The following is a 576,716-nucleotide window of genomic DNA, read 5'->3' on the forward strand; positions in this document are numbered from 1 at the left end:
TGAACCCCCAGCGTGAAGGAACATGATAAAATTCCAGAGCTGGGGCTCCTCCAGCCACGTTATGTCAGGAGAACTGAGTCCATCTCAGCCTCCCAGGGTCACTGTGCTCCCACGGCCAGAGCCATCCTGGAAACCCACGATGGATGGCTCCAGCATTTCAACACTCTCCAGCCCCTGATTCCAGCTGTGGAGAACACACCAATGGGAGAGAAAAAAAAAAAAAAAAATGAAGGAAGCGCTAATTCAAGGCCAGCTTCAAAAAGCAAGTAAATAAAATTCTGAACTAAACCAAATTTCTGGACACTGATAAACTACAAAAGTAAAACCAGGATAAATGTAGTTATGTCTAGACACTCTGGGCAGTAAAGATCCAGTTTTGGAGACTGAATTGTCCAGTTAATTGCTCTGACCTGTACCTCCTTTTGGCTTATAGAGACATAGCTTCTCGATATTAAAATTTATAAACAATTGTTTACCCACCTGAAGGTTGAAATGACAATGGAAAACCACATCTGGCAAAAGGTTTGCTCTTTGGTTCAAGGGATTAGACTGATTCTAGCAGAGTGAATTTTACAGCTTAGAGAATTATGTATCTTCAAGTTCACTCCAGCTTTGTAAAATCTTTCCACCAAGATTTCCTGTGTGTGAACGAGTGAGGAGGGCCACCTGGGTCTTTATATGGGATTCACCTAGAGCTTCTTCCTGCCCACATAATCCTCATTTTCAAGATAAAAATAAGACTTAATAAGAATATTTCTTGGGTTTTGTCATTATGCATCATTAAATTGGTCTAGATCCTTCGTGCCAGAAGTAGAAACAAGATAAGATGGAGGCAGAGTGCCTGGGGAAAGGTCAGGGACAGGTTTAAATATGTCCCACTAAGCAGATCAGCCAGTGTCCCTGCTATCAAGCTACTATGCCAACTGTCACCCACTGTGCCCTTACCCTGGCCGCACGCTGCCTCTGCCCAGAGAAAATGTCCAAAAGAACCTCCAACCCTACAGAGGAGTGAACACGTCTTACCTCCAGGACAGGCCCACCCTGGTAACCCTCCCTAGAAGGATATGAAACCCTCCCTAGAAATACAGAGACCAGGAATGCACACCAGGTCACATTAGGGGAACACGGGCTGGTGATTTTACAAACTGGATTAGAGTGTTGGACGCCTGCAGACACGGTGCTGTTGGCACTGTCCAGCTGTGCAGCTACACTGTGTAGCTCACTGGTGTCTGGCTACGTAGCTCATGGTGAAGAGCGTGGGACTTGATATAAGACTAACCTTGGTTCAATTCCCAAGTCCTCTCACTTGAGCAAGTTAGGCAACTTTCTTATCCTCAGTTTCTTCCTCTCTAGGATGGGGAAAGTCCACTGACTTTATAGGACTATTGTGAGGATTACGGCAGTGTGAATGCTGAAACACAGGAGGTTCTCGAGAAATTATAGTTCTTTTTATTATCTTTATAGTTATCTAGAATGATGCAACCATCATCAAATCTGTCCCTCTAATAGAAATTTTCTGAGCCTGATTTTGTTGGCTGGCTTAATTTTTCACTAAGTGATTTTCTCACTTCAAATTGTGCACCAAAACAGGCGTACAACACAAAGCAGAGGCATCTGCTAAACCTAACGTGAAAATTGCCTGGGAAACAAGTAAGAGACACAGCCTTGAATGGCACTTAAGCCTGATTCATATGTACTAGGGCAAGGCCAATGTGGCTTTGTTAAACACCGTAACCGAGAATCTTGTAAAAGAAAAACAGTTTTATAACTTTCAGATACAAACAAAAAGGGACATCAGGTTAAGAACATGTTATATAATAGGGTTTTTTGGAGGTTGCCTTAGGGGTTCCACTGAACTTGTGGCCAGCACGTCCATTCTTAATACATGGGAGTCTCCAACATGTTAGAACAGGTTGATAAATACTTAAGTATTTTAAAGTTTAAAAAAAAATCCAGTTAATGATATGTCTGAGCCTCATAAGCTCTTGCTGCCTAGACAGAGTAAAGATGAACTCCAGTTCCTGACCAAATTAACACTTACCTTCCTTGTAAAATGGAGATAGTAAATTCACTTTCCTTAAAGGACTGAGATGAGGATGAAGATTGATGAGGCCTGTAGAGGATTCAGCAGAGCACTCAGCACAGAATAAATGCTCCCAATCAAGGTTAAATGTTGTTGCTGTGGTTGTGGCTTTGTTGCTGCTGCTATTCAGTCATTCAACAGACCGTACACCACACCTGTACTAGACACAGTGACTTCAGAGAAGACACCGGAAGTCCAGTCCCTCAAGACACTCAAAGACGCCAGGGAGAGACGGACATGTAAACATGTTCTCATACAAAGTAGCAATGGACAAAGTGCTGCAGGCACCCAGAGGGGAGCCAAAGAAGGCTTTACTGAGGGGGCAGTCTCTTATAGGTTTAGATGAGGTCATGAAGGTGGGGCTCTCCCCATGGGATTAGTGTCGTTCTCAGAAGAGAAGGAGATACCAGAGCACTCTCTCTCCACCATGCGAAGACACAATGACAAGGCACCCATCTGCAAGCCAGGAAGAGAGGTCTCACCAGGAAACGAGTCTCCTTGTAACTAGATCTTGGACTTCCCAGCCTCCTGAAATGTGAGAAATAAATGTCTGTTGTTTAAGCCACCCAGTCTTTGGTATTTTGTTCTAGTAGCTCAAGCAGACTAATCCAAAAGGCGAGGTGGTCTTGGAGGAATGGTGGTGAATGCTGGATACTGAATGGTGACCCAGGAAGTGTGAGGAGAAGGGGCTGGAGAGTAGCTGGGAGCCAGGCTATGAAAGGCCTGAAAGACCAAGCTAAGGATTTGGAACTGCTCTTACAGACCTCCAGAACTAACAGACTTGGGTGAGGAAATAATGTGAATTGATTTTATTTTCTATGAATATAAATCTGGTACCAATGAGGGAAGACAGAGACTGGAATTTAAAGACACAGGAGGAAGGCCCTGCGGAGTGGAGCAGGCAAAAGCCATTCACGACTTGGTGGAGGGTAACAGCCCCGTTCAATTCTCTGCAACCTGGGCTGTCAATGCAATATCCGTGCTCAGAACTGGTCAGCTGCCACCAGGGCCTCCTAGCCCCTGCAGTCCTTCTGGCGAGAACAAGGCTTGGGGCATGAGGAATAGGCTTTCAGTTTGATCCTCAGTACAGAGACTAAGCTGAAGAGAGCTGCAGTGTTTAAGAACAAAGCTAGAAACCAGAAGCCATCCTTTTCGCCAATATGAAAGGGCCATCATGTGCCCCAGAAATGCCCAGGACATGGACATTTTGATAGGTAAGAATAGAAGATGGTATGTGAGGGCTCTCCAGTCATATTCCCAACCATACATTCAAGTCCATCACCTTGATTTATGCATTTCGTTTTCACTTCTGAAATGTACTTGAGGAATCATATCTGGAAGCTGATCTTCAGAAAAGGAACTCTATTCAAAATAAAGAACAGGATGGCCAGCTGGCCTGGTTTGCCCCAGACTGATCTAGTTTTAGCACTGTAAGTCTCCTATCCTGGAAAGCCCCTCAATCCCAGGCAAACCAGGACAGTGGGTCACCCTAAAGAGCTATAATAAAATGCTACAAAAAGACTGTGATTCAGGGCTTCCCTGGTGGTGCAGTGGTTGAGAGTCTGCCTGCCAATGCAGGGCACACGAGTTCATGCCCCCGTCCGGGAAGATCCCACATGCTGCGGAGCGGCTGGGCCCGTGAGCCATGGCCGCTGGGCCTGCGCGTCCGGAGCCTGTGCTCCGCAGCGGGAGAGGTCACAGCAGTGAGAGGCCCACGTACGGCAAAAAGAGAAACAAAAAAGACTGTGATTCAGTATTTATGAATTTCATAGCAGACAGATATGATTTTTACTGGGTGAAAATGAGGTGATGATTTTTCCTCTATGTAATTTTAGAATGCCATACATGAGACCACATACAATGCACATTTCCTTTAATAAAGCCCAACATTTGACTTATGAAAGACAAGAGGTAGGAAACCAATAAAAATATAATAGTAACAACTAACATATTGGGCACTTACCATAGGCTAGACACTGTTCGAAAAGCTTTACATAAATGAAATCATTTAATCCTCACAATAGCCTTATTGTAATCATCCACATTTTACAAATGAAAAAATGGAGACACAGAGATCACATGCATAAGAAATGTATAATGTGGAACTGGGATTGGAACCCAGGCAGCCTGGGTTCAAAGTCCATGCTTTCAAATATTTCTTACATATAATTATTCATATTTACTGAGTTCCTACTATGTGCCGATCATTGTGCCAAGTATGCTTTCCATAAAGTGTGTCATTTAACGTTAACAGTTGTCTGTCTGGGTCTAGATAGATTATTCATTCATTCATTTTTTTCGACTAATATTTGTTGAGCTTATGCTCGTTTGAGAATTATAATATTTTTACAGGTGAAGGAGGATGAGAATTTAGACCAAAGTAGCAGCAGTGGACGTGGAAAATGGAAATGAGAAGCAGGATTCAAGAAGAATTTCTGCAGTAAAAACATCAGAACGTATGATTGATTGGACATGGTGAATGTGGGAAAAGAAGTAGCCAAGGATGACTCTGAGATGTTTTACTTGAGGAACTAGATGGACAGTAATCCACCAATCAAAAGCAAGACTATAAGATCTACTTTGAGGGGGAAGAGAATGAGTTCTTTAGGAATGTGTTAAGTTTCAGCTACCAGGGAACATACAAGGAGATATGGTCAGAAAGTCCTGGAAATACATCTGGAGCTTAGTAGCAATGTTTGGGAGCCCATGGCCTAGACTTGGTGATTAAGGTCACAGGTATAAATAAGATTATCCAGAGAAGAGAAAAAGACAAATGAGAGAATCCTAGGAAAAGTCAACATTTCAGGGGAGAGCAGAGGAGAGCCTGCCAAGGAGGCTGCGAAGACTTGAGGAGAAGTGGGAAGAGAGCCAGGAAACAAGTGGTTGCCTGGAAACCAAAGGAGGGACAGGCGATGGACAGTAGGGCCTGTGCTACAGAGAGACCAAACGGGAAGAGGACTAAAGCAGGTCATTAGGACCAGTTTGGGACTGAGAGCGTAGGTCAGAACATGATCAGACAGCAGCAAGGGACACTGGATTCCGAGTCAGGACTGGAATAAAATCAACCTCAAAGCTTAAGGTGAGGCTAGGCCTGCCCCTGAGGAGTTAGGGATTCCAGCTGCTGAGTCTGAAAATGAAAGAAGCAGGATGGTGGGCCAGGCATATAGGTCATCGGTATTTACACATTCATTTCCAGGTACTCCTCCAGGCCAGAAGCCTAGCTCCAAAGAGCCACAAAAACAAAACACAAAGCAAAAGCAAACAACTTTTTTTTAATCCTTTCCTTCTGTAGCATAAAAAAAAGAGAGAGTGAAAGATAAAAAGGAGCTGCCCTAATGAAATTCCCTGTGCAGGTTTATGGCTGCCTGACCTCTGACCCCAGGCTGGAGCATGACTGAGTCTTATTAAACATCAGCAAAATATGAGTGAAGAGGGGGATAAGCTTTCCAAGGACTTCATTTCATTTCCAAACCCAAATAGCTCGCAGTTGACCTTGAAACTATGGAAGATATTTTTCCCTTCAAGATGATAGAGAAAAGACAAAGTCGTGACAGAGTTCTGAGTGGGAACCATCACATTCATGGGAAGAAGCTCTGGTTTTAATACACCCTGGGGAGAAAACAGGGAAAGTTATGAGCTGAGCTAAGGAGACATAAGTGAATGCGAATCTGACCCTCGTTCAACTCTAGGCAATTCAGCTCAGAAAGGAAACATGTTATTTGAAGTCAGATGTTTGCCCTTTTTATAGGAGTTGCCTATTGTTTATCTCTACACCCTTTAACTGGTATTGCCCGGGTATTTCTTAGGCTCTTAAACGAGGCTCCATATCTAAATCTATGTGATCATCCAAGCATAGCAAGGTCTTCCCACTACTCCACCACACTTCATTTTTCATGTAGCAAAAGGATCAAGCAGAAATTCCAGAGGGGAGAGACACCGCCCAGGCCTCCCTCATTCTGCCTCTTTCAGGCTGATAAGCCCCTGTCGTAAATTTTGCCACGACTGGAGGCTTCAACCTGTTGCCATCAATATGCTTTTCTCTTGGCGAGACACCAGCTCAATCCCCCGAGATAAATCCATTATTTGCAGAGTCCTAGAGGCTTGTAAGAGGCAGGTGGAGGAGTAAGAAAAGCCCCTCCGTATCAGGGCAAATCATCCTCCTTTGCTGTTTGCAGCCCTCAAGCTAACGTCTCATCCTGGCTATGCTCCTGTCTGGGTCTCAGCTTCAGTCCTGCCCCAGAACCCAGAAGGATGCGTTATTTTCCAGTCCACCACTTCACCCTCCCCCACCCTCTCTTCCCAACTGTTGTCAAAGCAACAAGCTAATTCACTGGGAAGTTCGATGAGGAGAGATGGTGAGGTGGGAGGGATGGGCTGGGAGGCAAATGCACTGAGATTAGAAAAGCACTTGGTCCTCGGGGCAGGAACACATGAAGGATGCTGGGCTGTATCCCCACAGCACATGCTCCCACTTGGGCTGTTAGACCAAGGACAGAGCTCTAGAATTCATTCTCGTTGGCCTCTAAAGTTCCTCAGGCTTGGAGCATGAGGAGAGAAGGATGCTAGACTCTCAGGTTGGTTTCCACAACACCAGTTTGCATGCTGCACCCTACTCTCCACATTCAGCCAAAAATACGTATTGGCTCCAAAGACCTTGACCCAGCCTGTTCTGGTTGTGTCCTCTCCTTCTATTCTCCCTACTAGGAATAGGAAAGGAAGCTGCCTGATCCCTGAGGCCGCTAAGGCGTAGCATGGCACCTCGGGGCTCCTGAGCTTAATCCCGCCTCGTTCCAATTCCAACCATTTTCCCCAAACAAATCACTCTTTTCTGGTCATGTCAGCAACTCCTTTTGCATGATTGAGTGGATCAGCCATACAGATGAGACAGCCTGGCTGTTGGTGCTGCCAAAAGAAAAACCCCAGTCGATCTGGTGTTTTTCATCTTATTGACAACAGTTTAATTCAGTCAAACTGCATCTCATCTTGGGCAAGTTTCCGACCTTGGAAGAAGGGGAATCTCAGGGTTGCCTACCTCAGCTGGAAACTGGGTCTCAAGGCTGTGTTGATGAGTGTGTCTGTAGCAATGTTGGGGGAAACAATCCATTTCAATGTTGCGCCAGTCATCCCCAAACTTTAGAGGGGGGTTAACATCAAACAGCCATTTGGTTCTGTCTGGACTCTTCCGCCATATGCATAATTTTTGAGAATCCAATGAAGATAGAATTTCTTTTTAAATATTTAAAGTTAATTTTAGATTATTTTATTCTGAGATTGTTGTGTGAGTTTCACAGTATCTTTGTGTTCCCCTAGACACTTAGGGTTGCTCCCCAAAACCAACTGAGGAATCAAGTCTCTGCCCCACAGGTCAGGGACTGACCTTACCAACGCTAAGAAGGACAGCTAAGTTGTCCATAATTCAGGGCTGTCTCTAGGGCAACATTTATGATACGTGTAAATAGGGCTTTGAACATACCTCCATTCAACCCTATCCCAGCAACTCCAGCCTATAGCTGCTCCTCGGGGAAGCCTGCACTAGAAAGATTCATGGGGTTCTCATGGAAAGAAGGGCTGGAGAGAGAAATCCCCCCCATTTTTCCATGACAACATGTCTCCTGAGAATAACGGCTAACATTTATTGAGCATTTATTATGTGTCAGGTACTATTCTAAGTATAGACACTAATTTAAACTTTATAACAACTTTCTGAAGGTGGTACTATAATTATGTCCATTTTACAGATGGGGAAACTAAAGCACAGAGAGATCAAGCAATTTGCCCAGAGCCACACAGCTAATAAGTGGTAGTGCCAGGATTCTAGCAAAGGAAGTCTGACTCCAGAGTTCATGCTCTTTGCCTCTCCAAACCAGAAATTCTCAAACCTGAGCATGAAGAATCATCTAGAGGTCCTATGAAAACACAGACTGCTGGGCCACACTCCCAGAGTTTCTGATTAAGTAGTTCTGTGTGGAGCCAAAGGACTTACATTGCTTGTACATTCTCAGATGATAGTGATGGTGTCGGACCACACATTGAGAATCATGGGTCTAGAGAAAACTCTTGGTAGAACCTTCTCTTCTTCCCCACATACTCCTCCAATCCAGAAAAAAATGCTAAATGAAAGCATTAATTATACTGAGTAACCTCATGAGATCAATCAATCAGCCAGCCTTTTGGGAAGCCTCGACAATTCCTTAGCACTGAGGGGCTTCCAAGAGCAGAATCATAGCTTTTTCGCTGGATCTCCACTTGGCCACTGACTGGAAATGTAGCCTGTGGGAAATTACCAGCCAGATCTGGATCCTCTTCTTTTTTTCTATTTATACTCACTCTTTTATTGATAACACATTGTTTCTAAGCAAATGAGTATCATTAAACAAAACATAAATAGCATCCATTTGTTAAAACTCCCTTTGTAGATACTGGTAAAGTTATTATATCTCCCCAAGTTAATTTTTAAGTGCATCCCCTTCAGGGTCACTTCAGGAATATGTACAACCACAGAATACACATACATAGGTGATGAAAATCAGAGCAAAGATGAAATAAAAACCGAGCAATTTGGTAAGACACAGAATCTTACTTCTACCTTACTTTTATCTTATTCTGTAAGATAAAAGAATCCTTTCCTTTTTGGGATAAAGACCAGACACAGAAATGCAAACCATAAGACAAAGTCAAAGAAGGAAACACAATAGGCTCTGAGATATACAGTTTCCAAGAAGTTCTTCAACATACTGAGATCTAAAAGATATTTCTGTCATTAAAAAGGGATCCAGCATGATATGGCCCACAATGTTCTCCATAACATCTCCATGTTAAATACAAAAATGTTTCCTAGAGCGTTTCTTGGGGGAGTCCTCAAAGGATCCTTCAGGCTTCACTGTTCTACAAAATATGGATGCTACAGGGTTTCACATGTCAAGGCAAATGCCTTGTCCACAGTACGTTTGCAATAAATACTTGAAGAATAAAAACACTCTTAGCAGTTTAGCTCTTCACTATTTATACTTTGAAATATATACATAAAGAGAGAGTACTACAACTGCACTTCTTTCTAAATACGCTGTAATTCTGATACTTTTGCCACTGCCCTTCCATCCAACTTGCTAAGTTGCATTTAACTTTCTAACGCTTGAAGACTGCTATTAGATCATTATGGTGAAAGTCGCTGCACATTTTCTTTTTTAAAAAAAAGTCCAGTTTTTCTTAAAAGATTTATCATTATGCACTCCCATCAAATAATCCACTAATTATTCTTGGTCTGTAGATCTCCATTCTGACATTTTTCACTACCATTTATAGCAGAATGAAAACGCCTCAGACTAAGAGTCAGAAGGCTGACATTCCAATCCTGTCCCCATAGCTCAGTAACTGTGTGGCCTTCCTTCTCTCAGACTTGGTTTTCTCATTTGTTAAATGGGAGAAGGAAAACTTACCACATATTAAATACTCTCATTTAAGATAGCTAGTGGGAAGCAGCCGCATAGCACAGGGAGATCAGCTCAGTGCTTTGTGACCACCTAGAGGGGTGGGATAGGGAGGGTGGGAGGGAGAGGCAAGAGGGAGGAGATATAGGGATATATGTATATGTAGAGCTGATTCACTTTGTTAATACAGCAAAAACTAACACACCATTTTAAAGCAATTATACTCCAGTAAAGATGTTAAAAAAAAAATAAATAAATACTCATTTATTAAGAAAGAAATTAAAAAAACTCTAAGGGACAAATGTTACCTCTTATAATTACAAATTAAAATTACAATAATGGTCCCACCTAATGGTCATTGACTTGTTTTCCTCCAGTGTGGAATAACGGGTGTGTAATCCCTACCATGGCCACTGGGGCTGAAGGGATAGATTCATACCAAGGGGCAGTGGGAAGACAGCAGTGCTTCAGCACAGCTCAGTCAAGGTTGCCCAGATCCAGAGGGTGAATTCAACAGACACATCTACACCAATCATTGGAGCATGGAGGCCTGGTGCATAGCAGAGCCAAGGTACCAAATAAAAACAAAAAAACAGTGTTGGATGGAGAACGAGGGATATGAGAAGAAAAACTGTGAGTTGAAATGGGAAAACAGGAGACAGTCTGAAAAGAATTCTGGAGGTGGAAAGCCAGTCTCCACAGCTGGACTTTAAAGACTTCACACATTCTATTTGCTGGGGGCAGCCGATCTGTCTAAAAGGACAGGAGCCAATCACACGGATACTCACCGGTTTTATCTTACAATTAGTGGCATATGTTTGCAAGCCTGCCATGAAACAGGGAAGACCTAATTGGCCAGCCCAGGTTTCAAACTTGGACTCACCAAGCTAGTCTCCTCACTGAGGCCCTTAATCTCCGGGTAAAGACGCTAGCATCCTGCAAGGTATTTGTTACTAGTAATAGTTAACGTGCTAAAGTTTGCAAATATCTTGTCTATTCATATGCATGCTTTATCTATGTATATAAATTAGAACAAAGCTGAGTCTCTCCCTACAGTAACCCTTCTCTCACTCACTGGTATTCCAATGTGTTTCTTGAGTTAAAAGGAAGAATGGGTTAACAGCCAGTGATCTGACGATTGCCCATAAGAGTGTGTAGCATCTGACATTAGGGAACATCATCAGTCAACCGGGGGAAATGGCTGGAAACCACTGTTCAAGCCAGGTGAGATGAGTAGCCTCATGGAGATAACATAAGAGCTGACATGGAGTAGCTGTTGAAGGCCTGTATTTCAAAGAATCTGGGGAGAGTACCAAGACCCCAGGGCTCTATGTTCACAATGGCTAAGAGTAGAATCAAACTAATTATTAGATGGTCTTCCACAACCCTGGGCTAATGAGCCATCTTGATGCTGGTCATAAGGCTTCCTCCCTAAAAGAGCTCAAATTCATAATTTGGCTTCACTCATTTAGATTCTTTTTAATAACAGTTGTAGTCAGATGTTGATTCTAGAATAGAAAGGTATTCAATCCAATTCTTCCTTTTAAAATGATTCATTTGCAATTTACGTGTAACTAACTTGTGGTAGTCAGCCTCCAAGATGACTCTCAGTGATCCCACATCCTGGTATTCACCTCCTTGTGTAGCTCTTTCCTACGTGGCATCAGGGTTGGTCAGTGTGGCCAATAAAATAAGGCATAATTGATAATGTGTGACTTCCTACATTAGGTCATAAAAAACATTGCTGCTTCTGCCTTACTCTCTTGGATCCTTGTTCTGAGAGGAGCTAGCTGCCATGCTGTGAGGACACTCAAGCAGATCTATGGAGAATTCCACTGGGAGGGATTGAGGCACCAACTTTCCAGCCACGTGAGTGTGCCATCTTGGAAGCAGACTTGCCAGCCCTAGTCAAGCCTTCAGATGACTGCAGACTCAGCTGACATCTTGACTGCAGTCTCATGAGAGTCCCTGAGCCAGAACCACTCACCTAATCCATTTACAGAAACCATGTAGGATAATAAATATTTGTTGTTATTTTAAGCCATTAAGTTTGGGAATAACTTGCTGTATAGCAATAGACAACAAATATATAACTGATGTGCTCATTACGAATTACTTTTTATCATTCATTCAAACCAGATACTCAAATATCTTTATTTTCCAAAACTTTTTAAAAATTTGATAAAGACCTGTTGCTAATTCCCCATAATTGGCCCAAATGAGTTTCAAGTTTTACTGTACTTATGTGAGTCTGTTTCTTACTTTGACCAACTGATAACATTACTGATTTGGGATTAGAGTCTTTTCTCCATTTTGGCCCCTCCCCTAGGGAGGAGGGATCAATTAGGAGTTTGGGATTAACATATACACACTACTATATATAAAATAGATAACTAATAAGGACCTGCTGTATACCACAGGGAACTGTACTTAATATTTTGTAATAACCTATAAAGGAAACTAATCTGAAAAAATATATATATATAAAAAAAGAAATGTCATCTAAAATCTGGTCTATTATATGTTTGTATGTATTTTATGATGATATCTAGGCTATTTGGGTCATGAATTAACATTATTTGTGCTGATTTCAAAAGCTACAGAGTCTCACCAAAAGAATTGATCTTATCAGAAGAGCTTATTTTCCTCCCAAGAATTTGGCAAAATATTTTATGGTACCAAGAGTGAATGGGCAGCATAGGTGAACTCTGAGGATCTTTGCCACCTCTAAAGTACATCAAAAGGTTTCAGAATTATTCTTCTTGTTTAGCAAAAATCAAGAGACAGAAAACCTAAAACCCAGACAATTCTGTCCCACCACAAGAAAGGTGTGAACCAGAAGCGCTTTCAAAAGAGCAGTGTCCTGCTTAGGACAATGCATCATCCTGAAAGTCTACAGACTCCATTTCCTAGGGCTTCACGATTTAGTTGGATGTGTACATTCTGAGAACATCAGGCACAGAAACATCTGGGAATCGACAGAAGAAACATATTCCAAAGTCAATATAAACTCTGTTTAGATTGTTGCCATCCTGAATTATATATTCCCCTTTAATTAGTGCAAATAATCAAAAGCTAGCAGTATTTACAAAAGTCTTAGCTATGATTTATTTTCCTCAAGAAAGAATTACACCCACCAACTGCAAATTGGGAAATAAAAGAGATCAGACTCTAATCAAGACTGTGACCTAAAGGCCTCAGAAAAATAGGCCATCCAGAGCATATTTCCCAAATATTCCAGCATAGTTTCTTTCCCCAATACTTCTAGTGTCCCGTATTACCTGATGAGAATTTCTTTGCTTTTCATCCCTGTACCTCCAGGAAGACTTCCTGATACCCTGACTGTGTGAAGGACCCCTCCTCTCTATACCCCCTCCATTCAGTAAGAAGGCTCTATTCCTGTTTAACTAGTTTTTAGCCCGCACTGCCTAGCGCAGAGCCTGGCACACAATAGTAACAAGTAATATGTATTGACTAAAGTGTACACTGGACCCATGATTTTCATAACATTTTGCTCTTCCTCATATTGTGTTTATTAGACAATTCTTTTTGATTTATTAGACAAATCTTTTTGATTTATTTTCTCTGCCAACCTCCCTTTATAGCTCTTATTCTAAAAGTCTATGTTTCACTTCAGTTGTTTGGATCAACTAAAGGCAAAAAACAGGACCAAAATCTCCACATTTCCACTTAGGCTATGAGAATACTACAGCCAAAAACAAACAAAAAAAAAACACTATCATGTAACTTTATTCCCACTAGGATAGTGATAAGCAAAAAATAGAAACTAACGAGAGTTGGTGAAGATATGGACAAATTAGTACTCTCATATATGACTGGTGAGAATGTAAAATGGCTCAGCCACTATGGAAAACAATTTGGTGATTCCTCAAAAAATTAAACGTAAAAGTACTGTATGACACATCAATTCCTGCCCTGCTTACTTACCCAAAAGCATTGACGACAGGTGTTCAAATAAAAACTCATACACAAGTGCAGCACTATTCACGATAACCAAAAAGTGGAAAAAATCCAAATGTCCATTAACTAGTGAATGAATAGATACACAAAATGTGGTATTTCCACACAGTGGAATACTATTTGGCCATAAAAAGGAGTGAAGTAGTGATATGTGCCACAGCGTGGACAAGCCTCAAAAACAGTATGCTAAAAAACAGAAGCCAGTCACAATAGACAACATGTCATATGATTCCATTTATATGAAATGTCCAGAACAGGCAAACCTATAGGAACAGAAAGTAGATTAGTGGTTGGTTAGGGCTGGGAAAGATGGAAGGATAGGTGGATAATATAAAGGGTAAGGGGGGGGATCTCTTTGTGGTTATGAAAATGTTCTAAAATTGACTAGTGATGGTTGTACACATCTGCGAAAAGCCATTTCACTGCACACTTTAAATGTATGGTATGTGATATACCTTAACAAAGCTGTTTTTTTTTAAAAAAAAAAACAAAAAAACAACTATATGTAGCCTGAGGGAATTCACTGAGAGGTTGCAGTTGCTCTGTATCCTATCTAGGGTGGTTATTACAAGACTTTTTCATGTGTTATGATCCATAGAACTTTATACTCCACAAGGTGAATTTCAGTGCATGTAAATTCAAGAAAAGACAACCACATGCTTAGTTGGAATTATAAGCTAGGATCCATGGTTAACTTCAGTTGAGCCTGGTGCAGCTAATTAAAACTTCCTGTATATGTGCAAAGAGAACACTCAGACCCTAAGAGCCAAGTCGGAACCAAGTTCCTTGGGCTACATTCAGCAGTTGAAATCCAAACAAGTACAAAGTCACTTCTGAGAGATTATCACCCATGTAGTCCTGTCTCCACTTCATGCTTAAAGCAGAGCTGTTGATTCCGTGGTCCAAGGTTTCCTTCCAGGTCCCAGAACAAACCCTGGGATTGCTCTGAGTTCTCCTCTTCACATGTACCAGATTCTGAATTTGGGCCCAAAATGTAGAGGGGCAGGTGGGATGGGAGGAGCTAAACCAGGTCACTATTAACATCTCATGTGTGCTAAGGATGCCTCAAATCCTGATCATCAAAATACCTGCTGAGCCTTTTTATAATCCCAGCCATCACCTCCAGCCTCCTGTGACTCTGCCCAGAGACTGATAAACTCTATGGTAGGGACCACATGAACTTACCTGAATGTGCCAGACTACACTGCACCCAGAGGCATGAAGTTTCCTGAGAACATGGACCACCTTTATCAATTGGGATTAGATGTAGCAGCATATAATGGAAAGCCCCAAATAACTGAGACTTAAACACAAAAAAAGTTATCCTCCCATTTTAAAGAGGTCTGTGGGGAGGCAGACTAGGATTGATATGAAATCAACAGGAGCTAGGATTCCTTCCCACTTCCTGCTCCATCATTCTCAGTGTGTGGCTTCCACACTTATGGTCCAGGATGACCACTGAAGCTCCAGATACCACATTCAAATTCCAGGCAGCAGGAAAGAGAAAAGCAAGAAGGATAAAATGGGCACCACCCCCAGCTGAATCAGCTATCTTTAAATAGCCCTCCTGGAGATCCATGCAAAGGTTACAGTTGGATATCAATGACTAGAGTGTGGTCACAGGCTACACATAGGTGCAAGGAAAGCTAGGAAGTGTTTTTAACTGGGCACATTGCTGCTCTCAGTGATACATTTCTGTTGGTTGGGAAGAAGAAGGAATGAATGCTGGGCAGACCACCTGCAGCGTCAGCTACACCACCTCGTAATTGTCTGGAGCACCTTGCACCATCCCTGGGAGGAGCTCATTAAAGGCTGTCGGTTTGATCTGATTGTCGGCAGCCAGGAGGTCTGATCTAGAAGTGGCTTTACTTTCTGCTTGCACCGACAGGCTTTCTCTAGTCTGCTCCATGGTACAGGGGCAAAGCAAATAGGCATGAGCCCTCTAGTTTTTGTGAATCAAGAATTGGTCAGAAACATTGATATTTTCTCTTGGAAACCACAGCTACATGTGAAAATGAAAGAAAGTCATTTCAATTTTCTAAACCACCAAGACTTCTCAGTTAGATTAGAAATGAAAACTCAATGTGTCATTCTCTGACCTCAGACTCACCCCATGATTCTTCCACCCACAGAGTCACACAGAGTGATGGAAAGCAGTTTCATCTGATGGGGTATGGAGTCGAGGGTATAGGTACCTGATGCACGGATTCTCTCCTAAAGGAAAGTCCTGCATACATATTCCCTCAGGAGCAGAAAGATAGATTCATGGACGAGCTCCTCTTGTCCAGTCTTTGTAAAAACTCCTTCCCTATAAAGCAAGGAAAATGAGATGCAAAATTAGTTAATTGACTAGTCTACTTCGAGAGGCAAGGCTAGGACTAAAATTTGGATCTCAGCTCCCAGTGCAGTGCTCAAATCAACACAACCCAAGATATTATTTTTTAAAAATCTACCATTGAGAACCAAATGCTTGATATTCTAAATATCTTGAATTGCTGTCTACACTGATCTAGTTATCCAGATAAGAGTCTGATTCTTAATTTCACCTTTCCCAAACTGTGTCTTGGCTTGGTCTCTTATGAAGTCATCAGTTTAATTCAATCATTGGTTACTGAAAGCTTACTCAGTGATCAGCAATCTGTTATGAGGGGGATACTAAAGGATCATAAGATACGGCCTTATAAAATTATTGTATTGGTAAGACACATGAATTAATGAGGCTAATTTTTAAATAAACACACCAAAGACTATATCTATGTGAGCGGTACCTCACCTTAGCAAGCATTTAGCGCAACAATGGTGTCATTGCTCAAAATGACAAGAGGTGAACAAAATTCTTTTCAGTAGGTGGACCAAATAGTACTAAACATCCATAATGGCCATTGGGTATTTTTGCTTGGAGAGTACAATTTATTTTCTAAGAAAAGCCAACGTGATTCAGAGCCAAGTCTGGGAAAATAGGTGGATGATCAATTTCTGTTTCTGGTGACATTCTATCGGCCCAGGTGGCCTTCCTCCAGACCTCTTTTTCCATGATAGAATCATCCTTGTGTGTTTAGGCCAGGGGTTATGAAAATTCAGCATGCGGGGGCTTCCCTGGTGGCGCAGTGTTTGAGAATCTGCCTGCCAATGCAGGGGACACGGGTTCGAGCCCCGGTCTGGGGAGATCCCACATGCCGCAGAGCAACTAGGCCCATGAGCCACAACTACTGAGCCTGCGTGTCCAGAGCCTGTGCTCCACAACAGGAGAGGCCACGACAGTGAGAGGCACGTGCACCGCGATGAAGAGAGGCCCCCGCTCGCCTCAACTAGAGAAAGCCCTCGCACAGAAACAAAGACCCAACACAGCCAAAAAATTAATTAATTAATTAATTAATCAATTAGTTAATTTTTAAAAATCCAGCATGCATCAGAATCACCTGAAGAGCTTGTTAGACCATAGATTGCTGGGCCCCAGTTTCTGATTCTTCACGTGTGCGTGAGGCCTAAGAATTTACATTTCTTTTTCTTTTTTTTTTTTTGCAGTACACGGGCCTCTCACTGTTGTGGCCTCTCCCGTTGTGGAGCACAGGCTCCGGACGCGCAGGCTCAGCGGCCATGGCTCACGGGCCCAGCCACTCCGCGGCATGTGGGATCTTCCCGGACCGGGGCACGAACCCGTGTCCCCTGCATCGGCAGGCGGACTCTCAACCACTGCGCCACCAAGGAAGCCCAGAATTTACATTTCTAATAGGCTCCCAAGTGATGCTGATGTTGCTGGCCCAGAAACATTGGAGAACCACTGCTTTAAGACAGTTATTTTAAATTTCCCATTATATAGCTACACTTTATCTGATATAAATCATCCTTGCTCTCAGGGAACTCCGTTGCTGCCTCTCATGCTACGTCATGGGTACTTTGAGGCCTTGCACATCCCAGGGATGCAACTAGACATGTGCCCATGGTCCCTACCAAGAATTTATTTCACCTTTCACCCAGAGCAACAGAGGATGGAGCTAATATCTGTGACTGAAAGGGCTCACAAGCATTTCTATGATTAGAACTTGATCCTTGCCTAGCATCCAAGAAAGTCATCGACGGTTAGAACTAGAAGGGATGTTAATAACATTTAGTCTAATTCCCTCCATCCCGAATCCTCTCATTTTAGAGCTGAGGAAACCAGGGCCTAGAGATGCTAAGTGAAGTGTTCAAAGTCACCCAATAAGTAACAGAACAGTTACGTGGGATCCATGAGAAAGTATCACAGTGTCCCCTTCCACCTAGAGAAGACAGGATTGTATCTCACACAATCAGGACCAAATGCAACTGAGGGAGGTCTAATGTGATGTGTGCATCCCCCAGAGAACAAGTAATGCAAACCAGACTGCGTATTTCCACCCTTTCCATCTTATAGTAACGGGGACTGGAAACATCACTATTTACACCCTCTGTGGTTACACATTTGCTCCATGGTTTGCTCCATGGTCACTGCTAAACCCGAATGTGTAGGAGATGGCAGGGGGAGGTGAAGTGAAGGTCAGCTAGAATACTCCCACATTTTTAGTGTAAACATTCACTGTGTTTACATGTCAGCAGAGAAATGGTCAAGAAACCACAAATAGTTGGTCTGGCTGATCCCCAATAGTGCTTTAAGCATCAATGCAAAGTCAGCGTCAGGTCTCGACCTCTTTTCAATCTGGTAGCAATTGATGGAAAGGCACCACAGTTTCAGAAGTTACATGCAAGGAAAAGGCTGCCATGGAGGGTAATGGGGGTGCAGGGTGGGAAGAAAGGCTGGAAAGTGCAGGGAGGACAGAACCTGGGGAAGCCTGGTTTCTGTTTTGTTGTCTGCCTGCTCTGGAATTGGCCGAGTTTCTAATGATGGATTAGGGCTGCAAACCTCAGCCATCTGGCCCCAGTGCCCCGTTCTATTCACTCTTCCTCACAGTACCCTCACCCCCATCCATGCCCCTGAAAAAATACATAACCCCCCGGAAGGAACTATTAACATTCCCTTTTTCGTCGCTATCAAGCTTTGCCCCTTTCCACCCTCAGAAACTTGCCTTCTCTAGAAAAATATCTCTGGCTAAACTGCGTACCTGCCATCCCTGAGCAAACTTTTAGGCATAATTTCTTACAGTGGGTTGAGTGATTCTCGAACATGAGCATTTTATCTTCTCCTGATTTTAGTGATTAAAGCAGGTCTTTTACTTCTTTAGTAGGTTTTGGCTTATGTTTCCCTCAGCACTTTCCCAGTTCTTCCAGATCCTCTGCTAAACGCGTGAGGTGATGATTGTTTAGGTACCAGGGAAAAGCAGGCAGGGCAGTACTCCTGAACTGCCCCTACATGTTAGGGCTGTGATGGTCTCAGAATGCTGCTTTGTTACAGGCTGGGAGAGCTTGAAAAGATCGGTCTGGGAAAGGTCTGGAGAGGTGCCTTAAAGAACCCACCAGGGCAGGTGTGCGTGGTTGCTATGGTTACCAGGCAGCTTTGGAGGTCTATCCACCTCCTCCTGACAAGGCAATCTTTCTCTGCGAAGCACAAAGAGAAGACGCTCAGGGGCTCAAACCCAATTCACCCCAAGAGCTGGGAGAGCAATGACAGTCACATCAGTCCACCTGTCACATGCCAACAGCCAAGTTAGGGGTCACCAGTGCTGTGAGGGGAACACACGTGGAAAGCTGCTTTATGAATATTTGTTCAGATAGAATGAGATTAAACAGTGAAGTCAGAGCCAATGTTCCCTGCACTCTCTGAGTTTTGTTCTGTTTTGCTGGGTTTCTGTTTTCTCTCGAACCGGAACTAACATCACATCTGTCTGTATGGTTCTCGTGTACCTGGCAGCCAAGCAATTGGACAAACACAGGGCTGGGGCAGTGGGGAAATAATTGGGCTGCGACCCAGTCAGGACGGTCTCCTCTTTCTACGTGAGCCTCAGACTGTGGTTTTCCAGGCTCCAGATGGTGATCATGATTGTTAAAAAGCAAACCATTATCCCTGTTAATGAGGATAATAAAACTGAACAATTCACGGGCACCGACAACATATGGAGCCCCCTACAAAACACAGATTTACCCAGCATTATCAGGAAATGAGGTTTTCCACATCAGTGAATGTTCTGGAAAATTAGGCCTTACCTCTTTAGGATCAATATTTTTTCTGAAGATATTAACCATTTGGGATGGAAATATGTGTCAGATATGTAATATACTTTCCTATCTTGCTAAACAGTTGATCAGATACTGCATACACCATTTTACCTGGATGTCTCCTCATGAACACGCCCTGAAGCACAGGTGGGAGGGCTCTCCATCCATAGCATGTCTTGGTCTTTACTGGGACAGACCGCTTCGCCTTGACTTAGAGGCAGCTGTATGCAGGTCTCTCTGCGGGCCACAGTAAGCTCCTTATGCGGAAACCAGGGCTTTTTATCCTTGACCTTATATCCCCTACAGCCTTGCCACGCAAAAGGTGGTCCCCAGAAGAGCACGTCAGCACCACCTGGGATGTGATTAGAACTGCAGACTCTCTGGCCCCATCCCAGACCTGCTGGATGAATTAGATTCTGAATGTTAACCAGATCCTCAGGTGATTTATATGCACATTAAAAGTTGAGAAGTACCATCCTCCAGCTGTGCTTGCCAGCCTGTCCCCGACCAGTTACATCATGCTCACCTGAGGATGCCTATTAGAAATATAGGACATGGGGCCCTGTTCAGACCCCAGAATCAGAATCTCTGGGAGTGAAAGCCAGAAATTTATTTTTATCTCACTCAAGGGGCAATTCTGATATGCACCAATACTAAGAGTATCCAGCCCTGTTCTTTGCTCATGGGAAGTACTCGATAAGTTTTTTGTGTATTTTTTAAACTCACTTTACTTCCCCTTTCAGTAAACAAAGCAAACCCACGAACTTTTGCAATGCCTTGTAAAGGGTTGCTCACCACCGAACCGTCATTTCTGGAGGGAAAGTAACCATGGCTTCAGGCACATACCTGACGTTTGGCCATGCCCCACGATCAATGCACTAACATCACCAGGGACTAAAGGCTCAGCGTGAGAACGCCTGCCCAAGCCTCCTTAAAAGAAGTATTACTTCTTCAGCTCCTCCATCCCCTCTTGAGGTTCCGGGAATTTGAGATTGCGCGGGAGCCCTTCTTAATTTCCGCCGCGAGCTCCGCGCTGCGGCGTCCGGGCTCAGCAGCGCCCCCTCTGCCAGCTGGCCCTCCACGCTTTGGCCGGGTTCGCCGGCGCCGGGAGCTCTGGCGCCTCTGCGCGGCGTGGAGCTCAGACACGCTGGTACGATGCTCCTTGAGGACCATCGTGTCCTCCCATCCCTTCCCGCCGCTCGCCAGCTTCCCCCGCTCCTCGGCCTCCCGCGGGAAGCATGGAGCCCGGCCGGAATGCGGCGGACCTGGGGGCGGGAATAGGATGGAGAAACGCACCCTGAGCAGAACCAGGCAGTGGACCCCCCGCTCCCCACTCCACACCGCAGCCCAGAAACTCCGCTCCCCGCGCGAAACCTCCCCTCGAGGGGCACACCGTGTGGCCCGGCACACCCGCGGTCTTCAATAAGCTTTTATTACATTGAATGGAATGCTTGTCTTTGTTTTCACGGTTATCCTGTCTCCTCCTGCACTAGCAAGCTGACAGGTGTTAGTCCTTTTTGTGTAAGCGACAAAAAGCCCGTTTCTAAGTTTCTGACATAGTGGTTAAGATCTGGCTTTACTAAGTGAAAGAAGGCAGACACAAAAGGCCAGATATTGTATGATTGCATTTACATGAAATGTCCCAAATAGACAAATCCACAAAGACAGGAAGTAAATTAGTAGTTGCCAGGGACGGAGGGAGGGGGAAATGGGGCATGGCTGCTAGTAGGTATGGGGTTTCTTTGCGGGGGAGAGGGAATGATAATAAAATGTGGAATTAGAATTAGATAGCAGTGATGGCTACATAATCTTGTGACTATACTAAAACCCACCGGTCATACATTTTATAAGATGGAGATGCAAATTATATCTCAATTTTTAAAAGATCTTAGTGTTTAGAATCAGACCATCTGAGTTTGAATCTGGCCCCTTCCACATCCTAGCTGTGCTACCCTGGACAAGTTAATTTACCTCTTTGAGACCCAGTAGCACGGTCTGGAAAGAGGATAATCAAAGTGCCCATGTCATAGGTTTGCTGTGAGATATAAATAGGACAGTCTTTGAAAAAGTGCCTGGTACATAATAAGTGCTAACGAATGTTTGCTGCTGACTTTGAATCCAACAATCTCAAACTTTAAGATGCATAAGCATCACCTGGGGAACTTGATAAGATAAATACCCTCTAAATTTTCAGATTTATAAGCCTAGAGTTTGGCTTCAGAATCAGCATTTTTAATAAACTTACCATTCTGATACAGATGGTCTGGGAATGACACTAAGGGAAATACTGTTCAACACCTTTGTAAAATGGAAAAAATTGATAATATTTTTAAGAAGCTTCCCACTTAGGATGTAGAAAACTGGGGGAAAAAATCACTCCTTACACCAAAAAAAAAAAAAAAAATGTTGGACAATCTACAAATCCACAACTTTTCTTGAACCCATCAGAGAGCTGGGACTGATGGGCGACGAACTAACCCAAAATTTAAGTAAACTACAGGCATCTCCCAAAAGAGATAAACACGAGCACTTGATAATTTGGAGGAAACACCACTAGACCCAGATAAGAATAATTCAACTAAAACTTTCAACACTTTGCTAAAGGCTGGGTTTAGGCTGACAAGAAATATAGAACCCCTGGAAACACAGACAAAGGAGGATTATACACACTCTCACAGGCTCTTCTCCATAGTGGAAAAGGTGGGAAATATGCATGATGAGATGAGTAATTTCTATAAAGAGAGATAAACCATAAGGAAGAATCAAATGGAAATGCTAGAATGAAAAACACGGTAGCAGAGATAACAAATGCCTTCAATGGGCTCATCAACAGATTTCAAACAGCCAAGGAAAGAATAAGTCCATTTGAAGATAGGTCAATAGAAACAACACAAACTGAAACCCAAGAGAAAAATAAAGAGTGGGTTAAAAAACAAAACAAAACAGAATAGAGCACCCAAGAACTGTGGGACAATATCAGTCTAATATGCATGTAATTGGAATCCCAGAAGGAGAAGAGAAAGCAAGGTAGAAAAATATTCAAAGTAATAGTGCCTTTAAATTTATCTTCATTCATTCCATTTTCAGTGCTTCATTTCTTTGTATAGATCCAAGATTCTGTCTGGTATCATTTTTATTGATACTAGAAGAACTTCTTTTAACATTTCTTGTAGTTCTAGGTCTGCTCGAAGTAAATTTTTTGTTTTTATTTGTCTTATAAGATTCTTATTTCTCCCTCAGTTGGAAAAATGTTTTTGCTGGATATGGAATTCTGGGCTGACAACTTTTTTCTTTCAGTGCTTTAAAAATGCTACTCCATTGGGCTTCCCTGGTGGCACAGTGGTTGAGAGTCTGCCTGCTGATGCAGGGGACACGGCTTCATGCCCCGGTCCGGGAAGATCCCACATGCCGCGGAGCGACTGGGCTCGTGAGCCATGGCCGCTGAGCCTGCACGTCTGGAGCCTGTGCTCCGCAACAGGAGAGGCCCCAACAGTGAGAGGCCCACGTACCGCAAAAAAATAAATAAATAAAAATGCTACTCCATTGTCTTTAGGTTTGAATAGTTTCTGACAAGAAGTCTGCTTTAACTAATACGTTTGTTCCTCTAAATGCAGTGTATCTTTTCTCCTTAGCTGCCTTCAAGAATATCTCCCATCTTTGGCTTTCAGCAGTTTGAATGATATGCCTAGGTATGTGTTTCTGTGTATTTTGGTATTTATCCTGCTTGGTGTTCTCTGAGCTTCTTGGATCTGTGGTTTGGTGTCTTAATTTTAGACTGATCTTTAGCTACCATGAAGGTGTAATTTTCAGGCTAGGAACTGAAGAATGAGTAGGTCTTAGTCAGAAAAAGAAAGAGTGAGAAGTGTGTCACAAAAGAGGGTTCTGAGGAGATGGAAGAAATAGTATGATTAATGGCAAGAGGTGAGGAGAGATCCTCACATTTTGGGCAAATAAAAAAGACTATTACAGCTAAGTAAAAAGAGTGAATGGGAAAGTACAGTAGATAAGATCGGACAGACAGGCAGAGGATACATTTTGGAAGACTGTGTAACCCATATTAAACATTTATTCTTAGGGTAGACACTGAAGGTTTTTAAGCAGAGGAGTGACGTAATCGGGTTTAAGTTCCTAAATTCATAATTCATAATGATCATCCTGCCTCTTGAGTAGAGAGTATATTATGCCTAATGTCTTAGACCCAAGGGTCTACAATTTCCTTGGATAGAGTTTCAACCTCTTCTCTTCCATCTTCCTTTGCCCTATACCCTCTATCACCTAATACATACCTCTTAGTCTCCCTGCAAAACTTACCTATACTATGGTCCATTCCTTTGGGTCTTACTAAGTGTTTTTCAATATCCTCTTTTCTCCATAGAGCTAAACTATATTTTCCAGCCTCCCTTGCTGTTAGGTGTGGCCATGTCCCTGAGCTCTGGCCAATATGAGCAAGAAATAAACTTTTATTGTTCTCCATTACTAAGATTTAGGAGTATGTGTCACAGCATTTAGTCTACCCTGACAAATATACATTAAGTAACTACCTAGCTACAAGTAAACTAATTTTTAGATAACTAGCGAATTCCTTGGATTGATATATTATGTGAAAATATTATATTTTATACAACTGCTGGGAATTTCAGAAATAGGACTATAAGAATAAGTAAGTAAAATTTTGTGTATTCTCCAACTCATACAACATTGAGGGTCACATGCATTACTTTACCCATCTACCTCTTGGGAGTTCCTAACAAAACTCCTAGGATTCATGCTCTTAAGTCAACATGGTACAGTACGATGGAAAGTGCCTCGTATTTGTAATCCAAAGACCAATATTTCAGCTTCTGAGATGCTACCAATCAGTCATGTGGCCTCAGAAAATCTTTTACCTCTTTGGTGCCCGTTTTTTTAATCTATAAAGGAAGGGACAGTAGTACCAATCTTCAGATTACACTATGAGAATTAAGTAAGGCAATTATCTGTGTGTTAGATTGCTGTAATCTCACCAATGCTTTTCCCTTCCATGTATCTACACCCTTTGCCAGATGACTCTACAATTCCTCCAACAAAAGGAGTGGAGTACATTTCCCCACACCTTGGCACTGACATCCACGTGACTTCTTTTGGCCAGTATAGGAGGCTTTGCATGTTTCTGCCTACTCTCTTATGCCTCCTCTATCACCTCTTTCTTTTTTTTTTTTAAATTAATCAATTAATTTATTTATTTTTGGCTGCATTGGATCTTCGCTGCTGCGCGTGGGCTTTCTCTAGTTGCGGCGCGCGGGCTTCTCATTGTGGTGGCTTCTCTTGTTGCAGAGCACAGGCTTCAGTAGTTTTGGCTCACAGGCTCTAGAGCACGGGCTCAGTAGTTGTGGCACACGGGCTCAGTTGCTCTGTGGCATGTGGGATCTTCCCAGACGAGGGCTTGAACCTGTGTCCCCTGCATTGACATGTGGATTCTTAACCACTGCACCACCAGGGAAGTCCTACCACCTCTTTCATCACCATGAGAACGTATCTGGATTAGCTTGAAGGAAGATAGGAGACATGGATCAGGCCTGAGGCATCCAAGTCATTTCAGCTGAAGCCATCCTAGATCAACTAAGAGACAGCTGACCTCCAGCGATATGAGCAAGCTTAGCCAAGATCAGCAGAGCCACCTAGCAAACCTCCAGACATGTGAGCAGTAAACACTTATTTTTGTATGCCACTGAGAGTTCATGGTTGTTTGTTACACGGCATCACGTGGCAATAGATAACCAATAGAGTCTGAGAAATTAGGCTCCCACAAACTGTAAAGTGCTGCACAAGTGAGAATAATTAAAGCTCAGGGGAAAAGAAAAAAATATATATAAGAAAAATATATATATTTAAAATATATATATATACACCTCCAAGGACTCCCTTGGTCTACGAGATAGTAAAGCCTATGAAAAACATCTCATTGAGTCCTGATTCAGAGAGTCATGAGATCAAAGTCTGAGTTGGACAGAAAATGGTCTAATCTATCCTCTACCTGTGTATGGAGCCTCTTCTTTTCTCAGCCACATTGATTCTCTTTTGTGTATACCAACAGATTTGTTCCTTCTAGCAACTTTATAAGAGTTATAAAAACTTCATCCTTAAATCCTGCCCTCTCTCTAGCAATCCCTGTGTGGACAAACCAGGTGGCTGGGTGCAGTTCCATCCTTCTCGATTCACCATTTCTCTGTCTTGGCATCTGTTGGTTATGCTCTGACCATGATGTGAGTTACAATTTTTTCAGATGCCTTCAATATGCAGCCACTTTACAAACTAAAATCTGCTAATGCTGTATCGTTTATCACATTTTCCTGCATATTGCATTAATCTTAAAGATCCAGCTTAATGCACACAAGGACACCCTCTCTGAATATAGAAGGGTTGGTCTACAAAAGCTCATAAAATAAGCATCCTCCTAGATTTCCAAAGGAATGGAAGACCACAAGACTAAATTGGAAGAGAAACCAAGCAAGCTGTTTTTTATTTTCTAAAGGAAGGAAGAAATTATTCAGCCTGATTCAGGCCTCTTTCAGGCACCTCACACATTATTATCGCTGAACAAACACATTATTTTTCTTAACAATCAGGTAACCCGAGATGGACCTTTTCTTCCCTAAAAGGAGTAAGGAATATTTCCAGGTCCCATTTCTGCATCCTAAATGATATCTCTACCTTACTAGCTGAAGGATCTTTTTTTCTCTAACTGAGAAGAAGGCAGGAGGCAGAGTGCCTGTCTAGAAAAATGACAAATCAGACATGACATACATACAGACCCATTAGTTCTGTCATATTTCTCCTCTTAACTTTTCTCAGCAATTAAGGTTTCCATGAGCCTCCCACTCCTTTTCAAATCATGCTCGTGAGGCAGTTGTAATTAAATCCCTTGATTTCCCAGTGCTTCTTTGTAAAATAACTTTATCTTAGAAAAGTTCTCTTTTACATTTCCCCAAACACCCTTTCCTGACTTGGGCTGTGATGGCCAACAAAATCTCTTCCTCCCGGGCTTCCCTGGTGGCGCAGTGGTTGAGAGTCCGCCTGCCGATGCAGGGGACACGGGTTCGTGCCCCGGTCCGGGAGGATCCCACGTGCCGCTGGGCCCGTGAGCCGTGGCCGCTGAGCCTGCGCGTCCGGAGCCTGTGCTCCTCAACGGGAGAGGCCGCGGCAGTGAGAGGCCCGCGTACCGCAAAAAAAAAAAAAAAAAAAAATCTCTTCCTCCCTCTCTTCGGTGTCTAAATTCAGGTCACCCACTGTCTCCTCCAGGAAGTCTTCCCTGACCGCCTAACCCAGGCTCATTTTAATGCCCTTTCTCTGGGCTCTCACATCCCCTATTCATGTCCCTCTCATAATATTTACCACACTGTCTTATAGTCATCAATGTCCTTATTGTCTCCCACACTTAGCCTGTGCGAAGAGGACAGGGTCAAGCTTAGGTTGATTTTGCATTCATAGAGTTAGTTTGGGCAGTAGAATTCTAGAGGAGGAACACTGACCAGCTGCTTTTCTACCCTCACAGCGACTATTTTGTTCCCCTTGAAAGTACTCTCAGTGTGCTAAGGCTAAATCCAGCATTGCCTTTGTTTCTGCCTTATTAGCATCACAAAGAGAATAAGATGCCATGATTTACCCGGAAATGAGCTTCATGGAATCCTCTGAAATCATCGCATTATCAAGTAACATTTGGGTACCTGGTATGGGTCCAGGTTTTTACTGGGCACTATTGTGGGGGGTTGGGGTAGGTTAATAAGGAAATATAAAACTAGGTCTCAGACAACAAGAAATATATTATCTACTTGGAGATGTAAATATACGTATATAAAACACTAATTAACATGAGGGTATATGAATACCAAATAAGCTAAATAGACACAATAGCTAAGGGAAAAATTCAGGTAGAGGGAGACTATAAAAAGGAGGAAAGTTGGAAGGGTTTTCAAGGCAGCTTTACAAAAGAAGCTAGAATTTGGTCTTGAAGCAACAGCATAAATGCAGGCGAAGAGGCGGGATCTGCACCATCTATTTAGATTTAGAGAATAATGAATAGACTTGCCTGGCTAGGATGAAGCCCCTGTGATGAGGAACAAGGAAAAAGTAGGTTCCAAAGCCAGACCAAATTATCTTCATTTTTCCCCACTAAAAAGAGCTGTCCAAGTCACCTACGTTTAAGAGGCCCCGTCAAATCCATGTCCTGAACAGGAAATGTGCACTTAGCAGGGAATGCATAGTATTACATAACTCAACCACCACCAACGACTCTTCAAGAGCACCATGTTAACTCTTGGTTAACCAAAGGCTATTTCCCTAGTCTGTGCTTTACCTAATGCAACCAACCAGTATAAATTGTATACCCACTATGTCCTACCCTTTATACTAAACTCCCTAAATCACTAAAGAAGGAAGGAGATATAATACCTAATTTCAAAGAACATATTTTTATCTCATTTTTTTTCTTCCATACTTCTCTATCTTCCACCATTTCTTTTTTTTTTTAATATAATTCGATTTATTTATTTATCTTTGGCTGTGTTGGGTCTTCGTTGCTGCGCGGGCTTTCTCTAGTTGTGGCAAGCGGGAGTTACTCTTTGTTGCAGTGCACGGGCTTCTCATAGCGATGGCTTCTCTTGTTGTGGAGCACAGGCTCTAGGCATGTGGGCTTCAGTAGTTGTGGTGCGCGGGCTCAGTAGTCATGGCTCACGGGCTCTAAAGCGCAGGCTCAGTAGTTGTGGCGCACGGGCTTAGTTGCTCCGCAGCATGTGGGATCTTCCCAGACGAGGGATCGAACCCGTGTCCCCTGCATTGGCAGGCAGATTCTTAACCACTGTGCCACCAGGGAAATCCCCACTATTTCTTAAGGACAGTATGCTTTTAGGGATTTCATCAAATTCCAGACTTTCTGTAGCCCTTCCCTATTAAACACATTTTAATCACAATAATAGATTTTAAAAGAGAGGAAAGAAGAAAAAAAGTCAGGAAATATTAATAATTTGGCTTCAGAGGTGAAATGGTTACATTTTGAGAGACTTTTTTATAATATTAGGTCTACAGCTATTCTTTCCTCAGTGGTTAAGAATTGGTTCTATCTGCCAGAAAACTTCTTTTGCATCTCTTTCTCTGATGAGAAATAAGACGTCTCTCTTCCTGTCTCAATGAAGAGTTGAAATCGTGGCCAGGCCAAGATAGCACCGTCCAACTCACCCTGCTGAGCCTAACTTCTACCAGCCAACTCCAAGACAGCATGGCACGCCTGGAAAACCCTCCCTCTCACCATGCCAAGCCATGTGTCTCCTATCATTTAAGGAATTCCTGAAATGCCACCCTCTCTGTGGCCCTTACGACTTCAGAGAAGAATAACAAAGTGCTTTCCCTCATCAGATACTGTCAACTCATGCAAGGCATTGGCCACTTTCCCTGATTGATCACCACCCCAATCTCAACCCTTCCCACCTGACCCCTAAACATATGTGCTCTTGAGCTGGCCTTACTATAAACAGCTTACATTGAACTCATCTGTGGCATAATGAAACCTTTCTGTGGTTCCAAGTAGTCTTGGGTTTGTTGGGATCTAGGGAGCTAGCCCTGTGGGGATATTGTTTTCATAAGGGCACTGGGACAAGACTACACCAAACAAGCAAGCATTCATTCACACATTATTTTATTAAAACAACTGGAAAAAATAACATTTCTATAGCATTTATAGAATGCTTTCATATCCATGACCTCATTTTTTTCTTCATCTTAACCCTTCAAGGTAGGATTTATCTTATCCTCTCTAAATAAAGAAATGGAAGTTAAAAGAGGTTAAGTTATTGCCTTTGGTCAAGCAATAAATGGTGGTAGGAAAACTATTTGGGAATAACGTCATCTAGACCCTTCACCTGATGCCATAAAACAAAATAAATCTCAGGTGGATTAAAGAATTTAGCATAAAAAATAAAACTATTAAGGAAAGGAGAAAATGTAGTTGAAGGTTTGCCTGATCTCTGGATGAAGAAAGATTTTTCAGGCATGAAAAAACACTGGACAAGATGGCAAAAGAAAAAACATTAATAGATCAGTCTACGTAAAAATGTAAAACTTTTCCTCGTCACAAAGCCAAATAAAAAGCAAACAACAGTCTGAGGGGAAATGGCCAGGCTGTTGTGGCACAGCCTTGCCCAGTCCCAGCTGGAGACACTTCTAGAACGCAGGGACGTTGGTGCGAATGCCAAGGCCAGTCCCAAAGGAGGTCACAGCTGGACGCCATGTCTCTCATGAAGGGAGATCTGAGTAGCACACCTACATAGAAAAAAGACGGGAAATGCACAAAAATGTTAACAGTGGTTATGGAATTGTGTATGATTTTTATTTTCTTCTTTATCCTTTTCATATTTTCCATGTTTTGGCAAAAAGCATAATAATCAGGAAAAAAGGTGTTATACTCAGGAAAATAGGGTCTTTTATTTTAAAATGAGGATTATCAAGGGATTTCTGTTTTCCTTAATCTCTGTTACTCTTATCCCCACACATTTTTTTTTTTTTTTTTTTTTTTTTTGCCGTACGCAGGCCTCTCACTGTTGTGGCCTCTCCCATTGCGGAGCACAGGCTCCGGACGCGCAGGCTCAGCGACCATGGCTCACGGGCCCAGCTGCTCCGCGGCATATGGGATCTTCCTGGACTGGGGCACGAACCCATGTCCCCTGCATCGGCAGGCGGACTCTCAACCACTGCGCCACCAGGGAAGCCCCCCCACCACATCTTTTGAAAGTGATAGTTCTAATATATTCATAGTTTGCTTGGAGACATTTGTGTTAGGATATTATTGTTCGAACAAGACAAAGCTTTAAATCACACACATACACACAGAGCACTGTCTTTGGTTCACTTTTTGAGGTCTTTTCTTCCTCTCTCGAAACAACTGCATTGGGAGGAAGGAAAAGAACCGGGGTCGGGCGGATGAGGGAGTTCACATTTACAGTCTGCTACATTCAGGGCTGGGGCAGGGGTTTCCAGCATCACATAATGATAGGTAACATCATTACCAGTCTACAAAAAACAAGGTTCAGAGTCAAGTACACTGCCGGACATCTAGTAAGAGCTGGAGATGGGATTCACTCCAGGTCTGTTCGGCCCAAAATCCGTGTTCATCCTCTACACCTCACTCCCTTCCTTCAGAATATATCCATATCCTGCAGCTCAGCAATTCTGGGAGAGCTGATCATTGGAAATGTCTTGGCATGCAAGGTGGAATTCTGCCAAGAGTGGACTGAGAGTCAAGCAATTGTCTTCTAACACTGGCTGTGGCCAAGGTGCCAGATGACCTTGGACAAGTCTTCTTGCCCATAGAAGGAGTGGCTGGGAATAGTGGCTTCAAAAGGGCTTTCCTGCTTTTAACCTCTGGCTCCCTCAATATTCATTTACATATGTGTGAGCGGTGGTGCTGTCAGGAAGCCAGGGCTACTCATTGTGCTGCAAGAGAAAACAGAGGTCTTGAAACAGTTTCCTGTGAGTGCCTCATCCAGAACTACTGATGAAGTCAACCACACACCAGCAAAAGACTGGTAACAATCCAAACACCAATGGATAGAGGACTAGTTAAATAGTCCTCTATGTTATAGCCATACAATGGAATGCAGTGCAGACGTGAAAAAGAATTGGGGGAGTTATCCACTTTCTGTGCAGGGCTTCCAGGATGCCACATCTCCTTCCTCCCTGGTTATCCCATCTCGGTCTCTGTTGCTGGCCTTCCCTCTTCCCAACCTCTAAATGTTAGAGGTACCAGGAATCAGTCCCGGCCTTCTCTACATTCTCTCTCTGCATTTAATCTCTGATGGCCATCTGGGCCCAGGGTTTAAAATATCTGATGACACCCAAATTTCTGTCTCCAGCCCTAACCTAAGCTGTGCCCTCTAGACCCAGATATCCTACTGGGACAGGAAACAGCCATCCTGAGTATAACACTAAGCCAGAAAATGGCAGTCCCCACCCTACTGGCCACTCCATCCCCATTTTCCCCATTTTAGTAAATGGAGAACATTCACCCAGTCACTCAGGTCACTTTGCTTTCTCTCACACCTCACATTGTGCAGGCTCTACTCTCAAAATATAAATCTACTGTTACCACCCTCGCCCACGCCACTGTCACCTGCTTCCTGATTATAGCACCAGCCACCTGTCCATCAATGCCACCTCTGCCCTTGACAGTCTGTTCACCACACAGCAGGTGGAAGGATCTTTAAAAAACGTATCAGCTATTATCCCCTGCCCAAACCACCCAATGGATGTATATATCACTTAGGGCCTTGTGGGCTGCATCCTCTGTCTGCCTCTGTGACCCCCTCTCCCATCACACACCTGTCTCATTCTGCCACATCCACAGCAGACGCCTGTTCCTCTCACATACTTGACACATCGCCATCCTCAGGTCTTTGTGTCGTTCCGTCCATCCGGCAAGCTCATGCCCCCCACCTTGGCATGGGTCATGCCTCTCTTTTATGTCATCTTCCTAGGCCGGCCGTCCCTGGCCTTCTTAGCTAAAAGAGCCCCCATCATTTCTATCCTTACCCTGTTTTTATTTTCCTTCATAGCACCCAGAATACTTCTAGAAGGACATACAAATTGTAAAAAGATGGTTGCCTCTGTGAATGGAGACCGAAGGGCAAGAGTAGGAAGGAAATGTATTTTTTCAGTGATAATTATTGGAGCTGTCCAAATTATTTCCCATGGGCATGAACTAGCTTTTCAATCAAAAAAAGAAAATCCCCTTTTGTCTGGTCACGTGTTGTTCTAATTGGACACATTTTGCCTTATTGATAACACTCCTCAGCCTCCCGTATTGCCCCACCAGGGTCTTCAAACATCTCCAGTCCACCTTGATTTCTCCAAATGGGACCACCACATCCTCCAAGTTTTGTTTTGGTTTAGTTTCGTTTTTCAGTGTGGGGAGGTTCCTTGCCACCAAGATCAAAGACCAGAGTTTGACTTCACATATACTATTCTGACAGCTCCAGGGACAGTGGCTCCCCTGCAGAAGGACATTTCTCCACTCCTCTCCCAGGGAAGCTCAGAGCTTTGCTCTGTCCCAGTTACATCTCCCCTGCTCTCCCAGTGATTCTTGATTGTCCTAAACCCCCAGTCTGCCAGTTCCAGTTTGCCCCAGTCTCAGAATCACGCCTCATTAGTTTGGGCCACACCATTTGTAAAGGACAGCGGGGATGTGTCTTTCAGTAGGAAGTAAAGGGGCTGTTCCCTGCCCCGCTGCTTGTCCCTGGCCTGGTCCACAGAACCTGAGACCCACAGACATAGCTTCTGTGTTTCTCAGATGACCAAACAGAAGCCTAGAGTGAGGCACTTGCCAAAGGTTGCTCGGTGAGTTAATGAAGAACCAGGACTAAATTCAGGTCCCCAAGTTCCCAGTTCTAGGCTCTTTCCAGCCAGATCACCATCAGGGGGCAATCCTATTAGGCTGCCCTTCAGCCCCAGGCTTGGTTTTCGGGGGAATTGAAGGAAGGGGAGGGAGGAGATCAGGTTCACAGCCAGAGCAGGTTCTGGAGTCTCTGAAGGGCACTGGCCTCTCATGGATTTAACCAGGGCTTGGGGCCAGCTCCTGAGCACACTTGGGACCTATAGGGACATAGGTCCCAAGTGTGCGCTGAGGGACATTTCCTCAGACCTCAGCCTCCTTCACATACCTCAACACACATATAATTTCCCTTCCATGATCCAGAACTGGGTATACTTTAAGTTGACTGCAGAAAACTCTTACCTCTAAAAACAAAAAGAAAACAAAGTATTGCAAAAGCAGAGGTCATTAAACAAAACTACTCTTCTCTGTGGTGGTGTCTGATCAGAGAAGAATGTTTAAGAAAACACCAAAAACATGGGATTCCATCTGTAATGGATTTATCCATCAGAGATTACACACTCTCACGGTCAAAATGAGTGATAAGCTTTGGTGGTTACCGGTCTGCTAGGGAAAGAGTCAAGAGGAAGCTTCAGGTGTAGCCTTCACGTAATGCTCCCAAGAAAGTTCACTGTCAAGAGTTTCTCATCCAGTGCAGGGAGTGGTGATCTCATACAATCCAGTGTCGTGAGAAGAGAGATTGCCTGCATTGTGTGTGCTTTTTGAGGCTGTGTTGAAGGTCTGCAGCCACGAGCTGCGCTCCAGCCTCATCTAACACACACTTGGACTGTTTGGTCCTGGAACCTTGTCTGCTGGTCTTGCTGTGCTCAGAACCATAGGTTATCTGAGCAACTTCTCTCTGTGGGATGGCCTTAGCTGAGCAGTTCTTTTGGAATTCTTCTGGGACTGGCTCTAACCTCTGATGGTGTCAAACAGCTACTAATACAAACTGAATTCTATCTCACCAGCAAATTAGTCATTATTACTGCAATATTATTTATTTGGGGGAACTTAAATTATTGTATTATTCTGTATTGGCTATGATACATTTTATTAATAACTCATAACAATTCTAAAGTCAAACAAAAATAATAGCTACTGCCTTTTCTGAACACTTTCCTATATGCCAGATTCCCTATTAATTATGTCGCTGAATATCAGAAAAACATTGTAGGAATAAAGTATGATTATGCCCATTGTACAGATAACAAAACTGAAGAGGGATTCAGTGAGCTGTCAGTCACACAACTGATAAGTCAGGTCCACCTGACTCCAAGTTTCATGTTTTAACCACCATGTTATACAACCTCCCATTACTGAATATTTAGAGCATTTATAAGATGCTATTGGCATCATGGAGGAAGTGATTCTTTGGTGGTCTCTAAGTTTGACCTTTCTACCCGTTAACCAAAGGGGTATCAGTGAACCCTAGTTTTAGCTTCATGCTACTGCTGCCAGGTATGCAAAGATGATCTTCCTTCCACAGGACATTGTGGAACTTTTTTTTTTGAATTTTATTTTATTTATTTTTTTACACAACAGGTTCTTATTAGTCATCAATTTTACACACATCAGTGTATACATGTCAATCCCAGTCACCCAATTCATCACACCATGATCCCCACACCCCCACGGCTTTCCTCCCTTGGTATCCATATGTTTGTTCTCTACATCTGTGTCTCAACTTCTGCCCTGCAAACCGGTTCATCTGTACCATTTTTCTAGGTTCCACATACATGCATTAATATACGATATTTGTTTTTCTCTTTCTGACTTACTTCACTCTGTATGACAGTCTCTAGATCCATCCACATTTCAACAAATGACCCAATTTCATTCCTTTTTATGGCTGAGTAATATTCCATTGAATGTATGTACCACGTCTTCTTTATCCATTCGTCTGTCAATGGGCATTTAGGTTGCTTCCATGACCTGGCTATTGTAAGTAGTGCTGCAATGAACACTGGGGTGCATGTGTCTTTTTGAATTATGGTTTTCTCTGGGTATATGCCCAGTAGTGGGATTGCTGGATCATATGGTAATTCTATTTTTAGTTTTTTAAGGAACCTCCATACTGTTCTCCATAGTGACCATATCAATTTACATTCCCACCAACAGTGCAAGAGGGTTCCCTTTTCTCCACACCCTCTCCAGCATTTGTTCTTTGTAGATTTTCTGATGATGCCCATTCTAACTGGTGTGAGGTGATACTTTGTTGTAGTTTTGATTTGCATTTCTCTAATAATTAGTGATGTTGAGCAGCTTTTCATGTGCTTCTTGGCCTCTGTATGTCTTCTTTGGAGAAATGTCTATTTAGGTCTTCTGCCCATTTTTGGGCAGCACCACAGAAAAGACCAGGGTCACAGTCAATTCAAAAATTCACTTCAGGGCTTCCCTGGTGGTGTAGTGGTTGAAAATCTGCCTGCCAATGCAGGGGACACGGGTTTGAGCCCTGGTCTGGGAAGATCCCACATGCCGCGGAGCAACTAGGCCCGTGAGCCACAACTACTGAGCCTGTGCATCTGGAGCCTGTGCTCCGCAACAAGAGAGGCCACGACAGTGAGAGGCCCGCGCACCGTGATGAAGAGTGGCCCCCGCTCGCCGCAACTAGAGAAAGCCCACGCACAAAAATGAAGACCCAACACAGCCAAAAATAAATAAATAAAATTTAAAAAAAAAAAAAAAATTCACTTCAGAAATCTTTATAACATCATAATGCATACTATTAACTGGCAGTATATTGTCATGAACTTAATTTCCTTCAACAAGAGTGATTCAGGACCTACTATGAGTTAGGCATTATACAAATATACAAATATTTACATAATGAATAGGTCCCTGGGTCCCAAGGAGCTCACAGTCTAGTGGGAAATGTATAATTATGGTACATTATGATGAGAATTGTCATAAAGTACAAAGTTCAAGAAAGCCTAGGGTAGGTCTGTCTGGAGGAATCCCAAGAGGCCTAGCATGTAAACTGAAGGAGGAGTTTGAACTAGGTCTTATAGAGTAAGCAGGAATTGCAAAACCAACAGAGAACAAGAAAAAGAATCCAAAGGGTAAATAATGTAAAAAGGCTGGGGAACACTGTGAGTGCCAGTGGGTGCCAGCAAGCACCTAAGGGTCTAGTGGTAGCAAACAAGTGTGGGAAGGAGGTTGGGTCAGATCCTAAAAGGCCTGGACTCACACGTGTTAGGAAGATTGACCATCATCTGTCCACAGGACAGTGGTGAGCCATTCAAAGTTTCTGAGCAGAGGAGTGGAGCAATTAGAATGGTTTCCTGACAAAGAAAGATCACTCTGGAGGCTGTGTGGCCAACAGATTAATAGGTATCTGGGTCTGGGTAGATTTGATGGTCCTGAATATTTAATTAAATGAATTTCCTAAACACGAAAAGTATGATACATTTTAATGTGTTTCTGTCTCTCTCTCTATGGCAACTAATCTTAATTATCTCAGAACTCTGAGCTCAGGAAGATATCTCACCTGTTTATCTTCAGAGGGAACAAGTCAAGGGTTTACTCTGAGTATTAAATGTGCATTTTTATATGTTAAGGGCTTAATTAAATAGCATTGAAATCCATATGCAGCTTATTGAAAGTGAAAGCACCTGGAATGATAGAGGGAAAAATATATAAAAGTTACCATGTTGAAGCACTGTTATTAAAAGAACAGAAAACTCCTGTTAAAAACCAACTCATGGTACCCTGGTGTCTTAATCTGTTCAGGCTGCTATAAAAAATGCCACAGACCGGGTGTCTTATGACAACAGAAATTTATTGCTCACAGTTCTGAAGGCTGGAAGGCTGAGATCAAGATGCTAGCATATTTGGATAAACGCCCTCTTCCAGGTTTCAAACTTCTTGTATCCTCACGTGGTGGAAGGGGCCTCTTTTATAAGGCATAATTCCATTCATGAAGCCTCCACCCATACGACCTAATCACCTTTTAAAGACCCCACCTCCTAATATCATCACTTTGATCTTTAGGCTTCAACCATAGCACCTGGATTTCATTTGCTACAGGTAAATTCATGTCCTTTGGGTTCTTAGAGCATCTTTCCCCATTACAAAGAAAGCCTGCGGAGGAAATATGATCCAGCCTACACCTGCTGGCCCCCCACAACTGCTCCCTCCTCCCCCAGAACATAGATGGGCACACACCCAACACCCAACACCAGTGTTATAACCCAGTCTACCACTGTGGTTTAGCTGACTCCAAAAGTTTAAAGAAGTCATCCCCAAAGCAAAATAAATTGGGGTAAGCACCCAGGATAGCAGGACAAGTGGAAAAGAAAGAAATCTCAGTAGAGTCGAACAAAAGGAGTGGACCCTGCATCATATACACCAGTATATGCAATCAGCTGGTCATCTATTCATTCAGAAATCAGAGAGCACCTGCTTATCTGCTCAGCTCTGGCCCAGGCACTGGGAATGCAAAGAGAAATCAGAAACAGCCACTCTCCTCAAGGAACGTCTATCTATATCTTTTGATGCTTACTGCAATTCTGTAACTGTTTAAGTATTCAAAGGAGGAATCTGAGGCTCAGAGATGCTCATTCACTTTAAGACCAAGGATCCCTGCCTGGGGGTGGGAGGCAGGGAGAGGGTGGTAATAGGCAATAAGACCAAGTGTGAGAGCTCAGGAAGGCAAGCGTCATAAAAGAAGTCCCCAAGCCAGGGGCCAAATTTACACACAGGGATCCCAGATGAGGGGAAGAGCACTGTCTAGACTGGAAGCCATTCAGACCATTATGTTCCCCACAGACCATCTTAACACTAAAAGCATTAAATAAATAAATACATTTAAAAGGACTGACTTCTTAACTACAGTAAAGTTACTTAGGAATCAGCAGGTATAGAGGTAAACTGTGTAGCCTCTGGAGACACAAAGATCTGAGTTCAAATTCCAGCTCTGCTACCTAATAACTTCGAGCAGGTTACTTGATTTTGCCATGTGTTAACGATACTTATCTCAAGGGCTTGTTGTGAGAATTACATGAGGTAATGCACCTAATGTGCTTAACACAGTGGCTGGCGCTCAGTGAGAATCAGTAAAAGTGAGTTAGGACACTTCAAACTCACCAAGCTCAAAAATGAAAGAATGGTTTGTTCTCACAAACCTGTTCCTTCTGCACCTGGATTCCCTACCTGCGTGATTTCCACCCATTCACCCAAATCAGGAGCCATTCTCAATTCCATTTCTCATACCACCACCCTTCCCCCTTTCTCTGTCATCTTCATCATCACAGCTAACACGTTTGATGTATTTCTATGTTCAATGAATATGTTCATATTTTTTCTGTGGTGCTAAGCTATGCACTTTAGAAGATCTTTAATTGGGCAGAGAAACCCTTATGGGGAAGGTACTATTGTTATCTCCATTTTGCATTTGGGGAAATTGAGACTTAGAGAGGTTAAGAAACTTGTCCATGGTCATACAGCTAGCTCCATTAGACTAACTCCAAAACCCATATGCTTAAACATTACACTGTATTGCCTCCCAACCAACCAGTCACTAGATAAACCCTATGGATTCACCTTGTTTAGTTCTTGTTTGGATATATTTCTCGTCACTGCCCAATGACCACGACCTGCTTTGCTAAAGCCCAGGGAAGGCTGTGGGTTTTAGGAATGGAGGTGTGGGCCACCATGGGGAGCTTTGAATGCCAGGCTGATGGGGAAACTGACCAACACTGAATCTCTGAGCCTGAGAAAGTGTGCTGTTGGGCTGGAAGCAGCCTCAGGAGAGGGTGGGCAGGAGGTACTGAGGCCAGGGATGAGAAGAATACATTAGATGTGAGGTAGATGGGGCCTGAAGTGAGGGGGTGGGAGTGGGAATGAAAAGAAAGTCTGGATGCGACAGACATTACCTCACCAGGCACAAATACTCCCGAGGCTGGAACGTGGTTTAATAATTCTGTTACTAGGGCAACAGCAAAAGAATCTATCTCAGAAGGAACCCAACGTGGACTGTTTCTGCACAGAAGTGTGGCAGCTGTAAGCTGGGAAAACAGAGGTGACGGCAAGTGGCCAAATGATGCAGCAGGATATATGGACCAGGATTTTCTCATAGGCATTTTTCTGATCTTTAACCCTCTACAGTTTGGGGAGTGGAGAGACATCTGAAGCAAGCTCTCCAGGAAGAAAGACAGCAAGATCTATGAAGCAGAGGCTCTTTAAGCCCCATGACAGACTAGGGACCCTGTCACTGATACTTAGATTAATCTAAGGATACCCACAAGGGAGGAGGATGCCTTGCCCACATCCACCCTCATAGTGAAGCTGAGCAGGACCCTGTGGGGCTCCTGGGCATGGAAGCCTTTCCATGATCCCTGTTCCTTGTTTGTAGAGAACACATTCCAGCCTCCTTGAACTTCCTTGAGTCCCAAAGGGCAGATTCAAACAGTTGCTAATCAGGGAAGGGAGGGGATGCAGAGACAAGGGAGGAGCAGACAAGAAACAATAGTGCAGCCTTGGGGCAGAGTCTTGGTTCCACCTCAAGGGATACACATAACAATATCTTTTGAGCTCCTAATAGAACTAAAACCCCAAATAAATGGAAGATGTCAGTATTCTTCATTCCAGAGAAGACCACCTGAGGCCAGATTAAAAGGAACCAGAGAATCTCATCAAGAGATTATCTGACACCAGATTGAAGGGGTGCCGGCCCTATACACACCCTAATCTTATCAGCAGCCCCACCCTTGACGTATTGCTCTAAAACTCCTCACCAAATCCTCCCAGGTTGGAACACACAGTTTTCAAGGACAGGAGCCCACTGTGTCCCCCCTTGCCTGGCAAAGCAATAAAGCTATTCACTCTACTTCACCCAAAACTCTATCTCTGAGATTCAATGCAGCACCGGTGCACAGAGACCAAGCTTTCGGAATCAACAGGAGCTCTCATGGAGAAGAGCTCGGATGGAGAGCATGCCTGGCGGAGGAGGCAAAAGCATTTATCCCAAAGTTAACCTGTCACTCAACTATCTACTTTCTTCTGACTTGGTATCACTGGGACTCTGGCCAGGTCTTAAAGGTCATTTTTTCAGTCTGTCCGGGAAGTGAAGTTCTAGGAAGACCTGCCCATAGGAGTGGGTCCATGAGCTCTGATGGGAAGCACTGACGCTTCTTGCAAGGCCCATAGTACAGTAGGTTTTCTTCCTATGAGCTCCCTGCTTCTCCCTGCCTTTCACCATTTGTCCTGGCAGAAGCAGCATGATGAGATACCCATATCACTCCACGTAGCTCTGATAGCCAGACCTTCCAAAAAATTAACAGCCTTTGAAAAACACTAGGAAAACTTTGAGACTTAGAGACATTCTCACCAGCCTCACTCAGGATTAGTGCTATCCTTTTCAATTTCCAAATCAAATACCAAGTTGACTCCTCTACATACCATCAAGCAAAAAAACCTCTAACATTTTCCTGTAGCGCTTGTGTTCAAAGTTTTTACCTCCCACATTATATATTTTCTTGAAAATCTGTCCACGAGGCATGCTGAAGGAGAGACAGGACTCGATTTCCTTCAATCTTCCTCCTGACTTCCTGTGAGCCTATGTGAGGTGTAGATTAAGAGACCACCAAAGGCTCTCACTGTATTCAAATTTCAGTATCAAACGTTAAAAGAATAGGCCAGGGGGTAGGGTGGTCACACTTGATTATGGAGAGGTTTCCACCCCGAGTGGTTTTGCACTATCAGGGGCTTCAATAAGTATGCACCACCAAATGGTTTGGTTTGCTCAAGGGATACAGCATGTACCAGATTGTCTTCAAAGGTCTAATGAATTCCTTCTTACAGGAGTGGCTACATAGGGAATTTGAGTCACCTCAGTGACTCAAATATATATACAAACAGTCTCAATCTTTAGTATAAGAATTTCAAGCTGGTAAGTGTCATAAGCCTTTTGAAAGACAAGGAACCCCAAAACATTCATAGATCATATGACAACAGTGGTTTTGATCTTGTCTGAAGTCAAGGTACCATTTGGTACTAGGAGGCAACAATTTATTCCGTGGAGCCTGTAAAAACAATCATGAACATTTTGAGGCATTTGCCCGTGATGCGGTGATATGGTTTAGTAATTAAGGGCTTGCACTTAGAAGTAAAACTTTCTGAACCAAATCCTGTCTGCATTATTCACCACCTCTCTGACCTTGGGCAGATGGCACCTCCTAGAACTTCTCTGTCTTCATCTGTAAGATGGGGATCGTGCTACGTGACTCACTGTGTTCCTGGGAGGATCACATGTGTGACACAAGGGGATAGTAAACAGTAGATGTGTTATATTAAATCATATGAAATCTTTTTTTTAACATCTTTTATTGGAGTATAATTGCTTTACAATGGTGTGTTAGTTTCTGCTTTATAACAAAGCGAATCAGCTATACATATACATATATCACCATATCTCCTCCCTCTTGCCTCTCCCTCCCACCCTCCCTATCCCACCCCTCTAGGTGGTCACAAAGCACCGAGCTGATCTCCCTGTGCTATGTGGCTGCTTCCCACTAGCTATCTATTTTACATTTTGTAGTGTATAAAATCATATGCAATCTTTATAACAACCCTGGAAAAGCAAGATTTGTCATCCCTATTTTATCAAAAAGGAAACTAATACCCCTAGAACTAAGGTGTTTGCCCAAAGTCACTCAATGAGGAGCCTTCTCATCTCAAAGCTCACACTACACCACAGTCCTCTCAGATCCCACGTTGAAATCTACAAAGAGCCCATATTCTCCTCCCACATCAGTGGGCTCAGGCAAAGTCACAACATGAGTTTCAGGCATAATGACTACTCACCTAAGACTAGCTGTGGGCAACAGGATATAGATTTGTTATAAGCCGAAAATGTGATCCTATCCCCCCAAAACAGTGTGCAGTTTTGAGGCTTCCCCTTGGATTCCTCTGGATAATGAATGTTGCAGAAATGTGTAACGCAGATGAAGCCTGAAGACAAAGGCATCCCTGGGGAACACAGCAATTGGCCTCATTTCCCCTGGCCTGCACTCTGTAAGGTTCCAATCTCCTGCGTGGAACTCAGGCAGCCTGAAGGAAAAAGACAAAAATAGTTCATACCAGGTGGTACTAAAAACAGACCCAAGGCTCATTATAGATAGATAGATAGGTAGGTAGATAGATAGGTAGATTTGGCCCTTAGGCCCCAGGCTTCCCAGCATGTCTTGGGAGTTTTTTGTGTTTTTCTTTCTTTCAGGCTGACCCTCCTATTAATTTTCATCTGCTTTCCACAGGACTTACCCCAAGCCTCATACCTGCTGAGATGACCTTGCTGAAAAGGGCTCAGACAATGTCAAAAGTCTGGAGTGAATTGGATGCCATCAGCAGCTCCTATAGAAATGTCCTTGAAATTTTGACATTCTTTAGATCTAAATTCACTAAATACCCTGCCCAGGAAGCAGGACAAAGTACTAACTTGTGTGCCCCTAGGTTCCTAACCTCATGTAAGTACTGACTTGAACACATTAGCAGTTTTTACTTAATGGCACATGTATTATTTTCTGCTATTTTTCTCCTGGGCAAATAAACGTGTGTCAAAATTACATTTCCCTTAGCACCTATACCCATGCATCTGGGTGGAATATTTACTGGTCAGCTTTTACGGACTTGCTTACACTATGTCAAGCACTGGTGGTTGCTTGACTCTCTGTCCCTAGTGCTTGGGTCTTAAAAGCTCCAAGCATCTGTTCTCTCCCTGCACAGACTGGGTCTTCATAGAACTTTAAATTTGGAAGGGCCCTTAGAGAGCATCCTGTCTCATTTCACAGAAAGGAAATCAAGGTCCTGGGAGTCACAAAGTCACACTGCTTTACAGTGAGAGAAATCGAGTGTCTCGGTTGAGTCCACTTTGCTCTATGTCACCCTGCCCTTTCCTTTTATAATATCAGGGGCCTTTTGGATCACGAGAGAGCTGTTTGGAGGCACGCTGGTACCTGAGAGTGATCATTAAGCTGGGAAGTCAGTGTCTCTATCAGATACAGCTAAAAATAGAAGCCTGCCCAAGACCAGACTCAGCAAGAGAGATTGTACTGATACCAGGGGCTTCTCAGCGTGCTCACCTGATACCCCACCTGTGCTACGGGAAGGATCGTCATGCTGGCCACTTAGGGGGCAGAGGTAGGCTCATAAAAAAGCTGTCCATACTAAGGGCAACTTAGCTGAAGCTGCATGAGTAGCTCACTGGGTGGTGCCTGACAGGTGGGGCTGTGGGGCTGACAGGTGACAGGTGGGGCTATGTGTTGTGATTAGAAGGAATAGAAAGGCTCTTCTCTTGGCTCCAAAATTCTTCCCCTACTGGCTCACTGGGTGGTGCCTGAAACCTCTCCATTAAGAAGGAGTTTGGAAGTCCTAAGGAGATTTGGAAATTATCTTGTCCACCTCTCCCAATATGTAGATGAGAAAAATAAAGCCCCAGAGACCTTAAACAACTCCACCAAGGGCAAACAGCCTCATCTAGAATTTCCCAAAAAAGGATCCCTGAGATAGTAGTTTCACTAGATGTTCCTTGAAAAAAGAATTTTTAAGGTTCTGAGATCAGGTAGCCTGGCTACATTCTTTACTCTCCTTTTTCTTGTCCACTCATTCACTAACACATATTTACTCAGTCTCAAAATGAAGAACACACTTTAGGGATCTGGTCTAACCTGGAAAAGCTGAAATTAGCCTGTGGATATTCAGACCTCACGACCAAAAATTACACAGCTAGCTCAAGCCAAAGGACTATTCCTTGAGGTTAACCACTCATGATGCTTTGTTAAAATAATAATACTTCCGAGAGAGAGACACAGCCACTGTGTGTTGGTCAATAAGCTTTAGTATGCTTTATTCATCTAAGGCTTTTCTAAGTGACAACACTTGTAATCTTATGGCCAGACAGGTAAGCCTGAGCCTGAGGCTAATGTCTTGAGAAAGTTAGTCTACACGAAGGGCTGGAAATTCAATAGGGCAACATGGAGACACTGGTTGCCTGAGGAAAGGAAGAGTCAGAAAGAGAGAGAAAGTCATGGAAGAAAAGGTGGACTTACTTCACTCAGCATGACCATCTCTAGGTCCATCCCTGTTGCTGCAAATGGCATTACTTCATTCTTTTCTATGGCTGAGTAATATTCCATCGTGTGTGTGTATATATACCACATCTTCATTATCCATTCCTCTGTTGATGGACATTTAGGTTGCTTCCATAGCCTGGCTATCGTAAATAGTGCTGCTATGAACATTGGGGTGTATGTATCTTTTCGAATTATGGTTTTCTCTGGATACATGCCCAGTAGTGAGATTGCAGGATCATATGGTAGCTCAGGAAATTGGGACTGAGATATACATACCACTATATATAAAACAGATAACTAATAAGGACCTACTGTATACCCCAGGGAACTCTACTCAATACTCTGTAAGGCCTATATGGGAAAAGACTCTAAAAAAGAATGGATATATGTATATGTATAACTGATTCGCTTTGCTGTACAGCAGAAACTAACACAACATTGTAAATCAACTATACTCCAATAAAAATTTTAAAAATAAAAAATAAAGTATTGAGAAGATATTTTTTAAAAAGAAAGAAAGGGTGGAACATCAATAAAATCACTCCACGAGCCCTGGTAGGCCAGGCAGCATCATCTCTCATCAAAAAGAAACACAACACACACAGCGCCATCTAAATAAAGCATCCCCACCCCACCCCACCATCAAACCACACCTTTGCCCCAGCCCCGAAAAGAAACGATCACTTTGGAAATTAATTCTTCTCCATAGACTTCATGTTCCAAATTCCTCTCCTGGGCAATCATGTAAGATCTGGCCAGGAATTTATTATTTTTTTTAATTATAAGGAGATGGTGACATTTCTATCAATAAAATTCTGCTTCAATTAGTACAATTATCATTTGGGTCATTATTTTAAGTGTTTACATTTCTACTTAAATAAGGTCACTTTCAATTCGGTAAACACACCAAAGTCATCATCCTAATTCGTGGCCTGGGAATGCTGAGTAAGTAAACACAATCAAGCATTAGCTAACCAGCCACAAATCCACTTGAGTCTATTAATTTCTCTCTTGGCAGAGAAACAAGGAAAGGGAGCAAACCATCAGAGACATTCACACATCATTCATTCAATAAATATTTATTACATATCAGGTGCCAGGCACTGTGCTAAGCTAAATATAGATTTCATTACTTTATTAATATTCAAGTTATGTTATCTATGAATGTTTCAAAGAATGAAATCCTATTTTCCCTAAAATAAAAATTTTAATTCCTGAGATGCTTTTTCTTTGTTTCTGCCCAATGTGCCTTCTTCCATAGAATGGGTGATACATCCTAACACTTAAGCTTCCAGACTCTCCATCCTTCCCTCCAAAAGACGCTCTCCCATTATCCTTCAAGCAGCTAATGAGTATAAACTCATACTAGAAGCACTAGTGAGGCCCTCATTATTTTAAAAATCCTAGAATATAAACGGTAAGAAATAGTTCCTATCATTGCACTCAGATTATTTTTTAATACATTTGGGTTTTGTTTTAGGGGGAATATTTATACTTGCTCAAAAGGCTTTTAAATACTAGTACACATATATATTCCAAATGCAGACAGGGTTGTATGCAAACTGGGAATACAGCCGTAAGAACACCACCTTATTAGGGAATTTCCCTTGCCTCATTTCAAAGGCGCTCCCCCCTCCTCCACCCTTTCCCATCTTCTCCCGACAACACCCCAAAAATGGCACCTATCCAAACTCAATACCCAAGAAAGAGACCCACGCTGAGAACTGACCTCAGGTCACTTTTCACATCAGTAAAAAAAGGGAGTTGGACTGGAGATTTCCGTGATCCCTCTATGGCCTGCGGATTAGGGGGTCCAATCTAGTCTAATCCACTGCACCTCCTTGGGGAGCTGATTCACACGCGCGCGCACGGTGAATCCGTGCGCTTCCCCCCACTCCCCCAGGGACAGCCGGCTTACTGAGTTAACACAAAACACCCTCACACCACCCAGAAGAAGAGTCAGGACTCTCCCTCCCTCAGCTGGGCAGTCTCCTGAGGCTGCTGACATCACAAAGGTGTCAACTGGCAACCTCATTGTCATGTGGCTCTCCCCTGGCTCCCCTTCACTTGCGAACGCAGGGAAAGAGTGAGACCTTTTAAAGCCGCCAAGCCGGCAGGCTTCCAGCAGCAGTCTGGGAGTGAGCAATCAGCAGAGCCACCAAGCCGGGCGGCAGGGCATTGGGCCTCGCGTTTCAACTTCTGTTCAGTTCTCCTGTAATGGAAAATCGCTTCGCCCAAAGCCAGTGTTACAGTTCTTTCCAGCGCCCCTCCCCCCGCCCCACCACGCCCCTCGGCAGCCTCCCGATCAGAGGGACAGCGCCCGCTGGAAAGTGGAAGGAGGGTAGTCGCCGCTTCTTACTATGTCCCGTGCTTCAGGCCCTGGGCCCGGGTGGTTACTCTTTTCCTTCGGAATGGGACTGGTATCGGGGTCAAGGTGTCCAAATAATTGTCAGTGTCAAGCCCAAGAAGTGATCTGCACAGGGGCCCAGTTAACTGAATACCCCTCTGACATACCCCTGAACACCCGGAGGCTCTACCTGAATGATAACAGCATCCGCTTTTTGCCAGCGATGAATCTAGGACTCCTCAGTGACCTTGTTTACTTGGACTGTCAGAAGAACTTGATTCAGGAGGTGATGGATTATACCTTCGTCGGGGTCTTCAAACTCATCTACCTCGATCTCAGCTTCAACAATTTAACCTTGATCTCCCCATACAGTTTCTCCATGCTCAGCAATCTGGTGCAGCTGAACATCTCCAGCAACCCTCATCTGTTATCCCTCAACAAGTACACCTTTGCCAACACCAGCTCTTTGAGGTACCTGGACCTCAGAAATACCGGCTTGCAGACCTTGGACCATGCTGCCTTCCATAACCTCATAACACTCCAGACCCTGTATCTGAGTGGAAACCCCTGGAAATGCAACTGCTCTTTCCTGGACTTCACCATCTACTTAATAATGTCCCCTCTGAACCATCCAGGTGAGGACTTGATTGGGTGTGGGGATGAGGATGTGATGACATAGGAGGAATTGGTTCCAGAAAAAGTGAAGTCAAAAGACGGTCAGTGTGGGAGAGATATCTGGGTAAAGTTGATTGAAAGCGTTCTTATTGCTCTGCAGGATCCATCCTTGGGTTGACTGGAGAGGCAGTAAGGACCAGTAGAAAAAGTTCTAGAATAGCCATCCAAATAGCTGAGTTCTGCTCCCATACTCAGCCCTTACTACTTGGCTGTCCTTGGGGAAGTCACAATTTCTCTGTGCCTCAGTTTCCTGATCCATAAAGTAGGGACAGTATTACCAAACATACAGAGCTGTCATGTCAACAGGAAATGATATGTGTGGAAATGGTAAAGTACTGTAACTGCAAAGTGACAAAGAAATACAGGGACACTGTATTCCATTGGTAAACTATTTTAATCTGTTTAAGTCAGTGACTGACTTTTTTCAGGATCTAAAAGTAAATTCAGTCATTCATAGCCAGCAGAAAATCCAGTGGTATGATGTACAGAAGGGAAAGTTCAACAGAGACAGAGGAGGGGCACGTGAGCGACCTGGACATGAATGAGAGAGAGAGGAGAAGAGGAGGCATTTGATATCTTCTTTGTCTTCAGATGCTAACCTCACAAGGAAGGAGAGCACGGCATGAATGGGTGGAGAATGGACCACCGGTGTCCACTGTGTCAAGCAGGGAGATTCCAGTCTCACAGGCAGACTCTCAAGTCTTACCTGGTAGAGTTCCAAGCCAGTTGCTGCCACTCTATCCACTGTCCCCACCCCTCTGCCATGGTCCCTGGGGCACTCTGGTGCCTCATCCCTTCTTCTTTTCAGTGACTTTACTGTCCCATTCTTATCCTTCAATTCCCCCACTCCACCAATACCACTTTCACCCAGGGAAGTCAGAGCTTTAGTAGAAGTGTGAAATAACCCCTCACAGAAAGCCTGGAGGCACTGATGTAATTAAACCCTATCAGAACCAAATCTTCTCTGCCTTCCCTGGGTGTGTGTTTTTGAAAATATTTTCATGCACCAGCTTCACAAAAGTCCTGCTGAAGTTTCCACCCTGAAGTCCTGCCCATGTGGCAATATTCTAGAAAGATTCCTGACCAAAATGACAGACTTTAAGGCGCACTGGGGGAGAAGGAGATGGGTGGTGAGAACAAGTAAAATTGTGCCCTCCTGGCTTTCCAATGGACGTGTCTTGAACTGTCTTCCAGGCAGGGGCTGGAATCTGATGAGGCAAGCAAGGCTTCCAGGATGCAGAATTGAAGGTGGCACCGAGACTGAGTGTCTCCTTAAATTTTGTGCCCGAGGCACCTGGCCCTGCTGCCAGGTACTTCAAATTGAGTTAGAATAAATCAAAAGGAACAAATTTTGTCAGACCATCTTAACAGTACTAATCATAAAAGAACACAGGAGCAGTTTCTTGGGGGGCTTGCCTTGCCTTTCTAGTGATCATGCTTTCCACTTTTCTCAATGACTGGTGCTGTGCTGCTTTCTAGAAAGCGCTCTAAAAGAGGGTCAGTATTAATCATTCTCATGCATCAAATGTGATTCCCCAATGGGATTCTCCCTGTCAGTAGTGTTCATGTAACTAGCCTGTGGACCGGCATCATCTTTTCTTGCCACCTCCCCACCGTTCATACACATTTTCCTTGAGCAGAAACCACCAATTTGCCAGGAGGACCCCCTACTTAGCTGAAAAGGGTAAGTAGCTTGGCTTCTTCCCCAGTGCCTAAGCCTATATCACTTCACCTCCCACCAAATCTCATGTAATCAGAATTTTGCTTAAAAAGTTGTATATTCTCAGAACTTTCAGGCTAACTACTTTGGACTCCTTGACTCAATTCAATCCAGGATTGAAAAGGATTGTAAACCAGGTCTGTTTCACTGCATATTTTCAAAAACGTCAGAGGCGGGTGTCTATCTTGTCAAGCTCATAAGCTCCTCGTGAATGAAGAGTCTGGCTTTTGAGGTAGACAAATCTTTCATCCACTGGCCAGTGGGAGCCCCCCACCCTGACACACACACACACACACACACACACACACACACACACACACACACACTTGCTAATCTGCTCATCTCTCTCTGCTGTTTGGTGGTGTAGAGGAACCCTCCCAGTTCACTTCATATAGAAATATGGCCTCATTGCTCCAGTTCACTATTATTATCTCTTAAAAACAGCGGTGAGCCCCAGCTCAGACATAGAATAATTTAGCTTTGTACGGAGTTTTGCAGCTGCTGAAGTTTTTTCACACATGCTGTTTCAGTTTCTTTACTTGAGTGTCACACCAACCCTTAAATTTTGTGCTCTAGGACTGTGGAAGAGGCTAGGATGGATATTTTTAACCCCTATCTTATGGTTAAGAAGGTAAACTGATTCACCCAAAACCACACAGCTACTAAAAGGCAAGAAAATGGTTTGAACCTCCTGATTTCAAATTCAAGTCTTTTCCCATGTGGCAACTCTCTCTTAAATCCTCATATTACATAACTATGATCGAATAAGTCACTTTAGTTATAAATATAAGTCATGTTTTAAGCATATGCCCACAGCACCTAAATTTCAGCTTTACCTGTCTACACTTGGAACTCACACTAGATCATTTTCATTGGATAATAAGCCCTAGTCATCATAAACTCATTATAATATGCCTGCACTTCCCTTGCAAACTGAGGTTTCACCCCAATCTACCCGAACTCTAAAAGAATGAACCTAACCTCAGTGTTTGCTCTCCTTTGCATGTTGTTCAGTCTGGTTCTCCCTTCCCATACACACACACACACACACACACACACACACACAACCACAAACATACACACGAACACACATGCAAACACATACATACATGCACATATACAAACACAAAGTTGTGTCTACACAAACATACCATACATACATATATACATAATTACATACACACTCACCCACATATTACATGTGCATGACACACATACACATATAAATGCACAGATACACATCAACACATGAACACACACACACACAGAAACATACACAAAAAGCTGAAAACACACAATAAAATTCATTAGATGCTTCTCTTGCCCTTTAGCCAGACCTCAACATAATGGAAGATGTTTATTTCATGTGACTCTCATATGATGATTCATGCCTCTGTTAGGTGGAAATATCTTTGCTATTTACAAACACTCTAGTTGAACTCTCAACCTTTAGCCCACCTATTATACCACATTTCTATCAAAACGGTACTCTCTGGCATGTTCTAGAATGGGGTCTACACATCTCTTCCCCATGTGCCCAAATTTCAGGATACAGGAAGAATTTCTATGAAATAAGCTAAATAACCTGGTTATTTATAAAGGAGAATCCAACTTAAAGATGGGTTTCGTTTTAGACCCAGGGAGATACTAAGCCTCAGTATTGGGAGATTTTGCCTGCAGTGCAGTATTGAGGTCTGCATGACAGCAGAATTCCAGTATATAGACCCCTTGTAAAGCAAGGCAGTGAAGTAAGGGACTTCCATGCTACCACTCAGCTCAGGCATTCATCCATTTAAATATTTATTGAGTGCCTATTATGTGCCAAACAAGTGTTCATAGAGGTAGCTAGCCAAGAACCCTGGGGTTGTGCATTGAGACTCATCTGACTACGGGCCACCTCCACCTTATGTGTCCCACGGTCCAATTAGGCACAGCAGAACTAACCTCACTGGACACAGCAAGACAAGAAAGGCAAGCATGTGCCTTTTGGGGTAGAACAAGTACTTCGGACAGCCTCAGCTTCAGGTGGTGAAGGACGGCCACCATACAGGCAGGAGAGCCCAGTATGAAGAGCTCAGGTTCTGGAGTGTAACAGTTGTGGATCATAACTCTAGCCCTGCCACTTTGTATCTGTAGGAGATAGATAATTTACTTAAGCTCTCCACACTTCAATTTCCTCATCTTTCAGACAGGTCTAATAATAGAACCAACCTCTCTAGGGCTGGTGTAAGGATGAAATGAGAACATTTATAAACTGCCATTAACATTAAGCCTGGCGCACCATAAACATTCAATAAACAAATGGTTGGCAGATATAGGAAAGACACAGGATACTAAGAGAGTAGCAAATATCATTCAGGTGGTCCCTGGGACAAGCAGTGGACTTCAGGAAGGCTCAGCCTTATTGGAGGACAGTGTACCCTGTCCAGGAGATATGACCGTACAGATGCATATGGGGATATAAATAGGAGATGGGAAGGTAGGCAGCAGGTCCCAGGATTCTAATCCCTGAGAAAATGGGACAGAGGGAATCCTGGAGTTGAATATTGGATGAGTTATGAATACAGGAGTTCAGACCCTGGGAAATAAAACCAGAAGCTGAAATCAAGGCTTGGTCTCAGCCCAGGCCATGAGACTCAGGGCTGGGCCAGCAGCAGTGGCTCTTCCTGAGTCACCTGAGTCTGGAACTGAAGTTCTATCTTAAACACAAACCCCACTTCCAGAAACAGGTGTGAACATACAGACATCTTTCAAGGGATGAGGGCAAGGAGGTCAGTTCAACTATGGGGCAGACATGGCCTTAGGAGAAGGAAGTCACCTACATGGTGTAATTTTGTGATCTGAAGAGTAATGAGCAGTATTTTTGCCCCAGTCTCTCCCCATCCACTGCCTACCATTGGGCTAAAATTAGCCATTAGAGATTCATCCTTCTGGGTCCCTAAAAGTGCCCCAATCTTGAAAAGGATTGTGAACAAATATGTAAGTTCCAGGGCAGAATAATACCGGTGCCCCTAAGCTTTTATCAACTTTCATATCAGAGGGAAGAGTGAGTTCTTGGGAAATGCAATTAGCTAAGATTAATTCTGCAGCAGTGGGGGAACCTTGGAGGAAGCCAAGATCCAGGAAAGAAATGGAGAGGTGTTAAAACAAAAGACATGAGGGCAATAATATGTCCTTCCCCTATGTCACGCCTTGGCTAAGTTCACCCCCCACAGAGGGGCTATAGAGGAGGCTGAATGTTTTATTCACCTTATTTCATCACAAGGCTACAGCAGATAGGAACATCAAAACTTTCCCATATTGACAAGAGATTTGGCGCTATCATCAAAAGTCTTCCTCAAAGGAAACCCTCCAATGATATACTCACCAGATGCACTGAAAACTGCCCAGTCCTCAAAGAGTTCACGTATTGACTTTCCAAACACAAAAATCATAGCAGAAATGGAGGTGAGTTGAAATGTGCTGGTTGCCTGGATGCTCTGATCAATACAGAGTTAAAACAGGTCCACAGATTCCATTTCCTTTTTGGCTCAGGTCAGAAAATAGGAGAACTAATTCCTGGCTGGAACTGTAATTTTCCAGTCATTAATGCTGTTTGAAGGTGAGAGTAGAAATTGAGCTCTTCCCAGGAGAGAGCTCCCCAGCAGGACAGGGTTGAATGCCTCTGAAGATGCTCTCAAAAACTCATGTAGTTCTAAGCTCCTGGACAGAAAAAGCCTGGCTTCCTACATCCCCTCCACCCTCAAAGTCTGGTCCAGCACTGTCCAACAAAAGCTTCTGCAGCAGTAGAAATGGTCTAAACCTGTGCTGTCCAATACACTACCCACTAGCCACACGTGGCTGTTGAGCTCTTGAAATTAGGCTAGTAGAACTGAGGAACTGAATTTTTCATTTTACATCATTTCAATTCATTTAAATAGCCACATGTATGGCTAGTGGCCACCATATTGGTGGGCGAAGCCTTTAATATAGGAAGATATAGGAATCTTAAGCTGGAACTTTAGAATCTAGCCACATCCCAGGTAAGTGGCTATAGAGCCCAGCCCAGCATGGAGATCTTCTGACACCCAAGTTCAATGCTTTCTCCCATGCCATGGTATTTCCTTACTATCAGGCACATCACTGTCTATTCAACTCTGAAACATTTATTGTGTGTTTATTACGTGCCCAACATTGTATTTATGTTGCTGGGGTGCTTTATCACAGGGAAAGAAGTCATAATTCCTGTCCTGAATAAGGCAAATCTAGGGGGATACAAGAGAGAGAAAATGCAGTTGAAAGCCAGGAAGCCTGATCCCAGTCATGCCTGTGTGTGATTTGGGGTGAGTCATTTTTCCCTCTGAGTCTCATTTGTCTCTGAAATAAGGGAAGAGGATTAGATACTCTATAAATCCCTTCTCGTTGGCAGCCTATGAACCTAAATAGAAAGATAAGATGCACTTAGATGAAGGGAAAGGAGAGCAGTGGTCAGCAGACAGGGTCCCAGATGACCAAGTGCACAATGAGTCCGTGTCGAGGTGCAGGTGTTCCTAGAGATGAGGGCAGTGGTGACACAATTAGGAAGTGCAACCTCTAACCCCTGTACTCTCCCACTTCCTGTCTTAAGCAATGGCCTTGAACAATGTCTGGCCTTGAAAAATGCCTCCACCCCCCAGGCACTCAGTGCCCCGGACTTTCCTCCCAGACCTGGTCTGCTCCACCAGTGGTTCTCAAACTGTCATGAGCACAAGAGCCCAGGCTCCACGTCTAGAGGCGATGACTCAGTGAGATGTTGGAGCAGGTGCTCCTTAGGCCACATTTTGAGAAACCCTAGGACAATGGTCTGGGTTCTAGCTCTATGGTGGCTACTCCATCTGGTGAATAAATTGATTTACACTAAGATGTTAGTAGCTAATAATGTTTTGATATGTCTCCCTCAAGGAGCATTTGCAGTGTGACAGGGAACAACCGGAAACAGTGAGAATTCAGAAAATCACAGGCTACTAACGTAGATGTGGCGGTAGTCTCAGGACAGAGGTTCCGTCTGTGTCAACCCTTACATTATAGTCCTTAGGCAGTCCTGCTTAGTCCGATGGTGGGGCCCACAAGTCAAAAAGAGGAGTCTGCACAGGAGTGCTGCCGATGCAGGGGGACAAAGCCACTCAGGGACATCTGCAGGGAGCAGATGGGTTGGGTCATGTGCTGTTTCAAGTCCAAGTCATTTTGAGGGCATTTTGAACAGGAACATCTCAGTCTCATTCTGAGGCTATTTCATCCTGTATTCAAAGCTGCTCTCATAGGATAATGGCCCTATTTGAATCCACCAAGTACAAAATCATCTACAACTGCGCCAAAACTTAGATTTCCAGAATGAATTCAGGTCCTCACACCCTTCCACTATGCTAACCCATCTCCTCCATCACGGAAATTGCAATAAAGACCAGACACCAGAAAAGGGAACAGCTGGGCAGCAGTCATTGCCAAGGCTGTCAACTGCTCCGCTAGCACACCTCTCCCACCTTATCACGAACACCCTGGCCTTGTGGCTCCCTCCTGTTGAGAGCCAGTGGAGCAGCCTCATGAGGACAACAAGGGGGCTGAGAGGGGTGCGACTGGGTCAGTGATCCCCAAATCATCCAGAAAATTCGAGAAGGGGTGGGGATGGCAAGCATGTGCGGTTTGGGAAGGACCTCTAACTCGGCCCTGTTGGAATCCCTTAGAGTGGGTGATCTAAAGTTCCCTCGAGCTCAGAAATGCCAGACCTCTATGCATGGCCCCTCTGATCGCCCAACACCACTCAGGCCCCTGGAAGGAGGCAGTGCAAGGCCAGCCAAAGCAGCCAACCTCAGTTTCTTCATCTCTAGAGATGAAGAATTCCCCGAGCTGTAAGGAATCCAGCAAAGCACAGATGCAGCTAGAAAGAGAAACAGGGGTCTGGCCACCTAGGGCCTTTGTTTATGGTTTTTCTAGGGAACATGTAACGTATCTTGAGAAGTTTTGGCAGGCGGGCAAGATGGATACAGGGCTAGGAGGCTCGTATGGGCATTCAGACAAGAGAGGATGGCAACAGTGTGGATGAAGAGGTACAGACAGGTCAGAAGCAACTGTTTAGAAGGTAGAAGCAACAGGACTTGGGACTGAACTAGACCCTCCCAGAGTTCCCTGTACTCCCTTTGTGACTCTTAGCACAATTAACAGATTTGTATTAATTTAACATTTGTCTTCCCTGATAGACAGGAAGGTCTGTAAGAGCAAAGAGCAGGTCTGAATCTTCAGAAAGATTCAGACACAGAGAAAATGCTCAAGAAATATTTGAGTGAATAAAAAATCGATGAGACATGGAAAATAAAGGAAAAGAAAAAAATCAAGTATTGGCTTGGACAGCTATGGGGGCTCCACTGAGAGGAGGGGTAGTGAGGGGATTAGGAGAGAAGCCAAGTCCCATCATGAACGTGTTGAGTGGGAGGTCTTTGTGAGCCAGGAGGCATTTGGATATTCTGACCTGAAATTCATAATAGAGAATAAAATATATGTTTGGAAATCATCAGCTCACTGGTGATCATCAAAACCAAACAAAGGATGAGATCAGCCAGGGAAAGAGTTTAGAATGAGAGGGTAACAGGGCAAGGACAGAAGCTTTGGGGGAATGCCAACATATTGAAGCATCAAGTAAGAAAAGCAGAGAACTTAATAAAGTGAAGGGACCAGCAATGGAAATATGGTGCAGGGTGGTGTGGTCTTTCTAGACAGAGGGAAGAACAAGTGCAAAGGCCCTGGGGTGCAATGAGCTCGATGTAGCAGAAGGTGGGTATGGCTGAAGCGGAGTGAAGTCAAGGTAAGAAATGAGGTAAAAAATCAGAGGCCAGATCTTATAGGACCAACAGGCCATGGAGAGGCTTTTGACTTTATTCTAAATGTGACAGGAAGTCATGAAAGGGTTTTGAGCAGGAAGTGACACGATCTATGGTTTACAGCTGGTTCCCACTGCTAGATGGAGAGAGACTGTGGAAAGTGGGGACACAAGTTAAGAGGCTGTCACCGTTCAGGCAAAGGGAAGACTGTGGCTTGGCCCAGGGTAATGGTCCAGAAGATAAGAAGAGGTAAGAATTGGGATATATTTTGAAGGTAGGACTAACAGGATTGTCTCATGGCTTAAATTATGGGATGTGAGAGAGGAAACAGGAAGGGCTCCCAAGTTTCTGCCTGGGTGACTGGTGAACGGTGCTGTCTTCCACCACTGAACTTTTCTAAATTGCCTATTATCCATGAGGATAATAACTGTCCACTATCTGGATTTTTCTGAGAAGATGAGTTATTATTCAGCAGGTCCAGCTCTAGGCCAAACTGAGAGCAAACTAGGGTTTGCCATTAACTTCCAGGAACTGATTGGTACCATCCCCCAGGCCTGTCATGTAGCTGGCTCCCCTCCTCCATCAAGAAAGGCAGTAGCAGGGGTTCCCCAGGGAAGGGATTAAGTCATTGGCTTCTTTTTCAGAGGACTTTACACTTTAAGCCTTCTTTTATCAGTGGAATGAATGGTTCTATCTCCTGCTGACAGAATTTTGGGCACTGACAAGCACATGAGAAGTATGAGGAAAAGGGGTCTTTCTACCTCTAAATCTTGCCCATATACAACCACTTATACAAAAAAACCAGTCCTGTAGCCTAAAGCACCCTTAAAGCACAGGAATAATCAGGTTGAACTTGCTGGATTTCAAGGTTGTTCCTGTAATGTTCCAAGAGTCTATGAATCAGGTTTAACCTTTACCAAAATATGAACTCTTTATCCAAGGGAAAAAATTGTATCAGATAAGAACTGTACTGCCCAAGCCCAAATCATCCAAAGCCAAGGACGCTTCAGACCGAGAGTCAGCACACACTTTCTATGAAAGGGCAAATAATGAATATTTTAAGCTTTGTGGGTCTTTGTTGCCACTATTCACTCTGTCATTTGTAACATGAAAGCAGCCATAGAATATACATGAATGAATGGGCATGGCTGTGTTCCAATAAAACTTTATTTACAAAAACAGGCTGCAGGATGGATTTGGCCCACAGGTTGTAATTTGCTGAAGCCTGGCTCATGCCATCAAGGGAAGACAGCTGAGTGATGAGGAAAAGAAGCTCTAGGGTGGCAAAGGTAGGAGCCAATGGAGGACTAGAAATGCTCAGAGGACCATGCATGAGGGTCTAAGAAGGGAGCCTTGCTGGCCAGTTGGCTTTGGTGGTGCTGGGCAGCTATACGGTCCAGTCTAGGTTTCCCTCTAGGGAGTCTTCTCCTCTGAGCCACCCATAGTACAGCAGAATATGATAGTGATCCCCTCAAATTCTAGCAGAAACCCGTCCTAAACAGCAAGGCCAAAAATATGAGTTTAAACCCATAATCCACCCATTCTCTATGCATTCAATAGACATTTATCAAACCTCTATTTTGTACCAGGCACTAGGGATACAAAGGTGAACAAATAGGGTCTCTGCTCTCAAACAGTAATTGGGGAATAATAATAACTACCTTTTGCCATCATGCTGGCAGCCCTTGCATCCTCAGCCCCTTGCCCATCTGCACTTACCCTCATTTCCTTCTCTGCAGTCTCAGAGGACACTTCAAGGCTTACCCCTCCATTTGAACAGAACAGTCATCTGTTCCTGCCTCCTCCAGGACTTCACACCCCTTAGCTCACTGAATCCTTCCCCAGACTCTCATGAGGTAAGCAGGGATTGGTATCAGCCTAGTGTAGAGTAGTCCAAGATGGCAAGAGGTTAGTTAGCTGACCCACCTATAGTCTTCTATCTCCCCAGGTTCCCTTTCCTCCAGCCGAGCATTATGTCAATGACATTGACCCCAAGGGGCATTAATAACAAACAATATTTAATTCACTCAACAAACATACTTTGAGCTCTAGTATGTGTTAAGCACTATTCTAGATGTTGAGGACACAACAGTGAAAACAAATCCATGTCTTCATGGAGTTCATAATCTAGTGGGCGGAGGCAGACAAATGAATAGGTAGTTGACAAATACATAATTTAGCTGGAGGAAACAATACTGAACATCTAATGATGTTCAGGCAAGCTGGGGCCTAAGGAGGAGAAATGAGGGAATTAGGCCCTTCTCTAGGTTCCAGGTGGAAGTTTCATGACAGAGTGCTTAAGCTGATGGAAACTGGTATTTGCTCTCCAAGTTGCAGTGTAATTGAGAGAGAAGTCTCCAAATTCTATCCTCTCACTTTACGTGGCCACCACATGGAGGCTGGCCTCCTCCACTCAGCCCAGACAGGTCCTAAGCCTTGCTGGCCAGTTGGCTTTGGTGGTGCTGGGCTGCTATATGGTCCAGTCTAGCAGCAGACCCCAGAACTGTGGTCACTTCTGCAGACCAAGAAAAGGAGCGGTTCCTCTTAAAACCACCAGGTTCAAGCTGGCTTTCTGAAGGAAGGCTTTCCGGGCTCCTGCATTAACAGGTGTGGTTCTGGGCCCCAGAAACTCTTGCTGCTCCATGCATTCGATTTTGGCAGACAGGTTTTCCACCTGTGAGCAACGTGCCACATGTGGAACTAAATAAGGGGGTAGTTTATGTTTCCTCAGGAACTATTTGCAGGAAGAATTTAAACATTAATGATACCTGTAATTGTACCTGGGCGCTTTAACTGGGGCAAATGTCCTGCACCCATGAAGTAGAGCTGAGGAAGTGATAAGATGGGGCTTAGTCACATGTTTGTAATGTGAATGGAAGCCCTGGGATTGTGCAGAACACAGAACACACAGCAGTACCTGGTAGCCTTTTCTCAGAGGCAAGGAGATCAAGAAAGGCAGAGACAGAATAACTGATGAACAATTTATTCGTTCTGTAGCCTGGGAATAGTTAAAGCTACTTAGCGGGGTGCTCAGGAGTAGAGTTAAATTTTGTGAAGCACCTTATATGGTGTCTAGCACATATCAGACACTCCAGGATGAGTAGATAGGTCTATAAACTCTAAAGTCGTCATACTAGACTAGGAAAAGAATGCATGACTAACAAGCTAAAGAAGAGGAAATGAAATAATAAAATAGAAGGAACATAGTCAAGGGGTAGGATCATTTAAAAAGTAGGACAAATGGAAAACAAATAGTTAATCCAAATATATCAGTCTAACATTAAACATTAATGGGCTGATTAAAATACAAAGTTTGCTAGATTGATGAGAAACAAAACCAAACTACATCCTGCTTACTAAATATGCCTTAAGTATAGAAACATAGAAAGATCAAAAGTAAAAGGATGGGAAAAGCTACACAATGCAAACACTGACCAAAAGAAATTTGGTACAGCCATACTTATGTCATCAAACAGAGTACACGTTAAGGTACGAAGCATTACTACAGATAAGTGATATTGATCAATGAGAAAAGGATAAATCTACCAAGAAGAGGTAACTTTATATGCATCTAATAGCATAGCTTCAAAATATGTAAAGCAAAACTTGACAGAATTATACAGAGAAGTAGACAACTGCATAATCATAACTGGTGGCTTTAACATACTTCCCCTGTAACTAATAGACAGCTAACAATCTAATAGTAACGGAGACAATAGTTTTGAAAAGTCAATAAAAAGTCAAAGAATATAAAAAGTCAATAAAGATATAAATAAAATAAATAAAGATACAGAAGATTTGTATAAAACCACACCCTAATCAACATACAATGTACTCAACAAAGACAGAATACATTTTTTTCAGTGCACATGCAAAAACTACTAAAATCGACTTTATGTCCAGCCATAAAGCAAATTCTCGATAAATCTCAAAGGGTTGAAATCATAAAGAGTATGTCTCTGACCACAGTAGAACTGAGCTAGAACTCAATAATAAAAACATTACTAGAAAATCCCCAAATACTTAAAAATTAAGTAATTCATTCAGTGAATGATAGCTCTTGTTATCAAGAGCGGTAATGATCAGACAAGGATTATGTCATCAAGAGCTAAAAATGTCTCTAGTAGGAGAGAAAAGATGTACCCCTTCTCTGGCAAATAACCACCAAGCAACACAGAATGTGGTAGGTGCAGTAAGAATGATACTAGGAAATGCTATAGATGAGTTCGAAGTGGGAACAATCACATGACTGCCCTCTGACGTGGTTTGGGAAGGGTTACTGGGGGTAGATGCATGTACACTAGACCTTGAGGGATAGGAAGGACTTGATCACGCAAAAGTTAGAGGAAGAGATATTTGACGCAAAAAGAGCAGTGTAACAAAGCTAGCTACAGATAAGGGGGATATGTAATCAAGGAATAAAGACAGTTTAATTTGAAAAGGGTGGGGTACTGGGGGAACTCGGAATTAAGGTGGGAAAGGTAGGAGGGGGCAGATCCCGAGGGCTCTGAACACCAGGCCGGTTGATCTGGATGCTATTCTGAGCCCCACAGGGGAGTCAGAGGAGGGTTTTGATCCAGAGTGTGCCTGGCAAGAGCCTAGCTTGCAGAAGGGGAAATCTGGCAGGAGTGTGTGAAATGGTCCAGAGCTGGGAAACTGGGAATGGGTGGAGACAGACCTGCTAAGAGTTGAGAGCTCACACCTTGGCGGTGACAGGCAATGAGGGGGGGAGAGTGAATGCAGCAGTAGAAAAACGCTCCCCACAGATCCACCCACATCCCTCACTTAAAAGCAGCCTAACAATGCATTAAAATCACTGCCTAATTGCTCCTTTCAAGGTAATGCTCCAAAATGGAGAAATATGCGTTTAATGTTTAGTCTCATCTCTGCCACCCAAGTCCCAATTTAAAAGCCTAATCTTTTTAAAAATAGAATGAGATAAACTGCCGTAGGCACACTCCAGACCCTCAGAATCCCATGTTCTCCTTTCTCAAATACATCTTTCTTTGTATATTCCCATGTGGTGTCTCTGGCAGCTTGGGCAGGTGACTTAAGCCCTCTCTTGCTAGAATTCCTGAAGATGGCAGGGGCCTCCCTTACTCCTCACTAGCCCCACTCTTGGGCCTCCTGGGCAAAGCCCCAGAGGTCCTGGAAGCAGGCTGACTAGAGACAGGTCTTGAGGTGTAATTGTGTTCCTGTCCCTTTACAGCACGCTGAGATGGAGACCCAAGGCCCCTTTCCCTCTCCCACGGGCCAGGGTTGCCCTGAGGGCCACTGTCTCACACTCATTCCAGAGAGGGTCTTCTTCCTCTCCTTTCCTCTGTAATCTTTGTAGCCAGTGGATGTAGCAGCCCCCATGCTGGCTTCCTCCTCGTATGTCTACAGCCTCCTCCATCAGGGAGTCCTCACAGCACCACAGACTTCAGGCCATCTTCCTGAAAGTAACAAATGACTTCACTATAGGTGCTCTGACCCAGAACCAGGGTGCAGGGAATAGCGTCCAGCTTGGAGAGACTTAGCACTCAGCCTGGACAGCTGTCTCCAGCCACCCAAAGCCAGCTGCCTCCTACCCAGTCAGCTCACTTCTGTATTCCTTTCCCTAATTCTCCTGCTTCTAGCTCCAGTCCAAACCTGATTTCCCTCACGTCCTTGGTCACCAAGGATATCAGTGTCTTCACATAGTCTGAAGTTTCTACCCTGATCTAGGTGAAGCTTCCCCCCACACTCGCCTCTCTCTGTATCTCCCACTTCTGCCAAAAAAAGCTCAGATAGCTCAGTCTGGGTTTTCTCTGTCTCCTGTCCCCTGACTGGAACCTGCAGGTTATCCAAAACCTTCAAGTTAGGAAACCTTCCTGAGTCTCAGTTTCCTTATGTGTAAAACAAGGATGATAGTGTGTGTCAACGTTACTGTAAGAATTAAACGAGATAGCATTTGTATATCACTTAGCATGTAGAAAGAACTTGGTAAATATTAGCTGCTATTATGATTTGGATCATATTGTCTCAAACCCTGGTCTCAACCCTGAATGTGAGCTCATTTATCTAATGCTCATTTATATTCACCTGGACGCCGCTCACAGGCACCTCAGCATCAACACGGCGGAGTATATGGAGCTAGAAAAATGCAGGGCTGATGACAGGGCTCTGAGTCATCTGTGCATCTATTGTGCACAGCGTATTGTGTGCACTATTGTGTACAATAGCTTGCCTTCTCACCTGCGGCAGTTAAGTCCTCCTAACTACCCTGAGAATAGGTATCATTCTTTGTAAGATGAGGCAATGGTATTCAGAGACAGAGTCAGACATCCTGCTGAAGTTTATCAAATTAGTAAGTAACAGTGTGTTTGAACCCTAGTCTGTCTGTCTCCAGAGCCCACTTTGCCTTCTGTTATATACTGAAGTCCGCAGTGCTTGGTGTGGAAAGGTGCTCAGAGAAGGAGCCAGGCAGCTGAGTCAGTGGCTAAAAAGGACTGAAGGCTCATGTAGATCATATGATCATCTAGTGATACCAACATCACCACTGAGAAACAGAACTGCTTCCGGTATTGGCTGTCTCTTTTCCCTGAGCTCCCCCTTTATTTCTCCAGGTTGGGGGCGGGTGGAGCTGAGGGTGAGGCATAGAGAGCACACAGTAGGCATTTCCAGAGAATTTTGTCCCTCCTAAGTGGCGTGCGATGACATTGGGTAGCCTTAGTGATCCCTGGCTGGGCTCAGGAACAGAGCAAGGGGAAAGGACAAAGCAGAGGGGGAAGGAGGGGGTCAATAAGAGGAAGGGGAGACAGAGATGACGAGCACTGGTGGAGTTCTGTGGAGTGTCAACACTCCACGGCAATCTTGCTTAAGTTTCCAACCTCCCAGCTCCTGCTGTGGTCTCTCGTTCCTTGAGGAGCCTTAGAAAGCAAAGCCCATTTTCAGGAGGTGAATCTGAACACAGCTAAGCCTCGGGCAAAAAGCAGTCCAGGAGCAGTCTCAAACCTTAATGTGCCCCAGAGATCACCTGGGGATCTTGTTAAGATTCAGATTCGGATTCAGGAGGCCTTGGGGTGGTGCCTGAGATTCTGCATTTCTAACGGGGTCCATGTGATGCCGATATCGCTGGCCCGCAGACCACACTTTGAGTAGCGAGAGTCCAGACAGCCTCTCCGAGTCCCTGCTGGCCTCAGCACGCTGGGGGTTCTGCTGTTTCAGCACTCTGCCTGCTGTGTGTTTCCTCTTAGATGAACAAAATGCCACGTGCCTGGAGCCCACAGAACTGGCAGGGTGGCCCATCACGAAGGTGGGGAACCCGCTCCGGTACATGTGCGTCACGCACCTGGACCACCAAGACTACATCTTCCTGCTGCTCATCGGCTTTTGCATCTTCTCCGCGGGCACCGTGGCCGCCTGGCTGACGGGCGTGTGCGCCGTGCTCTACCAGAATGCCCGCCGCAGATCGAGCGAGGATGAGGCAGAGGACGAGCTCGGGCAGAGTGTAGAAGCCAGCAGGAGGATTTTTCAAAGCAGGGTGGAGTCTGGCCAGGACGGGTTTCCTCAGCTGATTTAGTTGCCAGGCGTTGCTGTCTGATGGACTTTTCCCAGGCTCCCTGCTTTCTGTCTTGCCCTCCCCTCCCCACTCCTCAAAGCTGTCTTAGAGGTTGAAGCCTACTAGTAAAATAAATAAAACATTTGGTGGCCATTTCACAGGGTGGTCCTTTCCTGTTCAACCAACCCAGGGATAATTCCTTGATCTCAGAAGGATGGCATAGAACAAAGTCTAGAGAAGCTGTTGGAGGCACCTAAATGCTGAGGAAGGCCACAAGGAAAGCGGGCCAACTTGTGTTTGATGAGCACCTACTATGCTATGCCCCTAAACTAAGTGCTGGAGGGAGGGATGTGACAAACAAGATTTGAGATCCGTCCTCAAAGAGCAACAATTTAGGGCAGGGTTGTGGGGGGAGGGCAGTCAAGATTAAAATGATTGAAATGGAGAAAAATACAAGGCAAAATGACAAGGACTAACATGAATGGAATATGTCTATGGGCTATCTTCACACTTCACCTCCTAATTATCAGAACAATCCTACTTTACAGTGACACTGTTTTACTCAAATGGTAAGCAGTACAGCCTCCCAAAGTCCACATCCTTTCCTTTAAACAAAGCTGCCTTTCAAAGGGATGTTTAGCAACATAACCAAAGGTCCGTCTTGTCAGCCTTGGACAAAACGAAGGAGAGAGGCACACAGAGCCAGCCACCACTTACTGAGGCCTTACCAAATGCCCAGCATCCTACCACGCTTCAGAAACATTTTCTCATGGGGTTAATCCTCACAACAACCAGGTCAGGAGGTCATTGTTTCCTCATTTTTCTGATGCTCAGAGAGACCACAGCTCAAGATCACACAGATGATAAGATGCAGAACAATTGCTGAACCTCAGGCTGCCTGACCCCAAAGCCCATGCTCTATGCACTGTGACCTCCTGTCTCTGATAAAGCAACAGAATAGCTAAGTATGTACCCATATGGTCCTGCTCTCAGGACTGCTTAGGAGAAGGCAAAGAGAGCAGAAGGCAGGGGTGGCTCAACGCAAAGACCCGTTCCAGGTTTTCCCTTTCTCTCTACCCAGATCAAATCATGCTCATGTTCAAAACTAGATCAAAGGCCCGCCCATGGAGCTAGCTGTCCCTAAACCCCCAACCAGACCTACCTTTACCTCTGCACTTCCGCCGTGAATTGTACGTTATTCCCCCAAATTTGTCTGGTGTGATGGTTAAGAGCATGAGCTCACAAATAGGATTCCTACCCTTGGTTTTGTCCTTACACCTGGTTTTGTCCTTACACCTGGTTTTGTCCTTACACCTGTGTGAACTCGGGCTTCCTACTTGTCATGACCTTGAGGACAGAGACTGCCTGTTATTCTCCATGGACACAGCACATGCCTTACACAAGGTAGGAGCTCAATAAATGTTTATTATCGCATTCTATTTAAATCCCAGCTCACCGATCATTCTTATTCTGTTATCCCGATTGTGAGGGGTGACCATGGACAAGTTATTTAACTTCTCTGTGCCTCAGTTTCTTCATCTGTAAATGGCACTCGTTATAGTGCTTACATCACAGAGGGATATTGTGAAACTAAAATGAATACCAATTATAATAATATATCCTGGAATAATTTTAGACTTACAGAAAAGTTACAAAGAGAGAACAGAGAATTCCCATATAGCCTTCACCCAGTTTCCCCCAAAGTTAGTTCATATTACAGTTATCTCACAGTACATCTGTCACAACTAAAAAAGTAACTTTGGAATATTACTATTAACTAAACTTCAGACTTTATTTGGATTTCACCAGTTATTCCCCAATGTCCTTTTTCTGTTCCAGGATCCAATCGAGGTTACCACATTTGCATTTAGGACATTCTTAAAAATAACAATATATCTAACATTTATTGGGCATTTCTGTATGTCAAGCATTGTTCTGAGTGTTTCTATATATATTGACTCATTTAACTGTCAAAATAACCCTGTGAGGTGGATATTATCATTATTATTATCCCCATTAGATAAGGAAATTAGGGCTTAAGTAACTAGCTCAACATTACACAATAAGACCAGAAGTCAAACCAGCTCTGTCTGACTGTTTCCCCCAAAGCACTAGTCAATAGTAGCTCTCAAGAATTTAAACTACCAAGATAGTCTTGGCAAAAGAAATCTGAATTGCAGCTTTGCACAATAGTTTCTCCCCTAAGAGGCCCTGGATCTTTACACACACACACACACACACACACACACACACACACACACACACACAAATAAAGGACTCAGCATCTTCTCTGACTGGCCCTGAAGAGACTGCAGTGAATGGGCAAAATCAAGACGCTCGGGGATCTTACAGTCCAGTTTGGTGGAGACATAAGTAAACAGGTGATTTCAGGCCAGAGTGGTAAGTGAAGGGTAGGCCTTGGGGTTCAAAGGGACACAAGGGAGGGATTCTAACCCAGAAAGTAGTAGGGAGTCTTGAAAGGCTTCCCTGAGGAAGAGACATCTACGCTGAGACTTGAAGGTTGAGTTGGAATGAGCCAGGCAAAGTGGCAAAGAATATATGTGGGCTAGGGGGGCATTCTAAGTAACAGGAACTACACATGCAAATGCCCAGAAGTGGGAAAGAGCCTGACACATCATTATAGCGAGAATATACAGTGAAAGAAGAGGAAGACAGGAGAGAGATCATGTAAGAGAAAGACCCAAGGCCAGACTCTGAAGTCCTTACGCATACCTTGTGTTACTCAGGGTTATGATAGATTCTGCTGCAGTAACAGATAAACCCCAAAGTTTCCTTGGCTTAACACAACAAAGACACTTTTCACTCATGTCAAGTTCAATGTGGGAAGGGCAGCCCTCCTCCATCCTGCAGCTACAGCCTCTAGAACACGAGCCTCAGGTCCACTGCAGAAGAGAGAAGAGATGTAATGGGCATGTAGCTCTTATCTCCCCGGGCCTGGAAATGACACATGTCACTTTCCCTCACACTTTGCATGGCCCCAACCTCATGGCAGTCTGTGTGCCAGGAAAGCAAAAGGTGATGGTAGATAAAATACTGCGTCTAGCCTACCGTGATAAGGAATTTGAAGTGTCCCCTGGGGACCCCAAGGTCCACTCGAGAGTTTTTAGCATGAGAATCACATGGTCTAATTTGTGCTTTAGAAAGCTCACTCGGGCTGTAAGGTCTTCACCTTAGGTGAAGGGAGGGAGGTATGATGGCAAACAAGGAAACTAGCATATTGCGCTTTTCCAGGGGAGACAGAGGGTGACGGAGCAAGGGCTGTGGCACTGGGAACAGAGAGAAGCAGATGAATGTCAGTTATGTCGGAGGTAGAGTTGACAGAATTCTGTGAGTGACTGGACAGGGGAGGTAGGGAAAGAATGGATGGGCGGAGGATACACAGAAAGTAGAAGGAGTTAAGGAGGGTGCCCAAACTTTTGATTTGGACAGCCAGGGGCCTGGTAGCACCAGTCACCCAGGCAGAGAGAACCATCGTGGTGTACTGGATGTATAAACTGGCCAAACAATAAAACATGAGCAGCGGGACAGGGCGTGAGTGGCAGGCGTCGGGGGACGTGGGGAGACAGAAGGTTAAATCATTATTCTCTTCAGTGGAAAGTCAATAGTGCCTAAAATTGAAAAATCAGATAGAAGCAATATAAGCATATTCTTTAGAGATACCAAAATAATCAGTCAAAAGAGTTTCAAGTGTCTGCCTCTGGGGAGGGAAAAGCATGGGGGAAAAGAATGGAAGATTGCTGTTTTTCATAACAAATTTTGTAGAACTACAACTCTTTAAATAAACTATATGCTTCTGTATTTGATTAAAATGTTTTTTTTTTAAAGAAAAGACTGGCTTGTCTAGGATGTTGCTACCTTCAAGAGGTGTCTTTAACCACCTTTTTTATACAGAGGGGTATCCACATGATTTCAAAGGGCAATGTGCCTGCAAAGGGAATGTTCCTACTCCCTGCCAGATTTCTTCATTCATACTGTGCCCCTGAGCTTGAGTCCCAGAAAAACCAGAGAAGGCTTTCTAGAGGAGACCATGTTTAGCCTAGATCTTGAAAAGTCATAGGATTTCATGGAGGAAGGGACACTTCAGATGGATGGTAAGAGTGAAAGCATGGAGGTATGACAAAGAGAGATGTGTTTGGGGAATGATTGTGGTTCTGTTTGGCAGCCTTAATGACAAATTGAAGTGACTCTAGGATGGAAACAGAAGATCAGTCAGCTAGCTAATGAAACTGATTTTCACAAAATCTGGCCCATGGGCCACCTGTATCAGGGTTCTAAGGATCCCTCAGTGCTTCTAAATCCTCAGGAGGGGGTGAGACAGTATTCTGCATTATAATATGTTCTCCCGGTGAATCTTATACATAGTAAAATTTGAGAAACGCTGGTCAAGCACGAGGAGATAAAGTCCTGAAGTAGTGACCATGTGAACAGGAAGGAGGAAATGGTCACTAGACCTAGGACCCCATAGAATGCCAGGGCCTCTTGGGTCCAGAGTTGATCTCGGCCATCAGGTCAGGGTAAGTGGCCCTCCTGTCTGCAAAGAAATGCAGATGCTGGGGAACCAGCAGCACCCAACAGCTCCTGCCCACCACCTACTGCCATTCCTGCCTCACTAAAAGGACGCCCACTTCACACAATACGGTAGGAGAAGTAGTAACTTCCAGTTTCAGCTTTTCCATTACACGTGTGATCTTAAAGATGTCGCTTCATTGCTTGGGTCTTAGTTTCCCCAAACGTAAAATGAGGTGGTTAGACTAGATTACCTCAAAGCCCACCTCATATCTAACCTTCTGAAGACAACTATGGATAATATCCAGAATATACAAGGAACTCCTGAAAATCAAAATGATAAATAACAAGAACCCCAATAAAAATATTGGCCGAGAATATGAATGGGCAACTTATAAAAGAAGAAAGCCCCAAAAACTAACTAGCATATAAAGAGGTGTTCACACTCATTAGTATTCAGAGAAATGCAGATTAAAACAATAGATGTGGGGGCTTCCCTGGTAGCGCAGTGGTTGAGAGTCCGCCTGCCGATGCAGGGGACACGAGTTCGTGCCCCGGTCCGGGAAGATCCCACATGCCGCAGAGCGGCTGGGCCCGTGAGCCATGGCCGCTGAGCCTGCGCGTCCGGAGCCTGTGCTCCGCAACAGGAGAGGTCACAACAGTGAGAGGCCCGTGTACCGCAAAAAAAAAAAAAAAAAAAAAAAAGATGTTACTTTACACTTATTAGATTGGCAAAAAAAATTGAAAACTGGATCATGTCACATGTTGGCAGGGATGTGCACTACTGAAGGAAGTAGAGATGGGTACAGCCAGCCGGGAGAGCAATCTGGCACTATTTAAGTCAGATTGAGTGTGTGCCTACCCTACCACCCAGCAAGTCCACTCACTCCTAGGTAGATCTCCTGCAGAAATGATCACACAGCCTATAACGGAGCACACAGGAAGACATCCATTGCAATGTTATGTGTAGTGGCACAGAGTTGGAAGAGTCACTAGGTAAAATGTATAGAGTGCTATCGAACAGTTATAAGCAACTAACTAGATGTACATATAGCAAGATGGGCGGATCTCAAAAACACAATGCTGAGTGAACAAAGGGAGAAATATAATGAGAAACCTCTGTGATTCTCAAAATCCTGAAACCCTGTGGTAAAATATAAAGTCCTTACACTGTCCTACAAAGCCCCACATGATCTGCCTCCCCTCTCTCCATCACTCTATTTACCTCACTGACATCATCTTCTACCAGTGTCCCCACTACTCACTCTGACCCAGCCTCACTGGCTGCCCTGCTGTTAACACACGCCAGGCACTGAGACTGCAACAGAGTCTTTGCACTGGCTGTTCCTCTACCTGGAATTACAAGCCCTCAAAATCCCCTCCACACACGCACACACACACACACACACACACACACACAGAGTCCCCCTTGCCCTGCTCTATTTTTACATGAGACAATAATGAAATGTAATAATAAGTAAATTTTATAATCGTCTGAAAGATAATGAGTATTGTCCCATATTTACCACTAAAAGGTGAGCTCTGTGAGGGCAGGAACTTTCACCTGTTTTGTTCCCTGATGTCTCTCAAGGCCTAGAACAAAGCCTGTCATAAAAGGGGCCTTTATAAACTTTGGTTGACTAAATAAATGAATGGTGAGTGGGAATGAGAGTAAAGAATATTAAATAAAAAAGAGAGGCACCTAGCACAGGAAAATGACGATGAGGCTCAATTTATTGAGGGATATGAGTAATTTAAATTTGTGTGCCCAAGATTTACAAAGGGGGGTGACAGGCGAGCAATGTCTCATCACCCTCACCACCCCCCACCCCAGCCCATCTGTTGGAGTTCCTCTTCCTGCCAGGTCTTTGTGGAATGAGCAGGAAAAGTCCTGGCTGTGGAAAGAACCCACTGCTTTGTCTACACAGCTGCTGTCTCTGAGATTTCAAGGCTGCAGCAGGGCTGAGGGCACCTCCTGGCATTCACGACTCCACCCAGTATCTCACACTCCTCAAACACAGGACCTACCCAAGGAGGAGAGGACTGGGCTCCACACAGAACAGCACCTAATATTGTTAGAGTGACTTCCAACTCACAAAGGCTTTCCACAACTTTGAAGGAAATTACTGTCCCATTGGATGGATAAGAAAACTAACATTTAAAAAGGATAGCATTTGGTCAGAATGACCATCGTCAAAAAGTCTACAAGTAATAAATGCTGGAGAGGGTGTAGAGAAAAGGGAACCCTCCTACAGTGTTGGTGGGAATGTAGATTGATGCAGCCACTATGGAGAACAGTATGGAAGTTCCTTAAGAAACTAAAAATAGAGCTACTATATGATCCTGCAATCCCACTCCTGGGCATATATGAGGAGAAAACTGTAATTTGAAAAGATACATGCACCCCAATATTCATTACAGCACTATTTACAATAGCCAGGACATGGAAACAACCTGAATGTCTATCAACAGAGGAATGGATAAAGAAGATGTGGTGCATATATACATTACTCAGCCACAAAAAAGAATGAAATAATGCCATTTGCAGCAATATTGATGGACCTAGAGGTTATCATACTAAGTGAAGTAAGTCAGAAAGAGAAAGACAAATATCATATGATATCACTTAAGTGTGGAATCTAAGAAAAAAAAAGATACAAATGAACTTTCTTACAAAATGTAAAGGAAAGAGACTCACAGACATAGAAAACAAACTTATGGTTACCTAAGGGGAAAGGGAGGAGGAAGAGACAAATTAAGAGGTTGGGATTCACACATAGACACCACTATATATAAAATAGATAACCAGCAAGGACCTACTGTATAGCACAGGGAACAATACTCAATATTTTGTAATAACTAGGAAAAGGATCTGAAAAAGAATACACACACACACACACACACACACACACACACACACACACATAACTGAATCACTATGCTGTACACCTAAAACTAACATGATATTGTAAATCAAACTTATGGACTTGATACAGGCTATCTAAAAATTAATGTTAGAAAATAAGGCCAAATAAATCATCTCCTACTATTAAGACTTTAAAGGGATTATCCATTCCTTGCAAGCAGCCAGATGGTGGATCCTGTATACTAGCCGTCATCAGCTCTGGCAATAATAGTTCTGGTACTTTTGGGGGTTAAGGGAGGAACCACCAGGAATATGGGGCAACCTAAAGGCAATGCTAAGTGCAGTCAGATTAGGAAAGGGTACAGGCTGGTTGGTTTCTTAAGCAGGCCAATTATTTAAGCCAAGAGATTAACGTTTAAGAACAATACAGTCTGGTGTGTGACTTGGGGTCTTCTTGTACATCACTCCCCGGACTCATTTAAGTGACACTGGCCTCATTCCCAAAGAGCAAAGTGGATCAGAACTGGCTTAATCCTTTGATCTGGTCTCCCTCGGAAGTAGTCCATGGCTTGCAGTTCTTTATCTCCAGTGAACTTGGCACCATGCAGTGCACATGGCAGGAACTCCATAAAGCTCCCTGAGCTGCAGACTCACTGAAGCCCACACGGCACAACTTTACATTGAAGCACTGAAACCCTGCAACTCTCCTTCTAAGAAGCCTCTTAGGGATTACCGGCTTCCACTAAATATCGATTTAGGCTGATCTTGTCTTAACCCCTCAATCCCACCCAGCAAACAGCAAGTAAAAAGAAATTCACCATAATGATCAGTGTTACCTACATAGTGAGATATTTCCTTGTAAGCTGCATGAACCTTGAACACATGATAATCTCTGTCATTCTCATTTTCCCTCAAGTTAAAGTGGGGTTTAAACTCCGTTTGCAGTTCTAAAACTGAGAGATTCTTTACATAAAGGACCTACACCCCAAATCACAAACACAGAAATTTAGAGGTGTAAGCGATATCGGAGCTCTTGTCCACACCTTTATTTTTATTAATAAAAAAATTGAAGCCCTTTAGGCTTCACCTCTTTAAGGTGAAATGACTAGTTTAAGGTCACACAGCTGGTAGGTGTCAAGTAACATTAGTCTCTGAGTCCCATCTGAAAAGCTAGCTTCCTGTACATTGGTGCTAAGGTGGTTCATTTTCTCCCTGAAGTTCCTTAGAAAAAGTTCATTTTTCTAAGGCCTACATTGTGCCAGGGAGAAAATGAATGGGGTTTAGTCCAAAAGAGTTCTACAAGCAGAGAATTTTGGTTTCTCTTTGTAACAGTTTTAGTTAAACTCAAAAGAATTTTTAAAAGCATTGTTTGGAGAATAAGACAAAACTCTCAGACCTTAAAGCCCAGGCAGAGAGTTACATAAGCAAACAATAACATTACAAGACACATTCTGTGAACATAAAGATATGCATAAACATTTTTATATCATAAAAGAGAAAACAGATCTCAGCCTGGAGAGGCTGGGGAATGCTTCAGCAAGGACGGGACATCTGAGCTAGGATTTCAGGGTCAGAACTTTCCATACAGAGGGAAGCATGTGCAAAGTCCCCAAGGTAGGTGAGGGCATGACACACTCAAGGGTTTGAAAGGGGAGAACATTGTAGTGTTCAATACAGACAATGAGAAGAATAATGCAAAATAAAACAGGAGAGAGAGAAAAAGCCAGATCACACAGGACCCTCAGGGCCATGGAAAGGATTTTGGGCTTTATCCTAAAAGCTATAGCAAGTCATAGAAGAGTTTTAAGCCAAAGGGAGAAATGGCCAAGTTCAAATTTTTTTAAATGACTCTGGCTGTAGTTGTAGCACAGAAAACAAATTAGAAGGGGAAGGAAAGAACATAGAGAGACAACTGGGGCTATTGCAGTAGTACAGGTGACAGAAGATCATGATCTGGGGTGGGGGTGGGGTGGGAGGAGATGGAGGGAAGTGGCTGATCGGAAAGGCCCTTAAGAGACAAAGGCAAGGTAACCTGCAAATGGACTGGATAAGCGAGGGAAGGAGAAGGAGGTAGCAAGGATGCATGCTAGTGTTCGATGTATACAAATGGCTGGATGGTCTGATCCTAGAGGGTATACATAGAGTAACAAGAGTTGGGTTTTGTTATATTGAGATTTATATGTCATTATAATAGGATGTCACGTGGGCAGCTGACGATATGGGTCTGGGGCTCCAAGGCATCTGAACTGGGAATGTTGAACAAAGGTTCTTCAGAGAGTAGTCAACTAAAGCCATGGTTCTGTATGAGGTCAGCCAGAGAAGAGAGCATAGAAGGAGAAGAGAAAGGGGCCTAAGAAAGCCAACATTTAAACCAGTAAATAAGGATGGATCAGCAAGTGGCTGAGAAGAATAAGAGTTAGGAAAATATTTTCTCAGACACTGACAAATTATCTTTTATGAGCTTTGCTTTTAAAAAGAAAAACTGAAAAAGCAGACAAACTGCCACAGCCAAAGAGAAAGATAAAAACAAAGAAGCCCAAACATTCCATGTATATAATGATTAATCTTTGGATTACCAAGAATTGCCTCCATCAAAATTCTTACTTTTTAATATAGCTTGTTTATTCTTTTACAAAGCCCATACCATGCTTCCCTTTAGGTAAAGTACACTTCCCCACCAACTGACGTAGGGTTTGGCCATATGAAAATGGATGTGAGCAGATGTGATATGCACCACGTCCAAGAAGAAACTTTAAATACACTTATATTGCTTGGCCCCAGCTCTTTTATTTCTGCCCTCTGCCATGAGAAAAGCATGCTTCTTCAATCAGGATCCTGAAATGAAAAGATACAATGAGCAAAACCAAACCCAGTGCAGCCCAGCAAAGGAACAGTTAATTCAGCCCTCAGGTGACATGAGCAAGAAACAATGTATGGGATTTTTAACCACTGAGCTTTGCAAGCTATTTGTTACTGCAGCAAAAGCTGACTAATATACTTGACCACAGTGAGATTTCTTTTAAACTAAATATAGTTATTTCAAACTCCCATAGAAGGAAGCAAAGGTACTCTTTGTCTAGAACATATTATACCCCTGGCGCTAATAAGCTATTTATAGACATTCTCTCATTTTACCCCTTGTGACAATTATTTTCGCCATTTTACATGAACAAACTGAGGCTTAGATAAGTTACATATATTTCTCAGAACCACAAAACTAGCAAATAATGGAAATGTAACAAAAATTCATCTAACTGATTCCAAAGCCTAGGGACTCTCCATAATACCCTATTAAAGGATTTGCTAGAAATCAAACCTAGATCTCCCACGTGGGAAACAAGAAAAAAACTGGTGAACCATCAGACTCAGCTTTAGACTACACTCATATACATGGATAGTTGTGCTGCTGTTGAATAAGCCCAGAGTAACCAGCAACTCTGGATCTGAAATCTCACATTGTCACAACCTCCACCTTCCTCTCACCAGTGATATCGTACTTGAGAAAATGGAAGCTGTAAGGTGGAATTTAGTGCTCATGATGTCACACTGAAAATTGGAAACAAAGGTGGCCTTTTATCTCCATCTCTATAGCTGTGTAAACCAGGTGACTTTTTGTAATACCTCACTGTGATCACCTCTTATGAATTCAGCTTGGTTTTCCCATCTAATCCTTGGTGATGAAAATCACATCTGCCATCCTTAATCTCAAGGCAGAATTAAACCTTTAACATGTTAAGTAAGATAGATAAGCAAGATATATTAATCACTTAACACTACCATTTTTCCATTGAAGAGTTATGTGTGTGTTTTGTCCAGAATTTATCATTGTCTTGTAAATCCCCTGAGGAGACTTGGTGGGGGTAGCGGGGGTGGTGAGGTGTAAAGGAAAAGCAGAAGCTTTGAAGTTAGAAAAGTCTGGGTTTAAATCCTGCTCTGCCTCTTACTAACTCTGTGACCTTGAGAACTTGACTTTATCTTTCGGAACATCAGTTTCCTTGGTGCAAAATGTGGATGAAAATAGCTAATTCAATAAGTTGTCTGAACAGAGAAAGACAAATACTTTATGATATCACCTACATGTGGAATCTAAAAAAATACCAAAAAAAGAAGCAGACGCACAGATACAGAGAGCAAATTACTGGGTACCAGCGGTGGATGGGGGGAGCAATACAGGAATAGGGGAATGGGAGGCACAAACTATTGGGTGTAAGATAGGTTCAAGGATGTATTGTACAACACAGGGAAAATAGCCAATATTTTGTAATAACTGTAAATGGAAAGTAACCTTTTAAATTGCATAGAAAAAATTTTAATTTTTTAAATAAAAATTAAACTTTTAAAGTTGCTTGAAGATCAGATGAGATGGAATGTTCACTTCTTCACTGTGAATCATTGGCATCTGCCTTGAGCTGCAAGGAGACTCAGTGTCCAGGATGAGAACCCTTTAATAGCACACACACAATGCTGTATAATCATCATCATTATCACAGGTACCAACAATGTCAAGCACCAAATAGTGAACACCCATATACTCCAACATTTTTCCAAGCCTTTCCACACATTATCTCTAATCCTGACAACCTTGAAGCAAAATAAATGCTGTTATACTCATTTTAGAGAGCAGCAAACTGAGAGGTTAAGTGACTTGCTAAAGATCAGGGTTGGTCCTCCTGATCCTCAGGCTAGTGCCTTTCCCACTCACCACACTGCCTCCTGCTCTTGGCTGCTAAGCTACGCCTCTCTCTCTCCACTATTGTCCGTGAGAGCTCCGGGGAGAAAAAAATTACGAGCAAACAAATTTCCCTAGCAGGACCACATGAACGCTCAAAAAGTATTGATTGTAAGACTTGCACACCAAAAACTATAAATTATTACTGAGAGAAATTAAAGATCTAAATAAATGGAGAGACATTCTGTATTCATGGATTAGAAAACTTAATATTGTTCAGTTGGCAACTGTCTTCCAAATGGATCAATAAGTTCAACAACACACACACACAAAAATCCTAGCAGGCTTTTTGCAGAAATTTGACAAGCTAATATTTACACAGAAATACAAAGAACCCAGCATAGCCAAAAAAATTTGGAATAAAGAAGAACAAAGTTGGAGGGCTTATACTTTCTAATTGCAAACTTATCATCAAGCACATAACCAAGGCAGTGTGATACTGACCACAAACAAACATATAAATAAGCGGAATGAAATTGAGAGTCCAGAAATAATCCCTTATATTTATGGTCAATTGATTTTCAACAAAGGCACCAAGGCAATTCAAAGGGGAAAGAATAGCTTCTTCAAATTGGTACATGAACAACTGGACATCCACATGCTAAAAGATTAGCTTAGATTCCTACACACACCATACCTAAAAGTTAATTCAAAATTAATCAAATGCCGAGGAAGTTTTCACAAGCCTCTTAGATAGCCTCATCCACCAGAGGGCAGACAGCAGAAGCAAGAAGAACTACAATCCTGAAGCCTGTGGAACGAAAACCACATTCACGGAAAGATAGTCAAAATGAAAAGGCAGAAGACTATGTACCAGATGAAGGAACAAGATAAAACCCCAGAAAAAGAGTTAAATGAAGTAGAGATAGGCAACTTTCCAGAGAAAGAATTCAGAATAATGATAACGAAGATGATCCAGGACCTCGGAAAAACAATGGAAGCAAAGATCAACAAGATGCAAGAAATGTTTAACAAAGACCTAGAAGAATTAAAGAACAAACAAACAGAGATGAACAATACAATAACTGAAATGAAAAATACACTAGAAAGAAGCAATAGCAGAATAACTGAGGCAGAAGAACGGATAGTGACCTGGAAGACATAATGGTGGAATTCACTGTTGTGGAATACAATAAAGAAAAAAGAATGAAAACAGTCTAAGAGACTTCTGGGACAACATTAAATGCACCAACTTTCACATTACAGGGGTCTCAGAAGGAGAAGAGAGAGAGAAAGGACCAGAGAAAATATTTGAAGAGATTATAGTTGAAAACTTGCCTAACATGGGAAAGGAAATAGCCAACCAAGTCAGGAAGCACAGAGAGTCCCAGGCAGGATAAACTCAAGGAGAAACACACCAAGATACATAGTAATCAAATTGACAAAAATTAAAGACAAAGAAGAATTATTAAAAGCAACAAGGAACTCCCATAAGGTTAACACCTGATTTCTCAGCAGAAACTCCACAAGCCAGAAGGGAGTGGCACAATATATTTAAAGTAATGAAAGGGAAGTACCTACAACCAAGATTACTCTACCCAGCAAGGATCTCATTCAGATTCGACAGAGAAATCAAAAGCTTTACAGACAAGCAAAAGCTAAGAGAATTCAGCGTCACCGAACCAGCTCTACAACAAATGCTAAAGGAACTTCTCTAAGTGGGAAACACAAGAGAAGAAAAGGACCTACAAAAACAAACCCAAAACAATATAAAAAATGATAAAAGGAACATACATATTCATAAGTACCTTAAATGTGAAGGGACTAAATGCTCTAACCAAAAGACAAAGGATTGCTGAATGGATACAAAAACAAGTATGCTGTCTACAAAATACCCACTTCAGACCTAGGGACACATACACACTGAAAGTGAGGGGATGGAAAAAGAAAGATGGAGTAGCATACTCATATCAGATAAAATAGACTTTAAAATAAAGGAAGTTACAAGAGGCAAGGAAGGACACTACATAATGATCAAGGGATCAATCCAAGAAGAAAATATAACAATTATAAATATATATGCACCCAACATAGGAGCACCTCAATACATAAGGCAAATGCTGACAGCTATAAAAGAGGAAATCAACAGTAACACAATAATAGTGAGGGACTTTAGCACCCACGAATGGACAGATCATCCAGACAAAAAAATTAATAAGGAAACACAACCTTTAAGTGACACAATAGACCAGATAGATTTACTGATATTTATAGGACATTCCATCCAAAAACAGCAGACGACACTCTCTTCTCAAGGGCACACAGAACATTCTTCAGGATAGATCACATCTTGGGTCACAAATCAAGCCTTGGTAAATTTAATAAAAGTGGGGCTTCCCTGGTGGCGCAGTGGTTGGGAGTCCGCCTGCCGATGCAGGGCACACGGGTTCGTGCCCCGGTCCGGGAAGATCCCACATGCCGCGGAGCGGCTGGGCCCATGAGCCATGGCCGCTGAGCCTGCGCATCCGGAGCCTGTGCTCTGCAATGGGAGAGGCCACAGCGGTGAAAGGCCCGCGTACCGCAAGGAAAAAAATTTAATAAAAGTGAAATCATATCAAGCATCTTTTCAGACCATGACACTATGAGATTGGAAATAAATTATAGGGAAAAAATGTAAAAAACCCAAACACATGGAGGCTATTACTAAATAACCAAGCGATCACTGAAGAAATCAAAGAGGAAATCAAAAAATACCTGGAGACAAATTACAACTAAAACACGATGATCCAAAACCTATGGGATGCAGCACAAGCAGTTCTAGGAGGGAAATTTATAGCAATACAATCCTACCTCAAGAAACAAGAAACATCTCAAATAAACAATCTAACATTATACCTAAAGGAACTAAAGAAAGAAGAACAAACAAATTCCAAAGTTAACAGCGGGAAAGAAATCATAAAGATCATATCAGAAATAAATGAAGAAAACAATAGCAAAGATCAATAAAAATAAAATCTGGTTCTTTGAGAAGATTAACAAAATTGATAAACCATTAGCCAGACTCATCAAGAAAAAAAGGGAGAAGACTCAAATCAACAGAATTAGAAGTGAAAAAGAAGCAATAGCTGACACTGCAGAAATTTGAAGGATCATGAGAGATTACTAAAAGCAACTATATGCCAGTAAAATGCACAACCTGGAAGAAATGGACAAATTCTTAGAAAAGCAAAACGTTCTGAGACTGAACCAGGAAGAAATAGAAAATATAAACAGACCAATCACAAGCACTGAAATTGAAACAAACAAAAGCCCAGGACCAGATGGTATCACAGGAGAATTCTATCAAACATTTAGAGAAGAGCTATCACCTATCCTTCTCAAACTCTTCCAAAATATAGCAGAGGGAGGAACACTCCCAAACTCATTCTACAAGGACACCATCACACTGATACCAAAACCAGACAAAGATATCACAAAAAAAGAAATCTACAGGCCAATATCACTGATGAACATAGATGCAAAAATACTCAGCAAAATACTAGCAAACAGAATCCAACAACACAGTAAAAGTATCATACACCGTGATCAAGTGGGGTTTGTCTCAGGAATGCAAGGATTCTTCAATATACACAAATCAATCAATGTGATAAACCATATTAACAAATTGAAGGAGAAAAACCATATGATCATCTCAATAGATGCAGAAAGAGCTTTTGACAAAATTCAACACCCATTTCTGATAAAAACTCTCCAGAAAGTGGGCATAGAGGGAACCTACCTCAACATAATAAAGACCATACATGAAAAACCCACAGCCAACATCATTCTTAATGGTGAAAAACTGCAATCATTTCCTCTGAGATCAGGAAACAAGACAAGGTTGCCCATTCTCACCACTATTATCCAACATAGTTTTGGAAGTTTTAGCCACAGCAATCAGAGAAGAAAAAGAAATAAAAGGAATCCAAATCTGAAAAGAAAAAGTAAAACTGTCACTGTTTGCAGATTACATGATACTATCTATAGAGAACCCTAAAGATGCTAATAGAAAACTACGAGAGCTAATGAATGAATTTGGTAGAGTAGCAGGATACAAAATTAATGCACAGAAATCTCTTGCATTCCTATACACTAACAATGAAACATCAGAAAGACAAATTAAGGAAACACTCCCATTTACCATCACATCAAAAAGAATAAAATACCTAGGAATGGACCCACCTAAGGAGGCAAAAGATCTGTATGCAGAAAACTATAAGACACTGATGAAAGAAGTTAAAGATGATACAAACAGATGGAGAGATATACTATGTGCTTTCATAGGAAGAATCAATACTGTGAAAATGACTATACTACCCAATGCAATCTACAGATTCAGTGCAATCCCTATCAAACTATCAATGGTATTTTTCACAGAGCTAGAAAAAAAAATTTTACAATTTGTATGGAAACACAAAAGACCCCAAATAGCCAAAGCAATCTTGAGAAAGAAAAACGGAGGAATCAGGCTCCCTGACTTCAGACTATACTACAAAGCTACAGTAATCAAGACAGTATGGTACTGGGACAAAAACATAAATATAGGTCAATGGAACAGTACAGAAAGCCCAGAGATAAACCCACACATACATGGTCACCTTGTCTTTGATAAAGGAGGCAAGAATATACAATGGAGAAAAGACAGCCTCTTCAATAAGTGTGCTGGGAAAACTGGACAGCTACATGTAAAAGAATGAAATTAGAACGCTCCCTAACACCATACACAAAAATAAACTCAAAATAGATTAAAGACTTAAATGTAAGGCCAGACACTCTAAAACTCTTAGAGGAAAACATAGGCAGAACACTCTATGACATAAATCACAGCAAGATTCTTTTTGATCCATGTCCTAGAGAAATGGAAATAAAAACAAAAATACACAAATGGGACCTAATGAAACTTAAAAGCTTTTGCACAGCAAAGGAAACCATGAACAAGATGAAAAGACAACCCTCAGAATGGGAGAAACTATTTGCAAATGAAGCAACTGACAAAGAATTAATCTCCAAAATATACAAGCAGCTCATGCAGCTCAATATCAAAAAAAAACAAACAACCCAATCCAAAAATGGGCAGAAAACCTAAATAGACATTTCTCCAAAGAAGATATACAGATTGCCAAGAAACACATGAAAAGATGTTCAGCATCACTAATCATTAGAGAAATGCAAATCAAAACTACAATGAGGTATCACTTCATACAGGTCAGAATGGCCATCATCAAAAAATCTACAAACAAGAAATGCTGGAGGGAGTATGGAGAAAAGGGAACCCTCTTGCACTGTTGGTGGGAATGTAAATTGATACAGCCACTATGGAGAACAGTATGGAGGTTCCTTAAAAAACTAAAAGTAGAATTACCATAAGACCCAGCAATCCCACTACTGGGCATATACCCAGAGAAAACCATAATTCAGGCACCCCAATGTTCATTGCAGCACTATTTACAATAGCAAGGCCATGGAAGCAACCTAAATGCCCTACAACAGACAAATGGATAAAGATCATGTGGAACATATATATGATAGAATATTACTCAGCAGTAAAAAGGAACAAAACTGGGTCATTTGTAGAGACGTGGATTGACCTAGAGACTGTCGTACAGAGTGAAGTAAGGCAGAAAGAGAAAAACAAATATCATATATTAATGCATATATGTGGAATCTAGAAAAATGGTACAGCTGAACTGGTTTGCAAGGCAGAAATAGAGACACAGTTGTAGAGAACAAACATATGGACACCAAGGGGGGAAAGTTGGGGTGGCGGTGGGATGAACTGGGAGATTGGGATTGACATGTATACCCTAATATGTATAAAATAGATAACTAATAAGAACCTGCTGTATAAAAAATAAAATTCCAAGGCAATAGAAAAAAAATTAATCGAATGTCTAAATACAAGAGCTAAAACTACAACTGTTTTAGAAGAAAATCTAAAATCTCCTAAAATCTAGGAGAAAACCTTCATGATCTTGAGTAGCAAAGATTTCTTAGATAAGACACCAAAAGCAGGATTCAAAAAAGAAAAAATTGATAGAGGGTTTCATCAAAATTAAACATTTTTGATCTTCAAAAGACACCATCGAGAAATTGAAAAGACAAGCTACAGAATTGGAGAGAATATTTGCAAATCATATATCCAATCAGGAACATTATCTAGACTATATAAAGAACTCTTGCAACTAAATAATAAGACAAACAAGCCAACTTAAAATTGGGCAAAATATTTGAAGAGACCTGTAGCTAAAGAAGATATATGAATGGCAAATAAGTGCTTGAAAAGATGCTGAACATCATTAATCATTAGGCAGATGCAAACTAAACCATGATGAGATACCATGTCATACTCACTAAAATCAAAAACACAGGAAACAAGTGTTGGTAAAGATGAGGAAAAACTGGAACCTTCATGAATTTCGGGTGGAAATATAAAATGATACAGCCACTTTGGAAAACAATTTGGCAGGTTCTTAAACATATATTACCATACAAATTAAGAAGTCCACTCCAAACTACTTACCCCAGAGTAATGACACCATATGTCCACACAAAACTTATACATGAATGATTATAACAGCGTTAGTCATAATAGCCAAAAAGTGGAAACAATCCAAATGGCCATCAGCTGATGAATGGATAAACAAAATGTGGCACATCCATACAATGTAATACTATTTAGCAATAAAAAAGGAACAAAATATTGATACATGCTACAACATGGATGAACCTCAGAAATATTTGCTAAGTGAAAAAAGCAAGACACAAAAGACTACATATCGTAGACTCCATTTATATGAAATGTCCAGAGAAGGCAAAACTATGGAGGTAGAATGCAGATTCGTGATTCCCTGGATCTGAGCTGGGAGTAGGAACTGACTGAAAACAGGCACAAAAGATCTTTCAGGGTAGGGGTGATAAAAATATTCTAAAACTGGATTGTGGTAATGGTTGCATAGCTCTGTAAAGTTACTAAAACTCATTGAACCGTACAGTTAAAACAGATGAAGTTTATGTTATGTAAATTACACCTCAATAAATCTGTTTTTTTAAAGTCTTAATTGAGTTCCTCCACAAAATATCTCAGACAAGGTGAAGGAAGAAGGCTGGGGGAGTCTGCTCCCCGGCCTTGCTCCTTTCTGTTCTCTGGGAAGGACACATGAGCCCCTCTGTCAGTGCTAAGAGCTGTTTCCCCAGGAGCCTGGAGCGGCTGTGCCTGACTCCTCTACCTTAGTGACTCTTAACTGCCCCAATCCAGGCCTCTGGCAGCAAAGCTCACCTTGCAGAAATACTGTAAGTGTTATAAATACTTTAGGTCCTCAGGGAGCCCTGTCAGTTCTCTACTATGGCATCAGCGACCTAGGGCAAGGAAAATTCTATTTCTAGGCATACTGAGTGTTGTGACCTGCCTCAAGACAATAAACTGTTTCTTACAGGGCATGGTTTGGACCCTTAAGACATCCATGCTCTCTTAAAAGCTAATTCCTACAAGCTAATTACAGCCTACACTCCCAGGAAAACAGGATGAATACACGAAATTCAAACTAAAGCCCTGGTGGAAGGGCTGTGGAACCTGGGTTTAGAGCAGTGCAACGTTCTCAATCTGGGCTGCGTGATAAAACCATAAAACCACCTGGGAAGCTTTTCAAATGTATTAGTGGAGATGAATGTCCCTAAATGTATTATAACTGCCAATTAAAATATATTTTGTTTGATCAAGTTAATAGTAATCAGTAATAGAATAAACACATAAAATCTAAAAAATAAAAACAAAAAAATGCCTATTGAGCTTTTTGAAAATACTATAACTGTGTGCCCCCCAAAGATATTCAGATTTAACTGGCCCAGAATATGGTCTGAGCATCAGTGTTTTTTAAAGCTCCCCAGTGAATGTGCTGTGCATCCAGGGCTGAAAATCACCAGCTTTAGAAGGAGATGGGTGTCAAAACAAGGTCTTCCAGCAGTTACTTATTCACGCCTTAAAATGCATTTCTCTCTGAATAAGCATCTTCTTCCCATCTAATAAGAGCAGTAACTGGACAGAGTCAGCTGAATGTTGGACCCCAGGATGTCGTCCTTTGCAGTGTAGATGCCTCCAGTTCATCTCTGTTTATCCTAAATGAGTTCACGTTGAGCGTATTGATCTGTACATCCTTAACCGTGACACTCGAAAAAGGGGCTAATGCTACAAACGTAACTGGTGGTGGAGAGGCTAAAAGAAAAAGACAGCCTTTATTATCAGTATTCAAGGACTTTTCTTGACACCAGGGACCAAGAATAAAACCAGTTAGGACCTAGTGCGATAGTAACACAATATTGAATATCAAAGGCAATCAAACATTCACCTCATCATGAGAATTTAGGGTAGAGTTCCCTGCTGGCTTGAGTGGACAAAAAAAGCTTTGTGGATGAAGCAGAACTCCAGCTGGGCCTTGTAAGTTTGACAGAATTTGAACTGGGGAAGGGGAGGAACAGTAAAAATAATCTCCAATAACAATAATTGCAACAGCATTTACCATAAGGCAGCACTCTTACTCAAGCATCGTTTTATTTAAGCCTCACAACCACCTCATGGTCCTCATTTTACAGGTGAGGACATGGGGGCTTACAGAGGTTAAAACATTTGCCCAAGCTCAGTCAGCAAGCAGGACTTGAATCCGTGCAACTTGACTCCAGAATCCAGGTACCTGGGCCAAGGCAGAGAAGCAGAAAGGAACCCCATAACTTGTGTGATATTGTGCAAGGAATCCACTATGCTGGGAAGAAAAAACAGCCTAACTGGGACGAGTCTGGATCACCCACCCAGCCTATGACCAAAAAGGGAGATACCCAGATATTAAGGCAGCTACAACAAGGAGAACTGAATGAGAAGCAAACTAAAATGGTATTTCCTTTTTTTAGAAGCACAAGATGAGAAAAGCATCTGAAAAGGTGAGCATGACTAGGGAAGCACAGGTCTGGAGATTCCCAAGGGGTGAGATTTCACCAGAGGCTGGGAGAAATGCTGAGAACTGGAACTGGAAAGGAATCACTAAGCGTCAGTCTACATTCTACCCATCTAGGACCCTCCAGGATCATGTAAAGGGCAGAAGAGCTAGAGAGGCATAGACTAGGAGGAGAAAGAACACAGAGGCAACATGAAATGTTAAGGCAAATAGTTGAGCATATATACCTTGGCTGAATTACAGTTTTCAAAATGCCTAGTTGTAATCGAAAGGTCATAGGTACACAGTGTGTGTTTTAATTGGGGGAAGGTACCCATGTAAGTGTCTGTGAAAGGCACAGAGAGTACACAATGCCTGCCTGCAAGGAATGCACAGTCTTGTTGGAGAGTCAAGGAATAGTACTTATGCATAATCTCCTCAAATCATCAGAACCAAATCAACAGAAGCCTCAAAAGAAAGAAAGGAAAAAAGGAAAGAGGGAGAGATGGGAGGGAGGACGGATGGAAGGAAGGGCACGGGAGCAGAAGGAAAGCGAAGATGAAAGGATAGGAAGCAGGAAGGAAATGAAGAAGAAAAAGAGAAGGAGAGAGAGGGAGAGAAAGGAAGAAAAGAAAGAAGGGAGGGAGGGAAGAAGAGAGAAAACCAAGTTCACATAAGAAATTCATTTAGGGTAATGTTCATCAAAGTGTGCATCACATACCATCTGCATCAGAATCACCCAAGGTGCTTCACAACACGACAGACCCCCAGAAGCGGGGTCTGGTAGTCAGAACCAGCACAGGTCTCCCAGAGGAATATTACACACTCTGAAATCTGAGAACGACTGGTGTGGGCATCGCCTATGGTCAGTCCACACACTCAGCCCCCTGCACCTCCTGCTACATCTCCAGCTACCAAACTGTACAAAACAATCTCATGTTCAGAACGGTGGGCCTCAGGCGAGATGAAGTCCTGAGCCATCAGATAGACATGAAATTATATTCATAGTAGTAGAGCATGGTCTTTTTCTGGAGTGAGGCAGATTCCAATTCAAATCCCAGTGCCACTTCTTCCTAGCCTTCCAGATTTCAGGCAAATTACTTAAACCCACTGAGTTTCATGTTCCTCATCTGTAAAATCTTCATAAGACTGTTTGGAGGAATAATTTGGGCAGAACCCACTTCTTTCTGTCAGCTGCCTTTTATTTGCTGACTTTTAAGACAGGACTTCCTAGAAGGATTCTTTAAACACTAACCTTAGATATCAAGAATTGAATGCCTCTCCTGGCCACAACTAATGGGGAAAAATTACCCTTAAGTATTTCATCAGCTTCATGTTTCTTATTCCTCAGAACATTCTCCTGACATCCATGGTCTCCAAACCTTCACACATAAATTTCTCTCTATCTGAGATACACACACACACACACACACACACACACACACACACACCCCTCCATACCCTCTTTATTCTTGTAAATTCTTACTCTTCCTTCAACATCCTGCTCAGGCTTCACCTCTACATTAAAACCTCCCCAAATCCCACACCGCTGCCCCACCTCACCCATATCCACTGCCTAGGACGGCTCACAGAACCCAAACAAACTCCACAAGTGTGATCTCACCTCATGATGACTGATCTTATTCTCCCCTCCCACCAGATGATGGATCCCCCAAGAAGAAATACGTATTAAACTTTGCAACCCCTCCCCTTAATATCATGCCTGCTATGTAGCAAGCACCCTGTAATTTGAGTTCATATACTTCATATGTAAACTATGAAACTATGAAACTGATTTTTAGACTGTTACAACTTACTCATCCTATTGTTTTCAAACGCCAGTCAGAGGCTGGCGGCGGGGGGGGGGGGCGGGGATCACACTAGTTTAGTTTGATTTTTTAAAATCTGAATCAGAATTACTCAGCTTTATCCTTCACCTTATTCATTAGATTTGGCCCTGAATTACAAAATCCACCCTCCTAGAAGGAAGATTTGCCACCATTAAAGGCTTAAGAAGACTGTCTCTGACTTTGAAGGCAAGTCCAGTCAGTGCAGCAAACGCTGATCAAGGAAAAGGCACTAAGCCAGGCACTGTAATTCTACGAAAAGAAGACTTCCAAAATCACAGAATCTCCGATGGAAACTTCCAAAGTGCTGACCTCCTGGCTGGCTGACAGGCTCTTTTCTAGACCATCCCCTGCGGGGGTGGGGGGGTGGGGTCTGCCTTTTTTTTTTTTTTAATATCTTTATTGGAGTATAATTGCTTTACAATGTTGTGTTAGTTTCTGCTGTACAACAGAGTGAATCAGCCATATGCATACATATATTCCCATATCCCCTTCCTCTTGAGCCTTGCTCCCACCCTCCCTATCCCACCCCTCTAGCTGGTCACAGAGCACCGAGCTGATCTCCCTGTGCTATGCGGCTGCTTCCCACTAGCTGTCTATTTTACATTTGGTAGTGTATATATGTCCATACCACTCTTCCACTTTGTCCCAGCCTCCCCTTCCCCTGCTGTGGGGGTCTGTCTTTTTATCATAGTTCTGATACAAAGAGCAAAAGCCACATTTCTATACCTGGGCACCACCCAAGCTTACCTTGCAGTCCCCACCCCAAACTCCCTCCTTTATGAATCACTCTCCATGTCCTGTTCTTGCCATTTCCAATGCCTGAGTTTGATTTTTCATTTTAAACCATTGATGGCCACTTCAAAATTCTACTCAAATAATAGCTACCATTTATTGAGTGGCTCCATGTGCCAGGTACCCTTTTAGAGGTTTTATGTACAGTCTATCATTTTAAATCCCAACAACCCTATGATGCATGTATTATAAGTCCCCTCATTTTACACCAATAACTTAATAAGTGAAGATGCTAGATGTGACTCTAAAGTCCATGTTCTTAGCTACAAAGACATACACCTTCATGAGCTCATTAAATCTTCACATAATTCTCTGTGCATGAGGTATTATTGTTCCCATTTTACAGATGAAAAAACCAAGGCTCAGCCATAATATTTCTCAGACTAATTCCGAATTATTTAAGCCACTCTAGTTACTCATGTCTCTTTAGGTCTATGCTGGCAGCTGTCTTGCCAGCACAGACGAAATTGCAGCCAACCAGGAGGAGGACAGAGCTGAGAGGTGGAGAGAGATGGGCCTTGGAGACACAACCAAGGCTTACTAATATATCTATGGTCTTTCCTGTCACATAAGGCATTAAACTGCAAATTTAATTAGACTGACTTGGCTTTTTAACTGTTGCTTGCAAACCAAGGAGTCCTATCTGATACAAAAATGAAGCCCACAAGGTGAGACCATAAAGTACGGTGGATGACTTTTTATAAAGTTACAGGTAAAATTGATTCATCCAAATGAGGGCAGTTCCCTTTAATGTAGTTGTCTTAAGGGAAATAAAGTTGCAACTAAAGAGGGGGCAGGAAGCTATGAAACTATATCTCCTAAGTTACAGTATTAATCAAGCACAGGCTAATATTTTGGAATGAACAATGTACATCATTTTGCAAGCATAGTTGCTTCATGTTGTAGAAGGAAGTAGATCAAAGGACAGGAAAGAAAATATTTGCTTCTACTCCTATTCAAACTATTGAATAGACTGTTGCTCTGTCAATTAGCACAAGAGAAGCCCATTCTGGACATTGGTATATAATTAGGGAGCAATCAGTTTCCCACACTGAACTAAAAGCCTTGAAACAAGCAGATAAAATACCAATTCTCAGCAAAATCAGGCCTGAAATCCCCAAACAAGTCATATGCCAGAGTCTACCTTTGACCTCAGATTCTCCTATTCCCTTCCCTCACGGGACTGAGACTCAGTGGATTCTCTCCTGGGATGAGGTCAGTAGTTCAGCTAAGGCAGCACATTTCCATGCCCGGTTCATGACCCACGGCCGACACTGCTGCCCAGACTATTACACCAGGGGAATCAAGTCACAAGACCATGCTAACCACAAGCTATGAAATAGGGGGAAATTGCCAAAAAGTATCCCTTTAGAGCTGTGCTATTTCTCTTCGTGTAAATAAAACGATATTCATGGCCCTTATGCAATTATAGAAGGATCAGATTAGCACCAAGAAGAATTTCCTTGGTTTAAGGACAAAAGAGACTTCAGAAGTGTAGACCCTCAGAATTCTAACCTGAGGCTCTTTGACTCAGGCCTAACTGTGACCTGCACCAACAGAGCTGAAGAGATGAGGGAGAAACGTTTCCTTTGGCATTTCCCTTTAGTACCATTGAGCTTGGACATAACACACTGTTGACCTCTCTTTCCTTACCTAACTGCACACGAGTGTGTGAAAACCTAGACTCTCATCTTGGCTTTCTAGCTCACATAACAAACACCCATAAAGCTAGACCAGCTGTACAGAGGCACTGAATCCAAAAGAACAAGCCACCCTTCAAGGAGATCTGAAAGGCAATTGAAATCTTTGCTGCAATTTCTTTAAAAGGTACCAAGGAAGAATTCCATTCATAATAATAATAAAACTTCTCAAGACCCTCTTTCCCCATCCCCTTCCTACTCTCCCATAGAGTGCTGATGTTCTACCAAGCTCATGGCCCACACTCCCCACATGCCCAGAAACTACCTCTTAAATCTCAGCCTGCATTTACTGTCATCCCCTTTCCTGCTTCCCTTCCCAAAATAGCTCTTTCCCTCCAGCACGTCCCTGCCCTTACCATTGTAGTTCAATCTTCTGTTCCCCTCTCATGTGATTCCACAGAACAAAAGCTGCTGCCCACCTGAGAAGCCTTCCTTTTAGAAGGCAGGGGAAAGGAAAGCTTCTGAAAGTGAACCTTTTTTTTTTTTTTTGTCTTTATCCCATTTGCTCACCAAAATATAGACTTAAATGTACAGAAGGAAGATGATATCTGAAGTCAGATAACTTGGATAGTCTCAGTCACTGTGTGTGACTCTGGGGCAATTAACCTAAACTGTCTGACCTCCATTGCTACATCTATAAAACAAGGTAATAGTGATGTCTCCTTCACAAGGATGTGGTGATGATTAAATGAGAAATCATGTTTTGTCATAAGGAATAACAAGTAAATCAGAAAGTGCTCTATGAACATGATTCCCAGTCCTACTGGCATAATTCCTTACGTTGGTTTGGATATTATATATGCATCATTCTCAATCCTTATAAAAGATTTAATAAGATACTTAGAGATATAAAATAGTCTGTTTTGGGACTTCCCTGGTGGTCCAGTGGTTAATAATCTGCCTTCCAATACAAGAGATGTGGGTTCGATCCCTAGTAGGAAAACTAAAATAATACATGCCATGGGGCAACTAAGTCCACGCGCTGCAACTATTGAACCTGCACACCACAATTAGAGACCCCATGTGCCACATGAAAGATCCCATGTGCCACAACTAAGACCCAGCCCAAAAATAAATAAATATTTAAAACAATAAAAATAGAAAATAAAATAAAATACTCTGTTTTCCAAGTTGGTCACTCTTCACAATCTTGGCTAGAATCTTAAAAATTAGATACCTTTGCCTGTGTTGTGAGTCACCTGATTCTTCCAATCTGTTTTGGTGTACACCATAAAATGGAATCCAGAATCTTTAGGCTATCAGTTTGAAATCTGAATTTTTAAGTCTCAACCTGAGACTCCACATAAAACTTCCAAATCTCAGCTAGCCATAGCACAAAAGGTCTGATCTAATCCTCTTTTTAAAAGAGACTCTTAGAGGAAAACATAGGCAGAACACTCTATGACATAAATCACAGCAAGATCCTTTTTGACCCACCTCCTACAGAAATGGAAATAAAAACAAAAATAAACAAATGGGACCTAATGAAACTTCAAAGCTTTTGCACAGCAAAAGAAGCCATAAACAAGACCAAAAGACAACCTCAGAATGGGAGAAAATATTTGCAAATGAAGCAACTGACAAAGGATTAATTTCCAAAATTTACAAGCAGCTCATGCAGCTCAATAACAAAAAAACAAACAACCCAATCCAAAAATGGGCAGAAGACCTGAATAGACATTTCTCCAAAGAAGATATACAGACTGCCAACAAACACATGAAAGAATGCTCAACATCATTAATTATTAGAGAAATGCAAATCAAAACTACAATGAGATATCATCTCACACCAGTCAGAATGGCCATCATCAAAAATTCTAGAAACAATAAATGCTGGAGAGGGTGTGGAGAAAAGGGAACACTCTTGCACTGCTGGTGGGAATGTGAATTGGCTCAGCTACTATGGAGAACAGTATGGAGGTTCCTTAAAAAACTACAAATAGAACTACCATATGACCCAGCAATCCCACTACTGGGCAAATACCCTGAGAAAACCATAATTCAAAAAGAGTCATGTACCAAAATGTTCATTGCAGCTCTATTTATAATAGCCTGGAGATGGAAACAACCTAAGTGCCCATCATCAGATGAATGGATAAAGAAGATGTGGCACATATATACAATGGAATATTACTCAGCCATAAAAAGAAAGGAAATTGAGCTATTTGTAATGAGGTGGATAGACCTAGAGTCTGTCATACAGAGTGAAGTAAGTCTGAAAGAGAAAGACAAATACCGTATGCTAACACATATATATGGAATTTAAGAAAAAAAATGTCATGAAGAACATAGGGGTAAGACAGGAATAAAGACACAGACCTACTGGAGAACAGACTTGAGGATATGGGGAGGGGGAAGGGTGAGCTGTGACAGGGCAAGAGAGAGGCATGGACATATATACACTACCAAACGTAAAATAGATAGCTAGTGGGAAGCAGCCGCATGGCACAGGGATATCGGCTCAGTGCTTTGTGACCGCCTGGAGGGGTGGGATAGGGAGGGTGGGAGGGAGGGAGACGCAAGAGGGAAGAGATATGGGAACATATGTATATGTATAACTGATTCACTTTGTTATAAAGCAGAAACTAACACACCATTGTAAAGCAATTACACCCCAATAAAGATGTTAAAAAAAAAAAAGAGACTTCTGCTAATTTTTAACTATAAAAGTCAAAATCCCCCTACTTCAAATTTCTAATGAACAGCAGGCAAAGACATAATACAGTCTGTAAGAGAACTAAATTAGAAGGGAAAAAGGGTGGGGGGTAAATTGACATATACATATAAATATATATAAAATAGATAACTAATAAGAACCTACTGTATAGCGCAGGGAACTCTATTCAATATTCTGTAATGACCTATATGGGAATAGAATCTAAAAAAGAGTGGATATATATATATATAACCGATTCACTTTGCTGAACAGAAGAAAATAACATAACATTGTAAATGAACTATACTTCAATAAAAAATTAATTTTAAAAAAGCATTTAAAATTTTTTTTTAAAAAAGAAGGGAAAAGAATGTAAAAACCCAAGACCGAAGGAATAAAGAATTAAGAAAAATCACCAGAATACTTACACAAAAATAACAAATCTATTCCTTCTGAAACAGGAAATGAAAAAATTGTGGGCACATGTGGATCCACTGATTTCCAGTGAAAATGATTCCAAAGTAATCCCTTTAGGTTCCATGTGGGAAGGTGTCAGGGTGAATAAGCCGGATTGGGTAAAAGGGGACAAAAAAAGGGGAGGATGAAAGCACAAAGTGATGTGCAAGCTAACAGAGGCGGCACCCAGGATCTTCTTTATCTTTGGGCTTCACATTTGGGTTATGGGTACCTATGAACCAGGTGGAAGAAGAACCAGACAGCTCCTGTAGCACCTGTTCAAGAAGGGCAGTAGGTTTTGGGTGTCTTTTACCACCCTCCTCTCCCCCAGGATTGGAGGAACCTCATCTTTCAATGAAGATGTGATATTTTCCTTGGTTCACTGGATATCACTGGATAAAGGGAGGAAGATGGAAAAGAAAGGATAGCGAGAAACAGCTAGAAAGAGATTTTTTTAAAGACTATTAAATTGCTCTCTTTGCCAGACTCCATACCAGGCAGATAATCAGAAACAAAGTTAATTTTCCTTGGTCTTCTCTAATGAAGATATGCTTTCTTCTGTAGGATACACAGGTGGATTGTCCTGGAGAGGTCACAAATCCTGGATAACCCCTTCTTTATGTGAGAGTTTTCCCTTAGATTATCCTCACCACCATCAACAACAGCAGCTAAAGAGGAGGTAACAAAACCTGGATTCCATTTTCAAGGAGGAATTTAGTGCTCTGCCCATGCTAGTAAGAAACTATGAGATCCAACTGATTGTATGCTCAAATTATAGGCTTAAACTTGACATTGATACCCAAATAAATATAACACCAGAAGACATTTTCCATTGATCCCTCCTCTGAGTTCCACTGCATTTAGCTTAACAAGCAGCTCATCCACATGTGGCTAGAGAGGAAAATACCCTCAAAGGCCAGAGAAAGCCAAAGAGACCCATGCAGGATAGAAAGCTTAGCCATGGAAACTCCACACTCCAGATTGAATTTCACAAGCAGGACAGACAGGCACCACCAAACTGGGTCCAGTGTCCTGGCTATGGCTCCTAATTCTCTAATCTGGTTCTATCTATGAGTCAAGGGAAAACCCGGAAATATTATACGGTCACCAAACGTGAAGATATTTCCAAAGGATACAGAATACCATTCTCAAGACAAGCATCTTTTCCTTTTCCCTTAATATCTACCCAACTTCAAAGGCACACTCTAAATGTTGTGACACCAGAGGGAGACCACATGAAACTTCTCAAGAATAACCAGACTGGATGTTGAGATACCCCAGAGAACTGCAGATTTTTCCCCAAATAGGAAAATTTAGTTCTTTAGAGCATATCTCAAAAATCAAATAGCTAAGACCACACGCAGAGGTGGGGATAAAACAAAAGCTGAACCCCAAGGATGGGGTGACTAAAGAAGAAGACTGAAAATCTTTCCATCAGCTGTACAAGCTGCAGATTAAATCACTGTGATCATCTAGGTAGACCCTGCATCTATGGGATAACTGAGTTGACAATGAGTTTTCCCACAAATGAAAATGATCTAGCTCTGGCAGCTGTGGACTTTGGGGACAAGCACATGCAGGAACTGGGCCACATCAGACTCTGAGTGGTCCCCACAGGGCCCACAGCAGGTCCAGAGACCAGCCCAGAAGCAGAGGAGAGCCTCTTGGGGAGGTGGAGGTGGGCTGTGGCTCATGGCGTGTGCAAGGACACTTACAGCAGAGACCCCAGGGAAACATAATTATTACTATTAATTTTATTAGGTTTTGGTTCATTCTGTTGTTGGTTCTGACTTTTTATTTTTAAGTTTCTTTTTCTTTCTTTTTTGTTTGCTTGTAGTTGTTTTACTTTTTTTTTAGTCTTTTGGGATCTCCATGTTTTATAACATATTTTTAATTTTTTAATATATATTTCTATTTTTACTTTGCTTTTCTGTTGTTCTGTGTTCTTTTACCTTATTTTTTTCTCTTTTTCTTTAATATATATATATTTTTAATTTCCATTTCTACTTTGCTTTTCTGTCACCCTGTGATTTTTCCCTTTTTATTTTATTTTATTTTATTATTTTTAAATCATTTTTATTGGTTTGTTCTGTTTCCTTGCTTTATTCTTCAGTTGTTTCACTTCTTTGGTTTTGTTTTCAGGTTATCTGTTTTTGCTAGTTTTAATCCTAATTGTTTGATTTCATTCTTGGATTCTTTTCTTTGGTTGTTGTCTTACTTTTTGCTTTATTTAGTTCTGTTGTTGTTTCTTTTGTGTGTGTGCGTTTCCTTGTTTCTGTTTCTTTTGTTTGATTTTACTTTTTACCATTTGTCTGGGGTTTTGTTAGTCTTTTTTTTTTTTTAATCCTCTTTTTTGCTGGTATCAGCAACTTGCGGGGTCCTGGTCACTCGACCAGAAGTTGGGCCTGAGGCTCTGAGGTGGGAGCACCGAGTCCAGTATACTGGACCACTACAGAATTCCCAGCCCCAGGGAAGATTAATCACCAAGAGCTCTCATGGAGACCTCTGTCTGATTCCAAGACCTGGCTCCACCCAACTGCCAGCAGGTCTCAGTGCTGGATGCCTCACACTAAACAACAAACAAGACAGGAACACAACCCCCCCATCATCACGCAGACTATCTAATGTCATACTAAGCTCACAGGCACCCCAAAACACACCACCTGATATGGCCCTGCTCATCAGAGGAAAAAGACTCAGCTCCACCCACCAGGATGCAGGCAACAGTCCTCCCATCAGGAAGCCTATGCAAGCCACTGGACAAACCTCACCACGGGGGCAGAGAACAGAAGCAAGAGGAACTGCGACCCTGCAGCCTGAGGAAAGGAGACCTCAAATACCATAAATTAGGCAAAATGAGAAGACAGAGAAATATCTTACAGGCAAAGGAGCAAGATAAAAACTCACAGGACCAAATAAATGAAAAGGGAATAGGCAAACCACCTGAAAAAGAATTCAGAGTAATAATAGTAAAGATGATCCAACATCTTGGAAACAGAATAGAGAAAATACAAGAAACATTTAACAACGACCTAGAAGAATTAAAGAACAAATAAACAGTAATGAACAACTCAATAACTGAAATTAAAAACTATTCTAGAAGGAGTCAGTAGCAGAATAACTGAGGCAGAAGAATGGATAAGTTAGCTGGAAGATAGAATGGTGGAAATAACTGCTGCAGAAAAGAATAAAGAAAAAAGAATGGAGGACAGTCTCAGAGACCTCCAGGACAACATTAAATGAATCAATATTCAAATTATAGGCATCCCAGAAGAAGAAGAAAAAAAGAAAGGGTCTGAGAAAATATTTGAAGAGATTATAGTCGAAAACTTCCCCAACATGAGAAAGGAAGTAGTCAATCAAGTCCAGGAAGTGCAGAGAGTCCCGTACAGGAAAAACCTAAGGAGAAACATGCCAAGACACATGTTAATCAAACTAACAAAAATTAAACACAACCAAAAAATATTAAAAGCAGCAAGGGAAAAGCAACAAATAACATACAGGGAATCCCCATAAGGTTAACAGCTGATCTTTCAGCAGAAACTCTACAGGCCAGAAGGGAGTGGCAAGATGTATTTAAAGTGATGAAAGGCAAAAACCTACAACCAAGATTACTCTACCTATCAAGGATCTCATTCAGATTCAACTGAGAAATCAAAAGCTTTACAGACAAACAAAATTTAAGAGAATTCAACACCACCGAACCAGCTTTACAACAAATGCTAAAGGAACTTCTCTAGGCAGGAAACACAAGAGAAGGAAAAGACTTACAAAAACAAACCCAAAACAGTTAGGAAAATGGTAATAGGAACATACATATTAATAATTACCTTAAATGTAAATGGATTAAATGCCCCAACCAAAAGACACAGACTGGCTGAATGGATACAAAAACAAGACCTGTATATATGCTGTCTACAAGAGACCCACTTCAGACCTAGGGACACATATAGACTGAAAGCAAGGGGATGGAAAAAAATCTTCCATGCAAATGGAAATCAAAAGAAAGCTGCAGTAGCAATACTCATATCAAACAAAAGAGACTTTAAAATGAAGACTATTACAAGAGACAAGGAAGGACACTATATAATGATCCAGGGGTCAATCCAAGAAGATATAACAATTGTAAATATCTGTGCAACCAACATAGAAGCACTTCAATACATAAGGCAAATGCTAACAGCCATAAAAGGGGAAATTGACAGTAACACAATAATAGTAGGTGACTTTAACACACAACTTACACCAATGGACAGATTATCCGCACAGAAAATAAGTAAGGAAACACAAGCTTTAAATGACACATTAGACCAGATGTCCTTAATTGATATTTAGGACATTCCATCCAAAAAAAACAGAATAAACTTTCTTCTCACATGCTCACAGAACGTTCTCCAGGATAGATCACATCTTGGGTCACAAATCAAGACTTGGTAAATTTAAGAAAACTGAAATCATATCAAGCATCTTTTCCAACCACAACGCTATGAGACCAGATACCAATTACAGGAAAAAAAAATGTAAAAAATACAAACAGATGGATGTTAAACAATACACTACTAAAACAACTAAGAGATCACTGAAGAAATCAAAGAGGAAATCAAAAAATACCTAGAAACAAATGACAATGAAAACACAACGACCCAAATCCTATGGGATGTGGCAAAAGCAGTTCTAAGAAGGAATGTTATAGCAATACAATCCTACCTCAAGATACAAGAAAAATCTCAAATAAACAACCTAACCTTACACCTAAAGCAATTATAGAAAGAAGAACAAAAAAAAATACCAAAGTTAGCAGAAGGAAAGAATTCATAAAGATCAGATCAGAAATAAATGAAAATGAAATGAAGAAAACAATAGCAAAGATCAGTAAAATTAAAAGATGGTTCTTTGAGAAGATAAACAAAATTGACAAACCATTAGCTAGACTCATCAGGAGAAAAAGGGAGAAGACTCAAATCAACAGAATAAGAAGTGAAAAAGGAGAAGTAACAGCAGACACTGCACAAATGCGAAGAATCATGCAAGAGTACTACAAGCAACTATATGCCAATAAAATGGACAACCTGGAAGAAATGGAGAATTCTTAGAAAAGTACAACCTTACGAGACTGAACCAGGAAGAAGTAGAAAATATGAACAGACCAATCACAAGCACTGAAATTAAAACTGTGATTAAAAATCTTCCAACAAACAAAAGCCCAGGGCAAGATAGCTTCACAGGAGAATTCTATCAAACATTTAGAGAAGAGCTAACACCTATCCTTCTCAAACTCTTCCAAAATATAGCAGAGGGAGGAACACTCCCAAACTCATCCTACAAGAACACCATCACCCTGATATCAAAACCAGACAAAGATATCACAAAAAAAGAAATCTACAGGCCAATATCACTGATGAACATAGATGCAAAAATACTCAGCAAAATACTAGCAAACAGAATCCAACAACACAGTAAAAGTATCATACACCATGATCAAGTGGGGTTTATCTCAGGAATGCAAGGATTCTTCAATATACACAAATCAATCAATGTGATAAACCATATTAACAAATTGAAGGAGAAAAACCATATGATCATCTCAATAGATGCAGAAAGAGCTTTTGACAAAATTCATCACCCATTCATGATAAAAATCCCTCCAGAAAGTAGTCATAGAGTGAACTTACCTCAACATAATAAAGGCCATATATGACAAGCCAACAGCATTCTCAATGGTGAAAAACTGCAACCATTTCATCTAAGATCAGGAACAAGACAAGGTTGCCCACTCTCACCAGTATTATTCAACATAGTTTTGGAAGTTTTAGCCACAGGAATCAGAGAAGAAAAAGAAATAAAAGGAATCCAAATCTGAAAAGAAGAAGTAAAACTGTCACTGTTTGCAGATGACATGATACTATACATAGAGAATCCTAAAGATGCTACCAGAAAACTACTAGAGGTGATCAATGAATTTGGTAAAGTAGCAGGATACAAAATTAATGCACAGAAATCACTAACAATGAAAAATCAGGAAGAGAAATTAAGGAAACACTCCCATTTGCCATCACATCAAATAGAATAAAATACGGAGCCTCCCTGGTGGCGCAGTGGTTGAGAGTCCGCCTGCTGATGCAGGGGACACGGGTTCGTGCCCCGGTCCGGGAAGATCTCACATGCGCGGAGCGGCTGGGCCCGTGAACCATGGCTGCTGAGCCTGCGTGTCTGGAGCCTGTGCTCCGCAACGGGAGAGGCCACAACAGTGAGAGACCTGCGTACCGCAAAAAAAAAAAAGAATAAAATACCTAGGAATAGACCCACTTAAGGAGGCAAAAGACCTGTATGCAGAAAACTATAAGACACTGATGAAAGAAATCAAAGATGATACAAACAGATGGAGAGATATACCATGTTCTTGGATTGGAAGAGTCAACATTGTGAAAATAATTATACTACCCAAAGCGATCTACAGATTCAGTGTAATCCCTATCAAACTACCAGTGGCATTTTTCACAGAACTAGAACAAAAAATTTCACAATTTGTATGGAAACACAAAAGACCCCAAATAGCCAACGCAATCTTAAGAAAGAAAAACTGAGCTGGAGGAATCAGGCTCCCTGACTTCAGACTATTACTGTAACTACAAAGTTACAGTAATCAAGACAATATGGTACTGGCACAAAAAAGAGAAATATAGATCAGTGGGACAGGATAGCAAGTCCAGAGAAAAACCCACGCACATATGGTCAGCTTACCTTTGATAAAGGAGGCAAGAATATACAATGGAGAAAAGACAGCACCACTTCAATAAGTGGTGCTGGGAAAACTGGACAGCTACAGGTCAAAGAATGAAATAAGAACACTTCCTAACATCATACACAAAAATAAACTCAAAATGGATTAAAGACCTAAATGTAAGGCCAGACACTATAAAACTCTTAGAGGAAAACATAGGCAGAACACTCTATGACATAAATGACAGCAAAATCTTTTTTGACCCACCTCCTAGAGTAATGGAAATAAAAACAAAAATAAACATATGGGACCTAATGAAACTTAAAAGCTTTTGCACAGTAAAAGAAACCATAAACAAGACGAAAAGACAACCCTCAGAATGGGAGAAAATATTTGCAAACAAAGCAACTGACAAAGGATTAATCTCCAAAATATATAAGCAGCTCATGCAGCTCAATATCAAAAAAAAAAAAAACCAAACAACCCAATCCAAAAATGGGCAGAAGACCTAAATAGACATTTCACCAAAGAAGACATACAGATTGCCAACAAACACAACATCACTAATCATTAGAGAAATGCAAATCAAGACTACAGTGAGGTACCACCTCACACCAGTCAGAATGGCCATCATCAAAAAATCTAGAAACGATAAATGCTGGAGAGGGTGTGGAGAAAAGGGAACCCTCCTGCACTCTTGGTGGGAATGTAAATTGATACAGCCACTATGGAGAACAGTATGGAGGTTCCTTAAAAAACTACAAATAGAACTAACACATGACCCAGCAATCCCACTGCTGGGCATATACCCTGAGAAAACCATAATTCAAAAAGATACATGTACCACAATGTTCATTGCAGCACTATTTACAGTCAGGTCATGGAAGCAACCTAAGTGTCCATTGACAGATGAATGGATAAAGAAGATGTGGCACTTATATACGATGGAATATTACTAGCCATAAAAAGGAATGAAACTGAGTTATTTGTAATGAGGTGGATGGACCTAGAGTCTGTCATACAGAGTGAAGTAAGTCAGAAAGAGAAGAACAAATATCGTATGCTAATGCAGATATATGGAATCTAAAAAAATGGTACTGATGAACTTAGTGGCAGGGCAGGAATAAAGACGCAGAAACAGAGAATGGAGTTGAGAACCCGAGAGGGGTGGGATGGGGAAGCTGGGACGAAGTGAGAGAGGTAGCACTGACATATATACACTACCAAATGTAAAATAGATAGCTAGTGGGAAGCAGCAGCATAGCACAGGGAGATCAGCTCACTGCTTTGTGATGACCTAGAAGGGTGGGATAGGGAGGGTGGGAGGGAAACTCAAGAGGGAGGGGATATGGGGATATAGGTATACATATAGCTGATTCACTTTGTTGCACAGCAGAAACTAGTATAACTTTGTAAAGCAAATATACTCCAATAAAGATATTTTTTAAAAAATCAAATAGTTACCTAAGCTTTCTACCGCCTTCATTGACACTACTGAAAATCAACTTTTCTCAAACCTAAGCTATGAGTCTACACCATACAAATGAGAGGGCAGGGCACTAAAGCAGCTCAGTCTAAAGAGATGATTAAGGGGAGTTCCCTGGTGGCCTGTGGTTAGGGTCTGGGCTTTCACTGCTGGGGCCCACTTTCAATCCCTGGTCAGGGAAGATCCCGCAAGCCATGCAGTGGGGCAAAAAAAAGAAAAAAAGAAAAAAAAGATGATGAGAGGAAAGACTCAAGTCTAGTTTTGTATAAAGAGATGATTAAGAAGGAAATGTCCAGAGATTGCAGAGATCGTGACAATAATATCAACTATCCATTCATTCACTCAATAAATAAATATTCAGCCGAACAGCTACATACAAAACACCTATGTGATAAGCAAAATGAGGAATAGAAAAATAGTTGAGATAGACTTTGCCTTCAAAAACTAAAACACACATATATTTTTAAAACCCATAAGTTAGAAAGCATTAATTGCCCTAAGAAAGGTACAGATAAAGTGTCATACTCACGTGAGTTCAGAGAAGGCTGAAATTATTTCTGGTAGAAAGGGTCAAGAAAAGCTTCACAGAGAAAATAATATTTCAGATGACCTTTGAAGGATGAGTTAAGATTTGGACCTGAAAGATGAAAGGAAAGTGCATCCATGTGGAAGGATTGGCCTGAGCAATGGATCTAAGGAGGCAAAACACTGGAAACAAGACATTTTTCAGTCTGGCTGGAAGAGAGGCTGCAAGGCACATAATGCAGTGGGGGAAAGATTGGAAAAAATAAGCTAGAGCTAGTTCATAGGTGGTCTTCAGTAACAATTTGGAATTTATATTGTAAATAATGAAGAGCCCCTGAAGGTTCCTGAGCTGTGGGTGGCATGGTGAGACTTCAGAAGAGTTCATGGGCAAGGCAGATTAGAGGAGAATGCAACCAGCGGTAAGAAGACAAACTAGGGGGCTTCCCTGGTGGCGCAATGGTTGAGAGTCCGCCTGCCGATGCAGGGGACACGGGTTTGTGCCCCGGTCCGGGAAGATCCCACATGCCGTGGAGCGGCTGGGCCTGTGAGCCATGGCTGCTGAGCCTGCGCGTCCGGAACCTGTGCTCCGCAACAGGAGAGGCCACAACAGTGAGAGGTCCGTGTACCGCAAAAAAAAAAAATAGACAAACTAGGATAGAAATACATGGTGGAGGTAAAAAACAAAGAACTGGGTTATCAGTGAGGGCATGAAGAGGAAGGGGTAGATGAGAGAAATGTTGTCGAGTAAAGGCCAACAGGATTTGGTCATTGGTGGTCATGTGGGAAAAGGACATCAAAGATCATCCCAAAGTGTGTATTCTGGATGTCTGAGAAGGTAGTCATATTATCAACAGAAACGGAACTTAGAAGGTGACAAAGGCTGTGGAACACCCAAGTGCTTATGTTTGGTCATCAGCTGGAAATGTGGGGCTGGTGCCAGGAAGACACAGAGAGAGAAACCCAAAGGTTCTGTGCAGTCCATGTCTTATTTTACCTCTGTGGTATTTTCATTGTTGATCCCTCCCTCCTCAAAACTCTCCTCTTGGTGGGACTTCCCTGGTGGTGCAGTGGATAAGACTCTGCGCCCCCAAAGCAGGGGGCCCAGGTTCAATCCCTGGTCAGGGAACGAGATCCCACATGCATGCCGCAACTAAGAGTTCACGTGCCACAACCAAGGATCCTGCCTGCCACCACTAAGACCCAGTGCAACCAAATAAATAAATAAAAGTATTTTTTAAAAAATTCTCCTCTTGGGTTTCTGGACAACATCCTTTCCTTGTTTTCCTCCTTCCCCTGTAGCAACTCTGTCCTAGGCTCCAACAGCTCCTTTTCTGCTACTTGTCCCACAATAGCTATGTTTCTCAGTCTTTTTCTCATTCTGCATCCTGTCCCTGAATGTTTCATCTTTGCCCATTACTTAACCACGCCTCCATGTAGATGGCTCTGTAGAAGGCGGTGGTTGAGAATGCAGGTTCTGGAATCAACCTCGGCTCAAATCCCAGCTCCACCATTTCCTGGACACGTGGTATGAGACGAGTCATGTGCCTTGATCTTTCGCATCTATAAAATGTGGTTACAGGGTTGTGAAAGAGGATTTAACATGAGGATTAATACAGAATGTGGTACATAATAAATCCTCAGTAAACGGTTATTATCAGTAATCACAATTTGTAACTGGAAATCTAGATCTCTCTCCTGATGGCCAGATGCATATAGTAAGTTTTCACCTGGGCAGGATCCCCTGAAGTCTGAAAGTAAACTCATCATCTTTCTCACCTCCCACAACCCTGCCCCTTCTCTGTGTTATAAACATTCATCCAATCATCCAAAGTAGAATCCTGGGAATCATCCCACATTTCTCTCACTTTCCAACTCCCCATTTCCATCTGCCGTGAATTCCTATAAGATAAAAGTCCCAGTAACTCAACAGGCCATAAAAAGCCTGTCATTATCTCACTCCAGCCTCCCTGCCCAATTCCCACCACTCCTTCTATTCCCCAATGTACTCACATAGTCTACTCCAGCTTCATACCAGGTACTTGCCATTATTCACAAACACCAAGCAATCGAATATGTGTCTTTGTACATCTCATTCCACTGCCTGAATGTCCTTCTTCCAACTTCTTATGCTCAATACAGATAATTTCTATTTGCCTTTAAATACTCAGCTTGTGTCACCTCCCTGTGAAGCCTTTCCTAACTGCCAGTGGGTATTTAGGTGCCTTTCTTTCTGTTTCTATAAAGACGTGTGCTCTCCTGTTGTAGCAGTTACCACACTGGAAGTATTGATTTGTTTTTCTCTCTTCTCCAGTAAATTGTAAGGAGCTCACAAGCAAGGACCATGTCTTATGGCTCAACTCTCTCCCTCACCCCCCAGTCTAGCACAATATATAGCACATAGCAGGTTCTTCAATGTTTTCATATATTCGTGAATAACTGAACAATTATACAAAACAAGATAATCCTAGAAGTTTCATGCCCCCTTTTTTGTCAGCTTGATTAATCATAAAATTCACAATCATATAATTCAAAAGGTTTTCTGGTTTAGTCCACACCTCTGGAAGAGTAAACAACAGTTTTTCTATCTTATTTTTCAAGATATATATCTTTTCAAGCTAATGAGTAGTTTTTATTTTCTCCTTCATACTTTCCTCCATTCTCTAAATGTTCTCTGGTTAATCTCTTGATCCATACCAAATCAGTCACCTGATAAAAATCAGAAAATGTAAAGGAAAGGCTGAAATAAGTTAAAGTCTTCAAATATGATTAGACCCTCTTTAATTCAAATGGTTGGGTAATGTGATTATCATTCAAAGTGCTAAATGGTCATTGTATTGGGTGTTGAGGACCAGGGTGAGGGATAAATCCCAGGTAACAAGATATTTAAAAAAAGAATAATTTTTAAGCACATCCTTCTAATTCAAAGACAATATGTCCTGGGACTTCCCTGGTGTTCCAGTGGTTAAGAACCTTCCAAATAAGGGGATGAGGGTTCGATCCCTGGTGGGGGAACTAAGATCCCACTTGCCATCCCACATGCCCCAGGGCAAGTAAGCTTGTGTGCCACAATTTCTGAGGCCACCTTGGAGCCCGCACACCACAACTAGAGAGCCCGCCCGCTGCAACTACAGAGGAGCCCACGCGCCACAGCAAAGAGCCTGTGCCCGGCAACTAAGAACCGACGCAGCCAAAAATAAATAAACAAATTTTTTTTAAAAAAGGAATTGTTGACAATTAAAAAAAGACAGTAGGTCCTACTAAGGGAGGATGAGGGTAAGAAAATTAATTCCTAGTTATTACAGTGACCTTACAAGACCAGCGTTTGTTACCTATCAGCAGCCTCTGTTTGTGGAGGCTCTTAACGTTTTCATGCAGTCTCTTGGGATCAGCCTCTCTACCCTCTCCTTCGACACACCTGGACCTTTGGTGATCACCTGCTGGAAAGCATTTCATCCCGCCATCACTCTCCCAGACCCATCTACAATGGGAACCTTGACTCTGGCCCTGAGCCATCTCCCCAAGTGTCCGAATGGACAGAAGCTCTGGGTCCTGGGCTTCCTCTAGCACTTTGGGAGCTGACATTGTACTCCAGTGTCCTGAACTTTTTGATGAAAAGCTCTCTTCCAGATTGAGAGAATGAACCATAGATAATGAAAGGCACCAAAAAAAGGAAACTCTGAGGGACCAGCCTGCTCAGAGATCAGTGACATGGACAATGCTGCCACCCATCGGTCAAAAATAAAAGTACAACTGGTCATTTTACCGAATTTGGAGTGATTTAACGGAACATTTCACGTGGAATTGGAACCGGCAGTAGCTGAATTCTTATTACCATTACTACTGGTGCTTTGACAATAAGCCGTTTATATTCATAACACAATCATAATTACAGCGGGCATATGAGCAGGGGCTGCTGCAGAAATGGAGATTTGGGGAATTGGAGTAGGAAAACTGTTCAGATCCTGAAGAGAGAGTGAAGGGCAAAAAAGGTTGGGCAAAGTGCCCTGATGAGAAAAATAGCTGGAGAAACTGGAAGATAACGGCTGAGTGCCTCCCGTACACCACAAACCGACTGACCTAGGTAACTTCACAGGACAAATCTAATTTAATCCCCACTAAAACTCTACCAGACTGGTACTTCTTGTGCCCATGACTAGAGTGGGAAGGGCCAAAGAAGCGACAGATTTGTGTAAGCTCACAGCTCAGCCCCAAGAGGGCTGGTTTGAGCTCAGGTCTATCTGTCCTGTTCCCAAAGTCCGTTCTCATGCTACCAGCCCTAAGTACCTGTTCTCACTTCTCAAATTTGTGTAGGGCAGATGTTGAGTCTATAAGATGGGTTTTTGTTGTTGTTGTTGTTTTTGTGGTACGCGGGCCTCTCACTGTTGGGGCCTCTCCCGTTGCGGAGCACAGGCTCCGGACGCGCAGGCTCAGCGGCCATGGCTCACGGGCCTAGACGCTCCACGGCATGTGGGATCTTCCTGGACCGGGGCACGAACCCGTGTCCCCTGCATCGGCAGGCAGACTCTCAACCACTGTGCAACCAGGGAAGCCCTATAAGATGGGTTTTTTTGTTTTGATCACAATGTCCTGCTGGGGTGTCAGATAAAGGAAGTTGATGCTTTCTGTTTAAAGTTGAAACGTTGAACAAAAGGACACAAACCCTGGGAAATCTGGCGCCATTGATGCTCTATATCCAGCAAGGACTTTTTTTTTTTTCCCTCTCTTTCCTGCCCCATTTCTCTCTCCCCTCTGAAATCCTCTGCTTAACTACAGATACAGTAACAGTTTAAAACTGTGCTTCCAATTCAACAGCCACTAACTACAAGTGGATTTTGAGCACTTGAAATGTGACTGGTCCAAACTGGCATACACTGTACATGTAAAATACACACCAGATTTCTAAGACGTTGTACACAAATTAAAATATAAAAATCTCACTAATGATTTTATATTGATTACATAGTGACACGGTACTATTTTGAATATATTAGGTTAAAGAATATGGTTAAGATTAATTTCACCCACTTATTTTTACTTTTTAATGGGACTACTAGAAAAAATTTAGTTACACATAAGGACAGCACTATATTTCTGTTGGAGAGCACTGTGTTTAAGTCATGCAAACATGCTTTCATAAATAAGGGCATTTCATACATTAATTAGTACAAGATCATGGATATGAAATGAAATCAGTTCTTCCTTAGTTGATAGACAGAAAGCTGTCACCTGAGGTTCAATTAAAACAGCTGTAATTATAAAGCAGGAGTTTCACATTGTGAGGAAATTAATGAAGTCTGATTTTCTCTGGTTGCGTCTTATAGGTGACTGAATTGTTCACCAGTCATCCCAAAGTTTTTATGCTGAAGATTACATTAATAATAGTGTGATTTATATACTAGAAGCATGTGGCCTATCAGGCTGAACAAAGAACTTCACATTCTTACTTTAAAGGAAGTAGAACCATTGCTGCTCCACTCAGAGGTGTGTTCTTAAGGCTGTGGAACCTTCTCACCCCTATCTAGTTCAGTGCCTTTAAACTGGTGGAAATCTCATTGTAAGCTAGACTGTCACACCCTAAGATTAAGGCAATTCAGCCTCCAAGGCTCAACTCCAGGCTAACCAGTGTTTCTTGGCAGGTTTCTCTTATCTCATCAAAAACAACCTTGGAAAAATGGCCCTGGAGAAATCTACAAGCCAATGAACTCCTAAAGATAGGATATATTCAAAGTTCCTAACCAGGGATTTAAAGAACAGGTTTAGTCAATGGCTCCCCAGAGCGACAAACCACTGGTCCAAACCACATGGAGTTACTTCCTCTGCAGGGCCCTCAGAACAACAGTGAGCTGGGACTAGAACACAGCAGCAAGGGTAAGCACCAGCAGGAATGCTTCCTGCCTGCCCCAAAATTTTAAAGAGCCTCCTTTTGCCCTGGAGACAGACTCTCTGTCCATCATGATGCTGAGTTTCCAGACAGGAGGAGGATGGACTAATTGATTTCTCAAGTTCACCTTTAAAACCAGACTCTGATCTTCAGCTTTCTGCAGAAAGGAACACACAGAAAATTATACTGAAGCAACAAACAGCCTTGGTCTGAGGTCTCCTAGGAACCCATTTGAACAGTGCACGATGCAAACTCAACAGATATATTCTGCCAGCTCTTCTCAATTTTCTCTGCTATGTGTGATATTTTCCATGGATGAGACCAGAGATGTTGGTTGTAAATGATAGTCAGATGTTTAAACAATTTCGTTGCTGAAACATGATAATTTCCAGAAGCCCCTTTTCTGTACACGGTATCTTTTGGTAAGACCCACCACAAGGAAAATGAGTTGTACAAGAAGAATGGCAGAAGATCTGTAAATTAACAAGGAAACTAGACCATAAAATACCTCAAACAAAACAAAAAATCATTAATAGGAAACAGGCCAGTTTTTAGGGGTCATGGAAAGAATACACCCTGGGTTCTCAGCACTGGCTACATTTCAAAGTCAGTAACCTCCAACTTGTCAGGGAGGATTGTGGTTAATGCTGCAAAAGACATGTGCTGAAAGGTTTCTAGTTGCCCTTAAATTCCTGAATTTCTTGTCAGAATATCATACCACACATGTGCAAAACAGAAAAGTCTGGTAAAATTTAAATGGGTCCTGCTGTAAGTAAACCCAGTATATAAAATCTTAACTTATAAAATCCATATATTAGAAGGTGACCATTTATATCGAAAAAGGATAACTTCAAAATATTTAAGTGAAATTTTCCTTATTCAGATATTAGGTTGAATCACATGAAATTGTCCATACTTGACTGTTTTGACCAAATAAAATCAAAATCCTGGCAATCCCATGTGGTTCAATACATACATTTCACTAACAACATAGGGGCTAGAAAAATTTAAAGAGAATTAGGAATGCCTACTAATTTCAAAGTGGCAGAAATAAAAATTCTTTTAATGCATCTCAAATAACAATGCAATGTCAACAGGAAAATATTTTGTTCAACATTTTCAATTTTGATCTACATAATCTTTCAGTAGCACATTTATAGCCTGTTTTAATCCTGGTACCACAGGATGTAATCAGCGATGACTAAGAATTTTGGTAATAATTTGGTAATGACTAAAATAATAGTAATAAACTCCATATTTATATTTTTCACATTTCAAAGTAGCTTTAATTGAAATAAGTCTATTAAGTCTTGCCCCACATCCTTGTGAAAATGTGATAGATGGAAGAGAAGGAGAAAAAAAAAAGGAAAGATGAACTAATTTTGATTATCAGAATTTATACATCCAGACGAGGATTGCTTTTCAAAGGAGTCCCCATAGGAAGCTATATGTCTACTTCCAGGTGACATGACAACATTGCTCAGAATGTCTATGGAATTCCTCTTGGAACTGCCTTCAGAGCTATATAAGAAAACCAGTACATTACTTAAAAGTCATATTTCTCCTTTTCCTTCTTCTTGCTTTTAAATTTCAAACTAGGATCAGCCAGCTATTAGCCTGCTATTTCACAAACTTAGATCCAAATGCTTTGGGGTTATTTGCTAAAATACATACATAGTTTGTCCAAACTCATAGAACATACAACACCAAGAGTGAACCCTAAAGTAAACTGTGGACTTTGGGTGATGATGATGTGTCAATGTAGGTTCATCAGTTGCAATAAATGTATCACTCTGGTGAAGGATGTTAATAATGGGGGAAGCTATGTGGGTGTGGGGTGAGGAGGTATATGGGTAATCTCTGCTCCTCAGTTTTGCTGTGAACCAAAAACTGCTCATTAAAATTAAATTCTTAATTTAAAAAAAGGGAAAATTTGCATACATAAATAAAATTAAAACTATTTTGGGAGAGGCAAATTTGTCTACACTGAGGATATCCAAGAATGCCTGGTAGATGATACCACTTTCCCTCTTTGTCTGCTTATTCCTCCTCTTCTCCATTAGTATCCTCCATCTCTGAGAAGAAAAAGCAGTCTGTTATCTTTAAACCAAGGCTATTAGGAATGGGATGGTGGGGAAATATCCCTAACAGTGGCCGACTCCTATCCCACTCTGAGTGACTTCAGAATGTTCCTTTACTCTTTCTTGCATCTGTTAACGTATCTGAAAATTTCAGAATGTGGCAGGGATTCGTGATGTAATCTCTCTGTGAGAAGAAATACAAATGTCTAGCAAGCATATAACTAACAAGCAGGGAAAGTGTTTTTCTCATAGAAAATGTAGGGAAATGAGAAAAACGCTCCCTGGCAAAGTTTTCACAGTTTACTTATTTTTAAAAATTGCATTTACCCATAAAATAAAAGTATTTCTTATGCCCATGTCAAGGCAAGTGGATTTTTACTTTGAGGGTGACAAATAAAAATACTTTGGAGATAAAGAATAAAAATGACAGAAATGGGGCAATCGAGGCTACTCTATCTCTTCTGTCAATCTGGAAAGGCTTGCTGAAGAAATTGGGGTTAGTGTCCCCGGCATGACCGTGGGTTCAACGCTCGGCCAAACTGCAGACGCCGGCCCCGAGCTTCCGCGGTTGCTAAGGCAACAGACCTCCTCCGAGAATCTGCCTCTGACCAAAAGGTCCCCGCCTGGTCGCTTGCTTTTCGAACTAGTTTCCACTGCCTACAACGCGCGGAGAGACTGCCCAATGGCATCAGCCCTCTCTAACGAGCCCTCCATTATCCACCAATCAGGTGCTGATACATAAAGTCCGACGCTGAATGGTCAGTTCCAAAGGTGGGCGGGGTTGAGGAAACAAGCTGAACGGAGGTGAGTGCTGCTTTTCGCTCGCTTTGTGAAATGGATGTTAGTCACTAATGCCCAATGTTCTATTTAGGGCAGGGACGGGACCCTCAGTCGGGGTTCCTGTGAGGCTAGGAAAGCAAGGTCAGAGGAACCCCAGGAAATGAGAGTCCCCTGGGCTCATGCTGGGATGTAGGAAGGACCTCCGCCGAGCCCACCCCCATCCGAGATTACACGGTTAGGTCCGGACAGTACCCTCTGCCGGCATCTGATAAACCCACCGGAGAAGGTGACTGGATCACCAACCGCAGGCTTTGTTCCCTAAGATAGGAAAACAAAACATTATTATTATTATTATTATTATTATTATTATTATTACCTTACTGCCCCTGGGAAGGGACAGTAGCGACAGGTCATATGAAAGTCTGTAATTGAGAGTAAGCACACGGAAGATCTGGGCGTGTAGGGGAAGTAAGGTTCTGAGTTGAAGAAGAAAATGTTTTACTTTGTTCTTCAGAGGAAGAGAACACTGTCAGCAAAAAAGTGAATGCAGTGAGGTGACTAGTATTGTACCAGCCCCATTCTACAGACCAGCGAGTCCTCCTAGTCAGGCCGAGGGTTTCAAGAAGAAAGGAAGACAAAGATGATGGAAGATAACAAAGAAAAAAGAAGAGGGAAATATTTGAAAAGCCTAGAAGAAGAAAGGGAACAGCTAAGCCAGTGGGAAACAATAGAAGAAAATGAAAATTCTCAAAGCTCCTGCCCTGCGGTAGAATGACTTTATTTTCCTGCCCACCGTCATGATATATGAACAAAAGCCGCTGAACTTGTGGAAAAAATTGAGGCTGATTTAAATTCGTCCTGACCCTGAAAATCCAGGATGTAGGGGCTTGCCTGGTGGCGCAGTGGTTGAGAGTCCGCCTGCCGATGCAAGGGACACAGGTTCGTGCCCCGGTCCGGGAAGATCCCACATGCCGCGGAGCGGCTGGGCCTGTGAGCCATGGCCGCTGAGCCTGCGCGTCCGGAGCCTGTGCTCCGCAACGGGAGAGGCCACAACAGTGAGAGGCCCGCGTACAGCAAAAAAAAAAAAAAAAAAAAAAATCCAGGATGTATGTTTGTCCGTCCTAGGGTTGATTCAACTCATAGGCCGGGAGGCCTGCCCCAGTGGAGGAAGGATACAGAATGGCTAAACGTCTGGAGAAGAATTCTCATCTATCAGCACTCAGAGTGGGTAGGGTACTATCCTCAGGAAGTTTCAGAATATAGTCAGTCCTTTATCAGAATTATTTTAGATTCACTTAAAATTTTTCATCAAATGCACATAAAACATGGAATTGTGCTTCTCTTGAAGCTGTGCTGACCTTGTCCTTTGTCTCAAAGCATGCCTGTTCTGAGAGGAATAATAATGATGATTTTTTTAAAAGCCCTACATACATGACATCTTTGTACTTTTCAAATCATTGTCTTACCCCATTTCCTCTTCTTCTGACAGTGTGCCTGATTCAGTCACCCCTGTTCTCACAATGGCTCACAGAAGTCACTTCCTACAGCTCGCATCATTACACTGTTTTTTATTTCTTTTTCAAAGTTGTTTCTGATTTCCAGAGAGGCTGTTGTAATTCTTAACTTACTATATAGAGAGTTCCTTTTCCAGGAACATTATTAATGCAAGGAAAGGTCTCTCTTTTCCATCATGGATATATACCAATGCTTCTTACCTTGGGCTTTGATGGTCTTCTCACTCTGTGTTATGAAACCAGCTTTACTGTAATTAATTTCCACTCCCTTGAGCAGCTCTGCTCAGTCAGTTCTCCATTTGCCCCTCAAGAGTTTCTCTTGTTTCATCCTTGCATTTTAAGAGCTGGGATCTATCCTTATTTGGAGTCTAGTATCGTGTTCCTCACAGAGCTCTGAAATTGTATAGCAGAGTGAAGGGTGTTGACTCTCTTTAATTTTCAAACAACTTAAGTGGCAGTTGTTTAGCTTCTACTGTTTCCTGTCTCGTCCTTTTCCCTTTCCATACAGCCGATCCACCTTACTGATGTTTTAAGTCATTCTATCCGCTAGTATTTAGATGAATTGTATTAAAGGCTTTGAAAAACTTCTAGATCTTAGACCTATTGGCCTGAAGGTTTCAGTATTCACTCCCCCGCCCCCATATGGGCAGATGGTGTGTGTTGTTCTTCGATTTCACCTTCTATCCGCCTTAGCATGACCCTCTGCGTGCTAAGCCTTAGGAAGGAAAGAATTGAATAGGAATCACCTCCCTCAATTCCTGCTCTGCCATCGTTTTTTTAAATGTCAAATATTTGGGACATTCCCATTTATTCCTGAATCAGCATAGTCTGAGTGTTTGGAAAAGAGGTATTAGGAGGAGAAGAAAAAGATGAGTGAAAAAACTGAAGTGAAAGGTTTCTCTAAAGAGCACCTGCTCAGGGGAAATAGCTCTGGAGGACAGACTACTCTAGAAGTAGTAGGATACACAGAGGAAGAACGGGAGTTCACAGGCAGATCTGAAGTCAACGTTCTAAATGGAATGTAGGGATGAGGGAGATTGTGCAAACTGGGGGTCACGAGAACAAATGTCTGGGTTCACATCCCAGCTCTGGCACCTACTATCTGGGTGACCCTAGAGAAGTCACTCAGCCTCAGTCTCCTTATCTGTAAATGGAGATAGAATGGTACCAGCTTCATAGGGTTGTTGTGAAGAATTAAGTGGGTTAGGGACTTCCCTGGTGGTCAAGCAGTTAAGACTCTGTGCTCCCATTGCAGGGGGCCCGGGTTCTATCCCTGGTCAGGGAACTAGATCCCGCATGCCGCAACTAAAAGATCCCACGTGCCGCTACAAAAGATCCTGCATGCTCAACGAAGACCCTGCATGCCGCAACTAAGACACGGTGCAGCCAAATAAATTTTTTTTTTTTTTTTTTGCGGTACGCGGGCCTCTCACTGTTGTGGCCTCTCCCGTTGCGGAGCAACAGGCTCCGGACGCGCAGGCTCAGCGGCCATGGCTCACGGGCACAGCCGCTCCGTGGCACGTGGGATCTTCCCAGACCGGGGCACGACCTGTGTCCCCTGCATCGGCAGGCGGACTCTCAACCACTGCGCCACCAGGGAAGCCCAAATAAATATTTTTTAAAAAGAAGAATTACGTGGGTTAATTATATGAATTGCTTGGAATAGGACCTGGCCTTTGGAAGTGCTAAATAGGTATTAACTATTGTTATTATAAAGCCATAATCTCAAACCCACAGCAGTTTGCCACTATGTGAGTATCTCTGACAGAATTAATCTTTGGGTAAGGAGAGTGGGGCATAGTTTCTCATACTTGCTTGTTCCTTTCTTGCAATAGGCCATACTTGGTGTCTAGGATATTAATTAAGCAAACAAGCTTTTGCTTAAAATTCAGTAAAAGCATCAGAATCTGTTTTCATTTCTACTACAGTACAAGGATGAAAATGAACCCTCATGCATTGATGGTGGAATTTCCCAACAGTAGTTCCACTGTGACCGTATTAGTAGCAGCAGCAGTAGAGAAGGAAATACATGAGAACCTCTTCTATTCCCCATCCCTCTCCCCCATAGCTCTCAGAATTCCACAATTAGATCCTTCATTGCTACAAAGAGAGGCAAAGAAATCAGTGCCCTGAGATCCACCACTGAAATTAAGCATTGCTTGTGGGCATGACTCAAGTGACTTTGACATTCAAATGTATGTAGGGATAATGGGAAATGCAAAGGGAGTGAGAGAAGGTGAAGTGTTTGGTGGGAACTGTTAAGGTGGCCACAAGGTGGCACAGGATGACAACCAGAGTGCTCCCTTTCTCCCAAGTGACTGCATTTTCAATGAGGGCTCTGTTTCTGCTGCCCTGACTCTCTTACATCTTAATACCCTGAAACATTCTCTGCATCTTCTTTCTCTTCCACATTCCACAGTCTGTGGTCCTTTCTTCTTTGAAAAGTTCTCCTCAATTCTCACTGTTACACTGAACATGGATTCCCTTCTCTCTCAGTTGACCCTGATGGCTGGTCCTATACTCAGCAACCCCCCACCTCTGGAACGCGGGCTCCTCCAGTATATCTCGAAGTCATTTTCTTTTTTTTAATTGAAGTGTGGTTGATTTACAATGTTGTGTTAGTTTCAGGTGTACAGCACAGTGATTTAGTTATATATATATATATATATATATATGTTCTTTTTCAGATTCTTTTCCCTTATAGGTTATTACAGAATATTGAGTAGAGTTCCCTGTGCTGTACAGTAGGTCCTTGTTGATTACTTTATATATAATAGTGCATATATGTTAATACCAACCTCCTAATTTATCCCTCCCTGCCTTCTTTCCCCTTTGGTAACTATAAGTTTGTTTTCCATGTTTGTGAGTCTCTTTCTGTTTTGTAAATAAGTTCTTTTTTTTTTTAGATTCCACATACAAGCGATATCATATGATATTTGTATTTCTCTGTCTGGCTTACTTCACTTAGAATGATAATCTCTAGGTCCATACATGTTGCTGCAAATGGCGTTATTTTATTCTTTTTATGACTGAGTAATATTCCATTATATGTATATACATACCATATCTTCTTTATCAGTTCATCTGTGGATGGACATCTAGGTTGTTTCCATGTCATGGCTATTGTAAATAGTGCTGCTGTGAACACTGGGGTGCATGTATCTTTTCAAATTATTATTCTGTCTACATATATGCCCAGGAGTGGGATTGCAGGATCGTATGCTAGCTCTATTTTTAGTTTTTTAAGGAACTTCCATACTGTTCTCCATAGTGGCTGCACAAATTTATATTCCCACCAACAATGTTAGGAGGGCTCCTTTTTCTCCACACCCTCTCCAGCATTATTGTGTGTAGACTTTTTGATGATGGCCGTTCTGACCAGTGTCAAGTAATACCTCATTGCAGTTTTGATTTGCATTTCTCTAATAATTAGCAATTTTGAGCATCTTTTCATGTGCCTGTTGGCCATCTGTATGTCTCCTTAGGGGAAATGTCTATTTAGATCTTCTGCCTATTTTTTGATTAGGTTACTCGTTTTTGTGATATTGAGCTGCATGAGGTGTTTGTATATTTTGGAAATTAATCCTTTGTCAGTTGCATCATTTGCAAATATTTTCTCCCATTCTGTAGGTTGTCTTTTCATTTTGCTTATGGTTTCCTTTGATATGCAAAAGCTTTTAGGTTTAGTTAGGTCCCATTTGTTTTGTTTTTGTTTTTATTTCCATTACTCTAGGAGACGGATCCAAAAAGATCTTGCTGTGATTTATGTCAAAGAGTGTTCTGCCTATGATTTCCTCTAGGAGTTTTATAATATTCAGTCTTACGTTTAGGTCTTTAATCCGTTTTGAAGTTATTTTTGTATATGGTGTTAGAATGTTCTAAGTTCATTCTTTTTAATGTAGCTGCCAGTTTTCCCAGCACCATTATGTATTTTTGCCTCCTTTGTCATAGATTAATTGACCATAGGCATGTGGGTTTATTTCTGGGCTTTCTGTCCTGTTCCATTGATCTATATCTCTGTTTTGTGCCAGTACCATACTATTTTGATCAGTGCAGCTTTGTAGTATAGTCTGAAGTCAGGGAGCCTGATTCCTCCCGCTCCATTTTTCTTTCTCAGGATTGCTTTGGCTATTTGTGGTCTTTTGTGTTTCCATACAAATTTAAATTTTTTTTGCTCTAGTTATGTGAAAAATGCCATTGTTAATTTGATAGGGATTACATTGAATCTTTAGATTGCCTTGGGTAGTACAGTCATTTTACAATATTGATTCTTCCAATCCAAGAATATGGTATATCTTTCCATCTGTTTGTGTGGCCTTCAATTTCTTTCATCAACAACTTATAGTTTTTAGAGTACAGGACTTTTGTCTCCTTAGGGAGGTATTCCTAGGTGTTTTATTTTTTCTGATACGATGGTAAATGAGATTGTTTCCTTAATTTCTCTTTCTGATCTTTTGTTGTTAGTGTATAGAAATGCAAATGTATATTAATTTTGTATCCTGCAACTTTACCAAATTCATTGATGAGCTCTAGTTGTTTTCTGGCAGTGTCTTTAGGATTTTCTACATATAGTATCATCTAAGTCATATTTTCAGTGGAATCTGAGCAAGGCATATGACAGGGCTCCAGTGAGTTTAGCATCCCACCAGTCAAACTGGGGTCCATCAGGGCTGAGTAATGAAAGGCTACTGGCTGACCTTATATTACCTTCCAATTTTTCCTGAGCAGTGTCTATCTGAGCTCTTTAGATGATATGATCTACTGAGGACATAGATTGGGGCATTAAAATTTGGAGAGCACCACATCACTGGATTTGGGTTAAAGTCATTGCCCAAAGACAAGTGGCCTAAGAATCAGGAAACCCGGTTCTAGTCCCAGTCCTGGCACTTATCCTGTGTCATTAGGCCAGTTACTTCATTTTTCTGAGTGGCATCTCCTTATCTATAAAATGAGGGTAATAACCACCTTTTAAGATTTATTAACATCTTACTCAGTAAGTGTTAGTTCTCCCTTTTCCCCTCACATGCAAAATGAAAGACTGGAATCGATCTTTAAGCCCCTTCCAAGGTAAATATTCTGTGTTCTATGCCTTGTTATCATGATGACTGACAAATTAATGGAAAAGTAGTAGCAGGTGAATTGTAAAGTATCTCCTGATTTGAGGGAAACAGGAGGCATCAAAAACTAAAATAGGGTTGCTTCATGCTTCTCTGAGCATTCTTCACCTCTCCTTCTCCAAACCTTACGAAGTCTTTGAAGAGGTATAACAGTGGCCTGTCCCTCAACCAAGAGCCATATATGAACAGGGAGTGGCCCCAGCCTCTGATGGCACCACTCTAGAGTGGGAAGACTCAGAGACTTCCCAAAGCACTGAGTCCCAGCAGAGAGGCTCACAGTGTGATGCTTCCCTCAGGAGTGGCTTCCTTTCTCCACTCCTGTTACACCCTCTCAACCCCAGAGATACTGCAGATGCCAGCATCAAGGATGCTCTGGGTAGAAGCTAGTGATTACACAAGCATCAGCTCTTCTACAAACCCTGATGCCTGAGCCCAATGCTCCCAACCTGGAAGACACGTCACACAGTATCTCTGGAAGCTGACTGCAGTCATTCCCCTCATTCTCCCTATAATCAGCCTCCACACAACCCTGGATCCTAGAGGCCTCCTGGATGGAATTTGGTCTCTAGAGCAGCTGTGGAAAGATCATATAATAGCTATGAAGAAATAGAATTGCTTTCTGACTTTAACCTATTTTCCCTCTGGTACTGGCCTTAAACAGAGAGCTAGGTTAAGAAAACAAATTCCACGACTCAAGTTAATGTCTTTAGGGCCTAGAAGCTCTTTCTCTCAGGGTTCACAACTAAGTTGATGTTTTCAGGACTTAACATTAAGGAGCATGGATTCTCCATATTGGGCAAGTATTATGGGCTGAACTTTGTCCTTCCAAAATTCACATGTTAAAGTCCTAAACCCCAGTACCTTAGAATGTGACTGTATTTGGAGATAGGACCTTTAAAGAGGTAGTTAAGGTAAAATGAGGTCATATGTGTAGACTCTAATTCAATACCATCGGTATCTTTACTAGAAGCAGAGATTAGGACACAAATACACGCAGAGGAAAGAACCCGTGAAGACACTGACGGAAGATGGCCATCTACAAGCCAAAGGGAGGGCTCTTAGAAGAAACCATCCCTGCTGATACCTTGATCTGGGACTTCTAGCCTCCAGAATTATGAGAAAATAAACGTACATTGTTTTAGTCACCCAGCTTGTGTACTTTGTCATGGTAGTCCTAGCAAACTAACATAGGGAGCATTATCAAGACATGCCCCTTATTTCTGCCCTTTCCTGATGCCTCCCCCGAGATGTATCTGCTTACCTATATCTACTTGGCAGACTGGAATAGCCACTTACTAAGATTGGAACTTTCCCGGTTTGATGATGGGGTCAGAAGGACACTCAGAATCAAAACTGTGTAAGTGTTGGTACCTAAGACCCTTACTTGCTGCTTCCCATACTTAATTCAGATACTGGATGTTTACCATGTCCTAGGGCCATGGGAACATAGAGGAAAGTCCTCTAAGGCTACAGAAGAAATCTTCCCTGAAAAAACGATAATTTAGATAATTTTAAAGACTGAGTAGGAATTGTCAGAATAGGAATTGTTAGAGAAGGTTGGAGCAGGAGAAGAGAATTCAAGCAGAGCAAACAGCTTGTACAAAGGTACAAAGATGTGAAACAGACTGACCTGTTGGAAGAATATAAGTAATCCTCAGTGACCGGAGTGAAGTATCCATGTGAGCTGTGGCACTGGGACAGGCAGGAAACCAAACACTGGGTTCTTGTGCATTCATCTGAACTGAGCAGCTTTGGTAGGACTTTTAGTCTCAATGCTGTCTCTGGGACAGTTCACCTTAGGGTAGGCATAGGGTGAATTAGACAGGAGGAAGTAGAGACTCAACAAATGTGGATACTTTTTTTTTTTTTTTTAAAGGAACTCCACTGAGAAAGGAAGGAGAGGGCAATAGCCAGAGGAAAGGTAAGGTCAAAGTGAAGGAGAGCCATGGGGGCTGGGCCAGTAAAGAAGGTAAGATCCAAGAGAGTGGGTGGCTATGGCCAGAGGCTGTGTCTCTGAGGAGACAAGAGAGGAGGGAGCCCAGAGTGGATGTGGAGCAATCAGACCTAGACATGCAGAGGGACATCCCTTCTGCCACTATCGGGAGAGGAGCATGTAGCACTGGGGAGTGGGGGGGGGGGGCTGAAGGAGAAAAATTGAGCAGAAGAAAGAGAAGAGGAGAAGAAATTTGGAGGAATTCTTTGCTGGCAGCCTTTATTTTCTCAGGGAGGTCATCCACTTGGTGTGAAAGGAGAGGTGAGAAGGAAAGGGCCTTAGAAGGATGGCAAATGTTTTAAACACACTTCAGGGGATGGGTGAGGAAGTAATTAACAAGCGACTCAGACTTAAATGAGAAATGCCTGACATTGGAAACTATCACGCTTTGGGTTCCCTTAGAACCAAACCAGACTCTGAGGAGGGATTTAACTACAAGTAGTTTCTTGGGGAGGCAGTCCTGGGAAACACCAGAAAAGAATGAGAAAGTGAAGCAGGGAAAGGACAGCAACCAAAAAGTTACCACTGTGGTAACTGCAGAGCAAAACACACTCTTCAATGTTACCCCACCTATTGGGGAAGGGGATGGAAAATTCATACAGCAAGTCCTGATGGCCATTGCTTAAGGGATGGGAATGTTCTGGTTATCTGTTGCTGTATAACAAATCACCCCAAACTTAGGGGCTCCAAAACAGCAACAATCATTATCCCTCACAGTTTCTGTGAGTTAGGAACTTAAGAAGGATGTGGCTGGGCTCTTCTAGCTCAGGGTTATTGTCAAATGGTGGCTAGAGATGGAACAGCATGGGGAACTGGGTCAGCTGGGGGATGGGCCAACATCTCTCTCTTTCCATAGTCTTATGGCTCTCCATTGTTTGGGATTCCTCACAACATGGTGTCCTTGAGGCAGTCAGACTGCTTATATGGTAACTGGAAGAATGCAAAGGATGGTAGTCCAGTAAGCAAGGTAGAAGCTTCATAGCCTTTTATGACCTAGTCTCAGAAGTTACATAGTGACATTTCCACTGTGCTCTGTTGGTTGAAACAGTCCCAAAAGCCTGTCCAATTTCAAGGGAAGAGGACTTATACTTCACTTTTCAGTGGGAGGAGTGTCAAATTCACACCGTAAGAAGAGCACATGGGATGGGAAATATTGTTACCCTTATTCATTTGGAAAATACAAGGCTGGAGGGGACAGTGGTGGGAGGAAGTGTCAGGTAATTCTTCAGTATCTATAGCGTGCACATCGCTTCTCGGCCTTGTGGCTAAGATCAAGTGCACAGCATGCCCATGTAGAGTAGGCTTCAGCAGCCAGTGGATGCCCTCAGGCAGAGAGTAACGGCTGCTGGTGATTGGAAACCTTAATTTATGGAAATGATAAACACTGAGGAGATATGAGTGGACACCTCCAGCATCTGCTATATTGGTTGCGAGCAGTGGTGTGGTTTTATTCAGTAGGTCTTGATTCAAATTCTAAATGCCTCCCACCACCACTACAGAGTTGTTTTGACTACTTGGTAAGACTCCCAACTCCTCCCTTTGCGGTTTAGATGACTTGATTCAAGCCTACTGTGCCTATTTCCAAGTTCCATTGGCTTCCATATTCCATACTGCCTATCCAGCCTTTGTAAACCACTCTCTTGAATACTCTGGCAGTCTATACCTTCCCAGTTCTTCTTGCATGATTGCTCACTGGTTGCAGCCCTATACCTTTTCTTGAACTCCAGCTATTGATCCTGACCTAAATATGTCATAACTTAAAGAAGCTCAGATAAAGGCCCACTGGGGCCTCAGCAGGATTCAGAATTTTTGGTTGAACTCCTAACTCTAGTCCCTTACCCATAGGGAACTAGGCTTTCCCAAAAGAGCACCTCCAATAGTGGTCCACACATGCCCGAATTCTAGCAAGAACTCAATTTAGGCTCAAACCATGATCTCTACAAGAAACTAGTTTGTTTTTTGTCCCATGAATTTTTTGACCATCTCCTTTCTGCCTATATACAGCTACTTCCAACCCAAGTCTATGTCATTCTCCTGAATACAATTTGGTTTTGTTCTTGATCTTGTCCATAGCTAAGTGAAATATAGACCCTGCTTCTGAAAAACAAATTAAGAACTGAAATTGTAGTACAGTTTTAACCTTCTTAGGACCATATTCTTACTTTACAAGCTTAGCAGCTGGCTCACTGATTCCTGCCATGCCTCCAGAGATGAATTGGTGAATCTAATAAACTTGTTTCTGTAATATAAATAGCATAAATTAACTCTTTATGCTTTCCGGATTTTTCTGTTCACTTCATATTGTCAGTAAAACTCTTCATCACCCCCCCTCCGAAATAAAGAGTACCTCCAATATATCTATTCACTCCATCAGGGTCAGTCCTCCCACCCTCATCTAAATGTCCATAGCCTGAAAAGACCACTGATCTCGGCAATTTGACCCAATTCTCCAAGGCTTCCAAAGGAGGGTATGTCTCCACCTAGTAAGACCCAGCTAGACCGACCAACTCCAACCCCTCAGGATTCACTTTCCTTGGGCATCTCTCACAAGCCAACACTGCCACCCACACGCCAGCCTCATCAGCGCACAGTTCTCCATTCCCACCTTGACCCAACAGTTCTCTTTTGATTTGCTGCAGATCAGTTGTCACATTTCACAGGGATAATAAAAGGATACAAAAGTAGATCAATGGTTGCCTAGGGCCAGGAGTGTGGTGGGGGATGGACCCATCTCGTGCAAAGGAGCGCAGGGGATTTTTTGGATTATCGAAATGTTCTACACCTTCATTGGGTGGTGGTTACACAAGTGTATGCATTTGTCAAAATTTATGGAGATGCATGCTTTGAATGGGGGAATTTTGATTCATATAAGTTATATATCAACAAAGCTGATTATTTTATTTTTAAAATATTTGTCTATTATTTATTTATTTTGGCTGTGCTGGGTCTTAGTTGCGGCTCATGGGATCGTCGTTGTGGCATGTGGGCTGTTAGTTGCAGCATGCATGTGGGATCTAGTTCCCCGACCAGGGATCGAACCTGGGCCCCCTGCATTGGCAGCGTGGAGTCTTAACCACTGGGCCACCAGGGAAGTCCCAATAAAGCTGATTATTTTTAAAGAGGGGTAGTAATCAAATCAACCATGGAGCGTGCATGCCATTAATCTGATCTGTTGGATGTGGCCTTCTATCCAAAGCCTTCAGTACTATCCCACCTCTGAGAGGAGGCATCCTGGGCAGTCTCCCCTGTTTCCCAACATGGCACCCCAAAGACTCTGCCTTGGCTGTCTTCCCTACATCTGGGTGGATGGGGACAGATTTTTCACAAAAACATATAAGCACATTCCACTCAACTCTCCTAAATTATTTGTATGACATAATGCATGCTAGAGAATAGGCACTCAGTTATATGTTGAATGAAAGAATCAGTGGTACCAAGTTAGAGTAGATGTGTGAGAAACACCCAAAAAATACATGAGATTGATTGATTTTCAATATATCAGTTTAAATGATTTCATCCATAATTGCTCATTTCCTTTCAGCTGTTTCAACTAGAAGTAGAACCTATTCTATAAAATTACAGGATTAAAAACTATTGTAATAGATACTGGGTACCAAATTTTTAAGTACTAACTTAGATATATGTAGGGATCGAACTGGTCCTAAAAATAAAAATGTTGGGAAAGGAAAAAGGGATTGAATTGTTTAGTTACGGTTTAAAGCTCAATCTTAGAAAAGATTTTGAATATTTGAGATTTTTCACCTTGATATAGTAGATATTGATTTATTGCTTTTTTGTTTGACAATCAAGGTGCAGTGCATCACCCTCCAAGGTGGGGATGCAAAGATGAATAGGACATAGTTCACATCATAAAAGCACATAAACCAGAAAAAACAATATGTGACCCACTAAAGATTGAATCATTATTTGCTTCCAAAATAATAACTGAAGTGTAACCTGTAACATTCATGGTATTGCATTTTTTTGTAATTTATTTATTTTGTTTATTTTATTTTTGGCTGTGTTGGGTCTTCGTTGCTGCATGCGGGCTTTTCTCTAGTTATGGCGAGCAGGGGCTACTCTTTGTTGTGGTGCGCGGGCTTCTCATTGCAGTGGCTTCTCTTGTTACGGAGCATGGGCCCTAGGCACATGGGCTTCAGTAGTTGCGGCTTGCAGGCTCTAGAGTGCAGGCTCAGTAGTTGTGGAGCAAGGGCTTAGTTGCTCCGCGGCATGTGGGATATTCCCGGACCAGGGCTCAAACTCATGTCCCCTGCATTGGCAGGCAGATTCTTAACCGCTGCGCCACCAGGGAAGTCCAACCAATGAATGATATTTTTATCGCAGTCTTCTTTGTATCATTATCTGGTAATAGATGCTACAAAAATTCTGTTGTTAACATTTTATTTTGTGAATTAACTTTGCTTTATGTATTTCTAAAACATATTTCCACACCACTCATTGTTTTCACCACTAGTTTAAATATGTAGCTCATAATAAAAGATAAAAGTACTATCATATTTCCATGGCCAAATGCCATCCCCAAATCACTCCACTAAATAGATACTTTGTAATTTCAAAAGGGATGCACTTTTATCTGACTTTTTAAAGACTGACTTCATCAAATGAGAAATAAATTGCATATGATTAAAATACAGTTGTAATAATATTCACCATGGAGGATATTCACAAAATCATTGAAACTCAGTTTTTCAAAGTTTTTCATGCTTTATGTCCCTATGTGCCGATTTCACCTGAAACCAATTGAATTCACTAATTCATATCTAAAAATAAATGTAGGTGATTTATTACTACTTAATCAAAAAAACCCAAAAATTACAGAACAGGAAAAAATAGAATAGAAAATTTATCCCATCTCAAGTAATAAAGGAAGTATTATTTTACAAAAACTTATTTCATATGTGTATATATGTGTGTCAGTTTGCATGAACATGTGTATTAGGTTGCAGTGTAAAAGCTATTTCTCACTGTGAGAAAGTGATCAAAAAAGATTGGCAAACAAATGCCCAGTTGTTTTCAATAGATTGGCCTTCTGTAGTCTTGATTCCTTGTGATTGCTAAATTGAGATCAGGAGCAGGGGAGCAGGTAAGAGAACCAGATTGCCTTCAGAGCGGTGTGGACCTGCAGGGCTGCAGACCGTCTATCTTGGAAAATAGCCAGTCATCGTCTACATGAAAATTCTCAGTGATGAAACCTACTTTAGGAGCTGCGCTGGGTGAGAAGAGCTTCGAGTACGAAAGTCTGCTCTCAGAGGAGTCCCGTGGACCTGCAACGTTCATGTGAAAACTGCGTGAGCTTCTTTCTCATCTGGTTGGTTTTCACCCCAGGACATGTGTATGCCTGCAGACACTGGTTTCCCCTGATAATCCTGCAGAGCTCCTGATTCCGACTCTGTATCTTTTATTTCAGCTCCTCCCTTATGCAATACCGCCTCTCCTTTTGAGGTCACCCAACGGACATTTAAGAAAATGTTTTTGGTAATTCTTTGTTGTATTTTTAAGTATATTTATATTTGTGGGTAAGTAATAGAGGTGTTGAACTCAAGTTCACAAGCGTAACGCCTCTCCTTTTCCTGTCCTCCTGCCACCACTTTCCTCCCCAGAGGCAGTAAATGTTACTAGATTTTTTTTGCTGAGTAACAACCACTCTCACATTTAAAGCTGGGCTGGGAAGGAGGTTCCTGGAAAATGGTTTTGCAACCTTTGGGCTTCTACCACCTGAGGGGTGAAAAAGTTGGGAGAGAGAGTTGGAGATTCATAGATTAGGAGAGAACTGCTAGGGTCCCACACCTGCACTCCTAAACTGTAAGACTGTTGGAGCAGTTTTGGTCCACCTCTGGCCCTATGACAGCATCACCTTCTTCTGATCCTTCCATACCTCTGGGAATGAATCACCATGGCCTTATCATGGACATTCCAGTGCCTAGGAAGGAGGTGTGGCCTGGGAGCTCCCCTTGTGCACCCCTCTCGGTGCCCCTCCTGCTTTCGACTTAGGATCTCACACAACATTCACTCCTCTGAGGAACAGCAGCTTGGTGTGATCAGTTATCTGCCCATTAGGCTGCTTTCTCAAAACAATCCACCTCCCTCCTTTCCACAGGTGTTTCCATGAGATTGATGGCCAGTCCAGTATCACTAGGATCACCTGGGGTTCTTCTTCCTGACACACCTCACACCCACGGGTAAGATGAGATCACTACCCAGGCTCTGACCACCATGAGAGACTGTGTATGTCCAAAATGGATCTTAAAGTCAAACAGAGCCTTGAGGGCAGAGGTTAGAAAAATAGCTGTGGTCCAAAGCCTGAGCGAGTAGCTGCTGTGGAAGGAGGCTCACTGATGAAGCAAGGGCAGGAGAGAGAAGCAGGAGCCAGAGCAGACCCCAAAGCCATGGAACACCCAGCAGAGCATCCGTGAGGCAGAAGGGTCTGCAAGCTGACCATGGCTGAATTTCCAGGAATGTGCCAGGACCAGCAGGGCTAAGCCCTGGTGGGGAAGGTCATGGAAAGCCAGGATTCGTGAAGTGGCAGGACAGCAAAGAACCCATGGAGTCCCAGCCAAGGGTGTGGGAAGCGGAGATGGAGCTACTTGCTGAGAACTGCTTGTGCAGTGGAGAAAAATCTCCCTGCTACTGGGAGAGAATTGTTTGTCACTGGGTGTACTGAAGCTTCAACGTTGGTGCCCCTGATGCTCATACAGTGGTAGAAGGCTTAATAAGCATTTGTAACATCCTAGGATTCCCATGCATGATCCCAGTAGATTTGACTTCTAGCAGAGACAACGGAGTATCTGGGTAAGTGTTTTCAATCCTAATATCATCCTAACACATCTGAGTGGATGGAAGAGTTCTCTGAGACTGTGAGAGATGTAACCTGAGCCTGTGTGTGGGATTATCACAGAAATGGGAATAAAAAAGCCAGTCACCTTGACCTACAAAGTGGACAAGTAAGTCCAGCACACTCACCAAAGACATGCGGGGAAGCTTGGGTGGACTCTGTCTTTCAGCAAAGATATAACTCAGTCACATAAACACACCACCTACGAAGAAAGATGGGAAATGTAGTCTAATGGAGAGCTATGGACTGAATGTTTGTGTTCCCCACAAAATCTATATGTTCAAACCCTAACTGCCAATGCAATAGTATTGTCAATTCAAACTCCACCTAGGCCTTCCCAGACTCTTTCATACCCTAACTGGTGAGGGCTCAAGGCTTGCAACACCAGTTTTCATTACTTTTCCAAGTACTACAAAGGTCCACTGGCATCTCCCTGAGAAACATGGGAATATTTGAAACCCAGAGTCCTGGAACCTTAGTCAAAACTGAGACAGCAGAGTCCCATTCTCATATCCTATTGTCAAATCATTTTTTGGAGGAAAAAAGAGCATACATATGCATCACACTCATATTTACTAGTATGTTCTCTGCATAGAATATCTCTGGGAAGGTTCACAAGAGAGTTAAAAGATAATATTTGTTTTTTCTGAGGAAAGGAGCTAGGTGATGGGACAAGCAAAGACAGAAGGTTTTCACTTTTATAACTTCTGAATTCTAAACCATATTATCTATAAAGTTACTTTTAAAAAGGAAAAAGAGCTGAGAATTTTTTTTTAAATTTTAGAACCTTATAAGGAGAGACAGGATTGCATAAGGAAAAGCACACGTGGAGAGGCTAAATTCTGGGAAGGCAAAATAGCCCAACTGTTCTGTGGTCCAAGCATGCTCTGGGGTTAAAATGAAGTAAATGAAAGCAATTTGTGCAATTTTTCTACAAATATTGCAAGTTCACAGGATTTTCCCTCTAAAGGATGGATTCCACCAGAAGACTACAAAATCAATGTATTCGTTCATCCTTTATTTCAACAAATACTTGGGTACCTGTTATGTGCCAGCCACTCTTCTAAGTGCTGAGCATAAAGGATTGACCAGAACAAAACCCCAGGCCTCATATATTCTAATGCAGGGAGAGGTCAGAAAGTGTAAAATAAAGGTAAGTAAATTATACAGTATAGCAGAGGGTGGGAAGTGCTAAAGAGAAAAAGAAAATTGTAGAGGATAAAAAAGGAGTTACAGGTGGAGAGGTGCATACTGAAGTTTTCAATAGGGTGGTCAGGGAAGGAGGATTCAATGAGAAGATGACTTGGGGGAGGGGGAAGACTTTCAGTCTTTCACACAGGATCACATGCTCAGAAGGGCCCCATACTTGGTTTGACACACTACCTCATTGTCTTGAAAATCTTAATAAATTTTTAACAAGAACTCCCACATTTTCATTTTATATTGGTCCTGCATATTAGGTAGAGGATCCTGCTTTCAGATAATTGGGAATGAGCTTTGTAGGAAAGGGGAATAACAAAGAGCATATCTGGAGTTTACAAGGAGCAAGGAGGCCAAGGAGACTGGAGATGGAGTCAGGACAGTAATGGGGTGATGATGTGCCACATAATGTGAGATCATCCTCTAGGTGGGATGGAGAGCAGTTTGTGGGGTTTGAGCAGTGGAGTGACTCAACATGTGTTTTAAAAGAATAGCTCTGGATTTTTATTGAGAATAGACTATAGATGGGCAAGAACAGAATTGAAGACACCATTAAGAGGCTATTGCAATAATCCAAGTGAGACATGGCTTGGACATGTTGTTAGAGTGAAGGTAGTGAGAGATGGTCAGATTCTGGATGTGTTTTGGAGGATTTTTCAGATTTTATATAGGGTCAGAGATTGAAAGAAGAGTTGTGGATGGCTCTAAAGTTGGCCTGAGCAACTAGAAGGATGGAGTCGCCATTTTGGGAATGTAGAAGGCTGTGGCAGAAGCAAGTTTTCCAGGGAATAAGAGGAATTCACTTTTAGACATTTTTTTTTTTTTTTTTTAAATGGTGTTTTCTTTTTTTTTTTTTTTTTTTAAATTAATTCATTTATTTATTTATTTTTTTTGGCTGTGTAGGGTCTTCGTTTCTGTGCGAGGGCTTTCTCTAGTTGCGGCGAGCGGGGGCCACTCTTCATCGCCGTGCACGGGCCTCTCACTGTCGTGGCCTCTCTTGTTGCGGAGCACAGGCTCCAGACACACAGGCTCAGTAGTTGTGGCTCACGGGCCCAGTCGCTCCGTGGCATGTGGGATCTTCCCAGACCAGGGCTCGAACCCGTGTCCCCTGCATTGGCAGGCAGACTCTCAACCACTGCGCCACCAGGGAAGCCCACTTTTAGACATTTTAAGCTTAAGTTATTTCACCTCTAAAAGGAGATGTCCAATAGGTAATTGAGTATCTGTCTTGGGAGTTCAGGGGAGAAACTACATTGACAATATATATTTAGAAATTATTAGCTCAAATGGATGACATTTAAAGTCATGGGAGAAGATGAATCAGCATGCAAGTGTACAGAGAGAAAAGTTCAAGGTCTGAGTTCTGAGGTGCTCCATGGTAGAGGCAGAACATGAGGGGGAACCAGCAAAAGGAAGGCTCCTAAAGGACACTGCATATAGAAAAATTACCATCCAATAAAAACTGAATGAGAAGAATATCTCTTAATATACTGGAAAAAACAGTGGCATTCAGTACTGCAGATATACACAGTTTTGACATCAGTCCAGGCTTTAGTAAGAGCTCCCAATTTAGATGATCCACTAGCAAATGGATATAACTGACTAGCAGAAGAGCAATGAATCTCAAGCCATGGAAATGGATAATTATTATTATTGTTGTTGTTAATAATTTAAAAAGAAGAAAGAGAGAAACAGAGTCTGGACTTGTAAGATGTCCAACAACCCCAGTTTCCCTGATACTGAGGCAATTCCCAGGATGCAGGATTTTCATGCTAAAAGTGGGAAAGTCCCAGGCAGATGAGTTGGTCAACCCAACGTGGTGTCAGTCTTTTATTTGCATCCAGTCTTCCCAGCTAATACCTTATGGTTTCTCATCTGTAAAAACAGGAGTAATACAGGATTGTTATTAAGGTAAAACAGGAATATTATATATCAGAATGCCTGATGTTTAGTAGGTACTCAATAAATGATAACTATTGTTAATATTAGGAGAAAACTGCCTTGTGTACCTCGGTAAACTCTAAGGACACCACTAGATTATGGCAAGCAAATTATTTGGTGTTCACAGTTATGATCCAGAGTTACAAAGGAACATTAATTATGTTCATTATATTTCTGTTTAGCACCATTATCCATTGAAAGGTATAGGGATCATGACATGAAATAAGAGGAAGCCCAAAACAATATTTGGTTCTATCATAAACAGTATTTACACCATCATAATAATATTAACATTGGCTATTGACTTGTAACTTATAGAATTAAACTATAGACAAATTATGGGGAAATTAACCATAGTTTCAGAACAAAGTATAAATGCTATTAATCTGAATATTGTCAAAGTAGATCTATAGCTATCAAAAGAAGAGTGGAAATGGGGTAAAGACAGGCAGTGGAATTATCAAGATCCAAAGTGTAAAATTAAATACTATGTCTTGTTTGTGGAAAACAAAGCAGAGATTTAAACGTATTGTTTAAAGATGCCTGAATACAAATGGAGGAACTGAGACTAGTGACAGAAACTTTTCAAAGGGTGGAGAAATTGGGATTGATGGAAGTGAACTAAATCCTCACTCATCATAAAATGGCAAGGTGTAAAGTTGATAAATTGTTTAAATGGTATAATGTTATTGTTGAGAAGTATGGAGTTAACCACCACAAGAAAAAATTATAGAAATGATTAAAATAGTATCTGGGAACAGGATTGGAGTGCAGGCAGGAGACAGCCTCATACAGAAAATACATGAATCAGTATTTTCATGATAAGCCTCTTTCTCTCTCCGCCCATCTGATTTTAATAGTTTGCATTGATTATATTTATGAAAGAGGTTTTAAAATTAAAAAGAGGAAGAAGCATATAAAATTGGCTGTCCATTCAGAATAATTTTTCAAAGGATATTTGAGTGCTTAAAGGCATTTAGCACTTCAGAAAACTGAGCTATTTGTAGTGACTCATTCTTTGAGTATGTAAGAAAACCAAACTTTTACTCCACCAAGTTCCTCCTCCATTCAGAAACTGGGTCACTATCAATATGGCTGCTGAAAATTGTATTCTCATATCTTGATTGCACTTTATTTAGATAAGACTGACTAATCAACCAGCCACTATATTAGTTGGCTTGGGCTGCTTTTAAGAAAATATCACAGACTGAGTGGCATAAACAACAGAAATTTATTTTCTCACAATTCTGGAGGCTAGAAGTCCAAGATGAAGTGCTGTCAGGATTGGTTTGCCTCTTTGCAATGTTGAGCATCTTTTCATGTGCCTGTTGGCCATCTGTATGTCTTCTTCGGAGAAAAGTCTATTTAGGCCTTTGGCCCATTTTTCTATTGGGTTGTTTGTTTCTTTGTTGTTGAGTTGTATGAGTTGTTTGTATATTTTGGAAATTAATCACTTATCAGTCACGTCATTTGCAAAGATTTTCTCCCAGTCTATACATTGTCTTTTCATTTTGGTTATGGTATTCTTTGCATACAAAAGCTTGTAAGTTTGATTAGATCCCATTTGTTTATTTTTACTTTTATTTCTATTGCCTTGGGAGACTGACCTAAGAAAACATTGGTATGATTTATGTCAGAGAATGTTTTGCCTATTTTCTCTTCCAGGAGTTTTATGAAAACCACCATTTTTAATGAAATCAAATCTTCCCCTCAGGATAACAGTTCTAACATACCAGCTGCCTAAATTTCGATGTTGTACATTATCTGGTATGCAAAGTGTTCCTTTTCAATTTGGATTTGGCAGAAACTTCAAAACACACACGTAGTGTAGTAGCATCTGTACCAGGTTTCAGAGGGTTAACAGTTCTCCCATTGGTCAAGAAACTTTCCCAGCAGCTCATTTGCATTCTGAGTATCTGTATTTGTTTTCCATTGCTGTGTAACAAATTATCATAAATTTAGCAGCTTAAAACAACATGCATTTACAGTCCCACAGTTCCCGTATGTTAGAAGTCTGGCACAACATAACTTGGTTCTCTGTTCAGGGTCTCATGAGGCTGCACCAAGCTGTCTACTGGGCTGTGGTCCTATTGGAGTTTGGGGTCCTCTTCAAGTTCATCCAGGTTTTGGCGGAATTCAGGTCCTTTTGGTTGTAGGACTGAGGTTCCTGTTGGCGGTCAGCTGGGTGTCACCCTCTGCTCTTACAGGCCACCCTCAGGTTTTAGCCACGTGGCCCCTCCATTAACAGTTCACCACATGGCTGTTTGTCTTCTTCCAGGCTAACAGGAAAATGTCTCCCTGATGTTTCACATTTTAAAGGGCTCATTCTAATCTAATCCACAGATCACATTCAAATTTTGTCAATTATCCCAACAATGTCTATTATAGGTCCAGGATCATACATAGCATTTAACTGTCATGTCTCTTTTATCTCAAGTTCCTCAGTCTTTCCCAACTTTTATGACCTTGACATGTTTTTTAAATTAATGTATTTTATTTATTTATTTTTGGCTGAGTTGGGTCTTTGTTGCTGCGTGCAGGCTTTCTCTAGTTGCGGCGAGCAGGGGCTACTCTTTGTTGCAGAAGCATGGGCTTCTCATTGCGGTGGCTTCCCTTGTTGCAGAGCACGGGCTCTAGGTGCACGGGCTTCAGGAGTTGGGGCTTATGCGCTCTGGAGTGCAGGCTCAGTAGTTGTGGCACACGGGCTTAGTTGCTCCGCAGCATGTGGGATCTTCCCGGACCAGGACCTGAACCTGTGTCCACTGCATTGGCAGGCGGATTCTTAACCACTGCGCCACCAGGGAAGCCCCGAACTTGACATTTTTTAAAGAGAACAAGCCAATTACTTTCTAGAAAATCCCTATAATACATTGAATGTTTGTACCCACCCCCTACAAATTTGTATATTAAAGCCCTAATCTTCAACGTGATGGTATTTGGAGATGGGGCCTTTGGGAGCTAAATAGGTTTAGATGATGTTGTGAGATTGGGACCCTCATGATGAGATTAGTGTCCTTATAAGAAGAGGAAGAGACCATAGCATCGTCTGTCTGTCTGTCTGTCTGTCTGTCTGTCTCTCTCTCTCTCTCTCTCTCTCTCTCCCTCCCCCTGCCATGAAGATACACTGAGAAGGTGGCTGTCTGCAAACCAGGAAGAGAGCTTTCACCAAAACCTGATCATGCTGGCCACTTGATCTCAGCCTCTAGAACTGTGAGAAATAAATTTCTGTTGCTCAAGCCAACCACACTATGGTATTTTGTTATCACAGCCAGAGCTGGCTAAGAGGGTCCCTCAATTTGGGTTTATCTGATATTTCCTCATAATTACGTACAAGTTTTATATTTTGGCAGAAATACCCCAAAAGTGATGCTATGTTCTTCTAATGGCATCCTTTCAGGAAGTACACAATGTCAATTTGTCCCAATACTGGGGATGTTTATAAGAGAGTGTATCAGATTTCTCTGCCATAAAATTAACTGACAAGTATTTGATATTAATTAATAAACAATTAACATGTAGTCTGTGTGGAGATAATTCTGAAAATATGTAAATATCTGTTCCTCATCAAGCATTCATTCACTGGTTTTATTTTTATGTATGTATTTATTTATTTATTTATTTATTTATCTTTGGCTGTAATGGGTCTTTGTTGCTGCACACAGGTTTTCTCTAGTTGCGGCGAGCGGGGGCTACTCTTCGTTGTGGTGCATGGGCTTCTCATTCTGGTGGCTTCTCTTGCTGTGGAGCACGGGTTCTAGGAGCACAGGATTCAGTAGTTTTGGCACATGGGTCAGTAGTTGTGGCTCACGGGCTTCTCAGAGTACAGGTTCAGTAGTTGTGGTGCATGGGCTTAGTTGCTCTGTGGCATGTGGGATCTTCCTGGACCAGGGCTCAAAACCGTGTCCCCTGCATTGGCAGGCAGATTCTTAACCACTGCGCCACCAGGAAAGTCCCCATTCACTGGTTTTATCATCCACTGATGAATCTTCCCTGAATGAATTATTACTATAATGATTGCAAAATGCTTCTAGTTCCTCATTCCCTTTACACTTAGTTGGCATCTTACTGTGAGGCAGTTTTCCCTTCTCCGCCAATTTTTTCTTTCTTATTTATGCATTTATTTATACCAGTAAGAACTCATGGATTTCTATTTTATTGAGTGGATTGCATATGTCACTATTATTATTTGTTTTGATGCTTGAATTGTCCCAGATTTAACAAGAAGAATCTCCTTTAAGCAGATTCTTATGTCCTTATGACACATCCCTTAATATTCTTTGAGCAATTTTAACTGTCTGGAACAAAAAAAATATCTTCCAGGTTCATTTTGTACTTGTTGTTTTTTCCCATACCTGGAATTAGCTATTTATCCAAGGATCATTTTTTTTAGTAGAAGATAGTATTTAGAAACCAAGATCTGGGCACTGGTTATACTCATTTTTAATGGGATATTATAGCTTTTAGGTCCTCACAGGAAATAGAGCTAGAAGTATATGAATACATGCATACAACTTATAAATCTATTTTTATGTCAATCTACTTGTACAGATTCAAAAACATGGGTTCACACCAATATTTCCAATTCCAAACCAACACCACAGGGTTTTTTTCCAGCCTCTGCTTTTCTATACTTTTAATTCCCTTCTCACATTGTGAGAAATTTGGATTCCATTATTCTCAATATATTTCATTCTTCAGTCAATGCCCCAGTATGTAAGCAATATTCTGACCATTCAGACTGTTTTCTTGGCCCTGGCCTTGGCAGCCCCAGCCTCTCTGGCTGAGCCATTTGCCCCAGTGCCACCAAACACACCAACCACAAAGGTCAAATACTCAGCCCTCGCCATCCTGGACACACTGGCTAATTCTTTAGTACTGCCACCACCAATCATCAGCTAATTCCTCATCCCTAGCTCTGCCAACCATGTTGACTACACCAATCAAAAAGATTAAATATTTTAAAAACCTAGATAGTGCTGCCATGCTTAAAATTGTTTAAAAGATATCGGTGGAACAGAAGAGAGAATCCAGAAATAAACCTAAATATGCATAGTGTTTTTGTTCATAATAAAGATGTCATTTCTGATCTGAATTTATATGCAATCTAGTCAGTGGGATAAATAAAATAGTGTTGGGGGAATTGAAGAATGTTATGAAAAATAAGGCTGGATTCAAATCTCACTGTATATACCAAAATTAATTACAGATGTATCAAAGATATTGTATAAAATAAATCTATACAATTCCTGAATAAAGAATGAATGAATTTATATTTAATCCTGGAGTAGAAAAAGACCTTTCCAAGAAAGCTATCAAAGCAGTGAGTTATAAGGCAAAACTTTGATAAATTTAACCACACCAAATTTATAAATTTCTCCTTGACAAATAAACAAATACATAAATAAATAAATCCTAAAAATCATTGACAAACTGGGGAAAGGTATTTGCAGTATAGGAAAGCAAATAGCTGATGTTCTTAATTTTCACAAAACTTTATATAAGTAGACAAAATAAATTCAAATAAAAAAGCTAAATAGAAAAATAAGCAAAGGATAAACAAGTAGTTAGTAAATAAATAAAAGTGTAGATGAACAATGATCTTCAGCCTTACACAAAGGTAACGAAATGAGAACAAAGATGATGGAATGCAATGTTTCTCCCGTGAGACTGGCAAGAATGTAGGGTGGCTTCATGGATCCACGGAGGCTGTGAACACCCACAACTTCCTCTGGAGTTGTATGGCACAGCAGCCCTAAGCCTGAGTTGTTGAGCATGAGATACAATCATTCTCACACATTGTTCTGGAATGTTGCCAAAGGGTAAATTTGTCGACTCCTCCTGGAGAAAAATTTGACAATTGATTTCAATATTTAAAATGTAAAGACTCATTAACCCAACAATCCCACTGCTAGTTATTTACCCTAAGGATATACTGGCAAAATATGCCAGAGTATCTCTTCAACTCTTCAGGGATACTCACTGCAGTCTTTTTCATAATAGTGAGAGAGAGAAAAAATGGAACTAACTAAATTGTCTGCCATAAGGGGTTTGTTGAACAAAGTATAGGTACATTCAACTGCTATATTAAAATGCCACAATTAAATAGAATGTGTTCTAAGTGCTGATATGAAAAGATTTCTAAAATTTTTCTATTATGTAAAAAAAAAAATTGTTAGTAGAAACCTTTTTGTACAAACTATTTTATACAAAGAGATGAATACAGATATGCAGCTATGAAAAGATTTTTTTCAAGGCCATCTGAAACAAAGGCATAGCAGGAAAACAATAGCCTTATTCTAATGTTGACCTCAGAGCTGGGCTCTTTTTGACTGAGAAAGCCTAACAGGAAGTGTCTGAGCAAGGACAGTTTGATTTCTTACAGTTTGAGATACATTTGAGAAATGCCCCAAATTCTGGACTCTGTCTACTCTATCTGGTCTTTTTCTGCTTGAAAACAGGTCAGTTCTTGCCTGGACTCATCTCTCTCATATTTTTTTTTAAGAATATAAACAGATAGTTTTATTTTTTAATTTTTTAAATTGAAGTATAGTTGATTTACAATGTTGTGTTAGTTTCAGGTGTATGGCAAAGTGATTCAGATATTTTTTTTTCAGATTCTTTTCTCTTATAGGCTATTACAAAATATTGAGTATATCTCCCTGTGTTATACAGTAGGTCCTTGTGGGTTATCTATTTTATATATATTAGTGTGTATCTGTTAATCCCAAACTCCTAATTTATCCCTCCCCTGCTTTCCCCTTTGGTAACCAAAAGTTTGTTTTCTATGACTGTGGGTCTATTTCTGTTTTGTAAATAAGTTCATTTGTATCTTTTTTAGATTCCATATATAAGAAATATCATATGATATTTGTCTTTCTCTGTCTGGATTACATCCAGACATAACTTTGCCTGATAATCTCTAGGTTCATCCATGTTGCTGCAAGTGGCATTATTTATTCTGTTTTATGGCTAAGGAATATTCCATTGTATATATATACCACACCTTCTTTATCCATTCATCTGTTGATGGGCATTTAGTTTGCTTCCATGTCTTGGCTATTATAAATAGTGCTGCTATGAACATTGCAGTGCATGCATCTTTTCAAAATAGATTTTTCTCTGGATATATGCCCAGGAGTGGCATTGCTGGATCATATGGTAACTCTATTTTTACTATTTTAAGGAACCTCCATACTGTTCTACATAGCGGGTGCATCAATTTACATTCCCACCAACAGTGTAGGAGGGTTCCCTTTTCTCCACACCCTCTCCAGCATTTATTATGTGTAAACTTTTTGACAATGGCCATTCAGACTGGTGTGAGGTGATACCTCATTGCAGTATTGATTTTAATTTCGCTATTAATTAGTGATATTGAGCAATTTTTCACATACCTGTTGGCCAACTGTATGTCTTCTTTGGAGAAATGTCCATTTAGATCTTCTGCCCATTTTTTGATTGAATTGTTTATCGTTTTGATATTGAGCTGTAAAGTGGTTTGTATATTTTAGAAATTAATCCCTTGTCAGTCACATCATTTGCAAATATTTTCTTCCATTCTGTAGGTTGCCTTTTTATTTTGTTTATTGCTTCCTTTGCTGTGCAAAAGGTTTTAAGTTTAATTAGGTACCATTTGTTTATTTTTCTTTTTATTTCCATTACTCTAGCAGACGGGCCCAAAAAGATATGGCTGTGATTTATGTCAGAGTGTTCTGTCTGTGTTTTCTTCTAGGAATTTTATAGTATCCAGTCTTACACTTAAGTTTTAATCCATTTGAGTTTATTTTTGTATATGGTGTTAGAGAATGTTCTAATTTCCATTCTTTTATATGTAGCTGTCCAGTTTTCCCCAGACTTACTGAATAGACTGTCTTTTCTCCATTGTATATTCTTGCTTCCTTTATCATAGATTAGTTGACCATATGTGTGTGGGTTTATTTCTGGGCTTTCTATCCTGTTCTATTGATCTATATATCTGTTTTGATGCCAGTATCATACTTTTGATTAGTGTAGCTTTGTAGTATAGCCTGAAGTCAGACAGCCTGATTCCTCCAGCTCTGTTTTTCTTTCTCAAGATTAATTTGGCTATTTGGGGTCTTTTGTGTTTCCATACAAATTAAAAAAATTTTTTGTTCCAGTTATGTGAAAAATGCCATTGGTAATTTGATAGGAATTATATTGAATTTGTAGATTGCCTTGGGTAGTATAGCCATTTTAATGATATTGATTCTTCCAATCCAAGAACATGGTATATCTTTCCATCTGTTTGTGTCTTCTTCAATTTGTTTCATCAGTGTCTTATAGTTTTCAGAGTACAGGTTTTTTACCTCCTTAGGTAGGTTTATTCTTAGGTATATTATTCTTTTTGATGTGATGGTGAATGGGCTTGTTTCCTTAATTTCTCTTTCTCATCTCTTGTTGTTAGTGTATAGAAATGCAACAGATTTCTGTGTATTCATTTTGTATCCTGCAACTTTACCAATTTCATTGATGAGCTTTAGAAGTTTTCTGGTAGCATCTTTAGGATTTTCTATGTATAGTATCATGTTGTCTGCAAATGGTGTGAGTTTTACTTCTTTTTTTCCCAATTTGGATTCCTTTTATTTCTTTTTCTTCTCTGATTACTGTGGCTAGGACTTCCAAAACTATGCTGAGTAAAAGTGGCAAGAGTGGGCATTCTTGTCTTCTTCCTGATGTTAGAGAAAATGCTTTCAACTTTTCACCATTGAGTGAGAGGTTAGCTTTAGATTTGTCACATATGGCCTTTATTATGTTGAGGTATGTACCCTCTATGCCCACTTTCTGGAGAGTTTTTATCATAAGTGGATGTGGAATTTTATCAAAAACTTTTTCTGCATCTATTGAGATGATCATATGTTTTTTAATCTTCAATTTGTTAATGTAGTGTATCACACCAATTGATTTGCAGATATTGAAGAATCCTTGCATCCCTGGGATAAATCACACTTGATCATGGTGTATCATCCTTTTAATGTATTATTGGATTTGGTTTGATTGTATTTTGTTGAGGATTTTTGCATCTATGTTCATCAGTGATATTGGCCTGTAATTTTTCTTTTTTGTGGTTTCTTTGATTTGGTATCAGTGTGATGGTGACCTCATAGAATGAGTTTGGGAGTGTTCCTTCCTCTGCAATTTTTGGGAATAGTTTCAGAAGGATAGGTGTTAACTCTTCTCTAAGTGTTTGGTAGAATTTGCTTTTTAAGTCATCTGGTCCTGGACTTTTGTTTGTTGGGAGATTTTATAATCACAAATTCAATTTCAGTACTTGTAATTGGTCTGATCATATTTTCTTTCTTCCTGGTTCAGTCTTGGGAGATTGTACCTTTGTAAGAATTTGTCCATTTCTTCTATGTTGTACATTTTATTGACATTTAGTTGCTTGTAATAGTTGCTTATGGTCCTTTGTATTTCTGTGGTGTTGGTTGTAACTTCTCCTTTTTCATTTCTAATTTTATTGATTTGGGCCCTTTTCCTTTTCTTCTTGATGAGTCTGGCTAAAGTTTTATCAGTTTTGTTTATCTTTTCATAGAACCAGCTTTTAGTCTTATTGATCTTTTCTATTGCCTTCTTAGTCTCTATTTCATTTATTTCTGCTCTGATCTTTATGATTTCTTTCCTTCTACTAACTACAGGTTTTGTTTGTTCTTCTTTCTCTAGTTCCTATAGGTGTAAGGTTAGGTTGTTTGTTTGAGATTTTTCTTGATTCCTGATGTAAGCTTGTATCACTATGAACTTCCCTCTTAGAACTGCTTTTGCTGCATCCCACAGGTTTTGGATCATTGTGTTTTCATTTTAATTGTCTCTAAGTATTTTTTTTTTAATTTCCTCTTTGATTTTTTCAGTGATCCGTTGGTTGTTTAGTAGCATATTGTTTAGCCTCCATGTGTTTGTGTTTTTTGCAGTTGATTTCAAATCTCATAGTGTTGTGGTCAGAAAAGATGTTTAATAAGATTTCAATTTTCTTAAATTTACCAAGGCTTGCCTTGTGGCCCAGCATGTGATCTATCCTGGATAATGTTCCATGTGCACTTGAAAAGAATGTGTATTCTGCAGCTTTCAGATGGAATGCTCTACAAATATTAATTAAGTCCATCTGATCTAATGTGTCATTTAAGACCTGTGTTTCCTTATTGATTTTCTTTCTGGATAATCTGTCCATCAATGTAAATGTAAGTACAGTGTTAAAATCTCCTTCTATTATTATGTTACTGTCAATTTCTCCTTTTATGTCTGTTAATATTTGCCTTATATATTGAGATGTTCCTATGTTGGGTGCATATATATTTACAATTGTTATATCTTCTTGGATTGATCCCTTGATCATTATGTAATGTCCTTTATCTCTTGTAACAGTCTTTATTTTAAAGTCTATTTTGTCTGATATAAGTATTGCTACTCCAGCTTTGTTTTGATTTCCATTTATGTGGAGTACCTTTTTCCATCTCTCATTTTCAGTCTGTATGTGTCTCTAGATCTGAAGTGAATTTCTTGTAGACAGCATATATAAGGGTCTTGCTTTTGTATCCAGTCTGTGTCTTTTCCTTGGAGCATTTAATCCATTTGTGTTTAATTATTGATACATATGCTTTTTGTTTTGTTTTGTTTTGTTTTGTTGTGGTACGCGGGCCTCTCACTGTTGTGGCCTCTCCTGTTGCGGAGCACAGGCTCTGGACGCACAGTCTCAGTGGCCATGGCTCACGGGCCCAGCCGCTCCATGGCATGTGGGATCTTCCCGGACTGGGGCACGAACCCGTGTCCCCTGCATTGGTAGGCGGACTCTCAACCACTGCACCACCAGGGAAGCTCTCTTTGGGATTTTTAGGGTCAAAATATGGCAGGAATGGAAAGGGAGGGGAAAAAATGGTCCCTATTAAGACCAGGGGAAGAATTTAGGGAAAATCTGGAAGACAGAGGAATGAGAACAGCTGTGATGTATGAGGAATATAAACAGAAGTGGGAAAGGAAGCTTTTAGATATATCACTGTAATCTTAAATCCCCTTCATGGTATTTGGGGGAGAAATGCAAAAAAGCACCTGAATTATTTTGAAATTGCTTTTTGATTAATGAGTTATTTATTTGGTAGCAATATATCTTTGAGCCACAGTGGGTCATGGATTTACATGTGCAACAAGATGTTAAACCTGAAGTTTTGACTGAGACACCATGTATCAGATACCAAAGTAAATGGAGAGACAGAATACCATGCAGGAAGGTATAAGCAGGTTTACAAAACCCAGTTAAGTGAGTAATGCCTATCAAAATTACAAAAGGGTTTGGGAGGTTGAAGATTAGAAAGGGCTTAGGAAAAGGTTTCTGTATTGAAGTTCCCATCTATCCCCAAGGGGTATAGGTGAGTGGTGCTTCCTTCACACCTCAAGCATGGTGTGAGGACCTTTAAGCAGACTGCTTTAAGAGCTAAACAGGTGTTCCCTAGTTGGAGGGGTATGTGTTAATTGGTGTGGAGAATGATAAATCGAATGGGTGAAAGACCAGACTGTACTGGAAGCCTGCTTACCTCCCTAATGAGGGTAAACGATGTATGAGTGCTGCCAAGGACCACATGTAGGTCACAACATGGAGAGGGATCAGGCCTGGAACCCTTCTAAATTCTGACCAAAGAGGATCTCCTAGAAGGACGATGGGAACCCTACTGAAAATCTGACCAAAAGACACCACAGGAAAACCAGAGGCTGAGGGGATGATATACATCACCTGCACCATGAGAAGTGCCAGCAGTGGTGCCTCTGAAGAAACCAGGAGAAAGGCCCACAGAGAGTCAGCCATAATGACCTATGAGACCCAGAAAGTTCTAGTCCATTCATCCATTCAACAATAAATATTTATTGAGCACCTACTACATGCCAGATGATGTTCTAGGCCCTCTAGCATATGTCAGTGAACTACTGTGGAGCCTGCATCCTTTAAAGAAGCAGTGGGGGAGGGAAGACAAACAATAATAAATGATGTAATAAATATGTAAATTACAGAATGTGATAGATACTGAAAAGTGCTATTGGGAGAATGAGAAGCTGGATAAGATGGGAGTTAAATATATTTAAATGTACAATACATATATAAATTTTATATTTTTAAAAATATGTTTATCAGGGTAAGGACAATGGGAGTTGTAATATTTTTAACTTTAAATTTATAACAATTCCAAACTTATAGAAAAGTTATATATTACAGAGAACTCCCATATACCTCCTATGTACATACATATAAATATATGTGTGCATTTACATATTACCTATACATTATCAATATGGCTTACAGATTTTTATTTAAATAACTGTAATTTCATACTATCCTTATTTATATTAAATATCAAATTTTTATTAGCACACCTTTACTTTTTAGTACAACAAAATTTTCCAGGGTGACCTAGGTTTCAGCCATTTTCCCAAGAATCCCTGGTTTCTCCTAGTGGAGAATGGTATTTAGAAATCAAACAATCAGGATCTGGGTCCTAGGTGTGTTCTTTGCTACTTGGATGTTATTACCCTTTCAGCAGACAAAGCTATAAATATATATATGTTTGTATATACACACACGTATTCTATGATATGAATATCTGTGTCCCCCTTGCAAATCCATATGTTGAAATCCTAACCTCCAAGACGATGGTATTAGGTGATGGGGACTTTGGGGAGTGATTAGGTCACGAGGGTGAAGAGGATACAGTGAGAAATCTAAGACACAGAAGAGGGCCCTCCCCTGACCATGCTGGCACCCTGATCTTGGACTTCCAGCCTCCAGAACCATGAGAACTAAATTTCTATTGTTTTTGTAAGCCACCCAGTCTGTGGTATTTTGCTATAGCAGCCCAAACAGAGCATGTGTGTGTATATATATATATATATATATATATTCACATTTATTTGTATGACTGATAAATGTGTGTTTATCTTCTCTTCCCAAGAGTAAGAAGAGTGAACTTGAGCCAACTATATTCAGTTTATTCTTCCCAGAGTCACCAATCAAGTAAGTCATTTCACCTTCCCGGGGACAGCATGGGCAGGGACAAAGAGGGAAACTAAGAGCCACAATAGCTGAGCTCCTGCCACCTGGAAGGAAGGGAAGCATGGGGATACCTGTCCTTCCCTAATACTATTTCCCTAGTAAAAATACATCCTTTTTATTTTTTTTTCTCCCCTCCTGCTACTATAAAGTAGCTCTCTTATCAGTACAGTCTCTCCACTTCTTCCATCTACTCTTGGCTGTCCAAGGATTTGCCTCCTTTAGTTATACCATTTCTTACATCATCAAAATCTCTCCTTATTGCCTTATTTAGGCCACTCATCATCTTCCTGTTGACCCTTTATTTTTCTACTTCCTTCACAGCCAAGCATATCAAAGAGTTGTCTACACACTCTTATGTCTCTACTTCCTCATATTCATACTTCCTGCAATTCTTTCTTCAACCCACCTTCAATCAAGCATTCTTCCTTCCCCGGGGTGCCCTTTCTCTTTCCAAATCTTAGTTGACCTTTCAGCAACGTTTGCCAGTTGACCACTCCTTCTTCCTCTCTGGCCTTTGTAAATCACTCTCTCTTGGTTTCCCTCTTACCTCACTGGTAATGAATTCTTACCTTCTTCTTGTTTTCCTTTGCCAGCTCCTCCTCCTTTACCAACCTCCAAATGTTGAAGAGCCCAACAGTTGGGATCTCTAGCCTGACCTCATTCTATTCCATCTACATGTGATCTTAAATACCATCCACATGTCTTTCATTTCCAAAAGTGTATCTCAAGCTCAGACCTGAGAGCCAGACTCTTATAGTAACTCTCAGTCTTCTCCTGGATATCTAAGAGGTATCTCAAAATAAGATGCAGTGGCAGAGACTAGCTAGTTGTTCACCAAATCCTTATTACCTTGAGCTCCCAGCCAAGCATTTCCTAGCTTCCCATGCAGCTGGATGTAGCTCTAGAGTGGGGCAGAGTCACAAGACAGAAAGAGCTTGGATTCATGAATCAGTGAACAAAACATCACTCACTGAATACTCACATTGAACTGTTTTATGAACAAGAAAAGAAAAATCTATTGTGTTCTGCCATTGCTATTTTGAGGTTATTTGCTCAACAACAGTTAGCCTACACAGACTATTACAGATGTCAAAAACTGAACTTGACTCCCCGACCCAAATTCCTTCCCCCACCAATCTTCTCTACCTTGGTAATTCCTTGGTAACTGATGCCCTTCTCCATTTTATTACTCAAGACAGAAGCCTTGATATCTTTCTTTTCCTTATCCACACATCCAGCCCACAAACAAGCTCTCTTGGTTCTATCTCTGTATTATTCCAGTTTTGCTAAAATAACTAACAAACTCAGACTCACAGTGAGTTACAGTAAATATGTACGCCTCACATACAAGTCTGCAGGCTGGCTGTGCTTGTGCTAGGCTTGACTGACCTTGTTTGTGTTCAGCCTAGTTTGGCTCCAGATTGCAAATCAGGTTTGGGTCTGTAAGCCATGTGTCCCATTCTGGGACTCAGAGTGAAGAAGCAATGGCTTCCTGAAACATGCTCTTTTCACATGGGTGGCAGAGCACAAAAGAGACGACAGAAGTTGTCCATGCCTCCTAAAGCTTCAGGTTGAAATCTCAGTCACGATTCATAATTATCTTTTTTTTACTGGCAATTGCCCCTATGAAAATGCAGGTTCTGTTCCTGCCTGGCGTCTAGTAGGCATTCAACAACTGTTTATGAAATTAATGTTAAATGAGAGGATTCTGGAAAAGCAGTTTGAGGCTACACTGCTAAAGGATCTTGAAATATCATGTAGGAGAGTCTGGACTCCATCCTAAAGGCATTAGTCAGTCACCAAAGGAGAGGTCTGCTTTAGAAGGGTAACTATGATGGTAGCTGGGTGATGAATGTCTAAAGAGAAGCAGTTAAAAGGTTACTGTAATTGTCTAGGTTAGAGGAGACTTGAGGCATAAACTAGGGCAGAGGGACTAGAAGGGAGACTGCTTTGAGGTGTCATCAACAAGAATCGGTTAATAACAACAGCATTTATTAAGTGCCTAGAGTAGGCCCAGACTTTATGCTATCTTTACAAAAGCCAAGCAAAATGGAAATTGGTATACTAATTTTGCAGATTAAAAAAAAGTTTTCAGAGAACTTATATAATTTCCCCCCAGAATCTCACAGCTAAATAAATGACTATTCTGGAATTCCATTGCAGGACTATCTGATTCCCAAGCCCAGGGAGTGAAAGACAAGGAGTGTTGCTAAGTTTCCAGCTAAGGTAATTACTTAGGATGTCCTTTGCTGAAATACATACAGGTTTGCTGGGAAAGGTAATGAATGTGGTTTTAGTTACCCTGTGGGTTAGAAGCCTGTAATACAGTAGGTGGTTCTGCCTGAAACAGAAACTGACTCTGGTTAACTCGCCAAATAGGGTATTTCTTGGAAGGCTATGGGGACTCCCAGAATCATTGGTAGGCTGGAGGGACAGGCTTCATGAAAAGGTCACAAACCCAGGGAGTTCCGGACAGTGAGACAACAAGAACTAGCCATATGTGTATTCATTGAACAGAGAGTCATTGAGTGCATACTCCATGCCAGGCACCTCAGAGCACTGGGGACACAGCAGTGAAGAGTCAATACCGCCACCTTCATGCAACTTACATTCAAATGGGGCACCCAGGTCATAAACAAATCAGTTAATTAAATCCAAAAATATGTCAGACGGTAGAAAATAAAACAAGGAAGGGGGATAAAGAGTGCCTTGAGGAGAAAGAAGTTGCAATTTTCAATGGAGTGGTCAGAAAAGCCCCTCGGAGAGTCCTGGTCCATCCACTGCTGCAGCCACGTGAATGAATGAGAACTCCAAATGTCCCCTTGTTGCTGTTCATTCTCTTGGAAGTAACATCTGATTGGCAAAGATGAAGGCATGTGCTCACCCCCTTATCTCTTCTGAAATGAGGGAGAGGAAGAATTGCCTTTCAACTTGTATATTTTGATAAGCACTACCTACAAAGCACATACATAAAATGAGAGATTTTCCCAAAAGAGATGAGTGTTTGGCCTCTAAAAACCCAAATAACCACAGGAATGGATGCAACCAATAAGAGAGTCAAAGAAGAGACTCATCAAAGAGAAGAGTGAGAAGAAAAAAGAAAGGATAGCACTTTGGAGAATTTTGAATACGTCTGAAGATGCAGGTTGATGAAGAGGAACTAGTAAAGGAGAGCAGAAAGAAAAGAATCTGGAGAGAGCAATGTTTGAGAATCCAAGGATAGAGAGAGCTTATGAGGTCAATGGTGACTTTATGAAGAGGCTTGGAAGAAGACATTGTAAATGGAGAAAGAACCAATGGTGAGTGAAGTAGGGACAGAGTAACCTCTGAGCCAAAGTGTTCTACATCATAATTCATGTTGTTATAAAGGAACTTGCAAAATATATTATCCTGTGTCAAAAGGAATGTAGGACTTCTGTCCTCATTTCATTTGAACTTCACAATAACCTTGTGAGACAGGTCTTATCCTCACTGTGAGATGGAGGAAAATGATATCTAATATTCAGTGTTGGAGATTATAAATCTTTTCCTGGAGTGCATCTTGTTAATAGATATCAAAAGACCTTAAAATGTATGTATTCTCTGAACCAGAAATTCCTCTTTAAGGGTATTTAGCCAAAAGAAATAAGAGCACGCATACAGATTTATCTACAAGGTTATATGTTGCTTGTAATAGTAAAGAATTGAAAACAAGCTAGTTCCAACAAGAGGGGATTGGTATGTATGTGCTGTGAAATGATGTGCAGTCAGTACCAAATAATGCTGCAGAATAAACTGTTCAAGAAAGAAAAAGGGAAATGGTTTATAATTTATGAAATGGAAAAAGCAGACAACAAAAAGTATATACAGTATGATTCCATTTTTGCTTCTTGTGGATTTTTTCCCCATATTTTCCAAAATGTCTGTAATAAACAAATATTACTCTTATAATGAGATTTTTTAAAAGTAAGGTCCTGTGTGGTTAAGTACTTGTCTGTGTCAAACAGGGATAACTGGGAAAGGAGGGGCCAGAATTATGCCCTTGACTCTTCAATCATTCCTTCTACCACCTCAGGCCACGTCTTCTTATATAGAAGTCAGTAAGTGTCTTACTTCTGACTTGTTGCTATAACAAAAATGCCATAGGATGGGTTACTTAAACAGCAAACATTTATTTCTCCAAATTCTGGAGCCTGGGAAGGCAAAGATCAAGGTGCTGGCAGATTCAGTGTCTGATGAAAGCCTACTTCGTGGTTCATAAATGGCTGTCTTGCCTGTGTCCTCACACAACAGAAGGGCCAAGGGAGCTCTCTGGGGTCTCTTTTATAGGGACACTAATCCCATTGATGAGGGCTCTACTCTCACGAACTAATACCTGGCAAAGGCCCAAGCCATGAATACCATGGCAGAGGGGATTAGGTTTCAACATATGAAATGAGGTTTGCGTGGGGAGGGGTGGGGGAAGGTAGACAAAGAGTACAACAGAGAACACCGTCAGTCTATAGACGCAAGGGGGAAAAAATGTCCCTCAATAATGTAAAAATGCTTTCCTACTTTTTCTACTTGCAGTGTTCAGTGCAAACAAGTCCTTTACAATCAACATCCCAGAAACCCTACCATGTAAGGCCTTCTTGTACTGAAAAAGTTAAAAGCGTGAGAATGGTTGGAAGTTGTTTAAACAACAATAGTAAAGATTTTACGAGACCTCAAAATACTTCCGGATGTGTGGATATGACAAATCAACAAAAAGGAACCAACACCCAGCCTACAGCCTTGTAAGATATAGATTCCAGCCTTTCTACACCTCAACCTGGAAGCACAGGCTCTCGTAGAGAGCGGAAGTACTCCCACATAAGAGACACTAGGGGTGGCCCAGATGTGGCAATCCCTAGTAGGATGTGGGGTATCCAGAGGAAAGGGGTGACGGGCGCACTTAAGGCACGTGAAAACTGTAAAGTTTGGTGCCTTCTGCCGTCGGCGGTTCCAAGGCTGAGTTAACGGCACTTAGATGCAAGCTCTACTCCCTCCGGCTCGACCCTGCCTGCAGGCCTCACTCAAGACCTCATCGGACTTGGACTAGAGGGCCTAACTGGGGCTTGTATTCGCTATCGAAGATCTGTGGATCTCCGAGGCGGTGCGGTCTAGTTCCCGAAGAGCTGTACCCCGGCGAGCGGGCGGCGTGGGCGAGGATGGGTGCGGCCACCACACGGGCAGCGCTCGCTTCCGGATCTTCGCAAAACTAACAACATTAGTTAGGGAAATAGGCTCTAACATCCCTAAATCCCTTCACTTGGCGACTGTAGCAATCTGAGACACTGAGCGCCCCGCACCCCCTAGACGCAGCCAGAACGCACCCATCCCAGCCTTGCAGTCCGGCTCTGGTGACCTGCCCCTTGTCCGCACGCGCCCTGCAAACCCGTGTCCCCGCCCTCACCCCAGAGCCCCTAGAAGCAAGCTACGGTGGCTCTGCTGGGGATAAATTATTACCGTGCTACCGTGCTGCAAACTCAACCCGAGAAGTATGAACTGGCTGGGACAGTTTGGAAGGCCGCCACGAGGACCTTTGCAGAAAGGAACAGATAAATGCATTTGGGAGTAGGAGGGGTAAATCTGTGGACCACGGTGAGGAGGAAGAAAATGCAGTCTCTGCCTCAAGACCAGCGGCCCAGAAGTGATCCTCAGCTTTGACACCCAGAGCCCCACCTTCAGGGCGTGGCCTCGCGCTGCCCCGGGAGAGGGCGGGGACTACTCCGGGCCACGCCCAACTCTGCAGGAGAACAAGGGTGCCGCACCTACAGTTCCGCTGCGCACTGCGTTCTGCACCAGCCGAGCGAAGGTGATCCAGGTGAGTCCCCGCACCTGCGGGCAGCGAGGAGCGTGGGCCTCGGAGGCATTTCAGCTCCTGCGCTGGGCACCGCCCATATCTCGGCCATCCCAAGCTGAATAGGGACTCGCTCGCTCTCTCTCCCTTGTCTGTAGGTTTCTTTCTACCTTCCATCCCCTTTGCCCTCCATCCTTGCCATGATGTAGTGGGTTTGGAGCGTCTAAGCTGGGCCGGCCACGCTATCTAAAACTCAGGGAAATTCTCAAGGTCAACCCTTCCTCAGTTACTTCCTTTTCTCTCCTCCTCTCCCTGGGCTCTGCGGACGCCGGGCTCCTTCTTTCTGCCTCCCAGAACCCACCTGACCTTGCCAACTGCATCTCTGGTGCACAGGAGGGGCGGGCAGGGCACTGCAGGGGCAGCTGGCAGTGCAGGCCTGATCGGTAACACAGGTTTTTAAAGTGGCCTGCGAGCGCTGCGCCAGCTGCGAATGTGCATGTGTTGCTAGGGACATTCCGGGAGGGCCTCCCAGGGAATTGTTTTCCTCCGGTTTCATAGAAACGTTTGTCGTATGTTTGAATTGGAACCTACGAGTGGGTCATTTCCTACCGCTGCCTTAGAGCAGGAGAGGAGGCGGAGTCTTCGTTTAGGTTGATTTCAGAGAATTTCCCTCATCTGGTGTTGCTGCAGGGAGCGCTAGGGCCAGAGCGGTGGGGCAGCTGCGGGGCGGTGGAAGGGGCTGGAGGCTGGTTGGTAAGTCATTCTCCGAAGTTCTGGCTTCTGCTGTCACTTTCCTTGGGAGTCACGAGTTTACCGCTACATTGTAGCTTAGGGGACAAGTGAGTGTGGAAAGGGAGGTAAAAGGCAAGCAGAGACAGGAGGGTGGGTAGGAAAAGAACTACGGGCTTGCGGCTTTAATCCGCTAACTGGAGAAAGGGAGGTCTGGAGGGAAGGACAGTTACTGCTCTGCAGATATGTGGCTCTTTGCAGGTGCTGTAGACCTGGGCGTGGTCATGTGGAATTGCTGCAGATCTTCGATTCCTCTGTCGGTGGAAGCAAGGGCATCTCTTGGGAGATCTGTAGATCGCTGGGAGCCTACAGTTTCTGGGAAGCACCCAAGGTTATTGGTCAAAATTATAGACTATGTTTAGGTCAACGAATTCAGTGTTGAGAGCATAGTATCTGAGTCAGGGGATCAAGAACGTTTATTCTCACGGGAGTTAAATTTAACAGAGTTAAATAAGTTTACATCTAAAACCCAAACAAATACTTTCAGCTGGGGAAGACGTTCTGTAAAGCTTCCCTCCTGACAATGTTACAGAAATAGAAAACTTTGTCAAGTGAATCCCCCCGCAAATGATGTTACTACATATAAAACAGAGGTACTGTGTAGAGGTACTGTGCCCAGTCATAGAAACGGCACTGCAGGGGCCTGCTTAGATTAAGGAACAAAACTGGAGAAGGGCAGCCTTCCCCCTTATTTAGACTTAATCCTGCCAGTTTAGAGTTCTGCAGAGACACAATCCATGAAGGGGAGCCTCTTAACCTGGAGGATCGCAAAGACACTGAACCTATGTGGAGAAATCTGGAATGAAGTGAATGACAAATCAACGTGGCAAAGAGTAATTTAGTGCCTACTGCACAGCTAGCAATATTTAAATATATTCTTCCCTATATTTCTATTTAAATATTCTGAATCTGTATTCAGATCACCCTTGCCAACCACAATTGACCATGAACCATTTAGCATTTTTTAAAGCAATATGTGTTTAAAAGAATATACTGCTACAACCAGTTTTTACAACTGGTTTCATTAATACTACTTATGAGTATACCATCCTTCTGAAAAAGAAGAATTCAGCAGTTACCAGGTAGTTTACTGCTATGTAAAATAGAATTTTTGCGTTTCCCTCGCTATCTCTTACACTGTCTATGTGCCTATCTTCCTATGGGGAAGTTGTACTACCTTCCAAATACATTTGCAAATACCTTTAAGGAGTTCAGCATTTAGAGTCAACCGTCCCATGTTACGCTAAGAGTTCCTTCTAGAGTCGACCCATTTATTAACTGGAACATGTGTTCTAATATTTTGGTGACTTAGTTCACTCTTTTTGATTTAATAGTGTTATTTTATTTCTCCAGCCTAAGAAATGTGAATGATTGTGACACAACTTCATTCTAAGTACAGACAGGCCTGAAGAGTTAGACCCCTGTTTCAGGCAGGAGCCTGCAGCCTATGCAGTTCCTTCATTCAGAATGGCTGGTAGCCTGGTGGGGACTTGTTCAGCAGCTGCTAAGAATTCACTGCATACAGTCCACCCACATTTCTTGTGATGGAAAATCCAAATGGTGTCCATGTGACTCATTAGAGATTTTTCTTTTCCTCTTTGGGAAGTCAGGGCTTAGTTTCACTCTGCCCCTCAGTTCCTATATAATGCCAGTTAAGGGACAGGTTGTATGGAAATCGTGATGTAAAAATGAAGTGCCAATTTTTGTGTTGCTTTGCCCTTTGCAAACCCGAATGCCTGAAAGTTTGGAGGATTTTTTTTCCCTGTAATCTCTCCTCCTGTCATACTGCAGTGCTGACACTCGTTAAAAAGAAAAAAAAAAAAAAAAGTTCCTTTTTGGACCTTTTCCAAGTTTTTTTCTTCTTCCAATTAGAAAGCTCTCAGGCTTTAATCAGTCACAGACTTGGAGTTATTAGCTTTCTGTTCTCGTTAATATATTTTATGCTCAGGAGAGGGTCCGGAGAGGTAGAAAAGTTTCAAAAGAGGTCAAGTGTGGTCAAACTTGCTCCCCAACCTCATTGAGAGACAATACAGCCAAGGGTTGAGAGCATAACTGTGGAGCCAGACTGCCTGGCTGTGTGTGAATCCAGGCTTTCTCTGTTCTAGCTGCGTGTCCCTGGGCAGATTACTAAACCTCTCTGATGTTCAGTTTCTTCATCTGTAAAATGGAGTAATAATATATCATAGGGACGCTGTGAGGGTTTAAATAAGTTAATATTGATGACCTACTTAGTGTTTGACACATATTAAGTAATATATGTGCTAATAATGTTATTAATAATCATTGATTTCTCCTACCACTCTTCCTCTAGGTTATATCACTACCCTTCAGCCAACACTGGTTTCCTTTTCATCCTTATACAAGTAAACCCCTTTCCTGTCTCCGTGCCTGTGTACTTGCTGTTTTCTCTACCTGTGTGCTCACTCTCACATCGCTGTTACATCCTTCAGAGCCCTTAGCTCAATCTGTTACCTTCCTGTTTCATGATCCTCCTAAGTTGTCTCCCTCCATTTGACTCTGTATTCTGGCAGGTCAGGACCTTCTTTCTCAGTCTTGTTCACTATTGTAGCCCTGCACTGCACGTGGTACCCAGCATTCAGTAGGGGATACGTCAGGAAAGGAATCATTCTAAGGCACTACTGAGGAAGGTGGTAGATGTGGACTTAAAGTGAGCATTCCATTTAGGTGAAACACTTTGTCCTGCATTGACTTTGTCAGATCAGCTCCCTCGAATGAATTGTTACAAGATTTTTATTTTCTTCTGCATCCCATAACTTCTCCCCGTTCTCTTCCCTGTCCTCTGAGATTGGTGCCTTCAGACTATGGGAAATGTCCTGCAGCCTGTCCCTGGGATCACACCTCCCTGGAGGCTGGGCTCCAGATGGTCCAGCGTGGCTCAAGGCTTTTAGGTCAGCACATCAACGAACTCTCGCCCATAGGGCCTTTTGGGTCAAGAGTCTGTTTGGGAAAGCTTGTCATTCTACAAACAGGGGAACCTAGGATTTGTTCTGTCTTACAATCTACTATTCTTAGATTCCTGAAGAGCTGAATTACCAGTTTTTCCCAGGGGAGACTCAGTTAAGCATATGTGTCTAGTGCCTTTTTGCACAGAAGTCAGACTCCAGAGAAGAAAAGAGCAGGTAATTTGCTTATTTGGCCATTACATCCTTTGCAGGCTCATCCCACGTAACCAGGGAACATTCACTTGGACTTGAGCATCAAGCTGGTCCTTCCTTCCCCTCTCCCGCTCTCAGCCAGTGCAGTAATGTAGCTGTCCTCAGCGCTGACAGTTCACGAGAGTGTTGGAATTAAAATGACATGTGGAACTTGAATATTTTATATTCCAAGCTGTGGCCACTTAACTATAAAATTGAATATATTTGCATTTATAGGACATTTATCTCTTAAGAAGACAGATCTTCCATCCCTCTAACTTGTAGTGTGCTTCCGCTTTCCAGGTGTTCTGCCAGCAACACTGATGAGGAATTAAAGAATATGAGAAACCGGGAAAGACCCACTTTATTACCTGCCTCTGCTGTTTGCCTCACTTGAGTTAATATTCAAGGCTGGACAAATAATGGCCTGCCTATTCAACTAACTTTTCATTTTTAGCCCTTGGAGTGATATTTACTGAATATGCAAAACAATTGTGGAGAATAGTTATTTTTCTTCACATGGTTATTATTCCTTCTCTCAACTGTCCATGTACTCTTTTTTTAAATAAATTTATTTATTTTATTTATTTATTTTTTACTGCATTGGCTCTTCGTTGCTGTGCGCAGGCTTTCTCTAGTTGCGGCGAGCAGGGGCTACTCTTCGTTGTGGTGCGTGGTCTTCTCGTTGCGGTGGCTTCTCTTGTTGCGGGGCACGGGCTCCAGGTGCATGGGCCTCGGTAGTTGTGGCTCGTGGGCTCTAGAGCGCAGGCTCAGTAGTTGTGGCTCACAGGCTCTAGAGTGCAGGCTCAGTAGTTGTGGCGCACGGGCTTAGTTGCCCTGCGGCATGTGGGATCTTCCCGGACCAGAGCTCGAACCCATGTCCCCTGCATTGGCAGGTGGATTCTTAACCACTGTGCCACCAGGGTAGCCCCCGTGTACTCTTTCTAAAATCTCACTGCCATTTGAGACTTTGACACTCAAACAAATTTTATCATCTGTGTACTGTAGAAGTGACCAGACTGGCGTTCTGAAAATGTAGGATGGACCCAAAGAAATTCTGTGACTCTCCTTTTTTTCTCTCCCATCATGGAAACAGGGAATTAACTTTTGTGCTGCTTGCCTTTAGGATCTCAAGTTTCTCCATTTAGCTGTTTTTTTTTTTTACATCTTTATTAGAGTATAATTGCTTTACAATGGTGCGTTAGTTTCTGCTTTATAACAAAGTGAATCAGTTATACATATAATATTCCCATCTCTCTTCCGTTTAGCTTTATATGGGCTCAGCTGCCTTGCCTAGAAATAATTTTGAGGACTATTCCTTTGTAGATACATTTGGAGGCAGAAACGAGGCTGGACAGCTACCTCATTAAAAGAGTACAGGCTGAGTAGACCCCTAGCACAACCTCAGAGTTTTTGGAACCACCTCCCAGTGTTGGGGACTCATGGTGGTCCATTTGATGTGATCAGATGAAGCCCTTTAAGTTACCATCCTTGTATTATTCTCATGAAAATGCCATGTAAAATAAAGGACCTGGGCTTCCCTGGTGGCAAAGTGGTTAAGAATCCGCCTGCCAATGCAGGGGACACGGGTTCGAGCCCTGTCTGGGAAGATCCCACATGCCCTGGAGCCACTAAGCCTGTGCACCACAACTACTGAGCCTGCGCTCTAGAGCCCGCGAGCTACAACTACTGAGCCCACGTGGCACAACTACTGAAGCCTGCACATCTAGAGCCCGTGCTCTGCAACAGGAGAAGCCACTGCAATGAGAAGCCTGCGCACTGCAAGGGAGAGTAGCACCCGCTCGCCGCAACTAGAGAAAGCCTCACGCAGCAATGAAGACCCAACACAGTCAAAAATAAATAAATAAAATAGCTAAATTTTAAAAATAAAATAAAATAAAGGACCATATATAAGGAAGATTGGATTAATAATACAGCAGCCAAATAAGTATTTTAATGAAACATTGGGGAATGGCTCCAAGTCAGTCTATAAGTGCTTTAGCATTGTCCCATTCCTGATGCATTAAAAAAAAAAAAAGACTGCTGAGAAATTGCAGTACAGTTGGAGGGGAGCAATCTTGCAAATGGAAGTAAGGGTTACCATTGTCCACACTGGTTTTTATTTGTTTGAGGGCAAAGAGAGAGCTGAAAGTTGAAATCCTCTCTCCCTTAAGACATTTGATAGATTTTCATTTAGGAGAAGATAAGTTGTAACTTCATGGCTTAGAAGTCATAAATTATTTGAGGCCAGTGCCCAAATGATAAAGCCTACCTTTTGCTCCATTTGTGCAGTGTTGATTGTGCCCTGGGGAATTTCTATTGGCAGCTAAGATGGAGTGGAGTAAATAAGTGAAGGAGACCTTTACCCCAGGAGTATTCCGTTGAATGTAGTTCAGGAAGTTCTCTGAGTAACCCTTTTGTAACTGAAGGAACCCCTGCCCCAGTGAGATAAGGCAAGTGGTGGCAGAAGCAGGAATTGGAGGAAAAGTTGAGCGAAGTATAAGCGCTGGAGTAGTTATGCTTCCAGGTGAATCTGTCAGTCACATTCCTGTGAGAGAGTACCTTAGCCAAATATCATAATGAAACTTCATGTTGCTAACTCAGGCACTGGAATAGAGCATACCTTCTAGGGGTGAGACCAACACTGCCTCATTTGAAGTCCAAGCTTGATCACTCCTAAAGTAAGACTTTGCAATGGTGCCTTGTAGCTTTTTAAAAATCCACTGGGGGGCTTCCCTGGTGGCACAGTGGTTGAGAGTCCACCTGCCGATGCAGGGGACACGGGTTCATGCCCCGGTCCGGGAAGATCCCACATGCCGCGGAGCGGCTGGGCCCGTGAGCCATGGCCACTGAGCCTGCGCATCCGGAGCCTGTGCTCCGCAGCGGGAGAAGCCACAGCAGTGAGAGGCCCGCGTACCGCAAAACAAACAAACAAACAAAACATTCCCAAAAGGATCTCTATCATTAAATAAGTGACACGAATTTTCTAAATACAAAGAAAAACTAATTCCTTTTAAACCTTCGACTTAATGTTCTCTCAACTGAACTATTTTGACTCAAGCCTGCCAGGAAACAGTTAACTAGGAACATACACCTCTGTAGTTACTAATAAGTGAAGACAGAACAGAAACACTTCTGTCCTATCTCTGCCTCTCCCCAACCCTTTTAGTTTCATTTTTTTGGGGGGTTGGGGGGATTTGTACTCAGTTTCTGATCGTTGGTATGAAGGAAAAATCTGGAATTGGGTATTTGTTTACTTATTTGCCTGCTTCCCCCAGTAAAGCATGAGCTTCCTGAGGGCAGGGACCAAAGTCTGGCTTGTTCACCTCATCCCCAGCATGGGCCCACTGAGTAGCACATAGTAGGCACTCAATAAACTTGAACAAGTAAATGAATGAATGCTCAGCCCCATGCGGGGATAAGCATGTCTGGCTACAGGGAGGGTCTGCATGACTGCAGTTTGCTGATTTCCATAGTCTGTACTAGAAGCCTGCTTCCTTCTGAATACTCCTGCCCTTCAGATAATAGATTATAACATGGCTGGCTATTAAGAGTTCAAAAAGGAGGGGAATATATGTAGTTCTGAGTTTTGTTTGCTATTTTAAAATGATAATTCTAAATTATAAATTCTTAAATGTATCTCATCATCATGTATTCAAACATCCGCTTTTATCACTGAATCAGGGCAGAGACAGTTAACAGAACATCAGCACACATAGTATAACCTGATATGTAACATTTATTGAGTACTTACTATGTGACAGGCATCCTGATGGGTGTTTAGAGACAGTGTTCCCATTTAATCTTTACAGCAACTATATGGTGTGGGGTAGGTGTCGTGATTATCTCCAATTAACAAGTGAGGAAACCAAGGATGCTTGAAAGACGTTGAGTAATTTTCCCGAGGACACACAGCTAGGAATATGAGATCCAGGTTCTAAACCCAGACAATGTGATTCCAAAACTGCCCCCTTACCTGCAAGGCTGTCTCTATACTGCACATAGTGGATAAGTGACAGGATTCAAGCTAAAAATCAGGTCCGATTCTTTGGTTCCCTTTGTAACATACTGTCTATCCCTCCTGTCTCCTCAATTACTAACTACTGTCAGGCCATTTTTTTACATAACTTTTTTGGTATATATTTGCTCATTTTGCACATTATAGAAAGGTACAAAGGAAAATCTATAATTCAGTCATCTGGAAATAGCTATGCTTATGATTTTGATATTTTCTTCTTTAATTTTTTTCTATTGAGAAAACTAGATATACTCTTTTTGTTTTCTTTTTTTTAAATTTAACATGCTGTATATTAAGTCTGTTTCACCATCCTTAATGTTTCACCATTTTTAATGGTTATATACTATTCTGTTTTACAGATTTATTATTTATTTAATTAGTCCTCTTTGTTTGGACATCTATACCATTTCTGTTTTTGCTGTTATAAATAGTGCTGAAGTGAATGTCTCTGAACCAAATCTGTTTGCCTTCCTGATTATTACCCCAGGATAGATTCCCAGTAGAATTAATGAGCAAAAGGTTATGGACAATGTAAAGCATATTGCCTGCCGCCAGGCTGTCCTCCAGGTGGTTCTGTTTTACACTTCTCCCAGCAGCGTGTAATACTACCAAGTAACTAAATAAATTTTTATTTGTACAAGTCTTAAATTTTAATCTTTACAGCTGGTGTGCAGCTAACCTCGGAAACTGCGTGATAATTAACAAGTGCTATTATACAACCAAGTGAGTTACAAAGTAATCTATACCAGTCATGAAAGTTCAGCTCCAAAAGGACCACTGGACTGCATGCTGTGTATCTATCACCATGTAGAAGGCAGACTCTAGGGCAGAGTTCCCACCCCCAAGAACCTTATCTTGTTGGGTGGATATAGGGGTTGCCAGTGACACAGAGCAGGTATGTAATCAACAAACTATAGTGTGCAGTCCGAATGCGTGCTCATGTCAGAAAGAGGTTGTGTTGCACGTATCAGCTTCTCAAGCCTGTGCTCTGGGAGCTATCGGCTAGCTGCGGGACCGGCCCAACCTCGGGCGTGGCTGGAGCTGCCTGGAAGGTGGCTGCTGTGAGCCGAGGTGCCTCCCCTTTCGCCAGTGTACGCACCCGCACCCACGACGGGGCGGGAGCGTGCATCTCTTTGCCCTCAGAAAATAAGAATTCAGCAAATGACAAAGTTTTTTTTGAACCCTAAGTGAATTAAACTGATTCTTTCCTTAAAGGACAAGACTTAAGCATTTTGCAGTCCCTACTGGATTTATGTTTTCAGCAGCTGTAGCGACAGAGCTTTTCTCTGTGTTCTGATCTCCTCTTTCTCCAGGAATTCATACATCCAGTTGCTTCCATTGTTTCAGTAGAGGCTTTGAGAGGGAAAAAGGAAACTGACATGGGTTAGGCACACACTTTATGCCAGGCACTGTGCAGAGCAGAGGAGGCATTCTGAAAGCTACCTGGACTTACAGCTTGCTTCATTTATTCCACAGCTTTCTATAAGCACACACTCTGTGCTTGGCACGGGGGATGCTGGACACACACGGTCCCTCCCTCACGGGAGCTTAGTGTCTGATGCAATTGGCTGCTCTCTCTGTTCTAGCCCTGATCACAGCAGCTGGGAAGTGCTGGCTACAATGGCCTGTGAAACAGGGCTCCTCACGTGGTGAAAGTGCAAGGAGGTGTGTGTGGCGGGGAGCGCTGAACAGGCTTGGCTCCGGCACCTATGCAGGTGTGTCCAGGGCTCATGCAGGGAGAGCCTTGGGGAGGGCCACCTGTCTCCTCCCGCCCCTAGTACGCTCACTGTTTCCTGACCGATTACACTGTCCTTTGCACACTACCCACTTTAGCATCGGACTCTGGGTCTCCCCTACTGTAAATTCTCTGTCCTTCAAAGGTCTTGTTCCCGGCTCTGCTTGCCCTCACCTAGATTCTTTCCCCCTCAGTACCTATCACCATAGCAAAGTGTCAAGAGAGTCACTTTCACTAGGGTGTGACTGCCTAAGAGTGTAACCTCCCAGGTTGCATTTATACTTTAGAAGAGGAGGTCAGTAGTAAACATTAATTTCTAATTGCAGGTTTTTGAGCGGTTGCCTTTCTGAGTGTTCATTGCCTGCAACAGAAACATCTACTCAAAAGATACTTCTCTGTCCTGCCACCTAGCTTCTCCTACCCAAATCCTTACAGGCCAGAAAAACAGAGGCCAGTGACCGAGCCACCGAATTCTAATGTTTTGCCTGGGCTAGCTGGAGTATTTGGGGAAGAATTCTAAAACCTGCTCTGGTCTTAGCTCTGCCCTCATCTCTCTACCTGAGCCTCCATTTCTTTTTCTGTAAAATGGAGCTTATGGGATTTGGGGGGAGATGAAAAATGAGCTGAAAAGTCTGCACCAACACAAGGTGACCCCAGGCTGCGTGAGAGCCTAGCCTCCTGTCTAAAGGTGAGGTCTGAACAGACTTTCAACTTGCACACTTTGACCTAAACCGGATATGCTTAATTGTATCGTTCTTAAACAGGCGGCTTTTGACAAAGTTAGAGATAGCTCCATTTTCAGTGGCCTGTTTGGCCCAGATGGGTTGAACTCCAGGGATATCAGGTAGTCATATTTATTTATTTTCAAAGAGGTGTTCAGTATTCACCCCATATTTTTGATTTAATAACTACTACCAAAGCTTCCTCCCCAAGCTGATTTTCTAAACTCTGGAAAGGACTAATTCTAAAAGAGAATGAGGGCAGGGAAGCTTGGGAGGCAGCCAAAGACTCCTTGCTCTCCGCAGCCACACAAGATGACCCAGGAGAGGCTGACCTGGAGGTGATTCCCATGCTGAGTCCTGGGGATGGCCCTTTCCAGTGTGTGTGTCCCCTGTCCCGGAGGAGGGGATGCTGGGTGCCCCTCCACAAGCAGCTCCAGGTAAAGAAAGAATATAGCAGGGGAAACTAACGGGAATTATTGTGAAACATGGTTGGGGATGGGCAGGTTTTAGGATTTTGGTTCCAAATGTTATTTTGCAGACCTAAGGGAAGCTTACTTTTAAAGAACTGACCTGTTTGCTGGCCCCAAATTCCACACTGAGAAAGATTCTGTGATCCCAATGTCAGTTCAGCTCTAAATCATCAAGTGGGATTGAAAGGGGACATTGGAACTGAATTGGAACCTAAATTTGAATCCCAAATCGGATACTTTCTCTTTTAGACCTTGGGAATATTACTTAACCTCTGGGTGCTCTTTGGAAAATAGGGATATTAGCATCTTGTTGGGTTGTCTGTGAGGATGGCTAAAACATTTTGGAGCAGGGTAACCTTCCCAGGCTTTCAGGAGAGATTGCAGCCAAACAGTTTTCAGGGGTGGAAATTTTTTTTTCTTTGGCCACGCCACGTGGCATGCGGGATCTTAGTTCCCTGACCAGGGATCGAACCTGTGTTCCCTGCAGTGGGATCGCGGAGTCCTAACTACTGGACCACCAGGGAATTCCTAGGGATGGAAATTTTAAACTGAAGACAGAATACACACAGGAGCTGTTGGCCTGTGGCAGCCATGCACGTGATGGGACAGCAGCTAAGGATCTCTGGAAGCATTGTAGCTATTTCTCTGTGTCCTGCTGTGCTCTGACCCTTCAGACATCTGGTGATCAATGCTCAGAGAGACTGGAGGGCAGCACTAACTTACTCTGAATTTATTAGGGCTTCTTCCCAGCCAGCAGGTTTTCCTTTCCTTGATCTCCAGTCTGTTTCTTTCCTTCTTTCTTCTTTCCTGCTGGAGCAGGACAAGAGCTAAAAGAGCTGAAATTACTGAACACTGAAAAATGCTGAGATGAGCTTTTTCTCCAAACATTTCATATGCAATTTTTCAAACATGCAGAAAAGTTGGAAGAATTGTATAGTGAACATCCATATAGCTACCACCCAGGTTCTAGCATTAATATTTTGCTATATTAGCTTGCATCATCATTTTTTGATGCATTTCAAAATAAGCTGCATTGCAGACACTAGAACACATCATGGGGTTAGTTTTGAAGTGTTAATTTGATGAAGAATCTGGGTTCTCCAAGAGCTGCCCAGAGCCTTGCTCTGGCTTTCAAAGAACTATAACTGATCCCTTCCCTACCAGTGTGATATTTCTGCTGCTGTACCAGCACGTGCCTCAGGATCCAAGGGAGGCCCTAGGGTTCCTGCCCTGAGTGTCCCCGATGCCAACAGACATACAAGCGAAAAACTTGGAATCACTATGTACTTACTGACTATATTCTGTTTCTCTCTTTCTCTTTCTTTCTCTGTCTCTCTCCCTCTCTGTCTCTCTCTCTCTCTCTCTGTAACTTAGTATATCTTTTAGCATTTTGCCTTGCTAAATATTTTTTTAAATTGTGGTTTTTAGTGGCCAGACCATCCAATAGCAATGGCTACTGCAGTGGTTTAGATAAATCTCATACATGCGATGTTGATCAAAAGAACTCAGGCGCAAAAGGGAATATACAATGTGATCGTGAACTTTTCTGTGTGTATATTGCAGACTTGAATCATTTTTTAATTCTGTTGGGTGGTATACAGTAATATCGGTATACAGTAATATCTCTACCTCTTAGAACCACCAGGTCACTCACGCCTCTTCTTGATCTGTAGGGATATGTTTGCTGGTAACAAAACATCCCACTCTTGAGGCCTCCTGCAGCTTGGAGCCCACAGTGCCAGGTGGCGGCCTAATGTGTTCTTTCTCCCACAGAGTCAGGATGGCCGTCCTCTCTAAGGAATATGGTTTCGTGATTCTAACTGGTGCTGCCAGCTTCCTAATGGTAACTCATCTAGCCATCAACGTTTCCAAGGCCCGCAAGAAGTACAAAGTGGAGGTGAGTGGGAACACAGCGGTGCCTCTGTGGGTTCATCGCGGCAAGAACTTGTTTTCAGTTGTGGAGGGAAAGGTGAGGTGCTAGTGGTCAGCGGTGGCAGTTTCCGGCCTGTTCCTATTAGAAATTCTGCCCCTGTCTGGCAGGAGGAAGCCAAGAAATATGGGGCCCTTCTGGAGAGTCATTTCCATCTTGTTTTACTTTTGTCTCTTCTGTAAAAAGACCAGGTGTGCTTTTGGCTGGAGCTCTTTGCTAGGAAGACAGCTATTTTCTAAAGGGGGTTAAATAGGAAATTCCCGGGCTGTCCAGTGGTTAGGACTCTGCGTTTTCACTGCCAAGGGCCCAGGTTCGATCCCTGTTTAGGGAACTAAGATCCCACAAGCTGCACAGCGAGGCCAAAAGAAAACGGGGGTTGGAGTTAAATAGCAGTTGTTTCCTGGTATGCCACTTTAAAATGATGTCTTCTGGTGATTTTCCTGTTTCCCAAGTAGAAATGAAGCACATGGTGCTGAGTTAGCCTGTGTTTGGACATCAGACATAGGGAGGAGGTCTACTGAATGCTTCCTTTAGCTCTAGCTGATCTAGAAGGGATAATTACTGAAGCTGTCCCTGGTGAGCAATTTAAAATGTCTACTTCTTTTGAGCAATTTCTAATTAGAGCTCCTTTTAAAGTTTTCACGTCTAGTTTATTATTTTGATGGACACATTGAAACTCTCACACACTCAGTTTCTGTTCCCCCATTAAGGGGAACCTTAAAAGGATGTGGTATTTGCTGACTCTTGGGAAGGAGCTATTTCCCAATGGCATCCTTGTAATCCATCCCAAAGCCACCAGTGGTGGCATAACGTCAACAAAAACCCTGAATTTGGCACAAGCCGCCTCTATCCCTTGAATGGCACAGACATATATTCTCGTCACTGGATATTAATAGACACAGATTGAATCTGCCTCTGAGAATGAGACCTCTGTCACCACATGCATGTAAGCAGAAACGGAATGATCATCTTACCAAGGTTATGGCAGAAGATGCTTTGGGATACATTATCTTTAAGGTTGATTTTAACTCTCAGCACTGAATGCTACACCTGACCATTTGATCACACACACTTTGTTTTAACAGTATCCTACAATGTACAGCAATGACCCTGAAAACGGACACCTCTTCAACTGCATTCAGCGGGCCCACCAGAACACGTGAGTGCTGGCCCTGCCCGGCCCCCAAGACATCTGCAGAGCGGGTGTTTTCTGTACAACACCTCAACCCTTTTGGTACTCTGTTTGCTGAGTAATAGCAATGATGATGATCATGAATACTCATCAAAAGTATCATTAAAAATGTATAAGTGAACAGATTAAATATTAAGCAAAGTTAAGAGTTGTTAGGATGGTGGGATTCTAGATAACCTTTTCTTTTTTTCTTCCATTTCTTTTATTTTTAATTGAAGTAAAATTGATTTACAATGTTGTTAATTTCTGCTGTACAGCCAAATGATTCAGTTATAAATATATATATTCTTTTTTGATACTCTTTTCCATTATAGTTTATTACAGGATACTGAATATAGTTCCCTGTGCTATACAGTAGGACCTTGTTGTTTATCCATTCTATATATAATAGCTTACATCTGCTAAACCCAAACTCCCACTTCATCCCTCCCCCAATGCCCTTTTCAAATCTGAATTTAATGCTGCATTACTCTTCTGCGGTATTTGCAGCACGTTCACTCTAAACTGATACTGAATCTCTCAGCCTAGGGGGTGAGAGGCTTTGAGCTCTGCAAGGAAATCTACTCTAATTCGCCCCATCAGTTTGTTAGATTTGAGGTCTTTGACTCACTGTGTTCTGAGTTACCTCTAATCTAATCCCAAGCAGAGCAAAAGAAGGTGGATCTTAGTGGTCAGGCCTTCTGCCTCTGGTCAATGTTTATTTTTATTCTCAAGTTTCTAACTTGGCAAGTAAGAATGTAAAGGGTTCTTAGTTTTACGTAGACATACTTATATAGAGCACTTAAAAGGAAAAAAAAAACTTTTTTTTTTTATCTATTCCAGGTTGGAAGTGTACCCTCCCTTCTTATTTTTTCTAGCTGTCGGAGGTGTTTACCACCCAGTAAGTTTTTCCGGGGAGGGGGTTCATCTAATTAGATTGAATAGATTTAATTCACTGAGCCATTCAGGAGGGAAGAGGAAATGAAAATTTAATGAACATCTTCAATGTCTAGGCACCATGTATTTAAAAGAATTTCAGTTACTTCTTACAAAGTTCCTTAAAGTAGGTAGCATTTTTCCCGTTTTTTACAGATAAGGAGAAACCTCTTGGATACTATGTAACTTTCTCAAGATCAAATAGCTACAGAGTAGATGAATCAGAATTTGATCCCAGGTCTCTCTGATCCTAGGAGGTTCATGTCCATTGAGTTTTCCTTTGCCACATTATTCATGCAACGAACATTTCCTGGACACCGGAAGTTACTGCAGTGAACAAAACAGGCAAAGACTCCTGGTTTCGTGGAGCTGACTATTAGTTGGGGGTCGCAGACAAAAAGCAATTCAAGGACATCGCGTAGCATGTTAGAAGGTGATGCGCCCCACAGAGGAAGCAAAAGCAGGGATGGTGGAAAGGGAGTGCCTGGGGACTGGGGGGGACAGTGCTGAGTGGGGCAGTCAGGAGGAGCGCCTTGTTGCGAAGGTGACACTTAAGCAGTAGGTGAGGGAGCAGGTGCTGCAGATGTCTCCAGACACCTCCAGGCAGGAGACGAGCAAGGGCGAGGCCCTGGGGCAGGAGCCTGGCCTGTCTGTGTGGTGCACAGTGAGTAAGGGCGGTTTCAGTGGTGAGCAGGAGGTGAGGGCTGGAGGTGAGGGTGGACCTCGGGGCCTTGTGGCCCGCTAAGGCCCTTGTGAGCCTTAGGTTTGGTCTGCACTACACCTTATCTAAATAAAGCAAGTTTATCTGAGCCTGATTAGTTGCCATTGGGATCTTGCCTTACACATAAAGTGTTTCCTTTTCAGGGCCCAGATTTCCCCTCCACTGAGTTCAGACCAGAGTGCTGGCACCTCACATTTCTGGTTCTGAGACTTTCATAAGCCTCTGGTCTGTACCTGAATGGCCTTGTGCTTTTTTTGTCAGCTGCCAGAATGGCACATCTATAGTTCATGACCTCAAAGTCTTGTATTTGTTTCAAAGAAAAGTCTGCTACTCTCTTAGAGAGGATATTTCTTTCTTGTGCCTCTAAAGAGCCCCAGTCCTAGCAAGTAACTAGGCTAACTGGTCTAAACAGACTAGCTGGTCTCTCTAGGCGTCACCTGATGTCCGCCCCAGCCCCGTTCCTGTCCCACTCCCCTAGATCCTATTCCTTGTGCTTAGTTCTTGGAAATACTCTGAGACTACTCCGAAGACAAGCACCTGATATTGTTCCCGGGTTGATGGTAATTATGCGGCTTTAAAGAGAGACCAGGCAGAAACTACAGAGCTTCTAGATAGGGACTTGTGTGCCTGGGGGTTTATTTATAGTTGTTTCATTCTCCTACTGATACTTAACTTCCATTAAATCATCAAAAAAAAACAAATAAAAATTATAAAGTAGGAACCTCACCCCCACTGATGCCACTGCTAAATTGAAAGGACAGTTGGGGACAGTGACGCACAGTGACTCATGTCCTCACACACCCTCTCTCTTCCTCTCCCCTGTCTCCTTTAGACCAAATGGGTTCGTCACCCCAGCAGGGTGTCCAAATGGAAGGATTTCCCATGTTGCATGAGTTTTCACTCTCTCTTCCCAAGGGTGTTGGGAATGGGGAGACTTTCCCCTCCAACACCACATGTTCTGGGATTCACAACATGACACACTCCCCCGACTTTTTCTAGTGGAGCCCCATGCCTATGCGTGGGCCGCAGCACAGCCCCTTAGAGCCCTCCCAGGGGAGACCTGGCTGAGACGAAGCAGCTCACAGCCGTGGAGTGCACAGTCCATCTCCTGTCCACAGGGCTCCTCCCCTAGTCCTGCCTTTCAGTCGGTTTCCTCTCCTGGCTTACTCTGTGACCCTCAGGCCTGCCTCTCCTTCCCCTGTGCTCTAGCACACTGAGTCCCCTGGGGCAGGCCGGGAGATTCCTCCCATCCCACCTACCTAGGAGAAGGCCAGCAATCACCTCCCAGGTCTCTGAGCAGTTCATAGAAGGATCACAGCGCTTTGATTTTCCTGACTGAAACAACTTCATTCTACCCTAACTTTGGTAGGGAGTATTTTACTATATCCATGAAACTGTTAACTTTTTGTTAAAACGTTCTGTAATCAATCCTAGATGTTAATAAAATTCTGCCCGTTTCTTTCATGCAAATAACTAATGGAGCCCTTTTATTTTAGCGTGTAGTTTCTGGCTTGGGCTTGGCCTGGATTGTTGGACGAGTTCTTTATGCTTATGGCTATTACACAGGAGGTAAGGACATGTTGACATCTGTCAAGGAAACAAATTTAAAATCTTATATTACTACATTTTTCTGTTTAGCAGGGCTTTAAGAAAAGGGAAAGTAACTTGATATTTGGGTGAAAGATCTGTTATCTTCTTTCTTTTTATTAACCTTTGAATAGTAACAAAGCGCATTCTGCATTTTCAGTGTGTCAATTGCTGTTCTAAGAACTTTGCATATGCTGTTTAGCCTTACAACAATTCTCTGACATAGATAATATTATTTTATAGATGAGGAAACTGAGGCTGAGAAAGATTAAGACTCTAGGTCACAGAGCTACTAAGTGTAAACTGGAAAGCCAGGATTCAAACCCAGGCAGTCTGAGCCCAGATCCCCTGCTCCTAATCAGTGCTATAAATGGTGTGCCTGAGAGAAGGAGGAAGAGATTCTTCTGGCTGTCCTTACCTCTCGGGAGAGGGAAAACTCCAAAAGATCCTGGAGCAGAGGTGCTCTAATTATTATCCCTTAATGTGTTTTAAAGTTCAATACTGTTGTGGCACACGACTTTGCATGCAGTATCTGACATACTGACAGCTTAGGCTGAAGAGCTGGTTGACCTCCTAAGACTAGATGGTCTAATGTACAGCTCCAGGTGCCTTGACAGAATGGCTGGTGGATGTTGACAGCATTGTCACTCTGGAACACCCCCAGTAACTTCTGCTCTTTCCTCTTTTTTAGAACCTAGAAAGCGGAAACGGGGAGCCCTGAGCTTCATCGCCCTCATTGGCCTGATGGGCACCACTGTGTGCTCTGCTTTCCAGCATCTTGGTTGGGTTAGAACTGGCTTGAGCAGTGGGTGCAAAAGCTGCCATTAAAGAGTTATAGGGTGTTTTGAACCTCTCATTCATTTTGAGTGACTTTTATTTTCAGTGACTTTTTTTTTTCCCTAAATAAAAACTTACCTGGCATCAGCCTCATACCTAACCCTGACTCTATCACTTATTTCTTTTTGAGTCTTTATCTAAAATATAAGTAGCCTGTTCCTAGTAGATGAGAGAGGGGCCACAGGTATTAAGCACCCCTTCTCACCCTGCCAGAGGATGTTTACTTAATGTGTGAGCTGGAAAAAAGTCTAATTGTGGAAATATGTTCATAGTCAGGCCACAGCAGTGAAAAACTGGGGCTCGAAGAAAGTCTTTTACTGCTAGTTATGATATAAGATTATCTTATCACTTGCTAATACATAGGATAACAATAGGATTTTTTAAAAAAATCTCGATTGAAGATTGCTTCTAATGCTTAAAAACTGAAATGATAGACTAAATTTAAGGTTATGAAACTTAATAGAGATGAATCTAATTTCCTGCATTTGGATGCAAAGATCTGATTGCATAGGTACAAATGGGGAAGGACACCCTTAGCAACAAAATATGGAAGACTTAAAAGGTTTTAGCTGACTTGGAGAACAATGCGAGTTGGCAGAATGAGATGGCTGTTCCAGAAATGAATGTGGCCCTAAACTACTTGACCGTAATAGTGTCTAGATCTGTGCTTTCCAATACAGCCACTAGCCACATAAGACGATTTACATTTAAATTTATGCTATACTATATAAATAAAACAAACAAAAATATCAGCTCTTTAGTTGCTCTAACCACATTTCAAGTGTTCAGTAGCCTTTGAGGATTCGATAGGATTTGAACCCAGGCCTGACTCTCAAATCCATGCTTTTTCCATTGTACCCCACTACCACTTTGAGGAGCTAAAACATTTAAGGATAGAATGCCCTGGTCAGCAATTGAAGATGGTCAGCTTTGGCCAGGTGACTGCCTGGAGTCCTCAGGGCATTGGATGAAAAAGCTGGACTAGATCAGTGTTTGTTCATGAGAAATTTTCACCAGTGGAGAGCAAAATAAGAAAAATGAGGACTGTTTTCATAAAGCTTTAACTTGTATTCTTTTTTACATTAAAATGTGCCTTTATGAAATGATGGTGGTGATGAATAGTACGGTGTTTTTGTTCCTGACTTAAAAAGATAATATAATTAAAAACTTGTAATAAGCTAGGGTTGTGGTTTGGGTTGTTTTTTATTTTGATATTTGCCTTTTTGGTTTTTGTTTGATAAGAAATGCACCTAAAGAAATTGGAGAACTTGTTAAGGTTTCTTTTCTCATCGGAGTATAGGAGGCATCAGTGAAGCAGGGCAGGGGAGACATGGAGACAAAGTTGGGTTTTCACCTTTGTTTGAAGTCTTAACAGGGTATGCTTTTCAAAGTAATATGATCCATCTTTGTCATTTTGCTATTATAGAATGGGCCCAAAGGAAGTTTTATAAGGAACCCAACACATGAAAGGGTGCTGTGGTTGAAGTGGGGAACCCAGAGCTCTGCCTTTTCATTTCCCTGTTTCCTCCACCAACACACTTCCAGGGCACGCAAGGGCTGGGCAGAATCCAGTGTGTATCAATGCCATAGAGAATAACCATGCCTGGCAAGCTAGTTTCTATTAAATTCCCTGGTCTCGTGGAGAAAAAAAAAAGGGCATAAGTACTGCTTCCACTCACTGCTGTTCCACAGGGTACATTCCAAAGAGTCAGTTTATTTCTATGGAAAAACACATTCTGAGTTCTGTTACAGGTGGAAATTAGAGAACCATACCAGTCTACCGTTGCTCCATACTGAACCTCAAGTATCCCCCCCTCCGCAGGTAGCTATATGCCTTTGAGTTTATTAGCCTCCCTAAGCCTCCATTTGCTCAGCTGTAGGTTGAGGATAATGATAATACTTACTGTATAAGGTTCTTTTTTTAAAATTGAAGTATAGTTGATTTACAATGCTGTGTTAGTTTCTGGTATACAGCAAAGTAATTCAGTTTCATATATATATATATTCTTTTCAGATTCTTTTCCATTATAGTTTATTACAAGACACTGAATACAGTTCCCTGTGCTATACAGTAGGTCCTTTTTGCTTATCTATTTTACATATAGTTTGTATCTGCTAAGCCCAAATTCCTAACTTATCCCTCCCCCATCCCCTTTCCCCTTTGGTAACCGTAAGTTTGTTTTGTATGTCTGTGAGTGTATTTGTTTTATAAATAAGTTCATATGTATCATTTTTTAGATTCCACATATAAGTGATATTATTTGATATGTCTTTGTCTGACTTATTTCACTTAGTATGATAATCTCTAGATCCATCCATGTTGCTGCAAATGGCATTATTTCATTTTTTTCATACCTGAGTAATATTCCATTATACACACACACACACACACACACACACACACACACACACACACACACACCACATCTTCTTTATCCATTCATCTGTCAATGGACATTTAGATCGCTTCCATGTCTTGGCTATTGTAAATAGTGCTTCTACGAGCATTGGGGTGCATGTATCTTTTCGAAGTATGGTTTTCTCCAAATATATGCCCAGGAGGGGGACTGCTGGATCACATGGCAACTCTATTTTTAGTTGTTTAAGGAGCCTCCATACTGTTCTCCATAGTGGCTGTACCAATTTACGTTCCCACCAACAGTGTCGGAGGGTTCCCATTTCTTCACACCCTCTCCAGCATTTATTATTTGTAGACTTTTCGATGATGGCCATTCTGACCAGTGTGAGGTGATACCTCACTGTAATTTTGATTTGCATTTTTCTAATCCATTGCTAATTAGCAGTGTTGAGCTTTTTTTTATGTCTGTTAGCCATCTGTATGTCTTCTTTGGAGAAATGCCTGTTTATGTCTTCTGCCCATTTTCTGATTGGGTTTTGTTTTTCTGGTTATTGAGCTGTATGAGCTGTTTGTATATTTTGGAAATTAAGCCCTTGTGGGTTGCACCGTTTGCAAATATTTTCTCCCTGTCTATAGGTTGTCTTGTCACTTTATGGTTTCCTTTGCTGTGCAAAAGCTGATAAGTTTGATTAGGTCCCATTTGTTTATTTTGCTTTTATTTCTATTGCCTTGGCAGACTGACCTAAGAAAACATTGCTATGATTTATATCAGAGAATGTTTTGCCTATGTTCTCTTCTAGGAGTTTTATGGTGTAATGTCTTATATTTAAGTCTTTAAGCCCTTTTGAGTTTATTTTTGTGTATGGTGTGAGGGAGTGTTCTAACTTCATTGATTTACATGCAGCTTTCCAACTTTCCCAACACCATTTGCTGAAGAGACTGTCTTTTCTCCACTGTATATTCTTGCCTCCTTTGTCAAAGATTAATTGACTGTGGGTGTGTGGGTTTATTTCTGGTCTCTCTGTTCTGTCCCATTGATCCATGTTTGTTTTTGTGCCAATACCATGCTGTTCTGATTACTGTAGCTTTGTAGTATTGTCTGAAGTCTGAGAGGGTCATGCCTCCAGCTTTGTTCTTTTTCCTCAGGATTGCTTTGGCAATCTGGGTCTTTCATGGTTCCATATAAATTTTAGGATAATTTGTTCTAGTTCTGTGAAAAATATCATGGGTAATTTGATAGGGATCACATTAAATCTGTAGATTGCTTTGGGTAGTGTAGCCACTTTAACAATACAAATTCTTCCAATCCAAGAGCATGGGATAACTTTCCATTTCTTTGAATCATCTTCAGTTTCCTTTATCAAGGTTTTATAGTTCTCAGATATAAATCTTTCACCTCCTTGGTCAGGTTTATTCCTATGTATTTTTAAAATGTGATTTTAAAAGGGACTTTTTTCTTACTTTCCTTTTCTGATATTTCACTGTTAGCATAAAGAAATGCAACCAATTTCTGTATGTTAATCTTGTATCCTGCTACCTTGCTGAATTCGTTTTATCAGTTCTAGTAGTTTTTATTTGGCATCTTTAGGATTTTCTAAATATAGTATCATGTTATCTGCATGTAATGACAACTTTACCTCTTCCCTTCCAATTTGGATACCTTTTATATCATTTTCTTTTCTGATTGCTGTGGCAAGGATTTCCAGTACTATGTTGAACAGAAGTGGGCATCCTTCTCTTGTTCCAGATTTTAGCAGGAAGGCTTTCAGCTTTTCACCACTGAGTATTATGTTGACTGTTAATTGTGTTGAGATATGTTCCCTCTATACCCACTTTGGTAAGAGTTTTTATCATGAATGGATGTTGAATTTCATCAATTGCTTTTTCTGTGTCTATTGAAATGATCATGTGGTTTTTGTCTTTTCTTTTGTTGATGTGGTGTATCACATCAATTGACTTGTGTATTTTTTAAAATCAAATCGTATTGGGAGAAGTAATTTATTTTATGGAAAAGTTTTAAGGCTTATCCCATTGAAACAAAGGAAAAGTTGAACTAAAGTAAACTTTACAATAGATTATATTGCATGAGCTCCAACAGGTAATGGGAAATATATGTACATATTAGATTACATATACTTTGAATAAACAAAGAAGTATTACTATGATGTTAATATTTTCATGTGACCAACACTGAAGGATAAATTATGCTTGTAACTGGACTATAAATTAACAGTTCACCTGATTTCTCTATGCCAATAGTAAAGACTTCTGACTTTTGATTAGATAGCTATAAGCTGCATACTTTTTCCAAGTAAACTAAGCAGTTTTGTTTTGTTTTGATTTGCATATGTTGAGCCATCCTTGTGACCCTGGGGTCATGGTGTATGATCATTTTTATGTTTTGTAGGATTTGGTTTTCTAATATTTTTGTTGAGAATTTTTGCATCTGTACTCATCAGAGATATTGGCCTGTAGTTTTCTTTTTTGTTAGTGTCCTTGGTTTTGGTATCAGGGTGATGATGGCTTTATAGAATGACTTTGGGAGTGTTCCCTCCTCTTCAGTCGTTTGGAAGAGTTTGAGAAGGATTGGTATAAGTTCTTCTTTGTATGTTTGGTAGAATTTTCCAGTGAAGCCATCCGGTCCTGGACTTTTCTTTGCAGGGAGTTTTTTAAATTGCAGATTAGTGATTGGTCTGTGCAAATTATCTACTCCTTCTTGATTCAGTTTTGGTGGGCTGTATGTTTCTAGAAACTTGTCCATTTCTTCTAGCTTGTTCAATTTGTTGACATATAATTGTTCATAGTATTCTCTTATGGTTTTTAATATTTCTGTGGTATCAGTTGTTATTTCTCTTCTTTCATTTATTTTATTTGGATCCTATTTCTTTTCATCTTGGTGAGCCTGGCCAGAGGTTTATCAATTTTATTTTTTCAAAAAACATGCTCTTGGGACTTCCCTGGTGATGCAGTGGTTAAGACTCTGCCTGCCAATGGTCCGGGAAGATCCCACATGCCGCGGAGCAACTAAGCCCGTGTGCCACAACTACTGAGCCTGCACTCTAGAGCCCCCACACCACAACTACTGAAGCCTGTGCACCCTAGAGCCCACATGCTGCAACTACTGAGCCCATGCTCCACAACAAGGGGTACCACTGCAATGAGAAGCCTGTGCACTGCAACGAAGAGTAGCCCCTGCTCACAACTAGAGAAAGTCTGTGCGCAGCAATGAAGACCCAACTCAGCCAAAAAAAAAGCAACATGCTCTTGATTTGATTTTTTTCTATTGTTTTTTACTCTCTATTTTATTTATTTACTCTTTGATCTTTATTATTTCCTTCATTCTGCTGACTTTAGATTTTGTTTGTTCCTTTTCTAATTCTTTTAGGTGGTAGGTTAGGTTGTTTGAGATTTTTCTGTTTTTTGATTAAGGCCTGTATTGCTATGAACTTCCCTCTTAGGACTGCTTTTGCTGCATCCCATCGATTTTGTTTAGTTGTGTTTTCATTGTCAGTTGTCTCAAGGTATTTTTTAAATTTCTTCTTTGATTTCATTGTTGACCCATTGGGTTTTTTTAGTAGCGTGTTTAGTCTCCATGTAATCATTTTTTTTCCTTGTTTCTCTTTCTGTGGGTTTTTTTTTTTTTTTTTTTTGGTCTGTGTTGGGTCTTCACTGCTGCACAGGCTTTCTCTAGTTGCAGCAAATGGGGGCTACTCTTTCTTGTGGTGTGCGGGCTTCTCATTGTGGTGGCTCCTGTTGTTGCGGAGCATGGGCTCTAGGCGTGCAGGCTTCAGTAGTTGCAGCATACAGGGTCAGTAGTTGTGAATCGCGGGCTTAGCTGCTCCGTGGCATGTGGGATCTTCCCAGACCAGGGATCGAACCTGGGTCCCCTGCATTGGCAGGTGGATTCTTAACCACTGCGCCACCAGGGAAGTCCCTGTGGTTGATTTTTAGTTTCATGCTGTTGTCAGAAAAGATGACTGAAATCATTTCTACCCTCTTAAATTTGTTGAGGTTTGTTTTGTGTATTAGTATGTGGTCTATCCTAGAGAATGTTCCATGTGTGCTTGAAAAGAATGTGTATTCTGTTTTTTTTTTTTTTGGATGTAATGTCCTGAAAATATCAATTAAGTCTAACTGTTCTATTGTGTCATTTAGGATCTCTTTTGCCTTATTGATTTTCTGTCTGGAAGATCTGTCCCTTGATGTCAGTGGGGTGTTAACGTCTCCTACTATTATTGTATTCCCATCAATTTCTCCCTTTATGTCTGTTAGTATTTGTTTTATGTATTTAGGTGCTCCTATATTGGGAGCATATATGTTAAGAAGTATAATATCCTCTTCTTTTATTGATCCTTTTATCATTATATAGTGTCCTTTTTTATCTTTCTTTATAGTCTTGTTTTAAAGTCTATTTTTTTCTGATATGGATCTTGCTACCCTCGCTCTCCTGTTATTCCCATTTGCAAGAAATCTTTTTCCATCCCCTCACTTTCAATCTGTGTGTCCTTCGTCCTAAAGTGGATCTCTTATAGGCAACATATTGTAGGCTCTTGTTTTATTATCCAATCTGCCACTCTATGTCTTTTAATCAGAGCATTTAGTCCATTAACATTTAAGGTAATTAATAGATATGTATTTTTTTTTGCCATTTTAAACCTTGTTTCCCAGTTGATTTTGTATTTCTTCTTTGTTCCTTTCTTTTTGTTTTTCATTTTGTGGTTTGATGGTTATTTTTATATTATGCTTGAGTTCTCTTCTTTTTGGTTTTTGTGAATCTATTGTATGTTTTTGTTTGTGGTTACCCTGGTTTTCAAGTATGTTAACCCATTACTATATCTATTTGCTTTAGATTGGTAGTCATATAAGCTCAAACACATTCTAAGAAAAAATCTGTATTTTTCTTACTCCCATCCCCCACATTTTATGATTCTGATATCCTCTTTTACATCTTCATGCTTATCCTTTTGCTGTTCATTGTAGTTATAATCACTTCCACAAAAATTATTTTGATTTTTTTAAAATCTATATACTGGCTTATTTTAGTGTTTTACTTTCCTATTGTGATTTTCTCTTTCCTTTATAGATTCTTGCTTCTTTTCTATTTAGAGAAGATTCTCAATCTTTCTTTCAGGATAGATTTAGTCTTGCTGTACTTTTAAATTTTTGCATGTCTGAGAAATTCTTTCTCTCTCCTTGTATGATCAGGCCACCCAAGACGGTTGTTCTCCTGCTCTCTGTACATCCCCTGCTCAACCAGTGCCTGCTTCACCTATACCCTACTCACATGACTGACCTTCCTACACATACTTGCCCCCACCTCAGCTAGTTCTTCCTACATATTTGCCCCTAGCTAATGACTGTTCTAACCTTTAGATCAGAATATCTCCACCATGACTGATAGCTTATCAAAGGGGCAGTGACGGGGTGTTCCCCTCTGCTAGTTTCCCTGGTAACCAATGAGCCAACCTGACCTCAATTCTCCCTATAACTGGTAACCTTGCCCTCACCCCAGGAACAAAGATTGCCACCATGTCCTTCCCATCTGCCACACACAGTGGGGTGTTGCTCCAGGACCTTGCTTCAGTCATGTAAGATTCCCCCATCCGTTAAACCATTAATGTCTCTGTCACTGACTCGGGGCTCTTTCTTTGGTCTCAAGGATGGACAAGTACAGAGCTTGTAGGCCTGCAGGGTGCAGCCCAACAATTGACAAAGCCAGCAAGGAGACCCAGGAAACTCCTGTGGGCACAGAGATATCAGGAAATAAGGACAGGGAATGGAAAGTTGCAGGGACTGTCCACTAACACATGGGGTACAAAAATTGTGGGAGAAATCCCAGTGTGGCCGTCCACTACACATGGGGCCCATAAGTTGCAGGGGAAATCCTGGGGTGGCTATCCACTAGTATGTGGGGCCCTGTGGTGGCTGTCCTTGATGAATGAGGGCTGCCAAGAGAGTATGGAGAACAATGGCCTAATGGCTCTGCTACTGTATTAAAATGAGCCTTTTGTAATTGGTTTGGCTTTAATCTTGGGTGTGTGCATGAGTGCCCCAGTATATGAGTCCAAATCATGTTGTCTCTCCTTGGTTTTGACCCTTGTTAGGGGGTCCTGGTAACTTGAGTGCTGATGCATGTTCCTCTGAAAGTGATGGATATGAATGTGAGTGAATGATATGTACTATTGTCTATCACTATTATTTGTTTAAACTGAATTAGCTATTCAGAAATTGAAAAAATTCCATGAAAATGTCCAAGATGGGACTCTTGACATTCTAAAACTGGTTTCTGCATATGCCATTAGAGGAAATTAGCTTTCTAGAAGGAAATGGTATTTCTCTTCCTGTGCCTTTGAGATGTAAATAATCTACCTGAGAGTGAAGGGGGAAAAAGAGACCCTCTTAAATTCTAGGAAAACTGTGAGGTCTCTGTGTCTATATAGATATATGTATGTCTATGTGTACCTTATAAATATGATGTGTCTCTGTCTCCAAATGGCATGGCGAAGATTGGTTTGTGGATGAGCTCTGTTTAATTGGCTTAAAAGAAATTAAGCACTTACATAAATTCTCTGAAAGATAAAAGAAACTGTCCAGAATGAATTTCAGGTTCACATGATCTGGGAAATATTCAGTACTGAACTGATATCTGCTATTGAAACTACTTAAGCTTGTTGGTTTGATTAATATAGATATGTCTTTAGAGTCATCGGTGTTAAGTATAATACTTCTGTTGTACCTAGGTTTACAAGAGGTAAAATAAGACCTTAATATATCTGTTGCAAATCTGTCAGCAAGGAAAATAACTTGAGGACTTCCCTGGTGGCGCAGTGGTTAAGAATTCGCCTGCCAATGCAGGAGACACAGGATCGAGCCCTGGTCCGGGAAGATCCCACGTGCTGCTGTGGAGCAACTAAGCCAGTGTGCCACAACTCCTGAGCCTGCCCTCTGGAGCCCACATGCCACAACTGCTGAAGCCCGTGCACCTAGAGCCCATCTCTACAACAAGAGAAGCCACCACAATGAGAAGCCCATGCACCACAACGAAGAGTAGCCTTCGCTCACCACAACTAGAGAAAGCCTGCACACAGCAGCGAAGACCCAACGCAGCCAAAAATTAATTAATTAAAAAAATAAAAGAACTTGATATAATGAAACTTTAAGGAAATGTAAATGAGATAAGAGGTTTGGGACAAACTCTAGGAATTACTATGTTTTGGGAATGTCTATCTAAAATAGTCTCTCCAGATTTTGACAACTTGAAACTAAATGAAGAGAATTCATTGACTGTCTGGGTCATTTCAAATAGGATAAAATATTGGAACATTAATTGCCAGGTAGGTCTAAGTTTACCTACCTTTGCCTTCTTAGGAGAGGAAGACTAAAGCGTAAGTTTTCCAATCAGGAAATGCTGGTATAAAAAAAGTTCACAATTACTTACTCCTTGGTTTTTGCCAGAGATTAAGGTTTTTAAGGGTTAAGATTATAATGTCATAATTCTAGTTATTATAACCAAGTTTCTTTATTGATTACATTGTAATCAGGTGTTTAACTATACCTTTTTAAGTCTTCTGTCATTTATAGACAATTATTGTTGTACTCTGATGCTCTTGCAAAAAGTGCTCCATCTTCAAGAAGATTCATAGGAAGGACTTTTTGACAAGCACAGGTCTCATAAGTTTCAGCTCATCGTGCTGAACTGGGTAAGAAATCAAACAATGCTAATGGAAAACCTGATGATTTCATAAAAAGTTAAAAGGATTCGTTACTGAGTGAACTGGTGTATATGGTTATAATTTTTATGGTTTTTGTCTGGAGTATTACTGGTTTTGATCTATGTTTTTCAGATATAGGGAAGCCCTTCCCTTCAAGTTAGTTACGACTTCCAGCAATTTGTTAAACTATACCTATGGGTAGAATTGAAACATTTTTCTTTTCTCTCTACCTGGTCCCTCCAGAAATTGAAGACTCTTGGGTTCCAAGCAGGTGAATGGGAAAGACTGTCTCCTGGCATGTGCAGGAATCTCAATATTTGGGGGACTTCTACAAGAGAGGACTCCACCGAGGCAGAGTTGATGGCAGGCCTTGGTATGGCTTTCCTGGCCTTGAAAGGCCTTTTGGGAACTCAGTCTGAGACTTCTGAGGAATTCCACAACAGCCAGTTTGGAGGAGCCTAGGTGGCCACTGTAGGTGTGATTTTGGACATATTCCTGTATTACTGAAAACTTGTTTTCTGAACTATATTACAGACCTGGACAAAAACGACAGGCAGGTGTGGTTGATATTATCTCAGAATACGGATACGGCTTGTATTTTGCTTAATGGTCATGATCTTCCCTGTGCTGTGCCTGTTAGGTGTCTTACATTTTGTCCCTAGCCTGAGTGGAGGAAATCTATTTGAGGACTGAGCAGCAACAATAACCTCACTGAAAAAAGAGTCTAATTGCTGGGTTAATGGCAACAGCAAGATGCCGTTGTTGTCTCCCTCTGGATTTCCGTGAAAAATCGACCTGGCTAATGTGACCATGTGGAGACGACTGACAGTGGCGGGGTGGGGGAGGGGCGGGGGAAGACCCTTACCATCTTCCTATCCCACATGCCAGTACGTCAGATGGACCCTGTCGGTAAACACTACCATGTAACACATCATACACTTTGACTGCCCATGAGCCCCCCACCCAGGCTATGCTGTGTGGAGTGGAATAGGCTGGCTTCTGGACACACAAGTCCAACTAGTGTGATTAACTGTTTTTTTTGTTGGGAAAGACCTAATGCGTCCACCCCTAACAAAACATGGGGTAACTGCTAACTCCACCAGAATGTATTTTTTAGAGCCAAGGCCTTCTCCTCCCCATGGGGGTTGCTCGGGATTTGTGAAAAACAGGGTTGGCCTTACCTTCTTTATAACCAGACAGGGCACTGCTGCTATTGACTCCCTCTCCATTACCCCAGTAAGTGCTTGGCTCCAAAATTTGCCCATATTCTGGCAAATGACTGTTCTTAGCCTACTAGGTATCTTACTCTTGATGCTCTTTGGCTGCTGCCATCTGTATTTGTGGCATCTGGCTGCAGTGCCCCCCTACATACCTGACCCCAGGGATATCACAGAAGAAGGGCAGACCAAGATTGTGAGGGTCGTGCAGCGTTATGTAGGGGTGGAGTGTATGATCAGGCCACCAAGATGGCTGCTCTCTGTACATCCCCTGCTCAACCAGTGCCTGCTTCACCTACACCCTACTCACATGACTGACCTTCCTACATACTTGCCCCCAAACCAGCTAGTGATTGTTCTAATCTTCAGATCAGAATATCTCCACCATGATAACTTATTAATGGGGTGGTGAAGAGCATGCCCCTCTGCTAGTTTCCCTGGTAACTGATAAGCCATCCTGACCTCAATTCCCCCTATAACTGGTAACCTCGCCCTCGCCCCAGGAACAAAGACTGCTGCCATGTCCTACCCACTGTCTGCCACACATGGTGGGGTGTCGTTCCAGGGTCTTGCTTCAGACATGAAAGATCCACCACCCATTAAACCACTGAGGTCTCTATCACTGACTCCAGGATCTTTCTTTGGTCTCAAGGATGGGCAAGTACAAGGCTTGTAGGCCTGCAGGGTGCAGCCCAACACTCCTTCTATTGTAAATGATACTCTCCCTGGGTAGAGCATCCTAGGTTGCAGATATTTCCCTTTCAGGACTTTGAATGTATCTTGCCACTCCCTCTGGCCTGCAACGTTTCTGTAGAGAAACCAGCTGATAGCCTTATGGAGGTTCCCTCTGTTTTTCTCTCGCTGCCTTCAGGATGCCTGCTTTAACTTTTCCCATTTTAATTATTAGATGTCTTGGTGTAGGTCAGTTTGGGTTCATCTTGTTTGGGACCTTCTGTGCTTCCTGTACCTGGATATCTGTTTCCTTCTTTAGGTTTAGGAAGTTTTCCAACAAAATTTCTTCAAGTACATTTTTGATCCCCTTTTTCTCCTTCTGGGATCCCTATTATGTGTAGATCGGCTCACTTTATATTATCCCATAGGTTTCATATATTGCTTTCATTTTTTTCGTTAGTCTGTCTGCTGTTCTGACTGGGTGATTTCAATTATTTTATCTTCCAGATCACTTATTCATTCTTCTGCATCATTTAGTTTGCCCATGGCCAGGACCGTCTGTGTAGGTCTGTTTTCTGCCTACCACAGTGCAGCTACTGCACTGCCCTCCGAGCCTCTGAAGCTCCCTTTCTGTCCCAGCTGATCTCCCAGCCACTGAAGGGGCTTCCCAGAGTGAGGGAACTTTTCCTCTTTCACAGCTCCCTCTCAGGGGAGGTGCTGTCCTAATTACTTTTTTTTTTTTTTTTTTTTACTTTGGGACAGGTGCTGTCCTAATTACTTTTTTTTTCCTTTTGTCCTACCCGGTGATCTTTCTTACAGCTTTGGTTGTATGAGATCTTATGCCAGAGTTCAGCAGGTATTCTGTGAGAACTGTTCCACATGTAGATGTATTTTTGATGTATTTGTGGGAGGAGGTGAGTTCCACGTCCTTCTATCCCGCCATCTTGACCTCCACCTGTCCTTACTGTATAAGGTTCTTGAGGATCAAACCTAGCGCGGTGCTCCCGTGGCCAAGGGCCAGCTCAGTTTCCAGCACAAGGTGTGGTAGGAAGCAGGAGAGCCACCTGCTGGTGAAACTTCATCCATCAAAAGTCAGCAACCAGGTTATCTTCTTATGTTCCAAGGACACCCCCAGAGTTTGCCCCACTTTCCTTTCATCCCTATATCACTTGCCTCCAAAGATGCTCTCCTAACTCAGTCAAAAACAGCTCTCTCAGTTCCCTCTCTTAAGCAGCACTGTCCAATAGAACTTTCTGACATGATGGAAGTATTATTCAACTGCACTGTCCACTATAGTTACCACAACCCATGTGTGGCATCGAGTACTTGAAATGTGACGAGGGCAGCTAAAAACCTGAGTTTTTATTTAGTTTTAATCGTATTTAAATAGCTAAATGTGGCTAGTGGCGACTGTACTTGGATAGCACAGCAGTAAAGCAGTGGTTCTCAACCTTGTCTGTCCCCTAAATTCACCCCAGCAGGGACCTTTTAAGAATCCAGATGAGCAGACCACACCCCGAATCAATTAAATTAGAATCTCGGTATTTTTTAAGCTCTTTCTGGGTATTTCGATCATGTTGCTCTAAAACCAGCGTTTGGCAAACTATCCTGCGTAAGAACTTCCTGGGGGTCTTGTTAAAATGCAGATTCTGATTCAGAGGCCTGAGGTGAGACCTGAGATTCCACAGGTCAAACAAGCACAGGCTGCTGCCCCTGGGCCACACTGAGTACCAAGGCTCTACCCCAGCCCTTCGAATCCTTTCACTCACGCAAACATTAGGTACTTTCTGAGCCCAGTGCCATGACAGTTCTGGCTTTTAGAGTTTCCATTCTAATCGGAGAAATAATAAGCTTGTAATCTCAAACAGTGATAAATGCTTTGAAGTAAATGAAACAGTGTAGTGGGATAAGGATGTGTGCGGCCAACTGCAGATTTAAGGAGGTGAATGTTTAGTTTTTGGCTTTCAGGAGCCTACAGGTGAAGATCTAGAAAAACATGCTCTCTGGGGAAGAGGGACAGTGAGTGTGAGGCTCCTGAGGCAAGAAAAGGCCTGGCAGAGTAACGCACAGGTGACCGGGGAGAGTGACAGAGGGGGGAATCAGAGAAGGGCAGTGGTGGTCACGGTGAGGAGTTTGGACTGTGTTCTAACTGAACTAAAAGCCGCAGTAGGGCCTTAAGCAAGAGCATGAGGAATGCTGATTTACTCTGAAGAGATTTGCTCACTGCTGATCTGACTTTCTGATAGTTTTTCACAGCATCATTTAACTGCTAAGACTTGGTCTCCTCTTTCCCCTTTGCTGATTTTTTCCCCCTCATGCTGTAAAAAGAAATACAAAGATAGGTCTCTAGGTATAAGAAAAACCAAGGAATCATTTTTACTTCCGAGGAAAGCCAAACTCAGAACTACGCATTTCAGAGAAGCTAGGGTGGAGACTCTGCCATTGGAAGAAGCAGGCAAGGAACTCAGGGTTGCCCCCCTTCTCCGGAAGCTCCTGGTGGATGACTTCCGTGGATGGTGTCAGTAAACTGTAGCCCACCTTCCTTCTGCCAGATTCTTGCCTTAGGCAGCAAGAGGATTGAAGGTATAAGAAATAAAGAGCAGCAGGAGGAAAGAAGGGACCCAGTGGCCACCTTTTGTCTGAAAAAAAACCTGCCGAAGTGAGAGACTGCCTCTGTTTGGAGTCACAGAAAAGCCAAGCCAGAGATCAGGACTCTGAGCTATTGCAAAGGAGTAAGCCAACATGGGTCTTGGTTTTCTTATTTCTCTCATTAATACAATTCCAAAACCATTTCTATCAGTAGCAGTTAAAGGACGCTGTAGCACAGGAAGCTGTCAACCAAATAAATCTTAAAATGCATATAAAAGGACATGAGTTGAATAAATTTACATGTGGCCTCATGAGGATACAGGGTTAGTTGGCAGTTATTACCTTTAAGAAAATCCTAGGAAAGACAGGCACCCAAATGTTAACAGTAGTTACCTCTAGGAGATAATATTAGATGGGAGAAGGAAAAAGAAGGGTACCTTCTGCTTAACTTTCAAAAGTTAATCAAAATACTAGTAGAGGTACTTCCTGGGTGGTACAGTGGGTAAGACTCCATGCTCCCAATGCAGGGGGCGTGGGTTCGATCCCTGGTCAGGGATCTAGATCCCGCATGCCACAACTAAGAGCCTACATGCCACAACTAAGACTTTGCACGCCACAACTAAAGATCCTGCACACCGCAACGAAGATCCTGTGTGCCGCAACTAAAGACCTGGTGGAGCCAAATAAATAAATATTAAAAAAAAAATACTAGTAGAGAAAAAGGAGACTCCAGGAGCATTTAACTAGATGATACAGCTTCTTCCACATCAAAGGAAGGCCTGGCCTCTTGGTTAAATCATGTTTCCTTAAGTGCATTTTGTACATATTATTACTCTCCTAAGATGCTTCATTAACAAACAAGAATCTTTGTTCAGGTAAATTTGTGAAGTACGATAGCTGATGACATCCTGGAACACACTTTGGACCACGCTGGGTGCGGTAGGCTGCATAATGCCCCCCACCAGCTATGTCACATCTTAAGTTTCAGGCCCTGTGAATATTTTATGGCAAAAGGACACTTTGCAGACATGATTATGTTAAGGATCTTGAGATAAGAGATTATTATGGACCATCTGGTGGGCCCTCAATGCTATCATAAGTGTCCATATAAGAGGGAAGCAGAGGGGGATCTGACCACACAGAGAAAGAAGGCAATGGAAGCAGAGACTTGATGCTAAGCTGCTGCTACTAAACAAAGAGGAGGGGCCATGAGCCACAGAATGCAGCTCTAGAGACTGGAAAAGGAGGGGAAAGATTCTCTCCTAGAGCCTACAGAGGGAGCATGCCCTGCCAACACCCTGGTTTTTGCCCAGTGAAACCATTTTGGACTTCTGACCTCCAGAACTACAAGATAATAAATGTGTTGTTTTAAAGTCCCCACATTTGTGATAATTTGTTACAGCAGTCATACGGAATGAATACAATGAGTTAAGGTCTAGGAATCGGGGACGGAGAGCAGGAAGCGTAAGAGTTAAAGTCCCACATAGCTGGACTGGAACTCTACTCTTCAACTTACTGACTTGGCTGTGGTCCAGGCTTCTCCAATTCTCAGCTTCTTCACCTGAAAATTGGGGCTAACGACCTCCTCATGTTTAGTGTGAGTATTCAATGAGAAGGGAAGTAGCAGATGGATCGCAGGGAGTATTCAAATGTTGGTTCCCTTTCCCTGGCTGTTTTCTCTTCAGAGGAACTGCCAGAAACTTGTCTTCTCCCAGGTGGCTCCTACTGTGGAAGTCACACAAGGACCCAGGGTGACCCCCGAAGACCCAGGGTAAGATCATTGTTGGCCTTGCTCGGTATCACGTATGTGCCCGCTGTGCGAATATCCATCGAGAGAGGCTGATTCAATTGTTCTCATCCTCTAACTACAGTTTCTGCCCATCATAATAGATAATCAGATGCAGGCCCAGTAACAAGAACCATCCCTTACCTCTTAGCTACTGTGATTATTAATTTTACATGTCAACCTGACTGGGCGATGGGATGCCTAGGTATGTCTATGAGGGTGTTTCCAGAAGAGATCAGCATTTGAACTGGTGAACTGAGTAACGCAGACGGCCCTCCCCATGTGGTGGGAATCATCCAATCCATTCAGGGCCCAAATAGAACAAAAAGGCAGAAGAAGGGCAAACTCACTCTCTCTGCTTGAGCTGAGACATCCATCTTCTGCCCTCAGACAGCAGCACTCCTGGTTTTACACCACCAGCTTTCCTGGATCTCCAGCTTATGGAGAGCAGACTGTGGGCCTTCGCAGCCGCCATAATCACGTAAGCCAATTCCTATAAGAAATCTTCTCTTATACGTATCTGTTCTATTCTATTGGTTCTGTTTCTCTGGAGAACCCTAATACCACTATTAAATCTAAATTATTCCCCTGAAGGGAAGATAAGAGGGCAAGATGAGGATCACTGCAACAGTCTGAGAAGTCACCATGATCTGACAGCCCTTTAAGGACAGGCCCAGTTTATCTGGTCTGGGAAGAACATGGAGCCCAGAAGTCTGAATGGGCCACTGAAAGTTCATTACAGCAACAGAAGCCTGCCCACATGTACTCACTGCAAAGAAGGTCAAATCCTCTGCCTTAAACGTTTAACTTTAGCCCTATCCTGTGTCCTCCTATAACCCTGAGATGTGTATAGCTTCAAAACATGACACTGAAAGGACTGACGGTATGATTTATTTAGTTCCAGTATACTGCAGTGGATTACAAATAATCTGTACGTTTAAAAGGAAACTCTTCTGTCATAAGAGAGCAAGCTGTAACTCAAGGACTGGAGCCGGTTTCCTCCATCCCCACAGCGCTGGCTCTGGCCAGTCAGCATTCACACCAAACAGACCCGTCTATTAATAAGCCAAGCCCTCTCTCCCGACTGCCAGCCTTCTGAATGGAATGACAAGGGGCCATCTCTTTAAAAACGTCAAGGAGCAGAAATCTCTGCTGATTCCCCCAGGAACCTCTATAAAGGCACGGGTTCTTTAAAGCAAGCTAGAGAATGAACCTGTCAGTGGGTCGGCTCTGTGGAAGAACAATCCTGGTCCCTCCCCCTGTTTTCCAGTAGTGGCTAGTGGCTCTCAAAAGATTTCCCAGAAATTTGCTTTAAGGAAAATCACAGCTTTCTCGATTAGCATCTAAAAGGCACTTACGCACATTTTCACTTAGGAAATTGATTGAGAGATGAAGAGTAACACTGAACCATTCTCTTATCCTGAATGGCCAACATTCTAGATCTAAACTGGTAGGTGGCTGCACCGCCGCGGTCAAGAGAGCCGCTTCTCATTATTCCCAGGCCCGGCCGTGTTCACTGGCTTCTCTGTACGTTTTCAAAAAGCAGACTCCACGTCACCCATCTCCACGCACACAGTCTTTAGTTGTGAATAATATTCAATTGTCACACGGCCATTCTCTCTGCCAAACCCTGAAAGGAAGAGAAGGGGTGAGGGTGAGCCATTGCGGTAATCCAGCCACAGTGACCTGCAGAAACAGGCACGGCTCCCAGGGCTGGAGAAGAGTGCAGAGCCAAGAAGTTCTGGGATCAAGTCCTCAACTGCATGTATTAACTGTGGAGCTAGACATGGGAAAAGTGACACACTAGCCTTCGGGGACGGGGAAATATTTAGGTTTCATTTCTTACCAGTACGACTCTTAACTTCTAGTATCTACTCTTCTAGACTAAGGTCTAAAAATGTTCAGACTTTCTTATCAAGCATTAGAGCATTCTCTACAATTATCAATCAACCTGATGCCTTTGAAAGTCAGTGCTAACTTAGAACTTAACTCTACATAATAGGCTTATTAACCTTCTCTTATACTAAATCTGTAAGAGCACCTACTATTTATACTCTGTCCACTCACGTGGGGAGTGGACCCTTTAGGCTCTCAGGTTACTCAAAGCCAAGACACTGCCCAATCAATAGTAGATGAGGTTACAGGACAGCCTTCCTTGTGTCCCCTACCCCAGACTGAGGCAGGCTCTGCATCCTAAGAGCAAGGCCCAGTCTCCAAAAATGCACATCTCCAGGGGGCATCATTCCAAATGCGACATACACAATGGCCCTGCTAAGGCCTCACTCTGCCTTTTGTTCCTTTCCAAATCCTCTCAGCATGGAGCCCACTGGGCATGTTAGGCCAGCTTTCTGTCCCTCTCATCTCATATAGGCATATCCATGGGCACTGATCTAAAGATTCAGGTTTAGGGAAGGGAAAGCTGGCCTCAGAGGCCCCACTGAGGCCAAAGCTGCAGATTCCAAACAAACTGAGGGTTATGAATTAATAAAACAGAGCCTTGGTTCCTACCCTGCCTTTAGGTCTGTGTTACAGCTCCTCCAGGTACCCCATAGGGACAAGGATGACTAGTGAAGTATGACTACAGAATGCCAGAATGATACCAAATGCAATACCAAATAAAACTGTCAAATTAACACCCACCATCTCATCATCATTCATCCGTGTTTATGTGTTTGCCAACACGGTGATGGCCATAAATATCTGCCAGGAGAGTAGGGGTCGGACTCTTAGAATGGTGCACCTACAAAGTCCAAACCAATTTTCATACAGAATTGGTGAAATTAGCAACAAACTCCAAAGAAAGAACCTCAAGGTAATGGCTATGTTCCTGATGCCTCAAATCTCCTAACAGACTAGATTTACAAACTTGCCATGGTTAGAACGCCTAGGGGTGGTTTTACACTTAATGGCAATCACAGACTGTGAGGAAAAAGTAATCCTACCCACGAGATAAACCTTTTTCAGATATATGTCAGCTGTTCACAATCCAGTCTACACCTCAAAGACTTCTGGAGAGCTTCTGGAAAAAATAAAGATGCTCAGCTTCCATTCCCAGAGACGGATACAATGGGCCTGGGGAGGACCAGGAATTCATATACTTTTCCAGGTGATTCTGATACACACACAGGTTTAAGAACCTGTTCCATAAGGACTGAATTATGACCAGTGTTTCTAGAGACGGGGGTTTGCTTTCACGGTTCCCAGATCCTCACCTGACTTCTTATATCCACCAAAGGGCAACTCCACTGGGCTGACATTATAGTTGTTAATGAAGCACATTCCAGCCTGAAGCTCAGCCACCACTCTGTGGGCACGCTGGATGTCCCTATGAAGAAAAAAATGCATTGGTTATTCACAGTTTCTTTTGCTACAATCTTACCAGGAAAAGTTAGACGGTCACTTCTAAGGGTCTCAAAACATTGCCAAATTCTTGTTTCTTCAAACTGTGTTTTAAAATCTTATACCATCCATGCAAAATAGATAAGGATTTGAATTTTATAGTCTCATCCAAACGCATGTATAAAATAAGCAGCAGCAACAAGGATGCCAAAACAATTCAATGGGGGAAAATAGTCTTTTCAACAAATAGTGCTAGAACAACTGGATATACATATGCAAAAGAATGAAGATCCCTTTCTTACACTACACGCAAAAATTAACTCAAATGGGTCACTGACCTAAAATGTCAGAGTGAAAACCACAGAACTCTTTGAAGCAAACAGGAATAAATCTTCATGACCTTCGGTTAGATACAATCTTCTTAGACATGACACCAAAAGTAACAGATACAGAAAAAACAGAATAATTACACTGACAAAATTTTAAAATTTTGTGCTGCAAATGAGACTATCAGGAAAGTAAAAAGACAACTCACAGAAATGCAAATTAAAACTGATACAAGACACCACTGCACAACCTCTAGGATGGCTAAAATCAAGAGAACCGACAATAACAATTGCTGGCTAGGATGTGGAGAAACTGGAACCCTTATACATTGCTGATGGGAATGTAAAACGGTACTGCCACTTCGGAAGACAGTTTAGCAGTTCCTCAAATAGTTAAACACAGAGTCACCATAGGATCCAGCAATTCCACTCCTGGGTATATACCAGAAATGAAATATACAAATATCCACACAAAGACTCATATATGAATGCTCACAGAAGCATTATTCATAATAGCCAAAAAGTAGAAACAGCCCAAATGTCTATCAATGGGTCAATGAATAAACAAAATGTGATATATCCATACTACAGAATATTACTCAGTAGTAGAAAGGAATAAAGTAGTGATACATACTATAACAGTAAATGAACTTTGAGAAGAAGCCAGTAGATGAACTAAGTGAAAGAAGCCAGTCGTGAAGGGTCACATACTGTATGATTTCATCTACGTAAAATATTCAAAATATGCAAATCTATAAAGACAAAGTAGATCAGTGGTTGCCAGGGACTGAGGGGAGGGGAAAATGCAGAGTAACTGTTATTGTTCTTAGAATGAAGAAAATGTTCTAAAATTAAATTATGACAGTTGTACAATCTGTAAATATACTAAAAACTATTGAATTGTACAATTTAAATAGGTGAATTGTTTGGTACATGAATTATCCCAACAAAGCTGTTTAAAAAAAGAAAAAAAGGAGTTACCCTCCTTTGTAACTGGCCTTTGTCTGTATTTTGGTGGCGAAGCAAAGCAAGAGGAGAGACTTATCCCACTCAATCCTCAAATCAAAAAAAGCAGCTCCTGGGACTTCCCTGGTGGTGCAGTGGTTAAGACTCCACATTCCCAATGCAGGGGCCCTGGGTTCGATCCCTGGTCAGGAAACTAGATCCCACACGCATGCTGCAACTAAGAGTTCACATGCCACAACTAAAGAGCCCGCCTGCCACAACTAAGGAGCCCACGTGCACAATTAAGACCCAGCACAACCAAATAAATAAATATTTTAAAATATACATATATATACAAAAAAAAAAAAAAAAAAAGAGCAGCTCCTGGGAATTCCCTGGCGGTCCAGTGGTTAAGACTTTGTGCTTTCACTGCCAAGGGCCTGGGTTCAATCCCTGGTCGGGGAGCTAAGATCCCGTAAGCTGTGAGGCACAGCCCCAAAAAACAAAGCAAAACAAAACAAAACAAACAAAAAAGCAGCTCCTCAGAGAGGACTTTTAGGGTAGTGAAACTACTCTGTATGATATTACAACAGTGAGTACAAGTTATTATACATTTGTCCAAACCCACAGAATGCACACCAAGAGTGAACCCTAATGTGGACTATAGTCTTTGGGTGATAAAGATGTGTTCATGTAGTTTCATCAATTCTAACAACTGTTCCACTCTGGTGGGGGATGTGGATCATGGGGGAGGCTATGCATGTGTGGGGCAGGAGTAGCTGGGAAATCTCTGTACTTCCACTCAGTTTTGCAGTGAACCTAAAAGTGCTCTTAAAAATAAAGTCTATTAAAAAAAAAAAAAGTAGCTCCTCATTTTTTTCTTCAGAACTCAAAAAGAAGCTACTACATCAGGTCCTCAAGGGAGACTTGGGTCTTCCATCCCACGTTCCTGACCACAAATCTACAAAAAATAATAACCTTGTATGTCACTAAAGAAACAGCATAATCCCAAGTGTAAACAGTCTTAGAAAACTGCCTACTACTGCCAAAGACTAATCAGATTTTGTACATAAACAAGCAACCTACAAGAATTTTCTAAGAAATTTTTCTCCGAAATCACTTTTTGTTTTTCTTATAGTGGTTAAAGTTTATGTACAAAGATATTAATCCCAACATTACTTGCAACAGTTAAAATTGGAAATAGCACCCTAAATACACAACAATAGAAAAAAGGCCCACATGTGTTACAATGCATTCCAATTTAGGGACTTCTATAAAGCTAAAAATCATGGCTTTGAAGGATACTGCCCAGTATTCATATGCTTATGGATTTCTAAGTTCCTTGACATACATGTTTTTAACAGGCACCTAACATGATGCTTTACATAGATCAGAAACTTAAATTATTTATTCAATGTATGAATGAAAAAAGGATAGAATTTTCATCAATAAAGCTAATAGCTTAATTTAAACTCAACACTAGGGTTCTCTGGCTATTCAGGGCTAACTGTGAAATGCTACTTTGCCATCTTTTGACTTTAGCTGAAGCAAATAGAAAGTGCTGATGAAAATGCAGTGAGGGCAAACTCCAGTGAGGGAATAAGATCAATTAAATATCTAAGAAGACACTGCAGCCCCATTTCTTCAAAGCCACTTGGGGTGTCCTTCCCCACCTACCTGGTGAAGACACCAGCTGCTAGTCCGAAAGTGGTATCATTGGCTCTTTCCAGAACCTCAGCTTCAGTGTCAAATGATAAAATGGACATAACCGGTCCAAAAATCTCTTCTTTCACACAGGTCATGTCATCTCTACAATTAGCTGCAAACATTATTAAAAAACCAAACATCAGCAAAGGAATGATTATTTCTGGCACGTTAAAATTTCCTGTTCATAGTAAACAGTGAATACACGGCTTTAGAGAAATTTCAATGTGACATTTTCAGTGTGAATATAAATCCGAGCATCCTTTCTGCATGACGATTTAACACTACATATTAAGGAGCCACGGCCTCTGTGTTCATTCTAAATCTACTTTTTTGAATTCATCATAAGGAAATAGCTAATGAGGTGTACAAGGATGTACATACAAGGACTTCCATCACAACATCCCTGTGACAGTCAAAACTAGAAGCAACACACTAGACATCCAAAATAGATGGGATGATCACGTGAATGGTACACAACCCAATGATGAACTTCTATGAAGCATCAAAAAGTAATGTTTCGGGGCTTCCCTGGTGGCACAGTGGTTGGGAGTCCGCCTGCCAATGCAGGCGACACAGGTTCGTGTCCCGGTCCGGGAGGATCCCACATGCCGCAGAGTGGCTGGGCCTGTGAGCCATGGCCACTGAGCCTGTGCGTCCGGAGCCTGTGCTCCGCAACAGGAGAGGCCACAACAGTGAGAGGCCCGCATATCGCAAAAAAAAAAAAAAAAAAAAAGTAATGTTTTGGAGACTTCCCTGGTGGTCCAGTGTTAAGAATCCGCCTTCCAATGCAGAGGACGTGGGTTTGATCCCTGGTTGGGGAACTAAGATCCCACATACCGCAGGGCAGCTAAGCCCGCACGCCACAACTGGAGAGCCCACGCGCCCCAACTACTGAGCCTGCGTGCCCTGGAGCCCACATGCCACAACTACAGAAGCCCACGTGCCACAACTAAAGAAGCCCATGCACCACAACAGAGACTCAGCGCAGCCAAAAAAAAAAAACGGTGTGTGTGTGTGTGTGTGTGTGTGTGTGCGTGTGTGTGTATAGGATGCACTCCAAATGAATTAAAATGATTACTAAAAAAGAGAAGCAATGTTTTTGAAGAAAATAAGTAAATGCTCATGATTAACATTCACTGAAAAAGGTACAAACTGTATATATCCTCCCAATTTCTGTTAAAATGTTACACATGACTAACATTTTTTATATTTTTTCACATTTTCTTAATGACTCTGATATGATTAGAATGAGAAACAATATTTTTAAAAAAGAAAATACAATGTAAAAATAATAACTTAGAAATAACTGAAGGAGTGTTCATTTTATATGAAAATGTACTTAAGTTTTTAAGTGGCTAAATCCCTAAAAAGATTAAATTCACACTTGACATTTTAAAATATGCATATATGTCTAAAGAAGCTCATATATTTAGATGTGAAATACTGAACCTCACTGACCCTCAAGACAGTGGTGCTTTTATCCACACTTTGGCTGAAGAACAGCTCACCTCAATGCTGGAAACCACGCATGGAGTGAGATATGTTGTTTGTAAGGTTGTGTGATACATGTAAACAATGTGGAGGCAGAAAAACCGCTTGACAACCCTACTTTAAACACCAGCTTTCCACTAGCCATAGCTAAAAACCAACTTCTCACATATCTACAAAGAGGAGGACTCTAAAATCTCATAAGAGATGAATCAGAGCTTGTGCATACAAAGTAAGAACAGCACTCTGGTCGTGTGTATGTTACACTGTACCCTGGGGACACCTAAACTATCTTCAAAGGTATATTAAATAATTTTAGGTTGTGTTTAAGGATAGTTTATTATAATCTGAATCTTTGAAAATTACTAATCCACATACAATTTTTAGGGAAATTGTTAGCCAGAATATTAAATTACTCAAGATAATTCATTACCCAACAGTCCCAGAATACAGTTTGTCTTACACAGGTTGATAACACAGTATGGCTCTGTGTGCAATGCATTCTATATTGGAGAGTCAAAAGAGATGAGGGGATAAAGCGGCAGCTGATGTTACGAGAAAAGAAAAGGTTCCTGCCCCACACATAACACTCATTATACTTTAGCCCCAAATCTCAAGTAAATGAATCTAAAGATTGAGGTTCTGGAGTCATTCTCCAGTCATTTTATATGTGTAAAAATGTACTGAGGACTTATTAACATGCAGATCTCAAGGTCCTGGGCCCTGAAAGTGACATTTGGGGGTCTAGGGCAGGGAAGAGAAATCTGCATTTTTAACAAGCTTTCCAAGTGATACTGACACTGTAGATGACAAACAAGGCTTTCAGAATCACTAGAATGAAGTTAAGGTAGTTAGCTCCCTGTCCTTTGCATAGGTTCACAGTTTGTTTAAAAACATTTTTTTTCCTAATTGTAAAATACATGCTCTCTGTAGAAAATCTGTAATATTCAGAAATGCACAAAGTATAATAAAAAATCACCTTTAATCCCAGCATCTAGAGAAATCCACTATTAATATTATGATGCAGACTTCCCTGGTGGCACAGTGGTTAAGAATCCACCTGCCAATGCAGGAGACACGGGTTCGAGCCCTGGTCTGGGAAGATCCCACAGGCCACGGAGCAACTAAGCCCGTGCACCACAACTACTGAGCCTGTGCTCTAGAGCCCGTGAGCCACAACTACTGAGCCCCCGTGCCACAACTACTGAAGCCCATGCACCTAGAGCCCATGCTCCACAACAAGAGAAGCCAGTGCAATGAGAAGACCACACACCACAACGAAGAGTATCCCCCACTCACCACAACTAGAGAAAGCGCATGTGCAGCAACGAAGACCCAACACAGCCAAAAATAAATAAATAAAATGAATTTATTTAAAAACAAAAAACCTGATTCCTTTTAAAAAAAAATATGATGCATATTCTCTGTTCCTTCTTTTTCCCGTGCACATATTTGATTTTTAATAGATTTGGGATAATACCATATACACTACTGTTTAACCTGTATTTTCTATGTAAAAACATATAGTAAGTTTTCCCTCTTCCTTAATAGCTACAAGCTAATCCATGGCATGGATGCTAAATTCACAGCCCTTAAACCTCAGCAGATCTTTAGCTTTTTAGCAAGACCTAAAAGGTTAAACTGCACCAAATATCAAGGGTTGAAAAGTGTGACACCATTATCAACCTCAGGGACAAAAATCAGCTGAATCTATCTTCAGGATAAGGTGTAAGGAATTATACAACATAATTCCATCTATATATAGGTTTTTAAAGTCAAGGAAACTAGCAATATTTTTATAGGAGATACTAACATACAATATAAAATGACAGAGAAAAGTAAATGACAACAACAACATCTAGAATAGTGTCACCCCCAGTAGAAGAGAAGGAGATGGGTGTGAGGACAGTAGGATGACCACATACTTGACTGTCCAAACCAGGAGATTTTTCAGATTGAAAGGAAGTGCTAAAACTATTATATCATATAATTTTTGAAAATATTAATATATTGTCCAACAAATTGGTTTTATTATATTGATGACCTAAAGTTCAAAGAAAAGCACATTCTTTACCAACTTTCTTGAGAAAAGAAATTCATTACTGAATTTTTAACAAACATGCCCTTTCATTTTTTTGGAGTGCCTTCCTTGATTCTAGAACAACAGCTGTACACCCAGTTAAGTCCCATGTAACTGATATCATTGTCCAAGAAGAGAAGGGGCACACATGAGGCTTCTAAGGTAAGGGAGAACTTCTACTCCTTAAATCTGAGTAGCAGGGACACACAGTTTGGCAACCCTTGCCTTATACCATATACACAGTTTATAAATATTCTTGTCTATCTGACATTTAATTCAAACTGTTTAAAAGCAAACAAGAGGACATACTTAACACACAAGGTCTCATGTAATACCCATCCTTTAATTTGGGATCTTCAGGTACGTAGAGGTCTCCACCACATAATACTTTAGCACCCTGCCAAAAAAGAACGCATATTTTATGTTAAACATAAAACCCCAGTATGCATTCCCGAAATGCCACTTGTGTCCTGAACAAATGCATACTTAGTCACTCCACTGCAAGTACAATGCAGAATACAGCTCCCAAATGGATATGACCATAGGAAAGAAGCATAGAGCAAGTAACCTAGGAGTAACTACCCCTCCCCCTCCTCTCATCTCACCTCCACTTGTTTCTCACCTGCTCCTTTGCCACTTTAACAAACCCAAGGACTCGCTCCAGATGTGGTCGGTTGATCAGGGGACCCATCCTTGTATCTTCCAGAAGGGGATCTCCAATTTTTATCCTTTGGGTCTGTTTCACCACTTCCTCTGAAAATTGATCAAGAATTTCCTTTTGCACAAATACCCTTGTACCATTACAACAAACCTAAAGGACAGACACATAAAAATTTATATGTAGATGAGGGGGGAAAAAGGAAAAGGATAAAAAGTTCAACAGCTTTAAATTTAAAAGAGACAACATACTTTCTTTAAAGGTTAGTTCCACTTCTAAAAATTATCACCATACTGAATAGGATCACACATGTAATTGTGGACATAGTACCCCACACACAAACTCTCTGCCCTATGAGAAAAAAGCTATGCCTTTGTTTTTGTATAAATTTCCTTAAAGCAATTAATAGATCCATATGACCCACAGGACTTCTATTTCTTCATCTCAGATCCTCAATTTGGCTGTATATTTTGAGAGTAGGAGGTAAGAGTGGAAGGGACTGAAGAGTAAAAATAGATCAAGAACTGAGGCCTTCAGTCTAATAAAAACCTAGGGTGGTTCAGAGTCAATGTTTGTCTCTAAAAACACAAGTAATGGGACTTCCCTGGTGGTGCAGTGGTTAAGAATCCCCCTGCCAATGCAGGGGACATGGGTTCGATCCCTGGTCCAGGAAGATCCCACATGCCACAGAGCAACTAAGCCCATGCGTCACAACTAGTGAGCCTGCACTCCAGAGCCTGCGAGCCACAACTACTGAGCCTGCGTGCCACAACTACTGAAGCCCGTGTGCCTAGAGCCCATGCTTCGCAACAAGAGAAGCCACCACAATGAGAAGCCCACACAGCGCTATGAAGAGTAGCCCCTGCTCGCTGCAACTAGAGAAAGCCCGCACGCAGTGCTAAAGACCCAACACAACCAAAATTTTAAAAAAACACACACACAAGTAATGACTATTTAGACCCTCCCACAGACATGAGACATAAATACTACTCAAATGATATCAGAACAGTAGAACAGAAAAGAAAGTCCAAAAATAGATCCAAGTACTCAAGGAAATTTAGTTTACAATAAAGGTGGAATCTAAAACCACTAGAGTAAAGATGAATTAGTAACAAATGGTCCCACTGGTTAGCCATGTGGAAAAAAAGATACAATCTCATACTGTACATAGGAGTAAACCCCAAATGTATAAGGAATCTAAATATAGAATAAAAAACCAATTACCAAGAGAAAATATAGGTGAATTCTACTATAACCTAGGTGCAGGAAAAGGTTTTCTAACTAGTACTCAAAATCTAGGTGCAATGAAAGAAAAAAATGATAAATTTGACTACATAAAATCAATAATCTTTTGCATGGCAAAAACATCCTAAACAAAGCCAAGACAACAAACTGGAAGAAAACATTTACAACGTACATCACAGATAAAGGGTACTATCACCAATATTTAAATAACTTATAAAAACTGAGGGAAAATCAAAACTAATAGTATAACACACCAAAAAAAGTGAACTTGGGAATTCTCTGGCAGCCCAGTGGTTAGGACTTGGTGCTTTCACTGCCAAGGGCCCGGGTTTGATCCCTGGTTGGGGAACTGAGATCCTGCAAGTGTTGCAGCACGGCCAAAAAGAAAAAAAGTGAACTTCACTATGTGTGAATAAGAAAAAAATCTCTACAAAAAGAATTGAAGGAAATGACTAGATGTTCAATATAAAATTGGATAAAAGTTATGCACAATTCACACACACACATATAAATGGTCCTTAAGCCTAGAAAAGATGTTCAATCTCGTTCATAATTAGATAACTGAAATTAAAACTACAGTGAAGTATCACCCCTTACCTCGTGAGGAAATAGGCACACATATATTGTTGGTAGGAATGCAAGTTGGTCCAACCCATTTGGAGGGGAATATGGCACTATCTTACAAAATTATATATGTACTCAACATCACTAATCATAAGGGAAATATAAATAAAAACCTACAGTGAGATACCACTTCACATCTACTCTGATGGCTGTGACCAAAAAAACCAGAAAATAACAAGTATTGGCAAGGATGTGGAGAAATTAGAGCCTTTGTGCATTGTTGGTGAGAACGTAAAATGGTGCAGCTGCTGTAGAAAACAGTATGGCAATTCCTTGAAAAATTAAACACAGAATTACTATATGATCTAGAAATTCCACTTCTGGGTATATACCCAAAAGAAGTGAAAGTGGGGACTTGAATAGATATTTGCACATCAATGTTCACAGCAGTACTAGTCACAACAGCCAAAGGTAGCAGTAACCTAAATGTCCACCGGTAGATGAATGGATAAAGAAAATGTGGCATACATATACAACGGGATATTATGCAATCTTGAAAAGGAAGAAAAATCTGACACATGCTACAACATAGATGAACCTTAAAGACCTTAAGTTAAGTGAAATAAGCCAGATACAAAAGGACTAATACTGTTTGATTCCACTTATAATGAGATACCTAGAATAGTCAGATCCATATAGATAGAAAGTAGAATAGTGGTTACTGGGGACTGGGAAGAAAAGGATACATGAAGTTATTGTTTAATGTGTAGAGTTTCAGTCCTATAAGATGAAAAGAGTTCCAGAGGTGGACGGTGGTGATGGCTGCATAACAGTGTGAATGTACTTAATGCCACTGGACTGTCCACTCAAAAATGATTAACACGGTCAATTTTATATTATATATATTTTACCACAAAAAAATAAGCACAAAAAATTATATTTACCACTTTTAGGAATTTACTCTGAAAATATATCTCCAACAATGTGAACACACACGTGCACGAGGTTATTCACTGCAGAACTGTTTGTAATCACAAAATACTGGAAACTAAATGCCCATCAAAAAGAGAGTAGTTGAATAAACTAACAGCTATACAAGGAATTATACTACACAGCTATAAAGAAGAAAGAAGATTTCTATGAAATGAAGTGATTCCCAGGTGAAAAAAGTGAAACAGTAATTCTGCTATCTTTTGTGTTGAGGAAAGAAGAGAAAATAAGAAATATACAAGTACCTGGTCATTTGTGTAAAAAGAAATAGGAAGGAAAAATGAGAAACAGGTTTGGTTGGATAGGGATGGATTGGAAGAAGGAGGGAACCTGAATGGGTAGAAGGGATAGGAGGAGTGCCATTTGTTTCCTCTTTTGGTAAAATTCTGACATTTAGAACCATGTTAGTATTTCGCCTAAAGCAAGGATGGGTGAAAATAAACCCCAAATGAAATACAAACAGAAATGAATAAACTCATTATTTAAAGTGAATATCATAACCATACTGAAGGGGGTGGTGAAGGAAGAACTGACTCATTAACTTCTGAACACAGAATTTTAACTGTACCCCAGGCTAAAGAAAAAAAGAGCTGTAAAAAAAAAATGTTGCACTCTAGTTAGAAGATTTTTCACAGTAGTGTACTTTCACAAATCTGAAACTATTATAAACATATTCTAGGACGGAGTAATTACATATATTGTGAGTAATGGAAGCTAAATGTCTCACTGTCAGAGAAGGAAATTATAAATATGAAAGGGAGGAGGCTAAAATAAACCTTGCAGTATTGGAATGATTGGAAATATCTGTATAAACTTGTAGTTATTAATATAGATGGATACATAAATAGATGTGTGTGTACATACATACACATATGCCAAATATATATTTCCTGGTTCTGGCCTCTGAGAAGACATATGAGCAATGATACTCCAGTAGAAACGAGTACAGCTGGCACCCAGATCTTGGTTTCTAAATACCACCTACCACTAAATGGGACCAAGCCTCCTTAGGGAAACGGCTCATTACAGAGCTCCACCAGAGAAAGCACAAGACGTGTCTAGAACACCTTGCTGTGTCAGGAAGTAAAGAAGTGCTCAAAGAATAATGAGAACATATCAAAAAGTCACAGAAAGAGGCTCCCACTATCTGAATCTGCAATTATTTGAGCATCAAAATAAATAATACTAGTAATGGGTTATAACTTGCAGAATGAAATAAGAATCCATTGGTCCATGCTGATATAATGAATGAAAAACAAACAAGGGAAAAGGAAAAAAGTTCTTTCTTGTAATAGACAGTGAACTATATAAATGTAGAAGGAGTAACAGAATTGGAAATACACCAATTTTTCTTGGTGACCACCAGAAAAAAATGTTTCCAGCAAACATCAACCAAGGGTGCTAACACTAGCAGGTCAAAGTTTAATAAGGAACAAGATAGTCTCACTTTATCTCCTACAATATACTTATTAACCACAAAGGAAAAAACAGTAACTTTACAGTAAAGACCCACCTTAAGCAAGTGATCAAAGTCAGCAACACCACTGTGAAATATAAAACATCTTTTTTGTGGTGTTTTGCCAAAAATGCATAACCTGAATCCAATTAAAAAAAAACAACAACAGCCAAAACCTAGACAGACCCAAAATGAGGGACATTCCACAAAATAAATGGCCTGTATTCTTCAAAAATGTCAAGGTCCTGAAAGATAAGAATGACTTCAAAACTGTTCCAGATTAAGTGAGAGTAAAGAGACACAACAAGTAAATGCAATGCATCTTCCTGGATTAGATCTTGGACCAGCAAAAAAAAAAATTGTTTCTAAAAGGACATTAGTCAAACAAATGGAGAAATCTGAATAAGGGCTATAGACTGAGTAACAGTACTACATTAATATCAAGTTATATATTTTACTAAGTATTTTGTGCTTATTTAAAAGAATGCACTTGGTTTTAGGAAATACACATAGGAATGTAGAGGTTAGGGATCTTCTGTCTGCAACTTTCAAACAGATCAGGAAATAAACAGTAATAATATGCATATGTAGGTATAGACATACCAACAGAATGGTAAATGTGATAAAATGTTAACACTGAGGGACCTGGTTCAAAGATAGATTGGAATTCTTTGTACTATTTGTGCAACTTTTCTGTAAGTCTGAAATTATTTCAAAATAATAAGCTTTAAAACACGTTTTGAGGGCTTCCCTGGTGGCGCAGTGGTTGAGAGTCCGCCTGCCGATGCACGGGACACGGGTTCGTGCCCCGGTCCGGGAGGATCCCACATGCCACAGAGCGGCTGGGCCCGTGAGCCATGGCCGCTGAGCCTGCGCGTCCGGAGCCTGTGCTCCACAACGGGAGAGGTCCCAACAGTGAAAGGCCCGCGTACCGCAAAAAAAAAAAAAAGAAAAAGAAAACACGCTGTAAGATGAAGGGGTTGAGATTCCCATTAAACCTCTTCCAGGGTCAGGTACACACCTCGCCTTGCGTGAGGAAGTTGGCCATCAGTGCCCCCTTCACAGCATTCTTCATATCACAATCTGAGAAGATGATCAGTGGAGACTTGCCTCCAAGTTCCAAGGTAACAGGTTTAATTCCTTTAGCTGACATCTCCATGATCTTACAGAACAAGAACAAAAGCATTCAGAAGTCTAACACCAATGAGATTACATGCTACGTTAACAAGATCCTGACCCTCCAAAGTCATCTTGAACTATGCATGACCTGCAGCCTTGTTCTCAGTATACTTTGTCCTCTGTCTACTTGAAATATTCTTTTCCAGAACACTGAAGAGAATCCTCAGAATTGCACTTGATAGTCTGAATAGGGAGTTCATTTAAAAAATACTGTCAATTCCCCTGTCATGGGCAGAAACTCTTTTGTATTACTGTTACTATGTTCAAGGCAGACAGAGTTCAGAGCACAAACTAAGGTCAAAACAATGAATCTGAAATAAACTGAGAAAATACCCTTTCTTCTGAGGTGGCTGCTGTAGATGAGGTAAGTTACCAAACAATACAAGTGACAGCTCAGGGCCTGCCCTCTCAGACACAGGCAGGAGAAGATGACTCCCATCCCCAATGAGCCTAACACCAGTGGGCTATTCTAATTATCCTTCATACTTTTAAAGCACACTTCAGACCTCTGCCCAATAATACCTACAGACTCCCTGCCAATACAAGCTGGGTAAAATCAGAGGATAAGCCTCCAACATATATTCTGGGGAGGCTTGACACAGCCGGATCTACATGCCATTTATGTTCTCCTATACTGGTCTTATCTTTACCTTTGAGCCAGTGGGCACACTTCCAGTGAAGGAGACTTTGGCCACATCGCGATGCTGACACAGAAACTGGCCTGTGGCAGCCCCTCCCTGCACCACGTTGAAGAGCCCAGGAGGCACACCGGCCTCAGTATAGACTTCAGCCAGCAGCAGTGTGGACACAGGTGTGAAGGGAGAAGGTTTAAAGACCATGGCGTTACCTGCATTACCAAGACACAAACACAGAAAGACTTTTAAGACAGGATCCTTTGAAGACGGGACAAGAAGACACACCAAGAACAACTCCAATTGTTTCCTTTTTTAAAAATTTAATTAATTAATTAATTTATTTATTTATTTATTTTTGGCTGTGTTGGGTCTTCGTTGCTGCATGCAGGCTTTTTCTAGTTGTGGTGAGCGGCGGCTACTCTTTGTTGCAGTGTGCGGGCTTCTCATTGCGGTGGCTTTTGTTGTGGAGCACGGGCTCTAGGCGCACAGGTTCAGTACCTGTGGCACACGGTCTTAGTTGCTCTGTGACCTGTGGGATCTTCCAGAACCAGAGCTCAAACCCGTGTCCCCCCTGCATTGGCAGCTGGATTCTTAACCACTGCACCACCAGGGAAGTCCCTCCAATTGTTTCCTGTTCCCCATCAAATGCTAGGTCAAAAATGTTATTAATAAGTAAATATATCTTGCTCTTCCCACTTTGGTTTCTCTTATTAAACAGACCCCAAGCCACACACCTGCAGTGTCTCAGCCAATAATACCTTACACTTGCATATCTAGGCCTTTTTGCATATATTAATCTCAGCATTTGCAACAGTAGTAAGAAGTAGGTATGATCAGACCCATTTTATGAGTTGAAACTGAAGACCAGAAAGGTTAATTAATTTGATGCAAGTACCCTAAACTAGTAACTTAATTCTATTTCTCCTCTATCACAGAGAAATGTGCAAAAAGAACGTGAAGCAGCAAAAAGAAAAAAGCTGCATTTCAATAGAGTGTCCTAATAGTAAAGCTTTTTTAACCTGACAGTTTTTCTAAGGTACGATGTCTTCTTTTCCGACAGATTCTTCTCTTTAAATAGCATGAGAAAACTTTTTGTTAATCAGCCAAAGCTTCTCCGATGGAAGCCTTGTTTATCACTTCTCTTAAGACACAAATGGAGGAAGTTTATCTTCTGCTTCCTAAATGAAGTCAAAACTCCTAAGTGCTACCCCCTACACAGAAATTCATGTCCAGAATTCTTGTCCATAAAGGAAGAGAACTTACAAGTAGCACAAATCTAATTCATTTGACAGTTTAAAAAAGAAAGACCTCCGAGACCAAAATTAACTTTCTTCCTTCCCATAAACAAAAATAAATTAAATAAAAATGGGAATAATGTAGACACGGTCTGTGTGTATAACCTCAAAGCTCCCTAAGGGGTAGGGCAGGGGTGAAACCGTGTCCTGGGAAAAAGGGTGGCTCACATGTAGAGGAATAATCCATTCTTACCACAAGCCAGAGCTGGAGCCGACTTCCAGCAGGCGATCTGAAAGGGGTAGTTCCACGCTCCTATTCCGACACACACCCCTAGTGGTTCCCTTCTGGTGTAACCAAAGGATCCGCCGGGGAGCTGGATGTGTTCGCCTGAGGGGAAAAAGAGGGTAGAGAAGAGTGCAGTACCGCTTGTCCCAAGACTCCACCAGCACCTGGACTCACTCTGGACTTGTCAGACCAGCCCCCTCCCAGGCCCCAGCCACTGGGCTCATGCCACCTCTGTTCTTTTGTTCATTCTAGTCATTCTTACACTGCTTCTGCATGTTCTTTTCACGTAAATAGTCCTTTCTATCCTTCAAAACCATGTTCGTTCAACTCAATATAACCCTCTATAAATTAACCAAGCATCCACTACATAACTTAGATGAAATGAAACAGAAATGGGGAAAGACTCAGCAGCTGAAGAGTCTGAGGACCCTGAAACCTCAGACTTCCGGCTCCCCACAGCCCTCATGGGCCCTGCTAAAGCAGCTGACATGTAAACTGATGTACACTTCCTAGACAAAGAAAATTTTCTGCTAAGTAGGTAAAACTAATAAATATGATGTACTTACTGACTCTTGCAAGAATTGGTTTTTCCACAACCTGTTCTACAGCTCAGGTATGAGGCTAGGTGCTTTACATACATCATCTCATTTAATCCTTATAATAACCAAGAAGATAGAGATTACCATCTCCAGTTTAAATAAAGAAAGATAAAGTAGTTCTCAATGTCACTGAAGTAGAGAGTGATAAGCCCAGGATTTTAACCCAGGCCTGTCTTAATTCCAAAATCTGTACCCTGACCCCCCAGACTCTGCTCTCCTGCCTCCTTGTCAGCTGGTCACAGAAGGCCAGGTGAGGGCTTACCGGCCATGGATCCCGCTAAGCCTGCATAGTACTCCAGGCACTGCCAGGAAGTGTCAATGTCCCAGCGGGCCTCAAAGATGGACTTGCCGTTGTTGATGGTCTCCACAGTGGCAATTTCATCCTTCCGATCCTTTGGGTGAAACAGAAGACCAGATTTAAAACAAATTACCATACACCTCAACACATTCAACAGTCAAACCAGAATACATTGCCCAACTTTTAAAAATAGAAACAGCTTTCACTTTCAATGAAAACAGAAGGAATGGCAATGGGACATTTGGAAGAGAAATAAAACTTATTGCTAAACAGTACCCTGTTCTCCCCATCAAGTAACTGTCACAGATACAAGACCAACACCTCATTTCAAGATCAATTAGAAAAGGAATGTTTTGAGAAATAAATATTATATATGTACATCTGTATAAATATGTATAGATACATGTGCATGTATAGAGTAAGAACAAACAGTTCTTACTTAGGAAAACTGTACAAAACAGCCAAACACACAATCGGCATTTAAAAGGTTATATACCCACGGCTTTAATTCACCCAAAGAAATGCAGCATGTTAAAATCATAAGATAATCACAAGACAATTATTTTCTAATGCTTAGTACTCATCAATGTTCTTTTCTAATACTGTTTCCAGATGTAGTTTATACAACTTAGAGGTAAGAGAGTCCAGGGATGAAGGAAAAAGTTTGGGAAATTAGACCTAAAAAGAAAAGCTAAATAATGCCCCTAAAGGAGATCAAAATATTGAATATGTAAGAAACAGATATTTGCTATTATGGATCCAATTTAAAATAAACATTGTGGTCAAAATCTAAACATACATAAAAGATGAATCAAATAATTGACAAGAAGATGCATTCTCTTACTAAAACTGGTAATCAGTAAGGCTTACCAGAAGCAAAATGAAATAGCAACAGAAATTAACACAAGCATCTAATTAACACAAACTCTATCAAGATTGAGTACAAATCTCAGAAAAGATGGAAGGAGGAATATGAAAATCAGTATGAAATACATGAAAAGACAGTTTGATAATGATATTTGGACATGTTCTGTTTCTACAAAGACCAGAGGTATAAAGTGCTTTGATTCATTCATTCCATATTTGTTGAATTCCACACATGGCAGAGTAGAATTACTTGAGCTCACCTCCTCTCATGAAAACACCAAAATCACAACTAACTACTGAATAACCATTGACAAAAAAGACTGGAACCTACCAAAAGAGATATCCTACATCCAAAGACAAAGAAGAAGCCACAATAAGATGGTAGGAGGGGGACACTCGCAATCTAATCAAATCCCACGCCCGCCAGGTGGGAGACCCACAAACTGGAAAATAATTATATTGCAGAGGCTCTCCCAGAGGAGTGAGAGTTCTGAGCCCCATGTCAGGCTCCTCAGCCTGGAGGTCTGGCATCGGGAGGAGGAGCCCCCAGAGCACTTGGCTTTGAATACCAGCAGGGCTTGATTGCAGGAACTCCACAGGACTGGGAGAAATAGAAACTCCACTCTTGGAGGGCAGACGCAAGGTCTCACGCACACCAGGACCCAGGGAAAAAGCCGAGACTTCATAGGAGCCTAGGCCAGACCTACCTGCTGGTCTTGGAGGGTCTCCTGGGGAGGCGGAGGGTGGCTGTGGCTCACTGTGGGGACAAGGACACTAGTGGCAGAGGTACTGGGGAGTGCTCATTGGCATGATCTCTCCTGTAGGCCGCCATTTTGACACCAAGACCTGGCCCCACCCAACAGCCTATAGGCTCCAGTGCTGGGATGCCTCAGGCCAAACAACCAACAGGGTGGGCACACAGCCCCACGCATCAGCAGACAGGCTACCTAAAGTCTTCCTGAGCCCACAACGACCTCGAAACACACCCCTTGACATGGCCCTGCCCACCAGAGGGACAAAGCCCAGATCCACCCACCAGTGGGCAGGCACCAGTCCCTCCCACCAGGAAGTCTGCACAAGCCTCTAGACCAGCCTCCTACACGAGGGGACAACACCAGAAGCAATAGTAACTACAACCCTGAAGCCTGCAGAACAGAGACCACAAACACAGAAAGTTAGACAAAATGAGATGGCAGAGAAATATGTTCCAGATGAAGGAACAGGATAAAACCCCAGAACAACAACTAAGTGAACTGGAGACAGTAACAAATGCAGAATGATTGCCTAAGAAAAAAAGGATAGGTCCAGTCTCTGCCTTCAAGGTTAAGATTTTGCCTTCCAATGCAGGGGGTGCGGGTTTGATCCCTGGTCAGGGAGCTAAGATCCCACATGCCTCACAGCCAAAAAACCAAGAAAAAACAAAATCAAAAAACATAAAAAAGGAAGTTAGTAACTTCTAAATAAATTCTGCAATTACTGAATAGACATGTTCCTTCAGAAAGGATAATTTGTTTACATTCAACACAGTCTAAAATAAATTGCCTTTTAAACCAGCAATTTACCTTCTCTTTCTCTGATTCTACACTCACCAAAACGACTTTTTAACAATTAACTTGTTTCCCAAGTTACTGATACTGGAAAGAGGGTACCTAGAAGGACAACAAGCATCAGTTCTGATGTAACAGTTTTTAACTACGTGTAAGTTATTCCCCTTCTTGGATCTGTTGAGTATGATCAACATGAAACACATTTTCAAAAGGCATGATCAACCGTAAGTGACTTAAACTACATTTCTAGAATGCAAGAAGGCAACTAGTCCCTAAAGAGGAAGTAGGTACTGGTTCACTCATCAGCATGAATACACTGATGAATCAGTATATTACACTTCAAACACATGAAGAAATATTAAACTGGCAAAAGTGAAATGCTGTTGTCTTCCACATTAATACAAGAGTGGACAGACAGGAAGTAATCTGTGACTATTGCTGAAAAGCCTTGGAATATTTACTAAGAAAGGAAGTTTTATTATTATTACTTTGGTAAACAACGGACAGGCAATTAGCTTTGAGGACTGTTTCAAGGTTTGAACTCAAAGAGAAAATTCAATTTATTGGCTGGCCTTTTGAGATTTTTCTTATCTTATTCCAGCATTCTCTACCCTCACAAAAAAGGTTATTTCTAAAAAGCCATTATGAGGGATTTCCCTGGTGGTTCAGTGGTTAAGAATCTGCCTGCCAATGCAGGGGACATGGGTTTGAGCCCTGGTCCGGGAAGATCCCACATGCCGCAGAGCAACTAAGCCCATGAGTGACAACTACCGAGCCCACGTGCCATAGCTACTGAAGCCCGCGCAGCTAGAGTCCATGCTCTGCAACAAGAGAAGCCACCTCAATGAGAAGCCCATGCACCGCAACAAAGAGTAGCCCCCGCTCGCCACAACTAGAGAAAGCCCACGCACACCAATGAAGACTCAACGCAGCCAAAAATTTAAAAAATAAAATAAAAAGCCATTATGAGATCTTTCAACATACCTTCAAGGATCATCAAAAAAAGTCCCTGACGAAAACTATCAAAGAGTCCAAGTGGATCTCTACTGATACTTAATATTGCTTTCAGGGAAATGGTATTCGCTTACCCTCCCAGAATAAGGAGAGCAGAGGGAGAAGGGGAAAACAATATAAGTTTCCTGCCCCTACTACTACAAGAGCCATCACAAAACAAAACTGTCCACCATGACAATGTACTGCTGTTAAGTATTTCTTGGGAAACATGTACTTCCTATCTACCCCTGTCATCCTCTCCACCACCCTGCTTCACATGTGACCTAACCAGGGGTCCTCTGGGATGAAAGAGAAGAAGCAAAGGGCAGGAGACTCACCTCTCTCCTTCACTTCAAACCTCTCAGCAAGCTCAGTGTTTAGCTTTTATAAGAGAACCACCTGAGCAAAGACGTGCCCACTAAACCTTGACAAGCCTGAGCCCCTGATTGCTTTAAGAGGCAGAGCTGAGCAAAGCAGTCACTGAAGGCAAGTGCATAATCTATATACACAATCTTTTTATATGTAAATGTGTTATCACAGTTTTAAAACACATTTTCTCTCTCCTTTGAAAGCCAAACGATAGCTACTTTCATAAGAACACTCCAACTAAGAAATGATTGGGGCCTACCATTAAGATCTTTATAATCTGATAAAAAGCATCAAAAGATTCAAAGTGAAAAAGGAAACATAAGACCAATAAATATACTAAAAAACATTCACTACACTAGGAGTCAATGCGCTCCCAGCTAAGGTGGAGTTACAGGGACCAGATTTAGCCTCCACCTTAAGCAACTAAAAAGACCAGGTAAAATACATGAAACAACAATTTTCAGACACTGGACAGACAGCTCAGGACAGTGATCCCTGAGAGAGGGAAACAAAAGAGGTGAGCCCTACACGTATTCTTGCCTACTGCCTGGAAAGAGTTCATCACAGAGCAGGGAGGAGGAACTTAGGTGGGGCCCAACAGATACTCTGAGTTGAGGAAACAGGTTGGGAGTTCAGGGAGTATGTGATGGCTACAGTCTGCAGGCTGAGTATGGGACAGAAGAGAGCTGCACAGGAGAACCCCAGAGATCCCTCTTAAGTCTTCATCTGAGAACTGGTCAGTTGTGAGGACACTACCCAAGGCCAGGAAAAAAACTAACCAAAAAGGTGAAAAAAATCCCCCAAACTCACACAGGGCCAGGAATAGTTCATGTTCCCACCAGCCACAGTGAGAAAAACCTCACTAATACACAGAGCATCAAGCTAGGTATTCAAAAAGGTATTCAGTAGTGGGGCAAAATTAGCTTCTCTGGTCATACCTAACAAAGCACAGAAGCAAGCCTTGCAAGGATCAAATTGATCCCCAGTAACTTCACTGTGTCCCAGAACAAAGTTCATTAATATTTTTTAAAGTACAAGAATATTCGACATCCAACAACATACAATTCACAATGTCTACTGGTAATAAATTACCAGACATGCAAAATGTAGGAATGTTATATAATGCCTAACCAGGAGGAAAAAAAACAATCAATAGAAACAGAACCAGAATTGAGAGATGACAGAATTAGTAGACAGGGATATAAAATGTTATTATAACTATGTTCCATGTGCTCAAGAAGGCAGAGGAAAACATGAGCATGTTAGGGAGCAACGTGGAGCAACAACAAAAAAGACTCATGTTGAACTTCTAGAGATGAAAAATACACTGGATGGGATTAATAGCAGATTAGACACTATAGAAGAAAAGATAGATGAACTTTAGGCATAACAATGGAAATTACCCAAAATAAAACACATAGAGGAAAAAAATTGTGGAAAAAATGAACAAAGCATCAGTGAACTGTAGAATAGTTTCAAGCAGCCCAACATATATGTAATTGGAGGCTCTGAAGAAGAGGAGATATAAAAGGGGGCAGAAAAAAAATATCTGAAGAAATAATAGCCAATATTTTTCAAATTTAACTAAACTGTAAGTGTACAGATTCAAGATCAATAAACTCCAAACAAAAGAAATATAAAGAAAACTGCATCAAAAGCCATAATGATGCACCCCAATGTTCACTGCAGCACTATTTACAATAGCCAGGTCATAGAAGCAACCTAAATGCCCATCGACAGATGAATGGATAAAGAAGATGTAGTACACATATACAGTGGAATATTACTCAGCCATAAAAAGGAATGAAATTGGGTCACTGTAGAGATGTGGATGGACATAGACTGCCATACAGAATGAAGTCAGAAAGAGAAAAATAAATATCATATATTAACACATGTATGTGGAATCTAGAAAATTGGTACAGATGAACCAGTCTGCAAGGCAGAAATAGAGACACAGATGTAGAGAACAAACATACGGACACCAAGCGGACAAGCGGGGGGTGGTGGAATGAACTGGGAGACTGGGATTGACATATATACACTAATATGTATAAAATAGATAACTAATAAGAACCTGCTGCATAAAAAAATAATTAAATTTAAAAAAAAGGAAGATATAATGAAATTGCTTAAAACTAGTGGTAAGAAGAAAAATCTTAAAAGCAGCCAAAGGGGGAAAAAACATTAAAAACAGAGGAACAAAAATAAGAATGAAAGCAGGCTTCTCTTCTGAAACAACACAAGCGAGACGACAGCGGTGCAACATCTTTAAAGTACTGAAAGAAAAAACTGTCAACCTAGAATTATCTACCTAGAATTCTTTTAAAAAGGAAAGCAAAATAAAGACTTTCAGACATACAAAACCTGAAAGAACATCTCCAGCAAACCTGCACTATAAAAAATGCTAAAGAAATTTCTTCAAGCAGAAAAAAAAATATGGTAACAGATGGAAATTTGGGCCTACCCAAAGGAATGAAAAGCACTAGAAATGCTAAAAATGTAGGAAAATATCAAATATTTTTATCTTATAAAAGATAATTGTGCATAGTTTAAAAATGGAAGGGGCAAAGAACTGCAGATCACGATTAACTAGAAAAATCACTACGAGAAACAACTGAGAGCTATAACTGTAGGCTGTGGTCAGAGGGTGGGATTTGTTTAGTTACGGAATAGTTTTGGGTAAAGGCAGATCCAGGGTATGATCATCAGACAAGAGCTTTAGAGAAATATAGTAATATATTTTTGACTGTAATATGTAAAAATATTTTATAAGATATTAAAGAAAATGGAATGGGGAGTTTAAAGGAAAAGAAAATTAATATCAGATAGTCCATTTCAGAGCAAAAAAAAATGTAGATATTATTCAGGATTTAAAAAGTAATTTTATAATGATAAAGGAGCCGGTTCTTAAGAAGATATTACAACCCAAATGCTTATGCACAAGGAAAACGTGAGAGACAAATCAGAATAATAAATTATCAGCTTTGAGTTACCACTTTTAATCTATCAAATAAAAAATAAATTTTAATAGCAGAAAATACCTTGTTGGGAGAAAATTCTCCAGGAATATTTTTACACTACTGCATGGTCCAGGCTTTCTGAGCAAAGGACACTGACAAGCTGACTGAAAAACAAAGGCCTTAGAAGGCAGAGACAGGGTCTCCCAAAAGATAGAGGTCACTGGAGCGATGTGGAGATATAAAGCTCTCTCCTTCCTGTTCCTGGAGACATCTGCTTATATTCCAGGGTAGTAAACCTAATGACACCTTCCCCCCTTATGAGATCTGCTTAATGAGTAACCTCTCTCCAGAGAAGAGAATGGGCAGAGGTGCAGCCCCCATATAAGCTGAGTCTCATAATTTTAGGGTTCCTCTCCTGTGGTGCAACCACTGCATGCAACAGGGTTAACATCTGCCTCTCACTGCATCACCCCATGGGGACTGGGACTCAGAAAACTAGTGCTAAAGTATTGCTCTGGGTACAGCATCTGGGTGCTGTAATAAACCCTTTCCCTAATCCAGAAAGCTTCATGTCTCTTGTCAGAACACACATATAACCTTGCAAGTAGGGTAACTCTTAGACCCTCAGTTTCTGACATAACACACTGATGAGGAAAAGAAAAATCATCACAGTCCTACACTGAGAGATATCCTTGACTTACATTTTGGTGTATATCCTCTGAATTTTCTAATTTTCTGTAATGACAATCTAGTACTTTTGCTCTTTAAGACTGTAAAAAGCTAAACTTTATTTCTTAAGAAGGGAACACTGATGAATCTATGAAAGCTTCCAGGCAGCTAAGGTAGAAAATAAACCTGAAAACGAAAAGTGAACTTAAGAGTCATCAGAGGAAAAAGTAAAAAGGAAACAAGTATACATAGTAAAATGAAAAGGAGACAAGCTACAAAGGATACATTATCACTCCAACAAAGAAGGAAAAGAAGGGCTTCCCTGGTGGCGCAGTGGTTGAGAGTCTGCCTGCCGATGCAGGGGACACGGGTTCGTGCCCCGGTCTAGGAAGATCCCACATGCCACAGAGCGGCTGGGCCCGTGAGCCATGGCCGCTGAGCCTGCGCGTCCGGAGCCTGTGCTCTGCAACGGGAGAGGCCACAGCAGTGTAGAGGTCCACGTACCGCAAAAAAAAGAAAGACGGAAAAGAAAACCTGCCGAGGGAGATGTCACAAGGAGCCAAGAGCCAGAATGAAATCACTGATGGAAAGCTTGTTGTACATACCAAGGTGAGCATATGGAAATGTCTTCCTACTTCATCAAAAAGGTATCACCTAATAGCGCATCAAGGTCTAACTGCAAAGCATCATAAAGAACTCACAGAACAGTGCAAGAGGACTTTTCTGGAAGACATTAAATTAAAACATACCCTTATTATCCTGGCAGCCTCCAAAAGGATTCGGCAACGTTCCATGCCAGATTTTTGACTCCATATTTTAAAGGCAGCCTTTGCATCTTGAACCGCTAAATTTACTTCCTTTTCTCCTGAACACGTGAAAGTAGCTATCACTCGCCCTAGAAATACAGGGAAAGTCAGTGTTATCTCAATTGGTTGCCACACATTTTAAATAAAGTATTGTGTATCCAATTTTCCTTTTATTGATCCTCTTCTCGTTTTAAAGTATGGTTTGATTTAGTGACTACCCTTATACCAGCAGCTGACCTTTTCAAGATCTAATAAAAATTGCAGACTTCTGTCCAGAAAAATGTACTGAACCGTATCACAGAGTTATAGAGAGAACATGTCCCTTGCCTAGCACACCATCAACTTCAAGGTAAGAACCCCTGCCCTCCTCTATTTTACATTTGGGTTTACTAACATTAACCTCCAATCAATGATTTCACAATGCTCCTTAACTATGTTTGAGAATCCCAGAGGTCTTACAAAATCAAAGTACTCTGTCTCCTGAGTTATGAACTCTGATTTTAAATCACTGGTTTATGTTCTATACAAGTCATATAATACTGATAGTTGATGAATATGGTTAATAAACAGAATATCGAGAAAAGATATTCCTAAAAGCAAGAAAATTTTTTTCTCAAATATGGGGGAAAGACAAACAGTCCCTCATTTTCTTATTTCAGTCTTATTCCCTATCCTGGGCAAAATATGAAATGATCAGTTTTTCTAGACCCAAATCCCAAGCGTTGTGACTGACTCTACTAAAAAGAATTCTTTAAGATGTCAAGTCAGCAGTTTCTTCTCCCCTCCCACAAGAACACTTGGGACTCTGCTTTTTCCAGAGATTTCACAAACCTGCTATTTGTTACAAATTTAAGTAGCCAACTGGTAAAGGCAGTGCTTAAGGATCACACACACTGTAGGCAATTAAAATAAAGAGCAATTTTTCTTTCTTTTGTATCATTATAGGGGTGGGGGTCAAGAGGCTGTTTCCTCCTACCTAAAGAAGAGCCTGATGGTGTCTGTGGCCCCTTCCTGCTCTGTGGTTTGGTGTTATTGGTCAAATGTAAATTCTCCAGTCTCTTGAAATCCAGTTTTATCCCTCTGGCTACATACCACTTGGTTTGCACAAACATTTACATTTTTCTCCTCATAAATATCCCATAACACCCAGCAAAACAAACACAAAGCAAAACCAAAACAAAAAACCTATTCCTCATTTGCTTTGTGATCTATGGAGCTCGCAGGGCAAACTGAGGGCCTGGCACAGTGCTGGGCACACATTAAACACGGGATAAAAGCAGGATTTTTTTTTCCCTTTCCCAGTTCTGGTTCATGATCGGAAATATTTTAACATAAGGGGATGGCAACAAAGTCCTCATTCACGCTAACTAGAAACCTCTGTGCGCGTTCCCCCATTTTGGCACAAGTGTTTCTTTTCACCTCGTCCTTCTAGAACTCCTCTGCTACGTGCACGGTTGAAGACATTACTGCAGTCCTAACCTTAAAATTTAATAAAATTAACGAAGACTCCACCTCACCCACCGGGGCTTTGTGGACTCTCTGTTCAGGCCGTTGTAAAACTACCCATGACCCCGTCGAGCAACTCACCAGCCTGTCCAGTTTCCTACGACCCCCTTCGTGTCCGGTCCACATGCTTTCAAGTTTGCACAGCACCGTTAGCTGCCTACACATACAACTTTATACTCTACACTGTCACTTACCTGTGCTCAGTAAACGTCTGCTGAATGCACTACATGAAGGTTCAGGGAGGTAGACTAGGTTCACTCCTGGGGCGGGGGAGAGTCAATCCGCGCCCGACCCTCGCCCCCACCCCGGTCCCCGCCTCGTTCCCCGCCCCGCCGTCCCGGTCCTGCCGCCCGGTCTCCGTCCCGTTACCGGTTGCTGGCTCGAACGCCTTCTCGGTGCCGGAGGTGTCCACAGGATCCACGCGGGCCCCGCCGCGGTAATTGAGAGGCTGAGACACGATGAAGGTGCCAGTGCTCATGGCGGCGACCAGAACAGGCCGGAGAGTGTGGCGAAGCGGAGAGAGCCCGGCCGGACCCGCTCGGAGGAACATGGGGGACGGGCGCAGGGTCGTGCCCTAGGTTAAGGGGAGGCGGGGAGGGGCGGGGGCCGCTGAAGGGGCGGGAGCCGTGGGAGGGGCGGGGCCGCGGGGAGGCAGAGCTAGCTACGGGCTGAGGGGCGTGGCGCCGCTGGACTAGAGTTAAGGGGCCTCCAGGAAAGGAGCCGGGCCTTCCGGGGCGGAGTTTGCGAGACCTTTTTATCATCCTTTGTGTAGATGAGGCAACTAGCTCAGAAAGGTTGTAGATCTCCCCGCCTGGAGGACCTGGGATGGGAATCCAGGTCTGTGCAAATCCAAAGCACATTTCTTCTCACTACACCAGGTCCAGATGTTGTCCCCATGAAGGCTGCCATCAAAATTCACTCTTAATTGGGTAGTCATTTATCAAAGAAAAGGGGGATTTTGAAACCCAGGAAGCTGGCCCTGGGGAAAAGATTTAAAGAACCTGTAAATTTCCTGGGAGGAGCTTCTTAGCAATACTCCCAAAGCAGCTGAGAAGCCACAGAGGGTGTTGGCCAGTTGTGATCTGGGTGAAAATTTAAAGAGACAGGCACACACCAAGTGAGACGAATGCACCTCCTGAGATGGATGCACGAGGGACGGCACAGGTGAAGGGATAAAGAGGAGTGGGAGGAATGGAATGGTTGCTAAAGGAGGAGGAGAAGCTGAGAGAAACTGCCTACCTCACAATTTGCTTAAAGCCAAGCCTGGGTGCCACTAAAGCCGCCTCCATATCCAAATTTCCTTCCCCAGAGAACTGTTGGTGAAGGAGAAAAGCAACTAGATCCTCTTCCCCCATCTCCAGGATTCCCAAAGGAGGGAGCCCTTGGGAACCCATTTGGGGTCCCTCACTCCCCTCTCATCCCCATGTCATCCAGCTGCCAGGCTGTTGCTTTGGCTTAGTTTCATCATTAGCGGTACTCCATGCTTTGATACATCCACCAGGAGTAAAAGAAAATGTCTTTAGGGAGTAGCCAGCTCTTACTCCATCTTCTAGAACTACATTAAAAATAAACACTCATACAACTTTTTTCCTGGATACAATAATACATCTATTACACTTTTCTTTCAATGAGGAACCAGAAAACCATCCACACAAAAAGAGGAAAAAAATTATTCAGAATCCTTTTCCTGCCCATATTTACAGGGACTTTCTCTTATAATAGTTTACAGATTGAATTCCATTTTAAGCCTTGAGAATGCACACATTCTTCACATATAGAATATAATTGTCTTGGGACTTCCCTGGTGGCACAGTGGTTAAGAATCCACCTGCCAATGCAGGAGACACGGGTTCGAGCCCTGGTCCGGGAAGATCCCACATGCCACGGAGCAACTAAGCCCGTGCGCCACAACTACTGAGCCTGTGCTCTAGAGCCCGTGAGCCACAACTACTGAGCCTGCGTGCCACAACTACTGAAGCCCGCGCTCCTAGAGCCGGTGCTCCGCAACAAGAGAAGCCACCACAATGATAAGATCATGCATTGCAACGAAGACCCAACGCAGCCAAAAATAAAATAAATTAAAGACTCAAAGATTAAAAAAAAAGTCATCTCTGTGATAAGCCATAATGGAAAATATGAAAAAGAACATATATTTGTATAACTGAATCATTTTGCTGTACAGCAGAAATTAACACATTGTAAATCAACTATACTTCAGTAAAGTAAGTTTGAAAAATAAAAATTAAAAAAAGCAATTTTGAAATTAAAAAACATCATCTCTTAGTAGACTTATGTTTATCCTCTTCCATATTCATTTGTGACAGGTGGACAATTTCCTGATTTAATAATTTAAAATTTTCTTCTAAGATTCACAAAGTCATGTTAATATATACCATTCAGATGGTGAAACAGGAATGTGGGGAAGTTTTTTAAAAAGAGAGGGAAAAGAGACAGTGATAGTCACTTAAATGATACTCCCTGGGAACCCCAGCTTGCCTTACATGAAGACATTTTGCATAAAGGGTAACAAGTCCAGACAGGATTCCAGCTCAGCTGTCTTATATTGTAGACCCAATGGAGTCAGCCTACCGGATGCTCTAGTGGAAAGAGCATGGACCCTGGGGCCTAAGGCTCTTCCTGGTTCTGCCACTTGCTGTGATCTTGGACACATCACAACATTTCAGAACCTGATCTGTCACATAGAAAATCAGGACAATAAAAAGATATCCTATCTACTTTATAGGACTGCTGTGTTTGAAGATCAAATGCTTTCAATATGCCAGGCATAATGTCAATTGCTTTATATAATCCATCCAAAACACTATGAGGGAAATATCCGTGTTGCTGATGTGACTAGAACCAGTAATTTGTAGGTTAACCTAAAAAGTTAATTACAGAATCATGAAAAAATGTTTGTATGTACTTCAGACACTTCTAACTTATAACAAATATATACCTATTCACTTCTGATGTAGGCTTTTTCCCTGAATATGAGCCTATTTTTTTGAGTCTCGTTTTTCTTTTAATAAATTTATTTTTGGCTGCTTTGGGTCTTCGTTGCTGCGCGCGGGCTTTCTCTAGTTGCGGCGAGCGGGGGCTACTCTTCGTTGTGGTGCGTGGGCTTCTCATTGCGGTGGCTTCTCTTGTTGCAGAGCATGGGCCCCAGGCATGCGGGCTTCAGTAGTTGTGGCTTGTGGGCTCTAGAGCGCAGGCTCAGTAGTTGTGGCGCACGGGCTTAGTTGCTCCGCGGCACGTGGGGTCTTCCCAGACCAGGGCTCAAACCCGTGTCCCCTACTTTGGCAGGCGGATTCTTAACCACTGCGCCACCAGCGAAGTCCCTTTTTTCTTTTTTTGTATACACTAAACCCATAATGTATCTCGTTTGTTTGATTCACCATGACTGCCTCATTCATTGCAAAGAACTCTTTGTTTTCCATGCATAGTTTATAGCAATAAAACAACAGAATCAAACATTTGCAACTCAAAGATTTCAAAGACTGTTTAAAAACAGAGTTTTAAAATTTTATTTATTTAATCTTATTTTTTGGCCATGCCACGCAGCATGCGGGATCACAGTTCCACAACCAGGGATTGAACCCGCGTGCCCTGCAGTGCAAGCATGGAGTCTTAACCACTGGACCGCCAGGGAAGTCTCTAAACAGAACTTGTGATGATGAAAATTCCATGTTTTGTGGCAATGCTTTCCTAAAATAAAATGTTGTGGGGTTTTTTTTGTGGTATGCGGCCTCTCACTGTTGTGGCCTCTCCCGTTGCGGAGCACAGGCTCCGGACACACAGGCTCAGCGGCCATGGCTCACGGGCACAGCCGCTCTGCGGTATGTGGAATCCTCCCGGACCAGGGCACTAACCTGCGTCCCCTGCATCAACAGGCGGACTCTCAACCACTGCGCCACCAGGGAAGCCCTAAAATAAAATGTTTTTAAGACGAAAATGTATCACCTCTGATTTCCAGTTTTGATTTCTTTAAAGTGAAGTATGAACTAAAACACTAAGAATGAATATGAGTACTGAATCTTTCTAAACTTTTATTACTTTTTTCAGTCTCTGTTATTTTACCCATATGTAAGTCAAAGCAATTATTTTTAGCAATTTGCTTTTATTGAGTCATTCCAAACCATTCAAATTAGTTTTCATGGACACAATTCTCTTTTTTGCATTCATATTTCATTAATTTACACAATACTTAGAGTACATAATTAAAATTAACAAGTAAAACAAGTAACGTTATACAATTCCCTGGTAAGAGCTAAAGTGCATACGTGCGGCTGAGAGTGTCCAGTGTGCTGTGGGCAGCAGGCAGCAGGATTTTCAGAGGGAACTAAGAGAATCTAGCTGAAGACACAGATGAGTGATGTTGGATATGACAGTTTTAACTGGAGTGTTCATCCCATTTTCCAGATGAGGCCATTGAGGCTTAGAAAGTTAAGAGATCTGCCCATTTTTAATAAATGACTCATATGAAAAGCTCAAACAGATACAGGGAAAAGAAACCTAACACGTAAAGGTCAGAGAAAACCTTTAGGAGGAGGAGATGCTTGAGTTGAGTTGGAAGGAAACATGAGAAAATCAGGCAAATAAGAGGAAGAATATTTCAGGCAGAGAAAACAAAGGTAATAAAGTCTAAAAATGTGAAAAATGCAGAATTTAAAAAATAAATTTGCTTGACTAGAGCCTAGGATGTATGCGAGACAGGGATGGGAGAAGGGTAGATCCTAGGAGTGGGAGAGGCTGGAGATGCAGACTAGGATGATTTTCTATGCTAAATAGTTTACATTTACTTACAGGTTACTGGAAGCCGGTGGACAACTTTCCTTGGAGGATCAACACAAGTAGATTTATATTTTAGAAAGATTATTGACTTTACAGGATGGATGATGAGCCAGGAGAGACCAGAGTAAAGGAGACTACCTGGGAGGCTACTTCAGGGAAATTAAGGGGACAGAAATGAGGACATGAATGAGAAACTCAAAAAAGAAACTATTCCAGGGCTTCCCTGGTGGCGCAGTGGTTGAGAGTCCGCCTGCCGATGCAGGGGACACGGGTTCGTGCCCCGGTCCGGGAAGATCCCACGTGCCGCGGAGCGGCTGGGCCCGTGAGCCATGGCCGCTGAGGCTGCGCGTCCGGAGCCTGTGCTCCGCAACGGGAGAGGCCACAACAGTGAGAGGCCCGCGTACCCCAAAAACAAAACAAAACAACTGCACTGTCAATTCAGTATTGTCATTGTTCCTGTGTCAACGTGAGTCTCCATAATGAGTGTATTTTGAAATATCTGTTAGGGTATTTTCATTAAAAAAAAAAAAAAAAGAAACTATTCCAGATAATCTGAAATTTCTGTAATCTGACTGTATACCTGGAGTGGGATGTATTTTAAAGAACCTCCCCCCACTCTCCCCCCCAAAAAACTTCAATTATTTTTAGTAATTATATTGTTGGTAGTAATGTTGGTATTGATATTCTGGGACTTTGGGGTGGATATTGTGGGATTATGCTAAAGACTAAGTATATGATATTCCATCATTTCTGGCAATAAAACTGGAATTCTTAGCATGAGAATTAAAAGAGACACAGGTTAAAGAAATTAAGGAAAAACTCTGTAGCTCGGAATTTAAGAGGGGCATAGAGTACTGGTATAAACACATGATGCATTTTACCTTAAAACAACAACAAAACGTATTACCTATCTTAGTCCACAAAAAGGGCCTAGAAACCTACTAACCCAGTCTCAACGAGCATCTTTATGCTCTGACTGCAGTCTCCAAATACCATTCCCCAGTAAAAATAATCAGGCCTCCTTGAAGAAAGTGTTGCCTTCTGGTCAGGCAGGAAATATGAGGTGGCCCTGGAACATCTTGTCATATCACTTAGCAAGGATGCCACCAATGAAAACTAGGGTCATGTCAAACAGTCCCAGGAGTCAGCTTAAAGAGCCTCTCACTGGCCAAAAATAGGACAATTTGAGCATCCGCAAGAAAAATAACTTCAGTGAACTGAAATGAATCAAGTATGTTTAAACCTATGAACTGCTAATCACACACATTGTTCACCCCTGGAGCATTAGAGTGAACAGCTCATTATTTTGAAAACCAGATAATCACGCATTTAGTCTGCCTTTCCTATAAAATTTAACACTGGGTAACCAAACGGTATATGAAGGGATGCTTCTACCTATAGAGGTATTTTTACCTAATAAATGAAGAGATAGTAGAGTATCATAATTTTTCAATCCCTAATTATTAGTAATTAGTGATTAGTGATTAGCAAAAGCTAACATTACAAAAAGAGACAACCAACAGTGTGTAAAACAGGCATGCAATCAGCAGATTTCAAACTGAGGGAAACCCTACAGGGGAAACAATGCAGTTTCTTCAACAAATAAATAACAAGGGGAGAAATGAAAGAGAGATGGTGGGGAACTAAAATGTGAGTGGACTGCAAACCAGCCAACATCAGCATCACCCTGGAATTTGTTAGAAGTGCAAGTTCTCAAGCTACACTGCAGTCTTATCAGAAACTCTGCAGTAGGGCCCAGCAGTCTGTGTTTTAAGGCTTCTAGGTGATTCTGATGTATTCTAGTTTGAGAACCACGATAATAGATTAGAAGAGGTTTACAACGCTTGTCAACCAACTGATTCAAAAAAAACTGTAAAAAATTCTGACATCTATAGACAATTATCCTATCAAGGAATTGTCGATTTTTTAAAGTGTGAAAATGGTATTGAGACATATATAGAGAGATATAGATATTCTTTAAAGCCCTGAAACGTTTATGAGTAAAAGATACAATGCCTAGGATTTGCTTTAGAATAATATAAGAGGAATAGAAGCAAGAAGGGGTAGACATAAGATTGGCCATTAATTAATTGCTGAAGATGAATAATCAGTATCTGGGTGTTCTTTATACATCTTTTTAACTTTCATTTATTTTTGAGGTTTTTCTCCATTCTAAAAAGCTTTAAAACTCAAAGCAAGAAGTAAATTCAAAGAAAATAAAAGACTGTAACTTAAGCAGAATTAATCCAAAAAAGGAGAAAGTATATGGTGCTTTTACTTGTATTGAAGGGCAGGACTGAAATACACAATATAAGTTTAAGTTATGTTGAAAAAACCCTACTACACACTAGCCTGTGACAAAATGGTTTTGATTTGGATGTAAGGGAAAATTCTGGATGCTCATCAACACACTGATGTCATTTTAAATTACTAAACAAACTGAAGAGAATTTACAAATGAGAGAAGAGGAACCACAAACTGGTCAAAGGCATATGAGTACACTCGTTTGCTTTCCAGGTTTCAAACTGGCTTAGATTTTGAAGTCTTATCTGTTAATAAATTTAGGTTTACCTGCATTTTTAAAAAGTTTACTACTAAGTATATTATGAGCACAACCTGAGTAGCCTAATGTAAATATTAATAATGCTTGATTTTTTTTTTTTAACTAGGACGGGGACAATCTATCCTTTACATAAGCAAAGTAGCCAAATCACCTGTTTTGAGAGCTGTTCAGAGGCTTCTCTGGCTTGAAATGTCATCTCCACTAATTCAGTGATGGTCTGGATTTAGAGTCATCCAAATGACTAGTCTTGAAAATTTTTCAGGGCAAGTAAATTAAAAAGCTAACTGTGAGGCTATAGTAGCCCTTAGTATCTCCTTGAATTTACATTCTTGTGATGTGATAGCTCTGTTTCCTCTGCACTCATCCTTGCTATTGTGTCCTTTTAGGAATAGGGTGAATAGATGTTCTCTCTCCTCCTTCCTTCTCCTTTTTCAGTTCTCCCTCTTATTTACCCTCTTCCACTGAAATATAGTTTATGAAAACCTCAACATCCATTAGAAATCTGATTAGAAAGCACCAACTTCAAAACCTAAGAGGGCTGATGGGAGGATGAACTATATATTTTCACTTTACAAGGTAACAGCAGAATTTTGAGTGTGGTTTCTTCTCTCTTTATGCTTTATTTTAGATATTCCATCATTTTCTCATCATTGTTATCGTGATCATCATTTCCTTCTTTATCACCCTTTTAATTTTTATTTTGCCTGGAACAGTTAATGACATGGAGAAAAGACCATTAGAAGTTATCACTATCCATTATCAGGCATCTTTTCTGATAAAGGTAACCTTGCAATAGAGATTTCTGTTCCATTTCATCTGCTTTCAATGAGCTCCTGCTGTGCTCCCTCCCACCCATGTGATGGCTTTGAGGAAACAAGAACAACAACCAAAAAAGACAAAGCCTCAACTTTAGAGCTCATATATTCTAGCTGAGGAGATAAGGGAAAGAGATGGGAAGAGACTCACCACATGCTATATTGGGATGTTATAATACAACATAGCATTTGAGAGCCTGGACTACATAGCTTTAAACTGCTTGGGTTCGAATCCTAACTCTGCCACTCACTAGCTAAGGGATGCTGAGCAAGTTAGTTAACCTCTCTTGCCTCAGTTTCTTCATCTGTTAAATGAGGGCAGGAACAGTAATTAATTTGTGGGGTTGTCTTGAGATAATCCTTAAACTAGATAATCCATAAAATATTTAAATTTATCCATATATTTTATCAATTTCTGTGTTGACCATCGTTTCTTAGATCCCACAACTTCCCCCTGGTATTCTTTCCCGTCCCTGAAATGTATCCTTTAATAATTCAACTATCTTGGATTTTGTAGCTCTGAAAATATTTTCCCCAGTTTTGCTCCCAAACTTCTGGTTTAGCTGTACATAAAATTCTAGGTTGATAATTATTTTCTCCAGCTTTCAAAATATTATCCCACTGTCTTCTGGACTTGATGCCATTGAAAAGTTTGCTGTTGGTTTAACAGTTGTTACTTTGCAAATAATGTACCTTTCTCACTGGTAGAATACATGCATCTAAGGACACTACTGATAAAAGTAAACATTTAGTACTAGAGTTATCACTCCACATAAGATTTCTAATTCCATGGATTCGGGGGGAAAGATCATGGTATAAACATCCCCTCATCCTTTACAAAGGAGCAGGTCAGGAACCAAAGGCCACTGTGACTACAAGGAAGCTCTGCAAGATTAACCACAAATAACCATAACCTTGCCTCGAGGGGAGGACTGAGTGCCTTCCCAAGAATCCAACAGATTGTACTAGAGTATGAAGGAAACTGCTGAGGACACTCATTTTTATACTCCTGTGAGTTATTACCTTCTTTTCCTCTCATGTTTTAGAATTCCTATAACAGGGCAACTCTGTATTTTGAGCATATGAAGCAAGTATGATAAAATATTACATTTAAACATTGCTCCAGGGTAGGGAGGACGGGCGAGAAAAAACAAAAACAGCATTGCCCCTTCCTCGCCAATGTTTACCCTTATGTTCATATTACTAAAAATATGTATCTAGAAATACGGCAAAACAAAACACGTCTCTCCTTGTAGATGAAATAGCTAAAATTTTGGCCTCTTTTATTGATCTCAGGTCATATATTTGGGTTGAAAAAAACACACAACAAATTGTTCCAAATAAGAGTTACATAAACTAAATTTTTCTTCCAGATCTCTAAATGCTCATAGAGAGCCAACTTCCATGGTACATGGCACACAGCACATACTTGAAAGTTGATCCCACAGAAATATTTGTGTAAGCAAAATAAGAATTTGTTTCTCATTACATAAACATCACCTGTGCTTATCTAATCAAAACACTTGTTTAAAAAAAATTAATCTGTGACCAAAAGCACTATCATGTTTGTTGAGTGCCATTCTCATTCGAATCATATCCCAAAAAACCTAGAAATAACTCAAAATTAGAAAGTGGCCCAAGTGCTAAGGCTGCCTATGGCTCTTGCTACAAAATAGTTGCCGGTCTTATTTGAGTGTCTAAAAAGAATGACAGGAATTATAGGGTTCTTCTTAAATTCAAGAGAACTTCCCAGAAGGAGGTGGAGGGCCAAGAAATCCACCTGCCTGCTTGGTGGCGGCTCGTGAAGGGGCAAGGCCAAGGATCTTCTGGATGTTCTGTGAAGGAAACAGAATAAAAATTGGGTTTTAATGAGATATAGAGAAAAGTATTTAACATAGATCTCATATAAAAAGAAACCTTACAAATAAAAAGTACTAATATGACCTAAAACAGGATGATTACTACTTATTTTTTAAAAGGCCTACAATGTTATAGAGATCACAGAACAGTAAAAGGCCTCTTCCCTCATAGGATCTTGGTCTACTAACCAAAGAAGCTGATTTTTTCAAGTGGAGAATCATAAAAAGAGGTAATCTTTTATTTCAACACAAGTACATTGTGTACAATGTACACAAAGTACATTCATTAGCTATTTCGTGTAGGAAGGCTTTTTCTCTGAGTATGGGGCTTATAGCTGGATTTAGTCATTATTGCACCGCCTGAAGCTGAAACTGAAATATTCAGTATCAGCTGAAACTGAAATATTCGGTATCAATGTCTTCAAAGAAGTGAGAGAATTCAGAATTTTGCAAAGTAATCTAAGTTCAGAATCCTCCTAGGTTTCTACACAACCCCTCATCTTTTCAGCTATCTCACTTAAATCTAATTCAGTAGTTTTTTTTTTTTAGAAACTCAACTTTATGAAACTAGTTATCATAGAAAAGACTATTTTATACTCAGATTTCATCGGTTAATATAACATTAAATTAAATAACATAAATGCAACAATGAGTAAAACTAGCATAAACACTTTAGGGATAAATACAATTGGCTCTTGGAAGGCAATGACTCAACTGGTGGGAGCAGACAGGTGGAGGAGTTCTAAAGAGCACAGGAGTGGACATTGTGATGTGGAGATAAGGTGGTTTGCTTTAAAGAGGGAGGGAAGGGGTTCATGAATGTGGAGAGGGTAAATAAGGTCAGTTAAGATATTGTACAGTAACTGTAAGTGGGAAAACCTTAAAGATCGTCTAATTATTTTTGCTCAAGTCTTTCATTTTATATTTGAGAAATTCCAATTAAAACTTGGAAGAGTAGGATGGCCTGTCCAAAATTACAAAGTTAAATGAAGAACAGAGTTAGAATTAAAACCCATGTTTTTGGATTCTTAATCTAATGGGTTCTCTTACATAGTACCTCCTCTATTAAAGTTCTGTTCTTCAGAACAAACTCTAACCCAGGGTCGGCAGGTTAGCTTGTATGCATTCATTCATTCAACAGTTACTGAGTACCTAATGTGCATAAGGCACTATGAGAATATCTGTATCTAAGCTCCTCTGAAGTATACACTCCCCAATACTTTATCATTAAGAATAATTGCTACTGAGAGGGCAGACAGCAGAAGCAAGAAGAACTACAGTTCTGCAGCCTGTGGAAGGAAAACCACATTCACAAAAAGATAGACAAAATGAAAAGGCAGAGGACTTTGTACCAGATGAAGGAACAAGATAAAACCCCAGAAAAAACAACTAAATGAAGTGGAGGTAGGCAACCTTCCAGAAAAAGAATTCAGAATAATGATAGTGAAGATGATCCAGGACCTCGGAAAAAGAATGGAGGCAAAGATCGAGAAGATGCAAGAAATGTTTAACAAAGACCTAGAAGAATTAAAGACAAAAAAACAGGGATGAACAATAAATAACTGAAACGAAAAAGACACTAGAAGGAATCAATAGCAGAATAACTGAGGCAGAAGAATGGATAAGTGACCTGGAAGACAGAATGGTGGAATTCACTGCTACAGAACAGAATAAAGAAAAAAGAATGGAAAGAAATGAAGACAGCCTAAGAGACCTTCGGGACAACATTAAATGCAACATTCACATTACAGGGGTCCCAGAAGGAGAAGAGAGAGAGAAAGGACCCGAGAAAATATCTGAAGAGATATAGTTGAAAACTTCCCTAACATGGGAAAGGAAATAGCCACCCAAGTCCAGGAAGCGCAAAGAGCCCCAGGCAGGATAAACCCAAGGAGAAACACGCTGAGACATAGTAATAATACTGACAAAAATTAAAGACAAAGAAAAATTACTGAAAGCAACAAGGGAAAAACAACAAATAACATACAAGGGAACTCCCATAAGGTTAACAGCTGATCTCTCAGCAGAAACTCGACAAGCCAGAAGGGAGTGGCATGATGTATTTAAAGTGATGAAAGGGAAGAACCTACAACCAAGATTACTCTACCCAGCAAGGATCTCATTCAGATTTGATGGAGAAATCAAAAGCTTTACAGGCAAGAAAAAGCTAAGAGAATTCAGCAACATGAAACCAGCCCTACAACAAATGTTAAAGGAACTTCTTTAGGTGGGAAACACAAGAGAGGAAAAGGACCTACAAAAACAAACCCATAACAATTAAGAAAATGGTAACAGGAACATACATATCAATAATTACCTTAAACGTGAATGGATTAAATGCTCCAACCAAAAGACACAGGCTCGCTGAATGGATACAAAAACAAGACCCATATATATGTTGTCTACAACAGACCCACTTCAGACCTAGGGACACATACAGACTGAAAGTGACGGAATGGAAAAAGATATTCCATGCAAATGGAAATCAAAATAAAGCTGGAGTAGCAATACTCATATCAGATAAAATAGACTTTAAAATAAAGAATGCTACAAGAGACAAGGAAGGACACAACATAATGATCAACGGATCAATCCAAGAAGATATAACAATTATAAATATATATGCACCCAACATAGGAGCACCTCAATACATAAGGCAACTGTTAACAGCTCTAAAAGAGGAAATCGACAGTAACACAATAATAGTGGGGGACTTTAACACCTCACTTCCACCAATGGACAGATCATCCAGACAGAAAATTAATAAGGAAACACAAGCTTTAAATGACACAATAGACCAGATAGACTTAATTGATATTTATAAGACATTCCATCCAGAAACAGCAGATTACACTTCTCAAGGGCACATGGAACAGTTCTTCTCCAGGAGAGATCACAACTTGGGTCACAAATCAAGCCTCAGTAAATTTAAGAAAACTGAAATCACATGAAGCATCTTTTCTGACCACAGTACTATGAGACTAGAAATCAATTACAGGGAAAAAACGTAAAAAACACAAACACAGGGAGGCTAAACAATATGTTACTAAATACCAAGAGATCACTGAGGAAATCAAAGAGGAAATCAGAAAACACCTAGAGACAAATGACAATGAAAACACAACGATCCAAAACCTATGGGATGCAGCAAAAGCAGTTCTAAGAGGGAAGTTTACAGCAATACAAGCCTTCCTCAAGAAACAAGAAAAATCTCAAACAATCTAACCTTACACCTAAAGGAACTAGAGAAAGAAGAACAAACAAAACCCAATGTTAGTAGAAGGAAAGAATTCATAAAGATGAGAGCAGAAATAAATGAAATAGAAACAAAGAAAACAATAGCAAAGATCACTAAAACTAAAAGATGGTTCTTTGAGAAGATAAACAAAATTGATAAACCTTTAGCCAGACTCATCAAGAAAAAGAGGGAGAGGACTCAAATCAATAAAATTAGAAATGAAAAAGGAGAAGTTACAATGGACACCACAGAAATACAAAGCATCATGAGAGACTACTACAGGCAACTCTATGCCAATAAAATGGACAACCTGGAAGAAATGGAGAAATTCTTAGAAAGCTATAACCTTCCGAGACTGAACCAGGAAGAAATAGAAAATATGAACAGACCAATCACAAGTAATGAAACTGAAACTGTGATTAAAAATATTCCAACAAAGTCCAGGACCAGATGGCTTCACAGATGAATTCTATCAAACATTTAGAGAAGAGCTAACACCTATCTTTCTCAAACTCTTCCACAATATTGCGGAGGAAGGAACACTCCCAAACTCATTCTATGAGGCCACCATCACCCTGATACCAAAACCAGACAAAGATACTACAAAAAAAGAAAATTACAGACCAATATCACTGATGGTAAATCCAATATCACTGATGATAATCCATGATGAAAAATCCTCAACAAAATACTAGCAAACAGAATCCAACAACACATTAAAAGGATCATACACCATGATGAAGTGGGATTTATCCTAGGGATGCAAGGATTCTTCAATATATGCAAATCAATCAATGTGATACACATTAACAAACTGAAGAATAAAAACCATGTGATCATCTCAATAGATGCAGAAAAAGCTTTCGACAAAATTCAACACCCATTTATGATAAAAATTCTCCAGAAAGTGGGCATAGAGGGAAACTACCTCAACATAATAAAGGCCATATAGGACAAACCAAAGGATATACAATGGAGAAAGACAGTCTCTTCAATAAGTGGTGCTGGGAAACCTGGACAGCTACATGGAAAAGAATGAAATTAGAACACTCCCTAACACCATACACAAAAATAAACTCAAAATGGATTAGAGACCTAAATGTAAGGCTGGACACTATAAAACTCTCAGAGGAAAATATAGGAAGAACACTCTTTGACATAAATCACAGCAAGATCTTTTTTGATCCACCTCCTAGAGTAATGGAAATAAAAACAAAAATAAACAAATGGGACCTAATGAAACTTCAAAGCTTTTGCACAGCAAAGGAAACTACAAACAAGATGGAAAGACAACCCTCAGGATGGGAGAAAATATTTTCAAACAAAGCAACAGACAAAGAATTAATCTCCAAAATATATAAACAGCTCATGCAGCTCAATATTAAAAAAACAAAGAACCCAATCAAAAAATGGGCAAAAGACCTAAATAGACATTTCTCCAAAGAAGACGTGCAGATGGCCAAGAATCACATGAAAAGCTGCTCAACATCACTGATTATTAGAGAAATGCAAATCAAAACTACAATGAGGTATCACCTCACACCAGTTAGAATGGGCATCATCAGAAAATCTACAAACAACAAATGCTGGAGAGGGTGTGGAGAAAAGGGAACGCTCTTGCACTGTTGGTGGGAATGTAAATCGATATAGTCACTATCGCAAACAGTATGGAGGTTCCTTAAAAAACTGAAAGTAGAACTACCATAGGACCCAGCAATCCCACTACTGGGCATATACCCAGAGGAAACCATAATTCAAAAAGACACATGCACCCCACTGTTCACTGCAGCACTATTTACAATAGCCAGGTCATGGAAGCAACCTAAATGCCCATTGACAGACAAATGGATAAAGAAGATGTGGTGCATATACACAATGGAATATTACTCAGCCATAAAAAGGAATTAAATTGGGTCATTTGTAGAGACGTGGATGGATCTAGAGATTGTCATACAGCGTGAAGTAAGTCAGAAAGAGAAAAACAAATACCATATATTAACGCATATATGTGGAACCTAGAAAAATGGTACAGATGAACCAGTCTGCAGGGCAGAAATAGAGACAGAGATGTAGGGGACAAACGTATGGACACCAAGCGGGGAAAGCGGCAGGGGGTGGTGGTGGTGTGATGAATTGGGAGATTGGTATTGACATATATACACTAATATGTATAAAATAGATAATAAGAACCTGCTGTATTAAAAAATAAATAAAATTCAAATATTCAAAAAAAAGAATAATTGTTACTGATATGTTTATATTTCTGAGATAACACTGTCAGAATATCACATAATATTTAAATATGAAGACACAACTTCAAGAACTCATTTAAATTATATTTGCCATAAAATACTTCATTCATTCATTCAATCACTCACAATACTATAGACCATGCTGTACTTTAAAAAGAAATCTAAAAACAGGTTATGAAGAAAAATCAATCATTAGTAGGTTACTTCCCCTTAGTAAAGCTGGAGAATGTCTGTATTTCTTTCATAATAAAAATAGCTCCTTCATGCCCCCCTCTAAAAATCCACTACACAAAGCAATAAGAAGACCAAATGATAGAATGTCACTAAATTTCCAACTTGTTTTATTTATTTATTTAAAAAAATTATTTATTTATTTATTGGCTGCATTGGGTCTTTGTTGCTGTGTGGGGCTTTCTTTAGTTGCGAAGAGCAGGGGTTAGTCTTCATTGCGGTGCGTGGGCTTCTCCGAGCGCAGGCTCAGTATTTGTGGCACACAGGTTTAGTTGCTCCGCAGCATGTGGGATTTCCCCAGACCAGGGCTCGAACCCGTGTCCCCTGAATTGGCAGGTGGATTCTTAACCACTGCGCCACCGGGGAAGTGCCTCCTTGAAAACTCTTAAGTCAGTGGTGAATCATATAATCACTAACATACCAGAACATGAAAAAAATAATAGATAAAAACCAGACTCACAAATACTTACGTGAATTAGTAATGTCATAAAACTGCCTTAGTTTAGGTTTAAAATTTAATCTTTGTTTAATCTGCCTCCACTCTGAATGATTAGTATAACAGAAATAATTTTAAATGTACTTCTATACCCTCATATTTGATAATGATTTCTTTAGAAGTGAAGTTGCAGGTGGGGAAAATTAACCTTTTTATTTCAAAAGAAACATAAGTTCCATGAGGGCAAGGACCATAATTATATGTCAGTTTTTTTTTTTTAAATAACTGTATACTAGGCATCCAGCACAGAGCCTGATACACATATGTGTTCAATTTTGTTGAATGAATAAATGAACAGAGGACACTATCAAGGGATTATTATTAATGTGATAGTAAGTTCTCTTATACATAGGGGAAAAAAATATTGAAGCAGATAGATACCCTTAATTCAACCTAATATTATACCTCCATCATAATAAGGGGGCATGATATAGAAAGTTAGCAGTTTTCTTTTTTGCTTTTAGCAGTTGTTCTTAAGGTGACACTTTTTTTTAAACCAGTTAGCACACTCCTACCCTTGGGGTATTGTCACGAAGGGACTGGAGCTAGCTGATTTAATCACACTACCACTCTCAGTAAAGGAAGTGGATTCTGGTTAATACCGTAGAGATGTTATTAACTGACATATGTAAATATCATAATCTTTCGCAAATATAAGGTGTTTAAAACAAATTCCAGAAACCTGGTGATAGAACTATCTACTCACTTCAGCAATTAAAACTGTTGACACTTTAAGGACATGAATAACAGAAATGTTTCTCATTCCCATAGATGCTATATTCTAATTTACTACAAGAAGACTTCCCCATTAAAACAAGCAAGGTCACCCCACCATTGCTGGAGGTAACGAATAAAATACATTTTGTTTTTACACATTCAGCATAAATAAACATTAACCCTGAGTGAATGAAATTATGGTTTTCACTCACTGAAACAAAAGCATGAGAAATTACTTGTATTCTTTTAAAAATGGTCTCGGGGCTTCCCTGGTGGCGCAGTGGTTGAGAGTCCGCCTGCCGATGCAGGGGACACGGGTTCGTGCCCCGGTCCGGGAGATCCCACATGCCGCGGAGCGGCTGGGCCCGTGAGCCATGGCCGCTGAGCCTGCGCATCCGGAGCCTGTGCTCCACAATGGGAGAGGCCACAGCAGTGAGAGGCCCACGTACCGCAAAAAAAAAAAAAAAAAAAAAAAAAAAAAAAAAAAAAAAAAAATGGTCTCAAACTGGTGGCAAACTGAAGCCTTAAGATAACAGTACTGGGTAAAATGATGAGTAGCTGTGGAAAACAGTATGTTGATTCCTCAAAAAATTAAACATAGAATTGCAGTATGACCAGCAATTCTACTTCTGGGTATATATGCAAAAAGAAGGGAAAACAGGAATTCAGACATTTATACACCTGTGTCCACAGCAGCATTACTCACAACAGCCAAAAGGCAGAAGCAATCCAATTGTCCTTTGACAGATGAATAAACAAAATGTGGTATATACATACAACTGAATGTCTATTCACCCTTAAAAAGGAAAGAAATTCTGACACATGCTACACCATGGATGAACCTTTAAAACATGCCAGTTACAAAAGGACATAAGTATGATTCTACTTATATGAGGTCAAATTCACAAATATGAACAATCAAATTCACAGAGACAGAAAGTAGAATGGTTGTTGCCAGGGACTGAGGGGAGAGGGTAATGGAGATTTAGTGTTTAATGGGCAGAGATTTTCGGTTTGGGAATATGAAAAAGTTCTAGAGATGGATAGTGGTGATGGTCATATGACAACGTACAATGTACTTAATGTCACAGAACTGTACAGTTAAAAATGGTTAAAGCAGCATATTTTATGTTATGTCTATTTTACCACAATAAACAAGAAAGATTAAAAGCACTGGTATTACTGAATATAGGAAACCAGAAAGTAGCTTCTGGACATAAGAGAGCATTGCCTTGAGGATTCCTCAGGAAAATTGCTACCAGGGGCAGTCACACTGACAAGTTTAAACCTTGAGACTCTACAGGTATGACACATATATTTTGACCCACTCCTCCATATTCTTTTACTCTAGGGGTTCAGATCACAATGCTTAGCCCACTCTATGACACCTGCGCATTCTAAAACCCTAATTATCTACACAAGGTGTGAAGAAAGGAGGAGTGTCCCCAGCCAAACACTTGCACTGGGATCTGAACAGACTTTCAAATTTCAAAGAGGAATTTAGACAGGCACTCCAGAGAAAATATTAATAGTAGGCTGCTGACAGGGCTTCGTCCTATTCAAATACACACTAGATTCAAGAATGATCATTAACCTTACTGCATTCTTTTGACCCTCTGGCTCCTCAGTCTTTGAAAACAAGGGATAGGCAACCTTTGATCTCAAATGAATCCATGTTTTCCCTAATAAAAATCACATAATAGTTGGCAAAGTACAAGAGCAAAGAATAAATAAGGTACACCAGTGTCAACTCCAAATGCATCGAACCATGACTTAATGAAGCCAAAATGTACTAGAAGAAAACAAGGATGAATTTCTTTATAACTTTAGTTAAAGACTAGTAAACCAAAAAAGGAAAAGAAAAACAAACAAAAAAAAACAACTAAAAACCTCCAGCAAACAAAATTTTGCATGGCAAAAACCATACTAAGTAAAACAAACACGAATGACAATTTGTAAAAATTATTAGTAACTTAGATCATAGAGAGGGCTAATCTAAGAGCTAAAAATTAAGAAAAAGACCAACAACCCAATAGCGAAATAGGCAAAAAGCATACACAGTGTCTCGCCTACCAAAGAAAGAAAAAAATACATGAATAGCTCTTAGACAAACAGAGATGCTCAATCCAAATAAGCAAATTAAAACTACAATGAGAGAGCAATTCTTATCTGTTAGATTGGTAAAAATCCCGAAGTTGACAATTCCTACTGGAGGTTGGGGGCAACATGAATTTTCCCACATTGTTTTAGGGAGTAAAAAGTGGTATAACCCCAATTTTCCAAGTTTATATTTGGGTGTAGTATCTACTGTTTGTTTCACACCTGCCTTTTAGGTGCACACTACACTTTAAGATATATACAGGAAATTCAGAAATCACTAGAAGCCTGCGCACCACAATGAACAGTAGCCCCCGCTCGGTGCAACTAGAGAAAGCCCATGCGCAGCAACAAAGACCCAACACAGCCAAAAAAAATTTTTTTAATATATATATATTTATTAATTAATTTTAAAAAAAGAATGGCTTCATTGAGGGAATCATAATACAGTCTCTAATCTGAAAGCCTCATATTTTATGACGGATCATTTCACATGCATCTACAGAGTTAACTATTATGCAATGTAAGATCTTAAAAAACAAATAAAACAACAAAACAAAACATAGAAAGAGAAAGGGAATAAGAGAAAGGAATTTTAATTCAAAGAAAGAAGCATATATTCCATAGTAACACTTCAAATGCTAAAGTATTTCAGACTGGATGTAAGTTCATAATCCTCCTGTTAGTATACATACTAACAACCAACGGGGAACAGAATAAGAAACTATTGGCAGCTAACAAAAATGATAAAAGTAGGTCATTTTAGTGATTTTTCAAAGATTTTTAATATCTCAGAATACCTATACTAGAGCTCTATATACTTTTCTCTTATTAATATCAGTGCATAGACTCGGACAAGCGGAAATTAAAAGTATGAATATATATCTTCCTTGGCTGAAAACAAACACACTGAATTTTTGTGGTTTTTTTTGCCACTCCTTCTCTCCCCACCCATCACCTTTCACCTTTTTTTTGTATTCTCAGGAGTTAGCATGGCTGGTCTACTGTCTGTTTTTTAAAAATTAATTAATTAATTAATTAATGGCTGCATTAGGTCCTCATTGCTGCGCACGGGTTTTCTCTAGTTGCGGCTAGCGGGGGCTACTCTTCATTGTGGCACGCGGGCTTCTCACTGTGGTGGCTTCTCTTGTTGCGGAGCATGGGCTCTAGGCGTATGGGCTTCAGTAGTTGTGGCACGTGGGCTTCAGTAGTTGTGGCTCGCGGGCTGTAGAGCGCAGGCTCAGTAGTTGTGGCACATGGGCTTAGTTGCTCTGTGGCATGTGGGATCTTCCCGGACCAGGGCTCAAACCCGTGTCCCCTGCATTGGCAGGCAGATTCCTAACCACTGCGCCACCAGGGAAGCCCCTGACTGTTTTTATAAATAAAGTTTTGATGGAACACAGCCACATTCATTCATTTACATATTGTCTAGGACTGTTTTCATACTATAATGGCAGAGTTAAGTTGTTGTGACAGAGACTGTATGGTCTGAAAAGTAAAAACAAAAATATTTATCATCTAGATCAGCAGTCCCCAACCTTTTTGGTACCAAGGACTGGTTTCATGGAATACAATTTTTTCCATGGACGGGCAGCGGGGAGATGGTTCAAGCAGTAATGTGAGCGATGGGGAGCAGCAGATGACTCGCTCGCTTGCCCGCAGCTCACTTCCTGCTGCGCGGCCCAGTTCCTAACATGCCGTACCAGTCCGCAGCCCAGGGGGTGGGGACCCCTGATCTAGACCCTTACATGGTGGTCAGCAAACAGAAGAAGTTTGCTGACCACCATGGTAAATGACCATGGCATTCCTGATAAAATTAATTGCTACACATACACCTCACCAGACTTTCTGAAATAACTGAAAGGAGTTTAAAGACCAGCTTGAGCTGAACTTTCTCAATGATCATTCTTAACATTTATTTCACTAAAAAAAAAACCTCTACAGTTCAGATGGTGATTTCTAGGTAACAATGTCCAGGTAGCAGTGCAAATGGTGCATCTAAAATAACTATTGTGAGGGAGTTCCCTGGTGGCCTAGTGGTTAGGATTCCGGGTTTTCACTGCCATGACCTGGGTTCAATCCTTGGTCAGAGAACTGAGATCCTGCAAAGCCGCGAGGCTGGCCCAAAAAAACAAACCCCCAAACACAAAAAAACCACAAAACTGTTGTGAGCCATCACAAATAAAGTAGTAACATCTGCATGTAATTAAAATAGAATTGTTCTTTGTTGCTTAAAGTAGCATGTATACATCATTTTTTATTAGTATTTTGACCCTAGCTATAATTTTAATATTTCATACTTAAATAATCAAATTTAAGAGCAATATTCTAGTTATCAATGACCTCTGTTAAACCAACAAAGAGATCCATGTTGTCGCTGTCTTGGCTTTCACCTCAGATCAGCCAAAATGCTAAAGCATGTCAAAAGATGTAGAATACACCTCGGCTACACAAGAATACAACTTCCTGGTGGACATACCCACTTAAGTGCCTCACAAACACCTCAAACAGCATGTTTTCTAACCAACCTACTTCTCTTTCTTCTATTCCCATCCTCCATTTGGTCACCAAAGCCATAATGTTGAAGTTACCTTAGTTTCTCCTTTCTCACATTAAATCAATCACTAAGTTCTGCTAGTTTACCTCTATATATTTTTCAACTTTGTCCTCTCCTTTTCAACCCTCCCATCACTGTAAGTTTAGAACATAGTGATTTTTTGCTAGACTACTGTGATAATCTTCTGAGATTTCTGCATCTGGTCATACATCTACCCTTCAGAATGCAGCAAGTGTCAGAAAATGATTCCAGGAAGCCTGGAAACTTGGTTGCATTTAATATGCAACAGAAAAAGGTGGGAGACATCCAGATAGAAGGAAGAGCATTCACAAAAAGTGAGTCTGGGTAAGTGGAACATGGAAACTGTCAGGCAAGTCAGAATGGCTGGAGTGTTGGATGAGGTGAGAGATGAGGTAAGGAAAGTATTAAGTGGTAAGATCATGAAGATCTTTATGAGCTTCAAACTATTATTCCATTTCCTATTGATTCCCACATGCCAGACAAATCAAGAAACCTGCTGCCACAGACAATATTCAGAGGAAGAAGAAGAAGAAAAATAACTCTGAATCATTTATGTAACAATCATTGAAAGAATCATGTTCATACTTATTGCATGTGCCAACCTCCCCACTACAATGCCTGCTGAGTGGCAGTTGTTCAAAAACTGAATAATGCCTTGAAATATGAAGAGTTCTGGAGCCAGAGACTTTAATTAACCTCTCTTACTTTTTAAAGTCCCATCTCAAAAGCCACTTCATTCTTTCAACCTTTCTGCCTGAATCGTCTGCCACTAATTGAATGTTATGTCTCTCTTCCAGGCTCTCACAACCTTATATGTATCTCTTAGCTCTCACTTTTTTTCACTATGAATGTCTGACCATCATGTTGCTTGAATGTAAATTCTACAAGCCAGACTTTATCTCAACTGTGACTAACTTCAAGTCACCAAATTATTTGTTTATTTGTGTTTCTGAAGTGCCAAAAGGCACTGGTGTATAATAAAGGAGAAATGATAGTGGGAAGACAAAACCCACTCTTTACTTTTCTACCTTTAGATAGTTGCAATAAAGAAGAAACTTGAGAGCTCTAAAAATGAGATGTGGAAACCATGTTTGATTTTATGGCTACTTCCCATCCCTAAGGATCAGTAATCTAGACCTACATACATTTAAAACAGTTTTAGATGATACTCGAATTCTAAAACGAGCAACTGAAAGATCTCAGTAGCAACAGGTAGACACTTCCAGTATTACAGAAGTAGACACTAATTTAGGGTGTGACAGCAAGGAAGGATATACATATTAAATAGTGGATGTTGTCACTTACCTGTCGAATTGACATGGTACAGAGAATATACAGGAAGATGAAGGAACAGTCTGTGGTATCGTCCCCCAGCAGATTTCGATGAGACAGTCCTTGGATGTAGGAAAGGGGGGTGAAAGGGAGCTTTGCCACCACTCTACCATCAAATCTAAAAAGGAAAAAACTGTTATTTTTGGAAGACTGACAAGCTTCTTAGCTCCAGAGAAGAATCTGGGACAGAAATAGAACTCTAAGTCCCTTGATCTCTAAAAAACAAAGAAAGGATGATATTCTAAAAAGAGACTTGAAGTATAAGGATGTAAGGAAGGGCACCTAGATTTTTCCCATCAATCTTTTTCTAAACTAGTGCTTCTTAATTTTTTCAGTATCAGGATCCTTTAACACTCTGAAAAATTATTGAGGACCCTAAAGAGGTTTTATTTAGAGGTTATATCTATCAATATTACTGTTTTATAAATTAAAACAGAAAATTTAAACCATTTATCAAATCATTTAAAAGGTAGCAATATTCAGTATGTTAACACAAGTATTTTTATGGAAAATATATGTTCCATACAGGAAAAAAAATTAGTGAGAAGAAAGGCTTTTTTCCCTCCAATCTCTTTAATGTTTTATTTAATAGAAAAATGTTGGATTCTCATAGCTGCTTCATTACTCAGGCTGTTGCAATATTACACACCCTATGAAGCCTCTGGAAAATTCCACTGTACATTCATGAGAGAAAGAGAGTGAAGAAGGCAAATAACATCTTAGAATTATTACAACAATACTTTTTACCTCAAGGACCTCCTAAAAGTCTCAGAGACCTCCAGGAATCCACAGACCACACTTTGAGAACCACTGTTCTAAACCATGACACCAATAAGATTTTAAGAACCCTCTTTTCCAAGACTCAAAGAGTCCCAGTATATACATATCAAACAGGATAAACACTTCTGGAGAGAAATTCATGGAATCTACATAGTGGTGAATGAAAAATGGCATACATAATACTCTGAGATAACTTTTAACATACTTCTAATGTTTGAAAGTAATTCCTTTTACTTTTTCTAAAATAGAAAAGAAAAATGTTTTGAAAAGAGAAAATCTTAGAAAAAAACTAGAAGAAAATAGGTATCAGTGTTTATTTTGAGATGCTGAGGATATAAACTTCTTTTATACTTTTCTATGAATAAGCTGTACAGTCAGACAATATTGAGAATTATAAATTAATGTGATTAAGGACTTCATACTTCATAATATTAGAAAAATATATGACAGCATCAGTTACTTTATCCAAATAAAGTCTTTAACTCCAGTTAAAATATCTAGAACATTCCCTCTTAGAAAAACATTTGGTATTTAGAATATTTCTATAGGGGGAGAGGGAAAAGAGAGGTAGCATTACCATCTTTTTCGCTGGGGAAAAAAATACCTAAATATCCATATTAACTATTGTGGTTATAAAGAGCTTCTTACACAGCTGAACTCCAAAGAATATAAATAGAATGAATTTGACATATTCTGTACATATGTATGATTGTCCACTTACTATTTCCAACTGCTTTCCTAGTATATAGTTTGCACAGGGTAAGGGCTCAATCATGAACTGTTGTTACTTGGATATGACGAAAATATTTAAAGATCTGCTTGAAGTAGTTATTCTTATCTACTAACCTCACAAAAGCAAAACAAAGTATTGTAATAACTTTTCCAGGAGGAGGTATTCCCATTCACTCACAGGAAGTGTTATACACAGTTGTTCCAATATTTCCTGGTTATATGCTATATGCAGTATACTGTTCTACATACGCCACTCTACTCTCCATCTGTAGAGTTAAACTGTGAGGAGTAGGGTTGGAATAAATATAGCCCAAACTGTTTACCCCTCTTGTTGCTAACATACACACCCAACAAATTCATCTTATACAGTCATTTTATTCCTTGACATTTTTGACTTGAAATTGTAACCAAAAAGAAAATCTTTTACAACTAATGAATGCAGCAAAGTTTCAGGATGGAAATCAACATACAAAAATCAGTTGCATTTCTATATACCAACCATGAACTATATGAAAAAAAGAATAAAACAATCCCATCTACATCAAAAACAATAAAATACTTAGGAATAAATTTAATCAAGGAGGTGAAAGATATATAAACTGAAAACTATAAGACATTGATAAAGAAACTGAAGAAGACACAAATATATGGAAAGATATCCATGTTCATAGACTGGAAGAGTTAATATTGTTAAAATGGCCATACTATCCAAAGTCATCTACAGGGCTTCCCTGGTGGCACAATGGTTAAGAATCCACCTGCCAATGCAGGGGACACAGGTACAAGCCCTGGTCCGGGAAGATCCCACATGCCATGGAGCAACTAAGCCCGTGTGCCACAACTACTGAGCCTGCGCTCTAGAGCCAACGAGCCACAACTACTGAGCCTGCATGCCACAACTACTGAGGCCCGCATGCCTAGAGCCTGTGCTCCGCAACAAGAGAAGCCACCACAATGAGAAGCCTGTGCATCGCAATGAAGAGTAGCCCCCGCTCCTTGCAACTGGAGGAAGCCCGTGCGCAGGAACGAAGACCCAATGCAGCCAAAAATAAATAAATAAAATAAATAGATTTATTAAAAACAACAAAGTCATCTATAGACCCAACACAATCTCTAATCAAAACTCTACTTTTCACAAAAATAGAAACATCCATACTAAAACTCATGTGGAACCACAAAAGATCTTGAATAGGCAAAGCAATCTTGAGAAAGCTGGAGGCATCACACTTCCTGATTTCAACTATGTTACAAAGCTATAGTAATCAAACTAATATATTACTGGCACAAAAATAGACATGCAGACCAGTAGAATAGAATAGAGAGCCCAGAAATAAACCCAGTCGACTAATATCTGACAAGAGCCAGAAATCTCATTGGGGAAAAGGATAGTCTCTTCAATAAATGGTGCTGGGTAAACTGGATATTCACATGCAGAAGAATTACACTGGACTCCTATCACAAAAATTAACTCAAAATGGATTAAGGACTTAAACATGATACCTGAAACTGTAAAACTTCTAGAAGAAAACATAGGGAAAAAAGCTCCTTGACATTGGTCTTGGCAATGATTTTTTTGGATATGACACCAAAAGCACAAGCAACAAAAATCAACAAATGGGACTACATCAAACTAAAAATCTTCTGCACAGCAAAAGAAACAAAATGAAAAGGCAAACTATGAAATGGGAGAAAATATTTGCAGACTATATATCTGATAAGGAGTTAATATCCAAAATATATAAAGAATTTGTACAACTCAATAGCAAAACAAAAAATGCCAAATAATCCAATTAAAAAGTGGGCAGAGGATCTGAACAGATATTTTTTCCAAACAAGACATACAAATGGCCAAGAAGTACATGAAAAGGTGGTCAACATTATTAACCATCAGGGAAATACAAATCAAAACCACAATGAGATTTCACCTCATGCCTGTTAGAATGACTATTATCAAAAGGACAAGAGATAACAAATGCTGGCAAGGATGTGGAGAAAAGGGAACCCCTTGAACCCCTTGTACCAATGTAAATTGGTACAGCTACTATGAAAAACAATATGGATGTTCTTCAAAAGATTAAAAGTAGAACTACCATATGATCAGAAATCCCATTTCTAGCTATTTAGCCAAAGGAACTTAAATAAACTACTGTCTCAAAGAGATCTGTACTCCCATGTCATTGCAGTATTATTCATAATAACCAAGATACAGAAACAACCTAAGTGTCCACCGACAGATGAACGGATAAAGAAAATGTGATATATATACTGTATACAAGTCTGACAGAGAAAGACAAATACTGTATGACATCACTTATATGTGGAATCTAAAAAAGCTGAACTCATGGAAACAGAATTAGATTGGTGGTTGCCAGAGGATGAGGGTTGAGGGAAATAGGGAGATGCTGGTCAAAGGGTACAAACTTCCAGTTTTAAGATGAATAAGCTCTGGGCTTCTATTGTACAGCATAGTAATTATAGTTAATACTGTATTATATGCTTGAAAGCTAAGAGAGTAAGTCTTAATTGTTCTCACTGCCACCACAACAGAATGATATTTATGTGAGATGAAGGATTTGCTAACCGACCTTACTGTGGTAATCATTTTGCAATATGTATATCAAATTATCACTCTGTACACCTTAAACGTGCACAATGTTCTATACTATATGTCATTATATATCTCAATAAAGCTGGAAAAAAGCTTTAAAAGAAAAAGGAGAGAGAAAACCTTTCATGCCCTATAAGTGAGTTATTCATTTATGTGAAACTGAACATTTAGTACGAATGAGACCTTAAACCAGCCACAAATATGAAGGAAAAAACCCCTTCAAATTAATTTTTCCAGGAGATTAGAGGTTTTCCATAGGAATAGCTAAGAAGAGACACCATTACTAGTGTGTAGCCTAATAATGAAAAGAGTTAGGGAGGGAAAGAAAAAGGTGCAAAGAGAGAGATAGCTTATAATAGGTAGATTATTTCTTTAAGTGAACTTACTCTCTGCAGTTCCAGAGGGCAGCACCACTGCTCATGAACAGAACAAGCAGGCATATTTTGGTCCAGTAAAAGGAACCACTTTCAAACCCTAAATACTACTCAGTAAAACTATATTGTCTCAGAAAACATCAAGCTCCTCATCGTTGAAAATGATTAAAAATAATGGAAAATTATCTGCTAGAGGTATTATTGGAGGGATTTCCATATTGACACAGAAGTAATGTGTTAAAATGACTTTTAAGATCACTTCTAAGATTTAATGTTTCAGCTTTATGGAAATGATCCAGAAGAGAAGCCAAAGACAAATAAATAGCTGAATTTGGTGCCTCTTGTTGCTACTCTGGCAATCTGGAGCTCAAGTCCTTCCCATCTTAGTCTAACTTGAGCCTTTTTTCTTATCAACAATTGTAAGACTAAAATGGGTATTTGAGATAGTGTATTCCATTCTATAATAAACAGATGATCAAGGTGAAACTAAGAGAAATTATGCGAAAAATGAATAGTGATTCTTCAATACAATCAAAATATGTACTAGACTGTAATAACTGACACCCACATTACTTTTGTTAAGAACTGCTGAGGGATGGTGGGCTTTTTTTTCTATACTTTTTTTCCCATTTAAATTTAAAATTCATACATACAAAATATAATTAAATTTTGATTAAATTATTATTTGCTAATATTTTTAATGAAAAGAAAAAGAAAGGGGTGCATTCGGTTTCAATCCCAGCTATTGTCTGGACTGTCACGTCACATGAACAATGACATTCTATCTGAGGATATGAAGATAGCATTGAATCTTATAGATTGGATATTCTGAACATCAGATCTGAAATGTCTGCTTTTCAATATATGTGAAATAAAACTTGGAATTTGCTCACCAAAAAAAAAAAAAAAAGTACTAGACTTTTAATCTTACATACCAGCTTATAAAAATAGAGATACATTCTTTAACTTCTAGGTGCTCACAGTCCTAGACATAAGAAATATATATATATATATATATATATATTTAAATTTCTGGTCTGAGCACAAAGACCAGAAAAAAAACATGAATACCATTCGGCAACCATGCTCCTTGGTATCTATCCAAAGGAGTTAAAAACATGTTCACAAAAAAACCTGCACACAGATGTTTATGGAAGCATTATTCATAATTGCCAACTGATGAACCTGCAATGGCACCTCATTATCACCCAAAGTCCACAGTTTACATTAGGGTTCACTCTTGGGTTTTAATAAATGTATAGCAACATGTATCACCATTAAGTATCACACAGAATAGTTTTACACTAAAAAATCCTCTGTGCTCTGCTTATTCATCCCTCCCTCACACCTAATCCCTGGCAACCACTGACCTTTTTACTGTCTCCAGAGCTTTGCCCTTTTTAGAATGTCATATAGTTGTAATCATATAGTACGTAGCCTTTTCAGGTTGATTTCTTTCACTTAGTAATATGCATTTAAGGTTTCTCCATGTCTTTGCATGGCCAATAGCCCATTTCTTTTTAGCAATGACTAACACTCCACTGTCTGGATGTTCCACAGTTTATCCGTTTACCAACTGAAGAACATCTTGGTTGCTTCCAAGTTTTGGCAATTATCAAGCTGCAATAAACATCTGTGTGCAGGTTTCTGTGTGGACATAAGTTTTCAACTCATTTGGTTTCACTTTCACCTTTTATTCTACATTATACTGTTTGAATTTTTTAGAAGTACTTGTATATTACTAGTATAAGAAAACCTTTTTCTTTTTAAACTTTGGTTCTAATGCGCACTCCTGGTTAAGATCTACTACATAGGGCTTCCCTGGTGGCGCAGTGGTTGAGAGTCCACCTGCCGATGCAGGGGACACGGGTTCGTGCCCCAGTCCGGGAAGATCCCACATGCCGTGGAGCGGCTGGGCCCGTGAGTCATGGCCGCTAAGCCTGCGCATCCGGAGCCTGTGCTCCGCAACGGGAGAGGCCACAACAGTGAGAGGCCCGCGTACCGCAAAAAAAAAAAAAAAAAAGATCTACTACATAAGCTTTGGGAAGCTACCTGATATATCATAAACTAGTCATTTCAAATCATCAGGGAAAATATATTATTTGTTCCCTACCTGGTATTAACAATAGCTAAGTACTTGGTAAAGTTGGAAACTAACCACCAAAAAAAATTACAGATGAAACAAAATTTAAATATAAAAAATAAAAAGTAGAAAAAAAGTTATATAATCTGGTATGAGAAAGGAACTATTTATATAACAGAAAAGAGTAACAGATTTGACATAAAAATTAACATTGCCCATATATCTCAAAAAGAGAGCTTAATAGTCTCAATAAATAAAAAATTCTTATAAAAAGAAAATAAGGGAAGGAACATGAACTAGAAATTTAGAAATAGATAAACATAATAAGTATATGAAAAGATGCTACATCTCACAAGAAATGCAAATTTTAAAAGAAATATTATTTTTTAGCTATTAGATTTGCAAATATTAAACATATACATAATTCCCAGTGATGACAAATATATGAAGAAAGAACCACTCACAAGTACTGAGGGCAATAATCGAAAAATATAAATTAATAAAAACCTTTCTAGGGGAATTCCCTGGCAGTCCAGTGGTTAAGACTCCGCGCTTCCACCGCACGGGGTCGCGGGTTCGATCCCTGGTCGGGGAAACTAAGATCCCGCATGCTGTGCGGCAAGGCCAAAAAAAAAAATTTCACCTAAGCAATACTTCTAGGATATGCCTGAGGAAAAAATAAGCATACACTGGTGTACATACTACCTGTGAAAATTCTGTGTGAAGATTAATAGAAGATTATATAAGTTAGGGTACATCCATTCAATAGAATACTGACAAACATTAAAAATGATTATGCAAGATGGGACTTCCCTGGTGGCACAGTGGTTAAGACTCTGCCCTCCCAATGCAGGGGGTCCGGGTTTGATCCCTGGTCAGGAAACTAGATCCCATATGCATGCTGCAACTAAGAGTTCACACACCACAACCAAGGAGCCCACGAGCCACAACTAAGGAGCCCACGAGCCACAACTAAGACCTGGTGCCGCCAAATAAATAAATAAATAATATTAAAAATCCTAGCCTGCATGCAGCAATGAAGACCCAACGCAGCCAAAAAACTAAAAATAATTTTTTTAAAAAAATTAAAAAAATATCCTCTAAAAATGATTATGCAAGAGTTACACATACTGTAAAAAATCATCACAGGTAACTACAGCAGGTTACAAAACAACCATTTTGGAGTATAAAAATTAATACATACAAATATCTAAATGTTTGTATACAGAGAGAAGAAGTACAAATCTTGAAAGGACACGTACTCATTTGAGGAAGGCAGAGTGATCTTTACTTTATATTTTATACATTTATATATTATTGGAATTTTTCCAGTAAGAATTTATTACTTCAATGATTACAGAAAAAAATGTAATAAAAGGTTACACCTGAGGGGAAAAATATGGCATTGGGAGAAAAATATATTTGAATCAGATGCCCTTCCCATAGAGCAGCCATTCATACCACGATATGTTCACAAATAACATTAAGAAAGGGAACCACATGAATATAAGGCAGCATTACCACTGGTAGAAATGGCCACCATTCTTTCTTCCTTTTCTTTTTTAAAAATTCAGGTATACATAAGTTTTACAATATTAAATAAGTTCCTGGTGTACAACATAGTGATTCGCGGTTTTTAAAGATTATACTCCATTTAGAGTTATTATAAAATATTGGCTATATTCCCCACAGTTCTTTCTTAATCAGCCTATTTCGTTAGAACCCACCTGTACATAAGACTAAGGAATAAAATCAAATGCTGAACCTCAAGCAAAGCAGTGATTCAAATTTATTGTAGGTATCACACAATAAAGCCAAGACCAGTAAGTATAGCTCTACATACACACACCACTAACCTATAAAAATATTATTTTAAAAATCAGAAGTATGAGAAAAATAAGATGATAAGCATCAAATTTTTAAAATATAGATGAGTACTTAGCTAGCTCTATACTGTCCAGAATGTGACAAATTAAAGAATATTTGAGTATTTGAGTTGTATCAATGAAGTTTACTAGTTACCTACAAAATCTTTCAGTGCTTGGTTTGCCTGGTAATCCACGGTGATATATACCCAAGAAATGAGAGAAAGCATAGCAGTGAAAAAAGGATACTGAGTTTAGAGTTATAAGTTAGAAATTATGAGACTTCTAGAGACCTTGGGCAAGTTATTTAATCTTCCAAAGGCCCTTTTCAGCAGTAAAGGTCTATGATTTTAGTAATCACTAGTTAAGTGGAAATTTTGTATTAAAATCATTTTGGACATTCCCTTTGGTGCCTCACCTAAGTAAAAATAACCACTCCCCTTTCCCCCCCTACTATATTTCACACACACACACATCTATTGTAACATCCATCAATGTATTGATTTGTTTGTCCTTTCTTTCTATAAAATTTTGATATTACTGAGGGCAGGGAACACATCTTATTTGTTATATTCTGATACCTAGCACAATGCCTGGCACAAAGTAGGCCCTTGACAGGTGAGAAGAGAAGAACAGACTGGAGGTGGGGCGGGGTGTGGGTACAAGGAGAGGGAGACAGACAGGTAGAAATGAAGCAGGGGAGGAAGAGTAGGAGAAACGGAAGGAAAAGAGTGAGTGCGGAAAATGCGTGGGATAGTTCAGGAGAGCTCTGAAAGGTAAGAAATGACAGCTTGTCATCTCTGGATATTTTCCCAGGTTCTGTCAAAAGCAGTCCTACAATTACTCAGGCCTGCTATATGCTAGTTTAGACAACAGTAACCTACCTTATTATTAAACAAGATTATAGTTGTTAAGACTCTATTTTAAGAGTCAAAACATCTCTGTATGACTACCTTCATCTTGAAGAAGTTTGTTATTAAGGAACTTAAAAACCCAGGAGACATATTAAATTCTTTTTAAAGGACCCATAAAACCTTAGTCTTTGCCTTACATATAAGATATCTTCAATATTAAGAGGGTGAAAAAGTTATCATATAATTGTATTCCATCAAAATTAAATTTCCCTTGATTTTGATAACTGGATTGAGGTTAAGTAAGAGAATGTCCACGTTCTTAGGAAATACGCACTTTAGTAGTTATGGGTAAAGGGGCATGAAGCCTACAACAAACTCTTGAATGATTCAGAAAAATATACAAATAATGTATGAATGAGTACATATATGATATGGAGAAACAGAAAAAAGGAAAGCAAATGAGGCAAAATGTTAACAACTGTGAATCTGGTTAATCAATGTACTATTCTTGTAACTTCTGTAAATTTGAAATATCAAAATATTACCAAAAAAGCTAATTGTTCACATACACACACATAGAGCAATATTTAGATAAAACCATATAAAAGGCTACTCACATAGAATTAAACATTCCCATTAGGGCAGTAAAACAAAAGCCAATTGCAAACATGGATTTCATTCGAACCTGGAAGGAAACCAACGAATTGTTATTTTACACTAGAGAAAAACCAACACTACAGCACACCCCTCAAAGTTTTGGTTTATGTCATTTTTAAAAGATGCTCCTTGGCAAAAAGCTGTTTATTGGCTAACCCACCCTCCACCTCCAAGGCCTCTTCTCCTTGCCAGCTTCTGATGAATATTATTGGGGTGGTCATATGACCCAACTCTGGCCAATGAGATGTAAGTACCAACCAGAACTTTTAAAAGGGACAAACTTGGCTAGCATCCCTTTAGGCCTTTTGCCCATACTTCTTGCCTGGAATGAAGAACATAATGCCTGACAGTAAAACACCATCAAACAACCAAACGACCATAAGCTAAGGAAGGTTAACCTGAGTCCTTAGTGCCATTACCGTGCTGCCACAGCAGGCCAGGACCACCAACCTCTGCACCTCTTGAGCAAGTGAAAAAAATTTTTATGTTTAAGCCATTATTAAGCATTTTGTTTCTTGCAGCTAACTTCTTTCTTAATTACATGTGCCATAAAAGTATAAACAAATAAAAGATCATAAAGATATAAGATTAACAGTTTATCAGCATTTTTTATCTATTCTTTCTGCAGTTTCCAAATTTGGTCTCATGAACATGTAATAGTTGCAAGAACAGAAAAGCTATTTTCAAAAAAAATGCACTTCTAAATTACGATCTTTCTTAATAAGAATTTCAAGAAACAGAAGATAAAATAATACAGCAAAGGTCTCTTGGTAAGCAAAAGACAACTGTTGCACAGTTTAGATGTCCTGTGTTGAATATACAGAAATTAAGTAGAAAAATAAGTCAAGCCATATAATTAGCCTACCTACACCTCAGAAAGACATGCTTGAACTCTACTCTTTATAAAAAATGAGTAAATGGCTAATAAAATCACTTTTCCTTACACTTTATGATATGCCTGACCCTCAGATCAAAAGGCCTCTTAGAGAATAAAGGCCACAATAAAGTCCATCTATGATGCTCCAACTCCTATTTGGGATTACCAGGTCACCATAAAGCCAAAGATTCAGCAATAACATGAGGAAGAAAAAGAAAATAAGCTACTTCATTTGAAAATGTAAGGTGGAAGTTAATAAAAACTGTGTGAAAGGGACAAATTATGACTTCGAGAGAGCCTAAAAAAAAGCTATTCATATTATTAACACGAGGTTTCAGTCCAGTAGCATATTTTCACTTCTATTTGGTCCAGAAACAACCATGATATTATTTATAGCCTGCATTAACTATAAATTTCTGAAAAGGTAAGTGTAGTGTACTTGATGAAAATCGGGGTCTTTTGCTGAAAAACATGTGGTTTATCATGAAGTTATATTTAGGACTCTTACCATTGATAGATCCCTGTTATTATTCTTCAGTTTCTCTTCTTGCCGCTCTGCAAAGAATTAATGAACTGGTTAATATACAAAGCGCTGAGCGCAAAGCAGATGTTAAACTGTCACTGCCTGATGACTATAATAGCACTTCTGTCTCAGTATCACTTAATAAGATAAGCTGAATACATGGAATACTGTATACTTTGTACTAACAGAAAATTCAAATGAAGCAGGGCACCAAAATAGTTCGAATTAAATAAATAAAAATATTTAAAGTTTAATTTAAACTTTAAGTGTCTGGACTCTGTACATTAAGATATACTCTTACATTACATCAAAAGGAAGTATAACCATAATGACTGTACTTAGGTTTCAAGTATTAATTACCCATCTGTTATGATTTTTCCCCCCTCTTTCAGTTTCTCTAAGAGAGCATGGAGTCTAAAAATTAAGAGCCAATTAAAATGAATTTAAGATTCAGGTTCTTTCATATTACAGTCAAATAAATCTAAAAATAAGCATAGTTTCATAGTTAAGTCACTTGGAAAGCTAGGAAATTTGACATATATTTCAAGAAAACTGTTATATACACAGAACCTAAACTGCTAAAGAAGTCTCAGTTGTACATTAATGACCTTATTTACCGTATTCCATCAACGTAAGGGACTTTATTGTACTTATGAAGAAACTGAGGCCCAGCAAAGGAGAAGTGACTTCTCAGAGACCACACAGGTATTTTATGCCAAAGCCAGGATGAGAATTCAAGTTTCCCAACTCCCAACCCAATGATCTCTATATATACTATGCTACTGCTTTCTTTGATTATGCATTTTTATCACCAGGATCAATTCATTCAACAAATACTTATTGATTACCTACTAAATGCCGAGCACTTTTCTGAGCACTAGGGATAAATGAATGAACAAAACACACACAAATCCTCACCCTCACAGGAAGATTATGAAATTAAAATATAATACCCTCTAAAATAAAAAATATACAATTGGAATATATGAAACTGGTGTGAGGGCTGCAAGTTCAGGAAAGGAAGAACAGGCCTATAGGAACCGCAGACTGTAGTTTCCAAACAATGTACGGTGAGACGAATATATGCTTCCTTGTCCAAAATCATTCCTATCCAGTTTGTTTTCCCTGGGAGGAAAGGATACAGGCAGGAGAAAGTGGGGATTATGAAGATATATGGAACAAAATGAACAAAATGGGGTGGAACTAAGGTGTATCTCAGGGGCTAGAGCTCTTTTTCTACCTGAGCAGCCCTCTTAAAATGTAATAAGACTTTTTAAAATTGGGTGTTTGAAGATTGGGATGACTAGAAGGTAAACAGGCGTAAAACCAAGTAGAGGGGGAAAAGGACTACCACTGAGACAGGAAAAGAAAGGTATAGAAAAGCATCTATGCTAGAAACCTTGGCACATCCTTGACTCCCTACTCTATCTTCAATCAAGCACCAAGTCCTATTAATTATACCTCATAAATACTTATGAAATCTACCTCTTCCCCTCCTCCTTACTATCACTTCCTTAGTTAGGATTTCTAACATCTCTTACCTATATTACTTTCAAGTCTCCTAACAGATCTGCCTCCAAACTTGTTCCCTTAAATCCATCTTCTACATAAATGCAGTCAGATCTACTTAAAAGGCAAAACTGAACAAAATCTTGATACTCCCCAGCTTAAAATCCTTCCATGGCTTTTCATCCCTACAAGATCATGTTTCTTTTTTTTTGGCCACGCCACGCAGCATGTGGGATCTTAGTTCCCCCATGGGGGATAAGACGCACCCCCTGCAGTGGAAGCGTGGAGTCTTAACTACTGAACTGCCAGGGAAGTCCCAAGATCATGTTTCACTATCACCTGCAAGTCCTGCATCTGGCCCCTGCTTACTTCTGCAGCCACATTTCCAACCACTCCCATAAATTTTTATGTTCTTACAATACCAAACAACTTTAAGTTCCGGTATATATGATGCTTTTCTCTTGATTCAGTGTGTTTGTTCATAAAGTCTCTTCTACCTTGGGTGACCAAGTGTCCCAGTTTTCCCTGGACTGTTCCAGTTTTAGCTCTGAAAATCTCACATCCCAATAAACTCCTCGGACTAGACAAATTCGGATGGTTGGCTACCCTACTTCCACCTAGACTGTTTTATCCTACCCCATCAAACCCTTTCCTAGCTAGCCTGTACTCAACTTTTAAGCCTCAGCTCTTGTGTCACCTCCTTCGACAATCTTGATTCCTTAAACAATACTATTCTAAAAAGCTTTCTACAATTATGAAAATATCCTACATCTGTGCTGTCAATACAGTAGTCACTAGCTATATGTAGCTACTGAGCAATGAAATGTGACCAGTATGATTGAGGAACTAAAATTTCAACTTCATTTATTAATTATTTTAATTAATTTAAAATCTGAACAGTCAAATGTAGCTACAGGCTGCTGTATTGGACAATGCAGTCTTAGACACTGGATTAGAAGTCCTTTCTTTATGCTTCCAGAATATTCCAAGCACATCTCTATCATTATACTCACCGAGTTTATACATTTTGTTATAATGATCTGTTTATGTACTTAACAATGCAACTGGATGGCAGGCTCCTGGAGGACGAGGACTTCTTCATCTTTGTATCCTCAGTAACTGGCAAGTGGTTAGTTGCTCAGTATTGTAGTATATGCTCAATATTGCTTAATGAATCAGCAATATAATAAAAGCTAATCTGAAGATACCCTACACCAAAAATCCCTTTTCTGGGACAGGAGTCTTTGATAAAGCTGGTAGGCTGAAGAGGCACTTAAAGCCTGAAAGGCTGAGAGGACACTAAAGTGACACCATTTTTATGAAGTTCTATTACACTTTTTTCAATTATGTCCAAACAGAAGCTCTAACCATATGTAGTGTCAAGGTAGACTGTATGTATACATGGCTTAAGAAGAATACAGCAGTACAGGTTTATGATAATCCCAACACTACTGTGCTTGGTTCCTGAAGATTTTTCAACTCAAATTGTTTTTAGGTGCCCACCGTATACAAATAAAGTAGGTTTTGTTGGTTTCAAATAATTCAGAAATAAGTTAACATTCGTCTGGTTTTGGAGGGGATAAAAGAAACAGAGTCAAGTTTCTTATGACCTTGATGTGCTTAGTTGGTAGGAAATGCTAAGATGCCTCAAGAAGCGTAAACACTACAAGCACTATAACATTTAAAGTCCTAGACAATGAAAGAGTTTTCACAAATCCAGAAATGCCCATGTGGGAAACAGCAAACCTGATCTAATAGAAATGTTACCAATAGGGAAGCAATTTCATGTACTCCCCAAGTTACGAACGATAAACTTGTAAATATCTCCATAAAGCCACAGTTAGGTTTATATACCTCCCCTCTCCCCAGTAACCCCAATGCCTAATCTAAAGTTTTTCCATTTTCAGTTTTCTCCATTCCCAGCTCATTAATCGTATTTCAGACCCTCCTAATCTCTCTCTCTCTGTCTGTCTGTCTCTCTCTCTCTCTTTCTCTCTCTCTCTCTCTCTCTCTCTCAATACCCACGTTCTCTTTTACCCTCTTTATTTTCTTTCCGGTCTTAGAAAATTATTAAACTCCTTCTCTATCTCTCTTCCATTATGACTACCAAACCCTGACTCTAATAAAACTGCTAGGCAAAGATTTATTCTATTCATTCTCATTATTTTAAAATGTAAGATTCAAGTTTTACAAGGATATTCTGTTAGACACAATGAGAAATGAAACATTTAAGTCCTTAAAAGTACTTAAAACATCCTTTTAGAGTTTCTATCTCTCATACTGTAATCAAATATACTTTTCTTTAAGCCTCAATGATTTAAGTAAATTTTAAATGTTATTTCCTAACCAATTTTACTTTTAATTACCAGCAATACAAAAGAGGAACAAAAACAAAACCAACTATTGTCCCTAAAAATAAAGTTTTTACATTACATTATGGGTTAAATATGCTTATGAAGACAGGTTTGTCAATATAACCACCATGTAATACATGGTTTTATAAGAATAATCCAACTGTATTGAAAATAATAAACTGTATTGAAAAAAGTATCTTTTTTTAAATAACCTGCTTTTCCCTTATCAAGAAACTTTGTTTCCTCAAGTGAATAATTTCTGGGAAAGTCACATTAGTAAGTCAAAATAAGTGCAAACAATTTATTTTGAAATGATGATTTATATTGTTTATTAGCAGCAATCAAATATTTGAGCATAATGCTTCATGTAATTATGAGAACAATTTTGGCTGAGATGATGCAATAAAAGCTAGCTAATTAACTCTTAACTTCTAGTACCCCAAATAGTTAAGAGTATACTGAAATAAGTAAAAGTGTTTGACTGGTTCTCTATTGCTCTGTGTGTAACTTAGCCCTTAACTGTTGTCAGTTAACTAGCATAACTCCTCTCAAAAAGTTGTTTCTTGGCCCCAATAAGGTAGGGAAGTCACTGTCTCAGTCTAATGTTATTTTCATCTTGGTGGTGTGTTACTTAAAAGAAGTATAGCTAGGGCTTCCCTGGTGGCGCAGCGGTTGAGAGTTCGCCTGCCAATGCAGGGGACACGGGTTCGTGCCCCGGTCCGGGAAGATCCCACATGCCGAGGAGTGGCTGGGCCCGTGAGCCATGGCCGCTGAGCCTGTGCTCTGCAACGAGAGAGGCCACGACAGTGAGAGGCCCGTGTACCGCAAAAAAAAAAAAAAAAAAAAAAAAAAAAAGAAGTATAGCTAGTGAACCTCCTCCTAAGATTCACTCACCCTTAGTTTTCTCCTTTGAGAAAACTCAACATCTAGAAGCCCAAGGCTTCCAAGATGGTTGTACTTCCCAGCCCACCTTTCAACTGCTATGTGGACATAAGAAGGGAGAAAACTATGTCTAAAACCTTCTACACCTCCCCTGAAGATCTAGAATTTAAAGGTTCCAAGCCGAGTGCTGGAAATAAATATTCTATGTCATTCAGTGTTCACTTGTCCTGTGTGAACTATTCTTTATGGCATTCAGAACCTCAGGATTTAATACAGAGGAGAATCATACCTCAATTCCTCCATTTGAAAGGAATTCTATACACCCTTTTACTACTGAACTTTTGGAATACACCCTCTATGAAATTTGAGGAAATTTCATGGAGAGAAAAAACTGGAAATATAAAGGAGATATATTTATATTCTAGGATGATTTATCATCCAAGATGACAGACAAAAGGAAACATTAAAATTCTAAAAGGGAATACTCTAATTATAAAGAAGCTACATTTCTTGTAGCTATTGGAATCCACTAGTAGCAACGATGACATCCATTCTGACCAAAGAATGAACAAACCTGAAGCCAATCTATCACACATTTTTTTTGACAGCATTAGGCTTTGTACAATAAGTTAATATAATTTAACTAAGAAAGGAACACGTCACCATTTACCTTAGTCAATAACCAGTGACGGGACTTCCCTGGTGGCGCAGTGGTTAAGAATCGGGCACCACAACTACTGAGCCTGCGCCCTAAAGCCTGCAAGCCACAACTACTGAGCCGATGTGCCACAACTACTGAAGCCCGCGCACCTAGAGCCCATGCTCCACAACAGGAGAGGCCACTGCAATGAGAAGCCCACGCACTGCAACCCCGCTCACCACAACTAGAGAAAGCCCAGGCACAGCAACAAAGATCCAATGAGCCAAAAAAATAAAAAATAAATAACCAGTGACGTTTCTGTCAAAGAATATAAATCAATTAAAGTACTCACGGGGCAACTGGGTAGTCTGATCAAACTGACAGTTTGGGAGATGGGGAACATTCTCAAATAAGGAAGAGATGATCAAAATAGCAGATGCTTCTCTATAGATTAAAAGAGTTAGGTATGCCATGACATTTCTATATTCTGAGTTGTTTTGAATGGAAGACCAATTAATAACATGCCTTTAAAATTTCATGTAGATTGGGAGAAGCAAAATTTAAATGAAATGCCTGATACAGCCTTCTTTTATAGAAAATCCAAATAGCATAGATAAACATCTAGAATAAATATATTAATTCAGGGCCCCAAATAAATTTCAAAAATGTCCTCCCATATTTCCAAGTCACCAAGAAAGGAGATATACACCCCATTCAGCAAAGCTTCAGAATGCCTGCTCTCCCTTCTCTGGTCACCTTCTGGGGAATATCTCCCTCTCATCATAGTCTCTGTTGAGGTTCAACCTTATGAAGATTCCTAACATCCCCTGCCCTGCCACTACTGACCAAAAAGGAGGCCAATCCATAGGCTTACCCATGACCTACAGCATAAAAAGATGAGCTGAGCTAGTTGGATTCCTTCTTGCAGGAATTTAAACCAGAAAATATTGGGAAAGTAAATCATTTAACTGTGGGAGCAGAAACAGCAAAATAGTAATGTAGAACTGGCTCTTGAACTTTAGTTCATCTAAAAATTATCTGGGCAGCTTGTTAAAAAAGCAGGCTCCTGTGTCCCATGTCCAGAAATGCTGATTCAGTAAAGCCTGGGAGTAAGACTCAGAACCCTTCATTTGTAACAAGTATCTCAAGCAATACTGATATAGGTGGTCTAGAGAGCACATTATGAGTAATACCGATATAGAAAGAACCAGAGGAGACAAGCCAAAGTTAGGCACAGGCAAAAATTAAATGCTACGGAAGCACTGCAGAGAAAGTGGGGAAGCTGAACAACAGAAGAGAGAGAAGTACTAAAAATTAATAGTGGAGCCCAATGTCTGGCTTTATCCCAGGGCTTGCTCTGCCTGCAGGAATTGCTTTAACACAGTTCCTGCCTTCCTGTAACCAAATAGTTCAGCTTTTCCTGAGTTCTGGATCACATATATCCTTAAATTCCTCATTACTTGAGGTAACTTGACTGCAGCCAAAAGATCTAAATAAAATTCATACATCAAAAGTAGTTTCTCTTTTATGAGATGGAAACGTAAAATAACCAAGACATCTGCTCCTGAAATTAAGAATGGGAAACATAAAATCTTCAGACACCTCAGTTTCAAATTAATGTCTCTATCCAAGACCATTATCTCTAAGAGCTTCACCTAGTGATATCAATGACATTTTGCTTCTCTAAAACACTGAATATTGCTGACCACACCCCTCTTACTAAAAACTCCCTTCTTTCAATGCAGCAATATCATTCTTTATAGTCTCCCCATTACTGTATATATACGTTTGCTTTTTTAAAAATAAATTTATTTATTTTTGGCTGCACTGGGTTTTCGTTGCTGCTCGCGGGCTTTCTCTAGTTGCGGCGAGCGGGGGCTACTCTTTGTTGCGGTGCACGGGCTTCTCATTGCAGTGGCTTCTCTTGTGGAGCACGGGCTCTAGGCACATGGGCTTCAGTAGTTGTGGCTCGTGGGCTCTAGAGCGCAGGCTCAGTAGTTGTGGCGCATGGGCTTAGCTGCTCTGCAGCATGTGGGATCTTCCTGGATCAGGGCTTGTACCCGTGTCCCCTGCATTGGCAGGTGGATTCTTAACCTCTGTGCCACCAGGGAAGTCATACCTATATATTTTTTATTTTAAAGAAACCCAAGTGGGGAATCTGAGCAAAGGGAAAGTAAGGGTTGCATAATAACAAAATTGTAGATAGGGTCAGTCTACAAAAATACATTTAACTGGTCTTATAAAGTTGCTGGAGATGAACAGCAAATCTGACTCTATGCTTATTAGCAGCCAGTCTCAAAGTGGAGGGAAAAACCATCAGTTCAAGCACAGGGTCAATAAGATAAAAAATAAATCAATTATTTATGAGAATCACTGCTTGTCTTGACACTGAAAACTACTATAAAGTTTCCATAATTTCTCGTCAAAGGGGTATCATGCAATGTTGTAGATAATGTTCTCAAAGATAGTCCATAGCAACTACAGTAAATTTTATCTGGCTGAGTTTTTCATGACATGTCTAATAGTGCAAATGTCAAGGAGAAATAGAGTAGAAGCAATTTTATAAAGTCCAAAACTATATACAAGTTTAGGTTTACAGATTTCTGATAGTCTGGTTTAATTTAGGAGTAAAATTTATAAATCTACAGAATGGATAGGATGTTGGTCCTTCAAGCAACTCCTAACAAATATTATGTCTTGTAACTCCTATTAGATTTTGACAAGCAACTCTTCATAAATATGATTTCTTTTACCTTCTGATGACATTTTGGTGAGCAAACAATTTAAGGTAGCATTCCATGGTAAAATAATTTTGAGTATAGATAGTTTGTGCTGTCAATTTTAAGGGTAGTGGGTAATGTGCCTTCCATTTTTATATCTTGCCTATCCTTTATAGCAAAGCTACTCCAAAGAATTACCCATGTTCAATGTCTTTACTTCCTCACCATGCATTATCTCCCTAATCTATACAATCTGGCTTCTATCCCTTATCATGCCACGGAAATTATTCTTGCTAAATCACTAATTATCTCTGTTTTGCCTCTTAGATATTTAATACCCAGCCTCTAACCCTTCCTGTCCTCTGAAACTCTCCCCTCAACTTCCGTGACACAACTCCTTTCCAACTTCCCTGGCAATACCTTTTCAAGCTCCACTTCTTCTTCTACCCCTTAAATTTCTATGTCTCAAAACTCTCCATCCTTAGCTCTTTGCTTTTCTTACTTTATATGGTCTCCCTGTGTGATTTCATTTACCTTGTGGACTCAATTATAATTTATAATCATATGATTCTAAATTCTATTTGTAGCCTTTATCTCTCTGCCAGCTCCAAACCATACATCCAACAGTGTACCAAGTATTTCCGCCCTGTTGTCACACAGACACTGCAAATCTAACATGTTCAAACCTGAAATCATCCTCTCCTCTTCCTCATCCCAATCTGCAATTTCTCTGATTATTTCCTCTCCTAATCAGAAATCTGGGCTTCTTCCCAGACTCATTCATCTCTACATACCCTACATCTAAAAAGTCTGCAAGTCCTGGGACTTCCCTGGTGGCATAGTGGTTAAGAATCCGCCTGCCAATGCAGGGGACTTGGGTTCAATCCCTGGTCCGGGATGATCCCACATGCTATGGAGCAACTAGGCCCATGTGCCACAACTACTGAGCCTGTGCTCTAGAGCCCCCGAGCCACAACTACTGAGCCTGCGTGCCACAACTACTGAAGCCCGTGCACCTAGAGCCTGTGCTCCGCAACGAAGAGAAGCCACTGCAATGAGAAGGCCACGCACCGCAATGAAGAGTATCCCCCGCTTGCCGCAGCTAGAGAAAGCCTGTGTGCAGCAACGAAGACCCAATGCAGCCAAATAAATAAATAAAATTAAGAGAAAAAAAAAAGGCCTTCAAGTCCTGTTACATCTACTTCCTCTATATCCATTGAATCTGCACCATTCCCATTGTCAATGCCTAGGTTCAGGTTCTTGCCATTTGCATGCCTAGGATACTTAAAAAGCCTCATAACTTCCCTGCCTCCAGAATGATCCCCTCTCTGATTTATCCTCCAAACTACTGCCAGAGTTGTCTTCCTTAAAATCTGATTTCAAATCTGTTTAAATCCCTTAATGGTTACAGGAAGACTTCTGCATACGTTAACCTCCTTACCTTAGTTTAGGCCCTACTTATTTCCCTAGCCTTGTCTGCTTGTACTTTACACACACCTTCTTTTTTAGTTGTTATACTAAACTATTTATAGTTCCAGGTATATACCTTGCTATTTGATCCCTCTATGCTTTTGTATATGCTTATCCTTCTACCGAGAATATACAAGGCTTAAAAATGCAGATTCTTGGGACTTCCCTGGTGGCGCAGTGGTTAAGAATCTGCCTGCCAATGCAGGGGACACAGGATCGAGCCCTGGTCTGGGAAGATCCCAGATGCCGTGGAGCAACTAAGCCCATGTGCCACAACTACCGAGCCTGTGCTCTAGAGCCTGCAAGCCACTGAGCCCGCGTGCCTAGAGCCGTGCTCCACAACAAGAGAAGCCACCACAGTGAGAAGCCCCGCGCACTGCAAGGAAGGGTAGCCCCCACTTGCTGCAACTACAGAAAGCCCACGTGCAGCAACGAAGACCCACAGCAGCCAAACATAAATAAATTTATTTTAAAAAACTGCAGATTCTTAAAGTTATGAATGACTAGGGTCAAACCCCTTCGCTACCACTGACTTAATCCATCATACCACTGAATGACCAAGAGCAAGTTACTTAAACCTCAATTTTCTCATCTCTAAAATTGAGGTAACACTGTTCACTACCACATACCATTGTTAAGAGAATTAAAAAATGTCAAGTGCTTACTTCAGGGTGTTGCAGATGGTAAGAACTCAACTGATCAGTATTTTATTTATTTATATTTTTACTTAGTTAACGCACACTAAAGCTTCAAGATTCAGCTTAAGCATTATCTCTTAAAGAAAACCTGGTCCTCTAGATTGGTTTGGATATCCTTTCTTCTTTACTTTTATGACACTCAGAATATCTCTCTAAAAAGTAAGTATTACACTGCATTGATCTGTTTTTCCTCTTTAGACCTCTTAAAACAGCAATCCCCAACCTTTCTGGCACCAGGGACCGGTCTCGTGGAAGACAATTTTTCCACAGACGAGGAGGGCGAGTGTGTGTGTGTGGGGATGGTTCAGGTGGTAGTGCATACAATGAAGAGTTATGGGGAGCGGCAGATGAACCTTCGCTCCCTCACCCACCCACCACTCACCCCTTGCTGTGTGGCCCCATAATGGTCCGTGGTCCAGGCGTTGGGGACCCGTCTTAAAAGACAGAATTTTTTCCTACTTTGTTTCTCCAATGCCCACCAGAGTGACTGACACATACAGAGCAGATGTACAGTAGCATCTTGCCATGGAACTAAATGAATAAGCCAGTTAGAACATATCTGATACCCCTACACTAAACTGAAAAGCTTTAACCAGAACAGAACAATTGTATAGTCTAGCCTGGTAGAGTAATCTCCCAGGATTTAACAGCAGTGACCTAGGCATAGAGACATAGTTTCTGAGCCAAATACACAATTTCACAACCATTTTGTTCTGATTGTAGAATCAGGAAGCATCATAAAGTATAAATACAAATCACAGGCAGTCACTTATAAATTGTCTTTTTGGAACTGAACTACATTCTGTATTAAATTCTAAATTACCCTGGAAAACCAAAAACATATAATTATTTTGCAGACTAGGTAAAATTGCTCAGCAGAAAATTTCCTACATCTTGGTAGATCTCCATCACCAGTCAATTCTCAGTAAGGAAGTTATGGCAACAATAAATACAAGTAACTCAGACTTAACTGTAAATAATCATCTCAGATAAGAAAAACAATACCCTTTTACAAACTATGCCAAGAACCTTCAGCCAAGTTCAAAAGCCATGACTGGGCTTCCCTAGTGGCGCAGTGGTTGAGAGTCCGCCTGCCGATGAAGGGGACACGGGTTCGTACCCCGGTCTGGGAAGATCCCACATGCCGCGGAGCGGCTGGGCCCATGAGCCATGGCCGCTGGGCCTGCGCATCCGGAGCCTGTGCTCCACGACGGGAGAGGCCACAACAGTGAGAGGCCCGCGTACCGCAAAAAAAAAAAAAAAAAGCCATGACTGTCAACACCATTTCACTAAACTGAAATTTCAAACCTAAGAGCAAAAACAAGAGAGAGAATCAAGTAAGATAACATATGCAAGTGCTTTGTAGACCATAAAACTATACAAACGTAAGTTACCACTACTAAATACTTTATTCCATTTTCATTATCTAAGAATTTATTTCTTCCAAGAAACTTCAATATTTTATATACCAATAACTCATCTTACCTATTTTCTTTTTTTGTTGTCGACCAGCTGACTCCGTTATTGTTTCCTTCTTCTTTTCCACTGTAATCATAGTAACACAGTAAAAATTAATTATGCATTACACAAAAGAAACAAAGAATGTTTTATCACAGCTGAACCAATGAAAGAAGCTTACAAGAAAGTTACACGCTGCCTTTGATTATGGTCATGGTTAACTGGTATGCTCCCACACCTGCTGACAGTAAAAGGTAGACACAATATTCTAAAAATAAAACAGCAATATTGTAAGCATCATTAATTAAATACCCATAAAGGACTTTATAAACACAAAGTCATAATCAAAACTGAGATGATTTTCAGACCATTAGCTGTGGGTGATTGCCTTAGGTAGAGTCTAAGCACAATTTAAAAATTCTGCTCTCAGGTGATTAATTGTAGTACCATTCTCATATTCACCATAGAAGGTGGGCATTCATTCATTCAGTTATTGGCTGCCTAAGTTAACAGGCACCATTCTAGGTAAATAAAAAGATAAACATGATTCTTGCCCTCTAAAAAGCAATTTAGTGAGGGCACATAATCAAGTAACAATTATAGTACAGAAAAATGGCAACACATACACAGGGTAGGAAGATCAGGAGAGCCAAAAAAGCTACGACTGATTTTTTTTGAGGTTTTTCAATTAATATGACGATAGAGTAACAGTAAGCTTTTGAAGAAGAATAGTGTTAACTATTTAATATTTACTATCTTTAATCACCTATGAATGGACTAGCAATAGATACACCAAAAATTACCTTTACTCTATTTACATTATCTGTTTCTTATACTATCTTAGTATACTTCCTTTACTAGCAAATAGTACAGTACATGCATTATTTCTGAAAGCTGCATTAAAGAGAAATGGCAGGTAGGAATCTTTCCCTTAGTATATTAAGTATGCTGAATTCTAAAAGCAAAATTGGTGTTACTCCTTTATAAAAGAGATATAAAATTCAATTTAACTCCACTATTACAAATAAAATGGTAAAGTTCTGACTAAAATAAAATGGCAAAGTTCTGACTATAATAAAATGTGTGTGTGTGAATTGGGTGTCTAAGTGACAGGTACTGTTCTAGGTAGATAAAAAGATAAAACATGACATATATAGGGGGAAAAAAGAGGTTTTTTTTGTTTGTTTGTTTGGCCGCACCAGGCGGCATGTAGGATCATAGTTCCCTGACCAGGGATCTAACCCATGTGCCCTGCAGTGGAAGTTTGCAGTCTTAACCACTGGACCACCAGGGAAGTCCCAAGACAGAGATTTAGAATGAACTACTAGTATGAGATCATAAAAGGAAATTAAGTCAAATTCTACAAGATGTTACAGAAATAACATTTTAAAAGACAAAATGGACAGAAACATTGATGCTTTATTCTTTATCATTATTATTAACCAAAGAAACAAAAAATATTTCTTTCCCACCTCAGAAGGACTATAACACAGCTACTTGGCATTTAACCATGACTGCATAAAAAACAAGGGGAAAAAAAAAGTCAGAAGGCTAGAGAATAGAAACATAAGATAATACAATGAACATTAACCTGATCTTCTAGCACACTGGATTAAGACTAGATAAATCTTTTCTAGGGATAATATAAATTAACCTAATGGTTTTTTAACCTCATGAATTTGCGAAGAAACTCTTTTTGCTGATATTTATTCACCAGAACCTCACCCTATAACAACAAATGGAGATACTGGACTTCCCTGGTGGCGCAGTGGTTAAGAATCTGCCTGCCAATGCAGGGGACACGGGTTCGAGCCCTGGTCCGGGAAGATCCCACATGCCGCAGGGCAACTAAGCCCGTGCGCCACAACTACCGAGACTGCACTCTAGAGCCCGCGAGCCACAACTACTAAGCCCGCGTGCCACAACTACTGAAGCCTGCACGCCTAGAGCCCGTGCTCTGCAACAAGAGAAGCCACCTCAATGAGAAGCACGCGCATCGCAACTAAGAGTAGCCCCTGCTCGCAGCAACTAGAGAAAGCCCGCACACAGCAATGAAGACCCAAGGCAGCCAAAAATAAATAAATTAATTAATTTTAAAAAATAAAGGGAGATCCTCCTCTAAAAAAGAAAAAGAAAGAAAAGAAATGGAGATATCAGAGTCAACAAAAATAAAAGACGTCTACTATGAAACACATTTTTTGCCCATGACCTGGTATTGCTGCATTCTGAATTAGAGTTGTCAAACAGTTTATAAATTACTCTAAAAGCTTTATCCTGTTGCACTGTAAACTAAAGAAATACTTCATACTTTACAATAATTCGTACTTAATAAATGTTCTCAAATCAATAATTTTGTTACAAGAATCCAATTACATATAGTACTTTAATCTTTCTCATTTACTGAAGTGTTCTTTCATTGGTCTACATTATTAAAGTGACACAACGAAAAAAGACTTACTGACGTTTAGAGCACACTCGTTAAGTCTAGTGACCACCTAAATCAAACAGCTTGGTACCTTTATGAAAGCATCTTTTGTCAAAGGCCCCACCACAATAGGACAGCTTTGTAGGTAACACCAGTATTCTCCAAATAATGCCTCAGATCAGATCTGCTCAAGATACGAAATCTACACCTAACTCTGATTCAAATATATTTATATTTCTTTGTATTCCTCAAAAACCCTACAAATTTTTTTTGAGGTTTTAATTATTTTTTTAATTTCATTATATTCTTTTACATTTTGAGCCTGTGATTCCCATCGCTTTATTACAGAACAAAGAGTAGATGAAATAGCAAGGCTTCCTTTCAGTTTGGTTTATTACTATTGATTGGTTTGTTCACTGAAATGTGTGAAAATACACTTTAGTCACCTTAAATTCATTATTAGCTATCAAAGTCCAAAATGTACTGATTGATTCAAAATTGTTTCAATAGACAGAAAATTTCTACTTTTTCAACTGTGACTGCCTACTTATTTATACTCATAAAGAATTTGTTTGCCTGAAGTTGTGAATAGATTAGATTTTTATATAAGTTTAAAATATCAGGTAGTAACTCTTTTAATAGTCTACAAGTTGGTGATCATCCAATGAGAGTTGTCACTGGAAAACATTTTAAAGAACAGATACATGTATATGTATAACTGAAACACTTTGCTGTACACCTGAAAGTAACATAATGTTGTTAATCAACTATACTCCAATACAAAATAGTTAAAAAAATAAATAACCAAAGTAAAACACTCATTTATTTTAAAGAGTCAGTTTTAAAGATAAGCGATGGTCTTATGCTTGCCCCCACTCCCTATTTCCTTCATTTCAAAGAGCAACCACTTTTACCTCTTTTAGCTGATTATTTTGATATTTACCCCTATATCCTTTTTTCTTTTTTGGTAGCACCGGTGGCTTGTGGGATCTCAGTTCCCCGATCAGAGACTGAACCCAGGCCATGGCAGTGAAAGCACCGAATCCTAACCACTACACCACCAAGGAACTCCCATAAAGTTTTTTTTTCTTTTAACCCCTATATCTTGAAATAAGCTAGTTACATCATAAAATCCATTGTTATAGTTGTAATTTTGGTTAAATGTGAGTTCAACATTTACAAAATTATGATCATGAAAATACTGTTCACAGGTAATTTATGTAGCAAATTATTTAACTTCCTGCAAGTTTTTCCTAGATTTAAGGCATTTTAAAATTTGTTTGGTTGTCTCCGTACTTATCACTAATTCAGCCCCAAATTCTTAGTTAGCTGTCTAAATCTTTCCTGTACAAAGTCAGATCCTTAGGCATTATAAATTTTCCTGAAGAAGTTTCTCCTAGCACCCTCTTACAAGCTAAACCTGGTGCACCGCTGACATTCCTAAGAATGTCAGATCTAAATCTGCCTTCATCATCGTCCGGGCAATTCCCTTCACCTGAGTCCTGTGTTGGAGCTCTTGTTTCCTGGAGTTCATATCTTCCTTTTTTTTTTGGTTTACTCATTTGTTTTGGTGTAGTGTATTTTCCAATAGTTGGCTGAGATAAAATTTTTTAAGGCCTTGCATATCGGATAATTTCCTCAAAGGATCCTTTATGTCTGATATGTTTTTATTTCTGTCATTTCCATGTGACACTTTTTTATAGTTTCCATCTCCTGAAAATCCCCATCTGTTCATGCATATTGTCTACATTTCCCACTAGATCCTTTAACACGTTAATCATAGTTATGTACAAGTTCTATGCCTGGGCCATCTCTCTCTTTTTTTTTTTTTTTCTTTTTTTCTTTGGTCACACTGCACAGCTTGCGGGATCTTAGCTCCCCAACCAGGGATTGAACCCGTGCCCCCTGCAGTGGAAGCATGGAGTCCTAACCACTGGACCACCAGGGAATTCCCATGGGCCATCTATAAATTTGGTCCCTACAAACTTTTCTTGCCTGGATCCATATGAAATTTTGAACACAGAATGTCAGAAGGGATTATGTTTGCAATCAAGACGTTTGTTCAAAGAGGGAATTTACCTTATTTCTTCCTATTAAATATCCCATGCTAAATAATAGTTATCCATTTGATTACAAATATCTAGAAGACAGTATCTATGCCCGTTCATTGCATACTACACTCATCATGGTGACCTCTACAGCGAGCAAGCAATCATATGTGTCAACTGATCATGTAAATGAAAATAATACATGGTTACTGAGTTCTTGTGTTTTTTTTTTTATTGAAGTATAGGTGATTTACAATGTTGTGTGAATTTCTGGTGTACAGCAAAGTGATTCAGTTATACATATATACGTAAGTTCGTTTGCAGATTCTTCTCCATTATAGTTTACTACAAGCTATTGAATAGTTCCCTGTGCTATACAGTAGTACCTTGCTGTTTATGTATTTTATGTATAGTAGTTTGTATTTTCTAATCCCAAACTCCTAATTTATCCCTCCCCCGACCCTTCCCTTTTGATAATCATTAAATCTGTTTTCTATGTCTGTGCATGTTCACTGAGTTTTGATAGAATACCTGAAATAGAGGACTTAAGAACATAAGAAATGCCATGAGACATTCCAATCATCACCAACCTACCTCATACTTACCTTCAAAGCAAGCACATTAGTCAATTATATTAAAAAATACAACCATGGAAGCTTTGCCTGGCAACTATCACTTTGAATTTAGGTGTCAGGTGAAGGAGACTTAACTTCTATAATACAGATAACTAGAAACAAGGCAATCAGTTGTGGATACTAAGGAAGCCCAAAATCTACAGAGCAAATTCATATAAGTATTTAAGGTATGAGAATACTAATCCAAACAAATTCGAAACTAAAGGAGTTTTGTATTTCATAAGACTACTCCATGATACATGTGATATGAAGAAATTTGTCTTTGGATGCCACTGCATGCTGGCTAACTAGTTTATGATCATAGCAGAACAATTCCTCACAAAGAATACATGTGATGTTATGTTATAGAGATCATTTATTCTTTAAGCTATTCAACATGCTTTTATCAAGTAGTGAATCTATGCCAGGACCTGTGTTAAGTGCTAGAGACACAAGGGCCTTTGCCCTCATAGAAATTACAGTTCAGTTGGGGAGAGGACATTATTTGAATAATAATAATCATACATAGAAAAAACTGTAATTATGATAAGTTCTCTAAGGAGAAGTATCTGGATAAATTAAGGTCCATGATCCGAAGATTTGATCCTGCTGGGGAGACTAAATAAGGCTTTGAGATCTGAAGAATGACTAGGAGTTTATTAGACAAATGAGAAGGGAAAATTATTCCAGACAGTGGAAAAAGTAGATACAAAAGCCCAGTTCCATAGTAGGAAAAAGCAAGATTAGTTCAGAGGATGGCTAGAGAATAGAAAGGAGGGGAAAACATGATGCAGATGTAGTCGGAGAGGAAGAGAGGGAGGTACCCGACCACGCTAGACCTTGTAGGACACACCTTTGTCCTCAAAGCAATGGGAAGAAATTGAGTGTTTTAAGAAGGGCAAATAACACAATCAGATTTGTGTTTTGAAAAACTACTCCAGGTGTTACTGAACAGAATAAATTTGAGTGGCTGCAGGTGGAGCAATGAGGAGTCTATCACAGTAAATCAAATGAAATGTGACAGAAGTTTAGGCTAAGTGATGGTGGTGGAAATGAAGAGATGTGGAAAGACTGAAAACTCTTCAGGAGGACAACAGGATCAGGGGTTGAGAGTGGACTGCACATACAGGGTGATAGAAGGAAGTATTTGAATCAACAAATATTTATTAGACATTTCCCATGTGCCAGCCACTTTTCTAGGTGCATGGGATACATCAGTAAACAACAATGATTAAAAAAAAAAGAACCCTGCCCTAGTGAAGCATTCATTGTAGCAGATGAATGAAAACAAAACAAAACAGCAGGATAAGGAAGATGAGGAGTGGCAGTGGTACAGGAGGTAGGCTGACTGCAGTTTTAAATAGGGTGGTCAAGTTAAGACTCACTGAGGTGAGCTGTGAACAAAGATGTGAAGAAGATACAAGGGTTAGGTAAACAGATATCACAGAGAAGAACATTCTAGATAGAGGGAACAGCCATTAAATAGGTCCCAGCACAGGAGTGAGGCTGATGTGTAATAAGGAACAGCAAACAGGTCAGTGAGGGTGGAGCAGAGCGAATGAGAGGGAAAGAAGATCAGAGCAGTAACAGAGGACCTCTGTAGGCCACTGTAAAAACTTTGGCTTTTCCTCCGAATCAGAATGGGACACCATCACAGAGTTATGAGCAGAGAAGGGACATGATCTGATATACTTTTTTTTTTTTTTTTTTGCAGTATGCAGGCCTCTCACTGTTGTGGCCTCTCCAGTTGCGGAACACAGGCTCTGGACGCGCAGGCTCAGTGGCCATGGCTCACGGGCCCAGGTGCTCCGCAGCATGTGGGATCTTCCCAGACCGGGGCACGAACCCGTGTCCCCTGCATCGTCAGGCGGACTCTCAACCACTGTGGCACCAGGGAAGCCCCTGATATACTTTTAAAAAGATTATTCTGGCTGCTATCTTGGGAACAGATTACAGAGAAACAAGACCACTTGCTGGAGGCTATCACAATAATTCATGCAAAGGATGATGGTGGTTTGGACTATGGTAGTTAGCAGTGGAGGTGATGTAAAGTGGGCAGATTCTAGATATATTTGAAAGCAGCCCAACAGTACTGGATGTGGGCTGTGAGAGAAGAGTCAAAGATAACTACAAAAGGATTATGTCCTTATGTCCTACACAAGGACAGGATTACCACTGACCAAGACACTGTGACGGCTACTAATGTAGCAGGCTTGGAAGTGAGGAACAGTGTTCAATTTGGACAGGTTGGGTTTGAGATATACACTAGACATTCCAGTGGAATTAACAAGTTGATAGTTGGATATTTGAATCTTGCATTAGTAGAGGGCTAAGGATATAAATTTTGGGGTCACTGGCAAATAGAGCACATAAATGAGTTCATTAAGGGAGTATAGAGGAAAAAAAATAAATTTTGAGTCACTCCCAACAACAGGAGGTCAAGAAGAGGAACCAAAAAGGAAACTGCAAAAGAATGACCAATTGACAAGGTAAGTGCAAACCCAAGATTGTGGTGTCCTGAAAGCCAAATGAAGAAAGTATAGTAAGGTTTCTGGCGTGCACCATTGGAAGCAAGGAAGTACCATTCACCGAATAGGGAAATACTGCAAAAGGATCACATGTGTGAAGGTAAAGATAATGAGTTTGGTTTTAAATATGTTGAGGTGCATTAACAACATTGAATAAATGAAGGAACAGTAAACCGTAACTTAAAAGGCCTGAATTTGGTTTCTAATTCTTTGTTTGCTCTGAGACATTAATACATCATTTAACCTTTCTGAGTCTCAATCTCCTTTTCTAGAAAAGGAGAATAATTTTACACAACTGACCACAAATTGTTACTATGTGGATATTAGAAATGGGATGTTGTAAAAAAGAAAACTTCAAACTCTTATGAAGACATATAGAAAAGTCATAGAATACAGAAAGTCACAAGAATTTTAAGATGTGAAAGTTAGAGTTAATCTTTATAAGGCAGAAAAGGAGACTGAAAACCAAATCAAGCTTGTAAGGAACCATTCACATTATACCTATAGCAGCCCCCTCCACAGGATCCACAGCTGTATCCTGTGGAATTCCTGTTTTATTTCAAAAACAACAAACTCAACTTGTTCTTAAACTTTTCCTCAAATACTCCTTCAACCATCAGACCCAAATGAAAGTTGGCTTATCCCTGAAGACACCACTTACCTTGATACCAATCATCATGACCTGTTGTTCTCCAAACACACCTTACTAGTTAAAATTTCCCTTTTTGCACGTATGCTATTTCCTTTGTCTGGAACTCCTTCCTCATCTCATCCTCTGTCCAAATTCTAACTACGCATGAAGGACTGCAAGGCTATCTGCATCACAAAGGCTTCCATGGCCCCTCACAACTGAATGGGGTCTCTTCTTTAGAACCACCACAGCACATAAGTACCTCTCTTGTCAGTCACTCCACTGAGGTTTGTATCACGTATTCTGCATAAAAGTCTTATATTTCGGGATTTCCCTGGTGGTGCAGTGGTTAAAACTCCACCTGCCAATGCAGGGGACACGGGTTCAAGCCCTGGTCCGGGCAGATCCCACATGCCGCAGAGCAACTAAGCCCGTGTGCCACAACTACTGAGCCTGCGTGCCACAGCTACTGAAGCCTGTGTGCCTAGAGCCCGTGCTCCACAACGAGAAGCCACCACAATGAGAAGCCTACACACCGCAACGAAGAGTAGTCCCCACTCGCCGCAACTAGAGAAAGCCTGCACGCAGCAACGAAGAACCAATGCAGCCAAAAATAAAATAAATAATTTATTTTTAAAAGTTTTCTTTAAAAAAAAGAAAATCTTATATTTCTAAACAGACTTCAATTCTAGTCAGATTCACCTTTGTATTCCTATGAAGTTTTTACATCAGCTGATGCTCCTAAAATATGTACTGTGAACATGCACTCAGTGAGCCTGATGTATTGAAAACTGTTTTTAAAGGATGTTGCCATACTCACTTTTTTTTTTTTTTTTTTGCGGTACGCGGGTCTCTCACTGTTGTGGCCTCTCCCGTTGCGGAGCGCAGGCTCCGGAAGCGCAGGCCCAGCGGCCATGGCTCACGGGCCCAGCCGCTCCGCAGCATGTGGGATCTTCCCAGACCAGGGCACGAACCCGTGTCCCCTGCATCGGCAGGCGGACTCTCAACCACTGCGCCACCAGGGAAGCCCCATACTCACATTTTTTACTCTGTTTTTCCACTTCTGCCTTCAGTCTCTTGTACTTGTCTGTCCTGTAAACCAGGACCCAGGTTATACCTGAAACATTAAAAGCAGCATGCTAATAGAGAAATGTTTGGAACGGTCAACAGCCTTTATTAGTGGTTACCGTTGGATAAGAATGGATTTCAATTTTTTGCTTTGTATTCACCAATAGTTAACTTTTTTCAAACGTTAAGACAACTGAATCTTCAACCAAAACTGTGACACGATACGAAGGTGTCTTCACAAACACGCAAGTGAAACCTCCCCTAGACCGAAGAAACCTCGGCAATCGATTCCACACTACCCCTCCCGCTCCTGGAGGTAAGATTCCCTGGAATGGAGATGAAGCCCACTCCCACCCCCGCCAAGGCTCGCGACCTCTCCCTAGGCTCGAGGGACCCAGGGCCTAGGATCCTTCCCTCGGGGACTGATCAAACGTCAGAGAAGCAGCCGCTCTCACCCTCGGCGAGCAGAGCCGTACACACGGAGATAAACACGATGAGTAGCGTGTCTGCGAACATGGTGCTCATCTTGCGCTTCAGTCTCTGCACTCCCACCCGCCAGGGGGGAAGCGCTCGAAAGCCAGGGAAAGTGAAACGAAAACGATTTTTTTTTTTTCTAGACTTCCGGACAGCCGAGTAACACACCGACACTCTCAGCCTGGAAGCCTCACTTCCGCTTCCTGGGCGCAGCGCCGGAAGTGCTCCTCCTGGCGTGTCGCGCTACCGCGAGAATCCCGCGGAAACCGAGCTGCGTGTCTCTGGGGCTTATGGGCTGGCGCTCAGGCCGAATCTCGCGAGAGTTGGAACTGGAGCCGCTGAAACAGAATTACGGCGGCGGAACCTCGTCCGGTAGCGTTTTCTCGCGGTGGTGGTGAGGTGTGCTTTCTTCTCGCCCAGAGTCGACTTGTTTTGACTCGTGTGCGTTTATGTCTCAGTCCCACATCTAAGGTCGAGTAGGTAGTTTAGCCTAGGTTTGCGTAAAGTGGGGAGATTGACTTCCGCACACACGTACCGAATGCCTGTGTTTAGATGCCGGGCCACGGATTTGGGGCGCGAACGTCAATGAATCGTGGCCCGCTGGCTTCCAGGCACTCACATCCTAGTAAAAGAGAAAAACTTGTACATACGGTGTGATTGGGGTTTTAATAGAGGTATGACCAGAATGCTGCGGTGACCAGGTTGAGGGGATAATCAGAGAAAGCTAGTAGAAGGAATTGAAGCAGTCGCTTAGAGAAGTCTGAGTGCTTTTGTAGAAAGCAAAGTCTTTCCAGGCAGAGACACGGTGCTTGAAAATACCCGGTGTGTAATAGAGCAGTGAGCGGTTTGTCTTGAGAAGGGGTCCTAAACCCAAATACCCATCATGGTCAGGTATAAAGTATTTTACACTGGGTGGGCGTAAGAAAATGGTGGGAGGTACTACGATGAGCAAGGGAGCACTAACTTTATCTGAAGGGAACAATTGCTACATCCAACCAATTTCCCTTGGAGAATGAGCACCCAGTTTCCAATACCTTCCCATTTTTCAAGAAAATGATTTTATATGAAATTTTACAAGTTCAGTCTATAAATGCTGGTAACTCATTAAATTTTAAAATGGGTAGAGAAATTGTCTCATTAGCTTGGTTTCAGCCTTTTCAGCTTTTCCAGACTGTGTCTGTGTGAGTGTGTAGGAAAATCTGAAAGCTGGCTGAACTGTTTCCCCTTGACCTGTACTCTCTATCGTTTTTTTTCTTTTCTTGTAAACTCCAATGCATTTTATTTATAATTTTCCTATAACACTATATTTGGCCTTTATTAGTTATATGTGCCTTTCTTGTCTCCTCTTTACACTTAGTGGCAGAGACCCTGTTTCCTTTTAACAGATATTGAGCTTCTCTTCATGTGTCAGGCTCAGTGGTAAGCACTGTTAAGGTTGGAAAGAGTGATTAAGATACTACTACTGACTTCCCTGTAAGTTATACATTGTAACAACATATACTAGAGGTGTCAACTGAAAAAAATTGAGCAACCTGAAAGTTGGGAGTTATATTTTATTCCGCGTGGACTTTCTGAGGCCTTAAGCCCGGGAGGCAGCCTTTCAGCTCTGAGACACTGCTCCAAAGAGGAAAGGGAGGAGCAAGGATATATAGGAGTTTTTGCAAGAAAAACCAGGTAGTTGGCAATCAAAAGAGTACTGCTAATTGAAGAAAAACCAGACATCTCAAGTTAATGAATTTAGCTGTGTATGGGAAGATGCAAGAGTTTGGGCTTATTGATATCCTTCCTTTGATATGCACCTTAACTGTCTAGGGCCAGTATCCTGTTTTTTACTCCATCCTGAATCCTCTCAGGTTGCACCATTGGGGACAGCTGCAGTGGCTGACAGCTTGGTGACCAGCAGCCTGTTTGTTTTTCTCTATCCTGAGTTGCCTCAGGGCTGATGTAGTGGCTGATGGCTTGATGGCCACAATATCCTATGTTTGCTGATATGGCAGGTGACATTTTACATCCACAGAGGTACTCATAAAATGTTATTGGAGCACAGATGAGGGCAAGATTGGTTCTTTCTGGAGGAGTTGGAAAAACTTCATCCCACCTGAACTATTCAACTTCGATGGTTTTTATTCAGCTTTGTATCACCCATGGTAATTGTTGAGGTGCAACAGAGCATGACCTTTGAAGTAAGGCTTGGTTTTCTTTTTCTGTTTTTTTTCTTTTTGGCCATGCCACGAGGTTTCTGGATTGAGCCCAGGGCCCCGACAGTGAGAACACTGAGTCCTAACCACTGGACCGCCAGGGAATTCCCCAGACCTGGTTTTCAATTCTGGCTTTGCCACTTAGTTGACAGCAGTCCTTGAGCATATTGTTTAACATCTTTTTTTTAAATAAATAGATAAATTTATTTATCTATTTATTTATTCTGGGGTGTGTTGGGTCTTCGTTTCTGTGCGAGGGCTTTCTCTAGTTGCGGCGAGTGGGGGCTACTCTTCATCGCGATGTGAGGGCCTCTCCCTGTCGCGGCCTCTCTTGTTGGGGAGCACAGGCTCCAGACGCACAGGCTCAGTAGTTGTGGCTCACGGGCCTAGTTGCTCTGCGGCATGTGGGATATTCCCACACCAGGGCTTGAACTCGTGTCCCCTGCATTGGCAGGCAGATTCTCAACCACTGCACCACCAGGGAAGCCTTGTTTAACATCTTTGAGCCTCAGTTTCCTTGTCTATAAAATAGTAATAGCATCAGCTACATGAAACTGTTAGGAAGATTAAATTTGAAAGAGTAATATTATAAAGCATATAAAACTGTTTGTGGCACACATAGTTGATCAAATCCAATATGCTATTGATTAGAAGATGCACTATTATTTTATGTACTATTAAGAAAGAAAATAATTAAACCATGACACACCATTGATTGTAAGATGCATCCCATCCAGAAGTTTAAAATATGGGGGGAAAAGTCTTACAATCAGTGAAATACAGTAATAAAAAGCATTTCAATTATTCCTATGTTAATATTTACTACAGAACTGTCTGCTAGGATAACATTTCCTTCTCTAGGGCAACAATATCATGACCCTAATGCCCTTTGTTCAAGAACAGTGCTAGAGGCAATTCAGTGACCTCTTTACTACATGCTACCAGATTCCTTTATCATATCTCTAAAGTCTCATTGTACTAATTTTTAGATTTCAAAGTTTTCTCCATGAAGACCACTGTCCAAAAATTCACTGTCCTCCAATTTCTATGACTATTATAAGGCTTTTGTACTGGGACTTCCTTTCACTATTCTTTAGGGTACGAGTCACTATTTCCTGGACCCACATCTTCCGCCTTAGTTTATACTTTTTTTATGTTGTGGTACAACCTCAAGTAACTTCCTGTGAAAGGTAAATTGGAGCTAAACTTCAATGTTCTTACATTATTAGTAGTAATAATTAAGAATAATAATACCATTTTTTAAACAAATATTTAGTACTAGGCGAGGCATTGTAAAAGATTATGAGAGAAATTAAATCTCTTCTCATAACTGACGTATTAAAGGATGTGGTCTTTACGTTTGAATCGTAATCCTACTTCATGCAAGCTGTATTACTCTAGCAAGTTAATTTAATTTCTCTGAGCCTCATTTATTTTTTTAATCTATGAAGTAGAAGTAAAAATACCTACCTTCCAGAATTACTGTGAGGTTTGTATAGGGTTGAGAACAAAATTCTGGAGTCAGGCTACCTGTCTTCAAATCTTGGCTTCACCACTCAATTTAATGTGCAATTTCAGGCAAATTATTTCACTGCATTGTGCCTTGGTTTCCTTAAATGTAAAATGGCATAATAATAAGTCCAAAGTTGTTTTTTTTAATTATTTGAGCAAAATATTTAGAATGGTACCCGGCTCATAGAAAGGTCACAATAAGTGTTAACTGTTATTGTTACTGGTTCTTATTAAACCACCTAGTACATAATCCTTGAACTAGTTTTTTCTCATTCTATTCACTTTCCCTGTCATCTTGCTTTCTTCAGTAGCTTCAGTTACCATTTACCCACTGATAATTCATGAAATAATATCTGTAGCTCAGGTTTCTTTTCTGATTCTCAGACCTAGTAACTTAACTGCCAACTGGGCATTTCCGTTTGGATATCCCAGACTGAACCTATCCAGTTCTTTCACTCAAACTCCAATTTTCCCTTCTTCCCTTATACTTAGCAATCCAAGTGTTCATAGATGGATGAATGGATAACCAAAATGTGTCCATATATATATAATTCAGTCTTAAAAGAAGGAAATTCTAACACATTCTGCAACATAGATGAGCCTTGAAGACATTACACTAAGTAAAATAAGCCAGTCACAAAAGTATGAATACTGTATGATTCCACTACGAGGTACTTAGAGTAGTGAAATCCATAGACACAGAAAGTAGAATGGTGGATGCTAAGGACTGGGGAGAGGAGAGAGGAGAGTTATTGTTTAATGGGCACAGAGTTTCAGTTTGGGAAGATGAAAAAGTTCAGGAGGTGGATGTGGTGGGTGATTATTGCACAACAATATGAATGTACTTAATATCACTGAACTGTACCCTTAGACATAGTTAAAATGGTAGGCTTGATATTGTGCCTATGTTACCATAACTTAAAAAAACTTTTTTAAGTTGGACCATATCTAGAGGATGTGGATCAGCAGAATCTTTTAGTCATTTCTAGTGGGAGTATAAATTGGTACAGCCTCCTTTGAAAGTTTATCATTACCCTGTAAAGATAAACATTTGGAAACCCCTTGACCTACCATTTTGCTCCAGGTATATACCCAAAAGAAACTTGAACAAGTACCAGGACATACACAAGATTGTTCATATGAGCATTCTCTTTAATATCAAAATCTGAAGACAACCCAAATGCCCATCTACAAGTAGAAGAATAGATAAATAATTTAGAATATATTTATACAGCACTCCAAATGAATTTATTGCAGTTATATGCCATAATGTACATTAATCCTAGCAATATAATATTGAGTGAAAAGAGTAAGTCTAAGAATTACATACAGCATGTGATAGACTTCTTATAAAGTTAATAACTTCTAAGCTGCCCCCCCAAAACTGTTTAGGAATATATATATATATATATATATATATATATATATATATATATATATACACACCTGTGATATTAAAAAGAAAAGCAAGAGAATGATGATTTAGATAGTGTTACCTTGAGTGGGAAGAGGCTGGGTGATGCGATGGAGGGTCAAAGAGGTGAATGTCAATGTAAATTCATGTCCTAGTTTTCATGTTGGCGGTGACTTCATGGATATTTGTTTGTTTGTTTATTTATTGGCTGTGCGGCTTCTGGGATCTTAGTTCCCCAACCAGGGATTGAACATGGGCCCTCAACAGTGAAAGCTCGGAGTCCTAACCACTGGAACGCCAGGGAATTCCCCTGTTGTATTATTTTGAATGAAAGAATGAATGAATGCTTGAGAGCCTTGAATGAACCAGTGGTGAGAATGTATCATGAGCCAAGAATAATAGTGAATCTAATTTTCTGCATCTGAGCTCAAAAATATTTTATCTTTTTACATTCAATTCGATATCTCTTTGATGCAAGTAAAGGGGGGAAATAATCTTTTAAATTACTTGCTATCAAGAAAAAAATGATACTCTAGAAAAATGTGTCACATTTCTCTTGTGGCTTCAAGTATCCTCTTATTGACTGTCACTTTTGCCTGGGCATTTAAGCATCCCAAGTGTAGAAGATCAGTGATAGTGGAAAGACACCAGAATATCTTGAGTTTGGATGGGAATTTTGCAAAATAAGCAGTGTTTCTTTTTAAGAAAATTAGTCTGCCATCTTTACATAGAATAGATTTATTTGGAAGGGAGATTGCAGTCAGGAAAACCAACTATCAGGCTATCATCATGATGCAGTTTTCAAGTGAGGAAGCCCTGAACTAAATAGTATCAGCAGAAATTGACAAGAGAAAATCCAATAGAGTTTTGAAGGATGAAATAGTAATTCTTAGAATTAAATAAAATGAGGTGAACAAGAATACTTCAGTAATTATAAGGTTTCTACCAGAGGCATTTCTAGGTGTATTGTGACCTAAAGCTTATACAATTCTTGGGCTCTTTCTACAAAGAACAATATGGAATTACATGTCAAAATTAGGTACAAAAGTGAATACTTATTTATTTATTTAAAAGGGGCCAGCGCAAGTGAGGATCCCAAAAGCGTAAGTTTCTTTCATTAATTTCATGGTAAATCTGTCTCTGTATTTTGACAAACCTGACATAGAATGTCTGGGAAAAGTAGCCTTTTAAGAGCGGAAAATACAAAAAATTTGGTTTTGACAATAAGCTTTATAATATTAAGAGTTAGAAGGGACCCTTGAAAATGCTTAAATACCTAAACAAGTCCACATTCCTTTTCTCACATGTGAGTCTGGGCCATCTTTAATAGAAGACTAAAATCTGAGGTGACTTTTCCCATTAGAAATACACATTGTCATGCTTACTCAGTATTCCTATGGTAGATTCTTGGCCGATAATTCACTTGTACTCACTACTTAGACTATTACCCACCTTAATAATTCACTTTGCTGCCAAAAAGGCATTGATTTTATTCATGGAGAAACATAAATACCATAAACAATACTACTAAATGTTCATTTCTCTGACTCTGGGCCTTTTCAGGAGCTCCATCTCAAATTGACATATACACCAAGCACAGGGCCTGTTAGTAGATACTTAAAAATATTTGTCAAAGGGATGAAATGCATGTTCTACGTACAAAAGCATTCAACCAAAGCACAGGGAAATTTTAACTTTCCATTCTTGTGGTACATATCACTTATCCTTTCCCAAGGAGAAATTGTTCTGTGCAGGACAAATTAGACCTTTTTCACTCATTTCAATCTGATTCTTACGCATTTTTCTGTGGTCTGTTTTCTGTGTTCTCTCTGAACCTCATGCAAATAATTCATTCCATAATGTTCTGAACATAGATGGCAGTTGGTTATTTCAGGTAAAACTTCCTAAGTGACTGTACCATAGTGATTTTACCTGTATCTGAGGTCTGATCTTCAACTTTGAAAGTTCAGAAACTTCATTATATGGATTTGTATGAAGGTGATCAGATTTCCATGAACCTAGGTTGAAGGAAAGTGACTATCCCTGTCATTTAGACTAATGCCACATTGTAGGTACTCAGTAAGTGTTTTCATTAATGATTAAGAGGCAGTAAAATGAAAATTTGTTGGAAATAACAGATAATTTAGTACAGTTATATCATAAGACAGAAAGCTGGAGAAATAGGTAAGACTTTGAATTGCAGGTGAAACACAGTCCAAATTTTTATTCAGAGGGCAGCGGAGCCTTTGAAGATTTTATAGTAAAAAAGTGACATGATCAAAGTGGTGCCTTAGGAAAAAGAATTTGGCAACACAGTTTAGAATGGATGGCAGATTAATTAGAAGACCATATTGATGTCCAGACGAACAGAAAAAAGAGCCAGAACTAGGGTGTCAGTGAAAAGAATGAATACTAGAGAAACCAGGAAAGTAATTCATCAGACTAATTTAGCATGGCTTAGAGAATAGAGAAAGGAGAAATGGCAAAAATTATTCTGGTGTTTCTAGTGTGGCTAATGGGGAAATGGATCCTTAACAGAAACTATGTTATACAAACTCAGCATAGTCTTGTATGCTCTTTGCAATCATTTTATCTATCTTTTTTCCTAAACCTCTATCCTGTTTGCCTTTTAGAATCTTCCCTACCTCTCTCACATCTTCCAGCACATTGGAGCTCATCTCATTTCAATAAGTTCACCTTTTTCTTCTCAGAAATTTAAGGTAATCTGTGGTAAATTTTCTCTCTGTGTTTCATTTGGGATGGTTTCTAGTGCTTTATCTTCAAATTCACTGAACAGTCTTCTGCAATATCTAGTATGCTGTCACTTCAGTGTGGTTTTCATCTAAGACAATATGGTTTTCATTTCTAGGAGTTCTATTTGTGATTTTTTAATATCTTCCATGTCTCTACTTAGCGTGTTCAGTCTTTTCTCTAGCTTCTTGACCATATGGAATGCAGATATAACACTGTTTTATACTGTTTTTAACTACCACCCTAGATCCAAGAATCTCAACTAACCCCAAACAGGGTAAGTGTAAAAAGAAAAGCACATCAAAGCACATTATAATCACATTGCTGAAAAGTGCTGATAAAGAGAAAAATGAAAAGCAATAAGAGGAACTAAAATACACATTATGTACTGAGAAACAAAGATTAAAATGACAACAGCTTTCTCATTAGAACCTAGGCAAGTCAGAAGATAGAACATTTTTAATACTCTGAAAGAAAAAAAACCCTGATTTTTCATGTAACAAAAATATTCATCAAAAATCAAGGTAAGATAAAGATATTTTCAGACAAATCTGAGAGAGGTGGTCTGTAACATATTGTACTACAGTAAAAGAAATGTTGAAGTTCTCCAAGCTGAAGGGAAATGATACAAGATAGAAAGTTGGATTTATACAAAGGAATAAAGATCCCAGAAATAATAAATATGGTAAATATAATGATTCTCATAAACTATATTTTATTTAAAAGATATCTGTTTAAGCAAAAATAGTAATAGTGTATTGTGAGGTTAATAACGTGTAAAAGTGAAATGTATGACAAGAACAGCAACAAAGAATGGATGGGAGAAATGTAAGTATACTTGTATGATTTTTACATTTTATCATGTCGTATAATAGTATTTGAAGATAGAATATAAGTTAAAGATGCAATTGTAAACTCTAGATCAACCACTAAAAAACTAATACAAAAATACAGCTAATGGGACTTCCCTGGTGGTCCAGTGGGTAAGACTCCACACTCCCAATGCAGGGGGCCAGGGTTCGATCCCTGGTCAGGAAACTAGATCCTGTACGCACGCCGCAGCTAAAGAGTTCGCATGCCACAACTAAGAAGCCCACATGCTGCAACTAAAGATGCCATATGCCACAACAAATCTCCCGCATGCTGCAACTACGACCCAGCGCAGCCAAAATAAATAAATCAACAACAACAACAACAAAAATATATATATATAACTAATAATCCAGAAGTGGAAATTAAATAAAATAATTCAAATAAACCAGGAAAATATTAAAAAGGGGACAATGAACAGATCAGAAAAATAGAAAACAAATAGCAAAATGGTAAATTTAAACCTAACCATGTGGAAAATTACACTAAATGTAAATGATCTAAACACCAAAATGAAAAGGCAGAGATTTTTCATACTGGCTTTCTTTTTTTTTTTTCAAAATTACATTTTATTCTGCTATTGATATGATAAAAATAATACATGCCTAATAAATGAACAAATAGGAAGAGGTCAAGCAATGTTACTTGACATCATTATGCCATTCTTCTGTTGATCATACTGGCTTTTAAAAGGAACCAATTAAATAATACACATATATATATAATGTATATATAGATATGCAAGAATATAATATATTCTTAAATATTAAAACTCATAAGTTAAAAGAAATTTGAAAATATTACTCTTAAGAAAGCTGAACTATATTAATCTGAGACAAAGTAAACTTTAGGACAAGTATATTACCAGGGGTAAAGAGGACATTTCATAATAATAAAAAGATTTGTTCAACATAAAGACATAACAATCTTCAATGTATATGCACCTAATTCAGAGCTTCAAAATACATGAAATAAAAGACTAACAAACCAGAAAAGAAAAATAGATAAATCCACAGTCATAGTTTGATACAAGTAGATAGAAAATCAGTAAGAATATGAAAGACTTGAAAACATTAGCAAAATAGTTTGAGATCTAAAATTAAAAACATGAAACCATACAAGCCCTAGAAGACACAGGGATAAATTTCTTTAGAACTGGGAGAGGGGAAATCTTTTCTTAACTAGTACCCAAAATCAGAAGAAATGATACTAAAGACTGATACATTTAAGTGTTTAAAGATTATAAATATTTTTTTGCATGACAAAAAGGGCTACAAACATAGCAAAAGACAAATGAAAAACTGCAACTTGTACCACAGACAAAAGGCTGATTTACATTAAGAAACTGAGATCCATAACATGATAGGACAATGGACAAAATTCACAAATAGGTAGTTCACAAAAATGACAGAAAAATGTCTTTTAAACAAAAAGACAGTCAAGCTTACTCATAATAAGAAAGTCAGTTTAAAACAACACTGGGGGACTTCCCTGGTTGTCCAATAGCTAAGAATCCACCTTCCAGTGCAGGAGACATGGGTTTGATCCCTGGTCAGGGAACTAAGATCCCACATGCTGTGGGGCAACTAAGCCCACAACTACAGAGCCCACGCACTCTGTAGCCCGCATGCCGCAACTAAGGCCCGACTAAGCCAAAAATATAAATAAATAAATAAATGTAAATAAACAACACTGAGACACCATTTCTCAACTCTCAACTCTCTCACCTATCAGAAATCCAAAAATTTGACAACATACTCCATTAGCATGGTTATGAATTATCAGACACTCTCATACATTGCTGATGGAAATGCAAAATTGTATAACTGCATGCAAAGGAATTTGGCATTATCTGATAAAATTATATATGCAAATCAATTTTTAGGAAACCATCTTGAAGAAACAATGTGAGAGGGAAAGAAAAAAAGCACAGTTAAGTTCTCACCCAGAATATCCATTTTCATGGTATTGGCACTCTTACATATTGACTGTCATTTTTTTCCCCATTCAGGAACTGAATCACTATTTTTTCTCCCCCAGGCTTTTCTTACAGTAATTATGTTAAGTCCTGGAATCTATCAACTTTCTTGCTATTATGGCATCTTTACAGTTGGGTTGGAGGAGCAAGACTTCAGCCCAAGTTTGCTGTGTGTCCCCAAAGGGTCATTTTTGAAAGATGTTTTAATTTTTTAACAAAAATTCAGCTTTATTGAGGTATAATTGACAAATGAAATTGTAAAATATTTGTAGTGATTTGATACACATATACATTGTGAATGATTCCCTCCATCTACATAGTTAACACATCAATTGCCTCACATATCTTTTGTGTGCATGTGTGTGGTGAGAACATTTAAATTCTACTCTCATAGCAAATCTCAATTATACAATACAGCCTCATGTTAAAAAAAAAAAAAGTAACAGGCCCAAAATGGAGTCATTTGCCCCTCATGGCAGCAAACCAAGACTTCAACAAAAAGAACAGAGTGTGGCTTATCATCCCATTTATAAAAGGGTTAAGTTGCAACTCACTGAGATAGCTCACCATCTGTGCGCGCTGAGGGGAATTCAGAATGGGATGGGGGGGGGGACTTCTCTGGTGGCACAGTGGTTAAGAATCCACCTGCCAATGCAGGGGACACAGTTTAAGCCCTGATCCAGGACGATCCCACATGCCGCAGAGCAAGTGGGGCCATGGGCCACAACTACTGAGCCTGCACTCTAGAGCCTGCGAGCCATGACTACTGAGCCTGCACGCCTAAAGCCCATGCTCTGCAACGAGAGAAGCCATCACAATGAGAAGCCCATGCACCACAACTAGAGAAAGCCCACATGCAGCAGTGAAAACAACACAGCCAAAATTAATTAATTAATTAATTTTAAAAAAAACAATGGGATGGGATGGGTGGGAAACAGCATGAAATATTCTGTGCTTTGAGCTCCTAGATAGCTACGATCCATATCTAAGGAAAAATTTCAATGACTCCAAATGTTTGAATCTTCCCATACGCAGAAAAGCATTACAATTACTAACTTTAGATATCTGTTCTTTGTGATTAGCAGTCATCTTTTACCAAGATACATGCTTGACTACATGTATTTCCCAACCCCACAAATCATGTATATCCTGGCTCTTCCCCTACCTCTTCAGAGCAGCCCCTCAGAGCTACTGAGAGGCTGTCTCCTGTGCTATAGTCCTCTCTAAGGTCCCTGAATAAAACTTAGCTCACAACTTTTACATTGAGTAGGGTTTTTTCATTTGTTTTTTAAGATAAGGAGTTTTTAAAATTTTTAATTTATTTATATTTTTTTGTCTGTGTTGGGTCTTAGTTGCTGCACGCGGGCTTTCTGTAGTTGCAGCAAGCGGGGGCTACTCTTCGTTGCAGTGTGTGGGTTTCTCATTGCGGTGACTTGTCTTTGTTGTGTAGCATGGGCTCTAGGTGTGCAGGCTTCAATAGTTGGTGTGTGCAGGCTTCAGTAGTTGTGGTATGTGGGCTCAGTAGTTGTGGCTCGTGGGCTCTAGATTGCAGGCTCAGTAGTTGTGGCACATGGGCTTAGTTGCTCCATGGCATGTGGGATCTTCCTGGACCAGGCATCGAACCTGTGTCCCCTGCATTGGCAGCGGATTCTTAACCACTGCACCACCAGGGAAGTCCCCTCATTGTGGTTTTGATTTGCATTTCCCTGATGATTAGTGATCCTGGGCACCTTTTCATGTACCTGTTGGCCTTTTGTATGTCTTTGGAAAAATATCTATTCAGTTCCTCTGCCCAGTTTTTATGTGTTCTTTATATATTTTGTGTATTAATCCCTTATCAAATATATGATTTGCAAATATTTTCTCACATTCCATAGGTGGCCATTTCATTTTACTACTGGTTTCCTTTGCTGTGCAGAAACTTTTAATTTGATGTAGTCTCACTTGTTTATTTTTTGCTTTTGTTGCCTCTGCTTTTGATGACAAACCCTAAAACACCATCAACAAGACTGATGTCAAAGAACTTACTCCCTATGCTTTTTTTCTGGGAGTTTTATGGTTTCTGGTCTTACATTCAAGTCTTTAATCCATTTTGAATTGATTTTTGTATATGATATCAGATAGAGGTCCAGTTTCATTCTTGTGGCTGTCAGTTTTCCCAACACCATTTATTGAAGAGACTATTTTTTCCCCATTGTATATTCTTGGCTCCTTTGTTAATTGACCAAATATGCATGGGTTTATTTCTGGGCTCTCTATTCTGTCCCATTGATCTATGTGTCTGTTTTTATGCCAATACCATACTGTTTAGATTACTATACCTTTGTAATATAGTTTAAAATCAGGACATGTGATACTTCCAACTTTGTTCTTTCTCAAGATTGCTTTCACTATTTGGGGCCTTTGGTAGTTACATATGAAGTTTAGAATTGTTTATTCTATTTCTATGAAAAATGCCATTGGAGTCCTGTAGGTATTGCATTGAATTTGAGATTTCTTTAGGTAGTATGAACATTTTAACAATATTAATTCTCCCAATCCATGAGCACAGAATAACTTCCCACTTACTTGTGTCTTCTTCCACTTTTTCATCAATATTTTATAGTTTTCATTATACAATTTTTTTATTTCTTTGGTTAAATTTTTTCCTAGGTATTTTATTTCTTTTGATGCAGTTGTAAATGGTATTGTTTTCTTATTTTCTCTTTTGGATAGCTCATTGTCAGTGTTTTTAAATACAACTAATTTTTGTATATTGATTTTGTATTCTGCAACTTTACTGAATTCATTTATTAGTTCTAACAGTTTTTTGAAAGAACCCTTGGGGGTTTCTATGTATAATATTATGTCATCTGCAAAAAAGACAATTTTACTTCTTCCTTTTCAATTTGAATGCTTTGTATTTCTTTTTCTTGCCTAATTGCTTTGGTTAGGACTTCCAGTACTATGTTGAGGAAAAGTAGCAAGAGTAGGCATCCTTTTCTTGTTCCTGATCTTAGAGAAAAAGCTTTCAGCTTTCCACCATTGAGTATGATGTTACCTGGAGGCTTGTCCTAATGGCCTTTATTATGAGGTACACTCCTTCTATACCACTTTGTTCAAAGTTTTTATCATGAATGTATGTTGAATTTTGTAAATGCTTTTTCTACATCTATTGACATGATCATATGATTTTTGTCTTCATTTTGTTAGTGAGGGATATCAAATTGATTGATATGCAGATTGTGAACCATCCTTGCATTCCTGGAATAAATCCCACTTGATCATGGTACACGGTCCTTTCAATATATTGTTGAATTTGGTTTGCCAATATTTTGTTGAGGATTTTTGCATCTGTGTTTATTAGGGATACTGATCTGTAATTTTTTTTTTTCTCATGGCATCTTTGTCTTATTTTGGTATCAGGTTAATGCTGGCCTCATTAAATGAATTTGGAAGTGTTCCTTCCTTTTCTATTTTTTGGAAGAGTCTGAGAAGGATTCGTATTAATTCTTTAAATGTTTGGTAGAATTCGCCAGTAAAGCCATCTGGTCTAATGTAGTTGGAGTGCAATGTTTCCTTATTAATTTTCTGTCTGTATTACCTATCCGTTGTTGAAAGGGACTATTAAAGTCCCTTACTATTACTATGTTGCCATTTCTCCCTTCAGGTCTGTTCATATTTGCTTTATATATTTAGGTGCTCATATTTTGGTTGCATAAGTATTTACAAATGTTATATCCTGTTTTTGCATTGATCCCTTTATCACTGTATAATGACCTTCCTAGTTTCTTATTGCAGTCTTTGGCTTAAAGTCTGTTTTATCTGATTTAAGTATAGCTACTCCTGCTTTCTTTTGGTTTCCATTTATAAAGAATAACTTTTTCCATCTCTTCACTTTTAATCTGTGTGTTTCCTTAAATCTTCAGTGAGTCTCTTATAGGCAGCATATAGTTACTAAGGTCTTATTGTTTCTGTAATCCATTCAGACACCAGACACTCTGTGTCTTCCTTTTTTTTTTTTTCTTTTTCTGCGCCATGTGGCATGTGAGATCTTAGTTCGCCGACGAAGGATTGAACCTGTGCCCCATGCAGTGGAATCACGGAGTCTTTTTTTTTTAATTTTATTTATTTTTTTATACAGCAGGTTCTTATTACTTACCTATTTTACACATATTAGTGTATATATGTCAATCCCAATCTCCTAATTCATCACACCACACCCACCACCACTTTCCCCTCTTGGTGTCCATACGTTTGTTGTCTAGATCTGTCTCTCTATTTCTGCTCTGCAAACTGGTTTATCTGTACCATTTTTCTAGGTTCCACATACATGCATTAATATGCGATATTTGTTTTTCTCTTTCTGACTTACTTCACTCTGTGTGACAGTCTCTAGATTCATCCACGTCTCTACAACTGACCCAATTCCGTTCCTTTTTATGGCTGAGTAATATTCCATTGTATATATGTACCACATCTTCTTTATCCATTCCTCTGTCGATGGGCATTTAGTTTGCTTCCATAACCTGGCTATTGTAAAGAGTGCTGCAATGAACATTGGGGTGCATGTGTCTTTTTGAATTATGTTTTTCTCTGGGTATATGCCCAGTAGTGGGATTGCTGGGTCCTATGGTAATTCTACTTTTAGTTTTTTAAGGAGCCTCCATACTGTTCTCCATAGTGGCTATATTAATTTACATTCCCACCAACAGTGCAAGAGGGTTCCCTTTTCTCCACACCCTCTCCAGCATTTGTTGTTTGTAGATTTTCTGATGATGCCCATTCTAACTGGTGCGACGTGATACGTCATTGTAATTTTGATTTGTATTGCTCTAATAATTAGTGATGTTGAGCAGCTTTTCACGTGCTTCTTGGCCATATATATGTCTTCTTTGGAGAAATGTCTATTTAGGTCTTCTGCCCATTTTTTGATTGGGTTCTTTGTTTTTTTAATATTGAGCTGTATGAGCTGTTTATATATTTTGGAGATTAATCCTTTGTCCGTTGATTTGTTAGCAAATATTTTCTCCCATTCTGAGGGTTTTCTTTTTGTCTTGTTTGTAGTTTCCTTTGCTGTGCAAGAGCTTTTAAGTTTCATGAGGCCCCATTTGTTTACTTTTGTTTTTATTTCCATTACACTAGGAGGTGGATCAAAAAAGATCTTGCTGTGATTTATATCAAAGAGTGTTCTTCCTATGTTTTCTGCTAAGAGGTTTATAGTGTCTTGTATTACATTTAGGTCTCTAATCCATTTTGTTTTTATTTTTGTGTATGGTGTTAGGGAGTGCTCTAATTTCATTCTTTTCCATGTAACTGTCTGGGTTTCCCAGCACCACTTATTGAAGAGACTGTCTTTTCTCCATTGTATATCCTTGCCTCCTTTGTCACAGATTAGTTGACCGTAGTTGCATGGGTTTATCTCTGGACTTTCTATCCTGTTCCATTGATCTATATTTCTGTTTTTGTGCCAGTACCATATTGTCTTGATTACTGTAACTTTGTAGTATACTATGAAGTCAGGGAGTCTGATTCCTCCAGCTCTGTTTTATTCCCTCAAGACTGCTTTGGCTATTCAGGGTCTTTTCTGTCTCCATACAAATTTTAAGATTTTTTGTTCTAGTTCTGTAAAAAATGCCACTGGTAATTTGATAGGGATTGCATTGAATCGGTAGATTGCTTTGGGTAGTATAGTCATTTTCACAATATTGATTCTTCCAATCCAAGAACGTCGTATATCTCTCCATCTGTTTGTGTCATCTTTGATTTCTTTCATCAGTGTCTTATAGTTTTCTGAATGCAGGTCTTTTGTCTCCTTAGGTAGGTTTATTCCTAGGTATTTTATTCTTTTTATTGCAATGGTGAATGGGATTGTTTCCTTAATTTCTATTTCTGATCTTTTGTTGTTAGTGTATAGGAATGCAAGATATTTCTATGCATTAATTCTGTATCCTGCAACTTTAACAAATTCATTGATTAGCTCTAGTAGTTTTCTGGTGGCATCGTTAGGATTCTCTGTGTATAGTATGTCTTCTGCAAACAGTGACAGTTTTACTTCTTCTTTTCCAATTATTATTCCTTTTATTTCTTTTTCTTCTCTGATTGCCGTGGCTAGGACTTACAAAACTATGTTGAATAATAGTGGGGAGAGTGGACATCCTTGTCTTGTTCCTGATCTTAGAGGAAATGCTTTCAGTTTTTCACCATTGAGAATGATGTTTGCTGTGGGTTTGTCGTATATGGCCTTTATTATGTTGAGGTAGGTTCCCTCCTTGCCCACTTTCTGGAGAGTTTTTGTCATAAGTGGGTGTTGAATTTTGTCAAAAGCTTTTTCTGCATCTATTGAGATGATTATATGGTTTTTATTCTTCAGTTTGTTAATATGATGTATCACATTGATTGCTTTGTGTATATTGAAAATCCTTGCATCCCACTTGTTCATGGTGTATGATCCCTTTAATGTGTTGTTGGATTCTGTTTGCTAGTATTTTGTTGAGGATTTTTGCATCTAATTTCATCAGTGATATTGGTCTGTAATTTTCTGTTTTTTAGTATCTTTGTCTGGTTTTGTTATCAGGGTGATGGTGGCCTCATAGAATGAGTTTGGGAGTGTTCCTTCCTCTGCAATTTTTTGGAATAGTTTGAGAAGGATGGGTGTTAGCTCTTCTCTAAATATTTGATAGAATTCACTTCTGAAGCCATCTGTTCATGGACTTTTATTTGTTGGAAGATTTTTAATCACTGTTCCTGGACTTTTATTTGTTGGAAGATTTTTAATCACAGTTTCAATTTCATTACTTGTGATTGGTCTGTTCATATTTTCTATTTCTTCCTGGTTCAGTCTTGGAAGGTTATAGCTTTCTAAGAATTTCTCCATTTCTTCCAGGTTGTCCATTTTATTGGCATAGAGTTGCTTGTAGTAGTCTCTCATGATGCTTTGTATTTCTGCGGTGTCCGTTGTAACTTCTCCTTTTTCATTTCTAATTTTATTGATTTGAGTCCTCTCCCTCTTTTTCTTGATGAGTCTGGCTAAAGGTTTATCAATTTTGTTTATCTTCTCAAAGAACCAGCTTTTAGTTTTATTGACCTTTGCTTTTGTTTTCTTTGTTTCTATTTCATTTATTTCTGCTCTGATCTTTATGATTTCTTTCCTTCTACTAACTTTAGATTTTGTTTGTTCTTCTTTCTCTAGTTCCTTTAGGTGTAAGGTTAGATTGTTTATTTGAGATTTTTCTTGTTTGTTGAGGTAGGCTTATATTGCTATAAACTTCCCTCTTAGAACTGCTTTGGCTGCATCCTATAGATTTTGGATCGTCGTGTTTTCATTGTCATTTGCCTGTAGGTAGTTTTTGATGTCTTCTTTGATTTCTTCAGTGATCTCTTGGTTATTTAGTGATGTACTGTTTAGCCTCCATGTGTTTGTGTTTTTTACGTTTTTTACCCTGTATTTGATTTCTAATCTCATAACGTTGTGGTCAGAAAAGATGCTTGATATGACTTTGGTTTTCTTAAATTTACCAAGGCTTGATTTGTGACCCGAGATGTGATCAGTCCTGGAGAATGTTCCATGTGCACTTGAGAAGAAAGTGTAATCTCCTGTTTTTGGATGGCATGTCCTATAAATATCAATTAAATCTATCTGGTCTGTTGTGTTACTTAAAGCTTGTGTTTTCTTATTAATTTTCTGTCTAGATGATCTGTCCATTGGTGGAAGTGAGGTGTTAAAGTCCCCCACTATTATTGTGTTACTGTCAAATTCCTCTTTTATAGCTGTTAGCAGTTGCCTTATGTATTGAGGTGCTCCAGTGTTGGGTGCATATATATTTATAATTGTTATATCTTCTTCTTGGATTGATCCCTTGCTCATTATGTAGTGTCCTTCCTTGTCTCTTGTAACATTCTTTATTTTAACGTCTATTTTATCTGAGTATTTCTACTCCAGCTTTCTTTTGATTTCCATTTGCATAGAATATCTTTTTCCATCCCCTCACTTTCAGTCTGTATGTGTCCCTACATCTGTTGTGGGTCTCTTGTACACAGCATATATATGGGTCTTGTTTTTGTATCTGTTCAGCGAGCCTGTGTCTTTTGGTTGGAGCATTTAATCCATTCACGTTTAAGATAATTATCAATATGGATGTTCCTGTTACCATTTTCTTAATTGTTATGGGTTTGTTTTTGTAGGTCCTTTTCTTTTCTTGTGTTTCCCACCTAGAGAATTTCCTTTAGCATTTGTTGTAGAGCTGGTTTCGTGGTGCTGAATTCTCTTAGCTTTTGCTTATCTGTAAAGCTTTTGATCTCTCCATCAAATCTGAATGAGATTCTTGCCGGGTATTGTAATCTTGGTTGTAGGTTCTTCCCTTTCATCACTTTAAATATATCGTGCCACTCTCTTCTGGCTTGTAGAGTTTCTGCTGAGAAATCAGCTGTTAACCTTATGGGAGTTCCCTTGTATGTTATTTGTCATTTTTCCCTGCTGCTTTCAATATAATTTTTCTTTGTTTTTAATTTCTGTCAGTATGATTACTATGTGTCTTGGCGTGTTTCTCCTTGGGTTTATCCTGTATGGGACTCTCTGCGCTTCCTGGGTTTGGGTGGCTATTTCCTTTCCCATGTTAGGGAAGTTTTTCACTATAATCTCTTCAAATATTTTCTCTGGTTCTTTCTCTCTCTCTTCTCCTTCTGGGACCCGTATCATGCGAATGTTGTTGTGTTTAATGTTGTTCTAGTGGTCTTTTAGGCTGTCTTCATTTCTTTTCATTCTTTTTTCTTTATTCTGTTCTGTGGCAGTGAATTCCACCATTCTGTCTTCCAGGTCACATATCCATTCTTCTGCCTCAGTTATTCTGCTATTGATTCCTTCTAGTGTATTTTTCATTTCAGTTATTGTATTGTTCATGTCTGTTTGTTTGTTCTTTAATTCTTCTAGGTGTTTTTTTTTTTAATTCTTCTAGGTCTTTGTTAAACATTTCTTGCGTCTTCTCAATCTTTGCCTCCATTCTTTTTCCAAGGTCCTGGATCATGTTCACTATCATTATTCTGAATTCTTTTTCTGGAAGGTTGCCTATCTCCACTTCATTTAGTTGTTTTTCTGGGGTTTTATTTTGTTCCTTCATCTGGTACAATGTCCTCTGCCTTTTCATTTTGTCTATCTTTCTGTGCATGTGGTTTTCCTTCCACAGGCTGCAGAACTGTAGTGGAATCGCCAAGTCTTAACCACTGGACCACCAGGGAAGTCCCAAGAACTCTATGTCTTTTGATTAGATAATTTAATCCTTTACATTTAAAGTAATTATTGGTAGGTATGGACTTACTGTTGCCATTTTGTTAATTGTTTTCTGGCTGTTTTGTTATTTCTTGATTCCTTCTTTTGTTCTCTTCCATTTTGACTTGATGATTTTCTGTAGTGGTACACTTATTGGTACCACTCTGTTGTTATCTTTTGTTTATCTACTCCAGGCTTTTGCCTTTGCTTACCATGATATATGAAACAGATATTTTACTTTTCCTTTCTTTTGCATTCAAATCATTTTCTTGTGAAATGCCACTACCCTTTTGGAGTTTGTCTTCCTCAATTATTAAATAGTATACTTCCATAACAATGTTATATTTATAATATTCTTCTGGCTTTGCTTGTGATTTGAGGAATTCTCCACTATTACTTTCCATGACTTCATGAAAGTCCTACATCTTCTGCAATAGATTTGCAGTTTCATTTTGCAAACAATTTGGAATGAATTTGCAAATAGGCTAATGGGAACAGAAAGATATTACATGAGGAGGGATATCTGATGACTAGTTTTATAAGTGATTGTTTTATTGGTAAATATATAGCAGGGCAACTTTTGCATCTTAGTGCAGTCTCTCAACTGGCGGAACTTCTAATCAAACCCTGACTAATAAAGACCCCCTGCAGGCACGTAATAGGGTTGTGGTAAGTCATATATGGGTTAATGCCCATGAAGTGCTTAACATTTGTTCCTGGCACAAGTAGAGTTGATTACTTAATCCTTTGTGCTGCCACTGTATAGCATAATATCACATCATACGATATTAACAATTGCTAAATTGTTTATGTGAGTGTATTTCCTAATATGTGACTCCTAGAAGGTAGAAATGATTTCTAATTCCTCTTTATACTCCTAATAACCAATAAGTTCCCCATAATATCTGTTTAGCCTTCCTCAAAAGTAATTTACTCTAGGCCCTGAAACTATTTTGTTTTGTGCCTTTAATTTAAAAAATTTTTTTACGAGGCAGATACCTCTGTACTAATATAGAATAGTCTCTAAGATACAGTGATAAAAACAAAATGGAGAACAGTTTGCAGCATATGCTATTTTTTTTTAATTGGAGAGAGAATACACATATACTTTTGTGTGTGTGTGTTAATTTGTTATGTGCATGGACTGCTTAAGGATACGTAAGAAACCATTAGAAGTGATTGCCTTTGGGTGATAACGTTGGGAATACACATGGTAAATATTTAGTTTTTACTGTATACTCTTTAGTATAGCTAATTTTTTTTACTTTGTGGATATATTACCATATATATGTGTGTGTATGTATTTACATATATATATATCAGGATAAAGGATTTTTATATTTTTACAAATATATTCAGGAAAAATGCATACGCTCTTTTTGGACAACTGCATCATTGGCAAAGTTCTGCTGCTTTTCATGTGCTTTCAAGGCAAGTCCAATCTACGTCTTAAAAACTGTTTCCTGCAATTCTGCCTTGCTTTCAAATCCTTTTGATTGCCTTACCTCTTTATATTTTTGGACGATAGTTATCACTTATAACCCTGCAGGTTTGTGAATTGCAGTGCCCCTGAGCTCCATTTTTCAACTCGCTTTTTTGGGACCTGGCCGCAAATCTGCAGGATCGCTTCAGACTCTATTCTGGTTCCAGGGAGCAAGTTGAGCCTTTGGTTAATTCTTCTTCCTGATTGGAAATTAGAGTGACATATGCCTGTCCGAACACCTAGAGCTGGTCTCTCATCGGATCCCCCTCTTCCCGTTCATCCTCTGGACAAATTGCAAACTGTACGAAACAGGAGGTTAAAAGTGCTGATTCTCCAAGTGGGGAGATTGTTAGTAAAATGGCTGGAATGGCGAACCCGAGCACCAGGAGATGAATAGATGAGGTGCGTCTTAGAAACCTTTCCTGATCACACGGTGTACCATCCTCTGGGTTTGCCATGCATGTTTTAGCTGAATCTGGAGAGTTGGGACCCATGGAATGGGTACCATGCAGTATGACTTCAAAGGGTCTGCATTTGCTCACCCAAACTCACCAATCCTCTCAGCCCCAAGAGTGTCCAGCCTATGTCTCATCCAGCTGTGGGTCTAGATGTGGTCAATCCAGGTTGCATCACAGCCCCTGAATGAATTTTGTAAGAATTTTTCTCACTTTCACTGTCCTTGTTTTTGTTTTTGTTTGTAATTTATTTTTATAGTGGGGTTTAGCTGATTTTCAATGCTGTGTTCATGCTGCTTTACACCCACTTCATTTACTTACAGAGAGATATCAATATACACGTTTTAAGATTCTTACTAGGGCTTCCCTGGTGGCGCAGTGGTGGAGAGTCCGCCTGCCGATGCAGGGGACACGGGTTCGTGCCCCGGTCCGGGAAGATCCCACATGCTGCGGAGCGGCTGGGCCCGTGAGCCATGGCTGCTGGGCCTGCGCGTCCGGAGCCTGTGCTCCGCAGTGGGAGAGGCCACAACAGTGAGAGGCCCACGTACCGCAAAAAAAAAAAAAAAAAGATTCTTACTACTCAGATATATTCTTCTCTCCGGTGAGTCCAGTTCATTGAGCAATGGGTAGGTCTTTTCCGTTACATATTTGGTTTATCGAACGGTATCTGTGCTAATTTCAAACTCTTCTTTTATGCAGCACCTCACCTCACCTTTCCCCTTAAGCAGCCATAAGTGTGTTTTCTAAACGTGTGACTCTGTTCTGTTTTATAATTCAGTTCATGTGTAGCAATTTTTAGATTCCCCCTCTAAGTGATATCTTATGATAAGTTTCTTTTTCTGTCTGACTTATTTCACTTAGAATCATTGTACCTAAATCCACTCATTATGCTGCTACTGGCCTTATGACATTGATTTCATGGCTGAGTGATATTCCGTTGTACGTAAGTACCACAACTTCTTTATCCATTTTTCTCTTTCCTGGGATATTTAAGGTGTACCCAAGTCGAGATTCTTGTAAACAGAGCAGCACTAAACTTGGGGTGCCTGTGTCCTGTCGATTTTTGGTTTTCCCAAGATATATGCCCATGAGTGGAAGTGCCCTATGCTCTGTAGCTCTGTTTTTTAGATATTTCAGGAAACACCATACACTTCTGCAGAGTGGCCATTGGCAATTTACATCCCCCCCATCAGCGTAACAAGGCTCCCTTTTCTCCATGGCCTGTCCTGCATTTGTGGTTTTTACACTTTTCCAGGATGGCCCTTTTGACCAGTGTGAAGTGAGACTTCTTTGTAGTGCTGATTTGCATTGCCTGCTTGTTTGGTTGGCCGAAAAGCGCGTATGCGATTTTTCTGAATGTATTTAGGAAAAACACATATGCCCTTTTTGGCCAACTGTATCACTGGCGAAGTTCTGCCACTTTTCATGTGCTTTGAAGGCGAGTCCAATCTACGTCTTGAAAACTGTTTCCTGCAATTATGCCTTGCTTTCAGATCTTTTTGGTTGCCTTACCTCCATATATTTTTGGACGGTAGTTGTCCTTTATAACTCTGCAGGTTTGTGAATTGCAGTGCCCCTGAGCTCCATTTTTCAACTCGCTTTTTTGTGCACTGGCCGCAAAACTGCAGGATTGCTTCAGGTCTTATTCTGGTTCCGGTGGGGCAGGCTGAGCCTTTGGTTAATTCTTCTTCCTGATTGGAAATTAGAGTGACATGTGCTTGTCCAAACACCTAGAGCTAGTCTCTCATTGGTTCCCCCTCTTCCCAATCATCCTCCGGACAAATTGCAAACTGTACGAAACAGGAGTTTAAAGGTGCTGATTCTCCAAGTGGGGAGCTTGTTAGGAAAGAGGTTGGAGGGGTGAACCCGACTACCAGGATATGAGGAGATGACGTGTCTTTTCCAAACTCTTCCTGATCAAACGGTGTACCATCTTTTGGGTGTCACAGGCATGTTTTAGCTGTAGGAAGAATCCCCTGCATGTAAGGAGAACACGGGAGATTTTTCCAAATCAGTGTCTCCCGGAAACACAAACTGGGAAATTTTTAAGCTACGGGTATGTGTATGTTCATTAAAGGCCTTGGGCAGTAGGCAGATTCCAAGCTTTAGATGATTGAAGTCTTCAGGGTCAGAAGCGCTCACCATCGGCCTCCTTTATGTTTCGTTTTATCTGTCGTTGATAGATGATGTAGATATAGATATCTATTGTTTTTCAGAATATTTCCCCTTATAGGTTATTACAAAATATTGAGTGTAGTTCCCTGGGCTATACAGTAGTTCCTTGTTGATGATCTATTTTATACATAGCAGTGTGTATGTGTTTATCCCAAACTCTTAATTTATCCCTCCTCCCGCGTTTCCCCTTTGGTAATAATAAATTATAAGATTTTATACTTCTCAGAAATGGGGGAGCTGAAAGAGAGATATCATATTCAATGGAAAAGCATTCAAAACAAGATTGAAGCTTCAGCCAAGATTATTAGATGTACATCCTTGGAAAGAAATCACTTCATTTCTCTAATGTTGACCTGACAAATAAGACAAACCCCTCCACTGAACTTGCTTATAGTAAAGTTATGGAAACATCAAATGGAAGTGTTAGAAACATCTTATTTTACACGAGCCTTATACACTGCTCTATGTTAATAACAGTTTGGCTCACACATCTATTCATTGAAGTTACAATGTTCTCAATTTCTGTTACTCATCCTCCAGAGTGGGTCCCAACAAGGGTCCCCCTGCCCAGCGTCATTGGAGTCAACAGAACGAGACTGAGTTTGGTTCAGAAGCAAAGGAAAACTTTATATTTTGATCAGAGAATGGAGAGGTGAGAGCATGCGCTCCCCCGCGGGCTGTGGGCCGGGCTGCTGTGTAGGGATCCCGGCAGCGTCAGCGGGAGGGAGGGGGCGGAGCTCTCGAGGGGCGGGTTGGCTGGAGCTCAGGCTCTATGTCGCGGAGTCTGCACGGGGCCCCGCGAGCTGAGGTGTCGGCCCAGCCATTTTGCACTAGGAAATCGGCTCTGCAGTGCCAGGTGTGAGGCCTCTGCCTGCGGAACTTTAGGAGCAAGTGAAATTAGGCAAAGCACAAAGGAAAAAAAGGTTAGACTTTACTTTATTGCCCAGATTCTATTTTTATCTCCAGGAATTTTTCATGGGCTTTGCCGGTGGCAAACTCCTCCTCTGCCTTTTGTCCCGTTCCTCATTCTTGGGGCGCTGAGGGTGCAGACCCCTCTTCTGTAAATGCTTCCTGCTGAGTTGGGAGTCCTCATACCTGGCGGGGAGGGGCAGAACTTCTCCTCAGCAGCCTCCAGGTGAGGTTGATTGTCCCCAGGGCTCCTGCCTCACTGTTCGTCCGCCTGAGCACCAGCATTGGAAGTGTTATAAATTCTAACGACCTTTAAGGGTCCAGGAAAGAGATGTGCAGAGACGCTAGAGTGGCGGTTTTACCCCGGCCCCACATTTGTTCGGCCACCTTAGGCTGACGGTTTCTGCCAGCCTAGATGCTCTGACCAGTAGTCTGTGCTTTCTTCAGTTAGGCCACTGAATTAACTTAAAAACAGAACCAGGTGTCAGAGTCCTGCCTGGTCAACTCACAGACAGTCCAAGGCCGGTGGTGATCCAGGACCATGATGGCCACTGAGTCAACGGACTTTTGAAGTAGCTAGGAGTCCAGCCAGTCTCATTGGCCACCATCACCGTGGTGTCTGGTGGCTTTCCTATGGTGACAGCGTGATATACAGTTCCCCTGCCAAGCTTATTAGCTCCCCTCTGGATGCAGTAAGTCCTGCAAGCAGTAGTCTGCTCTTTTGGGGCACACTCTTGTTGTTTTCCGGAAGAGAAGCTCCAGGTCGAGTGATGCTCACACGAGTCGTCATGGGGGCCCCCAGTTGTCTCTCTGGAGGTTGGAGCTTGAGGGCCTCCTCACTCGAGGTCAGCGTGCCCACGGAGCGACCCCTGCAACTTCAAGGCAAGGTAGGTGGTTAGGATCACCACGTGGGGTCCTTTTCCCTTAGCAGGCAGCTGACCTTGCGGGCTGCTGATTTACAGGTTTTTAGATACCACCAGTATCCTGGCTGGATGGGGCGGCGGGCCCAGCTCTTGGTTACCGTAGTTTCTTCTACCTGGAGGGCATTCTTGAGTTGTTCCATTTCAAGTGGTCCGAGTTTTTGCACTAATACTCCAAGGGCGATTCACCTTCTACCGGGAATGTAAAGGTCAAAGGGTTTAGCTAAATTTGGGAGGGCCAGGGCCAGGGCCTGAATTAACTGCTCATTCCATTCTTGAAAGGCCGCTTCTGGATTCTATTCAAAAGGATCATCATCTTTTCCTTTCAATGTTTCATATAGAGGCCCAGCTATTAGACTGCAGTTAGGGATCCAGATGCAGCAATCCCCGGCCTCTCCAGGAACCCTTAAGCTGTCTTCTTGTTTTAGGAAGGGTAAGGCTGCAAATGGTTTCTTCCCTTTCCTGAGATGCACTTCATCGACCTTCTGTGAGAATGAAGCCCAGGCAGGTCACCTTAGTCTGTGATATTTGAGCCTTTTTCTTGGACACCTTCTATCCTTTATTGGCTGCGTAGTTCAGAGACCTCCTTAGTAGGGCTGGTGATCAGAATGTTGTCTGCATATTGAAGGAGGGTTTCCTTCTCCAGAGGTAGATCTTTTAGGTCTTTAGCTAAAGTTTCCCTGAAGATGGTGGGGGAATTTTTGAACCCTTGTGGTAGGACGGCCCAGCAGTATTCTTTTTGTTGTATGTTGAGTCCTGCCAGTCAAAAGCTAAAGTTTCTTGTGACTCTAGGACTAATGGAATACAGAAGAAGGTATCTTTTAAGTCTAATACAGAATAACAGGTGCAAGTGGAGAGTCAAATGACAAGCATTGTGTAGGAATTAGGAACTACTCGATATATATCCTCGGTGGCTTCACGGACTGTCCTGATGTCCTTTACCAGGTAACCAGCAGCCCACAGGGCTCTCGTGGTCAGTCCCCTCCCAGGATATGGAGCTCAACTGGGCTGGCACCCAGCAGCCCATGGGGCTCTCATGGGCAGGGCCCTTCCAGGATACGGAGCTCGCCTGAGCAGGTACCCCAGCAGGGGTGGGAACACAGGAACCATGCACATAGCCTTCATTGCAGAGCACCCCCAGCTCACCTGTTGGTCAGAGCTGACCCAGAGCACCGCAGAGCAGGGCTTGAACTAACAAAACAGCAGCTCCAACAGGTCTGTGACCCTGGGTTTCACTCTGTGTGGCCTCACTCCGCCTGGTCTTCCAGAGGCTTCCACTGCAGCTGGGGCACCAGGCCTATGTCTCCACCCACCACCCCTCCTCTGCTTGACTCCTGGCTTCTTCTCATTAGGAGAGGGTTTTCTTGAATTGTCTCCCACTCATGGACCAGATAAAATGATTAGAAAACAAGCCAGAGCTGCAGCCCCTTGTCTATCCTGACTCTCAGAACTTGTTCCTTCGACCTGGCCGGTGCAGCAAGGCCCATTTTCTGCAACTATGAGCCCTTGTTGGGTGAGGATTGGCTGACCTGGCGGGCCAGCCCTCCCCAGGTGTGCCTGGGTTGAGGTCAATATAAAGACCCCCCACTAGGCAGCCAGATCCCCTGCAGCTGTGCCTGACGCCATATTCTCTGTCCCGTCAGCAGTCTGTGGGCTGGGCTGGTGGGAGGGAGTGAGGGACCACGGCTTTGTGGGTGGCCCAGTGTGAGTGGGGCTCTCCTGGACTTTCTTCAGGAGTTGCCAGTCTGCCATCTGCTAAAGAAGACGATGTGTGGAGCTCCCCTTGTGGCGCAGTGGTTGAGAGTTCGCCTGCCGATGCAGGGGATACGGGTTCGTGCCCCGGTACGGGAAGATCCCACATGCCGCAGAGCGGCTGGGCCCGTGAGCCGTGGCCGCTAAGCCTGCGCGTCTGGAACCTGTGCTCCGCAACGGGAGAGGCCACAACAGTGAGAGGTCCACGTACCAAAAAAAAAAAAAAAGAAGACGGTGTGTTACCAATACCTGCCGTTGGAACTTCTCCCCGGGCAGAGGTGAGGAAGGAAAAAAGCAGTGGGGGCCAGGACAGGAGGGTTACCTCAGGCAGGGAAATGGAAAGCTTCCAGAAGAGCGCCCAGGGCCAGTACCATCCTGGCTGGCCTGCAGGCACCAACTTGGGCCTGCGTGCTGTCGCTGGTGTGACTCCAAGCCCTTTTCCTCTAGGCTTTAAAGTCTTTGCACACATTCAGGTGTTTTACCTGGGAAGGGTGGGAACAGTTTAGCAGCAGCTGGCCTGGGGCTCAGCTCACGTTTACTCAGAGACGCCTCCTCGCAGTCCCCCAGCTTTGCAATGAGAACGCTCCTTGCGGGGGTGCTGCTGGCTGCATGGGAGACGATTCCCCACCTCTGACCAACTTCAAAATTGTTTACCACTGGAGCAAGTGTCCTGATAGGGTTTTCGTCTTTATAACTGGTGGGTTCTGTTTTTTTTTTTTTTTCTTTTTTTGGTTCAAGGTAGGTTTTATTCCTTTTTTTGTATTTACAGATATAAGCATAGAAATAATTCATATAAATATGTCTATGGGAAGAGAAGAACTTTTTCTATTTTTTTAAATTTTCAATCTTTTTTTTTTTTTTTTTTTTTTTTTACTTATTTATTTTTAACATCTTTATTGGAGTATAATTGCTTTACAATGGTGTGCTAGCTTGTGCTTTACAACAAAATGAATCAGTTATACATATACATATGTTCCCATATCACTTCCCTCTTGCATCTCCCTCCCTCCCACTCTCCCTATCCCACCCCTCCAGCCGGTCACAAAGCACCGAGCTGATCTCCCTGTGCTCTGCTGCTGCTTCCCACTAGCTATCTACCTTACTTTTGGTAGTGTATATATGTCCATGCCTCTCTCTCCCTTTGTCACAGCTTACCCTTCCCCCTCCCCATATCCTCAAGTCCATTCTCTAGTAGGTCTGTGTCTTTATTCCTGTTTTACCCTTAGGTTCTTCATGACATTTTTTCCCCTTAAATTCCATGTATATGTGTTAGCATACGGTATTTGTCTCCCTCTTTCTGACTTACTTCACTCTGTATGACAGACTCTAGGTCTATCCACCTCATTACAAATAGCTCAATTTCGTTTCTTTTTATGGCTTCAGCATTTATTGTTTGTAGTTTTCTTGCTGATGGATATTCTGACTGGTGTGAGCTGATACCTCTTTGTGGTTGAATTTGCATATGACTCACAATCCTTTGAAATTGAGCTTTAAGCCATGTTCTTTTTATTTTTCAAACTGTGATTACAGCTTAGCTCTTCAAAGTGTTTTCTTAGAGTATGTGTTACATTTTGAAATTTATTGGCCATTACCTCCCTCAAAACATTTTGAGGGCAGGTTTCATTTGCAGCCCTGCAGTACTTGTTCACATGAAGTGACCATTAGCACAGGCTTTAAAGCTGTTTTTGCAGGTAACGGCCAGATTGCGGCAGCCTTTCTTTGTTCCCCATGCTGGTACTAGGGAAACAGAGCTACCGGCCAGTGGTCTTCCTCGGTTATAAATTAGAGTGGAATGTACCCGGATAAACCCCCAAAAGCTGATGCCTCCTTACTTTTGTTTGTTTTTTAAATTTAATTTATATTTTTATTGGAGTAATATTCCATTGTGTATATGGACCACTTCTTGGTGCATTCCTCTGTTGATGGACATTTTCGTTGCTTCCAAGTGTTGGCTATATTAAATATTGCTGGAGTGCAAGATTGCCAGCCTGTGACTTTTTGGTTCTCATTTTCTCAGGTGATAGGCCCAGCAGTGGGTGTGACTGATTGACTAGTAGCTCAATGTTTACCTTTTCAAAGCACCTCCATTGTGTTTTCATTAGTGGCTCTTACCATGTCTCCCTTAGAACCGAGGGTACGAACTTCTCCACAATCCCTTCAGCATTTATAGTTTGCAGCATTTTTTTTTTTTTTAAACATCTTTATTGGGGTATAATTGCTTTACAATGGTGTGTTAGTTTCTGCTTTACAACAAAGTGAATCAGCTATACATATACATATGTTCCCATATGTCTTCCCTCTTGCGTCTCCCTCCCTCCCACTCTCCCCATCCCACCCTTCCAGGCTGTCACAAAGCACCGAGCTAATATCCCTGTGCCTTGCGGCTGCTTCCCCCCAGCTATCTACCTTACTACGTTTGTTAGTGTGTATATGTCCATGACTCTCTCTCGCCCTGTCAAAACTCACCCTTCCCCCTCCCCATATCCTTAAGTCCGTTCTCCAGTAGGTCTGCGTCTTTATTCCTATCTTACCCCTAGGTTCTTCATGACATTTTTTTCCCTTAAATTCCATATATATGTGTTAGCATACGGTATTTGTCTTTTTCTTTCTGACTTACTTCACTCTGTATGACAGATTCTAGGTCTATCCATCTCATTACAAATAGCTCAATTTCATTTCTTTTTAAGGCTGAGTAATATTCCATTGTGTATATGTGCCACATCTTCTTTATCCATTCATCCGATGATGGGCGCTTAGGTTGTTTCCATGTCCTGGCTATTGTAAATAGAGCTGCAATGAACATTTTGGTACATGACTCTCTTTGAATTTTGGTTTTCTCAGGGTATATGCCAAGTAGTGGGATTGCTGGGTCATATGGTAATTCTATTTGTAGTTTTTTAAGGAACCTCCATACTGTTCTCCACAGTGGCTGAACCAATTCACATTCCCACCAGCAGTGCAAGAGTGTCCCCTTTTCTCCACACCCTCTCCAGCATTTATTGTTTCTTGATTTTTTGATGATGGCCATTCTGACTGGTGTGAGATGATATCTCATTGTAGTTTTGATTTGCATTTCTCTAATGATTAATGATGTTGAGCATTCTTTCATGTGTTTGTTGGCATTCTGTATATCTTCTTTGGAGAAATGTCTATTTAGATCTTCTGCCCATTTTTGGATGGGGTTGTTTGTTTTTTTGTTATTGAGCTGCATGAGCTGCTTGTAAATTTTGGAGATTAATCCTTTGTCAGTTGCTTCATTTGCAAATGTTTTCTCCCATTCTGAGGGTTGTCTTTTGGTCTTGGTTATGGTTTCCTTTGCTGTGCAAAAGCTTTGAAGTTTCATTAGGTCCCATTTGTTTATTTTTGTTTTTATTTCCATTACTCTAGGAGGTGGGTCAGAAAGGATCTTGCTGTGATTTATGTCATAGAGTGTTCTTCCTATGTTTTCTTCTAAGAGTTTGATAGTTTCTGGCCTTACATTTAGGTCTTTAATCCATTTTGAGCTTATTTTTGTGTATGGTGTTAGGGAGTGATCTAATCTCATACTTTTACATGTACCTGTCCAGTTTTCCCAGCACCATTTATTGAAGAGGCTGTCCTTTCTCCACTGTACATTCCTGCCTCCTTTATCAAAGATAAGGTGTCCATATGTGCGTGGGTTTATCTCTGGGCTTTCTATCCTGTTCCACTGATCTGTCTTTCTGTTTTTGTGCCAGTACCATACTGTCTTGATTACTGTTGCTTTGTAATATAGTCTGAAGTCAGGGAGCCTTATTCCTCCAGCTCCTTTTTTCGTTCTAAAGATTGCTTTGGCTATTCGGGGTCTTTTGTGTTTCCATACAAATTGCGAAATTTTTTGTTCTAGTTCTGTGAAAAATGCCAGTGGTAGTTTGATAGGGATTGCATTGAATCTGTAGATTGCTTTGGGTAGTAGAGTCATTTTCACAATGTTGATTCTTCCCATCCAAGAACATGGTATATCTCTCCATCTATTTGTATCATCTTTAATTTCTTTCATCAGTGTCTTATAATTTTCTGCATACAGGTCTTTCGTATCCTTAGGTAGGTTTATTCCTAGATATTTTATTCTTTTTGTTGCAATGGTAAATGGGAGTGTTTTCTTGATTTCACTTTCAGATTTTTCATCATTAGTATATAGGAATGCCAGAGATTTCTGTGCATTAATTTTGTATCCTGCTACTTTACCAAATTCATTGATTAGCTCTAGTAGTTTTCTGGTAGCATCTTTAGGATTCTCTATGTATAGTATCATGTCATCTGCAAACAGTGATAGCTTTACTTCTTCTTTTCCGATTTGGATTCCTTTTATTTCCTTTTCTTCTCTGATTGCTGTGGCTAAAACTTCCAAAACTATGTTGAATAAGAGTGGTGAGAGTGGGCAACCTTGTCTTGTTCCTGATCTTAGTGGAAATGCTTTCAGTTTTTCACCATTGAGGATGATGTTTGCTGTGGGCTTGTCATATATGGCTTTTATTATGTTTAGGAAAGTTCCCTCTATGCCTACTTTCTGGAGGGTTTTTATCATAAATGGGTGTTGAATTTTGTCGAAAGCTTTCTCTGCATCTATTGAGATGATCATATGGTTTTTCTCCTTCAATTTGTTAATATAGTTTATCACATTGATAGATTTGCGTATATTGAAGAATCCTTGCATTCCTGGAATAAACCCCACTTGATCATGGTGTATGATCCTTTTAATGTGCTGTTGGATTCTGTTTGCTAGTATTTTGTTGAGGATTTTTGCATCTATGTTCATCAGTGATATTGGCCTGTAGTTTTCTTTCTTTGTGACATCCTTGTCTGGTTTTGGTATCAAGGTGATGGTGGCTTCGTAGAAGGAATTTGGGAGTGTTCCTCCCTCTGCTATATTTTGGAAGAGTTTGAGAAGGATAGGTGTTAGCTCTTCTCTAAACGTTTGATAGAATTCACCTGTGAAGCCATCTGGTCCTGGGCTTTTGTTTGTTGGAAGGTTTTTAATCACAGTTTCAATTTCAGTGCTTGTGATTGGTCTGTTCATATTTTCTATTTCTTCCTGATTCAGTCTTGGCAGGTTGTGCATTTCTAAGAATTTGTCCATTTCTTCCAGATTGTCCATTTTATTGGCATAGAGTTGCTTGTAGTAATCTCTCATGATTTTTTTTATTTCTGCAGTGTCAGTTGTTACTTCTCCTTTTTCATTTCTAATTCTATTGATTTGAGTCTTCTCCCTTTTTTTCTTGATGAGTCTGGCTAGTGGTTTATCTATTTTGTTTATCTTCTCAAAGAACCAGCTTTTAGTTTTATTGATCTTTGCTATTGTTTCCTTCATTTCTTTTTCATTTATTTCTGATCTGATTTTTATGATTTCTTTCCTTCTGCTAGCTTTGGGGTTTTTTTGTTCTTCTTTCTCTAATTGCTTGAGGTGCAAGGTTAGGTTGTTTATTCGAGATGTTTCCTGCTTCTTAAGGTGGGCTTGTATTGCTATAAACTTCCCCCTTAGAACTGCTTTTGCTGCATCCCATAGGTTTTGGGTCGTTGTGTCTCCATTGTCATTTGTTTCTAGGTATTTTTTTATTTCCTCTTTGATTTCTTCAGTGATCACTTCATTATTAAGTAGTGTATTGTTTAGCCTCCATGTGTTTGTATTTTTTACAGATCTTTTCCTGTAATTGATATCTAGTCTCATGGCGTTGTGGTCGGAAAAGATACTTGATACAATTTCAGTTTTCTTAAATTTACCAAGGCTTGATTTGTGACCCAAGATATGATCTATCCTGGAGAATGTTCCATGAGCACTTGAGAAAAATGTGTATTCTGTTGTTTTTGGATGGAGTGTCCTATAAACATCAATTAAGTCCATCTTGTTTAATGTATCATTTAAAGCTTGTGTTTCCTTATTTATTTTCATTTTGGATGATCTGTCCATGGGTGAAAGTGGGGTGTTAAAGTCCCCTACTATGAATGTGTTACTGTTGATCTCCCCTTTTATGGTTGTTAGTATTTGCCTTATGTATTGAGGTGCTCCTATGTTGGGTGCATAAATATTTACAATTGTTATATCTTCTTCTTGGATCGATCCCTTGATCATTATGTAGTGTCCTTCTTTGTCCCTTTTAATAGTCCTTATTTTAAAGTCTATTTTGTCTGATATGAGAATTGCTACTCCAGCTTTCTTTTGGTTTCCATTTGCATGGAATATCTTTTTCCATCCCCTTACTTTCAGTCTGTATGTGTCTCTAGTTCTGAAGTGGGTCTCTTGTAGACAGCATATATAAGGGTCTTGTTTTTGTATCCATTCAGCCAATCTGTGTCTTTTGGTGGGAGCATTTAGTCCATTTACATTTAAGGTAATTATTGATATGTATGTTCCTATTTCCATTTTATATATTGTTTTGGGTTCGCTACTATAGGTCATTTCCTTCTCTTGTGTTTCGTGTCTAGAGAAGTTCCTTTAGCATTTGTTGTAAAGCTGGTTTGGTGGTGCTGAACTCTCTCAGCTTTTGCTTGTCTGTAAAGGTTTTAATTTCTCCATCAAATGTGAATGAGATCCTTGCTGGGTAGAGTAGTCTTGGTTTCAGGCTATTCTCCTTCATCACTTTCAGTATGTCCTGCCACTCCCTTCTGGCTTGTAGGGTTTCTGCTGAGAGATCAGCTGTTAACCTTATGGGGATTCCCTTGTGTGTTATTTGTTGTTTTTCCCTTGCTGCTTTTAATATGCTTTCTTTGTGTTTAATTTTTGACAGTTTGATTAATATGTGTCTTGGCGTGTTTCTCCTTGTATTTATCCTGTATGGGACCCTCTGTGCTTCCTGGACTTGATTAACTATTTCCTTTCCCATATTAGGGAAGTTTTCAACTATAATCTCTTCAAATATTTTCTCAGTCCCTTTCTTTCTTTCTTCTTCTTCTGGAACCCCTATAATTCGAATGTTGGTGCGTTTCATGTTGTCCCAGAGGTCTCTGAGACTGTCCTCAGTTCTTTTCATTCTTTTTTCTTTATTCTGCTCTGCAGTAGTTATTTCCACTACTTTATCTTCCAGGTCACTTATCCGTTCTTCTGCCTCAGTTATTCTGCTATTGATCCTATCTAGAGTGATTTTAATTTCATTTATTGCATTGTTCATCGTTGCTTGTTTCATCTTTAGTTCTTGTAGGTCCTTGTTAACTGTTTCTTGCATTTTGTCCATTCTACTTCCAAGATTTCGGATCATCCTTACTATCATTATTCTGAATTCTTTTTCAGGTAGATTGCCTATTTCCTCTTCATTTGTTAGGTCTGGTGGGTTTTTATCTTGCTCCTTCATCTGCTGTGTGTTTTTCTGTCTTCTCATTTTGCTTATCTTACTGTGTTTGGGGTCTCCTTTTTGCAGGCTGCAGGTTCGTAGTTCCCGTTGTTTTTGATGTCTGTCTCCAGTGGCTAAGGTTGTTTCAGTGGGTTGTGTAGGCTTCCTGGTGGAGGGGACTAGTGCCTGTGTTGTGCTGGATGAGGCTGGATCTTGTCTCTCTAGTGGGCAGGTTCACGTCTGGTGGTGTGTTTTGGGGTGTCTGTGGCCTTATTATGATTTTAGGCAGCCTCTCTGCTAATGGGTGGGGTTGCGTTCCTGTTTTGCTAGTTGTTTGGCATAGGTTGTCCAGCACTGTGGCTTGCTGGTCGTTGAGTGAAGCTGGGTGCTGGTGTTAAGATGGAGGTCTCTGGGAGATTTCCGCTGTTTAATATTATGTGGAGCTGGGAGGTCTCTTGTTGACCAGTGACCTGAAGTTGGCTCTCCTACCTCAGAGGCAGAGCCCTGACTCCTGGCTGGAGCACCAAGAGCCTTTCATCCACACGGCTCAGAATAAAAGGGAGAAAAAGTAGAGAGAATTAGTAGAAGTATGAGGAAAGAAAGAAGGAAAGGAGGAAAGGAAGGAAGGAAGAAAGAAGCAAAGAAGGAAAGAAAGGAGGGAGGGAGGGAGGGAGGGAGGAAGGAAGGAAGGAAGGAAGGAGGGAAAGAAGGAAAAAAAGACAGAAAGAAAGATGATACAGTAAAAATAAAATAAAGTATAATATAGTTATTGAATTAAAAAATATTTAGAAAAAAAAAAAGGGACGGATAGAACCTTAGGACAAATGTTGGAAGCAAAGCTATACAGAGAAAATCTTACACAGAAGCATACACATACACCTTCACAAAAAGAGGTAAAGGGGGAAAAATCATAAATCCTGCTCCCTGAGACCACCTCCTCAATTTGGGGTGATTCGTTGTCTAAAGGAGGGAGGGAAGGAAGGAAAGAAAGAACGAAGGTAAAGTATAATAAAGTTATTACAATTAAACTTAATTATTAAGAAAAAGAATTTTTAAAAAAAAGTCATGGACGGATAGAGCCCTAGGACAAATGGTGGAAGCTAGAGTATACAGACTAGATGTCACAGAGGAGCATACACGTACACCTTCACAAAAAGAGGAAAAGGGAAAAAAATCATAGATTTCGCTCCTAAATTCCACCTCTTCAATTTGGGATCATTCCTTGTCTATTCAGGTATTCCACAGATGCAGGGTATATCAAGTTGATTGTGGAGCTTTAATCCGCTGCTTCTGTGGCTGCTGGGAGAGATTTCCCTTTCTCTTCTTTGTTTTCACAGCTCACAGGAGCTCAGCTTTGGATTTGGCCCTGCCTCTGCGTGTAGGTCGCTGGAGGGCGTCTGTTTTTTCGCTCAGACAGGACGGGGTTAAAGGAGCCGCCGATTCGGGGCCTCCGGCTCACTCAGGCCGGGGGTTGGGGGATGGGGGAAGGAGGGGCACTGCGTGCGGGGCCGGCCTGCGGCAGCAGAGGCAGCGTGACGTTGCGGCAGAGGCCGGCGTGACGTTGCACCAGCCTGAGGCCCGCCGTGCGCTGTCCCGAGGAAGTTGTCCCTGGATCCCGGGAACCTGGCAGTGGCGGGCTGCACAGGCTCCGCGGAAGAGGGGTGTGGAGAGTGACCTGTGCTCGCACACAGGCCCCTTGGTGGCGGCAGCAGCAGCCTTAGCGTCTCCCGCCCGTCTCTGGGGTCCGCGGTTTTAGCCGCGGCTCGCGCCCGTCTCGGGGGCTCGCGCCCTCAGCCGCGGCTCGCGCCTGTCTCTGGGGTTTGCGCTTTCAGCCGCGGCTCGCGCCCGTCTCGGGGGCTCGCGCCCTCAGCCGCGGCTCGCGCCCGTCTCTGGGGTTCGCGCTTTTAGCCGCGGCTCGCGCCCGTCTCTGGAGTTCCTTTAAGCAGCGCTCTTAGACCCCTCTCCTCGCGCACCAGGAGACAAAGAGGGAAGAAAAAGTCTCTTGCCTCTTCGGCCGGTGCAGGCTTTTCCCCGAACTCCCTCCCGGCTAGTCGTGGTGCACTAACCCCTTCAGGCTATGTTCAAGCCGCCAACCCCAGTCCTCTCCCTGAGCTCCGTCCAAAACCAAAACCTTAGCCTCAGCTCGCAGCCCCGCCCGCCCCGGTGGGTGAGCAGCAAGCCTCTCGGGTTGGTGAGTGCTGGTCGGCACCGATCTTCTGTGCAGGAATCTCCCCGCTTTGCCCTCCGCACCCGTCGCTGTGCACTACTCCGCGGTCCCGAAACTCCCCCCTCTGCCTCCCGCAGTCTCCGCCCGCGGAGGGGCTTCCTAGTGTGTGGAAACTTTTCCTCCTTCACAGCTCCCTCCCACTGGTGCAGGTGCCGTCCTTATTCTTTTGTCTCTGTTTTTTCTTTTGCCCTACCCAGTTACGTGGGGAGTTTCTTGCCTTTTGGGAGGTCTGAGGTCTTCTGCCAGCCTTCAGTAGGAGTTCTGTAGGAGTTGTTCCACGTGTGGATGTATTTCTGGTGTATCCGTGGGGAGGAAGGCGATCTCCGCGTCTTACTCTTCCGCCATCTTCAAGGTCCCCCCCTAAATTTTCAATCTTATTTTATTTATTTTTTTATACAGCAGGTTCTTATTAGTTATCTATTTTATACATATTAGTGTATATATGTGAATCCTAGTCTCCCTATTCATCCCACCCCCCCCAGCCACTTTCCCTGCTTGGTGTCCATACGTTTATTCTCTACATCTGTGTCTCTATTTCTGCCCTGCAAACCAGTTTATCTATACCATTTTTCTAGGTTCCACATATATGTGTTAATATACGATATTTGATTTTCTCTTTCTGAATTACTTCACTCTGTATGACAGTCTCTAGATCCATACACCTGTCTACAAATGACCCAATTTTGCTCCCTTTTATGGCTGAGTAATACTCCATTGTATATATGTACCACATCTTCTTTATCCATTCGTCTGTCGATGGGCATTTAGGTTGCTTCCATGACCTGGCTATTGTGAATAGTGCTGCAATGAACATTGCGGTGAATATATCTTTTTGAATTATGGTGTTCTCTGGGTATATGCGGGATTGCAGGGTCATATGGTAATTCTATTTTTAGTTTTTTAAAGAACCTCCATACTGTTCTCCATAGTGACTGTATCAATTTACATTCCCAACAACAGTGCAAGAGGGTTCCCTTTTCTACACACCCTCTCCAGAATTGACTGTTTGTAGATTTCCTTATGATGCCCATTCTAACTGGTGAGGTGATACCTCATTGTAGTTTTGATTTGCATTTCTCTAATAATTAGTGATGTTGAGCAGCTTTTCATGTGCTTCTTGGCCTCTATATGTCTTCTTTGGAGAAATGTCTATTAAGGTCTTCTGCCCATTTTTGGATGGGGTTTTTGTTTTTTTAATGTTGAGCTGCATGAGCTGTTTATATATTTTGGAGATTAATCCTTTGTCCGTTGATTCATTTGCACATATTTTTTCCCATTCTGAGGGTTGCCTTTTCATCTTGTTTATCTTTTCCTTTGCTGTGCAAAAGCTTTGAAGTTTCATTAGGTCCCATTTGTTTATTTTTGTTTTTATTTCCATTACTCTAGGAGGTGGATCAAGAAAGATCTTGCTGTGATTTATGTTAAAGAGTGTTCTTCCTATGTTTTCCTCTAAGAGTTTTATAGTGTCCAGTCTTACATTTAGGTCTCTAATCAATTTTGAGTTTATTTTTGTGTGTGGTGTTAGGGAGTGTTCTAATTTCATTCTTTTCCATGTAGCTGTCCAGTTTTCCCAGCACCACTTATTGAAGAGACTGTCTTTTCTCTGTTGTATATCCTTGCCTCTTTTGTCATAGATTAGCTGACCATAGGTGCATGGGTTTATCTCTGGGCTTCCTATCTTGTTCCATTGATCTATATTTCCGCTTTTGTGCCAGTACCATATTGTCTTGATTACTGTAGCTTTGTAGTATACTATGAAGTCAGGGAGTCTGATTCCTCCAGCTCTGCTTTTTTCCCCCAAGACTGCTTTGGTTATTTGGGGTCTTTTGTGTCTCCATACAAATTTTAAGATTTTTTGTTCTAGTTCTGTAAAAAATGCCATTGTTAATTTGATAGGGATTACACTGAATCTATAGATTGCTTTGGGTAGTATAGTCATTTTCACAATATTTATTCTTCGAATCCAAGAACATGGTATATCTCTCCATCTGTTGGTATCATTTTTACTTTCTTTCATCAGTGTGTTAAAGTTTTCTGCATACTGGTCTTTTGTCTCCGTAGGTAGGTTATTCTAAGGTATTTTATTCTTTTTGTTGCAATGGTAAATGGGAGTGTTTCCTTAATTTCTCTTTCAGATTTTTCATCATTAGTGTATAGGAATGCAGTAGATTTCTGTGCATTAATTTTGTATCCTGCAACTTTACCAAATTCATTGGTTAGTTCTAATAGTTTTCTAGTAGCATCTTTAGGATTCTCTATGTATGGTATCATGTCATCTGCAAACAGTGACAGTTTTACTTCTTCTTTTCCAATTATTATTCCTTTTATTTCTTTTTCTTCTCTGATTGCCACGTCTAGGACTTCCAAAACTATGTTGAATAATAGTGGGGAGAGTGAACTTCCTTGTCTTGTTCCTGATCTTAGAGGAAATGCTTTCAGTTTCCCACCATTGAGAATGATGTTTGCTGTGTGTTTGTCATATATGGCTTTTATTATGTTGAGGTAGGTTCCCTCTATGTCCACTTCCTGGAGAGTTTTTATCATAAATGGGTGTTGAATTTTGTCAAAAGCTTTTTCTGCATCTATTGAGATGATCATCTGGTTTTTCTCCTTCAATTTTTTAATATGGTGTATCACACTGAATGATTAGTGTATATTGAAGAATCCTTGCATACCTGGGATGAATCCTACTTGATCATGGTGTATGATCCTCTTAATGTGTTGTTGGATTCTATTTGCTGGTATTTTGTTGAGGATTTTTGCATCTATATTCATCAGTGATATTGGTCTGTAATTTTCTTTTTTTGTAGTATCTTTGTCTGGTTTTGGTATCAGGGTGATGGTGGCCTCATAGAATGAGTTTGGGAGTGTTCCTTCTTCTGCAATTTTTGGAATAGTTTGAGAAGGATGGGTGTTAGCTCTTCTCTAAATGCTTGATAGAATTCACCTATGAAGCCATCTGGTCCAGGTCTTTTGTTTGTTGGAATATTTTTAATCACAGTTTCAATTTCATTACTTGTGATTGGTCTCTTCATATTTTCTATTTCTTCATGGTTCAGTCTTGGAAGGTTATACCTTTCTAGGAATTTGTCCATTTCTTCCAGGTTGTCCATCTGATTGGCATAGCTTGAAGTAGTCTCTTAGGATGCTTTGTATTTCTGCAGTGTCTGTTGTAACTTCTCCTTTTTCATTTTTAACTTTATTGATTTGAGTCCTCTCCCTCTTTTTTCCTGATGAGTCTGGCTAATGGTTTATCAATTTTGTGTATCTTCTCAAAGAAGCAGCTTTTAGTTTTATTGACCTTTGCTATTGTTTTCTTTGTTTCTGTTTCATTTATTTCTGCTCGGATTTTTATGATTTCTTTCCTTCTGCTAACTTTGGGTTCTTTTTTTTTGTTCTTTTTTCTCTAGTTTCCTTAGGTGTAAGGTTAGATTGTTTATTTGAGATTTTTCTTGTTTCTTGAGGTAGGCTTATAGAGCTATAAATTTCCCTCTTAGAACTGCTTTGGCTGCATCCCATAGGTTTTGGATTGTCGTGTTTTCATTGTCATTTGTCTCTAGGTAGTTTTTGATTTCCACTTTGATTTCTTCAGTGATCTCTTGGTTATTTAGTAACATATTGTTTAGCCTCCATGTGTTTGTGTTTTTTACATTTTTTTCCCTGTAATTCATGCCTAATCTCATAGCATTGTGGTCTAAAAAGATGCTTGATATGATTTCAATTTTCTTAAATTTACTGAGGCTTGATTTGTTAGCCAAGATGTGATCTATCCTGGAGAATGTTCCGTGCGCAAGCATTTGAGAAGAAATGTAATCTGCTGTTTTTGGATGGAATGTCCTATAAATGCCAATTAAATCTATCTGGTCTGTTGTGTCTTTTAAAACTTCTGTTTCCTTATTTATTTTCATTTTGGATGATCCGTCCACTGGTGTAAGTGAGGTGTTAAATTCCCCCTCTATTATTGTGTTACTGTTGATTTCTTCTTTTATAGCTGTTCGCAGTTGCCTTATGTATTGAGATGCTCCTATGTTGGGTGCATATATATTTATTTATATTCGTTTTTTTATTTATTTTATTTTTAAAATTTTTATTTATTTATTTATTTTTAATTCTTTTTTATTTATTTATATATTTATATTCTTGGATTGATCCCTTCACCATTATTTAGTGTCCTTCCTTGTCTCTCGTAACATTCTTTATTTTAAAGTCTATTTTATCTGATATGAGTATTGCTACACCAGCTTTCTTTTGGTTTCCATTTGTATGGAATATCTTTTTCCATCCCCTCACTTTCAGTCTGTATGTGTCCCTACATCTGAAGTGGTTCTCTTGTAGACCACATATATATGGGTCTTGTTTTTGCATCCATTCAGCAAGCCTGTGTCTTTTGGTTGGAGCATGTAATCCATTCACGTTTAAGGTAATATCGATATGTATGTTCCTATTACCATTTTCTTAATTGTTATGGGTTTGTTTTTGTAGGTCCTTTTCCTCTCTTGTGTTTCCCACTTAGAGAAGTTCTTTTAGCATTTGTTGTAGAACTGGTTTGGTGGTGCTGAACTCTCTTAGCTTTTGCTTGTCTCTAAAGCTTTTGATTTCTCCATCGAATCTGAATGAGATCCTTGCCAGGTAGAGTACTCTTGGTGTAGTTTCTTCCCTTTCATCACTTTAAATATATCATGCCACTCCCTTCTAGCTTATAGAGTTTCTGCTGGGAAATCAGCTGTTCCCTTGTCTTTTATTTGTCATTTTTCCCTTGTTGCTTTCAGTAATTTTTCATTGTCTTTAAATTTTGTCCATTTGATTATTATGTGTCTCGGCATGTTTCTCCTTTGGCTTATCCTGCCTGGGACTCTCTGCACTTCCTGTAGTTTGGTGGCTGTTTCCTTTCCCATCTTAGGGAAGTTTTCGAAAATAATCTCTTCAAATATTTTCTCAGGTCCTTTCTCTTCTCTTTCTGGGAACTCTATAATGCGAATGTTGTTGCGTTTAATGTAGCCCCAGAGGTCTCTTAGGCTGTCTTCATTTCTTTTCATTCTATTTTCTTTTTTCTGTTCCGTGGGAGCGAATTCCACCATTCTGTCTCCAGGTCACTTATCTGTTCTTCTGCCTCAGTTATTCTGCTATTGATTCCATCTAGTGTATTTTTCATTTCTATTATTGTATTGTTCATGTCCGTTTGTTTGTTCTTTAATTCTTCTAGGCGTTTCTTTTTTAATTCTTCAAGGTATTTGTTAAACATTTCTTGCATCTTCTTAATTTTTGTCCTCATTCTTTTTCCAAGGCCCTGGATCATTTTCACTATCATTGTTCTGAATTCTGAAAGGTTTCCCTCTTTTGAATTTTTTGGTCTATTTTCGACCCCAGGATTTTTTTTAAGGGCAGGTGTCGTTTACAGGCCTGCAAATATTGTTAATATTAAGTGACCATTAGCACTGGGTTTAAAGCTGCTATTGTGAGAAACGGCCACAAGGTGGCAGCCTTTCTCCATTCCCAAATCTGGTTACTAGGGCAGTAGACCTTTCCTGGAAGTTGTGTTTCTAGGTTGTAAATTAGAATGGAAATTGCCAGGGAAAACCTCCATAAGTTTATGTCTCAGTACTTCTTGTTCTAATTTATTTTTACTAATCAGGGTAATTATTAGAATATTATTTGTACTAAGTGTACACAATCTGTTTCATTTGTACATTATATATATATATATATATATAATATATATTCATGGACAGATCCTCTTCTCATGTAAATTAATACACAGTGATCTGTACCCCTGCGTTGGTATATGGTCGGTCTTTTTGATATATGTATTTAATATGTATTGGTATAGGTTTGGTAACCCTAATCTTAATTTATCCATTACTCCCACCTTTCGTTTTAGATAACCAGAGTTTGTTTTCTGAGTCTGTGTCTTCTCTGTGGAAATAAGTTCATTTGTGTCAGTTGTTAGATAACACCTAGAAGCGATATCATAAGGTATTTGTCTTTTGCTTTCCGACTTACCTCATGTGTTGTGATTATCTCCAGGCTCATCTGTGGTGCCTCAAAGAGCAGTGCTTCATTGTTTTCCATGGCTAATATTCCATTGTGTACATGGACCACTTCTTCTTTGCCCATTCATCTGTTGATGGACATTTTGGTTGCTTCCACGTCTTGGCTTTTGTGAATATTGCTGCAGTGCACCTTTGCCAGCCTGTGTCTTCTTGACTCTGGTCTTCTTAGGTGAAAGGCCAGCAGTGGACCTGCTGGATTGAATGGTACCTCAATTTTTACTTTGAAATGCAGTTCTTTTCTGTTCTCATTATTGGCTCTTACCACTTTACATCTCACCAGCAGTTAGAGTTCTCTAAAACCTCTTCAGCATTTATTGTTTGTAGACTTTTTGCTGGTGGTCATAAGCCTGGTGTGTGTTGAAACCTTTTCGTAGATTAGATTTGCATGAGTCTAATAATTCCTGATGTTGACCTTTTATCCATTTTCCTTTTTATTTCTTTAATCAGTGTGTAAAACTTACCTCTCATACTATCTTCTTGAAAATTTTCCTCTCTTTTGAGTTTTTTTCACTACTCCCTACCTCAGAACATTTTTTTGAGGGCAGGTGTCCTTTACAGCCCTGAGTCCTTGTGAATATTAAGTGACCATTAGCTGTGGTTTAAAGCCGATCTTGTGGGAAACGGCCACAAGGCGGCAAAATTTCTACATTTACAACTCAGGGGAGTTGGGCAACAGAGTCTTCCTGGAAATCGTGTTAGCAGGCTGTGAATTAGAGTGGAATGTACGAAGGCAAACCCCCGACAGCTTATACCTCCTTACTTCTTGTTTGTTTTTTCAATTTAATTTTTATTTTTTATCAGAGCAAATTTGATAAAAATGTTGTGTATGTTCTAGGTGTACAGAATCTGTTTCATTATATCTATGTATCTATCTATTCATCTTTGGATCCTTTCCCATGGATGTTATTACAGAGTGTTGAGTGTACCTCTCTTGGTATTCCATACGTCTTTGGTGATTATATGTTTCTTATTGTTAAATTAGTATAGGTCTGTCACCCCCATATCCTAATTTATCCATTCCTCCCCCCTTTCCATTTGGTTCAACATAATTTTGATTTGTTAATCCACGAGTGTCCTTTTCTTGGAAATAAGTTCATGGGTAGCATTTTGTAGGTAACACCTGTAAGTGTTATCACAGGATATCTTTTTTTTGGTTTCTTTCTTACTCCAAGTTGCATGATTATATCTAAGTCCTTCTATGGTGGTGCAAACAGCACTGTTTCATGCTTTTCCATGGCTAATATTCCATTTTGTACATGGACCAGTTCTTCTTGCTTCGTTCATCTGTTGATGGATATTCTGGTTTCTGGTTGCCTCCAAGTCTTGGCTGTGGTAAATATTACTGCAGTGTAGGATTGCCAGCCTGTGTGTTTTGGATTCTGGTCTTCTCAGGTGATAGGCACAGCAGTGGGCCTACCAGATCCTATGGTAGCTCAATTTTTACCTTGAAACTCACATTCATTCTGTTCTAACTACTGGCTGTTACCAGTTTACAACCTACCAGCAGCTAGAGGGTCCACAGTTCTCTAAAACCCCTTCATCATGTATTGTTTGTGTACTGTTTTGCTGATGATCATTCTGACTGTTGTGAGGTGAACGTTTTTATAGATTGGTTTTGCATGTCTCTATTAATTTCTGATGTTGAGCATTTTTCCATGCCCTTTTTTTGGTGAAAGAAAAAAAAAGAAAGAAAAGACAAAATGTGTGTAAAATGTGCCTCTTGAAATGGTCTTTTTTAAAGGTTGCCCTCTTTTGAATTTTTTGGTCAATTTTCGACCCCAGAATTTTTTTTTGAGGGGAGGTGTCATTTACAGGTCTATAATTAAGTTGAATTTTAACTGACCATTAGCACTGAGTTTAAAACTGCTGTTGCAGGAAGGCCAAAGTGCTTCAGGATTTCTCCATTCTCATATCTGGTTACTAGGTCAACAGAGCCTTCCTGAAAGCTGTGTTCCAGGGTTGTAAGTTAGAATGGAATGAGCTAGGAAGGACTCCTGTAATTGTATGCCTCATTACTTCTTGTTCGTTTTTTTAATACAATTTTTTTTTTTTTTTTTTTTTTGCCGTATGCGTGCCTCTCACTGTTGTGGCCTCTCCCGTTGCAGAGCACAGGCTCCGGATGTGCAAGCTCAGTGGCCATGGTTCATGGGCCTAGCCGCTCTGCGGCATGTGGGATCTTCCCGGACCGAGACACGAACCCATGTGCCCTGCATCGGCAGGCGGACGCTCAACCACTGCGCCACCAGGGAAGCCCTAATTTTTATTTTTACCACAGCAAATTTGATTATAATGTTTTATTTGTTCTAGGTGTGCAAGATGTGTTTGTTTTACACCTATACATATATGTATTCATCTTGGGATCCATTTGCTATGTAGGTTATGACACAGTGTTGAGTAATCTTCTTTTGGAATTCCATAGGTCTTTGGAGATTATATATTTCACATGTGTTTGTATATCTCTGTTAACCCCGATATCCTAATGTATCCAATCTTCACAACTTTCCTATTGGTTAACCATAAGTTTGTTTAATAAATCTGATTGCCTTTCTCTGTGGAAATATTTTCATTGGTATCAATTTTTAAGTAACACCTATAATTGATATCATGGGATATGTGTCTTTCGCTTTCTGACTTACTTCCAGTTGTGTAACTACCTCCAGAGTCATCTGTGGTTCTGCAAACTGCATTGTTTCATTTTTTTTCCATGCCTAATATTCCATCTGTACACATACAAGTTCTTCTTTGTCCATTCGTCTCTTGATGGACTTTTTGGTTGTTTCCATGTCGTGGCTATTGTAATACTGCTGCAGTGCAGTTTTGCCTGCCTGTGTCTTTCCATGTCTGTCTTCCTAGGTTACCGGCCAAAGTGTGGCCCTGCGGGATCATATGGTATCTCAATGTTTACCTTTTAAAGGCAGCTCCGTTCTGATTTCATTAGCGGCACTTACCAGTTTACGAGCCACTTAAAGTTGAGGGTATGCATATCTTCACAACCTCTTCAGCATTTATTGTTTGTATATTTTTGCTAATGGTTATTCTGACCGGTGTGAGCTGATACCTTTTTGTGGCTGGATTTGCATATGTCTAATAATTCCTTATATTAAGCTTATAGCCATGTACGGTTTTTTTTGTTTGTTTTTTAAAGAGTGAGTACAGCTTACCTATTCAAATCGTTTCTTGAAGTATGTGCCATAGTTTGAATTTTTTTGGCCATTACCTCTCTCAACACATTTTGTTGACAGGTGTCATTTATAGCCCTGCAGTACTTGTGAATATGAAGTGACCTTTAGCACAGGTTTTAAAGCTGCTGTTGCGGCAATCGGCCACAGGGCGGCAGCATTTCTACATTACCCACCCTGGTTACTAAGGAAACAGTATTATCCTGGAAGTAGTGTTCCTTGGTTGTAAATTAGAGTGGAATGTGCCCGGATAAACACACAAACCTTATGTCTCCTTAGTTATGTTTGTTTTTTATATTGAATGTATATTTTTTATCGGAGTAATACTCCATTGTGTACACGGACCACTTCTTCTTTGTGCTTTCATCTGTTGATGGACATTTTGGTTGTTCCAAGTCTTGGCTATGGTAAATAGTGCTGCAGTGTAGGATTGTCAGCCTGTGTCTTTTTGACTGTGGTCTTCTCAGGTGATAGGCCCAGTAGTTGGCCTCCCAGATCATATGGTAGCTCAATTTTTACCTTTAAACGCACCTCCTTTCTGTTCTCACTACTGGCTGTTACCATTTGACATCCCACTAGCAGCTAGAGGGTACACAGTTCCCTAAAACCCCTTGAGCACTTATTGTTTAGAGATATTTTGCTGATGATCATTCTGACTGTTGTCAGGTAAAAGTGTTTGTAGATTGTATTTGCATGTCTTTTTAAATTCTTGATGTTGAGCTTTTTCCATGGCCTCTTTTGTTAAACTAAAAAAAAAAAAGAAAGAAAAGAAAAAATGTGAGTTAAATATGCCTCTTGAAATTGTCTTCTTGAAAGGTTTCCCTCTTTTGAATTTTTTCGTCGATATTTGAACAGAGGATTCTTTTTGAGGGCAGGTGTCATTTACAGAGCTGCAATTCTTGTGAATATTAAGTGACCCTTAGCATTGTGTTTTAAGCTGTTTTTGCAGGAGATGGTCACAAGGCTGTGTCATTTCTCCATTCCCAAATCTGGTTACTATGGCAAAAGAGCCTTCCTGGGTGTAATGTTCCAACTTGTAAATTAGAATGAAATGTGCCAGGAAAAAAACCTGTAAGTTTATGTCTCATTACTTCTTGTTGGTTTTCTTAATTTAATTTTTATTTGTTATCACAGCAAATTTGATTCCAATGTTTTGTTTGTTCTAGGTGTGTAAGATGTGGTTCTTTTACATGTAAACATATATCTATTCATTTTCGGATCCATTTCCCATGTGGGTTATGACATAATGTTGAGTACTCTTCTCTTGGTATTCCGTAGACCTTTGGTGCTTATATATTTCACATGTGTTGGTATATCTCTGTTTACCGCAATATCCTAATTTATCCAATCCTCACACCTTTCAATTTGGTTAACCATACGTTTGTTGATCGAATCTTTGATTGCCTTTCTCTGTGAAAAAATCTTCACTGGTATCAATTTTTAGGTAACACCATTAAGTGATACTATAGGATATGTGTCCTTCGCTTTCTGACTTCAAGTTGTGATTACCTCTAGACCCATCTATGGTGCTGCAAACAGCATTGTTTCATCTTTTTCCTTGGCTAGCATTCCATCTGTACATGTACCAGTTCTTCTTTTCCATTTATCTTTTGATGGACTTTTTGGTAGCTTCCATGTCTTGGCTATTGTAATACTGCTGCAGTGCAGTTTTGCCTGCTTGTGTCTTTCTAATTGTCTTCTTAGCTCATAGGCCCAGGAGTTTGCCTGCTGAATCCTATGGTAACTCAATGTGTACCTATTAAAGGCACCTCCATTCTGTTTTCATTAGTGGCTCTTAACCAGTTTAGTCCCACTTAGAGATGAGGGTACGCATTTCTCCACATCCCCTTCAGCATTTATTGTTTGCAGAATTCTTGATGATGGTCAGTCTGACCGGTGTGAGCTGATATGTTTTTGTAGACTGGATTTGCATGTCTTTAATAATTCCTAATGATGAGCATTTTTCCATGCCTTTTTTTGTTGTTGTTAAAAAAAAGTGTGAGGAAAATATACGTCTTGAAATTGTCTTCTTGAAACCTTGCCCTCTTTTGAATTTTTTGGTCGATTTTCGACCCCAGAACTTTTTTTGAGGGCGCGTGTCACTTAACAGGCTTGCAATTGTTGTTAATATTTAGTGACCATTAGCACTGGGTTGAAAGCTGCTGTTGTGGGAAATGGCCACACGGCGGCAGCGTTTCTCCATTCCCAAATCTAGGGAATGAGAAACGGGCAGCAGAGCTGCCTGGAAGTCCTGTTCCTTGGTTGTAAATTAGAATGGAATGTGCCAGGGAAAAACCCCATAAGTTTATGTCTCAGTACATCTTCTTCCTTGTTATAAATTAACTTTTTTAATCAGAGTAATGATTAGAATATCATTTGTTCTAGGTGTACACAATCTGGTTCATTTGTACATTATATATATCTATTCATGTACAGATCCTCTTTCCACGCAAATTAATACGGAGTCTTCAGTAGACCTCCCTTGGTATATGGTCGGTCTTTTTGATATATGTATTTAATATGTATTGGAATACGGATGGCAACCCTAATCTTAATTTGTCCATTGCTCCCACCTTTCCTTTTAGATAACCATAGTTTGTTTTCTAAGTCTGTGAGTGTCTTTCTCTGTGGAAATAAGTTCATTTGTGTCAGTTGTTAGATAACACCTAGAAGCGATATCATAAGGTATTTGTCTTTTGCTTTCCGACTTACCTCATGTGTTGTGATTATCTCCAGGCTCATCTGTGGTGCCTCAAAGAGCAGTGCTTCATTGTTTTCCATGGCTAATATTCCATTGTGTACATGGACCACTTCTTCTTTGCCCATTCATCTGTTGATGGACGTTTTGGTTGCTTCCATGTCTTGACTTTTGTGCATATTGCTGCAGTGCACCTTTGCCAGCCTGTGTCTTCTCGACTCTGGTCAACTCAGGTGAAGGGCCCAGCGGTGGGCCTGCTGGATTGAATGGTACCTCAATTTTTACTTTGAAACGCAGTTCCTTTCTGTTCTCATTACTGGCTCTTAACCACTTTACATCTCACCAGCAGCCAGAGGATACACAGTTCTCTAAAACCTCTTCAGCATTTACTGTTTGTAGACATTTTGCTGATGGTCATTCGACTGGTGTTTGTTGAAACCTTTTCATAGATTAGATTTGCATGAGTCTAATAATTCCTGCTGTTGACCTTTTATCCATTTTCTTTTTTTTTTTAATCAGTGTGTAAAACTTACCTCTCATACGATCTTGAAAATTTTGCTCTCCTTTGAGTTTTTTTCGCCATTCCCTACCTCAGAACATTTTTGGGGGGGCAGGTGGCCTTTACAGCCCTGAGTCCTTGTGAATATTAAGTGACCATTAGCTGTGGTTTAAAGCCACTCTTGTGAGAAACGGCCACAAGGTGGCAAAATTTCTACATTTACAACTCAGGGAGTTGGGCAACAGAGCCTTCCTGGAAATCGTGTTAGTAGGCTGTAAATTAGAGTGGAATGTACCAAGGCAACCCCCCAACAGCTTATTATCTCCTTACTTCTTGTTTGTTTTTTCAATTTAACTTTTATTTTTTATCAGAGCAAATTCGATAAAAATGTTGTGTATGTTCCAGGTGTACAGAATCTGTTTCATTATATCTATGTATTCATCTTTGGATCCTTTCCCATGGACGTTTTTACAGAGTGTTGAGTGGACCTCTCTTGATATTCCATATGTCTTTGGTGATTATATGTTTCATATGTATTAGTATAGTTCTGTCACCCCCATATCCTAATTTATCCATTCCTCCCCCCTTTCCATTTGGTTCAACATAATTTTGATTTGTTAATCCATGAGTGTCCTTTTCTTGGAAATAAGTTCATGGGTATCAATTTTTAGGTAACACCTATAAGTGATATCAAAGGATATCTTTCTTTCGGTTTCTTTCTTACTTCAAGTTGTATGATTATATCTAGGTCCTTCTGTGGTGGTGCAAACAGCACTGTTTCATGCTCTTCCATGGCTAATATTCCATTTTGTACATGGACCAGTTCTTCTTGCTTCGTTCATCTGTTGATGGATATTCTGGTTTCTGGTTGCCTCCAAGTCTTGGCTGTGGTAAATATTACTGCAGTGTAGGATTGCCAGCCTGTGTGTTTTGGATTCTGGTCTTCTCAGGTGATAGGCACAGCAGTGGGCCTACCAGATCATATGGTAGCTCAATTTTTACCTAGAAACTCACATTCATTCTGTTCTAACTACTGGCTGTTACCAGTTTACAACCCACCAGCAGCTAGAGGGTCCACAGTTCTCTAAAACCCCTTCATCATGTATTGTTTGTGTACTGTTTTGCTGATGATCATTCTGACTGTTGTGAGGTGAACGTTTTTATAGATTGGTTTTGCATGTCTTTATTAATTTCTGATGTTGAGCATTTTTCCATGCCCTTTTTTTGGTGAAAGAAAAAAAAAAAAGAAAAGACAAAATGTGTGTAAAATGTGCCTCTTGAAATGGTCTTTTTTAAAGGTTGCCCTCTTTTGAATTTTTTGGTCAATTTTCGACCCCAGAATTTTTTTGAGGGCAGGTGTCATTTACAGGCCTGCAGTTAAGTTGAATTTTAACTGACCATTAGCACTGAGTTTAAAACTGCTGTTGCAGGAAGGCCAAAATGCTTCAGGATTTCTCCATTCTCAAATCTGGTTACTAGGTCACCAGAGCCTTCCTGAAAGCTGTGTTCCAGGGTTGTAAGTTAGAATGGAATGAGCCAGGAAGAACCCCTATAATTGTATGCCTCATTACTTCTTGTTCGTTTTTTTAATATAATTTTTATTTTTACCACAGCAAATTTGATTATAATGTTTTGTTCTAGGTGTGCAAGATGTGTTTGTTTTACACCTATACATATATGTATTCATCTTGGGCTCCATTTGCCGTGTAGGTTATGACACAGTATTGAGTAGTCTTCTTTTGGAATTATGTAGGTCTTTGGTGATTATAAGTTTCACATGTGTTTGTATATCTCCGTTAACCCCGATATCCTAATGTATCCAGTCTTCACACCTTTCAATTGGTTAACCATAAGTTTGTTTAATAAATCTGTGATTCCTGTTATCTGTGGAAATATCTTCATTGGTATCAATTTTTAGGTAACACCTATAATTGATATCATAGGATATGTGTCTTTCACTTTCTGACTTACTTCCAGTTGTGAGACTACCTCCAGAGTCATCTATGGTTCTGCAAACTGCATTGTTTCATTTTTTTTCCATGCCTAATATTCCATCTGTACACATACAAGTTCTTCTTTGTCCATTCATCTCTTGATGGACTTTTTGGTTGTTTCCATGTCGTGGCTATTGTAATACTGCTGAGTGCAGTTTTGCCTGCCTGTGTCTTTCCATGTCTGTCTTCCAGGTTACAGGCCAAGGAGTGGGCCTGTGGGATCATATGGTATCTCAATGTTTACCTTTTAAAGGCAGCTCCGTTCTGATTTCATTAGCGGCACTTACCAGTTTACGAGCCACTTAAAGTTGAGAGTATGCATATCTTCACAACCTCTTCAGCATTTATTGTTTGTATATTTTTGCTGATGGTTATTCTGACCGGTGTGAGCTGATACCTTTTTGTGGCTGGATTTGCATATGTCTAATAATTCCTTATATTAAGCTTATAGCCATGTAATTTTTTTGTTTTGTTTTTTAAAGAATGAGTACAGCTTACCTATTCAAATGGTTTCTTGAAGTATGTGCCATGTTTTGAATTTTTTTGGCCATTACATCCCTCAACACATTTTGTTTTCCCGTGTCATTTATAGCCCTGCAGTCCTTATGAATATGAAGTGTCCTTTAGCGCAGGTTTTAAGGCTGCTGTTGTGGCAATCGGCCACAGGGCGGCAGCATTTCTACATTCCCCACTCTGGTTACTAAGGAAACAGTTTCTTCCTGGAAGTAGTGTTCCTTGGTTGTAAATTAGAGAGGAATGTGCCCGGATAAAGCCCCAAAGCTTATGTCTCCTAACTTATGTTTGTTATTTACATTTAATTTATATTTTTTATCGGAGTAATATTCCATTGTGTACATGGACCACTTCTTTGTGCTTTCATCTGTTGATGGACATTTTGGTTGTTCCAAGCCTTGGCTATGGTAAATAGTGCTGCAGTGGAGGATTGTCATCTTGTGTCAGTAAAGATGTTAAATAACTAAATAAGACATTGCCAGAAAAAAACAAATCTGAGAAACAGTTTTTTCCCAGCTGAGTTGCCCTTTGGGAAATACTGAAGAGAATTCTGCAGGCTGAAATGAATTTAATTGAGACATTACCAACTAGCCATATAGAACAGGAAAGGGAAGCTTTATTTTATGTTAGTTTATGTCTTTATATAGTAGTTATAACTGTAATTTGTCTACTTTTTTGAAGTAGAGTTGATTTATAATGTTGCATTAGTTTCTAGTATACAGTAAAGTGATTCAGTTATACATATATATATATATTGTTTTTCATATTCTTTTCCATTATAGTTTATTACAAGATATTGAATATAGTTTCCTGTGGTACACAGTATGACCTTCTTGTTTATCTATTTTATATGTAGTAGTTTGTATATACTAATCTCAAACTCCTTATTTATCCCTCATCCCACCACTATTTTTTTAACTTGAATATAACTAACTGATAGCTTCATTCTGTCTTTGATTTGGATCATTAGACCTTCATTGTTATTTAATGACAGTATTATGGGACAAGAGGAAATGACTGCCAAGGGTATATCTCTAAATCAGCATTTGCTAATGAAAATAAAACACTGTCTTTTATTTTCTATCTTCTTTAATATCCTGGAGTATCACCTTTTATACTATAAGAGAGTGGTTATTTTTTCAGGCAGGTGGCATGAATATGTCAGTCCATTCTGGAGTAGGTAACAGAGAAAGAAGGGTGGGAACTATAGTGAAATGAAGAGTGAGGTCCCACCTAAAGCTATCCCCATGCCATTTGTCAAACAAAACATGCCTTCTGGGTGGAATTTGACAAAAAAGCAGGCTAATGTGCTACTCGTATTCAAATCCTAGCCCTTTCATTAAATTACTCCTAATTATTATAGTGGCCAAGACCTTGGAATTTACTACACTTCTGAGGTATTATTTTCACTTTAGTTCTAAGATTATTTTCTGCCTCATGTTGTTAATATATTATGGTATAGCTCCTCTAGTTTTTATTCTCACATTTTCTTCCTTATTTCTGTTCCTTTTTTCTTCCTGTCTTTCCTACTTTCCTGCTGTATCCTTCATTCTCACTCTTGGAATCAATGCAGTCAAGTCATGGTTGTCTAGAATGCAAGGTAGAGTTGGTTCTCTTTCAGTGTCACACTTCAGTGAAATGTCTAGAGTTCTCTTGTTTGCCTTTTAAGTACATTCACCTGCAGTTCAACTTCGGCTGTAATTTTTATTTTTCTACATGTTGGTATCAATTGAATTAGGCTAATAGCAGATTATTCTGACCACAGCATTACTAAATATGTGTAGCAGGTATGTGCATTGGAGCCCAGAAAAGTAGAAAAGAGTAAAAACATAGAACGGTATGAATAAGGAACTATCACTTTGAAATTAGATATAACTAAAGTTTGCATTTATAATTTGTCTGCTAAAATTCATTTAGCTTCTCATGCAAAAATCATGGCTCAGATTCTTCTGAGTCTTCTATGACAACCAAACAAAAAACTCTAGTCATTTTTCAAAAGGAATTAACTGATCTTCTGGATGACCAGTACTAGGTGTGTATCTCATGTTAAAGATGATAGCTGTCTGGTCTTTTACCCTCACTTAGACCTGCTATTGAAACATTTTCATGCCTTCTGTACCACAGAATTATTGCTGTGTAATATAGGATGCCGTAATCTGCCTGCTCTAGGGTGTTAGCAACAGCATAAGAGCAACCTCCTTGGTTTGTCTGTTTTCTGCTAGAGCATGTTGCATCATTACATTGTCAACTAAGGATATTTCTTAACACATAGCCAAAAGCATATTTTTGCCCATCTCATTGCATTATAAATTAAATGTGTTATTTAGTTGGGGAGGTGAATCTTGTACCATCTGTAGCAACAGGGTGATGGGAATTTTAGTCCCACCCAGAATATTAGTGGTACAGGATTTTTGTCTGTGACATTAAAATTCAGCATCTTTACTAAACCTGACAAGCTGTGGCCCAAAAGAGGCAGTGAATATTAAATATCTCAAAGAATAGTATTACTACAACCTTTCTGGTGCCCAGAAGTTTTCTGTTTCTTTGCAACCACATAATTATGGCAACCAGTAAAATTTGATACTGAGAAAGGTTGCTTGTTATGACTGGCTCTCTCATCTCCAGATCTCTCAGACTGATACGCGAAATGAGTTTTGTTTCAAAGAGTTAGTGTCATTTTAGAACAGACGTTATCAGTCACTTTACTCAGAAGCTTCCTCTCTTTTATCCGGGGAAAATTGTCAGAATGACAATGATTGTCTATATTTAACTTAGAAAAGAACGTGTTTTCTGTAAATGTAAATAATGGTCAGAATAACCTGGGATGTATTAGATTACAATTTAGAAGATCTAGAGTCACTTTTTCATCATATCTTTCGTCTTGAAATCACTTTCATCATCTCTTCGAGAATTGTCAATGTGAAAAGGAATTATACTGATGAGGTACTGACATTGTAAGTTAGGCTGAGGAGGCCAATGAGCGAAGTCCTTAAGAATTTGGATTTGAATTTCAGCCCTGCCACTTAGAAGTTGTTGAAGTTTCTCTAAAACTATTTCCTCTTCCACCTAGGAATCATAATAGCCCCCCTCCCAGGGTTTTTTGTGAAACACAGGGAGAATGCACCAAAAATGATTAGCATAATGTCTGGCACGTAGTAAGCTCTCAATAAATGGCAGTTGCTATTATTGCTAGAAACATGTATAATAAACTCCATGTAGCCAATGATCAGTTATCCCTGCAAAAACGAAGTGCAGAATGCTTGGGCTACTGAATTACACCAAATTATTTAACAACACTATATAGAAAATCAAACAACTTTTCTTCAATAATAAGTGTACTACGTCCTTCATTCTTAAATTTTTTTTAAAAAATGTCCTGTTAGCTAAAAGAATTTCACTGGTCCAGTTTTCTTGTCTCCTTTCATTTCCTCTTGCCATCCTTTAATCAAGATACTCATAAGCTCTGACAGTCCAATGTCAGCCGAGATGAGGTGAAAGAAAGACAAGGAAATAGCCTGAAGAGTCCATGAACTCAAAACTTGTCCCTGGACAATTAAGAAATGGAAATGAGCATATCTGAAGGATTTCGTTGTGGTTTTCTCTCATTACACTGTTGGAGAGAGTATAGATTTTTTCCCACTAGTGAGATTTTGCCATGGCTGAAGCTGATTTTTGCTATCATGATACCTGGAAACCTAATTCCTGGCTGGACTTTCTCTAAACACCCTTGTTAGCATCTCAAACTATTTCCTCTGGAAAGAATGTAAAGCAGATTCAGGTGTTGTATGTATTTACAATTTGAAGGCCCAAACATTTTATTTCAATAGATTTTAAAGGAAAAAGAGAATTACAAACATGTTTTAAAGATCCATCCAAAAACCATTTATTTAGCACAGACTGCTCCAGACTCTGTGCTGGGGTTGGCATTGAGAACACAGCCATAGTGTCAGACCTCAGGGAGCACAGAGGACAATCAAGTGACAGCCCATAAATGCACTATTGCACACAGAGAAACAGAGCTTATAAAATGGGATATGCTCTGTGCTTCTTTCTAAATTAAAGGCAACATATTCAGAGGAGTAATTTTGAAAAAAACTACACACACACACACACACACACACACATACATACATATATGAAGACCTTCAGTACTTTAGATAATTCTATGAAAGTTAAGAACAAACAAGCCATTATATTCCATTCTTCTTTCTCAATTTTTTTTACAGAGAAACTCAGAGAAATATTTTTATTCTGCTGATTTAGGAGAGGGTAATTGAATTTTAAGTACCTTTTTCTGCCAGCCTTAAAATCATATCTACCTATGAGAAAATGATTGTTCAATAATAAAAAAGAGAAAGAATGATAAAAGAAATTAGTCAAAACTTTAAGGAAATAAAGGTTTAGATTTTTTTTTTTTAAGTTTTTGGACGCACCCCCACTGCATGTGGGATGTTAGTTCCCCGACCAGGGACCGAACCCGCACCTCCTGCATTGGAAGGCAAAGTCTTAACCACTGGACCACTGGGGAAGTCCCTAGATTTTTGTTTGATAAGCCCCATGTTCCATCTTGATTAATTGACTTTTTATTTTCCCTTATAAAAAACTTCTCTGATTATTACATATGGCTTAATTGTCCTAAAATAATGTCATTATTGCAATCTTCCCATGAGGGATTGTAGTGTGTTTACCAGACACGGTAGGAAAGGAAAAGGAAATCCACTTATTTCTCAGCCTGGATTTCAGCTCACATTCAAGAATCCCTCTGCTTACCTGGCCACATTCAACTTGTAAATCCACAAATTTTGATATGGCGATGAGCACTGTGGAGTTTTCAATTGTGTAAAGTGGGAACACAGCCCATTGGCATCATGCCCAAGATGGTCAGTACATGGTAGCTATCAAACAAGGGTTCTTGAAGGAAGAGCTTTGTGTGGCCATCTCTGCGTGTCAGGAAATTCAAGTGTACATTGCAAAGTGATTGCAAGTGATCCTTTACATTGCAAAGGATCTCATTGGCATTTACACAGGTCAACCAGGGCTGGTAGAAGCAGGATCAGGAGAAAGGTGTGTTTACCCTCATTAACCCTAAAGGCAAAGGACTCAGACCTTGAGTCTTGAGAGAACTAGAGATTCAAACTTATTAGTAAGATTAAGATAACCTAGTAAAGTGAACATCTAGATTTTCCCCAACTAATTGGGGTTATATGTGAGTGTATCTGAGGAAAAGTAAATTTTTATAATAATTATCCTTAGTTGTTCCACAGCACTCTCTTAGTCTTAGGATATACCATTCAATATTTCCCTAGGCAACTCTAAAGCTGTCCTCATTTTTGATATGTGTATATATACACACACTATAAATAATTTATGTTATATATATAAAACATATATTTAATTTGAAGTGCACAGTTTTTGACTGTAAAATAAAGAAGACAAACTAGACACGTCAGCTAATGAAACCTGCAATTAAGAAATTTTATGATAGGCCTAATCAAGTGAGTTCATATAGCCCATGTTTCAGAGCAAGAAATTAGTTTCCCTGTGTTTGAAACCTGGCCCTATGAATTAATAACTATGTAACCTTGCCAACATGCCTGAATTCCTCTGAGCTTCAGTTCTTATCAGCTATAAAATCGGATAATAAATAATACTGGACTCAGAGAGTTGCTTTGAGGGTTAAATAATGTAAAACATGAAAAGCACTTAGAACTCTGCCTGTGAAAAAGCATTTCATGAATGTTAGCTGTTATTATTTCAATGTGCTTACTTTATAAAGTGCTTCTCATGACATAATGGTATGTCAGTACAATTAAGAGTTTTGCAGTTGTACGTTTTGTTTTGATAGAGCATAATTCCTGGTGCAGAGTTGGCATTCAATAATTTTGCTACATATGGGTGAAAAATGACTAAAGTATGCATGTGAAATATAACAATTATTAATATTTATAAATTAAGAAAATATGTTGACTAATACATCTTTTTGAAGACATTTCAATAGTTCAGGCTATTTTAATATATACTGACATACATAGAAGTTTAGTAAAAATACATGAGTTTGCATTTGACGTTAATTCCCATCTTCAATCTTATTTTAAAATTTTGTGCATTCAATTTTTCAGAATTTGAAAAAAATAACAATTTTACCACTGTTCACTGTATTATGAATCTTATCCCTAATATGTTTTTCCCATGATCTTACCACTTGGATAATTAAGTCCAAAACAGATAGAAACGTTAAAGCTCATACTGCACAATGTGTTTTTTTCTTAGTATACCTACTACAGGAATAGCCATGAAATCTACAGTAGCAACCAAAGTTGGCTATTAACTTAAAAGTGGTCATATTCATTCTTCTTATGTCATTAATTTAAAGAATCAAAATCATAAAGTATAAAGGGACATAATTTGCTAAAATAGTTTTGAATTTTGTTATAAAATATATTAGACTTACTGAAAATTATAGAAAATACTGTTACAAATACTTGTGTTCTTGCTATCCAATTTTACCAAATTGTAACATTTTGCTATATTGGCTTCAGATTTAAAAAATATATATATATATATTACAGGTACCCCTGAAGTCCTCTGAAACCATTCCCCTGTCTTCCTGAGATAACCACAAAATAGAGTTTAACGTCTATAATTCCCAAGCTGTCTTATGATATTAATGTTTGTCATACATATATATACAAGTAGACATAAATAATTTACAGTATTATTTCATGTAATTTTAACTTTATATCATGATAACTTACTATGGGTTTTCTTCTGCAAATTATTTGCTCAAGATTTTTTTTTAAGATTTATCTGTCTTGATAAATGAAGGTGTATTTCATTTAATTTAACTGCTGCTTAAATTTCATTGAATAAATATATCATAATGTATTTATTATATTATTAACACACTATTAGAAACAATGTTGCAATGAATGTTCTTTGACAAATTCCTTTTGTACATGTGGGAGAATTTCTCTAAAGTAGAAGTGGAATTAAGTCAAAGTGGAATTTTCTGGGTACTTGAGTGCATAAACTTCACTAGACATAGACAAATTTACCTAAAAAGTATATGTACAAATGTATACTTTCTGTCCACAGTCTATGAAATTTCCTGTGTCTTTGAATCATTGCCTATACATTTCCCCAGAATTATTTGCACTTTGTGCCGAATGACAAAATTGTCAAATCCTACTCTCTTGTTCTGTACATTCAGATAGGTTGGTTACAAATGAGAATAGTGCTGCTTCATTTCTTAAATTGGTTTCAGTTCACAGTGGCTGAAATGTGAGGTCTTAGGAGACATGAGCTCAGTGGTTCTCAGTGGTTCTCAGTGGTTCTCAATCTTGAAAATACTTTAGATTTACCTCGATCATTTTTAAAATTCTGATGCTCAAGCCTCACCCCAGACCTGTTAAGTAAGACTCTCCTTGGGGGTGAAGGGCAGGGGGATGTGGGTGCCGTGCTAGTTGCCCCACCTACAGTCCTTGGAACTCAGATCCCAGAGTGATCCTAATATGCAGTCAATGTTGGAAATTATTGCGCTTGTGTATGTCTGATAAGAAAGAGAATAAAGCCAGAGGGAGAAAAAAAGATACTTGGCAGTAGACCCAACTCTAAAAGTGAGTGGTGAACTGGAGCTTGATTCTTAATAGTTTTATCTAGAATGAATAAGTAAATTAGCATCTGGGGAACAGTAGTAGGTATTCCAGAATTTGGCAATGCTTGAGACCAGGAATATAACAAGAGTTAGTCTGCCGACGGTTGAGAATAGAACTACAGGTCCAGGGTCAGGAAGCAGTACCTTTAGGGTAAGGCAGTTTATGAAGTCCAGGCACATGAATGGACCCCAAACAAGTAGATTTTTTTTCTAGGCAGAAAATTTGGAAAAGCCAGTGAGTGTTAGAGAAAAGCTTTGTCTATGTGGGCACCATTGGCTCATAGCAAATGGCAATAATTCCAACCCTATTAGCTGGTTGATGCCAGTTATAAATGTTTGGTCAGACTTAATTAGAATAAGTTTTGAAAATAAGTTATGCTTAAACGTGTAAGGTATAAGCTTCTAACTGGTGATCAGAGGGCATGGAAGAGTCAAGGATAAACTGAAATGCCCCAAGTTATAATGAATGAGGAAAAGTTTTGATTTGGTTCATCATTTGTAACATAAGCTATTGACATAAACCAAGAATTTGTATTTAATTAAGATTATTTCATAACTAGATTAAGTATTCTACTTTACCAAGAGTGTCAAAATCTACTATAAATATAAGGTAACACGGGCTTCCCTGGTGGCGCAGTGGTTGAGAGTCCGCCTGCCGATGCAGGGGACACGGGTTCGTGCCCCGGTCCGGGAGGATTCCACATGCCGCGAAGCGGCTGGGCCAGTGAGCCATGGCCGCTGAGCCTGCGCGTCCGGAGCCTGTGCTCCGCAACGGGAGCGGCCGCAACAGTGAGAGGCCCGCGTACCGCAAAATAAATAAATAAATAAATAAGGTAACAAATGTTCATGGAATCTCAGCTATAGCAAGTCATTTTTCATCCTTTCCTCAGTCAGTACAGTTATTTCAGTTTTCTATAGAAAAAAATGAATTGAAATACCATTTGGCTTTGCTGACATGATCAATTGCAAAACTATTGGAAAGTTAAATATCAAATTATTTGTAGGACATGAAGATATTGACGTTACTGTACAGTTCATGTAATTATCTCACACATTCAGGAGAGATTAAGATTTCTAAAATTGTATTCTAGTTAGAACACCTAAAAGCTTTTCTTTAAAAAAAAATACCTTAGGGAAAGTAAAACTAAAGGCATCCAATATATTTTTAAATTGTCATTGTGCATTCAACTTAAAATACAGTTTAAGACATGAGTATGATGAGACGATTACAAGGTGATTCAAAACAAAATACCTTTAAAAGTCTGCATGCCCTTCAGGTTGACTGTGAAGTCATCGGTCAAGGTAAATAATCAGGGTAATTCTTTCTTTTTTTCCAATTCAGTGCTGAGTACAAGAGAAGGACTAAATATGTTCAGAAAAGTCTTAATCCTGAATGGAATCAAACAGTAATTTATAAAAATATCTCCATGGAACAGGTATGCAATGATTATTTTCTATATGACAGATTCAGGCTAATATAAAAATAGTGATGACAGAGTTATTGAAAGATTGTGATTCATATCAATTTTTCCATACAAACAAAAAAAAATATAGCCAGTAAAAGGAACTGGGTGCAGTTCGAAGATACAGTGAAAGAAAATGTGCACATTTTGACAAAACAGCTAAAAAATAAACAAAATGAATAAGACTAGTGGACATTTTCCACTGATTATTTCAAAATTAAATATTTCAATAGACCGGTCTCTATCATATTTTGAGGGAAAATATTTTCCAACTAGCTGTATTTTGACTTTCATAAACAAAGAAAAAATAAGATTCAGATGCACTGAAATGAATTACTCCTCCTGGCAACAATTTAGGGATCATCTCTTTTCTAAATTGAGGCTTCCTACGGATCTAGCATTGTGCAACTAAGCTGTACGGAAGAAAGCATGAAGAAGACTAGTGTAAAGGATTATCATAACAAATAGATGACTCTAAGCAAAATTGCATCAATGTGTTTCTGAAAATCTTCATGTCATAACTTTGTATCAATAATAGAAAATAACTGATGGTTTATAAAGATGAATTCAGAGAGAAAAGAATACAAATAGAATAGGAAGAAAACATCCATGAAAACAATTTACAAATGAGTTGTCTTTCAAAATGAGGTTTCTAATTTATCCTTTGGAAGATTTCTAATTTGACTATGAAATTGAAGCTGGATATAAATTATAATCTGGGTTCTTGAATTTAAAATAAGTTAAATTTCACCTGCAGAAATAAGACAGTGCTACTAATGTGTTTTGGCAATTTACTGAAACAAAAAACTATAATCCAAATACTTTGAATAACCTAGACATTTTTGCAACCTATGAATTTCATGTATTTAAAGAGTATATGTAGATTCTGCTTGGTACTTTTAATAATGGGCAGGGGTAGAATAACAGGAAATAAGTAAAAATCACCCTTTTTTTTTGCAAAATAGTGAGGTATCTTATGATCAAATACTTGGTTGGACCACAAAATGATTGACAGTTTACATAATATTGAATGTAAGTATACAGTTTTATATAAACTTAAAGTATTTTTACATAAGCGGAAAGAGTTCAAGGAATGAAAATATAAATGAGTCTATTATATGAGTATAATGAAAATTTATGATGAGAAATGAGGTTAATGACATTTTGATTTGAACTGTAGCTCAAGAAGAAAACACTGGAGGTGACAGTCTGGGATTATGATAGATTTTCTTCCAATGATTTTCTTGGTGAGGTGAGCCTATGGTTTCCTTTTTTTATTTGCTTCATTATAAACCATCAATTAAATCTTTATGGAAAGCATATTTCTTAAGTGTATAAGATAACTGTTTCTGGATAAAATTCTTTGGTGGATAGAATTTATTTATGAATGACTCTTTGAATAGATGAATAGCAACTGGAGAAATAATTTTCACTTTACCACTTGATGTACTTTATAATTAATTTGCAAGATGAAATATTAATTGTTTTGATTGAAAGTTATATAATCGTACTGTGAATCCAAATGATTATGTAAAAGATTTGAGATAAATTTATTGTAATATAAAATGAGCTGGATTTTTTTCAAATGCATTTTCAGGTTATTTAATTGCTATTCCTCATTGCACGTATGAATGACTTGATATGACATTTTACATTCTTATTTCTTTTAAGTGTCCCACAAAAAAATCTCAAAATATTTTAAGAAGCAAAACTAGAAGTAGGAGAAAACAGTAAAAACAATTTTTATAAATTCACAAGGAGTGTAACCTAATTATGAAATGTGTGGCAGGATGGTCAGATTCTGTGATATTTTTCATCTATCATATTCCAAAAATACATATTTTGTTTAGTGATTTTTGCTTAAAGCAGAAGTGATGAATTAATGTTAAAAAAATAAATCTCCAAAAATATATAACACCTAGAAAATACAATATCCTTTTGATAGAGACAATAGAAAACAGTTGAGTAGTCTAGGTGACATGAGGTCTTGTTTGGTTCCTACACTCTGTACCTCTTTCCCATCAAAACTAGATCATTTGAACTTCACCTGCAGGCTCCATGCGGTATAGCCACTTGGACTAATCTTGGTCTTAGGCAGGACTACTCTAGAGTATGGTTATATCTGATTTATTGTCCTATTTCCAAAAGCTGATTTATTGAAGTCCTTATAATTTATTGTTCTCATGAACCTAAAGCATATATCCATTGTGCGGTTTGATTTTTTAATATCTGCTCAAATTTAAGATGCCAACTACTGTAAAATGCACCATTTTTTATGTACCACTAAGAAAGAAAACATGTTGCCAATTAAACCATGACACAGCGCTTTCTTATTGTAAACTGTTGGTAATATCTCTGTTTCAAATGTGAACTAAAGTATGTTTTAAAATAGAGGGAATAAGTTAGTAATTGAAAATTAGCCATTCTTTTTCATTTTTTTCCCTCTTGTAACTAAAATCAAACAATCTGTAAAAAAAACACTAGCCCAGTTTAAGAATATAACGTGTCCATTTAACAAAAGAAGACTTTATTTCATAAAGAGATTGACTTGTGACTCTACCTTTTTGCATCATCTCCAAATAATTTAATTAATAGTCAGATGTCATACAGTTCGATTTAACCAAACGTTTATACAGCGTCTGATATGCACAAGACATTCTCAGTATCATGGGTGAAGAAAAATGAGGAAGACCTCATCATCCTAAAAGTTATACTATATCCTTTGACTTATGTCCTTGAATAAATTTCAGATCACAGAAAAAAACAACAAACGAATTACAGCTTAATCCATACATTTTATTCACTTATTGCACTTTTTTTGAGGTATTGATTGATTTATCTAGCACATCTCACCTCGATAACATGCCTAGGTGATATCCTGTCAAAGAACAAACTGAAAGCATTGATCATGGCAAGTCCCGTTCCAGTCAAAGCAGCCAGCAGTCCCCAAAGCCGTCTGTCATCAAAAGTAGAAGCCATGGTATCTTCCCTGACCTATCCAAGGGTAGGAGATATTTCAAGTAGAAAAAAACTTTTGTCTGTTTGTTCACTCAGTATCTTCTTGAATATGAGTGCCTGTATATTTAATATCTTTTGAAAAGTATTATATTGGGAAATATTTAATATAATATCATGCAAAGATAATGGATATGGAATCAGGAGAAATGGGCTTTAGTCTCAGATCAGCTCATAATTAGGTTGATGCCTTTGTGATCTTCACCTCTCTGGTTCTCTGTTTTTCAACCTATAAAATGGAGGAGGTTGGGTTATATGAGCTATTGGGTCTTTTTCAGCTCTCAAAATCTAGGTTAATATGATTTTATAAAATACATTGGGGTATTTCATAAAGAAAACATAAAAATCCTCAACAGTTCATTGACTAGACATAATCATCATTACCATTTATGCATGTTTCTTCTGTTTAAATCCCTATTTTTTCATATGCATATTCTTACTCATAAATCATATCTGTAATATATGGACAAAACAGTTTTGCATTCTGCTTTTTAATTATATCAAAAACATTTTCCTCATGTCATCAAAACAATTGGTATGCTGAAAATTACTTAAACCTTTCCTAAATGGTGCATTCAAACTAATTCTATGATTTTTTTTTTAACTACTATTATTATTTTTAAATTGCAGCATCGTACATTGGGTTTTGCAACATGCACAGCTTTCCCATTGGAATGAGCTTTTCCTTTGGGAGGTTCAATAACCAGTTATCCTACAACACAACAGTAATCTTCATCATAAAATGAGTTACTGCCTGTATGAGGGAACCATGTAGTATGTTTCCAGGATATGCTGAGCTATTTATAAATATTAAATAAAAATTTTTATATTGGATCTGAGTATTCCTTCCTTTTCGCCAATTCTCAGGAAGTACAGCAAATTGAAAAGTGGTTCTTTACAATTTGGATTGGAAATGCAAGTGTTCTAGGAGATGAAAAACTGAGGTCACGTCCAGGAGGCCACTGAGTTGATACAATAAGCCACTGACTACAATAAGTGCTGTAGATTACTTATGAGTTGTATAGATCATTTCTGGATTCCACTTAGCCAGATCAACTCTGCACTAATTAACATTCTGGAAGATGATTGGTATAAAGACCTCTCTCTCTATGACTACCACAGTAAATGTGTGATCTTATATATACATTCTCTAAAATCACCTGAGATGATGATATAATAGCCTCCACTTCCATGTATCCCAGTGACTCACACACCTTCCTCCAGGAATTTTACTTAAAACTCCTCCTGCGGCAGTGTCAGCCTATTGTTTCTTACCTGGTCTCTACTAGAATTAGCAGAGTTGCTCGGTGAGACTATAAGTTAATATATTCATTTATATGAGACTACTTAGAATGTATTCATTCCTCTTCTCAAACCTCTCTTCTCCAGATTATCATCCTCTTGCCTTTTCTCCCAAAAATTGTCTCCCAAATGTTGAATCACACAGCTGTATGGTGGGCAGTTGAATAAACGCGCCAAAAAAGAAACAGAATTAACATAAATCTTAGGTGGTTTCAAGTTATGTGAGACCCAGCTTGACAGGAGGAACGCTGGAGCAACTTCAACTCATGTTTTACCCTTTTGTAACCAGACATGCAGGTTCCCACCATTGAGAAATCCCATAGTAGTCCCGGTAGCTCGAAATCCTCATCCAAAGGCCATCTCCGCTCTCATGGACCATCTCGCGGTCAAAGCAAAACCAGCGTCACTCAGACCCACCTGGAAGATGCAGGGGCTGCTATAGCCGCTGCCAAAGCCGCCATGCAACAACTCCGCCTTCAACCAAGTAAAAGATGCAAAAAATTCCTCAGCATGGCAGCTTAATGTTCATCCGTTGCCTTTCTTTCCTGCTGTCCTTCCCCATTTGCTTTGTTTTGTGCTTTCCCTGCTCCCTCTGTTCTCTGTCCCTTTGTGTAGGAACAGTATCGATACATAAATATGCTGTCTCTCATTTAGTTCTTTTTTGTTTTAATTTACATAGAATGAAATAAAACTGGCTGTTTCTCCTTTGTCTCCAACATCCATCCAACCTGGCTCATAGTATTTGGTAGCTGTGTCTGTGATGTGTGCAGGCAAAACTATGTTGTGTGTCCTTTTTGTGTGCACTTAAATATCCTTTAGAATACAGGAATTATAAGCACAAGTGGCTGCCAGTTTTCCGGGCATTACACCAAAAAAAGGCACACACGTAAGCATTTTGAGCAGACTAGCAATGAGAGTCTCACCTCTGAAAAATACTAAAAAATTTTAGGCAGAAGAGTCATGTAACCAACAGTCAAGTTCTAGAACCTAGGGGAAATGGAAAAAACATTTTATGCTTAAATTTTTTAATAAATTATGCTTGTGAAATAATGAAGCTTTCCGTGTGAGAAACTTTCTAGTCTTTTGGAAAAAAAATCTAAAGAAAATAATGTTTCTTATATTCTCAAAAAAGTATGTAGTATTAATATATGTCTAAGCATATTCAATGAGGCCATGTTACCTCATTAAGGAGCTCAGTGGGGTCCATTCTGTTGGATCACACTTTGTATATGATACAAGAGAATTTATAGGGTTATTCTTTTTTCTAACCATTGGAAATCCTTTGGAAGTCACGATATCAATTAAAGCATAACAATTCACCCATCTTAACTGCTGTAATTTCAAATGATAGAATTATATAAGAACTTAATGAGTACAGAGACTTTAATAATGTAGGGGCACTGTTACTTCCAAGAGGCATCAGGCAAACAACGGAGATAGATGAATGTTCTCTCCATCTCTCAAAGTCATCATTTCCAAAGAAACAGCCAGTTTTAACCCCCTTTAGTGCTGTGCATGTTGTGTCATTTTGGCATTTGAAAACACAACTTACTTCAATAGAGCAAAAGATCACTTCTGTTTGCATGAATAACATTCAAGCTGGTTCCATCTAAGGATACATACTCTGGGTTTCCATTTCACCCACACTACCACAGCAGCACATGAAAGCGGTCAGTCTAATCATGCCAGGAAGCAGCACAGACACAGCATAGCAGGAGTCCTCCCCATTCAAAGAACTCAGTCTGATAATCTGCCTCCACCAGCTAATGGCAACCAAGACCAAAGCCAGCTAGCCCTCAAGAAGGTGACGTCTGATGGACCAGTCAAGCCAGGAGGTGAGCAGAAATGCACTATTCAAAGCACACAGCAAGAACATCCCTCAAATTTAAAGCCCTCATCTTTTAATTTTTAGAGATTGTCTAATAAAGAATGTTTATCCACTTTTTAATGTGCTTTTGTGGGCATGGCATTTCAGGACTTCATCATCACTGTGTAAGTCCCAAGATCAGTCCCATAATGTATTGACTGCAGTGATTTGTATTTTTCTATGCACTGGGCATCTTTTGACTTTTGTTGGGAAATAGATTAACAGTATTCATATTGCAGAATGGAACACGTGCTTCTAACCTAATCTGTTCAAGCATGACTATAAATATATTGCACTATGATAAAAGTTTAAACTACTCACAATTCAAGTTAGCATACCAGTTGGAATGTAGATCAGTTTTTGTTGAATATTATTTCAAGTGTAACTTCAAAAAAAAATTCAGTGGATTTTGGAACTTCTCAGAGAAGGTAAAGGAAAAAAATGTTAATGCACTCATTCACATTTACACGGTGAAAGTTCTTTCTTGACCCTATGAACACATTTTTTCCACTCATGTTTCCGTAGTTGTCAAGTGTATCAGATGTGTTGGGCATGTGAATATCCAAGTGCCTGTGTAATAAAGTATCTTTATTTCATTCATAAACCACTGGGTTCTGATCCATTGTTATATGATGCAGCTTAAAATGAGTGTCAGTTTTTGCTTTCTCATTTGATTCCTTGCAATAGAGAATTTAAGGTTACTGCTTCATTGCTAGCGTGAGCTATAATGATAGAATATTGAGTTGCAGGACAAAGTTTCATGTCGGAAACATAAGATGGATGTGGAATTATTACCAAAGAAAAGTACCAGAGCTTACATAAACATGTCAATAAATAATGGGGTTGGGCTACTCTAGGCAATGCTTCCACTCTTCCTTTCTTGCACATCTGATCTACTTCACAATCTTCTCAGCTTACTGGATAGAGGAAGACAATTCCAATGAGTCTTGCTCCGGACAGGCACCTAGACTTGATTCTGTGGCTTTGTTAGGAAGGAAATCTAGTTAATATCTGTCCCTAACTTGACACCAACAATTTGTGGAATTTTCCCCAAGAAAGAATGCCACTCACTGCCAGTGACAGGGATCAAACCAGGGTGATTATAAAATCATCTTCATTGTAATTCAAATTCAAATTTAATTGATTTAAAAACATATATCAAAGAAAGGATTAAAAAAAACGATAGCAGTGTTTGCCCCCTTAAGTCCCTTCCAGCCCGAAAACACTTAATTCTATGATCCTGTACTTTCCACAAAACTAAAATTAAGACTTGTACTTTCCTATTGCATTTCTCTGTATTCTCAGAAAATTTTAAAATTTAATATGCTTTTGTCCCAACTAATCAGATATTCAGGAGCAATTGAGGATGTATGTGGCAGTACAAAGGGCAAACCACTGTCATGTTCCTTGAATTAGCAGGCAATTAAGGAAACAGCTTAAATATTAAGATAATTGTGGATATGCATTTACTGAGCCCAGTTTATAGACTATCACCAAAGCAGTTTCCCTTTTCTAGTTAGCCTTACTAGTACTGTCCAAGAGTACTTAAAATTCCACCTCTCACCTTTTTTTCCATCAAATAAGTTCAGTTGATTTCTTACTTCATTTTCTTACTGCAAATATTTCATAATTGTGAATGTCATAGTAGTCAAATGCTTCTCTTATTTCACTCTATTTTTAATTATCATGATTTAAGTATTCCTATGATACTTTGAGATTTCCTAGGTGTGGGTCTTAAAATTTGCAGCAAAATGCATTTAACTCCCTTTCTTTGAATAATGCTCTAATGGATATTCTTATACATTTAGAATAGTTCTTCACATTGTGCAAAGTGTTTCATCACCCATTTTCTCATTTTGTCACACCTAGTGGATGAAGGATTCGTTGCAGATATTTTCATTTTTGCTTTCTGAGTGAGCCATCAGAGAGTCGGGGTGTGTGGGTGGCGGCATGACTGATGAAGAACACATAGGTGGAAATTGTCAGAATTGGCAATCTAACCCTTGTTTATGACTGCACCTAATAAGTCTTTGCTTTTGAAATACATTGGCTCCTGAAATACAAACTTTCCTGATTTCACTAAAAACAATTGTCATTTATTTATTTGCTATTTACACTCCAGTCCTTACAAATGATTAGAGGTTGCTAGAAATTATGGCAGAATACGATTTAGACTTGGTCTACCTACTTGATCCTCTTTTCTGAAGGCTGATAATTAAGCTGCCACAAACCAGGGAAGTAAAACCCTCCCACTGCACAAGCCAAGTGCAGCAGTAAGGAGGCTCTGTAGAGGAGGCTGTGTGTACATCTGCAGTCATTTCTATCAAGGGTGACGAAATTGTCCCTAAAGAGCTTTTCATATATATATGAAAAGCTTGTACTTTTCATATATATATATATATATATATATATATTTTTTTTTTTTTTTTTTTTTTTGGCGAGCTTTTCAGCAGATTTCTGCTTGAAGTAGAAGAAAATATGGGTCAGGTGAGAATAATGGAGTAAGCCAGGAGGAACTTTTTCTCTCCCTCCAGGGTTTAGTTGCGTGCTAGGGAACCTGAAGGGAAGGATTTAGACAGTTTGTGCCAAATCATCCTGATACCTAAACAACTCTCTGTTTGTATTTAGAAATCCCTGGAAATGTTTTTTTCCAAGCCAGTTGGTTTGGTGGAATATAGGCCCGGCTGTTTTAGAAGGTAACGCCAACCAGGGAAAAGAGTTTCAAAATAGGTTGTTTTTTAAAACCATACCCAGACTAAAACAAATTGAAGTGTTTTTAAAACCTTGAAAATTAATTTAGTTGCTCTGGATATATTACATTTTATATATATATTAAGGGCATTTTAAAATTCCTGAGCTGTTTTTGTTTGATGCTGAGATTTTAGGTAAGCTTTAAGTTTAGAAACACTCATACAGGATGGATAGAAGTATCCCTCCACCCTGGACAATAAGATGAGAGCTTGGAGAGGTTAGTAAGAAGATGAATCATTGAGTTGTGTGAGGAACTATGACTGAAGGCCCCTTGTTGTGGCCGAATTGTAGGAGAAGGTCCTGAAGCTACTTCCACAGACCGCTCCTGGAAACTCCACTTTCCGTAAGGCTCCTTTGCAGCACCTGTCAAAAGAGTTTCCTATCCATATTGCCGTGGTGAACTCTGACTAAGCCATCTCTCTGTGAGAGCTGCTGTCTTGGGCAAGTGGTATGGGTGGCTGGGTTGGGAAACAGGGCGGGCACTGGGAGTGGAGAGAAATGTTGGTTACAAAGGCAGTAGCTGATCAGTGGTCCATTCTGTTCTGACCCAAAGCAGATGGTCACTTTTGATCAGAAGGAATTTGGTGTTCTCTGTTTCTGGAAAGGAGAGGGTTCAAAAGGGAAAGAAATCAGAATGAGATCATTTGGAGGTGAAGTCTTCTGGAATGTGTGTAAGAGGTTAATAGAAACAGACTTAACATTCCTCGTTTCAATGTGTTTGTGCAAAGAAAAGAAAGGCAGCAGAGAAAAGCTTTAAAAAGGAAACTTTGGGTAGTTTAAAATAAAAAGAAAACAAACTGTAATGATGTGAACACAGCAAATAGCCAGCAAAAATCTGAGAGAATCAAATTGGATTTCAGCTGTCAAAGTTTTCTGCCTATTTCTCTGGGGGCAAGGGTTGTATTTCTTGGTTGTCTGTGAAAATCAAAGTGTTCTAAAGTTTTGGGTTTTTAAGCGTTTCCATATTTTCTTAGAAAGATTGGTTATGCATTTTAAAATCTTTCTATAGTCATTTAACATTCATTGTCAGAAATATCTCTGCTGCACATGCGGAGGCACAGACAGTAAATATATAGCTCTGAACATATGATACTGTCTCTTGTTTATGCACCTTCCTTCCCAAAGGTGAATTCACTGACGTATCATCAGTGGATACTTTTGTTCTTTTCTAGTAGTAGCCATGAGTGTGTCAAGCCATCCACGTAAAGAATTACTGGTTCATACTGAGGACTTCTATGTGCATTTCATCTGACATGAATAGCAGGACCAACTGGCCTATCTAAGTATCAAACTTGGCTTCAGTATTGCTGTGCCTTTGTCAAGTGATCTAACTATGGGCCTATATGATTGAGCGGGACTATTAATACATGATCCAAGAAGAGAAAGGCCTAATTTTTAACATGTCAAAGTCCCTTAAATGCTATTTATGACATGTCTTTAACAAAGTTAAACTTACTTTTTTGATTTCAAATTATTTTATTTTAGGTGTAAACAAATTTATTTTCAAAAAGTTAATTTACCAAATTACCAGCAGAGAGCAGGACCCAGAGCAAATGAGACAGACAAGTAAACGCTGATGGAGGAAAGAAATGAGAAGCATGGAGCACGAGAAGGCTGATGGGGACACAGTGCGGGACCATGGACAGAGGGTACAATCTGAGCTTGGGGCTGGGAACGTTATCACCTGGGCAGGAAGGATCCTGGAACTGGGTGAAATGCCACCTGGGGAGAGGTGGAGTAATGCCAAAGGCTAGTAGGTAGCTACTTAACAACATTGCCTAATTCCAGATATCTATCCATGAATTACTTGATTTTTTTCCCACTTTTCATCCGAATGTACTACATTATGTAAAATCATGATATTTTACCCATTCTCTGTTGTGCAAGATAATCTTCGGGAGGGAGGGGGACATACGGGGATGGGATAGGATGAAAAGAATCTTTATGTATAATGAGTCAGAGTGTGAAAAATAGCCGTTTTTATTTTATTACTTTGTTGAGTCTGTAAATATATATTTTAATCATTGAGGTGACCAAAAAAACTTTCGGATTTCAAGTGAAAACACTTCAGCAATATTTTGATTGGGGTATTATGGTTTTCAGATGTATAAAGAGAAATAATGTAGATAGAACCATAGCTTTATACCTCAATGTGTTTTAAAATACTGAAAGATAAAATTAATTAAATGATCATTTGAACAGAAACTAATCAAAATGTTAATATTACAAATCAAACAAGAACAGATAAGTTTTTAAGAAGAAAATGCTTGATGAAAATCAGGAGGTAGGAATTCCCTGGTGTTCCAGTGGTTATGACTCCACACTCTCACTGCCAAGGGCCCGGGTTCAATCCCTGGTTGGGAAACTAAGATCCCACAAGCCTCAAAGTGCAGACAAAAAAAATAAAATAAAACAAAAAGAAAAAGTCAGGAGGTAGGTCCCTATTTCTGAACATAAGAAAGACAATGGAATAAAATTTCTACTTCTACTTTATTTGTTCTTAAAAGAACACAGAAGCAAAATCTACTTTTCCTCATTAAGACATTTGAAACTAAAAACCACATTATTTTAAGTTCTATAGGTCACATTATTTTTTTTTCAGAGATCTTATAGCTTTTATTTTTATTTAAAAATTGTTTTTGAAGTATAGTTGATTTACAATGCTGTGTTAGTTTCTGGTATACAGCAAAGTGATTCAGTTATACATATAGGTCACATTATATTTTTATCTGACTCTTTAGGTAAAATGAGGTCGGAGTCTAGAGAGAGAAAATGTAATTTTTATACTACACAATTCAAATTTCTTTCTATATGGATATATATATACTTTCTATATATACTTTTAGTTTGCTGTAAAGCATTCTCATTGCTACTGACGTTTTTAAAGTAAATAACTACTTTGGCTCCATCCAACTATTAATGTACAAGAAAATTGAAGAGACTTAATGTAGAGAAAAGCCGTTTGGGAAAGAATTTGCATTGTTTTATGCCTGCCAAATTTCATTATTTGCTCTGGATTTCTGTGTAATATAGTTTTTTGTGGGGTTTTTTAGGCAAAATTAGAGCAGACAAGCAAATTTTTATGATACATATAATATTTAACTCAGACCTTATAATTCTAGAGTTGTGAAGTTATGGGTGAAACTAATTTTGTTTGTTTTTGTTTGTTTGTTTGTTTTGCGGTACGCGGGCCTCTCACTGTTGTGGCCTCTCCCGTTGCGGAGCCCAGGCTCCGGACGCGCAGGCTCAGCGGCCATAGCTCACGGGCCTAGCCACTCCGCGGCATGTGGGATCCTCCCAGACCAGGGCACGAACCCATGTCCCCTGCATCGGCAGGCGGACTCTAAACCACTGCGCCACCAGGGAAGCCCCCTGGGTGAAACAAATTTTGAAGAAGCTTAGAGAAATTAAAAGGGTGATGATAATAATAATAAATCTTTCCAAGTAAGGCATTAGAACTTGATTTTTTTAGTGCAGAAAATAAAAAATAAAAGACAGCATAGAATGATTGTCATGTATATACTGGTTTAAGATGATTGTCAAAAAAAGCTGGTGCTAATTGTTTTTTTTTTTTTTTCATTTTCACAGTTCATACCTCATTTTCATCACTGTAGATGTAGACCAGTAATTCTCAAAATGTGTCCATTGATCCCTAGGTGTCCCAGAGATCTTTGCAGGACTCTACAAGGTCAAAAAAATTCTTAAGACTCTTAAGATGTTATTTGCCTTTTTTACTCTCATTCCTTCCTTAGTGTGCAGTGGACTTTTCCTACATTTCCATGAGATGTCATGACATCATTGCTTTGATGACTAATGGAATATGTATTTGTCAACTGCTTATGTTAAATTTTTCTTAATTTTGAATATGATAAATATTGATAGCTATAACTCACATAAAGTGAAGTTCTTTAAGAAATTCAACAGTATTTAAGACTGGAAAAGGGGTCTTGAGACCAAAATATTGAAGAGCCACTGATTTATACCTGAGCACAATCGTAATTTTTCCAGTAGTCAATGATGTTGGATAATTAGAAATTTCTTATAAGATATAATTATCATATTTACCTCTAAATTTTCTATGCCTTTTATATCTTGTATTGCATTTTGGAACCCCTACTTTCTTTTCTTATTTAATGTTAATTTATAATTTAAGTTTGAGAAATGATTTTTCATTTTATATTCTTATTTTAAATATTTTATTGGGCATGATTTAGATTAAGTTATGATTATATGCCATATTCATTATTTACATTTGCAGTTTGACTGGTAAGTTGTCTATCAACTTTAATCAAGTTGTTCCTAGCCTAAGGTAGAATGAGAGGGAGTATTATAAAGGTAGAGCACATTTTATTTATGTCCTTATTTTGGTGATAAAATTTATTGGAAAAACATTTATAAATTATTTGTTTCTTTAATCTTCTATTGTATTATCTATATTAGTGGTCCTATACATTGCAAATTCATTGTTGGCATAAATAACAATAGAAACTCTGACGATCATCCCTTTGATTCAAATTTGAGGAAATGTTGTTTCTTACCTCTTACCTAATCCTTGATCCTTAATTCCAAACATATAATTTATTGTGGTTTTAAATAATTAAAGCTAAAAAGGGAATTCTGAAAATATGTATTTATCATTTATAGAAAATATTATCTGAATTACCCATATTAGTTGCTCATCATTTATTCACATTCATACACACATTTTTTTTGTTTGTTTTGTTTTGTTTTGTTTTACACATTTTTTTTAATGAATAGTATATTTTAGAAATTCTTCAAAGTGTTAGTGGTTCTTCAGTGGACACAATAGACAAAAATCACTGTCCCCATAAATCTCCCATCCTAGTAATATTTATCGAATAACCGATTAAAGATATGTGGGAAAAATTTGAAGAATGACAAAAGCATGAATTTTGTCTGTCTTCAACTGAAATTAAAGTAGAACATTGCAATTAGTCATTGACTTAAGTTTATATGCACAGACACCATCATGTTTAGAAATATTTGAAAATAGAATTATTTTGTTATTTGTTCTGGTATGGTACTCTCTCGTAATCTTTACAGTTCACTGGGATATAACCAAGTATAGGAGGAGAGAAAGTGTTTGAAAATGATCTATTTGGAGAAGGTAGGAATATTAATGAAATTAATTAGAGATGTTGGATTCCATGGGACTGGACATGTGTTTACCAAATAATTGTCCAAATTCCTCTTTACTTTATGGCCACTGACTACATTTGAATGATATGAAAAATAATACTCAGTGTTTGTTGTAGCATTAGCCATGTAAATCAGTATGCTATTATTAATTTGTATTTGTTTGCACTGGAAATGTCTCCTTTGGGCAGGATTTTTACGTAAATCAAATTATTTGGATTCCATTTAAAGATAACATCCTTGTTATCTTAGTATTCATGATCTAGGTGATCAGTTTCAGGATTATGTAAGAACATTTTTCAAAACTATTTTTATAATTACTTTCACTCAAACAGGACCGCTTGTTTTGCAAGCAAACTGTGAGAGACAATATTTCAATTTCAAAGGAGAATGAAATAAATATTGAAAAATTGAGTTGTCCTTGAAAAATTGAGGTAGATCTTGAGTATTTTTTTCTTTCAAATATGATTCTCCTTACTATTAATCTTTTAAAGGTAAAGATCTTTATTGTGTTATTTAAAGGTAAAGATCTTAATTGTGTTAACATTTTTTTAGCACAAAACCAAAACTGGGTCCTTGATAAACTCTTTTGTTTATTCTATTTATTTGGACATAGCTGGAATTATAAACTAAACTTATTAAAGATAAAATGAATTTACTTTCTTTATGATGTCTTAATCAAACTTTTATCCATTATTTACTGTGAAATTTTTGTCCCCACTTAAACTGTATTTATTTTAAGTGTCTTCTTCCAAAATAAGTTCTGAACCAAAAACCCCTTTAGAAAGGAAGACACACTTAAAAGGCAACATTATAGCATAAATGCAAGAACTATAGTACACTGAGCCATCACATATTGTATTTATGTAAGAAAAAAATCCTCTCTACCATGTTATTAAGCTAACTTTACTCTCATTTCAAATACGTGTTGTATTGAAGTTAATATATATGCTATTACTTTTGTTCCCTAAAGTGATCATTGATCCTATTATCTGTAAAGCTAGGGAGTGAATGGGAGACACCTGCAAAATGGTGATGGATTAGAGCAAAAATGATTGAACTGATTATTAAAATGTCTTGAAAAAGTCAGTTGTAAGGCCAATGTGGATGGAGAGGGAAGAGTGTGAACATGATTCAAAGCTTTACCACCTTTCCCAGGACATAGAAAATAGAGACATTGCATCTTCATCTCCCTCTCTGAAAGAAGCTACTATGTGAATAATATGGAACATCTTGAGGGACATATTTTGATTTTTATAAGTTTGTTATAACTTTCTGATATATATATTATTTTTTCTGAGTGACCAAGCCCAGTGTTAGTGTTAATTTCATCCTCAATGACCCTGGGAGAGAGGTAATATGATCACCAATAGTTTTTCATTTAAAAAATATTTCAATGACATCCTTCCTTTCACTGACCCCACCCAAGGGTTTACAAAGGACTGATATATTGTAGAAATCAGAGTTGTCTATTTAACATACTTTTATTTGTGAAAACTTGTAATTTGGAGGTATGTGAACACTCCTACAATAGTTGTATTGAAGCTACCTATGCCATTTTTCTAGTGTCTTCCTTTAAATTTTTCCAAATTGGATAATGAATATACTGAAGTAAATTCAGAAAAAAGTATGTTAAATTTCTAAAGTCCTTGTAAGATGCAACACCCCTTCTTAATACCTCTGGATGATAGTAAAAAACCTAAAAATGTTATTGCACATAATTCAAGGGGAAACCTACCAACAGTGCTGGTAACAGTGGAAACTAAAAGTTGACATTTTTCAGGGCTACATCCAAATCCAATCAACAAGTGAGATAAAACTGCAAAATCTCTTTAGTAAATATAACAACTAAAACAATGGCAATAATAAAAGGTAGATAGATAGATAAATAGGAAGAGTGAAAGGTAAAGGAGATAAAGTATAAAAGGTCACTAAAGTTAATACCAGCTAGATTAAAGTTAAACTAGCTAAAGAACCAAAAAAAAGCATGCTATAATTATATAATTTCTAAAATAAACAGGTAGTTATTTCAGTTCCATCATTATACTATTGGAATAAACAAAAGAATTATTGATTGATTTCTCTTAATTTCAAGCAGTTGATCCTAAAATCCTATATATTGTATCTATGAAGATAATACTAATACTACATCAACCAAGTAATTTGGGAAATTACAGGTTACCTACATAATAAATTACTCCTGAAATATTTGGAAATACCTTTGAGCTAGACCAAAGATATAAAACCAATGGAAGTGAGGCTTCATACATTCCAAGCACTGACTCCTAAGGTAGGCAACCTCTCTTAATTTGAGACAATTCAATATGATAGAAAAGTGGATGAGCGCTTTTTAGTTTTGATTTGTGACCTGGAACAAGTCACTTAAACTTTCCAGGGCTTAGTTTTTCTATAAGCAAGATGATGGTTCTGGAACAGGTTGTCTTTAGAGTCCTTACCAGCTTTTAATTTCCATGATTACACAATTATAAAATCATCTACAGTTCTGATCCGAGACTTTGCGCATGGTGCTGCCATCGTGTGGTAGGCACAGTAATAGTTCTGTATTTTTTAAGTATGTATATATAGTAGAGGGGGAAAATCAACAGAGCAAACATTGAAAACAGATGTGCAGTCAAAGAGACACTACCAGGTTTAATTAAGGTTAGCCACAGAGGAGTAATAAAACAAAATGTTTTCTAACCACCTAGCAGCCACAGAAAATGAAGAGGTCAAAGAATAATTTAAAACAGATTGAATTGCCTCACAGAAAATAAAATTCGTTTACCTGAAATGCCCCCTCAATAACTGAGTCACAAAATTATTCAACATGCTAGTATTTATTCTTCTAGCATATAGGGACCCTCTCTGTAGGAGTGGACTTCTTCCATCACATATTTATATGATACATTCTTTTCTCTACTTGGTACTTAATAGTACAAATAAAAATTCAAAAAGAAAGTAGGCCCCCCAAAATGTAACTCTTTAAGAAAATGGCTCCAAAAATGTTTTTCATTATTAAATAAATCTCAGTTCTAATGTAAAATAAATATTTTCATATGTAATACACAGGTGCATAATACATGATTTCTGAAATTCTGATTTCAAGATTTGGAAAAATAAAGCAGATAGAATATTTTTAAATTGTTAATTTTGAAATCATAAAATTATGGAAAGTCATATTTAGTTTTAGTGTTTTAAAATAATATTTTCTACAAGAACATAGAAAGAGAGACATTACACTGAAATATAAACCAGAGCTCACCACCTGTCTGTATACCAAGAGGTGCAATCAGCCTAAGTACTAGTATCTGTATTAGCACCATCTAGTGCCTCCCATGGAATGTTACCATACAAATTATTTTGTCACTTCAACTTAGAAATATATATATAATATTAATGGTCTGTTATGAATTTTTTTAATTCACAAGTCTATGCTCTCCCATGTTTCATGTATTATCATTAAATATTTCTTTCAGTCAAACCAGTTTTGAGGGAATTGGGATAACAGAACATCTGGTTGAGTGATCACATTTTTATATTTAGTATGACAGATTAAAGTTAAATCTCTGATTTTAAAAGCTACTAAAAAAAAACTAGGTCACCCAAAATTTCATTGACCAAGAACGTGGGGTTAAAAAAAACCTGTATTGTGGTGTCCTTGATGAGATTTTTTTAATTTGTATCAACAGAACTGGATTAAAAATGAAAAATCTACTAAATCACTCAGATGTTTTAAGTTGTTTGATTAAAGGAAAGAATTATTAATATGTTATCATTATTATAATTTTACTATCAATTTATTAAATATTGCTTAAACATAGTCCCAGGATTAAGCTTTTAAGAAGGTTACCATGGAGCAAACATAGGTAGGTTCTGTTTCCAATAGCCACATGAATGTATCAACTACAATTAAAAATAGAAAGTGACAATTGCCATAAAAGACAAAACTTATGTTCTATGAGAGTCTAGGTATAGAAGTTCACTTCTGATTGTAAAGATGAGGGAAATGTATGAAGCAGGTTCTATCTGAGCTGAGCCTTTCCAGATGAGTATAATTTAGATATGAGAAAGTGACAGGGTCAGAGGAGGGTATAACAAAACTGGAAAGAAGAGGCTTGGCTAGAGCTCAGGAGAAAAAATGCCAAACCATAGGGATTCAGAGTGAGTGGTCTGAATGGGCTTCAATGAAGGGTATACAAAGGAAAATTGTGGGAGGTACATATGGAAAGGAGCAGATGATAAAGGACTTCGAGAGGCAAACTAAAGAATTTGACTGAAATCATGAGATGTCTTGAAATTGCATACGATCTGGCCTCCAATATTGAATCCTAAAAGTGCTTTAGTCATTAAGAAGTTTGCAGTAATACAGATTTAGTTCAGTTTAATTGATTTGATGGTTTCTTATGTGGGGGCTGATTCAATTAAAAGAAATTAGCAAGTAGACATGTTGTTTCAAGTAACTGAAAAAGAACTTTTAAAATATTTGGACTCTTAGCACCAGCTTATCAAAACCTCAGCATTTCTGTATTTTAAATCTCATTTTATGCTATGTATATATAGCCCTGTACAGGGAAGATCTACTCTGCATTTTAGTTTAAGTCATTTTCAGAAACGAACTAAATGTCAGGCTATCTCTATGCTTACATACCAGGTTAAGTATAAAAAATTCAATCATGCACCAGATGTTTTGAGATAATGCCAAATATCTAGACTCATTTGAATTATTCACCTAACCACCCAAAATTTCTTTAGATTCAACATTACATGTAATTTTGTTTTGCAAAGATGTTAAGGTAGACTAGACTTATTCTGAAATATGTATATGTTCCCTATATTTAGGTTTTTTTCTTGTAATATTTCTTATAAACTATTACTTGTCTGCGTTTAAAATATTGACAACACTTGCACAGGTTTTCCAAATGAAATTTCTATTCACCTAGGCAGTATGACAAAACTGGCTTTTCTTAAATTTATTTCTATCCTTGTTCCTTTTCTTTTACTATATTGTTTTACGTTCTGTTCACATTTCTCAAATTTCCCAGAAGAGGAATAGAGCTAGAAATTGCATCAGGTAAAATCAAAGTTTGCAAAAGAAAAGATTGGATATTTTGATATGTAAATAAGAAACATCATTTCTATAATGTGGATATTTTGATATATTGTGAGATTGCTCTGGGCTAAAAAAGTTTTAAATTAGTAAAGATAAATTGATTTTAAAATTAATGTCTATTAATTAAGGTTTGTCTTTGAAAATAGTATATTGAGATTTTCCAGTTGATGAAATTAAATTTTTACATTCAATATCATACTAAAAATTATTAACTATCTAGTAGGTGGATTATATAATGACAACCAAAAGCTATGATAGCTTTTCCTTGTTTACAATCAGTTGACTTACCTGACTCATTATGTGGTTGGTTATACAGTTTAATCTTCTTTATAATGTTCATAATTTTATATCAGTCATATTACCTTTACATTTTTTAACTTATCCTTTTAAAAGGTCTTTAACACTACATACATCAGCTGGGTTTCTTCTACGTACGTTGAAGAAAATATTAAACAAACATTATGACTATTATTCTTTTCCTGGAAATCTAGTCCTGTGAGTTACTCTTAGTTCACTGGTGACTGGCTATGTAACAGGATTCAGACCCTTTTCTACCTAGCTATTCCCAATTTATAGATACCTGATATATAACTGACTGATTATCAAACATTTCTTCCTTCTCTATTCTGGGAAAGGAATCCTACTATCACTGGAATAGATAGTATGAAAATTTCTGGTGGCTTTAGAGAAACTGCTAGTTCACAAATGGAAGGGAAGAAGTGAGGAAAAGCTAAAGCCTCTGCAAGACTTGATCCTGGCTAATCTGATGGAGAGTTTCCTGCCCTCAGATATTTCCCTCACAGTATCTATGCTTTTCACTTTATTTGGGTATATTGGTTAAAACTCCACCGGATTGTCATTGTGTTTTTATACATTTCCTTAAGAAAAATGTTGATAATTTAGAATCATTAAATGATTATCAACACTTTACCCAGTTGTGTGGATCTATCCAACTGCTTGAGAAACTCCTGAGTGAACAGGAGGAGAGTATTTATGGAGGAGAGAGACTCTTAAGTACTTTTGAAGCCTAGAATACATCTAAAATTAGAAGAGAATCAAAGTGAATTCATTGTCCGGGACTAGGTGCGCTGTTCAATGGGGAACAGCCATTGACAATAAAGTCCTGAAGAAGAGCTTGGGGGTACAGCAAATTAAATCACAAGACAAAGAAGAATGAGTTACTGAGTTCCTGTTTTATCTCACTCCTCATAATCACAGTCTTATGAGGAGGGCTTTACTGACCCCATTATTTTCAAATGAGGAAACTGAGACCACCTAGAGTTAACTTCAGCAGGAGTTGGGATTCAAAACCAGATCCGTGTGATCAGAGCTCATGCTCTTAAACTCTGACCACGTGGCAGAAGACAAAAATTTGCCTAGAGAATCTCCACCCCCACAAAAAAAGAGGAAACACTTGCCTTCTTTTCTTTTCTTTTTTTTTTTAGTTATTTCTGAGATATACATTTTAAAGTAATAGCTAAAATTATATTTTATAACATTATACTAGGACATATAAGATTTTTAGAAATTTCATGTAATGTCTGAAACTTTTATATTAACATATTTCCATACAAATAACCCCAAGAAAGTTTAGTATTCGTTGTTTTTTTTTGTTTGTTTTATTATACTGCAGGTTCTTATTAGTCATCAATTTTATACACATCAGTGTATACATGTCAATCCCAATTGCCTACACTTGCCTTCTTTTCATTCCTTTTGCATCAGAATTTCCTCCCAAATCTCTAATCTAGAACTCTGCTAACAATAGTACCATTCTATTACTGCATAATTTATAACACAAATTCATAACTCTTCTATGGGAATATGGGTTCTTATATACAAAAAATCAAACTCATGGGTTATTTAAAACAAGCCCCAGTCATAAACTAGGACATGCCTAAGGGGAAACAAATATTTTCAAATTTAAAAACCTGCTGGAGGTAGTTGGTAGAGCTACATACAAACAAGTCCAGGATTTTCAGTCATTTCCTGAAATTATCTATTCTATTTTGTATCTTCACTTCTCAGGAGAAAAACAAATTACTGGTTATTAATATGGGAAATAATTAAGAAATTTTCACATATTCTGTCATTTCTATCTACCCAAGTCTTCCTCAATTCCTTTCTCCATGAAATAGCCACAATTCTTATTTGTTTGCCATATCGTTATTGCAATACTGTATAAAGAAATAACAAGTAATAATAATACTATTTAACTCAGTCTAAAAATCTGACGGTTGATTCCTAGAAGTTAATTTTTTTTTCTTTATATCCAACAAAACCAATCAAGGGCTTTAGTGTTGCCACTGAGAGTTACTGGTTAAGGAAAAGAAAATGAAAGGCAGGTTAAGATGTGGAGTTCTCGCTAGAGCTGTTTCTTTACACACGTAAATGAAGAAAACATATAAGTATGCATTCGGAGATCAATGGGAGGTTCATTGATTGACTGTGGTGTTGATTCTTCCCACATCATGCAGCCAAGCCCACCAATCATTGGCCTGAAGAAAACTCCTTGTCCACTGGCTCCTTGGGCAGCAGCTTTGGCAGTGGGTATAGCGTGGACAGTGAAGGAAGCAGCAGCACTGCAGGGGGCACTAATCTATTTCCTATTCCAAGGATGTAAGTGGTGGTTTGTTTTTTTTTTTCCACTGGAAAATTAACAGCCTCATGAGTAAGGTTTTCTTAACATTGAAAAGGAAATAACTAGATAATTATCCAAGTCTGAGTCAGTGTCCCTGAAGGACTTCAACTGTTTATGCCTATGTAAAAAATAGACTGTTCAGGAAAGATTGGATTAATTTAGTGAATTCTAAGCATGAATGCTGGTCACCACCAGGACTACTTAATCAGTACATTCTGTATTTAATAGAAAAACTGCTAAAATAATAATAACCTAGCTATGCCTGAATCAAGTTCAGCAGCAGTAATACATGGATGCTTTAATCGCATAATGCATAGATTAATTGATTTTGAATCAGGAGATATTTAAACATATTTAAAGAACTCATATCACATTTAAAATAACACATTGGGTTATAGACTTTTCAACTATAAATTCCTCTACCATTAAAATGGAAGATTTTGAAGTGGATCCATATTTTCTAGAACAAATAACAAGCAGTACATAGGTCCCCAAATAGATACTCTTGGAGTAAAGTTAATTTATAATACGTTAAGCCTCGAGAAAATCATATTGCCAATAAAATGCAAAACTAAAGCAGACTGTATTTAAAATGTGTTAGAATGGGTTTAGTCATATCAGTGGCAGAATCTAGCAGCATCCAAGATAAATCCAAGATAAATTTGTTATCTCTATTCCAATATCAAAATCTAAACTTCCTGACTTTCTCCAGTAACTAGTTTTCTAAGTTTTCAAGAACACCTTTGGGCCATGCAGCTCCAGGATCTAGCCCAGGGTGAGTCCAGCCTGCTGTCTGGTTTTGTAAGGTCTGTGAAGAACTAAAAATGGCTTTTGCATTTTTAAATGTTTCCCAAAAACCCAGAAGAATAGCATTTTGTGACACATGATAATTACATGAATTTGAAATTTAAGTGTCCATGTATTAAGTTTTATTGGAACACAGCCACACCAGTTTGCTTATGTGTTGCCTAATGTTGTCTGTGCTCTAAGGGCAGACTTGTGTAATTACAACAGAGACCATTCAGATCATTCACTGTCTGGCCCTTTGCAAAGTGAATTTGAAGATCCCTGGTCTGGGCCCTTGTTAGAGGGTCTTTTTCATTTTCTCTGTTAAGTGAAACCATCTCTGGGAGTGGAACTTCTATTTCTCTTTGTTTTAATATCACGGTTTTTTATGAATCTTTTCTTTTGATCCCCAGAATAATTCTAATATTTAGATAATGGCTCAAGTTTATAAAAGCAGAATAATGGGGAAAATGTATTTGTAAGGTGAAAAATATGTTTATTTTGTGATTTTCAGGTTACATTTTTCCTACTTAAATTGACTAATTATTGGATTATCTGTCTATTTTTTTTGAGACCTAGGCTGTGGATTTAATGGAGTTATTTGTATTTAATCAGTTCGTTTATTATTAGCAGTTATTTCTAAAAGGAGTGTGATCTCATTAGTCCGCAGACTCTGATGATCCATTTTAACTGAAGAGAATTTCTACAAATTCATTACATTCCTCTCTCTCCAAGCTGTGAATATCATATAAATTTGTAAAGGTTTTACACCACACATCACTTACTATCCTTCCAATTTATCTGTACCTTTCAAAATATATAATCTAACACTGATGATAAAGTTATAACTTTCAGAGCGTAAAATACATTATTTCCTCAATATCTGAATGTGTGAAGTGGAAGTAGATTGTTTTTTTTACATACAAACCACATTTCAATTTTGCTTTTTCCCATTTTTCTGTTTCTCTTGTAAATCAAAAGCCTTTAAAACTGCGTAGGAGGCTATTGTTTTTGCCATATGAGCACAAAGAGAATTCTCTTTTCTAAAGAATTACAGGATATAAGTAAAAAGCAGTATTTGGTGGTTCTTTTCTATCTCTTTGTATCTAACACAGTTTTGCTTGGGCTAGCATAGGTGTTTAATAACTATTTGGTGATTGTTTAACAAAGACAAATTATAACCTGTGCAGTCAGAATGTTCTGAGATGAAGATTATTTATTGGGAATTCAGAAAAATTGCATCCTTTATGACCCACCGTTACATTTCCTTTGTACTTCATTTAGCTTCACAGTGCTGCAAGTTTTCTGTATAATCTTAGAAATGCTCCTAATACACATTTTGGCTAAATACCAAATGTTAAAATCAGTTTTCATTAGAAGCAAATACTGCAGCTGAATAGCATCATTAAAATATGAAATGTAGGCCTCAAGATCAAATAAAACTTATCCAAAAAATTTTTATTACAATTACTAAAAATTATACTTATTTTGTTAAAGTTTGGGATAGTATAGGATAGTAATTTTTCAGTACTCTCATCTACTCAATTAGCACTACTAAAATGATCCTCACTTTCAATTGAGTTTGGCTCAGTAACAAGATGTGTTTTGGCCCGCTCTGCTTGTATAGTATACTGCTAAAGGTGAGATTGTTACTAAGTTATTAAGCTTTCTCCATGTCTGATTCTGGCAGACAAAGTCAATTTTTTAAATCTATCAACTCTTTGTCTTGAATCTCATTGAAGTAATTACACAAATTGAAGTTTTGTGCATTGCTTAATCAAGACTTTTTTGTATATATTCAGATGCAAACTATATATAATTATATATATATATAATTTATAACATTTCTTCATGTACTTTATCCTTCACATAATCACTTAATAAAAATTTGTGTTTAAAACTTTGACCTAGAATTGTCGTCTTGGAACAATGTAATGGCTTTCAAGATAAAATGGTTTTGGAATTTATATCAGTTCCTCTTTCATTATGTGCAGAACCATTTCAGTAGAATGATGAGAGGATCTTTAGAGCAGTTTTCAAGTAAGATCTAATTGGAGTCTTAAGAAATAAGTATGGTTACATTTTCAGCTGGTTGGTCAAACTAAATATTTTTGTGAGAGTGTGAATGAATTGTTAGTAAATACTGCTAAGTTTGAATTATTGTCTAGAAAGTATAGTATCAAGACATTCCTTTGTTCAAGCACCATTTTTAACACTTAAGAATTTTTATTCCATCTTTTTATTTTTTATTTTATTTTTTTTATTTTTTTGCAGTACGCGGACCTCTCACTGTTGTGGTCTCTCCCATTGCGGAGCACAGGCTCCGGACGCGCAGGCTCAGCGGCTATGGCTCACAGGCCCAGCCGCTCCGTGGCATGTGGGATCTTCCCGGACCAGGGCACGAACCCGTGTCCCCTGCATCAGCAGGTAGACTCTCAACCACTGCGCCACCAGGGAAGCTCTATTCCATCTTTTTAGAACATCTTATATAGCTACATATAAAGGCAACTTCCAAATCTTTTGTACACCATGTAGCTTTTTCTCTGAAGAAATAAGAAACAACCTATAATCTTTTGGCTGCTACATTATCAATATTCTGAACCCACAGTGCTCAAAGTATAATGAATTCTTCCTCTGTTTGGCCTTCCAAGAAGTTTAAGGCTGAAATTAAAAATGGTTCACAGCCTTTGGCTGAATTCTAAAGCTGTTATGTACATATCTACCTATTAATAATTTATATTTATTGAATATTATGATGTTTCAGACACTATGCTAAGCACTTACATACATTTTCCATGTGATTTTCTCATAACAAAATGGTAGCTCATGTTACTATCCTTAAATTACAAAAGAAGAAATAGTCTTCACCAGATTAAGAGATTTACCTTACATGACGTAGAGCATAAAGTAGCAAAGCCAGAAGCAGAAACCAAGCTGTATGACTTCAAAAGCCAATGTGCTACACACAGCTGAAAATACAGGAGGGATCTGAAAGAAATGATAATCTATGTAATTACAGTATTATATTTATAAATTATTCAATTCAAAATTTCCCTTCTCACCAAAGGATCTATACAACTCATCATAACAAAGTGTGAAGATATAAATAACCCTTCTCCTTCTTGAGTTAAAAATGGCAGAAAAAATTAAACAATTCTAAAACAAAATTTGAAGATTTCATGATGTTCATGTCTTTCATAAATGAGTCTATGAATAGGACACTGAATTTTGAGGTACTATGTTTGGAGTAAATAGGAACGATAAACAAATTTCCACTTTAAAATTAACATGATATAGAGTGATTTTTTGTGTTTGTACATTTGCCATTCAAGTAATTTGTTGCAGGTCTGAATATATGTCATTCTATTTTTTCAAACTTAGACTCCTTATTTGCATTTAGGGTCATAACTGAATATATAAACTTTTATTTCCTTTTTAAACAGAGGAAAGGTGGGGCAGAATGGGCAAGAACCTATAAAACAGCCAGGAGTAGGCATAGGACTAGCAGACACTGAAGGTAAGTTGCAGTTTACAATACACTGGATTTTGGTTGTATCTGTATGCTATCCTGTTTGCTTTGTTTTTGTTTTAATATGAATGTTAATTTCTAAGTACTAATACCAAAAGCACCAAGAAATAAGTCACCATTATCTGTATGATCTATTAAATTAGAATGACTTTGTCACTTCACTTAACATTCATATTTAACATTTAAGCACTTTGGGGTACTACAAATTTTAAACGGAAAGAAGAATGAGGATTACAGAATGAAACTTGAAGACTTTCTCAGGGAAAAAATATCTTGAAATTAAAAAAATGTTTTTGTTTAAAATACTGTACAAATAGAAAATCATGAAACCTCATTTAAGTCAAAGGCAAGCCTTAAAAATGTGGAACTAAGAAGAAACTAATGGTGTAAAAATCTTTTTATAGAAAAAATAATGACTGAACTAACTTCTAAAGTGAAAACTTAATTTGAAATTAAATTTTGTTTTATTAAGTAGTATTATAAATATATTACAAAATGCAAAAAAATTCCTTTTCTTCCACACATAATCAGTATCTCTAAGGTGCACAATGACTTATCCTTCATTTAAAAAAAATTTTCCTAATGTTTTGATAAGATCTGATAGCACTGGTATCCATCATGACTTAAACTCTCAAGAATTTTAACTATTCCAAGTACTTAACACTATTCTAAGTACTTTTCACATATTATCTCATTTAATTTTTACAGTTACCTATGAATATACTTGGTTTTACATGAAAAGAAACTGAAGTGCGAACATCACACAAGGTAAGAGCAAGTGATTGAATCCAGGAAAATGATGCCAAATCACAAGCTATTAAAAAGAATGATAAATGGCATGGTATCACACGGACATTTGATGGGGAAATAGGAAACCCAGATTTAAGGTTTTTAGCTCTTTTGTGGTGTGAAAGGTAATATTGAATTATGTAAATAAATTTTGCTTATTCCATGTGATGAGGTAATAGTCAAGAAATTTTCCTGGAAACATTTGTTGAATAAGCTTTCCTTTCCTCACTAATATGAAATACCATATCAATCATACTCAAAATTTTCAAGAATATTCATGGATGGTAATGAACTTTATGGAATATTTCGTTGACCTTTCAGTCTATTTGAATCTGTCAGTGCCAGTCTCATTGTTATTCTCACTTTTAGTTTTTTTTTCTAAATTAAACTATTTTTATCCATTTATTTTTTTAATATTAAGAAAAAAATCTTTAGTAGGGCCAGACATTATAAAACTCTTAGAGGAAAACATAGGCAGAACACTCTGTGACATAAATCACAGCAAGATCATTTTTGACCCACCTCATAGAGAAATGGAAATAAAAACAAAACACACGAATGGGACCTAATAAAACTTAAAAGCTTTTGCACAGCAAAGGAAACCATAAACAAATGAAAAGACAACCCTCAGAATGGGAGAAAATATTTGCAAATGAAGCAACTGACAAAAGATTAATCTTCAAAATTTACAAGCATCTCATGCAGCTCAATATCAAAAAAACAAACAACCCAATCCAAAAATGGGCAGAAGATCTAAAGAGACATTTTTCCAAAGAAGATACACAGATTGCCAACAAACACATGAAAGAATGCTCAACATTGCTAAACATTAGAGAAATGCAAATCAAAACTACAATGAGGGCTTCCTCATTTTCAAGGTCCTACATTTTCTAGTTTGTTTTGAAAAGATGATACATATATTTATTACAGTATTTCAAACTACTCTTCTTCCCAGAATAAATCTGATGTGATTCCTTGTATAGTAATGCCTCCCCTCTATGAAGGATGTCTTTTCTAGACCTTATTATGCTTTACTAAATGGCCTGAGTTTAAAATTCAGTGCTACTGATTTCTATTCCTGGATTATTCACTGGGAATTTAGTATTGAAAGCATATCCTAAAAGTTGTCTGTTATTGAAATAAAAAATAATTCTGAGTCTTTACTGTGAGCCAGATTCATCACTGGAGGTTATTAGTTGACCGCTAAAAATGAATTAAATGAATTAAATTTCTAGAATACATCTTGACTGTTTCTTAGCCTTAAGCACACATCAAAGAACTGGCAATTGCTAAATTTAAGCCCAGAATATTTTAGACTTTCAGGGATTAATATCTCTAATGGCAGTTTTTAATATTTTTTGAAAATGTCTTCTTTGCCTAGAAGTCCCCAAACTGCTTGCGTTGGGAGTTGGTGCTCTGATTTATTTATGGGAGAGAGGCTTTTGAATCAAGATAAGGACATTAAAACATAGCAAAGGGTAGTGAATGAATATAAACTAAGAATATTCTCTTAGCATAGTTGTAGAAAATTAACAAAACAAGACATATAAATATTACAGATATATAGTTTTACTTTGTTCTAAATGCGTTTACATTATCCGGTTCATTGTCACAAAGCAGCAGGGGATATAAATATAGAATAATGATTTCGATTTTAAAGTTATGGAAACAGAGACATAGAAAAATGACACCATTCACCCAGAGTCAACTAATTAAACAGTGTGGGTTAAAATCTACAGTTATGTAATCTAATATCAACTGACTCTTGCCTATTGTATTTTCCAAGATTTTTTAACATTAATGGTTACAGTGCTATTGCATGAAAAATAAATTTATAAAACTAGCTGCAACTATTGGAAAGAAAAATAACATTGTTGATGATTATGGCCAGTTAACTAAGATTAATATCAATTACATTATAGGTATTATGTGGCTTATAAAACCATTTTAAATCTTTTTCTATCTGATATTAAAAATGTCCATAAAATTACTGTACTCAAAACAGCAAGAGATATAAAGAAGATTCCGATATTCCTATAAACCTAATTAAAATACATTACACACAAAGGAGGAAGGATAAGAATCCATACGATGTCTCAACAGCAATAATAGACACTTAAAAGAGGGTCATGTGTAATGCCCTTGAAATTCCAAGTGGAAGAGAGTATAAACTAAAATTCTATCCACAAACTATCCATTAAGTATAAGGGTTGAATAAAATCATTTTGGGATGTCTAGTTCTCAAAAAATTTTAGGTCTCTATGCTACCTATCTGGAAGTTACTTGAGGGTATGTTCCACCAACATAGAGAATAAACCACACTCAACACACATGGACCCCTCTCCCCCCACCCCCACACACACAACTTGGGAACCAAGAGACAAGAATGGTAGAGAAAAGAAGAGTGGGCCGTCAATGGTGAAATGAGGAGATTCTAAGGACAGTAGTCATGCAACAGGCAGAGAGAACACATGAGAAAATCTGATCAGACATTGTGAGTTCTAGCTGCAAGTGGATGACGAGTGAGGTGTTAGTGTGGGAAGGAAAAGAGGAATTGACAAGCGTCAGTATCTAGCCAAGTGAAAAATGGTCTTCAGAGGGGTTAAGTACTCTTGGAAATTTTGGGAACAGTTAGGAATAGGTACATAGAAAGCAAAGCAAATTGTAAAACACAGTAATTAATAACTTGAGGATAAAACACAAAAGAAATCTTTAAGTAAAGAACTCCATGAAATACCCAATGGTCTCAGAAGTAAACAATGTTAGTCACATTAATGTAAATTCCAAACATTAGTTTAATCAAGATTGTGACATAACTATATGTCAAGAAGGAGGAAGGCTAACTCTTCATCTACCAAAATTTAAATGTCAATAAATTATGAAGGCAACACAAAATTATTCTGAGAAATACGAATATAAAGAACCAAAGAAACATAAAAAGAGTTGACGGTAGATTTTTCTTGGCAATTTTATTAAGGGTTTGGGAAAATGAAGAGTTGGGCCAAGGGAGAATTGATTTTTGAAAAAGAAGTCATAAAATTATGTAAAATGATTCAACCTTTTGATATATGAGGAAATAAAAAATGAGGGATAATGATCAAACAGTGTTAAGAAGTATGAGAAAAAAGTGGCAGTTTGTAATAAATAATTTCCTATTATTACCCTAAATGATTATGAATATCCATTCTTTTAAAACTTTTTTAGTAATAGTTATTGCAACTAAGTACTCTCTTTAACATACTCATTAAAGATATTCTGATAGCACCAATGCTATACACAGGGAGCTTTTTCACTTTTAAGAAATTTAACTGTAACCAATAACAATAAAATACAAAATCTCTGGGGAAAAAATGCTATAGAATTCAAACTACCAAATAGTTTTAACCTTTTTTTCACTTCACTCAAAAGTCGAAATGAATTTTCTAAATGCCCAGCAATAAATAAATTTCAGAATTTTGGAAAATGCAAAATTCATTGAAGATAATTCATTTTTCTACCATTTAGATTATTAGTTACTTTCTCCAACTGAATCATTCTGATTTATTTTATCCAGAAAGTCATTTGGAAATTTATATAACTTTCTACAGGAAAAAAAAAAACCCTACATTTAAGTAAAAAAGAGTAGAACTGACCAAAAAACCCCCACAAAAACAGCATATTTCACAAAAGTAGCCCTTGCTCAACCAAGTAACACTTTCCCTAAGGGAACCAATTTTACAGGTAAGAAAGTAACCCAGACATGAGATAATACACTCTGAGGAAAGTCCACACTGCTTCCTTATTAAGTGACTGTTAGTCTCTAAAAAAATCAGTATATTCTACTATTTGCTTTGGGACAATACAGCTGTAGAAAAGAAGCATTAGCCTGTTTAAATCTTTTAAAAATATGCTTTGCTATCTACTCAAGTCTTCTTTTGCATTTGAGTATTTTCCTGCACCAAGCAAATGCAATTTTAGACTGTTATCACAGAAGATGCTTCTTATCCATTAAATAACATATCACTGTGATTTCTGTAATTTACATAACCCTCTGAAGCACAGACAACTATCACTGGTGTATGAAATACTAAGTAACAGTAACAGGGCTTTACCTTACATGTTTTATTGTGACATTGTTGCTATTGAATAAATAAATATATATACATATACATATTATCCATTCTACTTGATGACTCATCCTCTCAAAAAACCCAACACATCCTCCTTAACAGCAATAACCACAGCAACATTACAACTTACATTTATTTGCTAAACAGTTTGCTGGGAACTTTAAAAATTTGGCAGCTCCATTCTTACAATAACCCTCTAAAATAGATATTATAATATTTATGATATTCCCAATGTCTAGCACTGAGACTTCTACAAAATACCCACACAATAAATATTTTTTGAATCAAGACATTAAGACTCCAAGAGACTAAAGGAAAAATCAAGCCTAGTAATACACCTGTGAAATTGAAGTGAATATTTACACAAAAAATATTTCGTAAGATGCTGTGGAAAACCCGAACGAACTTTTTGGCCAACCCAATGTATCAGATTTTAGTGTAGTTTTGTTTTGCTAGAGGATAGAATGGAAAACTACAGCTCTTAACCTATAAACTCTTCCTCTTCCTATATTTTATAGTTCAAGTTTGGTTGCATTAGTCTTCCAATCACTTTCTCATTTCCTCACTTAGGCAATTGCCAAATTCTTGAAGATTTTACCTCTTAATTATTTTTTAAATGTCTTCCCTCTTTTCCATCCCAGTGACTGCCCAATTTTAGGTTTTCATCACAGCTCACCCAGAAAACTTCCTAGTTTCCTAATTGTCCTCTTAGCCTATAGTATCTTCTACAAAATCATCTTTGATGGCACTGTCTAATCTGGCTTTGTCACTCCTCAGTATAAAACATTTCTGGGGACCCCTATTGGCTACCTGACTCTAGCAAGCTTCTAATACAACAGGCCTCTCCTTCTACTTCTCCAGTTTATCTCCTGGCATGTTCCCTCTCCCAGTCTATATCCTGTTATATCAAAACTGCTTACATTTGTTCATGCTATTTTCTTTACTTAATATGATCACCACTTCTCAAATGGTTTTATCTCGGAAGACATCTATTCATCCTTTGAGGCCCACTCCTCACCTTACCTCTTCCAAGAAGCTATCTGTGGCATGCACTCCCGCTGGCTCTGTTAGGGAAGTCTTCTCTTTGTACCCTCAGCGTCTGTATCATCGCATCAACCACATTGTATTGTAATGATCTTGTTAAGTTCTATCTCCTCACCAAACCGTGAGCTGAAATGACTGAGGTGAAGAGATGGAGGGTTAGAGAGATACATGGAAGCATTTCTTAGCTTATATCATTGAAGGTTTTTTCTTTCCTCAAGGACAATTAAGAATAATTGCTTTCTTAAGCTAAAGGCAAAAATAAAACATTAAATACTACTGATGAAACATAAATTATTTGGTATGTAAAGACTTACAAAGGCATTAGTAAAGTAATGCTTTCCAGTTTGTGTATTGTGTGTGTGTGTGTGTGTGTGTGTGTGTGTGTGTGTGTGTGTGTGGCTGTGAAAAGTTGGAGTCAATATATGTGTCCATTGCTGAAGAATGCATAAATAAATCACATGATATGCAGGTAAGGGAATACTATGCAGCTGTCAGAAAAAAAATGACCTAGATATGCATATAAGAAAATCAGTAGGGCTTCCCTGGTGGCGCAGTGGTTGAGAGTCCTCCTGCCGATGCAGGGGACACAGGTTCCTGCCCCGGTTTGGGAGGATCCCACATGCCGCGGAGCGTCTGGGCCCACGAGCCATGGCCGCTGAGACTGCACGTCCCGAGCCTGTGCTCCACAACGGGAGAAGCCACAACGGTGAGAGGCCCGCGTACCGCAAACAAACAAACAAAAAAAGAAAATCAGTAGATTTCAAAAACATAACTTTGAGTGGGAAGGAAATGAGTAACAAGAGATTTTTTTATTGCAGTATAGTTGATTTACAATGTTGTGTTAATTACTGCTGTACAGCAAAGTGATTGTTATACATATATATATACATTCTACATTTTTTTTTTTTTTTTTTTTTTTTTTTTTTTATGCGTTACGCGGGCCTCTCACTGTTGTGGCCTCTCCCGTTGCGGAGGACAGGCTCCGGACGCGCAGGCTCAGCGGCCATGGCTCACGGGCCCAGCCGCTCCGCGGCATGTGGGATCCTCCCAGACCGGGGCACGAACCCGTGTCCCCTGCATCGGCAGGCGGACTCTCAACCACTGCGCCACCAGGGCAGCCCTACATTTTTTATATTCTTTTCCATTATGGTTTGTCATAGGATACTGAATATAGTTCTCTGTGCTATACAGTACAACCTTGTTGTTTATCCATTCTATATATAAACGCTTACAGCTGCTAACCCCAACCTCCCACTCCATCTCTTCACCAAACCTCTCCCCCTTGACAGCCACCAGTCTGTTCTCTATGTCTGTGATTCTGTTTCTGTTTCATAGATAGGTTCATTTGTGTCTTAGTTTAGAGTCCACATGTAAGTGATATCATATGGTATTTGTTTTTCTCTTTCTGACTTACTTCACTTAGTATGATAATCTACAGTTGTATCCTTGTTGCTGCAAATGGCATTATTTCATTCTTTTTTATGGCTGAGTAGTATTCCATTGTATATATGTACCACATCTTTATCCATTCATCTGTTGATGTACATTTAGGTTGTTTCCATACCTTGGCTATTGTGAATAGTGCTGCTATGAATATAGGGGTGCATGTCTCTTTTTGAATTAGAGTTTCATCTGGATATATACCCAGGAGTGGAGTTGCTGGATCATGTGGTAATTCTATTTTTAGTTTTCTGAGGAGCTCCATACTGTTTTCCACAGAGACTGCACCAACTTACATTCACACCAACAGTGTAGGAGGGTTCCCTTTTCTCCACAGCCTCTCCAGCATTTGTTATTTGTAGACTTTTTAATGATGGCCATTGACTGATGTGAAATGGTACTTCATTGTAGTTTTGATTTACATTTCTCTAGTAATTAGCGATGTTGAGCATCTTTTCATGTGCCTGTTGGCCATCTGTATTTCTTCTTTGGAGAAATGTCTCTTTAGTTCTTCTGCCCACTTTTCAATTGGATTGCTTGTTCTTTTGTTGTTGAGTTGTATGAGCTGTTTGCATATTTTGGAAATTAAGGCCTTGTCAGTCTCATCATTTGCAAATATTTTCTCCGATTCTGTAGGTTGTCTTTTCATTTTGTTTATGGTTTCCTTTGCTGTGCAAAAGCTTGTAAGTTTGATTAGATTCCACTTGTTTACTTTTGTTTTTATGTCTATTGCCTTGGGAGACTGACCTAAGAAAACATTGATATTATTTGTGTCAGAGAATTTATTCCTAAGTATTTTATTTTGGGGGTTCTGATTTTAAAAGGCATTTTAAAAATATTTATTTATTTATTTATTTATTTATATTTTACTTTTGGCTGCGTTGGGTCTTCGTTGCTGCATGTGGGCTTTCTCTAGTTGCAGCAAAATGGGGCTAGTCTTTGTTGCAGTGCATGGGCTTCTCATTGTGGTGGCTTCTCTTGTTGCAGAGCACAGGCTCTAGGCAAGCTGGCTTCAGTAGTTGCAGCGCATGAGCTCAGTAGTTGCAGCATGCGGGCTTAGTTGCTCTGTGACATGTGGGATCTTCCCGGACCAGGGCTTGAACTCATGTCCCCTGTGTTGGCAGGCGGATTCTTAACCACAACACCACCCAGGAAGTTCAAAGGTATTGTTTTTTTACATTCCCTTTCTCATATTTCATTGTTGTTGTAAAGAAATGCAACTGATTTCTGTATGTTAATCTTGTGTCCTGCTACCTTGCTGAGTTCATTTACAAGTTGTGGTAGTTTTTTTTTGTTGTTGTTGTTTTGTGGCACACGGGCCCCTCACTGCTGCGGCCCCTCCCGCTGTGGAGCACAGGCTCCAGACGCACAGGCCTAGTGGCCACGGCTCATGGGCCCAGCCACTCCACGGCACATGCGATCCTTCTGGACCAGGGCACGAACCCATGTCCCCTGCATCAGCAGGCAGATTCTCAACCACTGTGCCACCAGGGAAGCCCAATTGTGTTAGTTTTTGTGTGGAGTCTTTAGGGTTTTCTTTATGTGGTATCATATCATCGGCATAAAATGACAGTTTTACCTCTTCCCTTCCAATTTGAGTACTTTTATTTCTTTTTCTTGTCTGACTGCTGTGGCTAGGACTTCCAATACTATGTTGAGTAGAAGAGGTGAGAGTGGACATCCTTGTCTTGTTCCAGATTTTAGCGGGAAGGCTTTCAGCTTTTCACAATTGAGTATTATATTGGCTGTGAGTTTGTCATAAACAGCTTTTATTATCTTGAGATATGTTCCCTCCATACCCACTTTGGTAAGAGTTTTTAATCATGAATAGATGTTGAATTTTGTCAAATGCTTTTTCTGCATCTATTGTGAGAGGATCATGTGGTTTTTGGCTTTTCTTTTGTTTATGTGGTGTATCACATTGATTGATTTGTGTATGTTTAGCTATCCTTGTGAACTTAAGATGAATCCCACTTGGTCATGGTGTATGATTTTTTTTTATGTGTTGTTTCATTCAGTTTGCTAATATTTTGTTGAGAATTTTTTCATCTATATTCATTAAAGATATTGGCCCATGATTTTCTTTTTTGGTAGTGTCTTTGGTTTTGGTATCAAGGTGATTGTGACTTCATAGAATGCCTTTGAGAGTGTTCCCTCCTCTTCAATTTTTGGAAGAGTTTGAGAAGGATCCATATAAATTCTTCTTTGTTTGTTTGGTAAAATTCACCTGTGAAGCACTCTGGTCCTGGACTTTTGTTTGTAGGGAGTTTTTAAATTACAGATTCTATTTCTCTTCTAGGCTGTACGTTTCTAGAAACTTGTCCATTTCTTCTAGGTTGTCAAATTTGTTGGCATATAATTTATCACAATCAAGAAAGAGGTTTATAGCACAATATTTTTCCATTAAAAATAAATAAATACAAAGTAATACTAGATTTTTTATAGCTACATCATTATGTAAATATTCATGTAAACAAATATATGGAAGTTGGATTGAAAGGATTATAGTAAATACACAAGATTGGGTGGCTGTTGTTGGGAGGGTGATGAGTTGAAGTTATTGGGATGAAAGGGAAAACTATAAAGATAATTAAATATCAAACAAAGAAGGATCCTGGCAGAGACAATGCTGATTGAATGCTTGTGGGCTATGAATTGAAGAGTGTGAGCACTCAAGTCTGGGCACCTGCAGTTAAAAATATAGTTGGGAATAGTGTTTTCTGGGAAAGCTTCACTGAGACAGTTGTGTCCACACTGGAGGAGATGAAAGAGAGAGCCATGCGGATACCTGGGGGGAGAATTGTCCATGCAGAACAAAATGTTTTTAAGGAGAAATGAGCCCCACATATCCAATGAAAAGGGGGCTAGTGTGGCAAGGAAGAGCAGAGGTGAGGAGGTCAGAGGAGAAACAGGAGCCTAGGAGAACACAGCATGAACTTTGCCTCCTATTGAAAGTGGTGTGGGACATTGTTGGTGGGTTTTGAGCCAAGGAATGCAACAGTCTGACTTAAGTTTTAAAAGGTTCATCCCAACTACTCTTTTGAGACTATTCTGCAGGGAAGAAAAGCAGAAGAAGGAAGAACTGATGGGTATTTATTGCAGTTATCCAGGGAACAGATGATGATGTCTCAGACCAGGTTTAGGGTCCAGTGCAGTGAGAAGTGCATAGATGATACATATATACATCGTAATAGTATTAAAATAGAGTCATCAAATTAATAATGATTGCTTTGGGGATGTGGGAGAAGGATGCAATTGGGGGAGGGTTCCATAATTGGCTTCATCTGAATTTATGTTTTATTTCTTAAGATGGTCTGTCATTACACGAGTGCTTACTATGTATTATTTATACTCCATTAAACCTACCTGAAGTATTTTAAATTTTTAGAAAATAATATTGAGTAATTTTGACATTTATTTGTTCATTACATCTAGGGTGCAATTTTTTAACATGATATTTACTCAACTATACCTATATAAGGCAGTATCTTTCACTGTTGAGAGACAAATAACCACACAAACTAGCTTAAAAGAAAATAATGTTTATAGGTTGCTATAATTGAGAAGTTCATAGCTGGAAATAGCCTCAGGAAATACCAGCCTCCAGCCTGTTCTAGATTCTCAACTCTTTTCTCAATTTTCTCTGCAAGTTAGCCTTGTACTCAGGCTGTTCCATGAGGCTGGGGACAGAGCTCCCAGATGTTCTGGGACCCACTTTTAAGCTCTTGACTGAAAGGAAAGAGAGAATATATCTCATATATCCTCAGTGAAGGACTCTGCTTTTTCCTATGTGGGTCAGATGCCCACCTCTAGAACAATCACTGTGGCCAAGAAAATGAAATATGGTGGTTTTCAGCCTAACAGACCCATTTGGATTTGGGGGCAGACATTCACAGTGTAGTGGTAGAAGAAGACAAGGGATACTGGAAAGATAAAATAAGAGATGTATGCTAGAATATATCTGTGTATACTTTCAAAAATGTACTGAAATCCATGAATCTGAATGGAGCAGTCAGGGATATGGCAAAACACACACACACACACACACAAAACCTCTTAAATAGATGCTAGAAAATTTTCTACTAAGTGTTAAAGGGAATATTTTTAAATAGATAAAGAATGTAACTAATAAGAATAATAATAAAAAATAAATATGGTAACTACTTATTACATAGAAACGGTAGAAGAGTTTTGATTGGAATGAAATACAGAACAGGGTGCTAGAATAAATTTCTGAAATGTGTTTTGATATTCTATAATAACGTGAAAAAAGTTTCAAAGTTCATCAAGTATTAATGCATAATTCATTTAGCGTATCATTTTCAAATGTGGCATGGGGACTATTTCCAGAAATTCAACATTTTACTCTCTTTTTTTATTTCGGCTTCTTCTGGCTAGACATATATCACCACAATAGATTTACAGTCTTGGATGCACTGCATTGTCAGTCCTCTTAAAACTGACATAGCCAGTCCCTATGGTTAAGAAAAATAATAATAATAATAATAAAACAAATTATTGTAAAGAAGATGCTGTTTTAACCCAGTCAAAAAAATGGGCAGAAGATCTAAATAGACCTTTCTCTAAAGAAGACACACAGGTGGCCAACAGGCACATTTAATATCGCTAATTGTTAGAGAAGTGCAAATCAGAACTACTATGAGGTATCCCCTCACACCAGACAGAATGACCATCATCAAAAAGTGTACAGATAATAAATGCTGGAGAGGGTGTGGAGACAAGGGAACCCTCCCACACTGTAGGTGGGAATGTAAACTGATGCAGCCACTATGGACAACAGTATGGAGGTTCCTCAAAAAACTAAAAATAGAGTTACCATATGATCCAGCAATCCCACTCCTGGGCACATATTTGAGAAAGATGAAAACTGTAATTCAAAAAGATACATGCAACCCTAATGTTCATAGTAGCATTATTTACAATAGCTACATATTTGAGAAAGATGAAGACTGTAATTCAAAAAGATACATGCAACCCTAATATTCATAGTAGCATTATTTACAATAGCCAAGACATGGAAGCACCTTAAATGTCCATCGACAGATGATTGCTTTAAAAAGATGTGCTACACACACACACACACACGCACACACACACACACACACACACACACATACACTGGAATATTACTCAGCCACAAAGAAGAATGAAATATTGCCATTTGCAGCAATATGGACGGACCTAGAGAATATCATACTAAGTCAGACAGGGAAAGACAAACATTATATATCACTTATATGTGGAATCTAAAAAATAATACAAGTGAATCTATATACAAAACAGAAATAGACTCAGACATAGAAAACTAATTTATGGCTACCAAGGGGGAAAGGGGGGGGGAGGGATAAATTAGTAGGTTGGGATTAACATATACACAATACTATATATAAAATAGATAAGCAAGAAGGATTTACTGTACAACATGGGGAACTATATCCAATATCTTGTAATAACCTATAGTGAAAAATAATGTGAACAAATATATACATGTATAACTGAATCACTTTGCTGTACACCTGAAACTAAGACAATATTGTAAATCAACTTATATTTCAGTTTTTAAAAAAGATATTGTTTTGCAGGATGAGGGATATGCAGTCATAGATACAGCAATTCCTTTATATTAAAACAGGATTATAAATCATAATATAACAAAGATGATTAACTTACACTATAATGTTTAGGAACATGATCTTCATCTTACCTTAAAAAGATGATATTTTTGGGATACGGGCTTCCCTGGTGGCGCAGTGGTTAAGAATCTGCCTGCCAATGCAGGTGACATGGGTTGAGCCCTGGTCTGGGAAGATCCCACATGCCACAGAGCAACTAAGCTCGTGCACCACAACTACTGAGCCTGCACTCTAGAGCCCACAAGCTGCAACTACTGAACCCACGTGCCACAACTACTGAAACCATGCTCCACAACAAGAGAAGCCACCGCAATAAGAAGCCTGCGCGCTGCAACAAAGAGTAGACCCCACTCACCACAACTAGAGAAAACCCGTGTGCAGCAACGAAGACCCAATGCAGCCAAAAATAAAAATAAAATAAATAAAAATAAAATAAATAAACTTATTTTTTAAAAGATACTATACTATTATTTGATACTAAATTTCAATTAAAAATTTATCAGGTCATTGCCTTTCTTTTCAAAAGCGCTGATTATTTAATTTTTAAAATATTTATTGGTGTTTTGATTATTTAAAAATAATTTACTCCTCTTTTTCAGAAAACTCACTCATGTCAATCCACTATTGATGAAGCATTTTTATGTGAGTCTGATTTCAAGGATTATTTTACTGTGAGCTAAAATTACGTACTGATCTTTGCAGTGCCTAGCAGTATATTCTCAATATACTTTGGCCAATCCAAAATTATGGTTCATCAATTTCCTATAATTTCAACCTTTAAAAAAGAAACCAAAGAAAGTCTGATTTACTAATTTGGGGGATAATAATGCCAAGTGCTTTTGTACCAGATACTCTCTTTGTCATTTGAGGAAAATGATTGACGTATGAGGACTTAAAAGAGAGCTAATATTAACTACATATTCAGAGTATCACTGTGTAAACTGAGTATAGAGTGAATATAAGGAGGCTTTTATTTTGCTGTTGAAGCACTTGGGGAAATGATAGCTATTTTTGATTAGAAAAGGGCTTAGCTTCAGTCAATCAGAAATAGTAAAATTGGTAGCAGGTTTTCAAAGGTGGTGGCAAGCAGTAGCAATTAGTCCATAGAACATTCTAATTTTTGTTCTTTGAAGGTGGGTTACTAAATTCTCTACTTAATAATTTCAACTTTAATAGAATAGTGTTTTGTATTTATCAGGAGTATCAATGATCTTGCATGCTTCATTTACTAGGAAGCCTGAGTTCAGTGCTGCTCATGTATATAAGATGAGCAAAGCCCAGTTCCAGGAGGCACTGTTCACCTAAGCCAATTAGTGATGGGTACACTCTGGAGGTATCAGTGTGAAGTTCCTGCCAGAAGGATAGGGTAGAATATACTGCCTGGACTTGGGGTCCAAAATGACTTGGGATTTATAAAAATTGGATAATAAGAAATGATTTCCATTATAGTAAAGAGGAAATGTAAATAACTTACATCTGTCAAGAGCTTAAATATGCTGAGCACTGGGTTAGCTTATTTGATTTTTGGGAGAACCCTGTGATGTAAAATCTTTTTCTCTCTGACCCATATTATTGTGTTTGGAAGGTAGACGTGATGCCTGGATATGTAGCATGCATCTTGCAACCATTAGGCAAAAAGGGCAAAGAAACAAGTACTAAAAATGACACAGTAGAAAGAAAGAAAGAACTTGGGTGCCTGCCTCATTACTGAAATGACAAACCTGTGCCTATCTCTGGATTTCTTTTATATTAAGAAAATGAATCCCTATTTGTTTAATCATTCTAAGTAAGTTTTTCTGTTACTTACAGATGAAAGCATTCCTTAAGGAGGCAGAAGGAAAACAATAGAGAAAAGTGCAGTTTTTAAAAGAAGGAGTTAAACAGAAAGTAAAATTAATTCCAAATTACTTCTAACTTGTTGATGTATTAAAATCACCTAATGAAAGAGAAATTTCATCCAAGTAGTTAAACAAATCTAGCTGCATGCTATTTACAGAAAATCTACCTAAAATAAAAGTCTCACAGATGAGTTGAAAAAAAAAGTGGAAATATATACATCACACAATTATTATTCAAAATAAAGTTGATGAAGTGGTATCAGAGTCAGAAAAAATAGAAAAATCAAGGCAGGAAATAATAGCCCTCTTATGTCACCTATAATGACCACTTCAAAAACATTATTTAAAAAGAGAAACTCTTCACAGTAGAGATAAAGTCTAAGATTCCAGTAGATAAATCTAACAAAATACTCACACTTTTATGAGAAAATTGCAAAATACTGTTGAAACTCCAAAAAGAAGGTGTGAATGAATAGGCATATAGAGCATGTCATAAAGATTAATATCATAAAGGTTGCTATTGTTTCCCACCTAATATGGGAATACCATGAAAGTTCAATTAAATAACTAAAAGTTTGTAGTGGAATTTTGAAAGCTGATCCTGAAATTTATGTAAAGGAAATAAAGCCTAAGAAATTTTGAATAAAAATGATAAAGTAGGGTTATTCCTAGTTACCAAGATTAATTAGAGAGTTATAGTATACAAAATACTGTGGTACAGCACATGTATTATCTAGTAGAACAATGAAACAGAGCAGATGGACCAGAAAATATTTTCATGTGTATGAAACTTTAATTTATAACAAAAATTGCATTGCAGATAAAGAAATGATTAAAGGAAATTTGGCTGCCTGCAAAGAAAAATAAATTCCTACTACCTCACACTATAAAAAAGCAATAAAGAGGGCTTCCCTGGTGGTGCAGTGGTTGAGAGTCTGCCTGCCGATGCAGGGGACACGGGTTCGTGCCCAGGTCCAGGAGGATCCCACATGCCGCAGAGTGGCTGGGCCCGTGAGCCATGGCCACTGAGCCTGTGCGTCTGGAGCCTGCACTCTGCAATGGGAGAGGCCACAACAGTGAAAGGCCCACGAACCGGAAAAAAAAAAAAAATTAAAAAAAAGGCTGGGGGAGTGTCAGTGTCCACCCACATACTCCTGGTACAGCAATGAGCCCCCTCCCTTTCCCAAATATAGATCTACCTATAAGCATTCAACTCCTGTGGCTGGGAGCACCTGCAATACCAGAGGGCAGAAATCTAAGTGACACCTGGCACTCTGTTTCAACAAACTCCTACAAAGAGCTTTCCAAACCCGGGCCCTCACCATTTAAAAACCAATAAAGAGTAACTGAGGATGGTTTGAGTATCTAACGTGAAAAACTTTTAGAAGAAAATAGAGACTTTCTTCCTAATGGCAAAATATGAAAGAACTGTTAACAAACAAACAAAACTATTTAAACACAAAACCAAAACTGTAGTGTAAAAGACTAACAAATTTGACCACATTACAATTAAAATAAAACTTTTGTTCAAAAAATTATAACATAAACCAAAAATATGAAGACTGAAAGTAGATATTTGTTATGCATATAAAAGAAATGGATCAGGATTCAGTATGTGTGTGTATGTGTATATATTATTTTTCTAAAAGTCCTTAAAAAAATTCAGAATTTGCAGAAGTGTGACAAAATTATTATACTGCTGATAGAAAAGCAGTACATAAAATGTTAGTATAAAAGGTTTCGAGACTAATCTGACAGTAACAACTAAATTTGAAAATTTGCATCATGTTTGATTAATCATTGGCTAATGATTCCAACATATCCTAAATATTCTACTATATCCTAGCTAAATTCTTTTATCCATGTGTGAAGAGTTGTGTAAAAAATGTTTATTTTAGCTTTGTTTATAATAATGTAAATTGGAAAACTATATTTATGACAGATTGATACATAATTTTAATATATTCACTAATAAACTATATGGATGAAGAAAAATCATTTGATTTACATTAAACATTTGTTTTTGATGACAGTTCCTAGCAAATTAGGAAAGGTAGGGCCTTTCCTTAATTTTGTAAAATTATATTAAAAATTATTTTACTTACAGGTGAAATTTTGGCACATGCCTTTTAAGATCAGGATTGACAAGGATTTCTACTATTAATATTTAGCATAGCATTGGTCTCGGTGAATATATAGGGAAAGAAAATGGAGTAAGAGGTACAGTGATTGGAAGGGAAAGAATAAAACAAAATATTTGTATACAATTTGAATATGTACACAGAAAATCTGATGGGATCAACAGATAAATGTTAGAACTAATAAGAATTACTCTAGATCACCAAAAATTAATCATAAATACAAAATAGCAACGAAACAACAAAAATGATATCACTCATAATATCAAAACTAAACAGTATCTTAGGTTTAACTTGAAAATAACCAAGATATCCATGGAAACTTTTAGACTCTATTAAAGGGCATAAAAGGAAATCTGAATAAATGTAGACTCATTCCGTGTTTTGTAGTGAAACAATTTAAATATAAAAATATAAATCTAATAAAATTCTGATTAAATTACCAGCTAGATATTTTTGAGGAACTCAATATAATTATTCAAACATTCATATGAAATAATAGAGAACTTTCAACATCCAAGTCAACTTTGAAAAGGAGCAAAGAAAGTTTTGGTGTTCATTAGTGTTGCTCACTAATTATTTCTGTTTCTCTGACTCCCAGACTGTTTGGCTCCTTTGTGGCACCGTTGGCCCTTTGACTAGTTCTAGCCAATGAGTCATGGATGGTCAAGATGTGTGCCATTTTTGGACTGAACATCTAACTGCTGGTGTGAGACTTGTAGAGTTCTCTTTTCCTCCAGACGTGGCAGTCAGCAAGGGGGAAAATAGTGACTCCCCATCAGCCTGAGATGGTGTGACTAAACAGAGCAGAGACCCTGCCAACCTTTATTGGATATGTACAGTGGGAGAGAATAAAATCTTTCAGTTTTTTTAAATTAACATTTTTTATTGATGTATTGTTGATTTATAGTGTTTTAGTTTCAGGTGTACAGCAAATTGAATATATGTACATATATATATATATATATATATATATATGCTTTTTCAGGTTCTTTTCCATTATAGGTTATCACAAGATATTGAATATAGTTCCCTGTGCTATATAGTACATCCTTGTTGGTTATCTATTTTATATATAGTAGTGTGTATCTGTTAATCCCAAACTCCTAATTTATCCCTTCCCCTACCCCTTTCCTCTTTGGTAACCATAAGTTTGTTTTCTATGTCTGTGAGTCTTTTTCTGTTTTGTAAATAAGTTCATTTGTATCTTTTTTTTTTTTAGATTCCACATGTAAGTGATATTATATGATATTTGTCTTCCTCTGACTTACTTCACTTAGTATGATAATCTCTTTTGGTAGTGTTTCTTACTACAGCAGAATCTAATCTATCCTGACTGAAACCAGGGTGAGGTTACCCTGCAAGGTGTTAAAACATAAAGACAAAAGAATCTGGTACTTGTGCAAGATGAAAGGAACAATGACATAGAATACAAAGCATAGAGATAGACCCAGGACTATATGGGAACTCAAAGTGGCACCACAAATCAAAGGGGACCGTCTCATAGATGGAATTGGGAGAATGTCTCCCTATAGAGAAAAAGCAAACAAACAAAACAAAACAAACCCTGGATTACTGTCTGACTTTATGTGCAACAGGGGATGTCCCGCGAAGCCCTAGTGGGAAGCAGGTAACACATTCAAAGGGGTAGTTTAAAAGAATTTAATGACCATTTACAAGGTGGGGAAGGTTAAAGGAACTAACAAGGAAAGGTGATGCGTATTAAGGACAAGCCACAACAAAAAGCCATTCCTACCCTGGGTCTAATGAAGCATGGGGAGGGAAGCTATTGCCAGAACTCAGCAAGATATACAACCACGGTACAGGAGATCACAGACAGGGGTGGTAGCCTTTGTAACAAGGTACAGCCACTGCAAAACTAGCTGACAGAGAGGATGGAGTCAAAGAAGGCAGAAAACAGCCCAGCCTCTCTCCTCCTACCCTCACATCTCCTGCTGGTTCTTCATTTCTAAAACCTCACAGAAGTCATATAAGGTAAGGACACCCAGGTGATGAAGTGCAAGCAAGTGTTCTTCTTGGGGCAAAGCAGGTAAGACTGATGAAGAGGGGAACTGGAATGGCAAATATATACACATACAGTCCAAGTGGGCTGAGAATACAAGACTGAGGTAGAATTATAGTGTGCTCTTTTATCTAGCATGCAGTTAAGGACAAGGAAGACAAAGTGATTGCTGCAAAAATTGTATTGAGGAATTGAATGGTTTTATAGAATGGAACAAATATTGCATTAGTAGTAAGTGAAAAACTGGAGAATTGGTTAAAACTGAGAGGAGGATCAAAAGTACTGTAGGTTAAGAGTGGTAGAATTAATCTAAGCACAAAGAAAGCAAAATGATATAAGTAACCTAGTGGGCCAATGGAAACATATGACTCTCATAATCTATTTAACCCTCATTCAGGTGGTTTTCTCAGGTTTATTCAGAGGTTACCTGACCGCCTGATCACCATCCGCTCCTGTGAGAAACTGGGGATTATTCTACAGTGGATCAGTAGTTTCACTCTTACAGAGACTAACTTTTTTTTTTTTCACAAGAACTTCTAATTTCCCTAACATTATACTATTTCCTGATTTTGTTTTCTAAAATCATTACATGACGATGCTAAGGTTTCTCTGTAAAAAGAGAATATGTGTAGACCCATCACTTCTCCTGGGTGGGTAATCTTCCTGGTTTTAGATCAAAGGTCAAGAAGTTTAGATGGGACGTCTAGTCAATGCCTTGTGAACTCAGGAAACTAGCCTTGTCTTCTTAAACTTGACACTTCTCTGGAAAAGAACATTACTGCCCTCTTATTATATCATACCAGCTCTCCCATTTCACTCATTTTAGGATTTGTTTTCCTGACACATCTGAGGGGTATTTCATAACTGCAAATATTTAAAATGTAATGTCCTTTTAGGTTTTCAATTTTTATTCTCTAACAGCGGTTGTTTTTTTGTTTTTGTGAGGATTCTTTGGTTTTTGTTTTTTGTTTTTAGGTCTCATACAAGATAATGGATGGGAGGCTTTAATTAAAAGTTTTTTTTTTTTTTTAAGAGCTCTGGTTATTTTCAGTCACAGCAAAATGAATGCTAAGAATCATGTGCCAAAAGGACAAAAGAGGCCAAAAACACTGAAGATCAATCAGAAAAATCGAATCTTTCCTTCTAAAATGATGTTCTTTCTGGCTTTATCTTAGAAAGAAAGACTTTATGTAAGAAGACAGAGAGAATGTTCAGGCCTGGCCTACTTTCACAAAACTCTTAAATCATATTAGACCCAAATGCCTGCCTTATTGTATAAAATATCTCCTTGAATCTGGGTTATTTCAAATAAGGGCCTTAATGAAAGCTTACAGAAATCTTTTGCCTTGCAAAAAATACTTAATGAAAACATAACAAAATGGCTCCTCCTTTGGCTCCATTCAGCCCTGAGACATGACCACGTACTAGGATGTCTCCCCATGGCTTTGAATAACAGAGGCTTGTATATGCACGTAAACAGAGAATGCAATTAATAAACTGACAAAAAGCATTTATTTGGGGTGAAAACCATAGGTTTGAAAAAAAATTCCAAAATATCTCCAGATCTATGGTCTCAGCTTAGTTTAATGGGAAGAGCATGGGCTTTTAAGTCAAGCCTTATCAATCACTTTCTTAAGAGCTAAATGAAAATGATACCTAATTTGTAGGTTTGCTATAAATATTAGAGAAAGTTTTACAGATTCATTCATTAAACATCTAATATATTCTAGGTGTCTTTTCTGTGGGCTAAAAAGGCCAGGATAAATAAGGAACAGTCTTTACCCTTTAAAGGCTGTAGTCGTCTACATACATAATGTGCCTGGAATAGAAGAGTTGTTTACGAAATTGAATGCATTGTGGATACCATTCGAGTATATTGTAATTCCTTACATGCAGCAAATAAAGATGTATATGATCACAAACTAATGCTTTGGAAAGGAAATGGGTGAGCATTTGCTCCTGTCTGTACCTGGTCTTTCCAGCACAACTTCCCCACAAAACCTGAAATTTCTTCCCCCCCACATAGGCATGCTCACAAGCATATACATGAATTTGGCGCATAATCACTGTTACATAATAGATAATCAAAATTTTGGCAATAACCTTGGGGTGTCTTGCTGGAAGCCTCTAATCTAGCTATGTGACTTTTGGCAGATTAATCAAACTGAACTTTAGAGTCTCTTTTCTTGAAAGTGAAGTTAGTCATACCTCTGTCTATTTCAAATGGTTTAGGAAAAATCGAGATGATATGACTGATGTTTACATGTTATTTTATTTTTTGTGTTTTTTAATTGAAGTATTGTTTATTTGCCATGTTGTGTTAATTTCTGCTGTACAACAAAGTAACTCAGTTTTACATATATATATATATATATATATATATATATATATAAAACTCAGTTATAATGTGTATACACTTTCTTTTTTTATATATTCTTTTCCATTATGGTTTACCATAGGATATTAAATACAGTTCTCTGTGCTATACATATGTTATTTTAAAATTTATTTAATCTGTATTCTTTATCCATAACATTATGGTAATATTTATTCACTTGGTTACAGATGAATATATACTTAAACTGTTAGAGAGTAGAAAATTATATTTTGTGAAATATATTTGGATTCATTTTTTTTGAAAACCAAATATATTGAATTGTCCTATAAAGGAATTATTTATATCTAATCACAAAGCATTTCACAAATCCTGTCTTGGGAATTCTCTAACACTTTATTAATGGTATGTTTTAGTAGAAAGTGCTGGACCCAAGCATTTACAGTCATCTGTTATATACAAAGGTAGCAAAGAAGTCAGATAATGGAGTTGTCTGTGTGGTGTCATTCTCATTGTATGAGCAAGCTGATTTATGGAGAGTCAACTTCAGGAGATCTTACAGTGAGAGTACTTGGAATAGAATTTAATACAATATAGAATGAAGAAATTAGTTTCATTTTTGCTTCCTCCTTTCAAACATTAAATTACTAGGATAAACCTTTAAAAACTAATTCTTCACTCCTTCTATTCAGTCCTGCATATAAAGTGTTCTATACAGGTAAGAACATTTGTCCAGAAACCATGTTTCTGAGAACTAAGTTTAAAACATATCAATGACTTGAATACAGCCGCTAGAAAACAACAATATACTAGGAGATGAAATTCAATACAAATAAGATTACCAGACTTGTTAAAAGATCTAATAGCTTTCCCTGCTACTCAAGGATATGGTGTAAAGAAAAAGGAAGTACCCCTAGGTTCTTCATGAGAAACCTAGGGGTAAGACAGGAATAAAGACGCAGACCTACTGGAGAACGGACTTGAGGATATGGGGAGGGGGAAGGGTGAGTTTTGGCAGGGCGAGAGAGAGTCATGGACATATACACACTAACAAACGTAGTAAGGTAGATAGCTAGGGGGAAGCAGCCTCAAGGCACAGGGATATTAGCTCAGGGCTTTGTGACAGCCTGGAGGGGTGGGATGGGGAGAGTGGGAGGGAGGGAGACGCAAGAGGGAAGACATATGGGAACATATGTATATGTATAGCTGATTCGCTTTGTTATAAAGCAGAAACTAACACACCATTGTAAAGCAATTATACCCCAATAAAGATGTCTAAAAAAAAAAAAAGAAAGAAAAAGGAAGTACCAATTTTAGATAATTATTGAGTACCACCATCAAATTAGTGAGTACCACTTAGAACTTTTGGAAGAGAGAGAGAGAATTTCAGCACGGAAGGTAAAGTTTATTATAGATTGTAAGGTAGGGTTGATACACATGGTTGCAAATTGTAGAGACTGTTGAATAGAACAAACTACAGTTAGCTCACTTCCTTTAACAGGCTCAGTGAAGTAGAAGACCTTTCATTAAAGAAATTTCCATTTAAAAAGTCTCGATTTATATGGATATATCAAGACATATTTTTTGTTTTGTTTGTTTACTTTGAATAGATTGAGCAATTGACCTAATGGTATAGAGACACTTGCTAGGTGTAAACTGTCAGTTACTTCTAGAACTGATCTTCCATTGCATCAAATGTTGAGACATAAAAAAGAATTACTGCTTATTGAATAATTACCATTTTAGGCATTCCGCTAACAATTTGCCTTTGTTGTGCTAGCTTCTTTTTAGAGGATCATCACTTAGACTAAAACTGATAGAGTAAAAATAATTGAAATGAAGGAAAATACAATTATACATGAAGAAATATACATCACTACTTTGGCTATTAACAGGTATTAGCACATTATTAAGACTTTCTATAATGAGAAGGTTTAGAATCCCTGAGTAAACAGACAAAATTATCTAGGATAGAAGATGCTTAGTAGAGGGTCAGGACTAAATAATATTTAGATAATATCAGAAAATGTCTAAAGCTTTATTATTGTATAAAGTTGGAAGTTATTACAAATGGTCTATAAATAATCTTATTACATATTTTCACTTTACAATATGAGGAAATACAAAGCAGAGATATTTAATGCAGGCCTGCCATCTCACAGGGCTAGAAGCCAGAATTCCTGGTTTTTAAAATCCATCTTAATTCTATATTGGACTTTTCTTAGACTTGGAATGAGTGATAGGAGCTAGGTAACAAATTATGAGGTGATAGACTGTCAGAGCTAAATATGGGCCTTACCTAAAGCCAGTTCAGTCTGTATTAGCTAACACCAGTGACCTGCAACATTGCTATGTAATATTAACAAAAATTTGCAAATGCAAAGAAATCTAAGTGTTGAGAATTTTATTCGCTCTATTATTTTCCTTACACAGACTTTCCTTTTACAAAGTAACATTCTTTGCTTCTTTACTTTTCCACATTTTATTCACTTCCAGCTCATTAAACATTGCCTCTAAAGAGAGTTTTGCTGGAAATGGTCTTGCATTGGCAAAAGCTGCTCAAGTTGCAATATAATGCTTACAATTTTGGGAAAACGTAAACCTCAATTTGTACTCCATCCAGTTAAGTGTTAAAAATACCAGTAAAGCAAGCTTCCCTGGTGGCGCAGTGGTTGAGAGTCCGCCTGCCGACGCAGAGGACACGAGTTCGTGTCCCAGTCCGGGAAGATCCCACATGCCGCGGAGCAGCTGGGTCTGTGAGCCATGGCCGCTGAGCCTGCACCTCCGGAGCCTGTGCCCCGCAATGGGAGAGGCCACAACAGTGAGAGGCCTGCATACCTGAAAAAACAAAACAGTAATGCAAATAAAAAAGAAATATTTTCTTAATCAATAGACACTTCTTTTACTTTGTGTGTCTAAGTCAATTCCGTATAGACTCTCATATAATTATGGATATTTCAGAAAGTATTGCTGCTTTTTGTTCTTTAATATAAATATGCTGTATAATCGATCTAGTGTATAAAGGTAGACGATAACTTCTAGCTATTGTTTAACCAACTAAAATAATTGTTTGCTATGCCTTCCCTGCTTTCTAAAGTCCTATGTCTGGGTAAAATAAAATAGCAAAATAGCCCCTGAAAAATCCTTTCATTCTGATACTATTTTTAAAAAATATTTTTAAATGACTATTTCCATGAATGAGCCAGTATTCTACAAATATTATTCATAAGAAAATATAAGGTGTTCATGAGAGAACAGAGCCCTGTGCTTAAAATCAGAAGATCTAGAGTAAAGTTCTGCCTAGGACGCTTAACAATTTGGCAAGTTACTTAAAACATGCAAGCCACTATTTTCTCATCTGCAAAATGGGGATTTTACCAGCTTTATTTCTTGTGAAATAATGATTGTGTTCTGTTAATTGCAATTTTTTCTTAAAATATACTTTACTAAAAATATAAAGTAGTTGGAGATATAGATATAGGTATGTGTATAAATGTTGCTTACAGATACAACATACACATTTTTTCAAAGATAAAATATATGTAAGGGCTTCCCTGGTGGCTCAGTGGTTGAGAGTCCGCCTGCCGATGCAGGGGACACGGGTTCGTGCCCCAGTCTGGGAAGATCCCATGGCCTCGGAGCGGCTAGGCCCGTGAGCCATGGCCGTTGATCCTGCGCGTCCGGAGCCTGTGCTCCGCAACGGGAGAGGCCACAACAGTGAGAGGCCCACTTACAACAACAACAACAACAACAACAACAAAAAAATATATATATATATTTATATGTAAACTCTTAAGAAAACAAAAAAGTGGAACTAACACTGCATATCTTTTTTCTTTACATCTTTATTGGAGTATAATTGCTTTACAATGGTGTGTTAGTTTCTGCTTTCTAACAAAGTGAATCAGTTATACATATACATATGTTCCCATATCTCTTCCCTCTTGCATCTCCCTCCCTCCCACCCTCCCTATCCCACCCCTCTAGGTGGTCACAAAGCACCAACCGAGCTGATCTCCCTGTGCTATGCGACTGCTTCCCACTAGCTATCTATTTTACATTTGGTAGTGTATATATGTCCATGCCACTCTCTCACTTTGTCACAGCTTACCCTTCCCCCTCCCCATATCCTCAAGTCCATTCTCTAGTAGCTCTGTGTCTTTAAGGGAGAATAAAGCACTGGAGAGAGTGAAAAAAGAAAGCTGTGCAAGATAAAAGTAAGCCAGTTTTACAGTTCCGCTTACTTGGAGCACTTTAGCTAGCTAAAGAGAGGGGCACATACAATTTTGTTAAAATGGAATTAAATTAGTCCTGTTCTTTGTCAAAAAATAATTATATTGTTTTTAAATTTAACAAAAAAATATAGCATTGTAAAAATAAAGGAATAACTTAATTTCAATAACTATTTTAGTCACGTAAAATATTTCAATAAATATTTTAGCCATAGTTTATGAAAGATCTCACTAAGTTTAAGAAACAAAATTGAAGAGGTTGAGTAATTATGTTTTTTAATACTCTATTTCAAATTTAAATTTTATTGATTAACTCTCCACTTAAAGGAAATCAACACTCTTCCACTTTCCTCTTCCATTGTTTTATTGGTGGCCTGGATTTCCTCTTCAGATTTTCTCTTCATTCCCTCTTCCCTCCCTCTCTCCCCCTCTCTCTCCTCTCTTTTTCTTTCCCTCATTACTATAGCCCCTATGTCCTTGACATAGTCTTTTAAATATTTTAGGAAGGCTGTTTCTTTTATACACAAATGTACTCTTTCAGAGGGCTTATTTTTTCCCCCTGGATTTTTAAAGAATGTTTTCTGTACTCTTGAAGTAGCTTAGGCTGGATATATCAGTGTACCAACTTATCACTTCAACGAGTATAGGATGATCTTTTGGTCCAGAGATTCACTCTCCTGTTATTTCAGAGAAATATCTTTATATTTTAAATAGATGTTATTTTCTATTCTCTTGAATTTACTTTTTCTGAACAATAAGTTATATTGGATCATATTTTTCAGTTCTAATATATCTGTCATTGTTCTGTAACTTCTTTATTTTTCTCTCTGTATCATCCTAAGCCTTCTTCCCTCTATGTCAATAATACTGATTTCTGTCTTATTTAATTTTGTTCCCAGGATGTTTCTAATTCATTAACAGCTTTCAAATGGGATTATTTGTGTTTTAACTCTGTTATCCCCATTTTCACCCCACCTATTATTTTGTCATCTCATTTTTGAACTATGCCCTCTATATATCCGTCATCTCTTCCTCTTCTTCTTTCTATTCTTTTTTTTAATTGAAGTATAGTTGATATACAATGTTGTGTTAGTTTCTGGTGTACAGAAAAGTGATTCAGTTATATATATATATGTACATGTACATACATATATTCTTTTCCATTATGGTTTATTACAGGATATTGAATATAGTTCCTTGTGCTATACAGTAGGACCTTATTGTTTATCCTTTATATATATAATAGTTTGCACCCCTCTCCCATCCCCCTCCCCCCTGGCAACCAAAATTCTCTTCTCTATGTCTGTGAGTCTGTTTCTGTTTCATAAATAAGTTCATTTGTGTCATATTTTAGATTCCACATATAAGTGACATCATATGGTATTTGTCTTTCTCTTTCTGACTTACTTCACTTATTATGATAATCTCTAGGTCCATCCATGTTGCTGCAAATGTCATTATTTCATTCTTTTTTATAGCTGAGTAGTATTCTGTTTTATATACATATATTGATCACATCTTCTTTATTCTTCTGTTAATGGACATTTAAGTTGTTTCCACGTCTTTGCTATTGTAAATAGTGCTGCAATGAATATTGGGGTGTATGTATCTTTTTGAATTATAGCTTTGTCCAGATTTATGCCCAGGAGTGGTATTGCTGGATCATGTGGCAACTCTATTTTTAGTTTTTTGAGGAATTTTCATACTGTTTTCCATAGTGGCTGCACCAATTTACACTCCAAGCAACAGTGTAGGAAGGTTCCCTTTTCTTCACACACTCTCCAGCATTTGTTATTTGTAGACTTCTTAATGATGGATATTCTGACTGGTGTAGTTTTGATTTGCATTTCTCGAATAATTAGTGATGTTGAGCATCTTTTCATGTGCCTATTGGCCATCTGTATGTCTTCTTTGGAGAAATGTCTACTTAGGTCTTCTGCCCATTTTTCGACTGGGATGTTTTGTTGTTGTTACTGAGTTGTATGAGTTGTTTGTATATTTTGGGAAGCTAAGCCCACGTGGGTCACATTGTTTGCAAATATTTTCTCCCAGTCCATAGGTTGCCTTTTCATTTTGTTTATGATTTCCTTTGCTGTGCAAAAGCTTGTAAGTTTGATTAGGTCCCATTTGCTTATTTTTGCTTTTATTTCTCTTGCCTTGGGAGACTGTCCTAAGAAAACATTGGTATTACTTATGTCAGAGAATGTTCTGCCTATGTTCTCTTGTAGGAGTTTTATGGTGTCATGTCTTATATTTAAGTGTTTAAGCCATTTTGAGTTTATTTTTGTGTATGGTGTGAGGGTGTGTTCTAACTTCATTGATTTACATATGGCTATCCAGCTTTCCCTACACCACTCCACACAAAAACTACTAGAACTGATAAATGAATTCAGCAAGGTAGCAAGATTAACATACAGAAATCTGTTGCATTTCTTTACACTAACAATGAAATATCAGAAAGAGAAAGTAAAAAAAACACTCCCTTTTAAAATTGCATCAAGGGCCTCCCTGGTGACACAGTAGTTAAGAATCCTCCTGCTAATGCAGGGGACACGGGTTCAAGCCCTGGTCTGGGGAGATCCCACATGCCGCAGAGCAACTAAGCCCATGCACCACAACTACTGAGCCCACGTGCCACCACTACTGAAGCCCGCGCACCTAGAGCCCATGCTCCACAACAAGAGAAGCCACTGCGATGAGAAGCGTGTGCACCACAACGAAGAGTAGCCCCTGCTCGCCGCAACTAGAGAAAACCCACATGCAGCAACAAAGACACAACACAGCCAAAAATAAAATAAATAAAAATTAAAAATTATAAAATAAAATTGCATCCCCCCCCAACAAATAAAACGCTTAAGAATAAACCTGACCAAGGAGGCAAAAGACTTACATGCTGAGAACTATAAAACATTAATAAAGGAAATTGAAGATGATTTAAAGAAATGGAAAAAATATCCCATGCTCTTGGATTGGTAGAATTAATATTGTTAAAATGGCAATACTACCCAAAGCAATCTACAGATTTAATGCTATCCCTATCAAATTACCCATGACATTTTTCACAGAACTAGAGCAAATAATCCTAAAATTTACATGGAACCATAAAAGACCCAGAATTCCAAAGCAATCCTGAGGAAAAAGAACAAAGATGGAGGCATAACCCTCCCAGACTTCAGACAATACTACAAAGTTACAGTAATCAAAATAGCATGGTACTGGCACAGAAAGTGACATATGGATCAATGCAACAGAATAGAGAGCCTAGCAATAAACCCACACACCTACAGTCAATTAATCTTGGACAAAGGGACAAGAATATACAATGGAGAAAAGATAGTCTTCTTTCTACTCTTAATCATAGCTATGTATCATGTTGTAAGATAAATATCTTCTCTAGAGAAGGATTAATTTTTATTCTTTTAATACAACCAAAACATAAATTTTGGGACACCAAGAGACCTGGAGCCTGGTCAAAGCAATTTTTACTGCCCATTTACTCTCTACTCCAAACACAATGACAAAACACCCACATATGGCCTCTATGTGTGTGTTGTCTTCTTCAGTTCAGAGGCCCAAGCAGATCTGTAGTTGCTGACTCCCCACCCACCACTCTCCCTCACCCTGTGGAGAGAGTGAAAACAGAGGTTTTTGTCACCATCCATATGCATCTGTTTCCAGTGACAAAGGTATTCTGAACAAGTGAAAGGGCAAGCACGATTGATAGTGACAACTCATAATTAATGCAAGCATCCTTTGAGACCACCTCAGTAGGTATGTTCCTCTCCTCCTTTAGTAGAAACAATAAAGAACAATCTGGAGTAGGAAAACTTAACAAGAACGTCACAAGTATCACACTGTGAAGCATGTGAATTTAACCTTCCAAGAAAAAAATAGGCAATGTGATGCTTTGAGAACTTTAGTTAGCAAGTGTTTAATTCTATCTTTCTTCTGAAGTGAGAAAGTGGTAAACAGCAACAATAAATTTTATATGCTTGGCATGTTGGAGTTTTAGAGGAATATGACCTATAACAGTGAATTTTTCCCAGAAAAAAATTGTCTTGCTGTTTCATTTCATCATGTTCAGTGGTGTGATCAATTCTGTCCAAAACTCCTATTGGCTCCAAATAGTGAGAGTATTTTCCTTGACTCCTTCTTTATCAGTTAGAATACTCTTTTTTCCACTCCATCCCAGTTACTGTTTGAGAGATGGAACAGTAGTAGTTCTATTCAATTTTCTATGCCTTTGGAGGAAAGAAATAGAGCTGTTTCACAGATAGATTTGCTGCCCTGATTGACTACGTTTTGCTCTCTCTTGAGATTTGATTTAAATGTTTTGTGGTTTTGTTTTTGCTTTTGTTTTGCCAACATTCACTCAACCAAGCCCAGGTATGTCTTACTCCAATGAAAAGACTCTCTCAGCTTTGGATTTTGCTCCTCCTTAACCTTGGATCCCCAGTAAATGGGGAGCACTTGTTGTTTTTCCTATTTTCAGTGAAACCCTCAGATCTTCCTAGTGATGAGACAAAGCTGCCACTCTCAACGGTTTAGTATGACTTTTCTGGGGCTACCTAAGCTCATTCATCCACTTCTCTGTGCTGGGTACTTGGTGATAATTCTCAGGGTTTTGGCAATTCATCTCTCTTTTCCTGGCAAAATTTTGTGATACCTGGTATGGTTGGGGATGCTGCTAAGCTGAACCTTCCCAGAATCTGCCTTTCCATTCCTACACACCACTCAGCATTTTCTGGCAAGAGACTATTCTTTGGTTAGTTGCTATTGGCTAATACTTTCTTAAATTTTACTTTTTCCCCTAGTTTTTCTAGGTATTAAAGAAAGGAGATTCTAAGATCTGTCTTGTTTTCTCATTTTTATACTGAAGATTCTTCATTTTCCTGCAAAGTTCTTTAAAATAAAACAGATTGATTTGAATGGGCTTGTTTATACTTATTTAAAATCGTTCAGTAACCTGAGCTAGATGGTCCCTCACAAGTTCAAAGAAATATATTAGACATGTTTGCTGTTTCTGCCTGTCAAGAATGTGTAAACAGAATGTGAGCTGATAGTATTAGGGTATATTCAGGACACTAAAATGTTTACACCTAATCACTGAGAGAGTAGTGTCATAGTTAAAAGGCCACGTGCCATTTGTAAATCATAATATTAAGGCCACATGTTATTGACTAAATTCATTATTGGTTTTTCTATTTTATTGATGCTAGTCAAAGTACCAGAATTTTGATTCATCAATTTTATCTACTATTTTTCTATTTTTTCTATATGCTGCCTCATTAATTTCCGTGTATATTTTTATTATTTATTTTCTTGTACTTTCTTTTATATTACTTTGTTGTTCTTTTTCTAGCTTTTGGAATTGGAAGTTTAAATCAATTGTATTTTTTAAAATTTTGTTGATGGAATATTAATGCATATATATGCACTTTTTTCTGATCACTGCTTTAAATGATATAGGTGTTTAAGACTAGTGATTTTCCTCTGATCATTATTTTTATTCTCATCGATGCTGATAGCGTTTTCATTATCATTGTTTTTCAGAACTGTATTTTCTCATTGTATTTTGCTGTTCAGCCAAGAATTGTTTCGTTAAAGCCTTTGTGTGTGTGTGTGTGTGTGTGTGTGTGTGTGTGTGTTATCAGACAATGTATTAGCTTCATTTTATAGAACTTACCATTGTCTACTTTGTAGGTCAATACATAATCAATCAATATGATCCATGTTCCATATTTAATTGAGGAAAAGATATTTTCTGTCTTATCAGGGTGTAGTGTTTAATACGTACATCCTGAGATCTGCTGTATTGGTTATGGCATCTCAATATTCTGTCTTTATGTATTTTAGTCTACTTAACCTGTCTTGTACTGAAAATACTGTGTTAAAGTATTTTATTATTATTCTCTTTATTCTGGCTTTCATCTCCTACATCTTTACACCTTATTTTCTAGTTTCAACTTATTTTAGTGGTGCATAGATATTCATAATTTTTTGTCTTCATTATGATTTATGGATGTTTAACTTTATAAAATGTCCTTTTTTTTGTCTTCTTTATTACATTTCGAACTGATTTCTATTTAGCCTAACAATAAGATATCAACCCCTACTCTCTTATTTTTTCCATACATCTATCACGCTTACAATTTATATATTTGTGACTATTTGAAACGAAACTAAGTTTTAGCATAGCATAGCTCATAAGCTTTGCTTTATGGGCCAATCTGAATATCTTTTTAAAAATATGCTCACTGAACCTGTTCATGTTTATTGATATGACAGATATGTTTGATCACAACTCTGCATTTTGTTTTATAACTATTGTGTATATGATGTTAGATTTGTTGTGTTTCTTTCTCCATTTGATGTCTTTTTAAAATTTCTTTTGTAATTAAAAAAGCTTTGTATCTTTGTTCCAATGATTGCCTTTTTTTATACTTTTTATTATGTTTGCTCTTCTTACCATTTACCATCTGTCTTGTCAATTTTAAATAGTATAACTTGTCACCTACCATTTACCTATACAAAAATCAGCAATCTTATTCTACTTGTCCCTTTCTCTCCCTTTGTCATCCATCTCTTTCAGTTTCATCCTTTATACTCTATCAGAATACATGACAATTACATGCTGCCCTTCTACCCACCTATATTCTCACTCTTAGTTTAGTCTCAGTTCTACAATTAAATATATTAAATATTCACCATCACTCCTTTGGCTGAAGTCTCTCTAGTTATCTCTTTGATGTGATGAAATTCATCCTCTCATATATTTCTTGAGAATGAACTTTTCTATGGTATTCTTGAGTTCCTTATGCTTAAACTTATAGGCTTGCTTCTTGAAAGACACTTTAGCTGTATAAAAAATCCTTGGCTTGCACTTTATTTTATTGAATTTCTCAAGGGTAAAGCTAACACCCAGCTACTGTGAAGTATCTGTGATCATTGGCTGCTGAATTATCACGATTTAACTATGTCTAGAAGATCTGTGTTTCAGTTTATAAAACATGGAGGGCAACTTTGCCCATTTGGGGAACTTAGTGTTTTGAAAAAAGGAAGAGTGCAGGCCAAAGTATGGTATTGGTAGATATTTTTCCACATGTCAGGGTACATCTAGACATGAAAATATAAGTTAATTAAAGCAAAAATTAATGCAGGGAAGAAATGCATTCTAAAAACCCATATCCAGAAGTGTGATAAACTTAAATCAAAATGATTTAATAACTACAATCTAATAGATTTTGTACATGATGCTTTTGCTACTTTGATTTCCTCTTGGAGATTACTCAACTATATTCTTTAACAGTCATTCTCAAAGTATGGTTCAGAAATCCCTGTGGGTCCCCAAGACTGTTGAAGTGCATCCAGGTCAAAATTATTTTTTAAATATACTAAGATATTATTTAACATTTTACCGTGTTGAGATTTACATTGATAATGCAAAAGCAATGTTGCAGAAAACTGCTGGTGACTTAGCATAAATCAGGGCAGCAGCACCAAATTGCACTAATAGTGACTGTATTTATTTATTTTTTACCACCATGCACTTATATGAAAAGCTTGCCTGTTTCACTTAACAATATACTTGATAAAGAAATTTAAATTCTTGTTATTAAACCTAGACCCTTAAGTACATGTGTTTCTAATAGTATATGTTCTAGAATATTCTGTGTGATAAAATGGGAACTACACATAAAGCATGTCTGCTGCATACCAAAATATGAAGGTTGACTTGAGAAAACATGTTAGTGCAATGTTTTTGAGTTGCAAGCTGAGCCAGCCTTTTTTTTTTTTACAAGAAATATCATTTCTACTTGAAAGACAACTGACAGATAAACTCTGTTTATTCAAACTTTGGTAGAGTTAGCCCTTGGTATCCATGGGAGATTGTTTCCAGGAGCCTCCTCAACCTCCACAAATACCAAAATCTGCTTACACTAAAGTCCCTTATATAAAATGATGTGACATTTGCATATAGCCATGCACATCCTCCCATATACTTTAAATCATCTCTAGATTACTTATTTTTTTAAATTTATTTTTATTTATTTTAATTATTTATCCTTGGCTGCATTGAGTCTTCGTTGCTGTGCACAGGCTTTCTCTAGTTGTGGCGAGCGGGGGCTGCTCTTCGTTGCAGTGCGCAGGTTTCTCGTGGCAGTGGCTTCTCTTGTTGCAGAGCATGGGCTCTAGGTGCACAGGCTTCAGTAGTTGTGGCACGCGGGCTCAGTGGTTGTGGCTCGTGGGCTCTAGAGCGCAGGCTCAATAGTTGTGGCGCACAGGCTTTGTTGCTCCGCGGCATGTGGGATCTTCCTGGACCAGGGCTCGAACCCGTGTCCCCTGCATTGGCAGGTGGATTCTTAACCACTGTGCCACCAGGGAAGCCCTAGATTACTTATAATACCTAATACAATGTAAATGTTATGTAAATAGTTGCCTGCATGTGGCAAATTTAAGTTTTGCTTTTTTGAGCTTTCTGGAAAACATTTTTTTGATATTTTGATCTTCGGTTGGTTGGATCCATAAATGCAGAAGCCATGTGTGCTGAAAGCTGACTGTATTCAGCTGCCATTTTCTCAAAAATTAACAAAGTGAGTTTTTCACTTTGAAAAAAACAATTGGCAATAGTTGTTGTCAATAATAAAAATCAACTTTTAAGTAAAAATACAATGTTCCAAAACTTATACCTGCCTCCCTGATCTTGTTAGCTTTTCAATAGTCAGACTTTTTTTATGATATCGATGGTGATATTAACAAATGTGCTTTTAATATTGTATGAATTGTGTCAATGTTTTGAAGACCTGCATATCTCAGTAAACCAGTATTTTCCAAAACGAACAATATAGGATGTTACCAATTCAGGCATAGTTAACTGGTCCATTCAAGGTGCAAGACAGACAATTGTATTTTAAAGTAACAGTCCAAAGGTTCATTGATATGGTTTCAGATTTCACATTTACACTAATCTTAAAGAAACTACCACTTTTCAAGTGTTAATGTAGTATCAAAGATTGTCCACAGTTGTCTGAAAGGATATTAAAATACTCCTTCCTTTTCCAACTATATATATATATGTGTGTGTGTGTGAGACTGTCATATATTTCAAATAAAACAGCATATTGAAGTGGATTTAATGTAGAAACAGGTATGAGAATCCAGCTGTCCTCTATTAAGCCAAGCACTAATGAAATTTGAAAACTATAAAATGTCACTCCTCACTATTTTTTGTTGCTTTGGAAAATCCAGTTATTTTTCATTAAAATACTTATTTATAGGTATATTATTGTCATTTTAACTGAATCAATAAATACATTTTTAAATATCCAATTTTACTTTTTAATTAGAAATTTTAATGTTCTTTGAGTACCACCATTTTTTTTTTAAGAGTATAAAGAAATCCTTAGACGGAAACGTTTGAGAACAAGTGATCTACATCCATGTTAAAGACCTTTAATAGATTCCTGTTGTTCTAAAGGTAAAACCCAAATTCTTAAAATAGTACCACTTAACAATACCTTATAATCACACGAATATTTATTTAGTTCCTCAGTCCCATGATGTTGCCTTTTGTGAACACACTGTTCCTTCTCTTTATAATGTTCTTCCCCGTCCATGTCACCTAGTTAATCCTTTCTTATTCTTCTGGTTTCAGCTCATGAAGCCCTTTCCTAGGCTTTCTTGTAACCATGCTCTTGTACTTCCAACCTTTCCTCTCTTTCTAATTGTACACTTATTGATGAAAATATTTAATTGATGGATTTCTTCCCATTAGACTGAAAAACCATAAAACCAATAAGCATGTGTATGTTGGCTTATCATTGTATCCATTCTTCCTAACAGAGTGCTTATCACAGAGTAGGGTGGAAAATAAAATATTTGTTGGTGAATGATAAGTGGATAAATATATGCGTTGATAGAGAAAAGGATGAAACAATACAGAATTTGACCTAGTATATATAGCTTCTTCAGTAATGTAAAGATCCAAGATAAACACTAGAAAGAAATACATTGAATTCATTTCAATGACTCATATTTTCCCTGGTGTAATGTTATTACCATATACTCTTGTTGCCTACTTCTTTTACAAGAAAAATAGAATGGCAGTAGATATAATATACAACGACATTTAGTTGTGTTAGCAAGTGTTCTCTTGCAAGCCTGGTAAGTAGTGAGCAATTGTCGGCAAACAACTTCTTGCATTTCACTTGACTTAATACTTCCTATATATTATATTAGAATTCTATTATTTTTATGTATGACTGTCTTCCTATAGTCCCCTGCAGTTTCATCTATTACCACTTTTAGCCTAAAAGTCTGCAGTTGAGTAATACTTACCTACTTGCATTTCTTCCATACCCCTCTTGTTACTTGCTTATCATTATACTTAACATACTTTATTGTAAGCATATAATTTGTCAGTCTCCCCATGAGACCTTCCTTTCCTTAAGGGCTGGGGCTGTATTTTATTCATCTGTGTATCCACAGGATGCGATAAGGTGTTTAACACTTGATAAACACTCAATAAATGAAAATATGAGTAAATTATGGAACTTACCACTTAATTAATGGCATGACATATTTCTTAACTTTTTAATTAAATTGTTCCAGTTAAAACCAGTTAATGGGAGAAATCAAGATTGCACTGAAGAAAGAAATGAAGACAGATGGGGAACAACTCATAGTTGAAATCCTCCAATGCAGAAATATCACCTACAAATTTAAATCTCCTGATCACTTACCAGGTATCTAATTTTATGATAATGAGCAATATAATGTATCTAGGAACTCTTTAGGAGTATGTCCTAAATAGCCTAGAAAATGCTAATTAAAATTTGAGCTGTGTACCAAATATATCTGAAAAATATGAAATAAGAATGAATTTCTCTTATATAGAGCAAGTTGATATTTTACTAGTTAAAAATTAGATTTTTTCAACACAAGTGTAGAGTGATGTATTTATTATACAACAAGAAAACATTTAAGTTGCTAAGAAAATTGGTGTATGTTTTAATGTTGTCTGAAACAAATTGTTCACAGAGAGCTTTGTGTAAAATGTAGGAGAACTCTCTGTATATGATTGTAACTCTTTGAATAGAAAATTGTGTTATTAATGGACACTTAAACTGAATTCTTATTTTCAGATTTATATGTGAAGATATATGTGATGAACATTTCTACCCAAGAAAAAGTTGATCAAGAAAAAAACAAGAGTATGTAGACATGATCGAGAGCCTTAGTTCAATGAAACTTTTAGATTCAGCCTAACTCCTGCTGGACATTCTCTTCAGGTAACTCATACAGTTCCGATTTTTAGATTTTCATTTATACTGTATTTATTTCCCATTTAATTATTCAATATTTAAATGCCAATCATACACTATGTGATATTTTACAAGTTAACTTTTAGAGGTAACTTCCCAGGGGCCCTTTAAAATCCCCCAACCCACTCATCCCATCCATTTAGCTACCAAGTTGCCTCCCTTCTACCTACTCAGTTTCTTTTACATAGATTTTTTTTCATGCTCACTGCCACACTAATCCTCTTTGGGTCCTCATCTCTGTTATGCAAATCATCTCAGCAGTATACCTGGCCTACTTGCCATCAATATCTTACCCTTTAATTCATTTTATCACACTGCTGGCAGAGGTATCTTTTAAAAACACTGGCTAGGTTACATTGAAACCCTCCAATGATTCATTATCCTGACTCATTCAGAGTCCTCTAAGGTGAGTTCTAATTGTATTGACTTAATATCATCTCCTTGCATACATTTCCACTCACTCTTGACCCCAGTCACACCAGAATCTTGAAATCAGGTTAAACCTCTAATTCTTTGCTCATATTTTTCCTCTCCTTCAATACTCGCTTCTCCATTTCTCTCCATCTATCACAATTTTCAATATCTTTCTATATAAATTCAGCTCTTTAATAATGACCCTGGGTGTAATTTATCATGCCTTATTCACATAATGTTTTGCTTATCTCATTAGCCCATTAATCCCAGTCTTGTACAACAATTTGTATACTTACCTTTCACTGTTTCTATACTATCAGCTTCTGTAGTGCAAGGCTTGATTTTCATTGCTCTTTTTTTTGTAGCCTAGCACAATGCTTGTACATAGTATAACTTTAGTAGATACAGAGACATGGAATGAAAGAGGAAAAAGGAGGAGGGAGGGAAGAGCTGAAAAACGGTGGGAAGAGAAGACCATGGTACTCGCACTTAGAGGCCTGTACTAGAGACCTATATAAGAGATATTGCGAAGCAAAAACTGCACTGAGAGGATTAACTGACATTAAAGTTGAAGGGAATAAAACAATTAAAGGATACTCTGAAATCTGTGTGCACAAAGGTGTCAGTCACAGAGATTGAGTAGTTACAGAAGGGGTGGATAGGGAGAAAGAACATGAGTTTGTCTGAAATGTAATAAAATTGATAGGAAGGCAGGGTCCAAGTAAAACATATAATGTGCGATTTGAAATCCCCAAACCAGAGGCTAATAGAGACAGAAAAGTAGATTTTGAAGTCAGAAACGTAACAGTAAGTTTTAGCCAGGAATAAAGATGAATTATCTGAAGGAGATTCCGAAAAGAAAGAGAGAGCATGAGAGAAGAATTGTCAAGGATTAATGGTTATCTCCATCTCAATTTCTCTACCTTTCTTTCAACTGACCCCTAAAAGAAAAAAATTTCTTGAGTATGAGATCCCATGGAATTTCAACTAATGTAAGCTCTACATATGACAAGAAGCCATTTTGGAAGTGTTTCCTATAATAAAATTCCCAGTAAATTCAATGGCATTTAAAGTCAATGTTATGTTCTATCCGCCTTGTAAACTCGTATTTATGTACTCACCACTCAAATAATTCTGTGTTTGAGTTAATATTTCATTAAGTAATAAAACATTAACCTAGCAAATTTCTTTTTTGAAACTTTCAATCAGTTTAAGCAAAAACCTAGTTAGAATTAGCTAGATTTATTTACCTAGCTAATATTATCTAGAATTCTCCTGTCCTTCAGGATATGTCTTTGCCTTTGGGAAATGTCGAGGTAAAGTAACTAATATTATGCAAATATTTTGAGGACATGTTAGTTATTAGTTCTCCTACAAGTATGCCTGCTACTTCTCTCACCCTCACCCTTTCTTGTCTCTGTTACTTCTTTGATGAGCAAATGTCCATAAAAGAGGTTGAAAATATACATACAAATATATATAATTTAGGCTATTTTTTCTAGATTTTACATTTTTCCAATGGAGGGAAGTTTATGAAAAAGACCTTGATTGGCGAAGCCTGTATCTGTCTAGACAAAGTGGATCTCAGAAAAAGAATAGTCAACTGGCACAAACTTTTTGTCAGTCCTACTCAAACCCACTGAAGAAATGTGTCTGCTCAGGGTATAGAAAGTGCTTTAAATGGTCTTAAATCAAGACTATAGTCGAATACTATTGTTCTAAGCCATGTTTTCAGGGGTAACCATGAGAAGAGGAACAAAAGGCAAAAACATACTCAAAGGCTTGCAAATGTATTGTTGTGGAACAGAAAAAAACTCAAATGAAAAAGTTAATATATTGAAGACAAGAAAAAAAGTTCTGAAACCTTGGATTTCTTGTGGCTGTCAAGAAAAACAGCGAGAGAAATTTTGTTTACTTAATGCAAATATTTTTGAGTAGGGTTGAGCTACAGCTATCTAAAGGCTGAGACTCAAAGATTAATATGTTTTCTAACACAGGCAAAAGTAATCCTTTATGCAGAAGAACTTGGTTGAAAGGAAAAAACTAATGCAACAAATCTCAGTTTTCAAAAGTCTCTTCTTCATCTTATCTACTCAGACATCTAACTGTTTTGAGATTCTGACATAGGATACACCTACAATGTGTGTCCAGACTAGAAGTAAGGAGCTTGTGTTTATAGGGAAAAGGGAACCAGGAATGTAGAAATTATAGCTTTTAGATCATGTTGTACAGGTTTTCTCTGTGTCTAAATGTTACAAGGGTGAACACCACCAGTTTTAGAATTCATGTTGTAGAAGCACATTAGTAAAACTTGAAATAAAGTATAGTTAAGATAATACTAAGTAGAAATGAAATTACATTTATCTAGAAATAAAGCCATGACTGGCTAACAAAAAAGAATATTGCCCCACAAACTATTGGAACCTTGGTTGAAACATCAAAAACTCCATAATTTACCCTTAATCCAAGACATTTTCAATCTACATACCAAAGGACCTAGATTAAATTGGTATGTTCTCGGGAGCATGATAACTTGTTCTTTGTGGAATTGCAAATAAATGTATTATCCCATATATTTTCTTTCTCTTGAATGATATATGGATGGAGAGAAAATTCTTCCTCTGGCAAACAAATCGTATTAATCTCTGACATTGATTAAATTGGTGTCATTTCCTGCTCTTCCACAATGGTTCTTTTTTTCCCCTTAATACATTAACTGGTTGTAAAATGAAAACCCTGACCATAAATTCAAGTTCTCTTTAGTGCTCTATTTTCCTACTTTAGTGACAGTATCACAGTGATCAAGTTCATCAATGTTGGGAAAATATGTGAAAAATCAACATTATATTAAGGTGAAAATATCCTTTGAGCTCTTTTAATAATATGGAATAAAAGGATCAATGTCTAAGTCATTAAAATGAAGCATCCTCTTCCCCATCGACCAACAATGTGAACAAAGGAGGTAACGTGGACTTACAGGAGACGCACTCAGCTAGGATTAAAAGCCTGACTTCTGGTCTTGGTTCTGCCACTGACTAACTGTGTCACCTTGCACATGTCACTTAAACTCAATTTTCCTCCGTTTTCTTATTTGTGGGAAAATATAATTATATATTCCTAGCCTTCCTAATGGGATGTTGTGATAATCAAACTAAGTGATCTATGAGAGAAGATGAAAGCACATTTCCAAATATAGTTTTATACACATAAGTGAGGAATAAGTATTATGCAGTTTATTATTTCCCAATTTTCATATGTGAAAAAGCATCTTCCAAACCAATAGCAAGCACTGACATGGATAAAAGCAGTATATTGGCTTCAAAACTAATTTTTTTCTTTAAAATATAAACTTTTGTTTAACCTGAAAAAGGGAGAAAATTCAATGAAAATGATTTGCAAATCGGGTTATCATAAATTAAATAAATTATGCCGATCTTATCCTATTCCCATATTCACAAAAATAAATTAATTAAATTGCTTCTCTGTGAACTCTGAGTTTAAGAGCTGATTCTTTATTCAAAGGTGAGGTTTTAGTGGGATTAGAGAAATCATCTCCAAATATATTGCTCAGATATTGAATCTTCTCATTTTTAAAGAAAAACATCCTTGAAATCTGATAGGAATTGATTAAATTTAAGACATTAAAAAATAATTTCTAATAAATACCAGGGTACATATCTTTATTATATTCATAAAGAAATACAGTGTCACTCCTTTCCAATCTAAGGAAGATAAGTCACTTTTCTTCCCTCTATTTTTTAAGACCCTCTCCCCCAAAAATGCAATGTCATTTATCATTGATATTGCTGTAAAATGAACGTGCGGTGAGGGGATCGCTAAGGATTTGATATTGCTAGGATTCTATTTTTAGAGTAAACTAGATCTGCTGATGGTTGCCATGGATATTTCCAGCAGAATTTAGCACTTTAGGCTTATAATCATCACTCATAACTGGGGAAGGGAAGGGTTCAGGAAGATCTCTTTCTGACATAAAAAGGCACTGCTGTTTGTCCTTAAAAGGAAACTCTGGCTCCCATGGGCCCTCTTCTGCAGCCACTTACATCCAGAAGTGTGCATGAGAGGTTTATGACCAGTTAGTTTACTTCATTCCAGTTGCAGTTTCTTTTAGGATACACAAAAGGAGGTGCCACCAAAACAAAGGTCATACCTTGGTAGCTATTTGACCTGAAAAAGTAGGAGTCTTTCCATTATAGGTGCCCCTCTGTTCCAACAACTGGTGATGGGGCCAGGCCAATCCAGAGAGTTAAGTGACAGGGCTTCTTTTTGTGCACTAGCATCCCCCTTCAGAGAGCATAAGTGTGCCAAGTTTGCAGCTGACCAAACACCTAGGTTGTACTGGAATTATTCTATGCAACACTGATCTTTCTACAAATGCATTTCTTCTGAATGATATTGATTACCCTTCTTACAACAGAACTATTTCTTTTTTAATTGCAAATAGGGCTCTTGGTGTTTTTTACTTTTTGCATATATCACAGCACATGATTTTGCACTTTTTATTTCACTTATTTTATCAGAATTAGCGTTTTTTATCCTAATAAAGACAAAGTTGGTAATCTCTAAATAACACGTGATTAGTCTGACTATAGCACTTATACCTTGAAAAGCATATTAATTTTTCCCACAACTTTACTGAGTCATCAGAGACGGAAGTTGCTTCTTGGTTTAAAATTCGGTCCTCAAGAAACCTTTAGCTGTGAAGCAAAAGCACAGAGTGAATTTTTACAAAAGACAGGGATATCTAGAATGATCGTGACAGACACAGACAACACTAGGAGCAAGAAGTTGGTGTTTCCTTGTTTTACTTAAGGTTAAGGAGATTTTTGGCGACTCTGAACTCTTTATTTATCACTTCAGTTTAAAGGAAGAGTATCCAAGACTAAGGGGTAGTGATTGTCTTTGCTCCTTAATGTTGCTCATATTGTAATTAATCACACTAGTAAATACGTATTTTCAGCATATCCGTGGATTTAATTTTGTGGATCACACACATAAAGATAGTCATATTGTGGGAATATTATAGCTGGTAACCAGCTGATATTGATTCTTATTATAGGAACGGTTGTGATGATTGTGGTGATAGAGGTAGTGAACTAGGTTGGTGGTGATGTGAAATAAAAGGAAATAATATACTATATTGTGCTCAATTTATTAGAAACGATTTGATCAGTGTTTCATTTCATTAAGATATCATAAAGATGTTTATAGTATTTTTTTCACTTTATTTAAATATAACTAACAATATTTTAAAAAACTTATTTTCATTGCTACAATGTCTAATATTCCAAAAGCAGCCAACTATAGCTATATATGTGTTTATAACTCTATGTGTGACAGAGTGATTTTCCCTCTTTTTGAGCTTGGAGCTGGAAGTAAAAGAAAGCTCAATGAATAATTATGAGCTGTTCCTTTAATGATAACTTGCCTTTGATGTAACACAAGAATGAATGAGTGACACAGATATTCTCATTGAATATGACACATTGATGTTTTCTGTATGTTCCATGTTGTTGTTATTATTAAAGATATACCCTTTAAATCAAAAACATTTAATCAATGATTCCTTATCTGATACGTAGATTGACAACATTTTCTTAATTCGTTACCCTGTACATAACTATACATTTGCTAACCTAGATGAAGTTGAAATATTAAATCCTTGTGGCATTCAGCATGTGAAAATGATTCTTGTTTGATTGTGTCCACATATTTGTTGGTGATGTGCTCAGGTGCTCCCACTACCAATTAATGTGTGTGCTGATAGCCTAACAAAAACACATCTGATGTTAAAGGAAATAAATTTCTTGCCTGAAAAAATAAAAACCTAATAAAATTCATTTCAAGATAAAAAATAGAGTACTTGGAGATATGTCTTGCTTCTAACTGTATGTTGCATGCTGTGTTGGTGATTTGCTAATGTGTCCTTTTTTTCTGTTCTACCCAAATCTCTCTGGAAAATCTAATGAACAAATAAAAATTCTTGGGTTAAGGGTTGTATAAATGGAACTGAAATACATGAGATTTGTTTAAAAAATGCTTGTAAATCTGTCTTGAGTTTTACTCTATATAAAAGTATGTCTTGGTTTTGTGATTGTATACAAGATGTATCTTGATAACTTATGCAAATTCTGCTGTATAAAGGCTGTGGCCTCAGCCTTACTAATAAGTATTAGTAAGAAAATATCAACTTAGACTTCTTGTGTTTATCAACTTGATAGATTGATACTTAATATAGAAATAGAACTTTCTGGAACATTTTCTCTGAAAATTATATGATGGATACATTCACTCACCCAGTTTAAAAAGTATGTTTTAAACAGCACAGTTACAGAAACAGAATTAAACAAATGTATAGCTTAATAAATTATTATATCAGACATCCTTATAACCACCACCCAGATCAAGAAATTGAACTTTAACATATTTGATACATTTTAATTCACTGAAGTTGTTACTCTTATTAATCCTCAAATTTACCCTCTTGGGCCAGTGGGTACATCTTTGAGTGGACTTACATGTATCTTAGTTTATTCGATAACTTTCTCTCTGTGGCAAGAATGTTATATATCATTTCTTTGACCTTAAAACAGTTTAGGAAATCTACTTAACTTGAATTTTTACTTTTATTTTTCTTTCTATCTCTATAAAATAATTAAATTTAGGAATGCATTGACCTGATTGATCAACTTTTATCTAATGTGCTATCCCTTCTCAATCTTTTGCTAAGATCAAGGGTAACATAGATGCCAATACCAAAAGCCAAAATTTAACAAACCCAATCTAACAGTGTGTAAAAGTGGTAGACTCATGGTCATGTTGAATTATCCCAGTTACACAAGATTATTTCAATATTGGAAAATGAATTAATAAAATCAGTACATTAACATATTAAAGTATAGAAATCATAAGATGGTGGAAAACATTTGATAAAATCCAGCATCTATTTATATCTATAAACTGAACAACTGAACAAAATAGTGAGACCAGCTGACTCGCACAGGAATGGACACTTAATATCTAATAGAGGAGATAAAGCAGAGCTGCAAAAAAGCATGAACTTTCTAAGCACGGGTCAGTTGGGTAGCCACTTGAAAAAGGTGTTTGGCAAAATAAGGTTAATTAGAACATGTGTAGGCTGTTTTGAGTGGAATGATGGGGGCAGAACCGGTTTTTTTTAATGGACTCAACAAATATTTAATTCCTTTTAGACCTTTGGATTGTATCAAGGGTAGACTGAAAACTCTTGGACAGAAGTGGACCCTGCAGTGCACAGGTAGAATTTCTTCATTTTGGAGCCTAAGCTTTTGAAAGGTTTTTAGGACTTTCAGCTGATGAGATCAGCCACACCCACGCAGATTATTGAGGATTATCAACTTACTTAAAGTCAGCTGTTTAGAGATGTTAACTATCTCTACAAAATGCGATCACAGCAATGCCTCCAGTCGTGTTTGGATGAATAACTGAGTACTACAGCCTAGCCAAGCTGATACAGAAAACTGCTCACCACGGTATGATGGAGAAATCTAAAGTTTTTTGTTTTGGTTGGTTGGTTGGTTCGTTCGCTGGTGGATTGGTTTGGTTGGTTCTTTTGTTTGTTTTTAACGCCTCTGTTTTGTTTTTTTTTTTAATTTTCTTAACATCTTTATTAGAGTATACTTGATTTACAAGAGAGTGTTACTTTCTGCTTTATAACAAAGTGAATCAGCCATACATATACATATATCCCAATATATCCTCTCTCTTGCGTTTCCCTCCCACACTCCCTAACCCACCCCTCTAGGTGGTCACAAAGCACCGAGCTGATCTGCCTGGGCTATGCAACTGCTTCCCACTAGCTATCTGTTTTACACTTGGTAGTATATATAAGTTCATGCCACTCTCTCACTTCATCCCAGCTTACTCTTCCCCCTCCCCGTGTCCTCAAGTCCATTCTCTACGTCTGCATTTTTATTCCTGTCCTGCCCCTAGGTTCTGCAGAACCTTTTTCTTTTTTCTTTTTTTTTTTTTTTAGATTCCATATATATGTGTTAGCATACGGTATTGGTTCTCTTTCTGACTTACTTCACTCTGTATGACAGACTCTAGGTCCATCCACCTCACTACAAATATCTCAATTTCATTTCTTTTTATGGCTGAGAAATATTCCATTGTATATATGTGCCACATCTTCTTTATCCATTCACCTGTCAATGGACACTTAGGTTGTTTCCATCTCTGGGCTATTGTAAATAGAGCTGCAACGAACATTTTGGTACATGATTCTTTTTGAATTATGGTTTTCTCAGGGTATATGCCCAGTAGTGGGATTGCTGGGTCATATGGTAGTTCTATTTGTAGTTTTTTAAGGAATCTCCATAGTGGCTGTATCAATTTACATTCCCACCAACAGTGCAAGAGGGTTCCATTTTCTCCAAACCCTCTCCAGCATTTATTGCTTGTAGATTTTTGATGATGGCCATTCTGACTTGTGTGAGATGATATCTCATTGTAGTTTTGATTTGCATTTCGCTAATAATTAATGATGTTGAGCATTCTTTCATGTGTTTGTTGGCAATCTATATCTTCTTTGGAGAAATGTCTGTTTAGGTCTTCTGCCCATTTTTGGATTGGGTTGTTTGTTTTTTTCTGATGTTGAGCTGTATGAGCTGCTTGTAAATTTTGGAGATTAATCCTTTGTCTGTTCCTTCATTTGCAAATATTTTCTCCCATTCCGAGGGTTGTCTTATTTATGGTTTCCTTTGCTGTGTAAATGCTTTTAAGTTTAATTAGGTCCCATTTGTTTATTTTTGTTTTTATTTCCATTTCTCTAGGAGGTGGGTCAAAAAGGACCTTGCTGTGATTTATGTAATAGAGTGTTCTGCCCATGTTTTCCTCTAAGAGTTTGATGGTGTCTGGCCTTACATTTAGGTCTTTAATCCATTTTGAGTGTATTTTTGTGTATGGTGTTAGGGAGTGTTCTACTTTCATTCTTTTATACCTATCTGTCCAGTTTTCCCAGCACCAGTTATTGAAGAGGCTGTCTTTTCTCCATTGCATATTCTTGCCTCCTTTATCAAAGATAAGGTGACTGGAGGCTTCCCTGGTGGCACAATGGCTGAGAATCTGCCTGCCGATGCAGGGGGCACAGGTTCGTGCCCCGGTCCTGGAAGATCCTACATGCCGCGGAGCGGCTGGGCCCATGAGCCACAGCTGCTGTGCCTGCGCGTCCGGAGCCTGTGCTCCGCAACGGGAGAGGCCACAACAGTGAGAGGCCCGTGTACTGCAAAAAAAAAAAAAAAAAAAAAAAAAAGATAAGGTGACCATATGTGTGTGAGCTTATCTCTGGGCTTTCTATCCTGTTCCATTGATCTATATTTCTGTTTTTGTGCCAGTACCATACTGTCTTGATTACTATAGCTTTTAGTAGAGTCTGAAATCCGGAAGCCTGATTCCTCCAGCTCAATTTTTCTTTCTCAACATTTTTTTGGCTATTTGGCATCTTTTGTGTTTCCATACAAATTGTGAAAATTTTGTTCTAGTTCTGTGTTAAATGCCATTGATAGTTTGACAGGGATTGCATTGAATCTGTAGATTGCTTTGGGTAGTATAGTTTTTTCACAATACTGATTCTTCCAATCTAAGAACATGGTATATTTCTCCATCTGTTTGTATCATCTTTAATTTCTTTCATCAGTGTCTTATAGTTTTCTGCATACAGCTCTTTTTTATCCTTAGGTAGGTTTATTCCTAGGTATTTTATTCTTTTTGTTGCAGAGCTAAATGGGAGAGTTTCTTTAATTTCTCTTTCAGATTTTTCATCATTAGTTTATAGGAATGCAAGTGATTTCTGTGCATTAATTTTGTATCCTGCTACTTTACCAGATTCATTGATTAGCTCTAGTAGTTTTCTGGTAGCCTCTTTAGGATTCTCTATGTATAGTATCATGTAATCTGCAAACAGTGACAGCTTTACTTCTTTTCCAATTTGGATTCCTTTTATTTCTTTTTCTTCTTGGATTGCTGTGGCTAAAACTTCCAAAACTATGTTGAATAATAATGGTGAGAGTTGGCAACCTTGTCTTGTTCCTGATCTTAGAGGAAATGGTTTTAGTTTTTAACCATTGAGAACGTTTTTGGCTGTTGGTTTGTCATATATGGCCTTTATTATGTTGAGGTAATTTCCCACTATACCTACTTTCTGGAGGGTTTTTATCATAAATGGGTGTTGAATTTTGTCAAAAGCTTTTATTGCATCTATTGAGATGATCATATGGTTTTTATCCTTCCATTAGTTAATATGGTGTATCACATTGATTGATTTGTGTATATTGAAGAATCCTTGCATTCCTGGGATAAACCCCACTTGATCATGGTGTATGATCCTTTTAATGTGCTGTTGGATTCTGTTTGATAGTATTTTGTTGAGGATTTTTGCATCTTTGTTCATCAATGATATTGGCCTGTAGTTTTCTTTTTTTGTGACATCTTTGTCTGGTTTTGGTATCAGGGTGATGGTGGCCTCGTAGAATGAGTTTGGGAGTATTCCACCCTCTGCTATACTTTGGAAGATTTTGAGAAGGATAGGTGTTAGCTCTTCTCTAAATGTTTAATAGAATGCACTTGTGAAGCCATCTGGTCCTGGGCTTTTGTTTGTTGGAAGATTTTCAATCACAGTTTCAATTTCAGTGCTTGTGATTTGTCTGTTTATATTTTCTCTTTCTTTCTTGTTCAGTCTCGGAAGGTTGTGCTTTTCTAAGAATTTGTCCATTTCTTCCAGGTTGTCCATTTTATTGGCGTATAGTTGCTTGTAGTAATCTTTCATGATCCTTTGTATTTCTGCAATGTCAGTTACTTCTCCTTTTTCATTTCTAATTCTATTGTTTTGAGTCTTGTCCCTTTTTTTCTTGATGAGTTTGGCTAATGGTTTATCAATTTTGTTTATCTTCTCAAAGAACCAGCTTTTAATTTTATTGACCTTTGCTATGGTTTCCTTCATTTCTTTTTCATTTATTTCTGATTTCATCTTTATGATTTCTTTCCTTCTGCTAACTTTGGGATTTTTATTATTCTTTCTTTAATTGCTTTAGGTGAAAGTTTAGGTTGTTTATTTGAGGTTTTTCTCTTTTCTTGAGGTAGGATTGCATTGTTATAAACTTCCCTCTTAAAACTGCTTTTGCTGCATCCCTTAGATTTGGGGTCATCATGTTTTCATTGCCAGTTGTTTCTAGGTATTTTTAAATTTCCTCTTTCATTTCTTCAGTGATATCTTGGTTATTTAGGAGTGTATTGTTTAGCCTTCATGTGTTTGTATTTTTTGCAGTTTTTTTCTTGTAATTGATATCTAGTCTTATAGCATTCTGGTAGGAAAAGATACTTGATATGATTTCAATTTTCTTAAATTTACCAAGGCTTGATTTGTGACCCAAGATAAGGTCTATCCTGGAGGATGTTCCATGAGCAATTGAGAAGAAAGTGTATTCTGTTGTTTTTGGATGGAATGTCCTATAAATATCAATTAAGTCCATCTTATTTAATGTATCATTTAAAGCTTGTGTTTCCTTATTTATTTTCCTTTTGAATGATCTGTCCATTGGTGAAAGTGGGGTGTTAAAGTACCCCACTATGATTGTGTTGCTGTCAGTTTCTCCTTTTATGGCTGTTAGCATTTGCCTTATGTATTGAGGTGCTCCTTTGTTGGGTGCATAAATATTTACAATTGTTATATCTTCTTCTTGGATTGATCCCTTCATGATTATGTAGTGTCCTTCTTTGTTTCTTGTAATCGTCTTTATTTTAAAGTCTGTTTTGTCTGATATGAGAATTGCTACTCCAACATTCTTTTGATTTCCATTTGCATGGAATATGTTTTTCCATCAAGACACTTTCAGTCTGTATGTGTCCTTAGGTCTGAAGTGGGTCTCTTGTAGACAGCATATATATGGGTCTTGTTTTAGTGTCCATTCAGCCAGTCTATGTCTTTTGATTGGTGTATTTAATCCATTTCATTTAAGGTAATTATCAATATGTATTTTCCTATTACCATTTTCTTCATTGTTTTGGGTTTGTTATTGTAGGTCTTTTCCTTCTCTTGTGTTTCCTGCCTAGAGAAGTTCCTTTAGCATTTGTTGTAAAGCTGGTTTGGTGGTGCTGAATTCTCTTAGCTTTTGCTTGTCTGTAAAGGTTTTAATTTCTCTGTAAAATCTGAATGAGATCCTTTCTGGGTAGAGTAATCTTGGTTGTAGGTTTTTTCCCTTTCATCACTTTAAATATGTCCTGCCACACCCTTCTGGCTTGCAGAGTTTCTGCTGAAAGATCAGCTGTTAACCTTATGGGGATTCCCTTGTATGGTATTTGTTGCTTCTCCCTTGCTGCTTTTAATATTTTTTCTTTGTATTTAATTTTTGACAGTTTGATTAATATGGGTCTTGTCGTGATTCTTCTTGGATTTATCCTTTATGGGACTCTCTGTGCTTCCTGGACTTTATTGACTATTTCATTTCCCATATTAGGGAAGTTTCCAACTATAATCTCTTCAAATGTTTTCTCAGTCCCTTTCTTTTTCACTTATTCTTCTGGGACCCCTATAATTCGAATGTTGGTGTGTTTAATGTTGTCCCAGAGGTCTCTGAGACTGTCCTCAATTCTTTTCATTCTTTGTTCTTTATGCTGCTCTGTGGTAGTTATTTCCACTATTTTTTCTTCCAGGCCACTTATCCATTCTTCTGCCTCAGTTATTCTGCTATTGATTCTTTCTAGATAATTTTAAATTTCATTTATTATGTTTTTCATCATTGTTTGTTTGCTCTTTAGTTCTTCTAGATCCTTGTTAAATGTTTCTTATATTTTCTCCATTCTATTTCCAAGATTTCACATCATCTTTACTATTATTACTCTGAATTATTTTTCAGGTAGACTGCCTATTTCCTCTTCATTTGTTTGGCCTGGTGGGTTTTTACCTTGCTCATTCATCTGCTGCATATTTCTCTGTCTTCTCATTTTGCTTAACTTACCGTGTTTGGGGTCTCCTTTTCTCAGGCTGCAGGTTCATAGTTCCCATTGTTTTTGGTGTCTGCCCCCAGGGTTGGTTCAGTGGGTTGTGTAGGCTTCCTGATGGAAGGGACTGGTACCTCTGTTCTGATGGATGAGGCTGGATCTTGTCTTTCTTCTGGGCAGAACTGCATCCGGTGGTGTTTTGTGATATCTGTAAACTTATTATGATTTTAGGCAGCCTCTCTGCTAATGGGTGGGTTTGTGTTCCTGCCTTGTTAGTTGTTTGGCATTGTGTGTCCAGTACTGGAGCTTGCTGGTGGTTGAGTGAAGCTGGTTCTTAGCATTGAGATGGATATCTCTGGGAGAACTCTTACCAATTGGTATTACAAGGGGCCAGGAGGTCTCTGGTGGACCAAAGTCCTGGACTTGGCTCTCCCACCTCAGAGGCTTAGGCCTGACACCCAGCCAGAGTACCAAGACCGCGTCAGCCACACGGCTCAGAAGAAAAGAAAGAAAAAAGAAAAAGATAAAATGAATACAGTTATTAAAATAAAAATTTTTTAATTTATTAAAATTAAATAGTAATTAAACAAAAGGAAGAGAGCAGCCAAACCAATAAACAAATGCAATTGTAACAAGTGCTAAAAACTATAATAAAAAAATGGATCAACAGAACCATAGGAAAAATGGTAAAAAGAAAGCTATACAGACAAAGAAGCATACACATAAACGCTCTCAAAAAGAGAAAAAGGAATAATAATAATAAAATATATATATATATATATATATATATATATAAAGAGAGCAACCAAATCAATAAGCAAATTTACCAATGATAATAAGCTCTAAATACTAAACTAAGATAAATATAAAACTAGGAACAAATTAGATGCGGAGAACAAACCCCAAGTCTAGAGTTGCTCCCAAAGTCCACCACCTCAGTTTTGGGATGATTCGTTGTCTATTCAGGTATTCCACAGATGCAGGGTACATCACATTGATTGTGGAGATTTAATCCACTGCTCCTGAGGCTGCTGGGAGAGATTTCGCTTTCTGTTCTTTGTCCGCAGAGCTCCTGGGGTTCAGCTTTCGATTTGGCTCCGCCTCTGTATGTAGGTCGCCTGAGAGCATCTCTTCCCCGGCTGTTTAAAGTAGCAGCTGATTAGGGGGCTCTGGCTCACTCGGACCAGGGGGAGATGGGGTATGCAATGTGGGGCGAGCCTGTGGCAGCAGAGGCCGGCGTGACGTTGCAACAGCCTGAGGCGTGCGGTGCGTTCTCCTGGGGAAGTTGTCCCTGGATCACGGGACCCTGGCAGTGGTGGGCTGCACAGGCTCCCGGGAGCAGAGGTGTGGATAGTGACCTGTGCTTGCGCACAGGTTTCTTGGTGGCTGAAGCAGCAGCCTTAACATTTCATGCACGTCTCTGGTGTCTGTGCTGATAGCCACGGCTTGTGCCATCTCTGGAGCTCATTTAGGTGGTGCTCTGAATCCCCTCTCCTCGTGCACCCCAAAACAATGGTCTCTTGCCTCTTAACCAGGTCCAGACTTTTTCCCGGACTCCCTCCCCACTATCTGTGGCACACTAGCCCCCTTCCGGCTGTGTTCATGCAGCCAACTCCAGTCCTCTCCCTGGGATCTGACCTCCAAAGCCCGAGCCTCAGCTCCCGGCCCCAACTCACCCCGGCAGGTGAGCAGACAAGCCTCTTGGGCTGGTGAGTTCTGGTCAGCACCAATCCTCTGTACGGGAATCTCTCCACTTTGCCCTCTGCACCCCTGTTGCTGTGCTCTCTCCTCCGTGGCTCCGAAGCTTTCCTCACGCACCCCTCGTCTCCACCTGTGAAGGGGCTTCCTAGTGTGTGGAAACTTTTCCTCCTTTACAGCTCCCTCTCAGAGGTGCAAGTCCTGTCCCTATTCTTTTGTCTCTGTTTTTCCTTTTTCCTTTTTCCCTACCCAGGTACGTGGGAAGCTTCTTGCCTTTTGGGAAGTCTGATGTCTTCTGCCAGCATTCATTAGGTGTTCTGTAGGAGTTGTTCCACATGTAGATGTATTTTTGATGTATTTGTCGGGAGGAAGGTGATCTCCACATCTTACTCCTCCGCCATCTTGAAGGTCCTCCTTTTGGTTTGGTTTTTAATATGAGAGAAGATTGAGTAAATTCTAGTGTCAATGGAAAAAACAAATTTGAGAGGGAGTGATTCTCTACACTCCCTCTACATATAAAGAACAAACAAATAAGTTTGAGTGTATGATATGAGTAGATGGAATGTTAATACTTGTTCAACAACTCTTCTTTAAGAGGAGAAAGAAAAATTTTTCTAAGGATTGATTCCCAGCCTTGACTCACATTAGAACCATATGAGGAGCTTTCAAAAACACAGATACCCAAACTCCAACCCAAACTGTTTAAACCAGGATCTCTGGTTTGAGCCCAGGCAGAAGTATTTTTTGAAAGGTCCCCAGGTGCTACTATCAATGTGGAGCCAAGGTTTAAAACTACTACCCTAATGAAAAAAAAAAGAAAGGGAGATCTTTAGTACAGAAGTAGACATTGTAAGTTTGATAGGAAGAGGTTAAGAGTCTTTACTTCTGATGGCTATATTTTTCTCAGTGAGCTATGAGGTCGTCTGCTTTGAGTGAAGAGGAAATGAATAGAAGTTAGATATTTGAAGGAAAAAAGAGGTTTAAAATAGTCCTGGAAGTGAGTGGGAGAGCAAGTACACAGGAAGAGAAGGATGCTGTGCTTTATTGAAGGCTCTTTGGAGCTTAGTGACAGCACGTAGTCACACCATGTGACTTCCCATATGGATTTCCCCAGCCTTGACTGGGGAAACATCATTTAACCTTTGCCCATTAAAAAAAAATCATCTTTGCCCATGATCAAGAAATACCTGTAGTGTGACTGTGACCATTCCATTCATGTGTCCCTAATGCCAGTTCTAGACTGGCCAATGACAAAAGTGGCTAATGTCAACTGAGCCAAATCATTTTGTCTACTTCATTGTTCAGTGCCTCTTCTTTGGTGGATACTTTCTGTTAGGCATTAATATATGATTCAAAAATTATACTCAGTGCCAACTCCCACATATCCATCCACAGCTATCCCAGACCTTCTCGTCTCTGATCTTCCAATCTTTTCCTTCCATGCTGCTGACCAGTCTACTAAGCCACTAGCAAATGTCCAGAAATATACACATATTCCCCCCTTAGGTCCACAAAGAGTGGGTGATCAGATTCTCCGTTTGGACTTCTACCCATTGGGAAGGTTTTCTCTCTCCACTATTATCAAGAAATACTGCTCTCCACTGTTGCCCAGTTTCAGTTTGTACTCTTATACCCATCCAGAAATTAAGATTGGGGCTTTACCTCTTTCTTCAGCTGGTCATAGGGAATTTACCCACAAAGCGGTTCTAGTACAACAATTGTGAATGACATGGGGTCTGGGCCACCTGCTCATGCAGCTTGCCTATGCCCTCTGTTGTCATTTACACTTGATCCCAAATGCACTATTTCTAACTTATGATGGACTGCTGCTCAGCCTTCTGCTTTTTGACGTTGTGGGCCTAAGAGAACTCAACTCATTATGGGCCGTTCCAGACACATGGTCACTTGGTGCCCCTTTGTCAAGTATCATGCCAGGAGATGATTCTCTAATGAAGTAGAATTCTCCACTGCAGATGGCATGGTCTTGTTCCAGAAGCCCAGTAGCACGCATTAGGATTCTCTCACTAAGGTTTGCCATAAACTTGGATTCCATCTTTTCCCACCACTGACACTTTTAACAATATAGAACCTACAAGATTATGTGGCCTAAGTAGCAAGACCGCTTGTACCATAGCCTGGACCAGCTGCAGAACCATTTTCTACTCTGGGATTTTATTCAAATCTGGTAACCTTCCATATCATTGTACTTAAGTGTCATAACAACATTTCTATGTGCACAATGTGTTCCGGCCAGAACCCTAAATGTTATACCATGTGTTGTGGTTTCTTTCTTATTATAGGAATTGTAAGGCACATCAATTTGTCTTTTACCTTTCAGGGGATACTGCAAATGTCCCTGGCCACTGGACAGCTAAAGACTTTACTGAAATAGCAGTTCTCTGAAATGTGTCTTACCAAGGCCTCCAATTTAATAGCCGCCAGTTTTTCATAGTGCCTAACTTAGCATCAATGTAACGTCATCAGTGTAATAATGTGATAATCTGTCCAGATAATATATTCAGAGGAAATCTGAATTATGTCAGATGAGTGAGAGAGTTAATATAGTCCTGGGGGAAAGCCATAAGTAAATGTTGTTGTCCATTCCACAAAAATGCAACCTTTTCCTGATCTTTTGTGATCAAATTTTTTTTTTAAAAAGTGCATTCGCAAAACCCATGTCTGTATACCATGCACTTGAAGGTTTATTAGTAAGTTTTAGCAACAATACTGCATATAGCATAGCAACTACAACCAGAGCCGTTACTTGTCAGAGCTTATAGTAGTCTGTGGTCACTCTCCACGATCCACTTATTTTCTCTGAGGGCCAGAATGATGAACATTAGGGCCATGCATCCTTTACGTCTGTAATGGTGGTGCTAATTTCTATATTCCTTCCTGTTCCCCAGGGATGCTTTGATTTATTATCTTGGCTGGGAGGAGAGTAGAGGAAATAATTTTGGAGTCTTCCACTTGGTTGTTCCAATAAATTCAAGGACTCAACATGCGGAATACCCCAACTTCCAAGTAACATGCCAATTGTGTATTTGGAGACCAAGAAATGACTATCAGTTATATCTATTGACACAGTGGATGCACTCTAAGCCAGATTTTAGCAGTATTCCATTTATTCCATGGCTCCTGTAATTCCCAGAGTAACTAGGGGGTCATGATGATATACTAAATCTACAAGTATCACTGTCAGCTCAGACTCTGTGTCTAATAGCCCTCTGGGTATTTCCCTCTCCCTAGTATATAATCACATGAGACAATGGCTGTAAGCCTCTTTGGGGAAGGACCTGGGGAATCAGTACAGCATATACTTGCTGTGGTGTTACAGACTTGTTCCTCCTGGATACATGGTCATCTCTTCAGTCGATGAATTCTGTTTTAGGTTTGAGAACTGAGCAAAGAATTGCGAGTTTTTATTGAGACAATAGCCCTCAGATTCCTGCTCCTCCATTCTAGTCTGCTTCTGATTGTAAAAGTCAAACAGCACACTCAGTGGCTACCTTTCTATTTTGCGTGTGGTGGTGTCATGTTCTATTAACAATCTCTGTAACTCCCTGCAAGTCCAGCCCCCCTTGGCTACTACTCCAATCCTATGGGCCCCTTGTTTCTGGCAGTTAATCACTGCCACCTAGACTCGATTACTTCAGGGCTTGTCATCTTCATGGATAGTGATCAGACTAACTGTTTGAGCACTTCTTCTAATGACTGCCCTGTCACTCCGAGATGAGCTGCCACTGAACTTATGGATGCTGGTACCCCTACCAATGCATTCCTGACTGCCCTGCTGAATGCTGGATTTCCCTGAATGCTGGCATCCTCTAATGGGTCTTCTGACCTCACATAACATCAGTTCCACCGGGCCCACATTCCTGAGTCGTCTTCTTCCTCCTCTACAACCTGCCAGGCATTTGCACTTTGATCAGTGTGAACCACCTTATTCTTAGCTTATATGAGCCACTCTTAGCGGGTGAGTGTTCCATTTTCTGGGGTCTTTACCCAGGTATAAAATCAAAGCTTCCAAGAAAATGCTGCCGAGTCAATATATTGCTCTTGTTCAGTTTTTAATTCTGGCCTCTTTGATCAAACAGCCTCAAAACCTAATCCCAGTGGTATTCCCTTGGCTACCACTTGTAGCTTCTTCAGTGTATAACCTCATTCCTCCCATATCAGGCCCATCGTGTCTCTCATTAAATGATGCTAGAATTTAATCATAGTCATCAGCCTAGTAGCCAGGATGAAGGGAGGGACAACTCTTGAGAAGGGCACCTGCTTGGTGTCTTGCCGCCTATTCCCACCTGGAGAAGCATTAGCTCTTAATAAGGAGGGACAGGCTCCTCCCCTCTGTAAGTCCCCAAGGTCAGAGGGATCTGAAGAACTACTATTCTCAGGGAGGTTGTTAAAACAAAAATTGCACAGGAAAACTTTATTCAAGGCTGTTGAAATAGGGGAGAGAGGCCAGAATTCATCTGACCTCAACCGCATGGAAACAAATGTCAAGAGGGCTTTCCAGCTCTGGGGTGAGCTAGCAGAAGTGTGCTGGAGGATGTCAGGGGCAGGGTTGACAATGGAATGTGTCTAGCACATTGAGTCATTCCTGAGTTCACAAATGTTTTTCTCTGTTACTAGGCCTTCCGTATAATTGGTGCCCATGGAATTTAGGCTCCTACCTTCCCAGAGAAACTGGGAGATGATGCCCTAGCTTCCTGATGATTAGGTTTGGAAAGGATGGCTCCCAGTTCATCCCAGAAAGACTTTCCTGGGTTGTAAAGGAGTCAAGATGTTTTTTAAAGGATTTACATAGGAAAAGGACAAAGAAAAATGTATAACACATTTTCTAAAGTAAATGCTCTAAGGAAAGAGAGGTCAGGGGCTTAGAGGCTGGATGAACCCTGTCTAAAGTTTAGTCAAGGAGAGGGGGGTATTAAGGCCATTTTGGTCAGCATTTACAAGGTTCACATTTTCCCAGCCACTGCCCTGACCTCAGGGTACGAGTACTGTCTGTGCTGAACATTTAATTGTCTCTGGAGCTCTTCAGTTCTAAATATGAAATCCGGGTCAGCTCCCCTACTGCATCTGTTCTTCCAGGACAGGAAACAAGGGCTTCTACTACACATTACAATAGTGGTCCTCCAGCCATCACATTTTAATTATTTGTTAACTGCCCTCAATTTGTCATTGTCCTTCTATAAAGCCTCAATTTAATTCAGTAGTAAACAGTCAACTGTGCTGTCCTTATAGGCTTTTTTTAACCCTATATCTTTAAAACGCTTTAACCATCACACCAAGGACATTCCTCTCCATGGGGACATCTTCCTAAGTCACCACTCATGAAATCATGGCAACTGGGCTGCCTCTTTATGCAGGAACTTTCTTTGCCTCACATTTCATTCAAGATGAGGTCTCACTTGCCAACTGGACAGTGACCCCAAACCACATCTCGTCACCTGTGTACAATTTGTGTCAGTTTGTGTCTTCCAAGAAGAAGACATCTGGAGTAGACACCTGGGCAGGATTGGATGTGTCAGGGATTTGGGGTATTGCCTGTGAAGGATAAGGCGGGGGAGGAGAAGCAGGCAGGGAGAGCATTCAGGCTGAGATAGAAGGGTGACAACTGTGAAGGCAGAATATAAGGAAGGCTGGGCAAGGAAGGGAGCCTCAGATCACAGAACAAGTCTGAGAAAATCTTGAACAAGCTAAGGGGAGGCTCCAAGGAAACTTTGTTTCTTAGAAGTATGACTTCAGGCAGGCCTGACCTGGGTCTCATCCCCTGTCCTGCTTAGCCATTGGCTGAGAGTAGTTGGAAGGCATGGCTTCAGGGCTCATGGGGGTGGCTCATTAACGTGCTTGATCTGCTAGGCTCCACACAGCAGGTTTTCATGAAGGCGTGGCCACTTCCACAGCTACCACAACTCATATGCAAGAATCCACTGTAAGACACAGAAACAGGTTAGAGAAGTTTAATGGCAATTAAAACTTAAGACTATGGAAAAATTGGGATTAGCTTTAGAATTAGAAACCAGTGTACCTCATATTCCATTCTATTAGGAAAATACTGAACACGACTTTTTGTTTAAGTAAAATTTAGATGTTTAACCCAAATGAATATGTTTCCCTCAAATAGTCTATTTCTTACACCAAATACTATGCATAGGTAAAGTTTGCCCTTTAAAAAATTACACAATTTGCAATTGTATAATTGTATAAATGTGCAGTTAAAGAGAGATACAATGTTTCAACTGTAGCTTCAAGTTTGGTGATCTTAGAGTTTTCAGAAATATGTGTGTGAACTATGTTATCTACTTATTCCTTTAGCTCAGAGGAGAGGGTTTTGAAATGTTTCCCAAAGTCAGAAATTTAGTGGTCTTAGGTTAGAATCTGCAAACTCTAATTTTAGTGTTCTAATAAGTTTCCTTTTGAGAAAAAGATTTTTTATTTTTGCAATTTATGTTTGGTTACTAAAAACAAAAACAGTTTTGGAAAACGAATCACGCCTTCTAACCAAATAGATTCAAATAATTTGAGAAGTTGAGTGCAGGAATAGGGTTAAGCTTCTTTTTAAAAATCAGATAGTAAAAATTTTAGGAAGCATAAGTGTTTATGTCTTTATTACTTGTAATAAATAAAAATAATCAAAAAATTATGCAAAGAGAACACTAAAAATGCTAAGAATAATGCTGGCCAAGTGCTTTATTTGTTGATGAGTAAACAAAAGAGCCCCTTTTTTTTTTTTTTTTTTTTTTTTGTGGTACGCGGGCCTCTCAGTGTTGTGGCCTCTCCCATTGCGGAGCACAGGCTCCGGACACGCAGGCTCAGCGGCCATGGCTCACAGGCCCAACCGCTCCGCGGCATGTGGGATCTTCCCGGACTGGGGTACGAACCCGTGTCCCCTGCATCGGCAGGCGGACTCTCAATCACTGCGCCACCAGGGAAGCCCAAAAGAGCCCTTTTTAACAAATGATTTTGGATGGCTTGATGTTCTTTTAACGTATGAAAAAAATTTTTGAGCCTAGTGTAAACATGCTTTTGGTCCCTGAATATTAATACAGGATTTTAATGATAGTGCAGTAGACATTTAGTAGAGCTTGAAATGCCTCCTTAGTAAATACTTCAAAGGAATGCTGAGCCACTGCCTCTGCAATTCTTTGGTACTCTCATAAAATGGAAAATGAAGGCGTGTCTGCTCCCAAGAAAGAAGAAAAATCCCGGGACCTACATACATTTAGATATGTAATTAAGATGGATATTTAATTTTTTTCATTGGGGTCTAGGACCTCAGTTGAAGCAGCCTATTGCCCTTTCTATTCGTATTTGTTTTCTATGTTCTCTATTGTTCTTTGTTCTATTTGCACAGTGTTGTTTTTCATCACTATCATCAACATTATCAAAAGTCACTATTAAAAGTATCACTTTGCCTTCAATGTGTTGTATGTTATCCAACCTGAGCTAATGTCTGAAATCTCCTATGTACAACAGGACAGATTCAGGGCTGAGGGCCAAATACAAGCTAAAGCTAAAAACTCAAACCCATCGTTTTCAGAAACATCGAGATCAAATGTTGGGATCTTGAGTCAGAAGGTGAGAGAGAGCTACTGGGGACTTTTTTCTTCCAGTCATCATGAAGTTTAGCCTGAATTGGACAAGGTGTTGGCGGTGGGGTGGGGTGACCCCACCCACAGAGGAACGTTGTATGGAAGCTGCTCTGAGGTCAGGACATTTTGAGTAGGCGGAGAAATCCTGATGATGGAGAGTCGTCCCTCAGCTCCTCTACCCGTTTCCTCATATTCCCTGAATATTTTTGACCTCAGGAATATTTTTAAATTACAACATATATATTTTAAGACACTCGCCTGAGAAGAAAAGCTAATTATTATTCAGCGGTGGAGTTTATGTATGTGTGCATGCATGTACTGTTTAGAATTCATTATTAAGAACCCTTACCAAGGGCTTCCCTTGTGGCGCAGTGGTTGAGAGTCCGCCTGCCGATGCAGGGGACGTGGGTTCGTGCCCCGGTCCGGGAAGATCCCACATGCCGTGGAGCAGCTGGGCCCGTGAGCCATGGCCGCTGAGCCTGCACGTCCGGAGCCTGTGCTCTGCAACGGGAGAGGCCACACAGTGAGAGGCCCGCGTACCACAAAAAACCAAAAACAAAAAAACAAACAAGAACCCTTACCAAGCTCTGGATGCTTTCTCAACTGAAGTCACTTTTCCTTCCTAAGATAGGCTGTTAACTTGGCATTAAAAAATATGTTTTTTCCCCCTCCTTCAGATTCTGGACTCAATAAGGCAGCTCATATCCATAAAGAAAGAAACATATCTAAGCATTTTAAAGAGAAAAATGCAATTTGCCAAAAAGAATCATTTTTCACTAAATATTTTTAAATATTTTATTCAATAATTAATCTCTCTCTGGAAAACCAGCTTCCTGTTTCTCATTGTCATTTTCTAGGGTAAAAAACATGAAGTATATTAGCTTTCAGTACTAACTCCCTGAATGGAGCCCACTACAAAAGGAAAGCAATCTGAGGTTGAGAGAAATTGGAAATTTCAGATCCATCTCCAGATAGATGGATAGATTAGATAGATAGATAGATAGATAGATAGAATAAATAGATAATGCTTCCGCCTCTGCAGGATTTGTGAATCATGCCCTCTGCTGGAGCCCTACAGCTTTGGTTTAAAGATGTGGGATCAATACTGCATGATTATACTGAGTGCACCAAGAGCCCTTTCATCAGTGCCAATCCCGCTAATGGAGAAGATGCACAACGTGTATGCTCAGCAGTCCCTCAGAGACGACAGCCTTTCTATTGTGATCTATTTATGATATATTTCTTAAATGACTAATGAGGCTTAGTCAGATTTTTCTGACAGCTTTGGGTCTTCAGCTTTCTGTTTTCATCATTTGTCCTTAATAGCAAAATCTAGATTTAAAGTGTTTTAGTTTTCTATTCATTTATATATGGTAATATAGATAAAAGATGTCAACATCCCATACAAACGCACCCTTCCCTACTTCTACCTCTCAGTATTTTGTGGAGACTTTTGTCTTTATGCAAAGAGTGTATTTGGAGGGGGTGGGGGGAGGGATGGGGGGAGGGGGGTCCCCTGTTTAAATAAAATTGCATTTAATATAAACCAAAATCAATACTTTATACCATTAGTACCACCAATATGCCACTCAGGTTGTCCTAAAAGCATCCCCAAAGCAGTTCCTGTGGAAAACAGAAAACAGGCTGTTGGCAGTTCATGAAGAACACCCCAATACTATTGCATTGTATTTCATGTCAAAAAAAGCACGATCTCTATCAATTTGAGACATCATGTTTTAGAAAATTTGGATATAAGATGTATTTTTTCCCTTTCCTAGATAACCTAAATTAATAGCAAAAGTAATCAATTATTGAGCACCTACTATGTTACACAAATTATTTATGATCTTTATAACACACCTACAATGTAGGCATTATAATTGCCATTTTTAAAATGAGGAAATTGAAACTCAGAAATACAGTATAATCTGAGCAGAGTTACACAACTATTGAATGGCAGAGCTAGTATTTAAACCTGTCTCATCATGGTCCAAAGTCTATGTCTGTATTAAGATAGGAAGACTATAACTATAACCCTCCCTATTTCCTATTTATTTGCTTCTTTACCCTAGTTTATGTGAGAATTGTTGACTTCATATTCCAAATCTTGTGAATTTTTCTTTTCTGCTCTAATAGTTTCAATTTATCTCTATTAGTTCTTTGAGTGTTACTTTTTCAAAGCATCCATTTTAGTTTATGAATGCAATATCTTATGGCTTTGAGGATACTTATGCTATTTTTTTTTTCTTTTTTTTCTTTCTTTCTTTTTTTTTTTTTTTTTTTTGCAGTACGCAGGCCTCTCACTGCCGTGGCCTCCCCCGTTGTGGAGCACAGGCTCCAGACACGCAGGCTCAGCAGCCATGGCTTACGGGCCCAGCCGCTCTGCGGCATGTGGGATCCTCCCAGACCGGGGCACAAACCCGTGTCCCCTGCATCAGCAGGCAGACTCTCAACCACTGCGCCACCAGGGAAGCCCCACTTATGCTATTTTAATAATGTTTTTCTTCTCTCCACTTAATTCACATTTTCTTTTTCTTTTTTTTCTACCTGTTTTGTTGCTTGCGTGTTTGCTCATATTTAAGAGTGGTACATTAGAAACCCAAATGGAAACTCTGAGAGCAGATGAATTTCTTAAACTGTGGTCTTTGTGTAGAGTGATCTGGAAGGGATATTTCCTTGTGGAAATCCTGATGTTTGTGTATTTAGAGCTTTCCTCTGGGGCTGCTCAAATTCCCAAGCAAAGTCTTCCTCTGTCCTGCTTGGAGGGAACGCTGGTTGCTACTTCAGAAATTTGTTTCTTCCCCAGCTTGCTAACCCACATCCAATTTTGTGATTTATTATGAAAATTACATTCTCTTGGGACTTCCTTTGTGGTCCGGTGGCTAAGACTCTGTGTTCTCAATTCCGGGGCTCCAGGTTTGATCCCTAGTCAGGGAATTAGATACCACATGCCAAAACTAAGAGTTCATGTCAAAACTAAAAGATCCCTCATGCCACAACTAAGACCTGGCACAGCCCAATAAATAAATAAATATTCTAAAAAGTAATAAATAAAATTACATTCTCTCACCTGAACACAATTTATGTGAAGGAACTAGGATTACTAGGAGGCAGAGGTGTCAGGCATTTAAAAATTATCTCAACAGAATTTTTCTTTTCAGTGACGTCCTTAATACTTTACTGTTTGTGGGGGCCTGTTACAAAAGCAAACTCTTGGAGTTAACAAAACTGTGTATAAGGTATGGGATTATGAAGTTGAGGTCAGTTGATAGAGAAAATTGAACCAGGTGGCATTAGCACCACAATTTAGGGTTATATTTTTTCTGTAAACTACAGCACCAAAAACCTAATTGACTAAATCAAGTTGTCCTTCCTCATAGAGTTCACAGTCTATAATGTTGAAAGCTATTTTGGTGAGTGTGATGTTGCAATTTACAATAAAAAGTATATATTCAGTCTTAAAACTCTGTTCCTGCCACAAATCTCTTAAAATTCTTGGAATTTCCTAAGTGATAAGGACAACAAAGGTGTGTTTTTACGTTAATGAGGTGACTTTTGGAAAGAACCTAAGGATGGGGGCTGGTTGCTAGCTGAGTCAAAGATTTGATTAGAATGTTGGAACTTTCACTTTCCTCCCCACCCCTGAGCCTCAGGGGAGAGGACAGGGCTGGAAACTGAGCTCAGCCATCAGTGTTGTAATCAGTCATGCCTTTCAGGAAGCCTCCATAAAAACTCAAAAGGAGGGGTTCCAAGAGCTTCCGAGTTGGTGAACACGTGGAGATTTGGGGAGTCACACCCAAAGAGGGCAAGGAAGCTCCATGCCCTTTCTCATACCTTACCCTAGGCATCTCTTTTATCTGGCTATTTCTGAGTCATATTCTTTTATAATAAAACAGAAATCAGTTAAGTAAATATTCCTCTGAGCTCTGTGAGCCACTCAAGCAAATTCACCCCAAACCAAGGAGGGTGGCTGGAAGTTCTGATCTATAGGCAATCAGTCAGAAGCACAGGTGATAACCTGGACTTGTGATTCACGTCTGAAGTGTGTGTGTGTGTGTGTGTGTGTGTGTGTGTGTGTGTGTGTGTATTTGTAAGGAGGTGAGTGGCAGTGGAGGGCCATGTGGTCTGGTAGGACTGAGCCCATAACCTGTGGAATCTGATGCTGTTTCCATGTATATAGTGTTAGAATTGAGTTGAAATGTAGGACACCCAGTTGGCGTCCAGAAAACTTCTTGGTGGTGGGAAACACCCTCCCTCCACACATTAGAAATGGGGTGTTCAGAGGACCAAATAGTGAATTTCCAAAATAATTGAGATCGGTTCAAAAGTGACAGAGATACGGGTGCACAGACACACACAAATCCTTCACTGCGTTCATGAAATTCACTTTTATTTAATAAAGTAGGAAGTTTGTCAGTATGTGGGGGGAAGAAAAAAATACAAACCTCATTAAGTAGAAGTAAATAAACTTATATTCAACATTTTTGCCATTTTAGAATCAGACCACAATCTGTGACTTCAGATATTGAATAAAAATGTAGCACGTGTGCTGCTAAATTTAAGAGGCCCCTACAGATGACTTTAAAATTATAAAATTACCTAATTTTATTTCCAAGTCAAAATCTAGAATAACTTTATGAATATCACCAACTAATTCATGGCTTCTTGGGATAGATCCTCAACCACATGACAGCTTCTGATAACTGTAATATTACTTTTATGTATTAGTTCAAATTCCTGGGAAAGTGGATCAGTTTGGTCTAGCTAATCTTAATGAGCCTGTCCACCAAGTTCACTGGTTACCTGCCACCTTTGGATCTGCTGCCCATTAGTCACATGCCCACACCTGAGCAATGAACTCTGGAGGAAGGACAACTGGAGATGGGCTGCACGTCATGGTCACTAGGCAAGAAGGAACTTTCTGAAGGAAAAGTTTTACCTGGAAGGGAAATATCAACATTTCCTCCTTAGCTTTAAGATTCAATGTTTTTCTGTTGCTTTTTTAAAAAAAAATTTTATTAGAGTATAGTTTATTTACAATGTTGTGTCAGTTACTGCTGTACAACAAGTGAATCATATATATATATATATATATATATATATATATATATATATATGCTCTTTTTTCGATCCTTTTCCTATATAGGTCAGTACAGAGTACTGAGTAAAGTTCCCTGTGCTATACAGTAGGTCCTTATTAACTATCTATTTTATATATAGTAGTGTGTATATGTCAATCCCAATCTCCCAATTTATCCCTCCCTCCCATCCTCCCTGGTAACCATAAGATTGTTTTCTACATCTGTGACTCTCTTTCTGTTTTGTACCATGATTTTAGATTCCACATATAAGCAATATCATATAATATTTGTTGTTCTCTACTTACTTCACTCAGTATGACAATCTCTAGGTACATCATGTTACAAATGTTACTAGTTTTTGTCATTCTTTTTTATGCCTGAGTAATATTCCATTATATATATATATACATATATGTATACACACACACACATCATGTCTTTTTTATCCATTCATCTGTTGATGGACATTTAGGTTGCTTCCATTTCCTGGCTATGGTAAATAGTGCTGCAATGAATATTCGGGTGCAGGTATCTTTTTCAAATTATGATCTTCTCTGGATATATGCCCGGGAGTAGGATTGCTAGAACTTGTGGTAGCTCTAAAAACAATTAATGCTGGAGAGGGTGTGGAGAAAAGGGAACCCTTGTACACTGTTGGTGGGAATGTAAGTTGGTACAGCCACTATGGAGAACAATATGGAGGTTCCTTAAAAACAAACAAAACTGGCAGGGCGGTGGTGGTGGTGTGATGAATTGGGCGATTGGGATTGACATGTATACACTGATGTGTATAAAACTGATGACTAATGAAAACAACAACAACAACAAAAAAAAAAACCTACTAAAAATAGAGCTTCCATTGCTTTTAGGATCAATCCTACAAAGGCTGATGTGACTGGGCCCCTGCCTCGCCTCTTCTCTCAACGATCTCTCGTCCTTCTCTCTGCTGCAGCCATGCTGACTTTGCAGTTTCTCAAATCACCCTTGTTTCCATGTTGCTCCACAACATTTGCCTAGGCTTTTCCCTTTGCCCACCTAATGATCACCCTTTAGATCTCATTTCAAATTACATTCTCAGTGTCTTTGAAGAAGTCTACAGAGCAACTTACTTCTGGACATTAGAGCTGCCAATTAAATTCCATTTTGTTATGAAACTAATTGTGTGAATCTGTTGATTGGGGTTCAGGACACACTAACCCAAGATGTGACACCGTGGCATACTGAATATTTTAAGCTGAAGGAATTTGAGAAAGAGCATATGGAGAAAGGACTCTCTGGCCTTCCCCTGAAGGAGATCATAAGACCCTTATGTGAGGGGTGCCTTTTCTATACCCAGAGAAAATGTTCATCCTCATCTCCAAGACATCAAGAAGAATTAGACTGAAAAGGCTTTGCTATTTCCCCTAATTTACCGCATTAAACTCACACCCCTTTTTGTCCTATCATATTTTCCATCACTTTCCACTCTTCTTCCAACAGAAACAGAAAACAGAAACACTCTCAGGTTTAACTACTTCTTCAGGTCTTCATTTTCTAATGAAGTTTCCGGTGTCATGTGAAACTTACAATAAACAAATTTGTATGCTTTTCTCTTGTCAATCTGTCTTTTGTTAGAGGGGCCTCTGTCAAGAACTTAGAAGGGTAGAGGAAACAGCTCTTTTTCTTCCCTACTTCAGTAACCAGGTAAGAGGCTGTCAAGGTAGCCAAAAAAGAGGAAGTTTCTAGACGGCGAGAAGGGTCACACTGTGTTGAGTAGTGATTAGCAAGGAGAGAAGAGTTAGTAACAGGGGAGTGGTACTACTCTCAGAAGTCACCTCTCCCATCTCTGAAGTCTCCTCACATTTGCTACTTAGGCAGTGAATTGTTCCCATAGTAGTTTTTTTTCTTCTCCTTATCTAAGATGCTCATTGAAGACCACATTTATAGGGTACAACTTGATCAATATATGTGGATGGCTTGGTGCATTATATATGGAAAGTTTTTAATTATTATTGAGTAATGAGTAAGCTTTGTTGAAGCTTTGTCTTTGTTTTTTTAGTGTTTGTAATATACTTTTATTTTATTTTATTTATTTATTTATTTATTTTTAATCATCTTTATTGGGGTATAATTGCTTTACAATGGTGTGTTTGTCTCTGCTTCATAACAAAGTGAATCAGCCATACATATACATATGTTCCCATATGTCTTCCCTCTTGCGTCTCCCTCCCTCCCACTCTCCCCATCCCACCCCTCCAGGCTGTCCCAAAGCCCCGAGCTAATATCCCTGTGCCTTGCGGCTGCTTCCCCCTAGCTGTCTACCTTACTACGTTTGTTAGTGTGTATATGTCCATGACTCTCTCTCGCCCTCTCAAAACTCACCCTTCCCCCTCCCCATATCCTCAAGTCCGTTCTCCAGTAGGTCTGCATCTTTATTCCTGTCTTACCCCTAGGTTCTTCATGACATTTTTTCCCCTTAAATTCCATATATATGTGTTAGCATACGGTATTTGTCTTTTTCTTTCTGACTTACTTCACTCTGTAAGACAGACTCTAGGTCTATCCATCTCATTACAAATAACTCAATTTCATTTCTTTTTAAGGCTGAGTAATATTCCATTGTGTATATGTGCCACATCTTCTTTATCCATTCGTCCGGTGATGGGCACTTAGGTTGTTTCCATCTCCGAGCTATTGTAAATAGAGCTGCAATGAACATTTTGGTACATGACTCTTTTTGAATTTTGGTTTTCTCAGGGTATATGCCCAGTAGTGGGATTGCTGGATCATATGGTAATTCTATTTGTAGTTTTTTAAGGAACCTCCATACTGTTCTCCATAGTGGCTGAACCAATTCACATTCCCACCAGCAGTGCAAGAGTGTCCCCTTTTCTCCACATCCTCTCCAGCATTTATTGTTTCTAGATTTTTGGATGATGGCCATTCTGACTGGTGTGAGATGATATCTCATTGTAGTTTTGATTTGCATTTCTCTAATGATTAATGATGTTGAGCATTCTTTCATGTGTTTGCTGGCATTCTGTATATCTTCTTTGGAGAAATGTCTATTTAGGTCTTCTGCCCATTTTTGGATGGGGTTGTTTGTTTTTTTGTTATTGAGCTGCATGAGCTGCTTATAAATTTTGGAGATTAATCCTTTGTCAGTTGCTTCATTTGCAAATGTTTTCTCTCATTCTGAGGGTTGTCTTTTGGTCTTGATTATAGTTTCCTTTGCTGTGCAAAAGCTTTGAAGTTTCATTAGGTCCCATTTGTTTATTTTTGTTTTTATTTCCATTACTCTAGGAGGTGGGTCAGAAAGGATCTTGCTGTGATTTATGTCATAGAGTGTTCTGCCTATGTTTTCCTCTAAGAGTTTGATAGTTTCTGGCCTTACATTTAGGTCTTTAATCCATTTTGAGCTTATTTTTGTGTATGGTGTTAGGGAGTGATCTAATCTCATACTTCTACATGTACCTGTCCAGTTTTCCCAGCACCATTTATTGAAGAGGCTGTCCTTTCTCCACTGTACATTCCTGCCTCCTTTATCAAAGATAAGGTGTCCACATGTGCGTGGGTTTATCTCTGGGCTTTCTATCCTGTTCCACTGATGTATCTTTCTGTTTTCGTGCCAGTACCATACTGTCTTGATTACTGTTGCTTTGTAGTATAGTCTGAAGTCAGGGAGCCTGATTCCTCCAGCTCCTTTTTTCATTCTCAAGATTGCTTTGGCTATTCGGGGTCTTTTGTGTTTCCATACAAATTGTGAAATTTTTTGTTCTAGTTCTGTGAAAAATGCCAGTGGTAGTTTGATAGGGATTGCATTGAATCTGTAGATTGCTTTGGGTAGTAGAGTCATTTTCACAATGTTGATTCTTCCCATCCAAGAACATGGTATATCTCTCCATCTATTTGTATCATCTTTAATTTCTTTCATCAGTGTCTTATAATTTTCTGCATACAGGTCTTTCATATCCTTAGGTAGGTCTATTCCTAGATATTTTATTCTTTTTGTTGCAATGGTAAATGGGAGTGTTTTCCTGATTTCACTTTCAGATTTTTCATCATTAGTATATAGGAATGCCAGAAGTTTCTGTGCATTAATTTTGTATCCTGCTACTTTACCAAATTCATTGATTAGCTCTAGTAGTTTTCTGGTAGCATCTTTAGGATTCTCTATGTATAGTATCATGTCATCTGCAAACAGTGACAGCTTTACTTCTTCTTTTCCGATTTGGATTCCTTTTATTTCCTTTTCTTCTCTGATTGCTGTGGCTAAAACTTCCAAAACTATGTTGAATAAGAGTGGTGAGAGTGGGCAACCTTGTCTTGTTCCTGATCTTAGTGGAAATGCTTTCAGTTTTTCACCATTGAGGATGATGTTTGCTGTGGGCTTGTCATATATGGCCTTTATTATGTTGAGGAAAGTTCCCTCTATGCCTACTTTCTGGAGGGTTTTTATCATAAATGGGTGTTGAATTTTGTCGAAAGCTTTCTCTGCATCTATTGAGATGATCATATGGTTTTTCTCCTTCAGTTTGTTAATATGGTTTATCACATTGATAGATTTGCGTATATTGAAGAATCCTTGCATTCCTGGAATAAACCCCACTTGATCATGGTGTATGATCCTTTTAATGTGCTGTTGGATTCTGTTTGCTAGTATTTTGTTGAGGATTTTTGCATCTATGTTCATCAGTGATATTGGCTTGTAGTTTTCTTTCTTTGTGACATCCTTGTCTGGTTTTGGTATCAAGGTGATGGTGGCCTCGTAGAAGGAATTTGGGAGTGTTCCTCCCTCTGCTATATTTTGGAAGAGTTCGAGAAGGATAGGCGTTAGCTCTTCTCTAAACGTTTGATAGAATTCACCTGTGATGCCATCTGGTCCTGGGCTTTTGTTTGTTGGAAGATTTTTAATCACAGTTTCAATTTCAGTGCTTGTGATTGGTCTGTTCATATTTTCTATTTCTTCCTGATTCAGTCTTGGCAGGTTGTGCATTTCTAAGAATTTGTCCATTTCTTCCAGATTGTCCATTTTATTGGCATAGAGTCGCTTGTAGTAGTCTCTCATGATTTTTTTTATTTCTGCAGTGTCAGTTGTTACTTCTCCTTTCTCATGTCTAATTCTATTGATTTGAGTCTTCTCCCTTTTTTTCTTGATGAGTCTGGCTAGTGGTTTATCTATTTTGTTTATCTTCTCAAAGAACCAGCTTTTAGTTTTATTGATCTTTGCTATCGTTTCCTTCATTTCTTTTTCATTTATTTCTGATCTGATTTTTATGATTTCTTTCCTTCTGCTAGCTTTGGGTCTTTTTTGTTCTTCTTTCTCTAATTGCTTGAGGTGCAAGGTTAGGTTGTTTATTCGAGATGTTTCCTGCTTCTTAAGGTGGGCTTGTATTGCTATAAACTTCCCCCTTAGAACTGCTTTTGCTGCATCCCATAGGTTTTGGGTCGTTGTGTCTCCATTGTCATTTGTTTCTAGGTATTTTTTAATTTCCTCTTTGATTTCTTCAGTGATCACTTCATTATTAAGTAGTGTATTGTTTAGCCTCCATGTGTTTGTATATTTTACAGATCTTTTCCTGTAATTGATATCTAGTCTCATGGCGTTGTGGTCAGAAAAGATACTTGATACAATTTCAATTTTCTTAAATTTACCAAGGCTTGATTTGTGACCCAAGATATGATCTATCCTGGAGAATGTTCCATGAGCACTTGAGAAAAATGTGTATTCTGTTGTTTTTGGATGGAGTGTCCTATAAATATCAATTAAGTCCATCTTGTTTAATGTATCATTTAAAGCTTGTGTTTCCTTATTTATTTTCATTTTGGATGATCTGTCCATGGGTGAAAGTGGGGTGTTAAAGTCCCCTACTATGAATGTGTTACTGTCGATCTCCCCTTTTATGGCTGTTAGTATTTGCCTTATGTATTGAGGTGCTCCTATGTTGGGTGCATAAATATTTACAATTGTTATATCTTCTTCTTGGATCGATCCCTTGATCATTATGTAGTGTCCTTCTTTATCCCTTTTAATAGTCCTTATTTTAAAGTCTATTTTGTCTGATATGAGAATTGCTACTCCAGCTTTCTTTTGGTTTCCATTTGCATGGAATATCTTTTTCCATCCCCTTACTTTCAGTCTGTATGTGTCTCTAGGTCTGAGGTGGGTCTCTTGTAGACAGCATATATAAGGGTCTTGTTTTTGTATCCATTCAGCCAATCTGCGTCTTTTGGTGGGAGCATTTAGTCCATTTACATTTAAGGTAATTATCGATATGGTATGTTCCTATTCCCATTTTCTATATTGTTTTGGGTTCGTTATTATAGGTCATTTCCTTCTCTTGCATTTCTTATCTAGAGAACTTCCTTTAGCATTTGTTGTAAAGCTGGTTTGGTGGTGCTGAACTCTCTCAGCTTTTGCTTGTCTGTAAAGGTTTTAATTTCTCCATCAAATCTGAATGAGATCCTTGCTGGGTAGAGTAGTCTTGGTTGCAGGTTTTTCTCCTTCATCACTTTCAGTATGTCCTGCCACTCCCTTCTGGCTTGTAGGGTTTCTGCTGAGAGATCAGCTGTTAACCTTATGGGGATTCCCTTGTGTGTTATTTGTTGTTTTTCCCTTGCTGCTTTTAATATGCTTTCTTTGTATTTAATTTTTGATAGTTTGATTAATATGTGTCTTGGCGTATTTCTCCTTGTATTTATCCTGTATGGGACTCTCTGTGCTTCCTGGACTTGATTAATTATTTCCTTTCCCATATTAGGGAAGTTTTCAACTATAATCTCTTCAAATATTTTCTCAGTCCCTTTCTTTCTTTCTTCTTCTTCTGGAACCCCTATAATTCGAATGTTGGTGCGTTTAATGTTGTCCCAGAGGTCTCTGAGACTGTCCTCAGTTCTTTTCATTCTTTTTTCTTTATTCTGCTCTGCAGTAGTTATTTCCACTACTTTATCTTCCAGGTCACTTATCCGTTCTTCTGCCTCAGTTATTCTGCTATTGATCCTATCTAGAGTACTTTTAATTTCATTTATTGCGTTGTTCATTGTTGCTTGTTTCATCTTTATGTCTTCTAGGTCCTTGTTAACTGTTTCTTGCATTTTGTCCATTCTACTTCCAAGATTTCGGATCATCCTTACTATCATTATTCTGAATTCTTTTTCAGGTAGATTGCCTATTTCCTCTTCATTTGTTAGGTCTGGTGGGTTTTTATCTTGCTCCTTCATCTGCTGTGTGTTTTTCTGTCTTCTCATTTTGCTTATCTTACTGTGTTTGGGTTTTCCTTTTTGCAGGCTGCACGTTCGTAGTTCCCGCTGTTTTTGATGTCTGTCTCCAGTGGCTAAGGTTGTTTCAGTGGGTTGTGTAGGCTTCCTGGTGGAGGGGACTAGTGCCTGTGTTGTGCTGGATGAGGCTGGATCTTGTCTCTCTAGTGGGCAGGTTCACGTCTGGTGGTGTGTTTTGGGGTGTCTGTGGCCTTATTATGATTTTAGGCAACCTCTCTGCTAATGGGTGGGGTTGTGTTCCTGTTTTGCTAGTTGTTTGGCATAGGTTGTCCAGCACTGTGGCTTGCTGGTCGTTGAGTGAAGCTGGGTGCTGGTGTTAAGATGGAGGTCTCTGGGAGATTTCCACCGTTTAATATTATGTGGAGCTGGGAGGTCTCTTGTTGACCAGTGTCCTGAAGTTGGCTCTCCTGCCTCAGAGGCAGAGCCCTGACTCCTGGCTGGAGCACCAAGAGCCTTTTATCCACACGGCTCAGAATAAAAGGGAGAAAAAGTAGAGAGAATTAGTAGAAGTATGAGGAAAGAAAGAGGGAAAGGAGGAAAGGAAGGAAGGAAAAAAGAAGCAAAGAAGGAAAGAAAGGAGGGAGGGAGGGAGGGAGGAAGGAAGAAAGGAAGGAGGGAAAGAAGGAGAAAATGTAGAGAGAATTAGTAGAAGTATGAGGAAAGAAAGAAGGAAAGGAGGAAAGGAAGGAAGGAAGAAAGAAGCAAAGAAGGAAAGAAAGGAGGGAGGGAGGGAGGAAGTAAGGAAGGAGGGAAAGAAGAAGAAAATGTAGAGAGAATTAGTAGAAGTATGAGGAAAGAAAGAGGGAAAGGAGGAAAGGAAGGAAGGAAGAAAGAAGCAAAGAAGGAAAGAAAGGAGGGAGGGAGGGAGGGAGGAAGGAAGGAAGGAGGGAAAGAAGGAAAAAAGACAGAAAGAAAGAAGATACAGTAAAAATAAAATAAAGTATAATATAGTTATTGTACTAAAAAATATTTAGAAAAAAAAAAAAAAAGGAACGGATAGAACCCTAGGACAAATGTTGGAAGCAAAGCTATACAGAGAAAATCTTACACAGAAGCATACACATACACGTTCACAAAAAGAGGCAAAGGGGGAAAAATCATAAATCCTGCTCCCAGAGACCACCTCCTCAACCTGGGGTGATTCGCTGTCTAAAGGAGGGAAGGAAGGAAGGAAAGAAAGAAAGAAAGAACGAAGGTAAAGTACAATAAAGTTATTACAATTAAAATTATTAAGAAATAAAAATTTTTTTAAAAAAAACCATGGACGGATAGAGCCCTAGGACAAATGGTGGAAGCAAGAGTATACAGACAAGATCTCACACAGAAGCATACACGCACACATTCACAAAAAGAGGAAAAGGGAAAAAAATCACAGATCTCGCTCTTAAATTCCACCTCTTCAATTTGGGATCACTCCCTGTCTATTCAGGTATTCCACAGATGCAGGGCACATCAAGTTGATTGTGGAGCTTCAATCCGCCGCCTCCGCGGCTGCCGGGAGAGACCTCCCCCTCTCCTCCCTGCTCTCACAGCTCACAGGAGCTCAGCTTTGTACCCGGCCCTGCCCCTGCGCGCAGGTCGCTGGAGGCCGTCTGTTTTTTGCTCAGACAGGACGGGGTTAAAGGAGCCGCTGATTCGGGAGCTCCGGCTCACTCAGGCCGGGGGTTGGGGGATGGGGGAAGGAGGGGCACTGCGTGCGGGGCGGGCCTGCGGCGGCAGAGGCGGCGTGACGCTGCGGCAGAGGCCGGCGTGACTTTGCACCAGCCTGAGACCCGCCGTGCGTACTCCCGGGGAAGTTGTCCCTGGATCCCGGGAACCTGGCAGTGGCGGCCTGCACAGGCTCCGCGGAAGAGGGGCGCGGAGAGTGACCTGTGCTCGCACACAGCCCCCCTGGTGGCGGCAGCAGCAGCCCCAGCGTCTCCCGCCCGTCTCTGGGGTCCGCGGTTTCAGCCGCGGCTCGCGCCCGTCTCTGGGGCTCGCGCTTCCCGCCGCGGCTCGCGCCCTCAGCCGCGGCTCGCGCCCGTCTCTGGAGTTCCTTTAAGCAGCGCTCTTAAACCCCTCTCCTCGCGCACCAGGAAACAAAGAGGGAAGAAAAAGTCTCTTGCCTCTTCGGCCGGTGCAGGCTTTTCCCCGAACTCCCTCCCGGCTAGCCGTGGCGCACCAACCCCTTCAGGCTATGTTCAAGCCGCTAACCCCAGTCCTCTCCCTGCGCTCCGTCCAAAAGCGAAACCCGAGCCTCAGCTCGCAGCCCCGCCCGCCCCGGCGGGTGAGCAGACAAGCCTCTCGGGTTGGTGAGTGCCGGTCGGCACCGATCGTCTGTGCAGGAATCTCCCCGCTTTGCCCTCCGCACCCGTCGCTGTGCACCACTCCGCGGTCCCGAAGCTCCCCCCTCCGCCTCCCGCAGTCTCCGCCCGCGGAGGGGCTTCCTAGTGTGTGGAAACTTTTCCTCCTTCACAGCTCCCTCCCACTGGTGCAGGTGCCGTCCTTATTCTTTTGTCTCTGTTTTTTCTTTTTTTTCTTTTGCCCTACCCAGGTACGTGGGGAGTTTCTTGCCTTTTGGGAGCTCTGAGGTCTTCTGCCAGCCTTCAGTAGGTGTTCTGTAGGAGTTGTTCCACGTGTAGATGTATTTCTGGTGTATCCGTGAGGAGGAAGGCAATCTCCACGTCTTACTCTTCCGCCATCTTCCCCCGTCTTTCTGATTTTATTTTTATTTTTTTTATTTTTTTACGGTATGTGGGCCTCTCACTGTTGTGGCCTCTGCCGTTGCGGAGCACAGGCTCCGGACGCGCAGGCTCAGCGGCCATGGCTCAACGGGCCCAGCCACTCCGCGGCATGTGGGATCTTCCCAGATCGGGGCACGAACCCGTGTCCCCTGCATCGGCAGGCGGACTCTCAACCACTGCGCCACCAGGGAAACCCCTGATTTTATTTTTTACTGAAGTATAGTCAATTAACAATGTTGTGCTAGTTTCAGGTATACAGGAGAGTGATTCAGTTTTATATATACATATATTAAGATTAAGTTTTATATATATTATATAATATATATATGTTCTTTTTGTGATTCTTTTCCATTATAGGTTATTATAAGATATTGAGTATAGTTCCCTGTGCTATACAGTAGTTATCTTTTCATGTTCTTATTAGGTTTCATCTTCCTGCATTTTACTTTTTAAGATGCTTTTTTTTAAACGGGAAACTTTTTTCTGATTATGTTAGTCTATGGACTATCATGGTTCTCTAAATTCAGAAATATATATTAGTAAATGTTCCCTTGCGCATCCCTACATTCATGGGTAATCTCCTGCTAATTATTAGCATGGTGAAGTAAATTAAGGAAGCTACTATTGGGTGTATATGTTAATAGAGCGATAATTGGATACTAGTGGGTAAGAATTAAGTAGGAAATTTCAAGGTGAGTTCAGAGACATTTCATTAAAGAAAAAAATAGGAAAATGCTGAGAAGCTTACAATCAATTGCTTATTTTACACCAAATGGCTTTTTAAAATTAATCTCATCTGGTCACAAAAAGTGGATAAGCAGTAAAATCTACATTTGAGCTGATACAAATTGTCAGAAGAGAAATAAATATCGACACGTTTCACATTTGAGGTAGATTAGATAAATGTTTGATTTTTGAACATTCATTTCAGACAACAAAATTGAAATAATCTAAAATTTTCATGAAAGCTGTGCTGACATTCTAAATCAGTTATGCCATCATTTTGAAAATGGTCAAGATGGGAAGGGGAGGTAGGAAGATGGGATTCCACGTAAAATTCCTCTGAAATATTTTTCTAAGAGGATTTGAACAACACACTTAGGATTTCAGGGATGCCCATTCTGTGTATAACATATCTATCTGCAAACATGTTACGGCAAGCATCTCTTGGCTGACACACCTGCCCACTGTCCTACCTACAGTGAGCTGTCTGAGATGTCGTGGGAGTTGCCTCTAACTGGGACCTGATACCCAATGCCCCGACAACGCTGCCTTTTCAAAGCTTGAACTGCGGCACTTCACTTGGCTCCACAGGCCCAGGGCAACTTGAACACCTGGCAAGACAGTAAGTTGGCAGATTCCTGCCTCTGAAAGATTTGCAATTTTCAAGTGAGAGTTGCGTTTCTCAATTTTACTTTTCTGTTTAGGAATTGGTTTGCTTATTTGTTCACTTATTCATTCACACATTTACATTTATTGGCCAATATTTGTACAAATGCGTTTTGTTTCCTCACTTGAATAAATAATTTTTTTCTCTGTGATGACTAAGGGACAAGCTGGTAAATGGTTGTTTGCTCTACAGTCATTTTGCCACAAAGTGGTGGTATAACTCTTTGAAGTTAAAAAAAAAAACTTGCAAAAAGTGTAATTTCAAGATTTATAAAAACAAATACAACTCATGAGAACGGCTTAGTTTTGTTTCATAGTTTAATTTCTCTACAGTTTTAAGAACTGTAGAAATTAGATTTCTATTGCAAATGAATTTTTCTTAAATGATATATAAATTATAAGAGTTGAAGTCACTCTGATAATGATGATGATATGCAGTTATCACAGCTAACTTTATCTAAGGCCTTATTTAGATAAGGCACCAGGCACTGTGCAAGGTGTTTTACGTACAGTGAGTCAGTGCTCGCTGTCCTATCATTACTTTTACTTAAATACAATCACTGGTACCCTCTTTGCAGATAAGAAAACCAACACTTATATTGACAGGGATTCTTATTTATTTGATCTTTTAATACTGTGTCTTATGTTAGGTTTTATAGTTGAATTAGAGCTATGTTTCCTGAGTTAGCAGGACAGTAATCTCCAGGGGGTACATTTTTCCATAAATAATTTTTACAGTGTCCTAACCTGAAGATTCTAATTCTGAGGGTCTGGAATTGGGACCTAGTAAACTGTACTTTGAACAAATGTCCCTTATGATTCTTACTGTTAAACAAGTTTAAAAACTATTGATAGTTGTCTTTGAATTTAACTGTTCTGCTTAAAAGATGCTTAAAGTCACCGATTTCCAGCACTGCATCCTTTATCTCAAGATTTAAAAATCAAGATTATAAAATTACAATAATGTTTTATTCAGGCTCTCCAATACTACTTTCACCCTGATTTTGAGGATTTGGGCAAGCGATGTATTATAAAGAGGTGAATGCTTTTGTATTTTATTGTAAAAATAAAAAAGTGATATGTAAAGAAAGTATTTTGTGCTCTGTTACAGAAATATCCCGGTGAAATTCATACTACACAATGTAGTAAAAACAGATATAAAATGCTTTATCAGTTTAAAAGTACTGAAAATTCGAATTTGTATTTTAGGGATTCATATAAACTATTAACAATTCAAATATTATATGGCAATATTGAGTTAGTAAAATCTCTTATAACGTAACTGATCCCAACTTTTTAAAAAGCATGTAATATTTCGCCTCACCAGCTTTACACTGCTGAAGTTTAAAAAGGAACAGAGTACTGAAATCCAGTGACAACAGCTAGCAGAACATTTCCTTTACATCTGAAATAGTTATAGTGTTCTGTGTATTTAGATCTCTCTTCTTCTAGGTATTAGGTATCCGTATTAGATATCAGTATTTTCATTTTTGCATTTTTTCAGAACAATTTAATTGTTTGCTCTACAGTAATTTTACCACAAGGTGGTGGTATAACCTTCTGTGTTAGATTCCTTGACACTCCCAAAACCTTCTAACTGGATTAAAATTGCTTAGAGAAAAATATCCTATTACTTTGTAACTATTTTAACAAATGTTAAGAGGTTTAATTAATTATTATGTGCTGCCAATGCACCTGTAGTTTATACCAATTTGACAAGTGATATTTTCTTAAAATGATAAAGAAAACCTAATGTTTTAAAACTTTTGTGTGCTATACCAAGAGATGACACTAATCACCAGAAAACTTAAGCTAATTCTGGGGCTAGCCAACATTAATGGAGATACTATAATGGGAGTAGTAGGATGAGGTCTGTGAATGTTTTTCATTGCCTTGAACTTTACTTTTAGAACTTGGTAGTTTATTTAATGTTTATTCTAAAACTGGATTTTTCAAAATTATTATTTTTTTTTGGTATTACTCGTAGCAGCCTTAATCCAAAGTGCCCCATACTGAAATATTTATATAAGTTACTGTGGTAGATATGTGAATGTACCTTTCAGATGTGGTCCACAGACAGCCTCTAGCTATCAGCTCCTTCTGTCTCAGCTGCAGAGAACCACCTATGTGGAGGTTAGGCCCTTCCCAGGGCAGCCCACTTCTACTGACTGAGCAAGATGGCAGTATAAAGACCTGGACATTTGGGCTCTATGCAGAATTTTTTTTTTTTTTTTTTTTTTTTTTTTTTTTGCGGTACGCGGGCGTCTCACTGTTGTGGCCTCTCCCGTTGTGGAGCACAGGCTCCAGACGCGCAGGTTCAGCGGCCATGGCTCACGGGCCCAGCCGCTCTGCGGCACGTGGGATCCTCCCGGACCGGGGCACGAACCCGTGTCCCCTGCATCGGCAGGCAGACTCTCAACCACTGCCCCACCAGGGAAGCCCCAGAATTTTTTTTATTGAGATATAAATGACATATAACATTGTATTCATTTTAGTCATACAATATAATTATATGATACATGTTTATATTGTGAAATGATTACCATGAGTTTAGTTAACATCCATTAGAACACATAGTAACAATTTTTTCCTTGTGATGAGAACTTTTAAGGTCTACTCTCTTAGTAACTTTTAAATATACAATACTGTATTATTAACTGTAGTCACTATGCTGTATATTACATTCCCAGGACTTATCTTACAGCTGGAAGTTTGTACTTTTGCACCACCTTGACTCATTTCTCCCATTTTCCCACACACCCCCCTACCCCCACACACACCTGCTTCTGGTACTCACAAATCTGTTCTCTGTATCCATGAGTTTGTTTTTTTTATTTTATTTTTCAAGATTCCACATATAAGTGATATTATATGTACTTGTCTTTCTCTGTCTTATTTCACTTACCCTCAGATCCATCCACGTTGCCACAAATGGCAGGATTTCCTTCATTTTTATGGCCGAATAATATCTCATTGTGTATATACACTATATTTTCTTTATCCATTCATTCATCCATGGACACTTTGTTTCCATGTCTTGGCTATTGGAAATAATGCTGCAATCTATATGGGGATGCAGACATCTTTTGGAGAGAGTGATTCTGTTTCTGTTAGATAAATACCCAGAAATGGAATTGCTAGACCGTATGGCAGTTCTAATTTTTATTTTTTGAGGAGCCTCCATACTGTTTTCCACAGTGGCTGCACCAATTTACATTCCCACCGACAGTGTACAAGGTTTCCCTTTTCTCTAAATCCTTGCCAACACTTGTTATTTCTTGTCTTTTTGATAATAGCCATTCTAACATGCATGAAGCGATATCTAATTATGGTTTTGATTTGCATTTCCCTGATGATTAGTGATGTTGAGCGTCTTTTCAAGTACCTGTTGGCTTTCCATATGTCTTCTTTTGAAAAATCTCTATTCAGATATTCTGCCCATTTTTAAACTAGATTGTTTCTTGCTTCTTTTTTTTCTGCTGAGTTGTATGAGTTTAAATACTTTTTAGGGGAGATCTTGGGGGGGGGACCTTGAAGATGGCGGAAGAGTAAGACGCGGAGATCACCTTCCTCCCCACAGATACACCAGAAATACATCTACACGTGAAACAACTCCTACAGAACACCTACTGAAGGCTGGCAGAAGACCTCAGAGCTCCCAAAAGGCAAGAAACTCCCCACTTACCTGGGTAGGGCAAAAGAAAAAAAGAAAAAACAGAGACAAAAGAATAGGGAAGGCACCTGCACCAGTGGGAGGGAGCTGTGAAGGAGGAAAAGTTTCCACACACTAGGAAGCCCCTTCGCAGGCGGAGACTGCGGGAGGCGGAGGGGGGAGCTTTGGAGCCGTGGAGGGAGTGCACAGCAAGAGGGGTGCAGAGGGCAAAGCGGGGAGATTCCTGCACAGAGGTTCGGTCCCGACCAGCACTCACCAGCCCGAGAGGCTTGTCTGCTCACCCGCCGGGGCGGGCGGGGCTGGGAGCCGAGGCTCGGGCTTCGGTCGGAGCGCCGGGAGAGGACTGCGGTTGGCGGCTTGAACATAGCCTGAAGGGGTTAGTGTACCACGGCTAGCCGGCAGGGAGTCCGTGGAAAAGTCTGCACCTGCCGAAGAGGCAAGAGACCTTTTACCTCCCTGTTTCTTGCTGTGCGAGGAGAGGGGATTAAGAGCGCTGCTTAAAGGAACTCCAGAGACGGGCGCGAGCCGCGGCTAAAAGCACTGACCCCAGGGACGGGCGGGAGACGCTAAGGCTGCTGCTGCCGTCACGAAGGGGCCTGTGTGCGAGCACAGGTCACTATCCACACCCCTCTTCCGCGGAGCCTGTGCAGCCCGCCACTGCCATGTTCCCGGGATCCAGGGACAACTTCCCCGGGAGAACGCACTGCTGGCCTCAAGCTGGTGCAACGTCACGCTGGCCTCTGCCACTGCAGGCCCGCCCCGCACGCAGTGCCCCTCCCTCGCCCCGGCCTGAGTGCGCCAGAGCCCCCAAATCAGCGGCTCCTTTAACCCCGTCCTGCCTGAGCAAAAAACAGACGCCCTCCAGCGACCTACACGCAGAGGCAGAGCCAAATCCAAAGCTGAGCCCCTGTGAGCTGTGAGAACAAAGAAGAGAAAGGGAAATCTCTCCCAGCAGCCTCAGAAACAGCAGATTAAAGCTCCACAATCAACTTGATGTACCCTGCATCTGTGGAATACATGAATAGAAAACGAGTCATCCCAAATTGAGGAGGTGGGCTTCGAGAGCAAGATCTATGATTTTTTCCCCTTTTCCTCTTTTTGTGAATGTGTATGTGTAAGCTTCTGTGTGAGATCTTGTCTATAGTTTTGCTTCCACCATTTGTCCTAGGGTTCTAACCGTCCATGTTTTTTTATTTTAATTTTTTCTTAATAATTTTAATTTTAATAACTTTATTATACTTTACTATGTTTCTTTCTTTCTTCCTTTCTTCCTTCCTTCCTTCCTTCCCTCTTTTAGACAACGAATCATCCCAAATTGAGGAGGTGGTCTCTGAGAGCAAGATTTATGGTTTTTTCCACTTTACCTCTTTTTGTGAGGGTGTATGTGTACGCTTCTGTGGAAGATTTTGTCTGTATAGCTTTGCTTCTAACATTTGTCCTAAGGTTCTATCTGTCCCTTTTTTTCCTCTAAATAATTATTTTTTAATTCAATAACTTTATTATACTTTATTTCATTTTACTGTATCTTCTTTCTTTCTGTCTTTTTTCCTTCCTTCCCTCCTTCCTTCCTTCCTCCCTCCCTCCTTCCCTCCTTTCTTTCCTTCTTTCCTTCTTTGTTTCTTTCTTCCTTCCTTCCTTTCTTCCTTCCTTCTTTCTTTCCCTCCCTTCTTTCTTTCTTTCTTCATACTTCTACTAATTCTCTCTACTTTTTCTCCCTTTTATTCTGAGCGGTGTTGATGAAAGGCTCTTGGTGCTCCAGCCAGGAGTCAGGGCTCTGCCACTGAGGTGGGAGAGCCAACTTCAGGACACTGGTCAACAAGAGACCTCCCAGCTCCACATAATATCAAACGACGAAAATCTCCCAGAGACCTCCGTCTTAACACCAGCACCCAGCTTCACTCAACGACCAGCAAGCTACAGTGCTGGACAACCTATGCCAAACAACTAGCAAAACAGGAACACAACCCCACCCATTAGCAGAGAGGTTGCCTAAAATCATAATAAGGCCACAGACACCCCAAAACACACCACCAGACGTGAACCTGCCCACTAGAGAGACAAAATCCAGCCTCATCCACCACAACACAGGCACTAGTCCCCTCCACCAGGAAGCCTACACAACCCACTGAACCAACCTTAGCCACTGGAGACAGACATCAAAAACAGCGGGAACTACGAACCTGCAGCCTGCAAAAAGGAGACTCCAAACACAGTAAGATAAGCAAAATGAGAAGACAGAAAAACACACAGCAGATAAAGGAGCAAGATAAAAATGCACCAGACCCAACAAATGAAGAGAAAATAGGCAGTCTACATGAAAAAGAATTTAGAATAATGATAGTAAGGATGATCCAAAATCTTGGAAATAGAATGGACAAAATACAAGAAACAGTTAACAAGGACCTAGAAGAAATAAAGATGAAACAAGCAACGATGAACAACACAATAAATGAAATTAAAAGTACTCTAGATGGGATCAATAGCAGAATAACTGAGGCAGAAGAACGGATAAGTGACCTGGAAGATAAAGTAGTGGAAATAACTACTGCAGAGCAGAATAAAGAAAAAAGAATGAAAAGAACTGAGGACAGTCTCAGAGACCTCTGGGACAACATGAAACGCACCAACATTCGAATTATAGGGGTTCCAGAAGAAGAAGAAAGAAAGAAAGGGACTGAGAAAATATTTGAAGAGATTATAGTTGAAAACTTCCCTAATATGGGAAAGGAAATAGTTAATCAAGTCCAGGAAGCACAGAGAGTCCCATACAGGATAAATACAAGGAGAAACACGCCAAGACACATATTAATCAAACTGTCAAAAATTAAATACAAAGAAAGCATATTAAAAGCAGCAAGGGAAAAACAACAAATAACACACAAGGGAATCCCCATAAGGTTAACAGCTGATCTCTCAGCAGAAACCCTACAAGCCAGAAGGGAGTGGCAGGACATACTGAAAGTGATGAAGGAGAAAAACCTGCAACCAAGACTACTCTACCCAGCAAGGATCTCATTCAGATTTGATGGAGAAATTAAAACCTTTACAGACAAGCAAAAGCTGAGAGAGTTCAGCATCACCAAACCAGCTTTACAACAAATGCTAAAGGAACTTCTCTAGATAAGAAACACAAGGGAAGGAAAAGAACTATAATAACAAACCCAAAACAATTTAGGAAATGGGAATAGGAACATACATATCGATAATTACCTTAAATGTAAATGGACTAAATGCTCCCACCAAAAGACGCAGATTGGCTGAATGGATACAAAAACAAGACCCTTATATATGCTGTCTACAAGAGACCCACTTCAGACCTAGAGACACATACAGATTGAAATTAAGGGGATGGAAAAAGATATTCCATGCAAATGGAAACCAAAAGAAAGCTGGAGTAGTAATTCTCATATAAGACAGAATAGACTTTAAGATAAAGACTATTACAAGAGACAAAGAAGGACACTACATAAGGACCAAGGGATCAATCCCAGAAGACGTAACAATTGTAAACATTTATGTACCCAACATAGGACCTCCTCAATACATAAGGCAAATGCTAAGAGCCGTAAAAGGGGAAATCGACAGTAACACATTCATAGTAGGGGACTTTAACATCCCACTTTCACCCATGGACAGATCATCCAAAATGAAAATAAATAAGGAAACCCAAGCTTTAAATGATACGTTAAACAAGATGGACTTAATTGATATTTATAGGACATTCCATCAAAAAACAACAGAATACACATTTTTCTCAAGTGCTCATGGAACATTCTCCAGGATAGATCATATCTTGGGTCACAAATCATGCCTTGGTAAATTTAAGAAAATTGAAATTGTATCAAGTATCTTTTCCAACCACAAGACTATGAGACTAGATATCAATTACAGAAAAAGATCTGTAAAAAATACAAACACATGGAGGCTAAACAATACACCACATAATAACGAAGTGGTCACTGAAGGAATCAAAGAGGAAATCAAAAAATACCCAGAAACAAATGACAATGGAGACAAGATGACCCAAAATCTATGGGATGCAGCAAAAGCAGTTCTAAGAGCGAAGTTTATAGCAATATAATCCTACCTTAAGAAACAGGAAACATCTCGAATAAGAAACCTAACCTTGCACCTAAAGCAATTAGAGAAAGAAGAACAAAAAAACCCCAAAGCTAGCAGAAGGAAAGAAATCATAAAAATCAGATCAGAAATAAATGAAAAAGAAATGAAGGAAACGATAGCAAAGATCAATAAAACTAAAAGCTGGCTCTCTGAGAAGATAAACTAAATTGATAAGCCATTAACCAGACTCAACAAGAAAAAAAGGAAGACTCAGTTCAATAGAATTAGAAATGAAAAAGGAGAAGTAACAACTGACACTGCAGAAATACAAAAGATCATGAGAGATTACTACAAGCAACTCTATGCCAATAAAATGTACAACCTGGAAGAAATGGACAAATTCTTAGAAAGGCACAAACTGCCAAGACTGAATCAGGAAGAAATACAAAATATGAATAGACCAATCACAAGCACTGAAATTGAAACTGTGATTAAAAATCTTCCAACAAACAAAAGCCCAGGACCAGATGGCTTCACAGGCGAATTCTATCAAACATTTAGAGAAGAGCTAACACCTATCCTTCTCAAACTCTTCCAAAATATAACAGAGGGAGGAACACACCCAAACTCATTCTACAAGGCCACTATCACCCTGATACCAAAACCAGACAAGGATGTCACAAAGAAAGAAAACTACAGGCCAATATCACTGATGAACATAGATACAAAAATCCTCAACAGAATACTAGCAAACAGAATCCAACAGCACATTAAACGGATCATACACCATGATCAAGTGGGGTTTATTCCAGGAATTCAAGGATTCTTCAATATACGCAAATCAATCAACGTGATACACCATATTAACAAATTGAAGGAGAAAAACTTTATGATCGTCTCAATAGATGCAGAGAAAGCTTTCGACAAAATTCAACACCTATTTATGATAAAAACCCTGCAGAAAGCAGGCATAGAGGGAACTTTCCTCAACATAATAAAGGCCATATATGACAAGCCCACAGCAAACATCATCCTCAATGGTGAAAAACTGAAAGCATTTCCACTAAGATCAGGAACAAGACAAGGTTGCCCACTCTCACCACTCTTATTCAACATAGTTTTGGAAGTTTTAGCCACAGCAATCAGAGAAGAAAAGGAAATAAAAGGAATCCAAATCGGAAAAGAAGAAGTAAAGCTGTCACTGTTTGCAGATGACATGATACTATACATAGAGAATCCTAAAGATGCTACCAGAAAACTACTAGAGCTAATCAATGAATTTGGTAAAGTAGCAGGATACAAAATTAATGCACAGAAATCTCTTGCATTCCTATACACTAATGATGAAAAATCTGAAAGTGGAATCAAGAAAACACTCCCATTTACCATTGCAACAAAAAGAATAAAATACCTAGGAATAAACCTACCTAAGGAGACGAAAGACCTGTATGCAGAAAATTATAAGACACTGATGAAAGAAATTAAAGATGATACAAGTAGATGGAGAGATATACCATGTTCTTGGATTGGAAGAATCAACCTTGTGAAAATGACTCTACTACCCAAAGCAATCTACAGATTCAATGCAATCCCTATTAAACTTACCACTGGCATTTTTCACAGAACTAGAAGAAAAAATTTCACAATTTGTATAGAAACACAAAAGACCCCGAATAGCCAAAGCAATCTTGAGAAGGAAAAACGGAGCTGGAGGAATCAGGCTCCCTGACTTCAGACTATACTACAAAGCTACAGTAATGAAGACAGTATGGTACTGGCACAAAAACAGAAAGATAGATCAATGGAACAGGATAGAAAACCCAGAGATAATCCCACACACATATGGTTACCTTATCTTTGATAAAGGAGACAGGAATGTGCAGTGGAGAAAGGACAGCCTCTTCAATACGTGGTGCTGGGAAAACTGGATAGCTACATGTAAAAGTATGAGATTAGATCACTCCCTAACACCATACACAAAAATAAGCTCAGAATGGATTAAAGACCTAAGTGTAAGGCCAGAAACTATAAAACTCTTAGAGGAAAACATAGGCAGAACACTCTATGACATAAATCACAGCAAGGTCCTTTTTGACCCACCTCCTAGAGAAATGGAAATTTAAAAAAAATAAACAAATGAGACCTAATGAAACTTCAAAGCTTTTGCACAGCAAAGGAAACCATAAACAAGACCAAAAGACAACCCTCAGAATGGGAGAAAATATTTGCAAATGAAGCAACTGACAAAGGATTAATCTCCAAAATTTATAAGCAGCTCATGCAGCTTAATAACAAAAAAACAAACAACCCAATCCAAAAATAGGCAGAAGACCTAAATAGACATTTCTCCAAAGAAGATATACAGACTGCCAACAAACACATGAAAGAATGCTCAACATCACTAATCATTAGAGAAATGCAAATCAAAACTACAATGAGATATCATCTCACACCAGTCAGAATGGCCATCATCAAAAAATCTAGAAACAATAAATGCTGGAGAGGGTGTGGAGAAAAGGGAACCCTCTTGCACTGTTGGTGGGAATGTAAACTGATACAGTCACTGTGGAGAACAGTATGGAGGTCCCTTAAAAACTACAAATAGAATTACCATACGACCCAGCAATCCCACTACTGGGCATATACCCTGAGAAAACCATAATTGAAAAAGAGTCATGTACCAAAATATTCATTGCAGCTCTATTTACAATAGCCTGGAGATGGAAACAACTTAAGTGTCCATCATCGGATGAATGGATAAAGAAGATGTGGCACATATATACCATGGAATATTACTCAGCCATAAAAAGAAACGAAATTGAGCTATTTATAATGAGGTGGATAGACCTAGAGTCTGTCATACATAGTGAAGTAAGTCAGAAAGAGAGAGACAAATACCGTATGCTAACACATATATATGGAATTTAAGAAAAAAAAATGTCATGAAGAATCTAGGGGTAAAACAGGAATAAAGACACAGACCTACTAGAGAATGGACTTGAGGATATGGGGAGGGGGAAGGGTAAGCTGTGACAAAGCGAGAGAGAGGCATGGACATATATACACTACCAAACGTAAGGTAGATAGCTAGTGGGAAGCAGCCGCATAGCACAGGGAGATCAGTTCAGTGCTTTGTGACCGCCTGGAAGGGTGGGATAGGGAGGGTGGGAGGGAGGGAGTCTCAAGCGGGAAGAGATATGGGAACATATGTATATATATAACTGATTCATTTTGTTGTAAAGCAGAAACTAACACACCATTGTAAAGCAATTATACTCCAATAAAGATGTAAAAAAGAATAAAAAATGGACTCTACTCTGCCAACACTTTGATTTTAGCCCAGTGAATCATATCTCAGACTTATGAAATCCAGAATTTTAATAGTAATAATTTGTGCTGTTTAAAACAAACAAACAAACAAAATATTGACTAATTCTGTTCTCTTTTTTCCTTCTGAGATTGAGTAAACTTGTACTTTCTCACTGTATGTTCTATATCACTTCCCTGCTCTTTTGTATTTTTATTTTTCTGTCTGTATTACACTCTGAATATTTAACTCTGACATAAATTTTAGTTCACTAATTTTCTCTTTAGCTATGACTAATCTGCTATTAAACTGATGTATTAAATTCTATTTATTTATTTAATTGAAGTATAGTTGGTTTACAATATGGTATTATTTTCAGGTGTACAACATAGAGACTCAATATTTTTATAGATTATACACCATTTAAAGTTATTACAAAACAATTGACATGTTTCCCTGTGCTGGACAATATGTTCTTTTTGCTTATTTATTTTACACATAGTAGTTTTTATCTTTAATCTCCTATACTTATCTTGCCTCTCCCCTCTTCCCTCTCCCCACTGGTACCCACTAGTTTCTTTTCTATAGATGTGAGTCCATTTGTTTTGTTATATACATTCACTTATTTTATTTTTTACATTCCACATATAAGTGATAACATAGAGTATTTGTCCCTCTGCCTGACTTCTTTCACTTAGGGTAATATCCTCTAGGACAGGAGTCCATGGCCTGTTAGGAACTGGGCCGCACAGCACAAGGTGAGCGGTGAGCGGTGGGCAAGTGAGCGAAGTTTCATCTGTATTTACAGCTGCTCCCCATCACTCACATTATCAACTGAGCTCCACCTGCTGTCAGATCAGCAGCAGCATTACATTCTCATAGAAGCACGAACCCTACTGTGAACTGCATATGTGAGCGATCTAGGTTGTGCACTCCCTATGAGAATCTAATGCCTGATGATCTGAGGTGGAGCTGAGGCGGTGATGCTAGGGCTGGGGAGCAGCTGCAAGTACAGATTATCACTAGCAGAGAGGTTTGACTGCACAGAGACCGTAATAAATCAATTGCTTGCAGACTCATATCAAAACCCTATCAGTGAGTGGCAAGTGAAAACAAGCTCAGGGCTCCCACTGATTCTACATTATGGTGAGTTGTGTAATTATTTCCTTAAATATTACAATGTAATAATAATAGAAATAAAGTGCACAATAAATGTGATGCTCTTGAATCATTCCAGAATAATCTCCGCCACACCCCAGGCATGAAAAAGTCTTCCTTGAAACCAGTCCCTGGTGACAAAAAGATTGGGGACCACTGCTCTAGTACCACCCACATTGTTAAAGATGGCACAATTTCATCTCTTTTATGGCTGAATAATATTGCATTGTACACATGTACCGCATCTTCTTTATCCATTCATATGTCGATGGACATTATGGTTGCTTCCATGTCTTGGCCATGGTAAATAATGCTGCAATGAACGTTGAGGTCCATTTGTCTTTTCCAATTATGGTTTTCTCCAGATATATGCCCAGGAGTGGGATTGCTGGATCATATAGGACCTCTGTCTTGAGGTTTCAAGGAACCTCCATGCCGTTCCCCACAGTGGCTGTTACCAATTTACATTCTCATTAGCGGCATAGAATGGTTCCCTTTATCCATGCCCTCTCCAGCATTTATTGCTTGTAGGCTTTTTGATGATGGACATTCTGAATGGTGGGAGGTGTTACCTCATTGTAGTTTTGATTTGCTTTTCTCTAATAATGAGCGATGTTGATGATCATTTCATTTGCTTTTTTTTCATAAACAGTGTAAAATTTACCTGTGGAAATTGGCTTCTTGAAAGCCTGCCCTGTTATGAATTCTTATTTGATTACCTACCCGATGCCATTTCTTGAGGGCAGGTGTCATTTACAGCCCCTCAGGCCTTGTGAGTATGAAGTTCCCATAAGCACTGGTTTTAAAGTTGTAATGAGAAATGGCCACACAGCGACAGGATTTCTCCATTCACAAATCTGGTTATTCAAGCACGAGAGCCTTAGTGAAAGTCCAATTTCTGGGTTGTAAAGAAGACTGGAATGTGCCACAACAAACACCCAAGGGCTTGTGTATCCTTACTTCTTCCCCATTACCCATCAACCCCCACCCCCAGACAAATCCCAACCCATGGAAATCTGCTCTGTTGAGGGTGGTAGCATCCATAGGTGGAAAAACTCTAAGTAAGGAGGCTGGAGCTGGGAACCACGCTGCCAGGAGAATTGGAGGTCAGGTGACATTTAAAGTTCTTCAGGCCTAGAGGGTCTATGATCCTTTGGGTGCACTTGGTTTGGTTTACCTATCAGAGGTCCCGCCTGGTACTGGATATTATCACCTATCCAGAGGGACCAGGCAGTACAGAGCCAAGGGGAGCTCATTTGCTGGCACATCCTTCCCAGCTCCCTCAGGCCCATCACAGTCCACCTTTGGGAACCAAGACTACTCAGGCTAGAGGGACATGAAACAGCCTAGGTTTCCAAGTCCTGAGGGAAATATAGTATTCATACCCTTTTTTCCCCTCTTTTTTTAATTTTTAGGATATATTAGAGTAGAGATGATTTACAATTCTGAGGTTTTTTTAGGTGTAAAATAGCTTGATTTAGTTATACATAGACACGCATCTAGAATTATTCAGATTTTTTTTGCACATCGGTTACTATTATGTTGAGTAGATTTTCCACCCCTTTACAGTAGGTCCCTGTTGATTATCTCTTTTATATATAGATCAGTGTGTATATGTTAATCCCAACCTCCTAATTTCTGCCGGCACCCACCATTCTCCTCTGGTCACCATAACTGTGTATGCTAAACCTGTGAGTCTGTTTCTGTTTGGAAAAGTAGTGCATTTGTACCACGTTTTACTTTCCATGTAATCAGTCATATCATATGGCATTTGTCTTTCTCTACCTGACTTACTTCAATTCGTATGAACATCTCCAAGTATATTCATGTTGCTGCAAATGGCATTACTTCATTTGTTTTTATGGCTGTGTAATATTCCCGTCTATACCTGTACCACATCTTCTGTATTCACCGTCCATGGACATTTTGGTGGCTTGCAGGTCCTGGTTATTGTAAATAGTGCTTCAGTGAAGGTTGGAGGGCAAGTGTGCTTTTAAATTCTGGTTTTCTTCGGATAGAGGCCAGGAGTGGGATATCGGGATCATAAGGTAGCTCTATTTTTCATTTCTAAAGGAACCTCCATATTGTTCTCCGTAGTGGCTGATACAAACTTACAGCCCCACCAGCAGCATGGGAAGGTTCCCTTTTGTCCACGTCCGCTCCAGCAATTTTCAATTGTAGACCATTTAATGATGGCCATTCTGCCTGGTGCCAAGTAGTACCTCACTGTTTTGATTTGCATTTCTCCGCTATTCAGCGACATTGAGCAGCTTTCCATGTCTTCTTTTTAAAATTCAGTGTAAGTGAAATTTACCTTTTCAAGTTGGCCTCTAGAAAGTAAGCTCTTTTATGAATTCTCTTTCGATTACCTACCCCCAGGACTTTTGTTGAGGGCTGGTATCACTTGGAGCCCCAGCAGCCCTGTGAATGTGCAGTGTCCATAAGCTCAGGTTTTAAAGTTGTAGTTCCAGGAAACGGCCACAAGGTGACAGTATTTCTTCATGGCCAACTCGGGTTCTGGGGTAAACAGAGGCTTGGTGAAAGTCCTATTCCGGGGCTGGTAATGAGATTGGAGCGCGGTGGAACAGACAACTAGAAGCTTGTGTCTCTTTACTTCTTTCCCCTTACACTACACCCCGTGGACAAATCCCAAGTGCTGGGAAAGATATGCAGAGGCCGCTATCGTCTATGGGCACCGCACCAGGAGCCTTGGAGACCAGGAGACTTTTCAAAGCTCTTCTGGCCCAGAGGGTCCACAAAGCTTTGCGTGCACTAGGCTTGGTTTGGCTGTCAGAGGTCCCACCTGGTGCTGGAGACTGTCGGCCATCTGGAGGGAACCAGGCACTTCAGGTCCAAGGGCAGGTCATATGCTGGCACTCATTCCAAGCTCCCTCGGCCCCATGACAGTCCAGCCTTGGAAACCAAGGCTGCTCAGGCTTGAGAGATGTGAAACAAGCAGGCTGGGTTTCCGAGACCCGAGGGGAATATAGTATACATTCTTGTTTGGTTTTTATTTTCTCTTAATCTGATTTTTTCGATACTTTGGAGTAGAGATGATTTACAGTGTTAGGTTTGTTTTATTTATACAGCAGGTTGATTCAGTATTATGTAGACATACATCTAGTATTTTTCAGATATTTTCTCACATCGGTTACTACTATGTTTAGAAGATTTTCTGCTGCTTAACAATCAACAAGTAGGTCCTTGTTGATTATATCTTTTATATATAGATCAGTATGTATATGTTAATCCCAACCACCTAAAATATGCCAGCACCCACCATTCTCTGGTCACCATAAGTTTATTTTCTAATACTGTGAGTCAGTTTCAAAAGGTAAATTCCACTCACACTGTTTATGAAGAAAAACAGCCCATAAAAACATGCTCAACATGGCAATTAGCAGAGATATTTAATCAAAACTACAACGAGGGTTCACCCTGCTCCGGTCTGAAAGGCCATCATTAAAAATCAACAATGAATAAATATTGTAGATGGAATAGAGAAAAGGAAACCCTTTTATGGTGCTGGTGGGATGTAAATGGTAAGAGCCACGAGAGAGTACTTATGGAAGAGCCTTTAAATCATAAAATAGAGCTACCATATTATATGGCATTGCTACCCCTAAGAATATGTGTGGAGAAAACCGGAATTTGAAAAGACACATGCACCCAAGCGAGCACTGCAGCAGCGTTTACAAGAGCCAAGACATGGTGGCAAACAAAATGTCCACAGCCAAATGAACAGATAAAGAAGAAGTGATATATGTAGGCAATGGAATATTGTTCAGCCATGTAAGTGAATGAAATAATGCAATTTGCAGGCACTTAGATAAACCTAGAGATAATCATACTGTATAAAGTAAGTCAGAATGAGAAAGACTAATATCATTCAATATCACTTATGGTTGTAATCTAAAAATACACACCACTGAACAAATGTAGAACACATAAACCGAGTCAGGGACTAAGAAAATAAACATACGGTTAACAAAAGTGACAGGAGAGTTCAAGGGATAAATTAGGAGTTTGAGATTAACCAATACAAATTATTTCATTTAAAATAAAAAATCAACATGGCCTATGTAACCAGGGAGGTCTATCAACACTATCTAATAACCTACATAGGAAAAGAAGCTGAAGATGCATAGATAGACATACATGCATAATGGAAAAAGATTCTCTAAACCTACAACATACACAACATTGTATATCAATGTTACTCCAATAAAAAATGAAAATTAAATAAAAAGTTGTAATGAGACACAAGATTTGGGTGTTTGTTCTGGCACATTCCACTCTAATTTACAAGCCCCAAACAGGTTTTCCCCTAAGGCTCTGGCTTCTGGGGGAACCAGAGTCAGGCCTAAGGAAATCCTGCTGCCCCGTGGCAATTTCCCACAAAAGCAACCTCAGAACGATTGCTTATGGACACTTAATATTCACAAGGACTGCTGGGCTCTAAATCATACTTTCCCTAAAAAAAAGTGCAGGCCTAGATGTTCGAAAATAATTGAAAACAGGACAGACTGTCAGGAAGGCAATTTCAACAGTTAGAGGGATCACCTTGCACCGGTCTAAAACACCATCCTCAAAATTTTAAATGAATAAATGGTGGAGAGATCATGGAGAAAAGGAAATACTTTTATGGTGCTGGTGGGATGTAAATGGTAACAGCCACTATAGAGAACATTATGGAAGTGCCTTTTAAAGGTAAGACTAGAACTACGACATGTTCCGGCAGTGCTACTCTTAAGAGCACAGGCAGAAAGAACCACAATTCAAAAAGACACATGCACCGAAGGGTGCACTGCAGTACCTTTTACAATACCCAAGATGTGGAGACATACAAAATGTCCATAGACAGATGAACAGATGAAAAGTGATATATGTACACAGTGGATTATGATTCTGCCGTGTAAAAGCATGAAATAATGCCATTTGCAGGAACATAGATAAACCTAGAGGTAATCATACTGAGTAACATAAGTCAGAATCAGAAAGACAAATATTATATGATATCACTTACAGGAGGAATCTAAAAATACACACCATTGAAATCATTGAGAAAAGATAGACTCAGGGACTTAAAAAAACAACATACGTTTACCAAAGGGGACAGAAGGGGTCAAGGAATAAATTAGGAGAATGGGATTAACAAATACAAACTATTTCATATAAAATAGATATTAAACAAGGATCTATGTATACCAAGGAAGGGCGATCAACACTGTCTAATAACCCATAAGGGCAAAGAAGCCGAACATATATACATATATGTATATGTATAACTGAAAATGATTCTCTATACCTACCACATACACACATTGTATATCAATGTTACTCCAATAAAAAGTAAAAATTAATCTAATTAAGAATATGGTAACGAGACTCAAGATTTGGGTGTTTGTTCTGGCACATTCCACTCTAATTCACAAGCCCCAAACAAGATTTCCCCTAAGGCTTTGGTTGCCAGGGGAACCAGAGTTGGGCCCAAGGAAATCCTACCGCAGACACCTTGACCTCACACAGAACCCAGGGCTAGGAGATTGGTCCGTTGTTCAAGCTGCCCTGTCTGTGTTGTTATGGCAGCCACAGGCAGACTCACACACAGGGTACCTCAGGGCTCATACTGGACAGAACCCACTCCCTATTCCCCTGTATGTGAGTTACAGGAGCCTCAGGAACTGAGGAGGGAGTCCCTGAGGAGAGGCACAAGATAGAAGATGCTAGGAATTAACGTGACTGCATTCACGTTAAACATGCCTGAACTACATTCACACGAGATGTTTTTGACCTGTATGTACGTCGGCACCTTCAGTCTGAACAGCAGACCTTTGGCTTGACCACCTCCATGGAGAGCATTAGATTCACCTGCTGTGAACCACCTCCTATAGGATTTCCAGAACCACAAAGCACTGAAGAGCTCATGCTGCCGTGTCATCACATTTCACAGGACCCAGGACTGCGTGCTGGTGTATGGGCAACCCTCACAGCCGAGCCTCCCAGTTGCCTACAAGAACCCATTTTCCTTTTCCCTGTTCATGGCTATCCTGCTCCTCCCAGCCTTCCCATCCCTTGCAGCCGGTGTGCAATGTCTCCTGTTACCAAGGGGAAGTGGTGGAGAGTGTAAGGGCCTTGGCCAGTCTGCATCCTAGGACAGAGGGCTTGGTGCCCACGTGGTCACCCCACCCTGCTGTTTGGAGCTCTCCACCCAGAAGCAGGGAGGAGAAACAAGATGGACAGAGCCTGGACCCTGACACCCACCTGCCCTGGACTCCTCATGAAGGGGACAGGGACATCTTGAGCCTCAGCCCATTGTGGGAGATACTTTGTTGCAGCAAGGAACCTTTGCCCTAAAATCCAAGGTGCTTTAAAACCCCTCCCCAGCTGTTACAGAAAGTAAGACTTAATCTCATCACACTTTTCTCAAACCCCAGCTCACGCTGAGACCACCACTCAGGTGATGGTGCTTCAAAGCAGTTTCCTTGACAACCTTGGCAAACCTGCTTTGTTTCTTTGACACCCAAGGAAGGTTGGTTCACAACCTCCAAAGAAGATTCCTCCACAATCTCCCAAACTCTTCTCCTTCAGACATTCCTATTCTAGGTCTGATGAGCCTAAAGTGACAGTGCCGTCATCACACGCCAGAAAGCGATTCCTCCAAGCCCATAGTTATTGGTTACATGATGCTATTGGTGATGAAGTCCCAGAAGAGCCAGCTTTGCAAGGTAACCACTTTTGGACTTGGCACTGGGCCCCTTTCCACAGACAGAGTGGAGTGGCTGTTTTCACGGCCCCATGGTGGAAGACTCACCAGGCCTTGACCCTTTCCAGGTGCTTCCTGGGTCCTCATTCTCCCCAGATCCACACCCACATGGCTGCTGTGTCAGTCTATATGGGACCTTGGTAACCTCCTAAAATGAGAGCGTTATTTCATACACAGATAATGGGTTGAATGGTGACCCCAAAAGATGTGTCCCCCAGAACACGTGAACAGAACCATATTTGGGAAAAGCGTCTTTGCAGATGTAGTTAAGGACCTCGAGATGAGGTCCTCTTGGGTTAGAGTGGCCCTAACGCCAGTGACAGCGTTCTGGTAAAAGACAAAAGAGGAGAGACACAGACACAGAGAAGCCACGTGAGATGGAGGCAGAGACAGGAGGGATGCAGCCAAAAGCCTGGGGATGCTTGGAGCTCCCAGAAGCTGGAAAAGGCAGGAAGAACCCTATCCCAGAGCCTCTGGAGGGACTTTAGTCCTGCAACACCTTGATCTGAGATGTCTGGTCTCCAGGACTGGGGGAGGATGATTTCCTGTTGTTTTAAACCACCCAGCTTGTGACCATTTTTTAGAGAAGCTACAGAACAGTCACACAGACCCTGCTCTGTAGGATCCTGGAAGTGCAGGTCTCACTAAAGGCAGAGAGATGATGGATTGCGAGAACCTTAGTCAGCATTAGGCCCCAGAAATTCTAAAGCAGTGGCTGGACACCAGAATGTTGAGGGGTCAAGTCGGAAGCCCTAAGGGTGCTGTGTGCACACGGCCTTCCCAGGTTCTTACACCTGTACATGTGGGGGGTTATTTCAATCCTGATTCAGGACCTTTGATGTCACCATTCACACTGCGAATTAAGAATCCACCAGTTACACAGGTGAAAACTTTCTCAGGACACTTGCTACACTGATGAGCAATTCTGAAGTTGATCAGAAGTGGGGAATTTTCTCACAGGCAGCCAGCAGCTCCCACCCGCTACCCCGTACCCCCGCAAGGAGCGTCCTCATTGAAAAGCTGGAGCGGACGCGTCTCTGAGTAAACCTTAGCTGACCCCCAGGCCAGCTGCTCCTGAACTTTATCCACCCTTCCCAGGGAAGCAAATCTAAATATGTGCAAGGGCCTTAAAGCCTGAAGGAAGGGGCTTGCAGCATGCCAGTAACAGCACACTTGCTGAGTTGGCTCACGCAGGCCATGTGGGATGGTCCTGGCCCCGGGTGCTCTTCTTGAAGCTTTCCATTTACCTACCTGAGCTACCCCTCCTCTCCTGGCCCCCACTGCCTTTTATCTTGCTTCCTCACCTCTGCCTGGGGAGAACTTCCAAAGGCAGGTACGGGTGACACATCCTCTTCCTTAGCAGGTAGCAGCCTGGCAGCTCCTGTGGAAGGTCCAGCAGAGCCCCACTCACACCGGGCCACCCACAAAGCCATGATCCCTCACTCCCTCCCACAAGCTCAGCTCCGTGGCAGCTGATGGGGCAGAGACTATGGCCTCAGGTACAGCTGCAGGTACTTTTGCTGCCTGAAAGGGATTTCTATACAGAGCTCAACCCAGGCACACCTGGGGAGGGCTGGCTGGCTGGGTCAGGCTGCCCAAGTCAGCCAATCCTCACCTGTCAGGGGCTCATAGTTGCAGAAAAGGGCCCTTGCTGCACTGGCCAGGTCCAAGGAACAGGTGTGGGGTCCTGATAATCAAGATAGACAAGGGGCTGCAGCTCTGGCTTGTTTTCTAATCATTTTATCTGGCCCACAAGTGGGAGAAAATTTCAAGAAAACCCTCTCCTAATGAGAAGAACCAGGAGTCAGGGACAGGAGGGGTGGTGGGTGGAGACAGAAGCCTTGTGCCCCAGCTGCAGAGGAAGCCTTTGGAAGACCTGGTGGAGGGAGGCCACACAGAGTGAAGCCCAGGGTCACTGACCTGTCCGGGAGCTGCTGTTTGTTAGTTCAGGTCCTGCTCTGCGGTGCTCTGTGTCAGCTCTGACCAACATGTGGGCTGGGGGTGCTCTGCAATGAGGGCTACATGCACGGTTCCTGTGTGCCCAGCCCTGCTGGGTGCCTGTCCAGGGGAGCTCCGTATCCTGGGCGGGACCTGACCACGAGAGCCCCGTAGGCTGCTGGTTTGCCTATCCAGGTGAGTTCCATATCCTGGGCGGGGCCTGACCACGAGAGCCCTGTAGGCTTCTGGGTTGCCTACCCCGGTGAGCTCTGTAGCCTGGGAGGGACCTGACCACGAGAGCCCCGTGGGCTGGGAGGGGGGCGTGTGTATGGGCGTCCTCTCTGTGCAGCCTGCACAGAGTTGCTTAGCGACTTCTCTGTTGGCAGCGCTGGGATGAGATGAGAACCCGGAGATGCTGCGGGCCCCATGAACCCCTGTCCATCCAGAGTGATGAGGTCAATAGGTAGGTACTGGCCACTGTGCTGCGTGAGGGAGGCCCCATGGTTACCTCTTGTTTCTTCCACCTGACACCATGGAGGACTCTGCCAGGCAGAGCAGACAGCCTGCCTGGGATGGGTGGGAGCTCCCGGTGACCCTGCAGGGGACATGAGAGGGACGGACCAGGCAGGAGGGTGTGGAAGCCCAGGCAGAGCCATGGGGCTTGAGCTGAGGGGGCCTCTCTGGGTCTGAGCTGGGAGTGGACAAGCAGGTGGTGAGTGTGATCCAGGAAAGCTGCCTGGTGATGTGAGGCTGAACCTGCTTCAGAGTGACAAGCTTCCAGATGATTCCAAAATAGGATAGTGAGATGGATCATGTTAGAAGAAGGTAAATGAATCCCCCCAAGAGGAGGCTCTGTGAGCTGGCCCTGGGAGGGGGGTGAAGGGAACAGGTGTGGAACCTGCTGGGGCTGGGCAGTCCCGCTGGGCGGGCAGCGGGTGCAGACCCCACTCCGTGGCCGCACATCTGTGCTTCTGGCTGGATTACTTGGCTTCTCAGAGTCTCAGCTTCCTGGTCTGTTTGTGGGGTGATTGTAGCATGGATTGGCTAGTAATTTCCTCAGAACAGGGTAGAAAGGGGTCTAGTGGAAATTCCATGGAACACCATCAGTATGGGAATTGTGGGCCCTGTTTTCTGCAGGTCTGTCTTCAGGGTCAGGAGAGCAAATCCAAGCAGACTTGCAGCAGAGCCTGGGGATGGGCTCCGTTTGGTGTGTCCCCCTGTTTCCTGAATCTCGGAAGGAGCAGGCTCCAGTGGGCAGTGGCAGCTTCATCCCACACCTGGAAGCATCCAGACCTCAAGGCCCAGCAGCCCCCGAGCCCTGTGTCTGGGCCCCCAGGAGGTAGGTGGGACAGGCCGGCCTCCTCCTCGGCCCTCTTCCTGCCCAGAACATTCGAGGTCCAGGCCGTCATTAGGGAGAAGCAGGGATGGGGTGTCCCAAGTGGGAAGAGGACACAGAGCAGCTTATGTACGTGGAAGTCCACACCTGTGTAGGTTGTCGTCCACACCAGGAATGTGGGTCAGTGGGACGCGGGCACTGGGAGGGGCAGATGGTGGGCCTGAGTAAGCAGGGTGGGGCCGGGGGTCCTGAGGAGGGGCTGCGACACTTTGCCTGTGCCAGGCCTCAGACTCCCCTGGGATTCCCTGTCCTGGTCACTGGGGAGGAGCAGCTGAGCAGCGTTGGTGGAGGGACCCCTCGCGTCCCCAGGCCCTGGCAGCATCAGCCCTTCAGGCTCTGGGTCAGGGAGCCTGAGGAGTCTAGGTCCAGCTGTGCCCACAGGGAGACCTGGAGGGGTCGAGCAGGAAGCACTGGTGTGGTCTCACCTGTGCAGAAGCTTCCGAGCCAGTGTCCAGTGGGAGCTCTCACATTGCATGTGGGTTTCAAGTCCAGAGCTCAGATCACCTTCTAGCCGCTTGGTTTGTTTTCTAGACACAAAGTCCTAATGTCTCCTATGTCCACTGCCCTTGAAAAGGCACGTCTGATCTGGCACCAGGTGCTGCCTCTGGTCCCTCCTGACTGGACGCCCAGCAGCCAGTGTCACCACATCACGACGGTCAGGGGGTGTCAGGCATGGCAGAATGAGAGCACACAGTCCAGGCCTAAGAGGGGCCATGCCGTCCACGGAGCCGGTGCTGTGGCTGTACGTGTTCCCTCCCCCCACCCCACGGGCAGAGACCACCATCCCCTTACAGACTGTTACCAGGTTAAGTCATATGGACCCTGCTCGGACCCTAGCCTGGCAAGGCTCTCTGCCTCAGCAGGGAAGGTTTCCTTTGTCCATTTGTGTTCAAGTAGGCAAATAAGAAAACCAAAGCTGAGACCACCACAGCACAGGCTCCATTCAGTGGCCAAAGAATGGAGAAGCGGGAACTAAGTTCACAGATCAACTTCTCGCCCTCCTGGTGAGAGTGGTTTAATTTTAAAGAGTAAAGATAAAGGGAGGAGGAGTGAGGCTAATGATGGGGATGAAGAGGGCTTCCGGGGAAGGGGCAGGGCTTCTTGCAAGGGACTGGGGTACCACCTCCTTTTACCCGTTTTTGGTCCTTCATGTCCAGTCATGGCCACCGGTAGGTGTGTCACTTAATAAGCTGATATGGTAAATTCAACCTGTGATGAGACTCAGGGTCTGTTGGAGGTCACATTCGTTGCCATCTTGGTCCCAGCTGGTTCCATCTGTTTTATTGTTTGTAGCTTCCTTTCTTATCTCTGGACCCTTTAACTTAAATACATAGGTGAACTGCTGCTGAGGGTGGGGTGGAGGACAGCCCTGTTCAAGGTGGGTCCATGGGTTTTGAGCAAGGGCCTGGAGCAGCTCTGACAACAAGAGGGGGAGGCTGAGACAGGCGGTTAGTCTGACTCCCGCACTGGGGCCTGAGGTCGGCATGCGGAGGTGGTCACTAGGGGGCATGTGTCAGGGAAGGCTTTCGGTGTTTACACAGAAGATGTGAACGTGGGTCCAGATGCACAGCTGCCTGCAGACGCTGCTACAGAAACCCCTGATTTTTTCCTGAGAAAACTGGTGGGGGGGCATTCAGGCAACAGGGCAAACTGCTTGCTCTGGATGTTCTTGTGGGGAAGTGGGTGCATAGAAACAGGGGCTCCGCCCACAAAACCCCAGAAACCCTCCCAGGACAGCTCCAGAACCGCTTCTGGAATGGCAAGGAGAAGGGGGTCTTCCACCTACTAGACGTGGAGGAAAGGGGTGGGGTCTGCAGGGTCACCCTCACCTTCAGGTACTGGCTGGGAGGCTCACAGAACCCAGCACACACTTGTGGCCTGTGTGCTCAGAGCTGAGATGGGTCACAGCATGCAGTAGGGATGCACAGGAGGGAGGGTCCCTGTTCCAGTCAGCTCATGACCCTTCATGCCCCCTCCTTCCCTCGAGGGTCTTTAGGGTTTCTCCTCCCCCAGCGACGAAGGGCAGAACCATGACAGTTACCCCCACCCCCATCCCCCCAGGGAAGCTCACTAGAGAATTGGCACCTGGCTGAAGACTGGTCATTTGATGTTCTCTGCCCTAAACCTCCAAAATGCCAGTGCCCAGAAGGGGAGCCGGGGTTCAGCATGAACCACATGGTTTGTGCAAACAGTACAGGTGCGGGGGGCTGCCCCTAACGGGAGGATGGAGGGTTTAGATCAGGGCAGGGAGCTGCTCACCAGCTGCATTAGCTTCCCGGGGCAGCTGTGGCAAACGACCACAAACAGAGGCCCAGAACAACAGAAACCTGTCCTCTCTCAGTCCTGGAGATCAGACGTCTGAGGTCAAGGTGTCCCAGGGCTGCGCTCCCTCTGGAGGCTCTAGGGGAGGGCCCTGCTTTTCTCTTCCAGCTTCTGGGGGCTCCAGATGTCCCTGGGATTGTGACCACATCTCTCCCGTCTCTGCCTCCATCTTCAAATGGTGTCTCCTGTGTGTCTGTCTCTCTCCTGTGGTCTGTTAGAAGGATACTGTCACTGAATTAGGGCCAGCCTGATCCCAGATGACCTCATCTCTAGATCCATAACTAATTATGCCTGCAAAGACCCTACTGCCAAAAACGGTTCCATTCTCAGATTTTGGGGGGCATGACGTGGACATAGCTTTTGGGGGGACACCCCCATTCAACCCATTATAGCACCCAGTCCCCAGATGCCAGCCGACCTTCCTCAGGACAGCATCAGGCTGGTGATGTTCTGTCTATCTGCACGGAGTTGTCTTTTGTTTCTTGTGGTAACAGTGAGGTTGGTTCGGGGGCGTTGCTGGCCGACCTCCTGGTCATTCCAGGGACTATGCTGAAGTGTCCTTCCTGGAAGGGTGGGAGCACGGCCAGGGCTCCATGTGAATACCCTACACTGACCGCTCAGTGGTCAGACACTGCATGAGCTGGACTGGTCTCCGGCACCTTCTACCACATCCACAGCCTGGTGGACTCTGTGCGGGCCTATGACCAGGAGGTGTGGACTGGTAAGATCGGTGGGAGCCATCCTGCCTGCCACATGGCCTCCAGCCCACCACAGACCCTCTAGTCCTGCCATGGACATCCCCATCTCATTAACCCCCAAGAGGCCTTCTGGGAGGGGTGAGAACTTGGCCATGAAGAAGACAGGGCAGACCCTAACTGCAGCAGGTGAAGGCAAGTACTAGGGGTGCTTGGCTATTTGTCCCCCGAAGACCCAGAATGTGGGCTCTGACTTGAGGGGTCCACCTCCACCTGGGCTTACCTGGGGGGTCGCTGCAGGGAGAGTGCTTCCTTGGGTGATTTTCCAACTCTCCTCACCCCCAGCTTCACGCCCTGGGCCTCCCTGGCCCCATTAATAGTCTTTAAATAGTGTCTCTCACCCAACAGGCCTGCGTGGGAGATTTTATTATTGTGTGGGAGTCCAGTGGCCAGCGCCTATGTGTCCTGTGTGTCTTGGGAGGGGAAGGAGCTTCGCTCTCACATTCCTGCCCCAGTGAACCTTGGTTCAGGGGCAGCAGGCCAAAGCTTTGTTCTGGCAAAAGCTCCCTTTCTGTGAACAAGTCTTCCCCCACTCCTGTTATCCTCACTGGAGGCTCAGAAGGCAACAGCATTGGGGCACCTCCAGCACCAGGACCCCACCCTGGGGAATTTCTCAAGAGCAGAGACCAGGCCTGGGATCTGAGGGGAGGAAGGAGCCGGCCACTTCGGGATCCATGGGGGCCAGGATGCCTCCTACCCAGGAGGGCCTTCGACTCAGCTTAACTCACCAGAGTCTCCTACCCCTCCCCTGGTAGAAGGGCACTTCAGATTCCAGGGCCCAAGACCTCCCCTGACTTCTGACACTGACTGCAGAGTCGGGGACCCAGAGAACCGCTCCCTGGCTTCTTTCTCCTTGGAGGCTCCCAGAATTCCCTGAAGCTGTTATACTCAGGGTATATTATGGTGAAGGATGCAAGTTAAAATCAGTGAGGACAGAGGGGACGAGCAAGGTCCACTATCCTCGACTATGGCAGCCCAGGGAAGCCCACCTGAGTCCTGAAGTGCAGGGTTTATTGGGGTCTGTCACATCAAAGTGGAGACCACCATGTGTCTGACCTTGGCCTTGAGTCCCCGGGGGGACTCAGGAAGCCCAACCGTGCATAATGCCATCAGCACACATCAGCCTGGAGCTAGGTCCATGGAACACGGACACTCCCATCAGACTCAAGGTGACCTCTGGAGCCAGGAGCAGAGGCTCGGCCTCTCTGTGGGCAGGTGAACCCACACCGCATGGGCCCTGGTGCAGTCCCCATTCCGTGTGGTCAGCATGGGTGCACGCGGGTTAGTCGTCTGTGTGTCTCAGCCTGTGACCACTGACCACACTGTCCTGCTTTGCTCACAAGAGTGAGGCCAATGGAGGGACAACGGGGGTGGGAAAAAAGCCAGGTCTGGTCAGGTTGGATGAGAAAGCGTCCAAGGAGCAAGAACCCGGCTGCCCTTGCCTGGTGAGCTGAGAGCTGACGTCTGCCCTGTGGTCAGTCCATCTCCCCACATCCCGAGGTAGAGCTGCATTTCCTGCATCCTGGGGCAGGGTCATGTCTGTGTATATAGCAGGACGCACAGCAGTGCACGCAACAGGCTTGATGCCTGCCCGTGGCATGTACTTGGGGGCTTGGTGAGGGTGGAACATCCCAACAGGACATGGGCCGAGCCCGGGGAGGATGTAGGGGTGAAGTGTTTGGGAGCCTCTGGAGGGGATCTTCACCTGTCTGCACAGGTGGACTGAGGACACAGACCAAGGGTGGGCAGGCGGGGGATCCCAGTCCTGGGTCATCCCTGAGGCTGGAGGAGGGGTGTGGAGCTGGGGGTGATGGCGGTGGCGAGGAGGGCCTGATCGCCAGGCAGTGTGGAGAGGGATCATGTAAGGCAGCGGGGAAGGTGAAAACTGTGCCTGACGGGAGGACAGAGAGACCAGCAGGCGGCGCTGTAGGCGCGGGGATCAGGGTTGCTCCCTGCAGGGGGCGCCTAGCCCCGCACCGCTGGAATCCACCTGGTGTCCGGCCAGACCCCTGCCAGGAAGAGAAAGGAAGCCCCGTGTACACTGCTGAAAACATCAGTGAGGGACGTTTGCCCTTGTCTTCACCTGGCGGGGAAACAGGCAAATTGAAGTGGAGAGTGATGGGGTTGAGGTGGGAAATGTGGGTGCTGGGAGCCTGGAGAGGAGGGTTTCTGGAGGGGGTGAGACCACAGGGCACAGGAGAAGGACAGGGGGTGGGCAGGGGGACGGGCAGTGAGTGTCCGGCGCTGGAGCACGTGCATCCTCCCTCAGGCCGGCCCCGCCTCCCCAGAAGGCTGGGTCTATTAACACAGGGGACCCTGGAAGGGGGTTTTCTGTCTGTCTGGTTCACCAAAGCTGGGTGTTTGTGGGGACATGAGCGAGTCTGGCAGCCCTGGTGAAGACATTGTTCACTCTGAGGGAATGAGGTGGACACTCAGTCCCCGATCTGTGGATGGTCTAGTCCTCTGGTTGTCATGTCTGTTCTTGGGGGTCACTGGGGCTTTATCCTCACTCCGTGGGGTACAGGCAGGGAGGGATGGATTTGGCCTGGCTTAGATGTGCCTGGGCTCCTGGGGAGGACCTCTCTGGCCCACATGTTCACAGGCCTCAGTCACCCCTTCTCGACACCCCCCTCCAGGAACTCGGCACAAAGACCTTCCCTGTGAAACGGGGCGCCTGGGTCGGGGGGCTGGTGGGTCCCTTCCCAGATGGCCACACTCACGTCTGGGGATGTGTGTGGTGGCCTGTGGCCACTCACCATGGTCACCACGCCGCTGCCGCTCCTTTCTGGGGTCTGAGATGCCCCAGGGGTGGCTGGGTGAGGGGGAAGGTAGCCGTGACAAGGATGTGTGGGATGGGGTTCTGGGGCCCTGGGGCCCTCCCTGAGGAGGAGTGGGGGTCATTCCCAGAGGGGAGGCGGCTGTCCTGCGTGTCAACAAGCACAGTGCCGCCCCCCGCAGGCCGGGTGTGGGATTCCTGTGGCCCCGGCACAGAACACTGAGGGAGGTGGGTTGGAACAGGGGGCTCATAGTCTCAGGCCTGGAGCCCGAGCTCAAGGTATTGGGGGCCCACTCCTCTCGCAGGTTCTGGGGCCAGTCGTTCCCAGGCCACTCCCAGCCCCAGCTCTGTCTCTGCCGTGACATCGCCTTCTCCCCTGTGTGTCTGGGTCCAAGTTCCCCCCCTATGAGGACCCCCCACACACAGGTCAGTGGCCTCGTCTCAACCCAGGCACCTCTGCGGTGGCCCATCTGCACACAAAGTCCCATTCTGACGTCCCAGGGAGTCCGTCTTCCGGGGCCTCTTGAGGTGACCAATCCTGGTGGTCGACACAGCTCGTGGGGGTGTGTGGGGGTTGGGGCCCCAGGCCGGAATCCAGGAGCCTCACGGAGGAAGTGGTGTCCTGACTTAGGATGGATGGACAGGCAGCAGTGAGAGGGAGGCCGAGGGGTGGTCAGCCCTGCCCTCCAGGGAGTGGGGAGTCTCTAGAGGGCCAGGCCGGGGCTGGCGGGTGGGATGCGGAGGTCAGAGGCGGGAGGCCTGGTCTGCGCCGTGTGGGGTCACCTAGGGGAAGATGCACGGGGACCTCAGGGATGCCCTCTGTCTGCTCCTATGAAGGCGGCCGGCCGTGGGCTCCCAGCCAGGTTGGGCCAAACTTGGAGGGGTTAGAAGACACATCCCAGGGCCGCCTTCGAGAAGTGCCTTGTGCCTGGGGACACGGAGCCTCCAGCCTGCCGGGGAGTGTGTGGGCTGGTGGCACGTGGGGTTGCATCAGGGCCCCGAGGAGTTTGATGTGCCTGCTCCAGGTCTCACCTGATCTGGGACGCAGGGCGGCTGCCCAGGGCCTTCTGCTTCAGGCACCGCCCCTGGGCTGGGAGGGGCCAGCAAGTCCCCTGACCTGTCATTGCAGCCAAGCTGAGGCTGCTGAGCGGCCAGGGCCGGAGCACGGCCTGTGGGTGGGAGGTGCGTGGGGAGGTCGCAGGACAGCGGTGGGGCACCTGCATCAACAGAGGCTGGTCATCCACTGGGCATATGACAAGAGTGAGCTGGACAGCAAGGCCAGCCCGAGGTACAGCTCAGGTGGGGAAGTGGCTGCGTGTCTTCCATCTTCAGGACCCAGATGTGTTTGTAGAGATACTCATCCAGATACCGAGGGGCTCTTTCCTCAGATGCCTCGTGTCTCATCATCTGGCTGGTGTGGGGATCCTGGGGCGACCGTGACAACATGCCACAAGCTGCGGGAGTCACAACAGCAGAGATTTTTCTCTCGCAGCTCTGGACACTGGAAATACAAAATGAAGGTATGGTTGGGTCCTGCTGGAACTTCAGGGAATATGCCCTGGCGTCTCCCGGCTTCTTTGGTTTCCAGAAATCCTTGGCGTCCCTGGACTTGGGGCTGCATCAACCCCACTTTTGCCTCTATCATCACGTGGCTTTTCCTCTGTGTCTGTGTCCAGATTTCCCTCTTCTTATAAGGACACCAGCTGTTGGAATTAGGGCTCTCCCTAATACAGCATGACCTCATCTTAACCACATCTGCAGACACACTGTTTCAGGAATAAGGCCTGATTCTGGGGTCAGAATGGATATAAATTTGCGGGAGGGGACACTATTGAACCCACAGTAGTAGGTGAGGTGTTAGAGGATGGAGGGAACGAGAAGTGAACACCGAACTGACAGGGCATCGTGAGACTGAAAAGCGAGGCAGACAGCTCCAGGTAATTAATGGATCAGTTTATTATTGGTTAGTTTCCTCACAGGGTGGGATTGGGATTTGTTGGACAACCATCAGAAGCACGTTCAGCTGTGCTCTGCATGGCCAAGGGGTCACCGGGACAACTTATGGTTAACTTGTGGGTGGGGTGTGCTTGGAAATAGGACGTACATTCCTAAGTCAAGGTTCATGAATGGGTAACTGGCCTCATGGGCACTGGGAGCACGTCAGCGAAGGTCTTCCTTGTTTGGGCACTAACAAAGCATACAGGCCACCTGGTCCTGATAATTACTAAACAGCCTCTATTAACTAGAAGCGTCTTGAGGACAGAGAAGTCCTGGGTAAGGTCAGCGGAAGGACGAGCCCAGACTCGCATCAGTTATGCTGACAGCCTTACATGGCGGGGAGGCTGGGCTGGGGAAGGTGCGGGCTTGAGTCCCGCAGGTGCCCCAGAGAAAGGGACGTGGGCCTGCAGTGGGGTGGGCCTTGCACCTCGAGCAGACAGGGGCGTGGCCCTAAGAAGTAACCTGACACTTGTTCGTAGAGACCCAATCTGTGCAGGGTGGACATGCCTGTGTCCAGGGTCACATCCTGCTGCTTTAGGGCCCGACCTCTGCGTGACCTCTGCAGGCTGTCCTGAGTGGGAGTATATTGTGTCAGAAGCCTCAGGCAGGACACATCCTCCAGGTTTGGGGAGGACCCCCAGAAGGCCTTGGAGGTCAATTCTGGTGGGGGAAGGGTAAGGGTTCAACTCTGCCGCCGTATGGGCGGCATCCACACATGGAGGGAGCGGTGTTATCAGTTTACCTGAGAAAACACACTTTCAGGTCCCCCGTGAGTTACGGAAAAATCATGTTTCTAATATGCGGGTTTTCAGGTAGCTGGAAGTGCTCCAGCCTTACTCTGTGGCTGGGCCCGAGCTCCTGCAGCTCCCAAGGACTGAGTGCAGTGCGGTTTACTTCAACCAGAAGGTCCCAGCCTTGGGGCGAGAGGGAGAGGGCCACGGCCCCGGTGTCCAGGGCTGCAGTCAGGCAGTACACGGCCACCGGCCCCATGGGTCTGTTCACAGTGCGATGATAATTCAAATGGATTCTGTCCTGTGCTATTGGGGACGAGCCCTGGGTCTGCCTCTGGATCGTCCCTGTGAGGGTTTTTTCATGCCCTCATTTACACTCCATGGTCCCCACGAAGTCACCGGGGTCCCAGGAATCACCTGGACAAGAAGACAGGGTCTCTTGGCAGAAATGGAAATTCCCTGAGGTGTCAGGTTGTTGATGTGATGAATAGTTATTTTTTAGCTGTGATTAAAATATATGTGACATAAAATTCACCATTTACCGTCAAATTGAGCAGCTCAGTGGTATTGATCACATTCACAATGTTGAGCCAGCACCACCTCCCTCTGGTTGTAAAACATTCTCATCCCCCCAAAAGGAGACCCCCCTCCCCGTCCCCTAGCCCTTGGCACCACTAACCCAGTTCCTGTCTCTGTGGATTTGTCTGTTCTAGACGTTTGATATAAATGGAATCAGTTTGTGGTTGTTCTTGGCTGAATGTTTGTGTCCCTCCAAAATTCACATGTTGAAATCCTTACCCCCAAGGAGATGGTATTAGGAGGTCGTGCCTTTGGGAAGCGATTAGGTCATGAGTGTGGAGCCCCTATTATGGGATTAGTGTCCTTATAAAAGAGACGTCAGAGAGCTCCCTCACATCTTCTCCAGGTGAGAACACAGGGAGAAGATGCCACATACAACCAAGAAGAGAGCCTCAGCAGGACCTGACCATAGTGGCACCCTGATCTCTGACTTCTGTCCTCCAGAAGTGTAGGAAATACATTTCTGTTGTTGAAGCCCCCAGCCTGGTAGTTTGCTATGGCAGCCCAAGCCGACTAAAAGAGTGTCCTTCTGTGTCTGGCTTCTCTCACTGAGCATTGTGTTCTCAAGGTTTGTCAACATTGTAACGAGTGTCAGTGCTTCACTCCTTTTCATGGCTGAGTAATATTCTATTGTGTGGATGGAGCACATTGCGTTTATCTGTTCTCCGTTTCCCTGTTGATGGTCATTTTGGTGGTTTCCACATTTTGGCTGTCGTGAGTCATGCTGCTATGAACATGCATGTACAAGTGTTTGTGTGGACGTGTGGTTTCCTTTCTCTTGGGTTTGTACATAGGAGTGGGATTGCTGGGCCTTGTAGCGACTCCATGTTTGACATTTTGAGGAACTGCCAGACTGTCTTCCAAAATGGTGGCACCATTTCACATTCCCACTAGTGGTGTTTGAATGTTCTAATTTCTTCCCTTTTTATTGTCTGTCTTTTGGATTCTAGCACCTTAGTAGGAATGAAATGCTATGTCATGGGTGTTCTGTCAGCCCATCAGACCCTCACCCCTTTTATATCAAGTACTTTGTAACGCTCCCCTCACTTTCTGAAATCAGATGCAGAGATAAGATAAGCTCTCTACACATATAATTTAAGTATAATTATGTATATGTGTGTATGCAGCTATAGTTACAATAGAGAGGAGAATTAAAGAAAAATACATTTTAATGAAATAATACATAATTTAATAGGTGAATGCTTGGCTTCAACTACACTAAGTAATCAGATGTTTGCTTAAATTTTTCTTCAATTTAGATTTAAGAAAAAGCAGGTAACATTCAACTCGATTCAAACTTTATATTTAATGTTTTTAAATGAGGACAAATAGGCATTGTTGTATATAATTCGAATTACTGTGGTGACAGCAATCCTGGTGCATTAACTGCCGATTCAGAAACTCTGAGCCACTTTACCAGGAGATCTGACTTTCCAAATTGTCAGAGAATCCTTGGTAAAGTTCTGAATAACTGTGAGAAAAAGCTTTCTTAGAGTCACATTGTTGTTCTATTCCTGCAAAATTCAGCCTATCTTAAATCCATATAGAAATAACTTGTGTGTAAAGTAGAAAAGACTCAGATTCTCAGCTCAGAAAATCACGAGCAGATCCCTCTCAGGAAGGGCAGGCAGGTACAGGACAGTGTCTAAAACAATTGTCAAATACATAGTTCTATAAGATCAGTGATTTTAATAGTATAACTCTAGATATGGGAAGACACTACAAGAGGGAACCATTTGCTGGACCATAACAGACTAGTACGACAGGCGACCCAGAGGCTTTGGGCTACTGTTAACAGGGCTTAGTCCAGTAACAGCACATTGAGTGGCCTATCAAGGAAATCCTCACCTGAACTGGGAATGAGTATTCCAGGCGCCGTGGGATAAATTGGTCATGAAATGCCTCCTAAACCTTGGTCAAAATTATGACCAAAAGAGGGGGTATTGTAACATAAAGATTGTTTGCCCACCATTCAGTTGTACAAGAATTAAGTCTTCAACCACCACAATTGCTGACTTACAGGACACCCTGAAAGGAATTCAGGGTGAAGATCAGGATAAGACACTTTGTACTCTGGGAAAAGTGGCAGAACTGACCCTCAGAGAGTTCTATATTTTCAGGAGAAAATTTTTATGAACCTGGATTCTTGCCTCTTCCCACATTTAGAAAAGCACTAAAACCATTAAGGTATCTGTCCCTCCTGAATAGCAGTAACCTCCTACCAAGCTGTGTGCTTGGTTGCACGTACCCCTTTGTCAAATTCATATAAATGTGTCACTTTTAAAATACAAGATGTTCTTTTCAGCTGCCACGTAGAGAAAAGCCAGTCATGAACAGCATTTCACAGGAGTGCAAACTGAATGGTCCAATCAACAGTGGTGAGATGGTCCTTGACACGCGCCTTGTCCTACGTGGTCTGAGGTCCCACGTGGCTCTCTTTTCACCCACTGTGTTGGGGGAAGATGAACCAGAATGTCTGGCCCTGTGTGTCTGACATGTCCCCGCTGCCCCCCCTGGATATGAGGCTCCTGTGGGAGAAAGCGCAGCCCCTCAAGTCCGTCTCTTTGGTCTCAGGTGCAGGGACAAGCCCGCTGTGGCCCGGATGCCTTGGTGCAAGCAGCCACTGGCAGGGGCGGCCCCTGCTGAAGCAGCAGAAGAGGAAGGTTGCCATCACCACGGAGGTGACCCTCTTCAAGAAGTACTTGCCCAGGGGAAGTACTCTGCGCAGGTGCAGCCACTGCGCGGTTGCGGACGTGGGAGCTGCTGGGGCACGTGATGGGGGAGGGATGCTCCACACCAGGCAGGGTCGGTGGCTCGAGCCCGTGGCAGCACTGCAGCCCTGTGGTGTCCTGCCCGCTAAGACGCCATGCGAACTTGATCACGTGAGTGTGTACCGCACCTGATCTCAGACATGTGTGCTCACTGCTGACCCATCCCATGCATGATGTCCCACACACAGATGTACTCACCTGCTCACTGCAGGCCCGTCACATACACTTCATCACACACCCACCCACTGCTGCCTGTCGCCCCCAGTCCACGTGGGTTGAGTCCTCTAAGGAGCTCGGGGTTGCCCTGCTGGACCTCATTAGCTGGTCCAGTGCTGCAGCTGCGAAGGGGAGCCTCACACCGATGCTTCCTGGTGTCCTTCACACTTGGGTCCTGAGCCGCACTCTCCTGTCCAGTCAGTTTCCAGGAGACCAGGCAGGCTCAGACCTCTTCGAGGGGCTGGCTTAGCTAAGGGGCTGGCTTGTTTCGTGGGCAACATTACTGTTACCTCAGACTGAAGGGGGATTGTGTACCCCCCAGGGAAAGAGATGTCCATACCCTGACCCCAGGGGCTCAGGACATGACCTCATTTGGAAGTAGGGCCTGGTCATGTAACTAGGTGAGACAGGGGCCTTAAGGTGGTCCAAATCCTGTGTAACTGCATGCTTATATGATGAGTGGAGACACAGACACAGAGGGGAAGCCACATGAAGATGAAGGCGGAGATGGGAGGGATGCAGCCAGAAGCCCAGGGATGCCTGGAGCCCCAAGAAGCTGGAAGAAGCAGGAAGGACCCTCCCCTGGAGCCTCAGCACTTTCCAACTAGACAGTTAGTATGAGTGGGTCTGAAATGAAGGCAGCACCGTGGTCCCTGACCAGTCTGTCTTGCCTGCTTGGCACTCTGGGGAGCAGCTCTCACAAGACACGGATGAGCGTGTTGGTTTCCCATGAGACTGTAGGACGCTGGTCCTGTAAACAGGAATGCCCATCTCACCCCTTCCTCCTGGGCTCTGGTCACACACAGCGACTGTGCACCGTGTGGGGCTGGGCTTTCAGCCTCTTCACAGGACCCCTTGGTGTTGGTTCAAAGTTCAGCTTACACCCCTAGAATGACGGAAGGTGAAATCCTCATCAGCCCTGTGCGGTGCAGGCAGGGAGACACAATTAATTATAGAGTTAAAAGCAGAGAGGGTAAGGGTGACTCAGCCATGGAAAAGGAATGAAGCACTCACACAGGCTATGATGTAGATGAACCTCGAAAACATGAGGCCCAGTGAGAGAGGCCAGACACAAAAAGACAATCAGTGGATTCCACTTACACGAGACATCCAGAACAGGGAAGCCCGCAGAAAGAGGAAGTGGATTGGTGATGCCGGGGCTGTGGGAAATGAGGGGTGGCCTCTAAAGAATGCAGTTCTGGGGAGATGATGGAAATGTAAAATGGACTGTGCTGATGGCACACAACCCTGTGAATATGCAAAACACCATTGAGCTTAAGACTTAAAATGGGTTAACTGTGTGGTATAGAAATCCAATCTCAATAAAGCTGTTGCCAAAAGTGAAAAACTGGAGGCTTCCAGGCCCGCCTCCAGAATCTGACAGCAGAGGTGTGGGGTCAGATAGGACCTGCGTGTCTGAAAGCCCCATTGTGTCCAACCAGGTGGTCTGAGGGCACCTTGCAAAACTTTCCCTGTGGCATCAGAAGCGTGGGGCCCTTGTGTGGCTAGGCCTCAGGCAGAGAGGCTGGATTCTGTGGCCTTGCTGTCCTCTCTTAGGGACTGTGGCATCGTCTCCGTAGAAGGAGGTGGGTCAGCTTGAAGCCCGGTTCCCTCTTCTGCACGTTTCTTCTTTCTCTCCCAGCGATGGTGCCAGCCGAGCTCTGCCAGAGCAACCAAGGCCAAAGGGTCGTGCACAGAATGACTGAGACCTTTGACAAGGTGCCGTGGACTCCTCAGAGGCAGTGACCCAGGAATGAGGTACCAGAGCCTCCTTCTGAGTGTCGTGGCCCTGGTGCCCCTCTCACAGGAGTTGCTGTCAGGCTTGAAAGCAGCCATGGTATCGATACCTCACTGGTAGAAACTATTCCTTTTCTTCCCTGGGAGAAGCAGGTTTCCTTCTACTTTGTTGGTGAGACCACCTTTTTAATAAAGAATAATGATAAGCTGTAAGTACATATTAAGGATTAGGTTATATAATGTAAAGAATAATAAACATCAAGAAACAGAACATGATGAGTGGACACCCAGGAGTGCACTTCCCTCGTCCTAGCCTCCTCCCCACCCTGTGGTAGCTGTTCTTCTGATTTTGTGTCAGTGACTTGTCCTCATAGCTTACACCCAAGCATGCATCCCTAAATAACGCAGCCCAGCTTTGCCTAGTTCCAAAGTCTGTAAGTGGGTGTACAGTGCTTGCTGCTTTATTGCTCTTGATGGCTCAGCATTGTGTCCATGAGATTCTTTCATCTTGTGAATATAGTTTTTAAAAAAAATTTTTTAAATAGTTTTACTACCTTCAAACAAAATGTACTCCATTGCTGTGGAATATTCCTTCACAGGAATGTGCATAGTTCATTTCTGTATCCACTTGTGATAGCCTTCAGGTGCTTTCAGGTTTGGCTCCTGTGGCTGCGGAGTCCATGTCCGTGTGTCCTGGTGCAGGGCTGGGGGGTTTGTGTCCAGTTGGGAGGAGCACTGTGGGTCTGTGTGCAAGGACTTCGCTCTCTGAGGCCCGATTGTTTCAGAAGAGGTGCGCACCCCCCGCTGCGCACCAGGCTTTGCATTGCTCCACATCCTGCTGATATTTCATACGTGTCTTTCAGGTCTGCCGTTCTGGTAGGTGTGTGCACAGTTTTGTCTTATGGTTTTAATCCCTCGGTTGTTAGTGAAGTTGTGCATCTTGTGGTATTCATGGACTACTTCCTGTTGTTTCTAAAAAGTTTTTTAAATTGTGGTCAAATACACATAACTTAAAATTTACTCTCTTAACCATTTTTAAGTGCACATTTCAGGGTCAAGAAGTAATTTGCACCGTTGTGCAAAACTGACTGCCATCCTCCTCCAGAAATTTTTCATCTTGCAAAATTGAAACAGTCCCCATTAAACACTCACTCCCCATTCTCCCTCCCTCAGCCCCTGGCACCCACCATCCTACTTTCTGTCTTTATGTTTCCAACTGCTCTAGGGGCCTTGTATGAGTGGATCAAGCACTGTTTGTTCTTTTGTGTCTAGCTTACATCACTGAGCATAATGCCCTCAAGGTTCATCATTGCTGCAGCCTGTGTCAGAATTGCCTTCATTTTTAGGCTGAATAACATCCCCTTGTATTGATGGACCATGTTTTGCTTCTCCATTCATCCATTAGTGGACACAGGTAATATCTATATTCATTTCTTCTGTCCTAATATTTGTGGAATAACGTCAGAAAGTCCTTTGAATCAAAAGTAATTTGCCATTAACTTTTTTCTTAAACTTTTTATTGTGAAAAACATCAAAGCTAAGAAAAAGGGAAAAATACACGTCAGCTTCACTTGTGTTCAGGAATTAATGCTTTACGAATTCACTTTATTCCCTGTGTGTGTGCTATGTTTGCATACATGTGCTGTGCATAGGTATGTGCACTTGCACACGTTAACGTGTGCCTGGGCATATGCGTGCATGTGTGTTCGTATGCTAGTGTGTGAATATATTTGTGCTGTGCACCTCCATATGTTTGTGTGTGTGCTGTGCTTGCCTGTGCGCACACTGTGTGTTTTCTGGAACCACTTGCAAGTTGGTTGCAGACTGAATCGTGCCCCAGATATGTCTGCACGCACCTGCTCTAACAAACCTGCATAGCCACATAAAGGTCACAGATCTCAGGGATTTAAACGGATAGACCCGGATGTCCTGACACACAGTCTGTCTTCCAATGACTGTCACTGTCTCAGTAACATCCTTCACACCTTCTTTAAGCCCCATTCAGGGTCCAGTTTAGACCCCCATTACATTCAGTCACCTGCCCCAGGTGCCCTAAAGCTACAGTGTCACAGTTGGAGAGCCCAGCCAAGGCTGGAGATGCCCCTCCTGTTGGCGGGTTCTCCAGGTCCTGCACTTGGCTCCTGTGTTCCCACCTCTCATCCAGGCCCCAACGTGGATGGGACTGCCACCTCTTTCCTCACAAGGTCCCATCGCCCAGTCAAGGGGGTTCATTCTCCCCAAACTCAGAAACAGGAGCGGGGGATGACAGCCCCACTGGGTCTCCTTCATGTGAGACCTTGTGCTTTTGAAAGAACAGGTGCCCTGCCTTTGGGGATGGGGAGCTGGGGGCTGCCATGCAGCCCACAATGGGCAGGCGGGTCACCAGGTGGGGCGAGCCAGTGTGCAAGGAGTTCCGCGGTGGGTTCTCCTCTCCAAAGGCTTCTGTGCCCCTACCTCTCCCTGTGCCTCCCCTTGAAGACAGCGCGGTGCCCAGGACCAGAGCCATGGGAGCCGTCAGCCACCGCCCCCTCTACACATACACGCACACTCACATGCTGCAGGGAATCAGAACCTGAGTGCAGGGCTCTCAGCGGCCCTGAGTGCCCCATCCGGAATCACCCAGCGGAATGGACAGACCAGATCTCCCGGCCTGGACCATGCAGGACTTTCCTGCCTGGGCTTCCAGTGTGGCCGCATCCTTCTGGAAGCCTGGGGGACTGGAATCAGACCACTTTCTGCCTGTCCTTGCAGCAGACTGGACTGCACTCTAAGAAGTTCGTGGCTCACCCGTGGATCCTGACCATCAGGTGGCCAGAGACATTGGTAACATTTCTGTTTTGCCTGTTGAAATGTTTAACGACAAAGATTTTGTTCAGTTTCCTGATGTGGGTGTCCAAAGATGAGAGACTCGTGTGTGACCTGTACCTCCTATGAGATCAGCCCTAAGCTAGTTTAAACATGATCAAGTTCTGTCTACATGGTAAATTTGGACCTCTCCATGTACTGTCTACTGTTTATGTTTAGAGCTGACCATGTGTTGTCTATAATAAGAAGATTTAGACCTGACAGTGTTCTGTGTACACTAGGAGTATAGGGACCTGGGTAGAGACCCAGCCTGGCCTCAGTACTGGGAAGCTCCGTGCCTACATCTGAAGGTCAGTGCTTAGATGTCTGGGGTCTGGAGCTGAGGTGGGCTTGTCTAGGTAACAGCCTCTCTTCTGAGTGTGTTTACCTGGTCCTCCCAAGGGTCAGTGCTATGGTCAGGGCCTTAGTCTTTATCCCTGCAAGGTTCACCTTCCCTGGGGCTTGTGGAGAATCCTCAGGAGGGCTACATACAGATTATTCCAATTTACCAGCACGTGCATGGTGCGTAGGGAGGCAGGTTTAGCTGGTGACTTGATTGCAGGGCACGCAGATCTGGCAAAAGGCCGATGGGCAACAGCTGAGGCTGCTGCTAAGCTCTCCTTCCAGTCTACCATCCCTACTCAGAAGCGTCCAGTGCTGTCCCTTGGCTTTCAGCCCTGCTGTCCTGTGAGTTTTCTCAACAAGTATGTGAGACAAGAAAGGACTGAGCCTGCCAGCACCAAGTAGTGTGTTCAACTCTAGCATGAAAGCTTTAAAAACAGGTAAAATCAACAGAACCAAAGTGAAAAGAGGAGGACTTCTCTGGGACAAGTGTGGGGAGAGGAGACCCACCTGCCACTTTTTCCCAACCCAGGAGGTCCCAGAAACCCAGCTTGTTTCCACATTAGGGGAACAAGCAGCAGAGCCATGGTGTCCTGACCAAGGGGACATGTGACCCCAGGTGCAGGGTCTGGGGATGTGTGGTCACCCTGGTAAGTGAGAACGTGTGACATTAAATGCAGAGTCTGGGGAGGTGGGGTCACCATGGTGAGTGTGGATGTGCAGCCCAAGGTATAGCAATGTGGGGGACTGTGTGGGTCTCACCACATCTGAATGGGTCGGGATCAGGTGTACAGGGAGACCCCATATTTGCTCTTTGCCTGCAGAGTTTCTTGTCCCTTTTGAGATTTCCAACATCTGAATTAAGAGTGTGCCCTGATTATCCAGTGGTTCCTTTTCTTCTCTTAATCTTGTCACATTCATATCAGGTCAGGCATGTTTGAGTGGGTTGCTGCTCTGTGTTCTGGTGACAACCCTTGCTGGTATCATATTAATATCATAGCATATTATATATCTAATCTATAGGGGTCACTGCTGCCTGAGTCCCCCTGGACAGAGGTCAGGTGAGCACAGACTAGCCCCCCCTAAGAATGGTCTCCCATGTGCCATGTGAGGGTACTATGATGTCCCCTAAGGTGGGAGACTGTGTTTGGGCCTCCGACATTTGTGATGAAGGGGAGTCAAAATGGAATCTCAATTAGCAAGACATTAAGAATTTATTTTAAGTGAAAAAAAACACACATCACATACCCTTTACCGTCATCACCATTTTAAGTGCACGTTTCTGAGGCGTCAGATATATTCACCTTCCCGTGGAGCCACCACCACCATCCCTAGAACTTTTCATCTTGCAAAACCCAAATTCCACAACCATGAAAGTCTCACTTCCCTTCCCTTCCCACTGCCCCTGGCACCGATGTCCACTTTGGTCCCTGAGTTGTCGACTCCAGGGCCCCCATTGGAGGGGAATCCTGCAGTGTTTGCTGACGGGTCACTTTGGAAGAGCTGACTTTCAGTCTGAAGCTCTGCCTGTTTGCAGCAGAAGAATCTGCATTTAAGGAGAGGGCGTATGAGGAAGGGGGTGTATGAGGGACAAAGGGGTCCGGGGTGCAGATGAGCCAGGACCTGACCAGCTGCCTTTTGGGTCGTCTGGTTCCATCTCTTGGCCTGGGCCTCATCTGTATCATCACTGGCCCCGCTGGCACCCCTGGGGTGTTGTTGTCTGAGTGAGATTTCCCTGGTGCTCCTGCTCTCCAGCCTTCTTCTTGCTGCTTGGGGAGAGAGCTGCTTGCTGGGTGGTCTCTACTCCTGAGACAGGAAGGATCATGCAGCATGGACCTGCAGAGTGTGGGTGTGGTCCCAAGAGCACGGGGCCCACATAGGACACAGCACTGAGGCATGACAATTGCTAGGGCTGCCTCATCACTGACAGGGAATGTTGCCAAGATCCTGCTCGGGAGGGCGTGGTGGGTGGCCTGGGACCCCAGAGGCCCCATGCCTATCCTGGAGCTTGGAGAGTTCATCCCCCATGGGCTCCAGATTCACCCCATATCTCAGACATATCCCTCTGTCCTGTCTTTGAACTCAGGAAAACGACCTCTACTGATCATTGTCTACAACATAGGCCTGGTCCTGTCAGTATGAGGATTCTTTAATTTAGGCGTCCTGGGATAGCAGCTCTTTTTAGGCTGAAGAAGGAACAGCTCAGGGGTGTAAAACCTTTTCAGATGAAACTAATATTCAATGACTATCTCTATACTACTCGGTTGTTGACTTCTTTTAGTCATTATTCTCCTGGTTTTAGCTCTGATGTGGGGATTACAGAGGAGTCAACATTTAATCTTCATAATCTGTGTACTTGTAGTTTCAGTATCATTACTGACCCATAGTTTTTATTGTTTGGGAAGAGTTATTGATTTCATGTATCATGTAAAGGATTCACAACGATGATAGGGCAATTGAGATCACAATAATGGCTGGTAAATTGTTCACATTTTCTCTACCTGTGCATCTATTGTATGTATATGGGTTAGTTTAGTTGTCAATATTAGTGAAATAATATAGAGGACTAGAGAACTTATTTTAAAAAGAACTATTAATGTGTGATTATGAAAACGTAAAAGTTCTTCCATAATCGGCGATGTTGCATCTTGAGAGCCTAAATGAAATTGATATGCCTTAGAGATATACAGGATTTTAGCCTATGATATAACTTTGACAAAGTGACATCACTTTTTACTTTTATCTCATTTATTGAGAAAGCCATAATTGTTATGCTTTTGGCTTCAAACTGCTTGAAAAGGACTTGAGTCCTTCCTTATTTTACATTTACATAGGTAGGATCTTCAAACACAGAATACGGTGGAGGGCATCTGTGCGACCATTCTAGGTTAGGAGTAGCAGTTTCCACTGCTGAGACTTCTCGTTTGGACACAAAAGCTTTTCAAAGTATGAAGGTTATTAACATTACTGCTGCTACTGAGATTAATGGGCCTAAAGACAAAATACTTCATGCTGTGTGTTCATCAGGGTACTCAGAGTAACATAGTGACAACCCTGAGAGGCCAAGAAAGTGCTGCAGTAAGTCATATTTACTACTACAAATATACCTGTGAAGTGAGTTTTTGTTACTGCTGAGTCAAGTGTATAACCTGAGAATAGTGGGAGTCAGTGTAGGAAGCCTCCTATAATACCGAAGACTGCTCCCGTGGACATTACGTCATGGAAGTGTGCTACTACATAGTATGTATCCTGGAGGACAATGTCTGGGGGTGAGTTGGCTAAGATGATTCCTGTCAAACCACCTACTGTAAAAAGAAAAATCAAGCCTAAAACTCATAATATAGTGGGAGGTCATATAATATTACCTCCGTGAAGAGTTGCTAATCAGGGACTTCCCTGGTGATGCAGTGGTAAAGAATTTGCCTGCCAATGCAGGGGACACGGGTTCGAGCCCTCGTCTGGGAAGATGCCACATGCTGCGGAGCAGCAAAGCCCGTGCACCACAACTACTGAGCCTGCTCTCTAGAGCCTGTGAGCCACAACTACTGAAGCCCACGCACCTAGAGCCCATGCTCTGTAACAAGAGAAGCCACTGCAATGAAAAGGCCGTGCACCACAATGAAGAGTAGCCCCTGCTCACCGGAAGTAGAGAAAGCCCGCGTGCAGCAATGAAGACCCAATGCAGCCAAGAAAAAAAAATTTAAAAAAAGTTGCTAATCAGCTAGATACTTTTACTCCTGTAGGGATAGAAGTAGTTATGGTAGCTGATGCAAAGTATGCTCCCGAGTCGACAGCTATCCCTATGGCAAACATATGATGGGCCCACAAGAGAAATCCTAAAAAGCCAGTGGACGTGACTCATACTATTCCCAAATAGCTGAAAGGCACTTTTTGTCCTAAATAGTATGTAATGATATGTGAGATTATAACAAACCCTGGTAGGCCATGAATACAGACTTCAGGGTGACCAAAGAATCAAAATAGGTGTTGGTATAGGATTCGGTCTCCTCCTGCAGGGTCAAAGAAGGTAGTGTTGAGATTTCTATCTCTTAACAGTATGGCAATTCTGGCTGCTCGGACTGACACTGGTAATTATAGTAATATGGCTATAGTTGGGGAAGATTAAACAAACACCGGTGTTTGGATATGACTGCTGGTTTTGTATTAAAGACTATAGTAATAAAAGTAATAGCACCAAGAATTGAAGAGACACCTGTTAAATGTAAGGAGAAAATGGTTAGGTCGACAGAGGCTCCTGCGTGGGCCAGATTGTAGGCTAGAGCTGAATATATGGTTCCACTTGTAACAGAACAACCTTCTACTATTGGTGATATGAGTAGGTGTATGAATGATGGGGGAAGTAGTCAAAAGTTTATATGATTTATTTGGGGAAATGCTACCTCACATGCCCCAGTTATTAGTGGCCCAAGTCAGTTTTCAAACCCTGCAATCGTAATGGGTACAACTATAAAGAAAATTATTACAAGTGCAGGGACTGTTATGACTGCCTTACAGATTTGGGCATCTCCAAGTAGCGCTCTAGGTTAGTATAGCTCAGCCAGGATTAATATACTTAAGGTGCTGCCTGCTACTCCAGCTCAAGCACCAAATAGTAAAGATAAAATGCCGATATCCTTGTGATTTGTTGAAAATAATCAGCAGTGTATGAACAGAGGTAAAATGACTGAGTTAGCACTCAACTGTAAATCTAAAGACAGAGATTGAGCCCTCTTTCTGGCAAACCCTGTGGTGAATCAACAAATTGAATTGTAACTTGAGAGAAGCATCTTCAATTCTGCTGGTGATTTTTCTGCCTTTTTCTTTTCTTTTTTCTTTCTCAAAGGCAGGAGAAGTAGACTGAAGCCAGTTGACTAGATGATTTGCCTGTTAACTAAAATTCCCTGGGGTTAAAATCATCAGTCTCGTAAGGATTTGGCTTAATTACAATGTTTGCTTTGCATTCAATTGATGTAGGATAAAGTCCTACAGTCCTTATTTTTAGAAATTAAGTAAGTTGTACTTGTTTAGGGTTTTGAAAGCTGTTGGTCTAAACTAACCTAAATTCCTAGTCCAGCACTGATAGAATGGGTGTTATGGGTAGTAATTGTGTGACTATAATGATTAGTAATGATAGGAAGGTTATTTGTTTTGTATGTTCAAATTGTTGTAGTTTTGTGTTGTTTATTTAAGGGAATATTGTTAGTGATGTGGAGTATGTTAGCTGCAAGTAGAAATATATGCTGAGGACTGCTATGATGGCTATTAGTGTCGGTAGAATGATGTTATCATTTTTGTTATCTCTTGGGTAATTATTCATTTGGGTCAAAACCCTGATAGTGGTGGGTGACCTCCTAATGACACTATAATGGTGAGGATAAGGATTGTGATGGGAGGTGTTTTATCTCACGTGTGTGATAGTGATACCCTTGTAATACATGATCTGGGTATAAACAGGAAGAAGATAGTGTTGTTATGATATAAATTAGTATCTTTAGGATTGTTATAATTGGAATATATGTTATAATAGCTGTTATTTATCCTATACGGACAATTGATGAGGAGGCTGTAATTTTTTCCAGGTGAGTATGGCTAAGTCTGCCTCAGCCTCCAGCTATGATTTATAATATCACTATGATTAACAGTATGTTTTGGTTGATTGATGGTTACACGTGGTATAAAACTGATAGGGGTGAAATTTTGTCATGTTGATAGTATCAGGCTTGCTGTTCATGGAATGCCTTGAGTTACTTCGGGCACTCAGAAGTGAAATGGGGAAAGTCCTACGTTTGTGACAAGGACGATTGTCATGATAGTGGACGCTGCTGGATTAAAGATTTTTGTAATTCATTGTGTTCTTTGACCAGAGTATATTAGATTAATGATAATAGCCATTATAAGTAATATTGATATGGTGGATTGTTTCAGAAAATATTTTTTGGATGTTTCTGTAGCTTATGGGTTCATGTTTTTTTTTTTATCAGAATGGGGATACCATTAACCAGTGTGAGCTTGTTATACAATTATATTTCCTGAGATAATAGTCAGTAGAATTATAGTAAAAACAATGGGAGTTTATTAGTACAGGAAGGATATATGACAACATTTTGGGGTTATGGGCCTGAAGCTTACTTAGAGAACCTTACTATGTAGCATGTGGTGTAATGTGGTAGCATGGAGAATGTAAAATTCTTAGGAAGAATTCAATTCCAGGAATAAGAGCATTGAAACCACTATGATTTACTCTATCAAAGTAACTCTTTTGTTAGACATATTTCTTAAGTTTGTGGTGGGTGGCCTGGTATGATGACAGGTAGTGAAAACTCTCATATACATAGGGCTAATGTTAGTAGTAAAAAACATTTATAAGAGATGTATACATTGATCATATCAAAATTGTGGGTAGGATGCTCGAATTCATAGAAAGGAGATTGTTAGATGTGTTTTAATGATGACTTGGGCTGTATATAATTCTGGCACATAGGGATTGTCAAATACTCCTAAAAATAGAATGTTGTGGAAATGTTTATTATAAGGAAATTGACATATTCTATAGGAAGGACGGGGTGAATGGGCCTGCTACATTTTCTACATTGAAGCCAAATACCCGTTTCGATTGTACTTCTGTTAAATCAAGTGGGGCTTTGTTGGATTTCTGCTACTGCAGAGATAATCAAATTCTGGATAAGGCTCAGGAGAAAATTAGTCATAGGTGTTCTTGTGTAATAAATGCTGTTGAAAGTGTAAATGATCCATTTATCAGTAGGACTGAGAATAGAATAACTGCTAACAAGACTTCATATGAGATTATCTGTGCTACTGTCGGTAGAACTCCAGTGAGTGAGTATTTTGAATCTGAAGCTCATCCAGATTAGAGGATGGAATAAATGGCTAGGCTTGATATGGCTAGTGTAAATAGTATGCCTACATTTATATTAATTAGTAGATAAGATATGGGAAGAGGATTTCATGTTGCGAGAGCCACGGTTAAGGCTAGCTTTGGGGTAATAATATATAAATTGATGATGTTGATGGTCATGGTGGTTCTTTAATAAATAATTTGAATGCCTCAGCAACGGGTTATAAGAATACAGTATTATAATGGATTGATTACAATGGGGCTGATGATTTTTGGCTCTTTCTGTATTTGTATATAGCCTAGGATTCTCCATTTAATTAATATGAGGAATGCTATGGTGAATTAAATTGGGTAATTTGTGAAAGAATGTTGATTATAAACATATTCTTAGGAAGAGGACTTGGACCTCTGCAGATAAAGGTTTCAGTTTTACATAATTACTGGGCTCTGCCACTGTAACAAGCCCTGTTCTGCAGTAGGGTATATATAAATTAATTGAATGTAGATTATATCATCATTTAGTGTGAAGATATTTTGTAAAGTAAGCCGTATTTCTCTTGTCCTTTCCTACTGGGAGAAATCTATAATAGACAGAAACCAACCAGGATGACCAAGTCTGAACTCAGATCACGTGGGACTTTAATCATTGAACAAACAGACCATTAATAGCAGTTATACCATTGAAATGTCCTGATCCAGCATGAAGGTCATAAACCGTATTGTCGATGTGAACTCTAGAATACGATTACACTGTTATCCCTAGTTTAACTTGTTCCGTTGATCAGTGTTTAGAACAACATGTGACAAAACATTTTGACCAGATGGTCTAAATTTTAATCACTCAGAGGTGGTTTTATTCTCAAAAAATAAATGGCGCACGGGCTCAAGGTGCACCGGCTTCAGTAGTTGTGGCACGTAGGCTCAGTAGTTGCGGCCAACTGGTTTAGCTGCTCCGTGGCACGTGGGATCTTCCCGGACCAGGGATCAAACACGTGTCCCCTGAATTGGCAGGCGAATTCTTAACCACTGCATCACCAGGGAAGTCCCAGAATCACAGTCTCCCTTTTAATATACCTTAAGCCCAAAGAATCCATGGAAAATTGTTACAGAAAATAAGACAATAAAATATTGTAAGGACTATAACAGAAGCATATAGTACACAGTTCATATAAACATACCAAGCAGTTACAAAGTATATTAAAATGGAGGTTGCAATTTTAAAAGAATAAAATAAAATATACCCACAAACTCCCAATCTTTCCTGAAAAGTTGCAATCTGAAACCCTTCTGTAGGAAGCAGAAGATTCCAGGAGACATTATACAAATTCCAGGAGACATTATACAAAACCCTGTGGGTGGATAAGGAATTCTGGAAGGAAGGTATCCTCACCCAAGGAGAGCAGGTTCCTATACTTCTCACATCACATCCCTGTACAATTCCCACTGATCTTGGTCCAGGCATTCCCAGTCCTCTTGAGAGAAATCTATGGCCATATCCTGGAATGTCAGCAGTCCCTGAAATTAAAAGTACACATGCCATGTGGCCACTGGAAGAGTCCATAATGTGACCCAAGAAAAAAACAGCAAGTTAAGAGAACTGGTTTTAATTTAGAATAGTGTTTTGAATTATCCACTTTTATATATATATATATATATATATATATATATACATATATACGTATATGTGTGTATATATATATATATATATATATATATATATATACACAAAGTATACTTATCTGGAAAAGAAATTACAAAATTTCTTTTTGTAATGATGCTTTCAACACAGGCATATGTGCTTTCATATGCACATGAAATGATGCTTTCAACACAGGCATATGCATTTTTGAGTGTTTTATTTATGTCAAACTGGATAAAATGTGTGTATTTCTCAGACAGAAAATACATATCAAGGTAGAAATGTACCTTTCAACTATTCATGGGTACACAAGCACACTAGGGAGATTGTAAAACTGCAGATTCTGATTCAGTAGCTCTGGTGGGCCTGAACTGCATTTTTTTTAACAAGCTCAATTTTTTTTTAAAGAAGATGTTGGGGGTAGGAGTTTTTATTAATTAATTAATTAATTTTTGCGGTGTTGGGTCTTTGTTTTGTGGGGCCTTTAGGGACTTTCCACCCCCTCACTTGTTCTGTGGGGCCTTTAGGGACTTTCCACCCCCTCACTTGTTCCCGTAAACCAATTCTTCTCCCTATCGTGCGCCACTCCTTCTCCCTATCGAAACCAATTCTTGGAGTTTTTCAGTTGACGGGGACTTGCCAGACAGCGGGTAATTTTCCAGTTGCCCGTAACAGGTATACGCCCTAACCGCCACAATGAACAGACAACTATCACGGCCAGAAGGTGGGACAAAAGTTCCTAAGCCAATGAATTCATAAGTCACCACATTTACCCAATCATTGTGAGAATATACCCGCCCTATGAGTAAATAAACCTATAAAAAGTATGTGATTCCGCTTTTAGGGGTTCCCCATCGGCCTCCTGCGTGAGGTTCAGGGAACCCCGGTGCATCGGCTCCTAATAAACCTCTTGCGTGTTGCAGCGGCTCTCGACTCTTGGCGGTTCTTGGGCGAGTTGGAATCTCTCGCAGACCGCTTGGGTCTAACATTTGGGGGCTCGTCCGGGATCCCCTCTCGCCCCCGGGTCACAAGAACATCGGGAGTCGGAGGTATCAGGTAGGCTCGAGCCCAATTGTCTGTTTGTCGTTTGTTTGTTGCTAGCCGCCATTAGGAAAAAGCCGTGCGAACCGGCTTGCTGTGGAATCTGTATTGGACTCCTGGCTAGGCAGACGTGCCGAAAGCTGGTGTCCACGGGCCCCGGGGGACGCCCTGGTGGTCCATCTGGAAGGAGAAACAAATTTTGTCTCCCCTTCATCTGGTTCTGGCAGGTTATATAAGCTGCCATCTGAATTTGAGTTGGTTTCGGGTTTAAGTTCGCGGCGGCTGGTTCTGGCAGGTTATATAAGCTGCCATCTGAATTTGAGTTGGTTTCGGGTTTAAGTTCGCGGCGGCTGGTTCTGGCAGGTTATATAAGCTGCCATCTGAATTTGAGTTGGTTTCGGGTTTAAGTTCGCGGCGGCAATATCAATGTGTGTCTTTTGAAATTTTATTGTTTTTCTGTACTATTATCTTTCTTTTGACGGACGACAATGGGACAAACTATGACGACTCCTCTTTCTCTTACCCTAAGCCACTGGACCGAAGTTAGGGCTAGGGCCCACAACCTTTCGGTAGAAGTAAGGAAAGGAAAATGGCAAACGCTGTGTACCTCTGAGTGGCCTACATTTCAGACAGGGTGGCCACCCGAAGGATCTTTTTTGTTAGATAAGGTTGGGCTAGTCAAGTCTAGGGTCTTTAACACAGGACCCCACGGACACCCAGACCAGATACCATATATCTTGGTCTGGGAAGATCTAGTTCTCTCCCCGCCTCCGTGGGTCCGGCCCTTTGTTTCCTCAACAGGCACGTCTGCATGCGCTCCAGCACAATCGGAGATATTGGCCCTGAAGAAAACCCCAGACACGGAAAAGTCATCTGCTGCCTCGGACCCGCCAAAGGCGATATATCCTGACCTGCAGTCTGATTTGCTTCTTCTAGATTCCCCACCTCCTTATCCTCCGGCCCTAAATCCCATGTCGCCCCTAGGACCCCCAGCTTCACAACCCTCCACACCAGTAGGGCCACCTGTTATGGCGGAAAGGGGGGGTCCCTCGGCGGGCACCAGAAGCCGGAGGGCTGTTTCCCCGGATCCTACTGCTTTACCCCTTAGAGAATATGGCCCCCCCGATAACCACGGGAATAGGCCCCTTCAATACTGGCCCTTTTCCTCTGCAGATCTTTATAATTGGAAGATGCATAACCCTACTTTCTCTGAAAACCCACAGGCTCTTACTGCTCTAATAGAGTCTCCTGTCTTCTCCCACCAACCCACCTGGGATGATTGTCAACAGCTCCTCCAGACTCTCCTCACAACTGAGGAGAGGCAACGGGTTCTCCTGGAGGCTAGAAAGAATGTGTTAGGCGCCAATGGACAACCTACCCAGTTGCCTAATGAGATTGATGCCGGTTTTCCACTCGTCAGGCCGAATTGGGACTTTAATACCCTGGAAGGTAAGGAGCACCTGAAAATGTATCGCCAGGCTCTGGTGGCGGGTCTCCGTGGAGCGGCCAGGCGCCCCACGAATTTGGCTAAGGTAAGAGAGGTAACTCAGGGGCCCCAGGAATCGCCAACCGTGTTCCTAGAACGCTTAATGGAGGCTTTTAGACGATTCACTCCTTATGATCCAACCTCTGAGGAACATAAGGCCACCATAGCAATGGCCTTTATTGACCAGGCGGCCCCTGATATTAGAAAGAAGTTACAAAGGCTGGATGGCCTACAAGGTTTCTCCCTTCAGGACTTAGTAAAAGAGGCAGATAAGGTATATAATAAGAGGGAGACAGAAGAAGAAAGAGAAGAAAGAAAGCAGAAGGAACAAGAGGCTCGTGAGGTAAGATGAGATAAGAGGCAATAAAGACATTTGAGTAAGATACTGGCCACTGTAGTCAGAGGAGGAAACAGTAGAGACAGAAATAGACAGGAAGGGCGAACAACGGATAGAAGGCGGGCATTAGACAAGGACCAATGTGCCTACTGTAAAGAAAAAGGTCATTGGGCAAGAGAATGCCCTAAAAAAAGGAACGGGGGAAGGATCACTAAGCCTTTTCATTTGTACGTGGCCGAGAATAAAGGTATTGCAAAGGGAGTACTAACTCAGAAACTGGGCCCCTGGAATCGCCCGGTTGCGTACCTATCAAAGAAATTGGATCCTGTGGCAGCAGGATGGCCCGCCTGTTTAAAAATAATCGCCGCGGTGGCCGCTTTGGTCAAAGATGCTGACAAACTGACTTTGGGGCAGAACCTAACGATAACAGCCCCCCATGCATTAGAAAGTGTAATTCGCCAGCCACCCGACAGATGGCTAACAAATGCCAGGATGACTCATTACCAAGCCCTGCTGTTAAACTCAGATCGTATTAAGTTTACCTCAGCCACAGGACTCAACCCGGCCACCTTGCTACCCGACCCTGACCTGGAAAGCACTACCGTCATCCATGATTGTCAGGAAGTACTGGCTGCAGCACACCGTAGCAGACCAGACTTGATGGATCAGCCCCTCCCCAACGCCGACGTTACCTGGTTTACTGACAGAAGCAGTTTCCTAGAGGAAGGTAAGCGTCGGGCGGGAGCAGCCGTGGTAGACGGGAAAGAGGTCATCTGGGCAGCCACATTACCGCAAGGGACATCGGCCCAACGGGCTGAACTAATCGCCATGACTAGAGCATTGGAACTAGCAGAAAACAAAAAGGTAAACATCTATACGGACAGTAGATACGCATTTGCTACCGCCCAGGTCCATGGGGCCATTTACCAACAAAGAGGGTTGCTCACCTCGGCGGGCAAAGAAATTAAAAACAAAGAAGAAATAGTGGCACTGCTAGCTGCCCTCATGCTCCCCACTAAAGTCAGCATCATTCATTGCCCCGGACACCAGAAGGACAATACCCCGGTGACAAGAGGCAACAACATGGCAGATAGGGTGGCACGAGAAGTGGCTCTATGGGAAATCATACTAGAACTATCAGATGAGAGTCCTGGGAAACCAAATGATAGGGGAACAAGTACCCCAGCCATAACTAAAGGAACATTATCTCCTCAACAAGCAAAATCCATGCTACAACAGATTCACAGATGGACACACTTGGGAACCAAAAAGATGATGTCCCTACTACACAAGACAGGTTATGATACCCCTGGACTAACTAAATTAGCTGAGCAGGTTGCACGAGAGTGCATTCCATGCCAACAGGTAAACTCCCATAAAGGAAAACTTGAGGTCGGAAAAAGGCTCAGAGGAGACCGCCCAGGAGCCTATTGGGAGGTCGACTTCACTGAAATACGCCCTGGAAGGTACGGTAACAGGTATCTTCTAGTTTTTATAGATACCTTCTCAGGATGGGTAGAAGCTTTCCCGACGAAGGAGACAGCTACTGTGGTGGCCAAAAAGATCTTAAAAGAAATTTTCCCCCGGTTCGGGGCACCAAAGGTAATAGGATCAGATAATGGTCCCGCCTTCGTCGCCCAGGTAAGTCAGGGTGTGGCCAAATACCTGGGGACTGATTGGAAATTACATTGTGCCTATAGACCCCAGAGTTCAGGACAGGTAGAGAGAATGAATAGAACTCTAAAAGAGACCCTAACTAAATTGTCCATAGAGACTGGCGGTACAGATTGGACGGTGCTCCTTCCCTTAGCCCTGTTCCGGGCTAGAAATACCCCCTCCCGCTATTATCTTACTCCATTTAAAATACTATACGGGGCCCCACCTCCTCTTTTTACGCTAAGGAAAATATTAAGTCCTGACTGTCAGAATAACACTGACTTATATGCTAGGCTGTTGGGACTCCAGTTGGTCCAAAAGGAGGTGTGGTCCCAGCTGGCAGAGGCTTACCGACCAGGAACACCAGCAGAGGCTCATCCCTTCCAAGTCGGAGATTCCGTGTACGTCCGTCGGCACCGAACCCAGACTCTAGAGCCTCGGTGGAAAGGACCATACATCGTCCTGCTCACCACCCCCACGGCTATAAAGGTAGACGGCATCGCTGCGTGGATCCACGCTTCACACGTGAAGGCCGCACCAGCATCTGCAACATCGGAATGGCGAGCCCAAAAGACCAGCAACCCGCTCAAGCTCAAGCTTCTGCGATCATCAGATTTATAACTTTAACTTTGTTACCCCTACTGACTGTGAGTAATTTTAGTCCTCACCTGCCCCAGCGTTTAACCTGGCAGGTAATTTCCCAGACTGGAGATGTAATATGGTCTGTTAGCAATATCGCTCCCCCATGGACCTGGTGGCCAAACCTTTTTCCTGATGTTTGTAAACTGGCCATAGGGGCTCCCGGTTGGGATTTAGAAGACTATTATGATCAACATAATGTTCCAAAAATTTTATCAACTAGAGCTGATTCCTCCGGAAAGGGTTGCAAAAACGGGATTCGGAGGACTGGGCTCAGAGCTCCTGCTTTCTACATATGCCCCGGGTTCCATCGCCACAGGTCCCTTAATTATAAATATGGAGGAACTGAAAACTTTTATTACAAAAGCTGGGGATATGAAACCACAGGAGACACCTATTGGAAGCCCACCTCTGGCTGGGACTTTATTAAGGTGACAGCCAATTATACACACCCAACCAACCCCTTAACTTATAGGCCTGAATGTACTAAATGGTGCCATCCCCTTAAGATCTCTTTTAGTGAACCAGGAAAAAAAGATAAAAAACTGGATAAATGGCCATTCATGGGGAATCAGGTTTTATAAAGAAGGATATGATGATGGATTACTAATGACCATCAAACTAAAAATTGAAACCCCTATTCCAGTTCCTATAGGCCACAACCCTGAGATAGGGCACTCTTTGCTACCTTTGGCCCCTCCCACAGCGTTACCAGAGATAAGAAACCAAACTTCTGAGCCAAAAGGAATAACAATCAAGCCCAAGACCCCCCGGGACCGAATGCTCTCATTGGTCCAGGCGGCTTTTGAGGTTTTAAATGCCACAAACCCGGAGGCTACCAAATCATGTTGGCTTTGCTATGCTGCTCCTCCCCCTTATTATGATGCTATAGGATATAATTCTAATTATAATAATGTTAACACTCCAGATCAATGTCGATGGAAACAAGAAGGAAATAGTAAATTGACCCTGGCCTCAGTATTAGGAAACGGTACATGTGTAGGAACGCCCCCCTCGTCCCACCGACATCTTTGTACCAATTTAAGCCTCCCACAGGGCTCAGGGTATCTCCTCCCTCCTCCGGATGGATGGTGGGCATGTAACACAGGATTGACCCCCTGCATTTCTTTAGAGGTCCTTAAAGCTTCAACCGATTTTTGTGTGTTAGTTCAGCTGGTCCCCAGACTCATTTATCATTCAGATTCATCCTTTCTAGATGAATATGAGGGCAGAGGAAGGTTTAAGAGGGAACCCATAACACTCACCCTGGCTGTACTCCTAGGACTAGGAATGGCAGCCGGGGTAGGAACGGGTACAACAGCCCTCATCCAACAACCCCACTATTATGATGCCTTAAGGCAAGCTGTAGATGTTGACCTCCGGGCATTAGAAAGTTCCATAACTCAGTTAAAAGAATCCCTCACCTCGCTTTCAGAGGTGGTAATGCAAAACAGGAGGGGATTAGATCTGCTGTTCCTTAAGGAGGGCGGACTATGTGCTGCACTAAAAGAAGAATGCTGTTTTTATATTGATCATTCTGGGGCTATTACCAAAACTATGGACAAACTTAGGGAGCGCCTGGACAAAAGACAACAGGAAAGGGAAAATCAAAAAGGATGGTTTCAATCATGGTTTGATAAATCTCCCTGGCTTACTACTTTAGTTTCCACCTTGTTAGGGCCCCTCATTATTTTATTGTTGCTTTTAACTTTTGGACCATGCATTCTGAATCGCCTGATAGCCTTTATTAGAGAACGCATTAGTACGGTACAAGTTTTAATGCTAAGGCAACAATACCAAAACTCGCAAAAAGAAACTGAAATTCCATGATTGAAATTAGTTACAAAAAAAAAAGGGGGGGAATGTGGGGCCTTTAGGGACTTTCCACCCCCTCACTTGTTCCCGTAAACCAATTCTTCTCCCTATCGTGCGCCACTCCTTCTCCCTATCGAAACCAATTCTTGGAGTTTTTCAGTTGACGGGGACTTGCCAGACAGCGGGTAATTTTCCAGTTGCCCGTAACAGGTATACGCCCTAACCGCCACAATGAACAAACAACTGTAACGGCCAGAAGGTGGGACAAAAGTTCCTAAGCCAATGAATTCAAAAGTCACCACATTTACCCAATCATTGTGAGAATATACCCGCCCTATGAGTAAATAAACCTATAAAAAGTATGTGATTCCGCTTTTAGGGGTCCCCATCGGCCTCCTGCGTGAGGTTCAGGGAATCCCGGTGCATCGGCTCCTAATAAACCTCTTGCGTGTTGCAGCGGCTCTCGACTCTTGGCGGTTCTTGGGCGAGTTGGAATCCCTCGTAGACCGTTTGGGTCTAACAGGGTCACCTGACTTAAAGGGGGGCCTGATTGATTTAAAGCCAGGGCACCTGACTTAAAGCCTGCGTCCCTCAGCTGCAGGACGAGACCAACTTTGGAGGTGCACGGGTTTGCTCCAAGCCAGCACTGCTGTTCAGGAAGAGCTTCCAGCAGCAACTTAGTCCACGGGGACTTGGTCTGTTGTCTTGCCCCTGCCCTCAGAGGGGGGCCACCTGCTCTTCTGGAGGAGAATCAGGGAGGGGGAAGTGCAGAGTCCTGGCTGGAGTTGCGGCGCCCCTTGTGTGATAGCAGGGAAGGGGGGGCGGGGGTTGTGTGGTGTCCTGGGGCTGGACTCATCAGGTTGACTCAGCCTCTCAGCCTCCTAACCTCCCTCCACACACCCTACAATAGTTTCCAGTAATATTTAATTGCGCCTTAAGTTCTCGGTCTTCAAATTCATACACAGGCTCACAGGTCCCTTGATTCAGGCAATTCTTCTGTGCTCTTGCTTCTATTAGATAAAGTACCAGAGGGAGGGCCTGGGGGATGGGAGTGGAGGGACCCCGGCAGCACTGGCTTCAGCTGACTAAAGAGATCCGGGGCCTGCACTATCACACATGTCCAAGGACGCTTAAGACGGAATCAAGGGGGCCAGTTAGAGGCAGTCCTTGCTGCCTCAGTGAGTATGGATCACCGTCGGATGAGGAGCAGGCTGAGCCCTGAGAAGTATTGTTAGGAGGATGTGTTCCTCCCTCGGTTTCAAGGACGTGGGTGGGCTTCAGAGCTCCAGTTCCCCTCCAGCCCTCCAGGTCTGAATGCACCCCAGCAGCCTTGCAGACCTGCCATCCTGTCCCAGAACTTGCTAGGCTCTAGGAAGTATCCAGACTGCAGAGATGGTGCCTGAGTGCTCCAGCTTAAGAAGTGCTGTCCCTGGGGCCCAACAGTGGAGGGATGAAGGGTGAAAGGAGTAGGGGGTGGGGTAGGGAGGGGTGACGGCCCTGGGAGACATTGAGAGAAATATATCCTCACCCCCAACCCCTGCCCCTGCAACTGACCCATTGATGCCATAGGATCTCAGGGCCCTATAGTCAGAGATGCCTCTGCTTCTTTACTCCCGTGTTCAAAACTATGCAAAGCCAACTCTTCATCCTTTGCTGCTTTGCCACGATTTTAAAAGCACTGTTCCTTTTGAAGCACTCATTCCGTAAACTGCAGTTTGGAGCTGTCCCAGCTATTTCAAAGTGTTCTCCTTAAACTGAGACTAAATCCTACTCTTTTGGCAAACTGATTTTCACTTCAGAGGAGATTGTCTTTTCTGCCCATTCCTTTCTTCTACTGCCCTCTTAAGAACCCCTGTGATCAAAGAGCTTGGTGATTTATTTTTTGCTCGATGTCAATAAAAACCTTCCCCATGCACCCCAAAAAGCTTTCCTGGAACATAGCTGTCTCAAAACCGTGACAGTGTTTTGCAGTTAGTATACACTGGGTAGACTGCCTAGCAATCCCTCCAAGAGCCATAGGTGAGCAACACCTTTACCTATTTTATTGGATGCCCTTCAAGTTTAGGAAGGTCACATTCTTATGACCCAGCATATAAGACACAGCCATGGATGGCTGTGGCTGTGATTAGATAACTTCTGTTTATTTTATTTCCCTTACTGAGCTGCTGCTTCTAGGTTAAATTCATTTTATTACCTGTCCAATTTCAAAGAAAGACTGCCAAAGTCACTGTAATAGGTCAGGAGTCTGAGCTCAGGGTTGGTCAAAGGTACTCACAGGGAGGAAGGTGGATAAAAATACGTGGATATAATAGGAGGTTTGGCAAGTACAGCCAGGACACCCGTTTTCATCGTGCATACTAATAAAGGCCAGAATCTCCTCATTTATCTCTGGTGGGAAGTTCTGATGTTTTCACAGGATCAAACTCAAATCATGTTCAAACTAGGGGATTTCCCCTGAGCATAAAATGAAGTATCCATACCTAGCAGGAGTCACTGCAGAGGAATAAAGACGCAGATGTAGAGAATGGACTTGAGGACACGAGGAAGCGTAAGGGTAAGCTGGGATGAAGTGAGAGAGTGGCATGGACATATATACACTACCAAAAGTAAAATAGGTAGCTAGTGGGAAGCAGCTGCATATAGCACAGGGAGATCAGCTCGGTGCTTTGTGACCACCTAGAAGGGTGGGATAAGGAGTGTGGGAGGGAGATGCAAGAGGGAGGGGATATGGGAATATATGTATATGAATAGCTGATTCACTTTGTTATACAGCAGAAGCTAACACAACAAGGTAAAGCAATTTTACTCCAATAAAGATGTTAACAACAACAAAAAAACCCAAAACAACTAAGTCAGTCAAGCCAACGGAGACATTGTATGTGTTTACAGTTCAAGAAATCCACAAGAGAATCCTTTATTCTGTATGCAGTGAATGGTCCATTCGAAAAGAATAAAACTTTCTAAAATGTTGTTTTTCCATTTATTGTGTTGTTCATCATTGTTTCTTTGCTCTTTAGTTCTTCTAGGTCCTTGTTAAAAGTTTCTTGTATATTCTCTATTCCAGTTCCAAGATTTTGAGTCATCTTTACTATCATTACTCTGAATTATTTTTCAGGTAGACTGCCTATTTCCTCTGCATTTGTTTGGTCTGGTGGGATTTTACCTTGCTCCTTCATCTGCTGTGTTTCTCTGTCTTCTCATTTGGCTTTGGGGACTGTGTTTGGGGCCTCCTTTTCGCAGGCTACAGATTCATAGTTCCCTTTGCTTTTGGTGTCTGCCCCCAGTGGCTAAGGTTGGTTCAGTGGGTTGTGTAGGCTTTCTGGTGGAGGGGACTGGTGCCTGTGTTCTGGTGGGTGTGTCTGGATCTTGTTTTTCTGGTGGGCAGGTCTGCATCCGGTGGTGTGTTTTGGGGTGTCTGTGACCTTATTATGATTTTAGGCAGCCTCTCTGCCAGCATTCCTGTCTTGCTAGTTGTTTGGCATGGGGTGTCCGGCACTGGATATTGCTGGTCTTTGAGTGGAGCTGGATCTTAGCGTTGAGACGTATACCTCTGGGAGAGCTTTTGCCGTTTGATATTACAAGGTGCCGGAGGTCTCTGGTAGACCAATGTCCTGAACTCAACTCTCCCACCTCAGAGGCACAGGCTTGACACACAGCCGGAGAACCAAGACCCTGTCAGCCACACGGCTGGGGGTGAGAGCAAGAGGTAGCTTTGGTACATCTCAAAGACCACCAATGGGATTCACTGACCATTTTCTTTCCATGAGTGAAGAAAACAAAATTCAGTCTTTGGCTAGTCAGCCACTTTGGTAGCCAGCCTCCAAGATGGCCCTAATTATCCCCTAATTATCCCCCAGTCTTCATGTACCTGTGTGGCTCCTCGCACTTGAAAAGGGCTGACTGTTTAACTAATAAGAAATTGCAGAAATGACAAAATGCAGCTTCCAAAGTTATAAAAGACATTTCAGCTTCTGCTTTGGTTTCTGCTAGATCACTCATCCTGGGGTAAGCCAGCTGCCATGTCATGAGGACACTCAAGCAGCCCTAAGGAGAGATCCATGTGGCAAGGAACTGAGGCCTCTTACCTACAGCCATGTGAGTGAGTCATCTCAGAAGTCAAAAGATTTAATTTTATTTATTGGGTCTTCGTTGCTGCACAAGGTTTCTCTAGTTGTGTCAAGCAGGGGTTACTCATCGTTGTGGTGCATGGGTTTCTCCTTGTGGTGGTTTCTCTTGTTGTGGAGTACGGGTTCTAGGTGCATGGGCTTCAGTAGCTGTGTCATGCAGGCTTAATAGTTGTTGCTTGCAGGCTCTAGAGCGCAGGCTCAGTAGTTGTGGCACACGGGCTTAGTTGCTCTGTGGCATGTGGGATCTTCCCAGACCAGGGATTGAACCCCTGTCCCCTTCACTGGCAGGCAAATTCTTACCCACTGTGTCACCAGGGAAGTCCAGTGTGCTCCTTTTTAAACCTAGTCTGTTTTCATTATTTTCTATCTTAACGATTCTATATTAAATAAAAATAATAATACTCATTTCTACCCCTCCTCTTTGATGATTATATATGAAGAAGTATGTCTTATTTATTAATCTCAAATTTTCACCTTACTTTTAAGAAGTAATCAAAATGTCAAGTGTTTAATACCTTTCACTTCCACCTTGAAAATCATGGCTATTAAAGTGCTAATATAATTACCTTCCCTAGTCTATATTTTTTGCTTTTTGTTATGTATAAAAAAACAACTAAAAACATGCATAGTTTGTAAGGAAATGACAAATTTAGGAAAATTCAGAATCTGAATACACTCTATACATAGCTTCTAGATAAAGACACAGAAAATTGCCAGATACTCAGAGGTCTCCTGGTTCCATTCTAGTGACTCCCCTAAGGTTTAATATTGTTCTGGTATCTAACAAGAAGATCACGTTACCTGTATTTTGTATTTTATATAATTGTTATTGCAAAGTAAATAACAATTTACTTGGGCTTTTTTATTTTATGTTGCTTGTGAATATGCCTGTATGGTTTCCTGTTGTTGTGATCGTGCGTTGCCACTGTTGCATAGGATTCCATAGTGTAAATATTTAACTATTGATTAATTTATTCCAATGTGTATTACAATATGAGTGATTTTCAGTTTGTGTCTATTGAGCATAGCACTGGTATATAAATTCTAGAACTTGAGCTTTGGTGGTATGTGTATAAATTATTGTTCAGTATACACGTAGTAGTAAAATTTTTGAGTCATAGCTTTCAGGTGTTTATCTTTTTAGATATTTCTAAATAATTTCAAAACATTTGTATGATTTTTCATCCTCAACAGCAGTGAATGAGATTTAAGAATTATACACATTCTTGTCAAACTTTATAATACCTGTCATTTTCATTTGAACTTTCTGGTTGGTGAGCGATAATTCCAGGTATCACTTTTTTGCATTTAATTGACTACTAAGAAGCAAGCATCTTTTGATATGTTTACTTAACATTCTGTACTCTCTTTTTTGAAATATCTTTTGGTATATATTCCCCATTTTTGCTATTACATTACCTTCTTATCGAAGACTTTTTTTTTAACATCAGAAGACATCTTATTTAGGAGTTTTTAATATATGCGTGCTATGAGTTCTTCTCTCTGTCTCTCCTTCTCTTTCTTTAGATGAGTGTCAATTTTTAATGTTAATAACATCTAATTTGTTATTTTCCTATTTATTTAGTCTTATTTCTATTTATTTATGTAGTCTTCTTATCTGTAGCAGAACACAATATTTATTCTAAAGCACAAATATATTTTCATTTCTTCAATAAATCTAATTATTAATCTTTAAATTTAAGTTAACTTTCTAAACTACGTATGTTGTATCACAGTGAGTATTAATTTTTCTATGACAGCTGAAAGGTTACATTTATTCAGAAAATGTTGTATTCAGCTTTCTTTTCACTTGCTCCTACTTCTCATTGATTCACAGAGGTAAACATCACTTCATCCATGAATCTGACTTTTCTCTGATTTCTCATGGTCATTCTCACTAATTCATCTTGCCTCCAGAAATCTTTAGCAATCCCATTATTCCACAGAAGCAAAAACCTTCCTTGGGCCTTTTTCCTCAGAAGATTGATTATTCCCACATTTTAAATGGGAGATTGCAGTAAGTTAGGAGAAAATGCCGCAAGGGTCTCTCATTTTCACATCTTGTATCAGCCTCTGCTTGCACTCTGTGTTCAAAGATTTTTGTACAACACATTGATGGAAGATGCCAGTTGTTTCTCTCCTTGAGGCGAAAGATAGATTAATTACCTGACAAATAAAATAAAGACAGTGTCTTGCTCTGTTCAAATGTTGGACAGGATTGCTTGCATCCTAATTTAAAAGTTTCAGGTGACTGAAGCTTAAGATTCCTAAGCTTTAATCCAGACTTGCAACACGCCCAGCACCCAACAGGACTGCTTTACATAACCCCATGAGACTTTTGTGTGCAAGTGGAACACATAAAAATATAAAATTGTTGCTGTATTTTTGTGTCGTAAAAATGATTTTTTGTCTCATTTAAAATATTTTTTTCTAAAATCCAAAAATGTGTCAGGCTAAAATATTGGAATTTCAAATACGGTAAAATTTAAGACCCTTCAAATTTCTTTCTAGTTTTGTTGATGATGCGATGCTGTCAGAGATATGACTTCATTAAACACAATAGGTAAGATCCCTTCATAGGCCTGATTGGGGAACATGAAAATAATCCCCGAAAAAATCTGGACATTTTCTAGTTCTCAAGTATTGGTTAAGATGGTAGAAAGGGCCCTTAATTGTCCTGTATGTGAATGCAGATCAACTGAGAGAGGTGGGGATAAAACAAGCAGCCTAAATATCCTTTATGTTTGTTTTACTACTAGTAGAAAGAGGAAGGGTCAACATGTCACCATGGTTGATATAGCAAATAAGCTGGTTGAAACTACACAGAAATGTACCTGCTTGTATTTTCTGTGCAGTTACCCTCTCTTTTGGTGTGCCCTGATACCTCCATTAACTTATGTACCAACTCCAGCAGCATTAATCAGAAATCCAAAGAAATCTATTCTTTGGAATTATGAGTAAGGGAAGACACGAAAATTTTATAGCATGCTCTATACAAGTATACACATCACCATCCTTATCTATGTCATGCCGTACCTGGAGGGTCAGTAGATTCAGTGGATTTTGGAAGCACTAAGGTCTGTGGGGTTAATCACAGCTGCATTCATGGGCAGTAAAAGAGAAGGGCCTTATCTTGCTCACTTTCTCAATGCTAGTAGCTACAAAAAGAAGAGGACAGCAGACATCTTAGGGAGAAGAGCCAACATTAAATGAAATGTCCTAATTACTCTAGGCAACCTCTCATGATAGCTTCCCATAGCTCCTCAAATCCCTACACACTTGCACAAGGGATAGTGTAATATTAATGGAGCGTGTGACTACAGATTAACATTATTTTTGTTGAAAGAAATAAAAGTAGTTTCAAGTGATAGGGTTTGAAATGGGTTCACAGTGTGAGGGACACTATTGTAACAATGTGAACAGAACCCTTTGGATGGATTCATCATGTTTTTGTTTTTTTGCTGCTTTAGAATCTGTAGTAGAGATTGGTGTGTTCCATGATGCAATCCCGCTTCTTATAAGTTTTAGATGTAATACCGCATTAGGAAGAAGTGCACATAAGGAAGGTTAGTGAGTCAAACTCCTCTGCCCTCTGTCAGCAGTGGGTGCAAAACGATAGAGACCAAGTGCTATCATCCTTTGATGTGCAAAGTTTTCACTGTATGAATGATGTTTTGTTTGTTTGCAGGTCAGGAGCCTTGGTCTCAATATCCCTGTTTAAAAAGTGTTATCACATGTCTGACAGAAAGAATTGCTGATGACACTGGAAAAAATTGAGACTTATCCTTAACAATTAAGGGTTTTGTAGCAACATGGATGGACCTAGAGATTGTTATAGTGAGTGAAGCAAGTCAGACACAGAAAGACAGATATCATATGGTATTGCTTATATGAGGAATCTAAAAAAGAATAAAAAAGTACAAATGAACTAATTTACATAACAGAAATAGAGTCATGGATATAGAAAAGAAACTTATGGTTACCAGGGGATAAGTGGGGAAGGGATAAATTGGGAGATTGGGACTGACCTATACACACTAGTATGTTTAAAATACATAAGTATTGATAAGGACCTGCTTTATAGCACAGGGGACTCTACTCAATGGTGTGTACTGGCATATACGGGAAAAGAATCTTAAAAAAAACAAGAAGGGTTTTGGGATTATATAATAAATATAAATGTGCAAACCTTTAACATGAAAGGAAAAATCAGTTAACTCTGTGGTCTCTGTTATGGTGTAAACATTTTGTACCTCTAATTTTAAAATTTTGAAACCCAGTTCCCATGTTGATGGTATTAGGAGGTCGGGCTTTTGGGAGGTGATTAGGTCATGAGGCCAGAGACCTCAAACATGGGATTAGTGACCTAATAAATGTAACACACAGAAGGTCTCATGCCCATTACATGATTTCATTGCTGAGCGAGAAGACCCACATTATCAACCAGATATTGGTCCCTCACCAGACACTAAGTCAGCTGGCAACTTGTTCTGTTTCTTTTTAATTAATTAATTAATTAATTTTTTGGCTGCGTTGGGTCTTTGTTGTGGTGCGCGGGCTTCTCATTGGGTGGCTTCTCTTGTTGCAGAGCACGGGCTCTAGGCGTGCGGGTTTCAGTAGTTGTGGCACACGGGCTCAGTAGTTGTGGCCTGTGGACTCTAGAGCACAGGCTCAGTATTTCTGGTACACGGGCTTAGTTGTTCCATGGCATGTGGGATCTTCCTGGACCAGGGCTCGAACCCGTGTCCCCTTTATAGGTAGGCAGATTCTTAACCATTGCGCCACCAGGGAAGCCCCTGGTAACTTGTTCTTGAACTTTTCAGCCTCAGCAATTATGAGAAAACAAAAATATTCTGTTGTTTATAAAATACTAAGTCTCTCGTATTTTGTTTTAGCAGTCAAAGAGCTGGCTGAGGAGAAATATCTGTGAGCTTGAAGACATATCAAGAGAAACCTTTAAATCTCAAAAGAAAAGAGAAAATGGGCAGGAAAGAAATCAACAGAACAGAGTAATCAATAATTGTGGAACAATGAAAATGCTGTGACCTATACATAATGGGTATAGCAGGAGGAGAATAAAGATAACAAAGAACAGAAAATATTTTTTAAAAGTGACTGAGAATCTCCCCAAATGAATGTCTGACACTGAATCCACAACATCCAAACTTAGACGAACATATGAATAGTTAAGAAAACTGACCAATATCTCTCAGGAACATCAATGCAAAAATCCTCAACAAAATATTAACAAATCGAATCCAACAATATTTTGAAAGAATTTTATATCATGAATGAGAGGGAATAATTCCAGGTATGCAAGACTGGTTCAACATTCTAAAATCAAATAATTATATCCATCATATCAACACCCTAAAGACAATCATTAGCATATCAGTAGATTCAGAAGACTTTTGAAAAAATCTAACACCCATTCTTCATAAAAACTCTCAGTTAAAGAAATAGACTGGAGCTTTCTCAAGTTGATAACAAAGATCTACAGGAAACTTTTATCTTACCTCATGATTAATGGTCAAAAACATGAAGCTTTTCCACTAAGGTCAGGTAAAAGCAAGGATGTCCCCTTTCATGACTCCTTTTACATATTTTACTCCAAGTCCTGGCTAATACAATAAGGCACAAAAATAAATAAAACAAATACAGATTGGGTAGAAAAAAATGAAAGCAGCCTAAATAAAATGTGGGCCAAAATACTTTATGGACACCTCACCAAAGAAAATATGCATATTAGTATACAGAAGAATAATCCAGATTACATGCTGCCATGAAAAAGCAAATTAAAAATACAATTACATATCACTATGTAACAATTAGAATGGCTAAAATGTGAACAATGACAAGAACAAATTCTGTAGGGGATGTGGAACAATAGTAAAAGTCATTTGTTATTGGTGGAAATGAAAAATAATACAGCTACTTTGGTAGTCTGATTGACACTTGCTATAATATTGAACATTCCCTTACTGTACAATCCAGCAAGTGTTCTCATGGATATTTATTGAAAGTAGTTTAAAACATACGTCCAACAGGGGCTTCCCTGGTGGCGCAGTGGTTGAGAGTCCACTTGCCAATGCAAGGGACACGGGTTCGTACCCTGGTATGGGAAGATCCCACATGCTGTGGAGCGGCTGGGCCCGTGAGCCATGGCCACTGAGCCTGCGCGTCCGGAGTCTGTGCTCCACAACAGGAGAGGCCGCAACAGTGAGAGGCTGGCGTATCACAAAAACACACGCACACACACAAAAAATACGTCCAACAGAAACGTGCATATGGATATTTATAGCACCTAATTCAATATTGCCAAAATGTGAATGAAACTAAGGTGTTCTCTAATAGGTGAATGACATGATATAGTATTAATATATTCTGGGAATGCGATAATTTTGAGCACTAAAAAAGTAAGCTATCAAGCCATAAAAATATATGGGAATTCTTCTTTTTCTTTTGAAATAGAGGTGATTTTCTTTATTTTTTAATTTAAATTTTATTGGAGTATAGTTGATTTACAATGTTGTGTTCATTTCAGCTGCACAGCAAGTGATTCAGTTACACATATGCATATATTCATTCTTTTTCAGATTCTTTTCTGATAAAGATATTCCCAGAATATTAAGTAGAGTTCCCTGTGCTATACAGTAGGTCCTTGTTGCTTATCTATGTTATATATAGTAGTATTCGTATGTTTACCCGAAGTTCCTGATTTATCCCTACCCCCCATCTTTCCCCTTTGGTAACCATAGTTTGTTTTCCAAGTCTGTGAGTCTGCATCTCTTTTGTAAGTTGGTTCATTTGTATCAATTTTTTGGTTCCACCTAGAAGTGATATCATACAATATTTGTCTTACTCTGTCTGACTGACTTCGCTTAGCACAATCATCTCTAGGTCCATCCGTTTTACTGCAATTGGCATTATTTTCTTCTATTTTATGGCTGAGTCATATTCCATTGTATATATGTACCACATATTCTTTACCTATATTCATATGTTTATGGACATTTTGGTTGCTTCCATGTCTTCGCTATTGTAAAGAGTGTTGCAGTGAACATTGGGGAAGATGTGTCTTTTTGATTTATGCTTTCCTCCAGATATGCACACAGGAGTGAACTAGCTGGATTACCTGGTAGCTGTATTTTGTTTTATTTTATTGCATTTCATTTCGATTTCAATTTTTTTGGAGTATAATTGATTTACAATGCTGTGTTACTTTCTGCTGCACAGCAGAGTTAATCAGTTATACATATATCCGATCCGTTTTGGATTCCTTTCCTGTATAGGTCATTACAGAGTATTGACTAGAGTTCTCTGTGCTATACAGTAGGCCCTTGTTTGTTATCTCTTTTATATATAGTGGTGTGTATATGTCAATCCCAATTTCCTATTTATCCCTCCCACCTCCCCTTACTTTGGTAACCTCCATTCTGTGCTCCATAGTGGCTGTTACCAATTGGCATTGCCACCAAAGGCGTGGTATTGGTGGCACAGTGGTTTAGAATCCATCTGCCAGTGCAGGAGACACAGGTTCGAGCCCTGGCACGGGAAGATCCCACATGCCGCAGAGCAACTAAGCCCGTGCGCCACAACTACTGATTCTGCTCTCTAGTGCCCACGAGCCACAACTACTGAGCTCACATGACACAACTACTGAAGCCTGTGAGCCTAGAGCCTGTGCTTCATCACAAGAGAAGCCACCGCAAAGAGAAGGATGGGTACCACAACGATGAGTAACCTCCGCTTGCTGCAACTAGAGAAAAGCCACACGCAGCAACAAAGACCCAATGCAGATTAAAAAATAATAAGTAGTAGGTTTCTCTTTTCTCCACACCATCTGAAGCATTTCGTGTCTGTAGGCATTGTGAAGATGGCTATTCTGAGTGGTTCCAGGTGATACTTCTTTGTACATCTGATTTGCATTTGTCTAACATAAAGCAATGGTGAGCATCTTCAATGTGCTTTTTTTTTGAACAGTGTGAGTAAAATTTACCCCTTGAAAAAGGGTTATTGAAAGTTTGCCTTGTTCTGAAGTCTATTTCGATTACCTACCCCAAGATATATATATATATATTTTTTTTTTACGATACGCGGGCCTCTCACTGCCGTGGCCTCTCCCATTGCGGAGCACAGGCTCCGGATGCGCAGGCCCAGCGGCCATGGCTCACGGGCCCAGCTGCTCCGCGGCATGTGGGATCCTCCCGGACCGGGGCACGAACCCGTGTCCCCTGCATCAGCAGGCGGACTCCCAACCACTGCACCATCAGGGAAGCCCCCCAAGACATTTTTGAGTGCTCTTGTCATTTACATCTCCCCAGGCATTGTGAATATGAAGTGCCTGTAAGGTCCAGTTTTAGAGTTGATGTTATGGGAAACAGAAGGTGGCAGGATTTCTACTGTCCCTCTCTGGTTACTGACACAACCTTAAATGTAGAGAAAGTCCTGTTCCTGGGTTTTAAATTAGAGTGGAATGTGCCTGACCAAACATGTAAGGGCTTCTGTCCCATTCCTTCTTCCCCCTTACTTTTCATCCCCCGAACAAATACAAACCCTGCAAAATCACCTGTGAGGGTGTTGTTTTGCAGAGTGGGATGACCCTAATGAAGGAGTCTGGAGGTTGGAACCCAAACACCAGGATAGGTTGAGACCAGGTGATTTTCCAAATGTCATCCAGCCCAGAGAGTCCACCATCCTTTGGGTGTCAGAGGGTTGGTTTAGTAGTATGAGGGCACACTTAGATCTGGAGATTGTGATCCCGTGCAGAGGGGACCAGGTACTACGTGTTCAAGGGGTCGAATTAGCTGGCATAGCCTCCTGAGGTCCTTAGGCTCACAACAGTCCAGATGTGGGACCAAATGGGATCTATGTCCAGGGATGTGACACTAGCACGTTCACTGCGACTAAATGAATTTAGTGGTCATTTTTATTTTATGTAATTTAATTTTATATTTATAATGGATTATAGTTGATTTACCATGTTGTGTTCATTTTTGATATGCACCAACATGATTCATTTATACAGACATGACTATATATTCTTTTTAGAATTATTTTCCCATTGAGATTACTACAGGGCGTTGAGAAGAGTTCCAAGTGCTCTACAGCAGGTCCATGTTGATAACAAGTTTTCTCTCTGTAAATATGTATATGCTAACTCAAACCTCATGATTTATGCCTCCAACACATCTTTCCAGTTTGGTAACCATAAGTTTGTGTCCTAAGTCTGGGGCTCTGTTTCTGTGTTGTAAGATAGTACCTTTGTATCAATTGTTAGATTCCATCAATAAGTAATGTCATATGATATTTATCATTGTCCGATTTATGACTCTTAGTATGAATGTATCTAGGTCCTTCTGAGGGGTTGCAAATGGCCTTATTTTGTTCATTTCATGGCTGAGTAATATTCCATTGTACATATGCACCATAATTTCTTTATCCATTCTTCCTTCCGAGGACTTTTAGGTAGCTTCCAAGTAGAGGCTCTTGTAAACAGGGCTGCATAAAGGTTGGAGTGCCTGGGTCCTGTCAATTTATGTTTTTTCCAAGATACAAGCCCAGGAGTGGAAGTGCCATATGATCTGAAGCTCTGTTTTTTAGATTTTTAAGGAATCACCACCCACTTCTCCACAGTGGCTGTTAGCAATTTACATTCCCACCATCAGCTTGTCAGGGTTCCCTTTTCTCCACGCCCTGTCCTGCATTTCAGGTTTTACACTTTGTGAGGTTGGTCATTCTGACTGGTGCGAAGTGATACCTCTTTGTAGTATTGATTTGCATTCCCAGCCTGTTTTGTTGGCCAAAAAGGGAGTAAGCGTTTTGCCTGAATATATTAAGGAGTAACGCATGCGGCCTTTTTGGCAAACTGCATCATTGGTTATGTTCAGCAGCTTTGCATGTGCTTTAATGGTGAGTGCAAACTACCTTTTGAAATCCCTTTCCTGCAATTCTGCCTTGCTTACAAGGCCTTTATGAATACTTGGCTCAAGAAATGACTCCATTAGAGGTGTCAATTTCAAGCCTGCATGTTTGTGAATTGCAGTGCCCCTAAGCACCAGGTTTAAACTTGTTTAGGGAAGCAGCCACAAAGGGGCAGGATTTCTAGAGACCCATTCTGGTTACTGGGACACCTGAAGGATAGGGAAATTATTCTTCCAGATTAGGAAACTAGAGTGGTATATGCCTGTCCAAACATCTAGGGCTTGTGTCTCATTCCAACACCCCATTCCCCTTCTCCACACGGAAAATTCCAGGCTGTGCAAAACCGGCTGTTGAGTGTGATGCCTTCCCAAAGTGGGGAGACTAAGGAAATGAGCTGGAGGGGAGAACCCGGATACCAGGAGACATGGAGATGAGGTGACTTTTCCAAACTCTTCCCAATCAGACGGTGTACCATCCCCTGGATGTCCCATGCATGTTTTAGCTGTAGGAAGGGTCCCCTGCACCTGGAGATATGGGGCCCATGGAATGGGTACCAGGCAGTATTACTCAAAAAGGGCTGCATTTGCTGTCCCATCCTCACCAAGCCTCTCAGACCCATGAGTGTAGAGCCTTAGGTCCAATCCAGCTGTGTATCTAGATGTGGTCAGTCCAGGTTGCGTTACAGCCCCTGAACAAATTTTGTAAGAATTTCTCTCTCTCTCACTGCCTTTTTTTTTGTTCTTGTTATTTAATTTTATAATGAGGTAGAGCTGATTTTCAATACTGTGTTTCTTGCTGCTCTACACCTATCCCCTTGATAAACTTAAAGAGAGACATGGATAACTTCTTTTAGAGATTCTTACCAGTCTTAATATATCCTCTTCCACTGACAACAGTGTGCTGAGTCCAGCTCTTTGAGCTATAGAGTAGGTCCTGTCGATTACTTATTTTGTTTATGGAACTGTATCTGTGATAATTTCAAACTTTTATTTTATGCATCACCCCACCTCACCTTTCCCCTGAAGCAGCCATAAGTGTGTTTTCTAAATGTCTGCCTCTGTTTCTGTTTTGTGATTTAGTTCATGTGTAGCCATTTTTACATACGATCGATAAGTGATACCTTATGATAAGTCTCTTTTTATGCCTGACTTATGTCACTTAGAATGATCATACCTAAGTCTCCACGAGTTGCTGCGACGGGCCTTCTTTCATTGATTTAATGACTGAGTAATATTCCATTGTACATAAGTATCACATCTTCTTTATCCATTTTTTCCTTCCAAGGACATGTAAGTTGTACCCAAGTTAAGGCATTCTAAAGACAGAAGCACTAAACATAGGGGGGCCTGTGTCCTGTCGATTTTTGGTTTTCCCAATATATACGCCCATGAGTGGAAGTGCCATATGCTCTGTAGCTCTGTTTTTTAGGTGTTTTAGGAAACACCATAGACTTCTCCAGAGTGGCCATTGGCAATTTACATCCCGCCCATCAGCGTAAAAAGGCTCCCTTTTCTCCTTGGCTTGTGCTACATTTCTGGTTTTTACACTTTTTTTTTTTTTTTTTTTTTTTTTTTTTTTTGCGATACGCGGGCCTCTCACTGTTGTGGCCTCTCCCGTTGTGGAGCACAGGCTCCGGACGTGCAGGCTCAGCGGCCATGGCTCACGGGCCCAGCCGCTCTGCGGCATGTGGGATCTTCCCAGACCGGGACACGAACCCGCGTCCCCTGCATCGGCAGGCAGACTCTCAACCACTGCGCCACCAGGGAAGCCCTTTACACTTTTATAGGATGGCCCTTTGACCAATGCGAAGTGAGACTTCTTTGTAGTGCTTATTTGCATTGCCTGCTTGTTTGGTTGGCCAAAAAGGGCGTATGCGTTTTTTCCTGAATATATTCAGGAAAAAACGCATACGCCCTTTTTGGCAAACTGCGTCATTGTCGAAATTCTGCCGCTTTTCATGTGCTTTAAAGGCGACTCCAATCTACCTCTTGAAAAACGTTTCCTGAAATTCTGCCTTGATTTCAAATCCTCTCCGTTGCCTTACCTCAATATATTTTTGGAGGTAAGGCAACTACATAATATATAGTTATGTTCTATAACCCTGCAGGTTTGGAAATTGCAGTGTCCCTGAACTCCATTTCTCAACTCGACTTTTTGGGAGCTGGCCGCAAAACCGCACGATTGCTTCAGGCCCTATTCTGGTTCTGGGGCAGCAGGCTGAGCCTTTGGTTAATTCTTCTTCCTGATTGGAAATTAGAGTGACATATGCCTGTCCAAACACCTAGAGATGGTCTCTCATTGTTCCCCCCTCTTCCCGTTCACCCTCCGGACAAATTGCAAACTGTACGAAACTAGGAGGTTAAAGGTGCTGATTCTCCAAGTGGGTAGATTGTTAGTAAAGCAGGTGGAATGGCAAACTCGAGCACCAGGAGATGAAAAATGAGGCGCGTTTTAGAAACCTTTCACGATCACATGGTGTACCATCCTCTGGGTTTCCCATGCATGTTTTATCTGTAGGAAGATTTCCTTGAACCTGGAGATTTGGGACCCACGGAATGGGTAACACACAGTATTTCTTTAAAGGGTCTGCATTTGCTCACCCAACCTCACCAATCCTCTCGGCCCCAAGAATGTCCAGCCTTATGTCTCTTCCAGCTGTGGGTCTAGATGTGGTCAATTCAGTTTGCCTCACAGCCCCTGAACGAATTTTGTAAGAGTTCCTCTCTCTTTCACTATCTTTTTTGTTTTTTTTGTAATTTATATTTATAATGGAGTTTAGCTGATTTTCAATGCTGTGTTTATGGCGCTTTACACCCACTTGATTCACTTACGGAGAAATATCAATAAATACTTTTAAAGATTCTTACTACGCAGATATATTCTTCTGCAGTGAATAGGGTGTGTTGGGTCCAGATCATCGAGCAATGTGTATGTCTTATCTATTACACATTTGGTTGATGGAACGGTATCTGTTGTAATTTCAAACTCTGGTTTTATGCATCACCCCACCTCACCTTTCCGCTTAAGGAGCCATATGTGTGTTTTCTAAATGTGTGACTCTGTTCTGTTTTGTAATTCAGTTCATGTGTAGCGATTTTTACATTCCCTCTATGAGTTATATCTTTTGATAAGTTTCTTTATCTGTTTGACTTATTTCTCTTAGAATCATAGTACCTAAAACACTCATTATGCTGTTTCTAGCCTTTTGACGTTGATTTCATGGCTGAGTGATATTCCATTGTACATTAGTACCGCAACTTCTTTATCCATTTTTCTCTTTCTTGGGATATTTAAGGTGTACCAGAGTCGACGTTCTTGTAAACAGAACAGCCCGAGACTTTGGTGTGCCTGTGTCCTGACGATTTTTGGTTTTCCCAAGGTATACGCCCATGATTGGAAGCGCCCTATGCGCTGTAGCTCTGATTTTTAGATGTTTTACGAAACACCATACACTTTTCCAGTGTGGCCATTGGCATTTACGTTCCGCCCATCAGTGTAAGAAGGCTCCCTTTTCTAACTGGCTTCTCCTGCATTCCTGGTTTTTACAGTTTTTCAGGATGGCCCTTTCGACCAAAGCGAACTGAGACTTCTTTGTAGTGCTGATTTGCATTGCCGGCTTGTTTGCTTGGCCAAAAAGACCCATACGTCCTTTTTAGCCAGCTGCATCATTGTCGAAGTTCTGCCGCTTTTCATGTGCTTTAAAGGTGACTCCAATCTACCTCTTGAAAACTGTTTCCTGCAATTCTGCCTTTCTTTAAAATCCTCTTCGTAGCCTTGCCTCAATATATTTTTGGACGATAGTTATCATTTATAACCCTGCATGTTTGTGAATTGCAGTGTCCCTGAGCACCATTTTTCAACTCACCTTTTAGGGAGTTGGCCACAAAACCGCAGGATTGCTTCAGGCCCTATTCTGTTTCGGGGGGCAGGCTGAGCCTTTGGTTAATTCTTCTTCCTGATTGGAAATTAGAGTGACATGTGCCTGTCCAAGCACCTAGAGCTGATATCTCATTGGTCCCCCTTCTTCCCATTCACCCTCCAGAAAAATTGCAAACTGTACAAAACAGGCGGTTAAAGGTGCTGATTCTCCAAGTAGGGAGATTGTTAGTAAAGCAGCTGGAATGGTGAACTCGAGCACCAGGAGATGAAAAATGAGGCGCGTTTTAGAAACGATTCCCGATCCCACAATGTAACATCCTCTGGGTTTCCCATGCATGTTTTAGCTGTAGGAAGGTTAGGTTGACTCTGGAGTTTTGGGACCCACGTAATGGGTAGCATGCAGTGTTACTTTAAAAGGTCTGCATTTGCTCAGCCAACCTCATTAATATTCTCGGCCCCAAGAGTGTCCAGCCTTATGTCTCTTCCAGCTGTGTGTCTGGATGTGGTCAATCCAGGTTGCATCACAGCACCTGAACGAATTTTGTAAGAGTTTATCTCTCTTTCACTACTTTTTTTCTTTATAATTTATATTTATAATGGGGTTTAGCTGATTTTCAATGCTGTGTTTATGTCGCTTTACGCCCACTTGATTCACTTACAGAGAGATATCAACAAACACTTTTTAAGATTCTTACTAGTCAGATATATTCTTCTGCGGTAAATAGTGTGTGCTGAGTCCAGTTCATTCAGCAATGAGTAGGTCTTGTCTATTACATGCTCGGTTGATGGAACGGTATCTGTGCTAATTTCAAACTCTTGTTTTATACATCACCCCACCTCACCTTTCCTCTTAATGAGCCATAAGTTTGTTTTCTAAATGTGTGTCTCTGTTCTGTTTTGTAATTCAGTTCATGTGTAGCGATTTTTACAGTCCCTCTATAAGTGACATCTTTTGATAAGTTTCTTTATCTGTTTTGTTAGACCCAAACGGTCTACGAGGGATTCCAACTCGCCCAAGAACCGCCAAGAGTCGAGAGCCGCTGCAACACGCAAGAGGTTTATTAGGAGCCGATGCACCGGGGTTCCCTGAACCTCACGCAGGAGGCCGATGGGGAACCCCTAAAAGCGGAATCACATACTTTTTATAGGTTTTTTTACTCATAGGGCGGGTATATTCTCACAATGATTGGGTAAATGTGGTGACTTTTGAATTCATTGGCTTAGGAACTTTTGTCCCACCTTCTGGCCGTTATAGTTGTTTGTTCATTGTGGCGGCTAGGGCGTATACCTGTTACGGGCAACTGGAAAATTACCCGCTGTCTGGCAAGTCCCCGTCAACTGAAAAACTCCAAGAATTGGTTTCGATAGGGAGAAGGAGTGGCGCACGATAGGGAGAAGAATTGGTTTCGATAGGGAGAAGGAGTGGCGCACGATAGGGAGAAGAATTGGTTTACGGGAACAAGTGAGGGGGTGGAAAGTCCCTAAAGGCCCCACATTCCCCCCCCTTTTTTTTGTAACTAATTTCAATCATGGAATTTCAGTTTTTTTTTGCGAGTTTTGGTATTGTTGCCTTAGCATTAAAACTTGTACCGTACTAATGCGTTCTCTAATAAAGGCTATCAGGCGATTCAGAATGCATGGTCCAAAAGTTAAGAGTAACAATAAAATAATGAGGGGCCCTAACAAGGTGGAAACTAAAGTAGTAAGCCAGGGAGATTTATCAAACCACGATTGAAACCATCCTTTTTGATTTTTCCTTTCCTGTTGTCTTTTGTCCAGGCGCTCCCTAAGTTTGTCCATAGTTTTGGTAATAGCCCCAGAATGATCAATATAAAAACAGCATTCTTCTTTTAGTGCAGCACATAGTCCGCCCTCCTTAAGAACAGCAGATCTAATCCCCTCCTGTTTTGCATTACCACCTCTGAAAGCGAGGTGAGGGATTCTTTTAACTGAGTTATGGAACTTTCTAACGCCCGGAGGTCAACATCTACAGCTTGTCTTAAGGCATCATAATAGTGGGGTTGTTGAATGAGGGCTGTTGCACCTGTTCTTACCCCGGCTGCCATTCCTAGTCCTAGGAGTACAGCCAGGGTGAGTGTTATGGGTTTCCTCTTAAACCTTCTTCTGCCCTCATATTCATCTAGAAAGGATGAATCTGAATGATAAATGAGTCTGGGGACTAGCTGAACTAACACACAAAAATCGGTTGAAGCTTTAAGGACCTCTAAAGAAATGCAGGGGGTCAATCCTGTGTTACATGCCCACCATCCATCCGGAGGAGGGAGGAGATACCCTGAGCCCTGTGGGAGGCTTAAATTGGCACAAAGATGTCGGTGGGACGAGGGGGGCGTTCCTACACATGTACCGTTTCCTAATACTGAGGCCAGGGTCAATTTACTATTTTCTTCTTGTTTCCATCGACATTGATCTGGAGTGTTAACATTATTATAATTAGAATTATATCCTATAACATCATAATAAGGGGGAGGAGCAGCATAGCAAAGCCAACATGATTTGGTAGCCTCCGGGTTTGTGGCATTTAAAACCTCAAAAGCCGCCTGGACCAATGAGAGCATTCGGTCCCGGGGGGTCTTGGGCTTGATTGTCATTCCTTTTGGCTCAAAAGTTTGGTTTCTTATCTCTGGTAACGCTGTGGGAGGGGCCAAAGGTAGCAAAGAGTGCCCTATCTCAGGGTTGGGGCCTATAGGAACTGGAGTAGGGGTTTCAATTTTTAGTTTGATGGTCATTAGTAATCCATCATCATATCCTTCTTTATAAAACCTGATTCCCCATGAATGGCCATTTATCCAGTTTTTTATCTTTTTTTCCTGGTTCACTAAAAGAAATCTTAAGGGGATGGCACCATTTAGTACATTCAGGCCTATAAGTTAAGGGGTTGGTTGGGTGTGTAAAATTGGCTGTCACCTTAATAAAGTCCCAGCCAGAGGTGGGCTTCCAATAGGTGTCTCCTGTGGTTTCATATCCCCAGGTTTTGCAATAAAAGTTTTCAGTTCCTCCATATTTATAATTAAGGGACCTGTGGCGATGGAACCCGGGGCATATGTAGAAAGCAGGAGCTCTGAGCCCAGTCCTCCGAATCCCGTTTTTGCAACCCTTTCCGGAGGAATCAGCTCTAGTTGATAAAATTTTTGGAACATTATGTTGATCATAATAGTCTTCTAAATCCCAACCGGGAGCCCCTATGGCCAGTTTACAAACATCAGGAAAAAGGTTTGGCCACCAGGTCCATGGGGGAGCGATATTGCTAACAGACCATATTACATCTCCAGTTTGGGAAATTACCTGCCAGGTTAAACGCTGGGGCAGGTGAGGACTAAAATTACTCACAGTCAGTAGGGGTAACAAAGTTAAAGTTATAAGTCTGATGATCGCAGAAGCTTGAGCTTGAGCGGGTTGCTGGTCTTTTGGGCTCGCCATTCCGATGTTGCAGATGCTGGTGCGGCCTTCACGTGTGAAGCGTGGATCCACGCAGCGATGCCGTCTACCTTTATAGCCGTGGGGGTGGTGAGCAGGACGATGTATGGTCCTTTCCACCGAGGCTCTAGAGTCTGGGTTCGGTGCCGACGGACGTACACGGAATCTCCGACTTGGAAGGGATGAGCCTCTGCTGGTGTTCCTGGTCGGTAAGCCTCTGCCAGCTGGGACCACACCTCCTTTTGGACCAACTGGAGTCCCAACAGCCTAGCATATAAGTCAGTGTTATTCTGGCAGTCAGGACTTAATTTCTCCCTTAGCGTAAAAAGAGGAGGTGGGGCCCCGTATAGTATTTCAAATGGAGTAAGATAATAGCGGGAGGGGGTATTTCTAGCCCGGAACAGGGCTAAGGGAAGGAGCACCGTCCAATCTGTACCGCCAGTCTCTATGGACAATTTAGTTAGGGTCTCTTTTAGAGTTCTATTCATTCTCTCTACCTGTCCTGAACTCTGGGGTCTATAGGCACAATGTAATTTCCAATCAGTCCCCAGGTATTTGGCCACACCCTGACTTACCTGGGCGACGAAGGCGGGACCATTATCTGATCCTATTACCTTTGGTGCCCCGAACCGGGGGAAAATTTCTTTTAAGATCTTTTTGGCCACCACAGTAGCTGTCTCCTTCGTCGGGAAAACTTCTACCCATCCTGAGAAGGTATCTATAAAAACTAGAAGATACCTGTTACCGTACCTTCCAGGGCGTATTTCAGGGTAGTCGACCTCCCAATAGGCTCCTGGGCAGTCTCCTCTGAGCCTTTTTCCGACCTCAAGTTTTCCTTTATGGGAGTTTACCTGTTGGCATGGAATGCACTCTCGTGCAATCTGCTCAGCTAATTTAGTTAGTCCAGGGGTATCATAACCTGTCTTGTGTAGTAGGGACACCATCTTTTTGGTTCCCAAGTGTGTCCATCTGTGAATCTGTTGTAGCATGGATTTTGTTTGTTGAGGAGATAATGTTCCTTTAGTTATGGCTGGGGTACTTGTTCCCCTATCATTTGGTTTCCCAGGACTCTCATCTGATAGTTCTAGTATGATTTCCCATAGAGCCACTTCTCGTGCCACCCTATCTGCCATGTTGTTGCCTCTTGTCACCGGGGTATTGTCCTTCTGGTGTCCGGGGCAATGAATGATGCTGACTTTAGTGGGGAGCATGAGGGCGGCTAGCAGTGCCACTATTTCTTCTTTGTTTTTAATTTCTTTGCCCGCCGAGGTGAGCAACCCTCTTTGTTGGTAAATGGCCCCATGGACATGGGCGGTAGCAAATGCGTATCTACTGTCCGTATAGATGTTTACCTTTTTGTTTTCTGCTAGTTCCAATGCTCTAGTCATGGCGATTAGTTCAGCCCGTTGGGCCGATGTCCCTTGCGGTAATGTGGCTGCCCAGATGACCTCTTTCCCGTCTACCACGGCAGCTCCCGCCCGACGCTTACCTTCCTCTAGGAAACTGCTTCCGTCAGTAAACCAGGTAACGTCGGCGTTGGGGAGGGGCTGATCCATCAAGTCTGGACTGCTACCGTGTGCTGCAGCCAGTACTTCCTGACAATCATGGATGACGGTAGTGCTTTCCAGGTCAGGGTCGGGTAGCAAGGTGGCCGGGTTGAGTCCTGTGGCTGAGGTAAACTTAATACGATCTGAGTTTAACAGCAGGGCTTGGTAATGAGTCATCCTGGCATTTGTTAGCCATCTGTCGGGTGGCTGGCGAATTACACTTTCTAATGCATGGGGGGCTGTTATCGTTAGGTTCTGCCCCAAAGTCAGTTTGTCAGCATCTTTGACCAAAGCGGCCACCGCGGCGATTATTTTTAAACAGGCGGGCCATCCTGCTGCCACAGGATCCAATTTCTTTGATAGGTACGCAACCGGGCGATTCCAGGGGCCCAGTTTCTGAGTTAGTACTCCCTTTGCGATACCTTTATTCTCGGCCACGTACAGATGAAAAGGGTTAGTGATCCTTCCCCCGTTCCTTTTTTTAGGGCATTCTCTTGCCCAATGACCTTTTTCTTTACAGTAGGCACATTGGTCCTTGTCTAATGCCCGCCTTCTATCGGTTGTTCGCCCTTCCTGTCTATTTCTGTCTCTACTGTTTCCTCCTCTGACTACAGTGGCCAGTATCTTACTCAAATGTCTTTATTGCCTCTTATCTCATCTTACCTCACGAGCCTCTTGTTCCTTCTGCTTTCTTTTTTCTCTTTCTTCTTCTGTCTCCCTCTTATTATATACCTTATCTGCCTCTTTTACTAAGTCCTGAAGGGAGAAACCTTGTAGGCCATCCAGCCTTTGTAACTTCTTTCTAATATCAGGGGCCGCCTGGTCAATAAAGGCCATTGCTATGGTGGCCTTATGTTCCTCAGAGGTTGGATCATAAGGAGCGAATCGTCTAAAAGCCTCCATTAAGCGTTCTAGGAACACGGTTGGCGATTCCTGGGGCCCCTGAGTTACCTCTCTTACCTTAGCCAAATTCGTGGGGCGCCTGGCCGCTCCATGGAGACCCGCCACCAGAGTCTGGCGATACATTTTCAGGTGCTCCTTACCTTCCAGGGTATTAAAGTCCCAATTCGGCCTGACGAGTGGAAAACCGGCATCAATCTCGTTAGGCAACTGGGTAGGTTGTCCATTGGCGGCTAACACATTCTTTTTAGCCTCCAGGAGAACCCGTTGCCTCTCCTCAGTTGTGAGGAGAGTCTGGAGGAGCTGTTGACAATCATCCCAGGTGGGTTGGTGGGAGAAGACAGGAGACTCTATTAAAGCAGTAAGAGCCTGTGGGTTTTCAGAGAAAGTAGGGTTATGTATCTTCCAATTATAAAGATCTGCAGAGGAAAAGGGCCAGTATTGAAGGGGCCTATTCCCGTGGTTATCGGGGGGGCCATATTCTCTAAGGGGTAAAGCAGTAGAATCCGGGGAAACAGCCCTCCGGCTTCTGGTGCCCGCTGAGGGACCCCCCCTTTCCGCCATAACAGGTGGCCCTAGTGGTGCGGAGGGTTGTGAAGCTGGGGGTCCTAGGGGCGACATGGGATTTAGGGCCGGAGGATAAGGAGGTGGGGAATCTAGAAGAAGCAAATCAGACTGCAGGTCAGGATATATCGCCTTTGGCGGGTCCGGGGCAGCAGATGACTTTTCCGTGTCTGGGGTTTTCTTCAGGGCCAATATCTCCGATTGTGCTGGAGCGCATGCAGACGTGCCTGTTGAGGAAACAAAGGGCCGGACCCACGGAGGCGGGGAGAGAACTAGATCTTCCCAGACCAGGATATATGGTATCTGGTCTGGGTGTCCGTGGGGTCCTGTGTTAAAGACCCTAGACTTGACTAGCCCAACCTTATCTAACAAAAAAGATCCCTCGGGTGGCCACCCTGTCTGAAATGTAGGCCACTCAGAGGTACACAGCGTTTGCCATTTTCCTTTCCTTACTTCTACCGAAAGGTTGTGGGCCCTAGCCCTAACTTCGGTCCAGTGGCTTAGGGTAAGAGAAAGAGGAGTCGTCATAGTTTGTCCCATTGTCGTCCGTCAAAAGAAAGATAATAGTACAGAAAAACAATAAAATTTCAAAAGACACACATTGATATTGCCGCCGCGAACTTAAACCCGAAACCAACTCAAATTCAGATGGCAGCTTATATAACCTGCCAGAACCAGATGAAGGGGAGACAAAATTTGTTTCTCCTTCCAGATGGACCACCAGGGCGTCCCCCGGGGCCCGTGGACACCAGCTTTCGGCACGTCTGCCTAGCCAGGAGTCCAATACAGATTCCACAGCAAGCCGGTTCGCACGGCTTTTTCCTAATGGTGGCTAGCAACAAACAAACGACAAACAAACAGACAATTGGGCTCGAGCCTACCTGATACCTCCGACTCCCGATGTTCTTGTGACCCGGGGGCGAGTGGGGATCCCGGACGAGCCCCCAGATGTTAGACCCAAACGGTCTACGAGGGATTCCAACTCGCCCAAGAACCGCCAAGAGTCGAGAGCCGCTGCAACACGCAAGAGGTTTATTAGGAGCCGATGCACCGGGGTTCCCTGAACCTCACGCAGGAGGCCGATGGGGAACCCCTAAAAGCGGAATCACATACTTTTTATAGGTTTTTTTTACTCATAGGGCGGGTATATTCTCACAATGATTGGGTAAATGTGGTGACTTTTGAATTCATTGGCTTAGGAACTTTTGTCCCACCTTCTGGCCGTTATAGTTGTTTGTTCATTGTGGCGGTTAGGGCGTATACCTGTTACGGGCAACTGGAAAATTACCCGCTGTCTGGCAAGTCCCCGTCAACTGAAAAACTCCAAGAATTGGTTTCGATAGGGAGAAGGAGTGGCGCACGATAGGGAGAAGAATTGGTTTCGATAGGGAGAAGGAGTGGCGCACGATAGGGAGAAGAATTGGTTTACGGGAACAAGTGAGGGGGTGGAAAGTCCCTAAAGGCCCCACAGTTTGACTTATTTCTTTTAGAATTATAGTACCTAAAACACTCATTATGCTGTTACTAGCCTTTTGACATTGATTTCATGGCTAAGTGATATTCCATTGTACATAAGTACCACAACTTCTTTATCCATTTTTCTCTTTCTTGGGATATTTAAGATGTACCCGAGTCGAGGTTCTTGTAAACAGAGCAGCCCTAGACTTTGAGGTACCTGTGTCCTGTGAATTCTTGGTTTTCACCAGATATACGCCCAAGACTGGAAGTGCCCTATGCTCTGTAGCTCTGTTTTTAAGATGTTTTAGGGAACACCATACACTTTTCCACAGTGACCTTTGGCAATTTACAAATCGCTCACCAGCTTAACAAGGCTCCATTTTCTCCAAGGCTTGTGCTGCATTTGTGATTTTTACAACTTTTCAGGATGGCCCTTTAGACAGATGTGAATTGAGACTTCTATGTAGTGCTGATTTGCATTGCCGGATTGTTTCCTTGGCCAAAAACTGTGTATGCGGATTTTCCTGAATATATTCAGAAAAAAACCCTTAGCCCATTTTCGCCAACTGCGTCACTGTCGAAGTTTTGCAGCTTTTCATGTGTTTTAAAGGTGACTCCAATCTACCTCTTGAAAACTGTTTCCTGTAATTCTGCCTTGCTTTGAAATCCTCTTCGTTGCCTTATCTCAATATATTTTGGACGATTGTTATAATTTATAACCCTGCAGGTTTGTGAATTGCAGTGCCTGTGAACTCTGTTTTTCAACTTGGCTTTATGGGAGCTGGCCACAAAACCGCACGATTGTTTCAGGCCCTATTCTGGTTCTGTGGGGGAGGCTGAGCCTTTGGTTAATTGTTCTTCCTTATTGGAAATTAGAGTGACATGTGCCTGTCCAAACACCTAGAGCTGGTCTTTCATTTGTTCCCACTCTTCCCTTTCACCCTCCGGACAAATTGCAAACTGTACGAAACAGGAGGTTAAAGGTGCTGATTGATTCTCCAAGTGGGGAGATTGTTAGTAAAGTGGTTGGAATGGTGAACCCGAGGACCAGGAGATGAAAAGTGGGGTGCGTTTTAGAAACCTTTCACGATCACGTGGTGTACCATCCTCTGGGTTTCCCATGCACGTTTTAGATTTACCACGATTCGCTTGAACTTGGAGATTTGGGACCCATGGAATGGGTAGCACGCCGTATTTCTTTAAAGGGTCTGCATTTGCTCACCCAACCTCACCAATCCTCTCGGCCCCAAGAGTGTCCAGCCTTATGTCTCTTCCAGCTCTGGGTCTAGATGTGGTCAATCCAGGTTGCATCACAGCCCCGATCGAATTTTGTAGGAGTTTCTGTCTCTTTCACTATCTTTTTTTTTTTGTAATTTATAATGGGGCTGTAGCTGATTTTCAAAGCTGTGTTTATGCCGTTTTACACCCACTTGATTCACTTACAGAGAGATATCAAAAAATAATTTTTAAGATTCTTACTATGCAGATATATTCTTCTGTGGAGAATAGGGTGTGTTGATTCCAGTTCATTGAGTAATGAGCGGGTGTTGTCTATTACATACTTGGTTGATTGAATGGTATCTGTACTAATTTCAAACTCTTGTTTTATACATCACCCACCTCACCTTTCTCCTTAAGCAGCTGTAAGTGTGTTTTCTAAATGTGTGACTCTGTTCTGTTTTGTAAATCAGTTCATGTGTAGCGATTTTTACATTCCCTCTATAAGTGATATCTTTTGATAAGGTTCTTTATCTCTGTGACTTATTTCTCTTAGAATCATAGTACCTAAAACACTCATTATGCTGTTACTAGCCTTATGACATTGATTTCATGGCTGAGTGATATTCCATTGTACATAAGTGACACAACTTGTTTATCCTTTTTTCTCTTTCTTGAGATATTTATGGTGTACCTGAGTCGAGGTTCTTGTCAACAGAGCAGCCCGAGACTTTGGGGTGCCTGTGTCCTCTCGATATTTGGTTTTCCGAAGATATACGCCCATGACTGGAAGTGCCCTAGGCTCTGTAGCTTTGTTTTTTAGATGTTTCAGGAAACACCATACACTTCTCCAGAGTGGCTGTTGGCAATTTACATCCCACCCATCAGCATAACAAGGCTCCCTGTTCTCCATGGCCTGTCCTGCCTTTCTGGATTTTACAGTTTTTTCGGATGTCCCTTTGAACCGGTGGGAAGTGAGACTTCTTTGTAGTGAGGATTTGCATTGCCCGCTTACTTGTTTTGCGAAAAAGCGTGTATGGGTTTTTTTTCCTCAGAAAAGAACGCATACGCCGTCTTTTGCCAACTGCATCATTGTCGAAGTTCTGCCGCTTTTCATGTGCTTTAAAGATGACTCCAGGGCTTCCCTGGTGGCGCAGTGGTTGAGAGTCCGCCTGCCGATGCAGGGGACGCGGGTTCGTGCCCCGGTCCGGGAGGATCCCACATGCCGCGGAGCGGCTGGGCCCGTGACCCATGGCCGCTGGGCCTGCGCGTCCGGAGCCTGTGCTCCGCAACGGGAGAGGCCGCAGCAGTGAGAGGCCTGCGTACAAAAAAAAAAAAAAAAAAAAAAAAAAAAAAAAGATGACTCCAATCTACCTCTTGAAATCTGTTTCCTGCAATTCTGCCTTGCTTTCAAATTCTCTTCGTTGCCTTACCTCAACATATTTTTGGACGATAGTTGTCCTTTATAACTCTGCAGGTTTGTGACTTGCAGTGCCTCTGAGCTCCATTTCTCAACTTGCTTTTTTGTGAGCTGGCTGCAAAACCGCAGGAGTGCTTCAGGCCGTATTCTGGTTCCAGCATGGCAGCCTGAGCCTTTGGTTAATTCTTCTTCCTGATGGGAAATTAGAGTGACATGTGCATGTCCAAACACCTAGAGCTAGTCTCTCTTTGGTTCCCCATTTTCCCGTTCATCCTCCGGACAGTTGCAACCTGTGCCAAAGGGAAGGTTAAAGTTGCTGATTCTCCAAGTGGGGAGATTTTTAGTAAAGCAGCTGGAATGTAGAAGCCGAGCACCAGGCTATGAAAAATCAGATGCTTTTTAGTAGTCTTTGCCCATCACACGATGTACCATTCTCTACATTTCCCATATTTTCACTGTACGAAGATTCCCTTGAACCTGAAGAGTTGGGACCCATGGAATGGGTAGCATGCAGTATTACTTTAAAGGGTCTGCATTTGCTCACCCAACCTCACTAATCTTCTCAGCCACAAGAGTGTCCAGAGTTATGTGTCATCCAGCAGTGTGTGTAGATGTGATCAATCCAGGCTGCATGTTTGAAATGTATTTTTATGATGGGGTCTAGTAGAATTTCACTGCTGTGTTTATGCCACTTTACACACACTTGGTTCGTGTACAGAGAAAAATCAATACATAGGTTTTAAATTTCTTACTAGTCAGATATATTCTTCTGCGGTGAATAAGGGGTGTTGAGTCCAGTTCATTGAGCAAGGAGTAGGTCTTTTTAAATACATATTTGGTTTATGGAATGGTATCTGTGCTAATTTCAAACTCTTGTGTTATGCATCTTCCTACCTCAACTTTCCCCATAAGCAGACATAAGTGTGTTTTCTAAATGTGTGACTCTGTTCTGTTTTGTATTTCAGTTCATGTGTAGTGATGTTTACATGCCCTCTATAACTGATATCTTATGATAAGTTCCTTTTTCTCTGTGCTTATTTCACTTAGATTCATCGTACCTAAATCCACTCATTATACTGGTATTAGCCTTATGACATTGATTTCATGGATGAGTGATATTCCATGGTACGTAAGTACCACAATTTTTTAATCCATTTTTCTCTTTTCTGGGATATTTAAGGTGTACCAAAGTGGAGGTTCTTGTAAACAGAGCAGCCCTAAACTTTGGGGTGCCTGTGTCTTGTTGATTTTTAGTCTTCCCAAGATATACGCCCATGAGTGGAAGTGCCTTATGCTCTGTAGCTCTGTTGTTTAGAGGTTTTAGGAAACACCGTACACTTCTGCAGCGTGCCTGTCAGCAATTCAAATCCCTCCCATCAGCTTATCAAAGCTCCCTATTCTCCATGGCCTGTCCTGCCTTTCTGGTTTTTACACATTTTTCGGATGGCCCTTTTGACCGGTGGGAAGTGAGACTTCTTTGTAGTGTGGATTTGCATTGCCTGTTTGCTTGGTTGGCCAAAAATGGTGTATGCGTTTTTTCCTGAATATACTCAGGAAAAAAGGCATACGCCCTTTATGGCCAACTGCATCCTTGTCGAACTTCTGCCTCTTTTCATGTGCTTTAAATGCGAGTCCCATCTACTTCTTGAAATCTGTCCTGCAATTCTGCCTTGCTTTCAAATCCTCTTCATTGCCTCACCTCAATATATTTTTGGATGATAGTTGTCCTTTATAACTCTGCAGGTTTGTGAATTGCAGTGCTCCTGAGCTCCATTTTTCAACTCGCTTTTTTGTGAGCTGGCCGCAAAATCGCAGGATTGCTTCCTGCCCTATTCTGTTTCCGGGGGGCAGGTTGAGCGTTTGGTTAATTCTTCTTCCTGATGGGAAATTAGAGTGATATGTGTGTTTCCAAACACCTAGAGCTAATCTCTCTTTTGTTCCCCGATTCCCGTTCATCCTGCAGAGAAATTGCAAACTGTGCAAAACAGGAGGTTAAATGTACTGATTCACCAAGTCGGGAGATTTTTAGTAAAGCGGCTGGAATGGCAAACCCGAGCACCAGGAGATGAAAAATGACGTGTGTTTTAGAAAACTTTTCCGGTCACACGGTGTACCATCCTCTGGGTTTCTCATGCATATTTTAGCTGTAGGAAGATTCCCTAAAACCTGGAGAGTTGGCAGCCATGGAATGGGTAGCACACAGTATTGCTTTAAAGGGTCTGCGTTTGCTCACCCAACCTCACCAATCCTCTCAGCCCCAAGTGTCTAGCCTTTTGTCTCTTCCAGCTGTGGGTGTAAATGTGTTCAATTCAGGTTGCATCACAACCCCTGAACGAATTTTGTAAGAATTTCTCTCTCTTCCACTGCTTTTGTGTTTGAAATTTATTTTTATAATGGGGTTTAGATGATTTTCACTGCTGTGTTTTTGCCCCTCTACACACACTTGATGCATTTATGGAGACCTATCAATACATAGGTTTTAAGATCCTTACTAGTCAGATATATTACTCTGTGGTGCATAGGGGTTGTTGAGTTCAGTTCACTGAGGAAGGAGTAGGTCTTGTCTATTACATATTTGATTTATGGATCGGTATCTGTGCTAATTTCACACTCTGGTTTTATGCATCATCCCACCATACCTTTCCCCTTAAGCAGGCATAAGTGTGTTTTCTAAATGTGTCACTCTGTTTTGTTTTGTAATTGAGTTCATGTGTAGCCATATTTACATTCCCTCTATAAGTGTTATATTATGGTATGTTTCTTTCTCTGTGTGGCTTATTTCACTTAGAATCATCGTAGCTAAATTCACTCATTATGCTGCTACGAGCCTTATGACATTGATTTAATGTCTGAGAGATATTCCATTGTACATTAGTATAACAACTACTTTATCCATTTTTTTGTTTCCTGGGATATTTAAGGTGTACCAAAGTCGAGGTTCTTGTAAACAGAGCTGCCCTAAATTTTGGGGTGGCCGTGTCTTGTTGATGTTTAGTTTTCCCAAGAAATACGCCCATGAATGAAAGTGCCCTATGCTCTGTATCTCTGTTTTTTAGATGTTTTAGGAACCACCATACACTTCTCCAGAGTGGTGCTGGCAATTTACATCCCGCCCATCAGCGTAAAATGGTTCCCTGTTCTCCATGGCCTGTGTTGCCTTTATGGATTTTGCACTTTTTTCGGATGACCCTTTTGACCGGAGGGAAGTGAGACTTCTTGGTAGTGCAGATTTGTATTGCTCACTTGCTTGGTTGGCCAAAAAGTGCATATGCGTTTTTTCCTGAATATATTCAGATAATATATTCCTGAATATATTCATGAAAAAACGCATACGCCCTTTTAGGTGAACTGCACCTTTGTCGAAGTTCTGCCCCTTTTCATGTGCTTTAAAGGCGACTACAGTCTACCTTTGAAACCCGTTTTCTGCAATTCTGTCTTGCTTTCAAATCCTCTTCGTTGCCTCACCTCAATATATTTTTGGATGATCGATGTCCTTTATAACTCTGCAGGTTTGTGAATTACAGGGTCCCTGAGCTCCATTTTTCAACTCGCTTTTTTGTGAGCTGGCCGCAAAACCGCAGGATTGCTTCAGACCCTATTCTGGTTCCGGGGTGACAGGCTGAGCCTTTGGTTAATTCTTCTTCCTGATGGGAAACTAGAGAGATATGTGTCCGTCCAAACACCTACAGCTAGTCTCTCATTGGATCCCCCTCTTACCGTTCATCCTCCGGACAAATGGCAAACTGTGCGAAACAGGAGGTTAAACGCACTGACTCTCCAAGTGGGAATATTGTTAGTAAAGCAGCTGGAATGGTGAACCTGAGCACCAGGAAAGGAAAAATGAGGTGCGTTTTAGAGAACTTTCCCAGTCACACAGTGTACCATCCTCTGGGTTTCCCATGCATGTTTTAGCCGTAGGAAAATTCCCTTAAACCTGTAGAGTTGGGACACATGGAATGGGTAGCACACAGTATTGCATTAAAGGATCTGCATTTGCTCACTCATCCTCACCATTCCTTTTAGCCTCAAGTGTCCAGCCTTATATCTCTTCCAGCTGTGGGTGTCCATGTCTTAATCCAGTGTGCATCACAGCCCCTGAACGAATTTTGTAAGAATTTCTCTCTCTTTCGCTGCCTTTGTGTTTTGTTTTTGAAATTTATTTTTATAATGGGTTCTAGATGATTTTCACTGCTGTGTTTATGCCACTTTACACACACTTGGTTCATGTACAGAGACAAATCAATATATAGGTTTTAAGATTCTTACTAGTCAGATATATTCTTATGCAGTGAATAAGGGGTGTTGAGTCCAGTTCATTGAGCAAGGAGGAGGTCTTGTCTATTACATATTTGGTTTATGGACCGGTATCTGTGCTAATTTCAAACTCTGGTTTTATGCATCATCCCACCTCACCTTTCCCCTTATGAAAGCATAAGTGTGTTTTCTAAATGTGTGACGCTCTTTTGTTCTGTAACATAGTTCACGTGTGGCCATATTCACATTCCCGCTATAAGTGATATCTTATGAAAAGTTTATTTTTCTGTGTGACTTATTTTACTTAGAATCATTGTACCCAAATACACTCATTATGCTGCTACTAGCCTTATGACATTGTTTTCATGGGTGAGTGATATTCCATTGTACATAAGTGCCAAAACTTCTGTATCCATTTTTCTCTTTCCTGGGATATTTAAGGTGTACTGAAATCGAGGTTCTTGTAAACAGAGCAGCCCTAAAATTTTGGGTGGCTGTGTCTTATTGATTTCTAATTTTCACAAGGTATACGCTCATGAGTCGAAGTGCCCTATGCTCTGTAGCTCGATTTTTTAGATGTTTTAGGAATCAACATACACCTCTCCAGAGTAGCTTTTGGCAATTTACATCTCGCCCATCAGCGTAACAAGGCTCCGTGTTCTCCATGGCCTTTCATGCATTTCTGGATTTTACGCTGTTTTCGGATAGCCCTTTTGAATGGTGGGAAGTGACACTTCTTTGTAGTGTGGATTTGCATTGCCTGCTTGCTTGGTTGGCGAAAAAGACGTATGCGTTTTTTCCTGAATATATTCAGGAAACGACGCATACGCCCTTTTTGGCCAACTGCTTCATTGTCGACGTTCTGCCGCTTCTCATGTGCTTTAAAGGCGACTCCAATCTACCTCTTGAAACCTGTTTCCTGCAATTCTGGCTTGCTTTCAAATCCTCTTTTTTGCCTTACCTCAAGATATATTTGGACGATAGTTCTCATTTATAACCCTGCCGGTTTGTGAATTGCAGTGCCCCTGAGCTCCATTTTTCACCTCGCTTTTTTGGGAGCTGGCCGCAAAACTGCAGGATTGCTTCATGCCGTATTCTGGTTCTGGGAGGCAGGCTGAGTCTTTGGCTAATTATTCTTCCTGATGGGAAATTAGTGTGGCACGTGCCTGTCCAAACACCTACAGCTAGTCTCTCATTCGTTCTCCCTCTTCCCGTTCATCCTCCGCACAAATTGCACACTGTGCGAAACAGGAGGTAAAAGGCGCTGACTCTCCAAGTGGGGAGGTTGTTACTAAAGCGGCTGGAATGGCGAACCCGAGCAACAGATGAGAAGTGAGCTGCGTTTTAGAAACCTTTCCCGATCACACGGTGTCCCATCCTCTGGGTTTCCCGTGCATGTTTTAGCTGTAAAAAGTTTCCCTTCAACCTGGAGAGTTGGACGCATGGAATGGTTAGCATGCAGTATTGCTTTAAAGGGTCTACATTTGCTCACCCAACCTCACCAATCCTCTCAACCCCAAGTTTCCAGCTTTTTGTCTCATTCAGCTGTGGGTGTAGATGTGGTCATTCCAGGGTGTATCACATCCCATGAACGAATTTTGTAAAAATTTCTTGCTCTTTCGCTGTCTTTGTGTTTTGTTTTTGAAACTTATTTTTAAAATGAGGTTTAGATGATTTTCACTGCTGTTTATGCTGCTCTACACACAGTTGATTGACAGAGAGATATCAATACATATGTTTTAAGATTCTTACTAGTCAGATATATTCCTCTGCAGTGAAGATGGGGTGTTGAGTCCAGTTTGTTTAACATGGAGTAGGTCTTGTCTATTACACATTTGGTTTATGGAACAGTATCAGTGCTAATTTCAAACTCTGGTATTATGCATCACCCCACCTCAGCTTTCCCCTTAAGCAGGCATAAGTGTTTTTTCTAAATGTGTGACTCTGTTCTATTTTGTAATTCAGCTCATGTGTAGCGATTTTTACATCCCCTCTATAAGTGATATCTTATGAAAAGTTTCTTTTTCTGCGTGACTTAACTTCACTTAGAATCATAGTACATCAATCCACTCGTCATGCTGCTTTTAGCCTTTTGACATTTATTTCATGGCTGAGTGATATTCCGTCGTACATAAGTATCACAACTTCTTTATCCATTTTTCTCTTTCCTGGAATATTTAAGGTGTACCAAAGTCGAGGTTCTTGTAAACAGAACAGCCTTAAACTTTGGGGTGCCTGTGTCATGTTGATTTCTAGATTTCCCAAGATACATGTCTATGAGTGGAAGTGCCCTATGCTCTGTAGCTCTGTGTTTTAGATGTTTTACGAAACACCATACACTTCTCCAGAGTGGCTGTTGGCTATTTACATCCCGGCCATTAGCGTAACAAGACTCCCCTTTCTCAGTGGCCTATCATGCATTTCTTTTTTCTTACACTTTGTTAGGATGGATCTTTTGACTGGTGGGCAGCGAGAATTTTTGTCGTGCTGATTTTCTTTTTTTTCGATATGCGGGCCTCTCACTGTTGTGGCCTCTCCCGTTGTGGGGCACAGGCTCCGGACGCGCAGGCTCAGCGGCCATGGCTCACGGGCGCAGCCGCTCTGCGGCATGTGGGATCCTCCCGGACAGGGGCACGAACCCGTGTCCCCTGCATCGGCAGGCGGACTCTCAACCACTGCGCCACCAGGGAAGCCCTGTCGTGCTGATATTCGATCCCAATTGTTTGGTTGGCCAAAAAGTGCGGATTCGTTTTTTCCTGAATATATTCAGGGAAAAACGCATACACCCTTTTTGGCCAACTGCATCATTATTGAATTTCTTCCGCTTTAAAGGCGAGTCCAATGTATCCCTTGAAATCTGTTTCCTGCAATTCTTCCATGCTTTCAAATCCTCTTCGATGCCTTACCTCAATCTATTTTTGGACGATAGTTATCATTTATAACTCTTCAACTTTGTGACTTGCAGTGCCCCTGAGCTCCATTTTACAACAGGCTTTGTTGTGAGCTGGCCCCCAAACCACAGGATTGCTTCAGGCCCTATTCCGGTTCTGGGGGCGGGCAGGCTGAGCCTTTGTTTAATTCTTCTTCCTGATGGGATTTTAGAGTGATATGTGCCTGTCCAAACACCTACAGCTAGTCTCTCCTTGGTTCCCCCTCTTGCTGTTCATCCTCTGGACAAATTGCAAACTGTATGAAACAGGAGGTTAAAGGTGCTTATTCTCCAAGTGCGGAGATTGTTAGTAAAGCGGCTGGAACGGCGAACCTGAGCACTAGGAGTTGAAAAATGAGGTGCGTTTTAGAAACCTTTCCCGATCACACAGTGTACCATCCTTTGGGTTTCCAGTGCATGTTTTAGCTGTAAGAAATTTCTCTTGAACCTGGAGAGTTGGGACCCATGGAATCGGTATCAAGCAGTATTACTTTAAAGGGTTTGCATTTGCTCACCTAACCTTACCAATCCTCTCAGCCCCAAGAATTTCCAACCTTATGTGTCTTCCAGCCGTTTGTCTAGATTTTGTCAATCCACGTTGCATCAGAGCCCCTGTACGAATTTTGTAAGAGTTTCTATCTCTTTCATGATCTTTATTTTTTTTGTTCTTTATATTTATAATGGGTTTTAGCTGATTTTCAATGTTCTATTTATGCCGCTTCACATCCACTTGATTCACTTACAGAGAGATATCAATAAATACATTTTAAGATTCTTACTAAACATATATATTGTTCTGCAGTGAATAGGGTGTGTTGAGTCCAGTTCTTTGAACCATGAGTCAGCCATGTCTATTACATATTTGGTTGATAGCACGGTATCTGTGCTAATTTCAAACTCTTCTTTTATGCCTCACCCCACCTCACCTTTCCCATTAAGCAGCCATAAGTGTGTTTTCTAAATGTGTGACTCTGTTCTGTTTTGTAATTCAGTTCATGTGTAGCGATTTTTACTTTCCCTCTATAAGTTATATCTTATGATAAATTTCTTTATCTCTGTGACTTACTTCTCTTAGAATCATCGTTCCCAAATCACTCATTATGCTGCTACTAGCCTTATGACATTGATTCCCTGGCTGAGTGTTATTCCATTGTACATAAGTACCACAACTTGTTTATCCATTTATCTCTTTCGTGGGATATTTAAGGTATACCTGAGTCGAAGTTCTTGTAAACAGAGCAGCCCTAGACTTTCTCGTGCCTGTGTCCTGTCGATTTTTGTTTTTCGCAACGTATACGTCCATGTGTGGAAGTGCCCTATGCTCTGTAGCTGTTTCAGGAAACACCATACTGTTCTCCAGTGTGGCTGTTGGCAGTTTACATAGGGCCCATCAGCGTAACAAGGGTCCCTTTTCTCCATGGCTTGTCCTGCATTTCTGTTTTTACACTCCTTCAGAATGACCCTTTTGAGGGATTCGAAATGAGACTTCTTCGTACTACTTATTTGCATTGCCCGCTTGTTTGGTTGTCCAAAAAGGGCCGTATGCGTTTTTACTGAATATATTCAGGAAAAAAAAGCATACACCGTTTTTGGCCTACTGCATCATTGTCGAAGGTCTGCCACTTTTCATGTGCTTTAAAGGCGAATCCCATCTACCTCTTGAAAACTGTTTCCTGAAATTCTGACTTGCTTTCAAATTCACTTCATTGCCTTACCTCAAGATATTTTTGGACGATAGTTCTCATTTATAACCCTGCAGGTTTTTGAATTGCAGTGCCCCCGAGCTCCATTTTTCAACTTGCTTTTTTGGGAGCTGGCCGCAAAACCGCAGGATTGATTCATGCCCTATTCTGGTTCCAGGTGGCAGGCTGAGTCTTTGGCTAATCCTTCTTCCTGATGGGAAATTAGTGTGGCACGTGCCTGTTCAAACACCTACAGCTAGTCTCTTATTGGTTCCTCCTCTTCCCATTCATTGTCTGGAGAAGTTGCAAACTGTACGAAACAGGAGATTAAAGGTGCTGCTTCTCCAAGTTGGGAGATTTTTAGTAAAGCGGCTGGAATGGCGAACCGGAACAACAGGAGTTGAAAAATGAGGTGCATTTTAGGAACATTTTCCAATCACATGGCGTACAGTCCTCTGGGTTTCCCATGCCTGTTTTAGCTGTAGGAAGGTTCTCTTGAACCTGGAAATTTGGGACCCATGGAATGGGTCCCAGACAATATTACTTTAAAGGGTCTGCATTTGCTCACCCAACCTCACTAATCCTCTTAGCCCGAAGAGTTTCTAGCCTTATGTCTCATTCTGCTGTTGGGCTAGACGTTTTCAATCCATGTTGCATCACAGCGCCTGAGCAAAAGTTGTAAGAATTTTTCTATGTCTCACTGTCTTTTATTATTTTTTAAAATTTATTATTGTATTGGTTACAGCTGACTTTCAATGCTCTGTGTCTTGCTGCTATACATCCACTTGATTGACATACAGAGAGACATTAGTAAATTCTTATTTAGATTCTTACCAGTCGTATATATTCTTTTCCGTTGACATGAGTGTGCTGAGCGCAGTTCTTTGAGGTACAGTGTAGGCCTTGTCAATTATCAGTTTGGTGTTTGGAACAGTATCTTTGCTAATTACAACTTCCTGGATAATGTCTCACTACTCCCCACCTTTCCCCTTTAGCAGCCTTATGTGTGTTTTCTACATATTTGACTATGTTTCTGTTTTGTCATTTATTTCATGTGTAGCCATTTTTGATTCCACCTTTAAGTGATATGATATGTGTCTTTTTCTTTCTGACTTATGTCACTTAGAATGATTGTACTTAACTCCTCCCGAGTTGTTGCAACTGGCTTTATTTCATTGATTTCCTGGCTGAGTAATATTCAGTGCTACATAATTACCATATCTCTTTTATCCATTTTTTTCCTTCCAGGGACATTTAGATTGTATCCAAGTTGAGGCTTTTTTAAACAGAGAGGCAGTAAACGTTGGGGTACCTCTGTCCTGTAGAGTTTTGTTTTTCCTACGATATACGCCCATGAGTGCAAGTGCCCTATGCTCTGTAGCTCATTTTTTATGATTTTTTAGTAAACACACTACACTTCTCCAGAGTGGCCGTTGGCAACTTACATTTCCAGTATCAGCCTCACAGGGCTCCATTTTCTCCTCGCCCTGTCCTGCATTTCTGGTATTTACATTTTATGAGGATGGCTCTTCTGACTGATGTGAAGTCATACCTTTTGTAGTATTGATTTCCAGTGCCCACCTGTTTGGTTGGTTAAAAAGGGTGTATGCCCTTTTCTTGAATATATTCAGAAAAAACACATATGCCCTTTTGGGCCAACTGCATCGTTGGCGATGTTCAGCCCCTTTTCTTGTGCTTTAATGACGAGTCCTTTCTACCTCTTCAAATCCCTTTCCTGCCATTCTCCCTTGCTTACAAGTCCTTTTCGGTGACTTACCTCAAGACATTTTTTGACGATAGATATTTTCAACTCTGCAGTTTCGTGAATTTTAGTGCCTCTGAGTTCCATTTTTCAACTTGTGTTTTTGGGAACTGGCCACAAAACAGCGGGATTTCCTCAAGCCCTATTCTGTTTCTGTGAGCAATCTTAGCCTTTGGTCAATTCATCTTCCTGATTGAAATTTGGGTGACATGTGCCTGTCCAAACACCTAGGACTTGTCTCTCATTGTCTCTCATCCTTCCGCTTCATCCTCTGGATAAATTCCAAACTGTGTGCAACAGGATGTTGAAGGTGCTGACATCCCCAAGTGGGGAAATTGTTAGGAAAGATGCTGGAGGGGGGGACCCAAGCACCAAGAGATAAGGAGATGAGGTGTCTTTTTCACTCTTCCCGATCACATGGTGTACCATCCTCTGGGTGTCACAGGCATGTTTTAGCTGTAGGAAGGGTCCCGTGCATGTAAGGAGAACACCAGGGATTTTTCCAAATCAGTGTCTCACCGAACCCCAAATGGGAATACTTAAGCTACGGCTACATGTATGTTCATTAAGGGCCTTTGGCAGTAGGCAGAGCCAGAACTTTAGATGATTGAAGTCTTCAGGGTCTGAAGCGCTCACCATCGGCCTCTCTTAGGTTACATTTTATCTGTTGTTAATAGATGATGTCGATAAAAATATCTATTCTTTTACAGATTTCCCCTTATAGGTTATTACAAAATATTGAGTGTAGTTCCCTGGGCTATACAGTAGTTCCTTGTTGATGATCTATTTTATACATAGCAGTGTGTATGTGTTAATCCCAAACTGTTAATTTATCCCTCCTCCCACCTTTCCCCTTTGGTAATAATAAATTATAAGATTTTATACTTCTCAGAAATGGGGGAGCTGAAAGAGAGGTATAATTTTTAATGGAAAAGCATTCAAAACAAGATTGAAGCTTCAGCCAAGATTATTAGATGTACATCCTTGGAAAGTAATCACTTCATTTCTCTAATGTTGACCTGACAAATAAGACAACCCCCTTCACTGAACTTGCTTATAATAAAGCGATGGAAATATCAAATGGAAGTGTTAAAAACATCTTATTTTACCCGAGCCTTATACACTGTTCTATGTTAATTACAGTTTGGCTCACACATCTGTTCATTGAAGTTACAATGTTCTCAATTTCTGTTACTGATCCTACACAGTGGGCCCCAACAAGTGTCCCCCTGCCCAGTGTCATTGGAGTCAACAGATCGAGACTGAGTTTGGTTCAGAAGCAAAGGAAACTTTATATTTTGATCAGAGAATGGAGAGGTGAGAGCATGCGCTCCCCCTCGGGCTGTAGGCCGGGCTGCTGTGTAGGGATCCCGTCAGTGTCATCAGGAGGGAGGGGGCGGAGTTCTCGAGGGCTGGGTTGGCTGGAGTTCAGGCTCTATGTCGCGGTGTCTGCACGGGGCCCCACGAGCTGAGGTGATGGCCAGCCATTTAGCACTAGGAAATCAGGTCTGAAGTGCAGGGTGTGGGACCTCTGCATGCAGAACCCTAGGAGCACGTGAAATTAGACAAAGCACAAAGGAAAAACAGGTTAGCCTTTATTTTATTGCCCAGATTCTATTTTTATCTCCCAGGAATTTTTAATGGGCTTTGCCGGTGACAAACCCCTTCTCTGACTTTTGTCCCATTCCTCATTGTTGGGGTGCTGAGGGTGCAGACCCCTCTTCTGTAAACGCTTCGTGCTGAGTGAGGAGTCCTCATACCCGGGGCAGAGGGGCAGAGCTCCCCAGCAGCCTCCAGGTGAGATTGATTCTCCCCAGGGCTCCTGACTCACTGCTCGTCCACCTAAGCACCAGCATTGGAAGTGTTATAGATTCCAATGACTTCTAAGAGTAAAGGAAAGAGATACGCAGAGATGCTGGGGGAGCCGGTTTTACCCTGCCCCACATTTGTTCGCCAATGATAAGCTGATGGTTTCTGCCAGCCTAGATTCTCTGACCAGTAGTCTGTGCTTTTTACAGTTAGGCCCCTGAATTAACGTACAAACAGCACCAGGTGTCAGAGACCTGCCCGCTCATCTCTCAGACAGTCCAGGGCCAGTGGTGATCCAGGACCGTGACTGCCACTGAGTCAACGGCCTTTGAAGTAGCCAGGAGTCCAGCCTGTCTCATTGGCTGCCGTCACCGTGGTGTCTGTAGGCTTTTCTATGGTGACAGCATGATATACGGTTGCCTCGCCAAGCTTCTTATCTCCCCTCTGGGTGCAATAAGTCCTGCAAGCAGTAGTCTTCTCTTTTGGGGCACACTCTTGTTGTTTTCTGAGAGAAACTCCATGTCAAGTGATGGTCACACGAGTCATCATGGGGGCCCAATGCCCCCGGTTATCTCTCTGGAGGTTGGAGTTGGAGGGCCTCCTCACTCGAGGTCAGTGTGCCCATGTCGTGATCCCTGCAACTTCAGGGCATGGTGGGTGGTTAGGATCACCACGTGGGGTCCTTTCCCCTTAGGAGGGAGCTGGCCTTGCGGGCTGCTGATTTTCAGGTTTTTAGATACCTCCAGTATCCTGGCCGGATGGGGCGGTGGGCCAAGCCCTTGGTGACCATAATTTATCCTACCTGGAGGGCATTCTTGCATTGTTACATTTCAAGTGGTCCCAGTTTTGGCACTAATACTTCAAGGGCGATTCACCTTCAACCGGGAATGTAAAGGTCAAAGGGTTTAGCTAAATTTGGGAGTTCCAGGGCAAGGGTCTGAATTGACTGCTCTTTCCATTCTTGAAAGGCCGTTTCTGGATTCTATTTGAAAGGATCATCATCTTTTCCTTTCCGTGTTTCATATAGAGGCCCAGCTATTAGACTGTAGTTAGGGATCCAGATGCAGCAAACCCCAGCATCCCCAGGAACCCCTAAGCTGTCTTCTATTTTTAGAAGGGGTAAGGCTGCAAATGGCTTCTTCCCTTTCCTGGGATGGGCTTCTCCGACCTTCTGTGAGAATGAAGCCCAGGCAGGTCACCTTAGGCTGTATTATTTGAGCCTTTTTCTTGGACACTTTCTATCCTTTATTGGCTTGGTAGTTCAGAGGCCTCCTTAGTAGGGCTGGTGATCAGAATGTCGTCTGCATATTGAAGGAGTGTTCCCTTTTCCAGAGGCAGAACTTTTAGGTCTTTAGCTAACATTTCACCAAAGATGGTGTGGGAATTTTTGAACCCTTGGGGCAGGACGGCCCAGCAGTATTGTTTTAGTTGTATGTTGAGTCCTGCCACTCACAAGCCAAAATTTCTTGTGACTCTGGGACTAATGGAATACAGAAGAAGGCATCATTGAAGTCTAATACAGAATACCATGTCCTGGTGGATGGTAGAATGACCAACAGGGTGTAGGAATTAGGAACTACTGGATGTATATCCTCGGTGGCTTCATTGACTGTCCTGACATCTTTTACCAGATCCCCAGCAGCCCACGGGGCTCTCGTGGTCAGGCCCCTCCCAGGATATGGAGCTCCGGTGGGCAGGTACCCCGGCAGGGCTGGGCACACAGGAACTGTGCACATAGCCCTCATTACAGAGCACCCCCTGCTCACCTGTCGCTCAGAGCTGACACAGAGCACCTCAGAGCAGGACTTGAACTAACAAACAGCAGCTCCGACAGGTCTGTGACACTGGGCATCACTCTGTATGGCCTCCCTCCGTCTGGTCTTCCAGAGACTTCCACTGCAGCCGGGACACCAGGCCTCTGTCTCAACCCACCAACCCTCCTCTCCCTGATTCCTGGGTTCCTCTCACTAGGCCGAGGGTCTTCTTGAAGTTGTCTCCCACTCATGGGCCAGATAAAATGATTAGAAAACAAGCCAGAGCTGCAGCCCCTTGTCTATTCTGATTCTCAGGAGCCCACACCTGTTCCTTGGACCTGGCCGGTTCAGCAAGTTCCATTTTATGCAACTGTGAGGCCCTGAGGGGCAAGGATTGGCTGACCTGGGCAGCCTGACCCTGTCGGCCAGCCCTCCCCAGGTGTGCCTGGGTTGAGGTCAATATAAACCGCTCCAGGTAGCGAGAGCCACTTCAGCTGTGTCTGAAGCCATATTCTCTGCCCTGTCTGCAGTGTCGGGGCTGGGCTGGTGGGAGGGAGTAAGGGGGTACGCCTTTGTGGGTGGTCCGGTGTGAGTGGGGCTCTGCTGGACTTTCTGCAGGAGTTGCCAGGCTGCCACCTGCTAAGAAGAGGACGTGTCACCCATACCTTCCACTGGAATTTCTACCCGGGCAGAGGTGAGGAAGGAAAAAAGCAGTGGGGCCTGAAGAGGAGGGGTATCTCAGGCAGGGAAATGGAAAGCTTCCAGAAGAGCGCCCGGGGCCAGGACCATCCTGGCTGGCCTGCAGGCACCAAGTCGGCCTGCATGCCGTCTCTGGTGTGGCTCCATGGCCTTTCCTGTAGGCTTTCAAGTCCTTGCACACATTCAGGTGTTTTTCCTGGGAAGGGTGGGAAAAGTTCAGCAGCAGCTGGCCTGGGGCTCAGCTCACGTTTACTCACAGATGCCTCCTCATGGTCCCCCAGCCTTGCAATGAGGACGCTCCTTGTGGGGGGGCTGCTGGCTGCATGGGAGATGATTCCCCACCTCTGACCAACTTCAGAATTATTTACCACTGGAGCAAGTGCCCTGATAGGGTTTTCCTCTGTTTAACGGTTGGGTTCTGTTTTTCTTTTTTCTGTCTCTTTTGTGGTTCAAGGTAGATTTTTTTTTTTTTTTTTGCGGTATGCGGGCCTCTCACTGTTGTGGCTTCTCCCGTTGCGGAGCACAGGCTCCGTACACGCAGGTTCAGTGGCCATGGCTCACGGGCCTAGCCGCTCCGTGGCATGTGGGATCTTCCCAGACCGGGGCACGAACCCGTGTCCCCTGCATCGGCAGGCGGACTCTCAACCACTGCGCCACCAGGAAAGCCCCTCAAGGTAGATTTTATTCCTCTTTTTTGTATTTATAGATATAAGCATGGAAATAATTCATTCATATAAATACATCTATGCGAAGGGAAGAACTTTTTTTCTGTTTTATTTTTTGAATTTTTAAATTTCATTTTACTTATTTCTTTATACAGCTGGTTTTTATTGGTTATCTATTTTATACATATAAGTGTATACATGTCAATCCCAATCTCCCAATTCATCCCCCCCCCATGGCTTTCCTCCCTTGGTGTCCATATGTTTGTTCTCTACATCTGTGTCTCTATTTCTGCCTGCAAACTGGTTCTTCTGTACCAGTTTCCTAGGTTCCATATATATGCATTAATATACAATATTTGTATTTCTCTTTCGGACTTACTTCACTCTGTATGACAGTCTCTAGATCCATCGACGTCTTTACAAATGACCCAGTTTCATTCCTTTCTATGGCTGAGTAATATTCCATTCTATATATGTACCACATCATTATCCATTCATCTGTCTCTGAGCATTCAGGATGCTTCCGTGACCTGCCTATTGTAAATAGTGCTGCAATGAACATTCTGGTCAATGTGCCTTTTTGATTTATGGTTTTCTCTGGGTATATGCCCAGTAGTGGGATTGCTGGATCATACAGTAATTCTATTTTTAGTTTTTTAAGGAACCTCCATACTGTTCTCCATAGTGACTATATCAATTTACATTCCCACCAGTAGTGGAAGAGGATTCCTTTTCTCCACACCCTCTCCAGCATTTGTTGTTTGTAGATTTTCTGATGATGCCCATTCTAACAGGTGTGAGGTGATACCTCATTTGTAGTTTTGATTTGCATTTCTCTAATAATTAGTGATGTTGAGCAGCTTTTCATGTGCTTCTTGGCCATCGCTATGTCTTCTTGGAAGAAATGTCTATTTAGATCTTCTGCCCATTTTTGTATTGGGTTGTTTGTTTTATTTTAATATTGAGCTGCATGAGCTGTTTATATATATTGGAGATTAATCCGTTGTCCGTTGATTTGTTTGCAAATATTTTCTCCTATTCTGAGTGTTGTCTTTTCATCTTGTTTGTAGTTTCCTTTGCTTTTCAAAAGCTTTTATGTTTCATTAGGTCCCATTTGTTTATTTTTCTTTTTTATTGCATTACTTTAGGAGGTGGATCAGAAAAGATCTTTCTGTGATTTATGTCAGAGTATTCTTCCCATGTTTTCCTCTAAGAATTTTATACTGTGCGGTCTTACATTAAGATCACTAATCCATTTTGAATTTATTTTTGTGTCTGGTGTTAGGGAGTGTTCTAATTTCATTCTTTTACATGCAGCTGTCCATTTTTCCCAGCACCACTGATTGAAGAGACTATCTTTTCTCCATTGTATAGTCTTGCCTTCTTTGTCATAGATTAGTTGACCATAGGTGTGTAGGTTTATCTCTGGGCTTTCTTTTTTTTCTTTCTTTTTCCTTTTACACCTTTATTGGAGTATAATTGCTTTAAAATGGAGTGTTAGTTTCTGCTGTATAACAAAGTGAATCAGCTATACATATACATATATCACCATATCCCCTCCCTCTTGCATCTCCCTCTCACCCTCCGTATACCACTCCTTTAGGTGGTCACAAAGCACCGAGCTGATCTCCCTGTGCTATGTGGCTGCTTCCCAGTAGCTATCGATGTTACATTTGGTAATGTATATATGTCCATGGCACTCTCTCACTTTGTCCCAGTTTACCTTTCCCCCTCCCCATGTCCTCAAGTCCTTTCTCTACGTCTGTGTCCTTAATCCTGTCCTGCCCGTAGGTTCTTCATAAACTTTTTTTTTCTTTAGATTCCATATATCTGTGTTAGCATATGGTATTTGTTTTTCTCTTTCTGACTTACTTCACCATGTAGGACAGACTCTGAGTACATCCACCTCACTACAAATAACTCAGTTTTGTTTCTTTTTACTGCTGAGTAATATTCCATTGTATATATGTGCCAGATCTTCTTTATCCATTCATCTGTCGTTGGACACTTAGGTTGCTTCCATGTCCTGGCTATTGTAAATAGAGCTGCAATGAAGATTGTTGTACATAACTCTTTTTGAATTATGGTTTTCTCAGGGTAAATGCCCAGTAGTTGGATTGCTGGGTCGTATGGTACTTCTATTTTTAGTTTTTTAAGGAACCTCCATACTGTTCTCCCTAGTGGCTATATCAATTTACATTCCCACCAACAGTGCAAGAGGGTTCCCTTTTCCCAATAAATGCCTCTCCAGCATTTACTCTTTGTAGATTTTTGGATGATTGCCATTCTGACTCCTGTGAGGTGATACCTCACTGTAGTTTTGATTTGCATTTCTCTAATGATTAGTGATGTTCAGCATCCTTTCATGTGTTTGCTGGCAATCTGTATATCTTCTTTGGAGAAATGTCTATTTAGGTCTTCTGCCCATTTTTGGATTGGATTGTTTGTTTTTGTGATATTGAGCTACATGAGCTGCTTGTAAATTTTGGAGATTTATCCTTTGTCATTTGCTTCATTTGAAAATATTTTCTCCCATTCTGAGGGTTGTCTTTCCGACTTGTTTATTTTTTCCTTTGCTGTGCAAAAGCTTTTGTTTCATTAGGTTCCATTTGTTTATTTTTGTTTTTATTTCTATTTCACTAGGAGGTGGGTCAAAAAGCGTCTTGCTGTGATTTATGTCAAAGAGTGTTCTGCCTATGTTTTCCTCTAAGAGTTTTATAGTGTCAGGTCTTACATTTAGGTCTCTAATCCATTTTGAGTTTATTTTTGTGTATGGTGTTATGGAGTGTTCTAATTTCATTGTTTTATGTGTAGCTGTCCAGTTTCCCCAGCACCACTTACTGAAGAGACTGTCTTTTCTCCATTGTATATCCTTGCCTCCTTTGTCATAGATGAGTTAGCCATAGGTACGTACATTTATCTCTGGGCTTTCTATTCTGTTCCATTGATCTATATTACTGTTTTTGTGCCAGTACCGTATAGTCTTGATTACTGTTCCTTTGTAGTATAGTCTGAAGTGAGGAAGTCTGATTCCTCCAGTTCTTTTAATTTCCCTGAGGACTGCTTTGGCTATTCGGGGTCTTCTGTGTCTCCATACAAATTTTAAGATTTTTTTGTTCTAATTCTGTAGAAAATGCCACTGGTAATTTGATAGGGATTGCATTAAATCTGTAGATTTCTTTGGGTAGTATAGTTATTTTCACAATATTGATTCTTCTAATCCAAGAACATGGTTTATAACTCCATCTGCTTATATCATCTTTGATTGCTTTCAGCAGTGTCTTATAGTTTTCTGAGTACAGGTCTTTTACCTCCTTAGGTAGGTTCATTCATATGTATTTTATTCTTTTTGTTGCAATGGTGAATGGGATTGCTTTCTTAATTTCTCTTTCTGATCTTTCATTGTTAGTGTATTGGAATGCAAGAGATTTCTGTGCATTAATTTTGCATCCTGCAACTTTACCAAATTCATTGATTAGCTCTAGTAGTTTTCTGGTGGCATCTTTAGGATTCACTATGTATAGTAAAGTGTCATTTGCAAACAGTGACAATTTTACTTCTTCTTTTCCAATTTGTATTCCTGTTATTTCTTTTTCTTCTCTGATTGCTGTGTCTAGGACTTCCAAAACTATGTTGAATAATAGTGGTGAGAGTGGACATCCTTGTATTGTTTCTGATCTTAGAATAATTGCTTTTAGTTTTTCACTATTGAGAATGCTGTTTTCTGTGGGTTTGTCATATATGGCCTTTATTATGTTGAGGTAGATTCCCTCTATGCCCACTTTTTGGAGACTTTTTATCATAAATGGGTTTGAATTTTGTCAAAAGCTTTTCCTGCATCTATTGGGATGATCATAGTTTATTTTACAATTTGTTAATATGTTGTATCACATTGATTGATTTGTGTGTATTGAAGAATCCTTGCATCCCTGGGATAAACCCCACCTGATCATGGTGTATGATCCTTTTAATGTGTTGTTCAATTTTGTTTCCTAGTATTTTGTTGAGGATTTTTACATCTATATTCATCAGTGATATTGGTCTCTAATTTTCTTTTCCTGTAGTATTTTTGTCTGGTTTTTGTATCGGGTGATGGTGGACTCATAGAAGGAGTTTGGGAGTGTTCCTTCCCCTGCAAATTTCTGAAGAGTTTGAGAAGGTTGGGTGTTAGCTCTTGTCTAAATGTTTGATAGAATTCACCCCTGATGCCATCTGGTTCTGGACTTTTGTTTTTTGGAAGAGTTTTAATCACAGATTCAATTTCATTACTTGTGATTAGTCTGTTCATATTTTCTATTCCTGTTTCAGTCTTGGAAGGTTATACCTTTCGAAGAATTTGTCCATTTCTTCCAGGTTGTCCATTTTATTGGCATAGAGTTGCTTGTAGTCTCTTAGGATGCTTTGTATTTCTGTGGTGTCTGTCACAATTTCTCCTTTTTCATTTCTAATTTTATTGATTTGAATCCTCTCCCTCTTTTTCTTGAGTCTGGCTAAAGTTTTATCATTTTTGTTTATCTACTCAAAGAACCAGCTTTTAGTTTTATTGATACTTGCTATTGTTTTCTTTGTTTCTATTTCATTTATTTCTGCTATGATCTTTATAATTTCTTTCCTTCTACTAAGTTTGGGTTTTGTTCTTCTTTCTCTAGTTCCTTTAGGTGTAAGGTTAGATGGTTTATTTGAGATTTTTCTAGTTTTTTGAGGTAGGCTTGTATTGCTATAAACTTCCCTCTTAAAACTGGTTTTGCTGCATCCCATAGGTTTTGGATCATCGTGTTTTTGTTGTCATTTTTCTCTAGGTAGTTTTTGATTTCCTCTTTTATTTCTTCAGTGAACTTTTGGTTATTTAGTAATGTATTATTTGCCTCCATGTGTTTTACGTTTTTTTCCCTGTAATTGATTTCTAATCTCATAGCATTGTGGTCAGAACTGCTGCCTGATATGATTTCAGTTTTCTTAAATTTACTGAGGCTTTATTTGTGACCCAAGATGTGATCTATCCCGAAGAATGTTTCATGTGCGGCTGGGAAGAACGTGTAATCTGCTGTTTTTGGATGGAATGTCCTATAAATATCAATCAAATCTATCTGGTCTATAGTGTCATTTAAAGCTTGTGTTTCCTTATTAATTTTCTGTCTGGATGATCTCTACTGGTGTAAGTGAGGTGTTAAAGTCCCCTACTATTATTGTGTTATTGTCGATTTCCTCTTTTATAGCTGTTAGCAGTTGCCTTATATACTGAGGTGCTCCTATGTTGGGTACATATATATTTATAATTGTTATATCTTGTTGGATTGATCCCTTGATCATTATGTAGTGTCCTTCCTTGTCTCTTGTAACATTCTTTATTTTAAAATCTATTTTATCTGATATGAGTATTGCTATTCCAGCTTCCTTTTGATTTTCATTTGCATGGAATATATTTTTCCATCCCTTCACTTTCAGTTTGTATGTGTCCCTAGGTCTGAAATGGGTCTTTGGTAGACAGCATATATATGGGTCTTGTTTTTGTATCCATTCAGTGAGCCTGTGTCTTTTGGTTGGAGCATTTAATCCATTCACGTTTAAGATAATTATCAATATGTATGTTCCTATTACTATTTTCTTAATTGTTATGGGTTTGTCTTGGTGGGTCCTTTTCTTCTCTTGTGTTTCCCACTTAGAGAAGTTCCTTTAGCATTTTTTGTAGAGCTGATTTCATGGTGGTGAATTCTCTTAGCTTTTGCTTGTCCATAAAACTTTTGATTTCTGCATCAAATCTGAATGAGATCCTTAGTGGGTGGAGTACTCTTGGTCGTAGGTTCTTCCCTTTCATCACTTTAAATTTATCATGCCACTCCCTTCTGACTTGTAGATTTTCTGCTGAGAAATCAGCTGTTAACCTTATGGGAGTTCCGTTGTATGTTATTTGTCATTTTTCCTTTGTTACTTTCAGTAATTTTTCTTTGTCTTTAATTTTTGTCAATTTGATTACTATGTGTCTCGGCATTTTTCTTCCTTGGTTTATCCTGCCTGGAACTCTGTGCTTCATGGAGTTCCGTGGCTATTTCTTTTCCCATGCTAGGGAAGTTTTTGACTATAATCTTCAAATATTTTCTCAGGTATTTTCTCTCTTCTCCATCTGGGACCCCTATAATGCGAATGTTTTTGCATTTAATGTTGTCCCAGAGGTCTCTTAGGGTGTCTTCATTTATTTTCATTCTTTTTCTTTATTTTGTTCCATGACAGTGATATCCACCTTTCTGTCTTCCAGGTCACTTATCCATTCTTCTACCACAGTTATTCTGCTACTGATTCCTTCTAGTGTATTTTTCATTTCAGTTATTGTATTGTTCATCTCTGTTTGTTTGTTGTTTAATTCTTCTTGGTGTTTGTTCCTTAATTCTTCTAGGTCTTTGTTAAACATTTCTTGCATCTTCTTAATCTTTGCCTCCATTCTTTTTCCAAAGTGTTGGATCATCTTCACTATCATTATTCTGAATTCTTTTTTTTTTTTTTGAATTCTTTTTCTGGAAGGTTGCCTATCCCCACCTCATTTCATTGATTTTCCTGGGATTTATCTTGTTCCTTGATCTGGTATAAAGTCCTCTGCCTTTTCATTTTCTCTATCTTTCTGTTACTGTGGTTTTCCTTCCACAGGCTGCAGAATTGTAATTCTTCTTGCTTCTGCTGTCTGCTCTCCAGTGGATGAGTCTATCTTAGAGGCTTGTGCAAGCTTCCTCATGGGAGGGAATGGTGGTGGGTAGAGATGGGTGTTGCTCTGGTGAGCAGAGCTTTAATCTGTTTGTCTGTGGATTAAATAAAACTTTAATAAAAAGTTTAATCCACTTGTCTGCTGATGCTTGGGGCTGGGTTCCTTCCCTGTTGGTTGTTTGGCCTGAGGCAACCCAGCACTGGAGCCTACCTTGCTCTTGGTGGGGCTAATGGTGGACTCGGGGAGGGCTCACGCCAAGGAGTATTTCTCAGAACTTCTGCTGCCAGGGTCGTTGTCCCCATGGTGAGCCACAGCAACTCCCCACCTCTGCAGGAGACCCTCTAATACTAGCAGGTAGGTATGGTCATTCGCCTACGGGGTGATTGCCCCTTCCCCTGGGTCCTGATGGGCTTACTACTTTGTGTGTGCCCTCCAAGAGTGAAGTCTCTGTTGAGACTCTGAGTCTCTGCGTGCAGTTGAGACTTGGAGTGGAGTCACACAGACCCTGGGTCCTGTGAAGCTTCGATGCTTTGTGGTTCTAGAAATACTATAGGAGACGGTCCACAGTAGGTGAAGCTAATGCTGTCAGTAGAGGTGGTGAAGCCAAAGATCTGTAGTTCTGACTAGAGGTTCCAGTGTACATACAGGACAAAATCGTCTCTTGTGAATGTAGTTCAGGCACGTTTAAGATGAATGCAGTCATGTTAATACCTAACATCTTTTATATTATGCCTCTCCTCAGGAACCCCTCTTCTGTTCCTGAGGCTCCTGTAAGTCATGTACAGGGGAATGGAGAGTGGGCTCTGTGCAGTCTGAGCCCTCAGTTACCCTGTGTGTATCTTAGGGTACTTTGTATTTCTCTGGTGGCTGTTGTAACATCATCTCTTTCATTTCTGATTTATTTGGGCCCCCTCTTTTTAAAAAAACATAGTACTGTGTCTTTTATTCTTTACAGAAGTTTAGTAAGTGTTTGAACTTCTACCCTTACTCTATGTATACTTTTTGCCGTGAGATTTTTATTTAGTTTGTTTTCTTGTTACTATCAATAATTAGTGAGACTTATTTTAAGCTACCTTCAACATTGCTTATAAAGCTGCTTTATTAGTGATGTCAGAGCTTTAATGGAAGTCGTGTTCTGGTTGTAAGTTAGAATGAAGTGTGCCAGCAAAAAGCCCCTTAAGTTTATGTCTCATTACTTCTTGTCCTTTTTTTTTTTTTTCTGGTACGTGGGCCTCTCACTGTTATGGCATCTCCTATTGCAGAGCACAGGCTCTGGATGCAACAGGCTCAGCAGCCATAGCTCACGGGCCCAGCCATTCTGCAGCATGTGGGATCTTCCCGTACAGGGGCACGAACCCGTGTCCCCTGCATCGGCAGGCAGACTCTCAACCACTGCGCCACCAGCGAAGCCATTGTTCTTTTTTTAATTTAATTTTTATTTTTTATCAGAGTAAATTTGATTAAAATGTTTTGTTTGTTCTAGGTGTGCAAGATGTGGTTCTTTTACACATATACATGTATCTATACTTCTTCAGGTCGTTTTCTCCTGTAGGTTATGACACAATGTTGAGTCGTCTTCTCTTGGTATTCTGTAGGTCTTTGGTGATTATATATTTCACATGTGTTTGTATATCTTTGTTAACCCCAATATCGTAATGTATCCAATCCTCACACCTTTCCATTTGGTGAACCATAAGTTTGTTTAATGAATCTGTGATTACCCTTCTCTGTGGAAGTATCTTCACTGGTATCTATTTTTAGCTAACACCTGTAAGTGATATTATACGTTATGTGTCTTTTGCTGTCTGACTTAGTACAATTTGCCTGATTACCTATAGAATCACCTATGGTGCTGCAAATGGCATTGTTTCATTGTTTTCCATATCTAATATTCCATTTGTACATGTACCAGTTCTTCTTCGTCCACTCACCTCTTGATGGACTTTTTGGTTGCCTCCAGGTCTTGACTATTGTAATACTGTTGCAAAGCACATTTGCCTGCCTGTGTCTTTTCAATTGTGTCTTCTTATATTATAGGCCCAGGAGTGGGCCTCCTGTATCATATGGTATCTCAGGGTTTACCTTTTAAAGTCACCACGATTCTGTTCTCATTGGTGGCTCTTTCCAGGTTACATCCAACTTAAAGTTGAGGTATGCATTTCTCCACAACACCTTCAGCATTTATTGTTTGTAGTTTTCTTGCTGATGGATATTCTGACTGGTGTGAGCTGATACGTCTTTGTGGTTGAATTTGCATGTGACTCATAATCCGTTGAAATTGAGCTTTAAGGCATGTCCTTTTTATTTTTCAAACTGTGATTACAGCTTAGTTCTTCAAAGTGTTTTCTTAAAGTATGTGTCACATTTTGAAATTTATTGGCCAATACCTCCCTCAAGACATTTTGAGGGCAGGTTTCACTTACAGCACTGCAGTACTTGTTCACATAAAGTGACCATTAGCACAGGCTTTAAAGCTGCTTTTGCAGGTAACGGCCAGAGTGTGGCAGCCTTTCTTCATTCCCCATGCTCGTACTAGGGAAACAGACCTTCTGGCCAGTGGTCTTCCTCGGTTATAAATTAGAGTAGAATGTGCCCGGATAAACCCCAAAAGCGGATGTCTCCTTACTTTTGTTTGTGTTTTTATATTTAATTTATATTTTTATTGGAGTAATATTCCATTGTGTATATGGACCACTTCTTTGTGCATTCCTCTGTTGATGGACATTTTCGCGGCTTCCAGGTGTTGGCTATATTAAATATTGCTGGAGTGCAAGATTGCCAGCCTGTGACTTTTTGATTCTCATTTTTTCAGGTGATAGACCCAGCACTGGGTGTGACTGATTGACTAGTAGCTCAATGTTTACCTTTTCAAAGCACCTCCATTGTGTTTTCATTAGTGGCTCTTACCAAGTCCCCCTTAGAACCAAGGGTACACATTTCTCCACAATCCCTTCAGCATTTATTGTTTGCAGCATTTTTGCTAATGGCCATTCTGAATGCTGTGAGCTGATAAGTTTTTGTAATTTGGGTTTGCATGTCTTTAAAAATTCCTAAAATTCATCATTTCCCCACGCCTTTTACTTTTCTGTTAAAAAAAAAAGTGTGAGTACAATATATCTCTTGAAATTTTCTTCTTGGAAGGTTGCCCTCTTTTGAATTTTTGGTTGATATTCGACCCCAGGATTTTTTTTGGAGGGCAGGTGTCATTACAGAACTGCAAGTTTGGTGAATATTTAGTGACTATTAGAACTGAGTTTAAAGCTGCTGTTGTGGTAAATGGCCACAAGGAGGTAGCATTTCTCCATTCCCAAATCTGGGTACTAGGGCAGGAGAGCCTGTCTGGAAGTTGTGTACCTAGGTTGTAAGTTAGAATGGAATGTGCAAGGAGAAACGCCCATAAGTTTATGTCTCATTACTTCTTCTTGGTTTAAAAAAATTTTTTAATCGGGGTAATGATTAGAATATTGTTTGTCCAGGTGTTCACAATCTGGTTCATTTGTACAATATGTATGTCTATTCATGCTCAGATCCTCTTCCCATGTGAAATATTACAGAGTGTTCCATAGACCTCCCTTGCTATATGGTTGGTCTTTTTGATATATGTTTATAATATGTATTTGTATACATATGGTAACGCTAATCTTAATTTATCCATTTTGCCCACCTTTCCTTTTAGATAAGCATACTTAATTTCTAAGTCTGTGAGTGTGTTTCTCTGTGGAAATATGTTCATTTGTGTTAGTTATTAGATAAAGCCTGTAAGTGATATCATAGGATATAGGTCTTTTGCATTCCGACTTACCTCATGTTCTGTGATTTACTCCAAGCTCAACTATGGTGCCTCAAAGAGCAGTGTTTCATTGTTTTCCACAGCTAATATTCCATTGTGTACATGGACCACTTCTTTATCCATTCATCTGTGGATGGACATTTTGCTTGCTTCCCTGTCTTGGCTATTGTGAATAAGGCTGCAGTGCAGCTTTTGCAGCCCAGGTCTTCTTAATTCTGTTCTTCTCAGGTGAGAGGCCCAGTGGTGGGCCTGCTGGATTGAATGGTACCTCAATTTTTACTTTTAAATGCAGCTCCTTTCTGTTCTCATTATTGGCTGTTACCACTTTACATCTCACCACGAGCTAGAGGGTACACAGTTCTCAAAAACCACTTCAGCATTTATTATTTGTAGACTTTCTGCTGATGGTCAGTCGACCTGTGTGAGTTGAAACCTTTGTGTAGATTAGATTTACATGAGTGTAGTAATTCCTGAGGTTGAGCTTTTATCCAGTTTCCTTTTTTTAAAAAGACAGTGAGTAAAACTTACATCTTCATACTATCTTCTTGAAAAATTTGCCTGTTTTGAATTTTTTTGGCCATTCCCTACCTCAGCACAATTTTTTAGGGCAGGTGTCCTTTACAGCCCTGAGTCCTTGTGAATGTTAAGTGACCATTAGCTGTGGGTTTAAAGCCGCTCTTGCGGGAAAGAGCCACAAGGCGGCAGCATTTCTACATTTCCGATTCTGGGTTTTTGGGCAACAGACCTCTCCTGGGAATCGTGTTAGTAGGCTTCAAATTAGAGTGGAATGTGCCAGTGCAAACCCCCAAGAGCTTATATCTCCTTACTTGTTTGATTTTTAGTTTTTATTTTTAACAGGTATCAGAGCAAATTTGATAAAAATGTTTCTCCTAGGTGTACAGAATCTGGTTCATCATATCAATGTATCTGTCTATTCATCTTTGGATCCTTTCCCTTGTAGGTTATTACAGAGTGTTGAGTAGACCTCTCTTGGTATTCCATAGGTATTTTGTGATTATATATTTCATATGTATTAGTACATGTCTGTTAACCCCCATATCCTAATTCATACATTCCTTACACCTTTCCATTTGGTTAGACGTAATTTGGTTTCTGAATCTATGAGTGTCCTTATCTTGGAAATTATTTCATGAGTATCAATTTTTACATAACACCTATAAGTGATGTAATAGGATATCTGTCTTTCGGTTTCTTTCTTACTTCAAGTTGGGTGATTATCTCTAGATCCTTCTATGGTGGTGTCAACGGCACTGTTCCATGATTTTCCATGGCTAATATTCCATTGTGTGCATGGACGACTTCTTCTTTGTGCATTTTTCTGTTGATGGACATTTTGGTTTCTTCCAGGTCTTGGCTATGGTACATGTTGCTGCAGTGAAGGATTGCCAGCCTGTGTCTTTTTGATTCTGGTCTAGTCAGGTGATAGGCCCATCAGTGGACCTACCAGATCACATGGTAGCTCAATTTTTACCTTTAAGCACACCTCCATTCTGTTCTCAGTACTGGCTCTTACCACGTTACATCCCACCAGAAGCTAGAGGGTACACAGTTCTCTTAAACCCCTTCATCATTTATACTTTATAGAATTTTTTGCTGATGATCATTCTGACAGCTGTGAGGTGAACGTTCTTGTAGACTGGATTTGCATGGTTTTATGTTGAGCGTTTTTCCATGCCCCTTTTTTAACAAAAAAAAGAAAGAAAGAAAAATAAAGAGAATACAAAATGTGCGTAAAATATGCCTCTTGAAATTATCGTTTTGAAATATACACATCTTCTGAGATTTTTGCTCGATTTACGACCCAAGGATTTGTTTTGAGGGCAGGTGTCATTTACAGGCCTGCAGTTATTTTGAATATCAAGTAACCATTCGTGTTGGGTTTAGAGCTGCTGTTGTGTGAAACGGCCAGAAGGCGGCAGCAGTTCTCCTTTACCAAATCTGGTTACTAGGGCAACAGAGCCTCAATGGAAGTCCTGTTCTAGGTTGTAAATTAGAATGGAGTGTGCCAGGAAAAAGCCCCTTAAGTTTATATCTCACTACTTCTTGTTCGTTTTTTAAACTTAATTTTCAGTTTTTATCACAGCAAGTTTGATTACAATGTTTTGCTTGTTCTAGGTGTGCAAGATGTGGTTCTTTTACACATATACATATATCTATAGTTCTTTGGATCCTTTTCCCATGTAGGTTATGACACAATGTTGAGTAGTCTTCTCTTGGTATTCCGTAGGTCTTTGGTGATTATATACTTCACCTGTGTTTGTATATCTCTGTTGACCCCAGCATCCTAATGTATCCAATCCTCACACCTTTCAATTGGTGAACCATACGTTTGTTTAATGAATTTGTGATTGCCTTTCTCTGTGGAAATATCTTCAGTGGTATCAATTATTAGGTAACACCTATAAGTGATATCATAGGATATGTGCCTTTCACTTTCTGACTTACAAGTTGCGTGATTACTTCTAGACTCATCTACGGTGCTGCAAATGGCATTGTGTCACTTTTTTCCTTGGCTAATATTCCATCTGTACATGTACCAGTTCTTCTTTGTCCACTCTTCTCTTGATGGACATTTTGGTTGCTTCCATGTCTTGGCTATTGTAATACTTCTACAGTGCAGATTTTCCTGCCTGTGTCTTTCCAATTCTGTCTTCTTAGGATATAGCCCGAGGAGTGGGCCTCCTGGATCATATAGTAGATCAAGGTTTACCTTTTAAAGGCACCTCCATTCTTTTCCCATTAGTGGCTCTTACCAGGTTACGTCCCACTTCAAATGGAGGGTATGCATTTCTCCACAGCCTCTTCAGCATTGATCATTTGTAGTTTTTTTGCTGATGGTTATTCTGAGTGGTGTGATCTGATACCTCTTTGTGGCTGGATTTGCATGTGCCTCATACTCCTTTGAAATTGAGCTTTCAGGCATGACCTTTTATTGTTCAAACTGTTATTACAGCTGACTTCTTCAAATTGTTTTCTTGAAGTATGTTCCACATTTTGAAATTTTTTGGCCTTTACCTGCATCAAGACATTTTAAGGGCAGGTTTCATTTGCAGCCCTGTAGTACTTGTGCATATGAAGTGGCCATTAGCACAGATTTCAAAGCTGCTGTTGCAGGTATTGGCCAGAGGGTGGCAGCATTTCTACGTTCCCCACTCTGGTACCTAGGGAAACAGACCTTCCTGCCACTGGATTTCCTCAGTTATAAATTAGAGTGCAATGTGCCCTGATACACCCCCAAAAGCTTACGTCTCCTTACTTATGTTTGTTTTTTAAATTTAATTTATATTTTTTAGTGGAGTAATATTCCATTGTGTACATGGACCACTTCTTCTTTGTGCATTCCTCTGTTGATGGTCCTTTTCATTGCTTCCAAGTGTTGGGTATGGTAAATATTGCTGGAGTGCAGTATTGCCAGCCTGTGACTTTTGATTCTCATTTTCTCAGGTGATAGGCCTAACAGTGGGTATGATTCATTGACTGGTAGCTCAATGTTTACCTTTTCAAAGCATTTCCATTGTGTTTTCATTAATGGCTCTTACCACGTCCCAGTTAACACCGAGGGTCCGCATTTTTCCACAACCCCTTCAGCATCTATTGTTTGAAGAATGTTTGCTCATGGCCATTTTGACTGGTGTGAGCTGATAGGTTTTTGTAATTTGGTTTTGCATGTCTTTAATAATTCCTAATATTCAGCATTTTCCCACACCTTTCACTTTTCTTTAGAAAAGAAAAGTGTGAGTACAATATACCTGTTGAAATTGTCTTCTTGGAAGGTTGCACTCTTTTGAATTTTGTAGTCGATTTTCAACCCCAGGATTTTTTTTTGAGAGGAGGTATCCTTTATATGCCTACAGTGATTGTGAATATTTAGTGACCATTAGCACTGGGTTTAAAGCTGGTGTTGTGGGAAATGGCCACAAGGCGGCAACATTTCTCCATTCCCAAATCTGCTTACTAGGGCAACAGAGCCTTTCTGGAAGTCCTGTTACTAGGTTGTAAGTTAGAACGGAATGTGCCAGGGAAAAGCCCCTGAAGTTTATGTCTCGTTACTTCTTGTTTTAATTGTTTTAATCGGGGTAATGATTAGAATACAGTTTGTCCTAGGTGGACACAATCTGGTTCATTTGTACATCATATATATCTATTCATATACAGATGCTTTTCCCATGTAAAGGATTACAGAGTGTTCTGTAGACCTCCCTTGCTATGTGCTCGGGCTTTTTGATATATGTAATTAATCTGTATGTGTATAGGTAAGGTAAACCTAATCTTAATTTATCCATTGCCACCACCTTTCCTTTTAGATACACACAGTTTATTTTTTAAGTCTGTGTGTGTCTTTCTCTGTGGAAATATGTCCATTTTTGTCAGTTGTTAGGTAACAGCTATAAGTTATCATAGGATATATGTCTTTTGCTTTCCAACTTACCTCATGTTCTGTGATTATCTCTAGGCTCATCTATGGTACCTCAAAGAGCAATGTTTCATTGTTCTCCGTGGCTAATATTCCATTGTGTACATGGACCATTTCTTCTTTATCCATTCATCTGTGGATGGACATTTTGCTTGCTTCCCTGTCTTGGCTATTGTGAATAAGGCTGCAGTGCAGCTTTTGCAGCCTGTGTCTTCTGGATTCCGGTCTTCTCAGGTGAGAGGCACAGCAGTGGGCCTGCTGCATCGAATGGTAGCTCAATTTTTACTTTTAAATGCAGCTCCTTTCTGTTCTCATTATTGGCTGTTACCACTTTACATCTCACCAGCAGCTAGAGGGTACACAGTTCTCAGAAACCACTTCAGCATTCATTATTTGTAGACTTTCTGCTGATGGTCAGTCGACCTGTGTGAGTTGAAACCTTTGTGTAGATTAGATTTGCATGAGTGTAATAATTCATGAGGTTGAGCTTTTATCCAGTTTCCTTTTTTAAAAAAGACAGTGAGTAAAACTTACATCTTCATACTATCTTCTTGAAAATTTTGCCTGTTTTGAATTTTTTTGGCCATTCCCTACCTCAGCACAATTTTTTAGGGCAGGTGTCCTTTACAGCCCTGAGTCCTTGTGAATGTTAAGTGACCATTAGCTGTGGGTCTAAAGCTGCTCTTGCGGGAAAGAGCCACAAGGCGGCAGCATTTCTACATTTCCAACTGAGTTTTTGGGCAGCAGAGCCTTCCTGGAAATCATGTTAGTAGGCTTCAAATTAGAGTGGAATATGCCAGTGAAAACTCTCAAGAGGCTTATATCTCCTTACTTGCTGTTTGTTTTTAAATTAATTTTTATTAGGTATTAGAGCAAATTTGATAAAAATTTGTTTCTCCTAGGTGTACAGAATCTGGTTCGTCATATCAATGTATCTGTCTATTCATCTTTGGATCCTTTCCCATGTAGGTTATTACAGAGTGTTGAGTAGTTCTCTCTTGGTATTTCATATGTATTTTGCGATTATATATTTCATATGTGTTAGTACATGTCTGTTAACCCCCATATCGTAATTCATTCATTCCTTACAACTTTCCATTTCATTAAACATCATTTTATTTTCTTAACCCATGATTTTCCTTCTCTTGGAATTAAGTTCATGGACATCAATTTTTAGGTAACACCTAGAAGTGATGTCATAGGATATCTGTCTTTCAGGTTCTTTCTTAATTCACGTTGGGTGATTATCTCTAGATCCTTCTATGGTGGTGCCAACAGCACTGTTTCATTATTTTCCATGGCTAATATTCCATTGTGTACATGGACCACTTCTTCTTTGTGCAATTTTCTGTTCATGGACATTTTGATTTCTTCCAAGTCTTGGCTATGTTAAATGTTCCTGCAGTGCAGGATTGCCAGCCTGTTTCTTTTTCATTCTGGTCTGCACAGTTGATAGGCACATCAAAGGACCTACCGGATCACATGGTAGCTCAATTTTTACCTTTAAACGCACCTCCATTATATTCTCACTACTGACTGTTACCAGTTTACATCCCCCCAGCAGCTAGAGGGTACACAGTTCTCTAAATGCCCTACAGCATTTATTCTTTGTAGACTTTTTGCTGATGGTCAGTCGACTAGTGTGTGTTGAAACCTTTTTGTAGATAAGATTTGCATGAGTCTAATAATTCCTGAGGTTGAGCTTCTATCCATTTTCCTTCTTTTAACAAGAGAGTAAGTCAAAATACCTCTTCATACTACCTTTTTGAAAATTTTGCCTTTATTGAATTTTTTTGGCCATTCCTCACCTCAGGACATTTTTTTGAGGGCAGGTGTCCTTTACAGCCCTGAGTCCTTGTGAATGTTAAGTGACCATTAGCTGTGGGTTTAAAGCCGCTCTTGCGGTAAACGACCACAAGGTGGCAGCATTTTTACATTTCCAGCTCTGGGTTTTTGGCAACAAAGCCCTCCTGGAAATCGTGTTAGTAGGCTGCAAATTAAAGTGGAATGTGCCAGGGCACACTCCTAAGAGCTTATATCTCCTTACTTCTTGTTTGTTTTTTAAATTTAATTTTTATTTATTATCAGAGCAAATTTGATGAAAATGTTGTGTTTGTTCTAGGTGTACAGAATCTGGTTCATTATATCTATGTATCTATCTATTCATCTTTGGTTCCTTTCCCGTGTAGGTTATTACAGAGTGATGAGCTCAATTTTTAACTTTAAATGCAGCGGCATTCTCTTCTCACTACTGGCTGTTACCATTTTACGTCCCACCAGCAGCTAGAGGGTACACTGTTCTGTAAAACCCTTTCAGCATTCATGTTTTGTAGACTATTTTGCTGATGATCATTCTGATGGTGGTAAGGTGAACGTTTTTTGTAGATTGAATTTGCATGGCTTTATTATTTTCTGATATTGAGCATTATCCATGCACTTTTTTAAACAAAAAGAAAAAGAAAGAAAAAAATGTACGTAAAATATGCCTCTTAATATTGTCTTTTTGAAATGTTGACATCTTTTGAATTTTCTGGTCGATTTACAACCCCAGGAATTTTTTGAGGCCCGGTGGCCTTTACAGTCCTGCACATATTTTGAAAATTAAGTGACCATTAGCGCTTGGTTTAAAGCTGCTGTTGTGTGAAAAAGCAACAAGGTGGCAGCATTTCTCCTTTACCAAATCTGGTTACCAGGGCAACAGAGCCTTAATGGAAGTCCTGTTCTAGGTTGTAAATTAGAATGGAATGTGCCAGGAAAAATTCCTTTAGGTTTGTCTCATTATTTCTTGTTTATATTTTTAATTTAATTTTTTATCACAGGAAATTTGATTAAATTGTCTTGATTGTTCTAGATGTGCAAGATGTGGTTCTTTTACACATATACATATATCTATTCTTCTTCGGATCCTTTTCCCATGTAGGTTATGACACAATATTGAGTAGTCTTCTCTTGGTATTCTGTAGGTCTTTGGTGATTATATATTTCACCTGTGTTTGTATATCTCTGTTAACCCCAATATCGTAATGTATCCAATCCTCACACCTTTCGATTTGGGGAACCATAAGTTTGTTTCATGAATCTGTGATTGCCTTTCTCTGTGGAAATATCTTCATTGGTATCAATTTTTAGGTAACACCTATAAGTGATATCATATGATAGGTGTCTCGATTTCTCACTTACTACAAATTGCGTGATTACCTCTAGACTCATGTATGGTGCTGCAAATGGCATTGTGTCGTTTTTTTCCTTGGCTAATATTCCATCTATACACGTAGCAGTTCTTATTTGTCCACCCATCTGTTGATGGACTTTTGGTTGTTTCCATGTCTTGGCTATTGTAATACTGCTGCAGAGCAGATTTGCCTGCCTGTGTCTTTCCAATTCTGTCTTCTTAGGTTATAGGCCTAGGAGTTGACCTCCTGGATCATATAGTTGCTCAAAGTTTACCTTTTAAAGGCACCTCCGTTCTGTTCCCATTAGTGGCTCTTACCAGGTTACGTCCCACTTCAAATTGAGGGTATGCATTTCTCCACAACCTCTTCAGCATTGATCGTTTGTAGTTTATTTTCTGATGGTTATTCTGAGTGGTGTGAACTGATACCTCTGTGTGGTTGGATTTGCATGTGTCTCATAATCCCTTGAAATTGAGCTTTCAGGCATGTCCTTTTAATTTTCAAACTGTTACTACAGCTTATTTCTTCAAATGGTTTTCTTGAAATATGGGCCACATTTTGAAATATTTTGGCCTTAACTTCCCTCAAGATATTATGAGGGCAGGTTTCCTATACAGCCCTGCAGTCCTTGTTCATATGAAGTAACCATTAGCACAGGTTTTAAAGCTGCTTTTGCAGGTAATGGCCAGAGTGTGGCAGCATTTCATAATTCTATGAAATGTAATTAAACACAATATATATATTTTTTTCTTTTAAATCTCCATTGTTATTTTTTAAAGTACAATTATAATTCAAGTTCTTTGTAACAAGTGAAATTTAAAAAGATGAAAGGAAAAGATAATATCTTACCACTTACCATCCTTTCCCATTCCCTGAGACGACCAGCATAATGTGTAGATTTCTCATTTTATCCAGGTGTCCTATACATCTGGAACATCATGTTTTTCGCTGTATAAAAACAGATTTAGCTCTCAGACTTTTTATAGGCTACAAAAGAGTCCATAGAATAGAAGTACCAAGTATTTCCGACTTAGCTTTTTGAGGGACAATCAGGTTTCTTTCTGTTTTATTTTGTTGTTCTGCTAATTTGTTTAAACCTCAGAAAAATATTTTTTAAAATACAAAAAAATTAAGTTAGGGGAAAGGATTAGGGTTTAGCTTATGGGTTAGGGTATGGGTTATGGTTAGGGTACGTGTTAGACTTAGTGTATGGGTTACCTTTAGGGTACGGGCTAGTGTTAGTGTACAAGTTAGGGTTTGGGTACGCTGTAGGGTTAGGGTATTTATTAAACCTCTCCAACTCTCCAGATATCACTTAGCAGGGAAAGGAATATTATTTGGGGTCCAGCCATGGAGAAGACTTTAGACACTAGGATAAGACAAAGAACACACACATTATAAATAAATCACGCTAGGATTTTTTTTAAGCTCTACATTAAAACACTAGTGCTTAGGAAATCTAATGGAGGCAGAAGCAGTAAAGGGTAGTTTTATGGGAATAACATCATAGATTTTCTGTAGAATACACAAATTTTGACTGGTTAGAAAGTCAAGGAGGAATGTTTTTGTTTTGAAGATATAAACCCTCTTGTAAACTGAGCTGTCATTGGAAGTTAGAAATTTTTTGTTGCTGTTGTATTCCTTTGTGTTTTCATGATTATTATTCTTGCATCTCCCTTGTTAAACTTTTGATTTGGGGAAGAGTGCCATTATTGGAAATGAGTTTACCGAATTATTCTCAAAGCAGAAGGAAATGGTTCTCACCTAAATATTAAGAAATAATGTCTATACTGGTGTACTAACAGAATTATGATTCAGAGATAATAATTCTATGAAATGTAATTAAGCACACAATATATATATTTAGTCTTTTAAATTTCCATTGTCACTTTTTAAAAGTGCAATTATAATTCAAGTACTTTGTAACAAGTGAAATTTAAAAAGATTAAAGGAAAAGAAAATATTTTACCACTTGCCATCCTTTCCCACTCCCTGTAATGACAAGCATAATGTGTAGATTTCTCATTTTATCCAGGTGTTCCTTACATCTGGAACATCACGTTTCTCACTGTAGAAAAACAGATTTAGCTCTCACACTTTTAATAGGCTACATAACAGTCCATAGAACAGAAGTACCAAGTATTTCAGATTTAGCTTTTCGAGGGACACTGGGTTAGTTTCTGTTTTATTTTGTTGTTCTGCTAATTTGTTTTAACCCCAGAAAAATGTTTTTTAAAATGCCGCCCCCCCCAAAAAAATTAAGTTGGGGGTATGGATTAGGGTTTCGGGCACAGGTTAGCATACAGGTTAGGGTATGGGTTAGGGTTAGGATACAGGTTAGCCTAAGGGTATGCATTAGGGTTAGGGTACGGGTTAGGGATAGGTTTAGGTTTAGGGTTAGTGTACAGTTTAGGATACAGGATAGGGTATGGCTAAGGGTTAGGGTTAGGATAGGGGTTAGGGTACGGTTTATTGTTATGGTACGGGTTAGGATTAGGGTACAGGTTAGGGTACGGGTTAGGGTACGGTTTATGGTTAGAGTACGGGTTAGGTTTAGGGTACAGTTTAGTGTATGGCTACGGTTTAGGGTTAGGGTACGGGTTAGTGTTAGGACACGGTTTAGGATTAGGGTATGGGTTACGGTAGGGTTGAGGGTTAGGGTTAGGCTTAGCGTACAGGATACGTTTTGGGTACAGTTTAGGGTATGGTGATGGGTTAGGGTATGGGTTAGTGTTAGTGTATGGGTTAGGATTAGGGTACGGGTTAGGGTAAGGGTTACAGTTGGGGTTAGGGCATGGGTACGGTTTAGAGTACAGGTTAGGGTATGCCAACTGGTTAGGGTTAGGGTACATTTTAGGGTATGGCTACGGTGTACAGTTAGGGTACGTGTTAGGGTAAGGGTTAGTGTTAGGTTACGTGTTAGGATTAGGGTATGGGTTAGGGTATGGTTTAAGGTTAGGGTTAAGGTACGGGTTAGGGTTAGGGTACAGTTTAGGTTATGACTAAGGGTTAGGGGTAGGGTACGAGTTAGGTTTAGGGTTAGTGTTAGGGCACGGGTTAGGATTAGTGTACGGGCTAGGGCATAGTTTAGGGTTTGGGTTAGGTTTAGAGTTAGTGTAAGGGTTAGGGTTAGGGTAAGGGTTAGGGTTAGGGTATTGTTTACAGTTACAGTACAGGTTAGGGTTACGGTACCCTTTAGCGTTAGGGTATTTATTAAACCTCTCCCGCTCTCCAGATATCACTTAGCACGTAAAGGAATATTATTTGTGGTCCAGCCATGGAGAAGACTTTAGACAATAGGATAAGACAAAGAACACACACATTATAAATAAATCACATTAGGATTTTTTTAAAGCTCTACATTAAAACACTAGTGCTTAGGACATCTAATGGAGGCAGAAGCAGTAAAGGGTAGTTTTATGGGAATAACATCACAGATTTCCTGTAGAATATACAGATTTTGACTGTTTAGAAAGTTAAGGAGGAATGCTTTTGTTCTGAAGATATAAACTCTCTTGTAAATTGAGCTGTTATTGGAGGTTAGACATTTTTTGTTGCTGTTTTATTGCTTTGTGTTTTCATGATTATTCTGCTTGCATCTCACTTGTTAAACCTTTGATTTGGGGCAGAGTGCCATTATTGGAAATGAGTTTACAGAATTATTCTCAAAAACAGAAGGAAATGGTTCTCACCTAAATATTAAGAAACAATCTCTATACTGGTCTACTAACAGAATTATGATTCAAGGATAAAAATTCTATGAAATGTAATTAAACACACTATATATATATTTTTTCTTTTAAATTTCCATTGTTACTCTTTATAAGTACGATTATAATTCAAGTACTTTGTAACAAGTGAAATTTGAAAGGTTAAAGGAAAAGAAAATATTTTACCACTTGCCATCCTTTCCCATTCCCTGAAACGACCAGCATAATGTGTAGCTTTCTCATTTTATCCAGGTGCTCCCTACATCTGGAACATCACGTTTCTGACTGTAGAAAAACAGATTTAACTCTCACACTTTTTACAGGCTACATAACAGTCCATAGAACAGAAGTACCAAGTATTTAAGACTTAGCATTTTGAGGGACAGTCAGGTTAGCTTCTGATTTATTTTGTTGTTCTGCTAATTTGTTTAAATCCCAGAAAAATATTTTCTTAAATACAAAAAATATATAAATTAAGTTAAGGGTAAGGATTAGGGTTTGGGTTACGGGTTAGGGTATGGGTTAGGATTAGGGTACAGGTTAGTGTTAGGGTACAGTTCAGGGCTAGGTTACGGGTTAGGGTTAGGGTACGGGTTAGGGTTAGGGTACGGGTTAGGGTTAAGGTTAGGGTTTGTGTTACGGTTAGGGTTAGGGTTAGGTTTAGGGTTAGTGGGAGGTTTAGGGTACAGGTGAGGGTAAGGCTACGGGTTAGGTTTAGGATATGGGTTAGGGCATGGTTTAGTGTTAGGGTACGGGTTAGTAGTAGGGTACAGTTTAGGGTATGGTTTTGGGTTAGGGTTAGGGTACAGTTAAGGGTATGTCTAGCTTTAGGGTTAGGGTATGGGTTAGGTTACGTGTTAGGGTTAGGGTATGGGTTAGGGTAAGGGTAGGGCTGAGGGTATGGTTTAGGGTTAGTTTTAGGGTTAGGGTATGGAATAGGTTTAGTGTACAGTTTAGGGTATGGCTATGGGTTAAGTTTAGAGTACGTGTTAGGGTATGGGTTAGTTTTAGTGTATGGGTTAGTATTAGGGTACATGTTACGGTAAGTGTTAGGGTTAGGGTTAGGGTTATGGAACGGGTATGGTTTAGGGTACAGGTTAGGGTACGACAACGGTGTAGGATTAGAGTACGTGTTAGGGTATGAGTTAGTTTTAGTGTACGGGTTAGGATTAGGGTACAGATTAGGGTAAGACATCGGGTAAGGATTAGGGTTAGGTTTATGGTTACGGTTAGGGACCGGGTATTGTTTAGGGTACAGGTGAAGGTACAACAACGGTTTAGGGTTAGCGTACGTGTTAAGGAATGGGTTAGTGTTAGTGTACTGGTTAGGATTAGGGTACGGGTTAAGGTAACGCTTTGGGTAAGGGTTATGGTTAGGGTTAGTGTTAGGGAATGGGTACGGTTTAGGGTACAAGTTAGGGTACGACAACTGTTATGGATTAGCATACACGTGAAGGTACGGGTTAGTGTTAGTGTATGGATTAGGATTACGGTACGGGTTAGGGTGAAGCTTCGGGTAAGGGTTACGGTTAGGGTTAGGGAACGGGTATGGTTTAGGGTACAGGATAAGGTATGACAACGGTTTAGGGTTAGCTTACGTGTTAGGGTACGGGCTAGTGTTAGTGTATGGGTTAGGATTATGGTACGGGATAGGGTAAGGTTTTGGGTAAGGGTTAGGGTTAGGGTTATGGTTAGGAAATGGGTTAGGGTACAGCTTAGGTTATGACAACGGTTTAGGGTTAGAGTACATGTTAGGGTATGGGTTAGTTTTAGTGTACGGGTTAGAACTAGGTTACGGATTAGGGTAAGACATCGGGTAAGGGTTAGGGTTACGGTTAGGGAATGGGCATGGTTTAGGGTATAGGTGAAGGTACGACAATGGTTTAGGTTTAGTGTATGTGTTAACGTATGTGTTAGTGTTACTGTACCAGTTAAGATTAGGATACGGGTTAGGGTTAGGGTTAGGGAATGGGTACAGTTTAGGGTACAAGTTATGGTACAACAACAGTTTAGGGTTACCGTATGAGTTAGGGTATGGGTTAGTGTTAGTGTACGGGTTAGGATTATGGTACGGCTTAGGTTAACACTTAGGGTAAGGGTTAGTGTTATGGTTAACATTAGGGAACAGGTATGGTTTAGGGTACAGGTTAGGGTACGACAACAATTTTGAGTGAACGTACATGTTAGGGTACAGGTTAGTGTTAGCGTACGGTTTAGGATTAGGGGACGGGATAGGGTAAGCCTTCGGGTAAGGGTTAGGGTTAGGGTTAGGGTTAGGGAACAGGTATGGTTTAGGGTACAGGTTAGGGTACGACAACGATTTTGAGTGAACGTACATGTTAGGGTACAGGTTAGTGTTAGCGTACGGTTTAGGATTAGGGGACGGGATAGGGTAAGTCTTCGGGTAAGGGTTAGGCTTAGGGTGAGGGTCAGGTTTAGGGTTGGGGGACAGGGACAGTTTAGGGTACAGTTTAGGGTAAGACAATGGTTCAGGGTGAGCGTACGTGTTAGGGTATGGGTTAGTGTTAGCGTATGGTTTACGATTAGGGGACGGGTTAGGGTAAGGCTTCGGGTAAGGTTTAGGTTTATGGTTAGGGTTAGTGTTAGGAGACAGGAACAGTTTAGGGTACAGGTTAGGGTACGACAATGGTTTAGGGTGAGCATATGTGTTAGGTTATGGGTTAGTGTTAGCGTACGGGTTAGGATTAAGCCATGGGTTAGTGTAAGGCTTCGTGTAAGGGTTAGGGTTAGGGTTAGGGTTAGGGGACGGGGACGGTTTAGGGTACAGGTTAGGGTATGATAACGGTTTAGGATGAGCACGGTCCCCCAGATTTGCAATGAGGACGCTTGTTGCATGTGGGCTGCTGGCTGAATGGGAGACGATTCCCCACCACTGACCAACTTCAGAATTGTTTACAACTGGAGCAAGTGCCCTGATAATGTTTTCCTCTGTGTAACTGGTGGGTTCTGTTTTTTTTTCTTTGTTTCGTTTTTGTTTCAATGTAGATTTTATTCCTATTTTTTGTATTTACAGATATAAGCATGGAGATAATTTATTCATATAAATACATGTATGTGAAGGGAAGAATTTTTTTTCTGCTTTACATTTTTGAATTTTATTTTTTTTTAATTTTTAATTTTATTTTTTTATACAGCAGGTTCTTATTGGTTATCTATTTTATACATATAAATGTATACATGCCAATCCCAATCTCTCAACTCCTCCCACCACCATCCCCCAACAGCTTTACCCCTTGGTGCCCATACGTTTGTTGTCTACATCTGTTGCTCTATTTCTGCCTTGCAAAATGGTTCATCTGTACAATTTTTCTAGGCTCCACATATATGCATTATTATACAAGATTTGTTTTTCTCTTTCTGACTTACTTCACTCTGTATGACAGTCTCTAGATCCATCAACGTCTCTACAAATGACCCAATTTCATTCCTTTTTATGGCTTAGTAATATTCCATTTTATATATGTACCACATCTGTATGCATTCGTCTGTCTGTGGGCATTTAGGTTGCTTCCACTACCTGGATATTGTAAATAGTGATGCAGTGAACCTTGCAGTGAATGTCTCTTTTTGATTTATGGTTTTGTCTGGATATATGCCCAGTGGTGGGATTGCTGTATCATATGGTAATTCTATTGTTAGTTTTATAAGAAATTCCATAATGTTCTCCACAGTGACGGTATCAATTTACATTCCAACAATAGTGGAAGAGGGTTCCTTATCTCCACACCCTTTCCAGCATTTGTTGTTTGTAGATTTTCTGATGATGCCCATCCTAACAGGTGTGAGGAGATACCCCATGGTTGAATCTATTTCGTTGAGCAAAGAGTAGGTCTTGTCTATTACATATTTGGTTTATGGAACGGTATCTGTGCTAATTGCAATCTCTGGTTTTATACAGCACCCCAACTCAACTTTCCCCTTAAGCAAGCATAAGTAATTTATCTAAATGTGAGACTCTGTTCGGTTTTGTAATTCAGTTCATGTGTAGCCAAGTTTACACTCCCTCTATTAGTGATATCTTATGATAATTATCTTTCTCTGTGTTACATATTTCTCTTAGAATCATCGTACTTAAATCCACTCAATTTGCTGCTACAGACCTGATGACATTGATTTCACTGCTGAGTGATATTCCATTGTACGTAAGTAGCACAACTTCTTTATCCATTTTTTCTTTCTGGGATATTTAATTTGTACTGGACTCGAGGTTCTTGTAAACACAGCAGCCCGAAATTTTGTGTTGGCTGTGTCTTGTTGATTTTAATTTTCCTAAGTTGTAGGGCCATAAGTGGAGGTGCCCTAGGCTCTGTAGATTTGTTTTCTAGATGTTTCAGGATACACCATAAACATCTCCAGAGTGTCTGTTGGCAATGTACATCTGGCCCATCAGCATAACAAGGCTCCCTGTTCTCCATGGTATGTCCTGTGTTTCTGGTTTTTACACTTTTTTCAGATGCCCCTTTTGAAGAATGGGGAATGAGACTTCATTGTAGTGAGGATTTCCATTGCTCGAGTGCTTGGTTGGCCAAAAAGGGCATATGCGTTTTTTCCTGAATATATAAAGTAAAAAATGTATACGCACTTTTTGTCCAAGTGCATCACTGTCAAAGATATGCCACTTTTCATACGCTTTAAATGCAATTCCAATCTACCTCCTGAAATCTGATTCCTGCAATTCTGCCTCGTTTTCAAGTCCTATTTGCAGCCTTACTTCAAAGTATTTTTGCCAATAGCTGTCATTTATAACTCTGCAGGTTTGTGAATTACATTGCCCCTGATTTCCTTTCTTAACTCGCTTCCTTGTAAGCTGGCCAAAAACCTGCAGGTTTGCTTCAGGCAGTAATCTGTTTCTGGAACCGCACGCTGAGCCTTTGGTTAATTCCTCTTACTGGTGAGAAGTTAGAGTTAAATGTGCCAGTCCAGACACCTACCTCACTCCCAGCCCCTTGGTGATGTGTGTCCTCTGGTTTGAGGCCACATGTGCTGCGTTCGTCATCTTTTGATGCTGTGGCCCCACTGGTGTGAGGACACTCCTGCCTGGTTCCCATCCCCTTGGTGATGTGGGACGTCTGGTGAGAGTCTGATCCTGGCTGGGTTCCTCACCCTTCTGTGAGGTGGGCCCTCTGCTGTGAGGTCACTCCTGCCTGTCTTGCTCCCGTTGCCTTGGTGACGTCGGCCCTCTGGTGGCAGTTGGAGCCTGCTGGGAGCCTCCTCTCCTCGGTGATGAGGGCCCTCTGGCATCAGACTGTAACTGCTGGGCTCCCCACGTTTTCTGATGTGAGCCCACTGATGCCAGGACACTCCTGTAAGGTTCCCATCCCAATGGGGTTGTGGGCCTTCTGCTCTGAGGTCCCAACACCTGGGTGGCTCACAGTTTCATGATGTTGGCTCTCTGGTGTTAGTTCACTCAGGCCTAGATCCCGTAGCCTCTGTGCCCTGGGCCGCCTCCTGGGAGGTTCCAACTGCAGGATTCCTCACCATTTTTATTCTTCGGTCCCTGTGTTGTGATGCTCCTCCTGCCTGCCTCACTCCCAGCCAATTGGTGATGAAGTTTCTCTGGTTTGAGGCCATATGTGCAGCTTTCCTAATCTTTTAGTGATGTGGCCCCACTAGTGTGAGGACCCTCCTGCCTGGTTCCGATCCCCTTGGTGATGTGGGCCCTCTGGTGAGAGTCTTAACTGGCTGGGTTCCTCACCCTTCTGTGAGGTAGGCCCTCTGCTGTGAGGTCACTCCTGCCTGGCTGGCAAACGTTACCTTGGCCACGTGTGCCCTCAGTTGGTAGTTGGTGCCTGTTTGGAGTCTCTTCCCCTCAGTAATGAGGGCCCTCTGGCCTCAGGCCCTAACTCCTGGGCTCCCAAATATTCTGATGTGCGCCCTGTGGTGCGAGTACACTCCTGCCAGGTTCCCAACCACAGGGGAATGTGGACCTTCAGCTCTGAGGTCCCAACGTCTGTGTTGCTCACAGTTTCATGATGAGGGCCCTCTGTGGTGAGTTCACTCAGGCCTGGATCCCATAGCCTCGCTGCTCCTGGGCGCCTGCTGGGAGGTTCCAACTGCTGGATTCCTCACCTTTTTTATTCTATAGGCCCTCTGTTGTGAGTCTCCTCCTGCATGCCTCTCTCCCAGCCCCTTTTTGATGTGTGTACCCTTGTTTGAGCCCACACGTGCTGGATTCCTCACCTTTCGTTGATGTCGCCCTACTGGTGTGAGGACACTCCTGCCTGGTTCCCATCCCCTTGGTGATGTGGGCCCTCTGGAGAGAGTCGGATGCTTGTTGTGTTCCTCACACTTCTGTGAGGTGGGCCCTCTGCTATGAGGTAATTCCTGCCTGGCTGGCACAAGTCGCCTTGGCGACGTTGGCCCTCTGGGAGCAGTTGGAACCTGCCGGGAGGCTTCTCCCCGTGGTGATGAAGACCCTCTGGCGTCAGGCCCTAACTGCTAGGCTCCTCGCCTTTTCTGATGTGCGCCCACTGGTGCGAGGACACTCCTGCCAGGTTCCCGTCCCCATGGGGATGTGGGCCTTCTGCTCTGTGCTCCCAACGGCTGGGTTGCTCACAGTTTCATGATGTGGGCCCTCTGCTGTGAGTTCACTCTGGCATGGATCTAATAGACTCGGTGCTCTTGGCCGCCTGCTGGGAGGTTCCAACTGCTGGATCCCACACCTTTTTTATTCTTTGGGCTCTCTGTTGTGAGGCTCCTCCTGCCTGCCTCACACCCAGCCCCTTGGTGATGTTTGTGCTCTGGTTTGAATCCACTTGTGCTGGGTCCCTCACTTTTCGATGATGCGGGCCCACTGGTGTGAGAACACTCCTGCCTGGTTTCCAACCCCTTGGTGATGTGGGCCCTCTGGTGACTCTTATCTTGGTTGGGATCCTCACCCTTCTGTGACGTGGTCCCTCTGCTCTGAGGTCACTCCTGCCTGGCTGGCACACCCCGCCTTGTTGACGTCGGCCCTTTGGTGGCAGTGGGAACCTGCTGGGAGCCTCCTCCCCTCGGTCATTAGGGCCCTCTGGTGTCAGGCCATAACTGCTGGGTACCCACATTTCTGATACGTGCTAAGTGGTGCGAGGACACTCCTGCCAAGTTCCCATCCCCATGGGGATGTGGGCCTTCTGCTCTGAGGTCCCAACGGCTGGGTTGCTCACAGTTTCATGATGTGGGCCCTCTGCTGTGAGTTCACTGCGGCCTGGATCGCATAGACTCGGTGCTCTGGGCCGCCTGCTGGGAGGTTCCAACCGCTGCATTCCTCACATTTTTTTTTCTTTGTGCCCTGTGTTGTGAGGCTACTCCTGCCTGCCTCACTGCGAGCCGCTTGGAGATGTGGGTCCTCTGGATTAGTCCACGTGTTCCGGATTCCTCACCTTTCTATGATTTGGCCACACTGGTGTGAGGACACTCCTGCCTGTTTCCGATCCCCTTGGTGATGTGGGCCCTCTGGTGAGAGTCTTATACTGGCTGGGTTCCTCACCCTTCTGTGACGTAGGCCCTCTGCTGTGAGGTCACTCCTGCCTGGCTGGCGCACGGCACCTCGGCGACGTGGGCCCTCAGTTGGCAGTTGGTGCCTGCTGGGAGTCTCCTCCATTCGGTAATGAGGGCCCTCTGGCGTCAGGCCCTAACTCCTGGGCTCCCAAAATTTTCTGACGTGTGCCCTGTGGTGTGAGTACACTCTTGCCAGGTTCCCAACCCCATGGGAATGGGGGCCTTCTGCTCTGTGGTCCCAACGGCTTGGTGCTCACAGTTTCATGATTTTATCCCTCTGTTGTGAGTTCACAGCGGCCGGGATCCCATAGACTTAGTGCTCTGGGCCGCCTGCTGGGAGCTTTCTACTGCTGGATTCCTCACATTTTTTTATTCTATTGGGCCTCTGTTGTGAGTCTGCTCCTGCATGCCTCACTTCTAGCCCCTTTGTGATGTGTGTCCTGTTTTTTGGGGTCACATGTGCTGGGGTCCTCACATTTTGCTGAGGTGGTCTCACAGTTGTGAGGACTCTCCTGCTTGGTTCCCATCCCCTGGGTGATATGGGTCCTCTGGTGAGAGTCGGATCCTGTTTTGGTTCCTCACACTTCTGTGAGGTGGGGCCTCTGCTCTGATGTCCCTTGTGCCTGGCTGGCACACGCTGCGTTGGCGAAGACGGCCCACTGGTGGCAGTTGGAGCCTGCTGGGAGCCTCCTCCCCTCGGTGATGAGGGCCCTCTGGCGTCAGGCCCTAACTGCTGGGTACCAACATTTTCTGATACGTGCTAAGTGGTGTGAGGACACTCCTGCCACGTTCCCATCCCCATGGGGATGTGGGCTTTCTGCTCTGAGGTCCGAACGTCTAGGTTGCTCACAGTTTCATGATATGGGCCCTCTGCTGTGAGTTCACTGCGGCCTGGATCCCATAGACTCACTGCTCTGTGCCACCTGCTGGCAGGTTCCAACTGCTGGTTTACTCACCTTTTTATTCTGTGGGCCCTGTATTGTGTGGCTATTCCTGCCTGCCTCACTCTGAGCCCTTTGGAGATGTGTGTCCTCTGGTTTAGGCCACATGTGCTGGGTTCCTCACCTTTCTATGATGTGGCCCCACTAGTGTGAGGACACTCCGGCCTGGTTCCCTTTCCCTTGGGCATGTCGGTCCTCTGGTGAGAGTCTTATCCTGGCTGGGATCCTCACCCTATTATGAGGTAAACCCTCTGCTGTGAATTCAATCCTGCCTGGCTGGCACACGTCACCTTGGCGAAGTTGGCCCTCAGTTGGGAGTTGCTGCCTGCTGGGAGTCTCCACCCCTCGGTAATGAGGGCCGTCTGTTGTCAGCCCCTAACTCCTGGGCTCCCAATATTTTCTGATGAGCGCCCGGTGGTGCGAGTAAACTCCTGCCAGGTTCCAACCTCATGGGAATTTGGGCCTTCTGCTCTGAGGTCCCATCGCCTGGGGTGCTCACAGTTTCATGATGAGGGCCATCGGGTGTGAGTACACTCAGGTCTGGATCTCATAGACTCGCTGGTCCTGGCCACCTGCTGGGAGGTTCCAACTGCGGGATTCCTCACCTTTTTTATTCTATGGGCCCTCTGTTTTGAGGCTCCTCCTGCCTGCCGAACACCCAGCCCCTTGGTGATGTGTGTCCTCTGGTTGGAGGCCACGTGTTATGGGTCCCTCAACTTTCAATTATGTGGCCCCACTGGTGTGAGGGCACTCCTCCCTGTTTCCCATCCCCTTGGTGATGTGGGCCCTCTGGTGAGAGTCTTATCCTGGCTGGGTTCCTCACCCTTCTGTGAGATGGGCCGTCTACTGTGACGTAACTCCTGCCCGCCTTCCCATTGCCTTGGTGACGTTGTATTTCTGGTTGCATTTGGAGCCTACAGGGAGCCTCCTCTCCTCGTTGATGAGGGTCCTCTGGCTTCAGGCCATAACTGCTGTGCTTCCCACGTTTTCTGGTGTGAGCCATGTGATAACAGGACACTCCTGTTAGGTTCCCATCCCCATCGGGATGTGGTCCTTCTGCTCTGTGGTCCAAGTGTCTGGGTTGCTCACAGTTTCATGATATTTGCTCTCTGGTGTTCATTCACTGAAGCCTAGATCCCATAGCCTCTGTGCTCTGGGCGTCCTGCTGGGAGGTTCCAACTGCTGGGTTCCTCACCTTTTTTATTCTTTGGGCCCTGTGTTGTGAGTTCCCTCCTGCCTGCTTCACTCCCAGCCCCTTGGTGATGTGGGACGTCTGGTTTGTGGCCACATATGCTGGTTTCCTCAGCTTTTCATGATGTGGTCCCACTGGTGTGAGGACACTCCTGCCTGGTTCCCATCCACTTGGTGATGTGGGCCCTCTGGTGAGAGTCTGATCCTGGTTGGGATCCTCACATTTCTATGTGGTGTGCCCTCTGCTGTGAGGTCACTCCTGCCTGGTTGGCACCAGTCTCCTTGGCCACATGGGCCCTCTGGTTGCAGTTGGAACGTGCTGGGTGCCTCCTCCAATCAGTGATGAGGGCCCTCTTGCGTCAGGGCCTAACTGCTGGGCTCCCCATATTTTCTGATATGCGCCCACTGGTGTGATGACACTCCTGCCAGGTTCCCATACCCGTGGGGATATGGGCCTTCTGCTCTGTGGTACCAACACCTGGGTTGCTCACAGTATCATGATGAGGGCCCTCTGGTGTGAGTTATTTCTGGCCTGGATCCCATAGCCTTGGTGCTCTGGGCCACCTGCTGAGAAGTTCCATCTGCTGGATTCCTCACATTTTTTATTCTATGGGCTCTGTGTTGTGAGGCTAATCCTGCCTGCCTCACTCCGAGCCCCTTGGTGATGTGGTTCCTCTTGTTTGAGGCCATATGTGCTGCGTTTCTCAAGTTTCCAGGAGGTCACCCCACTGGTGTGAGGACACTCCTGCCTTTTTCCCATCCCCTTGCTGATGTGGGCCCTCTGTTGAGAGACTGATCCTTGCTGCATTCCTTACCCTCCTGTGAGGTGGGGCCTCTGATGTGTGGTCACTCCTGCCTGGCTGGCACACGTCACCTTGTTAATGTGGGTTCTCAGTTCGGAGTTGTTGCCTGTTGAGAGTCTCCTCCCGTCGGTAATGAGGGCCCTCTGGTGTCAGGCCCTAACTCTTGGGCTCCCAAAATTTTCTGATGTGCGCCCTGTGGTGCAAGTACACTCCTGCCAAGCTCCCAAACCCATGGGAATGTGGGCCTTCTGCTCTGAGATCACAAAGGCTGGGTTGCTCACAGTTTCATGATGAGGGCCCTCTGGTGTGAGTTCATTCCAGAATGGATCCCATAGCCTCGCTGCTCCTGGCTGCCTGCTGGAAGGTTCCAACTGCGGGATTCCTCACCTTTTTTATTCTATTGGCCCTCTGTGCCTCACACCCAGCCCCTTGGTGATGTGTGTTCTCTGGTTGGAGGCCACGTGCTCTGGGTCCCTCACCTTTCGATGATGTGGCCCTGTGGGGCCTTTAGGGACTTTCCACCCCCTCACTTGTTCCTATAAACCAATTCTTCTCCCTATCGTGCGCCACTCCTTCTCCCTATCGAAACCAATTCTTCTCCCTATCGTGCGCCACTCCTTCTCCCTATCGAAACCAATTCTTGGAGTTTTTCAGTTGACGGGGACTTGCCAGACAGCGGGTAATTTTCCAGTTGCCCGTAACAGGTATACGCCCTAACCGCCACAATGAACAGACAACTATAACGGCCAGAAGGTGGGACAAAAGTTCCTAAGCCAATGAATTCAAAAGTCACCACATTTACCCAATCATTGTGAGAATATACCCGCCCTATGAGTAAATAAACCTATAAAAAGTATGTGATTCCGCTTTTAGGGGTTCCCCATCGGCCTCCTGCGTGAGTTCCAGGGAACCCCGGTGCATCAGCTCCTAATAAACCTCTTGCGTGTTGCAACGGCTCTCGACTCTTGGCGGTTCTTGGGCGAGTTGGAATCCCTCGTAGACCGTTTGGGTCTAACATTTGGGGGCTCGTCCGGGATCCCCACTCGCCCCCGGGTCACAAGAACATCGGGAGTCGGAGGTATCAGGTAGGCTCGAGCCCAATTGTCTATTTGTTTGTCGTTTGTTTGTTGCTAGCCGCCATTAGGAAAAAGCCGTGCGAACCGGCTTGCTGTGGAATCTGTATTGGACTCCTGGCTAGGCAGACGTGCCGAAAGCTGGTGTCCACGGGCTCCGGGGGACGCCCTGGTGGTCCATCTGGAAGGAGAAACAAATTTTGTCTCCCCTTCATCTGGTTCTGGCAGGTTATATAAGCTGCCATCTGAATTTGAGTTGGTTTCGGGTTTAAGTTCGCGGCGGCTGGTTCTGGCAGGTTATATAAGCTGCCATCTGAATTTGAGTTGGTTTCGGGTTTAAGTTCGCGGCGGCTGGTTCTGGCAGGTTATATAAGCTGCCATCTGAATTTGAGTTGGTTTCGGGTTTAAGTTCGCGGCGGCAATATCAATGTGTGTCTTTTGAAATTTTATTGTTTTTCTGTACTATTATCTTTCTTTTGACGGACGACAATGGGACAAACTATGACGACTCCTCTTTCTCTTACCCTAAGCCACTGGACCGAAGTTAGGGCTAGGGCCCACAACCTTTCGGTAGAAGTAAGGAAAGGAAAATGGCAAACGCTGTGTACCTCTGAGTGGCCTACATTTCAGACAGGGTGGCCACCCGAAGGATCTTTTTTGTTAGATAAGGTTGGGCTAGTCAAGTCTAGGGTCTTTAACACAGGATCCCACGGACACCCAGACCAGATACCATATATCCTGGTCTGGGAAGATCTAGTTCTCTCCCCGCCTCCGTGGGTCCGGCCCTTTGTTTCCTCAACAGGCACGTCTGCATGCGCTCCAGCACAATCGGAGATATTGGCCCTGAAGAAAACCCCAGACACGGAAAAGTCATCTGCTGTCCCGGACCCGCCAAAGGCGATATATCCTGACCTGCAGTCTGATTTGCTTCTTCTAGATTCCCCACCTCCTTATCCTCCGGCCCTAAATCCCATGTCGCCCCTAGGACCCCCAGCTTCACAACCCTCCGCACCACTAGGGCCACCTGTTATGGCGGAAAGGGGGGGTCCCTCGGCGGGCACCAGAAGCCGGAGGGCTGTTTCCCCGGATTCTACTGCTTTACCCCTTAGAGAATATGGCCCCCCCGATAACCACGGGAATAGGCCCCTTCAATACTGGCCCTTTTCCTCTGCAGATCTTTATAATTAGAAGATGCATAACCCTACTTTCTCTGAAAACCCACAGGCTCTTACTGCTCTAATAGAGTCTCTTGTCTTCTCCCACCAACCCACCTGGGATGATTGTCAACAGCTCCTCCAGACTCTCCTCACAACTGAGGAGAGGCAACGGGTTCTCCTGGAGGCTAGAAAGAATGTGTTAGGCGCCAATGGACAACCTACCCAGTTGCCTAATGAGATTGATGCCGGTTTTCCACTCGTCAGGCCGAATTGGGACTTTAATACCCTGGAAGGTAAGGAGCACCTGAAAATGTATCGCCAGGCTCTGGTGGCGGGTCTCCATGGAGCGGCCAGGCGCCCCACGAATTTGGCTAAGGTAAGAGAGGTAACTCAGGGGCCCCAGGAATCGCCAACCGTGTTCCTAGAATGCTTAATGGAGGCTTTTAGACGATTCACTCCTTATGATCCAACCTCTGAGGAACATAAGGCCACCATAGCAATGGCCTTTATTGACCAGGCGGCCCCTGATATTAGAAAGAAGTTACAAAGGCTGGATGGCCTACAAGGTTTCTCCCTTCAGGACTTAGTAAAAGAGGCAGATAAGGTATATAATAAGAGGGAGACAGAGGAAGAAAGGGAAGAAAGAAAGCGGAAGGAACAAGAGGCTCGTGAGGTAAGACGAGATAAGAGGCAAGAAAGACATTTGAGTAAGATACTGGCCACTGTAGTCAGAGGAGGAAACAGTAGAGACAGAAATAGACAGGAAGGGCGAACAACGGATAGAAGGCGGGCATTAGACAAGGACCAATGTGCCTACTGTAAAGAAAAAGGTCATTGGGCAAGAGAATGCCCTAAAAAAAGGAACGGGGGAAGGCCAACCAGAGATAAAATCTTAACATTGGAAGAGGAAGATTAGGGAAGTCAGGGCTCGGACCCTCTCCCCGAGCCCAGGGTAACTCTTAAAGTGGAGGGGGAACCCGTCCAGTTCTTGGTGGACACCGGAGCCCAGCACTCAGTCCTCCTCGATTCAAAGGGCCCCCTTTCAACTAAAAGGTCATGGGTCCAGGGGGCCACTGGAAATAAGCAGTACTCATGGACCACCCGAAGGACAGTAGATCTTGGGGTGGGACGAGTAACCCACTCATTCTTGGTCATACCTGAGTGCCCATACCCTCTGCTAGGTAGAGACTTACTCTCTAAGGTGGGGGCCCAAATCCACTTTCAACCAGAAGGGCCCACCATAACTGACAACCAAGGGAGATTACTCCAAATCTTGACCATGAAACTGGAAGATGAACACAGGATATATGAAACACCCTCGCCTCCACAAGCTGACATGCAGGATTGGATGACTAGGTTTCCACAGGCTTGGGCAGAAACTGCCGGTATGGGAATGGCAAAATATCGGCCCCCTGTGGTGGTAGAACTTAAAACAACCGCCACCCCAGTGATGGTCCACCAATACCCCATGAGTAAAGAAGCCCGAGATGGCATCCGTCCTCAAATACAAAGGTTACTGGAATTAGGGACCCTTGTAAGGTGCCAATCTGCATGGAATACCCCTCTTTTGCCAGTTAAAAAGCCAGGAACTAATAATTACCGACCGGTACAAGACCTACGAGAGGTAAATAAGCGGGTGATGGACCTCCACCCCACGGTACCCAACCCCTACAATCTCTTAAGTACTCTTCCACCTCAGCACACTTGGTACACTGTTTTGGATCTTAAAGATGCTTTCTTCTGCCTGAGACTTTCTTCTCTCAGTCAGCCTTACTTTGCCTTCGAGTGGAAGGATCCAGCCTCTGGGATGTCAGGCCAGCTGACATGGACTCGCCTGCCACAAGGATTCAAGAACTCCCCCACCATTTTTGATGAGGCCCTCCACCAGGATTTGGCATCTTATAGAGAATCCAATCCCCAGGTAACTCTACTTCAATATGTCGATGATATTCTTTTAGCTGCTGAAACCCAAGAGGACTGCATCAAGGGAACCGAGAGGCTGTTAACAGAACTGGGAACATTGGGATATCGGGCTTCAGCAAAGAAAGCACAAATATGTCAACGACAGGTTAGTTACCTGGGGTACTTGTTAAAATGAGGACAGAGATGGCTTTCGGAAAGCAGGAAAGACACTGTTGCCCGGATACCGGCCCCCAAGAGTCCCAAACAAGTTAGGGAATTTTTGGGGACGGCCGGATTTTGTAGGCTATGGATTCCGGGGTTTGCTGAATTAGCAGCCCCTTTATATCCCCTGACCAAAAATGGCATCCCTTTTGCTTGGGGTGATAAAGAACAACGGGCTTTTGACCGAATTAAACGAGCCCTACTATCAGCCCCGGCTCTGGGGCTACCAGATGTTACTAAGCCTTTTCATCTGTACGTGGCCGAGAATAAAGGCATTGCAAAGGGAGTACTAACTCAGAAACTGGGCCCCTGGAATCGCCCGGTTGCGTACCTATCAAAGAAATTGGATCCTGTGGCAGCAGGATGGCCCGCCTGTTTAAAAATAATCGCCGCGGTGGCCGCTTTGGTCAAAGATGCTGACAAACTGACTTTGGGGCAGAACCTAACGATAACAGCCCCCCATGCATTAGAAAGTGTAATTCGCCAGCCACCCGACAGATGCCAGGATGACTCATTACCAAGCCCTGCTGTTAAACTCAGATCGTATTAAGTTTACCTCAGCCACAGGACTCAACCCGGCCACCTTGCTATCCGACCCTGACCTGGAAAGCACTACCGTCATCCATGATTGTCAGGAAGTACTGGCTGCAGCACACCGTAGCAGACCAGACTTGATGGATCAGCCCCTCCCCAACGCCGACGTTACCTGGTTTACTGACGGAAGCAGTTTCCTAGAGGAAGGTAAGCGTCGGGCGGGAGCTGCCGTGGTAGACGGGAAAGAGGTCATCTGGGCAGCCGCATTACCGCAAGGGACATCGGCCCAACGGGCTGAACTAATCGCCATGACTAGAGCATTGGAACTAGCAGAAAACAAAAAGGTAAACATCTATACGGACAGTAGGTACGCATTTGCTACCGCCCATGTCCATGGGGCCATTTACCAACAAAGAGGGTTGCTCACCTCGGCGGGCAAAGAAATTAAAAACAAAGAAGAAATAGTGGCACTGCTAGCTGCCCTCATGCTCCCCACTAAAGTCAGCATCATTCATTGCCCCGGACACCAGAAGGACAATACCCCGGTGACAAGAGGCAACAACATGGCAGATAGGGTGGCACGAGAAGTGGCTCTACGGGAAATCATACTAGAACTATCAGATGAGAGTCCTGGGAAACCAAATGATAGGGGAACAATTACCCCAGCCATAACTAAAGGAACATTATCTCCTCAACAAGCAAAATCCATGCTACAACAGATTCACAGATGGACACACTTGGGAACCAAGAAGATGGTATCCCTATTACATAAGACAGGTTATGATACCTCTGGATTAACCAAAATAGCTGAGCAGATTGCACGAGAGTGCATTCCATGCCAACAGGTAAACTCCCATAAAGGAAAACTTGAGGTCGGAAAAAGGCTCAGAGGAGACCGCCCAGGAGCCTATTGGGAGGTCGACTTCACTGAAATACGCCCTGGAAGGTACGGTAACAGGTATCTTCTAGTTTTTATAGATACCTTCTCAGGATGGGTAGAAGCTTTCCCGACGAAGAAGGAGACAGCTACTGTGGTGGCCAAAAAGATCTTAGAAGAAATTTTCCCCCGGTTCGGGGCACCAAAGGTAATAGGATCAGATAATGGTCCCGCCTTCGTCGCCCAGGTAAGTCAGGGTGTGGCCAAATACCTGGGGACTGATTGGAAATTACATTGTGCCTATAGACCCCAGAGTTCAGGACAGGTAGAGAGAATGAATAGAACTCTAAAAGAGACCCTAACTAAATTGTCCATAGAGACTGGCGGTACAGATTGGACGGTGCTCCTTCCCTTAGCCCTGTTCCGGGCTAGAAATACCCCCTCCCGCTATTATCTTACTCCATTTGAAATACTATACGGGGCCCCACCTCCTCTTTTTACGCTAAGGGAGAAATTAAGTCCTGACTGCCAGAATAACACTGACTTATATGCTAGGCTGTTGGGACTCCAGTTAGTCCAAAAGGAGGTGTGGTCCCAGCTGGCAGAGGCTTACCGACCAGGAACACCAGCAGAGGCTCATCCCTTCCAAGTCGGAGATTCCGTGTACGTCTGTTGGCACCGAACCCAGACTCTAGAGCCTCGGTGGAAAGGACCATACATCGTCCTGCTCACCACCCCCACGGCTATAAAGGTAGACGGCATCGCTGCGTGGATCCACGCTTCACACGTGAAGGCTGCACCAGCATCTGCAACATCGGAATGGCGAGCCCAAAAGACCAGCAACCCGCTCAAGCTCAGGCTTCTGCGATCATCAGATTTATAACTTTAACTTTGTTACCCCTACTGACTGTGAGTAATTTTAGTCCTCACCTGCCCCAGCATTTAACCTGGCAGGTAATTTCCCAAACTGGAGATGTAATATGGTCTGTTAGCCATACTGCTGCTCCTTGGACCTGGTGGCCAGACCTTTTCCCCGATGTTTGTAAATTAGCCATAGGAGCTCCCAATTGGGACACAGCACACTCCCATGATCGTCAAAATGCCCCATCCATACCCGGTCGGGCCGGCCAATACGGCTGCCAAAACTCGGGTACGCGACAGAAACTTAGCAACCCTACCTTTTATGTATGCCCGGGATTTCATCGCCATAGGTCCCTAAATTATCAATGTGGGGGAAAGGAACTTTTTTATTGTAAAAGATCGGGGTGTGAAACCACAGGAGACACCTATTGGAAGCCCACCTCTGGCTGGGACTTTATTAAGGTGACAGCCAATTATACACACCCAACCAACCCCTTAACTTATAGGCCTGAATGTACTAAATGGTGCCATCCCCTTAAGATCTCTTTTAGTGAACCAGGAAAAAAGGATAAAAACTGGATAAATGGCCATTCATGGGGAATCAGGTTTTATAAAGAAGGATATAATGATGGATTACTAATGACCATCAAACTAAAAATTGAAACCCCTACTCCAGTTCCTATAAGCTCCAACCCTGAGATAGGGCACTCTTCGCTACCTTTGGCCCCTCCCACAGCATTACCAGAGATAAGAAACCAAACTTCTGAGCCAAAAGGAATAACAATCAAGCCCAAGACCCCCCGGGACCGAATGCTCTCATTGGTCCAGGCGGCTTTTGAGGTTTTAAATGCCACAAACCCGGAGGCTACCAAATCATGTTGGCTTTGCTATGCTGCTCCTCCCCCTTATTATGATGCTATAGGATATAATTCTAATTATAATAATGTTAACACTCCAGATCAATGTCGATGGAAACAAGAAGGAAATAGTAAATTGACCCTGGCCTCAGTATTAGGAAACGGTACATGTGTAGGAACGCCCCCCTCGTCCCACCGACATCTTTGTGCCAATTTAAGCCTCCCACAGGGCTCAGGGTATCTCCTCCCTCCTCCGGATGGATGGTGGGCATGTAACACAGGATTGACCCCCTGCATTTCTTTAGAGGTCCTTAAAGCTTCAACCGATTTTTGTGTGTTAGTTCAGCTGGTCCCCAGACTCATTTATCATTCAGATTCATCCTTTCTAGATGAATATGAGGGCAGAGGAAGGTTTAAGAGGGAACACATAACACTCACCCTGGCTGTACTCCTAGGACAAGGAATGGCAGCCGGGGTAGGAACGGGTACAACAGCCCTCATCCAACAACCCCACTATTATGATGCCTTAAGGCAAGCTGTAGATGTTGACCTCCGGGCATTAGAAAGTTCCATAACTCAGTTAAAAGAATCCCTCACCTCGCTTTCAGAGGTGGTAATGCAAAACAGGAGGGGATTAGATCTGCTGTTCCTTAAGGAGGGCGGACTATGTGCTGCACTAAAAGAAGAATGCTGTTTTTATATTGATCATTCTGGGGCTATTACCAAAACTATGGACAAACTTAGGGAGCGCCTGGACAAAAGACAACAGGAAAGGGAAAATCAAAAAGGATGGTTTCAATCATGGTTTGATAAATCTCCCTGGCTTACTACTTTAGTTTCCACCTTGTTAGGGCCCCTCATTATTTTATTGTTGCTTTTAACTTTTGGACCATGCATTTTGAATCGCCTGATAGCCTTTATTAGAGAACGCATTAGTACGGTACAAGTTTTAATGCTAAGGCAACAATACCAAAACTCGCAAAAAGAAACTGAAATTCCATGATTGAAATTAGTTACAAAAAAAAAAAAAGGGGGGAATGTGGGGCCTTTAGGGACTTTCCACCCCCTCACTTGTTCCTGTAAACCAATTCTTCTCCCTATCGTGCGCCACTCCTTCTCCCTATCGAAACCAATTCTTCTCCCTATCGTGCGCCACTCCTTCTCCCTAATGAAACCAATTCTTGGAGTTTTTCAGTTGACGGGGACTTGCCAGACAGCGGGTAATTTTCCAGTTGCCCGTAACAGGTATACGCCCTAACCGCCACAATGAACAGACAACTATAACGGCCAGAAGGTGGGACAAAAGTTCCTAAGCCAATGAATTCAAAAGTCACCACATTTACCCAATCATTGTGAGAATATACCCGCCCTATGAGTAAATAAACCTATAAAAAGTATGTGATTCCGCTTTTAGGGGTTCCCCATCGGCCTCCTGTGTGAGTTCCAGGGAACCCCGGTGCATCGGCTCCTAATAAACCTCTTGTGTGTTGCAACGGCTCTCGACTCTTGGCGGTTCTTGGGCGAGTTGGAATCCCTCGTAGACCGTTTGGGTCTAACAGCCCCACTAGTGTGAGGACCCTCCGGCCTGGTTCCCTTTCCCTTGGCGACATGGGCCGTCTGTTGTCCACTGGAGCGTGCTAGGAACCTCCTCCCTTCATTAATGATGGCACTAGAAAAAACGCATATGCGCTTTTTGGCCAAGTGCATCATTGCCAACGTGCTGCCTCTTTTCCTAGGCTTTAAATGCAATTCCTGTCTACCCCCTGAAATCGGTTTCCTGAAATTCAGCCCCACTTTCAAGTCCTCTTCGGAGACTTACTTCAATATATTTTTGGACGACAGCTGTCATTTATAACTCTGCAGGTTTGTGAATTACAGTTCCCCTGAACTCCTTTCTTCAACTCGCTTTCTTGTGAGCTGAGCACAAAACCGCAGGATTGCTTCAGGCCCTAATCTGTTTCCGGCAGGGCACACTGAGCCTTTGGTTAATTCCTCGTCCTGGTGGGAAATGAGTGTTCCATTGGCCCGTGCAGACACCTACAGCTAGTCTCTCATTGGTTCTCCGTATTCCTGTTCATCTTGCGCCGAAATTGCAAACTGTGCCAAACAGGAGGTTAAAGGCACTGACTCTCCAAGTGGGCAGAGTGTTAGTAAGCGTCTGAAATGTTGAACCCGAGTACCAGGTGACGAAAACTGAGATGATTTTGAAAACGTTTCCCAGGCACACGTTGGACCATACTCTGGGTTTCCCATGCATGTTGTAGCTGAATAAAGAATCCCTTAAACCTGGAGAGTTGGGACCCATGGAATGGGTACCATGCAGTATGACTTCAAAGGGTCTGCATTTGCTCACAGAAACTCACCAATGCTATCAGCCTGAAGTGTCCAGCCTTATGTCTCACCCAGCTCTGGGTGTTGATGTGGTAAATCCAGGTTGCATCACAAGCCCTGAATGAATTATTTAAGAATTGCTCTCTATTTCACTGTCATTGTGTTTTGTTTTTGTAATTTATTTTGATAACGGGATTTATCGGATTTTGTCTGCTGGGTGTATGCCGCTGTACTCATGCTTGATTGTCTTACGGAGACCTATAAGTCCATGGGTTTTAAGATTCTTACTATTCTGGTATATTCCTAGGCATTGAATATGGGGTGTTGAGTTCATTTTGTTGAGCAAGGAGTAGGTCTTGACTATTACATATTTGGCTTATGGAACGGTATCTGTGCTAATTTCAATCTCTGGTTTTATGCAGCACCCCAACTCACCATTCCTTTTAAGGAAGCATAAGTTGGTTTTCTTCATTTGAGACCCTGTTCTCCTTTGTAGTTCAGTTCATGTGTAGCCCTGTTAACATTCCATGTATTAGTGATATCCTATGTCTTTTTCTTTTTGAATTATGTGACTTCGAATGATCACACGTAACTCCTCTGGAGTTGTTACAACTGGCCGTATTTCATTGATTTCCAGGCTGAGTAATATTCCACTCTACATAAGCACCACATCTCTATCCATTTTTTCTCTGTAGAAACATTTAAGTTATATCCTAGTCGAGGATCTTTTAAACAGAGAGGTGGTAAACATTGGGGTGCCTGTGTCCTCTCGATTTTTGTTTTCCCCAAGATATACGTCCATGAGTGCAAGTGCCCTGTGCTCGGTAGCTCATTTTTTAGATGCTTTAGTAAACACAATACACTTATCCAGAGTGACCGTTGGCAATATACATTTCCACTACAAGATTCACAGGGCTCCCTTTTCTCCTTGCCCTGTCCTGCATTTCTGGTGTTTACACTTTATGAGGACGGCTCTTCTGACTGATGCAAAGTGATATGTTTTGTAGTATTGATTTCCAGTGCCCACCTGTTTGGTTGGCTAAAAAAGTGTATGCCCTTTTCTTGAATATATACAGAAAAAGACGCATACACCCATTTTGGCCAACTGCAATGTTGGCAATGTTCAGCCCCTTTTCTTGTGCTTAATGGCGAGTCCTTTCTACCTCTTCCAATCCCTTTCCTGCCATTCTCCGTTGCTTACAAGTCCTTTTCTCTGACTTTCCTCAAGACATTTTTCAGTGATAGATATTTTCAACTCTGCAGTTTCGTGAATTTTAGTGCCCCTGAGTTCCATTTTTCAACTTGTGTTTATGGGAACTGGCCACAAAGCATCAGGATTCCTCAAGCCCTATTCTGTTTCCATGGGCAACCCTAGCCTTCCTGATTGGAAATTAGAGTGACATGTGCCTGTCCGAACACGTAGGACTTGTCTCTCATTGTTCCTCCTCCTTCCACTTCATCCTCTGGACAAATTCCAAACTGTATGCAACAGGATGTTGACAGTGCTGACATCTCCAAGTGGCGAGACTGTCAGTAAAGACGCTGGAGTGTTGAACCCTAGCACCAAGAGATGAGGAGATGAGATGCCTTTTCCAAACTTTTCCCGAGCAGACGGTATACCATTCTCTGGGTGTGACAGGCATGTTTTAGGTGTAGAAAGGGTCCCATTCATGTGAGGAGAACACCAGGGGTTTTTCAATATCAGTGTTCTCCGCAACCCAAACTGGGGAATTTTTTAAGCTACGGCTACACATATGTTCATTAAGGGCTTTGGGAAGTAGGCAGAGTCCAAACTTTAGATGATTGAAGTCTTCAGGGTCAGAAGCACTCACCACTGTCTTCCCTTAGGTTCCATTTTTACTGTCATTGATGGATGATGTCAATAAAAATATCTATTCTTTCTCAGATCATTTCCCCTTATAGGTTATTGCAAAATATTGAGTGTAGTTCCCTGTGCTACACAGTAGTTCCTTGCTGATGATTTCATACATAGCAGTGTGTATGTGTTAATCCCAAACTGTTAATTTATCCCTCCTCCTACCATTTCCCTTTGGTAGTAATAAATTATAAGATTTTATGCTTCTCAGAAATGGGGGAGCTGAAAGAGAGGTATCATTTTAAATGCAAAAGCATTTAAAACAAGATTGAAGCTTTAACCAAGATTATTAGATGTACATCCTTGGAAAGGAATCACTTTGTTTCTCTAAAATTGACCTGACAAAGAAGACAAACCTTTTCACTGAACTTGCTTATAAGAAAGTGATGGAAATATCAAATGGAAGTGTTAGAAACATCTTATTTTACCCGAGCCTTATACACTGTTCTATGTTAATTACAGTTTGGCTCACACATCTGTTCATTGAAGTTACAGTGTTCTCAATTTCTGTTACTGATCCTCCAGAGTGGACCCCAACAAGTGTCCCCCTGCCCAGTGTCATTGGAGCCAATAGATCGAGACTGAGTTTGGTTCAAAAGCAAAGGAAACTTTATATTTTGATCAGAGAATGGAGAGGTGAGAGCATGTGCTACCCTGTGGGCTGTGGGCTGGGCTGCTGTGTAGAGATCCTGTCAGAGTCACTGGGAGGGAGGGGGCTGAGCTCTCGAGGGCCTGGTTGGCTGCAGCTCAGGCTCTATGTCACGGAGTCTGAACTGGGCCCCAGGAGCTGAAGTGTCGTCGAGCCATTCTGCTCTAGGAAATCTGGTCTGAAGTGCCGGGTGTGGAACCTCTGTATGCGGGACCCTAGGAGCACCTGAAATTAGACAAAGCACAAAGGATAAAAAAGGTTAGACTTTATTTTATTGCCCAGATTCTATTTTTATCTCCCAGGGATTTTTAAGGGGCTTTGCCTGGGACAAACTCCTCTTCTGCCTTTTGTCCCTTTCCTCATTCTTGGAGTGTTGCGGGTGCAGACCCTTCTTCTGTAACTGCTGAGTGCTGAGTTAGGAGGCCTCATACCCGTGGGCGAGGGTCAGAATTTCTCCCCAACAGCCTCCAGGTGACGTTGATTGTCCCCAGGTCTCCTGCCTCCCTGCTCGTCCGCCTGAGCACCAGTATTGGAAGTTTTATAGATTCTAATGACCTTTAAGGGTCCAGAAAGGAGATGTGCAGTGGCACTGTGAGGTCCAGTTTCACCCCGCCCCACATTTGTTCGGCCACCTTAGGCTGACCGTTTCTGCCAGCCTAGATGCTCTGACCAACAGTCTGCGCTTTCTTCCATTAGGCCCCTGAATTAACGTAAAAACAGCACCAGGTGTCAGGACCCTGCCCGCTCAGCTCCCAGACAGTCCAGGGTCAGTGGTGATGAAGGACCATGATGGCCACTGAGTCAAGAGCCTTTGGAAGTAAACAGGAGTCCAGCCGGTCTTATTGGCCACCATCATCACGGTGTCTGTAGGCTTTTCTATGGTGACAGCATGATACACGGTTCCCCCGCCAAGATTATTAGCTCCCCTCTGGGTACAGTAAGTACTGCAAGCAGTAGTCTACTCTCTTGGGAAACACGCTTGTTGTTTTATGAGAGAAACTCCAGGTCAAGTGATGGTCACATGAGTCGTCGTGGTGCCCCGTTGTCCCCGGTTATCTCTCTGGAGGTTGGAGTTGGAGGGCCTCCTCAATCGAGGTCAGTGTGCCCACGGAACAAACCCTGCAAATTCAGGGCATGGTTGGGAGTTAGGATCACCACGTGGGGTCCGTTTCCCTTAGAAGGGAGGTGGCCTTTTGGGCTGCTGATTTCCAGGTTTTCAGATACCACCAGTATCTTGGCCAGATGTGGCGGTGGGCCAAGCCCCTTGGTGACCATAGTTTATCCTACCTGGATGGCATTCTTGCATTGTTCCATTTCAAGTGGTCCCAGTTTTTGCACTAATACTCCAATGGCGATTCACCTTTCACCAGGAATGTAAAGGTCAAAGGGTTTAGCTAAATTAGGGAGTTCCAGGGCAAGGGTCTGAATTGACTGCTCTTTCCATTCTTGAAAGGCCACTTCTGGATTCTATTCAAAAGGATCATCATCTTTTCCTTTCAGTGTTTCATATAGAGGCCCAGCTAGTAGACTGTAGTTAGGGATCCAGAGGCAGGAAACCCTGGCTTCCCCAGGAACCCCTAAGCTGTCTTCTAGTTTTAGAAAGGGGTAAGGCTGTAAATTGTTTCTTCCCTTTCCTGGGATGGGCTTCTCCGCCCTTCTGTGAGAATGAAGCCCAGGCAGGTCACTGTAGTCTGTGATATTTGAGCTTTTCCTTGGACAACTTCAATCCTTTATTGGCTTGGTAGTTCTGAGGCCTCCTTAGTAGGGCTGGCGAGCAGAATGTCGTCTGAATATTGAAGGAGTGTTTCCTTTTCCAGAGGTAGAACTTTTAGGTCTTTAGCTGAGCTTTCCCCAAAGATGGTGTGGGAATTTTTGAACCCTTGGGGCAAGACAGCCCGGAAGTATTGTTTTAGTTGTATGTTGAGTCCTGTCACTGACAAGCCAAAATTTCTTGTGACTCTGGGACTAATGGAATACAAAAGAAGGCATCAGTGAAGACTAATACAGAATACCAAGTCCTGGTGGTTGGTAGAATGACCAGCAGGGTGTAGGATTTAGGAACTACTGGAGGTATATCCTCGGTGGCTTCACTGACTGTCTTGACATCCTTTACCAGGACTCCAGCAGCCCATGGGGCTCTCGAGGTCATGCCAATCCCAGGATATGGAGCTCACCTGGGCAGGTACCCCACCCCACACCCCAGCCCACGGGGCTCTCGTGTTCAGGCCCCTCCCAGGATATGGGATTCCCTGGGCAGGTCCTCTGCAGTCCATGGGGCTCCCGTGGTCAGGCCCCTCCCAGGATACAGAGCTACCCTTGCAGGTACCTTGGCAGGGCTGGGCACACAGGAACCGTGCACATAGCCCTCATTGCAGAGCACTCCCAGCTCACCTGTCACTCAGATCTGACACGGAGCACCTCAGAGCAGGACTTGAACTAACAAACAGCAGCTCCGACAGGTCTGTGACCCTGGGCATCACTCTGTGCGGCCTCCTCCACCTGGTCTTCCAAAGACTTCCACTGCACCCGGGGCAGCAGGCCTCTGTCTCCAACCACCACCCACCCCTCCTCTCTCTGACTCCTAGGTTCCTCTCATTAAGGGAGGGTTTTCTTGAAGTTGTCTCCCACTCATGGGCCAGATAATATGATTAGAAAAAAAGCCAGAGCTGCAGCCCCTTATCTAGCCTGACTCTCAGGAGCCCACATCTGTTCCTTGGACCTGGCCAATTCAGCAAGTTCCATTTTCTACAACTGTGAGCCCCTGAGGGGTGATTATTGGCTGGCCTGGGAAGCCTGACCGTGCCGGCCAGCCCTTCCCAGGTGTGCCTGGGTTGAGATCAATATAAACACTGCTCCAGGCAGCAAGAGCCCCTGCAGCTGTGCCTGACGCCATTTTCTCTGCCCTGTCAGCAGTCTCGGGGCTGGGCTGGTGGGAGGGAGTGAGAGGCCACGGCTTTGTGGGTGTCCCAGTGTGAGTGGGGCTCTGCTGGACTTTCTGCAGCAGTTACCAAGATGCCACCTGCTAAAGAAGAGGATGTGTCACCCACACCTGCCGCTGGAATTTCTCCCTGGGCACAGGTGAGGAAGGAAGAAAGCAGTGGGGGCCGGGACAGCAGGGGTATCTCAGGCAGGGAAATGGAAAGCTTCCAGAAGAGCACCCAGGGCCAGGACCATCCTGGCTGGCCTGCAGGCACCAAGTCGGCTGGCATGCTGTCCCTCATGTGGCTCCATGGCCCTTCCTCTAGGCTTTCAAGTCCTTGTACATATTCAGGTGTTTTGCCTTGGAAGGGTGGGAACATTTCAGCAGCAGCTGGCCTGGGGCTCGGCCCACGTTTACTCACAGATGCCTCGGCACGGTCCCCCAGCTTTGCAGTGAGGACGCTTGTTGCAAGGAGCATGCTGGCTGAATGGGAGATGATTCCCCACCACTGACCAACTTCAGAATTGTTTGCAATTGGAGCAAGTGCCCTGAAACGGTTTTCCTCTGTGTAACTGGTGGGTTCTGTTTTTTTTTTTCTTTTTTTTGTTTTTGGTTCAAGGTAGATTTTATTCCTCTTTTTCGTATTTACAGATATAAGCATGGAAATAATTTATTCATATAAATACATGTATGTGAAGGGAAGAATATTTTTTTCTGTTTTACTTTTTTTAGTTTTTTTTTAATTTTGAATTTAATTTTATATTTTTATACAGCAGGTTGTTTTTGGTTATCTACTTTATACATATAAATGTATATATGCCAATCCCAATCTCTCAACTCCTCCCGCCACCACCCCCAACAGCTTTCCCCGCTTGTTGTCCATACGTTTGTTGTATACATCTGTTGCTCTATTTCTGTCTTGCAAAACGGTTCATCTGTACAATTTTTCTAGGTTCCACATATATGCATTAATATACAAGATTTGTTTTTCTCTTTCTGACTTACTTCACTCTGTATGACAGTCTCTAGATCCATCAACGTCTCTCCAAATGTCCCAATTTCATTCCTCTTTATGGCTTAGTAATATTCCATTTTATATATGTACCACATCTTTATGCATTCGTCTGTCTGTGGGCATTCAGGTTGCTTCCATTACCTGGATATTGTAAATAGTGATGCAATGAACATTGTGGTGAATGTCTCTTTTTGATTTATGGTTTTGTCTGGGTATATGCCCAGTAGAGGGATTGCTGTATCATATGGTAATTCTATTCTTAGTTTTATAAGAAACTCCATAATGTTCTGCACAG

The 576,716-nt window shown here is 40.9% G+C and overlaps 5 protein-coding genes and 1 long non-coding RNA gene across 11 annotated transcripts; 4 read left to right on the forward strand and 2 right to left on the reverse strand.

Moving 5' to 3' along the window:
* The first annotated feature begins 46,137 nt into the window (after positions 1-46,137).
* On the forward strand, positions 46,138-63,326 carry LRRC52 (leucine rich repeat containing 52). The gene is made up of 2 exons (XM_032612715.1): positions 46,138-47,061; positions 62,869-63,326. The coding sequence occupies exons 1-2, from the start codon at positions 46,440-46,442 to the stop codon at positions 63,192-63,194; spliced, it is 948 nt and encodes a 315-aa protein (XP_032468606.1). The 5' UTR covers positions 46,138-46,439; the 3' UTR covers positions 63,195-63,326.
* An 83,162-nt stretch (positions 63,327-146,488) lies between these two features.
* MGST3 (microsomal glutathione S-transferase 3) lies at positions 146,489-164,760 on the forward strand. Its single transcript, XM_032610330.1, has 6 exons — positions 146,489-146,613; positions 159,252-159,375; positions 160,494-160,567; positions 161,423-161,480; positions 163,733-163,805; positions 164,515-164,760. The coding sequence occupies exons 2-6, from the start codon at positions 159,259-159,261 to the stop codon at positions 164,649-164,651; spliced, it is 459 nt and encodes a 152-aa protein (XP_032466221.1). The 5' UTR covers positions 146,489-146,613; positions 159,252-159,258; the 3' UTR covers positions 164,652-164,760.
* A 17,110-nt stretch (positions 164,761-181,870) lies between these two features.
* Positions 181,871-210,444, reverse strand: ALDH9A1 (aldehyde dehydrogenase 9 family member A1). The gene is made up of 11 exons (XM_032632787.1): positions 210,115-210,444; positions 208,183-208,328; positions 199,990-200,119; positions 199,096-199,230; positions 197,623-197,819; positions 196,815-196,955; positions 191,503-191,691; positions 191,190-191,277; positions 187,283-187,424; positions 184,208-184,320; positions 181,871-182,625 (listed from the first exon to the last, which is right to left on the reverse strand). The coding sequence occupies exons 1-11, from the start codon at positions 210,293-210,295 to the stop codon at positions 182,531-182,533; spliced, it is 1,557 nt and encodes a 518-aa protein (XP_032488678.1). The 5' UTR covers positions 210,296-210,444; the 3' UTR covers positions 181,871-182,530.
* Positions 210,445-213,774: 3,330 nt separating this feature from the next.
* On the reverse strand, positions 213,775-265,807 carry TMCO1 (transmembrane and coiled-coil domains 1). 3 transcript variants are annotated; one of them, XM_032632987.1, is made up of 8 exons: positions 265,568-265,807; positions 265,084-265,161; positions 255,826-255,885; positions 244,053-244,099; positions 242,628-242,695; positions 232,688-232,832; positions 219,699-219,749; positions 213,775-217,803 (listed from the first exon to the last, which is right to left on the reverse strand). In XM_032632987.1, the coding sequence occupies exons 1-8, from the start codon at positions 265,635-265,637 to the stop codon at positions 217,795-217,797; spliced, it is 528 nt and encodes a 175-aa protein (XP_032488878.1). In that variant the 5' UTR covers positions 265,638-265,807; the 3' UTR covers positions 213,775-217,794. The 3 variants fall into 3 exon arrangements, with proteins under 3 accessions (XP_032488878.1, XP_032488800.1, XP_032488966.1); XM_032632909.1 differs by adding an exon at positions 264,307-264,378 and having other exon boundaries at positions 216,658-219,749; positions 265,568-265,774; XM_032633075.1 differs by having other exon boundaries at positions 216,658-219,749.
* Positions 265,808-265,882: 75 nt separating this feature from the next.
* On the forward strand, positions 265,883-333,586 carry LOC116754474 (double C2-like domain-containing protein alpha). 4 transcript variants are annotated; one of them, XM_032633184.1, is made up of 6 exons: positions 265,883-265,985; positions 288,353-288,434; positions 290,207-290,318; positions 326,687-326,780; positions 327,988-328,059; positions 331,414-333,558. In XM_032633184.1, the coding sequence occupies exons 3-6, from the start codon at positions 290,311-290,313 to the stop codon at positions 331,564-331,566; spliced, it is 327 nt and encodes a 108-aa protein (XP_032489075.1). In that variant the 5' UTR covers positions 265,883-265,985; positions 288,353-288,434; positions 290,207-290,310; the 3' UTR covers positions 331,567-333,558. The 4 variants fall into 4 exon arrangements, 1 of the variants encoding a protein (XP_032489075.1); XR_004350072.1 differs by lacking the exons at positions 265,883-265,985; positions 288,353-288,434; positions 290,207-290,318 and adding exons at positions 291,656-292,440; positions 293,230-293,525; positions 329,678-329,811; XR_004350082.1 differs by lacking the exons at positions 265,883-265,985; positions 288,353-288,434; positions 331,414-333,558 and adding exons at positions 329,678-329,811; positions 330,453-331,402 and having other exon boundaries at positions 289,883-293,525.
* Positions 333,587-353,671: 20,085 nt separating this feature from the next.
* On the forward strand, positions 353,672-389,841 carry LOC116763409. The gene is made up of 3 exons (XR_004352518.1): positions 353,672-353,733; positions 389,179-389,312; positions 389,712-389,841. It is a non-coding gene; the product is annotated as an uncharacterized LOC116763409 (long non-coding RNA).
* Positions 389,842-576,716: the final 186,875 nt, after the last annotated feature.

This window comes from Phocoena sinus, chromosome 1 (assembly GCF_008692025.1).
Source record: "Phocoena sinus isolate mPhoSin1 chromosome 1, mPhoSin1.pri, whole genome shotgun sequence".
NCBI classification, from domain to species: Eukaryota; Metazoa; Chordata; class Mammalia; order Artiodactyla; family Phocoenidae; genus Phocoena; species Phocoena sinus.

What these genes read in the sequence shown, in the direction of transcription:
- ALDH9A1 (XM_032632787.1), bottom strand. Translation starts at nt 210,295, where the DNA reads ATGTTCCTCCGAGCGGGTCCGGCCGGGCTCTCTCCGCTTCGCCACACT. An exon ending in GGCTCCAGCTCTGGCTTGTG is followed by an intron (nt 197,820 to 199,095) that starts GTAAGAATGGAT and finishes TTGGTAATGCAG; the next exon opens with GTAACGCCATGGTCTTTAAA. An exon ending in TTAAAGTGGCAAAGGAGCAG is followed by an intron (nt 191,278 to 191,502) that starts GTGAGAAACAAG and finishes CTTTTTTGGCAG; the next exon opens with GGTGCTAAAGTATTATGTGG.
- MGST3 (XM_032610330.1), top strand. Translation starts at nt 159,259, where the DNA reads ATGGCCGTCCTCTCTAAGGAATATGGTTTCGTGATTCTAACTGGTGCT. An exon ending in GCAAGAAGTACAAAGTGGAG is followed by an intron (nt 159,376 to 160,493) that starts GTGAGTGGGAAC and finishes TTGTTTTAACAG; the next exon opens with TATCCTACAATGTACAGCAA. An exon ending in TCGGAGGTGTTTACCACCCA is followed by an intron (nt 161,481 to 163,732) that starts GTAAGTTTTTCC and finishes CTTTTATTTTAG; the next exon opens with CGTGTAGTTTCTGGCTTGGG.
- LOC116754474 (XM_032633184.1), top strand. An exon ending in AAAATATCTCCATGGAACAG is followed by an intron (nt 326,781 to 327,987) that starts GTATGCAATGAT and finishes TTTGAACTGTAG; the next exon opens with CTCAAGAAGAAAACACTGGA. An exon ending in CCAATGATTTTCTTGGTGAG is followed by an intron (nt 328,060 to 331,413) that starts GTGAGCCTATGG and finishes TTTTGTAACCAG; the next exon opens with ACATGCAGGTTCCCACCATT.
- TMCO1 (XM_032632909.1), bottom strand. Translation starts at nt 265,637, where the DNA reads ATGAGCACCATGTTCGCAGACACGCTACTCATCGTGTTTATCTCCGTG. An exon ending in TGGAGTGACTGACAAGAGAG is followed by an intron (nt 255,886 to 264,306) that starts GTACTTATGTGC and finishes CTATGATTACAG; the next exon opens with TGGAAAAGAAGAAGGAAACA. An exon ending in ACAACAAAAAAAGAAAATAG is followed by an intron (nt 244,100 to 255,825) that starts GTAAGATGAGTT and finishes AATTCTTTGCAG; the next exon opens with AGCGGCAAGAAGAGAAACTG.
- LRRC52 (XM_032612715.1), top strand. Translation starts at nt 46,440, where the DNA reads ATGTCCCGTGCTTCAGGCCCTGGGCCCGGGTGGTTACTCTTTTCCTTC. An exon ending in GTCCCCTCTGAACCATCCAG is followed by an intron (nt 47,062 to 62,868) that starts GTGAGGACTTGA and finishes GTTTCCTCTTAG; the next exon opens with ATGAACAAAATGCCACGTGC.